Source organism: Eschrichtius robustus, chromosome 13 (genome assembly GCF_028021215.1).
Source record: "Eschrichtius robustus isolate mEscRob2 chromosome 13, mEscRob2.pri, whole genome shotgun sequence".
Taxonomy (NCBI): Eukaryota; Metazoa; Chordata; class Mammalia; order Artiodactyla; family Eschrichtiidae; genus Eschrichtius; species Eschrichtius robustus.
In genome coordinates, this window is record NC_090836.1 from 49,491,332 (window position 1) to 50,068,047 (window position 576,716).

The 576,716-nt window shown below is 36.2% G+C and overlaps 1 protein-coding gene, 1 long non-coding RNA gene and 2 pseudogenes across 8 annotated transcripts; 2 read left to right on the forward strand and 2 right to left on the reverse strand.

Annotated features, from left to right (window-relative positions):
- Positions 1-3,895: 3,895 nt before the first annotated feature.
- LOC137774677 (uncharacterized) lies at positions 3,896-157,108 on the reverse strand. Its single transcript, XR_011075924.1, has 5 exons — positions 156,919-157,108; positions 153,493-153,570; positions 16,335-16,405; positions 15,154-15,237; positions 3,896-4,120 (listed from the first exon to the last, which is right to left on the reverse strand). It is a non-coding gene; the product is annotated as an uncharacterized lncRNA (long non-coding RNA).
- Positions 156,638-331,538, forward strand: SLC16A7 (solute carrier family 16 member 7). Of its 7 annotated transcripts, none has more exons than XM_068559829.1 (7): positions 156,638-157,000; positions 213,245-213,342; positions 257,640-257,771; positions 264,964-265,210; positions 311,455-311,598; positions 315,187-316,005; positions 321,897-331,538. In XM_068559829.1, the coding sequence occupies exons 4-7, from the start codon at positions 264,994-264,996 to the stop codon at positions 322,181-322,183; spliced, it is 1,467 nt and encodes a 488-aa protein (XP_068415930.1). In that variant the 5' UTR covers positions 156,638-157,000; positions 213,245-213,342; positions 257,640-257,771; positions 264,964-264,993; the 3' UTR covers positions 322,184-331,538. The 7 variants fall into 7 exon arrangements, with proteins under 7 accessions (XP_068415930.1, XP_068415929.1, XP_068415933.1 ...); XM_068559828.1 differs by having other exon boundaries at positions 156,638-156,995; XM_068559830.1 differs by lacking the exon at positions 156,638-157,000 and adding an exon at positions 194,197-194,299.
- Positions 331,539-442,105: 110,567 nt separating this feature from the next.
- Positions 442,106-443,322, forward strand: LOC137775309 (small ribosomal subunit protein uS9m pseudogene; annotated as a pseudogene).
- Positions 443,323-501,460: 58,138 nt separating this feature from the next.
- On the reverse strand, positions 501,461-502,057 carry LOC137775273 (M-phase phosphoprotein 6 pseudogene; annotated as a pseudogene).
- Between the last annotated feature and the right edge of the window lie 74,659 nt (positions 502,058-576,716).

The following is a 576,716-nucleotide window of genomic DNA, read 5'->3' on the forward strand; positions in this document are numbered from 1 at the left end:
TCCCCATAGAACAGTATGATTTTTATTTTGACTTATATTTCTTCTTATTACCAGGCAATGAAAACCTTTCACATCCATCTCTTTCTGACCAAGAATGAAAGCCGTGTACTTTTCACAGTATATTTTAGTAAAATGTTACTAACACAACTTCTTGTTGACACACTCAATAAATTAATTGGTCTTTTAAAAAGCAGTGAGGCAAGCATTCAGATTTCTTGAAACATAAATCAACCTAAAGGCTTTCTTCAACACAATTCTTTATGTCACAGGATCTAAAGCCCCTCTTTTTGCTCACCTTTGCTGAACTGCAGCTTTTGGTAAAGAGATACTTTACAAGCTGAGCTCTTTTGGGAGTTCTGCATAGGGATAAGGGCAATGGTTCCTCATCCTAACATGCCATTCCATTCTTGGACTTCAACACAGAGTAAGCAAGTTAGGATATGTGTATTACACGTAGCCTCTACCTCTCTCGAGACAGGATTTTTCAGTCTCTTCTCCTCTGGTATAGAATTAATCTCTGTCCTTTCTAAATGCAGCCTCAAGTTATAACCTTACCACTTGGCATTCATGAAAACTGGCTTACTCTAGGAAACAAATCTGTAAAGCTTTTACAAATACTCACCTGACAGTGAGACAGCCTGTGAAAAGCCTTGTTTTAAAAGCAAACATATATGAAAGATCAGGATCATAGATTATAGAACTAAAGTTTTAATGAAATCATGAAAAATAAAGAATACAGACTTCTTATATACTAATTCTTTTTCTTTATTTATTCTGAAACATTGATCTTTTGCCACAGTCAGTCCTTAGGGTTCCTCCACATGGTATACCACCTGATGCAAAAAAGATAATTAAAATTTGTGTCCTGTTTTTATTCTCCAGGATAAAAATAATGGAGGTAGGACCACTAATTTTTAGAAATTTGCTTCACTGAATAAATTCCATAAATATGGAGCGTGGGCAGAAGTGAAAGGGAAAAACTGATTTGGGGGAGTCAACTTCTTAGGAAATCCTTATTTCTTCTGAAGGCAAGTTAAAGATTGACAAAATATATATAGATAAACAAATACAGTTATGAAAGAATACTGATAACAGAGGTAAAGATGTATAGGAAATATATGCACAGTGTTTTTGATAATTATTAACTAATCCATTAAGCAAATTGTTTTGAAAGCCAATACTACACTGTCTGATACTGTAGCTGCTAAGTGCATATGAGTAAATTTAAATTAATCAAAATGGAATACAATTGAAATTCAGCTCCTCAGTCCCACTAACCACATTTGAAGGGCTCAGTAGGCACATATGTCAGGTGGCTGTCCTACTAAACTGTGTAAATATAGAACATTTCATCATTGCAGAAATTGCTATTGGACAGTACTAGCCCAAAACATACTACATTCTGTCCTAGGCCCTTGTTTATAGAAATATACAGAATTTTTCTGCCTTCATGGGACTAAATATGTTGCTATATTCAGACAATAAACATGTAAACTAATTTGAGCTCATGTTAAGAATAAAATAAAAAAGATCATAGGAATCAAAGAGAAATTTCTAGGTCAGCGGGTAGTGGTGGTTATTTTATCCAGAATGTTTAGGGAAGACTTCTTTGAGGACATGGCATAGAAGTCTGCCATACCAAGACCCAAGATAAGAGCATTTGAATCAGAACAGAAAATACAAATGTCCTGAGTTTTGTAAAGTTATCCTGAGACAGAAAAAAAAAAAAAAGAAAAACCACAACATTTGATGAGGGCAGTCTTTACCAATGACTTATGAAAAGCAAAGAGATCTGAGAAACGGATTGATTTAAAGAGCTGTCTTCTCAGTGTGACCTCAAGGAGTCCCTGGAGTGGTGGTAATGGGGGTGTTAGAGGCAGGCTGTTAAAGGGGACACACATGTCTTAAAGGTCAACTGCTTTTCACCCAAGTTTGGATTCCTTTGGACACACACGTCCATCCATAGTGCTATACATTATGAAAACCAATCCTATGCCCATGGTCAGTTTCTTTCCCAAACTACATTTTTAAGGGCCTAAGCACATACGATGTGGGAGAGCACCTTTTTCTTTGTCCCAGTTCTTTCCTGACAGTTACGAGTCAGATGCACCTTAGAGTCCTCTAGAGGGCAGCATTGCTTAATTCCAAATGCCATACACACAGTCTTGGGTCTTTGAAAAACACTGAGGCAATACCTGTTAAGATGAAATTCTCCCAGAAGTTTCCTTGGAAATAGAAATAACTCACTCAACACAATTTTTGAAAGATGTGCTTGGGAAATTTTCTGTGAAAAGATATTCTTCTTTAAATGTTGACAAGGATAAATTAAACCCTTGAGGCTAGAGTTTTCTCTCTTGCCAGTTTGGTTACATCATCTCTCAGGTTCTCATCACAAAATCAAGCTCTCCCCCAAAGACTCCCATAAGTCTTCATTCACCTCCTCCTCTGTCCAGGAAACATTTATTCATCCTTCATGTTTCATTAGTCTTTGAGGAAACCTTCATGACCTCTTCTTCCCTGACCACCCCTCCCCCAACTAAAGATAAGGGACATGGAAGTGAAAGAAGTGTTCCTGGGAAAGAAACAAAGGGAAATAAGAAAGCATTTTATCACAATTTTGATGACAGTTTTGTACACTTAAGGAAATAAATTGAAAATGTCTGATACTAATGCTTGAGACTAAGGTTAAAAATAAATGATTTTTTTGTGTGTTCATCTGGGGCTGAAAGAGCAAACCAATCCATTAATTAATAAGTCTTTTATATGGTTTCTATGTGCTTTGAATGGTGCTCTTGAATAGAAGATATTCTGGAGTGAAAAAGGAAATATATTTTCATTCTTGCTAATTTTATTTTAAAATATTATATCTGTTAAAACAACAACAACACAGGCCCAAAATGGCAGCACTTATGCTAAAGCCCATGATACCAAACCTAGATTTAATACCTAACTGCAGTTTCAACCTTCACCAGGAATGTAATTTTTCTTAATTGAGATACAGTTGATGTACAATATTATATAAGTTACAGGTGTACAACATAGGAATTCACAATTTTTAAAGGTTATACTTCATTTATAGTTATTATAGAATATTGGCTATATTCCCCGTGTTGTATAATATATCCTTGTAGCTTATTTTATACCTAATAGTTTGTATGTCTTAATCCCCTATCCCTATATTGCCCCCCGCCACTTCCCTTTCCCCACTGGTAACCACTAGTTTGTTTTCTATATCTGTGAGTCTGTTTCCATTTTGTTATATTCACTAGTTTTCTTTTTAAAATTCCGCATATAAGTGATATCATACAGCATTTTTTTGTCTCATTTCACTTAGCATAATACTCTCCAAATCCATCCATGTTGTTGCAGATGGCAAAACTTCATTTTTTTATGGCTGAGTAGTATTCCATTGTATATATATACCACATCTTCTTTATTCACCCCTCTGTTAATGGTCACTTAGTCTGCTTCTATATCTTGGTAATTGTAAATAATGCTGCTATGAACATTGGAGTGTATGTATCTTTTCAAATTAGTGTTTTCATTTTTTTGTTTGTTTTGGGTATATACCCAGGAGTGGAATTGCTGGGTCATATGGTAGTTCCATTTTTAGTTTTTTGAGAATCCTCCATACTGTTTTTCACAGTGGCTGCACCAATTTACATTCCCACCAACAGTTTGTGTCATCTTCAGTTTCTTTCATCCGTGTCTTATAGTTTTCTGAGTACAGATCTTTCACCTCCTTAGGTAGGTTTAATCCTAGGCATTTTATTCTTTTTGATGCACTGGTAATGTTACCGAGTCCCAAGCTCGTACTGCTCGCCACATGACAGGCCAATCAAATCACGAGACAAGTTGTTGGGCAAGGAATAGCAACTTTATTCAGAAAGCCAGCAGAGAAGATGGTAGACTAGTGTTCCAAAAACCCATCTTGCCTGGGTTTGTATGCTAGTTTCTTTCATAGAGCAAAGAGGGGGAAGTGAGGAGAGAAAGTAAAAAAAAGGCAATAAGATGTTGCAAATATTTCCTAGTTCCAGCCAGACTCTGGAGGGGGTGGATGTTAATTTCTTCTTTCCTGCAGCCATGCATAGGTGGGCCTGGTCAGGATGTTTCCTGTGAGCTAAACAAAGGTATTTTAGTTTAAGCTCAGGCATAGGAGGCAGGGTTCCCGGAAATAGGCCATTAAAGCTACAGGCAGCGTCCCTTTAGTGACTAACTTGTAGCAAAAGCACTAAAATACGAAGGTTAAAGTAAAAGAAACATCCAATATGGAGTCAGATTTGTTCTTCCCTCTTACAGTAAATGGAATTGTTTCTTTAATTTCTCTTTCTGATAGTTCATTGTTTGTTAGTATACAGAAATGCAACAGATTTCTATATATTAATTTTGTATCCTGCAACTTTACTGAATTTATTGATAAGCTCTGTTTTCTGGTGGCATCTTTAAGATTTTCTGTGTATAGTATCATGTCATCTGCAAACAGTGACAGTTTTCATTCTTCCTTTGCAACTTGGATTCCTTTCTACCAGATGTAATCTTTTTTTAAGTAAATTTATTTATTAAATTTATTTATAAATAAATTTATTTATTTATTTTTGGCTGCATTGGGTCTTTGTTGCTGCGTGCGGGCTTTTCTCTAGTTGCGGTGAGCAGGGTCTACTCTGTGTTGCAGTGCGTGGGCTTCTCAATGCAGTGGCTTCTCTTGTTGCAGCGCACAGGCTCTAGGCACAAGGGCTTCAGTAGTTGTGGCATGTGGGCTCTAGAGCACAGGCTCAGTAGTTGTGGCACACGGGCTTAGTTGCTCCGCAGCATGTGGGATCTTCCCAGACCAGTGATCAAACTCGTGTCCCCTGCATTGGCAGGCGGATTCTTAACCACTGTGCCACCAGGGAAGTCCCTACTAGATGTAATCTTAATCAACCAGTTTATAATTTTCTGCTCAACACCAATGTGGTAATCTGTCACATGAACACTCTCCATCCCCCAGAAAAAGAAGAGGCAATCTGCGTAATAAAAAGATGTTCTGACCTAAAATTAATCATGTCTTTTCTTTTGCTAAGAGCTCCCTTGCCCCACCCTTCTTTCTATAAAAACCTTCCATTTTGTACAACACCTCAGAGCACCCTTCTAGTTGCTAGATGGGATGCTGCCTGATTCTTGAATCACCTAATAAAGCCAACTGGATCTTCAAATTTACTGGGGCTGAATTTTGTTTTCTAACACATCTATTATGGTGGTGCTATGTGAGACAATAAAATCATGTTCCAATTCTAGAACCTATCATAGCAAATTGTACTTTTTTTTTTGCACACGTCAGCCCCTTTAACACATATTTGCTCAATTGAGTTGTTGACCTAAGTTTGATTGCTTAGTAAATTTAGTTATTGCATAAAATTTGGATTTACTTCAAGGAAATGAGGCAATTACTTAGATCATTATTTGAGTGAAGCAAGTAGCAAGTTCAGAAGAACAGATGTCTATACAGTCCAAATATCACGATAAAATTCACTAGGTAATTATTCAAGTTGCCCATTTGCCTAAAAAAAATAGTTGAAAAACACTATCAATTGGCATGTGGTTAAAATGATTTTATATCAAGGAATCATTTTTCCCTTTTCTGGCAAAAAAAAAAAAAAAAGCTGTCTAAAATAATCTATACTTTGGGAGAATTGCAAACAAACACTGGATCCAGGTTTTTTGCCACTGTAATAAAGTGAGCTTAAAGATAACTCATGTTTAATAAAAAAAAAAAAAAGCTTCTTCTCTATATTTTCTTTATAAACTCCTCTTAGAAGTGCCAGTATTTTTTGAAGATTAAATAATGTTAGTTTTAATGGAACAAAACAAGATCTTTTTTTGTTTTATTTCTTTTTTATTCATAAACATTTTCAGCCTTACCCCTTATTTTCACCTAAATGAACCACATATGCTAAATATTAAAATTCTGTGTACAGGAAACATACAAAGATATATTTCATAATTGAAGAATAAATCGTTTTAATACAACTGGAAACAGAGACCCAGGTTTCAGGGGCTTCCCTGGTGGTGCAGTGGTTAAGAATCTGCCTACCAATGCAGGGGACACGGTCCGGGAAGATCCCACATGCTGCAGAGCAACTAAGCCCGTGTGCCACAACTACTGAGCCTGCGCTCTAGAGCCCACGAGCCACAACTAGTGAGCCTGCATGCCACAACTACTAAAGCCTGCGAGCCTAGAGCCCATGCTCTACAACAAGAGAAGCCACCGCAATGAGAAGCCCGTGCACTGCAATGAAGAGTAGCCCCTGCTTGCCACAACTAGAGAAAGCCCACACACAGCAACGAACACAATGCAGCCAAAAATTTTTTTTAATATATTAATTAAATAAATTTTAAAAAGAGAGACCCAGGTTTCATACACTCACTCACGTATCCATTGTCTTAACACATATTTATTAAATAAATCTTACATGAATCTCTGCTCTCAGCGCTAGGTACTGCTCTCAGTGCTCCTATGGTTAACGTGTGGATTTAATAGTTTTAACAATCAAGTATGTAATTAGGAAAATAACAGTGTGACAGAGAACTTTAAAGAAGATAATGATTCCTTTGCACTTTACTTTTACCTACAAGAGGTATTGAAGAGCTTCGGGTGGTAGAGAAATCACCTCCACCTCAGGACATTTTGAAAAGTTTCAAAAGAAAAGTTGAATTTGAGATACATCTTATAAGAGAGGTAAGATTTCTTTAGGTACCAAGGGAATAAGAGTGTGTTGGTTGGAGAGAATAGAAGAAACTAAAGTAGGAATGACACATAATGATAGCAGTCATTTATTTAGTGCTATTTGTCAGGTAATTTATCTCCTATAATTCTCACAATGACCTTAAATCCTCATTCAGTAAACGGGGAAACTCAAGATCAAAGATACTGAGTAATTTGCTGTAGGTCACACAGCTGTTAGGTAACAGAGGCTGAATTCACTCCTCAGAGCTCTCTGACTCTTGATTAAAAGAGTCACCTGCTTAGATCTCTTGTTCCTGGATCACAATTCATACTAAAGAGAACTCGACTTTAAGACTCAAAGAACTATTCTAGGGAAGTCTATAAGTGAAAAACCACATGTGCCAGTAGCTAAGCAATGTCTTGTTTCAATGCAGAAATGATATTTACAGTGAAACTGACCTTTCTTGTTATGTAAGAGATTCAATACAGGATTCCATTTACTATGGCAGGATATGAAATTAACTCATGAGATTTGAACTTCCTGGTACTTTCAAACCAAGACTTAAAAAAACCCTGAAATTTACAACAAGCATATTACAACTAGTGACTAAATGGGAGCACTGGGAGAAGTACAGTTGTAACAAAAGAGTTTAGATAACTTTTTATTACATTGGACTATCTCCCTGCCTTAGTTCAAGGTTCTGATATTAGATTTCACTGGGGAAAAAATGAATTGAGATAACATCAGATAAAGCAGCATATTGTGAAAATTATGCATGGGATATCCCTATGAAATGAAATATTCCCCATCACTTAAACTAGAGTTGTATTAGAAGTATAAAGGCTTCCCATAAAATACATACAATACGGTCTAGCTCATATAACTTTGATTATATTTTCATCAGTCAAAACTGATGAAATTTAATTCAAAATTAATTCAAAACTTAATTCAAAATTAATTTGGAAGGTGAAATGTAAGTGTGTGTGCAAAACTCTGGATTTAACACTGTAGTGATTATGGTAGCCTAAAAATACAGAGACCTGCAACTTAGAAAATGTTACTTGCGGTTGAGGATTAAAGAAGCAAAGGAAATCCATTGCTTTACTCTGACTCACATTTTCTACACAGGAAGCTTAAATTCATCTCATGCACGCACGCACACACACACACACTTTCAAGTAACCTTTGTATTCTACTAGGTAATTGCATGCTGGAATTAATTACTTTTGTCAGCCAAAGACAGCACCAATGAACATTCTCAAATGTTACCTTATCACACAAAAAAGACCTACAGTTTTTATTATGATCTTTTTGTCTCTGTTTGTAGACACTTATGATGAAATTTCATCTTTAGTGATGGCATTCATTGCAGTATTAGGAAAGGATATTTTCTCTTTTGGAGATAAATGGTGAGTTGACATTTTTGAGTCTCACTGGATTAACACAGAACCAGCTAGGGAAAAAAAAAGTTAAAAATGAAAAGTAGAATATAAGAAGTTCAGAAAAGCTATCCTTAAGTTGACAGTTTGCTATGAAAATCCATTTCCTTAGTTCTTTTAATTTAACTAGAAATCTTTCAGTAAAGCTCACTATTTAATAAAATGGTTTTATAATATACAAAAAATGAAAATGTGATGTCTAAGGGCTAAACTAATATGGGAAATCTTTTCTTGAATCCAATAAAATGTTATCATTAAATATAATTTAACAACTCCCTGATAATGAAAACTAAAACTAACATTGTACCAACTGTAGTTATAATGGCTTATAGAACAGGAAGATATTTCTCTTGGATATGCATATATTTTATATTGAATGAATCAAAAAGTATGTACGTACCTGCAATCCTACACTGTAATGCATGTATTCCTTTTAAAATAATGGCTTCCTGTATAATTCAGTTAATTGACATTTAAGCAGCACAAACTTTGTAAAACAAACCAGGTGCGTTGGAGTGATCAAAAAAAATAGGCATAGTTGTTTGTGTTTTCAGGGGATATTTAATCTCTTTTATTTCACAACCAAATTCAGTGCTTTTCAAATTTTAGTGAGCATCAGTCTCATGTGTGTGCCAGTCTAGGATTTGATTTTACTTTTCTTACAAGCTAATATATTAGTCTGTTACTTTTCCATGGATGCTGGTAGGAGACACGAGACTCCAAGTTCAGAGATAAAGGGCTTTGTTACTCACAATGTAGCAAACAGTATGCGAACATCAACAAGTGCTTCATTTCCTTGCCCCCATATTCTCCAGAAGTGATGTAGAGTGCCCTAGGGATGCTTGCACATGATCCATGTTGCTAGAATCTAGGTGACTGAAACAGAATTATGTTTCAATCTCCTAGCTTCCCTTTTGGCCAGGCTGCCACCCAGAGGGTGTACCAATCAGGCCGACGTGAGGTTACTGGTAGGAGAAAGACACACATCATGCCCAGGAATAGTCAGGGAAGAATCCTGAATTTTCAAAATAGTTTTATATATTTCACCTCCCCTTTCCTGTGATCATTACCCAGGAGGAAGGCAAGAGGAGATCAACCCATTCTGAGATGGCCACATTCAGTGATCACACTGTTTTACCAGGAAGAGACAAGGTCGATAGAGTCAGAAATAATTTTTAGATGATTTTTTTTTTAAATGCATTCTACCTCTCAATGATGCCAGCAGCCTGAAGATGATAAGGGCCATGAATGTACATCAAATACCATGATAATCAGCCTATTTTTCAGTGGCCTTTAGGACAAAAGGCAAACCATTGTCAAACTGTAGATGGTTTGGAAAGTGGAACATGGCACAATTCAGATTTTAGAGTCATAGTTCGGTGGCCAGATTTTACTGATTGGACTGGAACAGCAACCCTACAACCAGAAAAAGTGGTGACAGTCATGAAGTACCACAGGTATCCTTAAGATAGGAATCAAAGATTCCATGTAGTCAATTTGCCAGAAGGTAGAGGGAATGACTCCTGCAATGTGTCATTCCACTTGTGAGTCAGATCAGATGGGTCAACTTTTGGCAAGAGTCACAAGTTTGGCATAAAGTAATGACTTCTAGATCAGAAACATACAATTCTTTATGAACAGTCTATGAAAGTGGAGGTATTGCCATGTCCAGTCCAATGATAAATTTAGGTAGTGATGGTGGCCGTCTGAGTAGGCTTGATCAGCAGCTTGATTCCAGTTGGTCTCATTAGAGAATGGGCCCTTACCATAGACATCTACATGAGTAACTCTGTCTGATTGCCAGCTGAGATTTGTTTCCACAGTTCATGGCTCAAAAAAAAAGGGTGCATTTAATCCACCAGTCTGAGGTCTTCCAAGTGGTAGACCAGATACCTGGGATATTGGCAACAACCCAAGAATTAGTAAAAATGTGAAAAGATTCATCAAGGATAGTATTGGCCAGGGCTATTAAGACTACCTTGAGTTCTGCACACTGAGTACAGTAACCACATCCACCTTTGTTTACAAATATCTAGCACTAAGACTGAATACCAGTAGCGACCCAATGAACACCATTAAGGTTTTTTTTTTAATTTATTTTATTTAATTTATTTATTTTTGGCTGCATTGGGTCTTCATTGCTGGGCGCAGGCTTTCTCTAGTTGCTACGAGCGGGGGCAACTCTTCACTGCAGTGTGCACGCTTCGCAGTGCACATGCTTCTCGCTGCGGTGGCTTCTCTTGTTGCGGAGCATGGGCTCCAGGCGTGCAGGCTTCAGTAGTTGTGGCACACAGGCTAAGTAGTTGTGGTGCACGGGCTTAGTTGCTCTGCGGCATGTGGAATCTTCCCGGACCAGGGCTCAAACCCATGTCCCCTGCATTGGCAGGTGGATTCTTAACCACTGCGCCACCAGGGAAGTCCTAAGTTTTAATTTAGCTGAGCTATCAGTAAATCAGGCCTAGAAATTTAGAAGAACACCTGTAAGTCAAAGACCCCATTGGGCCAGCAGTGTTGCTTCATGAAGGCATTGGAGTTGAAGATAATATTTCCTCCAAAGGTGTAGCTGCCTGTTTCTGATGTAAGGACAAAATGCTTCTCCAGCCAATCCAGCTGTGCTCTTGAGTGTACCATTTCCATTCAACTAGTGAGGCTTGTTGGGTTCCTTCCTTGTCAGTAAGCCTGGACATCATTTTATGTGTTTATTGTCTATTTCTACATATTTTCTGTGGATTGTCTGTATTATTTCCCCACTTTTCTATTCAGTTGTTCACACCTGTATTGCTTTGTTGAAGTTTTTTTATATTGTTTTCCAATCTTTCATTGCTTGTCATTTATGGCATCTTTCACTATACAAAATTTATAATGTCTATATAGTCAAGTCTATCATGTTATATCTATATGCCTTCTGGGTTTGGTGCATCACCTCAAAGATATTCTTCTACTTCAAAATTATTAAAACATTTCTGTATGTTTTCTTCCAAATATTGTTTGTTTGAATTTTTAGTCCATCTAGATTTCATTTTTATATATGATGATTAGTATTCAAACTTAATTTTCTTCTAAATAGTCAAAATCCTAACAGCATGCATTTTATTATTCTTCCATTCCCCACTGATTTAAAATGCCTCCTTATTTTCATGCAAAAATTCCAAATATGCTGGAATATATATTCCAAATATATTTCGGACTGTTCATCTGAGTCTAAAATATTAACATGAGACTGTTGACAGGACAGGGAAATAATTATGTGATATTGCTTTGAAATGAATAGTAATTTTTAAAGCTATTGCCTTGTAGCTCATAATGTCATTGCATTTCTCAAATCATGCTTAAATGTGCGTTTTTTTCATTTTCTTTATAATGTTACAAGGAGTATTATTAATAGAGCTTACATTAAATTTAGGAAAAGACAGAATAAAATTTAGTTTTTATAAGCAACTATTCAATAGCAAAAATAGAGTCAATCTTAAGGCATCCTAATAACTAGGATCAGTAAGAAAAAACACTGCTTCATTCTGTGTTCACATTTACTCCAATGTCGGAAAATCAAAGATGTGAGTGAAGCTAAAGATGATTAAGGATATGTATTTTCTTATTGTTACTTTATTTTTGTGTCAAGACCAAAAGCTACTGAAGTCCATATAATTGGCTTTTCAGTCTTAAGTGAAGGAAATATTCAATACGTATTATATTTAATTATGGATTACAGAGGTTTCATCATCACCAAGGAGGTAACTTCTCTAACTTACATGAAATCCCCCAAATAAATCCTATATTGATTGACCATTGATATTAGATTATATTTCAAAGCTAATTCCTGCTACTTGGTTCTTGAGTTTAGCCTTCAATCATGTGTATAGAACGTAGTCATTCATAGTTTAACGTTGGCTATCCTAACCATTCTAACAAGATGGAGGCTTGATTGCCTTTCTTTTAGGATAGAGAGTGCATGCTCAGCACTCTTTGCCTAATTATGTCATTTAATTATCACTATATTCCAGTCAATTAGATTTTGTTATTGTTCACTTTACTGATGGGGAAAACCATACTCAAAGAGATGAAGTGATCTGCCCAATGCCAAGAGCTAACAAGGAGCAAATTTGAAATTTAAAACCTTATCTGTAGTCTTCTGAAGTCCATGATATCACTGCTGTATCATCATTCAAATTAAGCTTCAAGGGACTAGCTTACAGGTGTACACCAATAGCTCTGAGCAATAACCCTGTGGATTGAATGAATGGGAGTGGAAAGCTTGCAAAGCCAAGACACAGACATTTTCATTACTTCTGGGCACAGATCTATTAAGAAGAGTCAGAAATTTGTCATTATTTTGTTTTTAAATTCAAAGCATGTGTTCAAAACACATGTTCAAGAGTTACTTAGATCATTTCTCCCATGCCCCTTTTTCAAGAACACTTATGTTGTTTACTGGACTATAGCTTGGCTCCTTTGTTTCTGTTTGTTTTCATTTATGAACATGTAAAAATCTCACGGGGACATGTTACTTCCTTCCCTTTTTCTACCCTGTTTCCTTCCACTCAGTTGCCATAGGTAAGCAATTTCTTTAGCTCTGATTTATACTTTCACTTCTCTTTTTGAAAAAGAAAAAGAAGCTAAAGCAGATACATGTACATTTTCTTATTTCAAACATTATCTCTTTAAGATATAAGCTGAGTTACTTACCTGCTTAAAACCCTCCAGTGGCTTCACCTTACTCTTGTGATAAATCCAAACTCCTTCTATGATCTTCTAGAACCTAAATTATCTGCCATTGACTAACTCTCTGACTTCCTTTTCTAGCATTCTGCCCTTGGTCATTCCACTACATCTACTTGAATACACACATACTCATCCTTGCTCATGGCCTTTGAACTTGCTAAACTCTGCCTGCAATGCTCTTTACACTGTTCACCCTCTTACATTATTGCATTATCTGCTCTAATGTCACCTCACAGAGGACCTCTCTGGCAACCCCATTATCATGCTCTATACTCTTACCTTGCTTTGGTTGTTTTTCATAGCATTTGACACTACCCGACCTTGTATTATACATTTATTTGCTAGGTGATTGTTATCAGTACCACTCACTATAATTTAACCCCTGGGAAGCAAGAACATTGTCTCGCTCACCATTCTGTCACCTGTGCTTGCAACAGTGCCTTCAAATAGTGGGTGATCAAAAAACATTTGTTAACTGTATTGATAAATTAATGAATCGATAGTTCCTCCATGTCTCTCATTTTTTTCCTTATTAATCTCATGCTGCCACCCTTTTGTCTATGAGTTATGTTAAAAAAATAAAACTCTATGTTTTCTATTTCATTGTTCCACTTGTCTTTAGTATTCCCATTGAGTCTCGCTGCTTCTACTGCTTTTTAGAATTTTGCAATCATGTTTTCCCTTTCCATGCAATTTTCTTTCCTGATATCATAATTTCCCTCTTTGAGCCTGTCTTCCTCTGGCAATGTCTTCTGCCTTGCTGAAAATAAAAGATTTTCTAACATCCTACCTTCTACCTTGCAGAAACATCATTTCAAAGAAGGATAGTTGTTTCTCATTCCTCAGATTGATTCTCTTGAACTGCTGAAGCATTTCTCATCCTAGTGATATTTTTCTCTTTGTACATCTTTACAGGGGCAGATCTGTGCTCATGCGGTATTGTGAACGGGGATGGGTTCTCCAAAAAGACTTTGTGTATTTCTGGTAGAATCTCCCAGGCCAGGGGCAGTTAAAGAGAGAAGGAAAACGTTTGATTTATTGTGATTTAACTTCGCCAATTTGGACATCAAGGTGTCACATGGAATAGAATATGGAAGGAGGACGTGTTCCTTCTAGAAGCTTTCTTACTATAGCGCAGCATCTCTTTGCTGAAGGAGGGCCTGATAAGTGTGTTGTGAACAACTAGCTGGGCCACTTTCTCTCTAGGTTAAATGGTCACTCTTTCAGCAAGACTACTGCCCCATGAGTATGCCATGCATGGAGTAAACATACTTTTAAAAAAATCTTTGCTCTTTTATCTACAGCTTTCTCAAGGATATTGGTAAAGTGAAATTGTTCCCCAAATATACAATAACCTACTGTGTGGACCACTTTCACCACATATTCCTGCACTTCTAGCTAAGGATGTACTAGTAGCGTCCATTTCAGATACTGAAGGAGTTCCTTGCATGTACTTTTCAGTTTCCTGGTTTACAGACTACAATAGACTTCCCGATATTTTTATATACCTTTCCCAAGTTCAGGGAGAATCTGGAGGAGAGGTGCCAATTAAAGATTATGTTCAAGTCACCATTGTTACTGAAAGTTAGTTGCCTAATTGCTTTTATTTTAATGTTACATAAAAATAAAGAGAATGGTATAATCAGACCTAGATACCCACCTTCCAGCTGGTTTACGCATCAAATATAATTTACCTGGTGATGGTATTTGTGTTCACATAACATATTACAAGGCTGAGAATTTTAGATCTGTTACCAACCAGGGTTCTTGGCCTCCTTAATCAATAGAAATTGATAAGAGGCCAGACAAGAAATTCAGGCCAGGCTTTATTGGGCCTCCTGTTGCAGTAGGAGGGAGCAAGAACAAGTAACAGGTTCCCTTGCTTGCTGGCTGTCCAAGGCGGGAAGCAAGCTGGTTCCTTATATGGACTGAGGGTAGGGGCAGGTCCAGGGGTCAGGCCGGAGGGGTGGCTGTGGTGGTTTGCCCACCCCTTTGGTGGTGGTTTGTGTGCAGGGGGCATGCGTGGGACCCTGCTTTTGCTCCCAACACCCTTGTTTTGCTCCCGGCTCTTCAGAAGTGGCAGTTGGGTTTTTGCTCTCTTTGTGTCTTTTTGTCCATAATTTGCCCAACTGCGCATGTATGCAGTTATTTTTAGTCCCTTATAGTTTCTTTGTATTTTATTGCTTGAGGAGACATGTGTCCAGGTGCAAGCACTGGGTCACAAGTTCCAGTCCCAACCTGTCTCAGATCCATTTTCGTATACCTTGTTTGTGATAAGAATAATATGTTACCTGGATCTTGATTTGTTTTTCACTTTCGAACCTGAACATAACAGTATCTCAGAGCCAAGAGTTGCCTTTATCAAATGAATGCTCCTAGTAAAGAAAAAAAGGAAGCAATTATTAGTGAGAAGAGTGTATAAAGAATGAATAGTAATTTTCAAAATGTTAGAGGAAATGAGTTAAATTGGTACATTCCATCTGTTTTTTCTCGTCCTATACCCTTACTGTGCCCTAGAAGGCTGAGGAAAGGGAATGAGATAAATTCACAGGGGGAAATGTTTCTCAAGACCTGCTTTGTTACTTTAAATTAACCCATCCACCCATGAGCCAGTGGCTAGGAGTCTTGACACAGTATGTAGATATTGCAAATCCTTTCTTGGCCGTTCCACTGGGCTCCCATTACTTTACTGCTATTTCATTTTCCAGTCCTGACTGATTCCTGCCCTTCTCCTCTCCTTTTAGGTTCTGGTCACACACTCTTGGCTCTCACAGTAAAATCGATTTCTCAGGTTTTGATCCCTCAGGTTGTCTGAGCATTTGGGATGTCCTCATCCTCTGGCTCCTGGTGCTAGATTTAGCTGCTTCCGTTAAATTTTTATTTCTGATTCAGAGAGCAGGGTATGGTACATAAGGGCATAGACAAAGCCAGAATGTCTGGATTTGAAAGCTGTCTTCACGTTTAGTCAGCTGAGCATCCTGGGCCAATAACTTTACCTCTCTAGTTTCCTTAACTGCAAAATGGTGACTATAATAGTCTGAACCTTATAGGCTTGTTTCAGGATAGAAATAAGATAATATTGGTGAAGTGTCTAGAACAGTGGTAGATGCATGCCAATTGTTATAAATATCTTGTAAGTAAATGAAAAATAAAATAGTCCATTAACCCAGCCTGGCTCCTACAGGGTGAGAAGCAAACTAGATATTTCTTTGTTTCATTTTTTCAACAGAAAGCCCTAGTTATTAAGGCTAAATCATTTTCTGCTTTGGATTTATCATTTTCCAAACCAGAATCTTGGTCAGCTGCTTTTCTCTCTGACTCTTTATGTCATGCTTCCAGAAAGCCCCAAACTTGGCACTGAACAGCAATGAAATGAATGTTTGCAGAGTTTAGGGCTCTAATCAACATAAAATGGCTTAAAGACTACAAGAACTTTGCATTTAAAGGAATATAAAATTTACAGACAACATACAAACTGGATACTTCGTAGGGTGTTTTCCTCAAGTGCACCTGAAAGCCAGGGCAACAGGACTGTAAATCCCCCTGTAAATAAACAAGATACCTGATTTCAAGTTGAAAGATTAACTCTACTCTTTAATACATCAGACACATCTGCTTTATTCAAGAAAGTTACTTTCAGTGTTCATTTGATTCCCATGCCTCTTATGTTTCATCAAATAGGAACATCCAAAACACTTTTCACTTTCACACCTCATTCTCAATTAGCCTAATTCTTGACTGGATTTCAGTTTCTCTCAATTTGGAATATCTGATTGTTAATGAATTGCTGGAACCTTACAAGATCCAGATGAGCTCGTCTGTATTGCCAAGTTTCTGTTAAGGTCAAGTTGACATTTTGTTTTTTTCCCAAGTTCAGATATTACCCCAAAATTGAAAATAGCTCTCCCTATTTCAAATTAGCTTAATTAACATTTATTAACACCTTATTCTCATTGATTCCTTTTTAAAGTTCTATCAAATATTTTAATTCTAGAAATTTTTGCTCTCACTTGTCTTTTTTTTTTTTTAACATCTTTATTGGAGTATAATTGCTTTACAATGGTGTGTTAGTTTCTGCTGTATAACAAAGTTAATAAGCTATACATATACATATATCCGCATATCTCCTCCCTCTTTCGTCTCCCTCCCACCCTCCCTATCTCACTTGTCTTTGATGAGTTTCTTTTTCCACTTGAGATTATTTAAACCTTTTTAAGGTTATCTCTTGAAATACATGGATTTGAGGAATGAACATCTGTCTTTTATCATTAGTTTGTAAGGGATTATGCAAATGCTGGTTCTGTTTTCACAAAGAGGAAGAGAAAACATGTGAATCAAAAGATTCAGCAAGAGTTCTGTACAATGTAACTCTAGTCAGATGTGATGTCTTCTGAGCCAGTTACAGGAAAGAGAGGGTGGAAAGAATGAGGAACCCAATTCTGACCTTTTGGAAAGACCTTGTATCAGGATGAACTCTAAAATGTAGAGAAATACTAAAGTAAATGTTACAATAAATTCTCCCACAATATAACAAAGAGAATCATTGGTGCAATAAATGTTGGAACTTATCTGTTTACTTGATGTCCAAAAGAATCAACAATATTCTGTTTAGTGTGTGGTAAGCAGATTTGTTAAGTAACAATTCTTTCAAGTTTTAACATGAATTTCTTTGTATAAGAATTTATTTGAATCAAAGCCGCTACTATGTTCTCTTGCCTTATTAATCTCTCTCCCTCCAGTTCCCAATCCATTTACCAACATTTGCCAACATTTATGACTACTGGCATCTAGTGGGTAGAGAACAGGGTTGCTGCTAAATATCCTACAGTGCATGGGACACCCTCCACGACAAAGAATTATCTCAGCCCAAATGTCAATAGTGACAAAATGAAGAAGCCCTGAATTAGGTGTTTACAAATATAGTTAATCAAGAAAACAAGGTAACCATAACCAAGAACTCATGACATTTCGAGAAACTCTCCTCACCCTTTGGCAACAAAACAAGACTGACAGAAATTGCAAAATGCCATTGCAGAAATAGGACATATGTAGCCACAGTTATGTTTCCTTTTCACTCTTCTCCTTGGTTTTCCTGCTATAGGATTTTGGAGGATGGAGGTGAGGTGGTGGTTATAATGTGTTTGAAGTGTTTTGTAATCTTTAGAGAGCTATACAGATATAAGGAGCTATTGTAAAGATAAAAGCCCAGAGCATCTTCCAACAGGCTTCTTTGTTGTCTGATGCTGTTGCAGAGTGTGTACAGCCACTACTCCTGGCTATTTTATTTGACCTATAGGTCATTCCCTTTGAGCATAATCTGTATCCTAACTCCTTTTGCCTAGTACTGCCTCGTGGAGTTTTCAGCACAAAGCATACTGAGGCAGTTTTAGCATTAAGCTCTATTTTTCTGAAATGTGAGAGGTTGAATTTCAAATTATATACAGATGAGTAAAACCCAGTTATTCTCCAGTAACAATATTTCCTACAGATGTATCTCCTGGCAGCTGGTAGGGCAGACAGCCATTGTTGCTTCAATCTGATCAAGTCTTTTGAAGGGTTTTGGTACCACCCAACTGTCCCCAGGCCTCTGAATCATGATTTCGCAGGAAGACTTCCCATTGCTTACTCTAGGGCTTTCAGAAACAACTTCCTTAGTAGCTCCAGATGGAACTGGAAGATCAAATAAAGCAGCAAATATTAGAGGGAATATGAACCTCTGCTTCACTGATGGTGTGTGTGTGTGTGGGCGGGGCGGGTCAAAGAATATATTATCATCGCAGCCAGAAGCAAACATCCTCACTGATTAGAAACTGGACTAATTTTAAGATAGAAGGAATACCCCTGCAACCTGTATAAACAGGTAATTTATGTAATGTTGACCATAAACCCCTTAGACACAGAGATTTCGCTCCTGTCTACATCTGTTACTTCATATCCAGAAAATGACCCTTATCCTAGGTGAGGAGCTATGACTCAAATCTGAACTCTGTGTTGGTATTTCTGAGAAAGAAATTTTTCATACCTGGGCCAGATTTGGCCTATTCGAATAATTATACTTCCTGGTTCTAGATTTTGGTGAGGCATTGTGGATTAGAGATCAAAAACATCTAGGAGCAGTTAAGACTGATTTATCTTTAAATGCTTTATACTTTATATATAAAGTATATAAAATGCTTTATATATATTCTCTTTCCCCAGAGAGTTCCCCAGCATTCTCTGCGGAAACAGGGCTATTTGTCTTTTCTAAAAATCTAAGGCAGTATCGCTGGTGTTCCTCTCACAGAGATGGCCCCCGACCTTTCACGGAGCCAGTTCATGTGCATTTGAAACATGACAATCCGGCTGGTCTGCTCTCCCATCTCCTAAATCTGAGAAAAGCACTTCTTGTTTTGGAAATTCTTGGCTTCCTTAGTGTCCACCACTTGAAGGGGAAATAAATTGATGCTTTTTTTCCTTTTTTTTTTTGCAGTGGATGCAGTAAATGGCTATTTAATTTCAAATTAGATGAAGATTTCTTTATACTTTATAGATTCCAAACAAATGATTATAGAGCTCCTGTCATTTTAGTACATTCATATAAAGCACCTTATCTTGGTAATACTGAGAGAAATGCAGTAGAACAAATCACAGGATAAACATCAGATTCCAAAGTGACATGATGCCATTTTTTGAGATGTTATATGTGGGCATAATTTTCTTGGCTAGTCTTTTTTTTTTTTAATACGTCTTTATTGGAGTATAATTGCTTCACAATGCTCTGTTTCTGTTGTACAACAAAGTGAATCAGCCATATGCACACATATATCCCCATAGAGACATAAAGTTGAGAGTAGAAATGAAGTGAGGAACATTTTTCAGAAATAAATGAAAGGAAATGTAATGGAAATTTGAAGTACCTGATGGGAATGCTGTGGCATAATGTGACCTCTGTGCTTTGCTGGTAACTAGTACCAGTCTAGAGCAGGGGCTACTACCTCTATGCCACTAACGCCCTGTGGCCATCAATAGTTTGAATTCCTTATATTTCCACTCCTTTTTACTTAAAATAAAATTCTTCCCAAATTAATATTCATATTTATGCTTATCTCCTTCCCTCAAATTTCAGAGAAAGTGGTAGCATTCATTCCTCCTTTACAAAGAAAATCTTTCACCTGTGTTTTTAATCCCAACCCTTCAGCCATCTCCAGGGCCTTGTTCTAATTATTCCCCATCTCCTCTACTTTCTTTTCATTTGTCTTTTTATTGAGGTACAATAACATCAGTTTGATCATAAGTATACAACTTGATATTTTTACATATATATCCATGTACTCAACACATTACATATATAAAACATATATGCATATTCTATATACACAACACACACACACACACGTACAGATATCCATGTAATCAACAACATTTCCAACACTCCAGCAGGCTTTCTCTTGCCCAAACAGCATATACAATCCCTCAAAGGAAACTACTATTCTGATCTCTATCACCATAGGTTGTTTTTGCTTTCTTCCTAATTTCATGATTTAATTTCAACATAATATTATATACTCTTATGCCTGCCTTCTTTTGCTCAGCTTATGTCTGTATCAATCAATCATGTTCGGATGTGTAGGAATAGCCCATTCTTTTTCATTGCTCTACATAACTGCATTGAGTGGATACTTTGCGATTTATTTATCTATCCTACTATCCATGAACACTACTGTTGTTTTCAGTATGAGGTTTTAGAATGAGGCTTTCAAGTAATGTTGTCATGAACATTCTAATACAGGCTTTTGGTGAATACATTCACTCATTTCTTTTGTAGACCTACTCAGAATAGAATCAAAGGTTCAGAGATATATAGAGATATATATAGATATCGATATAGATATGTTTTGTGTGTGTGTCTTTGGTACATACTACTAAACAATTATTTAAAGTGTTTCTGACATTTTTACTCCTACCAGGACTGTATGAAAGTTCTAATTGTTCCATCGCTCCACATCCTTGTCATCTCTTGGTATTACCAATTCTTCATTTTATCCATTCAGGTGAAATATAATGGTATCTCATTGTGGTTTTAATTTGCATTTCCCTGATGACTTTGTATGCTGAGTTTCTTTTTATATACGTTTTGGCTATCAGGATCTTTTTTTATGGAGGGCCTGTTCAAGTTTTCTGCTCATTTAAAAAAATCTGAATTGTCAGTGTCATTCTTCTAATAGTTTTAAATATAATTTGAAATTAGGTTTGTGTCAGATACACATATTGTGAATATCTTCTCTCAGTATATAGACTGCATTATTATGTTCGTAATTTTGTCTTTTTAGAAACAGAAGGTTTTTATTTTAAATGAAGTCCAGCTTACAAAACTTTTATTTTATGGATAGTGCTTTTGTGTCCCACTTAATAAATCTTCATCTACTTCAGACCATAGAGATGTATCTAGAAGCTTTATTGTTTTACCCCTCTCTTCTAAGTCTGTACCTTTTGCAATGTGTATTACGTGTTATGAAGCAGAGGTCATGATTTAGTTTTGAATATACATACCTAATTGACCCAATAAATAATAGGTATCCAAAAACCATTTATTGGAAAAATAAGCTTTATGCTCCTGAATTACCTTGGGGTCCTAGTTGTGTATCAGGTGAACATGTAAACTTTGTCTGGTTCTGGAAACTCTATTCTTGTTCTATTAGTGTATTTGTTTATCTTTGAATCAATACCACCCTGCCTTTACTTCTGTAGCTTTATAATAATTTGTTATACCTAGTAATGGAAATCTTCCAACATTGTTGTTCTTCAAGATTTCCTTGGATATTATAGGTCCTTCGATTTCCATATAAATTTTAGAATCAGCATTTCAATTTCACACTATTGCAATGAATATATCAAGCTGGAGAGAGCTGGGATTTTAAAACCATTGAGTCTCTTAATATGTGAAGATAATACTTTCTCCATTTATTTAGATCTTCTTTGATTTCTCTGAGAAATAACATGTAGTTTTTTGGTTGAGGTCATGCACATCTTTTGTTAAAGTCATTTCTAGGTATTCGATGTTTTGATGTCTTGTAAATATTATTTGTTTTTAAATTGAATTTTCAAATTATTTATGTCTAGTATCTAAAATACATTTGATTTTTTATATTGACCTTGTATCTAGTAACATTGCAAATTACCTTATAATACTATGGTTTTGGATTTTTTTCTAAGAAAAGTACACTTTTTCTAAGTAGAATCAAGTCATCTTTAAAAAATAGTTTTAATTCTTCCTTTTCAATCTCTATAGATTTATTTATTTTCATTGTCTTACTGCACTGGATAGAACCTCCACTAAGACTTATAAAAGTTAGGCTTCTACCCTCCCACAGAGCCTGGGGGACAGGGGCCCTATCTTCAGGTGTTGATTGTAACAAAAAACACATTCATTTGGCAGCTTTGAGCTTTCCCGGGCAGGCATTTTGAAGGGGATAGGGTCATGCTAGGGATAAGACTTTAGCAGCTGGAAGCCATGTGAGAGTTTAGAGAGAGTCTTTGTCACTTCTTACAAGAATTATTCATGCTTGCATCTTCACTTTTTGATTTTTTTTTTCTCCTCAACCAACTATAATATGGTTTGGATTCCCATTATCCATTCAAATGATTTTTGTTATTTTGTGGTTTTCAAAACAAAATGGACATGTTTTTGTTTTACTCTTGTGACCGTTCTGCCGATCTTGTCTCCTTTAGCTACCACTTCCTTCTTGAAATTTTTTTCTCCCTTGCCTACAGAAACACATCAGTCTTATAATTCTTCTAGCCCTTCAAATGCTTCTTTTTTTTTTTGATTAGTCAGGATTATACCTCTTAAAAACTAGTGTTTACAAGGGTTTCATCCTCAGCATTTGCTGAACTCCTTATCACTCTACTATAGCTTGGGCTTTCCCAGAACCTAAGCTTTAATCCCTCCTGAAGTCCAGACATATTTCCAGTCACCTGGTAGAGAGCTCCTAGCTGGGTGGATCTCTGTAAGACTGTAATGGACAACATCAAGTTCTTCACTGGTACTATGTCTTTGTAATTACTTTACCTGCTTCTTAGTAGATTATTCTCTTTTCCTTCAACCAGTTCACGCCTGAACTCAATGTTCAGCAATCCAGATTTAACGCAAATATTATCTCTTGTGGGAAGCCTTCCCTAACCCTCTGAGGCTGATTTATAGTCTTTCCTTGTTTTGTCCTAGCATAACCCTTTGTTCATATTTCAATCATATGATTATTACAGTTATTGAAATTATTGACTTATTTTTCTCCAACAAAATATTTGTGGTTAACATCTCTCTTAAAACAGGCTTCAATCTTTGGATGTTGAGTTAGACTAAAACCTCCTTCCAATTCCTCGGGTGTTATGACTTTGTTAGTCCATATTTCTATCCCTAGCACCAAATTACCTGTCTTGCATTTGGAAAATGACCAGTACAATATTTTTTAATGAATGGCCACTAAGTGGCCTGTGAATAGAGGAAGGTATGCAAGGTTATCTTCTCTCACCACAATCTTGCCTGAAGTTTACGGTGCTGAAGCACAGAGAAACAAAAGAGGAAAGCACAGTATAGGCATCTTTAACATCATTGAATAGTAAGACTTATGAAGAAGTTTGCTAAGCACAGACTGGGACTACTGAGATCCCCTTGGAAGACTCTGGTTTTCATATGGGTGACTGCCACCTACTGGACAAGATAGGGATATTTTGTTTGTATTTGGAGAATCCGCACATTTTTAAGTCACCGATTTCAATTTCAATTTCAATACGTTTCTAAGTTCAGCTTATCTTTATTTAATGTGCCTCTTTTAGAACAGGACTCAAGCATTACATGTTGAATTAGATTAGTGTTTCCTTTCAATTCTAACATTTGCATTTCATTCATAAGGCCATGGTAAATAAAATAAGCGCATTCATCCGTACATGAATGAATCAATTAAAGAGTTATTCATTGATTTTACTAATTTGCAAGTCTTTACTGTTTTATCTTCAAGTTTCATCTTTACTTCTAATTTTAATAGCACCTAGACTTTTCTTTCTTTCAGGGACATTGTCAGAAACATGAAAATTTTAAAGAATTTTTGGTGTTGTTGTTGGGTTCTTTGGAGTATTGTCCCATATGCCTAATATTTTCAGCTCAAAACTTGATTCTTCAAAGTCAACCAATATTTTGTTTCCTGGACTTCTAACTACCATCTTGACCTCATCTCCATCCTGGAATTAGTAACTAAACATTTTCTTTGTTCTCTGTCATCCAACTTCCTCCTTCTCACATGGGCTTGGCTGCTCTTCTCTCTTTAAAATATTTTATGGCTGACATGGCCAAAACAGAATATGCGCTAATATAGCCCTTCTTTCAATTTGCATTAAATAATACTCATTTTCAATCCATTTTGTTCTTTCTTGTCATCATTGTGTCCTATTCACTTAGCAAACCTACTAGCATGTTTAACATCAATATTTATCTTTTACAACTGCACATACAGGAAACAATTTATGAAATAAGGCAATTTTCTTTACAACACGTAAATTTGAAAAATAAAAACATATATAGTTTAAATGTAAAATATTTCCCAAATATCTTACAATTTGGAGAATAAGTTATTCATAAAGAAAAGTACAGTATTATTACAGTAATAGTGTGTAATATCTATGAAGTGATTAAGATGTGACAAGATTTCTGTTAAATGCTCAAAAGGCATCATTTCATTTAGTCTTCAAAACAAGTTTATGAAGTTAGTACTTCTAATTATTCCCATTTTACAGATGAGGTTACTGAGGCTTAGAAAAATTAAGGAATGTGTCCAAGATCACACAGCATGTTGGAAGAAAAGCTATATGCCTTGCACCTTGCTCATGATACTAGACTTATCCATTTTTCCAGTTAAATAAGTGTGAACTCTAAACAGGCTGTAGAAGGTCATAGTGATACTGAATGAAGATGGAACTAATGCTAACAGCTTTCAATTTATCATTTTCCATTACTCGACTGTCATTTGAAATAAGAACGTCCTAGTATTTTTTAAACTAAATCCAGTCCCCAGTTTTCTAGTTTTCCTTTATTTGATGGACAGTCCATCAAATGAAGTGTTGACAAAATGGCCTTAAGATATACACTCGTCAAAAGAACAACCTGCCTCTTCAACAAGAAAATACTGGACCCTCTTTAAAAATCCAGCTGGTAGTAGAGTACTTGGGCATTTAGGAAACAACTTCAGGTGAAAGGAAAGAATTTTCATGCAATATAAAATGACATTTTCAGGAACCAAGATGGCAGAGTAGAAGGATGTGCTATCACTCCCTCTTGCAAGAACACCAGAATCACAACTAGCTGCTGGACAATCATCGACAGGGAGACACTGGAATGCACCAAAAAAGATACCCCACATCCAAAGACAAAGGAGAAGCCACAATGAGACGGTAGGAGGAGCGCAATCACAGTTAAATCAAATCCCATAACTGCTGGGTGGGTGACTCACAGACTGGAGAAGACTTATACCACAGAAGTCCACCCACTGGAGTGAAGGTTCTGAGCCCCACGTCAGGCTTCCCAACATGGGGGTCCGGCAACAGGAGGAGGAATTCCTAGAGAATCAGACTTTGAAGCCTAGTGGGAATTGATTGCAGGACTTCGACAGGACTGAGGGAAACAGAGACTCCACTCTTGGAGGGCACACACAAAGTAGTGTGCGCATCGGGACGCAGGGGAAGGAGCAGTGACCCCAAGGGAGACTGAACCAGACCTACCTGCTAGTGTTGGACGGTCTCCTGCAGAGGCGGGGGGTGGCTGTGGCTCACCATGGGGCCAAGGACACTGGCAGCAGCAGTTCTGGGAAGTACTACTTGGCGTGAGCCCTCCCAGAGTCTGTCATTACCAACAACAAAGAGCCCAGGTAGGCTCCAGTGTTGGGTTGCCTCAGGCCAAACAACCAACAGGGAGGGAACCCAGCCCCACCCATCAACAGTCACGTGGATTAAAGTTTTACTGAGCTCTGCCCACCAGAGCAACAGTCAGCTCTACCCACCACCAGTCCCTCCCATCAAGCCTCTTAGATAGACTCATCTACCAGAGGGCAGACAGCAGCAGCAAGAAGAAATACAATCCTGCAGCCTGTGGAACAAAAACCACATTCACAGAAAGAGAGACAAGATGAAAAGGCAGAGGGCTATATACCAGATGAAGGAACAAGATAAAACCCCAGAAAAACAACTAAATGAAGTAGAGATAGGCAACCTTCCAGAAAAAGAATTCAGAATAATGATAGTGGAGATGATCCAGGACCTCAGAAAAACAATGGAGGCAAAGATCAAGAAGATGTAAGAAATGCTAAACAAAGATCTAGAAGAATTGAAAAACAAACAGAGATGAACAATAAAATAACTGAAATGAAAAATACACTAGAAGGAATCAATAGCAGAATAACTGAGGCAGAAGAACGGATAAGTGACCTGGAAGACAGAATGGTGGAATTCACTGCTGCAGAACAGAATAAAGAAAAAAGAATGAAAAGAAATGAAGACAGCCTAAGAGACCTCTGGGACAACATTAAACGCAACAACATTCGCATTATAGGGGTCCCAGAAGGAGAAGAGAGAGAGAAAGGACCCGAGAAAATATTTGAAGAGATTACACTCGAAAACTTCCCTAACATGAGAAAGGAAATAGCCACCCAAGTCCAGGAAGTGTAGCGAGTCCCATACAGGATAAACCCAAGGAGAAACACGCCGAGACACATAGTAATCAAATTGGCAAATATTAAAGACAAAGAAAAATTATTGAAAGCAGCAAGGGAAAAATAATAATAACATACAAGGGAACTCCCATAAGGTTAACAGCTGATTTCTCTAGCAAACTCTACAAGCCAGAAGGGAGTGGCATGATATACTTAAAGTGATGAAAGGGAAGAACCTACAACCAAGATTACTCTACCTGGCAAGGGTCTCATTCAGATTCGATGGAGAAATCAAAAGCTTTACAGACAAGCAAAAGCTAAGAGAATTCAGCACCACCAAATCAGCTCTACAATAAATGCTAAAGAAACTTCTCTAAGTGGGAAACTCAAGAGAAGAAAAGGACCTACAAAAACAAACCCAAAACAATTAAGAAAATGGTCATAGGAACATACATATAGATAATTACCTTAAACGTGAATGGATTAAATGCTCCAACAAAAAGACACAGGCTTGCTGAATGGATACAAAAACAAGACCCATATATATGCTGTCTACAAGAGACCCACTTCAGACCTAGGGACACATACAGACTGAAGGTGAGGGGATGGAAAAAGATATACCATACAAATGGAAATCAAAAGAAAGCTGGAGTAGCTATACTCATATCAGATAAAATAGACTTTAAAATAAAAAATGTTACAAGAGACAAGGAAGGACACTACATAATGATCAAGGGATCAATCCAAGAAGAGGATATAACAATTATAAATATATATGCACCCAACATACGAGGACCTCAATACATAAGGCAACTGCTAACAGCTATAAAAGAGGAAACCGACAGTAACACAATAATAGTGGGGGACTTTAACACCTCACTTACACCAATGGACAGATCATCCAAAATGAAAATAAATAAAGAAACAGAAGCTTTAAATGACACAATAGACCAGATAGATTTAATTGATATTTATAGGACATTCCATCCAAAAACAGCAGATTACACTTTTTCTCAAGTGCGCACAGAACATTCTCCAGGATACATCACATTTTGGGTCACAAATCAAGCCTCGGTAAATTTAAGAATATTGAAATCATATCAAGCATCTTTTCTGACCACAACGCTATGAGATTAGAAATGAATTACAGGGAAAAAAACACAAACACATGGAGGTTAAACAATACGTTACTAAATAAACAAGAGATCACTGAAGAAATCAATGAGGAAATCAAAAAATACCTAGAGACAAATGACAATGAAAACATGATGATCCAAAACCTGTGGGATGCAGCAAAAGCAGTTCTAAGAGGGAAGTTTATAGCTATACAAGCCTACCTCAAGAAACAAGAAAAATCTCAAGTAAACAATCTAACCTTACACCTAAAGGAACTAGAGAAAGAAGAACAAACAAAACCCAAAGTTAGCAGAAGGAAAGAAATCATAAAGATCAGAGCAGAAATAAATAAAATAGAAACAAAGAAAACAATAGCAAAGATCAATAAAACTAAAAGCGGGTTCTTTGAGAAGATAAACAAAATTGATAAACCATTAGCCAGACTCAATAAGAAAAAGAGGGAGAGGACTCAAATCAATAAAATTAGAAATGACAGAGGAGAAGTTACAACAGACACCGCAGAAATACACAGCATCCTAAGAGAATATTACAAGCAACTCTGCCAATAAAATGGATAACCTGGAGGAAATGGACAAATTCTTAGAAAGGTATAAACTTCCAAGACTGAACCAGGAAGAAACAGAAAATATGAACAGACCAATCACAAGTAATGAAATTGAAACTGTGATTAAAAATTTTCCAACAAAAAAAGTCCAGGACAAGATGGCTTCACAGGTGAATTCTATCAAACATTTAGAGAAGAGCTAACACCCATCCTTCTCAAACTCTTCCAAAAAATTACAGAGAAAGGAACACTCCCAAACTCATTCTATGAGCCCACCATCACTCTGACACCAAAACCAGACAAAGATACTACAAAAAAAGAAAATTACAGACCAATATCACTGATGAATATAGATGCAAAAATCCTCAACAAAATACTAGCAAACAGAATCCAACAACACATTAAAAGGATCATATACCGTGATCAAGTGGGATTTATCCCAGGGATGCAAGGATTCTTCAATATATGCAAATCAATTAATGTGATACACCATATTAACAAATTGGAGAATAAAAAACCATATGATCATCTCAATAGATGCAGAAAAAGCTTTTGACAAAATTCAACACCCACTTATGATAAAAACTCTCCAGAAAGTGGGCATACAGGGAACCTACCTCAACATAAAAAAGGCCATACACAACAAACCCACAGCAAACATCATTCTCAATGGTGAAAAACTGAAAGCATTTTCTCTAAGATCAGGAACAAGGCAAGGATGTCCACTCTCACCACTATTATTCAACATAGTTTTGGAAGTCCTAGCCACGGCAATCAGAGAAGAAAAAGAAATGAAAGGAATACAAATTGCAAAAGAAGAAGTAAAACTGTCACTGTTTGCAGATGACATGACACTATACATAGAGAATCCTAAAAATGCCACCAGAAAACTACTAGAGCTAATCAATGAATTTGGTAAAGTTGCAGGATACAAAATTAATGCACAGAAATATCTTGCATTCCTATATACTAATGATGAAAAATCTGAAAGAGAAATTGTGGAAACACTCCCATCTACCATTGCAACAAAAAGAATAAAATACCTAGGAATAAACCTACCTAGGGAGACAAAAGACCTGTATGCAGAAAACTATTAGACACTGATGAAAGAAATTAAAGATGATACCAACAGATGGAGAGATATACCATGTTCTTGGATTAGAAGAATCAATATTGTGAAAATGACTATACTACCCAAAGCAATCTACAGATTCAATGCAATCCCTATCAAATTACCAATGGCATTTTTTACGTAACTAGAACAAATCATTTTAAAATTTGTATAGAGACACAAAAGACCCCAAATAGCCAAAGCAGCCTTGAGAGAAAAAAACGGAGCTGGAGGAATCAGACTCCGACTTCAGACTATACTACAAAGCTACAGTAAGCAAGACAATATGGTACTGGCACAAAAACAGAAGCATAGATCAATGGAACAAGATAGAAAGTCCAGAGATAAACCCACGCACCTATGGTCAACTAATCTATGACAAAGGAGGCAAAGATATAGAATGCAGAAAAAACTGTCTGTTCAATAAGTGGTGCTGGGAAAACTGGACAGCTACATGTAAAAGAATGAAATTAGAACACTCCCTAACACCATACACAAAAATAAACTCAGAATGAATTAGAGACCTAAATGTAAAACCGGACACTATAAAACTCTTAGAGGAAAACATAGGAAGAACACTCTTTGACATAAATCACAGCAAGATCTTTTTTGATCCACCTCCTAGAGTAATGGAAATAAAAACAAAAATAAACAAATGGGACCTAATGAAACTTCAAAGCTTTTGCACAGCAAAGGAAACCATAAACAAGACGAAAAGACAACCCTCAGAATGGGAAAAAATATTTGCAAACGAATCAACGGACAAAGGATTAATCTCCAAAATATATAAACAGCTCATTCAGCTCAATATTAAAGAAACAAACACCCCAATCCAAAAATGGGCAGAAGACCTAAATAGACATTTCTCCAAAGAAGACATACAGATGGCCAAGAAACACATGAAAAGCTGCTCAGCATCACTAATTATTAGAGAAATGCAAATCAAAACTACAATGAGGTATCTCCTCACACCTGTTAGAATGGGCATCATCAGAAAATCTACAAACAACAAATGCTGGAGAGGGTGTGGAGAAAAGGGAACCTTCTTACACTGTTGGTGGGAATGTAAATTGATACGGCCACTATGGAGAACAGTATGGAGGTTCCTTAAAAAACTAAAAATAGAATTACCATATGATCCAGGAATCCCACTACTGGGCATATAGCCAGAGGAAACCATAATTCAAAAAGACACATGCACCCCAATGTTCATTGCAGCACTATTTACAATAGCCAGGTCATGGAAGCAACCTAAATGCCCATCGACAGACGAATGGATAAAGAAGATGTGGCACATATATACAATGGAATATTACTCAGCCATAAAAAGGAACGAAACTGAGTCTTTTTTTGAGACGTGGACAGAGCTAGAGACTGTCATACAGAGTGAAGTAAGTCAGAAAGAGAAAAACAAATATCGTATATTAACACATGTATGTAGAATCTAGAAAAGTGGTATGGATGAGCCAGTTTGCAGGGCAGAAGTTGAGACACAGATGTAGAGAACAGACGTGTGGACACCAAGGGGGGAAAACTGCAGTGGGGAGGGGATGGTGGTGTGCTGAATTGGGCGATTGGGATTGACATGTATACACTGATGTGTATAAAATTGATGACTAATAAGAACCTGCAGTATAAAAAAACAAACAAACAAACAAAACAACTAATACTAAACTTTCTTTGGGTTATTTGTATGGAAATATGTTAATATAAATGTTTCAGACATTACATGAAATTTCTAAAAATCTTATATCTTCTGGTATAATGGTATAAGTCATAATTCTAGTTATTACTTTAAAATGTGTATCTCAGAAATGACTAAATTTCCTTGTCAACTGCATTATTATGAACTTTCATGAAATCTTTAACCGTGGTCATTTTTAAGTCTTTTGTCATTTACAGACAGTTCTGGGTGTACTCTGATGCTTTTGCAAATATGTTCCTATAAAAGAGTTCCGACAGCTCCAGATCCCGTCCGGGTGCAGCGTCTCTGCACACGGCCTGCCGTCGCTGCCTCCATCTTGAGTTGGGAAGTTGTGCAGCCGCTTTGCGCTAGAAACTCTGGTCTGAAGGTGCTGGGTTTGAGGCCTCTGCCCGCCGCACCCTATGAGCCAGTGAAACTAGACTAAGTGCAAAAGAGAAGAAAAGAAAAAAAGTGGCTTGGAACCGAACCAGCAGTATCTTTGAGGTCTGCCTGTATACAATTTGATGAATTTGGACATATGCCAACACTCATGAAACCATCACCCTGATCAAGCTGAAAGGGTCATTACTGTGATCTGTGGGATGATTCTGCACACGAGCCGGTATTTCTCTTTCCTCTCGTCAGACTTGGAGCCGTGTGGATGAAAGGCTCTTGGTGCTCCAGCCAGGCATCAGGGCTGTGCCTCTGAGGTGGGAGAGCCAACTTCAGGACACTGGTCCACAAGAGACCTCCCAGCTCCACGTAATACCAAACGGCGAAAACCTCTCAGAGATCTCCATCTCAACATCAAGACCCAGCTTCCCTCAACGACCAGCAAGCTACAGTGCTGGACACCCTATGCCAAACAACTAGCAAGACAGGAACACAGCCCCATCCATTAGCAGAGAGGCTGCCTAAAATCATAATAAGGCCACAGACACCCCAAAATACACCACCAGACGTGGACGTGCCCACCAGAAAGACAAGATCCAGCCTCATCCACCAGAACACAGGTACTAGTTCCCTCCACCAAGAAGCCTACACAACCCACTGAACCAACCTTAGCCACTGGGGACAGACACCAAAAACAACGGGAACTACAAACCTGCAGCCTGTGAAAAGGAGACCCCAAACACAGTAAGATAAGCAAAATGAGACGACAGAGAAACACACAGCAGATGAAGGAGCAGGGTCAAGACACACCAGACCTAACAAATGAAGAGGAAATAGGTAATCTACCTGAAAAAGAATTCAGAATAATGATAATAAGGATGATCCAAAATCCTGGAAATAGAATAGACAAAATGCAAGAAACATTTAACAAGGACGTAGAAGAACTAAAGAGGAACCAAGCAACGATGAAAAACACAATAAATGAAATTAAAAATACTCTAGATGGGATCAATAGCAGAATAACTGAGGCAGAAGAACGGATAAGTGACCTGGAAGATAAAATGGTGGAAATAACTACTGCAGAGCAGAATAAAGAAAAAAGAATGAAAAGAACTGAGGACAGTCTCAGAGACCTCTGGGACAACATTAAACGCACCAACATTCGAATTATAGGGGTCCCAGAAGAAGAAGAGAAAAAGAAAGGGACTGAGAAAATATTTGAAGAGATTATAGTTGAAAACTTCCCTAATATGGGAAAGGAAATAGTTAATCAAGTCCTGGAAGCACAGAGAGTCCCATACAGGTTAAACCCAAGGAGAAACACGCCAAGACACATATTAATCAAACTGTCAAAAATTAAATATAAGGAAAACATATTAAAGGCAGCAAGGGAAAAAAAACAAATAACACACAAGGGAATCCCCATAAGGTTAACAGCTGATCTTTCAGCAGAAACTCTGCAAGCCAGAGGGGAGTGGCAGGATATACTTAAAGTGATGAAGGAGAAAAACCTACAACCAAGATTACTCTACCCAGCAAGGATCTCATTCAGATTTGATGGAGAAATTAAAACCTTTACAGACAAGCAAAAGCTGAGAGAGTTCAGCACCACCAAACCAGCTTTACAACAAATGCTAAAGGAACTTCTCTAGGCAAGAAACACAAGAGAAGGAAAACACCTACAATAACAAACCCAAAACATTTAAGAAAATGGGAATAGGAACATACATATCGATAATTACCTTAAATGTAAATGGATTAAATGTTCCCACCAAAAGACACAGACTGGCTGAATGGATACAAAAACAAGACCCATATATATGCTGTCTACAAGAGACCCACTTCAGACCTAGAGACACATACAGACTGAAAGTGAGGGGATGGAAAAAGATATTCCATGCAAATGGAAATCAAAAGAAAGCTGGAGTAGCAATTCTCATATCAGACAAAATAGACTTTAAAATAAAGACTATTACAAGAGACAAAGAAGGACACTATATAATGATCAAGGGATCGATCCAAGAGGAAGGTATAACAATTGTAAATATCTATGCACCCAACATAGGAGCACCTCAATACATAAGGCAAATACTAACAGCCATAAAAGGGGAAATCGACAGCAACACAATCATAGTAGGGGACTTTAACACCCCACTTTCACCAATGGACAGATCATCCAAAATGAAAATAAATAAGGAAACACAAGCTTTAAATGATACATTAAACAAGATGGACTTAATTGATATTTATAGGACATTCCACCCCAAAACAACAGAATACACATTTTTCTCAAGTGCTCATGGAACATTCTCCAGGATAGATCATATCTTGGGTCACAAATCAAGCCTTGGTAAATTTAAGAAAATTGAAATCGTATCAAGTATCTTTTCTGACCACAGCGCTATGAGACTAGATATCAATTACAGGAAAAGATCTGTAAAAACTACAAACACATGGAGGCTACACAATACACTACTTAATAACGAAGTGATCACTGAAGAAATCAAAGGGGAAATCAAAAAATACCTAGAAACAAATGACAATGGAGACACGACGACCCAAAACTTATGGGACGCAGCAAAAGCAGTGCTAAGAGGGAAGTTTATAGCAATACAAGCCTACCTTAAGAAACAGGAAACATCTCGAATAAACAACCTAACCTTGCACCTGAAGCAATTAGAGAAAGAAGAACAAAAAAAACCCAAAGCTAGCAGAAGGAAAGAAATCATAAAGATCAGAGCAGAAATAAATGAAAAAGAAATGAAGGAGACAATAACGAAGATGAATAAAACTAAAAGCTGGTTCTTTGAGAAGATAAACAAAATTGATAAACCATTAGCCAGACTCATCAAGAGAAAAAGGGAGAAGACTCAAATCAATAGAATTAGAAATGAAAAAGGAGAAGTAACCACTGACACTGTAGAAATACAAAGGATCATGAGAGATTACTACAAGCAACTCTATGCCAATAAAATGGACAACCTGGAAGAAATGGACAAATTCTTAGAAAGGTATAACCTTCCAAGACTGAACCAGGAAGAAATAGAAAATATGAACAGACCAATCACAAGCACTGAAATTGAAACTGTGATTAAAAATCTTCCAACAAACAAAAGCCCAGGACCAGACGGCTTCACAGGCGAATTCTAACAAACATTTAGAGAAGAGCTAACACCTATCCTTCTCAAACTCTTCCAAAATATTGCAGAGGGAGGAACACTCCCAAACTCATTCTACGAGGCCACCTTCACCCTGATACCAAAACCAGACAAAGATGTCACAAAGAAAGAAAACTACAGGCCAATATCACTGATGAACATAGATGCAAAAATCCTCAACAAAATACTAGCACACAGAATCCAACAGCACATTAAAAGGATCATACACCATGATCAAGTGGGGTTTATCCCAGGAATGCAAGGATTCTTCAATATACGCAAATCAATCAACGTGATACACCATATTAACAAATTGAAGGAGAAAAACCATATGATCATCTCAATAGATGCAGAGAAAGCTTTCGACAAAATTCAACACCCATTTATGATAAAAGCCCTGCAGAAAGTAGGCATAGAGGGAACTTTCCTCAACATAATAAAGGCCATATATGACAAACCCACAGCCAACATTGTCCTCAATGGTGAAAAACTGAAACCATTTCCACTAAGATCAGGAACAAGACAAGGTTGCCCACTCTCACCACTATTATTCAACATAGTTTTGGAAGTGTTAGCCACAGCAATCAGAGAAGACAAAGAAATAAAAGGAATCCAAATCGGAAAAGAAGAAGTAAAGCTGTCACTGTTTGCAGATGACATGATACTATACATAGAGAATCCTAAAGATGCTACCAGAAAACTCCTAGAGCTAATCAATGAATTTGGTAAAGTAGCAGGATACAAAATTAATGCACAGAAATCTCTTTCATTTCTATACACGAATGACGGAAAATCTGAAAGTGAAATTAAGAAAACACTCCCGTTTACCGTTGCAACAAAAAGAATAAAATATCTAGGAATAAACCTACCTAAGGAGACAAAAGACCTGTATGCAGAAAATTATAAGACACTGATGAAAGAAATTAAAGATGATACAAATAGACGGAGAGGTATACCATGTTCTTGGATTGGAAGGATCAACATTGTGAAAATGACTCTATTACCCAAAGCAATCTACAGATTCAATGCAATCCCTATCAAACTACCACTGGCATTTTTCACAGAACTAGAACAAAAAATTTCACAATTTGTATGGAAACACAAAAGACCCCGAATAGCCAAAGCAATCTTGAGAACGAAAAGTGGAGCTGGGGGAATCAGGCTCCCTGACTTCAGACTATATTACAAAGCTTCAGTAATCAAGACAGTTTGGTACTGGCACAAAAACAGAAATATAGATCAATGGAACAGGATAGAAAGCCCAGAGATAAACCCACGCACATATGGTCACCTTATCTTTGATAAAGGAGGAAAGCGTATACAGTGGAGAAAAGACAGCCTCTTCAATAAGTGGTGCTGGGAAAATTGGACAGCTACATGTAAAAGTATGAAATTAGAACACTCTCTGACACCGTACACAAAAATAAACTCAAAATGGATTAAAGACCTAAGTGTAAGGCCAGACACTATCAAACTCTTAGAGGAAAACATAGGCAGAACACTCTATGACATAAATCACAGCAAGATCCTTTATGACCCAGCTCCTAGAGAAATGGAAATAAGAACACAAATAAACAAATGGGACCTAATGAAACTTCAAAGCTTTTGCACAGCAAAGGAAACCATAAACAAGACCAAAAGACAACCCTCAGAATGGGAGAAAATATTTGCAAATGAAGCAACTGACAAAGGATTAATCTCCAAAATTTACAAGCAGCTCGTGTAGCTCAATAACAAAAAAACGAACAACCCAATCCAAAAATGGGCAGAAGACCTAAATAGACATTTCTCCAAAGAAGATATACAGATTGCCAACAGACACATGAAAGAATGCTCAACATCATTAATCATTAGAGAAATGCAAATCAAAACTACAATGAGATATCATCTCACACCGGTCAGAATGGCCATCATCAAAAAATCTAGAAACAATAAATGCTGGAGAGGGTGTGGAGGAAAGGGAACACTCTTGCACTGTTGGTGGGAATGTCAATTGATACAGCCACTATGGAGAACAGTATGGAGGTTCCTTAAAAAACTACAAATAGAACTACCATATGACCCAGCAATCCCACTACTGGGTATATACCCTGAGAAAACCATAGTTCAAAAAGAGTCACATACCAAAATGTTCATTGCAGCTCTATTTACAATAGCCAGGACATGGAAGCAACCTAAGTGTCCATCATCGGATGAATGGATAAAGAAGATGTGGCACATTTATACAATGGAATATTACTCAGCCATAAAAAGAAATGAAATGGAGGTATTTGTAATGAGGTGGATGGAGTTAGAGTCTGTCATACAGAGTGAAGTAAGTCAGAAAGAGAAAAACAAATACAGTATGCTAACACATATATATGGAATCTAAGGGAAAAAAAAAAAAGGCCATGAAGAACCTAGTGGCAAGATGGGAATAAAGACACAGACCTACTAGAGAATGGACTTGAGGATATGGGGAGGGGGAGGGGTGAGATGTGACAGGGTGAGAGAGTGTCATGGACATACATACACTACCAAATGTAAAATAGATGGCTAGTGGGAAGCAGCCGCATAGCACAGGGAGATCAGCTCGGTGCTTTGTGACCACCTAGAGGGGTGGGATGGGGAGGGTGGGAGGGAGGGAGATGCAAGAGGGAAGAGATATGGGAACATATGTATATGTATAACTGGTTCACTTTGTTATAAAGCAGAAAATAACACACCATTGTAAAGCAATTATACTTCAATAAAGATGTTTAAAAAAAAAAAAAAAAGAGTTCCTTCTTCAAGGACTTCATGAAAAAGACTCTGACAATTACAGGTTTCTGGTAACTGACTATACTGCTGAACTGAATCAATAAGCATTTTCAGAACTCTAATGGAAAACTGATGAACTCATAAAAGTGCTAACAAAAGATCAAAATGAAAAAAAAAATTAATTACGTGGGACTGAGTGAACTGATGAGGATGATTATAATTTTTGTGACTTTCTGTTTGAATACAAAGAAAAATGACATTTTCACATTGTATAAATTTACCCTGTAGCATGTCTTCTTTTATAAATCTGTATGATTTTATTTACTCAGAAAATATTTCATCCTAATTTTTTTATTTATTCCAAAATTAACTTTATTTTTAGTCTTCCTGAAAGTTCCTTGGAAATTCATTTTTATATATCTCAACTGGGATTTCTTCCTCAATCTTTATTAACATCTTTATCACAAGGATAAAGATTAGTGCATTTTTTGCAATTTGGAAAATATTTTCCAACTATACAACATTTTCCAGTTAAACTGATTAAATACTGTCCTTCAGAGATGAAAGTAGGATCAGGCTGGTTTAACTCCATGGCAGTGAAATTAATGAGACTGTTTTGAATCAATGTTCCATCTATTAACGTGATCAAATCATGTTTCAACTAATTTGATAATTGATATGCTCTTTTAGGAAGACTCTAAAAAGGGTAGAAGGATAAGCAAACTATACTCTGATATTGTGGCAAAACTTGCAGCTTTTGTCTGTTATATATGGTCTGAGGAGGCAAGTCTGGATTGATTATCATGAAGCAATTCATGAGGATACGGGTACCTCATGGTGATAGAGAAAAGGTGAATATAAAGATCTCCCTGCTTTTATGTATACTGTTTTCCTCCTAATAAGATGTACTTCCCTCTTTCCATCTGCTAAACTCTTACGTGCCCTGAGATGCTAAACTGGTAATCGGTTCAGAAATATGCATGTGGTCTCCACTCTTCGATCTCTAATTCCTCTGAGGTTTCCGCGATCACTACTTTGAATTAGGGAGCTAAACCTAAGTCAACTCAGAGACCACTGGCAATGTCTAACTCCATAGTTCTCTTATTTTTACCCTTTTTCTTGCAGCCCAGAGGGTTTCCTGTTATTTTAAAAACTATTCTGGAGTTGGTAAAAACTAGACCAGGCAGTCTTCCAAAACACTGCATTTTATATCTCAGCATGAATTTAATGCCTGTTTTTCCCCTGGTTCTGATGTGACAACTACCTTTTGGATCAGTGGATGCTTTATAGCTAGCTGTCAATATGGGAAAGGGCCTCAGGAGAAAAGAAAGTACAGTGCCGTTTCCAAAATACTTCTCTTCTCATTCTATTTGGGGGTTAGTATATGTTGATCTGATAAGCATTTATTGACACATATTTCGAAGAGCTGAGTTAATTAGTAAGACACTTCTCAAAACTTAGGGCTAAATAGGACTTTGGATGATAATCTTTCACCTTCTCCTAAGACCACATTTAACCTCTACAAGGCAGAGAATTATTATATTTTCTACTTTTAATTTTATAGCCTCTGTTTATGATCCAGCATAGATATTTTTCATGCATTGAAACTACATGACCATCTCAAATTTGGTTGGGGTAAGAAAGGGTAGAAAAAAGAACTACTGATTCATCTTTTTTGGTAATCACCCACTAGTCCAACTTGATTCTTTTTTGTTACAAATCTTTTATGATCCCAATGTATCTTCTGCACTACTCACTTTGCCTTGTTTTTAGAGAAAAACAATATAATGTCAAGAGTAATAGTTAGTCATGAAACTCAAAATTTTCTGAACACTTATGGTCTAGCTACTGTGCTAGTTGCTGAGGATTCATTGGTGAGAAAGGTCCAGTCTGTATCTACGTAAAACTTAAAGTCTAAAAAATGTTTTTAGAACGTCAATTCTGATGCAAAAAAACAAACAGTATGCCAAATATAAAAAGCATTTTGGATTATCTACAGCTTGGGAATATCTTTTTTTTTTTTTAAGTTTTGGAATATCTTAATCAGTCCACTCATCTCTAAAGCATGGATAATGAAGGGTTCTTATTTACTGAAATGCAAACAAACACACAAGCCATGATATATTAGTCAGAGTTCTCCAGAGGAACAGAACCAATAGGATATATAGATATGTATAAGAGGAGATTTATTATGGGAATCGGCTTATGCAGTTTATGGAGGCCAAGAAGTCCCACAAAATGCAATCTGCAAGCTGGAGAAGCAGGAAAGCCTGTGGTATAATTCAGTCCTAGTCCAAAGGCCTAAGAACTGGGGGAGCTGAAGATGTGGTTCCCAGTCTGAGGCTGTGAAGTCCTGAGAACCACGGGGCTGCTGGTATAAGTCACTGAGTATGAAGCTTTGAGAACCAGGAGCTCCAAAGTCGGACAGCGGGAGAAGATGGCTGTCCCAAGTCAAGAAGAGAGAGAAAATTCCTTTGCCTGTCTATCTATGCAGGCCCTCAACAGTTTGGATAATGCCTGCCCACATTAGTGAGGGTGGATCTTCTTTATTCAGTCTACTGATTCAAATTCTAATCTCTTCCAGAAACACCCTTACAGACACACCCAGAAATAACGTTTTACCAGCTATCTGGGCATACTGTGGCACAGTCAAAATGACACGTAAAATTAACCATCACCCATGATGACTAAAACATATTAAATGGCAATGTAATTCTATATCAAATGTAATCGATAAAAGTCATAAAACAGTCTTGGTAATTAAGAGTCATCAGTTCTTTGATGCCAAAGACTTCTTAAGCAAAACAGGGCTGTGGGACAGTGCTTGAAGGCATTGACTCTGGAGTCAGGCTGCTTGGGATTGAATTCCGGCTTCACCACTACAATGATTGTGTAAAACATTGTATGACTTCATCTTTCTCAGTTGTTTCAGTTTCCTCATATCTAAAGTGAGGATAATGATAGGATCTATTTCATGACTTGCTGCAAGGATTAACTAAGGTAATAGAAGTAAAGTGCATAGCAAAGTAAGCATACACACTTTAGCCATGAACCATTATAAATGTTACTATTCATTTGACAGTTATTTACTCAGTAGAAATGTCTAGCCCAGTGGTGAGATGTTGAAGATACATGAGACAAGGCCCCAGTGTCAGTGAGCTTACTTCCAATGACTTACTTCCAGTGAGGATGGTGAGTATACAAAGAGCTATACTTCACAAGTAGATAACAAAGATGTGTGGATTGTGCTGTGGAGAGGAAGGAATAATATCCATGGGGCAGGACAGATAAAGATGAGAACACTAAAATTGTCTGTTTATTTGAAACAAGATAGTTTTTGGTCTTCTTGAAATAGAAGAATTAAATGTTTCATGGAACTCCAACTTGAGTTTTAAATCAGGGTAAATGAACTGGTGCTATAAAACCAAGTTTATTCATATAGAATAGATTAAGAATGGAAATAAGAAACTCAAAACTTGGCAACACTATCTCATCTAGGGTCAGGAGTTATGGAGAATATTATGAGACCACGTTTACTGAAAAATATGTTTTCCAAATAGGAAAAGAATTGCACACCTGAAAATCATAGGCAAAGAATGATTCCAAAAACAGCACTAATAGTAGTGGTTTCCCTTCAAATACCAGTTTTATCTCAAGTAGCTGACAGGTCTAAACACATGCATGCAATAGGAATGGAAAAATCACTGATTATTTTAGACTGAGGTCTTCAGCAGGCAATGAACTGTGTTTAATGCCATATGGAGGTAATCTAATGTGAATTTTGAAATACCTGAGCAAGCATCATCACCAAATATGCTAAATGGAGTTACTGATTTTGTTTCTTTCTAACGTGATGATTTAGTTTTGCAATGGTACTGTCACCAAATGAGATTAATCACAATAATGATGCATCTTTTTGCTAAGGACATTATCATAAATCATTCAAATACATCCCAAGAGAAAAGGTTTCTAGTTAAACTTTCTAAATGTTATAAAATGGTTATAAAGCATGAGCTGTTGGAAGTAGACATTATTTTTATTTCACTTTGGGAGCATATGGCAAAATGATTATTCATTGATGCTGAAGTGATTTAGCGAATACACACACACATGCACAGACACTTGAGTATCTTAAGAGATATTGAAACTAATGATATTTATCCTACAATACCAATTTCATGTGGTTCCAATTACACTTATATGATGTTAGGTAACTCACTTAAAAATTGGGTCTCAGTTTCCTTATCTATGAAACAAAAATAATAATATCCATTTCATAGGATTTTTATGTAGTAACATCTTAAAAATGCTCTGTAACCTAAAAGTAATTCTTCTCCTTATTTTCTCCTTTTCTTCCTCCTTCTTGCTCTTCTTCCTCTACTTGTCTTTCCCTTTCCTATTATTAATTCGTCATAATATTACCAGTTCAAATAGATATAATGTATACCCTCAGAAATACTTTGTAAGCTTGCTTCAACATTATAGACCTAAAGCTACACTCAAAGAAAATTTTGCTGTGCTAAAAGCTTGAGGTTCCAGTTTATTCTATTTTCATAGACAAGATTGTTTATCCTAAACATCTACATACCAATCACAACAATATAGTCTCAAGTTGACAATATACTCTCTTAGCTGAGACCTTAGCACATCAACTTTAATTTCTTTATCTTTTAATAATTACCAATTTGAAACTATTGTGCATAAAATGTGGTCTAAAATATTCAGCTGGTAGCTGATTGTAATCTCACAATGCATACCACCTATTTTCTTCACAACAGTATTGTGGAAATTTTTAAAAATTGTGAAACTCATTTCACATTCTAAATACTATTGAAATGTTACATAATGGGAAAGTGTTGGAAATATTCTTCTCAAAATTTATATTCCAAAATACTTTAGTTTTCAAGTTTGAAACTTTTTTTTTTGGCACTGTTTTTCAGTTGAATATTAATTACTAATGGTAGATATAATGCTGAATTTAGCCACACATAGTGACTACTGGAAGGATGAGGAGAAAATGAGTTTGGCCTAAAATAAGAAAAGGATTAAATTTTTAAATATTCCCTAGAAAAACAATATTTTAAAAATCTTTTAAGAAGATGGCAGAAAGAGATATGTGAACATATGTATATGTATAACTGATTCACTTTGTTATAAAGCAGAAACTAACCCACCATTGTAAAGCAATTATACTCCAATAAAGATAAAAAAAAAAAAAAAAAAAAAAAGAAGATGGCAGAGTAGAAGGATCTGAGCTCACCTCCTCTTATGGAAACACCAGAATCACAACTAACTGCTGAATAACCATCAACAAAAAACACTGGAACCTACCAAAAAAGATACCCTACAACCAAAGACAAAGAAGCCACAGTGAGATGGTAAGAGGGGCTCAGCTGTGATAAAATCAAATCCCATACACGCCAGGTGGGCGACCCACAAACTGGAAATAATTATACCACGGAAGTTCTCACTCAGGAGTGAAAGTTCTGAGCCCCATGTCAGGCTCCCCAGCCTGGGGGTCTGGCAATGGGAGGAGGAGACACCAGAGAATCTGGCTTTGAAGGTCAGCAGGGTTTAATCGAGGAATTCCCCAGGACTGTGGGAAACAGAACCTCCACTCTTAGAGGGCACACACAGGGTCTTGTGTGCACCAGGACCCAGGGAAAAAAGCAGTGACCTCATAAGAGACTGGGCAAGACCTACCTGCTAGTACTGGAGGGTCTCCTGCAGAGGTGGGGTGTGGCTGTGCCTCAATGCAGGGACAAAGACACTGGCAGCAGCAGTTCTGGTGAGTACTCATTGGTGTGAGCCCTTTTGGAGGCTGCATTTTCTCACTAAGACCGGCCCCACCCAACAGCCTGTAGGCTCCAGTGCTGGGACACCACAGGCCAAACAACCAACAGGGCAGGAACACAGCCCCACCCATCAGCAGACAGGCAGCTTAAAGTCTTCCTGGGCACACAGCTCCCTGATAAACACACCCCCTGACATGGCCCTTCCAACCAGAGGGACAAGACCCAGCTCCACCCACCAGTCGGCAGGAACCAGTCCCTCCCACCAGGAAGCCTGCACAAGCCTCTTACAGCCTCATCCACCAGGGGGCAGACAGCAGAAGCAAGAAGAACAATGACCCTGCAGCCTACAGAATGGAAACCACATTTACAGAAAGTTAGAAAAAATGAGATGGCCAGAGGAATATGTCCCAGATGAAGGAACAAGATAAAAGCCCAGAAGAACAACTAAGTGAAGTGGAGATAGGCAATCTACTTGAAAAAGAATTCAGAGTAATGATAGTAAAGATGATCTAAGATCTCAGAAAAAGAATAGAGGCACAGATCGAGAAGATATGAGAAATGTTTAACAAAGACCTAGAAGAACTAAAGAACAAACAGACATGAACAATACAGTAACTGAAATGAAAAATACACTAGAAGGAATCAATGGCAGAATAACTGAGGCAGAAGAATGGATAAGTGACCTGGAAGACAGAATGGTAGAAATCACTGCTGCAGAAAAGAATAAAGAATGAAAAGAAATGAGGACAGTCTAATAGATCTCTGAGATAACATTAAACTCACCAACATTCGCATTATAGGGGTCCCAAAAGGAGACGAGAGAGACAAAGGACCTGAGAAAATATTTGAAGAGAATATATGAAAAATTCCCTAACATGGGAAAGGAAAGAGTCACCCAAGTCCAGGAAGCACAGAGAGTCCCAGGCAGGATAAACCCAAGGAGGAACATGGCAAGAAACATAGTAATCAAACTGACAAAAATGAAAGACAAAAAAAAAATATTAAAGGCAACAAGGGAAAAGCAACAAATAACATACAAGGGAATTCCCATAGGTTATCAGCAGATTTCTCAACAGAAACTCTGAAGGCCAGAAGGGAGTAGCACAATATATCTAAAGTGATGAAAGGGAAAAACCTACAACCAAGAATACTCTACCCAGCAAGGATCTCATTCAGATTCGATGAAGAAATCAAAAGCTTTATAGACTAGCAAAAGCTAAGAGAATTCAGTACCACCAGACCAGCTTTGCAACAAATGCTAAAGGAACTTCTCTAGGCAGAAAAGAAAAGGCCACAACTAGAAATAAGAAAATTATGAATGGAAAAGCTCACCAGTAAAGGCAAAATTACAGTACAGGTAGGAAATCATCTGCACACAAATATGATATCAAAACCAACAATTGTGCAGACATAGAAAATGGACTTGAGAACACAGGGAGGGGAAAGGGTAAGCTGGGACAAAGTGAGAGAGTGGCATGAACATATATGCACTACCAAATGTAAAACAGAAAGCTAGTGGGAAGCAGCCACATAGCACAGGGAGATCAGCTCCATGCTTTGTGATCACCCAGAGGGGTGGGATAGGGAGGGTGGGAGGGAGACGCAAGAGGGAGGAGATATGGGGATATATGTATATGTATAGCTGATTCACTCTGTTATAAAGCAGAAACTAACACACCATTGTAAAACAATTATATTCCAATAAAGATGTTAAAAAACAAACAAAAAACCCCAGCAATTGTGAGAACAGTAGAGCACAAATGCAGGATATTGGAAATGCATTTGAAATGAAAAGACCAGCAACTTAAAATAATCTTGTGTATATACAGACTGCTATATCAAACCTCTTGGTAACCACAAACTGAAAATCTACAATAGATACACACAAGAAAGAAAAAGGAATCCAAACACAGCACTAAAGTTAGTCATCAAATCACAAGAGAAGAGAACAAAAGAGGAAGGGAAGAAAAAACATCTACAAAAACAAATCCAAAGCAATTAACAAAAATGGCAATAAGAACACACATGTCAGTAATTACCTTAAACATAAACAGATTAAATGCTCCAACCAAAAGACACAGACTGGATGAATGGATACAAAAATAAGACCTATATATACACGCTGTTTACAAGACACCCCCTTCAGATCTAGGGACACATACAGACTGAAAGTGAGGGGATGGAAAAATGTATTCTATGCAAATGGAAATCAAAAGAAAGCTGAAGTAGCAATACTCATATCAGACAAAATAAACATTAAAATAAATACTGTTACAAGAGACAAAGAAGGACACTACATAATGATCAAGGGAATCAATCCAAGTAGAAGATATAATAATTGTAAATATATATGCACCCAACATAAGAGCACCTCATTATATAAGGCAAACACTAAAAGCCATAAAAGGAGAAATTGACAGTAACACAATAATATTGGGGGACTTTAACGCCCCATTTTCATCAATGGACAGATCATCCAGACAGAAAATTAATAAGGAAACACAGGGTTTAAATGGCACATTAGACAATGAATTAATTGATATTTATAGAGCATTCTATCCAAAAGCAGCAGAATACACATTCTTCTCATGTGTACATGGAACATTCTCCAGGATAGATTCCATCTTGGGTCACAAATGAAGCCTTGGTAAATTTAAGAAAATTGAAGTCATATCAAGCATCTTTTCTGATTACAACACTATAACATTAGAAATCAATTACAGGAAAAAACTGTAAAAAACACAGACACATGGAGGCTAAACAATATGTTACTAAATAACCAATGGATCACTGAAGAAATCAAAGAGGAAATTTAAAAAAATACCTAGAGACAAATGACAATGAAAACACAATGATCCAAAACCTATGGGACACAGAAAAAGCAGTTCTAAGTGGGAAGTTTACAGCAATACAATCTTACCTCAGGAAACAAGAAAAATCTCAAATAAAAAACCTAACCTTATACCTAAAGCAACTAGAGAAAGAAGAACAAACAAAATCTAAAGTTAGTAAAAGGAAAGAAATCATAAGGATCAGAGCAGAAGTAAATGAAATAGAGATGAAGAAAACAACAGCAAAGATCAATGAAACTAAAAGCTGGTTCTTTGCAAAGATAAAATTAATAAACCATTTGCCAGACTCATCAAGAAAAAGAGGGAGAGGACTCAAATCAATAAAAGTAGAAATAAAAAAGGAGAAGTTACTACTGACACCACAGAAATACAAAGGATCATAAGAGACTAATACAAGCAACTCTATGCCAATAAAATGGACAACCTAGAAGAAATGGACAAATTTTTAGAAAGGTACAATCTCCCAAGACTGAACTAGGAAGAAATAGAAAATATGAACAGACCAATCACAAGTACTAAAATTGAAACTCTGATTAAAAAAACTCCCAACAAACAAAACTCCAGGACCAGATGGCTTCACAGGTGCATTCTATCAAACATTTAGAGAAGAGTTAACACCTATCTTTCCGAAACTATTCCAAAAACTTGCAGAGGAAGGAACACTCCCAAACTCATTCTATGAGGCCACCATCACCCTGATACCAAAACCAGACAAAGATACCACATAAAAAGAAAGAAACAGACCAACATCACTGATGAACATAGATGCAAAAATTCTCAACAAAATACTAGCAATCTGAATCCAACAATACTCTGAAAGGATCATACACCATGATCAACTGGGATTTATCCCAGGAATGCAAGGATCTTTCAATATCCACAAATCAATCAGTGTGATACACCAGGGGTCCCCAACATTTTTGGCACAAGGGACAGATTTTGTGGAAGACAATTTTTCTACAGACCAGTGGCGGGTGGGGGGGGGGGATGGTTCAGGTGGTAATGTGAGTCATGGGGAGCAGCAGATGAAGCTTTGCTCTCTCGCTGCTCACCTCCTGCTGTGCAGCCCGGTTCTTAACAGGCCGCAGACTGGTACTGGTCCGTGGCCTGGGAGTTGGGGACCCCTGTGATACACCACATTAATAACTGAGGAATAAAAACCATATGATCATCTCAATAGATGCAGAAAAAGCTTTTGACAAAATTCAACACCCATTTATGATAAAAACTCTCCAGAAAGTGGGCATGGAGGGAACATACCTCAACATAATAAAGGCCATATATGACAAACCTACAGCTAACATCATACTCAACAGTGAAAAGTTGAAAGCATTTCCTAAGATCAGGAACAAGACAAGGATATCCACTCTCGCCTCATTTATTCAACATAGTTTTGGAAGTCCTAGCCACAGCAATCAGAGAAGAAAAAGAAATAAAAGGAATCCAAACTGGAAAAGAAGTTAAACTGTCACTGTTTGCAAATGACACAATACTATACATAGAAATCCAGAAGATGCTACCAGAAAACTACTAGAGCTCATCAATGAGTTCAGTAAAGTTGCAGGATACAGAATAAATACACAGAAATTTGCTGCATTTCTATACACTAACAATGAAAAATCAGAAAGAGAAATTAAAGAAACAATCCCATTTACGATCACATCAGAAAGAATAAAATACCTAGGAATAAACCTATGTAATGGGGCAAAAGAACTGTACTCTGAAAACTACAAGATGCTGATGAAAGAAATTGAGGATGACACAAACAGATGGAAAGATATACCATGTTCTTGGATTGGAAGAATCCATATTGTCAAAATGACTATACTATCCAAGGCAATCTACAGATTCAATGAAATCCCTATCAACTTACCAATGCCATTTTTCACAGAACTGGAACAAAAAATCTTAAAATTTGTATGTGACACAGAGGACCCTGAATAGCCAAAGCAGTCTTGAGAAAGAAAAACAGAGCTGGAGGAATCAGGCTCCCTGACTTCAGCCTACACTAGAAAGCTACAGTCATCCAAACAGTATGGTACTCACAGAAAAACAGAAATATAGATCAATGGAACAGGATAGAAAGCCCAGAAATAAATCCACACACCTCTGATCAATTAATCTACGACAAAGAACGTAGGACTATACAATAGATGAGAAAAGACAGTCTCTTCAATAAATGATGCTGGGAAAACTGGACCGCTACATGTAAAAAAATGAAATTAAAACATTCTTTAACAATATACAAAAAAATAAACTCAAAATGAATTAAAGTGCTAAATGTAAGACCAGATATTACAAAACTCTTAGAGCAAAATATAGGCAGAACACTCTTTTACATAAATCGCAGCAATATCTTTTTTTAATCTGTCTCCTAGAGTAATGAAAATAAAAACAAAAATAAACAAATGGGACCTAATTAAACTCAAATGCTTTTGCACAGCAAAGGAAACCATAAACGAAACGGAAAGACAACCCACAGAATGGGAGAAAATATTTGCAAACAATGTGACCAACAGGGATTAATCTCCAAAATTTACAAACAGCTCACGTGGCTCAATATCAAAAAACAAACCACCCAACTGAAAAATGGGCAGAAGACCTAAATAGACATTTCTCCAAAGAAGATATACAGATGGCCAAGAGGCACATGAAAAGCTGCTCAACATCACTAATTATTAGAGAAATGCAAATCAAAACTACAATGAGGTATCACCTCACACCAGTTAGAATGGGCATCATCAGAAAATCTACAAACAACAAATGCTGGAGAGGCTGTGGAGAAAAGGGAACCCTCTTGCACTGTTGGTGGGAATGTAAATTGATACAGCCACTGTGGAGAACAGTATGGAGGTTCCTTAAGAAACTAAAAATGGAGCTACCATATGATCCAGCAATCCCACTCCTGGGCATATATCTGAAGAAAAACATAATTTGAAAATATACATGCACCCCAATGCTCAAAGCAGCACTATTTACAATAGCCAAGACATGGAAGCAACCTAAATGTCCACCGACAGATGAATGAATAAAGAAGGTGTAGTACATACATACTATAGTGGAATATTCCTCAGCCATTTAAAAGAATGAAATAATGCCATTTGGAGCAACATGGAGGCACCTGGAGATTATCATACTAAGTGAAGTAAGTCAGACAGAGAAAGACAAATATCATATGATATTGCATATATGCAGAATCTAAAAAAAATGATACAAATGAACTTATTTACAAAACAGACTCATAGACTTAGAGAACAAACTTATGGTTAGTGGGGTAAGGGTTAGGGGGAGGGATAGATTGGGTGTTTGGGTTTGACATGTACACACTGCTATATTTAAAATAGATAACCAACAAGGACCTACTTACTGTATAGCACAGGGAAATCTGCTAAATACTCTGTAATAACCTAAATAGGAAAAGAATTTGAAAAAGAATAGATACATGTATATGTATAACTGAATCACTTTGCTGTATGCCTGAATCTAATACAACATTGTTAATGAACTATAGTCCAATATAAAATAAAGATTTAAAAAATCTTTTAATCCGATACATGCTACATTTCATGTCTCTTTATTGAAATAAAAAGAATGAAGTTAATTTCAATCCTACTCTCAAAAACATTTTAAATATCCAATGGTTGCATTTTTATGAATGAAACCTATAAATTGATTAATCGAAAACAAGTAATTGATCACACTACAAAATACTGGAACAGAGGAATTTGGTTTTCTGTGGTGTCTTGACTATTTAGTTTAACGGTCAGGATGGGCTTAAATGAGAGAGCTTGGGGTCCTTCGATAGGATAAAAAACCCTTGAGGGTGATCAAAGGTGATTACTTATTACCTGTAAGGGAAAGAGAAACACCAGTGTGTGTTTCTTCTAGCTACTTATTATTTCCGTGCCTGTTTTCCCATGTATAAAATGGTAATCATAATAGTATCTACCTACCTCATACTGGTACTGTAAAGAATACATAAGTTAAAAGTACTTAAAAGTCTTCCAGACACAAAAGGTTAAGCAGTAGTCAGAAGAGAGATGCCAGGCAAAAAAAAAAGTGCTGTCTCTGTATGACTTCATATGGTTTTTAGAATAAGCTTCTTCTAAGCTCCTTCACTTTACCTGTCTTCCCTTCTCTTCTGTCTCTTCTTTCTTCTCCTCTTGTGCTCTGGCCCTCCTGTAGCTATGACCATTTTATTTTTCTCTCTCACTCTCTTGCTTTCTGACTCTGAATTTCATACTTTCTCTCTGAATTCCCATCCACCTGTTCTCTTCTCTCAATCTCTTTCAGTTCGTGTCTCTTCCTTTTTGATATTCAAAGATTTTTAAAAATAAAAATTCTTCTTGACCGTCAGTGAATCTGATGGTCACTGGAGGGGTAGACCTTGAAGTTTGAATGTTGACAGAAGAGGGTCCTCCAGAGAGATGCCCTCAGTGTTGTAAGGGGGGGCCTCTTCTGTTGTGGGTAAAGGGGTCACAGTGAAGCCACCAGGGCTGCCCCAAGAGGAAAAGCATTGATTTCATAGGTTCCTATGACACAGGGCACCTGTGCATTCAGTAAATACCTTTATCCTGACTATATGGGGTGCTGGTTATAGGTCCAATGCCAGCTATATTCATCACTGATCTACTCATCATGCTATGGCAAGGAACCAAAATACAAATGAGTTTGTGTCTTTCTCGATTGAGCACCACAAAGCTGAATTGAATGCTTTAGGCAGGTTGGGATCCAATTGTTTTATTGTGTCCCACTTTTTTCTCCTTAAAATACATCATGGTTTCTTTTTTTTAACCAAATAAGTTTGAATCTTACACTTCATTGGCTAAAATTTGTTAAAAATATACTCTGTGCATCAGGCTCTATAACAAGCACTTTAAAGATACCATCATATGTGATCTTTCCACAGTTCTAAGAGGTATTATTTTTATTTTACACATAAAGAAACTGACACTCAGAGGATTTATGTAATTTGCCCAAATTTATACAGGAAAAAAGTGTCACAGTACGGATTTAAACCCAAGCAGTCTGCTTCCAGAGCTTAGATTCTTAATCATTATAGATGGATAGAGGGAACAAAGTTTGTGTGGCTGCAGTTACTTGTTTCCCTGCAAGAGATACAGAGTTGGATCTTCAATAGGATTTCTATTTAGTTAGAAAATGTAGAGATATTGATGTAAAATACTGAGTAGATCTATGCCGTGAACTTTGAAAGGCACAAACGTTTGTTCATGTATCTTTCTTATTTGTACAAAACATTAATTCAACTAGATTCTTTCTTTTAATCTTTGTTTTCTTATCTAAATTGATCTCAGCATATGTACTTAGTTTTTGTCAGAATGTGTATACAAATAGCACTTAAACAGCAATCCATTGATGAGAGCTCCCATTATATTCTGAGCTGTATTGATTTTTAATGTACCAAATGCAGGCAAGTTCCTGGACAATGCTGAATCATCTCATATCCTGTGGTTCATCTTCAAGGATGTCATGATCTTACCAGACAGTAAACCAATTCTCTGGAGAATGACCACCTTGGAGGGCCAATGTAAGCCATGACTAATGAGGTCATTATAGAAAAGGCAAGCGTTATTTTAGGATAGGAAAGCCCTTTTCTCTTGTGTGTTTGTTTTGGGCTTTGATTTTAAGTGTTCTGTTTATTTTCAAGCACAGAGTAGCACAATTTTATTCACGTGTTATCTGAACATTGAATAGATTGTAAGATCAAAAAGACCTCTGGTCATGTAAGAAATATCCTTGGAGGGAAACAGCAAATGGGAATCACTCCTAACATTTCTAAATTATAGACAAGAGTCAAGTACCTATTTACTGTCATGTTTGTATGTTTCATTGCCTCGCTAACCCTCCTGAGGAAATCAGTGGCACGGACGATGGAAAATTCTGTTTTATCTGTTTTACATATGTGAAAGCAATCTATTTGAATAGAAGAGATATTGGGAAACGGGGCTCTATTTTAGAATAGACTTGGATTTACAGAAGTTTTATCGCCCTTCAGAGGCTGTGAGTCCTTTAATTCTTTGGTAAAACTGGAGTCACCATAGAAATACAACACAAAAAAATTGACTGAGAAAATTAACAGTAGCTCACATTTTGGAAAACTATACATTAAAATTCCTTTTTATATCTGACTTCGAATGTGTATTTCACCTCACTGTAAAACGTTATAAAATTTTGTAATACGTAGTCAATAATTAATAAGGCAGAAACCTGTAAAAATGTGCATTACAATGAAGTGTTATATAAAAATATAATGCTAAAAACTAGATACGAATTTGTAAACCAAAAGTGAGGTGGATTGGAGATCAAAAAAGTAGAAATTTTAACAATTCACTATACCACAAGAAAATTATATTATTTTGGGGTACATCATGACTACCAATTTGTCCCAATATTTTTCTCTCTCTCTCCCTCCTCCCTCCCTCCCTCCGCCACACTCCCTCTCTCTCTCTCTCTCATTCCATCTCTCTCAATGAGAACATTTATAGATCATGAATGTCTGAAAGTGCTCATTATGAGAAAAGGAAGAGAGAGCCACATTTTAAAGGGGTGGCTTTCTTTTTCCTAGGCTTAACTCTTCATTATTCAATTAGCTGTGCTTGCAAAATTGAATGAGAAAACAGTTTTACCTGAAACTAATTAATTGCACGTCCTTTAATTTGAATGTTCAAATCATCTAATTCAACAATTATCATATGCATGTAAAAAGGGAGCTTTAGAAAAGATGTCTTTGAAAACCTACTTCACAATCTTTTCTGTTCATTTCTGATCCTTGCACAAAGAGAAAATACTATTAATTGAGCCATTTTTGTGACACAAAATAGCTTCCTTTATGACAGAAAGACTAACATTGCGTTTGTAAAAGCTACAAGGCTTTTAGAAAATTAGTCATCATATAAAGAAGAGTCATTAGTTGTATTTTATTTACGACATAAGTAAAATATTCTGTGGTTGATATGAAATGTAATCTTACTGGATCCTTGTGAGTCTAGAATTAATATTTAAAATATTTGTATTTCTGTTTACTCCTTCTTGTTATATACCAAGTATTTTATCTGATTTGAAATAATACATAAAATTTCAGAGGCACATTGTAATATTTATAACCCTTCAAACATTCGACTGGATGTGTTTTTATCTTGAATGTGTGAAATGTCTTCCTCCTTACCTAATAGTAATTGGTATCTCTTAGCATTGAAACAACAAATTTAACAGCCAATAGATGGCACTGGAAGTATTCAGAGCATACTCTTTATCTTTTCCATTCCATTGAATATGATTATTTCTGAAAGTAAATGACAGTTTTTAAATTTAAATTAAAAACATAGGCATATTCAGAACATCCATGGTGAAGAAACTCAAATATTTAGTTGTTGTATTCCTGTTGAAAATTTTAGCACCCTAACAATATGAAACAATGCCTCTTTCTCTACCATGTTGTAACTTATCAGTGTGTCATTCAAAGATATTTTACCACCACCTGCTAGGATTTCTGGGGAAGTCTGTACGCTCACTCAGTATGTGTGATATCTGCAGAGATTTCATTTTTGGTACTATTTTACTGCTTATTTTGATCCTGGTAGGGTGAGGATTACTGAGAAATGTAATTAAGTCTTTTCATTACTGGTCCTCACCTGGATCTTTCTAAAGCCAACTTCACAAGTAAGCTTTTCATTCTCTGTAGTAAACAAGCCCACAAAATATTCAATGAATCACGCACTGTAAAAGAGAAAATGCGTGACAGCACTTCAGCACAGACTGCAGTGAACAGAGTAATCCATTTATAGGATAGGACTAATTTCCCTCTAAAACTGGCTAACAATGGGCTTGATTATGTAAACTTGGTACAAAAAGATCCCATGTGGAGTTCAACGAAAATGCCACATACATAGGAAGCCAAACTAGCACTATATCTGTTTTGTTAAGTGAGATCCAGTGTCTATGCCCTAATCTTTGCCTTTTTTTTTTTCAGTTACATCAAGTGTCTCACAAAGCCAGGTGATATTTTCAGGAAAGTGTTATCAGCATGATGCAGCACCAAACATTACAGCTATTCTATCTTCATATTACATCCCACCACTTTTTCAAAGCTCTGTCTTAGGGACTTCCTGGTGACCCAGTGGTTGAGAATCCGCCTGCCAATGCAGGGGAAACGGGTTCGATCCCTGGTCCGAGAAGATCCCACATGCCGTGGAACAACTAAGCCCATGTGCCACAACTACTGAGCCTGCGCTCTAGAGCCCGTGAGCCACAACTACTGAGCCCGTGCACCACAACTACCGAAGCCTGCGTGCCTAGAGCCCGTGCTCCGCAACAAGAAAAGCCACCGCAATGAGAAGCCCGTGCACCGCAACGAAGAGTAGCCCCCACTTGCCGCAACTAGAGAGAGCCCGCACGCAGCAACAAAGACCCAACACAGCCAAAAATAAATAAATAAATAGATAGATAGATTTATTAAAAAATAAAAAATAAATTTAAAATATATATATGGCATTAATTTCCAAAATGTTTAAAACAAAAAGCTGTCTTAAAACTATTGAAGAAGCTCTTGCTTTCATCTAAAACAAACATAAATCATTGCTTTATGAAAATTCAGCACCTAGTGAAACTTACACATAGCTAGAGAAAGACCACATTTCAATCTATTTGCTTATGCATAATAAAACATTTGTTGTTAACGTGCTGATATTCTGTTAATACTAATACTGTTTCTTTTACGTGAGACATCACCATGAAATAAATGGATACATGTATTTATATTGATATGCATATTTCATGATGATTATGTATTTCATGTATGTACATATGAAGTAAGGCAATGTGTCTGGAGGGCCTAATACAGTGCCTGGTTATTTTTAGAGTACCTACTAAGATAGGTTGCAGGACAGACAATCAGCTGAAATAATGTGTTGCCTATTCAAATACTAAATATATATTTCTAGCAATAATGTTTGTGCACCTGCCTTCACTTTACTAAAACCATTAATCTTTAATATCAGGCTTTAAGAAATTCTCTAGATATTATTTCTCATAGGAATATTTAGTGCCTTAGAAATCCTTGCATAAATGTGATCATATTCCCCTAACTTCTTATAACCACACTAGCTTTATGTATTATACAAGGAGTAGGAGAATTTTTTAATTCTTCCCAAGAAGATTAGATACATTTTCATGAGTTCTGTGACATGTACAGCTGAACTAAGGCAATTCTGTAACGTGCCTAAGGATGTTTGAAGTTCATACATAAAGCGGGGGACACATAAAGGAAGTGTCCACAAGTGACACTCAGAGACTTCTGGAATTCTATAAGGGGAAATTCCTATAGAATACTGCACTGTGGCCTGCAGATACTTTAATCTTTAATAATACAACAGTGTGACTTTGAGGCTTGGGCATCTAGAATGACAACATTCATCTTGATGTCTGCATTTTAGTCTCAATGATATTTCCTTCCTTCTAAAATCATTAGGTTCTCCTTTTAAACAGAGAAAACAGACAGATCACAACTACTCTTTTGTTTTGCAAATTAGGTAAAAATTTTAGAGCAAAGAGTGTGGAACTGTATTAAAGTTTAAGAGTGAATATTCAGCTGTTATGCTGCAAGGTTGTCAAGTAAGATGTTTGTTGCATATGAATGAATGAATGAATAGGTGCACTGTATTATCCACACAACTTTGTGCCAAATTTGGTAACAGGAAGTGACTTAAACTAAGAGGAAATAGGAAATTTGACTGGCAATGTTTAATTCAGTTTACAACAACAAAATAAATGTTAAAATAAAGCTACAAGTCGTCTTCATAGCCCAGGAGAAAACATATAAATCAGAGATTTTTCCTGTCTGTGTTTTCATGGACTCAACCTAATGTTTGATGAGCCCTAAGTTTAGTCAGGAAGCCAACAAATTATAGGGGGTGACTTTGGGCAAGTAAATTACCTAAGTTCTCGAGCCCTCAGCCATCTTATTAGCAGAATAATTTTACCTACCTCATAGGGATGTTTTGAGAATTATATTTTAAAATGCATGTACTGAAGTGAAATGGTGCCACTACTGTTAACAGTCTGGCAATATCTAGTAAATTAAACATAGTTAGACATATGACTCAACAATTCTACTATTAAGAATTTACCCAAAATAATTGAAAACAGGTGTTCAAATAAAAACTTGTATACAAGTGTTCATAGCAGCATTATTCACAATAGTCCAAAGAATGAGAACAAGCCAAATGTCCATCAACCAATGAATAAGTAAACAAAATGTGGCATATACATACAAAGGAATATTATTCAGGCATAAAAAGAACTGGAGTATTAATACCTACTATAACATAGATGAGCCTTGAAAACTTGCTAAGTGAAAGAAACCAGGTCACATATTACATGATCTCATATAGGGGAAATATCCATAATAGGTAAATCCATAGAGACAGAAAGCAGATTAGCAGTTTGCAGGGGCTGGGAGGAGAGAGGAATAAGGAGAAGCAGATTATGGGCATGGAGTTTCCATGTGAGGTAATGAAAAGGTTCAGGAACTAGATAATCATGGTTGTTTCACAACATTTTGAATGTATTTAGTGCCACTGAGTTGCACATTTTAAGTTATGTGCATTTTACTACAATTATAAAAAATAAAAATATAACAGGAAAAAATGTATATGTTAAACGTTCTGAGCTCTCAGCATTGACCAATGGACACAGTTTTGAGCTTGCCATGGTTCTTTGTGATGTGCTGCATGTGTGAAGACTAAGAATCATTCAAGGGAATATTGATAAAAGACTCTAGCCTGATGAAACCACAATGATGCTATAGCTTTGAATCTTAATTTTACATCAACTAATTAGCCAAAGCTGCATTGTGAAGAGTTCGATGTCTAGTCTGGTAGAGTTTTGTAGTTGTTGATAATATTTCTAATAATAATAAGTATACTGTGACAGAAAAGACATTTTTTCCATTATGGTTGCTCACATGAAAAGTGCTCTTTAAGGATCATGCACAGGATCCACTTATGTTAGAATTTAAGATAACAAAGAGATAATTTAACCCAACTACTTAAATTTTTAGATGAGAAAACCAAGACCCAGAATAGTCAAATAACTTACCTAAGATTAGTGAATGGGGATATGTGACATTTTGATGCTACCTAGCACTTTTTATTGTCAAAAATTTTGTCAAGTAACAGATACCTTCCTGCCTATTCCTGATCTCCACCTACGCTTTATTTAATCAGCCTTGCAGATACAGATGCTGGTTGGAGAGGTCTGTTACACACACATTACTTGGAAATATATTTCCAATATTTTTACGTTTTCATGCCAATACCCATGCCAAGATATCACATTTTGCATTGATAATTAGTGGCAGATTGGATAAGAAATGTGTTGCCTGATTTCCAAGTAACATTCCCTTATTCCGGAAACTGGTGTAAACATAGCCTTATAATCAAAATATGCTGTTTACCCTTCTGTCCCTTGGTAACCCCACCACTACGTCCCACGTTTAAGTGTCGTCTACTCAGTGCTCTTCTTCTCAGAGCTGGCTCATTTGAAGAATACTCTTGCTTTATATCATTCCTTAATGGAGAAATTTCTCAGATAGCATCTCAAGGACATCCAACTCTGTTTTTTACTACCGCGGGGCCATCGATAGAAGTGTCTAACAACTGATTATGATCTACTCACTGATTGGCAGGTATTAAACACTGGATGATTCAAAGAGAACTATGGATTCTGCCCTTGTCATTACCAAAGACAATGAATCCTCTCTGAATAAAACAGGTCATGGAGTAAGGGTGTTCCTAAACCCCCAACTTTGTTCTTCCTGCTGGCACTCTGCTTAGTGCCTGACAAATTGCCTTGCACGCAGCTGTCCCTCAGTAAAGGGTCAAATAATGAACATTTGAGCTCTGGATAGAGAAATCTCCTCTGTAAAAATATAGCTTCTAATCATATCTCTCATCTTAAAGTCATAACCCAATTTCCATGAGTATATAGTACTAAGAATTGCACACACTTCTGACTCTATCTTGAAAGATATTCTTTAGATACAGCTTTAATAATAATGTGCCACTAATAACCATTTCAACCACTGCCATATTCCTGGTGTCAGTACATCTGAATCTTGAAAAAAATCTTGCTCATCTTTACCTTCTGACTGAAACTGTTGACTTAATTTGACTTGATGTTTTCATTGTTACCTAATAGAGGCTAGGCTAAGCACACTTAAATATACACTAATTGACTGTTTGGGAATAATCACCCATTATTTCAGACGCCGTGATCACAAATGTCTTTTCTAAACCATTTGGCTTTAAAAGAAAATCTAAATATTTCCCAAGACTCGGTTAGAAAATTTTGATTATACCATATGATTAGTGGATAATTATTTTCTTACTTGAATTTAATATCACCATTTACTTTTAAAATCAGAAAAAAGGTAAACAGAGATAAGGAAAAATACATATGCACATGTCAATCAAATATTCCTGAACTCTTTGACATATTTTGGCATATACACTCTGGTTTTCATAAAAATAATCAACTGCAAAAACCATCTTTCATATAGCCATCCCTAAAATGCCTCCATAAAAGTAAATGCTGGGGCTTCCCTGGTGGCGCAGTGGTTGAGAGTCTGCCTGCCAATGCAGGAAACACGGGTTCGAGCCCTGGTCTGGGAAGATCCCACATGCCGCGGAGCAACTAGGCCCGTGAGCCACAATTACTGAGCCTGCGCGTCTGGAGCCTGTGCTCCGCAACAAGAGAGGCCGCGATAGTGAGAGGCCCGCGCACCGCGATGAAGAGTGGCCCCCACTCGCCACAACTAGAGAAAGTCCTCGCACAGAAACGAAAGACCCAACACAGCCAAAAATAAATAAATTAAAAAAAAAAAAAAAGTAAATGTTTACTGAATTCAAGCTTAAAGAAAATGTATGCCTGACTTACTGTCTTAGCCTGGCTCAGGCTGCTATAACAAAATCCCCCATACTGGGTAGTTTATAAACAACGGAAATTTACTGCCCACAGTTCTGGAGGCTTAGAAGTCTAAAATAAGACAGCAGCGTGGTCGCCTTCTGATGAGGGCCCTCTTCCTGGTTCACAGCTGGTATCCTCTCTCTGTGTCCTCACATGGTGGTAGGAGCTAGGGATCTCTCTGGAGCTACTTGTATAAGGCACAAACTCAATTCATGATGGCTCCATCCTCACGGCTTATGCACCTCCCAAAAGTCCCACCTATTAATACCATCACATAGGGCATTAGTACTCCAATATATGAACTTTAGGGGAAAACACACACTCAGACAACCACACTTAACCAAAATTACATAGTGGAACTAGAACTAGAATAAAAACCCAGAAATCAACCAACCAACACTCTTTATATATGTATTTTTGTATTAAGTTAATTTCAATAGATTAAGGTAAGAAATACCTATCCTGATTAGGAAAATCTCAAGTATATTGTGTTAGATTGTTTATGTGAGTATATGCATGCACAAGTATGCATGTGTTCAGTGCCTGTAATGCGGTGAGGGAGGAAAGGAGGCGTGGAAAGAGGTATGAATAAGACACAATTCCTGCCCTCAAAACACTTTTTTTGCCTTAGAAGCAGTTAAATAAAGAAAACTTATTTTGATTTCTGTATAAGCAGCTTTGATTAATATTTGCTTAAACACTGAAATGGAGAAAGTGTCATCGTATGAAAAATTCACTTGCCTTCTGCGCAACGTAGCAGTTCTTTTATCCATACCTAATTGACTTCCTACTAAATTTCCCACCAAACTAATTTCAAATTCCCTCTAATCTTCTCAAACGGTCTGATCAACCCCTGTTTTTCCTTCCTACAAGCAGACAACCCTGCATTGACTTTATTGAGATTAAGGTCATCAGATAAGAGCTCCCTGAACTATCTTTCCCTTGTGCCAAAATTGTCTCTGAATTATTACCCATGTGTTTCTATAGCTTTTTCCCTAAGAAGTGTCCTTTCTGAACTAAGTTTTCTCTGCAAATAACAGTCCTGTGCTGTTATTCTACATTTCCTCCTCCCAATCCGTACGTGGTTTCTCTGTCTTCCTCTGCCCTGCTCCAAGTTACTGAAGACTAGCCTCTTCAGACTACCTCACTCAGCCACTCATCACACGCTCTGATTTTCAGTTTGGTTTGGAAAATGGCAAGCAGTGAAAGGAAATTAGAGAGTGGGAGGAAGAAGATACCAGAAGATTTATTCCCCTACCCCTGTCTTTTGCTTAGCTCCTATGGGTAACCCTCTTCCTCTGCTTCAGCTCTCACTTGGACTTGGCTAAACCATTCATCCCCCGAACCCCGTGCCCCCTCAGGCCAAGAGCTTGTAAAGACTTCCTGCTTTACAAGTCCCTGGGTGCTACACCAATCCTTCTGTGCCTTTAATCCTGTTCACATCTCTGTAGATGCCCCATCCCTTTCAAGTACACCCTTTTGAACATGCCATTTGAATCTAGGTGGCACCCTGAATGTGAATGATCCAAGCTTCTTTCATCTTCTCTAGGTCCAAGCTGCAACCCTCTTTCTCTTTTTACCTTGCTCAGTTTTACATTTTTTGCCTTCATTGACTAGTGAATATGTTCAAATATTATCACTATTGGGACACTCTCCCTCATCCTTCTAACTCTTTCAACCCTATCTTCAAAGAGTTGTCTGGAAACATTATACTGTGGTATCTGCTTATCCAACTGTTTTAATATAATTACATCTTATTTTTTACTAATAAGTAAGAAAGATAAGAAAACATAAGAAATGCTCAGTTTAACAAACTGATGGAGGACAAACATCCTGTAACCCCCACTGAAATCTAGACATGGAACACAGCAGGTCCCTACAAGTTTCCTACAGAGACCTTCCTGATAATATCCCCCTTCCTACTTCCTGCATTAATAACTATCCTGAATTTTATAGTATTTACTTCCCTTCCTTACTTTAGAGTTTTACTACCTAAATGTATGTCAGAAAGAAAAGGTTAACTTTGTTGTTTTTGAATTTTATATAAATGAAATCATACAGTACTTTTCTTAACTGTACTAATTTCTTTCCCTTAACATTGTTTTTAAGATTCATAAATGTTTTTGTATGCATCTGCAGTTTATTTTCACTGCTGTTTAGCACTTAATCATATGAATATAATTTATTTTACAGTTGTTGGACATATTGGTTGTTTGTAGCTTTGAACTATGAACTATGAACCTTCTAGTACACGTACCCTAGTGAACATATGCAAGCATTTCTATGGGTGCCCATGAATTAGGCTGTGTCATATTATGTCTGTCTTCCAGATCTACTAAATATGGCCAATTGTTTTCCAGAGTGATCTTAACAGTGTACACTTCCACCAGCAAATTGTGAAAATCCCTGTTGATCTATATGCTTGCCAACACTTGCTATTATCACACTATTGAATTTTTGCCATTCTGCTCATCAGTGAGTTATACCTTACTGTGATTTTAGTTTGCATTTATTTCTATGATTACTAGTAAGATTGAGCATTTTTTTGAAGTGCTTTTTAAGAATTTTGCACATTTTTCCTCTTTTTGCCTTTTTCCTATTGCATTTTAAGAATTTTTAATATATTCTGAATATGAGATTTCACTAATTACATTGATTAAAGTTATCTAACTTTTTCCTATTTGTAGGTTGCACAGTGGAAAGCATTTAAAATTGGTAGTCCCCATCCAACTTCCTACTTCTATTTCTTCTGGGTAGATTATGGATACTATTTTTATATCCTTTACTCTTTAAGTAACATCCTTTGGTGAACATGAGTTCTTAATTTCAATGTAGTGCATTTATCAGTCTTTCTATTTTGCCTAATTCTTTTTGTATGTTGCTTAATAAATCACTCTCTATGCCCAAACTCCTAAAGATTATATTGAAAGACTACCAATATTTACCAATATATTGAGAGTCGTCCCTTGGTATTGGCAGGGGATTGGTTCCAGGACCCCACAAGGATACCAGTATCCACAGATGCTGAAGTCCCTTATATAAAATGGCTTAGTACCCTCAGCCGTCCATACCTGCAGGTACCACATCCACAGATTCAGTCAACTGCAGATCCTGTGGATACAGAGGGCCAGCTGTATTCTAGAAATTTTAGAAATTTAATTTGGTGCTTTTCACATTTAGGTCCGTAATTCACCTGGAATTGATTGCGTGTGTGTGTGTGTGTGTGTTTGCACATATGTGTATTAGATGATATAAGGGTTCATTCAATTTTGTGTTTTATTTATGGATAACTAGTTTTTGCAACAATATTTTTTGCAAAGACCTCTATGTACCTCAAAGTTTTACAAAACTAGCATTACTAAAAATCAAATGTTCATATTTGTGTGGTCTGTTTCTGAGCTTCTATTCTGGTTCATTCATATCTTTGTCCTTTCACTTGTTCTCAATTACTGTATATTTATAATTAGTATTGATATTTGTAGAGCAAGTCCTGTAACCTTGATCTTTTTCTTCAAGTTGTTTCAGACACTTTTGGCCCTTTGTATTTCCACACAAATTTTAGAATTTCCTTTCAAGTTCCTAAAAAAAAAAAAGTATTTGGTATGTTGATTATAATTGCAATAAATCCAATAAATCTATATATAAATTTGGAGACAGTTGATACAATTCTGATATTCAATTGTTCAACTCACGAACATGAAAATATGAAACACTTTGTGAATTTGTATATTAGCCTTGTACAGTGTCATGCTAGTCCCTCTATTGTAATATGGACTATTATGAAATGAAATTGGAGAGTCAGCATAGAGGGGTTAGAAGAATAAGAGGTTGTAGTCAAAAAATGGGACACTTGAATTTGAGCTTTCAGAGGTGATTTGTGATGATAAAAATCAGAGGTATAACCAGGGGAGTGGGTAGCTGAAGGAAGGTAGAAGAAATCATGATTGGAGATGAGAAGTCTGAGCAATTGAGGATCTGGATCTGGACTCCAGGTACCATTTTCAAGTTGAAGAATAAGGATAATGGAAGGACCTACCACTAAGTACCGTTGTATGGTTTAAATGAAATAATCCTTATAAAACACTAAAAATAATGTGTGGTATCTTATAAGTGCTCACTAAATATCTGCTACCTAAAAATCTTTTTTAGGAAATTCCTATTCTATAATTAAGGTGGATTTTTCTCTGACAGAACTTCCTAAGCCTATGTGTACTATTGACATTTAGGTTTTCTCCTTTGACACTAAGCTGGGCGGCTTTTGGAAAGAGGGCAAATGAGATACGTGTATGTGAACTGTATGTTTTAAAATATGTATTTAGGTAAAAATAAAAAGGATAAAATTAGATATAGCTTCTGCAGTTATGTGTGAAGTAAGCATGCAGTCTGTGTATAGCCTACTTTGGTCAACCATAAATAGCATTAGTTAAAAAAATATTAAACTAAAAGTATAAAAATTACATAGTGAATCATTTAATTTTTCAATGTATTGCAAAATACCTTTTTTGATGCAGTGTTCTAGAATAAGCATAACCTGTGTAAACAGAACAGTACTAGTGTTTATACTTCCAGTGATATGTTCTTTCTAAAAAATATAAAACAAAAAGACAAAAATCAAAACTCCAACTCCTCTGAACACACCAATAAAAAGACTAATAATAAACAGCTGATTTGATTTCACTTCACAGTAACTCTCCTCTAAACATTCTGATCCCAGGTAAGATTAACATATAATTCATGCAGTGCAGTTCTTAGAATGATGATCTAGAAGATAGACATGCTGATTAAATGTGTACCACAACAGCCTACAGCCTTCTCAGAAGCATCCCATTTATAGTGTAAATTTAGTACACCTTCAGAAAAGCCCTGAAGAGTTATAGAGAAAGATGGACATCCTAAGTTGCAGCAGTGCAAAAAGAAAAAAACCAGAGAAGGGAAGGATATAAAAATAGTATCCATAATCTACTCAGGAGAGATACAAGTAGGAAGTTGGATGAAGGCCACCAATTTAAAATTCTTTCCACTGCGCAAATAGAAAAATCTTAGAGCCACGTGTCTCAAAGCACATAACTTAAACCTCCCTAGCTATTCCCCAGCTCACCAGGGGTGGTGGAATAACCTCTGTGAAAATTGTCAAATCGGGAACCAATTTGTGGAAATTAATGCAAATATTTTGGGATTAAAATCTCCAGGAGGAATCAGGCATGACAAATTTGGTGGTAACAATTTACTGGTGTGCATGCTTAATAGCATGCATTTTTCTTCCTGACTGCATTCAGGAGACTACCTCTGAAGGATATAGTAGCCCTGCCCTTGGTATCTACTAGGACCTTTCCCTGCAACTGGAAGGAGGAAGTAACTGTAAATGTCCTTCTCACCCACAAGTGCATTAATATCAGACTGCCAGCTGCATTGCTCTCAATTCACTGGCAAGGGCATGTCTGAGCCTTATTTAAATATGTAATGGCTTTCTTTGTTACCTATTTCTTAGAGCTTTCAGATTGGTGAGTACCATGTGACTAAATGTTTGACCCTTGTCTGAGTTATCCAAACATTCCCAGTCCCTTCTGACATTGTTTCTTATTCATTCACTCATTCACCAAATCTCTACTAGGCACCGCCAATGTGCTAGGCACTAAGTTCCATGTAAGGTATGTTGATGAATAAAATAGACGTTCTCCATGATTTTACAGAATTAATAGTTTGGGGATAATTGTTCAGTTCCTGTAGCTTTTCTCTTCTCTCATCCTCCCTAGCACTATGTTCCATAGCACTTATTACTACTTAGCAAAAATACATTTTTCAGTAAATTGTGTTAAATCAAGGTAATCAAAATAACAGGTCATAAAGGGCATTTGGAGCTCAGAAATTAAAGTTGCTGGAAGAAAGTTTAAGTTACTTTTCTGGAGCTAGTGTTTAGCTCCTTCCTTCCTTTCCTCCCTCCCTCCCTCCATCCCTCCCTTCCTTCCATTATTCTCCAATGCTTGGAAACTGCTACTTCTGTGACTGCAAGAAAACTCCCAAGGGAATGGCCATCTGCTCTGTATTAGGGATGTTAACGCCATTAGTACAGAGGACCATGTGCTGACTGTGTGCTCAGAGAGGGAAAACCAAACAGAAGTCAGCACGATTAGGAGTTATTAAGTTACTGTTAGGAGAAGATATTCTCATTATTTTGCTACTTGCCGCATGCATCTGATAACAAGAGTCCAAGTACCTATAATTTATTCTTCCAATGACCCTTAATATGACTTTGGGTTTGTTAATCTTTTAATATTTACTGACTGTATTTTAAAACAAATTCATTTTAGTTAAGCAAGAAACTTTCATGAATACAAAAAAAATTGCAAGATAGTGATTTTATCTGTGGAATATGTGAGTTATTTTGTCTTTGGAATGAATTCATTGATATGGTCTTCTGACTATACTATTATACGTTAGACTCAGTTCTAATACTTTTTTTTAAATGAAAAATGATTTAATTGGCTATCCTTTGTAATTGTCTATCTGAATATATATAAATATAAAATGAGCTAATATCAATTTATATCTATTAAATTATCTGGTTTTGTTAAAAAAAATACAGCTTATGCTGCATTGAACCAGATGATACAATCTCCAAATGAAGATGAATTTTTAAAAATAAAGATGTAAAAGGGGCTTCCCTGGTGGCGCAGTGGTTGAGAATCTGCCTGCCAATGCAGGGGACACGGGTTCGAGCCCTGGTCTGGGAAGATCCCACATGCCGCGGAGCAACTGGGCCCGTGAGCCACAACTACTGAGCCTGCGCGTCTGGAGCCTGCGCTCCGCAACAAGAGAGGCCGCGCTAGTGAGAGGCCCGCGCACCGCGATGAAGAGTGGCCCCCGCTTGCCGCACCTAGAGAAAGCCCTCGCACAGAAACGAAGACCCAACACAGCCATAAATAAATAAATAAATAATTTTTAAAAATAATAATAAAATAAAGATGTAGGGACTTCCCTGGTGGCACAGTGCTTAAGAATCTGCCTGCCAATGTTGGGGACATAGTTTCGATCCCTGGTCCGGGAAGATCCCACATGCCGCGGAGCAACTAAGCCCGTGCAACACAACTACTGAGCCTGCGTGCCTAGAGCCCATGCTCCACAACAAGAGAAGCCACCACAATGAGAAGCCTATGCACCATGACCAAGACCCAACACAACCAAAAAATTTTTTTGACTTAAAAAAAAAAACGTGAAAAGGTAATAGAAGGCTAAGAAAAATGGTGATCCTACACCCACGGGACTGTCCCTGTGATGTGTGGCCTATCCCTGCATGAACATCTACACCCTGCGTGGTTACAGAGCAAGATTAGACCTGAAGGGGAACCAAGTTCAGGTAAGCTTGGAAAAGAAGAGAGTACTCTCTAGAGAGTTTGAGAATGTAAGGTAGTTTATTTACTATGTAAAAGCCCCAGACATGCAGAGGAAAGAGTAGGAATAAAGGGAAGCAGAGAAATAGAACAAATTAATTTGTAGATAAGAATTTGTGAATGACTGAGGAATAAAGCAGCTTATACTTTCACAGAACTGAAAATGAATGGGATGTGAGGCACAGTGGGAATATCTAAGTTTCAACTTTTCAAACAGAAGTCTGTCTCATATTAGGCCCTCTATAAATATTTATTGCATGAATGAATACTGTCAATTCAATTGTAATGTCAATCCAGACAGTGGAAGACCACAACTTTTGACTAGTGGCCCAAATAACATTGTAAGATGCTGTAAAATGCTAAGAATAGTGCTTGACACAGAAAGTTTTATATAACTGTTGGCTGTTAGTATCACAGCTATTTTTTTTATTATCATTACTGGTATTACTAGTATTCTTCTCTTGGTTTGGAAAAAATTCTCTGGTGGAAAATATGGTCTCTCTGAAAGGAGCATGGCTTGATCTTGAGGGGTGGCATATAGAAGGAAAACTTGACTACTTTGGCAGTATTAGCTAATTCTCAGAAAGCTTACCTACATAGTAAAAGCACATTACATTTCAACACTTAGGAAAACTAAACCTGATTTTTTCACCTCTGCAATAACCCCATGAGATATTGCAAGGAGGTATTTTCTATGGTGTGTTAACTTTTTCAATTGCCACTTTGAGAAAAATATATTATCAATTGAAGAAATACAGTACCATCTTCCATTTATGTATTCAAATTAACCGTTCATGACAAGCTCTCAAATATCTACGAATAACTAAAGGTCGTAATTGTTCCTATTTTATTCTATTATTATTTTTTAAAATAAATTTATTTATTTTTAATTTTTGACTGCGTTGGGTCTTCCTTGCTGCGCTCGGGCTTTCTCTAGTTGGGGCGAGTGGGGGCTTCTCTTCGTTGCAGTGCACAGGCTTCTCATTGCGGTGGCTTCTCTTGTTGCGGAGCATGGGCTCTAGGCGCGTGGGCTTCAGTAGTTGTGGCATGTGGGCTCAGTAGTTGTGGCTCACGGGCTTAGTTGCTCTGCAGCATGTGGGATCTTCCCGGACCAGGGCTTGAACCCATGTCCCCTGCATTGGCAGGCGGATTCTTAACTACTGTGCCACCAGGGAAGTCCTGTTCCTATTTTGGAGATGGGCAAACTGAAGCTCAGAGAGGTTACCTGGTTTGATTGACTAGAAAAATAAATTTGGGGGTGCTGGGACTAAAACCAAGATCCTTTGCTACCTAGTCTTTTATTCTTAGTGAACAACAGGTATTTAAGGAATCTTCTCTAGGGAATTTAATCTCATTTGATAAATAGGGGTTCCCCCCAACCCAGTTTTTTCTCTGCTGACTCAGCAAGGTGAAGAGGAAAAGGCACAAAAGAGGACAATGCATTTGATAGAAATGAATTCTTTGTAATAATGACTGTCTTAGCCCATAGACTGGGTGGTATATAAGCAACAAAAATTTATTCCTCACAGTTCTGGAGGCTGGGAAGTCCAAGATCAAGGTGCCAGCATATTAGGTATATGATGACACCACTTCCTGGATCATAGATGGCTATGTTCTCCCTGTGTCCTCACAAGGTGGAAGGAATAAGGGAGCTCTCTGGCATCTCCTTTATAAGAGCACCAATCCCATTCATGAGGGGCTGCCCTCACAATCTAATCACCTCCTCAAGGTACCACCTCCAAATACCATCCCTATGGGGATCAGGTTTCAACATATGAATTTGAGGGGGGACACAAACCTTCAGTCTATAGCAACGACAAAGTTTCATCTTGTATGAATGAATAATAATAATGATAATAACAAGAGTTAAACAGATAGTATTTATGTGCCAAGCACCATTCTAAACACTTTAATTTGTTCAATCTTTATAAGAAACCTTTAACATAAAAACTAGCTTTATCTCAACTTTACATGTGAAGAAACTGAGGCACAGAAAGGCTAACTGGCTTTCCACTGGGACACAGACAGAAAATGGTAGAGCTAGTATTCTAACCAAAGCTAGACAACTCCAGAGTGTATGCCCTTAGCCATGAATGCGAGAAACCAGTCTCTTAGACCTGGACCCTGGTAGATAGTCAGGAACTGCTCCTGGATCCAGAACACTATTTTACTTTAAGGAAGCCAAATTTTATCTTTTGATAATTTAATTTCTATCATTTTGTTTCCTTTAAATGTAAGTTAATTTTGCATTTAAACTGTCCTAAGTTGGCTGCAATGTTATATTGTACATATATGTCCAGAAATTATTTCATAACATAATATTTTTAAAACCAAAATTAATATTGAGAAAAGGTACATTTTTATTAGATGATCTTCAAATATGGGTGTCTATGGATTGAATAAATAATTACAAATTTATCATGTGGGAGTCCATACTGTTTTGTACTATAAAGATAAGACCCTGCTCAAAAACACTGAAAGGCCATTCATATACACCTCAACACTCAGATCTCTGATTTACTCTTTAATTAATAACTTAAAATATTTTGTAAATATGAATGGGGTATCCACTCCTCTACTTAAGAGTTGTGAGAAACTACAATTTGAACAAGTCCTTATTCAACTGCTTATAATCTATTAAATAGTAATCACATGGTTCAACCTAATAAAATCATATGTACTAAAATGTAAACTCCCTATGGGCAGGGTATTTTGTTGTTGTTTTTGCTTTGTTTTCTATTACATACTCAGCAACACCTAAAATAGTGCTTTGACATGGTAAATAATAATTTTATTTGTGGAATAAATGTAAATAATGAATTTTTTAGAGACTTTTTAAGAGCAGATTTGGGTTTCCAGTAAAATTAAGAGGAAGGTACTTTGCCCATATACCCCCAGCCCCAACATATGCATAGACTCCCCCACGATCAACATCTCCCACTAGAGTTTATATTTGTTTTAATTGATGACCCTACATCACAATCACCTAAAGTCCATAGTTTACATTAGGGTTCACTCTTGCCTTTGTATATTTATGAGTTTGCACAAATATATAATGACATGTATTCATCATGATAGTACCATACAGAATATTTTTACTGCCCTAAAAATCCTTGTGCTTGCCTATTCATCTCTCCCTTCCCCAAATCCTTAGGAACCACTGATCTTTTCTACTGTCACCATAGTTTTGCCTTTTCCAGATGTTATACAGTTGTAATCATACAATATGTAACCTTTCCAGATTGACCTCTTTCACTTAGTAATGTATACTTAAGGTTCTTTTATGCCTTCTTCTGGCTTGATAGTTCATTTCTTTTTTAGTCCTGAATAATATTCCAGTGTCTGGATGTGTCACAGTTTATTTATACATTCACCTGCTGAAGGACATCTTGATTGCTTCTAAGTGTTGGCAATTATCAGTAAAGCTGATGTAGACATTCATATGCAGATTTTAGTGTGAACATAAATTTTCAACTCCTTTGGGTAAATACCAAGGAGCATGATTGCTGGAACATATGGTATGAGTATGTTTCGTTTTGTAAGAAACCACCAAGAAGTCTTCCAAAGTGACTGTACCATTTCAAGTTCTTGTCAGCAATAAATGGAAGTTCCTGTTGCTCCATATCCTCACCAGTATTTGGCAGTGTCAGTGTTCCAGAGTTTGGCCATTCTACTAGGTATGTAGTGGTATTTCATTGTTGTTTTAATTTACATTTCCTTGATGACATATGATGTGGAACACCTTTTAACATGCTTATTTGTCATCTATTTTGGGGCTATTTTTGAATTAGGTTATCTTCTTATTTTTGAGTTTTAAGAGTTATCTGTATATTTTGGATAACAGTCATTTATCAGATATGTCTTTTGCAAATATTTTCTCCCAGTCTCTGCCTTGTCTTCTAATTCTCTTGGTATTGTCTTTCACACAGAAGAAGTGTTTAGTTTTAATGAAGTCCAGCTCATCAATTATTTCTTTCACGTCTTTCATGTCATGTCTTGTGTTGTATCTAAAAAAAAAAAACACTATATCCAAGGTCATCTAGATTTTATCCTATGTTATATTCTAGCAATTTTATAGTTTTATCTTTTACGTTTAGGTCTGTGATCCATTTTGAGTTTAATTTTGTGAATGATGTAATGTCTGTGTCTAGATTCATTTTTTGCAGGTGGATTTCCAGTTGTTCCAGCACCATTTGTTGAAGAGACTGCCTTTGCTCCATTGTTAAAGATCAGTTGACTATATTTATTGGTCTATTTCTTCAATATCTATTCTGTTCCATTAATCTAGTGATCTATTCTTTTGCCAATACCTCACTGTCTTGATTACTATAGATTTAAAGTTAGGGAGCATGAGTCCTCCACCTTTGTTCTTCAATATTGTGTTGGCTACTCTGGGTCTTTTACCTCTCCATGCAAACTTTACAATTAGTTTGTCAATATCTAAAAAAAAAAATGATTTTCTAGTTTTTTGATTGGGATTTTATTGAATCTATAGATCAAGTTGAGAAAAACTGATGTCTTTACAATATTGAGTCTTCCCAACCATGAACATGGACTATCTCTCCATTTATTTAGTTTTTCTTTGATTTCATTCATCAGTTTTATAGTTTTTCTCATATAGATCTTGTATATATTGTTAGATTTATACATAAGTATTTCATTTTGGGGGATGCTATTGTAAATGGTATTATGTTTTTAATTTCAAATTCTGCTTGTTTGTTGTTAGTATATGGGAAAACAATTGACTTCTGTATATTAACTTTGTATCCTGCAACCTTGCTATAATTGCTTATTAGTTCCAGGAGTTTTTTGGTCAATTCTTTCAAATTTTCTACAGATGATCATGTCACCTGCAAACAAAGACAGCTTTATGTCTTCCTTACCAATCTGTATGCCTTTTATTTTATTTTTTGCTCTATTGCATTAGCAAGGATTTCCAGTACAACATTGAAAAGGAGTGGTGAGAGAGAACATCCTTGTCTTGTACCTGATATTTGTGGGAAAGCTTGGAGTTTCACACCATTAAGTTTAATGTTAGCTGTAGGTTTCTTGTAGATAGTCTTTATTACGTTGCAAAAGTCTCCCTCTATCAGCTTAGATTTTTTTTGAGCACTTACTATATATCAGCCACTGAGTTCAGCACTTTATGTGTACTGTTTCACTTCAGTCCTATGAATTTTGTAATATTATCTACCTTTTACAGTTACTTAGAGATGTTCAATCACTTTTCAAAAGTGATAGAGCTAGTAAATTGATCTAATAAGCTGACAAACAATACCTTCTTCACATCACAGCAGTCACTGTGTCTGCTCTTACCTCATAGTTCTTTATTTTCTGCTTCTTTTTTCTGTGTCCTCCCACTAGAATATTAAAAAATATGATGGCAGGGACTTCGCTGGTTTTTTCACCATTTAATTCCCAGTGTCCAAAATAGTGTCTGGTCCATAAATAGTCGCTAAATGAATAAATAAATTAGCAAATTACATCTGAGTGCAGGTATTCAATTCTGGTGCATAAGCTCTTAATTACTGTATACTACTTGTGAAACTGAAACATGAAAGAGTCTTACTGAATACCCTCACCCTACGGACCAAAATTGATCAGGTGATAGTGTTTTTTCCTAAGTGTCTATGGCCAAAAGTATGGGGAAAGGTGGATGGGTCCATACTGTGGAGCCACAATCCTGGGTTTGACAATATAGAATTACACCCAATGACTGGTATCACTGATGAAACCAGACTGTAAGAATTGAAACACAGAAGAAAAACCTGAAATTAAAAAAAAAAGAAAACTCTTTATATATTTACAAACTAGTTTAAACCAAAGAACAAAGAGACTTTTGCTAGTAATCTAAACTTGTTGGCTGCTGTAAATCATTATTACTCTTGAGATTGTCCTATTATTTCAAAATTGTGAGCTATATGAAGTTAAAATTAGTAAGGGGATTTGAGTCTCTGTATTTCCCAGCTGGATTTCTTTTAACCTGAATAATTTGTATGTATACACTCAGGGTTTTGATTTTGTAATTTTAATGCCAGTTACAAAACAGTCAGGTTACAGCACTAAGTTAATTAGTAGAAACCACAGAAGTATTCCAACAGCAGGACCTTGGTGGCATTCCTAAGAAATCAAAGGCAAAGGTAATAATGTTTGGTTAGATTCAAGCTGTATGGCTGTTTAGAGTAAGTTCATTCTATACTACTTGCTTAAGGTCAGTCCAGGAATCTCCCCATTTGTGTTTCCAGGATGATACCTTACCATCATAATTAGCTATGTTCTACTCTGTGCAATTGCTGATACTGTACAGATAAGTTTGTTTAGAGCTGGTTCCATAGCAAAGAGATTCAAGAAACCATCTTTATTAGTTTTTCAAAGTAATACATGCCCTGAAAGATATATGTGGGAGAAAAAAAGAATAAAACTGGAAAATATAACTCATATTATTTATGTGTATCCCCAGTTATCCATGGAAAAAGTTTGAAAAACTTAAAGTTTATGATATTTAAAAAAAAAAAAAAAACAAAACTCAGTTTCTTCACTCAGCAAGCCAAAGAGGACATTTTCATTTCCCACCATAGTAAATGACAATTACTAAGGACTTATTTGCCAATAATTTAGTTATATTATTTCTAATCCTCATTACAAACATACAAATAGCAATAATTTTGCCCATTCTTAACAGGAAACTAATGTATTTGCCTAGAGTCATATTACTAGGTTTGGAAGCCTGCTTTGTGGGACTCCAAGGCATATACTCTAAAATATAGAGTGAATAGCTTGTGATTACTAAAGTATATGGGGTTTTTTTCCTAATAAGGTCTGCTTCTGGGTCACCTGAAAGATCTGCTAACGAGTGTCTTTTGATGATGATAAGCTTCATGTCTAGTCTATCATTTGGGATTTTTTTCTGAAAAGAAACAGGTATTCTCTTTTTATACTTGTTAAGCTATATTTTAGTCTACATCTTTCTTTCAATAGTCACATTAGGAGAGAATGAAGAAATCGAGATCATCTTTCATGAAGAAGTAAAATACAACTATATCCAATAGATTGGAGAGGGGAGTGTGGATTATTCTGTTACCAGCAGAGGCAGTTCTTCCATTCACTCAGGATATCCAGTGCGTACTATGAACCAGATGCTATGCCAGGAAAGAATGTTCATGATCTAACATAAGCTGTCTCATCAAGAGACCCCCATAACCTTATGAAGGTAAAGCTTCATATTTTCAGGTAAAATTGGAGAAATAGCATTCATTTCAACATTTAAATAAGTATCTATTATTTTGCAAAGTACAATAGCCTGGGGTAGTAAAGCTTTCATAGTCTTTGGAGCCAGACAGACCTAAGATCCAATCTATCTGTTACTCTTTCTTTTATAAGGTCAACTGAGATAAATTGTTTAACTGCCCTAGGTCTCCATAATCTCATCTATAAAACTGAGATCATGGAACTCATTAAATGAGATAGTGTGTGATAAAATCTGGCATGTAATTGATGCTATCATTATTGTAACTGGGACACAACCTTAGGCAAATTCTAGTTAAACTTTCTAAATTTTTGGCAAAGAACGTGAGAACCAAAGATTTTCTTGGTGGCATTTCAAAGTTACAAAATAAGGCCGAGACATCATGGTCTAGTGCCCATAACTCCTGATGTCTATTAGTTCAATGCTGAGTATTTTATACTTTAAAAAAACATCTGATGGAGATAGCATGCCTTTAACGAGGGTTAGGTTCTGGTTTCTCCCTCCCTCCTTCCTTCCCTATCCCCCTCTGCCTCCTTCCCCTAACCTTCCTCTCTCCCTCATAATGTTATTCAGTAAATTGAAAGTTGTATCAGAATATACCAAAGGAATGTGAGTACTAGAGTGATTTTTTTACTTGACAAACTAATGAATGGCTCAGAGTTAGAGAAGTAGCTGGAAATAGCTTGCCTCAAAAGTTGGTAACTCCTGCCTTTTTAATCTGCCTTCTCGATTTCATATTAACAAGAATACCATTAACAGAGCGGTAATTCACAGGCACACATTATCACTTAGATCTTTCTTCTGCTTCACAACCTGGGAATGGCAGTCAGCTGATGTTAAAGGACTCTGGATCATTTGGAAATATCTATATAACCTTGATCTCTCCTGTCTCAGGGAGATATTGTCACTCCATTGGCCCTGAATGAACACTCAGTTTCTGTGACAGCTTGACTTCTAGGGATGTGGGGAGGTCATTGCACTTGGGGAGTCATTCTTTCAGAACTAAATCATCTTATCCTCAGACTTCTTTCTTACTTTCATCATTTAGGAAGCAGAAACCCTGACACTTCCACAACAGAGTCTACAGAAAAGGTGCTGCCTTTTCTGTAGATGTCATTAAATACATCCTTTCCTTTTTGGATTTCCTTTTGACAATCCTGATCCATATCATATTTTCCCTTGTAATTATTCATATCAACAATTCAAACCAGGCTCATCATGCCATAATACATTTTGTTGCAACATGATATGATGAAAAGTGATGTTCCAAAATTCTGAATCAATACACTGCATCCAGACTTGATTGTTAAAATTGAATTGAATACTAAGGCTACTTTTTCATCTAAAATGCTAATATAAATGGAGGCGCCAATGAATAGTAATGTTGCCAGGTCAGAACATTTTTTTCTGTATATAATAATCCTTTTTGATATTTATTTAGTTATTTAGGACAAATATCAAGGTAAAATTAAAACCCATATTTCAGATGTGTGCAAGTCTCTTTATAATCTACTCATTTTAAAAAGACTATGATGAAGAGACATTAACATATGTTGCTTTATAGTGTTTATGATTATTGGGGAACAATTAAGTTAGTTTTTTAATATACTTCTTAGAAATTTTGGAAAAGTACATTCCAATGTTTAAAAGAAAAAAAAAATGGAGAGAAGAAAATAGTTTTAAGAAGCTTATATTTAGATGAATGGCACACCATGGTTACAAAGCAAAGATAATTCACTTTTACACCCATCCTAATACTCACATATCAAGTGATTTGGCACCCCATAGGCCACCCACCTGTAAAATACATTTCTCCATTATATCTGGAAGTTCTGTCCCATTTTATTTGCTACAGAACTATAGAATTATTTCTTATGGAAACTCTTCAGTCTGAGTTCAGTAATACACATTGTGTGCAAAAAAGTCATGAAAGAGTAATCACATTGTATTAAGTCAAAAGATAAAAAATAAGTTCTACCTATTGACATAATAGAATGCTATAATGCAAGTAGCATAGTGAATGGAAAATAGCCTGGATTTTAAAACTCAACTCTGCCACTAAGAGTTTGGTGACCTAGGAAAAATTACCTAACTCCTCTCAATATCATTTTTCTTATTTTTAAAAATGAGAACAAAAAACAATCGCTTTTATCTCCAACTATATTATACTATATGCTTTTAGACTGTACCATTAAGGAGAGAAAATTGTTTGTTTCTCAGGACTTGTAGCAGATAAACTGAGGAATTCAGCAACCATTCTTTGACTTTGGCATGCAGGGGTCCCACATCCTCATTCTCTAAATTCAGCCCAATGTATAAGCAGTGGTTGTAGGGGTCTGGGTAATGTGGCATCGATTTACATCCTTAGCATGTCACCTGGTTTCCTTATTGTCTTTTTTTCCATTTTCTTCTCTTATTAGTACCCTCTCTATTCAAAGATTTGTTTTTTAGAAAAGAGAAATATAAAAGTAGTTAAAGGTAGTTTATCTCACTGAGTAGAGACTTCAGTGGTATACATAACAAAGAATACAGATAGATATTATATTATATTACTATAATATTATATATTATAATATATAATGTATAATATATTTTGTATATTATATAATATAATATTATCTATTGTAATATTATATTATATATATTACATATTATATAATATTATATTATATAATTAGTCTAGGGAAGTCACTAAAGAAGTAAACTACAACAATGACAAAATGCATAGAAAATCGTGGGGTGATGTCTGATTATTATAATTACCACATTACTTTATTTAAAGTGTTCAATTTGCAAGAAAAATATGAGACACACAAAATATGGTCCATACATAATATAAAAAGCAGTCAAAGAAACTGTCCATAAAGAAACCCAGACATTGGATTTACTAGACAAATACTTCAAATCAGCCATTTTAGGTATGTTCAAAGAACTGAAGGAAAATATGTCTAAAGAATTACAGAAAAGTATGAAAATGATGTCTCCAAATGAAGAATATCAATAAATATATAGAGATTATTAAAAAAAGAGAGAACCAAATAGAAATTCTGAATAACAAATAAAGCATTTACTAGAGGCATTCAAAATCAGCTTTGAACTGGCAGAAGAAAGAATAAGGGAATTTGAAGATAGGTCAATTGCAATTGTCCAATCTGAGGAAACAAAAAGTGAAAGAATAAAGAAAATTAACAGGATCTCAGAGACCTATAGGACAACATCAATTGTACCAACATATACAAATTGGGATCCTTAGAAAAAGAGAAAAGGAATGGAAAAAACAATAATTAAATAAATAATGGCCAAAATCTTCCCAAATTTGATGAAAAGTATTAATCTGCACAACTAAGAAGCTCAACAGACTCCAGTAGGATAATTAGGAACATCACTGTCAAATTGTTGAGAACCAAATCCAAAGAGAATCTTAAAAGCAATGAGAGTAAAAGCTAATCATTGTGTACAAGGAAACCTCAATAAGAATAGCAACTGACTTCTCAACAGAAACCATGGAGAATAGAAGGCAGCAGGATGACATATTCTAAGTACTAAAAGAAAAAACAAAAAACTATGAATGAGCAATTCTATATCCAGCAAAACTGTCCTTCAAAAATGGAGATATTAAGACATTCCCAGATAGACAACGGACCTGCCCTAGAAGAAATACCAAAGGGAGTCCTTCAAAATCAAAGAACAGTAGAGAAAACCTCAAATCTACACAATAATGGCACAAAGGACTGGGAAGATATGAAAGTATAAAGGAACAAACTTTTTGTACACTGTTGAAATCAAGTCGGTATTCATCTGAACTAAATTGTTTTAAGATATTAATTGTAATTTCCAGGTAAACTATTGTGATAATAACTCATAAAAATTAGTAAAAGAAACAACATTTCTGCTTCTAGGAAGATGAAGTAAGCATGTTTTCCTTATTTCTTTCACTAAATTCAACCAAGAACTCTGGACATTATATATAAACAAACATAAGAAGACTCTGAAAAGTGAAGAGAAGAAGGAAGATCAGCTAGGGACCTTGGGGCCCAAGAACAATATGGTAGTGAGTTCTCTGTGTTTTCTTTTTGCCCCCTGTATCCCAGACTTGGAGTTGAACATGTCGACAACCTAGAAATACCAATGGGTGCAGATTATAAACAACAATAACAACAGCCTGCTCTCTCTAGCCACAAGAAAGGGAAGCCTAGCAAGATAGGAAACTTACAGACAATAACTGCTTTACTCCAGCCAAATAGAAAAAAACTACAGAAAAATCTATTGCTACATTCCCATCCATATCAGGAAAAGCTGAGTGTGGCACTTAGACTTCCACTCTTGCAAGCCTGTAAGGAGGTGCCCTATCACCCCTGGTGGGATGGTATCAAAGAAGGCCAAGTAAGAAGTAAGGACTTTCATTCCCACTGGATGGCAATGAAGCCCATCACCAGAGAGGCTAGTGGAGATTGAACTTTTACATCTACTCAGCATTAAAAAAGTGCCCTACCCACTCCCCAGTGGAGTGGTGTCAGGAGAGCCTAGTGGGGCTAATGTCTTTCACCATCACCCAGTGGTTATAAGGCCACCCCCACCATAGTATCAATGGCAATCACATGGAGAGATCTAACAATAATAATGACACTCCCCTTGAGGGTCAGTGGAGGCTGAGTAGAGAATCTGGACTCCTATCTCTACCTGGCAATAATGAAGCAGCCCCTCTCCTTCCACTGTAGGAGTGGTGTCACAGAAAGGCAGCTAACACAGAAGATTTAAATAAGATCCAGAGTCTCATACATATTATGAACATGTCCTGGTTTAAATAAAAAATTGCTCATGATCAAGGACCAAGAAAATCTCAAACTTAATGAAAAAAGATAATCAATTGATGCCAGCACCAAGAAAAAGGAGATGTTAGAATTATCTTACAAGGATTTTAAAGCAGCCATGGTATAAATACTTCAATAGGTAATTGCAAACATGCTTGAAACAAATTAAAAATTAAAATGCCTCAAGAAAAGATTAGAAAGTCCCAGTAAAGAAAGAAAAGATACAGAGAACCAAGTGGATATTTTATAAGACAAAAATATAATAACCATAATTTTAAAGACTTAATTGACGTGTTCAGTGGCAAAATGGAAGGCCAAGGAAAAAAATCAGGAACTGGAAAATGAACAACAAAAATTACCCAGACTGAAAAACAGAGAGAAACTAAACTAAACAAAAAAATAAAAAAACAGTTAACAGAGCCTCAGAGACATGTTGAGACTATAACAAAAGATTTAACATTTGTATCATTGGAGTTCTGAAAGTAGAGGAGAAAGAGGTCAGGGCTAAAAAAAGTACTCAAAAAAGTAATGGCTGAAACCATCCCAAATTTGGCGAAAAAAAAAAGCATAAACCTACAGATTCAAGAAGCTGAGCAACCCCAAAAGGATAAGCCCAAAGAACTACAGGCTAAGACACATCTTAATCAAACTTCTAAAAACTAAAGATAAATTAAAAACTTTGAAAGCAGCCATTGAAAAATGACACCTTACCTATAGGGAAAAAACAATTAGAATGACAACAGAACTGTTACTAGAAATCATGAAGGCCAGGAAAACGTGGCACTACATCTTCTAAGTCCTGAAAGAAAAGAACTATCAACCTAGAATCCTATGCTAGCAGAAATATCCTTCAGAAATGACGGGGGAATCAAGACATTCTCAGATGAAGGAAAACTAATGGAATTTGTCACCAGCTGACTTACCTTAAATAAATGGCCAAAGGATGTCCTTTTCAATAGAAAGAAAACAATAGAAGAAGAAACTCTAGAAGACTGGGAAGGAGGAGAGAACGTGGCAAGGAAAACTATGGGTAAGTAAATAGGCTTTCCTGTTGAGTTTTATAAATTATGTTTGGCATTCGAGGAAACATTATAGTACTCTTGTACTTCTAAATATATGTAGATAAAATATTTAAGATATTATATATATTATAAACATGGGAGGATAAAGAGACATAAAGGGGAGGTAAGGTTTCTAGAAATCACTTGAACTAATATATACCTAAAGATACCACTAAAAAGCTATATAAAGCCATATGCTCAAAAACACTATAGACAAATGAAAATGGAATTATCTTTTAGAGATATTCAAGTAGTATACAGGAAGGCAGGAAAAAGAAAACAGGGAGATGAAGAAATGGGAAGAACAAATTATAAACACAAACTACAATGGCAGACAAGTTTAACATATTAATACTTATAGTATTTGAAAGAAACACAGGAAATTTACTTTTATGTGAATATTAAGCAACACACTCTTAAATAACCAATTATATAAATTAGATGAAATTGAAAAATTTCTAGAAGAACATAAACTTCCAAAAGGGACTCATGAAGAAATAGAAAATCTGAGTAGATTGATAATAAGTAAAGAGATTGAATCATTAATTTAAAACTTCCCACAAAGAGAAGCCCAGGCCCTAATGGCTTCATGGTGAATTCTACCAAACATTTAAAGGAAACAACACCAATTCTTCACAAACTCTTCCAAAATAGAAGAGCACGAAACACATTTCAACTCATTCTGAGTCCAGTATTACTCTGATACCAGAGCGGACCAAAGCATTACAGAAAACTACAGACCAAATCTAACACCTATTTAAGATAAAAACACTCAACGCTATGGAATAGAATGGAACTTTCATAACTTGATATAAATTATCTACAAAAAAGCCACAACTAGCATCACACTTAGTGGTGAGAGACTGAATGTTTTCCCCATAAGATCAGGAACAAGACAAGGATTTCTACCCTTATCACTTCTATTTAACATTATACTGGGGCTTCTAACCAGGTCAATGAGTCAAAGAAAAGAAATTAAAGAATACAGATTTGAAATAAAGAAAGTAAACTCTATTTAAAGATTCCAGGGGCTTCCCTGGTGGCGCAGTGGTTAGGAATCCACCTGCCATTGCAGGGGGCAAGGGTTCGTGCCCCGGTCTGGGAAGATCCCACATGCCGCAGAGCGGCTAGGCCCGTGAGCCACAACTACTGAGCCTGCGCGTCTGGAGCCTGTGCTCCGCAACGGGAGAGGCCGCGACAGTGAGAGGCCCGCGCACCGCGATGAAGAGTGGCCCCCGCTCGCCGCAACTGGAGAGGGCCCTTGCACAGAAACGAAGACCCAACACAGCCAAAAATAAATAAATAAATAAATAAATTTATTAAAAAAAAAAAAAAAAAGATTCCATAATCTTGAATGTAGAAAATCATAAGTAATACAAAAAATCTATTAGAGTCAATGAGTTCAAGTTTATAGGACACAAGTTCAATATACAAAAATTCAATTATATTTGTAAACACTAGCATGAATAATCTGACAGTTTTATTCACAATAGTATCAAAAAGAGTAAAACACTTTTAATAATCCAACAAAATAAGTGTAAAACTTTCACACTTAAATTACAAAACAACCCATCGAAACCCCTGCTGTCTTTTTTGCAGACATTGACAAGCTGACCTTAAAATTTATATGGAAATTCAAGGGACCTAGAACAGCCAAGATACTCTTGCAAAGAAGAATAAAGTTGGAGAATTTATACTTTTAGATTTCAAAAATCTTCTACATTACTACAGTAATCAAGACAATATCATACTGACATAGGATAAACATACAGATCAATGGAACAGAATTGGAAATCAAGAAAAAACCTCACATTTATTGTCAATTATTTTTTGACAAGGATGCCAAGACAATATACAGGGGAAAGAATAGTCTTTTCAACAAATGTTGCTGAGGCAACTGGATTTTCACATGCAAAAAAAAAAAATCAAGTTGAGCCCCTACTTCACACCAGGTAGGGGAATTAACTCAAAATGTATCACAGAACTAAGTGTAAGAGCTAAAAGTGTAAATCTCTCATAAGAAATCATAAGTATACATCTTTATGACTTTTGATTAAGTAATGGTTTCTTAAACATGACACCAAAAGCACAAGCAACCATATTAAAAAAAATAGATAAATTGGATTTCATCATAATTAAAAATTTTCACGCTTCAAAGTATACCATAAAGAAAGTGAAAAGACAGTCCAGACAATGGAAGAACATATTTGCAAAACACCTGAAAATGGTCTTATATCTAGACTACATAAAGAACACTTATAGCCCAACAATAAAAAAACAGTTAAAAATGGGCAAATAATTTGAATAGACATTTCTCCAAAGAATATACACAAATGCCTGATAAACACATAAAAAGATGCTCAACATCATTTGCTATTATGGAACTGTAAATCACAACCAAAGTGAGACTTCACTTCACACCCACTAGGATGACTATAATAAAAAAAGACAGACAATAGCAAGTGTTGACAAGTATGTAGAGAAATCAGAACCCTCAGACATTAATCACAGGGATTTAAGATTGTGCAGCCACTGTGAGAAAAAATTTGACTCAAAATATTAAAAACAGAATTACCACATAACCTAGTATTTCCACTCCTAGGTATATACCCAAGAGAGTTGAAAACACATGTCCACACCAAAGCATGTACACAAATGTTCATAGCAGCATTATTCATAATAATCAGAAAGTGGAAACAACCCAAATTGCCCTTCAGCTGATGCCTAGACATACGAAATGTGGTATATCCATACAACATAATATGATCCAGCCATAAAAAGCAATAAGGTACGTGGATGAATCTTGAAAAAAGTATGCCAAGTGAAAGAGCTCAGACACAAATGGCTAATTCATACTACTAGAAAGTAGTTTACTGGGAGAAGTGACTGCTAATATGTATCTTTTAGGGTTTCTTTTTGAGATGATGAAAATGTTCCAAAATTAGATAGTAGTGATGATTGCACAACTTTGTGAGTATACTTTAAAACTTCGAACTGTACTTTTAAAAGGATGAATTTCATACTGCGTAAATGATATCTCAATAAAGCTGTTATTTTTAAAAATGCATAGGCACAAATAACATTCCCCCAGTCATGGATCTTTATAAAACCACTTTACATAGACTTTCTCAGTATAGATCACTCAGGAAATACAGTGGATTAGAAACATGAACACAAATAGAGAGAGCTTTTAATAAAATAAAACAACCATTTCTTTTAAGATGAGATATTAATAAACTACAAGTTCCATCTGTGCTTCCTACTTGTACAACAGTCTTAAATTTATTATTTGGCCAGCAATGCCAATAGAAGTTGACAGCAGCAATATTCTCAATAAACCTATTAGCTGATTCTGCTGAATTTTAGTTAAATATACTCCTGCATATAGCTAGTTTCATTTTCCTACTTTGTAAGTAATTATAACTAATACTTTTAACAAATGTAACTCATATTCCCATCGATCTCTTTCTTTATGATTCCGTTTATTGACACCTCACAATAATTCCATTGCTTTTTTTTTTTTTTTTTAATTTATTTTTGGCCGCGTTGGGTCTTTGTTGCTGTGCAGGCTTTCTCTAGTTGCAGCGAGCAGGGGCTACTCTTTGCTGTGGTGCACGGCCTTCTCATTGCGGTGGCTTCTCTTGTTGCGGAGCACGGGCTCTAAGCGTGTGGGCTTCAGTAGTTTTGGTGCATAGGCTCAGTAGTTGTGGCGTGGGCTCTAGAGTGCAGGCTCAGTAGTTGTGGTGCACAGGCTTAGTTGCTCCGCGGCATGTGGGATCTTCCTGGACCAGGGCTCGAACCTGTGTCCCCTGCATTGGCAGGCGGATTCTTAACCACTGTGCCACCCGGGAAGTCCCTCCATTACTTCTTAAGTCATGCTAATAACCTACATTCAAAATTAACTTTTGTTTATAATGTATTTTATCAGAAGGTTAGTTGTGGTTTATTTAGGAGAAAATGCAAGACACAAGGCCTAAACACTCTATTACTGTAATACTATTCTGTTTCTATTGCTTTTAATTCTACATTAAAATTTAAGTACTCTAACTCTTGGGAGAAAGAACAATTTACTTCATACTACATATCAGGTAAGACTGAGAAGTTCAGCTTAAGCCAAAAAAAATTATATTCTTCTCTTACATAAAAGAAGTCCATGACTGGTAGAGTGGCCTCACAATGTATACTTCTAGTTCTCTTCATTCCGTTCTTTCATTCAGTCACAATTTTATACACACTTATAATTCTAAGAATAAAAAGGGCAAACCATATTGAAATGATTATCATCCTCCATAAACAGTGAAATAATTGCCCTCATTACATATGCATGAGATGCATATTATTACTTCTTAAAAATTAATTTTTAAATGAAAATATATCTACCCAAGTTTAAAAATCAAACATTATTAATATGTTTATTATACTAATAGTAAGAAAAATCCTGATATTAAAAACCATCTTCTGGCCTGTCCCTCCCTATTTACCAGTTATTACCCGGGGGCAACCACTTTCAAGTCTTTAGCTGTTTCTTCTGATATTTACATCCATTTATCTAAATAGAAAATTTATACTATTTCTTCTTAATTTAATCATTTTCTCATTATCTATTGCCTTCCCCTTATGGTAGTTAAGAAGATATCTCTCTTCTCTACTTCCTCCAATCTCACCTTCCCCATTCCCTCAAAACAGTTGTATCAATTAGGGGTTTTTTTGGTTAAAGTAATAATCACAGTTAACATTATTAAGACACCTATATCACTCCTTGTATCTCCCTTCTTGTTCAGTTTTTTGTTTCTGCTATAGTTATTCATTTTCTCATTGGCTTAGTTTTCTATGTAAGCATTACAATTATTCCATGCTACTGTGAATTTGTCAAATAAGCTATCAATAATTTTCTCCTAATATTCAAACACATCAAATAATCTATCATTTGTATTTACTTCCTGGACCATCCTCCCTTCCTCATGCAGCTTTCTGCTCTGATTGTAGAGTTTTGTTCCCTAGACAGAGAACAGAGGCTTTCCAGGAACTTCCTTTGCTATTGTTCTCTCTAGGATTCTTTTCTGGACCCTTTGCCTTACTTTCTTTTTTACTGAATCCCTCATTTTCTGAACGAGGAACATCCTCTTGCTTGAGTTGTTGTTGTTGCCATTATTATTACTGGATGTCTAGAAATGACATTTTTATGACATTTTATTTTACCCTTATACTTGATTTATTTTTTTTGCCTGGGTATAGAATTCTAGGTTAAAAAAATAGTGTGTTTTTTTTTTTTTTCTTAGAAGTTTGAGGGCATTTACTTCTAGTATCTAGTTGAAAGTTGTTGGTTAAAAGTATGATGAAATTCTCAATCCCATTTTTTTGCTAATTGATGTATCCTTCACTTTGGAAGCTGTAGTGACTTCTCTTTATCCTGGTGTTTGTCTTGGTGGTGTGACTTGCTGATGGTCTTTTTCATTTGTTTTCCTGGGACCATCAAGGAGCCCTTTCAGTTTTAAGAATGATGTACTTTCCTTGATCTATTCTACTGATAATTTTGTCCCTTCTTTTTTTCTGTCCTTTTTTCTGGACTTGTACCTACTCTTAGTTAGATATTGGACCTCCTAGATCAGAATAGTCATTTTCTTATTTTATCTGACCTATTTTCCATCTTTTTGTTCTGTGTTTCCCTTTGAATGATTACCCTGACTTTATCTTCCTTGGTTTCAGTGCCTTACCCTCACACCATCCTGTTTCTGTGCTTGTTCTAAACTGTCCCTAGTCCTGCATAAAGGATATATAAGTCAGTGTTCTCCAGAGAACAGAACCAATAGTGTGTATATTATATGACAGAGAGGTTTATTTTAAAGAATTGGCTCACGCAATTGGTTGGGGTAGGGGTGGGGGGGGGGGCCTTTAAGCCTGAAATTCGCAGAGCAGGCTGGCTTGCAGGCTGGAAGTTGTAACAGGAGTTGATGTTGTATCTTGAATCTGAAAGCAGTTTGGAAGCAGAAAAAAATACCTAGGTCTTGTCTCTTAAGGCCTTCAACTGATTGGGTGGGGCCCACTCACATTATGGCAAGTAATCTGCTTCATTCAAAGGTTATTAAAACATAACCACAAATCTGATTTCTTTTTCTATGAGTTTGTTTCTAAAGTATAATTGACCTGCAATACTATGTTAGTTCCTGTTACAAAACATAGTAATTCAGCATTTCTATACATTTCAAAATGATCACCATGTTAAGTCTAGTTACCATCTGTCACCATGCAAAGATATTACATAATTATAGACTATATTCCCCACACTGTATGCTTCATACCCATGACTCATTTATTTTGCAGCTGGAAGTTTATACCTCTTAATTTCCTGCACCTATTTCTCTCCTTCCCTCACCAGCCCCCTTTCTGGCAACCACCTGTTTGTACTCTGAATCTATGGCTCTGTTTCTGTTTTTTTATGTTTGTTCATGTGTTTTGTTTTTTATATTCCATGTATAAGTGAAATGATACAGTATTTGTCTTTCTCTGTTTGACTTATTTCACTTAACATAATACCCTCTAGATCCATCCACATTGTCACAAATGGCAAGATTTCATTCTTTTTTAAGGCTGAGTAATATTCCATTATATAATATACCACATCTTTTTTATCCATTCATCTATTGATAGGCACTTAGGTTGCTTCCATATCTTCGTCACTGTGAATAATGTTGCAATGAACATAGACATGCATATATCTTTTCAAATTAGTGTTCACATTTTCTTCAGATAAATACCCAGGAGTGGAACTGCTGGATTGTATGCCAAAATATAGTTCTATTTTTAATTTTTTGAGGAATCTCCGTACTGTTTTCCATAGTGGCTGTACCAGCTTACATTCCCATCAACAGTGCAGTGGGTTCCCTTTTCTCCACATCCTCGCCAACATTTGTTTGCTGTCATTTTGATAACAGCCATTCTGACATGTGTGAGATATCTCATTGTGGTTTTGATTTGCATTTCCCTGATGATTAGTGATGTTGAGCATCTTTTCATGTGCCTGTTTGCCATCTGTATGTCTTCTTTGGAAAAATGTCTGTCCAGAACCTCTGCCCATTTTTTAAATCAGGTTTTCATGTTGAGTTGTATGAGCTCTTTGTATATTTTGGATATTATCCCCTTGTCAGACATATCATTTGCAAATATCTTCTCCCATTCAGTAGACAGACTTTTCATTTTGTTAATAGTTTCCTTTGCTGTGCAAAACCTGTTTAGTTTGATGTAGTCCCTTTGTTTATTTTTGCTTTTGTTTCCCATGACTGAGGAAACAGACCCCCCAAAAATATTAATAAGACTAATGTAAAACAGCATACTGCCTATGTTTTCTTCTAGAAATTTTATGGTTTCAAGTCTTACATTTAAGTCTTTAATCCATTTTGAATTTATTTTTGTTCATGCTGTCATACATATATATTTTTTAATGAGACCTCCAATTCCAATTCAATGTCACAGATTTTTCCCTCTTCCATATTTGTGTCTTTTGTTTTCCACAGTGAGAACCTGGTTCCTAACAACATCAATATCTGTATTCATTTGCTCATACTCCTATGATATTTCTAAAGTAGATTCTGAGTTTCTTCACCCATATGTAGACATTCCCTTCCTATGCTGTAAGTCAAACTTCAAAACTAGCATAACTTTTTTCAGGACACTAACAAATGATTTTATCAATTAGTGTGCTTTCAGCTACAAGAAGGAGAAAACCCTGATTCAAGCTGTCTTTAAAGTAACAAAGTTATGTATTTATTTATTTGCTTGACAAATACTGAGTACCTACCATGCACCAGCTACTGATCTAGGCTTTGGAGATATAACTGTGAACAAAACAATGTCCTTGCTTCATAGTGTTTACATTTTAGTGGGAATGTAGACATTAAGTAAACAAACAAATGAATACAATATTTTATTATGTAACTGGAAGTTCATTGTAGGGTATGTGCTCCAGAGTTGGTATGTGAATTGTCTATTATGCTCCCACTCACCTTGCTCTAATCTGTGATCCTTGGTACCAGCTACATATTCAGGTAGGTAGCAATATGGATGCAAAATTGCCTGATATCTATTCTTTCAGTGAGAAAAGGTAAGCTATTCCTTCTTGTTGCTCTCATTTGAGAGACAGAAAACTTTTCCCAGATCCCTCAGTTGGCTTTTCTTCACAAGATTAGGGTCACACATCCATTTCTGAACTAATTATTGGTCAGGAAGAAAAGGAATTATTGGCTTAGAGAAATAATCTGAGATGGAATGGATGTTGGTGAGTCAACTGCATTGTCTACTTCAATGGCTTTACACTAATGTATGCATAATAAATAGATTTTAAATGTAAAGGTATTTTTTAGTAAATGACTTTTTTAAAAAATATTTTCTCTATTATAGAAGTCCCTGGAGAGAGAGGGGAAAAATGGATTCAGAGGATTTCATCACCCCTCTTTTATTCATAATAAGCAAACATTAAATAGCTCTCTTTGAGAATCTTCTCTGTCTTATTTTATTACAATCTTCCTGGATAATTTTTCCTTCCAATTTCAATTAATTTGAAAACAATCTAGTCATAAATTTATTATAAGGAGAAGTCATAGCTTCAACTAACTTTTAAAATATATTCCAAGTATTAGAAATTATGTGGAAAGTACATTCATAGAAGGGAAGTCATTTAATTTCTGACACATAGACCAAAAGGCAGACTAATTAAATTCAGTCTGATAAACATAAAATGTAGCTGTTTTATAGTAGGAATGGGTACTTTTCCTGTATTTGTTGCTGAGAATACACGATTTATTTTATATTTATTTATTAGAATCCATGCCAGTTGAAACAGTTGAAAACTTCACTTGCTTTGGAGCCCACTTTTCATTAATATTATGGTTGGTTTCCAGGAAAGATATTTATTACTAACAACAGTGAGTATTTTTAACTAGCACTGCATTGGTTGCATCTAAGTAATGCTTCACGGCTGTGCCGAGAAAACACTGGCAACACTGTTTAAAAGCAAACTAATTTTTAAAAGAGTATCTAGTATAGATATTTAACATTTATTAATGTCATCTTTATTTCTGGATTTAACATTTATAAAGTGTGCTAGTAGGCTTAACTCTGAGTAACATACATACTTAAGAGTGTAAGAAAAGAAGTAAGGTAGAGAATATTTCTGATTTTCACCTAATTATTATATGTCTTTTGAGTACTACAAATGAGTGAGAGCTAGAAATAGAGAGGGTATGAGTGCTAAGGAATTGCATCACATATAGGTTTCCTTTTAAAATCAACACACAAATCAAAAATCAAGATGAGAATACTACTGAGTATGATGTTAGCTGTGGGCTTATCATATATGGCCTTTACTATATTGAGGTATATTCCCTCTGTGCCCACTTTCTGGAGAGTTTCTGTCATAAATGAATGTTGAATTTTATCACAGGCTTTTCTGTATCTATTGAGATGATCATATGGTTTTTATTCTTCAATTTGTTAATGTGGTGTATCACACTGATTGATTTGTGGATACTGAAAACAGAGAAAAGCTGAAAGCATTTCCTCTAAGATCAGGAACAAGACAAGGATGTCCATTCTCGCCACTTTTATTCAACATAGTTCTAGAAGTCCCAGCCACAGCAATCAGAGAAGAAAGATTTTTAAAAAGGAATCCAAATTGGAAAAGAGGAAGTAAAACTGTCACTGTTTCCAGATGACATGATACTATACACAGAAAATCCTAAAGACGCTACCAGAAAACTATTAGAGCTCATCAATGAATTTGGTAAAAGTTGCAGGACACAAAATTAATACACAGAAATATCTTGCATTTGTATACACTAACAACAAAAGAAAGAGAAATTAAAGAAACAATCCCATTTACCATCACATCAAAAAGAATAAAATACCTAGGAATAAACCTACTTAAGGAGGTAAAAGACCTGTACTCAGAAAACTATAAGATGCTGGTGAAAGAAATCAAAGATGACACAAACAGATGGAAAGGTATACTGTGTTTTTGTATTGGAAGAATCCATATTGTCAAAATGACTATACTACCGAAAGAAATCTACAGATTCAATGCAATCCTTATCAAATTATCAATGGCATTTTTCACAGAAATAGAACAAAAATTTTTACAATTTGTACAGAAACACAAAAGACCCTGAATAGCCAAAGCAATCTTGAGAAAGAAAAATGGAGCTGGAGGAATCAGACTCCCTGACTTCAGACTATACTACAAAGCTACAGTCATCAAAACAGTATGGTACTGGCACAAAAACAGAAATACAGATCAATGGAACAGGATAGAAAGCCCAGAAAAAACCCCATGCATCTACAGTCAATTAATCTATGACAAAGGAAGCAAGGATATACAATGGAGAAAAGACAGTCTCTTCAATAAGTGGTGCTGGGAAAACTGGACAGCTGCATGCTAAAGAATGAAATTAGAACATTCCCTAACACCATACACAAAAATAAACTCAAAATGGATCAAAGACCTAAATGTAAGACTGGACACTATAAAACTCTTAGAGGAAAACATAGGCAGAACACTCTTTGACATAAATCACAGCAACATCTTTTTTGATCCACCTCCTAGATTATGAAAATAAAAACAAAAATAAACAACATGGGACCTAATCAAACTTAAAAGCTTTTGCACAGCAAAAGAAACCATAAACAAAATGAAAAGACAACCCACTGAGAGAAAATATATGCAAACGAAGTGACCAACACGGGATTAATCTCCAAAATACACAAACAGCTCATGCAGCTCAATATCAAAAAAAACAAACAACTCAATCAAAAAACGGGCAGATGATCTAAATAGACATTTCACCAAATAATATATACAGATGGCCAACAGGCACATGAAAAGATGCTCAACATCACTAATTATTAGAGAAATGCAAATCAAAACTACAATGAGGTATCACCTCACCCTGGTCAGAACGGCCATCATCAAAAAGTCTACAAATAATAAATGCTAGAGAGGGTGTGGAGAAAAAGAAACCCTCCTACGCTGTCGGTGAGAATGTAATTTGGTGCAGACAGTATGGAGAACAGTATGGAGGTTCCTTAAAAAACTAAAAATAGAGATACCATATGATGCTGCCATCCCACTCCTGGGCATATATCCAGAGAAAAACATAATTTGAAAAGATACACGCACCCTAATGCTCATTGCAGCACTATTTACAATAGCCAAGACATGGAAACACCCTAAATGACCATCAACAGATGAATGGATAAAGAAGATGTGGTATATTTATACAATGGAATATTACTCATCCATAAAAAAAGAATGAAGTAATACCATTTGCAGCAACATGGATAGACCTAGAGATTATCATACTAAGTGAAGTAAGCCAGAGAAGGACAAATGTCATATGATATCACTTATATGTGGAATCTAAAAAAAAAATGAACTTATATACAAAACAGAAAAACAAAAAACAAAATTTTTCTTTGGCCAGAGAGAACAAATTTATGGTTACCAAAGGGGTTGCGGGGGAGGGATAAATTAGGAGTTTGGGATTAACATATACACACTGCTATATATAAAATAGATAACCAACAAGGACATACTGTATGGCACAGGGAACTATACTCAATATCTTGTAATAAGCTATAAGGGAAAAGAATCTGAAAAAAAGATATACATGTATGTATAACTGAACCACTTTGCTATATACCTGAAACTAACACAACACTGTAAATCAACTATACTTCAATAAAAGAAAAGAAAAAAAAAGATGAGAATTCTGTAAGTATAAAGCCTTCAATGCCACTAATAATCTTTGTTTTAGCTTTTCACATATTACTTATGAGCTAAGAAGAGTAAAATGATATTAATCTTATCAGAAACTTCTACCTAAGTTAGTGCTGTGTTCTACCAAATTGTCATCTTGAAAAGCAACGCTCCTCCTTCAATGATGCTGCTTTTCCATATTATTCCATTTGTAATGCCTCTTTTTAGAATCCTTATGGTATACATGAGAAACCAGGTTAATTGCATTAAAGTCATGTCTTTAATTTTTTCCCCACAAATGTTATTTTACAGTTTGATCACCACATGGTCACAAATCATTTGCTCATCTCTCCATCAGATTTGGATCCAAGTGACATTCAGTCATTCAAAAAATAAGTAGATAAAATCTATCCTCAATAGAGGAAAGTTCGCTTATCTTGGTAATTATTTTGAAGATAAAATACTCATTTGAATCTCACAATACTGAAAGTTGTGGGGAAAAGACTCATTTTCAAATATTTAAACACTGAACATATAAAAACTCAGTGCCTCTAGTAAATAATGGTATCGCCTGGAATATTAAATATACGTATATTATTCTTATGGGCATAAAGGATGCTGATAGGGAGGGTTAAGTGAGGTTTTAGTATTTGAAACAAATACTAAATACATATGACAGGAATTGCAGTTCTCCCAGTTGGTGCCTTATTGGACACTCTCCCACTCTCCCAGCCTTTCTGGGAGCTGAGATTACTTTTTGACACTTGCTTATACTTGTGGCGTGGAGAGTTGAGAGATGTTTTATCTCAGAACTTTTTATTCTGTAACACACTCTTTTGTTTCTCAAGAAGATGGTGTAACAAGATGTGAAGTGGAATTATCTTAGTCTTAGTTTGGTTAAGTCCTGAAGTCAGAATTTCTACTACTTCTCGCAATAAGACTGCCTATGCACGACTTAGAAAGGAGATGGCAGAACACTAGTTCTTGACCCTTGGTTCCTCACTCCTTCAAGGTTTATAGTATAGAGGCTAAAACACTGGAGACTAGAAGATTTGTCCACAGAAGATTATCTATGGGCTATGAGTTCCATCCTACCCTCAGTAGAGGATAGTGGGGGCATTTGAACCTCATTTTAAGCCTAGGAAAAGGTGCTTCAAGAGACCATGTGTCTTCTGAATGTTCAGTGATGTACTTATGGGTGCGGGACTCAAATCCGAAAAATCTAAAGCTTTATGGTTCTAGCTGCTCTGAATGCTGAGTAAGATATTGAAGATGGCCAGCATTCCCAGAGTTTGTTGAGGTAAAGGATGCATGACTACTTCCTGTGGAACAAAAGTGGGCCACTTGAGCAAGCAAGGCAAACTGGGGCCTCACTTAGATCTTGGCCAAGAGGGCCGCGTGGAGGTGTGAGATGACCCTGCAGAGCACACGAGGAGTGTACTACTGGTGCCTCAGGGCTGAGCAAAACATATAAATGACTATCTGAAACAGATAAAGAAATCCATTTTTGAAACAGATAAAGTAATTCATTTCAAAAGATCTTGAAGAGAAAGATTCCCAGTATTGCAAGGTCTCTGGAGAACCCAAAAATCATCCCACAAGAAAAGTGTCAGTTTTAAACCTCTACCAGACACAGAGGACACACCAGCTTAGGACAATCTCAGTCAGGTGAGAACTTAAGCTGCCATTCACCTCTCCTGTCTCACAGAGACAGTCAAATGGTGGGGGAGGGGCACTGTAGGCAAGAAAATAATGACAAGACCACCAGGCCCTGTTTTCCACTGCAGTTAGCCCACCTGACATAGGCATGTGTTCAAAGGGACCAGAAAAAGCCTTGAACTTCCTCTAGGTTTTATTCAATGAGGAGTGGCCCAAAAAAAGAATAGTTGCCTAGAACAGGTTTGAATATGCAGTGGGAAAAAGTTTAAAATACTTTTCTTATTATCTTTGTGAGTCCAACTTATTCTGTATAACTGTTTCAATAGTCTTTTTGTTGATATAATGCCAGAATTATACTTCTTTTACTCAAATCCAAAAGTTATTTTCAAAAGAAGGTGATAACCTCTGGGCTGAAATCAATGACAGTGCTAGGCCGCCAAAACTGGAAAAGGAAAAGACAACTTGCCACGTATGCCTACTATATGCCAGGACCTGTGCCCAACAGTTTACATACATTATCTGATCCTCGTGGTGATTTTAGGGGAAAAGTGTCATGATGCCCATTTTATCATCGAAGAGATCAAGGTTCAGGGAGGTCATATTTTTTTTGGTCAGGCAGCTAATTAGTGCCAGAGGCAGGATTCAATCCAAATCTGTCTAGCCTGCCTTTCTCTTTGCATTCTATCAGACAGCATGAAGCCATCCCCCAACCCCGAGTCCTTCCATCTACCCATCCTGCGGAATCCACCTTCTACTCCTCTCCCCTCCCCTTCCACTTGTTCATGATGCAGCCTATCATGCCAGCCCCTTCCTTGTAGAACTAGGGAGAAGGAAAAATGTAGAAAAGGACATAAATAGTGAAGAAGAAAGCCACAGCAAAACAGCCCTGCCAGCACCTCTTGGACCCAGTGTCCAGGTACCCTCTCCCCTGATTCTCTACACTCCACACATACTGACTGTTATGAGCAAATCAGGCATAGTCCCATTTTGGACCTTTTGCACTGAGAGCCTTCTCTTCCTCCAAATATATGCAGGGCTAGTTCTCTCATTTCCTACTCCTGAACAAGGCAATACCACCTCTTTTAGACCTGTACTAATCATCCTACTTAAAATTGTAATCAGTTCCACACTCTACAGCTCTGATTCCTCTTGCCTAGAGCTGTTGTTTTGTTTTGTTTTCCCCATAGCCTTTATCACTTTCCAACAGTTACTTATTCATTATGTTCATTACTTATGGTCTCTCCCCTTCAGTAGAATGTGAAATCCGTGGGGCTGTTAGGAAACCATTAACGGAAACTGCCCACCCTGGCCAGGCACGATAATAACTGCTTGCATGAGTTGTCTCGCAACAGGAGGTCCTGAGAAGGAACACAGTGCTGCTGCCAAAAACCAACCAGAAGAATTCCGGTGGGGCCAAAAGGAGGGAGGAGAAGCCAGCCCATAATATGTCCTGCCAAACTCCCAGAAACCCTCAGGCTAGAATCCATCTTGACTGAGAGATGCGCGTGCCACCAGGAAGGATTCTGAGTCAGACCAAATATGGGCAGAGGCAAGATGATTGGCCAGAGACAACCCAGAAACTAAATCCATTACCATAAAACCTGAGACTGCGAGCCACATGGCAGAGCAGTTCTCCTGGGTGCCCTTACCCCGCTGCTCTCCTCCGAGGTGCACCTTCCCAATAAAGTCTTTTTCTTTTTTTTTTTTTTTTTAAAGAAATATACTTTATTTTTTTATTTCCAATAAAGTCTTTTGTTTTGCCAGTACGTCTGTCTCTTCAGACAATTCATTTCTGAGTGTTAGATAAGAGCCCACTCTCAGGCCCTGGAAGGGGTCCCCCTTCTGTTAACAAGGCCACGGATTTTGTCATTACTCTACCCCAAGCCTCTAAAAGATTGCCTGGTACACCTGTAGGCATGTATCATATATTGAGTAAATAAATTACTGAATACTAACTTATATCCCCTACAGGAATTATCACAACTACTTTGACTTCCTGGCACCTTACTTTTAGTTTTTTGCTCTGTTTCACTTGTTGGGATTCCAGTAATATTCTTGAAAGAGTTCATTCTGAGGTTTCCACTTTATCCTATCAGACCTGTCTAGGTTTCAGCTGTAAAGTCCCTTGATTTTGTTCATCTCAATATTGATTGAGCTCCTGCCCTCATTCTGATAAGTATTTGTCAAAGTCAAGTGACATGAAAAAGATCTTAATTTTCATAACACTTAATACAGTCAACATATTTTAGGTTTTATAAATTATATCCACTGCTTTTGATAGATGTGTAAATGTCAACAAAAAAAATACTAGTTTTTATCACAATAAATTTTGATATATGAGTAAATTCTAGTATTTACTAGGTAAGCTCTTTCCAAAATTTTACACTGATTTCTGATTCCACTTTATAATTAAAATATAGGCATGAACAAACATTTACATGTAATATTTGGTAGCTGAATTTGCATAAAACTCAGAAATAAATATGTGTATCTGAGATTGGAATAAAATAAGTTTAACATTGTCTATGCTTGTAAAATTCATAATCTTTGATCCTACAATGAAAGATTTGCAGAGAAAATTATGTATTCAAGACCATTCCCATGTGGATACATTTAGTGCAACTTTACTTGCAAGAATCTGTAAAAATGCTAATAAACCACATTTCTCACCAGCTTAGGTCTAGCTCTTTATTCATTTCTGGCTTTGAGATAACTTGGAATAGGCAATATAGTGTCACCATGGGTAATGAATGATGCATGCATGAAATAGTTGACCTTAAAACAGCACATTTCTCTTAAAGGAATCAATTTACACACCATTGCTTCTTAAATTTTACGAGCAATTATGTATCATGTCTTTCCTATATAAATGATAGAAAATCTATTTTAATCAACATTAATTTCCATGAAATTGTAAATTTGCTAGTGTCTATTAACAAGGATAAAGCAGATATCAGAAATAGTTTTAAGAAAATAAAGAATTTAAGGAAAAATACAGCAAATATATAGGAAAAATGCACTTTGCTTCAAAAGTTAAATGTTTCGGAAAAAATACAGGAAATCTCAGCAATGTACCTGGGGAAGAACATTATTAGCAATCCTAAAAGATTCTCCAAATGCAGGTATGTTCAGCAGGTACTTTTGTAAATTAGAAGAATCTCCATTACTTGCCAAAACAGAGCATATTATTATATTTCAGGTAACTAGCCATGTAGGATTTTTGTTTCCTCCCTTTAAATACTTTCTTCCAGTTTCAGTCTTACAGAATCAGAGTTTGATGCACTGTTATTGTTTGCTTAACCATAGTAATCCAGTAATTCCTGTTGGCAATGCAGTGGAGGTGAATAAAATGTAGATAGATTTAGATTTACACTCTTGATTTGCTATTCCTTTGCAAATATCCTCAACTTTCTTTGCAAATATCCTCAACTTCCTTGCCAAAACAAAATAAAAACAAAACCATTCTAACTCTAATGAACCCAACTATCCACTTCCTTTATTCTGGACTCATTCAGCATATTATAGAAGGGGTTCAATCACAAAACCAAGCAGACTGGTATCACTATAAATTTGTTCTCACAAAACTCAAATGAGTACTTACCACCACCTGAAAATCTCACCACAGTCCTGTAAGTTTACTCTCCCATTGTCTCTAATCATTATTTCATACTTTTAATGATCTCCCTTTATGTCCTTTACCACCACCATCCCTGCATTCTTCAGTTGATAACTTTGCCTTATACATCACGTAGGAAGAAGTTATCAGACAAGAAAGGATTCACCTTCCTCCCAGCAGGTCTGCAGTTCTGAGCTTAGGCTCTGGGTCAAATCCCATTTCATCATTTACTTGCTGTGGAACCTGGGCAAAGTGCTTATACTTTTTGTGTCCCATGTATGAAGATGATAATACCAATCTTACAAAGTTATTAGAAAGATTAATACTTTATATTAATTTAATTAATATATATAAATATAACATAATGTATTTGTATAATATAATAACATACACACATGTACATATACATCAGAGAAGGGTACAGCACACAACAAAAAAAGTAGTGTTAGCTATCATCATCATCATTTATTATTCTCTCATTAAAAATGAAAAAAGTGTTAAAACAAATAATCATAAAATTTACATGGAACCATAAAAGACTCAGAATTGCCAAAGCAATCCTGAGGAAAAAGAACAAAGCAGGAGGAATAATCCTCCCAGATTTCAGACAATACTACAAACCTACAGTAATCAAAACAGTGTGGTACTGGCACAAAAATAGAAATATGGATCAATGGAACAGAAGAGAGAGCCCAGAAATAAACCCACACACCTATGGTCAATTATCTTTGACAAAGGAGGCAATATACAATGGGGAAAAGACAGTCTCTTCAGCAAGTAGTGTTGGGAAAGTTGGACAGCCGCATGCAAATCAATGAAGTTAGAACACACCCTCATACCATACACAAAAATACATTCAAAATGGCTTAAAGACTTAACTATGAGACAGGACACCATAAAACTCTTAGAAGAGAACATAGCAAAACATTCTCTGACATAAATCATACAAATGTTTTCTTAGGTCAGTCTCCCAAGGCAATAGAAATAAAAATGAAAATAAACAAACGGGACCTAATCAAGCTTAAAAGCTTTTGCACAGCAGAGGAAACCATAAACAAAATGAAAAGACAACCCACAGAATGGGAGAAAATATTTGCAAATGATGCTATTGACAAGGGCTTAACTTCTCAGATATACAAACAGCTCATACAACTCAACAACAAAAAAACAAATAACCCAACTGAAAAATGGGCAGAAGACCTAAATAGACATTTCTCCAAAGAAGACATACAGGTGGCCAATAGGCACATGAAAAGATGCTCATCATCACTAATTATTAGAGAAATGCAAATCAAAACTACAATGAGGTACCACCTCACACTGGTCAGAATGGCCATCACTAAAAAGTCTACAAATAACAAATGCTGAAGAGGGTGCAGAGAAAAGGGAACCCTCCTACACTGTTAGTGGGAATGAAATTGGTGCAGCCACTATGGAAGACAGTATGGAGGTTCCTCAAAAAACTAAAAATAGAGTTGCCATATTATCCAGCAATCACACTCCTGGGCGAATACCTGGACAAAGCTATAATTCAAAAAGATGCATGCACCCCTATGTTCATAGCAGCACTATTCACAAATAGCCAAGACATGGAAACCACCTAAATGTCCATCGACAGAGGAATGGATAAAGAAGATGTGGTACATATATACAATGGAATACTACCCAGCTATAAAAAGGAACAAAATAATGCCATTTGCAGCAACATGGATGCAACTAGAGATTATCATACTAAGTGAAGTAAGTCAGAAAGAGAAAGACAAATACCATATGATATCACTTATGTGTGGAATCCAAAATACGACACCAGTGAACATATCTATGAAACAGAAGCAGGCTCACAGATATAGAGAACAGACTTGTGGTTTTCAAGGGGGAGGGTGGGTGGGAAAGGGAAGGACTGGGAGTTTGGGATTAGCAGATGTAAACTGTTACACATAGGATGGATAAACAACGAGGTCCTATGGTAGAGCGCAGGTAACAAAGCATAATAGAAAAGAAAATGAAAAAGATTATATATATATATATATATATGTGTATAACTGAATCACTTTGCTGTACATCAGAAATTAACACAACATTGTAAGTTAACTATACTTCAATAAAATTATTTTTAAAAATGGCAAAAATGAAAAAGTATCCCCTCTTGTCAGAGGTCCTCCACATGTTCCTATCTTCTCAAAAACATTTATTTTTCCTTTACCTGTTATTTTTCCAGATCATCAATCTTCCCACTTTCTGTACCCTTCCCATTATTATATGAATAGACTCTACTATGTTCTGTCTAAAAGTGTCCTTCCCCAATTCCCAATCTCCAAATTTTACCCGATTCCCTATACACTTTTACTGTCAAGATTTTCAGAAGTAGAATAGGCCTGAAAACTGTCCATTGGGTTGGACCATATGGAGAGCACTTCACTCCTCATCTTGTCAGCCCTCTCTGAAACCCCCGACAAAACTGCCCATCCCATCCTGGAAATTCTCGCTGTTTTTTGTTTCCATGACACCATCACTGTTCTAATTTCTTTCCTACTTCTCTGGCTTCTCCAGCTCAGTCTCACTTCCTCACTTCTTTCCTGCTTAACTTTGTTTCTCATTCTACACTGTCTCCTTATGGGAGCGTCTTGATGGCCATGGATTAAAATACCATCTTTGTGCTCAAAAAGACCATATGTATATATTTTCATCCAAGTTCTCCCTTCTGTATTGCTACCTGCTCCTCTGTAGTGTTCCTTTTCTCATATGGCCCTCTATCCTCTCCTCATCCAGTTGCTGAAGAGACAGAATTAGGAATCATTTTCAACATAGCTTTGTCCTGATGTCCTCACTCATCCAGTATGAAGCTCAGATGATTCTAAATCCAAATTTATTTTTTAAAGTACTCTCCATTTCTACATCTCTGTTGCCACTCTCAGTTGGTCTTATCCAACCTTTCTCATTTGAACTACTCCATAACCAAGCTGGCCTATGTACACAACACTCAGAATAATCTTTTAAAATGTAAATTGTACTCTCTTTTTCCATCTCTGTTTTAACAGTGAAAAATTGCCCCAAATCTTTTATTTTACCATCAAAGGCCTCAGTGATCTGGTCACTGATTCCAACATCATATTGTACTACTCACACCTTGTCCTCTATGCTGGCCACACTGTCCTTCTTTCAGTTCCTAAAGGACCAATTCTTTTCTGCCTCATAGACTTTCTCATGGTATTCCCTCTATCTGGAATGCTTTTCCTCTCACTCTTGACTTTGCTAATCTTCCTCATACTTTATATCTTAGCTCAAATGTCACTTCTCTGGATAAGCCCTCTTCGAGTCCCAAATTTAAATTACATTTCTCCTGTTATTTTTTTCTCTTGTAGCATTTATCACAAATTATAGTATAAGTCAATTTATCTCTTTGTCTCTTAAACTAGTCTGTGAACTCCATGGGGGCAGACCCAAAGCATACTTTTTTCCACCTCATATCTAATCCCTTGTAGCCATTTAATACATAAATAAATAAATGTATGAATAAATGTGTTTATCAGCAAGTTACCTAACCTCTTTGTGTCTCACCTGTGAAGTTGATGTAAGAATTTCTTCCTTATCATTTTGTTTTATTAACCAATAGAGCAAATCTTACTATATAGCATGAGTTTGTTTCAAAAAAGTATTACTTTCTCTGTCCCATCTTCTGCCCCATCCAAGCCAGCAGCTGGACTTCCCACATAGTGGAAAGTTTGATGTAACTAGATTTAATTTGTTTATTTTCCAGTCATTACCTGTGTAACTCTGGTAAAGTTATTTAACATCTTTGAGCGTGTTCTCTCATCCATAAAGCTGATATGATAATACCTATCTCCAAAAGATTGTGGTTAAGGTTATATTCAATGATATGTACAAAGCATCCAGTACGTAGACATTCCATAGATGTAAGTTCCCAGTTCCTAAATACCCAAGATACCATATATAGTGTAATTTCCCAAGATTTTCATCCAAATCCCCATTGATTTTTCACATGTTTAAGCTCAAATGTTATTTTAGAAGGCAAATAAACCTGAGAAGTGTGTCAAATCTCTTTCTTCAGAAGGCACATGAAGCACCTGGGGAGCTTACTCAAAATGCAAATTCCAGGGCCCCCACTCACTGACATTTGATTCAAAAGACCAGGAGCGAACCCAGGAATCTGCATGTTGATAAAGCCAACAAGGTGAATCATGTTCCATTAACTTCATTCTGAAGACCAGTTTTATAATGCATCTAAGTCTGGGACATAGAAATATTTTCAACCCTCCAAGTGTTTGAGTTTGCTAAAAGTGACAAATGAGCTGACGCTTCCTCAACGTGCACATCTATTTCATTAAGAGTTGAGGGTTTATGCATGCTGCTTTATGAAATGAACTTAGCGTTAAACTTAGGAGAAATAGAGCAATTCCCTTCCCAAAGGCACCTCGCATCAGGCTATAAATAGGCCTTCTAAGTTGTACATGAATCTTAACCCCTATACCTGTACTTACTCTCTAGGAAGTCTACCTACCAATGAGAAGAGTGATATTATAGATTTATATGTTTCAGAAATAATACATTTCCTGAAAAAAAATCTACTAGTTCTCATAAGACCGACGTGTAAGCTTATATTTTATAAAGGATATACATTAGAATAAGCATTACTACATAGTAATCATGGGATATAAAAATACCAAGAACAAGAAATGAAAGAGTGATGTAGATAAACATTTTATGTAACTTAAAAAAAAATTCGGACTTCACTGGTGGCACAGTGGTTAAGAATCTGCCTGCCACTGCGGGGGACACAGGTTCGAGCCCTGGTCTGGGAAGATCTCACATGCTGCGGAGCAACTAAGCCCGTGCGCCACAATTACTGAGCCTGCGCTCTAGAGCCCGCGAGCCACAACTACTGAGCCCGCGAGCCGCAACTACTGAAGCCCACGCGCCTAGAGCCCCTGCTCCGCAACAAGAGAAGCCACTGCAATGAGAAGCCTGTGCACCTCAATGAAGAATATCCCCCGCTCGCCGCAACTACAGAAAAGCCCATGCACAGCAATGAAGACCTAACACAGCCAAAAAACTAATAATAAAAAAAAATTTTTTTAATTCAAGAAAGTCACAAACATCTCTTCATAAATCAGTGCCAAACCACCACCTTATTTTTTTTAATGATTGATATTAAACATTTTAAATATCAAATACTTCATAGGTAAAAGTCATTTAGTTGTCTCTTTTTAAAACCAAAAATGAAAAAGAAAATTGAATATCAAGTTACTATAGGCATAAAAACCTATTAAGACTATAAGAAATAACCCCCAGATGCCATATGCATGCAACAAACATCCCAGAGTTGCTTTGGCTTTTTTATAAATATATGATTGATTTTTGCTTACTCCATAAAATATTTTTTAAAAGATGATTAAAGTGCATAAATGTATAATACTTACATTGATAAGTATAAATTTAGTCTGTAAGACATGAAAGATGAAATTTATATGTTTCCATCTTGCTATATAGGGATGTTTTTCTCCAGATAGGTGGAATAGTGTTCTGATTTTTGCATTTATAACTAAAATGACTCAAAGACATGTTGTCTTTGATTCTTGAAGTGTCAGAAAAAATATTTTAACCTCTGGAAGCTGTCTTAGATTCTTGCTTCTTGCTGCTGAAACTAAGGCAAATTTTCTCTCATGTAATTTAGAGAAACTGAAAAGTACGGCTGAAAAGAATCCTGGTCCTTGAAGGGCCTGCTCCTTTCCATGTCTGACTTTAGAAGTCTACCTGTCCTTTAGGATCCAATAGAAAGGCTTCCTCCTATGAAATCAACCCAGTCAAAAGTATTTCTGAACACCTTTAACAATTTTTTTTTAACACAAATGCCAATGCATTACCCTAAATATTCTAAATCACCCTTGCTCTATCACAGACCATATCAAATTGGTCACCAAACCCCAAATCTCAAAAAGATCTCATCTATCTATTCTCCACTTGCCATTCTCACTGGTGTGACCTTTGCGCCAACGCTCTCTATTGACCTCCTGAAATAATGCACCCATCTCTTACACACCCCTAGGCTTTTGGCCTCTCGTATTGTGTATTCTGTCTTAACACTGCAGTCATCTTAAACTATACTAAAGTATAAAAATGGACACAACATCTAGTCTTCATGGTCCAGCCCATGCTGCATCCATCTTCTCATGTGCTTACATACACCAATCTACTTTCTCATCTCACAAAGCTCCTTGCCTCCCAGGACACCCACTCAAGGTATTCTGTTTATTTTTGCTTTTTTATGAATGACTTTGCATATTATATTTTCTCTCCCTCAAATGACAGTATTTATTTTATTTATCATCTATCCTGCAACTCCCTTGAGAAGTTCCAACGAATATTTCAAAAGAATATTCCGGCATAACGGATAGCAGGAACAAAGAACCTTAAAAAATGAACTTAGTATCTTCAGAGTTATTACAAAAAGGAGGCTGGTAAGGCTGAAGTAGAGTGAGCATGAAATGAGAGGAAGAGGGAGAGGGGCTGAAATAATAGCTGAGATTTGAAGATATATAGTTTTGGAGATCATTATTTTAGTTTTCTATTCTGTAAAAAAACAAGAAGGAGTTGGAGGGTTTAAAACAGGGAAGTGATGTTATCTAACATAGATTTTAAAAATCACTTAAATTCTGTGTGGAGAATAGATTGTAAGAAACATAGGGAGTTGTCAGTGAGGAAAAGGGAGAAATCAACAAATATTTATAATTTATACTCTTCATCAATATCACACGGCAGAAAGACATATGTAGACAGGAGTCAGTTATTCAGTGCAATGCTATTAAGTGCTTACAATCAATGAGAGTCTGTGCTTGGGGGAAAGAGTGTTTAACTTGGAGTTGGAGAGGTATGATTCAACTCCTGGCTCCACCGCTTGCAAGCTATGTGACCCTCGGAAAATTATATAACCTCTGAAAGCCTGAGTGTCATCACCTACAAAATAGATGAAGATTCGATGAGGATTAAATGGACAGATTTAGCACACTGCCAGGCACATGATAATTATTTTGCTAATTTAGTGTAGCAGTAACTACACTAAATCAGTGGCAGTTGGACATTTTATCAGTTTTTAGGAATGCTTCAAGATGCAACAAACTCAATGAAATTATTGCTCCTCTCAGCATACATTTAACATCCTTGGTTCTATAGAAAAGATCAAGAATCATGACTTGCTCTTCATTTTCATTTTCCTTGGGGATTTTTGTCGTTTTTTTTACTATGACACATTAAAACAAAGGAAAGAAGTTCTTCTGTTTCATGCTGGTTGAGGATAAATATCTGCAAATAGAATTGAATTTGATGTACCAAATTTCCACATAAATTAGACTTCAATTTTACCATGATATTCTTTCTAATATCATAGAATTGGAGCATGGAGAAAGAACTAATAATACACTAACTGCCACAAATGTCATTTTATTACAATTTAATACAACTCAATAGTGGGACTTGTCCAGAAAATTTTATAATTTTTCATATAAAACATAACTGGCAGTATTCCAGAAAATACATATTCCTCTTTTTGATAAAACTATACTTGAAATGAAAACATTTTAGAAGCACAAACTTTACTGTAGGATGTTCATTTTGCATATTAATAATTTACATGCAAAAAGAGTTGCTTATTCTAGAAGAAAAAAAGATAATTTTGTTAATTTTTGAAGAAAAATAATGTCTACAAATAAATGCCAAAATTTTAAGACCAAGAAACAATTTGGCCATTATGGAAGCTCTAGTTACAAGCTTTGTAAGAAATTAACTAAAAATGAAGGAAAGGGCGTTGTTCCCTTGGCCTATCTCTAACCCTACCCCATGCCATGTGCATGGAAATGGGCACCAGGCACACACATTTTGTGTTCTGAGAGGCATGTTTCCTTCCATCTGGGCTGTAGGCAGGAGCAGTGATGACCCAGGGTGGGGGACAAAGAAATTGTAAGGTGAAGCTAGAAGTGTTTGGATCCCTAAAGAAAATGAGTCTGTGAATATTTATGACCCTGAAAAGAAATGGGAAAGGAGAACATTCACTTCATTGATTATCCAAGAAAAATACAACTAGAAGAAGATATGACAGAAGTAATTTGTGGAATAGCTGAGAGAGATTTGAAGTGGCCAGATCCAGAAGAGGTGTAAGAGCACAGTGTATGGCCAGGAACAAAGGACTCAAAGATTGGAAGATTCATTGTCTCTCCCTGGTAACTCTGAGGTGAAACGCATTCTGGGACTTCAAGAAACTGTGTGACCCAGTAGTACTGTATGTCACTGTAAGACTGTAAGACAGATTATTCATTATTCCCTGGCAAATTTTGTGTGGAGAGCACTTACAAATGTAACACTCCCAATCAAGTTGTCCAATAGAATGTGCTTTTGTTGCACAAGCATTGTTTCTATCCTACCATATGCCAAAGCTCCTATAGGTAAGAGGCACCTCTGGTAGAAAAGAAACGCGACTATAATTTTTCTGTATTAGTTATCTATTTTATACATATTAGTGTATATATGTCAATCCCAATCTCCCAATTCATCCCACAAAACGTGACTATAATTGATGCACTTGAAGAAATATTTCTGGAAGAAATATTTCCCATCATGGACCAAATATTATCTGCTATCAGTTGTAAGGAACTTGAAGATTAAAATATATCTTCTCAGTATCTTCCATTCTTTTAATGAGTTTGAGAAATAATGCAAAAAACTCTTGGCTTTATGTTCAAAAGCCCCGATTTAGGTTTACAACAGAAAAGGTTCTGAAAGACACATGATCCAGTGGCTTGTGTGCTACCCCACACACTAAACTCAATATACCTGAATCTTTTTCAGATTATCTCTAGATTCTGTTCCATATTCTACAATTATTAGGACTTAATATATAGTCCAAGATCTGCAAATAGGTGCATCAATTTGGATTAGGCAGGTTTTGGGGGATGCAATCTTATTTTGGATAATAAAGGAAGACAACTATGGCTGACAAGAATTGAGGAATGATAGAAAATAGGTAATTATCCATGAGTGTGACATGTGTTTGGAGTGAAATAACTCAACATAATAGGGTTTCTTGATTAAAATGATGAATTCAAATATAAGTTTTGTTCTTAGTAGGTGTATGGCATTACTAAATTTACTTAAATAATTTACTTTAAATTTACTTATCATCTCAATCTTTTAAGTAACATCTGGAGAGGGAGGATTTACTGAGTTCTTTGATTGGTTTTAAATCCTCTGACATTAGGAAATATGTAAGTCTTATTCATCCCTATAGTTCCAATATCTACCAAAAACACCTGCCCAACGTTCAGCACAGTTACAGAGTCCTTAAAATGGCCTATAACGTCTTAGATGACTTTCTCACTTTATCGCCTATTCTCTTCCTCCTTTACCATATGGGACTCTTCCTTTATCTCAAATACATCAAACTTGCCACTACCTCAAAGTCTTTTATTTGCTATTTCCTTCTCCTGAACTCTCTTCACCCAAATATCTAATTGACTCACTTCCTTACTTCCGTTAGACACTGCTCAAATGACATAATTATCACAAGGTCTTCTCTGGAAACTGTAAAAAAGCACCTACCACATACTTTAACCTTCCTTACTCCCTATTCTTCTTACCCAGTTCTATTTTTTCATAGAGCTTTAAAATATATGGTATAGGGCTTCCATGGTGGCGCAGTGGTTGAGAATCTGCCTGCCAATGCAGGGGACACGGGTTCGAGCCCTGGTCTGGGAAGATCCCACATGCCGCGGAGCAACTGGGCCCGTGAGCCACAGTTACTGAGCCTGCGCGTCTGGAGCCTGTGCTCCGCAACAAGAGAGGCCGCGATAGTGAGAGGCCCGTGCACCGCGATGAAGACTGGCCCCCGCTTGCCACAACTAGAGAAAGCCCTCGCACAGAAACGAAGACCCAACACAGCCATAAATAAATAAATAAATTAATTAATTAATTAAAAAAATATATATATGGCATATTATATATTTCTAGTTCATTAATTCACTGTTTACCACTGGAATATAAGATGCCAAGGCAAAGTATTCTCTAATTGATTTGTATCTATTATCACTAGTAAATGGAAAAGCCAGGATGTAAATATAAGCTTGATTGAAAAGCATGTATCTATGTGTGTGTGTTCTGAGGTAATACAGTTTCCCGTAATTTCCTAGAGTGAAACATTTCCAATGCTTTTGTGCATTTATATCATATTGTAGCTATTTGAGCTAAAATATCACTTCTTATATATCTACACAATACTTAGAACAGTATCAAGTAATAGTTTGTATTTAGTAGTATATATTGACTGAAAGAAATTAATAAATGATTTTCTTCTGGGCCTTTTTTACAGAAATAAATTACTATTATATTAGAATATTTCTATTTTATGATACTTCTGTGCCTTAAAATCCATTCTCTTAAAATTTCTTAAGTACTCAAGAATGATTCTTGAGAGAGACAGAGACAGAGAGAGCTCCAAATATCTTCAAAGGGCCTTTTGAGGCTTTAGCTGAATATTTATCACTGCATATGTGTGAAGGAACTACTGAAGCTGGTAAAAGAATGACTAGAAAAGATCTGAGAGACCAATCTCTGGATATCTCACAGGGCTGAGAAGAGTTCCTGCTCCCACTAGCCATAGTGGAAAATCTCATGATTTGGGGGTATTGGGGAGAATACCCAGAAGGGTTTTGTTTCAATAGTGGGAAAAATTAGGCTTGTATGAAATGTTACTCTGGCCCTGCTTAACAAAGTTTAAAATCAACATCTGAAATTAATAATTAAACTCTTCCTGCTAGGTGAATCCCAGAAAAATGCTTAAGAGTTATTTATAAAAAATACCTTTATGCAATAAGGTAAAATTCACAATGTCTGGTCTCCAGTAAAAAATTACCAGGCATGCAAAGAAGCAAGAAAATGTGGCCCATATGAAGAGAAAAATCAATCCATCAAAATCAACCCAGAAATGTTGCAGATAATAGAATTAATGGAAAAGAACAATAAATCAGCTATTATACCTGGAATACATAAATGAACAGTTTATGTAGAGAGATGAAAATCAAACTTCATCTCCAGCAGACCTGTCGTACAAAAATATGTAGTAGAAATTCCCTCAGGCAGAAGGAAAATGACAACAGTTGAATATCTCTATCCACACAAATGATGAGCATCAGAAATGGTAACTACATGGGTAATATAAAAGATTTTTAAATTATTATTTACATCGATTTAAAAAATTTAATGTAGAACAAAAGTAATATAACATATGTAGAAGTGAAATGTACGACACGTATAACACAAAATCTAGAATGCGAAAAATGGAAGCATAATTTTGAAGGTTGTCATACTAAAGGGGAAGAATATAACTTGAGTGTAGGCTGTGATAAAGTAAAGATGTGAACAGTAACACTGAAGCAACCACTGAGAGAGTTAATAATCCAACCAAGGAGATTAAATTAACCTATAAACAATACTCAATCCAAAATAAGGCAAGAAAAAAAAAAGAAAATGAGAATTAAGAAAATTAAAAATAAATAGAAAACAAATAGGAAAGTGTTATAATTAAACTTAGTCTTATTAATAATCACATTAAATGTAAATGGTCTAAACACACCAATGCATAGAGCTTTTCAAAATGGATAAAAAAAAAATGAAGACCCCACTCCATACTGCCTACAAGAGATCTTGCTTTAAATATAAAGACACAACTAGCTTGAAAGTAAAAGAATGGGAAAACATGTTAACGGTAATCAAAAGAAATCTGGAGTGTATATATTAATGTTAGGCAAAATGTATTTGAAAATGATATGTGAATCAGTTCATACAGACAATACAACTTCTAAATAATTATGAACCTAATAAAACACATGAAACAAAAACTTATAAAACTATAAAGAGAAATAGACATATCTATAATTTTAGTATAAAATTTCATACTCCTCTTACAATAATTGATAGAAAAAGTAGTCACAGAAATTGGTAAAGTTATAGGATATTTGAACAACATTTCAACCATTTTAACCCACTTCATATTTACTGAATGCTCCACCCAGGAAAAGTAGAATAAACATCTGTTAGAAGTGCACCAAGTACCGTAAGCTAACACATATATATGGAATCTAAAAAAAAAAAAAAAAAAAAAAAAAAAATGGTTCTGAAGAACCCAGGGGCAGGACAGGAGTAAAGACGCAGACATAGAGAATGGACTTGAGGACACGGGGAGGGGGAAGGGTAAGCTGGGACGAAGTGAGAGAGTGGCATGGACATATATACACTACCAAATGTAAAATAGATAGCTAGTGGGAAGCAGCCGCATAGCACAGGGAGATCAGCTCGGTGCTTTGTGTCCACTTAGAGGGGTGGGATAGGGAGGGTGGGAGGGAGATGCAAGAGGGAGGAGATATGGGGATATATGTTTATGTATAGCCGATTCACTTTGTTATACAGCAGAAATTAACACACCATTGTAAAGCAATTATACTCCAATAAAGATGTTAAAAAAAAGAAGTGCACCGAGTAAGATCATATTCTGTGCCATAAAAAGACTAAGTAAATATAAAGGCCTTCATGAAAAGCTCAAACACATATCTACCGTATGACACAGCTATTACACTCAAGTATTTACTGAAGAGAAATGGAAATGTATTTCTATAGAAAGAATTGTACACAAATGCCCATAGCTATTCAGTTGTTAATAGCCCAAACTGGAAGCATCTTAAATGTCAACAACATGTAAATAGATAAATAAATTGCACTATATCAATATAATAAAATACTTTTCAGCAATAAAAAGCAATGAATTCTTGACACACACAAAAACATAGATAAATCTCAAAATAATTATGCTGAGGGAAAGAAACCAAAGAGAGTACATATTGTGTGATTCCTATTATATAAAATTCTAGAAAATACAAACTAACTAATAGCAACAGAAAACAGATCAGTGGTTGCTTAGGGAAAAGAAATAAGGGCAGGAGGAATAAATTGCAAAGAGGCCTGAGAAACCTTTTGGGTGTGATGAATATTTCATTTTCTTGATTGTGGAGTTAGTTTTATGGTTGTACATATACAACAAAATGTCAAACTATACACTCTAAATATGTGTAGTTTATTGCATGTCAGTTATAACTTCAATAGAGCTGTTTTAATAAAATAGCCATCTATATGACCTCCTGAAAAACATCATCGAGGTATTTGAAATTTATACACAAAAATCTAAAGAATACCATGGTCAAAAGAAATGACCAACAAAATACAGGATCACTTATTTTCTAAAGTTGCCCCTTCATTAACTTATCCAGAAGAAACAAAAATAATGGAAGGATTTTATCATGATACTTATGAAATATTCCCTGGGAATAATTCAGGCTTACAGGAACATGCTTTCATGATTTAAACCTCTAGTGACATTAAGTGCACAGCAGAAGTAATTCATTTAATGGTTCCTCAGTGACCTAAAAGAATGAACACACCTGTCAAGCCTTCTAACCAAGTCTTATGTCAGAAGAAGGAAACTAACTGACAAAAAAAAGCTTTTCCTTTTTAATTTTCATTAACCCTCACAAAATTACAAAGGCATATGAGTCTAATGTAGTTCCAGATTTACATGAATTACATGTAGATTAACAGTGCTTATTTATTTTTTGTGAATTCCTGCATCAAATTACTTTTGTTTGGGAGTTGGATATAAATTTTGCATTTCTTGTAAGTAATTAAACATAGGTTTTCTTTTCTTAGATTACTAATGTATTTTGGATCTTTTAATACTTTGGATTTTAATCTTTTAATACTTTGGATTACTTTGGATTTTAATAAGCTTGGTGACTTTTCCTTGTTTAGCTCTCATGTGCCAAATGCTGAATTCTCTAATGGAAAGATAATTAGAAGGAAAAAAAATCCTGATGGCACCAATAAGATTTCAAACAGGTTTAATAATGCCATTCTACCAATATTCAGCATATCTTTTGCTACTATATTTTAAGATCTGTATCCTATACGTAAAGATGCCATAATTCAATAGAAAAATATGAGTAAATAGTGATTTAATGAATGTTTGTGGAACAAACTAATAAAAACATTCGACTAAAGTATAAATTTCATATTTATGGTTTAGTAGGGCAGAACTGGACTAGGTATTAAAAGAACTAAATTTTGAACCATGATTTACCCTTTATAAGTTATGTGATTGAGCAGTGCAATATGCTATTGCCATTCTTCTCAATGTCACAATCATTGTTTTAAGATTATTTCATAATATTCTGTTTCATGAATGTACCATGATTAACTTCACAACTTCCCTAATTTGGGACATTTAAGTGATATCCAAGCATTACCTCCCCCACCCATAGAGTTACAAGTAGTAATATGGTAATTAGTTTTCATAGTGGTCTGTACACAGCAATATTCTCACTTCCATAACATTCATATATCAAGATAGGCCACAAATCCCATTGACGTGATAATGAGACTCATGGTCCGTCAGAAAACCAAAAGCTCCTCAAGATAGAAATTAAACAAAGCACATATGACCCAAAATGCTTCCACCTCTAATTTCCGATTCTTTCATCATCGGCCTCTCCAACACCATGCCTTTTGTTCCCTAATGGGCCATGATCTTTCATGCTTCTGTGCCTTTGCACACGTGGCATCCCCTCTCCTAGAAACCACTTCCCTACTCCTCCACTCCACGTGGCAAAATATGACTTATTTTTCAAAGTGCAGCTGAAATGTACCTTTTTGATTACTCCCCAGTTCTCCAAATTGATTTAGTTACTTCTTCCTTCGTTTTCCTCAGTTTTTACCACTCATATAATCCTATATGCTCAATAAGACTTAGACCAGGTTCTTTGAAACAACGTATGTCCAGTTCTGAAGACTCACTAGTCCTGCAGCTGAATAAAAGTCAATGATTTTAGGACTTCCCTGGTGATGCAGTGGTTAAGAATCCGCCTGCCAATGCAGGGGACATGGGTTCGATCCATGGTCTGGGAAGATTCCCCCATGCCACGGAGCAACTAAGCCCGTGCACCACAACTACTGAGCCTGCGCTCTAGAACCTGCGAGCCACAACTAGTGAGCCCGTGTGCCACAACTACTGAAGCCCGTGAGCCTAGAGCCAGTGCTCTGCAACAAGAGAAGCCACCGTGATGAGAAACCCACGCACCACAAGGAAGAGTAGCCCCCTCTTGTTGCAACTAGAGAAAGCCCGTGCAGCAACAAAGACACAATGCAGCCAAAAATAAGTAAATAAATAAAAATTTTTTTAAAAAGTCAATGACTTTAAATTTAATTTAATTGGTGTAATGGACTGAATGCTTATATCTCCCTCAAAATGTATCTGTTGAAATCCTAACCAAATGATGGTATTATGAGATGGGGGGCCTTTGGGAGGTGATTAAGTGGATCCTTCATGAATGAGATTAGTGCTCTTATAAAAGAATCCCGGAGAGCCCTCTCCCCCCTTCTCCCACGTGAGAACACATGAGAAGATAGCCACCTATGATCCAGGAAGTGGACTCTCACCAGACACCAAATCCACCAAATCTGCTGGCTCCTTGATCTTGGACTTCCCAGCCTCCAGAACATGAAAAATAAATGTCTGTTGCTTAAGCCACCCAGTCTATGAAATTTTATTATAGCAGCCCAAACAGACGTGTTGGTGATTGACACAAAAAAAGAGAGGAAGAGACGAGACAAGGAGGCAAAAAAAAGTTTATTATCCTACAGGGTGATTTGTCCTACAGGGTGGAGTCATTCACATTCCCTCCACACTAGTTCTTAGAATATTTTAATTTGTTTGTCAATGTAAAAATCTACTTTTTCAGAGCCTTAAAAAAAAACCAAGTCAGAACTTTTTCTTCAGTGTCCACCAAATGAGAAAAAAAAAAAAAAAAAAAACCAAAAAAACCCCCAGAAAACTATCCTCTAACATTGAAATCAACAGTGCAGAAACCTGGGGGTGAAAGTGAGGCTGAAGGTGGGAGACAGAGCAGGGGAGCAGAAACATGATTATAGACCACAGACAAGCTTGCCTTTTCCCATCTTCCAGGAGAATGTGAGTGTCAAGAACAAAGCCTATAATATTAGTAACTGGACTTCGGAGTATGGAGAGAGGAATAATGGGTATGATTATTAGGGCAAGCGATGACAGTTATTTCAATTAGCACAGGCACCAATAAAAACAAAATTGGAAATAAAAAGAAGACAAAATCAACATGAAATTAACAGAAGTAGCCCCTCCCACTCTTACATGTCAAGAGTGTAACCTTACTGGTTTCTGAGCTGATAAACTGTCCTCAGAGTTGTATACTTTGCTTTATAAATAGGTCTGCAGTTTAACCCAAATCTTTAGTAAAACAAGTTTTACATTTATTTTTATAATAAGCTTATTATTTGTTTCTGTCTAGAGTACCTATTTAAGAACCAAATAGATTTAAGGTTCTTAACACCTAAATGTATAAGACCCAATCTGATGACTGCAACCATACCTCAGAAAAAGCCAATTGCCCCTAATTTGGTTGATAGTTATGGAAGACCTGAAAATTGATTAGGTGCAGTTATGGAAGCCTGAAGGAGTTTCCCAGGGGAAGCGATATATCTAGATAATTTCCAAGAAACTTGAGTTTCATAAGAAATTATTACTGAAGAGTTTTGGGAACTAATGGTATTTATTATATTAACAGAAAACACATAAGCTCTATTTGTAGGTCAGAAATTAAGATGGGAAACAAGGAAGTCTGCTTCTTCTTAGAGAATCTTACAGTACAGATCTTACAAAGTACAGAAAATCTCAAGTCTGAGATTTAAATTTCTTATCTGTGTTCTAAAAAATACAGAGTCAAAGTCATATGCTTCTAGGAAAAAGTGGTCAAAATGTGAACCTTAGAAAAGGAGTATTGCATATTTATGGAGAATAAATTTTATACTGTAAATTATAAATAATGTACTATAAATTAATTTAATATGATAATGTTTTAAGTACATTTATCTTTATTATGTATTATATAATACATTTTAATATAGGAAGATAATTTTTTATTTAAAGTTTGGCCATCCATCAAGGATTAAAGGCTTTTTAAAAATCTGCCTTTTTGGTACATGGTTTTTTTTTTAAATCTCAAGATAATGTATCTGTAGGTCAAAAACTATCAAATATCTACAATTTTACATGGTTTAACCCCCAAATAATAATCTAATGAATATAACTTCAAACACAATAAAAATAATTTTAGAATATATAAAAAGAAATTGCCCTCCAAGGAGGACAAAATGAGAATGTTGAGGCAGCTAAACTGAATAATTACAGAAAGCCAAAGGCCAAAATATGTTGCATATTGTATTAATATTTATAATATATTCTAAAACTGAATTGTATAGCTGAGCCCATGGGTTGCATTTTAAAGAAAGACAGAACCTGCTAAAAATCAAATTTTCAGTATTTCCTCTGCTTAGGGATTTAGTCACAAAACTGTCAATATCATCATTAAATCAGCATCAACAATGTGAAACATTTGTATTTTACATATTATGTCATGAAGTGGTTCATAGTAAATCTCTCAGTGATAATGGATTCCAAAGTGTCAGATATGTTAAACATATTTTCCTCATATACTATAAAACTTATCTGCAAACATAAGAAAATTATAGCATGAATTGTGTTAAAAATTGGCTAACCCGTTGTTTTATAAATCAAGTCATTCATATTATGAGAAAATAGAAATTGAATTTTAAATAATAAAAAGTATATATTTGGGGGCTTTTGGTTACATACAGTTTAAGAAGATCTTTTAACCATAAATACACAGTTTGTCTTTCACCTTACATGTTTTAATTTGAGCTAGCCGCAAAGGACCTCACTTAAAATGTCCTAGGAGGGATATTCTGTTTTATTTTCACTATATTAAAGTTTTTCAAAGTTTTTCTTTTGCCATGTCTACAAGAAGGAATCCCATTACACAGCTACAGGAAGAAAGACAGGATATGAGAGAGAGGGCAAAGTAGGAAGGAAACCTTCTGAAGTCAGGTTGCTTTCATAGGCAAAATGTTCCTTCGTAGAAATAAAAATGGTGAAATTATGGTGATATGTCACATTTATCTAGCACTCAATTTTCAAAATACTTTCTGTACTCTACCTTATGTGCAGAGAGGGTTAGATGTATAGTACGTTATCAAGTATCAAATGTCAACATGGCAAACGACAGACAAGGCACTGGACCGAGATACAAAACAAACTAATAGGTAGATAAGTAGGTAAGTGATAGAGGAGATTTCTTCTAGAGCCTACACTAGGACATAAAAATTGGTTTGCCTAGAGCATGAATTAATACTATATGTTTTTATATACTATATGGCTATATGCAGTCATACACAGTTAATTTTCTATATTATGTTTTAACACTTTATACTCACATGTAACAGTTATTTTCTACCCCCAAAATTAGAGTACTCTTGGCATTAATAATTAACCAAAGCTATCTAACACAAACACATAGCATAACCTAGTCTTCATAATTAAACATTAAATCCAAAAAAATCTATTTATAATTGATTATAAAAGATTTTAAAGTTTTCCATTTATAAAATTTATCACAAATATCTTAGAATATTAAAAAATTGTACCTTAAGAGACTAACTTTAAAAATAAAATTACAATTTTTACTGTCATAGATAAGAACAAGTAAAATACTCTTTCACTCAGGAACACAGCATTTGTTTCCCAAGTTTAAAAAATAAGAATATTATTCCAATAATTTCCACATTTCATAGATTTAATTTTTTATTGTAACATTTCTGGGGAATTTGATCTGTCACAAATCTGAAAATATACACTAATTTGATAAATCAAGTTCTCGATATATTTTTCCATGATGCCCCACTGACCTTTAGAAAAGATACGTTATTTTCTTTCTAACATCTTATCTGATCTCGAGAAGAACATGAGTAAAACACAAAAAGGCTTTGCACTCTGAATCTCAAGGTGACATTTAAGACTGACATCCAGCTAGCAGAAGAAGATCTCAAAATGTTTTCCTTGTCCCATGGGGATAAGCAAATCATTAATATGAGAAGGTATCAGGCTATTAAGTGCTTTAAATGTCAACAATAAAACTTTAAAATCAGTGCAAACCCTGACAGGAAGCCAATATGAAAACTGGAGGACAAAAGTGATGTACTTTGAACAAGTAAGTAGCCTCACACTGTGTGAAAGAACTGAACCTTAGAGACTGATTTATCAAGAAATCGAAACATCAAGATGTTGAACCAGTCCAGGCTCAGTGATTATCACATTGCAGTAGTTTCAGCACCATTTACTAATCTTTGCTCTACTCAAATGATGTGCTATAGAAGATAACTAGTTCTTAATAGATTTTAATCATTTTACACTGAAACCAATGACTAGACTCAAATTAATAGTAACACTAACCTTCATCCCAGCTTACCCTTCCCCCTCCCTGTGTCCTCAAGTCCATTCTCTACGTCTGCATCTTTATTCCTGTCCTGCTGCTAGGTTCTTCAGAACCATTTTTTTTTTTTTTTTTTTTTTTTTAGATTCCATATATATGTCTTTGCATACGGTATTTATTTTTCTCTTTCTGACTTACCTCACTTTGTATGACAGACTCTAGGCCCATCCAACTCACTACAAATAACTCAATTTTGTTTCTTTTTATGGCTGACTAATATTCCATTGTATATATGTGCCACATCTTCTTTATCCATTCATCTGTCGATGGACACTTAGGTTGCTTCCATGTCCTGGCTATTGTAAATAGAGCTGCAGTGAACATTGTGGTACATGACTCTTTTTGAATTATGGTTTTCTCAGGGTATATGCCCAGTAGTGGGACTGCTGGGTCGAGAGAGTGGCATGGACTTATATATACTACCAAATGTAAAATAGATAGCTAGTGGGAAGCAGCCGTATAGCACAGGGAGATGGGCTCGGTGCTTTGTGACCAGCTAGAAGGGTGGGATAGGGAGGGTGGGAGGGAGACGCAAGAGGGAGGGGATATGGGGGTATATGCATATGTATAGCTGATTCACTTTGTTATAAAGCAGAAACTAACACACCATTGTAAAGCAATTATACTCCAATAAAGATGTTAAAAAAAAATAGTAACACTAACCTTTGCACAATATTTTATAGTTCACAGCATTCTTTATCAAATAGAATTCTACATGATCAAGGAACAAGGAGATTCACAATTGAAAGAATATATTTACACACTTACTTTTGTGCTATTATTATGATAATGAACTTGAAATTGTTGAATACAAATGTTAAAAAGTGAGAGTTATGTGGTTCTAAAAGTTACTCCTGGTGTGCAAAATTTATGGAGAATAGTTCCAATTCCTTTTCAATATATTATTTTCCATTTCATACCTTATGTAATCATAATAATAGAATCAATAATATTAGTAACAATAATAGCTAACAATAACTGACCATTTATTGTGTGACATGCATTGACTGATTTAATCACCATTGTTACTACCCACATTTTACAGATGAGGAAACTGAGGCAGAGACAACACGAAGTGACTAAGATTTCACAACCTGTAAATGTTAGAACTAGGATTCTGACCCCAGAAACTACTATATCACATTTGTCATATATACACACACTATTTGAAAATATATGCTAAGGTATTCATATGTGTGTGTTTGTGTGTTTAACTTGAAAATCATGATATAATTGTCATATTGCAAATAGTAAAAAAAAAGCAAAGTGAGAAGTAAACATAGTCTGCAAAAAATACCACCCTTTTCTGAGTGAAAAAAATCTTTTGATGCCAGTGTTCATACACAAGTGACTAAGGCAAACATCATTCTACTGGGCTTCGCTTTATTGCTTTTTGCAGATATTGGGTTTTTTTGCTTGTTTTTTATAAATTGAAGGTTTGTGGCAACCCTGCTTTGAGCAAGTCTGTAGGCAGCATTTTTTTCTGACTTTGTGTCTCTGTGCCACATTTTGGTAATTCTTGCAATATTCCAAACTTTTTCATTACTATTATATTTGCTATGATGATCTGTGATCAGTGATCTTTGATGTTACTACTGGAAAAAGATTAGGACTTGCTGAAGGCTCAGATGATGTAATAAAGTAGTTTTAAATTAAGGTATGTAGATTTTTTAGACATAATACTACTTAATAGACTACAATGTAATGTAAACATAAATTTATACATACTGGGAAACCAAAAAGTATGTGACCCGCTTTATTGCAATGGTCTGCAACCAAAGCTGCCATATCTCCAATGGACATCTGTACTTCAAATGTCAGTGACTGGAAAAGTAGTTCTGTGGGCTTTTTTTCTTTTCTTAAAAGAACCCTACAGAGTGTGCTTGCATTTATTACATAGGATCGGATAACTGCAAAACACACAAAACTCCTCCAGGTGTACTTACATAAGCCTTTGTTAAAAGTAAAGGATGTGGTACAACAGAAGAACGTGCAGGCAATTGTCCAGGGCTTCCAGCCCCAGGGTCCTTTCTCAGTCACATAGAATGTACTTTGTTTTCACAGTATAAACTGCCATGTTATGTACCAAGTACCTTGATTTCAAGGGAACTCAGGGAAAATTTACTCAGGGTAGAGCTCAGGGTCTTTCATAACCTGCTACTCAGGTAAAAAGAGCCAGGCTGTGTAACCAATTAAAACAGGTACAAAACATCAATATAAATGTTTCTATACAGTGTAGACAAGCGTGCACCCGGCGCCTCCAGGAAGTTTGAACTTTTAACATCACATTACCTATCACTAATTAATACATCTCATCCTTACCTTGGCCAAGGATCAGTTGCAGATTTCCAGGCATCCACAGACATAAGTGTAAAGCTTTCCTAGTCCAGTTGTAAGATAACAAGATCTAACACAGAGCTCACTGTTGAGTGAGGCAATTTATCGAGCAAGTGCTCAGAAAGCACCAGGGGCTCTCTGGACACTTAACTAAAACAATAACTTCTCTCTCTTTTGGTCCCATGTCCTGTTACAAATATACCACTCTCCTTTGGAAGGAGTGATGGCAAAATTAAGAAGTCGGTATTTACTACAGATCTAAGAGTGGAGGGGACGCCCACAGTCTAAAAAATGAATGACAAAGTGAAACCCATTAAAGAGAGGGGAAAAGTGAGAACGTGGGAGAGAGCGCCCTACGCTGGGGTTGGGAGATGCAACCTCAGTGCCCCTTTTCTTTGCTTCTTAGACAGATGCAGACACAAAACTAGATGATGGGATTATCAATAGGAAGAGACAAAGCATGAGACAACCCATGTGAGCAAGCTGGAAACCGAATATTCACTTATTGCTCAGAAACGGTAACATACAATTCATGCTCTTCCAATGTGATTGGTATCAATACAAATTACATGACAGCTCAGAAGCATAATTTTTCCTAGATGTAGAAGAGGAGTTACAAGTCAGAATGTTGTTATGGTCACTTTTTCTCTGCACTGTATGTAATAAACATGTTGCAATCACCGCAATCCCTACCTTAGGATGCTGACTATATGTTACAAATTGACTCTACGTTATTTATTTATTGCTGATGTGGCAACCTTATTATGCATCTGATAAATATTATAACATTCCTTTTTATTTTAAAATAAATATTATAAAGTGAAATTCAAAGACAGTGAGGCTTTTTCCCCTGTCGTTAGGGCTGGGTAGCTCTATAAGTGTTCAAGCCTATTGTTCAAGAAGGTGGAGGTTGATGGAGGTGGTAGACGCATGTAGGTGGTATGCATGAAGAAACTAAAATGGAAACACACGATCCTTTAGAAAGAGTGAAATGTGCAGTCAGACTATCATCTCTACTGTTACTTATAATATGAATTATATCTTTTATAGTATATCTTCCAATGAACTTGTTATATATCTTAAAGGAAGCTGAAAGTGTTAATATCAAGATTCATACTGACCAAAAGAGCTATGATAAAAGCAGCAAACTGTCTTTACTGCTATAAAATTTCCATATCCCCATTCATATCAAACCTGAATGTGAAACAGCAGGACATCAAATTACTTTTGCCTTCCTACAGCCACTCATGTGAAGTTTATGAAAAAGCTTGAATACTGATCATGCTACAGGGAGTGTGCAGAAATGAGTCTTCTAAAGTAGTGCTTATAATCAGTGAGCTACATCTTTTACTATCATCTGTTCAAGCTGATATCTTCTTGGTAAGTAATTTTCTATTTCTGACTTTACTCTTTATAGCTGGTGTTGAGAGCCCTACAAAAGTAGTCAGTGGAGGTCCAAACGGTAGGAAGTAGGAGAATGGGTAGAAAATCATCCAGGAAATGCACATGAGGGATATATATTAGTAAGTAGTGGGCATCCAGCCACAAAGACTGGAATATGAGGCAGAAGTTATGATCTCTCAAAAACATTAGATACTTTGGAGAAAATACCAACCTCCCTTCCCAGGTGAGCAGGAGTCAATTTGGTCTTGATCATCAGGAACAAAATCTGGGCAAGGGAGTAGATGAGGCAGGTTTGGTTGTTGTTGTTGTTTGTTTTTGGGTTTTTTTATAGTAGGCTGGAGGAAAGATGAAATGAATCATCCTGCCTGGGTCAGAGGGTCAACAACAGAGATGGACTGATATATTCAATGTGGTAGGATGGTGAGAGAACAAAACCTAGATCCCAACTGAAGGGTCTACAGCAGAACCAGACAAGTTAGTAAGGCTTTAGGAAGTACAGCGGGGGTTTAACAGAGGAAAATGTAAGTTGAAAGTTGGAGTAGGAAGACTTTATTAAGTACCTTGGATTGTAAAGTAGCTGTGAATAGAGCTGAGAGTAAGGCAAGACTGATGTCCCAGAGAAAGGGGAAAACTAATGTGGAGTTAATTACAGGAGAGGAGGCAGAGATCAAGTTACTGGAAGCACGAAATAAACTGAGACTAAAGTAAAAGAGCTATTTTTAAAATATTACTTACAGTAATATTAAGAATAGGTAAAACTAGTCACTTATACTCCACCCAATGACTCTCTGACAAATTGTTCCTGCCTTTAAGTAGCTATTTCAAAACAAGAGGAATTCCTTTAAAGATGGAGAAATTTTAGAGCACTCATTTCCAAAACAATACAGTCATTCATTGTTAAGTTGGAAAGAATTTCTTAAAGATGAATGTCTCAGATACATATGCTTGCGTCATTTCTAAATAACATAATCATATTTAGGAAATATGTTTGCCACAAGACTGAACATGAAAGTGTCTGTAATTATCTATAGATACAATAGTATGGAAAAAAATAAGGGACACACCCAGACTTGAAGATCCAGGAGAGTTTGTATCTGTTTTAATTGTCTTTTTACCCTGGAGTAATATTGACTTGGTACAGGTACAGTAATATTGACTTGAAAATGGTTTACCATTTTCAAAATGTTTCCCAATTTTAATGCCATTTTAAAGTTCTTCTTTTAAATATGTGGCAAGCTTGAAATTGCAAAGCCAAACTATCAATAAGAGAAGGATAAAAGCCATAAGAGCCAAACTAACAAAAAAGCTATCTTTGCCATCTTGTACTTTTGTTACTGAGAAAGAGAAGATAATGTGTAAAGATCATCTGAGATGAAGACATTAAGAAAGGGATAATTAAATGAAAGCATCTGAAATACATCTGGTAGTTCATTAAATACAGTATTCTGTTTTAAGTAAAGACATACATGATGCTCTAGAGTGGTGCTTGAGATGTGGCTACTGGAACTGAGGAAGTGAATTTTTATTTAATTTAATTTAATTTTAAATAGCTACCTATTGAACAGCATAGGTCTAGAGAAAGTAAAAGTTGATCTCTAAACAAAGAGAGGAAACATGTTGTTTTCTTCATGTAGCACTTCATTTAAAAGTTGAGAGAAAAAATTGAAAGCATCTTACAACATGCTCAAAACTCTCAAAATAAACTGAAATTAGTAGAAAGAGTGGTTTAAGTCAAACATACATGTCAAAAAGTGAGCATTTTGCTATATACTCACATATATGGGATTATAGGAACATTTTACAGAATTGCCAAACATCAAAAGAGAGTATGAAAATTTAGAAAATATGAGATATCAACATTAACACCATTGCATTTATTTTGTAAATAGTTATTGTGAAACACACCTGCTGATCCTAGCTCTGTTATGAAGGGCAATATCATTACACAGTGGTTTAAACGTTCCCAAAATTACAAACTGCCCATCTAAAACCTTCAATCTTACTTGAAATTGATATCTTTATTCAAGCAACAGGTCTTGATTTTTCACTATATGCACACCTTTGTACCAGGTAGTGATGGGAACGGCAAGAAAGAAAGAAAGAAAGGAAAGAAAGAAAGAGAGAAAGAAAGAGAGAGAGAGAGAGAGAGAGAGAGAGAGAGAAAGAAAGAAAGAAAGAAAGAAAGAAAGAAAGAAAGAAAGAAAGAAAGAAAGAAAGAAAGAAAGAAAGAAAGAAAGAAAGAAAGAAAGAAAGAAAGAAAGAAAGAAAGAAAGAAAAGAAAAGGAGGGAGGGAAGGAGAAAGAAAACTAGAAGATACGGAGCATTGGTTCCAAGAAGTATTTATCATCTAGGTAGGAAGCCAAAATTTACATGTCTCAAATGTTTGATGAACTCCTAAAAAATGGCATCAGTAATAAGGAAGTGATATGCAAAGTACCTGGGAGGGTTTGCAAGCTGTAGCAGTAGGAGACATAGCTGAGTGCTTAAAAAAAATGTGAAATGGAGGTGAACAAACAAACAAACAAAAAAAAACCTGGGTCTTTTAAAGCCTCAAATGCACATATATGTGTACTTCAGCATGAGTACAAACACCTATGAAACAGTCCATCCTCCATAATTTATCTTTCTATAATCTGCCTTTGACCTAAACACGAAATGGTGAAATCTGATTAGAGTTGACAGACACTGAAGTGAGAAATAGGGTGGGTTGTTATTGCTCCTTTAAGCCTTCGTTCCTTTGTTTTGTTTTTCCACTTGAAGCACAGGCAGCCAAGGTTATGTTGTGACTGAAATGCCTTTCAGTGAGCCCTCTGCCTGACAATCCCTATCACCGAAACTTTGTCTCAGATCTGAATATAAAAACCTAGGTTATTATTAGGTTGAACCATTCAAAGTTGCCAATACTCAATCATTTCTTTATCTACAAAAATGTCAGTTTCAAATATTGCAACTTATAGAATCAGTAGGTGCAATTCAAAGAATCTTGATTTTAACAATAATAATCAGAAAAACAAAATTATACATTATTGTTTCAGACCATTGAAATAAAAGCAGTTTTTATTTTTGTATAACACTGTAAATTGTTCCCATTTGCAGATTTTATTATTAAAAAATAGAAAATATTCAAACATGTTCTCAATTTCTTGTCTAAGTCCTGCTTTCGTTTGTTTGTCGTATAGTTTAATACTCCCTCCTTCATAAAAGAAAGACCTCGGTTTCCTAAAAAACAAAACTAACCAGTTTCTTTGGAACTTCAGCTTTCTTAACTGGATCATCTACTCCTTAACAATATTTTTTAAAATACTGTAATACATTGTGAAGTATTATCAAATATCAGTAATTTAATAACAGAGAAAACCTTTTAGCTAAAAAATAGAGTTAAAAATATTTAAGGAGGGCTTCCCTGGTGGCGCAGTGGTTGAGAATCTGCCTGCTAATTCAGGGGACACGGGTTCGCACCTTGGTCTGGAAGATCCCACATGCCGCGGAGCAACTAGGCCCGTGAGCCACAACTACTGAGCCTGCGCGTCTGGAGCCTGTGCTCTGCAACAAGAGAGGCCACGATAGTGAGAGGCCCGTGCACCGCAATAAAGAGTGGCCCCCGCTTGCCGCAACTAGAGAAAGCCCTAGCACAGAAACGAAGACCCAACATGGCAATCAATCAATCAATCAATCAATCAATCTTAAAAAAAAAAATATTTAAGGAGTGGTAATGCATACATCACAAATATGAAAAAATCTTCAGGAAATATTAAATGACAAAAGCAAGGCACAGAACAGTGTATGTTTTGCTATATTTTGTGAAAGAGAAAAGAGAAAATAAAACTATATCTATAAAAATACTAACAGCATGCACAATAAACTAATAACAGTGATAAAAAGGATGAAAGCAAGAGTGAGAGGAAAAATAATAACTGTATATCTTTTTATGTTGTTTTGATTTTTTGAACCATGTGAATGTACTACCTACTCAAAAAATTAAATTAAATGTTAAAAAGTATATAAAATAGGCACCAATTTGCCCTTGTATTGTTTTCAAAATAAGAGTACAGCAGTTACAAAGATGCCTGGGTTTAACTATAGCAGCAATTTAGGAAAGAAATTCTCAAAAATGTTAGGTAAAAGATAACTAGTATATGGTACAGCAGTTCTTAAATTTTACTGTGCATAAAATATCCCAGATGCTTTGCTAAAATATCCATAATCTAGGGGCCTAACTCTGATTATAAATGACTATGTTTGAACTGGAGTTTAAGAACGTGCATTTTAACAAACCCTAGGTAAGGGTCATGTAAAAATTGATTGACCCTACTGTGAGTAACCTTGTTTTAATGTTAGGGTATCTAATATCTTAAAATTTTATGCTATTACAACATTAAAAGATTCTCAAATATACTAAAATAGTATTTCTGAAAATAGTAATTTCCTAACAGGCATGATTTTCCTTTTAAAATTTGATATGATTTTATTGTGTTCATTAGTTAATTTAGAAAGTCATTTGTGGGCTTCCCCGGTGGCGCAGTGGTTAAGAATCCGCTTACCAATGCAGGGGACTACGGGTTCGATCCCTGGTCTGGAAAGATCCCACATGCCTCGGAGGAACTAAGCCCGCGCACCACAACTAACGAGCCTGCGCTCTAGCGCCAGCTAGCCACAGCTACTGAAGCCCGCGTGCCTACAGCCCGTGCTCTGCAACAAGAGAAGCCACTGCAATGAGAAGCCCATGCACCGCAAAGAAGATCCAGTACAGCCAAAAATAAATAAATAAAACAAATAAATTAAAAAAAATTTTTTTTAAATAGTTATTTGCAAGTCCAAAGTTTATCATATCAATTTTAGAGTGCATTTCAAGCTTTTTTAAAGTGGAGTAGTAGCTATTGTTAATCTTTGTGATCACTCATCTTCTGATCCTCATTTCTGTTTGGGAAATTCTCTACTTTGTGAGTTCTGTTGACAGGCAGAAACTACCTTTTCATACAGAAGCTGAATACTCTTTTTTTCAAAACAGTATTTAGAACTGCAACCAAACTTCACTCAGGCTCAGGGTCACAAAGACAAGAAACTGCATTGACTGCATGGCCTCCAAGTCTGGTTCTCTGGCCCTACCAGACAGTGAGCTCCCCAAAATCCTTTTAATATACTCTTTTTCTGCTTAAAAAACCAGAAATATGTTGGTTCTGATTTTTTTTTTTTTTTAATGTCTAAGAACCCCAGCTGATACCTGTGGGCTTAGGTTTGAAAAAGCAACTGAAATATCACATAGAAGAAATAAGACTTAACAGCAGTTCATGCAAAGGAAAACTAAACATTGTTGATTTCAACTTAATACAAGTCAACAATGCTAATGTGCTTGTCCCAAAATATTCATACAGACTTGGGGAGGGAGGCAGCACTGAAAGGATAGAGACCAGGACAAGAGAAAAAATGGTAAGACTGATGGTACAGCTCTGCCCGGGCCTGTGCACATTTGGTGCAGAGTCTTAGGCTCTGGGTCCCACTTCTTAGAGAAACCTTTATAGATGTGTGTTTCCAGTGAAAGGCTTGACAATTATATCATAACTGTCAAAGCAAACAGATATTTAGCAGTTTAAAGACAAGATTTGATGAAGGATATAAGAGCATCATCTTTCAATAATAATCCAGAGATTTTCCAAAGAAATTAGAAATTTAAACTGGTACCGATGTGGGTATTTTCACAGGATATGATCTCATTGTGAGACTTACTTGACAGTTAAATCTACATAAAGAAAGAAATAATAGAATTCAATTAAAGAAATTAATAGCAATAATAGAGGCCTAATGATAACTTCTCAGCATGTTCAAAGGACATATGTTACCATGTAATGAAATTTACTTAATAAACCCCAAACCTAATTGTCTATTTACTTTGTCTACTTTACATTGTCTATTTCACCAGAAGATATATTTTTACTCAAAGGCTCTTGCCACAACACTGGAAATGAAAAATAAGCTTATAAATCCTTCCCATCGTACTAGTGCTGAGGCCATGAGCAGCCATTGTCATCACAAAGTGACAAGTTCAGTCCACACAGACCATCTGTAAGTTTTTAGGATGAGGTGAAGGGCTTCTGAAATAGTCATGTAGAGTACAGTTCTGGAGGATCTATGAACGGTTTGGTACATGAGATTTCATTGGAGGAGGCAGTGTCACTATGTATAAGGTGATGGGCAGGACTCAAGAGTAGTAGGGCTTCAGCCAATGGAGAGGGCACTTGAAAGGTTATGGCTGAGTGACAAACAAAACTGAAAGTGGAAAGTGTGAAATACAAAGAGAGCTGTAATTCAGCAGCTAACTTTGGAAGCCAGCAGCACTCACTGAGATACAAAATGTTGGGATCTGCTTGTGAGTAAAGGGGTAATATGGGGCTCTGAAGATCAGTGTTGAGATCCATGACCTGGGACCTGGGTTCTGTTATCTGGACATGTGAAAAATCCAAATTCGTGGGAGGATCAGAGATTCAAAACCAGGTTTAATTCTTATGTGCTTAAGTCAAAGAGTGCTGATGAGATAAACTTCCAGAGTCACGGACACCACTGGATTCAGGAAGGAGCCCAGAATTCTTACCAGCACTTATGCACTCCTTTGATGATCTCATCTAGTTCCATGATTTAAAAACTATCTCTGTGTTTATAAATGTATCTTGAGGCCTTACGTGTCCTCTTAATTCCAGGCTCCCCTTGGATATTTAACATGTATCTCAAATGCAACATATCTAGAACTCCCAATTTCCATCTCTATAGTTCTATATATTAATTCAAATAAGAGCAACGGTTTTCCCTATAGAGAGTTCTGTATGGTTTTCCATCAGTGGCAGTACCAGAATTTCCATACAGGTGTCCCCTTGGAACAACAATCTGATTGGAAAGGGGAGGTTGGCTAGGGAATTTGGGAAAGATGTTTTAGAAGCATTGGCATTGCAAGCACACATTTTCACTCAAATTGTATATTTATTTTAGTGAAGAGAGATTGGGGTATGATGTTGAGATGTCCCCTACCTGCAGCCACCACTTTGCATACTTGAATGAATTACCATTGAACTTAAAATAAATGAAGTATTACATTTTATAGTTTCCTGGGCTCTACTTGTGCTGGCCTCTTGCCTCCTTCTCTGATGTCATCTTGATTCACCATCCATCCCCTGCTTCACCTTTGCCAACTACATTCCAGCTAAAATACATGTGTTGCTCACACTAGACCTTGAATTTTTTCAGCTTTTTTAGTATTCCAAGCACATTCCTGGTTCAGGACCTTTCCACAAGCTGTTCTATCTGCTTGGATTACTTTTCCTTCCACTTTTTGAATAGCTGTCTCTGCCTTGTTATTTAAGTCCATTTCATTTTCACCTCTTTCTCAGAAAATGTTTCCTAACCATCTAATCTGAACTCTCTTTTCTCCCTCATCTAATATTCAAACCTGCAATTTCTATCATATCGCTTTTTTTGTTCATCTTAGCAGTTATTTATTTTTGTGTTAACTAGTGAATTTTTGTATTTCTCTATCAGAATGTAAGCTTCAAGGACAAGGAGATGGTGTATATCAGGTTTAACACTAGACTCCCAAAATCTAAAACAGTCGATAGTAGGTGTTCAATAAACATGTGTAGAAAGACTAGAAAAAGCAAAAGTAGGTAAATATGCAAAAGGATTGGTAAATCAATTTTTAAACATTAAATACAAGTTATTACAATGTTAACATTTTACTTAAAAGGAAGGGCTAAGAATTGAAACATTGTAGTGTCAGAAACCCTTTGATCTGTGTTAAAGGTAATTGGTAACTCCTGAGAGTTATTCACTTGGTGACATGGTACCCATTACTTGAACATCTTTTCAGCATATCATTTCACACAGGGTAACAGTGAAGTATTTCCTGCAAATGGTTGCAGTTAAATGTCTATATATTTAGTTTCTCACTGTTATATACTATAAATCGACTTTTAACTTATGATTAATCTTCCTTTGACAATAATTTTTAGTTACTAACAGATAAGGGTTTTTTCTCCACACCTTGTCAAGAAGTTAATTACATGAAAATATTTTAAATATGTAATTGGGACTTCTATTTTAACATACTTTGCTTAAATATTTTTAAGTGAAATAAGCATAATTTATCTGTGACGAGAACTATGCTAGAATGTTTCACGAATGTTTTCATAAAATTGTGGTTTATATACTAAGTTTTCTCAAAAGAAGAGTAATCATTGCAATATACTGCATTTTAAAAAATGAATATATTCAGGTGACCCCAGAAAACATGGATTATAATATAATTACACATAATATTACTGACTTAAAATTGTCCCAGGCTCATAGAAAAAGGAATATTGTTTCAAAAGGAATCCAATTCAATAGATTTTCAATACAGGGCTTTCTTATTGTCTTCACATGAGCTATTGAAGAATTCTCACTGGGAAATAAGTAGACATTAACAGAGCCCCGGCAATGAAAAATCCATTTAGACCACTTTAAATATCATAGTAGATGTTATTAGACATTTATAAAGTGAATCATGTCAACCCTCAGGAGTCCAGATTTATTTATTTTACATAATAAAAATACAACTTTCCATGAAAATTTGATGCAATATAAGAAATCACTCTGAAAATTCAGTTTCCCTAATTTAAAAAATTCCAATTGACTTACACCTTCCAGTAGAAATATTCATAAAGTTGTCAGTTTGTGTAAGTTGCATGAGAAAGATGATATAAATTTTCAGAGAAGGCAAATTTAACATACCATTTATAACAACTTTTCTTAAAGCCATAGTCTAAATATTCTATTTCTCATATTCACATTTCTTAAAATCCAATCCTGATGAGATATGGATTAATAAGAGTTATAGCTAAATATGCTTAAAAACTATTATGTTAATTTAATTTTGATGAAAGCTAGTAAACTAGAGTTATTTTACAAAATTCAAATTCCTAAGGGATGTCCTTTTAGACTCTCTATCAAACAATAAAACACTGATCACTACATGCTAATAGACAATGTCTTAGTTCAGTGCTGGTTTGTTTAAGTATTGGGAAATAACAATCCTCCTCTTCTCTACTGTCATTTAGAGGAAAATGTCAAAATTATATAGTGAATAAATGATTTATAAAATGTTTTTCTACTGTGTACTCTCTTTAAAGGATGATAGCATTCCTGAACTAGAATTAGAAAATCTGAACTCTAGTCCCCAAATCATCTTTTAATAGATTACTCTGAATAAATAAATTTAGCTTTCTGTGCTTTCCTCTTTTTACCTATAAAATGGTGACAGCCACATTGTCCTTTTTAACTCATAAACTATTTTAATGGTAAAATTATTTTTAGGGTCAAATCGTGTCTATGATTTATTAATGGAGACATGGGCACAATCCATGAAGAATTTGCTGTTTCAATGATAAAAAAGGAGAAGACATTATTTTGGATACTGGTTCAATTTTTAACTACTTTTATTAAAATATACATACTGGCATATGTATTTTTTTTGAGTGTGTATATGTTTTATTGCATAAGAGTGGATAGGTTATAGTTCTATGTCATGCAAACTATGCATTTTGGACCACAACTTCCACATAAGACAATTTTAAAACTATACAAAATATTTGAAATACTTTCCTTAGAACATCAAAGAGCAAACAACAATAACTCTTATTGTTGACAAGTAGCAACAGATTGACAGCTATCTCCTCAATAGCAAAAAGAAAGTCAAAAGACTGGAATAATTTACCAAAATGCTGAAACCAAACATTTTCTATCTAAAAAAAAAAATCTCCTTTTAGAATGAGACCTGAAATAAAGGTATTCTAACAAAAACCAAAAAGCAAAGAATTCATTACTAGCAGACAGATGTTAGAAGAAATTCTACCAGATGACAAGTTAGTAATGCAGAAAAAACAAAGAGCACAGAAACTAATAAACATGTGAAAAAACTAAGTTAACATTGGTTTGTAAACCAATACATATGCCCATAATTTCCCATAAATAGATAATTTCTATTATCTATTTCATAATAGATATAATAAAAATAATGTTTAAATGCATCTAAAAGTATATAATGTGATATTGGCCCAGGGATACAGAAACAGATCAATACGATAGAGGATCTAGTAACAGATCCAGCGATCTATAGACACTTGGTATATGTCAAAGATGGATTTGCATAGCAGTGCAACAATAAATAGTCCCCAGATAATTGAGCATTCATGTGGAAAAATAATATTGGACCTACTTCACATGGCTAATATTTATAGAATTAAATGTGGAAGGGAAAATAATAGACAATAAACAGTAGAAAAGAAAACAATAGACATAATAAAGGAGAATATCTTCAGGATATTAGGGCAGGGAAATACTTCTAAAACAGGACACAAAAATAAATAATACTAAATAAATGACTTATAAACTGGGTTACATTAAAATTAAGACTGTTTATCAATGGCACCATTAGGGATGTAAAAAAATGCAAATCACTTAATAAGAGAATACAGTTAACAACATACATAATTGACAAAAGTCTTGTATCCAGAACATATAAAGAATATCTACAAATCAGTAAGAAAAAGACAACCCAATGGAAAAATGAGGAACTGAAATTTCACAAAAGAGAATGTGTAATTGGCCATTATACATATGAAAAGGTACAACCGCATTATAAATCAGGGTAACTCAAATCTATAATGAACTATCACCTTGCAAGCACCATAATGGATGCAATGTAAATGTCTGATGATATCAAAGTGCTGGAAAGAATGTGGAGCAACAGGAATTCATACAATGCTCCTAGGAATATAAACTGGTACAACTACTTTGGAAAAAAAAAAAAACAAACCTGAAATTATCTCCTAAAGTTGAAAATATGCAAAGCCTAAGGCAAGCAAACCTATCCCTGTGTATTTAGCCATGGAAATTATGGGCATATGGTACATTAGGGAATCAGCACCAAAAAAAAGTTAATAGCAGCATTATAGGCATAAACTAAAAGTCCATTAATAGCAAAATAAATAAATATATTTTGATTCATTCATGCAATGGAATCAAGTAAAGTGAAAAAAGTGAATGGACCCGTAACATTACCAGTGAAATTATAAAAAGAATGCTGAGCAAGAGATGTTAAACACAAGAAATACACATTGTATGATTTAATCTATGTAAAGTTTTAAAACAGCAAAAACTAAATTATAGTGCTTAGGAATGCATTTTTGGGGGTGTAGAAATTATACAGCAAAACAAGGAAGTGTTTACATAAAAGTCAAGAAAGGGAGGTGAAGAGTTGAAAGTGGCAAGTGGGAAACTTTTGGGGAGCTCACAATGTTCTCTTGACCTGGGTAGTTTAATTGCTGATCACTTTTTAATAATTTGAAGCTGTATACATTTATGTTTTATGTACTTTTCTGTGTAACTTTATCACATTTAAAAAAGATAAAAATTGTAATAGAAACAGCTAAACTCTGGAAATCAAGTGCTTAGACAAAAAGCTAAAATGAGTAAAGAATGAGAAAATAAGGGAAATCAAGAAATTATATGACATATATATATGACATATTTCAAAGGAGATTGATAGATCTAAAAAGGTAAATTAATGCCTTGTTTGAATAGAACATTTAAAACACCCTTAAGATGTCACAGGAAAATTGTAAGAAATGTTTTTCAAATCTCAACTTTCTGGTTTAATAAACAAATGGGAAGAAGACCCTGCAACCCCTGAGTGCATCCAAGAAAATTAATTTGTCTTCCACAATGAAAAGGGATTGTGAGAGGGGGTAATATAAAGAAGCTACAACTAGAGAAAAAGGGTTTATGGCATTAATATTATTTTTAATGGTAAATGCAAATTAGGATAATAAAGAATCATGATTTTGTGATTAAGTGGTGTCTGGAGGGAAAATCTTAGACCATAAATGCGCTATCTAAAACTGACCAGAGAAGGTAAAATACATTAAATAAAATGGGCAGAGATAATGCTGTAAGAGAACAAGGAAAATTTGCACATCGTATTTTTAAAAGATAGATATATGAAATTAATACAAACTGTGTGTGGCATTTCCATCCATTTCTTCAAGAAGGAGAAAATAATTGTAACTATATACAATATTAAATTTCCTTTTACAATAAAAATTGTGAACATTAAATGAGGATGAAAGAAGAAATGATATAGTAAAGTGAATAGTAAAGGGCTGTTAACAAGAAAATAGGCTCAAAATCGAGTTGCTTATGCTAAGCCCCAACTCACCAAACTGAGACTTAACTTAATTACAGTTTCTGTTCTCCCAGAAACAGACTGTTAAACTGTCTGTCAGGAATCACCAGATGAGCACAAGTTAGTTATCTGCCTGATGGACCCCTTGCTGTGCCCCAAAGGAAGGTAACCTTGCAATAAGCAACCAACTTTTTTTGCATAGTATATAGCTTCTTTGTTCCTGCTCCCTTCTGCCTATAGAAGTCTTTCATTTTGTACTGCTCCTCATAGCTCCTTTCTATCTGCTAGATTGGAATGCTGCCCAATTTATGAATCATTGAATAAAGCCAATAACATCTTTAAAATTTACTTAGTTGAATTTTTTTTTTTAACAGGGCCAAAGAAAAAATTTTCTTTATCTTCCAAGGAATCAACCTCTATCTTCTCCCACCTCCATGAGAATTCCTTATTTAAGGGGTTTCTGCTCCTCTGCTACTCCTTAAATGTACATCTTTTCCATGGTTCCATCCTCGAGCCTCTTCTGTTTTGTCTCTATCTGTTTTCCTCATCCTTTCTAGTGATTTAAATCACTTACATATCATTGATTCCCACAGTCCTTATTTCTTTCTGTTGTTCCACTTGCCTGCCGGACATTTCCACCCAAAGCCTCAATTTTCCATTTCCAAAAAGGAATGCATAACTTTTTTCTTAAGACAGAATTACATGCCTGATTTTGGCAAACAGCATGACTATCCATGTAGTAATCCAATCAGAAATTTTGAAAATTTTCTTAGCTCTTTTTTCCCCTTAGGAACATTTTCAACCTTCTTCTGTGCTTACACAGAGATCATCATCATCACCACCACCACCACCACCACCACCGTCATCATCACCATCAGTCTCCAAATAATTCTGTTCTCTATTATGCTGCCAAAGCTCCTTTATTAAAAGCAAGCCTGAATATATAATATAGTTGCCCACTTAACATTCTCTACGACTCCATCATTCTTCCAGTTGACAATTACAGAATTTTTGACACACCATATAACAATCTAGTTTTATACTTTGTTTACGTGTCTATCTCCACCAAATTGCAGATTCTTCGAGAACCAATCATAGGCTTCAATCCTTAGAACGATCAGTATTGAATACAATAAATATTTATGGAATGAATGCATTTTTTTGCATGGCTGCTCGCTATAAATTCAGCATGCTCTAATTATTAACCAAAGGTCCTTGGATCCCCATGGGATCCATGTATAGAATTTATGAGTCATCAAAGTTGGATCAAAAGATACATACTTAATTTTCACTAACCTCTGATGAAAGTGAGCATTGTCTTCAAACCATAAACTACAGTAGTACCTACAGCTTTGACACTAATAAAATTGGAGATTTACTCATATCAGATATGAGTTATTACAGATACATTAAAATATCTTTAAGACCATAACAACTTTGGAATATGGCAATTATTAGATCCATGCTATACCATTCTATGTAATATGTTAACAAACACATGCACATATATTAACGTATGATGATTTTAAATATTTTGGTAAACATATTCCAAAACAATACTTTTCCTCAATAACACTACGCATTTAATTTTATTTATTTAAACCTGAAAAAGAAGGGCTCCATAGGTTTCAATAGATGCCCAAATGGTTCATGACACCAAAAATGTTAAGAATCCCTATTTGAAAATGAAGTGAATAGAACACACCACTAAGAGATTTATTTTAATTCTTCTATTAGATAAGGAGTTCATCCTACTATGTTAGAAATCACTGAAAATGGACCAGCAAATCAGTTGGGGGGAAAAAAAAAAGAGAACGTGAGGGTCAACAGTGCAAGTGGAAAGGAATGGCAGTCCTATCAGTGACTGAACAAGGAGACAAACAGAGGTATGAATAGAAAGAAAGGTAAAATATAGAATTAAAGTTAAAATATAAGAATTTATAATAAGAACTGAAAACTCTTGTATAATGAAAATGATTGGACATTGAGTATTTGATTAGAATATCTAAGTCTCCTGGAAAATATAAAACAAAAGACAGAAGTATTACCACAGATAATGGTATGCTGAGATAAAAATATAAACAATTTTGAAGTACTTAAGAAGAATACAGGTGAAGACCAAGAAAAAAAATAAAAAACAAAATAAGACAAAACAAGTAAACACAGATATAATTTGTAAGTTGTGAACTTTTGCAAATTCCACATGGAAAAGAAACTGGTTGCCAAAAAACAAATTGTAATTATATATAGAGGAATATCACAGTTTATTGCGCTTTGCAAATACTGAGGTTTTGACAATTTGAAGTTTTGTGTCAACCCTGCATTAAGCAAGTCTATCAGCACCATTTTTCTAAGAGTGTTTGCTCACTTTGTGTCTCTGTGTCACATTTTGGTTATTCGTGCAATATTTAAACTTTTTCATTATTATTATATTTGTTATGATGATCAGTGATCTTTGTTGTTACTATGACAATCATTCTGGTGGGGGGGGCCACAAACTGTGCTCACATAAGATGGCAAACTTAATAAATGTATGTGCTCTGACTGACCCATGGACTAGTTGTTCCCTGGCCTCTCTCCCTCTCTTCAGGCCTGTCTGTTCCCTGAGACACAACAATATTGAAATTAGGCCAATTAATAACCTTACAATGGCTTCTAAGTGTTCAAGTGAAAGGAAGATTCTCACATCTCTCACTTTAAATCAAAAGCTAGAAATTACTAAGCTTAGTGAGGAAGGTATGTTGAAATCTGAGTAGGCTGAAAGCTGGACCTCTTGTGCCAAACAGTTAGCCAAGTTGTGAATGCAAAGGATTCATTGATCTTGGAGGAAATTAAAAGTGCTACTCCACTAAACATACAAATGATAGGAAAGCAAAACAGCCTTACTGCTATATGGAGAAAGTTTAAGTAGTCTGGGTAGAAGATCGACAACTTCAAACCATTCTCTTAAACCAAAGCCTCATCCAGAGCAAGGCCCTAACTCTCTTCCAATCTATGAAGTCTGAGAGAGGTGAGGAAGCTGCAGAGGAAAATTCTGAAGCTAGCAGAGCTCGGTTCATGAGGTTGAAGGAAAGAAGCTGCCTCCATAACATAAAAGTGCAAGATGAAGCAGCAAGTGCTTATGTAGAAGCTGCAGCAAGTTATCCAGTAGATCTAGCTAAGTTAATTAACGAAGGTAGCCACACTAACCAACATAGTTTCAATGTAGACAGAACAGCCTTATATTGGAAGAAAGATGCCATGTAGGACTTTCATAGCTAGAGAGGAAAAGTAAATGCCTGGCTTCAAAGTTTCAAAGGACAGACTGACTCTCATTAGGGGCTAATGCAGCTGGTGACTTGAAACTGAAGCCAGTGCTCATGTACCATTCTGGAAATCCTAGGGCCCTTAAGAATTATGCTAAATCTACTCTGTGCTCTGTAAATGGAACAACAAAGCCTTGGATAACAGCGCATCTGTTTACAACATGGTTTACTGAATATTTTAAGCCCACTGTTGAGACTTACTGCTCAGAAAAAAAGATTTCTTTCTAAATATTCCTGCTCATTGACAACACACCTGGTCATCCTAGAATTCTGATGGAGATGTACAACGAGATTAGTGTTGTTTTCATGCCTGTTAGCAAAACATCCATTTTGCAGCTCGTGGGGTCAAGGAGCCATTTCAACTTTCAAGTAATACTGTTTAAGAAATACATTTCGTAAGGCTATAGCAACCACAGACAGTGATTCCTTTGATGGATCTGGGCAAAGTCAACTGAAAACCTTCAGGAAAAGGTTCACCATTCTAGATGCCATTAAGCACATTTATGATTCATGGGAAAAGGTCAAAATAGCAACATTAGCAACAGGAGTTTGGAAGAAGTTGATTCCAACCCTCATATGACTTTGAGGGGTTCAAGACTTCAGCAGAGGAAATAACTGCAGATCTGGTGGAAATAGTAAGAGAACTAGAATTAGAAGTGAGGCCTGAGATGTGACTGAATTGCTACAATTTCATGATAAAACTTGAACAGATGAGGAGTTGCTTATTACAGAGGAGCAAAGAAAGTGGTTTCTTGAGATGGAATATACTCCTGGTGAAGATGCTGTGAAGATTACTGAAATGACAACAAAGGATTTAGAATATTACATAAACCTAGTTGATAAAGCAGTGGCAGGGTTTGAGAGGATTGACTCCAATTCTGAAAGAAATTCTACTCTGAGTAAAATGTTTTCAAATAGCATTGCAGGACTTCCCTGGTGGTGCAGTGGTTAAGAATCTGCCTGCCAATGCAGGGGACATGGGTTCGATCCCTGGTCCAGGAAGATCCCACATGCCACGGAGCAACTAAGCCCGTGCGCCACAACTACTGAGCCTGCGTGCCACAACTACTGAAGCCTGCGCGCCTAGAGCCCATGCTCCACAACAAGAGAAGTCACTGCAATGAGAAGCACGTGCACCACATCAAAGAGTAGGCCCTGCTCGCCACAACGAGAGAAAACCTGCACGCAGCAACGAAGACCCAACACGGCCAAAACTAAATAAATAAAATAAATAAATTTATATTTTAAAAAAACAGCATTGCATGGTACAGAGAGATCGTTCATGAAAGGAAGAGTCAGTCAATCAATGTGGCAAACTCCACTGCTGTCTTATTTTAAGAAACTGCCACGGCCACCCCACCCTTCAGCAACCACCACCCTGATCAGTCAGCAGCCATCAACTCTGAGGTAAGACCGCACCAGGAAAAATTACAACTCGCTGAAGGCTCAGATGGTGGTTAGCGTTTTTTTAGCAATAAAGTATTTTTTAATTAAGGTACATACACTGTTTTTTAGACACAATGCACACTTAATAGACATATAAGTATATGTTAACATAACTTTTATATGCACCGGGAAACCAAAAAAATCGTGTGACTTGCTTTATTGCGGTGGTCTGGAATCAAATTTGCAGTATCTCTGAGGTATGCCTGTAGCTTCCTTAAATAAAGCTGCTATTAGTTTTATGCATTTAACTAGACTTAGTAAATTAAACTTCAATTTTATTGTCAATGCTACAGAATTATTTTCAAATTTCCTGCTTTAATTTATTCACATTCAAATATAGGTCAACCACTCTAAGCATCTGGTATTTACTCTGTTTACCAGTATCCAATGATGAAGTATTCTTGAATCTTTTTATCTCTTGGTAATATCTCTTATTACCAAGGTGAACAGAGAATGGAGAAGAGCTGACAACATGGATTTACACAATGAAACAGGGGCTATTTCAAAAACACTGGGAAAATATGAGCGACTATACTAAATTATTATTTAGGGAATAGAAATATGCCACATACCATTCGTTAAAATCACAAGATATATTATGTATTATTCTGTGTCTGTCAAGCTCTGTGTTAGATACCAATGATTAAAAAAGAAAAAATGATGACACCATCAGTATCTTCATGAACCTACCATCTAGGGAGAAGGAAGAATTTAATCAAATTAACACATAGCATATAGTTTAATATGATCAGTGCTACAAGCACTATGAAGGAAAGATACATTCATGTAGGACAGGGAAAATAAACTAGTCTAGATCTGTAAGGAGACAATATTTGAGCTGAGATCTGAATGATGAGTTGGCTGGAGGATGAAGGAAGCAAACTATGCAATGAGGCAGTACAGACTCAAGACAGGAAAGAACTTGACATGGTCCAAGAAGTGAAAGATAATCAATGATGTGTACTGAGCATGAGGGAGGTGGCAAGAGGGCAAGAGGGAAGGCAGGGTATACCACATAGGACTTTATAGATAGGATAACCATATATCCCAGTTGCCTAGAATAGTCCAGGTTTAAGATAAGTAATAATTAATAATAATACTTAGTAATTAATGTTGTCCTTTTCCACTCTCCTAAGTGTCCCAGTTTGGTGACATATTATTATTCCACTTTAAATGAGTAGGGTAGGATCATGGTATCAATTAGCAACTGCACTTAGCTGATAGTATCCCTTGTCAAAAACAATAAGAGCTTAAAAAAAGATACAGGCTTAATTTTCTCTCATTTAAAAAAAAAAAAAAAAAAGGTACAAAGGTAGGAAGCCCTGCCCTGATCTGACAGTTATCTTCTATATTTGTGTCTCATCATTCCTAGGTAACAGCTTATCCTCATGTCATCTCATGATTCAACAAGACTTCTTAAGCCTCAGCCATCTGGTCCACATTCCAGGCAAGATAAAGGAAGAAGGAGGAAAGAACAAAAATGTCTACATCCTATTAAGGAGCCTTCACAAAAGACCCAGACTAAAAAACTTCCATTTACATTTTATTGGCAGGAATTTAATCACACAGTATCACTTAGTTGCAAGAAAGGTTAGAAATTGTAGTTTTTAGCTGAGCATATTGCTACCACACCAAATAAAATAGGGTTATGTTATTAAGGAAAATGGGGAGAATAGACATTGGGTAGGGAATTAGCCATCTGTGCAAAAGACATACTAATAGTTTAAAAAATATATATATTCTAAGTGAAATGGAAGCCATGAAGAGATTTATGCAGGGTAGTGCATAACCTGATCATAGTTTTAAAAAATCTTTTGGCTTTCATATGGAAAGTAGACCTGAGGAGGGCAAGTGTAGAAGTGTGGAGATCAGCCAGGGTACTTGAATTGACATGATGCAGGAAAAATATGAAATAGAGCAAATTCTACTGGAGATAGAGAAAGTGTGTAGATTAAAGAGTGATTATGGAGGTTGACCAAGAGAAGACAATTATTTGTGGCTTATAGAACTGAATGAATAGTGTTACCATTTGAAGAAATACGGAACCTTGGAAGAGACACAGATTAGAGGCTAAAGAGTACAGGTTTAGCTCTGGACATGTGAAGTTGGAAGTGCATTTGAGATATTTAAATGGAAATATCAAGTCAGTTGTTAACATATAGGCTTAAAATAAATTGGGAAATTATTGGCATATAGATGATAACTAAACTTGCAGATATTACCAAGTTTACAGAAGAAAGGCATATATAACATGAAAAGATGGCCTAGGGACAACCATAAGCAACTACAACATCTAATTGTAGAAGATGATCTTACAAGAAGACTGAAAATATCTGGCAACAAAGTTGGAGGAAAAACAGGAGAGGGCATTGTAATGGAAGCCATGGAAGAGAGAGTTTCAAGGAGAGAGTTTACAGGTGTCACATTCTAGTGAGATATCAAATAAAACAGCTGAACAATATCCACTGGAGTTAGAAAATGAAGGTTATCAAAACCTGCTTCAGGAAAGGGGACGTGAGAAGCGAGTACACATTATCGAGGAATAATTGGAGGTGAGGTGATAGAGGTAGTAGACACGGGTAGGACAAATAACTTCTGCAAAGATTTACATTGCAAAAATGTTTAAACATTGTGTAGAGAAAAGTAGGATCTAATGAGTATCTTCCTTTGGTTCTTTTTTTAAATGGTAGAGTTTAAAGCAAGTTTAGATGCTGCTGGGAAGGATTCTATAAACAAATGGTTTATTAAATGAGCAAAACGTGATGGTACAAACAATACATTGTTTCATATTTCTTATTTCTCTCTTCAAATACACCATGTCAGTTTTACTCTCCCTGTTAAGGACATCTCAGGAATATCCCACATTTAGCCACCACTTTCAAGCATTAAGAAGTCTGATTCTGTCTTATATTAAACATCCATCTCATTCAAGTTAAAGTTTCTTCTCGTCCTTCAATGTAGGCCTATCTTTTTTGCCTGGGGACCTGTTCTGGCAAAGAAGTAATTGATCTGGTTTTCCTTCACTTACTTTTCTGCTATTTGCAATGCCAGGAGCAGAGTAGGGATTGAAGGAAAGTAGGCAGAAGTTCTACTTAGTGCTATTTAATCCAGCCCTGTGTGAACTGTTTCCTGATGTGGGCAGATGCACAGCTGACTTCTTGCTACCTTTCTTCAGCTTCCGTCTCCTGGAGGTATTTACATCATAGAGTTTCTTAAGTGGGGTCCCTTTGAGACAACTCAAGCCCAGGTACATTTCCTGGCATCTGATTGACTTGTGGGGGATCTTATGTATCTTTGGTTTACCAAATGGTGGATGTATGGCTTCAGAAATTAGCACTCTTTCATTCTCTTCCCTGCTGTCTAAGTTTCCTTCACCAGCCTCAGCTTCAGACTCCTGCAGGCAGGAAGTAGGTACGGGTTTCACTGTTTCTAAATTCATATACATTTCCAAGTATTTGAGAACCTACGTCCAGCCCTCCCATAAGTACTCACCAAAACTCTCATAGTGTACAATTAAAAGGTCAGAAGAGGGAAAACAAAAGTGTTCTCTAGTTTTACAAAGTCTCCCTTTAACAACCCTCCTTTTAAGTTTCTAGTCTTTCATCTAAGCTGTGGAGGCTGTGATCACTGTGTCCATTTTGTCATTTTGTAGTAAGTTCTTCACAGGTGTATCCCGTCCTGTTTTCCAGAATTCTGAGACTACTAGAAAAGTGGATTATGTCATGTTATAAAAACAGTAAAGATAGCAGAGAGCGGGCACAACAGATATATTGGACTGCCAAGAAAGTGCAGAGTGAGTGGAATGATTCCCCCTCAGAAAGCCAGGATCATTCTGTGAGGGATTAGACACGGAGGTTCATTTGTTTTTTTAATGTGGATTTTGTTCTACTGGTATCATGAGACTGTTGAATATATGGCCTGTGAACTGAAAGATTCAAATATATTCTTTAAAATGAAAATGAAACAGGGGGGAGGGTAGTGTGTGTAGGGGAGAAGAGAGAGTGTTATGGGAATAATTTAAAGGGAGTGGTAATCCTTAATAAGACAGAGACAGTTGGAAATGAGAAGAGAAGGTAGATTCAGGAGAGATTATGGAGTTACAAATGGCAGGACCTAATGACCAGAGGAATATGAAGAAAGAAATAGGCTTAAAGGCAGTGGTAGGAAAAGGGAACTTCAGAGTTGATTCTGTTTATCACCCAAATGTTATGAATTTGAACTAGTTTTGTCATATGTGTGCTATGAATTTAGATGCAAATATTACTTTTCTGAGTCATAGAATTTTACTTTAAAATTTAAATCACTTCCATAGTGACTTGAAGGCTCTAAATTCACAAAAATTGCTAATTCCTACCTCATTTCATTTTTCTCCATGTTCAAAGGAAATTTTCTTCCTGTTTTTTAAGCTCCTGTTCAAAATTTTTTTTAAAACAAATAGACAAATAGTATGTGCCAGGCATGATTCTACTTGCTTTATAAATATTGGCTCTTCCAGTTTTCACAATTGACCCTATGAAGCAATTGTTATCACCTACATTTTGCAGATGAAGAAATCGAACCCCTACAAGACGCCCAGGATCATGCAGCTAATAAGTAGCAGAGCTTGGATTTGAATTCAGGTAGTTCATGCTTGTAATTATTGTACTGTACTCTGCTACTTTTCTCTCCCACAAGAAGCCATCCTAGATTCTTTCAACCACCAGAAATGGCTCCGCCATCCTCCCACCCCCAGCCTGAATTGCTATACTGCTTAATCTGGACTCTTATGTTGGTCGTTTCTTTCCACCTTGAGTCATAATTATTTATATAAATGTTCTAACTAGATTATATACTAAATTCTCTGAGGGAAGGACCACTTCTCATTCATCTTTGTACCTATGGCCTAAAAGAGCATAGTACTATAGCGTGCTGGGCTACAGTACAGCACAAACCCTAGAATCAGACAGACTTGAGTAGAGTGGATATTACTGAGTTGCTGTGTGACATGAGCACAGTCCTAAAATTCACATGATTCAGTCTCCTTGCCTGCAAAATGGAGAAAAAGTCTTTCTCTTGTGTTTGTTATGAAGATTAAATAGATAATATAAACATTGCAACCTAGTTGCTGATACATAGTGAGCCCTCATGAAATACCTATTGTTTCCATTTTTATTGCACATAAACCCTCAGCAGATATTTGTCGAATTAGTGATTCTGTTTTTGAGATTACATACAGATCTGGCTGGTAAAAAGCACAGAAGAGGCCTTACCTATGTTAAGTCACAGGAGAAGTGTTTTAAAATTTAATTGCAATCAAGTGTTTCTACGTTCAGGCATGTTGATTAGTCATCCATTCAAGTTTTAAATTGTAAGGAACAGCTGTCAACTATTACCCAGTAGTTTATCCTTGTAAATACAAAAATTATGTTCATGAGATCATATCAGATAGGAAAGACAAAGGGGCAGTTTTGTTTCAAAATTTACCCAGAATATTGCAACATTTCCATCTGTAAAAGGAATAATACATCAAAACTGAAGATTAAGGCTAAATATATTTGTAATTTAGAAAATGAAAATAAGAAATATTAAGCATAATTGTTCAAATTAAATCAGTTGGGACTAAGAATGAATGGGTTCATGAGCTGTTTGTTGTTCTTAATAGCAACAAGAAAACCAAATGTTTTCTATGAAATAGTAGCGGATAATTATTTTCATCCAGCCCTGAATTACAGACTTTGTAGACTGCCCTCCTTGGATTCTTATGTGGAAACACTTAATGAAGGATGTTATGACTCAATAAGGCAAATAGTATTGTATACTTGAACTTCTTTTCTCAGACTATGGAAAGGTACAAGAACATATGATTTCCCTAATCTCCAAGTAACACTCTCCTATTATATTTATTTCTGGCTGGCTGGGAAAATGTTATATGAACTACAAATTGTTGCTATAATGGAATTGTAAACATTGTATGTCTATATTTTTTCCTTGAAAGGGCTTCCCAAAAGAAAAGCTCTTGTATTACATTTGGTGGGGAACAGAGGCATTGCTTTAAGTGAATCTGCATACCATTTAAAATGTCGCACAGGTGGTTTCTCTCTAACCTTCTCTTTCTATCCTTCACTTTCATTGGAAGATTTTAACAGGAAGAAAGATAATACTGATGCCTTTGCAAAGGATAAAATGCTGAAGGTGGAATAACATTAGAGATAGGGCAATCATTTTGAAGAGTATTTTAATCATCCAGGTGTAGTTTGACGAAGTCTTGAATTAGGATTAGTTTCTATTATATAAAAATAAACTTTTTATCCTTTATAATTTTTCAGTTCAAGTTCTAGTAGTAAAGATGTTTCCTATTAAATGGACTTACTGTTTAATGAAGCAGTAAGCCATTTAAATCTAAAACTTATAGGAAGAAAGTAGGTGATGTACTCAGAGCCACTAGAGTTGAAACATAAACTCATTTGATTTCATGAGTCCTGGAGCCTCTATGTGATTACTCAGTTCAAGTGGTGAATCTTTGAGAACCTTAAAGCAATGAACTCTAAGAAAGGAGGAGCTAGCTTGACTGATTGGAAAAGGCAGAAGATAAAGCCCCGGAGCTAGGTAATATGGAAGCAGGATTAACACATCATGTCATGCAGCAGCAGAAATGCCCCTCAGGTGAGTATAAGATGTTCCAGAAAATGCAAGGGAGTCGTTTCCTGAGGGTTTGCCCTGTTGACACTGAATTGGAATCAGCCTAAAATTCCGGGCATGATGGTGAAAGAGGATAAAGTGTCAAAAGGAAGGAAAAATGTTGCAAATTTTATCAACAAGATAAAATGAGTAAAACTCACTTGAGCTCACCTGCTCTCATGAGCACACCCAAATCACAACCACCTGCTGAACAACCATCAGTAAAAAAGACTGGAACCTACCAAGAAAGATATTCTACATCCAAAGGCATAAAGAAGAAACCCAACGAGATAGTAGGAGGGGGGTGTATTTACGATATAATCAAATCCCATACCACGCAGGTGGTCGACCCACAAACTGGAGAACGATTATATCGCAGAAGCTCTCCTACAGGAGTGAGCGTTCTGAGCCCCATGTCAGGTTCCCCAGCCTGGGGGTCTGGCATGGGGAGGAGGAGCCCCCAGAGCATTTGGCTTTGAAGGCCAGTGGGGCTTGAGTGCAGGAGCTCCCCAGAGCTGGGGGAAACAGATACTCTACTCTTGGAGGGCACACACAAGGTCTCAGGGCAAAAGCAGTGACTTCACAGAAGCCTGGGCCAGACCTACCTGCTGGTCTTGGAGGGTGTCCGGGGGAGGCGGGGGGCGGCTGTGGCTCACTGTGGGGACAATGACACTGGTTGTGGAGGTACTGGGGGAATATTCATCAGCTTGAGGTCTTCTGGAAGTCGCTATTTTGGCAACAAGACCTATCCTCACCCAACAGCCTGTAGGCTCCAGTGCTGGGACGCCTCATGCCAAACAACCAACAGGCAGGAACACAGCCCAACCCATCAGCTGACTGGCTGCCTAAAGACTAAAGAGCCCACAGCTGCCTCTGGACACGCCCCTAGACACGGGCCTGCCCATCAGAGGGCCAAGACTCAGTTCCACCCACTGGCCCCTCCCTCCACGAAGCCTGCACAGCATCTTAGACCAGCCTCACCCACCAGAAGCAAGAATACTACCAACCGGTAGCCTGTGGAACAAGTCCGCAAACGCAGATCAGAGCCTACCCTGGGACCAGCTGGTCCCTGGCCCTTGGGAGACGAGAGGGGAGTGCGCTGCTGGGACACACAGGACATCACCTACAGAGGGCTGCTTCTCCAAGGTCAAGAAACATAACTAACCCTCCACATACATAAAAATAAAAATAGAAATCTAGACAAAATGAGACAGAAAAGGAATATGTTTCAGACGAAGGAAAAAGATAAAACCCCAGAAGAACAACTAAGTGACGTGGAGATAGGCAATCTACTGGAGAAAGAGTTCAGAATAATGATCTTACAGATGATCCTTCTCTTGGGAGAAGAATGGGTGCACAAAGCGAGAAGTTACAAGAAGTCTTTTAACAGAGTTAGAAAACATAAAGAATAACCAAAGAGAGTTGAAAAGTTTCAGAGTGAGTAAAAAATAAATAAATAAAAGAAAACAGTTAAAAAGAACAAAACCAAAACCCAAATCAGTAGTTGCCAGGGACTGGGAATGGAAGAAGTGGGTTGATGACTTGATTCTGGTGTGAGTTACAGGACTGTACACGTCTGTCAAAATTCGTAAGACTATTTACCTAAAAAGGGTAAATTTTCCTGGAGGTAAATTATACTTCATTAAACTTGAATTAAAAAAGTTAAAAACAAACATTATTCACTTAGAAAGACGAGCATGTTAGTAGAAGTAAAAAAAAAAAAAAAATTATGTGAGTGATTTAATTCACAACAATTTTAAATTATAGAATGTGGATTAAGAGATGACCAGAGTTTCGAAAGAGGAAAGGGATGGGAAATTGCATATTAACTTGACTTTTCAATTGCTGGCTTGGTGAGACTGTGTATTCTGTATGTGCAGGAATTTCACACAATTCTGTGTCTTGAATGTGGATGCTGAAGGCAGAAATAAAAGGAGATTGTGCCCGGTGTGCTTTTATAAACTGGTATGTCATAGGTTAGGTGCTCCAGAAGCAAATGCCACCACTGCATTTAGTGAGTAACGTGTTTACTAGAGAAGGGGAAAGGGGATGAGCAAGACTGGGTAGCAAGAAATTCAGTTGTGATGGACCCAACAAAAACTTGGCCAATTCAGCATGGAGCTCCAGAGAGAACTCAGGTGATCACCATGGACATCTATTGATCCTTCCTTAACCAAATGTGACAGTAAACAGGTAGGTCCACCAACCCCAGGCTGCCTAACATGTCCAGTGGTCCAAATGGCCAGGGCTTTCCACCCGTCCCTGCCTTGCTCAGTCTCCAGGCGCAGGTGAAGCAGTTTGCTGTAGCTGAGGCAACTCTGAAGAAACTGACACTGGGAGGCTGTCTGGTGATGGCATCCCCACAGCAAGTCGGTCTCTGAAGAGCATCTGGGTGGTATAATCTTCACATCTGTCACAGTTCACCCTTTGTATCACGGACATCTACTTCTCCATATTTGTTCAAGTAGCAGCTCCTAGTCGAGCAGGATTCTGCTGGGTCTCTCCCCTGAGGCATCTCTTAGAAGTGGGAGGTCAGTGAGACAAATGACAGCCCCTCTCACGGCAGTTGGGCATGGAGCCACAACTGATATTCAATTGGAGTCTTCTCTTCACCTCAAAGACCAAGGATCCAATGTGGGAGTTGCTCCAACTGTCCAGTGTTAAAATCCTGGATCAGAAATGACCACTGAATGAATCTATTAACTTAGTGAACTCGCTATAAGCTGGATCTTGGCAATACTCCATTTATTATCTGGAGCTCACATGTCCAAATTCTAGGAAGGGGCATGATGATGCTTTGGGTCTTTAGTTGTCAACGTCCACTCATTCACTCTGTCCTTCAGTCTGCATAATATCTAGGTTTCCCCATTCCCGCTTTCCTTTGGGGAAAGACCTGGGGAATCATTCAAATACAATTGTCATGTTGTTGCAAGGTTGTTTCTCCTAAGAGCCAGCCATCTCTGTAGTCAAAGTGTTCCAGTTCTAAAAACTGGCTCAGGTCTGGAAACAGGGCAAAGACTTATGATTTTTTTTTTTTTTTAATGGGATGACTTCCCTCTACCTCCCCACCCAGTGATCGAACTTTGATTTCTTCTGCTGGTTCGAGATGAGTAGTGCCTTTGTCAGCTGACCATCTATTATGCCCTTTTGTATGTCATGTTCTATGAATCATCTTAATAGCTTTCTGTGGATGAGCCCCCCTAAGATGCCAGACCAAGCTTATTAGTCATTGCAATAGTCTTTGTATCCTGATTTTGGGTAGTTAAGCACTGCTATCTGAATTACATTGTTTTGAGGCCTTATCAGCCCCATTGTTATCAGTGAGCCAAGTTCTGTAACTGCCTGTCTAAACTACAGAGGAGAGCCACCACTGAACATTCTAGTGATGCTGGTGCCCCTTGCACCAGCACATTCCTTATGGCCTTGTTAATTACTGTGCTCTATGGGTCTCCCTGTAGAATATAATAACTGGTGAGTCTTTTGGTAGTATATAACATCTACATTCCTGCAGAGTCACTTCCCTGAGCCTTTAATGATTTCCTTCACCATCTGCCATGGAAAATCTGGCATTTCAGCTTTGCTCATCGTGATGGTTAATTCTATGTGTCAACTTGACTGGGCTATGGGAGCCAGTTGTTTGATCAAATGTCAGTCTAGATGTTGCTGTGAAAGTGTTTTTAAAATGCCAAACATTTAAATCAGTAGATATCTTAAAATTAAAGCTATCTATATCTATATCATATCTACATCTATATATGGAGAGAGACACATACTGCTTCTCTGGAGAACCTGACACACTCATCTGTGGGCTATTGCTTTTTCTGTGTTTTTCTAGGAGCCTTTCTGGTAGAGAGTTCACATCATCTCCTGGGGGTACTTGCCAGTGTGTTAAATCCTGTATCAGGAGAAACACTGCCAAGTTAATCAACTCTTTCCTATCTAATTTTAAGTTTTGACCCCCTTGATTAAGCATTCTTAGTATCCAGTGACACAAGTACTCTACCTGCTCCACTGGCTAAGTCTTGTAGCTGCTTTGGGGGTACAGTCTTGTAATCCTTAAGATACCAGTTACTCCGTACATCTAAATAATCTGATACTTCACTTTCACTAGTGCAGAGCTTCCATTGGTATGCCTTCCAGCATTGCTGAAAAGTTTTAATAAATGAACCACCACATTGTTCCAGAAGCTGTCTGTGTTGGGGTCCTCCAGCCAGGTGATGAATAATGCAGCTCTAAAAGTCTGTAGTTAACATCTGCTTTCTCAGACCCTTCCTGGTACCAACTTTCAAAGGTTGGATTACGTAAAAGCAGATTCTGAGAAGTTTAAGGTGCAACATATTTATTAGCAGTCAACACGTAAGAAGGGAAAGGGGAATTAGCATGACTGGGAAGCAGAAGAAATCAAAATGACTGGGTTTTAATACATCTGCCACCCTTGGTCACCAGATGCAGGCTACCCAAAACAGGAGGTGACATCAGACAATGTGACTTCCTGCAGCTAAGGCAGAACTTGAAGTTGATGACATGTGGAGGCTTCCTGCTAACCCCACTCTCTGCATCTGGGCTGCATCTGGGGTCTAAGAAACACAGCTGTGTCTACCACATGGAATTAAATTTTCAAAGGCAGGAGATAAAACAAAAAAAAACAAAGAAACAAACAGCAAACCACCTACCTCTTTCTCTCTATATCAGACCTGACTTTTCTAAGGAAAACTATAAGCAGGTCCATTTGTTGTTTAGTAATTTTTTACTAGCATTCTTCCACTGGTTTCCAGTTGTAGAAAGTGATAGAGAAAAAGAGCTAAGGAGGAAAGTGTGGCAGACTATATCTTCCAAAAATGGCTGCAACAACATCTCCCACTCCACATGTTTTCCAAAAATGTATATTTGCTATTCCCCCTCTAAAGGTGGAGTCTAATTCCTCTTCTCTTTTGTGGTAGGTAGAATGACTTCCCAAAGATATTCCTACTCTACCCTAGAGCCTATGAATATATGTTGTTCACAGGGCAAAAGGGAGTTTGCAAATGTAAATAAGATGATGAGCCTTAAAATAGGGATATTATCCAGGTGGGCCCAATATAATCACACACATTCTTAAAAGCAGAAAACTGCTTTTAAGAGATGGAATGAGGAGGAAGTCAGAGAGATTCAAAGCATGAGAAAGACTCTAGGCACTGTTGCCTTTTGAAGATGAAGGAGCAATGTGATGAGTAATAGAGGTGACCTTCAGAAGCTGACAGCTGCCATGGAAATGGGGACCTCAGCCCTACAACCGCAAGGATCTGAATTTTGCAGGTAACCTGAATGAGCTTGGAAACAAAATTTCCCCTAGATTGTGAGACCCAGAGCAGAGGAATCAGTCAAACGGACTCAGACTTCTGACTTACAGAATGGTGAGTTCATAAATTTGTGTTGTTTTAGGCCACGAAATTTGTGATGATTTGTTACAGCAGCAATAGAAGACTAATATTGACTTGTGACTTGCTAGTGACCAGCAGAACAAAATAGAAGAGACACTGAGTAACTTTTGAGTTTAGGTGAACCTCTACCTGGGTCTTGGAAGGCTAGCTCTCAGTAGGCTGCCTTTAGGAACACAGCAATCACACTGTAAGAATCCCAAGCCATAGGCAGAAACCATGTCTCAGTGCTTCAATAAGGAGACCCAGGAGAACCCAGCCTTTGAGTCATTCCAACCCAGGAACCATATATGTGATTGAAGATGCACCTCAATATATTAGGACCCTGTGCTCCAGTCTTTCCACTTGAAGCTACAGACATTATGGAGCAGAGACAAGCCATCCCTGTTCTACAAACAGAGTACATGGGCATAATGAAATTGTCATTGGTTTATACCACAATTTTAAAATTTTTACACAAAAATAGTAACTGGAAAAGAAAGGAAGGGGAAAAAAATCTCTCAAATAAAAAGAGGAATAATTTTTAAAGATCCCATACCTGGAGTGAAAAAGATATACAATTCTCTCTAGAATAGTTATGAGGAGGAATTTTATTCTCAAGTTATATCTGGTTGAATGACAGAGGAAGAGAATATCTTTTTATGCTCTACTCTACAATGGGGTCTGTAGCTCCCACATGATAAATGGTACTTCTTGCAGTTAATCTTAACTGAACAGATATTTATTTAAAGTAAGATGCCAGTGAAGTGATTAATTTTTCTATATAAAACTATTTCTGGATTTTGCAATTGTCCAATTTGTTCTTTAAAAACTGATTAAGGAGATAAACTTAAATGTCAAATCTTTTTTAATTTAATTTTTTTATTGAATGAGATTCTTTAAATTCTATAGTGTTTATAATTTTCAAAAGTTTCACACACATGATTTCATACAATCCCATAACCCCTTTTCCCCCCTACCCCTATGTTGCTTCTCCCGGCTTCCCTCTCCCCACTGGCAACCACTAGTTTGTTCTCTATATCTGTGAGTCTGCTTCTTTTTGGTTTTATTCACCAGTTCATTGTATTCTTCAGATTCCACTATTGGGTTGGCCAAAAAGTTCTTTCAGGGTTTTCTATAAGATGTTACAGGAAAACCCGAACGAACTTTTTGGCCAACCCAGTATAAGTGCTATCATACAGTATTTGCCTTTTTCTGTCTGACTTATTTCACTTAGCATAATGCAAATATCAAATCTTAAGTAATATTACATTTTCTTTTCTCATTCAAATTATGTCAAATCAATTTGCTTTACTTATGTAACTTTATTTCTGAAATACTATTTCCTAAATATGTACATATTTTGCATATGATAATACCACCTTTCATTTTTGTTAAGTTTTACAATTTAGAAATCAATTCCATTTATTATATCATCTGGTTGACTCTTCTTAATAATCAAATCAAGTTTTTTATTTACAAAGAAAGTAAAATTTAAACATATTTGTGTCTTTGCCAAAGTAGTGCATTAGTAAAGTGCCCAACTAGGCCTATATCCAGTTATTCAGATGCCTAGTATCTGAAATACTAATTTCAGACATTGTATTGCTTTTTTAACACATTTTTTATTTTATGTATTAAAAATCAAACTTGATATGATAACATATGTCCACAGAAATATTTCTATTTAAATATTCATGGAAGTATTTAAATAATAAAAATAATCCAAATATCCTTCAACATGTGAATTGATAAAAAAAAATTGTGGCATTTCCACACAATACAATACTAACCAACAAGGAAAGGAAGAACTACTGATGTATACACACAACTACATGGATGAATTAAAGATAAGTATGCAGAATAAAAGAAGCCAAATAAAAAAGAATACATATGATGTCATTCTATTTATATACCATTTTAGAGTACAGAAAACCAACTGGTCTATGATGATAAAAACCAGATTAGCAATTGCCTGGGCTTCAGGGAGGACTGAATAAAAATGGCATGAGGGAACTTTCTGGGTTGATGGAAATGCTCTATATCTTGATTAGAGTGGTGATTAAATGGATATAATAATTTGTCAGAACTCACCAAACTGTACACTTAAAATGCATGCATTTTAATGTAACTTATATGTCAATAAAGTTTATTTAAAATAAAATAAAGCTGGTATATTGACAGAGAAATCCACAATTGTTGTTTGAAGTCTTTGGCATCATGAAAGAAAGCTCATTCTCCTTCATAAAGGCTTCCGAGGAAAAAACTCTACATGTCTTTTTTGAAACATGTCTCTGCATCTCTGGATAACCCTTCAACTCAATACTGTAACTAGGATAGTCTATTCCAGTTCAGATTGAAAAAAATTACGAGGAATATCATTCAAGAAAACTAATATCCCAATATTTATACTCTGATTTGTACATACGTGCAAACATAATTATGGGGTGGGTGTAATCATAGCATTAGTATCATAATAAGTATGAAAATTAAAGAAATAGTGTATAGTCTGCTTGAGAGAACCACTACTTACATCCAAAAAGCTTATCACAGTGCCTATCATGTAATAGTTGCTTAATAAATATGTCTAATGAATAAAACTCATGAAGATTGAATTCCATGACTCAGGACATGCATTGAGAAATGAAATTCTGGTGAATCAAGGAAAAAAAATACAAAATCAATAAACTTCAGGTGACCACCTACATTGCTAGGCTCCACCACAAACCACAGGGCTGGATCTGAAACCTACATCACATTTCATATAACAAATCTTATACAGATTATTTCTTGGGAAAAAATTTATAACAAGTGATAATTCAAGATCACAATCAACAAACTCCCAGAAAAATGAACCAACATTAAGAAATCAATTAGAATTATACAGCAAAACAGCACAAAACAAATAAGCAGTTTGAGTCAATGCCTGGCAGATGGAAATCAGCAGAAGAGCCTCTGAATGGAAGACAAAATGGCAAAATGGCTCTAACTTTAGGCAAGTAAAACAAAGTAAGGGCAGTTGAAAATCTAGCTTACTGAGAAGCAGGTAGCTGAGAGTATTTTAGCCTGAAACTATCTTGTGACCTATGAGGCATTATGTAAATGCAAACAATGACTAACCCTTCAAGGACAGTCCAGGCACAGGGCAAGTTACACCAGGTTACAAGTTAAGCAGGTAACTTTATGGTCTCATTCTTATGCATCTTGATCAAAACTACTCTCCAAAGTATTTACAGTAAACAGTTATTTTTGGTTAATTAGAAAAAAACCCCTCACCATACATAAATATTTTCTTCATTTGTTAACAGTATGCATAATATCTGTAAATCTTTGTGCCCTTGAAGAGCTTGAAAGTACCAGGGAGTTCTAAAAAGTGAAGCTAAAGTTAATAGACCCACCTAAGACCACATGTACAGGAAAAGGCACTGAAACCTAGGTTCCTTGGTACCATATTCATTCATCATTCATTCATTTGATAAAATTCATTAAATATTAAATGCTTATAAGCCATTATTTACAAGACCCTGCTAGGAAAGTTTATAGTTTATTGAAAAAATTTTTAATCCAAGTTTTTAATTTTATATGCTTTCAGAATAATTCACATATTCAGATGAAGGCATCTATAATTAGGTTTATAATTAGAATTCATTAAGCTTACTTTATGGATAACATTAAATAAATTGTAAAATTAGAAAAATACCAGTGGACAGGACTTTAAATGCAGAATCCACTGAGAGATTTTTGGAGCCTCAAGAGTCATTTCTTTTGACAAAAGACCTCTCTGGGCTCTTGTATAGTTATTGAAAGGCACCCCATACAACCATGTCCAACATGATTGTTTTCCCATTTTTTATTCTTTAAAAACTGAGACTAGGTTTGCATTCTCCACAATTCTATGGGAGGCTTCCATAGAAGAGATTTCCAAAGTAGCTGATACGGATGCACTCAAGATATAAATCGAGAAGCAGTGGAGTGATGTCTTTCATATTTTGTATATTGTATGAAACCAGGTCAGAGCAATCATATTCACAGCTGCTAGCCAGCTACAATCTCAGTCACAGAATGCTGCCACTAGATGCTGGATGGCAGGTGCACGTTCATTTTCACTCAGGCTGAGGGGAATACTGGGACATTTGGTCTTTTGTCCTTAGTTAAAACCAATCTGTTGTGTGTAGTTAACACACACACACATACCCCTGCTTTGGTCTCACAGAGTCTTGCCAAGAAAAGGTTGTTATATGTTAAGTTGGGGTTGTGAGGATATGTATTTTTAGCCTTGACTTAAGAACACATTAGAGCATTCTTGTAAGCTCAATGTTTCATTGGCTTGTTATGCCATTATGATTTATAATCTTATTAAATAACATCTTGTATTGGTCAGAATAGGCTAGGCTATGTTCTCATGACAAATTCTGAAATCTCAGTGGCTAAACACAATAATGGTTTCTTGCTCACACAGAGTCCAGTGCAAGACAAGCAGCCTTTCTTTATCTTTTAGTGACTCCATGTTATAGTGACTCCATATGAAACATGAGGCTATTAGAGCAGGGAAAGGTGGGGAGAAAGGAGAATTACTGGTTCTTAACGTCCTTCAGCCAGAAATAACGTAAGTTGCTTTCATTCATACTCTATTAGTTAGAACTTGTCACATGGCCCCAATATAACTGTAAGAGAAGCCAGGAAATGTAGTGACATGCAGATCATGGATACTATTAGTGCCAACAGCCTCTACTACATATCTGTTGCAAAAAACTCACACTGTCATCTCTTTCCTCCCTTGGGCAAACATTATTGATTACCTTATATCTACAGGAATTTGTGCTGGATGCTGGAAGATTACAGGGAGGAGTAAAAGGTCATCACTACCCTCCAACAGCCTAAAAGATAGGGGAGACAAAAGAATTACAATATTGCCATACTGTGAAGCAGAAGAAAATCCCCCAAATAGAGGCATCCACCATGTACTATAGGAACATGGGAATTAATTCTTATTGAAGGAATCCTTGAAATGCTACAGAGGTGACGACATTTATGCTGGGCCTTGAAGGACATGTTTAATACAGAAAAGAGGGTGGGGAATGAGAAAAGACATGGCATGGCTGAGGAATGAAGGGGCAGAGAAACTGGAAATGAGGCTGTGGGTGTGTAATATAAGTTTGGGCTTTATTAATTTGTATGTTACATATGTATTCACTAGTTCACTTATTTATGGAACAAGAGTTGCTGGAATATTTAGCATATTGCTATCTTTTGTTTCTCCCATTGTTATTTCACCTATGAGTAGAAATCAAGGCAGAAATTTTACCATAAAAATTTCAAGTTCTGATCATATGATTTGCTTTTCCCCTAAATTGTATTTTTTTCCTCAATTTCTGAAGAATATTAAGACTGCAAGTCATAGGAGAAACTGACTGGATTTATTCCCACCTAATTCTCTTTTCAGATTCCTTTCTAAGCCAAGCAAATATTTACATAGCATGCCTAGCCATAGCAACAAGGCAATTTAGAAATGAACACCCAAATACTAATACTGGGGCAGTAGATAAATTGGATCCAGAGTTTTAATCGTTGGAAAAACAAGACTTAAAAAGAAAACTTGCTACAGTTCTGATATAATACTATGGGTAGTGATGTTTAGGAGTTTGTAAATAGGTTAAATAGGCCAAGAATATGAGGTTGTGAAAAATACAGGACGAAAAAGAAATATAGGACAGAAAGAAAAATCAAAGAGAAGGAAAAGGGAGAGTAGGGTCAAAATTCAAGAAATATATGGTCTTTCTCCTTCCTTCTGTTCTTTGAAGTAAAATAAAAATGATGTATGAATGGGAAAAATGTCAGTAGGGAACACTCAAGAACATGACTTTGAAGCGTGTATCTTAATGCTGTTTCTTTTTAAAATTTAGCATTCTTTTTTGTAATGAAAATGAAGCATTTATAGTCACTGCTAGACGTTCCATCATTATCAAATGTCTTATTATATCTTATACAAGTGTCAATTTACAGATTTCTTCCTTAAAATAAGTCTAAAGTTCTTCCTGGAGTTTCTGTCTTAGTTCCTTAGTTTCCAAACTACCCCACTCTCTGTAATACTGTCTTCCAAACTTTCTGATGTTACTAATAATGGCCACCATTTATTCATCTCATATTATCTACCATCAACTTCACATATATCATTTCACCTAAATCTTCTGACAGCAATAAAAAGTTGATATTATTACTATTTTGTAACTGCAGAAACTAAAATTCAAGCCTACAGACTAGCTGTGGCAGAAGTAAGGCAATGTGAATTCAGCCGAATACTTAATTTGTTTCCAAATTTGTAAAATGTGAATAATCTGCCAGCTACAAATGGGCACTTGCCACCTACCTCTACCAGATTGAATCATGAGCTGCTTGCTGCAGCTGCTGACCTTCAACACCCCCTGAAAGGAGTTCAGGGTGGAGATCAGGAATGAGGTACTCTGTGCTCTGGGAAAAACTGGCAGAACAGGCCTTCAGATAGATATTTTCAGGAGAAGATTTTATGAGCCTGATTTTTGCATCTCCTCATATCTAGAAAAGCACTAAAATCTTTCATGGTGACGTCTGCTCCTCATGACTAGCAGTAACTTTCAGGAGACTAGCAGAAACCTTCTGCAAAAATGTGTGCTTGATTGCATGTACCCCACCTTCACCAAAATCACATATATACTGACCTTCCCCCCTGCCTCTTCGGAGCGCTTTCTCCGAGCTTTCTGAAACGCTGTTTCCTGGGCTATAGACTTCATTTTGTCCCAAATAAAACAACTCACAGCTCTCATGTTGTGCATTTTTTCCAGTCAACAAATCTAATACGGCTACTGTATTAATTGACATAATCCATATAAGTACTTAGAACAGTGCCTGACAATGATAAGCACTTAATAAATAGTAATTATAATGATTATTATTACCAGATTGCCATTTTGATTCTTTGTCCCTTGGACTTCAAACTTCCACTTATTTCAACTAAATTATCTTGGCTTTTTAGAAATGATTTAATTTCTAGAACAAACAAGAAAAGCTTCTAAGAAGTTATATTTTTATCTAAGGTTAATGCAACATTTTATCTTTCTCACTTTTTTGGAGCAGGAAAGGGGGGTGGGTCAGTTAAATGGACAGAAAAGCTGGAATATGAATTCTCAAATATAAGCCCCCCTTTTTTTCTCCTGGATTGTTTCTTTTCCTCTAAGTAGTACTTCAACTTTAAAAACATTAGAGGAACCAATGTAAATGTTCATTTCCAGCCCTTCTTCTTTCCAACTTCCCCCAAAACATGTTCTAGACACGGGGGAAATATAAAGGTAGAAGAAATCAAACCAAGACTGGTATTACCATTACCCCTAGCACTATGTATTGTCAAATAACTAAATTCTATTTTGAAGAATTAAGTAATTTGAGAAACTAAAACTGAATCATTTATAAGTGACCTTCTTTCACCTCTTTCCTATTTTCAAGTTCTTGCGCTACTCCTCCACCCCCGGGGGGTAAATTTTATTTTTCCCTTAGTGTGAGGGATTTGGTTGGCAAGCCTAATCTCCAACACTGCAATCGTCCCTCCTGCCTCCCTGCCCCGGGCCCCCCCCTCAAAAGACCTCCACTGAAAAAAGGCCCAGCACTTTGCCTGCAAGCTCACAATGAGACTCTTCTCTTCTCCCTGCCTTCGGCCAGGTTCCTCTCCTTTTGCATGGCTTTCGTCACCCCTAGGTTGCACCACTCCCTGCGGTATCTCAACAGAGCTACCACACACCTGGCTCCTAGGTTAGGTGCCAAAGTACTTCGGGTAAAGCGTGTCCCAACTGATCTGGAGCAACAGTTCTACCAGCCTTGCGGCTTTCTCTCAGGGTCAAAACTAAAATCTGAAGTGGAGCGCCCCGAGCCACAGAGAAAGCGTCTACAGCGTTGACAGTGGCCTGGAGCATGCTCAGTCCGCCTGGAGTCACTGGGCGGCGGCCGGCAACCACTCGCGGCCCCCGGACTCAGGCAAAGCCGCGGGCGCTCGCGGCCACCCTCCTCCTCCTCCTCCCCGCACCCCCCGCCCCTCCGCCTCCCCCCGCGGCGCGGCGCGCGCTCCCGGGCATCCACAAGGGAGCTCAGCCGCCTCGCCTGCCCTCCCCGCCGCCTCCACCTCCTCCTCTTCCACCTCCTCCGGCTGCGGCGGGCGAGGACTCGTCCGGGGACATAAATAAATAAATAATTCCATTCACCGGGTGACAGCGTGGCGAACCGGCGGCGGCCGGCGGGGGACGGATCGCTGCAGCGCCCACTCTGTGCCGGAGACCAGGTAAAGTAAGTTAACACCCCGGGAGGAAAGGAGCAGAGGACGGGGCGCCGGCGGAGAGGAAGGCGAGCGCGCATCCGTCACCCGAGCTGCCCGGGGAACCGCACGCGTGTGTGTAAATAATGGCCAACCTGTGACACGCACGCCAAAGCCGTGAGCCGGCGAGCCCTTATATAGACAAAATTCCCCCAGGCGGCTGCCGGAGGAGAGTTCGCGTCACACGAGCGCGGACCTCAGCCGGGTGCAGCCTCGGGGCGCGCGCGCGCGTCGGAGAGGGGGGCCAGAGGGGTCCGGGGCGGAGAGCGCTCCGCGCGCCCGCGTGCTTCCGGCCAGGCGACGCCAACGCTCCGAGCTTCTGCACAGAGGCTCCGCCGGCGCGGTGCTCCCCGCACTCCCGTCCTTGCCCCACGAGTCCCCCCGGCAGGTTCCCGCCTGGCGTGTCCCGCTTGCGCTTCTCAGCAGCACCCCGGGGTGGCCTCGGCCGCAGGAGCTGGGGATGGGGGGGTGGTGAGAGTGTGTGTAGGGAGCATCTTCTCTTTTAGCGGATGGTGGGGGATCGGAGAGGCTGGAAGGAGAGGACGAAATACCAGGGGGGGCGTCCAGTTTTGTTCTTTTTCGGTCTCCAGGTAGCGTGGCGGGGGCGAGGCCAGTCGGGGGCAGAAAAGGAGTGTGACTTGACGGGGGCGGAGGAGGGCCTGCGCCTCCCGGGCTCACGCTGGGTTTCCTGCGTGAGCTGCTGCGCCGCGCTGGGGGTGCCAGGCCCGGCCAGGTAGCGCGGGAGGCTGGCGAGGCTCCTGTTTCGGGCGGGTGCTGCTTGGCGGCTTCTCCCTCCCACCCCCATTTTCTCCCTTACTTCCGCGAAACGGATTGCAGACTGCCTTGGCAGGGGCGGTTGTGACCAAGGCCACTTTCCGGGCAGGGCTGGAGAGGGAATTTTGTGGTCGACGTCAGGGATGTTAAAATGACACACACACACACACACACACACACACACACACACACACACACACACACACACACGAGAGGAAATGTGCGGTTTCTCTCTGCCTCTCCCTCCTGAAGTAGTTCTGAGTGGGGTAGTAGTTCGAAAGCTAATATTTCGTGTCTTTCTCCTTTCTTGGGTCTGTTAAGGGACGCAGCAGAGGAATAAAACCACGCGCAGTGATGAGGGTGATGTGAAAAAGCCTGGAAACAGTGGGCACTAGGTGCCCTTTACTGGCACCCCATGCTTTATGACTAAATCCAAACTGGGAACTCGGGAGGGCTGCAAACTTTCAACAGACACGTTGGCTTGAATGTGCTGTGTCATTGAAACCTCAAGAACTACGTGTGCATTTGGGGGAGAGTGGCTGAAAAATTAGAGCTGGGTGGTGGCTGCAGAGAATGATGATTGAACAAGGTGACCCTTATTTGGCCCTGGTGAGGCAATCCTAGCTCTACTTTCTGCTTCTGACCACATTGCATTTGAAGCAGTCTAAGTCAGCTCGCCTGAATGATCTCAGTAAAAGGGGAGGATTGCCTTAAGCAACTCAGTGTGTTGCGTGACAATTCATAAAGTCAGAAATTCGTTTTTGCAAAATTCATAGCAGCAGTTTGCAATTAAGTATTGCTGGCCCCACCCCCGCCCGGACTGTTTTAATAATGGTCAGCGATCTGAAATTTTAACACCTTTTCCCCAATGTCCTAGTTAGTTCACCTTCCTTTAAATGCTCAGTTTATTTCTAGACATGCATTTACTCTTCTATAATATCTGGCTGATATCTTTGGCCTTGAGCCCTCCTGAAGGGAAAGAGGGCAAAGAGACTTAAAGAAACATACTTTATCCAGAGTTATATTCCTGGTTCATGGATCTAAAGTAAAAGAAGTCTCCTGCAATTGCTTTTCATTCTATATTCATTTATCAAACATGTTTTTGAGACATTCACATGGAAAGAGGTAATTAACTTTAGAGTTAGACCTAGATTTCAAGCTCAGTTCTGCACTTTTGTAAGATTGAGTAATTATTTAACAATCTCATCCTCAGTTTTTCTTATTCATAAAATGGGATTCGTGGTATCTACCCTGAAGTGCTATGGTGAGGAATAAAGTAAAACACCTAATAAACACCTAATAAAACACCTAATAAACACCTAATAAAACACCTAATAAATAAACTAGCTATTTCTGAACCCCTAAAATCACCCCAGACACTGTACTATGGTTCCCAAGATGAAGGAGGTTGGAATTCTGCTCTCCAAAAACTCAACGTCTAGTCATCTAGGATAATCTTCCTCCTGTCCTCTTTGCCATCAGTCAGTTTCCTCTCAGTGGAAGAAGCATATATCTCAAATAATTTGAAAGGGATGTAGCAATTTCAAGAAATTAAGATGTGCTAAAAGGCAAATTTGAGAAGGGTACCTTGCCTCAGAAACCTGTGTGTTCAGCCCCATCCATTTGCCCATTGAGAGTGACCCAGTATAAACAGGTAATGGAGGGTTTTCTCTTGTTATGAGGGCAGGACATCCCTTCCCTGAAGAAGGTCTTTGCTAATGAATTGATTTCCATTTTTTTGAGAGACTGAGCAGCAAGTTTTTTCTGCACTTTGGACAGACTAATCCACTCACTCTGAGAAGCCCGAGAGTATAGTAACTGTAACATCTCTGTAATGCTACCATGTTCTGGGCACTGTGCTACCACTGTCTATTAACTCCTTTTATCTCCTTAACAATCTTAAGAGGTAGGTCTGTCAATATCCACATTTATAGAAGAGCAATTGAGGTACAGAGAGTTAAGAAATTTGCTCAATTTGCACAGCTGGCAAGTGGCTGAGATGGGGCAAGCACCCAGGCAGGCTGTCTGATTTTAACCACTAAGTAGTATGGCTTATGCTGCACGAAGCTGAACGAGGGCAGGGACTTTGTCTGTCGTGTTCTCTCTTCTCAGTGCAGTGCCTGGCAGGTGATAGTCCTGAACAACTGATTATAGGAAAAATGAAGCAAAGAGGGACGGGAGGAGAAACAAACAAGGGAAGAGTGAGCCTCCTTTCCTGCTTACAACTCTAAATCTGGCAGGGAATCCCTCACGGACTCTGCCTGGGGGACAGGATAGTTGAGGATCTTCTGAAGAGTTGTTTGCCTTGTCCCGCATTATTTATTCTGTGTGAGCACACGCATAGAAATAATTCATGGTAGCTAGTGTCAGGTATTAAATGTTTGGCGTTAAGGCTACTAGGTTGTTTTAAGGTTCACTGGCTTGTTTTTCTTAATAGATTTTTGGGAACCTTTTGAAGAACCAAGTTTCTCAATAGATGGCATGATAGTGCTGGATTGCATAATAAGCCACTGAGTGGACTCTCATTGTCTGAGAGGTCATCCTTGTTTGTCCGAGGCTTTCTCAACTATTTGGATCAAAGTGTGCAGGAAATGTGTTGGGAAACGACTGCACACTAAGTCTCAGTGAGTAATAGAATTGTTTTTTAACTGATGGAGCAAGCTTCATTTTCTCAGTTGGTCCCTTAAATGGTGAATCCAGGGTCCTAATCTACCTACTTGGAAGATCCAGTAGTTTTTATTAACCTTTATTGAAATCGCAAATAAGTTCTTGAAAATTTTACAGGGCATTTGGGTGACAACTACAAAATGCTGGTGTAAAGATATTTTTGTTAAAAATTTTGTACACTTAGGATAGCCCCACAAAAAATGACATACTGTGTGGTTCAGATATCTGAACTGGTGATTACTGTTTGGTAATATTTGGCATTAAAACAGAAATTTTCAATGGAAAATATCTAGTATGGGTGGTAACACAGAGAAATATTTGTTTAAATAAATAAAGATCTGTACAAAATGTTGGTATATTTAAAAAGCAGTTAAATTAAACATGGGCTGTTTCCTCACCTAATAACACAATGAAATGTATTCTTATTAATCATGCACACCCCTAAACAGATTCTGATTAGAGCTAATACGTAGAAGAGTTATAAATTATAAGAAGCTGCCCTACTAAATAATTTACTTGAAGACCTATTTCTTTTGGAACTAGATTAGATATGAAAAAACAGTAAAACTAAAAGGCATGCATTTGCTTGAAGAGTTTCTAAGGGATGAACTGTATTAATGATATTTGCCTGTTTTTGAAATTGATTCTCCAAAATTTCAGAATCTGAAGTTCTATCAGATTTTCTCAAATATACAAAAGGTGCATTCAGTGATAAACAGCATTATGTGACAGTGTTTCTCAACAGGTGACACTATTGGCATTTTGGACAGGGCTCCTCTACATGGATTAGGAATGCCTCTTTTATTGCAGGACATTTAGTGTGTATGACTCCTGTCCTCCATATGCTGATAGATTCCCCTCAGTCATAATTAATGAAAATGTCCCCTGAAATACCTTTTGGAAGAATAGTACTAGATGTGATTGAAAACTATTGGCCAATAAGATCAAATTGAGAATGTTTAAGGAAATTATCCTTGAAATGAGTGTACCTTCCAATAAGAAATTCTTTTGTTTTTTTCTTCAAAGGCTAAAAAGAGTAATCTCCTGTGAAACTACTTTGATTTAAAGGAGTGAGTTCTTCCCTGTAAAGTATATTAAGTATTAATATTTCAGAATCAGGTTATAATTGGCCTCTGAGGGTCCAAATCTTCATTCGCTTCACACTGTCAACAGCCTTTAGTAAGGTTGGCCCTGCTGCTTCTTAAACTCTTCTCTTGACTTCTGCGTGCTCTTTGTGCTGTTCTTACTTCTCTGACTGCTCATTGGTGGCTTCTTCTTCGGCTTTCCTTTCATCTCCTACTCACTCAAGTATGTGTTCCTCAATTTCCGTTTGAGTTCTTCTCTTACCTGTATTTGATCCATTGGCAAAGCTTATCCTCTTTTGGCCTGTGTTTTGACCTCAGTAGGAGTAACGCCCAAGTCATTATCTTCAGCCCTGACTTTCACATAGCTCTGGGCAGCCCTTCCCAAGTACCTGCTGGACAGCTTACCTCTTCTGTGCTCTGACACGGCTAACACCCTGTGGTCTCTTCTGAACACTGTCTTCCTTCCTTCTGTTGCCCCTGCTGCTTTTATTGGTATTAACATTCTAATCTAGAAGCTTTTGAGACCCTCAACACCCCCAGCCTTACGTCTTACAGTCAGTTGCTAAGACCTGACATCCAAAATGCTTCTTTCACCAGTTTCCTCTTTTCTGGTGCTGCCACAGATTTCAGGCACGTTTGACATACTACCTAGAATCATGTCCTAGTCTCTTAGCGGGTCTCCTCATTTCTGGTCTCTCACTGTACCAGTTAATTCTGTACGTACCACGAGATACTCTTACTGAAATACACCTCCTTTTCCTATTTGTTAATAACACTTTGTGACTCCCATTACCTAGGTCTAAGGACCAATGTTTCAATCTCTGTAATTCCAAAAAGTTTTTCCAGGCTCATCTCCCACTGCCACCATCCTCGAGTCAAATTGAACTGTCCCCTGTGCCTCATTTATCTTCATTCTATTTCCTGACACCACACCTTTGGTCTTGCTGTTCTTTCATCTTAGAATGCTCTAACCTCCTGCTATTTTTCATGTCTAGCTTCAACCTTCAAAGCTGAGCTTAAACACCGCATTCAGATTTCCTCTGAAGCCTCTGGATAGGTAGAAGAAGCTTTTCTAAAATTTCAGTAACATTGCATTGTAATATGTCTTGTGTGTTTTAAACATTGTATTATAGTTGCATATAGATTTGTATATCTTTGGTTTCTCTATATACTACAAATTTCTGGATGTTGGGAATAATAACATATCCATATTTACATATCCTTGAGCACTTTGGTGGATTACGGAGTTACATGGGACTTAGAGGACATTGGTTTCTGCTTTTCTTTATTGTTTCTTCAGCATTTTCAATATACCACCATCTATTTTTATTTTAAGTATGTTCACTGAGGCAGCCTGTTCTTTTAAAGACAGTTCCAGTTGTGACTGCATTCTTCTTGCTTCTACCTAGGACCCTTACTCAGCTTTCCAGGGCCACACAAAATAAATCTTTTTCTGGGTTGATTGAGAGCCTGTACATATGTGGTGACAGCTCACATTCTTGCGTTTTCTCTATGAATTTAACATATTCCGTTTTTCTACCTGTTCTTTACAGGACCTGGTGAAGCTATTTTTTAAGGCCATTGTGTTTCTGGAAGCATTCAAGTTTAGGAAAGTCCATATATGTACAAAATAGTTCAAGGATGAAAATGGTTGCTTATGAATATAAATGTTTGAACCCTTGTTCATGAGCCCATTGGTCATCAATATTATCTCTTTTCAGATGAAGTCAGAAGGTGGGAAGTAAAGGCATATAGAGGGACCCACCTTTGGAAGAACCCACTGTTACCTCAGGGCTGAACATTTTCTTTCCGTGGCCCTCAGTGTAGTGAATGAATGAATAAACCACCGAAAGGAAGGAAAGAAGGAAAATTCACTTTAAAATTTGGTTACAATTAGATATTAGCCCCTCAGTTAAAGTATTTGCCTTTGTAGATTAATGCCATAAGAGGTAAAGCACCTAAGATGCTGTGTGTGTGTGTGTGAGTGTGTGTGTAATAAGTGAGTTTAGAGACCAAAGATGTGGCTATTAGGTAAAGCTATAGAGATCACTTTGAGGAAAAATAGCTTGCCTTTATCAAACACTCCTATGTGTCAGGCATCATTTTACATATTCATTTTACACATTTTAATTCATTTAATCCTCCAAACCTTATGAGGAAGCATTGTTTTGACCCTCATTTTACAGGTGAGGGAATTAGGGCAAGAGGTTAAGTATCTTGCTCAAGCTGTGTACATCTTGTCAGTGGAGGGATCTGGACTTGAATCTATTAACCACAATACACCTTCTCAATATTAGTATTTTAAAATATGCAGTTCTGCAGTAGATTTTAAGAGATTCTAAAGGAAGGAAGTTTGAGAAATGTTAAAAAAAAAAAGACTAGTCAAGGATAACGAGTCTTGATCTGTTAAAACACAGTCAGCAGAATGATAAGACTTCCTTACTGTTTAAAGGAAGTATCTGGAACCAAACTAAGAGGCTTAGAAAAAATAATGACCTCTTATCGCTTGTGGACTCAGGGAGGCTGGGGAACCATTAGGGACTGAAGAAACAGTAAGTCCAGGAGGTGATCCCTTTAGCACAGGTAGCAAGATGATAGGGGTGGAGTGTGCATGGGGTGGCGGGTCTCCTGTGGATACCCCAGGCTGCGGGCACCAGTGGGTACGTGAACAGAGTAGTGTCTGGAGAATTCCCATGGATGTATATATGTCAGATCTGCAGTGAAGTGGGCTTTTGAATAAAGCCTATGACGTATTTCAAGCCAGAGAATGTAATCCTTTAATAACAACTATTTATTCATCCACTGTGCTCCCAGACACCGTTCTAGATGTTAGAGATGGCAAACAGGTAAGCTCCTTTTAGTCTTGAGTCCCACAAATAAAGGAACATATTCTCAAAACAAGGTTAAGCAATTTATGTCCTTCAGTCAGCGTTTTGTAGACCTCCGATGTTGTCTTCACTCTGTAGTTTGTCTCAGTCTGTGGTTCTCTCTTTTCTCTCTTTTTTCTCCATCGCAGTGTCACGTGGTGGATCAGAGGCCTTGTGGTTAGTTAGATAGACCTTGATGGAACTTTGACTTAGCCACATCTCAGCTGTTTAGCTAAAATCAAGATATGTGAACCTTCAGAGCCCCAGTTTCCTCATTTTAAAAAATGGAAACAATAAAACCTATATCACAGGATTGTTGCTGGAGAGTAAATAAATAATGCAGGTAACTTATAAATGGTAATCATAATCATTTTGTTTTTTATCTCTACCAGTATTTTTGGTGCATCTTGAGGCAGGGCCTCTTTATTCTTGAGGAATTCTCTTCTGTGCACAGGTATTTATGAATTATAATATTACTGTTCACAGCCTGAGCCAAGTAGGAGATTCATAAAACAACAACAACTCATTGACTTTACAGTAATGTGGGTCTTTCCCATATAGACAAAGCTCTGGTTTTTGGTACATATAGGAAGACAACTCAACACTGATATTGATGCTGCAAAAATATTTCAGTGCTAAATTTTTCACTTAAACACAATGTTAGTAACATCAATTGGGACTGTATCCCAAGGGCATTTTAAGATGGAACTTTCTTACTTTCCACTTAGAAGTAGCAGTGCACATAAGCACATTTAAAAGCTATGACAAAGAGAAAAACAGTAGTCATTCTATTATCACAACTTAGAGACATTTATTCATATTAAGATGCAAACTTATAGCAACGTAATTATTGATACCATTTAAGTGCTTCTTATGTGTCTGCTCTTTTAAAAATAGAATTTCTATTCCTCATTATTACCAAGTAAGATATATTATATTCATTTACAGGTAGAATAAAGACTCAGCAAGATGAGGCTGCCCATTACAGAACCCCAAGAGTCAATGTCTCAGTAGATGTTTCAATGTAGGTAGGACGCTAATGGCAACTAGATCTTGCTCCCATATCTTAAAATCAGTTTAAATCAGTAAATAATTAAGCATTGCTCCATGAAGTAATATGCACAGAGACCTGAAAAGATCATGTATAAGACATCTTTCCTGACCCCCTGAGGAGACTCTAATTTCAGAGACATTCTCTATGTGTGTACAGTTAAAGGTACAATCCAGAGTAGGATTGAGTGTCAAAATAAAATGATAAAGCAGTGATTGTCTACAGCAGAGGTTGACAAAGTATAAATAACCCTTGGGCCACATCTAGCCTGCTACCTGTTTTCATAAATTAAGTTTCTCTGGAATATAGCCACACCCATTTGTTTCTGTATTTTCTGTGGCTGATTGCCTGCTGCAGACAGAGTTGAGTAGTTGTGACTAAGTCTGCAAATCCTAAAATATTTACTATCTTTCAGTTTAGAGAAAAATACTTGTTGACCCCTGCTCTAGGATTCCAGAAGAAGGAGACTTTACTATGTAACGGAGCAATCAAAGAAGGGTTTAATGAAAGAAGTGGAAATGTTTTTAGAGCTGAGAGATGAATAGTCTTTAAGTGAAACGAGGAGATGGTCATTATAAGTGCCACAAAACTCGAGAGTAAAAGCAAAAAACACATGGATAAATACAAAAGTCTGCTGGAGTATAAGGATTATATTTCTGTATATAATTCATATAATATTCATTTATCTATGAGTATACTTTTTGTAAGTATTCTTCTAGAACTGTGATTCTTAAACTTGATGGGACATTTGAATCAATTGGTAAAAAATAAGATTTTTTTTTTTTTTACTCATTGATCTGTGATACTGAACTGTGGAAAATCACTAATCTAGAATACTTATTCATTTGCTATTTTCTGTTGAGGACAGAGAATATTTTTTTCTCAAATGGTATCTCTGCCTCCTTAAACTACATGCATGCTGGACATACATTAATAATTTTGCTAATCACTAGTTATAATAAAAATAATACTAGCTATTGAGCACACATCTAAGTGCCAGCACTATGCCAAGAGCTTTTTATACCTTCTCACATTAAAAGTTTACAGTAGCCCAATGAGGTAGATGTTATTATTCCCATTTTGCAGAAGAGAATACTAAGAATAGATGGAACAAGTGATTAATTGCCTTTATACTACAGTACTAGTAAATAGACCCTCTTTATCTAATATCACCAAGAAATTGACTCTTAAAAAGAGAAACTTTTTTTTTAAAGTGTCTTTATTTTTTTTTAATTTATTTATTTTATTTTATTTACTTTTGTCTGCGTTGGGTCTTTGTTGCTGCACGCGGGCTTTCTCTAGTTGTGGTGAGCGGAGTCTACTCTTCGTTGTGGTGTGCAGGCTTCTCATTGTAGTGGCTTCTCTTGTTGAGGAGCATGGGCTCTAGGCGCGCGGGCTTCAGTAGTTGTGGCATGCAGGTTCAGTAGTTGTGGCTCGCGGGCTCTGGAGCGCAGGCTCAGTAGTTGTGGCTCACGGGCCTAGTTGCTTTGCAGCATGTGGGATCTTCCTGGACCCGGGCTCGAACCCGTGTCCCCTGAGTTGGCAGGCAGATTCTTAACCACTGCGCCACCAGGGAAGTCCCTAGAAAGAGACTTTTGGAGGTAGGGCATAGATAGGAATGGACTTTCATAAATTTAAAAAAAGAGTGAATTTGCCAATTTGTTCTATTATGTGACTTCTTTTCTTTTAAAAGCATTGTGCCATATTTTTATAAAAGTTGAGTCTGCTTTCATTACAAATTATTCTACAAATTTTTATTGAACATACTGATGTTTTTTTGGACTGGAACTTTCTGTACCCTTTTTGTTTATCTTGTTTCTGTCACTTTCTGTCCATAGCTCTTAACCTTGTCTCTTAAGGTTCAGTTATTTGTAATGTCCTTCCTTTCTTCCTTCTTTTTCTGTAGTATCCCTTCCTAATATCATATATATTCCAGTTACTTATTGCCTGGTGTCTTCAATGTAGCAATAAAATGCTTGAATGCATTTTCCTAAAGCCATGGCCTCTTTCAGAAGAAAAACAAAGAATCAATGCAACTAAATACCAGTTTCTTTTTCTGAACTTAAAAAGTGGCGGATACTGCAGGAATATTTGCATATCACTAATTGGTATGACAACATAATAAGTAGATAGGAAAAGGTGAATGATTCAGAAGAAACCTCAGGGAATACAAGAAAATGTAAGTCCATCCCCTGTGGACCACATTAGCATCTCTGTGGAGAGTCACCTGGCCGCTGTGTCCTGGGGAGAACATTAATTACACTCAGTAATGGCCTGCTACTGGAGGATTTACAGATGTCAGATCTCAAGCTCATCTAAAAATTATTTCCCTTTTTATCGTTAATTTTCTTAGTAATATGTGCTGTAATTTAAGGGAAAAAAAGCACTTCAATGAGGAAGCATGCAAATTTTTATTGCTTTATTTTTATAAATAACAGATTTATTACTCTATTGAGCTATCTGGGCCCATTATCTACATTTATTTTCAGATATTCCAAAAAAAGGGCCTATGTACTTCTATAGCTGTATCACCAAATTAAAAATCTTATTTTAAATGCTTAGAAACCTAATTATTACTGTTCATTGGGTTACTTCATTATTGATGAACAAAATTATTATGCATATTTGACCTATAACTTTCATTTAAGAGTGAACGTTCCATCCAACTTTTTTAGTCTATAATCTATTTTAAAATATTTCACATTTTATTAGAACTCTTAGTTTACTAGCTTTTGTCTTGAAGCAGTACTACTAATGTCTCCTCAGCTATACATTCAGATATTGAGTTGTGGTCTATAAAATCTAAATTTAAAACTGTAATTTTTTGGTATTCTCTTGGTGTCCAAAGGATTTACACACTCAGATTTTTTGGGATTGGGAAAGCGAAAAGAGAAGACGTATCATACTTGGCGCTGGCTGTGTGCCAGAGATAAAGCTGTGGGCGCTTTACATGTATCACCTCACATAATCCAGAAAGTCATTGTCTGACAACTTCAGCAGCCCTATAATATGGGCATCTGGCATTGTTATCACTAATTTAGAATGAAATGAAGTATCTGATATCTCAAGTAGGTTAGGTCACAAAGCTCTATTTTCAAAATCCACATTTTCCCCTGTGTTCCATGTAGCTGTCCCAGGTAGGAGTAGATTCCTCCCTCTTTGCACAAACATTTTATAGAAAAGGGAAATTGTAGGGAAGATAAAAGAGAAATACTTAGGATTCTGTCCTTCTGAAATGTGCTACTTTTTAAGAGCCATGTTTTTAAATATCAAAATCACACCTGGAAGTCTTTCACAAAAAAGCAAATGACAAAATTAAAAGGACAAGAAAAATGTTGGCAAAATTGTATTTTGTCCCTCTGCCACATTGTCTCAGTCTGTTTGGGCTGGTATGACAAAATACCACAGACTGGGTAGCTTATAAACAACAGAAATTTGTTTCTCAGCGTTCTGGAAGCTGGAAGTCAGAGGTCAGGGTGCCAGCGTGGTCGGGTGAGGGCCTGCTTCTGGGTTGCAGACTTTTAGTTGTGTCCTGGCATGGTGGAAGGGACCCTGGAGCTCTGTGGGGTCTGTATAAGAGTACTAATCCCATTCACGAGAGCTCCATCCTCATGACCTAAGCACCTTACGAAGGCCTCACCTCCTGAAACCATCACACTGGGCATTAAGATTTGATCATGAGATTATGGGGCCGCAAGCATTCAGACCATAGCACACATACATAATCCTTCTTTCAAAAATGTCAGCTCCATGAACTGTGTATACTGGGACTGATGTTAGTGCCAAGATCGAGTAGGCACGGATAACACTATTGAATTAAGGCTATGTTTAAATAAATTGGGATCCAAATATTGTTTTACTTTTTTTCTAGTACTTGATTATGCTCTTTTAAACAGGTACATTCAGCTCCAATTATACCTTAATAAGAAAAACAATTCATGACACATTTAAAAAAAAATCTTAGTAATAATTGGTTCATTAAAGTACTGTAACTTCATTATAACTTGAAAGTCAGTGTAAGAGTTCCTCTTACACAGAGTCCATTTCAAAAGTCTATTTCAAAAGGACTTTTCAGAAGGAAGTCCCCCACTATAAGCAATTTAGCTCTTTACCTTAGCCTTGTTATAGGAACGGGAGCATTCAGCTGTAGCACCTTGAAGATGGTGCTGTAATGAAATCCTAGCATCATTGTTTTAAAATGTATTCCTTTTGTAGTAGAACAACTTCAAAATATATGATTGAGGTACTACATGTTTTAAAATGTGAAGCAGTTGAATTGAAGGCTATGTCTTGTTTATCCAGTGTCTGATACACTTACAATGTGAATGGGACTTTTCTTTACAGTTAAAAAAAGAATATAATTTGTTCATTGCAATTAAAATGTCCCTTCCTTGACTCCAAAAAGATATCCAATCAAGGAGGTGTGGGAAAATTTATCAGGTATTATTACCATCTACTGAATGGTATTTTATAGAACAGAGTTGATGGGGAAAACAGGAAATGCTCCGTTGTTAATTGAACACTTGTATGGACAGTTTAAGAGCACAGACAACGTATTTCTTAGACAATCTATAGCATTTAAGTTGTAGTTTACCAAAATCAAGAGTCTAAGGCCAATAATTCAAACAAAGAGAAATTATGCAACTAAGGTATTCCTATATGCATAGGGCCTCTTCCACAAAGGTGGAACTAGAGATTCAAGTTGAAAACACACAGGATTATGATCAATAATCCTATAAAGAATTATTAATTAATCCTGAACACAAACATAATATCCCCAAATAGTCTATTGGGGTTAGAAAAGTTTCTACATGGACTGTTTTAGCTCCTAAAAAGGGCCATCTTTTGTAATCAAATCATTAATGATTTCAAAGGAAGTGGTTCTGATATGCTCTTTATGTTATTAAAAGGCATCAGAATAATATAAGGTAGTTGAAGTGCAATGATTTTTTTAAATTGAAATACAGTATAGTTGATTTACAATGTTGTGTTAGTTTCAGGTGTACAGCAAAGTGATTCAGTTATATACATATATATATATATATATTATATATATATATATATATAATATATATATATATATATTCTTCTGCAGATTCTTTCCATCATACCTTATTATAAGATATTGAGTATAGTTCCCTGTGCTATACTGTAGGTCCTTGTTGTTTTCCTATTTCATGTATAGCAGTGTGTATCTATTAATCCCAAACTCCTAATTTATCACCCCTCCCACTTTGATAACTATAAGTTTGTTTTCTGAGCCTGTTTCTATTTTGTAAATAAGTTCATTTGTATCATTTTTTTAGATTCCACATATAAGTGATATCATATATTTGTCTTTTTTTTAATAAATTTATTTATTTATTTGTTTATTTTTGGCTGCATTGGGTCTTCGTTGCTGCGTGTGGGCTTTCTCTAGTTGTGGCGAGCAGAGGCTACTCTTCTTTGTGGTACTCAGGCTTCTCATTGCGGTGGCTTCTCTTGTTGTGGAGCACGGGCTCTAGGCATGTGGGCTTCAGTAGTTGTGGCTCACAGGCTCTAGAGCACAGGCTCAGTAGTTGTGGCACACAGGCTTAGTTGCTCTGTGGCATGTGGGATCTTCCTGGACCAAGGCTTGAACCCATGTCCCCTGCATTGGCAGGCAGATTGTTAACCACTGCATCACCAGGGAAGCCCCCATATATTTGTCTTTCTCTGACTTACTTCACTTAGTATGATAATCTCTAGGCTCATTATTTAACTTTATTTCATTAGAGAATCAAACTTTGTTTTAAAAAATTGTGTATTGAGGAAACTTGCACAAGCCTCTTAGATAGCCTCATCCACCAGAGGGCAGACAGAAGAAGCAAGAAGAACTACAATCCTGCAGCCTGTGGAACAAAAACCACATTCACAGAAAGACAGACAAGATGAAAAGGGAGAGGGCTATGTACCAGATGAAGGAACAAGATAAAACCCCAGAAAAACAACTAAATGAAGTGGAGATAGGAAACCTTCCAGAAAAAGAATTCAGAATAATGATAGTGAAGATGATCCAGGACCTCAGAAAAAGAATGGAGGCAAAGATTGAGAAGATGCAAGAAATGTTTAACAAAGATCTAGAAGAATTAAAGAACAAACAAAGGTGAACAACACAATAACTGAAATGAAAAATACACTAGAAGGAATCAATAGAATAACTGAGGCAGGAGAACAGATAAGTGACCTGGAAGACGGAACGGTGGAATTCACTGCTGCAGAACAGAATAAAGAAAAAGAGAATGAAAAGAAATGAAGACAGCCTAAGAGACCTCTGGGACAACATTAAATGCAACAATGTGTGCGTTATAGGGGTCCCAGAAGGAGAAGAGAGAGAGAAAGGACCTGAGAAAATATTTGAAGACATTATAGTCGAAAACTTCCCTAACATGGGAAAGGAAATAACCACCCAAGTCCAGGAAGCACAGAGAGTCCCATACAGGATAAACCCAAGGAAAAACACACTGAGACACACAGTAATCAAATTGGCAAAAATTAAAGACAAGGAAAAATTTTTGAAAGCAGCAAGGGAAAAACGACAAATAACATACAAGGGAACTCCCATAAGGTTAACAGCTGATTTCTCAGCAGAACCTCTACAAGCCAGAAGGGAGTGGCATGATATACTTAAAGTGATGAAAGGCAAGATCCTACAACCAAGATTACTCTACCCGGCAAGGATCTCATTCAGATTCGATGGAGAAATCAAAAGCTTTACAGACAAGCAAAAGCTAAGAGAATTCAGCACCACCAAACCAGCTCTACAACAAATGTTAAAGGAACTTCTCTAAGTGGGAAGCACAAGAGAAGAAAAGGACCTACAAAAACAAACGCAAAACAATTAAGAAAATGGTAATAGGAACATACATATCGATAATTACCTTAAACGTGAATGGATTAAATGCTCCAACCAAAAGACACAGGCTTGCTGAATGGACACAAAAACAAGACCCATATATATGCTGTCTACAAGAGACCCACTTCAGACCTAGGGACACATACAGACTGAAAGTGAAGGGATGGAAAAAGATATTCCATGCAAATGGAAATCAAAAGAAAGCTGGAGTACCAATATTCATATCAGATAAAATAGACTTTAAAATAAAGAATGTTACAAGAGACAAAGAAGGACACTACATAATGATCAAGGGATCAATCCAAGAAGAAGATATAACAATTATAAATATATATGCACCCAACATAGGAGCAGCCCAATACATATGGCAACTGCTAACAGCTATAAAAGAGGAAATCAACAGTAAGACAATAATAGTGGGGGACTTTAACACCTCACTTACGCCAATGGACAGATCATCCAAAATGAAAATTAATAAGGAAACACAAGCTTTAAATGACACAATAGACCAGGTAGATTTAATTGATATTTATAGGACATTCCATCCAAAAACAGCAGATTACACTTTCTTCTCAAGTGCGCACAGAACATTCTCCAGGATAGATCACACCTTGGGTCAGAAATCAAGCCTCAGTAAATTTAACAAAATTGAAATCATATCAAGCATCTTTTCTGACCACAACGCTATGAGATTAGAAATCAATTACAGGGAAAAAACCATAAAAAACACAAACACATGGAGGCTAAACAGTACGTTACTAAATAACCAAGAGATCACTGAAGAAATCAAAGAGGAAATAAAAAAATACCTAGAGACAAATGATAATGAAAACACAATGATCCAAAACCTATGGGATGCAGCTAAAGCACTTCTAAGAGGGAAGTTTATAGCTATACAAGCCTACCTTAAGAAACAAGAAAAATCCAAATAAACATTCTAACCCTACACCTAAAGGAACTAGAGAAGGAAGAACAAACAAAACCCAAAGTTAGCAGAAGGAAAGAAATCATAAAGATCAGAGCAGAAATAAATGAGATAGAAACACAGAAAACAATAGCAAAGATCAATAAAACTAAAAGCTGGTTCATTGAGAAGACAAACAAAATTGTTAAACCATTAGCCAGACTCATCAAGAAAAAGAGGGAGAGGATGCAAATCAATAAAATTAGAAATGAAAAAGGAGAAGTTACAACAGACACCGCAGAAATACAAAGCATCCTAAGAGACTACTACAAGGAACTCTATGCCAATAAAATGTACAACCTGGAAGAAATGGACAAATTCTTAGAAAGGTATAACCTTCCAAGACTAAACCAGGAAGAAATAGAAAATATGAACAGATCAATCACAAGTAATGAAATTGAAACTGTGATTAAAAATCTTCCAATAAACAAAAGTCCAGGAAGACTAAACCAGGAAGAAATAGAAAATATGAACAGATCAATCACAAGTAATGAAATTGAAACTGTGATTAAAAATCTTCCAATAAACAAAAGTCCAGGACCAGACGGCTTCACAGATAAATTCTATCAAACATTTAGAGAAGAGCTAACACCCATCCTTCTCAAACTCTTCCAAAAAATTGCAGAGGAAGGAACTCTCCCAAACTCCTTCTATGAGGCCACCATCACCCTGATACCAAAACCAGACAAAGATACCAGAAAAAAAGAAAATTACAGACCAATATCACTGATGAATATAGATGCAAAAATCCTCAACAAAATACTGGCAAACAGAATCCAACAACACATTAAAAGGATCATACACCATGATCAAGGATCCTTCAATATATTCAAATCAATCAATGTGATACACCATATTAACAAATTGAAGACTAAAAACCATATGATCATCTCAATAGATGCAGAAAAAGCTTTTGACAAAATTCAACACCCATTTATGATAAAAACTCTCCAGAAAGTGGGCATAGAGAGAACCTACCTCAACATAATAAAGGCCATATACAACAAACCCACAGCAAACATCATTCTCAATGGTGAAAAACTGAAAGCATTTCCTCTGAGATCAGAAACAGGACAAGGATATCCACTCTCACCACTATTATTCAACATAGTTTTGGAAGTCCTACCCACGGTAATCAGAGAAGAAATAGAAATAAAAGATTCCAAATTGGAAGAGAAGTAAAAGTGTCACTGTTTGCAGATGACATGATACTATACATAGATAATCCTAAAGATGCCACCAGAAAACTACTAGAACTAATCAGTGAATTTGGTAAAGTTGCAGGATACAAAATTAATGCAAAGAAATGTCTTGCATTCCTATACACTAATGATGAAAAATCTGAAAGAGAAATTAAGGAAACACTCCCATTTACCATTGCAACAAGAAGAATAAAATACCTAGGAACAAACCTACCTAGGGAGACAAAAGACCTGTATGCAGAAAACTGTAAGACACTGTTGAAAGAAATCAAAGATGATACCAACAGGTGGAGAGATATACCATGTTCTTGGATTGGAAGAATCAATATTGTGAAAATGACAATACTACCCAAAGCAATATACAGATTCAGTACAATCCCTATCAAATCACCAATGGCATTTTTTACAGAACTAGAACAAAAAATCTTAAAATTTGCATAGAGACACAAAAGACCCCAAATAGCCAAAGCAGTCTTGAGGGAAAAAAAACAGAGCTTGAGGAATCAGACTCCCTGACTTCAGACTATAGTACAAAGCTACAGTAATCAAGACAATATGGTACTGGCACAAAAACAGAAATATAGATCAATGGAACAGGATAGAAAGTCCAGAGATAAACCCGTGCACGTATGGTCAACTAATCTATGACAGAGGAGGCAAGGATATACAATGGTGAAAAGACAGTCTCTTCAATAAGTGGTGCTGGGAAAACGGGACAGCTACATGTAAAAGAATGAAATTAGAACACTCCCTAACACCATACACAAAAATAAACTCAAAAAGGATTAGAGACCTAAATGTAAGGCCAGGCACTATAAAACTCTTAGAGGAAAACATAGGAAGAACACTCTTTGACATAAATCACAACAAGATCTTTTTTGATCCACCTCGTAGAGTAATGGAAATAAAAACAAAAATAAACAAATGGGACCTAATGAAACTTCAAAGCTTTTGCACAGCAAAGGAAACTAGAAACAAGACGAAAACACAACCCTCAGAATGGGAGAAAATATTTGCAAACGAATCAACGGACAAAGGATTAATCTCCAAAATATATAAACAGCTCATGCAGTTTAATATTAAAAAAACAACCCAATCCAAAAGTGGGCAGAAGACCTAAATAGGTATTTCTCCAAAGAAGACATACAGATGGCCAAGAAGCACATGAAAAGCTGCTCAACATCACTAATTATTAGAGAAATGCAAATCAAAACTACAATGAGGTATCACCTCACACCAGTTAGAATGGGCATCATCAGAAAATCTACAAACAACAAATGCTGGAGAGGGTGTGGAGAAAAGGGAACCCTCTTGCCCTGTTGGTGGGAATGTAAATTGATACAGCCACTATGGAGAACAGTATGGAGGTTCCTTAAAAACCTAAAAATAGAATTACCATATGACCCAGCAATCCCACTACTGGGCATATACCCAGAGAAAACAGTAATTCAAAAAGGCACATGCACCCCATTGTTCATTGCGGCACTATTTACAATAGGCAGGTCATGGAAGCAACCTAAATGCCCATCGACAGACGAATGGATAAAGAAGATGTGCTACATATATACAATGGAATATTACTCAGCCATAAAAAGGAACAAAATTGGGTCATTTGTAGAGACGTGGATGAATCTAGAGACTGTCATACAGAGTGAAGTAAGTCAGAAAGAGAAAAACAAATATCGCATTTTAACGCATATATGTGGAACCTAGAAAAATGGTACAGATGAACCGGTTTGCAGGCCAGAAATTGAGACACAGATGCAGAGAACAAACGTATGGACACCAAGGGGGGAAAGCTGCGGCAGGTGGGGGGGGGGGGGGTGGTGTGATGAATTGGGAGATTGCGATTGATATGTATACACTGATGTGTATAAAATGGATGACTAATAGGAACCTGCTGTATAAAAAAATAAATAAAATAAAATTCAAAAAAAAATTGTATATTATTTGCTTATTCAGACATCTCCTTTCTACATTCCTGGGAATTCTCTCAAATTCCTAGAAATCTGAAAATAAAAACATACACAACCTCATAATTTCTCAATTTGACAATGTGATTTTTGTTTCCAATATGTCAGTGATCACTAATAAAAACTTTCTTTTCCTTCGCTTGACATTGACTTTTACCTTTTTTTTTTCCCCCCCACAATCTCCTGTAGCAGTAGTTTCCTGATAGGATTCAAAAGAGGTATGTGGAGAGAAGTGTGTGCCAAGATTGGCAAGAATTCAGATGCTGCATTTGTTGCCTCTGTGAAACGGGTGCACCGTGTAGTCACATAATTGCGCCAATAATAATACCAGCGAAGTGACCAGGCATTCTTATCTTTAGTGACTGTTCCTGTTCTCGGAGTGTCACGGATGCTGTTGCCATTGCCCCAGAAATCTGCCTTTGGCATGTTGCTCGAACAGTGTCCTAAGCAACATAAAGACATTTGTGCCGCTGACATTTGTGTTTTCTGAACACCTAAGAGGTGGATTTTTCTGTGAGCTTTAAAGCTCTGGAGAGTCTAAAAAGGTTCGCCTCCTGGAGCCTGCTTGTTGCCTCATCCTGGACCCAGGCCTCGCTCCTGCTCCATGACTTGACTTTGTTGGATCTTGGCATTGACTCTGGCCAGCACCTAGTGACTGTCCCCTGAAATGCCCTTTGGTTTTACTGGAAGGAGGAACTACAAATAATAGTCGTGGGAACCTAACAGTTGCCAGAAGCCAGACTGACAAAGAAAACCATAAAGACCATGCAACACCATGATGCCTAAAGTAACTGGCTTTTAGCTTTACCACCCTGGGCCTGTAACCTTTAGCTATAAATACATAGAGTAGGGATTTCATTGTACAGCATTTTACTTGTCAGAGAACAGAGTCGGAAGCACTTATTATGTACTGAAGGTAGGAAGCACTCTGATAGTACCTAAGTAACATCTTTTTATGGGAATTCTCTTGTTTGCTTCTGACCAAACCATTTGATCATTTACTTTGAACAAAACTAAAAAAATTAGATGGCAGCAATAATCATTTGTCATGCAATTCAGATATTCTGGGTAGACCACTAAAAGTGTCAAATTTGTATTTATCCTCTATAAGTAAGCTCTTAGTTTTTCCTGAGTTTATTTTAAATTTTGATAGATATTTTAGTTTTTTAGTGAAAAAAATTCCAACAGCTATTTTTTCATAAATATAAAAAAGAAATATTGTGAGTTGATTTTAAAGTTATCTTATTTGCCTTTTATTGTGTAAAAATCACCGTTATCTTCTTAAGACTCTGCTTGATTCTGTCCTTTAGTTATTTAAGTTGTCTCAAGTCAACTGTTAATAAGGGTAAAAAATAATGTTCAATAGACTGAGGAAGGGGAACTGGGTCACTTTTATTCTGGAGAAAAGTATAGTCCATAGAAATTAAAGGAATTTCAGCATTTACAGAATAAGCCTATTACATGGGCAGAGCTAAGCTACATGTAATGTATTTCCATATTCCTGTAACGTTCATTATTTAAAAGGTAACTAGAACTCATTTCTATTATTATACTTAATAGCATATTTTCTAGCATCATTACCCAGTTAAAAGTTATATTCTGCCTGGGAATTTACCTAAAATCAGTGAGATTTTGTAGATTTTAATTGTTATATGTTTTGGCATAAATGTATTCTTTGGAGAGGTGGCTGGCTAACTTTATTAAATAATTAATTTGATTTTTTTTTCTACTGCACAGTATTTTGAGTTAATAAGTAGGGTGAATGAAATCACTTTTTTTTTTCCTAGGATTATTAGTAGGCCCTCTTCTCCGTAAAGAATGAAATAAAAAATTTAATCTGCACATGTTATTGCTCTATTCTACAAGTCTTTAGTCATGTGAATATATCACCTAAATTAGCGCACATTCATAAGATTTATAAAATGGTTTATTCTTATTCAATATATGTACACTTCTCATCCATCATTATTAATGTACTCATAAAATGCTACTTGGCTTTGGACAGGCACTAGCCTCCAAACTATAGTCTGTTCAGGGAATGCCTAAATTCAGAATTTTCCAAACTTATTTGATTACAGATGCCATTTTTGAACAGAATTTCACAGCGTTGGAATTTAATGGAACACCATTGAGAAAATATTTCCTTGAGGAAAAGACCTATGTGTTTAAATGAAATAGAATTTTGAAAGTATTATTCATAAAGTCATGCCTGTGCCTGAAGAGTAACTGAATTTGGATTTCATTTTCATAGTTCAAACGTGTGATATATTCTCAGGTATTTTACAGTGCATATCAAAGTAGGTAGCCACTGTCCCTGTTTTCATAATAACACTACCAACATCAAAATCACATGGGTTGGGCTTCCCTGGTGGTGCAGTGGTTAAGAATCCGCCTGCCAATGCAGGGGACACGGGTTCAAGCCCTGGTCCAGGAAGATCCCACATGCTGCGGAGCAACTAAGCCCGTGCGCCACAACTACTGAGCCTGCGCTCTAGAGCCTGCGAGCCACAACCACTGAAGCCCGTGTGCCTAGAGCCCGTGCTCTGCAACAAGAGAAGCCACTGCAATGCGAAGCCGGTGCACCGCAACGAAGAGAAGCCCCCGCTCACCGCAACTAGAGAAAGCCCACGTGCAGCAACGAAGAACCAACACAGCCAAAAATAAATAAATAAAATAAATAAATTTATTAAAAAAAAATCATATGGGTTACTAGATCATATGGGTTACTAAAATTTTTATATTAATATAACAATAATAAAAGCAAAATAATGTATGGAATTATTGAGGTGGGGAATTAATTGTTGAGACCCGGGCTCTGGCCTAATCTACTTTAAATAATTTAAATATAACTTCATTATTAGGGAGCTAAATGAACACTTCTCATGTGAGGTCACTATGGTTACTTTGTTTATTATTCATAGAATCACTCTGCCTTCCCAAACCTTGAGGTTTTAATCATTAGAAAAACATTTATTTTACTGACATCTGGTTCCCTTATTTCTATGGATTGCCACATCATACATAGAGGCATTCTAAAATTTTGAACGCCTTTGCTAAAAGCTCTTAAATGAAATATAGCTTTATTTTACTATTGTTAAGTAACTGACCAAATTTTGTGCAATCCTTGAGGGTTTTGTGGGGTTTTTTTCTTCTTTTTTTGCTTCACAGGAAACAAAGACATTTACTGTGTATTGCAGAAATATGAAGAAAAAAAATATTGGAACTATTCCCTGACATCTGTAACCCATTTTATCTTTCCTTTTACAGCTGTAGCATTATAGCTTGTGGCCATGTCACTGAGTTGCTTAATTATCAATACCATTTATATGCTTATCTGCTAAATAGACTTCATAGATTTCCTTAAACACACGACTCAGCATCCCTAGATCATTTTTCTCACCATATTCTAAAGCTTTATTCCATATATTACATACTCAAACATTTGTTAAACTACATGGCTAACCAACATAGATTGCTATGTTATTTTATACAATAGATTTAAAAATACAGATGCTTAGTATATTTTTGCTAATTGTGTTTCCATGTAAGCTCATTCCATCTTTTCTAGCATGACTGAGACCAATGAAATTAAAAATATTGTTGTACTCAATAATGGGGTTAAAAGATGAGTAAAAGTCACCTGCATTCAAGCCCACAACAAGGCTCGTAAATTTTGACTAATGTTTGCCGGTCTACGGAAACAGCACACTGGACTTTCCTTCCACATTTCCCGTACCCTTCAAGGAAGGGTGAAAATAAAGATTATGCAAAAACTAATTCTTTGAAAGTAGAACGTTCCCCTCCAAGTCTAAAATGCATGACAGTTAACAGTACTAATTTTTCAGTAATCACACCCTTATTGTGTGTGATCTTCCTTTCTTAGTAGTGCCTCTGGTAATAAAGTACACATAGATATTAAGGTCGAGAACTTCCAAAGAGAAATGGTTGACTCTTGACCACTGACACCATCATCCCCATCTTCCTACCCACAACTCACTTTTTTCTTGGTTTTGTGGGAGTCACCTATCTACAATGAAATTTTGATATAATAAGTGATATCTTTGATAGTAGAAATGCTGTTTTACTTGGAAGTTGGCTATGTTTTCTATGTAGAATTTTATGCTGATATAATTTTGTGACTTATATATATTTTTACCTGTTCCTATATATTCCCATTTACAACACCTGATTATAGAGAAAATTTTCATGGAAATTTTACTTTATAAATTTTTTTAAATTTTTCAACTACCCTAAAAACTCTACATGTTAGATGTATCTAAACTGAGCATTTAAAGTCATTGAGTGACTTCTTACTTAAACATGAAGATTTTACCAGATACTTTCTATTGAAGTGGGCATTTAACCTTTACCTAATCTGATTTGTGAGGTAAACCCTTTTCCTTTTCAGATTTGTAAGATTCAAACAAAGGCAAATTTAAATTGCAGACTTGTTTTGAAGACTTCCAATTTTACACACTCTGTCTGTGTAAACTGAATCATTTACTCAAAGAAACTTAGAGGTTATTTAAGCACATTATTTCACCCCATGTATTAATCCTACTGAATCCATTAAAAGTGATTATCTAGCTTCAGTTGATTGCTTTGCAGGCATATAGTTACTTACCATCTTACAAGCAGCTCATATTTTTCTTAGCCAGCTTTGTTTGTTAGTAAGTTTATTTTAATATTAACCTGAGAGGGAAAGTGCCTGTGAATTTTGTTAATCTATGAATTGGAAACATTCACACCAGAAAGGCAGATCTTTGGCTCCCTGCTGACAGATCCTGAGGGAATCTGTCCTTTTCCACAGCCCTAGTGAGGATAGCCATGTGTACATCACATGACGTGGGCTGAGTAAATCAGAAATGATGGGCGCTGGAGTTGTAAGAAATCAGTAACTCTGATCTAGTGGCTATGTTGGCACGTGTGCAAATAGAGGAAGCTGCCAGGCAGAGAGAACACAGAGCATATGCTCAAAAGAAGCAGTTACAATTACGTTATCATAATGACTTTCATTTATTGAGCGCCTACTGTCTCAGGCACTGTCCTAAGCCCTTTACATGCGTTATCTTGTTTAATCCTATAAGAAAAGTAGTTACTACTTTTTTACAAAAAAAGGAACCAAGGCACTGAGACATTAAGTGACTCACCACAGTTCACAAAGTTAGTAAATAATAGAGATAATGTTTGAGACTAGACACTCTAACCTTAGATTCCACATTTTATCACTTAGATTATACTCAGCATCTGAACCCGTTCAGGGCCCTAAAGAGACAGAGGAGGCAGCTGCCTAACAACTCTACAGTTGAGTTCTGTGTTGATATTGTTTTGTTTTTTTTTCTCCCCTTTTCCTTAAGCTACACTGAGTGAATTTTGATTCCTTGCAGCCATAGATCCCTGCCCATGAAATGGATTTGATTATTCATGTTATTCTAGGTTTTGCCCGCATAAAGAACTCTGAGTGTTATAGATTCACTGCTGGGATTCTAGATGCAAAGCAGAACACATCAACTTGGAAATTATTTACTGCTTCATATAAAAACCCTTTTTTCTGAAAAGGTCCAAGTAACTACTGAATTTATAATGAGGTGTGTTTATGAAAAATTTGCACATGAATGCAGCACAACGTGGTCTGCATTGGAATTAATGTTAAGGATGCAGACATCAACCAAGTGGTCTTACCTATGGATTGAGAACAGTTTTCGCGATGTGGTGCTCAAGAAGTTATAACATTTCTCTTGGCTTTTTCATTAGTCAGGAACGTTGATGACGAAGGCCCTTCTAATCACTTCCTGTTCTCTGTTTTGCAAAAATATCTGTAATTTTACCACTATAAAAACAATATTGAATTAGACATGTGTGTCTTCTTCGGAAGGCACAGAAAACAGGAAATTGGCAAGAGAAAATGAATCAGAGCATGTGTAGCAGAGGAGAAAGTAGGAGGCAAACATTTGTGAGGAAGAGAAATCAAGTGTGCGATAAGAATACATCTCAGAAGGGAATCACATTGGATTATTGATCAGAACACAAAATTATGTACAAAAGTCCACCCCCTCCAAACTGGGAGAAATATTTATAATATTTTGCTGTTAGTCATAATATTACTTTAAAAAAATTACCCTTCACACCAATGTCTGAGTTTATGGCCTTTCGTCGGCTTTCCTTAGCTATGCAGTTGGCCCACTGATTGTATTTACAAACCCAGCCCAAACATATTCTGGTTTTGCAGGCCAATCTGAATAGAGGCAGATGTAATTAGTCTCTGCCCAGGAGTCTAGGAAGTGGTGAGGCTAAGCTGGAATGGGGTGCCCCGTTACTGACAATTGTGTCCTCTAATATTTAATATGACTTGAATGTCCCATTCTCTGTGCAGATGTCTAACACTATTCACCGTGTACCAGAATTCCCAAGCTACTAATTGTTTTCCTCTCATTCTTAGATTACAAAGACCTTGAGAGGTGAAATCACGTCATAGTTTCTTGAGATCCACATACAGAGTGTTCCCCATTGTTTATTTCTTTCTGACAGACTGAGTCAACTTCTAGAATCATTGGCCCTTACACTGCCTTGTCTGAGTGTGAGCAAACTATCACATGTTACTGTTTGGTATTTTGTGGTACTAATTGATAGCTAGTTTAAACTTTTTTTGAAGTTGTTTAGTATTGTTATTGTTTTACCATATGTCAGAATAAAAGTTCAACATTCCTTTAATGCTTCTCTTACAATTTGGTTAAAACTAAGACAGTGCAAATTAGACCATTTGGGTATGTGGTGTGAGTGCAGTTTTGTTTCAGTGTTGAAGGCACATAAACATCAGTTTTACAAATTTGTTTTATTAAAATATGAAAACTTTTTTTCTACATAGAAGCTAGGAAAGTATGATTTTTTTTTTTTTTATCCTGTCCATTTGGGGGAGGGTAAGGAAGTGGATGGTGCACAGAGAAATACCTATTCATGTTAATTCAGGGATGAAAATTTATCTTTGCTTTGAGGAAATTGCATTTTAGTTGTATTTTCAGTATTTCCTCATATGTTTATAACTTTATTTCCTTTACCATTCCATCCTCCAATCACACACGTCTTTATGTTCTCTGACTCTTCTGATTGAAGTAAATGTGAAATTAATGGCTTAGTCACCACATTCTACACTCAGAGTGAGAAGGTGGTATAAAGGTACTATGTGCCTCCCACGTATGTGTGCTCAAATAAGGTAAAGATAAATTGTTAAGTAAGCTAGAGAACTATCTTTTAATTAAGGATAAGCTAACATTAGAAGTATCTATTGAATTACGTGTTCAAACATAATGATCAACCTACTTATATGTTGCTAGGATGCTGTCCAAACCAGTATAATCTTCCTTCCAGGCTGAAAAGTATGTTGTTGTTCCCCTCTTACTCTTGGTGATTTAAAATAGAACACAGAAATTTGTCAAACATTTCAATCTAACCTACTCCATATATTGATAAGATAAATCAGGCTATAATTATTTTTTTCGGTCATCAAAGAGAATGAAGTACCTAAGTCTTTTATCCATTTTTCTATGTGATTATCTTTTTGTTGCTTACAGTCTTTATATATCCCATGTATTCTATATATATATATAAATATTACAGATACCTTCCTTCAAATTAAGGCTTTCTTTTTCATTTTCTGTATAGTGTCTTTTGACAAATGGTTCTGAATTTTAATAGCTGAATTTATCAGTTATTTTCATCCTTTTTTGCTAGTTTGTTTAATCTACTACTCCTTGCTTAATACATCCCTTCCTGACCCCAAGGTCATAATGATACTATCGTAAATGTCCCTCAGTACTGTCCAATAGACCTTTCTGCACTGGTGGAAATATTTCATACCTGGCACTGCCCAATGTGGTAGCCACTAACCACATGTTACTTTTGAGTACTTGAAATGTGAACAATGTGACTGAGGAGCTAAATTTTAAAATTTAATTTCAATTAATTTACATATAAATTTAAATAGCCCCGTGTGGCTGTTGACTATTGTATTGGCTAGCTGAGCTATGGCTTTGTTTTATCATGAAGGGTGATTCACCTTATGTTCATTTTTCTGCAGGGTGTGAGGGGAAAACCTAGGGTCATATTTTCCCATATGGATGACCAGTTGGCCTAGAACAACAGTTTTTTCCTACTGATTGATAATACCAGTTTTGAAATAAAAATAAATTATGTGTGTGCGTGTGTGTGTGTTTCCTGGCTTTCTGTTGTGTTCCTTGATGAATTTATCTACCCTGGTACCTGTGCCTCTCACTGTCAGGCACCAGAGCTTTATAATAAGCCTTGATATTTAGTCATGCTCTTCCCACTCCTTTGGTTCTATTTCAGAAATGACTTTGCCATTCTAGGCCTTTGATCTTTCAATACATTTTAGACTCAGGTTTTCAAGTAAAAAAAAAAAATGGCATTTTTCATTGCATTTGAATCAATACATCTACTTGGCATTTTTATGATATTGAAACTTTCAATTCATGAGCGTGATTTATCTCTATTCATTCAGTTCTTCTTTCACGGGCTCCATTTGTTTTTAATCTATAAAGGATTTGGTATATTTTGTTGTATTTTAAAGGAAGAACTATATGTTGAAGATACTATGTCTGTTGTCTTTTTAAAACCACATATTCAAATCTCTCAAACGGGTAACATTAAGTATGATGTTACAGATTTTTGTTTAGTTTTTTGTTGTTTTTATAGATAGCAGATTGAGGAATTTTTCTTCAATTTTTAGTTTGGTAGAATTTTGAGATGATTTTAAAATTTTTCCTTTATTGTGGTGAATTACAGTAATTGGTTTTAAAATATTTACTTTATTATTTGTCTTTTGGCCCTCAGGTATTCAGAATTGAATTAAAAACTAATCATAATCTTTAGGTTGTGACATGCTCTCATCATTCATAGCTATGTTTAATTATTTGTTAACATAATGAAAACTAATGAACCCACCAACGAATTCAAGAATTAGAATATTAACAAAAATGTAAACTTACCTATGTGCATCTCCCTGGTCTCATTCTTTGATACTTATCCATCCATCCCCCAACCCCTTCCCAGAGCTAACCACTATTAGAAGTTTTGTATTTATTATTCATTTGCTTTCTTTTTCTTTTGTTCGGTTTTAGTAAGTTATATTTGGGCAAAAGTTTTTTTTTTTTTTTTTAAATATTTAGTTCTTGTACAATTCTTCGTGGTCTCTTACTGTTTAATTATATTTTAATCCTTTTCTGTTTAAAGCATACTCAATTTATATTTTCTGGTTGATAATTTTGCTATCTAATGTATTTATGGACCAGATTCTACTATCTGTAGTTTCTCCTGGTTCTTGCTTAATAATGCCTTGCAAATGAATATTACTTGGATCTTCATCATGCAAGAATTATTTGAAGCTTGGACTAAGCTGGATTTCTAGTTGAGAGAATTTGTATTTCCTTTTTCCAGGGCCTGGGACATTACCCAATACTATAAACTGTTTTTAGATGTTTGAACCACCTTGATAGTATGAAATTGGAGGGCAAAGTCATGTGAGGGATTACTGTTGGTTATGAATCCTCAGGTGATATTTTTTGTTCCCTGTCACCAGTGCCAAATTTAGAGGCAGACTGGTTCCTTTGCAGTTGCCAGCGGTGTGTAGTGTGTGCGTCTGTGTGTGTGTGTCTGTGTGTGTGTAGCATTGCAAACTTGCAAACTTATTTCTGGTACAATGACGGTACAGTTTTATTGGGTCACAGGAGGCAGTATCACCTTTTAGACTTTCCATCTCTGGCTGACCTTGGGCCTTGTGATCTATTGCAACTCTTTGGGCTGTGAAACCCCAAGTCCAAGTCTACTTAGTTGATCAAATGTCCCAAGAGGAAACCTGAATAAAGTACTCTTCTTAACCACTTGGTTTCCACTTTCAGTTAGTTTCATTTTCTGGATGTTTCTTACTTTCTTCTAGTTTTCCTGTTTTATGTACAATTTTTTAGTTGCTTTCAATGGAGGGATTTTTATACCATAAAGGACAGAGACTTGCACAAATTAACTCAAGTTGGAAACACAGGGGATTTTCTTGCAGCCTAATTTCAGGAAGTATAGTTAGATCTGACTGGAAGAGTAATGCAGCCCTGATCTTCCCCCATGGCCTACCGATTTTCCTTTCTGTGGCAGTGCTAAATGACCTCACACTTCTAGTGTCCAACACCATCCAACTGACTCAGTCTTTCCATGTATCACCTCAAATTCTTGAGATAGAAGATAAAATTGTCTTCGCCTCACCTATAGATGGTAGTATGGTGGTATACTATCTAAGGACAGCATGCCACAATGGTTAGAGCTTGGGTTCTGCAGCTAGGCTGGCTGGATTTGAAGCTCAGCTCCAAATCTTGCTAGCCTTGTAATCTTGGGAAACTTCCTGTGACTCAATTTCTTCATCTGTAAATGGGGATGATAATAATATTCCCTCCCTCACAGTTGTAATGAGGGTTAAATGAGTGACTGCATGTGAAGAGTAAAGAGCAAGAGCCTTGGATATAGTGGCTACTCAATAAGTATTAGTTATTTCTTTCTCCTTCTCACTCGATGTAAGCCCTGGTCTAATTGGCTATAGCCTGGGGTTAGGATCATGTGGTACCTAGGTATGTTCTACCTAGCAGGTCTACCTAGGTATGTTCCTTTATCATCATTGAGAAGCAGACTGAAAGAAAGGAAGGCAGTAGCAAATGTGCCTAATATAGATTGGTGAAATAGAAACAAAACAATTTGTCAGTTTGGGAAAAACATTTTTTAATATAGTTTGCTTTATATAAAAAATATACTTGAATGGTAGAATTGTTACCTAAAGAGACAGTTTTTTTTTTTAAATTGGTGTATAGTTGCTTTACAGTGTTGTGTTAGTTTCTGCTGTACAGCAAAGTGAATCAGCTCTATGTATACATATATCCCCTCTTTTTTGGATTTCCTTCCCATTTAGATCACCACAGAGCATTGAGTAGAGTTCCCTGTGCTCTACAGTAGGTTCTCATTAGTTATCTATTTTATACACAGTAGTATATATATGTCAATCCCAATCTCCCAATTCATCCCAACCCCCCCTTCTCCCCTTGGTGTCCATACGTTTGTTTTCTATGTCTGTGTCTTTATTTCTACTTTGCAAATAGGTTCATCTGTACCATATTCCTAGATTCCACATATATGCATTAATATACGATATTTTTCTCTTTCTGACTTACCTCACTCTGTATGACAGTCTCTAGTCATATATACAGTGGAATATTACTCAGCCATTAAAAGGAAAGAAATTGGGGCATTTGTAGAGGGACAGATGTATTTAAAAAATTACATTGACTGAGCTATATTATGTAACATGTTACACCTGGAAATTTTCCTGTTGCAATTAATCATATGCTTATTGACAATCTGCTGTGTATGAAACACTATATTATATGGGAGGAGCAAAAAGGAGGTAAAAGCAGAATATGTTAGTAGGTGTAATTACAGATTATAGGGGTAGAATCATGAGCATTTTACAGAAGAAAGTGTCATTCTTTTCCTAAATATTTCTAGGAAAACCTTAAACATTTCAAGGAATCATATTCACTGTCCTTTTAAGTTCCTCAGGTTTCTTTGTTTTTTGGCTTTTTTTTTTTTTTGATTGCTTTGTTTGTTTCTTAAGAGAAGAGCATGTAACATAAAAGTGAAGGTCTGGACTCAACCTAATTCCCCACAGATTAGTACATGCAGGTATGTTCTGGGTTATTTCCAGGCCCTTGGTAACTTAAAAATGAATAAATAAAACTAACCATGATTTCATTTGTACAGTCTTTTACGATCAACCCAGTGTTTTCATTGATTCATCTCGTTAATTCAGTGAGGTGGATCAATGCGATAATTCTCTCCATTTTACGGATGAATACAACTGAGGGACTGTAAGTGACTCACAGTCACATAACAGATACGCAGGAGAAAGAGCCTGACTCAAACATAGGAGTTCCTGCTGCTTGCCAGCAACCAGTCCTGTCACAGAAATGAATATACTGCTGGCAGTGTGTTAGAGGGTGCTCCTGAGCTCAGAATTTTGCCTCTGGATTCAGGCTCACAGCTGATGACAACTTGGCCAGATTAAAAACAGGGAAAGCAAGTCTGGTAAAAGCAAAAGGGATATAAATTGGAACAAGGACAGTTTTAACTCCTTTGACACTGAATAAAACATGTTTAAACTTTCCATCTGAATATATGTTATATGGGAGTTCAGTGTGTACCAACAAGAGACTTTGTTCTTATAACATTTATAAATGTTATTTAATATTGGTTTTTTTCTAGTCTCAAGAACATGGAGAGAAGTGCTTGAAAGTACTTGACCTTTAAATGCAGAGTGTATAAATTAATTCATGTTATTACTTCAGCTGAGTTATCTTGTAAATAAAACTTTTCCCTCATTAAAAAGGAAGCCAATCTTGCAATTCCCCCATAGGTCTCATATCACTTACACCATGCTGTGCTTCATACATTGACCTGGAACCCAAGAGAATTTATGCACAGTTCGTGATTTAAACCAGAAGTAATTTCCTGTGGCATTATGTCACAACATCAACTACGGAACCAAAATCCATTCTTTTTTTGTTTCATTAGAAAAATTTAAATAAATTCCTTCAGAAGTTCATAAAATTTGATAGGCCACTGTTTAGAGTTCTTGCACTGTATAAAGTGCAAATCCATTTCTTATGTAAACCGTGTTATCATGCAGTTATCTATATATGTGAGTGTACCAATCTTTTGATTTTTATTTATTTATCTTTACGTCTGATGTTTGTCATTACTTTTTCTAGAGAGAAACTTTAGCTTCCTGAGGAAAAACTTCTTACCTTGAAGTAATGAAATATTTTTGCTCACAAAGCTTCAGAGAAAGTAAGATTAAATATGGGGACTTTCTCTGGATAAATTTGTCATCTTTAATCAGTTCCTGCTCTTTTTTTACATTTTTGTACATTTAGACAATCTCCCTCCCTGCCTTGGTCTTTTTCCCAGACTTTGCTTTTTCTATCACCTAACACTGTTTATTTCCAAAACCTCTGCTGTTTTTCTTTCCTTGCTCATAATTTCAGTGACATGTCTGTCTTCAGAGTTTCAGCTCCGCCCTCTAAGCTGGTGGTTTCTGAGCCTACAGCCCTTACCCTGACTGATCCCTTGCTGCAGTCCTGCATGGCCATTGCCTGTATGATGTTCTTCCATTCATACTGTGCCAGTATTGGAAATCCATTAATATCCACCCAGTCTTCCACACTGGGAACACAAGGTCCTTCTTGACATTTCTTACCATCTAGTACAACCACATTTTCATCAAACCCTTAAGACTCAAGCTATATCCTTGAATCCAACATTTCTTCCCATTCTTGTTGCCACTGCTTTAGTCGGTAACTTTACCATCTTCTACCTGAACTACTCCGCAGTTCTTCCCTGCACTTTGTAATTCTCCCCATTGCCCTCAAAGCAATTTTACTGAAAAACACATCTGATCATATCTTTCTCATGCTTAAAAACCTATAGAGACCTCCCTTTACTGTTGTGATCCTTAGCTTTCCTTTTGCTGTCAAGCACCATCGTATGTTTCCAGCCTCGATTCCTGCTCCTTCTGAACAAGCATCCAATGATTCAGGGCCATCGTTTGCTACATCAGGAATCATACCTTTGAACATTCTGCTCTTTGTATCTGAAATGACTTATTCTTCTTCTCCAACTGAATGTCTTTCATGCCTCAGTTCAATTCTCATTTCCTCTATGAAATCATGCCAGAGTCCCATAGGAAGCATTTATTGCTTTCATAGGAACTTAATCTACCCCTGCTGTAGCTTTTATCACATTTGACTGTAATTATATGCTTATATGTCTATCTCCTCCACTATGTAGTGAGGAGAAAAACACATCATTTCTTCGTGTGTGTGTGTATATTTTAACCCAGCACCTAGCTTAGGGCCTACCATATGGGATGTCCTCAGTAAATAATAACTGAATAAATAAATGAATCAATTAATTAATGTCCCACCCAGCATTCAGATTAAATTTTCCCATACTTAGGTTAGAGATATAAATAACTTTTTAAGACTACATTGATTCTCAAAAGACTCTTCTCTATCTTCATTTATATAACAATTTGTTTGTTAGTTGGTCTACTTACCTATTTATCTGTCTTAGCTCAGGCTGTTATAATAAAATACCATAAACAGGTGGCTTAAACAACAGACAATTATTTCTCACAAATCTGGAAGCTGGGAAGTCCAAGATCAAGGTGCTGGCTAATTTGATTTCTGGCATGAGCCCTGTTCCTGGCTTGCAGATGGCCATTGTCTTGCTGTGTCCTCCCATGATGCATGCACACGTGTGACTGAGATTGGGAGCTGGAGCAGGAAAGGGAGAGGGAATAGATAGATATGGTTTTCTGGTCTCTTCTTATAGGGGCACTAATCCCATCCTGAGGACCACCCCACCCATGACCTCATCTAACCCTAATTGCCTCCTAGTGGTTCTACCTCCTAATAGCCTCACATTGGGAATTTGGGGGGAACAGAGACATTCAGTCCATAACATTTTTCATCTAACTGTATCTATCTGTCTCCATTTCAGCATTATACAGTGATAGAACAATACTTGGAGAACTCAGACTTCTCAAATGATAATCAAATTTTCTATCCAGAAGCTATATGCTTAACTATTAAAATGATATGCTCTTCTCGTACTTGTTTAAAATATTATATTATGACCAGTGTACCTATTACATGTTAAACTACAAAAATTATCTACTCATAAGTAATAAAATGAAAGAAAATAAATTCATTTTTATGAGCAACTTTAAAATGGAAGTAGTTGATGGTATTTATAAGTTGTTGCTATAAAAACCTTCTGCTACAAAGCATTTAAGAATGTGTGCCTATGTAGAATTTCTTCAACTTCAAATTTTATTGTCATTTCCCAAATATGCTGGTATGCCTTTCTGCATCCAAACTTTTGATCTCTGAATTTAGTATATTTTCTTTTGCAGTCTGTATCTATTAATATTTAGCCTGTCCTTCAAGGGCAGTTCAAATTCCACCCTTTTCAATACTGCCTATCCTGATGACCCCAGCTAGAATAATCTGTTTTCCCTTTTGAATTTTCATAGCATTCCCTGATTGAATAATGTTTTTGGAACTCATATATTATCTTACTTTTCAACTTTCTATGCATTGCATGTAAACTTTCTGAAGAAAAACATGTTTACACCTTTCTATGCTATGCAATAGTCACTAAAGTGTCATACACCGTAAGGCCCAAATCATCAATTGTTGAAACAAGGGACAAAGGAGTGAGAACCGGATTAACTTTGTGGGAATTGTGATACCTCATGGCTCTCCCAGACTTCTCTTTTTATACACCACTGATACTCCAGCAGAATGATGGCTCCCTGCTGTGGTCTCTTTCCTTGACGGGGTGCATTTCCTCTTTGGGAAGCTCATAGTCCTTGCTTTACCTTGAACGTTATTATGCTTAACATCAAGTGGCATATATTGGTTCTCTAGTGGAACACTCAAAATATGAGCAGATTTTCTGCCTTTCATAGGTTAAAATGTAATACAGAACATTCTTCAGATAGCAGTATTTTGACACAGTTGGAAGATAATACTTAAGAAGCACTGTTTACCAGTGTTATGAAAATTGGCACCTTGCTAAACCTCTTCGGAGCTGTTTCCTTATCTGCAAAAGGCAGGTGGTGAAACCTCTCTTAGCAGGATTGTTACAGCTGTTGAAAGAAACACACATAGAGGTTACTTGGCTTATACTGAGTGCTCCAAATAAGTCAGCTCCTTTCTCCCAACTAATGGCTATGGACTAAACAGTGAAAATGATTCTTACTTAGCATAGAATCAGCTAGCACTATGAGAAAACTTAACATAGTAGTTCTGTTACCTCGAGTTTTGAAAGTTATGTTTATGGAATATACATGCATTTAATCTTCAATGATTTTTTCATGATAACTGTTTCGTAATAAACTTGTAAGATCAGAATTGCATCTTTCCAGGTGCTAGTTAAACATTAAGCTAATTCTCTGATAAGAGGATTAAATGATTAAAATCAGTGGTTTCTTGGTATCCATGAGGGAAAGCCTTCAATTTCCTTTTTGTCAAATCACATATTTAGAAACTAAGTATATAAGACATTTGTTTCGAGGACAAATAGCTGGGAAATTTGATTGTATGTGTATTGTATCCTTTTTCAATAGAAGATATTTATAGCTATGTATTAATTACTTAGGTAGTCAGTTCATTTTTGGTTAAAATTCAAAATTAGAAATTTTGAATTCAGACTAGTTTTAAGGTTGAGGGTGAGGTAGAGAGTGATGGAAACGTGTTTTCATGCTGCATCAGTTTGGCTTCCTGAAGAGTTTGACATACTACAAGGCTATTTCTTCAGCTTTTATTAGGAATTGGATTTATTTTCTTCCTGAGTTTAGGCTCATAGCTCAGGCAAAGACATAAGCTCTTCTGCTGTTAGAACAGGTCTTTGGGAAGAAAATACATTCCATTCTGTGCTTTTGTTTATAGCAAAATGTCAAGTCAGTTACCTACTGAACACAAACCTCAAGAATTCTGGGATCTCAAACTTGAAATAGATGGACACATCTGCCAGGAGAAGAAAATTGGTACTGGATTCGACAAGGCCTAGTAACGCAGTGTTATATTTAGATTCAGATAGCCAACAGGAAACATTATGGTTCATGCTATTATGTATTATTGTATATAACTGCCTCGTTGATCCAGTTAAAACATATATTGAGTTCTCTACATGTTCAAAGCACTGTTCTACATAGAGGTTCTCGGGAAAGTAAATATAAAGAAAACCTGATTCATGACTGTAAGGAGGTTAAGTCAGTGTGTGTGTATTTGTGTGCATGTTTATATGTGTGGGTGGGGGAAGGTAGGTCAGGGATAGGGAGAATTAAAAAGGCAAATAAATGACTATAGTGTAATATAAGTTACAGAGAAAGATACACAGGAGAGAGAAACAGATCTGAGAAGGGAGGAGTCACATTTTGATGGGAAGGTACCCTTGCATCTGCGCCTTAGAGGTAAACAGGGTGAGTGAGAGATGCACCAGCAGAGGGAAGGCTGGGGCCTAAGTACAAAGGCCAGGAAGGAAAGGGTCGAATTCATTGAACTTCATTGTAGGCTATGTGGATGGGAGTAAAATGGATTAAAGCTACATGGTAGAATTTGGTATTATTTCACTATGAGAGACGTTAGATTTAACAGAGTGTGATTTTAAATTTGTAACCTAAAGTGGAAAAGGGAGGGAATCATGTTTCCAACCCTGATCTTCTTTAGATTCTTTAAACCAGTCTGGGTTTCTCAGCCTCAGTATTATGGGTATCTTGGATTGGATAATCCCTTTTATAAGGATGTTTAGAGGCAACCCTGGCCTCAACCCAGGACTGGGATTAGAGGGAGGCAAGGGAGGCAGGTAAGCCATGGTTTTAAGGAGGCACTCACTCCCAGGGCCCTGTGAGCTTTAATCTTGTGTCTGGGTGACCCTAAGGGTGAGTGAGTGCCTCCTTAAATTTTGAGCCCCAGGCACCTCCCATGCCTGCCACAGTCCTGGCACTGCCTCCATCCACTAGAAGCCAGTAACACCCTCCCAGTTGTGACAGCCAAATAAGTCTCCAAAAACCTCCCAGGTTAAGAAACACTGCAGTCTTAACTGGAATAACGCAGCAGATTTCTTTTTCATTTGTAAAATGCCAAGAGGAGCAGCCAGCAGTGTGATGGAATTCAACTGAAAGGTAGCAACTAAATACAGGTACAGTTTGGGCTGAGACACACTTGGGGAGTAAGATTTGAAGAGAGAGCTGTGGGAAGAAGCTGCTGTGATTAATGGGCTGATAGGCATTGGCATTAGGAAGAGACAAGGGTTTGTGTGAAAGTTACCTGAAGGTGAAGGATCCATTCTGCTGTTAATAATATACCTGACTTCTAGGCCTTGGCTGCACTGAAGAATAATAATTCTGCTGTCAATCTTGGGGTCGATATGACAAGACTTCCAAGTATGTTTTCCTGGTGCTCATACAAATGCTCAAAAAAAGTCTACAGCGTGCTTGTACTTTCTTTTCTTTTTACAAAATTAGGCTGTCTTCTTGGTTAATACGTCACTGTGCTTATATTTGCTGTTATCAATTCTACTCTATTCTGTTTTCTTGGGCTCTGGGGAAGCTGTGGCACTGGGTATTGTGCAGTTTGTGCAGCGTGGTTGCCAGGATTGCAGATACATCAGACCCTAGTGGACTACTAACCATATGAGTTACTATGAGATCACAAAGGCACGTAATATTGTGTGTATTTTCATGGTAGGGGTTAAATACAAGTGATATGGTTAATTAATGTTTAGCAATAGAGTTTAAAGCCTGAAATTCCAGGTGTCTCACATTCAATAATGTGTCAACAGCACATAGCTCCATATATGTTTGTGGCACTTAACCACAAAAGTTGGTATGTGATAATAATAACAACAGTAGAGTTTTATAGCTCACTAACATCTACCAGGTAGTGTCCTATGTGTTTTATTTGCATTTATTGTTCCAATAACCTTTGGTGGTGGCTAATATTATTATCTCCATTTTATGGATATGGAAACTAAACTTAACCAGTTTCATTAACTTGCCCACAGTCATACGGTTAGGATCACTTGATTCCAGATCTGCCAACTCCTGAGTACATGTTCTTAAATATTGCTTCAGGGCTGCCTGTAAATGACCTTGTAGGTTGTGCAGGGCACAACTCCAGGTGTCCGCATACACATCGTACACGTTGTGAGTGCTCCAAGACTGTCCTGGTAGGTGCACACACAAAGAAGTGAATTCTAATGCTTTTAAGTGTTATTTACTTTTACATTTTTATTGCATGGTATACAGTGAGAGATGGGAACCTGGGCAGGGATTTCTTTCCCTCCCTCCCTCCTTCCTTTCTCCCTTCCCCCCTTCCCCCCTTCCTTCCTTTCTCCCTTCCTTCCTCCCTTCCTTCCTTCCTTCCTTCCTTCCTTCCTTCCTTCCTTCCTTCCTTCCTTCCTTCCTTCCTTCCTCCTTTCTTTCCAGCAAGGACATGCCTGGATGTAAATTCCATTGAGGAAAGGAGGGAATTCAACTAAAAGGTTGTTTCTTGCCTATTGTTATTTCCCATATTCTAGTGCAGCTAATGCTCTTAGGAGAATGAAACTACCCCTTTAGAAGTCCTCCTTCAGGTAGTGTTAGTGAAAATCGTACAATGCCACCCATTCTTTTTCTGAGGCCTGAGGCTAGAATATTCTCTCACTATTATTTATTATTGTCATGGAGCCATTAGCTTTTGCCATTAGAAGCTATACTTATACGAAAGGTGTTACAGCTGGATATATGTGCTCCAAATTCTCATTACATGCTGCTGACCTCTCCCTATAAATCTCAGCTTGGAGTTATCAGCCTTCTACTTGTTGGCTCTAATTGGAAAGTTCTCTGCTATATCCAGGTACAGAATGTACTATCAGAGCTTGAATTTCTGCCCCTTATTAACATTGCCTTTGTGACTTATTTCCTCAATTCTCTTTCCATTGGCAATCCGGCTGAAACAAATTCCTCAGTTTTATATACAAAGTGAGCTTGTGGTAGAACACATTACAAATCATGCAGTGCAATAAATGAGAGCACAGTCTAATACTTTTACCATTAGAGAATATTAAAACGTCCTTTACTAATTAATTACTTGCACAGCATTTTTTCACTTAATAATTTAGAAATAAATTCATGCATTTTTCAGCAGTTTGAAACTCATTTTACAGTTGAAAATCCAAGTGTCAAGTATGCAATAGGAAGTTTCATGAAGAGTTTGTGAGGAGTTGTGTTATAATTTCCTGAAACCTACCTACACTTCAGATGGTTTCTAATTTTATGGATATGGAAACTAAAGACTTTTGTGTAATCCAGAGGTGGCAAAGGGAATGTTTGTGACTTGATTCATCTATCCATCAGGAAAAATATTTCCTGAGAGAATCCTTTAGATTTCCCATATATTTAAGCTGGTGAATTTTCCGATGGTGTATCATTATATCCTTTTTTTGAAGTAGGAAGCCTATATACCATACTTAGAAACTCTTAAACACTCAAACATTTCTGTTCTAGGTTCTTTACATATGTTAATAATGACATACTAGAAATCAGTGTTACTCAGAAAGATTCATCTTAAGTGCATACTTAGAAGTATTTTTGTCTTCAGTAGATATTTAAATATTTAAACAGTTACTTCTCAAATTTCAATCAAAAAGCACTTACTCTGAAATAATTGTGTAGGGTATGCTGAATGTGAGTTTTGTTCTCCTTAGGTTTTAATTTATTTTTTTCTATTAAAAATTGATTAAACAGTTTTCAAATAAATGAAGCTCAAGCTTCATGAGGCCACGCGGTAAAATGATCAAAACTGTATAATTTCTAAATTAAGATCTATGTAGAATTATGATACTTCCAAGAAATTAAACACGAATACTTCCTTTTTCCTCAAATGAACTTATTTTCCCTAGCATTAATATCAAGAAACAATCAAATAGGACAAATTTTAATTTAGAAAAATCTTCATTATTGAAGTTTGAGGTTAAATAATCATCCTCTTTTTGCTAATGTATGGAACAAAATTTTTCCAGGCCTTTTCTGATTAAGTTATTCTACAGAACATTTAGACTATGTGCTTCTCTTATATTTGGTGACAAAACATGTGTACAAAATAGGAATTTATTATTGGATGTTGTTACTCTCAGAATTATAGGGGTGCTGGGCAAATTCAGCTGAAGAGACAATGGGTATATTAAAAGATTAACTGAGGCATATTAAAATTCTTAAGAATTTGAGCAAAAAGCTATCGGAATTAGCACCAAACCAGAAGAGGTTAGGAGTGCTCCACCAACAGGAGCCTAGGAGACACTTTTATAGAGAAAAAGCAGAAGCAAAGTAAGGAAGTTGTTGGCTGGCTACGGCTTACAGCCTATTGGCTGCTTGTGATTGGTTGTCTTTAGTGTTTTGGTTTCATAACCGTGAGGCACTTACAAGCATAGATTTTGGTTTGCGTACATAGACCTCCACAGCATTACAGCCACCACAGTCTAACGGCCTCCCTGTTGAATTAATTTAACAAGAAGTACCCACTTCGGATATGTATTATATTATGAATTTGATTGCATGGATTTAAGAGAGATTTCAGTTTTCATGTAGCATCAAACACACTGTGTTAATCCAAATGTTACTCTCTGAGCGCATAGACCTGACATTATTTTTCAGATAATATGTAGATTGTGAGAAAATAATTCCTGATTTTGAAAACTTAGAAAATTTTGTTCCTATTTCCAAAATGGATCTGTGCTAGTCGAGTACCACTGACCTCTTTGCTCATTTCTTTATATAGAAAATGGAGACCATGGTTAAGAATAGTCAGCTTTGGGGCTTCCCCGGTGGCACAGTGGTTGAGAATCTGCCTGCCAATGCAGGGGACACGGGTTCGAGCCCTGGTCTGGGAAGATCCCACATGCCGCGGAGCAACTGGGCCCGTGAGCCACAACTACTGAGCCTGCGCGTCTGGAGCCTGTGCTCCGCAACAGGAGAGGCCACAATAGTGAGAGGCCCGCGCACCGCGATGAAGAGTGGCCCCCGCTTGCTGCAACTAGAGAAAGCCCTAGCACAGAAACGAAGACCCAACATAGCAATCAATCAATCAATAAATCTTTAAAAAAAAAAAAAAAAAAACCAGTAAACGTAACATTTAAAAATAAAAATAGTCAGCTTCTACCTTTTGAGTATTAAAGAAGAAACTATCACCAAGTCACACCGCACAATTGTAAATGTGGTCTTTTCTGGTTTAGTAGAAAGGTTATCTTTGTTTCAACCTCAGATTGCCCTTAGTAAAAGAAGCAGCTTCCATTCTGATCTTTTTGGGTGCACATTGGAAGACAAAGGAAGAAATGTGTCACAAATATTAAAAACTGTTAAAAGTGCATAAACTTAGGATACCACTAAATGTTAATCTGTAATCTGTAATACCCACATACATGTCTCGGGCTCAAAGGACACTAACAGAATGCATTTGGGGACAAGAGAATTTTTTCCCCAAATACTTTTAATACAATAATAATCTGATATTTTATAGTGACTAGTCATTTCCGCCTCTTTGCCTCCCTGCTCTTTTATCATTCTATTTCTCCGTTTCCTCCTTCTTCTTACTGTCTTGGCATTCCCCTAAAAATAGGAATGTATTCTATTATCGTGGTCATTGCCTTTTTGTTTTAAGTTGCCATTATTTTCCAATCTTGTGATTCTTATTTTATAGGAACTACAATTCTGGATGGAAGAAGAATTTTAAAAATAAAGTTTTTAATAGTACTTCCTTTTCTGTTGTATTTCAGTGGGTTAATACCTTTTTCTGAAAAAAATATAATTGATAGTGCTATGTGTTATCAAGTGCTAAGCTGTCTGCAAGTAGTATATCATTTTATTATTTCAATGACCTATGAAGTATTTCTATTTTGGAAAGGAAGAAACGTTGACTTTCAGAAGGTTAACTAAATTTTCCAAATTCACATAGCTTGTTAGTGGTTGGCCCAAGAAAAGACAGATCCTGACTCTTAATTCTTAAATGTTCTGCAAGTAATTCTTGGATCTCTTAGAATTAAGCATTACTTAAATAGTTTCTCCGTACATCAACTATAAATATTGAAACCTCTTCCATGATAATCTTTTAGAAAAAAAAGTTTATACGTTTCTAAAAAAGTGTACTAGAATCTCTGATAGCTGTGTTTGCTTATAATTAACATAGGAAACATAGTATTAAGTACTTGTATGAATATCAAATTATAAGAACAGCAAAAGTATGTTCATGTGTTCATATTTCTGTACCTTATCTATTAATACATGAGTTGCATTATACCTTGGTTGTTGACATGATCTGAATTAGCATAGTTCTGTTTTCAGCTTCAAATACTGATTTGGTAGTTTGCAATCCAATCCAGTTTTTATCTATCATTGGGAAGTATCAACTCAGTAATACACACCTGACCAAATTTTATAATCCTTTAGGCTCATGGGCTCTGACCTTGAAGCCTTTAAAAAATATGTTGGTTTTGTTTTCCAAAGATTCTTAGCAACTCCAAGACTTGGTCCAGGATTTGAAAGCTAATTTTTCATAATGCTCTTGCAATTCTTAGCGTCCTTCTTTGATTTTATCATTCCCTATCCTGGAAATTAGTCTTTAGTTTGCTCTGTTAGTTTTTGTTTGCTACAGTGTATTGTTGAGCTCCTGTCTTATTCCTCCTCTTATAATGTTCTTACAGATATTACTGTTTATATGCAATAAAACAAACACAAAAACAACCCAAAACTACAACACAAACTCTTTGTGATAGTGAGGGAGTTGAAACCATGCTGTATGACCAAAGTGATCTAGGAGAAGACAGTGTTGCCAGCAAAGAATGGCAGCCATTGTCACTGGCTCATTCTCATCATGGGCTTAAAATTCACATTTCTACTTACAGCACCATCAGCAGATGCTAACCCATATCTCAGCCTTGTGCCAAATTGAAATGCTTGTAAGGAAACTCAGAAATACTGCTAGAAATGAAGGAGGCATTAGACTTACGCAATTTGTAAGCAGACCGAAAGGAAATTTGTGATTTACTCTTTGTTTCTAATATTTGACTTTTGGGGGAGGGTGGATTTCATGATTGCAACTTATACGTTCTATTTAAATTTTGGTGACTGTCCCTTTTTTGTCATTGGAAATAACACGTTAACTTGAACTCTGCACTCTGACAGAAGAAAACACCTTAGAATTTCATTTTTCCAAACATGGAGATTGTTCTTTTCATCTGCTACAAGAAATTAAATGACTGAGATTCTGAAAATAATGTAGTGCTTTCTCTAAAATACTCTTGGATTCCATCTACCCAGATAACACAAGGATCCATGCCACCGTTGGCTACTAAAGCCATTTATCATGCCAAATGTTTGCAATTGTGTAGGATTTATTTCAATGATTTTTTTTTTCTTTTTTACCATTTGACTGACAGATGTAATGAAAGTCATTGGCAGCCCCTATCAAAAACAAGTGCTGCTGTGTATTAACAACTGAAAATACCCCTTTCATCTTGGCAACCTAATAGAGAGCCTGATATTCTAAATGTCTTCTCAAAATGAAAAAAAAAAAAAAAAAGAAAATTTTAAAAAGAATATTTTGGCGCTTAGGCAAAGTCTCCTCAGAAACCTTTAAACTTCTGTTGTACAGGTTTTTTGAGAGGAGCCGCGTGTATGAAAAATGACTTACATGGGCAAATTGAGAAGTCTAAAAAGGTTTCTTGTTGAAGAAAACACTGAGGGCAACATTTGTATAGAAAAATTTTTTGGTATATGTTCGTTTATTTATTTATTTTTACAGTTGACCCTTGAACAACAGGGGTTTGAACTGCGCTGGTCCACTTCTACAGGGATTTTTTTCAATAAATACATACTAGAGCACTACACAACCTGTGGTTGGTTGAATCTGTGGATACGGAACCTTGGATACAGAGGAACTGCGGGTACGGAGGGCCGACTATAAGTTATACTGGGATTTTCAACTGCATGGAGTCTCAGCGCACCTAACCCCTCTGTATTGTTTAAAGGTGGATTGTATACACACGTATTACTTGAAACAATCTTGTATAAACTCTTTTAAGCTTTTTCTCTGCCTTTAAATTGCAGCTGTGGTAGCTGCCAGGATACGTTGTAGTCAAATAGCACACACAAAGTATTTACTTAGGTAAATCTGTATCTAGCACCCACCTCGTCCATCTCAGAGGCCTTCCCCAATCACATTAGCTAAAAGAACCATTTCCCCCAACCCCTTATTCCTATGATACTTTTAACAAAATTCACCTCATACAAAGCAATCCTTTTAATTTGTCCGCTTGTATCTTCTACTAGGGCAGAGTACATTGTGTGTTGATTTTCTGCCAGATGCTCCTGAGTCTAGTCTTACACATAACATGCATTCATGCACTATTCATTCACTCAAAAATAATTCTTAGTACTTACTTGTCTTGAGATGGGGAAAATGTGACGAACAACAAAAAAAATGAAGTCCCTGCCCTTATGGGACGCAAAACTCTTTGTATTAAAAAGTAAATTTTTTTGATAGTTCCAGATTTATTCTATAACTGTGCAATAGTTTCTAGGGCTCTTATTACATATGTGTCAGAATAGAAATAAAGCTAGTCTCTTTTTTTTTAATGTTCCCTTTATAACTTTTCTTCCAGGGAGTCACTTTAGCATGGGTAAACATTATCGGTTATCATTGTTTCTTACTTTCTCCATTTGTGAAAAGAGGGAGCCAATTCCAATGCTTTTCTATAGCCCAGGGCTTAATAAACCATTATCGATTGTGCTTTCCAATGTGTGTCAGTGTCCCTTTATAGAGAGCCTTTCTGGCCTTCTCCTAGGTGTTAACTAATAAGGCCGTTTAGAGTTTTGTTTGGTGGGAAGATGTGCAGTAATACTAATAGTCCACCGTTTTGGAATATCAGTATTCTATCCAAGTGACCTGAAACACTGAATAAAAGTCTAACAAAACAGACGTTTCCTAATGTTGCTTTAAATGGTATTAAGAAAAAAATGTTTGAATTTACAGATTTTTTTAAAAATTAAATTTATTTATTTTATTTTTGGCTGCGTTGGGTCTTTGTTGCTGCATGCGGGCTTTCTCTAGTTGCAGCAAGCGAGGGGCTACTCTTCGTTGCAGTGTGTGGGCTTCTCATTGCAGTGGCTTCTCTTGTTGCAGAGCATGGACTCTAGGTGCACGGGCTTCAGCAGTTGTGGCGCGGGGGCTCAGTAGTTGTGGCTCGCGGGCTGTAGAGCGCAGGCTTAGTAGTTGTGGCTCACGGGCTTAGTTGCTCCACAGCATGTGGGATCTTCCCAGACCAGGGCTCAAACCCATGTCCCCTGCATTGCCAGGCAGATTCTTAACCACTGAGCCCCCAGGGAAGCCCTGAATTTACAGATTTTTAAGACTGTAACCTTAATTTATTTTAACTTAAACACAGTCTAATATAAAACCTTTCCTACCCATTTTTGTGCTGGAGTAATACTTTATGAACTGATGTTACAAGAGTTGCAAAAGTTGCTGCCTTAGCGTTTCCTGTATGAATACACTGTCATTTGTTTCTTTGCTTCATACTGACCCTTGGGCCTGGAATGTCCTTCCCCTTTTCCTTTTAGTTCACTGGTTCCTTTCTATCTTTTAAGAAACATTGCTTTTTCTAGGATTCTGTCCCTGTCCTTACTTACCTGAGGCTGGTTAGTTATCATAAAGCCATGCACATTGTTATTTCTCAGTGTTTTCATAAAGCCATGAGCGTAGTTATTTCCTGTATCACATTTTTCATAATTATTTATTTCTAGCTTTGCATCCCCTAATTAGTCTGTGAGCTCTTTGATACTAGAGACTTTATCACGCTCTGGTTTGTAACAATCTAACCCAACACAGTGTCTGGCACATAGATTGTCGCAGACTTTTCGGGCAGCTATAACAAAATACCACAGACTGGGCAGCTTATAAACAACAGAAATTTATCTTTTATAGTTCTGGAGGCTGGAAGTCTGAGATCAGGGTGCAACATGGTCAGATGAGGGCCCTCTTTCAGGTCGCTGATTTCTTGTATCCTCATATGGTGGGGGAAGTGAGCTAGCTTTCTGGAGACTCTTTTATAAGGGCCCTAATCCCATTCCTAAAACCCTTCCAAAGGCCCTATCTCCTAATACCATCATCTTAGGTGTTAGATCTTCAACACAGAATTTTGGGAGACACAGACATTCAGAACAGAGCATAGATCATGCGCAGTATATGTCCATAAATGGATGAATAAAAATTAAGGATTAAGACTGGATCCAATTCTTTGTGCAGAGGATAGAGCCTCGAAGAAGGTATAGTCCAGACGGGAGAATACAATTCAGCAATGATTACTTTTTCCATTGTGATAATGGTTGAAGTTATGAAATATAGGGGCAATAATGAAGTGAAAGTTGACTAGGGAAGAGCATGCAATTTAGGCCAGAAAACTGAACTGACAGTGAATTCAGATTATGGTTACGGGGACCAATTGAGAAGGATTCTTGAATGATTATGCAGAATTTGCAAGGAGTGTACAGAGTAAAGAATGATGAGACTTAACTGAAAATAACTTGTTGAAACTTTATAGTAATTGGGAAAATAGACACGAAGGTGTTGGAAACTTCATTTTAATGCTGTGAATTATTGATGAATTGTCACTGCTAGCATATGCCCAAAATAGATTTATGTTGTCCATTTTTAAAAGCCCTTAGATAATTTAGATTAATAGAATTCGCTTAAAATCTATATAAAATACTAATAAGTGGCATTACCCACCCCATTAAGACCTTACTCCATGTCATGGGCTGTGCTTCATACTTTTGTATGCATTATATTTAATACTTAATCCGGTGCAATTTGTCACATTTTACAGATGAGAAAACAGAGGGTTAGAGAGTTCATTCCACTTGTCTTTGATCACACAATTCATTAACTACCAGATCTGGCATTAAATCCACTTCCATTTGAACTGAAAGTTTGGGCCTTATTACACTACACTGTAATATACGCCAATGAGTCTCTGAAGTACATATACATTTTCAGCATGAGTTTAAAGTGCCAAGCATAAGTGTGTATAACTTAGTTATCTTTTATGTGGTCACTCATTCATTCATTTATTCATTCATCAAACATTCGTTGTCTCTCTAGGCACTGAGCAAGGTACTGCATGCAAAACACATTTGCATGCTCTTTTGGAATTTATAGTGGAAGACAAAGGCATTTAGAAATATAAATAACTATGTAATAACAATCTTGATAAATGCTATGAAGAAAAATACAGTGCCTTTTGTTAAGCAGATTACAGAGCAGGGTTCACATGTACTTACTTTCCCGTGGGCAAATGTAATTAGATTTACAATATAGCTTACTGTAACTCAAGAAGATGCTTAAAATAGCTCTATATAAGTGGTACCACACCAGTGTAATCAAGCCGAACAGTTTGAAAGCATTGCTCTTCCAGCAGTCTTTCGACAGTACAAAGGGAATTTTGGTGAATTGAAGACAATTGTGATGTTACACCTAACAGGTTTCGAAACTTTGCCAAATGTCATGTCTGTATTTCAGCTTTGGAAGGTGACTTTGGAACTATCTCTACAATGACCTACACCTGTTCACAGAAGATAATAAATATCCATGAAGATGATTATTGCACTGCCCTTTAGAGAGCAGTATCTATCCTGCTGCAACTCTGAGTATGTGGGAGATTTTGAACTAGAAATATTGAGAGAGTATTCTATAAGTTTGAATATTTGGCTTCATGTATTGCTAACATTGGGCATAAAATCTAAACAGCAGTAAAACAGGAGAATTTATATCATTTAAGACCTAATAAAGCGGAATGGCCAAACTGAAACAAACAACCAAAAACATTTTTAAAAGGCAAACAAAGCAAGGCGAAACAACGTGAAACGTAACCAGATGTTAATAGCAACTTAGGTTCTGCCTTTATTGTAGTTCAAAGGTTATGACAGCCTAAATTTCAGTTTCAGAAGTTACCTTAGGCCTGTGTTATAATGATGTCATAAGTAACTGGCACTTAAGGAATTTGTGAAAATTGCAGAAAAAGCAAAGTCAGTGATCTCTGTTGTTTTTTTTTTCCTCACCAACAAATGTGTGTTGTAGTTTGACTTTTCTTTCTGCCTTCTCCGTTCAAAATCTTTTCATAAACGGATGGAAAACTGGTAATTTCCTGACAGTTGGAGGTACTTTTGTAATTATCTGTAAATCTGAAAGGCTTGAGACTCTGTTTATTAGCTCTCAGGGAGCCATTGAAATGCTTTTCATTAAATAAGTGGAAATGTATGTTAAAGATAGAAGTTAAGCAAGAAATCCGATATCATAATTGAAACTCATTGTCCGTCTATCAACTCTAGGTATTGTAAGGCTTCCCTATTATCACCTTTCCTGAGAGTTCCTTATCCTGTCAGTACTTCCCAGTATCCTCTCCCTTGTCTTTCTTTCCTCCTCTCACAAAAGAGGAATTGTCAAGTTGGGTCTTGAGGAATAAATAGGAGCTTTGCTAACAGAAAAGTGAGAAAAGGATTCCTTGATAGGCACTGACTTCTACCAAGGCGGTAAAGACATGAAGGTATGAAACAGCACGGGTTAAGCTGAAAACTGAATTAATTCAGTGTTGTTAAAACATATAGTGCAAGGGAAGAAGTGACAGTAGAGGAGAACGACGGGGGGGAAGGGGTCAAAACAGATGACAAAACCATCCAAGATCAAGAAGAACATATCGTATATTAGGTGAGGGCCTATTTGGTGACCAGGAAGGGGTTTACCTCTACTACCAGGACAGGAGGGAATGAATGAAGGACTAACAGAGATACAGAAATGTGCACAGATAAGAACACATTGGTGAGATCTCATGGCTGGTTTAATGGTTTTCATTTTCTTTGCAAATAAGAAGCCTGGTCAACCACAGGAGATGACAGAGTGGTTAGGAAATTTGAGGAGAGGAAGCTGTTTAGAACTGTATTGGAAAGGAGAGGAAGGTACCAAGAGGTGTGAAAAAAGCTTACTGAAGAGGCACTGAGAGTCCTGCTAAAACTGAAATCTATGAATGTGTATTGGCATCCATCTGTGCAGTTAATTTATTTTTTTAAAGCTCTACTTAGTACTCTAATTGTAGGGCCCATTTTGAGTTTGGAATTTTCAGGTTCCTTGTTGCCAGAAGACAAAGTTGACCTGAGCACATTGATGATTATAGATGATATTAATATTTAGTGAGTGCTTAATGTGCTAGGAATTATGCTTAGTACGTTATGGACATTGCCACATTTATTCCCCTCTTTCCTATGAAGTATAAGTATTATTCCCATTTTAAAAAACAAACTGAGAATCCTGTTAAGGAATTTTCCCAAGATATTTTACCAATGAGAAGCAGAACTAGGATCTGAATGAAGATCAACATTGCAGCTGAGTAGAAAAAAAATTGAGGATAAAAAGCTCTAATAGTTTGGGAGAAGATATAAGTGTCAAAGCAGTGGAAAATTTCAAGGAAATTCCAGGACAGAATTGATGGAAATAAGGTTTTTAGTGTTGTATAAAAGATGGGAAGCTAATTGGGAATTGGAATGTCAATGTTTAAGACTCCAGTAGTGGGGGCTTCCCTGGTGGCGCAGTGGTTGAGAATCTGCCTGCCAATGCAGGAGACACGGGTTCAAGCCCTGGTCTGGGAAGATCCCACATGCTGCGGAGCCACTGGGCCCGTGAGCCACAACTACTGAGCCTGTGCGTCTGGAACCTGTACTCCGCAACAAGAGAGGCCCTGATAGTGAGAGGCCCGTGCACCGCGATGAAGAGTGGCCCCCGCTCGCCGCAACTAGAGAAAGCCCTCGCACAGAAACGAAGACAGACCCAACACAGCTAAAAATAAATAAACAAATTAAAAAAAAAAAACAAGACTCCAGTAGTAGAAGCATTCAGAGTGCCCATTAGCTTCAAGTTGGAAGTGAGTTACTGAAAGGAGAGTAGAAGTGGAGGCTGTGGATTCTCTGGCTAGGTTATTGATCACAGGGCATGATTATTGATCATCAATATTGATTATGGTGAGACTTTGGAGTGAAGAGAAGTGGATTTTGAAGAAATGATCTGAAGGATGATAAGTTTTCAGGATGATATAGCTTGATGAAATGAACTTAAATGAAGAAAGATTTCTTTGTATGAGTTGAAACAGTAATGACAATAAGATGTAGAGTGGAACTAGGATTATGGTGAGCCTCTGTTCTGGACCTAATGGTATGGAATTAGCAGGTATTCAAGAGGACTCAATTTAAGTCAGGTCTTCAAGGAGAAAAGATCGTGGAGAGAATGCAATGTCTAGGTTAGGGATAAGGAAATTTATTTGAAAAAATGGGAGCTCTAGAGGATACAGTGAAAAATATGGGGAAGGACATCAAGAGGGGTGGGGTAGGGTGGAGAGTATGAACCAATAGGAAAAAATACCCAGTGTAGTTGTGTGAGTATGAGACTGAGAAAGAGGATTAGTGATGAGAGGAAACAGTTAATTTAGGGCCTGAGAGTTATGAGAGACAGAGGCATCAGTGGAATTTGATGGCTTCAAATTTGTAAATGGAGCTTTGGTTTAAAGGTGTTTCACTATTTTGATTCCAAATAGTGCCATGATTTGACTTCAACCACATTAATATTTGAGCTGAGTGTGGCGCTGTCCAAAGTTCTGTAGGTGTTGAGCTGATGGAGGTACCTTGCTGGTCAGTCGTTCAATATAAGATTTGGATTAAAAATAACTGGATTTATGCTTCTGGTTCTGTCACCTGCTTAATAATATTTTACTTAAAAAATCTAATATTGATATTAGTACATATTACTTAGGCATATTTTTCTAATATTTCACTTATTCAAAGCATCACACTGTATTAATATTTAGTGTTTAGGATTGTATATCATCATCTTTTGATTATTAGGACAGGTTCCTACTTAATGATGTTAATTTCTATTGCTGTATTTAAAAACAACATAGTCTTAACTAAGCACTTGAATAACTGTAACACAAATTAAGAAATATAAATGGGGTCTGTAGATTTACTTTTTCCAAAATGTATGGAAAAGAAAGGTGGCTTATAGAAAATAAAGGAGATACAACATCATCAAGTGGATTTTCTCCAAAAGTTCATCAGATTTTAGCACTGGAAGTGTTTTTACACATCACATAGTCCATCCACTCATCAATGCAAGCATTCAAGGTCTTTTTTTTTTTTAACATCTTTATTGGAGTGTAATTGTTTTACAATGGAGTGCTAATTTCTCCTGTATAACAAAGTGAATCAGCTATACGTATACATATATCCCCATATCGCCTCCTCTTGCATCTCCCTCCCACTCTCCCTATCCCACCCCTCTAGGTGGCCACAAAGCACCGAGCTGATCTCCCTGTGCTATGCGGCTGCTTCCCACTAGCTATCTATTTTACATTTGGTAGTGTATATGTGTCCATGCCACTCTCTCACTTCGTCTCAGGGTCTTTTTATGAAAGATATATCTTCTAACTGTATGGTAGTTGTGGAAAGAGTGAGCAAAATTGAGGTTGGAATGTTGGCTCCTGCCCCTAAAATTGTGTAACCCTGAAAATTTGGCTTCTCCAAGCCTAGTGTTCCCTGTTCTATAAAATGGGAATGCTAGTATTATCCAAGAGTAATTGAAAGGACTGCAGCAGCCCATTTAACTTTTAGACACCTCTAGCTATCAGAGGTTATATTTACATGGAACAAAACCCTGTCTCTCTGTATTTTCTAACGTATTTGCTGTACTTCAACTTCCTGGAATTGCATTAGGAAGCTGAAAAATCATCTTAACACTACGTTTCACACAGAGTTTAATTTTTTATGTTTATGCAGCAACCTGGGCTTTGACAACTCAATAATAACAATGGTTTATTTTCGCCAAAGATAAATATTGAACACCTAACATATATCAGGCAATGCTATGTGGAAGCCCCCCAGGCAAAATCAGTCATCAGAGGAGTCACGTATATCCCAGGAACCATCTGCTTTCATGTCCCTGCTGTGCTCAGGTGCAGGCTGGGAGCAGCCTGTGGGAAGTGTGGATTCTGTGCAAATCCAGCAATGGGTTTCAGAGCTCAGCAGATTGTGCCCTTGGTCACTTACACTCCATCTAGCTGAGGTCTTGGAAGCACCTTGTTAAGGACACCACATCATATGTGTCCACCCTAATCATATGTAAAAATAATATTGCTAAAGGGTCTGGTGTACACTTTGTTTCACAGAATAAAAGATAAATGTAAATTTGGCTGTAGGGAAGACAGCAGCTAAAAGGAGCTCCTATACGTTTTGCTTTCTTCACATTTCCCCATGCCAGCCCCCTCATAGCCACCTCCACCTGCATCATAAAAGTATGGTGACACCAACAAGACAAACTGATTAAGATATGCTTTTGCAATGTGGTTTGGCTTCAACCTTCTTCATGGTTAATTTTCAATACAATACTTAAAGAAATTATATTTGTTTTCAATACTGATCAATTTTCTTTCATTTTTGACTTCTCAATTATCAGGCTGGTGATTTACATCTCCATAACAAAGATACGTGAGCAAGAATTGTGCATTTGATATTTTTGCTGAAGTTCTGCAATCACAAATTTCTGTTCTTCTGTCTTTCACTTTATGTTTATTCTAAGGTGGTTTAAGTCATTTCCTTGAATTATGTAATTTTGTTGTACTTGTTTACAGATTTTAGGTTATACTACTTATTAAGGAGTGCAATAGAATTTCTTGAAGTCGGCCATGTAAATGGCTACTTACAGTAGCTGTAGATAGTGTTTCTGTAGTTGTATGTTACAAGGTTTTGGAGAATGTCCCTCCTGTGACTTTCAAAGATCACCCTTTGAATAAGAAGGACTTATTCTTTAGCTTTGTCCTAATGCCTTCACATTCTACAAACTTGGGTCAGTCAGCCCCTTATCAGCTGATGTGATTTTACATTTTTGCCTTGATCATTAATCACTCACTTTAAGTTCTCCTTTTGTAATGTTTGCTATTTGCTTCCAAAACAAACATGCTTTCTGCGCTTGTGAGGAAAGGAAAGGAGAAAGAGATTTAAAAGAAAACAGTAGGTGGGTTCTCAGTTATTTTTTGCTTTATTGCTAATGCTAACTACTGTCATAAAGTTTGGAATTATGATTGAAGTATTCATGAATAATTCATTCAAGGAACTTTTTCTTAAGCCCTAATGAACACTGAATATTTCCAAATATGATTGGATGATGCTATTAAGTTAAAGGGGAAAACTCTCTCCTAGGAGAGTAGGTTTATCTGCTGTTTCTTCTGAAAATTTGAATGTGGATTTCCATAGTACTAAATATTCTTTTTAGCTCTACTATGTTTTCTAAAATAGCTTCTTATTTTTGGAGGGCTTTTTGTCCATTTTGTCAAATATATCAATAAATTTACCTATTTTAACTAATGTAATTTTTATCACTCAGTAGGTAGTAACCAACCATGTGTAAACATGAATGATATATTTTCCTCCTCTACATCACACTTCTTAGCCCCTTTAATAAGAACCTTTATAAAAGTAAGATCGTGAACCCTGGGTAATGTATTTTAGTTGCAACAAAAATTCCTAAGTTAATTAATTATGAGATGACTGTACACCAGACATAGAACTTCATGACACCATGAAGTATTAAAATACTGAAATAGCTGCTGGTTCTTTCTAAAAAGTATGGCCATTTAAATCACCTAAATAATGGCCTCTGAAATTACAGAATTAAAAAATTATATTTTTTCTACCTGATAATTGGATAAGAGATTGGAAATTAATATAACCTTCCAGGGGCTGAGAGATTCCTGGGTTTTTTTTTACTTCCTTTTCTTGTTTATGTTGATTTTCACTATACTGGATCAAGGAATTTCTTTTAGCTTCTGGACTTTTCTAGAAGTGCGCTAAGTTTTGGGTATTGGTTTTATAGTAAGGGACCTATAACACAAATTGTTTTTTTCAATAAGTAAAAGCCTTTGTCAAACTTCTCTGTGATTTAGCCATGCATGTTTCAAAAGGTCACATATACTAACTTTTGTACAAGGTGAAGTTTACTCAGGAGGTCAAAAGGCATGCCAAAACAAATAGAAAGCATTTTATTTCATTTTAACTACATCTCTTTAAAAAAAAAAAAAAAGTGTTTATTTAATGGATATGATCACATGACTGTCAAATTAGTCCTTTCTTTTTTTTTTTTTTTTTACACATATCAGCTCACAAGCATGTACCTTTTAAGGTCTGTGGCCTGTTTCTGTTTAAAAAAAAAAATAGTAAAAGTACACAATAAAGCAAATGAGAAAACTTTTGCTGCCCTATTTTTCACAACAAAATACTGTAAATTAAGATAATTCTGGTACTCTGACGTTCTAGAGTCAAATCAGGGAATTTCTAAACTCAAACTGTTAAAATAAGTTTACAGTTAAGATACAAAGGAAAGAAAGAAAACTTCCTTATCTCATTCTCAAATGTTAGTAACATTATTTTATCTCACATGAGAATCAAAATATGAGAGACATTGCTTTTGGGGCATGGGGTAAATAACGTAATTATGCAGACAAAAGTGAATTACTCAAATAATACCAGTATATCATCATATCTACACATGAAATGAATTCAAAGTTATGTATTTCAGTGGTAGTCACTGAAGCAAAAACTTAAGTGTAGTAAGACGTTATGTTCTTATAAATTTTACTTATTGTGGTATAATAATACCAATAATTTTGTAAAATATATTTTAATATTGATTCTAAATTCAAATAAATTTAATTGTCACTACAAGGAGGTTCTTCACATGTATTATAGAATTGACAAATTTTTATGGGATATTTACTAAATGAGACAGTTATATGTGCATAGTCTGCTTTTTATAGTCTTGGAACTTCCACAGTAAGCAGATTGACTGCCAGTGTGAAATTCCTTCCGTTTTAGACTACAATGACAAAGTTCTCCGGTCAAACCGGGTAACATTGCAAGTGCTATCTCAGTGACATTGTATTATCTCTGTTCTCTCCTCTTAATCTTTGCTCCTGTGAAATGTATTTCAATAATCTTTGCACTACACCATACTCTGTAAAACAATCTGATTTCTCTGGATCATATCTAAAAGTTGATTAATTATATTGGTTAATAATAAGACAAATAGGACTTATGTTCGTAAATAAATGTCATATTTTTCAAGTCAGGAATAAGCAGGGATCTAATATTTATTCATCTATATAAACTAATATTTTTCACTGTTTCAAGTACCAACTATTAATAATAATAATAGTTCTTATTATATTCTTCTTTTTCTTCTTCTTATTTTGTTGCCAAACACTATGCTAGTATTTTACAAAATATTAACTGACTTAATTTAGTAGTCCTGATTCTGAGTTAAATACTACTACATCTCCTTTTTTTTCCAGGTAAGGGGATTGGACAGAGAAGTCAAAAACTTGTCTTAAGGTCTATACAATCAAAGAACATACAAAGAACTGATGGTCAAATTTTGACGATCTTTTACAAATTTTTCTGATTTATTGTTAGAGCTTAATAATCTTACTGAAATTCTCTTCAGTTTTCAAATTAATACATTTAATGTAAATAGCCTTAATGTATTTATGTAAAAATTTCAAGTTATTGATTTATAAACATACACATACACACACATTTATTTATTATCCTACCAAAAGTGGAAAGAAAAGTCTCGCAAAAGTTAAAGACAAGTTATTGTTTGTTTTGAAGTCCTAGATACTTTGGGCTGAAGTGAATCTCTTTGATGTTTCCACAGGAATTCCTCTACACTTTGGGAAATATGACTTAGGACAGAAAATATAAAGGCAGGCACAAATAAAGGCACGCACCATAGTTATGGCGGGTTAGTGGTGATATGAAGTAATTTAACTAAACAGTCTGTCCATATCTAAAGAGGGCCTTGAAATAAAACCTTGGAGATTTAGAAAAGGCAAACAGCAATTTCAGCCAGTGCAAGAGAAAGCTACATGCTATCAAGTCTTTCAGAGATGGAGTTGGATACCTTTTTCATTTTTCTTTTTATCATGCATCTCGATATTTAGGTGATTATTCTTTCATTCTTTTAGGAGTCACTCTTAAGATGTGATGCTTTCCTATGAAACCTTAGACACAGGAATCTTGGAAACCAAAGGACTCTAGGACTCTGTGCCAATAGAGCTGCTTTGTGAGTACCCTCAGTGTATAATAACGTTTTCTTCTGTCTGAGTCGTTCTAAGTCATGACGCTTGTGGAATTGGTGGATCTTAATGTGAATGGGAATGTTACCTTGGCTGGTGTTTAAATCCATTTTCAAAAATAGAACGGATTTTGAAGCTGGCACTTTTAGCTTTTAGTCCTTCTATGAGTCTATATTCTGTGTGATCTTGGTCAAGAGATTAAGCTTCAGTTTCTCTGTATGTAAAATAGAGCTAAATATACAGACTTCCTTCACTGAAAAGGATATTATAAAAGTAGTAAATGATAAATTTCAATAATAATAATTATATTATGTTATTATTACTATTATGAATGCAGGTTTTAAAATAAAGGTGGAAGCTTTAGGTATATACTTTTATTATTATCTTTGTCATTTGCACCCGTTAAAAAATAACTATATTTTGAACAAAAATGCTTATGTGGGGAGTTCTCATATTCATATTTTATTTGTATTGATACATAGGCTTTATTACTCACAAAGATTTAATCTAACTTGACCTTCAAAACAATCCTGGTGTAAAGAAGGTCAGGGATTATTATCCCCACTGTGCAGATGAGAAAACTGACCCTCAGCACTGTCAGTGTCTTGTTCAAGACTGTATAACTAGTAACAGAGAGAATCTGAAGTCAGATGTTCTTATAACCAGTCCATGCTCTTTTCAAAAACTATATTTAATGGGCCAAATTTCCTTTTTGCATTTGGATTGCTACATACTTTATATTATAAGAGTATTGTGATAAATTTACAAAGTCGTATCACCTGTTTGTCAAGAACAGTTCCTAGACCAACTGTATGGTTACATTCTGCCTTCATTCTCACGTTCATGAACACATCTTCGTATGTCCAGGTGGTAGGCAGAATAGTGGCTCCCCACATCCTAATCCCTTCACCCTGTGAATGTTATGTTGCATGGCAAGGGAGAAGTAAGGCTGCTATTCAGATGACCTTGTGATTATCCTTGATTGTATGTACGGGCCCAATGTAATCACCAGGGGCCTGAGAAATGAGAGAAATAGCAGCGTGAAAAGGATTCAGCCCAGTGTTGGTGGCTTGAAGATGGAGGAATGCAGCCACAGTCAAGGAATGTTGGTGGCTTTTAGGAACTAGAAAAGGCAAGGAAACAGATTGTTCCCTTGGCCTCCCACTAACACCCTGATTTTAGCCCAGTGAGATTTCTGACCTCCAGAACTATGAGATAATAAATTTGCATTGTTTTAAGCCAGTACATCTGTGGTAGTTTATTACAGCACCGATAAGAAGCTAATACAACCTGACACTGTGAGATCAGGTGACGAAGCTTGAGAGTAGAGTGGTTTATGCCAGGGTGACTGAAGTCAGTCATGGGGGAATTTGCCTCTTTGATGTGTTCATTTTTTTGTCCCATGCTAAGCATATAACTGTTGAAGTAGGTTGTAATATGCCATATGGTTCCTTTTGGATACATGGTTTACTAAGGGAACTGACTTGTCCTTGCCTATTCCTTATGAGTTAAGAGCACAGACTATGGATCCTGAGTATATGAGTTCACATCCTGGCTCTGATTCTCACTACAGGCATACTTTGTTTTACTGCACTTTACTTTATGGAGATTCCCAGATATTGCATTTTTTTTCACATTGAAGATTTGTGGCAACCCTGCATCAAGCAAGCCTAGGCACCATTTTTCCAACAGCATTTGCTCACTTTGTAACTCTGTGTCACATATTGGTAGTTTTCGTAATATTTCAAACTCTTCACCAGCAAAATGATTACAACTCACTAAAGGCTCAGATGATGATCAGAATTTTTTAGCAATGAAGTAGTTTTTAATTAAGGTATGTACATTTTTTTAGACATAATGCTATTATTGCACACAATAGACTGCAGTATAGTGTAAACATAACTTTTATGTGTGCTAGGACACCAAAATATTTATGTAACTTGCTTTATTTTGATATTCGCTTTACTATGGTGGTCTGGAACGGAATCTGCAATATTGCTGAGGTATGCCTGTAATTATGATCTGCCAGAGCATTCGACTTTTCATCTGTGAAGCAAAGACAGTAAAAAGCATCTTTTTCATAGGGCTGCTGTGAGAATGAACTGTGTTAATTTATGTTATGTACTTAGAACAGTACTTGGCACATAGTAGGAGCTGTATAAATATTAGCTATTGTTATTATTATTACTTTTATTCCTTAAATACTATATTCTCTAGAGTCACAGTCTTTGTTTTCATGGATAGACAGGAGAGTGTCCAAAATCTTGGGGGGAATGCTTTTGGGGTAGAAGCATTTTAATGAAACTAAATTCTGTCAATTTCATAATTTATTATCTAACAGAATTTTAAAAAATTATATATATTTGATAACTAACATTTAATATATTTAAAAATAACATATATTTTACTTTTCTTTTTTCGTTTTTTAATTGAGGTATAGTTGATGTACAATATTATATAAGTTTAAATGTACAAAATAGTGATTCACAATTTTTTAAAGTTATATACTCCATTTATCATTATTATAAAATAGAGAGATTAAAATCTTTCACTTTTAAATAACTCCCTTCCTTGTCTGCTCTCATTATCATAAACATGTAGATGGGGCAAATTTTGCATATTCTATAATAATTCATGTCATTTGTCTTTCTATTTTAGGCTCTATTGTGAGTCTTTAGGTTTGTTTTGATGTCACTGTTTAAGCATGCAAATTTCTTGGTGCTAAGAAAAGTATGCAGCACCCTGTAAAAAAAGGTCTTAGATTTAAAAAAAATACTTTGCAAGTGAGAAAAACCTAGTCTGAATTTTCAGACATTCTAGGAAGAGAGGAGCCTCTGAACTGGATGAATAGAAATTGCTACTTCATTCACTGTGTCTGGCAGTGGTGTGGTGGATCTTCTAAAGGCCTGGTAGGAGCATATATTTGATTACCTTTTTAGACTGTGGCCACAGTAGCTATATTGCAAGGCACAATATATTAATTCAGCCAACATATGTTACACACCTCCCAATGTCAACAGATAAATGATGTCTGTTCAAGGCTTTCCCAGGACAGTGGGGAAGAACCGATGACCCCTGAAATAGCATCGATTCTAGTAGTAGAGTTAGGCAGGGATGCAGGATCTGTTTATTCCATCTACTGCCCTACACACGGAGGCCAGTAGCAGCATGCCATGATTTCTTACATAGTTTTTAATCATGCATTGTTCTTATGGAATAGCTTGTCTCTGCCTGTTTTCTGACTCCCTAGGTTTTCTCTGGTAATTGGATACTTAAAAACTATATCACAGACCTATTGAATATGTGGTTTAAAAACACACCAATAATCACATTGTGTGCTTTTAATTAAATGTTATTTCTATTTTCCCTCAAATTTATTTGGCATCTTTGTGGTGTCCTTTAGTCTGTTTCTTCAACTTCTAATTTACAGCCTCACTCCTTCTACGCTTCACTAATTGGCATCTCACTTGCCTGCATACAGTTAAAAATCACAGAAAATTGGGAGGGGCTTTCCCCAAGGCACTTGACTATGTGGAAATATATAGATCTTTGTGTGACCTCAGAAACTTTTGAACACTGAACATACAAAGGATATCACTCTTTCCTAACTCTGCTTTATTTTAAGCTGAGATTTGACAGAGGGTAGCAGAAAAAAAGAGAAATTATTTGAACAAAAAAAGTCACTGGAATGAGTTAGTGGAAGGTTTCAAGAAAATTACATACCAAATACCTTGTCATGTCTTCTTTACCTCTATATGCCTTTCTACCTTGAAATCACATCAAGAAATCAGTAGGGAGGTAAGCTGAGCACACTCCACAGTATTCTCCCATTAAAACTAATGCCACTTACTCACTCACTGTGTCCTCATTTCTTTTACATAGACTGTGGATTCTGGGGGTTGATGTTAATGCTGAGAGCAAATATTCAGGCTGAATTGGCATATATTTTTGGCCGTCTCTTTAACCCGATTTTTAAATTAAATGTTTAGTCTTCACCATTCATGTTATACTCCAGAAATAATGAATTGAGAATTCCTGTTAAGAGTAAATCACTCACCTTTGCTACTGTATCCATGAAAAATGTGGTTAATAATGAGTACATTGGTTTCAGATACAGGGGAATATTTCTAAGATATTAAATTCTGATAATCAAATCCTAACATTGCCTAACAGCTTTATGATGTTATGGCAGATGCCCTGAGCAGATAATTTTATGATTATGGTTCTTATCTATAATATGCGAATGTATGTAGAGATGAGTTAAATCACACAAGATTCTACAGTGTATGACAACTCTCATAATACTTTATATCTCTATTTTAGGTTTAATAATTAGGCCTTGTTAACTGTTTAATTTAATTTTCCACCATGGAAGAGGGACTATTTGAGAAAAGAGAACCTGTTTTATTTATCTTGGCATTCCTACTATTCATAACACAATACCTTTTGTATGCTAACTGCTTACTAAACGTTGGTTAAATTGATTAACACAAGGGAAGAATAGATTGGGCTATCCCTTTGACTCATTTAATTATTAAAATTGATGCTAACGTAGAGAATGTGGCTTGGCTATGTGGTCAAATGGAGTTTCTAATTGAACTTCTCTCCAAAATTTAGGCTTTCCCTTTGTAGGAGCACAGCCTGCCCTAGTATATACATGGTATAAACCAGACCAGAATGCAGCTCCTCTGTAGGAAGGCACATAGGGAAAAGAGAGCGCCCAGAAATGTCTGTCCTAAGCTTGCATAGTTTGTTTGTTTGTTTTTTTCTTTTTCCAAATTCAGCAATCAGATGTGGAACAGACTGAAGTGTTATTTTACCAGAAGTGTCTCCGTAAGGAAACATGAAGCCAGTAGGTAGGTGAGAAGCCTGAGACTCAGAGAGGTTAGGTACTTTGTTCAAGGTTAGAAGTCAAGTGTAGGTCTGAACCTAAGCTTTCTAACACTAAATCAAATACTTTTTTAAAAAAAGAATCCTTTAGAATAGGGTGAGGAAGGACAGCAAGGAGTTATGCTGCACCACAGTAGGAAATAGCTGGTTCCCCAGGGGGAGGAAGCCTAATGAGTAGGCTGGGGCTCATCACAGGGCCAAACAAAGGCAAAGAAGGTCCATGTGCTCTGTCTGTTGCTGAGGAGGACACCAAGAGAGTCAAGCCCACACAGGGAAGCCAGAGACAAATAAAATAATTGAAGCCATAGGATTTTCATCAAGCCCTAGGGTGTGGTGGTGACTCCTATAAACTTTACCTTTGTCATATGAGTTTACATTACTTTTCTTTTTTTCCAGCCCTACTGAGATGTACTAATTGACCTATATGTAACATTGTGTAAGTTTAAGGTATACAATGTAATGATTTGATACACGTATATATTGTGAAATTATTGTCATAATAAGATTAGTTAACACATCCACCACTTCACATAATTATCATTTTGTTGTTGATATGGTGAGAACATTAAAGCTCTACTCGCCCAGCAACTTTCAAGTATACAATATGGTATTCTTAACTATAGTCACCATGCTGTACTTATTCACCAGAACTTATTCATCTTATAACTGAAAGTTTGTACTCTTTGACCACCATCTCCTCATTTTCCCTAGCCCTCAGCCCCTGGCAACTGCCATCCTACTATCTGTTTCTATGAGTTTGATTCCACATATATGTGACATCGCACTGTATTTGTCTTTTTCTGTCTGACTTTATTTCACTTAGCATATTGCCTTCAAGGTCCATCTGTGTTGTCACAAAAGGCAGAATTTCAGTCTTTTTTACAGCTGAATAGTATCTAATGTACACGTATAATATATATACCACATTTTCTTTATCCATTCACTTCTGTATCTTGGCTGGTTTGAATAATGCTGCAGTGAACGTGGGTGTGTAGATATCTCTTCCAGATAGTAATTTCATATTCTCGGGATGTACACCTAGAAGTGGGACTGCTGTATCATACAGTAGTTCTATTTCTGATTTTTTGAGGAACCTCCATATTGTTCTCCATAGCGGCTACACGAATTTACATTTCCACCAACAGTGTGCAAGGACTCCCTTTTTCCAGCATTTGTTATCTCTGGTCTTTTTGATAATAGCCGTTCTACTTTTTAAATTTATATGTCATGGCATCAACAATTGAAGATTTTATACTTTCATTTAAAGTAACTTTAACATGTTTAAAAGTTTTTGTTAACTTTTACTACGGATATAAACTTATTTTGAGGTGTGGAAAAGTCTCATCCCTGGTGAGATGTGACTGGGCCAGTGGATGTAATGTTGCCTTAAGCTCTGTTTACTCATATCTTATATTAATGTCTAATGCCTTTGTAGCATTTTATTTAAAACCAGGAGAAATAATGGCTTCTAATTTACTTATGGCAGTGAAAAGCCAAAGCACATTAAAACTCCAGTGTTAGTATTACTGACTATAGTAATAGATGGAAACTACACACTTGATCATATTATCTTATAACATATCCCCCAGGTATACTTGCGTGTGTGTGTGTGTGTGGGCGTGCATGCGTGCACAAAGATGGCTGTGGGGTATGAGGGTTGGAAAGCGGCAGTGAGGAGTTATTGACCACTGTGCCATGGTCTGAACTTGTACTAACTGTCCAATTTAGGCAAAGATACTGAGGCTTTACTCAAGTAGAGAAATCGGATGCTGGTATAACAATTGGAAAGCTACCAAATTTATTGAAATAAAATGGTACCTGTGGGAAAAAAGGGAAGGAGATGGATTTGAGTCCTTGTGGAAGTAGACCCTACCAGGATTGGTAATTTGATTGGATGTTAGAGAAGGGGAGACAGGATTGGTGACTCTGACTTTGAGCTGAGTCACTGGCAGGTGCTGCTGCGTTTACTAGAAAGCTATGAGGCCATGTGCACGCTGAGGGCAATGGCAGGGAGCTAAGAGGAGTCAGAGGTTCTGAGCTAGAAGGGTATTTCCAAAGTACTCTCTCTCTGAATGTGTTTCCTGTATTGGCTGAATATAGTAAGATCTATTAATTGGGTAACAGTCAAAGATGGAAGGGTCTTAAATGTTCCCTATACTCAAATCATGCTTCCAATAATTCTGTTCTATTAGTGAGCCGCTGTCATCAGCAAAAAGAGGGAAATCTGTTGAAATGGTAGAATACCTCTATATTATATGTTTAGGACCTCTTTGATCCCATTGTATTTTCCTGTGGTATTTTGAAACCATAAAGGAATTATTTTATGCAAGCAAATTTAACTAAAGACTTATTTTCCTTTTATGCTTATCAAGGTTAAAAAAAAAGGATTTCTTTTTACATTATAACTCCAAAGGATAATTAACTCAGAATAAATTTGGGTTGTTTTCTTCTATTATATGCTGATTTCAAACTCCATTATAATTCTAGAATTCAGAAAATAACGGGATCACAGTCAATTATGCTAAATGAATGTTAAGATTACAGTACTCTTTCCAGGAAAAGAATAGGAAAAAAAAATTATCCAAATGAGAAAAGCCATCCTTTAAAAGATTCCCATTATGTTTGTGAGGTGTTTGATTAGTCTTTTGACTAGTTCACTGCTTTGCCTCACCCAAATATCTATATCTGAGCTTTCCGCCTTGCAGAATTTCTTGCAATTTTTATTCAGATGAAAAACTTGGGTTTTCCCCACGAACTCAGTTTTCACTCCTTAGTCATAATGCGAAAAACATCAAAATCTCACAAGGGAAATGTGCGAATGCTGCATAGAACTTGGGAATAATGTTATAAACAAATTCATTGCCAGGAACTCATTGTCATATTTCAAAGGCAGAATTAATAACCTGTTCCAAGAGCACACATGCTGTTTATCAAGGTTTTCCTCTGAGACCGTTTCCTCTCTCTCTCTCTCTCTCTCATCCCCGAATTATTGAAGAATTTTGGAAACTGGAATTTAAAAAAAAAACTCACATTACCACATTTTTGGAATTACTTTGAGAATTTGTAACCTTGGCAAAGGTTAGTCACCTTCAGCCATTTTCTCCCCCGGGCTCATGGTGTACAAGTCTGTTTTGTATTTGGCTTTTCTTTCTCAAAGGTTTATGTAATAAACATCACTGTCTTTGAATAGTAATTTCTTAAGAATTTAATATTGTTGTAACAATAAGCAAAATCATACAAAATAAGTACAAAATGTACTGTTCACACATGTGAACAGTAATGTAATGTAACGTTCCTGCCAATTCTAATTTTTTTAGATCTTACGTTATCAGGTTATTTTCTTGATAACGTAATTTTTACATATCAATCTTAGAATATGTCTTTGTATTTCTCTTTTTATTTAACTTTAGAACTTTTTGTAATAATACTAAGTAAAAATATTAATCACACATATGAGAGCTTTTTAAATTTAACATTCTTGGTATAATTAATGGCCTGTTTGCTTAATAAAGTTAATAATCATTTATTTGCATAGAATTAAGTCTTATTGTCATTTGGATTTATATAAAAGTAGTTGATGAAGCAAATGACTAATGAAATTTTATTCTACCACCTTTTTTGAAAAAAAAACTACTTGAGGTATATCTACAGAGTACAGAGTGAAGTTATTATTAATTGATTAGTCACCTATGTTGCATCAGGTAATTCTATCCTAAGTAAATGCATTGAACACTTCCTAGCTACTAAGCACTTTGCTGTGTTGGGACAAAGGTATTTGAAGAGTTCTCAGTAAAGACGTCATCTGCTTTTGATTGCTATATGTACTATATAATTGTGAAATCCACATTACAGTTTATTTAGTGTGTTAAAACTTCAGTGTATGTCTAATTTTGTACAAGGCAAAATTTCCTGAATGCTTTTATTTTGTTTCATTATATTTTTTGAACTTAAGGTTTTAATAGAAGACATAAAAATATCACGTCTTATTTTTAAAGGCATTTGCATTATTTAGCTAAATAAATTAGAGGAAATGTCCAGAGATTATTTGTTACTACCTGGTTATTGTAACCATTATATATGTACATTTAGAAACGCAGCCCTATTAAAATCTTTGGGAATCATATTTTACAAGTCATTGCTTATTGTCTAAGTCTAAATAATGGCATCTTTCATGTAGGAAATCAAATTCTCCTCATCCATTGACCATAGAAAGGCTGACCTGCTGTTCAGCGGAGAGGAACATGGACCTTGGACCCACATAACCAAAATTGGAATCCAAGACCCAATGTTTACTAACTATCTGACCTAAGTAACCAAACTCTGAGCCTCCGTGTCCTCATACCTTAAATATGTATCATAATGTCTATCTTATGTGGTTTAAAGAATGAGGTCATGGATGTAAATTGTTTGGTACAATAACCTATGTAGAATATGGGAAACACCCACTAAACGATAGCTCTTCATTTCTCCAAAACTTATTGTGAGTTCTTCAAATCCAAAAATGTCAACACTGACCCACCATCAGATTCCCCAGTTCCTGTTTTTTTTTTTTAATTTATTAATTAATTTATTTATTTTTGGCTATGATGGGTCTTCGTTGCTGCGTGCGGGCTTTCTCTAGTTGCAGTGAGTGGGGGCTACTCTTTGTTGCAGTGTACAGGCTTCTCTTTGTGGTGGCTTCTCTTTGTTGTGGAGCACGGGCTCAGTAGTTGTGGCTTGCGGGCTCTAGAGCACAGGCTCAGTAGTTGTGGTGCACGGGCTTAGTTGCTCTGCGGCATGTGGGATCTTCCTGGACCAGGGCTCGAACCCGTGTCCCCTGCATTGGCAGGCGGATTCTTAACCACTGCACCACCAGGGAAGTCCCCCCCAATCACAGTCTTAGGGGAGGACCCTTTGTGACAGAGGGCAGACATTTACAGAATGGCTGGCCAAGTAAGGCATGTAGTATATGATTAGGCAACAAAATGAAATTATCTGCCTCTCAAGGGATTTAACACATGACCTGGGCCTCTTTATTATTGTTCATAACTGATCAAGTTATCTAGTCAGACTAGGTGAAGATTCATTGACAGTTTAATTTATATATTATATTACTTTTGCAATGTGTTCTATTCATGATATTAAACCACATCATGGTACATACATTTGAAAATGTGGTTATACAAACATCAGAGAAAGAGATTCAGAAGGTTAAATTTAGCAGAAATTTAATCAGAAGATTAAATTTAACCAAATTACGAGACTTAGTTACCTTCTTTGACCCAGAATGTAATTTAAGCCAAGTTAACTTTACACTATAAAAAGTATGAATTAATGGTGCATGTCAAAGCAAGACCTTCAAGAAGAGATAGAGCTACCTTTCCCCTAATTTGAGAGAAGAAAGAGGGGAGGGCAGAGCAGAGAGTCTCCTGAGATAAGTGTGCAAGTTTGCTTCCAGCTAAAAGTTAATGATCAGTTGACTCTCTTCTCAGTTCTGAGCCCTGAGAAGTGGCAAACTCATGTTCTCTCTCTATTCAGGTAACTTTTAAATTATACAACTTGTACCCATGTTAAGCTACACTTTATTTCTTTTTTTGAATTTTATTTTATTTTATTTTTTTATACAGCAGGTTCTTATTAGTTTCTATTTTATACATATTAGTGTATATATGTCAATCCCAATTCATCCCACCACCGCCCCCGCCCCCCGTTCCCCCCTCGGTGTCCATACTTTTGTTCTCTACATCTGTGTCTCAATTTCTGCCCTGCAAACCGGTTCATCTGTACCATTTTTCTAGATTCCACATATATGCATTAATATATGATATTTGTTTTTCTCTTTCTGACTTAGTTCACTCTGTATGACAGTCTCTAGGTCCAACCATGTCTCTACAAATGACTCAGTTTCATTCCTTTTTATGGCTGAGTAATATTCCATTGTATATATGTACCACGTCTTCTTTATCCATTCATCTGTCGATGGGCATGACCTGGCTGTTGTAAATAGTGCTGCAATGAACATTGGGGTGCATATGTCTTTTGGAATTATGGTTTTCTCTGGGTATATGACCAGTGGCTGTATCAATTTACATTCCCACCAACAGTGCAAGAAACTAATAACCTGCTATATAAAAAATAAATTAAATTAAATTAAAAAATAAAGCACAGTGCAAGATGGTTCTCTTTTCTCCACACCCTCTCCAGCATTTGTTGTTTGTAGATTTTCTGACGACGCCCATTCTAACTAGTGTGAGGTGATACCTCATTGTAGTTTTGATTTGCATTTCTCTAATAATTAGTGATCTTGAGCAGCTTTTCATGTGCCCCTTGGCTACCTGTATGTCTAAATAGAAATGTCTATTTAGGTCTTCTGCCCATTTTTTGATTGGGTTGTTTGTTTTTTTAATATTGGCTGTGTGAGCTGTTTATATATTTTGGAGATTAATCCTTTGTCTGTTGATTCATTTGCAAATATTTTCTCCCATTATGAGGGTTGTCTCTTCATCTTGATTGTAGTTTCCTTTGCTGTGCAAAAGTTTTTAAGTTTCATTAGGTCCCATTTGTTTATTTTTGTTTTTATTTCCATTACTCTAGCAGGTGGATCAAAAAAAATCTTGCTGTGATTTATGTCAAAGTGTATTCTTCCTATGTTTTCCTCTAAGAGTTTTATATAGTGTCCGGTCTTACATTTAGGTCTGTAATCCATTTTATTTTTGTGTATGGTGTTAGGGAGTGTTCTAATTTCATTCTTTTACATCTAGCTGTCCAGTGTTCCCAGCACCACTTATTTAAGAGGCTGTCTTTTCTCCATTGTATATCCTTGCCTCCTTTGTCATAGATTAGTTGACCATAGGTGCGTGGGTTTACCTCTGGGCTTTCTATCCTGTTCCATTGATCTATATTTCTGTTTTTGTGCCAGTACCATTTTGTCCTGATTATTGTAGCTTTGTAGTATAGTCTGAAGTCAGGGAGTCTGATTCCTCCAGCTCCGCTTTTTTCCCTCAAGATTGCTTTGGCTATTCGGGGTCTTTCGTGTCTCCATACAAATTTTAAGATTTTTTTGTTCTAGTTCTGTAAAAAGTGCCATTGGTAATTTGATAAGGATTGCACTGAATCTGTAGATTGCTTTGGGTAGTATAGTCATGTTCACAGTATTGATTCTTCCAAGCAAAGAACATGATATACCTCTCCATCCGTTTGTGTCATCTTTGATTTCTTTCATCAATGTCTTATAGTTTTATGAGTACAGGTCTTTTACCTCCATAGGTAGGTTTATTCCTAGGTATTTTATTCTTTTTGTTGCAATGGTGAATGGGATTGTTTCCTTAATTTCTCTTTCCGATCTTTTGTTGTTAGTGTATAGGAATGCAAGAGATTTCTGTGCATTAACTTTGTATCTATATTCATCTGTGATATTGGCTTGTAATTTTCTTTTTTTTGTAGTGTCTTTGTCTGGTTTTGGTATCAGGGTGATGGTGGCTTCGTAGAATGAGTTTGGAAGTGTTCCTTCGTCTGCAATTTTTTGGAAGAGGTTGAGAAGGATGGGTATTAGCTCTTCTCTAAATGTTTGATAGAATTCACCTGTGAAGCCATCTGGTCCTGGGCTTTTGTTTGTTGGAAGATTTTTAATCACAGTTTCAATTTCATTACTTGGGATTGGTCTGTTCATATTTTCTATTTCTTCCCGGTTCAGCCTTGGAAGGTTAAACCTTTCTAAGAATTTGTCCATTCCTTCCAGGTTGTCCATTTTATTGGCATAGAGTTGCTTGTAGTAGTATCTTACGATGTTTTGTATTTCTGCAGTGTCCGTTGTAACTTCTCCTTTTTCAATTCTAATTTTATTGATTTGAGTCCTCTCCCTCTTTTTCATGATGAGTCTGGCTAAAGGTTTATCAAATTTGTTTATCTTCTCAAAGAACCAGCTTTTAGTTTTATTGATCTTTGCTATTGTTTCCTTTTTCATTTATTTCTGGTCTGATCTTTATGATTTCTTTCCTTCTGCTAACTTTGTGGTTTTTCTGTTCTTCTTTCTCTAATTGCTTTAGGTGTAAGGTTAGATTATTTATTTGAGATTTTCCTTGTTTCTTGAGGTAGGCTTGTATAGCTATAAACTTCCCTCTTAGAACTGCTTTTGCTGCATCCCATAGGTTTTTGGTCATCGTGTTTTCATTGTCATTTGTTTCTAGGTATTTTTTGATTTCCTCTTTGATTTCTTCAGTGATCTCTTGGTTATTTAGTAACGTATTGTTTAGCCTCCATGTGTTTGTGTTTTGTTTTTTTTTCCCCCTGTAACTTATTTCTAATCTCATAGTGTTGTGGTCAGAAAAGATGCTTGATACGATTTCAATTTTCTTAAATTTACCGAGGCTTGATTTGTGACCCAAGATGTGATCTATCCTGGAGAATGTTCCATGTGCACTTGAGAAGAAAGTGTAATCTGCTGTTTTTGGATGGAATGTCCTATAAATATCAATTAAATGTATCGGGTCTATTGTGTCATTAAAGCTTGTGTTTCCTTATTACTTTTCAGTTTGGATGATCTGTCCATTGGTGTAAGTGAGGTGTTAAAGTCCCCCACTATTACTGTGTTACTGTCAATTTCCTCTTTTATAGCTGTTAGCAGTTGCCTTATGTATTGAGGTGTTCCTATGTTGGGTGCATATATATTTATAATTGTTATATCTTCTTCTTGGATTGATCCCTTGATCATTATGTAGTGTCCTTCCTTGTCTTTTGCAACATTCTTTATTTTAAAGTCTATTTTCTCTGATATGAGTATTGCTACTCCAGCTTTCTTTTGATCTCCATTTGCATGGAATATCTTTTTCCATCCCTTCACTTTCAGTCTGTATGTGTCCCTAGGTCTGAAGTGGGTCTCTTGTAGACAGCATATATATGGGTCTTGTTTTTGTATCCATTCAGCAAGCCTGTGTCTTTTGGTTGGGGCATTTAATCCATTCACGTTTAAGGTAATTATTGATATGTGTGTTCCTATTACCATTTTCATAATTGTTATGGGTTTGTTTTTGTAGGTCCTGTTCTTCTCTTGTGCTTCCCACTTAGAGAAATTCCTTTAGAATTTGTTGTAGAGCTGGTTTGGTGGTGCTGAATTCTCTTACCTTTTGCTTGTCTGTAAAGCTTTCGATTTCTCCATCAAATCTGAATGAGACCGTTGCTGGCTAGAGTAATCTTGGTTGTAGGTTCTTCCCTTTCATCACTTTAAATATATCGTGCTGCTCCCTTCTGGCTTGTAGAGTTTCTGCTGAGAAATCAGCTGTTAACCTTACGGGAGTTCCCTTGTATGTTATTTGTCATTTTTCCCTTGTTGCTTTCAATAATTTTTCTCTGTCTTTAATTTTTGTGAATTTGATTACTATGTGTCTCGGCGTGTTTCTCCTTGCGTTTATCCTGCGTGGGACTCTCTGAGCTTCCTGGACTTGGGTGGCTATTTCCTTTCCCATGTTAGGGAAGTTTTCAACTATAATCTCTTCAAATATTTTCTTGGATCCTTTCTCTCTCTCTTCTCCTTCTGGGATCCCGATAATGTGAATGTTGTTGCGTTTAATGTTGTCCCAGAGGCCTCTTAGGCTGTCTTCATTTCTTTTCGTTCTTTTTTCTTTATTCTGTTCCACGGCAGTGAATTCCACCATTCTGTCTTCCAGGTCACTTATCCGTTCTTCTGCCTCAGTTATTCTGCTATTGATTCCTTCTAGTGTATTTTTCATTTCAGTTATTGTATTGTTCACCTGTTCTTTGTTCTTTAATTCTTTTAGGTGTTTGTTCTTTAATTCTTCTAGGTCTTTGTTAAACATTTCTTGCATCTTCTCGATCTTTGCCTCCATTCTTTTTCCGAGGTCCTGGATCATCTTCACTGTCATTATTCTGAATTTTTTTTCTGGATGTTGCCTATCTCCACTTCATTTAATTGTTTTTCTGGGGTTTTATCTTGTTCCTTCATCTGGTACATAGCCCTCTGCCTTTTCATCTTGTCTATCTTTCTGTGAATGTGGTTTTTGTTCCCCAGGCTGCAGGATTGTAGTTCTTCTTGCTTCTGCTCTCTGCCCTCTGGTGGATGAAGTTGTCTAAGTGGCTTGTGCAAGCTTCCTGTTGGGAGGGACTGGTGGTGGGTAGAGCTGGGTGTTGCTCTGGTGGGCAGAGGTCAGTAAAACTTTTATCTGCTTGTCTGCTGATGGGTGGGGCTGGGTTCCCTCCCTGTTGGTTGTTTGGCCTGAGATGACCCAGCACTGGAGGCTACAGGCTCTTTGGTGGGTCCAATTGCGGACTCTGGGAGGGCTCACGTCAAGGAGTACTTCCCAGAACTTCTGCTGCCAGTGTCCTTGTCCTCACCGTGAGACACAGCCACCCCCCCCCCCCCCCGCCTCTGCAGGAGACCCTCCAACACTAGCAGGTAGGTCTGGTTCAGTCTCCTATGGGGTCACTGCTCCTTCCCCCTGGGTCCTGATGTGCACACTAGTTTGTGTGTGCCCTCCAAGAGTGGAGTCTCTGTTTCTCCCTGTCCTGTCGAGGTCCTGCAATCAAATCCCACTAGCCTTCAAAGTCTGATTCTCTGGGAATTCCTTCTCCTGATGCTGGACCCCCAGGTTGGGAATCCTGACGTGGGGCTCAGAAGCTTCACTCCAGTGGGTGGGCTTCTGTGGTATAAGTGTTCTCCAGTTTGTGAGTCACCCACCCAGCAGTCATGGGATATGATTTTATTGTGATTGCGCCCCTCCTACCGTCTCATTGTGGCTTCTCCTTTGTCTTTGGATGTGGGATATCTTTTTTGGTGAGTTCCAGTGTCTTCCTGTTGATGATTGTTCAACAGTTAGTTGTGATTCCAGTGATCTTGCAAGAGGGAGTGAGCACATGTCCTTCTACTCTACCATCTTGAACCAATCTATCCTAAGCTATACTTTAGATTATAGACATTTTTTATTCCTTTAATATCAACTGATTTCATGTTCTGAGGTTAATGAAAGACAGTGAGAAAGTCTGTTAATGTTAGCTGATAGAAAAAGATTTTGCTTTTGAGTGGTACTGAGTTAAGGCTAATGAGGTATTCTATGCTTGTATGAGGAAAATAGAGTTTTTAATGTTTTTATAAAACTAACTGTTGTCATTCTTAAACCTCTTGGCTGAAAGATGTATTAATCACACTTACACTATATAGTACATTATATAGTCGGCCAAGTCTTCCTTAGTAAGAAAATCTAAAATTTTACTTAACACTGGAATTTTGAAAGTAACTCTGAATCTTTAATCCCTAAAATGTCATTCTAACTTGATATTAGATAACAATATCAAAAGTAATCTTATTTTTCTTATTCTAAATCATAATGATTTATAAATGTCTATGTGTACTTTGCTAAGAAACTGTAAAAATGAATTGGGTTTTATTATGAGGCTTAGGTAATTTGTTCCCAAAACGTTTGGGACTATATTATAGCAAGATTTGAAGTTATTGTGGGTGATGCTATCTGTATAATTTATATGTAATTAAAGACATTGCTTATTAATTTTACAGTTTTTCAAGCTGGTTTCTAAAAATAAAAGTATCTACTCTATACATTTACAGAGTAGTCATATTCTGTACTGAGTTCCCAACATAAAGAGATACATTACTTATGCCACCGGAGCCATAAATTAGATAAATGTATATATTTTCTGTTCTTTCTAAAATGTGTGGCCATTGTTATCTTTATTCAGCAAGTATCCAAGGCCAGGAAAACTTGTTTTGGTTGTATTTAGACTCACATGATAAAGACAAGTAAACCTCAAAAGCTAAATGTTATTGTGGTACTACTTATTGCAGATTTCCATTTATATTTCTCCTGAACTGAAATTAAATGTCAGACAGTGATCGATGATTTTGCAATTGAAATTTGGAACTCATAGAAACCTTGAAGAACCATCACATTTTATATATAAGGATCTGGATCCAGAGAAGGAAAGTAACAAGCGCTATTGAAAGTGCTGGCCCTGGTATCAAAAACTCTATTTACTGGGTGACAAATAGAGTTAATGGTTTCTTAGTGTTCACGCTGTTTTTGAAAAGGAAATCATTCTTTAGTCCTCAATACATTTCCATTTGGAGGAATAGCTAAATAAGTACTGGCATTTAAGGTGTAGTTGTGCAGTGATATTTTCCAGATTCACCCTAAGTGTGGCTGAAACTTTTGTTATCAATTTATTAAAACTTATATAATCCAGTCCTTTGTCTGTATATGGATTTGCTTAGGTATGTTTATGTTCTTAAGGTTAGAGAAGAGAGTTTTGCCACTTCTCCTTCTGCCATACACTAAAGCCATGCTGACAGGTTCATAATTTATGACTTAAATATTTAGGTGGCTGAAGTTTCACTAATTAAGGAAATTTTAAATATGAGTAAAATCAGCATATGCACATATATATGAAGCATCTTCATGTAAAGTTTGAAACAATCTGCGTTCAATCTAAAGATAAAACAATTATTTGACTATGATGGTCAAAAAAACTAAGTTTGAGACCCTGACAGTTCTTTTAAAGTTGGGTATGTATAAATGTCTTATCATGTTTTAGCATACTCTTCAATCCATCTTTGATTATTAGATATTTATATTCAGAACCTGGCTTGCATGTATTAATATGTAGGTGCTAGTCTAATTCACTGTGTCCATTGGATATTCACCTACTTCTCACTTCTCAGCAAATCAAATTACCATCAAAAAGTTTGTCTCTGTTCCTTTAGCTCATTATCAGATCTACTCCATGAATTGCTGAAGAGTTCACCAAGGTCCTTTGACAGTTACCCATAAATATTAACACACACACATATATATATATACACACATGCACACACACATGCACACACACATGCATGCATGCATACAGACACATAAGATCCATCTAAAATGGAAGGAAACAGAGTATCAGTGCTTTCAATTCTGTAAAGGGTCTACACCCAAGGTGTTGGAAAACTTTGCTTAAAGTCCCAGCATCGCAGTTAACTCGCTTTGCCAATCATGGGTAAATCACATAACCTGTAAGAGCCTCTGTGAAGTAAGCTATAAATGGGGGTTATAACAATAATAGGGCTTCCTTCACTTATTTTGTATGAGAATCATGTAAATTTATATAACACTTTAGCTGGTAGACTCTAAATCCTTACTGAGCACTTCCTAGGGCTGCCATAACAAAGTACCACAGACTAGGTGGCTTAAAACAACAGAAAGGTATTCTCTCTCAGTTCTGGAGACTAGAAGTCTGAAATCAAAGTATTGACTAGGCTGTGCTTTCTTGGAAGCTTCTGGGAGAGGATCCTTCCTTTCCTCTTCTACCTTCTGATAGACCCAGGTATGGCGGCATAACTCCAATTTATGCCTCCATCTTCACATGGCATTCTCCCTGGGTTTCTGTCTTCACGTGGCCATCTTCTTATAAGGAGATCTGTCATATTGGATTAGAAATCCATCATACTCCAGTATGACCTTATCTTAACTAATAACATCTACACTGGCCCTATTTCCAAATAAGGTCATATTCTGAGATTGGAGGTTAGGAAGGACTTAAACATATCTTTTTTTGAGGGACACAGTTCATCCCAAAACAGTTTGCCTTCTGATACTCCCAAAACTCATGTCCTTCCCATGCAAACAATATGTTCACCCAATCCCAGTATCCCCAAAGTCAACCATTCCAGCATCAACTCTAAGTCCAAATTTTATCTAAATCAGTTGTGGGTGAGGCTTGGGGTATGGTCCAGCCAGGGCAAAATTCCTCTCCATCTGTGGGCCTGTGAAGCCTAGAAAACAAGTATTCTGTTTCCAAGATACAACAGTTAGACAGATACGGAATAGACATTCTCCTTTATAAAGGGAGAAATTGGAAGGAACAAAAGGATCACTAGTCCAAAACTCTAAAGTAGCTTTTCAGCTTAGCTGGACAAATTCCATTAGGCTTAAAACCTGAGAACAATTCTCTGTGGCTTGTTGCTCTGTCCTCTGGACCTGCTGGGGTGACCCCACCCCTAAGCCCTGCCTCCTAGAATGGGGGAGGCAGCTTCACCCTCTGGAACTGAATTGGTCCTTAGCTGAGACATCTCCATCTGTGGTTCTCCCCTCAGAGTCATTCTTCCTTGATTTCATCCTACCTCTGTTCCTCTGAATCCATGCTGACAGTGTTTCTGCTGGTACAAAATGTTTAGAGCTTTTCCGGATTCCTGCATCTCAGTCCCTGGCTTCTGATGAGTTGGTTGATTGGATCCGTGAGTCACACACCTAATCCCTTTAGGAAATGGTTGTTCTTGACTGTTTCCAGAGTACACTATTTGGATAGGCTGCGGATTTTCCAAATCATCACGTCCTGGTTCCTTCTTGCTTAACAATTTCTTCAATTGCTTCAATTTTTGTCTTCTCCCATTGTACTATGCAAAGCAAGGAGTGACCAGGCCATGCCTTCCACACTTTGTTGGAAGTGACATCCTCAGCTCAATGTCCAGTTTTATCACTTACAAGTTCTACTTTCCACCCAAAAGAAGAACACAATTCAGCCACGTTCTCTGTCACAAGGATCATCTTTCCTTCAGTAACCAATAACATATTTCTTATTTCTATCCGAAACCTCAGCAAAGGCATCTTCAACATTCATATTTCTAGCAATATTCTGGTCAAGACAATCCATGCTTTTACAGTCAAGCTCCTCAGAACTCTTCCAGCCTCTACCCATTACCCAGTTCCAAAGCCACTTCCAAACGTTTAAGTATTCTTCACAGTAACTTTCCATTTCATGGTACCAAAATTTGTCAGGGTTCTCCAGAGACACAAAACCAAGAGATTAATTTTAAGGACTTGGCTCACATGATCATGGAGGCTGGCAAGCCTGAAATTTATAGGGCAGGCTGGCAGGCTGGCAATCCATGTAAGAGTTGATGTTGCAGTCTTGAGTCCAAAGTTCATAGGGCCAGCCAGCAAGCTGGAGACAGACAGGATTTTTATGTTACAGTCTTGAGGCAGAATTCTTTCTCCTTTGGGAAACCTCAGTTTTTGCTTGTATGGCCCTCAACTGATCAGATGAGGCCCACCCACGTTGTGGAGGGTAATTTTCTTTACTGGAAGTCGATTGATTGTAAATGTTAATTACATCTACAAAATACCTTCACAGCAATATCTTGACTGATATTTGACCAAACAGCTGGGTATCATAGCTTAGCTGAGTTGGTATATCAAATTAACTGTCACACGGGGGTAGTATAAGAGAAAGGATATGGAGAAGCATTTGACTTTTTTTTGCAAAATGCTTCTTTCTTCCTGTCATTTTTTTTTTAGATAAGAGAGTTGACTGGAAATTTTCTAGGGAAACTAATATTTTTGCCGGCTCAGCCTTCCTTCCTTCTTTTATGACTTATTCTCAGTGTGAATACTGGCTGCTTAGAAGGTATTGGAGACTTGAATCTGTATATTGGAGACCAAAATCCATGTATAATACATTTTTCTATCTCCTACCCGACCAGATAGTTCTGTTAAAATAACTTGAGCATTATCACTACTAAAGAATAGTTATATAACTTTTAACTTTTAATAGTAATATAACTTTTTGTTGTTTACCGTGTGCCTCTACATCTCTTTCATTTTGAACTTGTCACGCACACTGCAGCCTCAGGACCTTTGCATATGTTCTTCCCTCTACCAGAACTCTTCTTCCAGGCAACCTTATATTTTATACTGACACCTATTTTTGGTTATTTGTTTAAAAGTCACTTTCTCAGTGAGGCTGTCCCCGGGAGGCATTCTTTGACCAAAAGATTTAACATTGCACCATTCTACACCCAGCTTTCCATTACTCCCTTTTGGGTTTCATTTTACTCCACAGAGGTTATCATCATGGGAAATACTTTTCATTTAGTTGTTTCTTCTTTGCCTTCACCTATTTTTCTACTAGAAGGTAAGCTCTGTGAGAGTAGCAGTTTCAGCCTGGTTTTTTTTTTTTTTTTTTATCGCTATTCTCAGTGCCTAGAATAGTGCCAAGCACATAGAATGTACATAATATAGTTACTTATTGAATAATTAAATCTTATCTTAGTTCCGTAAGTGCTAATACTTCATAGATGCAGATGGAGACCCATGCTTTTCTCCTCTGCTATTGCTCCCCTTCTCTCCTTCCCTGTGCCCTGTAATAACAGCCTTGCTGAATTTGGAGTTTATCATTCTCATTCGTGGTTTTATATTATTACTATATATGAATGTTTCATATATAATATTTACTAAAGTTTTTATTAGTTATCAGACCTCATATATTGGTGTACTGAATTTGTCCTTTTACCACATGCTTCGTTTATTTGAGATGACTCAGACATATAACTTGAGCTCATCCAGTTTAACTCTGTATATTCCATTCTGTGAATATACATACTTTAATTATCATTCTCCTATTGACAGACATTTAAATTCTTTCTAATTTTTTAAACTCTTACTTCCACACCGCTATAAACACTTGTTTACATGTCTTCTTGTGCAAAAATGTGCACACCTAGAAGAGAAATTGATGATTGTAAGATATGCATAGCTTCAACAAGCAGTTTTTAAAGTATAGGAGAGTAACCACTGCTCCACATTCTGTGCTTGTTTGGAAACTATAGACATCTAGGATGTAAGCCATGGAGTAGTTTCGTCTGATTTTTGTTGCAAAGTTATGCCTGGGTCCCATTGACTCCAATGTAAAAACAAAAAACAAAAAACAATTGTCCCAGGTGGTGATGGGCAACAGTTTTATTTTTTCTTCCTCCATTCAGGAGGGATTAAAGAGGGTATGGAATACAGCCCAGACCAGCACCTGGCTTACATCAGTGAGCCAGACTCTCTTGTCTCCCATTTTGCCTGGAGTCCTTTAAGTCCCCTCTATCATGAAGAAGATGAACTTCTGCTTCATTGATGGTTCCAGATTCCAGCAGCCTCACTGTTTCACCACACTATGCTTCTGACATGGATACGTTTATTGTTGTTGTTACTATAATTATCATTTGGTTAGTTATTTAATTTGATTATCTCTTTTCAGATTTTATTTTTCATCACCATTATATCCAAATGAAAATTTACGGAAATATCTTGATCTGTTGGCTGACTTTGGACTAAATTTGAATAGCAGATAATTAAGACTAAAGAGGTTGGCAGTTCTGTATTGCCTATTGGAATAAGGTAGATCTGCTTTGTGTTCTAATTATGTGGGTTGCAAAAATGACATGATCATATAAAAATCAAAGAGCATTACTTGTATTCTTACCTAGATAGAAGGCTGTGCCATGTCTGTACTAATATGGTTTTGCAAGAGTAGTTTACAGTAGTACAAGAGCTTTAATTCAAATGCAGTTTTGTATCTAGTCAGCTATTTGAACCAAAGCTTTAATAAAGCTGTGGAATTCTGCACTATAAAGCATTCAGGAGTTGACTCTGACTTGGGATATTTTGTAAGCAGGAAGTTTCCATTTCTATTACCTCTATCATAAAATAACTTAAAAGGCTCTTATAAAATTTAGGAATTTTGAGCAGTGTAGTGAGCATGTCAGGATGATTTCGCTACATAATCTTCCCACGTATAATGAACCTAACCTGTTGGATAGAATTTTTAGCATTTTATATCTGAGTGTAGAAGAGCAACAACCAAAAATGATGAGTTAGTTTTGGCATAATTAATATTGAGCTGATCTTTCTGACAGTAATTGGTAAATAGATTCACTTGTTTCTCGAGACTAGTTCTGGAATATACTAGTAGGACCAAGTCATCAACATAGAATAAATACTGAAGATGGAACTCCCATGATGTTGAACAAAGTTAAGCCTAACTCAGGAAGGAGATGCACTGTGTTACTTATAAACTAGACTAGTTGCCAGTGAATATGGTGTTTTTGGTCCACTAGTGGTCCTTATTAGTGTATTTAATTTTTTTTAGCAGTAAAACATTTTACATTAACGTTTATTAATACTTTTTTTCTCTTCAGTGTAGGCTATAATGATAGAAATAGGCTAAAATGATAGAAATAGTGAATAACTGTCTCATATAACCTAGGAGGATATTGGCAACAATGAAGAAGATATCGCAATATCTATTTCTTACCCATAACACTGAACTTAATATTGGTAACACTTTATAAAGGTGAAACTACGTGTTTCATTCAGTGTATCACTTCTTCCAAGTGACTTCAGGCTCTTTTGGACTCTGCTGTAATATTTTCTGCAGCATCATTCGTTGTCTAACAGAAAGAGAGTCAACTTTATCTGTTAGCTCTCTAAGTATCTCTCTTACTAGGAACCTTTGCAAAATATTCTTGTCAGAATCATTTTTTCTTATTTCTTTTCACTTGACTAAATCATCTCATCATTCAAGACTCAACCAAAATACATTTATGATCTCCTCAGGCTGGTTTAATTGTACCTCCAAATACAATAGTTATTATCATAGACCAGTTTTCCTCAACTAGAGCTTGATGAAAAAAATTAAACCTTTGATGAGAAAATTAAACCTAATGACATAAGTCTTAGAATGGATTAAATTAACTTATCTCCCATGCATTAAGGTGCATAATATTTATGTAACATCATTAGGAGAACTAAGAAAATGGTCACTCAAATCATTTTCTGTGTTTGATGGTTCAGATAACTATAATTTTCCTCCTTACTTGTTGTTGTCTCCAAATAATTGTATACTCTGTGAAGGAATGGACTGCATCTTGTTCCATCATTGTACCCCTAATGCTAACACACTGAACTCCTTCCATGTAGGAGTTGTTTGATAAGTATTTGTGAAATGAGTGATAGAAAGAGAGAAGGTTCTTCTGGAAGAACTTTGATGGTAGAACTGTATAAGGTGATTTATATCACAGTGTCCAAGGAGGGATATGTGAGCCTAGGTCACATATGAAGTAGTGTTAAATTTGAAGGGTCCGGTCAGGTGGGGAGAGTGGCTGTAATCAGTGGTTACAGTCTGAGCTCTCAGGTCATGTTACTCATAAGTGAGCTAGTCTGGGTCAGCAAGAATGAAGATGGGACAAGACCACATGTCTCATTATCCAGCAGGCTAGCATTGGTTCCTTTCAGGGTAGTGATGACAAGGGTTCCAAGAACAGCAGGAGAAGAGGGGCTCAAATACACAAATGGTTTTCAAGTAACTACTTGTTTCATATTTGCAATTGTCTCTTTAGCCACAGCGTCATGGACTGAATATTTGTGTCTTCCCCAATTCGTATGTTGAAGTCTTAACCCCCAAAGTAATGGTATTTAGAAATGGGGGCCTTTGGGAGGTAATTAGTTTATGAGGTTGGATAAACAGAGGCACCAGAGAGCTTAATCTCTCTTGGTGTGTACCCATGTACCAAGAAAAGGCAGTGTAAGCACACAGTGAGGAGGCAGCTTTCTGCAAACCAAGAAAAAGGCTTTCAGCAGAACCTAACCATGCTGGCACCCTGATCTGGGACTTCTAGCCTCCAGAAGAGTGAGAAAATAAATTTCTGTTGTTTAAGCCACCCAATCTGCCACCCAATCTATGATATTTTGTTATGGCAGCCCGCACAGACAAATACACATAGCAAGTCACGTGGCCAGACCCAGAGTAAATGTGAAGAGGAATCATTTAAAGAGGTAGATACTATAGGGAGGGGAATAATTTGAGGCCAATTTTGCAATCTATCATAATTGCATCATAGTCTTTAAGTAAATATGATGCATGTAGGTATCATAAACTAACGAATTACGCTTCTTTGGATGTAAACTTTTTTTTTTTTTTTAAAGTGAATCCTTTAGAAAAAATGACCGGGAGTCAGATATTCTGATGTTCTTCAGTGCTTACACATTATGCACTTACTTATAAAGTGTGCTTCAGAACTATTACGTGTTTTACCAGTTTTGCAGGCTATCCCATATTTCCCGGTGGATACATACATGAGACCAATTGACAATGCAAGCTAAATTACTCATTAAATCCGCCTTCACATAATCTGTTCAGAACTTAAAGTTTCTATTATTTAATTGCCAATTGACCTTCAGGCAAATCGTTAAGAAATTTATGAGGGTAGCAGCATGAATATGTGTTCCAAAATGTCTCTTGGGTAAAATATGACTCATGGTTTTCTTGCTCCTGAAATGATTAAGCATGAAACCTGAAGTTGACAGCAGAGTCATTGTACAGATTGATGTTTTCAATGACTAATATTTGACAGAGTTTGCTTCTGATTTATTATGCTGCTAGGTAAAAACAATTTACCTCATTTTTTAGTATTTTTACTATGCTCTTTCACTAATTGGATGAAAAAATTCAATTTCTTTTATATTGAGTAACATGCATTTTCAATAAACTAATCATTTTAAATTAAACTTCAGTTTTTAAAAAGTATAATTTTAATGTGTTTTTTTAGTAGGTTCATGTGGTCCTGCTCTTTTCTTTTTTGATGCCATGTAGCTCCTGCTTTTCTTTTGCTTGTTCCTAACAGTAAGCCTAATACCTATATAAAATCTATTTAGTAATTATTGGATTTTTATTATCATTCATTTATTCAAGCACAGCAACTATACTTGAAAAACAATCATAGACAATTAGGTCAACCTTTACTAATAACTGAGCTTGTAATTCCTGGAAAATAGAAAACTAGGAAATCATTTTTCTCTTACTCCTTAAGAGTACTTTGAATAATTACAGTGTTTTAAATTTATGTTTTAAAGAATTAAAGTACATTACGTTAAGAAAGGAAACAATGCAATAAATGGAAATGGAGGGAGGGAAGATAATATACAATTACTTGCTACAGTATTTTCATCTACTAACCAGACAAAAAAAATTATTATTTATTATACAGCTTCTATACTGCATGTATTTTTGATAATTACAGATTTTAAGTAACATTTACATAAACTAGAACATTTCTTAAAGCTGAAGTGAGTCTCTTATAGGCAGCATATAGTTGGGTCTTTTTTTGTCCATTTAGCCATTCTATACCATTTGATTAAACTTTTAATCCATTTACATTTAAAGTAACTATTGATGGATGAGGACTTACTAACACCATCTTGTTAATTATTTTTTGACTAATTTGTAGCTCCCTTATTCCTTTTTTCTGTCTTGCTGTCTTCTTTTAGGAACTGATGATTTTCCTTAGTAGTATGTCTTAATTTAATTCTCTTGACCTTTTATGTGTCATCTGTAGGCTTTTGCTTTGTGGTTACCATGAGGCTAACATTAAACCTCTTATAGATATAATGGTCTATTTTTTGATGATAATTTAACTTCTGTTGCATACAAAAACCCTTTACTCCCCATTCCCCACTTTACGTTTTTGATGTCACAATTTACCTCTTTTTATATTGTGTATCCATTAACAGATTTTTGTAGCTATTGTTATTTTTAATAAGTCTGCCCTTCTTCTCTCTGCCCCCATGGCTACTGCTTTGTGATGGCTTTTCTAGATTACTGCAATAAAATTTAACTACTTTGTTGATACATCCTCTATCTCCCTTCAACCATCTTCTCTGACCTATCTCTAGGATTATTTTCTAAAATGCAAACTAACTAAATCATTCCTTTGCTCCAAAAGCAGAGTATAATTTCCAAAACTTTAAGATGAATAGACTATGTACCCTTCTACTCTCATTTCTCTCCAATCATATCATGGTGTCATGCTGTCTCTCATTTCTAGGACATACCAACTGGTATTTTTTTTTTTGTCATCTAACACTCGCAATCTCAACCCATCTCAGTCCATCCCAGGAGAGGCTCCTGTTCATCTTTCAAGACTCAGCTCACCCAAATCAGATTTACTTCAACTCCTCTTGAGACTGTTTCTTGACTATCACCGTGTAGTCTAGGTTTTCCTCCTCTTAGCCTCATAGAAATCTGAATTTACCCATCTAATGATGTTTACTGTAATCATCTACTTCATAATTTACCTACTAGATTGATTGAGTTATTTTATAGGTCTGGGACAATATCTTATGTCTTAGTCATCTTTATATTTCCAATGTCTGGCCCATTCTTTGGCGTGAAATGAGATGCCCAGTAAATGTTAAGCGAGTGAATGAATGAATGAACCCTGGAAACAAGATATGAAAAACAATGTTCTACTTTGATTTCATCATCAGGGCAGAATTAGAATAAAGGAAGAAGCTTGGTAAGGTTTATCGCTAGGAATAGGAGCTCAGAATAGAAAGAGCTCATTTCCACTTTAATTATCATCTCAGAGAGAGGCAGGATCTGTATTGAAGACCAGACCAGCACAGTTAATACAGCATAAGCAGTGAATCTTATACATTTTAATAATTTTTACTATTTCCATGTGTTTCCCCACAGTGATGATTAGTAATAACCTGAAAAAGAAAGGAGGAATCAAGGAAAAGCAGGTTTAGGGAGACTATCCCACTTTGAGTTCACGACTGCAAAAGTAGAACTTTTACAAAGGACAGAGAGGCAATGGGACATGAAGATTAGAAAACAGGCTGAGTCCCTGGGACCCATAGCCAAGAAAAAGTGAAGCAAGGGAGAAGTGAGTTTGTCCTGAGAGCTTTCAAGAACACTGGGGCTGAGCATCATAGAGCGTGGGGGGCATTTTCCAATATAGTGTTTCCATATAACAGTTAACCAGATTTGAAAAACAACCTTGAACTTTATAGAAATTATATCTAGTCTTATTTCTCTTAGACTGAGAATGAATTATCTTGATTGCTGTTGTGTTTTGGATTGAGAAGAAGGCAGGGAGGAAAGAAGGGGGTTCTTCAACTTCTACTCTCTAGAAGCAAGTAAAACAAGAATTCCTTCACATTTTACTTTTATCGGCTACAATATTTGCAAACCCTTTTTTGTTTACCCCTACCCCTGGACAAGTATTCTCTATCATAATACCCTGTTTATCTTTTTATACAAGGCATCAACCTGTAATTATCTTGTTTATATTTGTAACTTTCTTTTTGCATCTCTTCTTCACTAAAATATATGTCCATGGGTCAGAATTTGTTTTGTTCAGCACTGTAGCCACTGTACTTGGCACATAGCAGGCTTTCAGTTGATATTTGTTGAATGTTGACTGAATATGGAGTCAGATTGCTATTAATAATCTCAGTTTTTCTGACTCTTCACCCTTCACTTGACTTCACAAGGACCTTGAATTCTCCGAAAAGTCTCCTACCAAATATTTCTGGGAATCACGTGAGATCAGAGGGAGATCAAATGAGTTTTCCACTACTGTTTCTCACCATTTCTAATGCCCTCAGTGGAAACATTGCCGATAGAAAGGACCTTATTTCCTGATGCCTCCATAGTAAGTAGTTCCCCAGGACCCAAAGCTGGGGTACAGGCTATAATGGCCAAATTGCCCCCTGTCTAAATCTTCACCAAATTTTATCATCTGAATCTTAAACCATCACTGTGTAAAAGCCTCAAAATCTCTCAGGAAAATAGTTGCTTTAGCTTCTGTCTTGAAACTCTGTCCCCTGGAACCTTCAGGCTGGACAGTGTGGGCACCATGCCAATCATCTTGTTTATTGTTTACTCTCTCCTGGGTATCCATACATTCTTTCTCTGCCTATGGCCACATAGCACAACAAATAAAACAAAACAAAATTGTCAATTCATGCAAATAGATTCCTAGAATCATCTTCAGTTCACTAGCTCTGTAAGAATAGTTTGGAACCTCAGTTTTACCTGTTTCAGAACAAACTCTCTGCATAAATAAATATACTGTTCTCCTCTGAATCTAGAAACCTTCATGGCTCATTGCAAACATTTAAAAAAATAGAACTGCTTCAAAAATTGTAGAAAAATTGTTAACATTTTTTCCTAACCAAATTATCTACGATAATAATCTCCCTGTTCACCAGGAGGAGCATACAAACTAGAGCAAGATGCAAGCACGGTGGGGAATGAAGAGGGATGAAGAGTAGTTCTCATTTTGCAGCCCCTTTTAAGGTCAAGTGTGACTGAACATAATATTGCAAATAGTTATTCAACCTACAGCATTTCTTAATCTCTTATATTTGGATGGGGATCTCTCTGTTACTCCTTTGAGAGGGTCAGCTGTGGGAATAACTGGAACCAATGACATTCAGGTCATTTTTTTCTTAGGTCCCTGAGGAACATGGCTTAGTCAGTGCAAACTCCTCCCAGGATAGGGTTAGGTTGAGAGATCTAATTATTATCACTACTTAGAGGGGCCTGCTTAGAACCAGATAGAGTCGTGAGACTCCAGGAATCCCTGAACACAGCTTCATTCCTCAGTCCTTGGTGATAAATTTTGTATGTTTGAACCTAACTGAACTGGGTGAAATTAATCCTAGAAATTCCAAAACATTTGACAAGAACTCAGCTGGCCTTTAAAAAAGCTTTTTGTGAGACCAAAATTTCTTTATCTAGTTTTATTTAGTCCTTTGTGAATCCTGTACCCCATTTACTGAAATAAATTCAACCTTTTAAACTAAATCCATTGAATAGATCTAAGCTTCATCATTATCTCCAGCTAATGATTCTAGCACCAATGTCTGTTTTAGGACTGCATGAGTAACTAACTACATGTTAGAGTTATTATGTTATATTTAAGGGCTAGTTTATATAATTGAATGTACATGAATTTCTCCATCCTGAGGGCTAGAAGAAGTGAATTATTATTTTTAAAATAGTGTAAAGTTTTTCATATCCTAGAATACTCTGCTGAAGTTACTGGGATAGGCACTATAGAGAATATAACTATGACTTATTTGTGGTTCATGGTCTCAAGATACTTACAGTCCCCTATGCGAGAGAGACGTGAGTAATTTCAAAAACAGAATATAGTATGGTATAATCAAATAGCTTTCTTTGAGAATTTAGAGAAGGGAGATTTTCCTTTCTCAGAAATAATTTTATGATTTTATTTTAAAAGGCATTGTTATTTGTGTGGAAGGAAGTGTGTGATTTCATCACGTGACAATGTAGGAGGGTTGGGTAAGTGGAGAGAAGGTGGATTTCTCGGAAAGAAAGCTTTCTGCACTAAAACAAGTCTGGGAGTTCTTCATTCTACAACTAAAGCAAATTGAAATGCCTGTCAGCATAGTGAATATATTAATAACAAGACTTCGAGAAATTGTGAAATAAATACACCATTTAGTAAAGAATTTCTCAAGTCTACCTGATTATTTACATGTACTGCCTATAAACATCCCGTGGGATGGGTGTTTCCTGCTATAGTGTTATGCAGCTTAAAACATAGAGAATGGTAAAAATGAGCAAGACAAATTTAATGTAGTCAAATTTTGTAATGCGTTAGATTCAAGGCTATGGGGTTCCACTGAAATTTTTGAATGATGGAGTAACCCAATCTGAGGGGTACTTTTTTTTTTTTAATGTAACCACTATTTTATTAATTTTCCTTTAAAAAATTCTTATTGAAGTATAGTTGATTTACAGTATTGTGTATGAGAAGTACTTTTGGGAGATTAATTCTGAAGAGAAGCTTGGTGTATGGAGAGGTGTGGGAGGGAAGGATGGGAAACTGAAGTTGAGAGAGTCCCTTAGGGGACTGTGAGGGGAACAGGGGTGTGAACCATGGTGGTAAAGAAGAGGAATGGAAAGAAAGACGCATTCAAGAGCTATTAAAGAAGAAAGGCATATGCAAGAAAGGGGAGGAAGAAAGGACTCAGAGTCTTTCAGCCTAGGTACCAGCTCTTATTACAATTAACAGACTTAGGGGCATTCAACATTTCAGTGGGGGCATCCTTCTGAAAATGTCTAGGAAGCTATAAGAAATGAAGAATTGTAACTTAGGAAAAGGATTGACACAGGGGATGGAGAATTGGAACACACCAAGTATAAAACATTAGCTGAATTTATAAAGGTAGAAAATATCACGGAGAGCATGTAAAGAGAGAAGAGAGTCAACAATATAACCTTTACGAGAACTTACACATGTTGGACCTGAAGAGAAAAACTAGCCGTGGGAGAATGTGTAGGGGTATAGTGAGATAGAAGCCAAAGTCTCAAGTACAAGGTCCAGTGAAGTAATTGCTAAATACCCTATAAAATTTTAATGAGATGAGGCCTAGTGGCTTTGGAGATTAGGAAGTCATTGCTCATCTTTAAGAGAAAATTTATTCAGTGAAGCTTGCAAGAGAAGGTCTTACATTAGCAAGGAATTAGGAGTAGGTGGTAAGAAAGAAGAGGTTACAGAGAAGGACGGCCCTTGTGTGAAGTTTTGAAGTGAAGATGAAATATAGTGACAGCACAAGAAAAATAGAGGTTCTAGAGAAGGTTATGCTTTCCTACTATTTTTAGGCTTGAGGAGATTAACATTTTGTAAGCGAGAGAAAAAAGAAACAGAAAAGGCATTAATTAAACGTGTGAAAATTATTGGAGCCAAATCCCATATGACAGGCAAGAGAGACTTCATTAACAATGAAGAGAAATATGATATCGCTTATATGCTGAATCTAAAAAGAAATGTTACAGAAGAACTTACTTACAAAACGGGAACAGACTCACAGACTTAGAGAAGGAGCTTATGGTTACGGGGTGGGGGGGGAAGGGATAGATTGGGAGTTTGGGGTTGACATGTACACACTGCTATGGAGGCTATGTGTGGGAGGGAATAGGGGGATATATGTGTGCATATGGCTGATTCACTTTGTTGTACACCAGAAACTAACACAGTATTGTGAAGCAATTATACTCCAATAAAGATCTATTAAAAAATAAAAATAAAATGGATAACCAACAAGGACCTACTGTATAGCACAGGGAACTCTGCTCAATATTATGTAACAACCTAAGTGGGAAAATAATTTGAAAAAGAATAGATACATGTATATGTATCACTGAATCACTTTGCTGTACACCTGAAACTAACACAACATTGTTAATCAACTATACTCCAATATAAAATAAAAAGTTAAAAAAAAAATGATAAGTAAATGGATAGCATGAGAAAACAAGAGGGATGCCTTTTTCTCTAGGACCCAACTGGAAGGAAAGGTTTGTTTCCAATGGCGGTAAAAGATAAGAATCCCCTTCCTGTTTTTCCCAGGTTTGGAATGTTGGCATTCCTGTGAGCAGAGCAGAAAGGATGGCAGCCTGTGACTCCTCAGCTACTTCCCATGCTGTCTGTCAGACTGGGATGTGTGGGACTGGCAAACAAGAAGTCAGAGAAAGCATCGCGCTCTCTTGTGGAGCGTGAAGGAATGTAAAGGAAGTGTTAGGGCAAGGAAGTGAGAACTCTTCATCCAACCTGCAACAAAGTTAGAACAAACCTGAGTGAATGGCCTGGAACAGAATGGTCTGCAGTCAGGCAGGAGCATATCTGGCCTAGGAGAATGAGTTGATGCTAGGATATAAGGGGAAAGGGCAAGGCGGAAACAAAATTAAACTAATAAAATAATTAAAAGGTAGAGAAATTAAATTAGGATCAAGATGATGCTTGGGCTTATTGATATCTTCCCTGCCCAGTTGGCAGCCAAACCTGAAAGAAGGGAGCCTGCAGGCCCTTAGGAGAAAGCTAAGGGGGAGAAAGATGGATGCAGCGTGCAAAGGTGAAACATTTCCCGTAATTTCATTCCTTCTAATTTGGTGTAGTACAGGTGTGTCATCAATTCTCAGAGGACTGTGCTTGTTTGTGTATTTTTGTGGGATTCACAGTGTTGACTAGTACAGTAAGGAAGAGGGAAGGAGAAAGAGGAGTTTTTCTTTTCTCTGTGTTTGGGATGATGCTTCTTTCTGGTGACCTTCTAGAAGTGACAAGCAGGATTGAACCAACTGATTTCTTTTCAGCGGCTCCTGTAGCTCTTATCTAGGTTATATTTAACTTTGGGTTCATTTTTGTTCCAGTCAGCACCAACTTCATTATCGGTGTTCAGTGAATATCATAACAATAACATCCGATTCTGAATACGAGGGCTTGAAATAGCGAATTCTGTGGAGCTTCACAGGGAGGTTTCCTTAGAGAGAACCTTCATGGGGAGTCTTTACAATGTCATAAAACGTGACGAAAGTGATCACTTAAAGCTCTGCCTGTTTCAGCGAGGTTTTATCGATCTTTCATAAGAAATGACTGCAGTTAACATCCCCACGATGTCAGTGTCATAAAATTTATATATAAGTTTGACAAGAGGAATACCTTTTGGCATGTTTGTAAATAGACAACTCATACATTATTAATGATATCTTTAGTGACTATTTAAATTCTATTGAACGTGATATTTTTATCGACAAATATATGATTGACATGATTCCCATTTGGTAGTTGTACAATATAATTTTTTTTATTTAAGTGTATAAAATTTGGCAAATATGGGAACTAAAAACATAAAAAGTGTATGAATTGAAATATTACATCATTCTTTAAAACATTTAAAATATATAATATGTGAGGTGCTGTTTTCATTCTATCTTTGAAAAATATCTTCATGTGATTTATTGGCAACATTGAACCAAATTGTCCCACTTTTATGGGAACATATTCTGTTAAAGAACATGAAAATGTGCTTCAATATTTATCTTGATAAATAAATGAAAAACTATTCAAATATATACCAGTTCCTTTGAGGATCTTGTACAATAACTTTATGGGAACTAAATTGTGATTTGGGAATTGAATAAAATTCTAAGCACACTTAAGGAACTAATACATGGCCTCTAGAAGCCTCTGTATTTAATTAAACACATGACCCTGTCTGCGTATGTAATGGAATTCCTTCAGATGACTCTTTCAAAAGAACTTTTCTCATTCAGCCCATAGTTTGTAGAATCTTGGAAAACTTGCTCAATTAATGTCTATCTGTTCATTACTTGTTTTTGAACAGCAGTAGATTTTTCCCAGAGAAGGGAAGAAATTTGTATTTCACATGTTAAGAAAGTCTATAAAATAGAACTATGTGTTTCAGTATCATAGAATCAAAAATGAGCTGAAAGGGACCTCAGATAATACTTAATCCTGCTCTGGCTTTTCACAAATAAGGAAACTAAGAGCCAATGTGAATGTCACTTGCTTATAGGGTTACAACACTTTCGTGGCATTTATTATATGTATTTACATTTTCCATGGTATTATATCCTCTACGTGACATAAAGCAAGTTACAAGATATTGGAGTTATTTCAATCACTTGGTCATTTGACATTTCCAACAGTCACTATTCCTTTCTGTCCAAGCTGATAGCACATTTTATAGTGTAATGTTTTGAAGAGTATCTTTTTAATTAGTTGATTTCAGTTAGTGCAAATAGTAACACTCACTTCTTTGCGAGGCTCTAAATATACTGAATTATAGAAAATCTGAGTTTGTTAGAACTTCAGGGACTACACCATTGGTCTCTTTTCTACCCCCACTCCTAAATATTTTTCAAACTGAAAGAATTTACTGGGGTCTGACTTAAGCCTGTAAGAGATTCTAAGAAAAGGTACAAAAGCCACACCGTTGGGTTGGTCTTTTCCTTGCTTTAGTAACCTTTGGATTTAGTTTTTGCCCTGAGGGAGTGTCTTCACTTGAAAAAGTTTTACCAAGCTAAAGATGGGTGGGGGGCTGGGGGATGTGTCTTTCAATCCTGCAAGTCCTGTAATACGTGCATTGTGCCTTTTCTCTTCTCATCCCTGCTTGCAAACAGATCAAATCTATCATGACTTCATTGCCTCTCCTAGTACTTATTAAACAGGGCTAATAACCACTAACTAACGCTGCCAACATTTTTTCTTCTTATCTCTTGTCCCAGAACCCCACCTGCATTGTGTGTATTTTCTGCCTCTTTCAAGATATCATGGGCAAAAGTTTTACCAAATATTCCACCAGCTGTCCATTTCTAAAGCCAATGCCACATATTTTAGGATTTTGTTTTAAACACCCAACCTCAAATTTTGTTGGGGCTGACAACAACAGATATTTATTTCTTGTTTATGCTACTTGAAGGCTATGGATCAGCTATCACTCTGCTTGTCTCTGGTGGGCTTGGCCGACCTCCAAACATACTCTTATTTTTAGCGATCCAGACTAAAGGGACACGTTCTCAGATTGGAAGGTAAAGACTACAGATGTCAAGTCAAAACATGCAAGCATTTTAAGCTCACTCTTGGACATGGACTATACATCATTGGCTTATATTCCATTGACAAAACAAGTCCAAAGTCAGGGGGTATGGAGTATACTTTGCCTGCAGAGAAGCATGACAAGGATGGGTAGGGGGCAAATAATTACGATCAAAAAATAAAATTAAAACTTTAATTCACTTATAAGTGTATAGTAGAAGAAACAACTGATAACTTGACTAGTTTCCTAAGAGTTTCACAGCCCTTCTCTTTGAAGTTTAAATCCTGACTACTAATACCAATTTCTTGAATCCACTGAATGGTTACTCTTCTGTGGGCTCCAGCTTTTGTTTCCTCTTCCTATTTTGGCAAAATTACCAAATTAGCAACTAATTGAGTGTCCCCTGAAGTCTTTGGGAAGCACACAGCTGGAATGGTTGGGGGGCAGAAAACTCAGGCAAGTGAGCACAAGCAAAGCAAGTATCAGGCAAAACACAGGAGGGTGCAGAGGGGGTGGCGATATGAACACTTCAAGCAGTTCATGACTGAAAATTAACATGAAGACAATAGAAAGTGTATAGCTCTTAACTCTGCAAGAGCCTAGTTCAAAACAAATGCTGCAGGTGGACTTAAAAGATAGTTGACATGGTTGAATTTCATTTTCATTGTCTGAAAAATGGAGGTAATAGCTACTAAACAGAATTACAAGAGAATTTATGTTAAAGTATCAACTGTCTTACTCAGTGATGCTTACTTGTAACAAAATAGGTAACAGTAAATGTTATTTATATAGGTAATTGGTAATCAGCTAATGTAATTTATATCTAAATTTAAGTGTGGGGACCATCTCGGGGTATAGTCTTTACACTTATGCAAGAGCCTCGTAATCTCATTTAGGCATAACTAAAAACAAAATGACATAAAACAAACAAAAAGGGAACTTAAAAAATGGAGGTGAGATCTTTAAATAAAATACAGCTTCCAATTTCACTACATAACCTTACATTTTTGAAATGGTCGTAGACTAGTTAAAATTAAAATATTTTTCAAAGTAGTTATAAAACCCCAAACTAGGGCAAATCATTAAATGTATAATATTAACTTAAAGTATTTTACATATCAGGATATTACAGGGGACTTCCCTGGTGGTGCAGTGGTTAAGAATCCACCTGCCAATGCAGGGGACACGGGTTCGAGCCCTGGTACGGGAAGATCCCACATGCCATGGAGCAACTAAGCCCGTGCACCACAACTACTGAGCCTGCGCTCTAGAGCCCGCGAGCCACAACTACTGAGCCCATGTGCCACAACTACTGAAGTCCGCGCGCCTAGAGCCCATGCTCTGCAACAAACAAGAGAAGCCACCGCAATGAGAAGCCGGCGCACCGCAACAAAGAGTAGCCCCCACTCGCCACAAGTAGAGGAAGCCCACGCGCAGCAACAAAAACCCAACACAGCGAAAAATAAATAAATGAATAAAGTATGCAATGTGATAAATCAAAAAAAAAGAGATTATAATAGTATTATCCCAAATTTGAATAGAGACATACAATTTTTCTACAATCCTCACCCTTTTACTATGTCCTATTTTTTTTCTCTTTATGTATCATTTTTGTCACATATTTTGAATTTTGCAGACATATGAGCTTTTCATTAAATATTATATAATAAATATTTCCAATGTTATCATTATAATTTTCATAATTATCACTTAATGTACGTATAATGGTTTATCAAGTGGATGACCATAATATATTCACTCACTTTCCAAATTTGGGTCTTTAGGTTGTCTTTAGTTTTCCCATACCATAAACATGATTATTCAAGAGACATAAGGGGCAGCGGTCATAGAATCATGAGGCTACAGCTGACAAAGTGATATGTCATAGATGGAACTGAATATGTTCAGGATTCTGAAAAGAGCAATGGTTCCCAGGTAGCTACAGCCGTTCGGTAGGCAGAGGAGTCAATAGACCGTGATGGCTCAAGAACTACAGAGAGTTTATTACATTTATTGCAGCCAACACTTGTAGGTGTGTTGGAGGAAGAGCGTAGACCAGCAACTTTTAAACATTAGTGGGCATCAGAATCACCTGGAGGACTTACTAAACTACAGTTTGCTGGGTCTCACTTCCAGAGCTTCATTCAGTAAATCTGAGGTCGTACCCCAGAATCTACCTTTCTAAAAAGGTACCAGCTTATGATTATGCTGCTCAACGGGGGGGCCACACTGTGAGAGCTACTCCATAAGATCTGTAAGCAGGGGCCAATTCCTTTTTTACCTTATTTGATTAAAATTTAGCTAGCAGGAAAAAAAGCAGTAGAAAAAAATTATGAAAATCCTATGTAAAATACAAATAGAAGTACCTGCTACAACTCACAACCAAGTTAACAACTAAGGGGATATATTTATATTTGCATAATAAAGTTTTGTGTTTCAGCATTTTTGTAAAGTTTTGAAAAGAAAAATAAGATATACTTATTATGTAGCTAAACATTTCAAAAATATATAACTACTTTCCAAAGTCACCTATTAACAGCTTTTCAAGTATTGTTCTAGATAACTGGTATGCAAATAGAAATATATAGACCTAAGTAAGTCTTCATGTGTGTATTTAAAATAAATGGAATCATATTTTTTATAGTTTGCTGTTATTGCGTTTGTTATACTTTTAACGATATTATATATCAGTGCATATAGATCTACTTCATTCCTTTTACAGTGGTGTAGTACTTTATTATGGATGTGCAGCAATTTACCCATTTTCCTAGTGACTTTCAGTTTGCCACAGTTATAAATGATGTTCCCCTGCACATCCTGTACATGTTTCTTTGCAGAGTTGTGAGAAAGTGCTTGTAAGAGAGACATCTTTGGAATTGCTGGGTGCATGACTTTCATAAACGATGTCATCACTACTGCTGTGTTAGTTTCCTAGGGCAGCTGTAACAAATTACTACGAACTTGGTGGCTTAAAACAGTAGATACTTATTCTCACACTTCACAAGGTGTCAGCAGGACCACACTCGTTAAAGAGGCTCTAGGGGAGAATTTGCTCCACGCGTTTCCTAGCTGCTGGGCACCAGTCAACATTCTGTGGCTTGTGGCTGCATCACTTTCTGCTCTGCCTCATTTTCATATCACTGCCTACCTTCTGTGCCTTCCCTTCTGTGTGTCTGTCTCTAAACTCCCTTTGCCTCTCTCATAAGAATACATGGCATTTAGGGACCACCTGGATAACCCAGGATAAACTCCTCTCTTAAGATCCTTACTTTAATCACGTCTTTTGCCCTCTGCGCTGCTATAACAAAACACCATAGACTGAGTGGCTTTCCGGAGGCTTGCAAGTCCAAGATTAAGGTGCTAGCAAATTCGGTGTCTGGTGAGGACCGGCTTCCTGGTTCATAAGTGGCTACCTTCTCATGTCCTCACATGGCAGAAGGGAGCTTTCTTGGGCCTCTTTCATAAGGGCAATAATCCCATTCATGAGGGCTTCACCCTCATGACCTAATTGCCTTCCAAAGGCCCCACCTCCAAATATTATCACACTGGGGATTATGTATCAATTTATGAATTTGGTGGGGGGGGGGGGAGGGGACACAAACATTTTCAGTCTGTAGCATTCCCTATCTGGTCTTCTAAAATTCATGTCCTTTGCACACACAAAATATATTCATTCCATCCCAATAGTCCCAAAGATCTTAACTTGTTCCAGATTCAACTCAGATTCTGAAGTCCAAAGTCTCATTTGTGTCATCTAAATCAGATATGGGTGAGACTTAATGTATGGTTGATTCTGAGGCAAATTCCTCTCCATCTGTGAACCTGTGAAATTTTCCAAATATAATGGTGAGACAGGCATAGGAGAGACATTCCCATTCCAAAAGGGAGAAATGGGAGAGTAGAAAGGGGTAACAGGTCCCAAGTAAGTTCAAATTCCAACATTAAACCTTAAAGATCAAGAATGATCTTTGTCTGGATGCTCTACCTTCTGGACCCACTGGGGCTTCAGTCTCACCCACGCAGCACTCACGGGTCTTAGTTCCCTGGCTATGACTCTCCTGGGTATGGAACTGCATTCCAATGATCTTAAGAACAGCTCCGTCCCCAGGGTACACTGGGCATCACCCTAGTTGGGGCTTTCTGTAGTAGCCCCACCCCTGCAGTTCTCTGCCTGGGCTCTGCCCCTGCAGGATGGGCTCTTGTACCCATAGCTCTCCCTGAGTGAGAGCTCTGCCAGGCATCTTTTGGAATCTAGGTGGATTCAGCTACGCCCCCATGGCTCTTGCACTCTACACACTGGCAGAGATGATGGGGGGAGTGTGGACACTGCCAACGTTTGCCGCCTGTGTCCTCCATAGGGGTGGCCACCATGACACCAAACCACAGCCCATTGGATCTGCACCTGAGGCAGCCAAGGAGCACAGAGCTGGAGTGCGGAGAGCAGAGCCCATGTTGTGAGGCAGCACCTGGCAGCATACCCCAATGTCCCATAGGTTCAGGCAGCCCCTCCTTTGAATTCACTGTGCCCTTGGAGCCCTTTTACTCTGGGCCTGTGATGGGAGGGGCAGCCCTGATGATTTCTGAATTATCTTTGGGGTTATTCTTCCATTGTTTTCCACAATAGCTCCTGCTTCTGCTGAGATGGCCGACTAATCTTATCAAATGGTATTTTGTCCATACACTGAATTTCTTCCAATCATATATGCTCATTCTGTTCAATATGGATGGGCTGAGAGTTGTTCAAATCTTTAACCTCTGATTAACAATTCTGTCCTTTTGTCATTTCTCTCTTCTCTCATTTTACTGTAAGGCGTCAGGAGGAACCAAGGACACTCCTTCAATGCTTTGCTTAGAAATAGCTTCAGCTAAATATCCAATTTCATTACTCACAGTTCGACACTAGAACTCGAAGATGAACACAGTTCAGCCAAGTTTTTTGCCTCTTTATAATGAAGATCGCCTTTCCCCCATTATCCTGTAACATATTCCTCATTTCCGTCTGAGACCTCATCAGAATGACCTTTACCCTCTATAGTTCTACCAATATTCTGTTCAGGATTACTTAGGAAAGCTGAGGTTTTCTCTATAGCTCTCCTCTTTCCTTTCTTGGCTCTCACCAGAATTGCCCTTAATGATCGGTCCACTTATGGCCGTAGCCTTTTTCTAGCATGCACCTCAGAACTTCTCCAGCTTCTACCCGTTACCCAGTTCCAAAGCCATTTCCACATTCTTAGGTATTTGCTGTAACAGCACCCCATTCCCAGTACCAACTTTTATCTTAATCTGTTAGGGACGCTATAACAGAATACTATAGACTAGGTGACTTATAAATAACAGAAATGTAGTTCTCACAGTTATGGGGGTTGGGAAGTCCAAGATCAAGGTGCCAGCAGATTCAGTGTCTGGTTGGGTCCTCTTCCTTATTTTTAGACATCCGTCTTTCAATGTATCCTCAGTTGGTGGAAGGGGCAAGGGAGCTCTCTGGGGTCTCATTTACAAAGGCACTAATCCCATTCATGAGGGCTTCACTCTGATGACCTAATTGCCTCCCAAAGGCCCCACCTTCAAGTATCATTAGGTATCAACGTATGAATTTTTGGGGGGGTGGGGGTGGAATATAAGCATTCAGTCTATAGGATCACATAAGGTGTATTACAGGTCCTGGAAATTAGGACATGGACATACCTTTTTGAGGGCCACTATTCAGCTCACTACAACTGCTTTTACACAATTCTAAAAGTATAGTATAAATCAGAGGAATTGTCTGATACGGGATATTCATCCAAGTCTTCATAAATAATTAGGTGCTGGTTCATATTATTTTGTCTAATTCTCCCATTACAAAAACATCTTTAGTTAGTTTGACCCTTGTTATCAGTTAGCATTCTCAGAATCCTTTAACTACAGTACTAGTTTACACCTAAAAATAGGTTTTGTGTTACTGACATTTTGGGGGCTATGCACTATTGATATCTCTGCTGTCTAGTTGTCAAAGTAAATCAGTCGGTAGGATGTAAAAGGTGGCCCACTTTGAAGAATAAAATAACCTCCCAGGATTAGATTCCAATTTTAATTCAATTACATGTTGGAAAAGAAAAGATTTCGTTCAGTTTAATTCCCGTTATAAAACTGAGTGAGTTGTCACCATTTAAACATTGTACATTAATTTGATGTTACTGTATCCTTTGTATAAGAAAGAGGGAATGGAGAGCAAAAAGACCAGTTCATTATTCTCTAAGGAACGTACTAATTCCTATAGGTGAAAACATAGTTCACTTTATAGGTAGGATGTGAAGAACAACTCATGCTTTATCTATAGGCTAACTAAAAGAATTTATAGTGAAGGCAATAGTCTCCAAACATCTATTGATTTAATTTGGGACTTAGTTTGCTAAGTACATTATTTCTGGGCTATTTTGAAGCATAAACTTCTGGATTGCTTAGACTGTTGATAAGGGTTCATAAAATTGATACAGCCTGGGGCTTCCCTGGTGGCGCAGTGGTTGAGAATCTGCCTGCCAATGCAAGGGACACGGGTTCGAGCCCTGGTCTGGGAGGATCCCACATGCCGCAGTGCAACTGGGCCCGTGAGCCACAATTACTGAGCCTGCGCCTCTGGAGCCTGTGCTCCACAACAAGAGAGGCCGCGATAGTGAGAGGCCAGCGCACCGCGATGAAGAGTGGCCCCCACTTGCCACAACTAGAGAAAGCCCTTGCACAGAAATGAAGACCCAACACAGCCATAAATAAATTTAAAAAAAAAAATTGATACAGCCTGGTTAGATTTAGGAAGTTGAAGAATTATTATTCACGAAGTATATAAAGGCACATTCTGATATTCTGTACAACTGAATGAGAAAAGGGCCTTGAATATAGCACTAGGATCTAAGCATTGACCATCACTTCAATAGTTACTTTACTCCTTTGTCCTACACCTTCTTCTCCATAGATTAATCAACCCATATTGATTTCTAGAAGGGAAGGCGCAATTCTTGGGCTTCAGCACATCCTACCACATAAAGTTTTTGAAAAACACTTGAAGTAGACAGATGTTTTCAGGAGTCACCAAGCCACCTTTTTGTTAACAACAATGATATATTATAGTCTATATACTCAAAAACGTTATAGAAAGGATATGTAAATAAGCTGGAATAACGATCCATTTTCTAAAGACTTTGAAGGATAGTTGGCGTTTAGTATTCCAAAGAACAGGTATTTGAATTCTGATGGACAAGACAGACAAGGATATGTGCAAGAATAGAAATTTGGGAATTCACCATAAAAATAAAACAGAAGGAGTATATTTATAAGCAGAAAGAGCAGCCTCCAAGTTGGTGTGTTAAGGTGGAATCAGTAACAATGGGCCTAACAGAAAGATATTAGTCATGGTATCAGTGTGATCACTTACTGAATATTACACTTCAGAAAAGTCACTTCGTACCTCCGATTCCTTATGCTCTTATCTATAAATGTGATTAAAAATACCACTTCCTCTTAGTTCGTGGGATTATGATAACTAATGGAATCTTTTAAAAAAACTGAAAGCTCTAAAGCATGTTTTAAGCTCCCTGTTATAAGTAAAACCCATCATAAAACATGTGGCATATATGTGAATTGCTAAGAAACCAAACTATTGATAGCTGATACCACAGCCCAGCTTCTAGCTATAGTAATTAACACTGCTTTTGTAGGGGAGAATAAGCTTTAAGCTTTATGCCTACCTGGACTCAGTCTCCAAAATAGTTTTTTTCCTGAATTAAAGGAAAGCTTTCCTATATTAAGGATTGTTGTTTCTTCTATTGGTTTTTTCATCAGACACACAAATTTTAAAACACTGACTTTCATTTGTAAAACTAAGGACCAATATATGCACTGTCCGAGTTTATTTGCTTAAATGTGTATAAAAATATGATAGTTTAATAAGTATTGAGAAAGAGATGTCAAATAGATAAATATAGTTATAACTATCACAGAGGATTCCTGGATTATTGGCCAATTTGTTGAAAAAACCTCTGGATACGGGTTGGTCTTTCTGAAGGAAACTAGACCAGTCAGGTTAAAGCTCTGTGACAATTTTGTAGAAATGTTGGTGAGCATTTAAAATGTGGCCTTGTCATGTTCTCTTGTTCTGGCCCCTGTGCTGACCTCCATGAACCATGATGATAATTAAGCATAGATGGAGGGTCAGAGCCCAGTTGTCAGGAATGCCTGAGGCTTTCCTCTGAGGCTTTGCCCTAAACTCCAGGCAGCTCTCTCTGCCAGAGGAAACTGACAGAAAATATATTTCCTCCAAATATATGAAGGGTTTTCTGCATTTGGATGGGCCGGTTACTTGTGGTAGGGTGGAGCTGCCACCCTTGAATTACTCGGCTTAAAAAAGTCACAAAGGCTCCCAAGCCTCTTGGTAGGTCCAGAGCAGATGTAAGCCTCTTCTCCCTGCTGTTATCCCAGATGTAGGAGACCTACTGAGTGTGAACTCTCCATTCCTAGCGTAAGTTAAAACTTTAATTCTGGCCTTATCTATTTCTCAGATTTTATCCATGACTTTCTAATTCCACTACTAATCTTCATTCTAATACCCACCCTCAGTTTCTCACTGACTAAGCAACTAGATCACAGACTTTCCTCATCCTCTCATACAAACCTCATTTGGCCTGGTGGTTGCATCGCCTTCAACACTTTAGTATAGGTGGCCCTGGATGCAAGGCAGGCAACTGGGTATTTAACTGACAGAGTTAATTTTTCCTTAGCTTTGATCTAGGCAAAGAATGCTTGACCCAAGCAAAATAAACCCTAAGTACTAGCATCTATATACTCAGTACCAGATTTAAGTTGAAATAAAGGCATTTGATGTATTAGGGAGATTTATTAGCATATTCATCTATCACCCAGATCTGATTAGGACATTTGATTTCTAAATCATAAGATTTCTAAAATACTTTTTGTTTCATTTTCATAACTCAATGTGTCTCATTGTAAGACATGTATATTATTGATAGTATTTCTAATAATTCTCTTTTAAATTTTATATTTATTTTCATTGTCAATAGATATTTTATTTAGTTGAATTTTAGAGCAAATTATTTAAATGAGTATAGGGAATTATTTGAGTGACAGCTAATGAATGCCAATAAATTTCCTTCTCACAATGGTAGATATGTAATTTACCATTATTTATTTTAAAAAAAACTAATCTTCATTTCATACTTCTAATTTTTTTTCTCCTGTACACATTTCATCATTTTGTTCATACCTAATAATTCTATCAATAGATTGACAAATATATATGCACATATATATTTATATATATATTCAATTTTGTTAATTATTAAAACAGGGTCAAAATTTATTGGATGAATTAAAGGTAGTGACTCTAATGAGGCTTCTGGACCTCAGTTATACATGTATCCCCTGTTTTTCTATTTCTTTAGATAATCCAGAGTCTGCTCTACCTCTCTTCCTTTGTATTGCCTTCAAATATCACACTTCAAGCAATAGTGACAAAGCTTAACAATATCACACAGAATCCAAAGAAATCTGTTCAAGCGAGCATCTGTCAACAGGTAAAATTATACTTTTCACTATGTTTTTCTTGATTATGCCCACAAATAAAAGGAACAAGACACGACAGCCATAAGTTGTATAAAATATTACAGAATTGTGCACAGGAAAATAACATGAGGCCAATGAGTGTATATGAATTGGGTCTGAACTATTGGTTAACTCAAGAGTTGTTAATAATGAACAGGTGATAATCTTGGAAGTGGAATTTTTCAAGGGTTAATTGATTTTTGTCAACTTTGCAATGATTCAGCTAAGAGAGCATAAGATATCAATTTAAATGGAAGAAACAAGACAGCTGGAGATAAGGAAGTGAAGAGGTATCTGAGTGGTGACTTGCAACCAGGAGGATGCAATTATAATTAAAATCAAGTAAATATGCCGGAGAAAGAGTATAAAAGATCATATACTGAGATAAACTGGTGAACTATGAAAAAATAATACAAAAAACAAAGTATTGAGGACAAAATAACTCCATCATATAATGCTTTTTTAAAGGGCACTTCACTTTTCTATGAGCATAGATTTCTGTCTATAAAATGGAAATTCCAACATTAACCTGGCTTGTTAGTAAATTTCAATATTAATAGTAATAACATGATTTGAATATTAGTAAACTTCAATATTTATATTGATATAATGATTTTAAAATAATGGATTTAAGATTATTTAGAAATGTTATTTATGATTTGTGAAATGACTGAAAAATAAATCATCCAGTTGTATTTCTAAGTGTTTGCTCTAGAATATAGAGGTGATAAAAGCTACAATAGTTTAAAATCATAAATTAATAATGAAAGATGTTTTAGATTCCTTTATGCAAGTGGGAAAATTGCAGAATGAGGACTTTAAACCTCATGGTAGTTTTTACACTCTGATAATACAACAAAAAGTAGTTCACCCCTTACAAGTGCCATTTGGTATTTCTTTAGTATTATTCTAGATTTATTTGATTTCCACACAATAAGAAATTTGACTACTTTAAAAATATAGTAACAAAATTCAATAGTATATAAATTCAGATTATTTAGACAACTTTCAAAGACCGAGTGCTATTTTCAGCTGGTTTAACCAATACTTACAATCTGTCTCTTTCCTTCTCTGTCTTCCTTAAGTATTATACTTTTTAAAAGATGCTATTTCCAGTGCTCATATGCTGTAAATCCATCATGTTGGATTAACTGATGACCAAAGAGAAACCAAATTACATAGATAGATGATACGTAGATAGATAGATAGATATAGATAGACAAATTTTTGTTGTTTCCAATAAAGCAAAAATGATTACAAAAGCAGACCATAAACATTCTGAAGACATTCAAATCTTTTCAAAATCATTCTTTGACAGGGTACGGTGTTTTGGATCGATCTGAACAATTGGCATCTGTAGAATATTAATGAGCTTACAGAGTGTCCCTGCTCTGATGTGTCCATTTTTGAATAGGATCTACACTGTGCGCATTATTTGTCTGTGGTGAAAGCTTTTCATTTGACCATAATGCTATAGTTTTCCTGACATTTTGGGTAGGTTTCTAACATATAAATGTATCCATGGAGAGAATTTTTCAAGTTATTTTCTTACAGTCTTGAAAATCATCTTTGACTCTTTTGACCCATAAGAATATTTTAGATATGCAGAGAGGACATAATAAAAAATACCTAGGTTTTTTTTTTTTGCTTGTTTCCTCTTCTAAATACATTAACCAAGAGTATTATTTCTAATTCTATTTATGTAATTTTAAGAGTCAGCAGTGATTAGTGAAATCCAGTCCCTGACATTATTGTTTTACTTGGGTCTAGTTTCTAACATTTCCTGAGCTTTAGTATTATTTAAAAGATAGGGACAGCATCTTATAGGGCTTTTGTGGAAATTTAACTGAGCAAATAAATATTTAATAAGCACTTAGCATAAGTACTCAATATTTGAGTCAGAGATCCCTTTATTCATTTTTGTATACCTATAGATTAGGTTATAGGTTAATTAGATTATAATACATTTAAATCAGTAAGGTAAGAGACAAGCAATTTGAACTTTTGAAACTATTCCATCTAGTTAATGTCACTATATCTAGAGCCATATTGTCTGTGTGTATGTAGTCAGAGAGAAGTAACTTATCTTGCTTTTATTGTATCTTCTTGGAAAAATAAAATGGATTTGCCTTCCCTCTACCATTTAAAACTTTTAAAATTATACAACATTTCTATTCACAGTCCCTAATAAAATGGTAGATGCCTTTGTCATTTCTACCCCAAATTCTGAAACAATAATTTGAGGTGGCTTTCCAAACAGCACTTCTAAATGTATGGGTATAAAAACAGGTGTAAATAGATATAAAAAGAAAAAACGGGAGGGAGAGGATACTTTCTCTGTAAACCATGGTGGCAACTGAAGATTTTATTTGATAGTATTTTATTCTGGTTTATACTTTTGCATTTTCCATATTTTGTAAAAATTGGAATACGCCACCTATCTAACCAAAAAAAAAAAAAAAAAGAACTTAAAGACAATTAATAAAAAATAATATTGAAAAAGGAGTATACACAATTAGATCTATACAATCTATATGATCACAATATTATTTAAATTCATCACAAATATAGGAATATAGAAAAATAATGAAAAGAGATATGCAAAATTACTAATAATATTGTGTAAGGATAGTGTGATTATGTACAATTTCTTTCTTTTCTTGGTTTTCTAATGGTATTCTATTACAGGGATCAGCAAACTATAAGCCTTGGTCTAACTTGTAAATAAAAGTTTATTGGAACAGCCACACCCATTTTTTTTTTTTTAGTATTGTCTGTGGCTGCTTTTGCACTAAAATTATTAAGATGTGTAGTTATGAGAGAGACCATACAGCCTTCAGAGCCTAAAATATTTATTATCTCACCCATTACAGGAAATGTTTGCTGATTCTTGCTTTATAACTATATCAGTGTTATAAAGTGAATAAAATAAAATAAAATGTAATTGTTGATCTAATTCAAAAGTAGAATAGAAACTTTACCACAATTATCCAAAAGGAGAAATAAAAGAAGGCAATAGAAGAAGCCAATAGATATGCCAAAAACCTATGCCAGGATCATTCCATTCCTTGGTTCAGCATTAAACTGGAAGGAAAATCCAGAACTATAAGTATCAGTTAATGAGATCAGGACAAACAAATGGTGATTAAGTACTCGAAATCCTAGTCAGAGCAATTAGGCAAGAAAAAGAAATCAACATCCAAATTTAAATGGAAGAAGTAAAATTGTCTGTTTGCAGATGACTTGACCTTATATTATAGAAAACCCTAAGGACTCCACCAAAAAACAGCTAGAACTAATCAACAAATTCAGTAAAGTTGCAGGATACAAAACCAATATACAAAAATCAATTGTGTTTCTAAGCACTAACAATGAATTATTGGAGAGAGAAATTAAGAAAAAAATTTCATTTACAATAGCATCAGAAAAAATAAAATACTTAAGAATACATTTAACCAAATAGGTGAAAGATCTATACACTGAAAATTATAACACTGATGAGAGAAATTGAAGAAGACAGAAATAAATGGAAGGATATTCCGTGCTCACTGATTGGAAGAATTAATATTGTTAAAATGTTCATACTACCCAAAGCAATCTACAGATTCAATGCAATCCTTATCAAAATTCCAATGACATTTTTTGCAGAAATAGAACAATCAATCCTAAAGTTCGTATGGAACCACAAAAGGCCCCGAGTAGCCAAGCAATCTTGAGAAAGAACAGCAAAGCTGGAGGTATCACACTTCCTGATTTCCAACTCTATTACCAAACTAATAAAAACAGTGTGGTATCGTTATAAAAACAGACACATAGATCAGTGAAACAGAATAGAGAGCCAAAAAATAAATCCATGTATTTTGTCAATTAATTTTTGACAAAGGTGCCAAGAATATACAATGGGGAAAAGATAGTGTCTTAAATAAATGGTGCTGGGAAAATTGGATATCCACATGCAAAAGAATGAAACTGAACCCCCATCTTACACTATACACAAAAATCAACTCAAAATGGATTAAAGACTTGAACATGACCTGAAACCATAAAATTCCTAGAAGAAAATATAGCGGGTAAGCTTCTTGACATTGGCCTTGGTGATGATTTTTTTGGATTTAACATCAAAAAGCAAAGGCAACAAACGCAAAAATAAACAAGTGAGACTACTAAACGAAAACTAAACTAAAAACTTTCTGCACAGCAAATTGTCCACAAAATGAAAAGGCAGCCTATGAAATGGGAAAAAATACTGTAAACCACATATCCAATAAGAGGTTAATATCTAAAATATACAAGGAACTCATACAACTCAATAGCAAAAAACACAAATAACCCAATTTTAAAATGGGCAAAGGACCTGAATAGATATTTTTCTAAACGAGATATATAAAAGGCCAACAGGTACATGAAAAGGTGCTTAACGTCACTAATCATTAGGGAAATGAAAGTCAAAACCAAAATGAGATATTACCTCATACCTGTTAGAATGGCTATTATCAAAAAGACAAGCAATAGCAAATACTGGCAAGAATGTAGAGAAAACAGAAGCCTTTTATGCTGTTGGTGGGAGTGTAAATTGTTTCAGCCTCTATGGAAAAAAGTTTGGAGGTTCTTCAAAAAATTAAAGATAGAACTACCATATGATTGAGCAGTTCTACTTCTGGGTACATATACAAAGGAAAGGGAATCATTATCTCGAAGAGATATCTGTATTCCCATGTTCACTGAAGCATTACTCACAGTAGCCAAGATATGGAAACAACCTAAGTGTCCATTGACAGATGAATGGATAAAGAAATGTATACACACACACACACACACACACACACACACACAATGAAATATTATTCAGCTTTAAAAAATGATGAAATCCTTCCATTTGGGACAACATGGATGAAACTGGAGAGCATTATGCTAAGTGAAATAAGCTAGACAGAGAAAGACAAATTCTACATAATACCACTGTAGAGATGGAGAGAGGATGGTAAAAGTGTACAAACTTTCAGTTATAAGATGAATAAGTTCTCAAGATCTAATGTGTAATATGGTAACTATAGTTGATAATATTGTGCTGTATAATTGAGATTTGCTAAGAAAGTAGAATATAAAGTGTTCATACCAAAAAAAGTAAATATGTGGGGTGACAGATGTATTGATTAACTTGATTGTGGGAATCCTTTCATAATGTATATGTATATCAAATCATGTTACACATTAATATATTACACTTTTATTTGTCAATTATACCTCAATAGAGCTGAAAAAACTCAAGAAAAAAAATGTGATTAAAGCTGAATGTCTGAGAACTTCCTTGCAGATACGCCTGACTCACATAATGTAAAATAAGCATTTTAATCTTCAGCCCTGTTATCTGTTAATCGCAGATTACATCGATTTCCCTCCATCTATGAAATACTGTAAAATATTATGTTAAAAAGGCTTAAGTATATTTGCCAAAATTAACATTCAGAAAAAGAGTGAAGGTAATAATTGTCCATATTGTTACTTCCATTCTAATACTCATCATCATAGTATTTATTCTAGGGAAACAGTGCTCTACCTATTTTAAGTTTCATTTTTATCATTTTGCCTATATGAGTTTCTGAAGGCAAAGTCCTTGGGTAGAACTATGGACAAATTAGAAAACTTTAAAGAATGTTTTCACTCAAAATCTGGAAGGTGCATATAGAAGATCACCAAAAATATCTTAGATACAGTTTGACATCAAACAAAAATTAAACCTCTGTGTCTGTTCATAGATACCTGTTTAGTTTTTTGGTAGGTTTCCTGAATTAGTGGCAAATTTAGCTTTTATTTGCTTATTTTCTATATTGTCTTACCAACAGACAAGCGTTTCCTTTTTCCTCTACATTCCAATTGAAAAATATTCACAAATGGAATGAGAGTAGTAAAAGGAAGATGCTGAGAAATATTGGCGATTACAGCTAAAGGCCAAGCAAGCAGCATCGCTCTACAAAGAAACATTGATGTTAGGGAACCAAGATTTTTGTAATTTAATTTCAGTTGTATTAAGCTATATGTGATCATTTCTTCCACAAGAGAGTGGGTGCTCTATACCATAAAGCTAGCAGTTAAGTGTTCCTAGGCATATCCAAAAAGAAAGTCCCTTTCTTTGAATAAAAATAACATACCATCCATTTGATTGGGAGCATATCATTGCTACGAAGAATTCATAAAATGTGTCATTCATAAAATGATAGGTATCACCAGTTTTGGAAGTGCATTAAAATTAATTCATTAGAATCACACAATTTCTAACCCTATAATTTTAGAAAATCGATCTCTGCTAAAATGTCTTTAAGTATTGTCAATTATTAAAAGTGGAGGACTTCCCTGGTGGCTCAGTGGTTGAGAATCCGCCTGCCAATGCAGGGGACACGGGTTTGAGCCCTGGTCCGGGAAGATCCCACATGCCGCGGAGCAACTAAGCCCGTGCGCCACAACTACTGAGCCTGAGCTCTAGAGCCCACGAGCCACAACTACTGAGCCCACATGCCACAACTACTGAAGCCCGTGCCCCTAGAGCCCGCACTCCACAACAGGAGAAGCCACCGCAATGAGAAGCCTGCACGCTGCAACAAAGAGTAGCCCCCACCCACCACAGCTAGAGAAAGCCCGTGCACAGCAACGAAGACCCAATGCAGCCAAAAATATATATATAAATAATTTTTTTTTAAGTGGAAAAATTCTAAAATATGCTTACTATTTAATTCTGTAAAATTCATCAGATGTAATATAAGGTCCTTTTAACCTTTGTATAGAAAATCTTAAATGTTTTGGATTAAGAAATTATTCTAAGTGATGACAGCTCCATTTGTCTTAGAAATCAGATTGAGATAGCTCTTGTTCTTTGGTTGGTACTTTAGTATAATCTGAATTCTCAACTTCTCTTTGAGTAATTGTTTCCATAAACAAAATGCTTTCAATTTTTAACCCGTAACAAAGTTACATACCTCACTCCAACTTTTTGGTTAATTTTCTGATAACTTTCTGAGTACCAGAGTATTAAAAAATATTTATGAAAAAATTACATAGTTGTAGTTAATAGAATAAAAATATTATAATAATATTATTTTGATAACTACCAAGAGTGATTTATGAAAATGGAAATATGGCTTAAACTATTATTTCATTTTTTTAATGCAGGTTACTTGAATTTCAAGTAGAGGAGTGGAAATGCCACCCCCAGCAGTCTCCCCACCGCTACATCCACCTCCTGATGGAGGATGGGGCTGGGTAGTGGTTGGAGCAGCTTTTATCTCCATTGGATTTTCATATGCATTTCCCAAAGCTGTCACAGTTTTCTTCAAAGAAATTCAGCTAATATTCAATGCTACCTACAGTGAAATAGCATGGATATCATCCACTATGCTAGCTGTTATGTACGCAGGAGGTAAGGTTCTTTGGACTAAATACAATTCTGGTTTAAGAAAGCAATTGCTCCATGCCACAGTATTTTACATGTAGTGCCTTGGTACATTAAAGCCCTGTTTTCATATTATCCTCACTTAAAACCAACCAGAAGTATAATTAGGACTGAATTTTTAGTGATTTTAGTAATTCAACATCTTAAACTATTCACTTCATTCTGAGTCTTACTAGAGTATTTATTTGAACGAGGATGTCTTTGCACAAACTAAGATTTACTAAATTATGGAATTTTCAAGGGTGGCACCTTTCCATTTAATTTGCAATAGAGTCTATACTATAATGGTAGTATCATTTCCTAATATTGCTACAGTTGCTTTTTTCTGAATGAAAAAGAAACTCAAGTTGCTGACAATCTATAAGCCTAGAAAGTAATTCACTTTAAGTTGCAAAATAGAGTGTTATCATGTATATTCTGGATCCATTCAAGTTCATGTGGATAAAATAATTCCTTATCTCTGTAGTACTTATTAAATATGACATTTTTTAATTTAAATGGTTGCCTGACGATTATCTTGTTACATTCCATGTTCAGATGAGGGTATGATTCATAAGGGATAATGAATAATTAAGCACCATATTACTTCTGACTGTTAAAAATTATTGGAATTATTAGTTCATTGCTGTGTCACCTATCTGCTTTAAATCAATCCTAACAGCAGACAAGACAGTCTACAGATTTTTTTTAGTCATTACTTAAAATATTTAGATTTTAGGGTTTTCATTTTCAACTGGATATTTGACTTTAAGATACAGATATACACTCAGAATATAAGCACTTAAAGAAATTATACAAATCATCTTTCAATGTCTTACTCTACAGGTGAGGATAATATGGTTCATAGTGATGGGGATACACCGTTAGGAATAATATCCAACATGTGTTCATATTTACTTTCAGCTAAGGCCTCTCTAAATGCTTGCTATGCGTCATAGGACCTAATTCTTTTAACATTCTGTGAAATAAGAATTACTTCTTTCCATTCTATAGCTGGGGAGATAGATAAAGTACTTTTCCCAGGTCAAGCAGCTCATTAGTGGCAGATAGAAATTGAGACTCCACACATGTAATCACTATGCTCTTTTGCCCTTCTCTTACCTCCATAAAGTAAGTGACAGAGCCAGGTCTGTGCAAGGCCTTCCAGAAAGCTGATTCAGGTACTGCCCCACCAAGGTCATTTGTTTAGTGGCATAATAATTATTCTTTAGGGTATTGTCTTCTTATTGTACTACCAAGGTAAAAGTTTGATCCCCAAATAATCCTGTGTGTGTGTGTGTGTGTGTGTGTGTGTGTGTTGGTGGATATTTTCTACTTTCTGTATGTCAGTGATTTTACATTAATCCACTGTATGTCTCCATTACCTTTTTGGTTAGGTTAAATTGATGCATTTCTGTTCCAGTACCAAAAGGTAACTTTAAAGTGCTATTTGGATATGTCAATGAAAACCTTTGCTTTTAAAACACTTTCTGAGATTCTCCACTGGACAGTTGCTTTAAAGGTTGTACCTGTGTTATCTCTGATGACTGTAGAAACAGTAGATACTGTACGCTGGTCTTGTTCCTCTATCCCATGGGTCAGGTGTTCCTTAATAATGTTCTGCTAAAGCAATGCAGAAAGTCATCTTGTCCTGAATTCCAAAATGTGCTAATGTTAAAATTTGTCATTTTTCCCCCTTCTTAAATATAACTGAAACAGATTCCTCTAGTGAATTTGTGTAAGTCTATTGAATTTGGATTTTGGGTTCCATACATTAATAATTGTCAGTTGAGCTGATCATTGACTAACTTATAAACAACACAAAAATTTATGTAATTTTTTAATTAAGTCAAGTCTCAGTTGACTTTATTAGTTTTAAGCAAACAACCTCAAAGTCCCAGGGTCTTAAGGGAATTCAAGCTTTTTTCTTACTCAAGTAATGTTTTATCTAATGGCTGTGCCATCACCTAAGGCTTTGTAGTCTTTCCTAAATGTACTCCATCCAGCTGGACAGAGAATGAACACAGATAGCATGGAACATCATCTGGGATATTTTAGAGGCCAGGCCTGGAAGGGTTAAACGATATTTCTGTACACCTTCCATTGGTCAGAACTCTTATACTGCCCTACCGAGAGGCAGGGGCAGGGTTGCTGGGAAATTCAGGGTTTCTAGAGGAAGAAATAAAATAACATAGAGCAAGTCTCAGATAGAGCTCGATACCCCAATAATCATTCTCCATCCGATGAAAGCAAGTTGTATTTATAGACGTACCATGATCATATGACATTCTTCCACTCCCAGGCTGGCTCTAAAAGGAGGCTTAGAATGAAGAACAACGTAATTACTTTTCTCAAACCAATAAATCTCAATGCCAAATTGTAAATAAGTAAATAAATATTTATCATTAAATAACTGTTTTTATTTTATTTGTGCTCTTATTTTCCCATTTTTAATACATACAATATAAATGTTAAAAAGCACAAAAGAGAAGTCTTTTGAAGTTCATCAAGAAAACTGTAGTTTGGTAAAATAGCAATTTAGAAAAAACTGCCTTAAAATGTTTAGGGTAATAGATGAATAAAATAGGTATAAATTAAAGATCCACAGGGATTTTGTATCTAGTTGTTTTAAGAAAGCAATGCTAGACACATGACAATACTTAGTAGGTAGTGATTGAAGATGATAATATCTAGGTGAGTTCTGAGTAAGTAGTTGGAAAAAGTGCTTAGAGTCCTTACTCATTAGAGCTGAGACATTTTGTACATCATCTCTGCCATGGAGAAAAGTCATCAGAAATTCAGCTACCCTTTGGTCTTTCCCTTAAAAGTAGAAAAGTAATTCCAGGTCCATTGCCTGCTGGATAGAACTGTTACTACCTGCCATGTCCACTGTTGCATGGAGAACTCATACACTTACATAGTTTGTTGGAAATAACATCCATGTCTTACCTTGATAATTAGTTTTTAATTTTTCTAACAAGAAATATTGGTACATTTAAAACTGTAATCTCATTATGAAATCAATTCCCCTTATGTGGGTGCAGATAACTTTTTTCAGAAACATAGTAACTATTTAAAACAAAAAGTCTGATAGACTCAATTAATCTAAGACACAGACATTGGTCCTGTTACTAAAGTGGCAGTGCTTTTCCACGTATGGTCCACAGATTTTCTGCTTCTGAATCATGGGTCTGTTATTAAAAATGCATAGTTCTGGGTCTTATCCCAAACCCTTTTTTATCCGAATTTCTGTTGGTAGAGTCCAAAAACTTACATTTCAACAAGTATCTCTGAACTGTTGTAAGAGCAAATCAATATTTGATTTAAAAATATTGTATTTAAATTTTTCTCTAATATTTGAAAAATCTCTACTTATAGAGGCCTTTTAGGCTGATGATTATGAAATAAATTCAAAGATGTAAAGCAAAAAGGCATATAGTTTACTATGAAGTATAATGAGTCTCTCTACCAAGTAACTGAAATATTGTGTTCAACATAGTGCTAATTACATTAGCCTAGAGAACATCTAAGATCTGACACTCATTAGGGCTTAGCACTCAACCTATTAATCACCGTGGTGGGGTCACTGGGTAAGACGGAGTGTGTTCAGAGGCTTGGCCTGTGATGTCGGGGCTGGAGTCTCTTGTAATAATTAGTTGGCATTTGGGCCTTGGTAGCAAGGTATTATCTTCCCTTCTTATGTCTGAATTAAAAATGAAACTAATAAAAGGCATGCAGGATGGATGGAAAAGAATGCAAATTATGTTTACCCTTTACTTCATCCTTAGAATAATGGCATTAAATTACAGTACCCCATCTGGCCATCCATATGGTCTCCTGGAGCTCTAACGAATTTCAGCAAATAGGTCAAGGAGAGTGGTCACCCCATTAATAAAGCACTAATTAGAGGTAGAAAACATACTACGATTTAAACTTTCCACATTGTTTAGACAGATATAAGGATTTATTTTGTAAACAGTGATTATGTTGGACTATCTTTTAGTGCAATGTGTGTCTTTGTTACTATATCAAAAGATAATGTGAACATGGTTAGCTACTCAATGACAGAACACAGATTTGGCGCTGCCAGTCTCTGTGAGTACCTCATGTTATTTTTCTGGTAATATCTGTTATGACTTGGAAGAATCAGCCATTCTAAAGTGGAGAGTTGGCTTTGTCTCCATGGCAACTTACTCTGTTTTATGTGAGCAGTAACTGCCGATTGTGCTAAAGGAAGGATGATGGTTTTATGATGGACTACTTTACCCAAGGGACCAAGCATCAGACCACTGAGCTTATTTTACTGGAGGCCAACAAGCAAAAGGTTTTAGGCATAGGAGGTTGGTGGCCATAGTATATAATGTGTATTTTTCTATTCTTTTTAAAGTCTAAATAAGCTCACTATATTATTTTGCTCTGTGCTCTAAATATGTTTGCAGAATGAAGGAGACTATGAAAATAAGTCATATAGTGCTGTATCTTAGCAGCAATTAAGACAGAAAAGAAGTTCATTCTAACCTTGCAATTAAGATGCCTAGGACTTTCAGCTTAGCTTTACAAAACCCAGAAAGTACCAGGTACACTTGGACAGCCCTGTGCAAGCAGGTTGTGTCCTTCTTATACCTACACCATGGTGGGTTATTTTTTCATCCATGAATGTAGATATTGCTAAGGTTTTCCTAGGAAATATGGTCCAGTGTGGCAGAAACCATTTTGCTCACCAAATTTCCATGTGCTCTTGAATATTTCCCAGCTTCCCTTTTATTTATTTATTTATTTATTTATTTAATTTTATTTTTGGCTGCATTGGGTCTTAGTTGCGGCATGCAGGATCTTCATTGTGGCATGCGGGATCTTTTGTTGCGGCGGAAGCGCTCTTCATTACGGCACACAGTTTTCGCTCTAGTCGTGGCCTGCAGGTTTTCTCTCTAGTTGTGGAGCGTGGACTCTGTAGTTGTGGCGCACAGGTTCCAGAGCATGTGGGCTCTGTAATTTGTGGCACGCCGGCTCTCTAGTGGAGGCGCGTGGGCTTAGTTGCCCCATGGCAGGTAGGATCTTAGCTCCCTGACCAGGGATAGAACCCGTGTCCCCTGCATTGGAAGGCGGATTCCTTACCACTGGACCACCAGGGAAGTCCCCACGTGACTAGTTCTGACCAATGAAATGTGAGTGGAAGGATGTTTGTCATCCCTGGACACCTGGACAAGGCAGTTCCAGCTGGCGTGGATCTTCCTTTTCCCTTTTCCCCACAACCTTATTTCATATGATGTGGCTACAAGGGGAAGATCCTTGGTCCACTTTATACTTTGAATGAGTAAGAAAGAACTTTTTATTAAGCTTCTACAGTTTTGTTATGTGGAATAAAACCTAGATTATACTGATCAGTACAAACATGAAGGCTTAGATTGTTGTGTATCTACAGTATAAATTATGTAAATTTTAAGTAAGGGCTAGAACAGACTATGGGATGTCCTTAGTCATTGAGCTTATATTATGTCGTGAGAAGGTTTGTACATATGTTACTTTTTCAGATCTCTGTTAGAGAAGAGGAAGCCTTCAGTATCTCAAATGAAAAAGGAGTCATAAGTGGAAATCTCCTTGCCATTTTTCATGGGAATACAAGTGAGAGGCAGGCACTTCAAGGCACAGAAATAGGGATCAAATAATGCCCATGGAACTTTCTTTGTCCCTCTCAAGGCAGGGATGGAGGAGGCAGGAATCAAGGGCAGATCCCAAGTATGCTTAGGCCTTAGAGACTATTCAAGGAGATACTTTCGCTACAGAAGGCTGCTAATCCAGTCCACATACTATTGGATTATTACTAAAGGTTATTTTCAACAGAGAAAATTTAAGAAACTTTACTGAAATCCCTTTTGATATGTGTGCTTTAGACAGTGAACATTTTACTTACGGACTTAGGAAAAGAACCTACTTACTAATTTATGGCCTGGCAAGAAAAAGAATATCTTTCCTGATTTTTGGCTTAAAATTTCTCTAAACTACACTATTTTCTCATTACATATTTTATGCAGATGTGTTTTGGTTGCAAATGACAGAACCCTTATTCAAACCCCCTAAGGTCTAAAGAGAAAACATTCCTGCACACAGGTCAGAGGAGGGACTCGGGTACCAGCGTCTTCCAGGTCGACTAGCACAGGTGATTTCCATCTGTCCATCACATTGCTCTCTCCTTTCTTCTGGTGGGGTAGCCTTGTCTATTTACTTCGGTATCCTCCCCCCGACACAAGGAAGATGACATTACCGGCTTCTCCATCTCATATTTCAGTCTCAAATTGGACATGAGAGAGATTGCCTCTCTTCCCTAAATTATACTTAGACAAATTCTAGGGAAGACTGCTAGGGTCTGGCCTCCTTTCGTCTGCCCCTGCAGGCAGTGGATGAATGAGGAGCTAACATTGGCAGCCTGAGTGGAACTCTGTATTTGGTGTAGGAAAGGAGCAGTTCCCTAAAGGAAGGATGACACTCTTCCCAGAGGAAGGAAGGCTTTTGAAGAGACAAAACAATAACTGCTCACTGCCCTTTTAAAAATAGAGTAATATATGATTTCCCAAGAATAAAACCACGTGTTGCTTTTACTAATCACTCATGAGTAACTTTACAATTAGATAATTTCTCTATAGCTAAGTGGGTATCTAGGTATATGTCAAAATGCCTATACCAGATTGTCTAATGAAATATAATATTTAGTAGCCAACCGGAGGACTCAACTGTACCTGACAAGAGTTGGCCCCTTGAGTGGAGCTTCGAACTGCAAAGTCCTGGGATCTCCGGAGGGTTTATTAATGGCTTAATAGCCCCGTGAGAGGCAGAAGAACATTGCCATTAAAATAATGAGCTCCAAGATAACAGACATGAAATGTGGACTTGGCCACTTTGTTGTTTGGGCCGTGCATTTGACCCTGGATCCTCAGTTTCCCCGTCTGTAAAATTGCAAATGAAAAAAATGTTTGTATATGTACATATGGTATCCACTGGTCAGGGTTGTTGTCATGAATAAACGATTGTAATGTATAGAAAGTACTGAGTTCCATGCTTAGGAATTTTTAGTATTTGATTCGTGGTAGTTGTTCCTGTGTTCCTGTGTTGATCTTGATATTAACTATTATAGAATGAAATTGCAGATTAGGTTCATGCAAGATAGTAAATCTGACTAGAGCAACCTGTGCCAATAAGGTTTGGAAACAGAGGGTGAAGCAAGAAATAAATAGGTCAATAATCAGTTCTAAAAGAATACTATGGCTTTTACTCATATTTGCTGTGGCATCTCCCCTATGCCTCCTACTACCTCAGGTGGTGAAATGGACATAGATCATTCTTTGGGGCCATCATATAGCTCTGAAAATCCTTCCTGTAAATAGGGGATTCCCAACTTTGTGATTTCCTGCCTCCCCAGGTAAAAAGCCAGGAATTTACTTTCATAGAATTCCTTTCACCTAGAGTACCCAGGACCCATTAACCCAGTGTAGCAAGGCCAGGTTTGATTCAGAAACCACTGATGTGAAGAAACAGATGCCCCAGAGAACACATTCAGATGAGATGGCTGCAGATAGTCCATGATCCAAAAGCTACACAAAAATAGTGTCAATGTTGAGAGTCGGTGGGATTTGTGGTATAGGCTGTAGGGTCTGTGGTCATTGGTGGAAGCAGTTGGTATGCCTACTCTGGAGCAATCCGTTTTATAGTTTGACTTAAGCTGTGCTGAATTGTGCCTTCTCCGCAAATTCATAGTTGAAATCCTAACCCTCAACATCACTGTTTGAAGATAGGGCTTTTAGGAGGTAATTAAGGTTAAATGAGGTCATAAGTGTAAGGTCCTACTCCAGTAGGATTGGTGGTCTTATAAGAAGACGAAGAGACAGATCTCTTTCTCTCCATGCCCACACACCAAAGAAAGGCCATTTGAGGACACGGCAAGAAGGCAACTGGTCTGCAAGCCAGGAGGAGAGCTCTCATGAGGAATCAAGTTGGCTGGCACCTTGACTTTGGACTTCCAGTCTCCAGAACTGTGAGAAATAAATTCCTGTTGTTTAAGCCACCCAGTCTATTGTATTTAGTCATGGCAGCATCCAAGCTTGTTTTTTTGTTTCTTTTTTTTTGATCCTCCCTTACATTCTGTGAGTTACTTTTCATGTCCTTGTTGAATGCTTTCTTCTTTAACTAACTAGAAAAATTTATGATAGATATATGTGGGTTAAATTTCTAAAAGGTCCTAGTGAGGTCTAGCATGAAATACTTTCCTGAACTATATTGGTTAATTTGCAAACTATTTCTATGAATGTTTCTTTCAAAAGAAGGAGCCATTCTCTGCCCCCTCAAACAATATATATATTAGGATTGGGAATATGCAACAGTTTTTTTTCAATTAACTACTTTAAAAGGACATTATAAAAATTAAATTTCATATTTTCATGTGCTGTAAGTGACTTAAGTTTGACAAATTATGTTAGAAAATTGGAAATACCCTTGGGATACTTTTTTCTTTATTTCTTACAAAAATAGTGACTTTGGCAGAGTAATTGATCTATTCCAGAGAGATTTTTAAACAATTAATCTAGATGGCTGTACTTGAGCAAGAATTTGCTCAGCCAGTTAGAATTACATATGCAGATGTGTGATTCATGGATCTGACCCTAAGATGAGATCTCCAACTGTGGCAGAAATACCAATTATGCACAGTATTTGTTTCTGATCATCAGAGTTGGGGATGTGTAGGTAATCCAGTGTCATAATTGGGGACTAAACCTTATATAATTTCATTCATTCATTTATCCTACAGATGTACATTGAGCATCTACCATGTGCAAAGTAGTGGCTTGGCACTGGAAAGCCACACCAAGCCATCAGACACCAGATATGCTTACAGAATATGAAATAGATATTTTCACCTTTCTCTAATAACAGTTATGATACACATGAGTAAAGAAACATAGTAGCTGCCATGAAACTATATAAAAAGGAAACAAATCTCAAAGCTGTGATCAGGAAATGTTTCTTGAGCTGAACTTGAGGGTGAGGATACAGCATTAATCAAAGGAAGGGAAGTATTCAAAGCAGAAGAAATACTATAAATGAAATCCCTAAAGGGGAAGAGTTATAGAGAGTTCTAGTAGCAAAGGAGGTGAATGTGATTAATACATGAGGGCAAGATGGAGAGAGGTGTGGTTGATGGCCTAAAGTCCACTGAGATGATCCTGGGCAACATATTTTGTGTCCATACAGACAGAAGAGATCAGAAGATGGGCATCTAGGATACCAAGATCACAACTCTGAGTACTCTCCCTGCTTTTGTTCTATTTTAAGAACATATTCATAATCCGAATGTGCTAAGATACAGTTGATTCTCATTATGCCAGTTAGTTAGTTATGTTCTATGAAATTGACATGGACACTGAAGTATTGATTACTGAGCTCCCGCTCCTAAGAGAAATACAGGGTTAGGTTCCTACGAGCCGCTGGTCACAGTTTCATCAATCGATCAATACATAACTTTGTTTAATGTGTGTTTCTGTTTAAAGACACCTTATTTAATATGTATCGTTCATTCATTAACATGGAACTCATGACAAACAGCATTATAACTCATGCCTGAAAGAAAAATATATAACATATATATTTTCTCTGTAAGGCACATCACAGTCTTCTTGTGCTTAAGAACACTAGTCAGCACTTCAGCACTATGCTTGAAGGCCATTTCAAACAGCAAAATCACTAATAAAAGTACAAAAGTGTGGAACATGTGGCACTAAATAGGGAGACACTTGTTTATAGTGTGAGAGCTGGAAAAAGATGGCAGAGTGTCACCTTCTTTGACCTCAGCTGGGAACACGTGTAGCTGCTGGTTCCAGTTTGTCCCCAGTCTGTACGTCTCTGTGGATGACAGTGAAAGCACTGCGAGTATTGATTTGAGGGTTACGAATACATTTTAGTGAGTACGCAGGTTCAAAAATATGGAACCCAAGGATAATGAGGATTGACCATACCTATAGACTTTCTGTGATAGAATTACTGTTTCTTGTGCTGTATGAAAAGATTTGGAGTTACCCAAGATTTGTATTATAATTGTTTTATCTGTTGTTTTTAAGAATGCAATAAGCCTGCACAATCACAAAGCTAATTTACATTAATGTTTATGATTACAGTGATGCATATTGATTATCACCCTCAATTTTACTGAAGTTCTTACTAGAGGAATATAAGTTTCTCAAGCTATTAAAGTAATAAAATTACACTTAGAATCATTCTCGTCACTAGGGGGGCATTAAGTGGAAAGCTTTGGGCAGCTTCTGTGGGAGCTTTGATAGATTTTGGAAGCAGTGCTCTCTAGCCTTACACTGTTCTCCTTAGGATGTGCTCTGCACTCCCTAGGAATGTTTGATGGTTATAGCGTGTTTTTGATTCATGCCATTCTTCTTTGGCCTCACCTCCCATGCAATCAGTGATTGGATTAAAGATTCATCTGAAGGACTAAATGGAAGGAACCTATATATGTTCTCAGCACCCCAGTAATGAGTGTGCATTTCCAGAAAGCTGAATAGGAATAAACCCAGGAAATAGAACTTTGATCTACTTTGGATTCATCTGTTCTCTTCAGATGATGAGTGAAAAGGATCTGTGAATAAGAACATGAGTGAAATCCAGATAATGAAAGGAGAAACATTATGTGTGTGTTAGTGATTTGGAGTTTCTTTTAATTTTTCCAGATTTCTACCAGGTGACACAATGTTCAGGTCCATGACTTACGTTGATGAAGAAGAATCATCTAGAGACCAAAAACATTTAGAGCAACCTTTTAGTCCTATTAATTAGGAGGAAAAAAAATCAGAGTAAGGTAAAAGTATTTGAGATTTTATCTCATTGGTTGAAAGCTGTTATGATATTAGTGGAAAGATGCATGGTACGTGCTGTGGAAATGACAGTTGTGAAATCCATGTGGCAGAAATAACACACAGTTGCTTATCTGACTTCTGGGCTAAAGAAACTGTTTTTGAAACAGAGTTCTTTCTCAATGTTGCAGATTTCTGTCATCTTCCAGAGTGGACATAGATCTAGAGATTGAGAAACTTTTTAAAGTTTCTCAATTTCTTTGTCCCTTGTTGTCTGGAACAAACTTTTCTTTGTCCCTTGTTGACTGGGACAAACAGACAACAAGGGACATGTGGGATGCGTGAGGCGCCAAGTCCATCACAATTGCAGAGAAGTTGTTGTGTGCCATCATCTTTTGCTGTGAATGGCTGCTTATTGTCTGAACAGATTTTAACACGCTGGACACACAAAGTGAGCACCATACTTGGTAACATAATGCGGCCAGAGAAAATTCAAAACAGAGAAGCTAAAAGGATGAGAAACATATATTTGTGAGTCTGTATTTGTTTTTGAAACAGAGAATACCTCTTCTATCAAGACAGACAAATCAGATTTTGTCTTTATAGGGTGGAAATACCAAGTCTAAAAAGGGAGATAATAAAACAATATGAAGTCCTGAAGGGTATGGATTATGTGAATAGTTGTAACTAAATTCCACAATATTGGAATTGTGCTGCGAGATAAGGAAATGTAGGGCCCAAGACAGCCTGAAAAAGGGAAATTTTATAATATGACAATGATAAGCCAATAGAATTTATGATCCCAATAAAAAAATGAATTAGACCAAAATTTTAACAGAATCAAACTTTAGATAAATGCACGAATGGTAGATCTAGATATAAATGAAAACAAAGGTATTTAACATATATTCCTTATCAATTCACCCATATTGGGGTTGTTGAATTGTGAATTTACTGGGAATAAGATAGTATGTTAATCTTTCAAGAAAACGGGACTCATACCTTGGTCTCTCTGACTTTCATGCTCATATTTCTGTTCACTTTTCTGTTTTAGTGATATGAGAACCTTATCCTTTTCTTTCCTGCTCTCCAGGTTGGGGTAATGTGCATCAGCCATATATTCCATCAAATCCATTATGGCATCACTGTCAAAAGAATACAAAATTGGAAGGAGAGTAGATTTGTCCTAGTTTGGAATTTTCTTACTTTATTGTTATTTGTATATTTATAGTTGACTACAATTTCTTATTACATCACTTTTTTTTTTCTTGTAACATACGTTCATGAATTTGGCCTATGTTTTCTTGAAATAGAATATTGTCAGACTTGTGAAGGCATAATTAGTTCTCATGCCAATAGAAATATATCTTTCTATTATTGAAAAGGACCAGTCATGGTAGTATGAACTTCCTATGTCACTAAAAAACAGAGAGAGAAAAGTATAACTTTGAAGTCAGATAGGCCTAGGAATGTCCAGTTTCTAATTTCTCCTGAAGCGTGTTATCTATCCCCTCAAAGCTTTAGTACTTTCTCTAGAAAATGGGAGGATGTTATGGATTCCAACCTGGACACTTTGTTGTGATAGAAAATATAGTGCTGGAAGTAGTGGTTACCATCATCATCATGATCACCATCATCATTCAGCCCCCCTCCAGTGAGAACCTAACTCCGATGTTCACATCCTTAAACTTGCCATTACCAGTAACTTTTAAACCCTTCATAATCTCAATTTTCTTGTATTTTACTCCCCAACACTAGGTTCTATCTCTCAGCCCATTTCCTCTAGTACCCCACCTCTAGTAATCCTTCAGCCCACTGGTACTATCCATCTATGTACTGATACTGCCACACTTATCAGTGCTCCCCTCATGCCATCTTTACTCTCCTTACTTAGCTAAGTAGCAGATTCAATGATTGTCACTTCTTTGCATACATTCTCAACTTGTTTACCTACCTACCCATTTTCCTGCGTGCCTTGATGAAACCAGAATTGGTTAAAGCTGGCTCTTCACCTGCTCAGTGCCTGCATCTTCACAGCTCAATGTAACTGAGGAAAAACATGCTGCAGGATGTACTGGTCTCTTAATTGATGATCGGTAATCTCAAGAAGGCCCTTAAGCTGCCTGGTAACCATACTCTATTTTCTGTTGCTCTAACCCAGCCTCTCTCCCATTCCATGAGATGATTATTTCTCACTGACTTCTCATTCTTCAAGTCCGTTATCATCTCCTCCTTTATTCTTTTCTTTTAAACTTTTTTATTGAAGTATAGTTGATTTACAATGTCATGTTAGTTTCAGATGTACAGCAAAGCGATTCAGTTATACATACATATATGTCTATTTTTTCAAATTCTTTTCCCTTATAGGTTAGTACAAAATATTCAGTATAGTTCCTGGTGCTATACAGTAGCTCCTTGTTGGTTATCTATTTTATATATTGTAATGTGTATATGTTAATACCAAACTCCTAATTTATCCCTTCCCCCTCCTCCCTCATTCTTTATCCCAAGTGATAACTTTGATTCTTACTTCATTCAGAAAGTTGAAGTAATCAGAAGAACTGTCACATGCTTTACACCACATTTTCCCACCTGTGTACATCTGAGCCTGTATACTTCACCTTCTTATCTGTACTGTCTGCATCCCAACTAAGGCCAACCCCTTTACTCATGTGCTTCACCTTTTATCTCTCACCTGTTCATCACTACAGATGAAATTCTTTCTTCTCCCGCCTTCATTAACAATAGTGTCTTTACAAGAGGATCATTCCCATAGCACATAAACATGATATTTCATCTTCCAACTTGGGAAAAAAATGAAACAAGACAAATGAAAAACATTCTCTAGACCCATATTTTCTGTCAACCACACTCTATTTATTTCCTTCTCTTTAAGCAAAACTTCTTTAAAATGTTGCTGTGTTTAGTATCTCTAGTTTCTCTCTTCCCCATCTCTTTGCCCCCATTCTAATCAGATTCTTGTCCCCACCACTCATCTGAAATTGCTGTTTTCGAGATCAATTGTGACTTCCATGTTATCAGTTTAGTGGTCATTTCTCAGTCCTCATTATACTGGACCTTTCAGCAGCATTTGATATAGTAGTGATTGTTCTCTTTTATTAAAATTTCTTAATTTTACTTGTAAAAGACCACCCTTGTGTTTTTTCTTTTGATGCCATTAGCCACAAATGGCATCTCGGTATTTATTTCTTGTATGTATTTCCTTAAACTCTCAACATTGGAAAGGTCAGCTCCTGTATCTTTTCTTTTTCCACATGTACTTGATGTGTAGGTGACTCACACTTTCTCATGACTTGAGCTATTATTTATAAATTGATGCCCCCCAAATCTCCCAAATTTATGTCTCCAGTCCCAGTCTCTCCTGAACTTTAGACCTATGTATGAAGCATCTCTTCAACATTTCCACTCAAAAGCCTCATAGGCATTCTCACTTAAGCTATCTAAAATTGATCTCCTGAAATTCTTCCCCAAACCAGTAGATGAGGCCAAAAAGATTGGAGCCATCCTTGATTTCTCTGTTTATTTTTTTTTTTTTCTTAATCCCACTTAGCCCATCTTTTGGTTCTACCTTCTAAACAAATCCAACATTTGATCACCTCTCACTGCCTCTGCTGCCATTACCTGGTCCAAGGCATGATTATTTGTGGTCCAGATTATTATTGTAACCTATGATTTGGTGTCCCTGTTTCTGAATATAGCTGCCAGTGAAATTCTGTTGGAACCTAAGTCCGATCTTGTCCCTCCTCTCTGCAGACCTACCCTAAGCTTCCAAAGCTTCCCATCTCACTCTGAATATGACGTCTCCTTCGTTACTTGCCTGACCTCATCATTCTCCCTTTTGCTCACTCTGCTCAGCTACACTGATCCACCTGCTGTTCCTAAGATATGCCAGCCTTATGGGGACATGCTTTCACCTCCGGGATTTGTACCTATTCTTCCCTTTACCTGGAATTGCATTCCCTTGATGAATATCATTTATAGTATGGCTACCCCCATGCCTCCACTTCTTTCAGGTCTTTACTCAAAATTCACCTTCCCAGAGAGGCCGTCTAGAGCTATCCTATCTAAAATTTCAACATCACATCCACACAGTTCTGTCCTCTGTCCTTGCATTATTTTTCCCCTCTGTAGCACTTGTCACAATTAGTTTTTTTTATTAGAAAGCTTTCTGTGATGATACAAATGTCCTTTAAATCTGATTGTCCAATGTATGTTATCTATTAGCCACATGTGGCTACTGAACACTTGGTATGAAGTTAGTTTGAGAAAGGAACTGAATTTTTATTGTATTTTATTTTAATTAATTTAAATTTAGAAAGTCTCAGTTGGCTAATGGCTATCCTGTTGGACAGTGCATGTTTAAAAGATAAACTTTCACCCCCCCTCCACTGGAATATCCTCGTAAGAGCAGGGATTATTTTCCCTCTTTTGTTCACTGTTATATCCCCAGTGGGTAGATATGCCCTAGAACGTAGTAGTTTCAAGCAACTTGAAACTCCTTTGGGAAAGGTCTTTGGAATATAACTAACAGCTATTTTCAATTGGTCAAACTGTGTTTTTTAATCACTATTTTTAACTGTTTTGAAGACAGAATATTTAAAGTTTTTAGGTATATATTGATAGACATACTAAGTATATGGCTTTTTTTTTAACATCTTTATTGGAGTATAATTGCTTTACAATGGTGTATTAGTTTCTGCTTTATAACAAAGTGAATCAGCTATACAGATACATATATCCCCATATTTCATCCCTCTTGCATCTCCCTCCCACCATACTACCAAATGTAAGTATATGTCTTTTAAGTAGATGTTCCAGTTTAAAAGATAGAAAGGAAAGGAAAGGTAGAGAAAAAAAGGAAGAGAGGGAAAGATACTGATTTCAGAAATTATGTTTCTTCTCACTAATCTCACTGCCTTTTAAGTAGCTTGATATCAAATTACATGGTCTAAAATCTTATTGGCCAATTTCTGATCCACTAGATTTTAATGACTCTGTTAATAGTGAGCAAGTTAGTAAATAATATTGAAAATTAAAAGGATACTGAACTGGGCACCAGGAAACCTGACTTCTAGTCTTGGATCCTCCATCTTCAGGCTCTCAGCGTAGCTGGCTGTGATGGTACAGGTTGTGCTCTGCTCCATTTATCCTAAGACCTAGTACCCTCAATTCAACTCCTCCCCAAACTCACCACTCAGTAATCATTACTTACATTTCTGAAAAAAAAAAAAAAAAATTGGGAGCTTTGTATGATACAATATTTGGAAATAAGATTGTCCAGAGATTTATATTTTATGGCCAATGCATAAATGGATCAGAATAGAGATATGCAAAGTCACCTTAAATAATAAGAAAGAACCTCTAGGCTGTAGTAGTAATCATACTAAATCCTTTTATTCATCTAAATAAGAATGATACTCAAAAGGAGTGGTCATGAGGCAAAACTTGTCTAGTATCTATCCAAACACTGTCCAGTGGTGAAGGGACTTTAGCCAACTGATACTGAGTATTACACTTCTGTTAGCAAGATTATTGAAAATGTGAGGTGGATATAAATGTTGTATTGAGAAGGAATATGAGTGCATGTTTAGGTAGAGTCTGGTGTTTAGACATGGAAAGGTGAGTTAATCCCTGTGACGACTTCTCCGGTCTCCATAGGCTGACTGTGGAGAGGTGGGTGCTCGAAGAGGGAGGACGGGTGCTTTGAGGACAGAGGGAGTGGTGTGTGAAATCCCAGAGGGTGGCAAAGCTGGATTATTAGAAAAGTATGTAGCAGCACTGGGACACTGTTGAGATTTCCATTTGCAGTTTGAGATCATGAAATTTAAAGGCACCAGTCAGGACAGTTTTATGATTTTTCTACACCAATTTTCAGGTCTTTAGTGTAAGTGTGGGAAGGGGAACCTGCCGGGAACCTGCCTGAGTTCATGCTGAGTTAGGTATTTTCCAGATAAACATTATGGAGGAAGGAGTAAATGAGTCAAGGATGCTTTTGAAGGAGTTGTTATAAGCATTAGCCATCCAATTTAAAATCTACAAGGGAAAGAAGTGTAGGAGAACTTGATAAATGTTGGAGGTTGGAGGGGGAAGCAATAGCACCTACAGATTGGAAACCTTGATGAGACTGAGAAATTGTTAATAGCGAGAGTAAGAGCAAGTGAAATGAAAGGTTCAAGTTGGTGAGGGGGATGTTTACACTTGAATTGTGGGGGGAAGGTAGTGCCGTATCGGTTGATGACAAATTCCAACTTATGACCATTCAGTGCATCATTGAGGTAGAATTCGACAAAAAAAGAGAAAGAAAGTGAAAAGGTCAGGGGAAATAAAAAGGTCAAGAAACTACAAAGCTACACGTATATTGATGTTCCTAAGAAAGATGATCGGCAGTGAAGTAGAGATAGAATCTTTGCCAGGAGCCAGCCATGAAAGTGAGTGGGTGAGGCCCAGGTGACAACAGACAATAGCAAACAGGAGGTTGGAGAAGTTGCCATAACTGGATGGAAATAGCTTCAAAGAAGCACAGATTTATAAACGCTGGATAGGGAGTTTAGAGGTTGATTGAAAACAGGGAGAACATATGTGCAGCCTCCTGGCCCTGAGTACTTCCGTGTGAGATAAAACGTCTTGTAATTGAAAGGGCATCAAGGGAAGTAGTTTTATAATGGAACAGCCATGACACTCGAAAAAGCCAAAACAACAAAAAACAAACAAACAAAAAATGGGAGCCCCATAGTGCACAGGAGAAAGGTAGAAAATGGAGTATCAGGTGATAGATTTGATACAACGGCAGGGCTATGAAAGATCACTTCTAAAGTGATTAGAATGAACAAGGATTTGATGCAAATTGGACTAGGACCAGATAGAAGAGTGCAGGCACTCACTCAATTCTAGTTCTCTGTTCCTAAATATTTCGTTTTGTGACATGGAGGCATCCACTGCATATTCTCCTCTTTGCTACACACAGGGTATATCCCTGATGGCTGTGTTAATGGCTGGCAGCATTTAACAGTCTGTCAATAAATGATGATGGCTTGAACTAGCATGGCAAATAGTCAAAATGAGTTTGCCCAGAGGTGATGAATATGCTCTTAGATTACTGACAAAAATAGAATTTGAGTTTATAAGACCCAGAACCTATCCTCAAACAATGTTCTAGATTATGACAGCCACGCTGTGAGACCTATAGGATGATATTCAGCCATATTTTCCCCTGAAGGGACCCACACTTCTATATATTGTGGTGTACTTTTCTTTTTCTATTACACAAGAAAGTAGAAACCTAGAAATTTTGAAAATTTACCAACTTCTGAAATAAGGAAATATCAAATAGGTACATGCCCTACCTAGAAATTTGTCTGAGATTGTTTTTCCAGGTTGTCTAAACTTTTACCTTATAATTCATTTTTGTAGATTAAAAATTGTGAAGTACTTTTCCACTTCAGATTGTTAGTGGTGCCATTAAGTTGGGTGAAAGTCATGCCCCATATGTATCATCAGTGGATACTTAACACATTCTCATTAATCATGCCTGTGCGTGGTTTGGATAATTAAGTTCATAATTATCCAATTTTCCCCTTAAAGTCGCTTTTTCTTAATTTTGAGCTTAATATTAAAAGCTACACAATTTTAGAAAACCCATAGGAGGTGAGGGTATCTATTGGTATTATAACCAATAATAATAGTTGATTACCAGGCAGGTCAAGTGGGTATTTCCTTTCCTTTTCCCATCGTCTCTTTCTGACTCCTTTGTGTAAGTCTTCTGTGGCAAAAAAAGAAAAATTATTGTCTGGAAAAATGGTGTCTTCACTCTCTCTGTGTCTCTTTTGTCTCTTTTTATTAAATGTCATTTTCTAATTCCCATATCATTATTAATTCAATATTTTCATTCTTTTCATTTGATTATAATTTTATAGCCTTAATTCTTTAATTATCTGTGAAAACTGAAGTTTTTATGACTCACCTTTCTCTACAGGAAGCCCAACTTTTTTTTTTCATCCTAGTAAGTTGAAGAGTTTTATAGTTAGAAGGTTGTATTAATCAGATGCCTTTATGGTTTTTAAAGTGGTCATGTAACAAAGGGATGAATCCTCACCTTGTAAACAGATTTGTTTCATTAATTTTTCACTTAGACCAAGTTGTTAATCATCACTTAAACTCAGCTGGATCAAAGCAGGCATCTGAAAACAGAATGATAGTTCAGGAGAAACTAAACACAGCTTTCAAATAGCACGGTAAGGCTTGCTGACACCGTAGCTGACTTTGATACCTGGGTAGCGCTATCCAGTTGTCTGCTTCTGTGAGAGAAGTTAAAAGTAGGTCTGGAAAGAGATTCATTCTTTAAAATTATTGATAATTATTGAGAATCTACTTTTGTTGTAGTTGGTGGCCTGCAAGCTTTCACATTTGCAAAGAAACTCTGCAGTGTCTACACAGAGGTCAGTTGTGACCCAACTACTTGTGGGAATCTAGATTAATTTTCAGGAGAGAGGTTCTCAACCGTTGGCTCCACATCTACCAGGAATGATGGAAGGCTTACCCTGCAGGTGTCCACATCACTTATTGTTACCACATTTCCTTATTGTAGTCAGTGCTCTTTGGGATCCTAATACAAAAGGAAAAAATCCTGCGACACTTACTTAGGTACATCTCTGTGAGCACCATCTACCAAAAAGAACTCAATCTGTTAGTCCCATCCACATAAATATTCTTAAATCTGCTCTAAAACCCTGGGCTCTCTAAAATTAGAAATAACCAGGAAACACAGCTCCTAAAATGATAAACTGCTGGAGTTTCCAAAATTTTTCTCTATTTCCTATGCTAGTATATAAATACATTTTAAGTGTGAGAATTAGGTGAGTATACATTATACTCACTGTTATGTAGTTGCAACTGAGTAAAATATTGGTAAAGCAAAAAGCAGTATTATTAAATAAACCAAGGAAGTCACCAAAAAGCACAGAGAATGACTTAGCTAAGGAGCACTAGGTTGATGGCCATATTTCAGACAACATTTTGCCTGAGTATCTGGACCAAGTCCATATATTTTACTTTTTCTTTTCCTAATTTATTAAGAGATGTCTTCAGATTCCAGGTAGCATGTTTATGCTCAGCAACTCTCTCTTGAACTACATGCTTCTCAGAATGGAACGGTTTAGTACTTTTCTATTCCACTGAAATATGACTCTAAAAAGAGCTAAGGAACTTTCAAACTCTGAAGTCTCTTCACCACCTATGCTATCTACAGCAGTGTCTGTCCATCCAGCCTTCCTACATAGAGCCCAAGACCCATAGAGAGCTTTTTTATAGATCATAAACAAAAGGGGAGGAAAATCTATCACTCTACAAAATAAATCATCATGAAAGTGTAATCTAAAACAAGTAAGTTGATTAAATTTCTGCTGGACAGGTTCTAAATATCTTTAAGCCAAGTGTCTTTTCTTGTTTTGTTTTGTTTTGTTTGGTGTGATGGAGGGGCCGATCTAATTCCTTTTATAGAATAAATAATTAATAATGCATACTACAAGTTAAATGCAAAATATTCAAGCTCAAACATGTTTAGATATTTTATTCTTATATATGTTCAAAACTGAGTCAAAGAAGAAGCTACCCTTAAGACTTTTTCAGAAAACCTTAAATTAAGTGACAAAAAGCAGTGATATTTTATATTTGTGTAGCATTTTAAAATTTTTAACATTCTTTAATATGCATTACCTCATTTGAATTTTGAACAACTTTTGAGTTTGGGGAAGGATATGATCATCATTTTCTAGGTTACAGAACTGAAGTTTAAAAGGTTAAATGACTGGCCTAAGATCACAGGACTAGTTGTAGGAAAGCAAGCCTCGTAGCCCCAAGCTCGGTGCTTTGAAGTCTTTGGCAGCAGGATAGGAGCCCCAGATATGTCTCATCAACTTTTATCTCTACTTTTTCCAATCCTTGAGTTCATTGGCTATCTAAGCACTTTAGACTTAAAATAAAAAGACTACATTTCTAGCCTTTACTATTGGTTAGCCATGTGACCCTCATGGAAGGCACCTAAACTCTGAGCCTGACCTATTCATCTCTACTGTGGTTAGAATGCAGTTCATGGCTCTTTACACAGAGATCGTGTGACACACACCCAACCCAGACAGTGCTCTGAAAATGACTGGGTGCTGCTCTTCTAAAATATAAATAAATACTATTTCCTAGTACTGTACATTTCAGCTTAAGGTAAAAGTCATAGGGTCAAACCTCAACTCCACCTTTGGGACCTGTGATTCCAGACAAGTCCTTGCGCCAATGTGAGAATCTGTTTTTTTCCACTGTAAAATAATGATTTTTCAAGTGATATTTATTTATTTTTAATTTTCTTCCAGTTTTATTGAGATATAACTGACATACAGCACTGTATATGTTTAAGGTATACAGCATAATGATTTGACTGACACACCTCATGAAATGATACCACAGTAAGTTTGGTGAACATCCATTATCTCATATAGATACAAAATAAAAGAAAAAGAAAAACAAATTTTTTTTCCTTGTGATGAGAACTCTTAGGATTTATTCTCAACAACTTTCATCTATAACATACAGCAATGTTAATTATATTGATCATGTTGTACATTACATTCCTAGTATTTACTTATCTTATAACTAGAAGTTTGTATTTTTTGACTGCCTTCATCCAATTTTCAGTGATATTTATTCATTACAGATTGTTGTGAGAAGTCAAATGGAATAAACAAAAGAGTAAAGGTCTTCATACACTGAAAAGGTGCTGCCATGCAAATATACATATATTGGAGAAAGGCCTCATTAGCATGTAGTATGCTTTAAAATGTTACGTTTTTGAGTCCGTATGTCAGAAATGTAATGGTTCTTGAATCTTTATGGGTTCTAAAGGAAGTAAGCCAAAGCAGGTACATGAAAGGGTGGAGGAGGACCGTCTATGACTAAAGTATAATGTGTGACTTTTAACTGGCTTGTCTTCATACTTTTGCCCTTCTCAGGGAGTTTCAACCTCCTCCTTCCTTTATTTCTTAATTTTCTCAAATACCCAAGGTTCTTATTTTTCTGCTGCTTTATAAGGGGCTTCATGAAAGTTGAACTGACATTCCATACTGACCCCTCCCTTTATGATTCGTCACCGTTCACTCCATTAAAGTGACTGAGTGCTTAAGTGAGAGCAGTTGCCCTCCTAGACTGGTTAGCTCCAGGCCTTCTTACCCACTCTTGCCAGCATCTATCTTGCAAAATAGAGGGTGTTGGATGAAGAGCTAATTTCTGTAAGAGTTGACATAAGAGATCACTCTTTTTTAAATTTATTTATTTTATTTATTTATTTTTGGCTGTGTTGGGTCTTTGTTGCTGTGCGTGGGCTGTCTCTAGTTGTGGAGGTCGGGGGATACTCTTCGTTGCAGAGCCGGGCTCTAGGAGCTCGAACTTCAGTAGTTGTGGCACATGGCACGTGGGATCTTCCCAGACCAGGGATCGAACCCATGTCCCCTGCATTGGCAGGAGGATTCTTAACCACTGCGCCACCAGGGAAATCCCAGAGACCACTTTTTAAATGTCTTGGTTGAAGAAGTATGCAGTTTATTCTCACTAGTATGTGAGAGATATCCCTGAGGTTGGCCACACTAGGGAGACAAAAGAAGGGATCTAGGAGGTGAACAAACATATTTAAATGGTAATTTTACACCCTTAATGTGCAAATGCTGCCAGTTGTCTCAATTCAAAGCTGACTTTCTGGCTATAGAGGGAATTCACACAGTAATCTGAGAAATTCAGGTTAGAATCACAGATATTCCTAAAATTTCCTTAAGATTATAATTGGTGATGTGGACTTGAAGACTTTGACGGTTTAGATTATTGTAATTTTTTATTTACGTAATTAGATACTGTTCAAAAGTTATATTTGAAAGAAAAATTATGAAAAGATTAAGAAGAGTTGTTTCATGAGATTTACAACCATATATGTTTTTTAAATCCTCATATATTGCTATAAATTCATACATTCGTGCATTACTCTCTAGTTTCTTAAAATTCAGCTGGAAGTTTCCTTTTCTATGACACCAATAATAAAACCCAATACATTTCCTGTATAATTAAATCATCTTGAAAAGAGTTTAAAACATGATATAAAAGTGAAAGTAAAATTGTCTTTTATAGCTCATGAATATATTTTGAATGGTCTCTGTGTGCTTTGTGATCTAGGTGGCAAACAGCTAACGTGTTAGTAGTATACCGCTGCGAGGTTCCTGAAAAGTCATTTTGATTCGAGACATATTTAATTTCTACCTCAGAAACATAGTTTCTATAATGGAAGAAATGCTTTTGCCACTAGGAAACCTAAATAATATTCTCATCACAAGCATAACATGCTATATATCCTTCATGAAGTCGGTGTATTTCATTGGATCGTTTTAATGTGCTTTGGCTGAAGAATATCAATTTCATTCTTCAGATGAAAGGAGTTTCCAGTAATGCCTGATGTCTAAGCATCATTTGTAATACAAATGATGGGGAGCCTGTGGCTTAATGGCCACTAATTTATTTTGAATTTATGATGCATTGCGGCCATTAGAAGTAAGCTGCTTTACATCAGCTCATGGGGAATGAGAGTTCTCTTTATGGTGGGTTTTATTTCTTGATGCCACACAGGAAAATGTGCCATTTTAAAATGAAAAAAAAAAAAAAGGAACAAGTCTGCAATAAAGTGAGATAAAGTCAGAAGTCTACCAATTCCATGTAACCATTCTCATATATCATGCACCTCACTGTGCCTTATCATAGGTAACCATGAGGGTATTTTTGAATGAAATACTGTGTGGCCCTCTGGTTTTGCATTATATTCAAACATAAATTTAACATGCAATTTCCACTGGCTCTTTTAAATGCTGTTTCTTAATATATATTTATCATGGACTATTTCAGAGTAAGTAAAATATAAATTTTATATAATGGAGGTTACCATATATTTAAATACACACCAATATTAGACTAAAATTAAACTCTCAAGTAACACTTATCAAGTATAAACTCTCAAGTGACACGTATCAAGTATACTATTCTATGATTGGTACCACAGGAAAAGAGAGAAGCAGAATGCATTCATTTGCCCTTCAAGGAGATTACCATCTACTTGAGATAACAAGATTTGGGTAGGAAAGAATATTTTAAGGCATGGTTTTAATAAGAACTCAAGGCAAGAGGTGGTGAGATTTATTCCCACATTTGACAATAGGTGGCGTCAGTGGTTGGAAACAGGAGAGCAAGGCTCCAAGGACGGACCCTCATAGACATGGTGGAGTTTGAGTCTTAAAGGAAGAGCAAAACATGAGTGGAAACTTGAGTAGAGAGCAAAGGATAAGAGGAAGATAATAGATCATGAAAGAATGTAAAAAGCAAAGTGGAAAACTGTGAAGTTGAAGACAGGTAACATGATGAATGGGCCATATCTCATTTTTAGGTATTTAGTCTTTATTCTGAAGCTGATAGACAACAGTTTTAAGAAGAAAAACCATGATCAATAATAAGCTTTTTGAAAGATCACTCTGGTCATCTATTTGTGTCTTGTAATAGGCAGTGCAGACTTCAAGTAAGAAAACAGAACAAGGATGGAAGAAGAAAATGGTTTCAAAGTATATTTAGGAACTAGAATTGGCAGTACTTTGTAATTAATTTGATGTCAGATATGAAACACAAGGAGTAATTTAGGATGATGTCTAGCTTTTTGGCTTGATTGAATGGACAGTGATGTCACTAAATATAATCAGAAATACAGGAACCAAGAAAATTTTATTTTAGAGGCTTGAATGAAGCTATATTTGTGACTCAACCAATTTTGAGGTGTCAGTGATATACACAGCAGAAACGCTAGAAAGGGCTTGCTGTCCTGTTCTGTAATCATTAAAGAGTTCTAGTTTGGACTTTTGGATTTGGAACCTCTATAGTAAAGTCTAAAGAAAGCTTAGAGAGTAAAATTAAAAGATGGTTTTCACATTTAATGTTAAGCCGAGCAAAAGCAGACTGTAAGTTAATGTATCTTACTATTGTTATCTTCATCAACAGGCTCCTTAAGAGTATCCCAGTTTAGTTCTAGCTATACCGGTATTCCTCAGAGGCTCTACACCCCTGCATTTGAATCTAGCAGGAAATTATTTTAGTTTTCCTTCAAAGAATATTGACAAAGTAGATGCCAGAATAATTAGGGATTTCATGGATGAAGATGTCCTTGCAATGATCTTTTTCCCCAAAGTCAGGCAAGCAATATTTAGTGTTCTTTGTGTTTAAAATGAATGACAGTTCACTACTGAGAAATATACATACATACATATAGTTACATAGTAATATGAAAGAAAGGCTCTAAAAATTAAGTTACCATTTAAGCAGAAATTACTACAACTATTAAACTATCTTATAATAAAGTCATTGTTGTGCTACATATTTGAATAAATCAATTATTAATTACAGTTGACCCTTGAACACAGGTTTAGGGGCGCCGACCCCTTGCATGGTCTAAAATTCAGACTTCCCTAAAATTTAACTACTAATAGCCTGCTGTCGACTTACTGATGACATAAACAGTTGATAACCCATATTTTGTATGTTATATGTATTATATACTGTATTTTCATAATAAGTAAGCTAGAGAAAAGAAAGCATTAAGAAAGTCATAAGATATATACACTACCAAACGTAAAATAGATAGCTAGTGGGAAGCAGCCGCATAGCACAGGGAGATCAGCTCGGTGGTTTGTGACCACCTAGAGGGGTGGGATAGGGAGGGTGGGAGGGAGGGAGACGCAAGAGGGAAGAGATATGGGAACATATGTATATGTATAACTGATTCACTTTGTTATGAAGCAGAAACTAACACACCGTTGTAAAGCAATTATACTCCAATAAAGATGTTAAAAAAAAAAAAGTCATAAGAAAGAAAATACCTTTATAGTACTGACTGTATATATCGATACTGTTAAGTTTACGTCATTTGTTTATGAGATGAATCATCTGTCAGTACCTCCATCAACATTTGTCTTACACTATACAAAACACTGTAGATGTTATATGTATTACTAACAGTAGATATCAAAAATGAAAAGATATTGTGAAAAAGAAATTCATATTTATTTACAAGTATACTCATGCATTGATAATGAAGAAGCAGCAGTATGATTGCTTTATGGTAGCCTAGTGTAATTGATATGATTGCTTCACCATAGCCTAACCTATACACAACTGAATGTGTATTATAAAATTTTTATGGCTATGTTGTTGCGATCATATTTATAACACAGTATTGGAAACATTGTTACATTTTTTTAAAAAACCACTTACCTGTGATGATAGGCTGATATGCAGGCATACTGTACAATAATGTAATTCTTTGAAAGCCAAGTCATAAAACAGTAGGAAAATAACATATTATTAATTTTATATTAAATATTACTCACCTTATGCCTATATAAGAATAAACCAGTATCTACGTATAGTTTAGGCATTCATGACATACGTTTTTCTTAATTTTTTGATATTTCTAGGCTATATGGTTCATCTGCAAGTTTTTTCAAATCATCCCAAATCTCCAAAAATTTTTTCAATATATTTATTGAAAAAAATCCACATATAAGTGGACCTGCACAATTCAAACCTGTTTTGTTCAAGCCAGTTCTATCAGCTAGAGACATATAACAATGAAATTATCATTTAATACAAGGATTCAAAGTATATATATCTCTATGGAAAAATAATACAATATATTTATAATTTTTTTTCTAATTGTTTTCTAACTCAGTGTTCTAATGAGTTAAAACACTAGACTGTATCATCCTATTCCCTGATCCCCACCACATACCTAGATCTTGTAATCTTACCCCCTTCTGTCTGGCTGAATGGCACAAATCCAGTAAGAAAAGAGGAACATAGAAGTAAAACATCATGAGTAAGAGGATGCAAGGTGCCTAGTCCACATTTTTTAAAGCAGATGATATCACCAAATAGGTTCAATCCATTCTCAGACTCTAACCAATCAGGTTAGTAATTCCTTCTCTCTAGGTCTGGCGTAGGAAAAGTGTAGATGGAGCTGTATAACTGAAAAGGGTGTAAGCAGAGGTGATCTTTGTGTAGGAAGGGGAAATAGAACTTATTTCTTTAACAATTGCAAAACTCTTTCCTATTCATTACCTCATTTGATTCTCCAAAGATCCTGTGAAGTAGTCTATAGACCACAGACCGTAGAATGAACACTGAATTTCAGAGGGGCTGTAATTACCCTAAGTCACTAACTTACAAAGTTGATCTGAGATTTGATGATAAAGATTTCCTGATTTTTTTTCAAGCATTATATCAGAGTGATTGTGCTGTGTGCTATATTAATATACAGACTTCACTTTCCATCAGATACAGCATATCCATAAGTGTGTACCTTACAGTTAACTGATTTGGGGGCATCTATGTCTGAAAAATAAACACATCTTCATTTGTTAGACTGCTTTAAAATAACATTATTTTATGAGTATTTTTTTCATTTTGGGGTCTTGTTGCTATTTTTAAGGCTGTCAAATTTATTATGTAATTTGATATAAAAATATTCTTGGGTTAACGACCAGATTTTTCATGACTCTTTTGGATGGATTTTTTTCTATTTAAGGAATGACTTCTCTATTTTCTAAAAGTAGATATATTTTAATCCATTGTGTGATAATTACTGGCTATGAATATAATGACAAGCATGTAACTTGGAACTTTTATCCTTATTCAGAATGGTAAAACTAAGCAAACATCCTATCATAGTATTCATGATAAAGTGTAAAGAAGTATCTAGTACAGTACCTAAATTAAAATCTGTCTATCCATCTACCTACCTATCTGTAGAGTTCCACTTTTCATATGTGATTACATTCTTAGAAACATTAAAATAGTACCCTATTTTCTTATTCACCGAGTAAAATTCACTTCATATGTATGGGCTTTTTTCTTAATACCTTTTGGGCATAATTAGGGAATTATTAAGTTATAAATTTCACTTATGTTCCATTGTTCCTGCACAAGTTATTAGACGAAGGAAAAAAATATCCAGACTCCAAAAAAGGGATACAGTTTTTTTTAAATAAATAGAAATCAACATCTCTCTAGAGACTTATGGATTTAAGACTCAACAAGAAATATTTTATTGGATAACTTTGGAATAAATTCAGAGGAAAACATATTAATTCAGTATGCTTTGATGTTCTGCCTCTGAGTGATAGAACAATGGTCTGTTTAGGGGTGAATTATGCAAACATTGAAAGCTGTGTCTTTTCAGCAGAATTATTTTAGGTCAGTTCTTATAAACTTTTTGTTTCTTCAGTTGTAGTAGTTATTAGCATAACATTAAACCTAGCTATTATGTGTTTCTAATGAGATTGATTTGTGGATCAGAAATAGATGGCCTGTTGTTTTCAGTGGCCATAGAGAAACTAAATGTTTTTGTTAGTACCCTGGGATTTTTTCACCTCCGTGGACCACATTAGTTTAAAAAAATCATAGATTATAGTAGCTAAGAAGTACACAGACAATATAACTGCTATTCCAAGAACAAGACAGTCCAAACTTAGGTTTTGTGAAACTAAAACTGTCTAATCTTGAGATTTTTATTTATATTGCAGACAAAAAATACTGGCATTTCTAGGAGTAAATCTAGATTTCGTTGTTCCTGAAATATTATATCTTTTGGAGGAAACTCTTTGAAAAAAAATATAAAAGCATCTTACTTTTCATATTTTACTAAGCATACGACCTTGTGATTATATCTCTAAGCCCTTAGGCCTTGCAAGGAACCCATGCAAGTGCAGGGCTCTGGAGCTTAAGCTGCTTTAGCTTTACAGTAAACCTACATTTGGAAGTAGTAAAAAGATATGAATCAAGAAGTAGATTGGTTAATGGCTTCATTACCATTAGTTAAATATTTGATAACGTTGTACATGGATTCTCTTGTTAAATATTAAACCAAATGTATTTGTAACCAGCTAGTTCCCAATATTTCCAATATTTAACTCCATTTGTAAGAAATTCAGATGTCTCTTGACAATATGATCTTTAATTGCAGGGATTACTACAAAAGATGCTTGTATTTGCAGGTAGAATATTTGAAACTTTTCTTGATCTCTACAGCCTTCATTCAGTGCAGCTTAGTCAGAGTGAATCCCAGGAACATGGAACTCTTCATTGTTAAATAATCAGTAGATAAGATTTAGGGTTTTTTGTTTTGTGTTGTTTTTTCTTTTCCTGTGTTAGAAACATTTGTGTCCTCTCAATGTCTAACAATAGGTCTGTAACTCTTCAAATATTTGGTTGATATATTTAATACTTAAGTTCAACCTGGGGGATATACAGAGGCATTCTTTATTATTTGTAATGGAACATATAAAATCTCAATGCATTTGTGATTCTCCCACTAGTAGCCTGTTATAAAGATGTCAAGTTTGTTGCATCTGAGTCTATTTATTCAACCCTTCTACTTCCTTTACCTTTGTTTGGCTAACATAAATTATTTTATGTTTCTTTTTAACTAAGCAGCATAACAAATCTTAATATACAGTTTTATTTGAAGCATAGATTGCTCTCTAGAACACATACCATGAGTACCTGTGTGCATCAATGAACACCTGGTACTTGGCATTTCTAGTTAAGCAATAACTATTCAAGTGAACAATTCACATTCTTAGCAAGAAACAGAAGAAAATGCCGGATGCCGAGTCGTAATTCCTTGGAAATAACAATGCCAGAATGCCCAAGGAAACTCTGGGCAGCGCTATACATTTTCACATATTTCTCTATTTGTTCCCTTGGTGTCAGACCTCTAAACCAAATTCAGAGCATTTGCATGGTGTTGGGGCATAATTCCAATATTTACTCAAAGAGAAATTCTGAAGGTGGTCATTCTACAGAGAGAATAAGTAGGATGGGGCTTAGGCTTGTTGTGTTTGGTCTTACCAGTTTTGCTCACTATATTCTGCTGAGGGGCTTCTTTCTTTCATTCTTTGGGCCCTCACCATATCACCCCCATATAGGATGGGTGGTACACTTTAGCTCTGGCTGAATTGTTTTCTAATATAAACTGACTCCAGCTAACACGTGAAGAAAGTTTACCAATCTACTGCTTTTTATGAACTGTGTCTAACTTTGGAGTCAGAGTTGCTCTGGCCTTAATTTGGGGGAAATTCCATAAATTGTGTATCTTAAGCCAGAATGCCATGGATAAATAAGAAGCCTTTCTCTTTACACCCTCTCAGAATTCATCATGGAAAGCTTTCTTATTAAGTTGTTTCATTCTACCTTGAATATCTAAATGGAATGTCTCAAGATAAATTCATAATTACATTTTCTTTATTATAATAGTATGTATATAGTATGACATTGACTGTGAATTGGATGTTAGGTTTTATAAAATTTTGAAAATCTGCATCTGAGCTTGTGTATTATTTCTATGTATGCTTAAAATTAGCCAGTGACCTTGCAAAATGTCCGTTAGACACATTCACTATCAAGCAAAAATTCCCAGAGCTCAAACATGTCTAGAGGTTTTCTTAGAATTTTCTCCCTACTACAAATTATTGTACAAGGAAAGAATAGAAATAGTGACTTCTTTCTGAAGCAACAATGGGATCTAAATACCAAATGATTTGATGACCACTGTCATTCATTTAAATGAATGAATGAGCATAGGACCATGAAATGGTAAATTTTGCATTCTGTCTTTATTTGAACTTATATTTCTCTTGTACTTCTGAAAATTATTTTTGTGTTTTTAAGTATTTCTAATCCCTTTTTGCTTTGCAAAAACATTGCATATAAATCTAAATTTTTTTTTTAAATTTTCTGGGATCCTAAGGCACTACTTGTTAACAGGATTATTCTTGTTGGGCTTCATTATAATATTATTACAGCAAATGTGATCAAAATAAGATAATTACTAAACGAAAAGTAAACATTTAGTGGAAAGGTGTCTTTTAATGAAATAAATGGGCCTCCTATGTATCTCCAGATAAATATTCTTTGTTGCTAGCTAAGCAGATACAAGTTTTAGTCTCAGTTATATTCCTTTTTTGTTTTGTTTCATTTCTAAAAAAGTAAGCACTGAGTAAGTTGTTCACATAATAAAGTAAACAATAATGGAAATTATTTGATTTTAGCAATATCAGTCAGTTCTTTGAATTTGCCAAATGTCACATAATGGTTTACCATCAAAAATTGTTTGTAATGATCTATTAGCTAGCAATTCAATTAAGTCTTCCCTTAATTTTATGAAAAACAGAGAATTGGAAAGCATCTCATTTACAAAAGGATTATTTTTCAGTCAATAAGTTTCTCAACTTCTGAGAAGTTTACCAAAAACATTTACCAACATTTACCAAATAATAAATATCTACACTGCTCTTTATCATTTAGAGACAAATTTTTAATCCAATAAGCTTATGAAGGGTAGAGAAATTAAAATATACACCTTTTTCAATACAGTATTTGTAATTAAAAGTTTTGTCTGTCACATGTTTTAAGTCTATATTTGTGAAAATTTTGGAAATGCAGACTCAGCTCATTCAATGTGTGGGAAAATGATGTCCTCTAACTTAGTTAGCAAAGCCAGTCCCTACTCTCAAACTGATCAGCGAACTAAGATTTAATTTGTCCGAAAATGTCTGAATTGATTTTTAAATTCAAATAAATACTTTAATATGCTTTTGAGGATTATTGTAAAAGCACTGAAAATCAATATAGTGTGCATCTTGTAAAAGTTAAGTCAAAATTAAAATGATAACATGAGCTCTAACATATTCATGTGTTTTTGCAAAGAGCTTAATAACAAGAACAAATGTATAGGCTGTTTCTGATACGTATTTTGAAATTATTTGGTGCAATATGCAAATAAGATTATTATTTATTTGTGAAGTAAGAATATGACAAAAGACACAATATTACTTTAGTAAATATGTATCTGAAAGTGTTTTAAGAATCAGGTGTAAACATTCAAAAATACCTTACTTTATATATACGTAATTATGAACAGATTGCAGTTTTCTCTAATTATTTCCTTATGTGTCCGAACCACTCTCATTTACTAAACTCAGTTCCTTTAGAATATGACCACCACCACCCTTTTAGTGTGAGGTAGGGTCATTTTACCCCCAGCAACTAAGGAAACTCTTAAAATGTCTAGCATGTAACCAGCGCTATCTATATTTGTTGACAGAATAAAGGAATTCCAGAACAAGTTACAAGAGCATAGGATTGTCAAACTTTATAAAAAAAGCTTAAAAATCACTTAGCTTAGTGATTTTCAACAATCATTCAATCAAGTGAACGGAACCCTGACAGAAATAAAAACACTTGCTTTTTCTGGGATTCTTGTAGATGTGAGAACCCACCTCTGTTTGAAGATAACATCCCCATGATTGCTTGAGCGCAGATGGTTGATTGCATGATAACAGGGGATATTCAGAGATATGCCCAAGGTTGTAAAACCACAACCAATTTTTAGCTACCTTACTAACCCACATTGCCATTTATTCATTTCTCCATTTGAAACGAGAATCTAGTCATCCACTACGTAGTTTCTCACAGAGCATCCCCCTCACTACCTTCCCAACAGAGTGATAAACATCTAATTTTTGATGAGCAATTAATTACTGGAGTCAATTCCTATTAACTTAAACAGGAATGAACTGTGAATGTTCCAGAATCTAGGAATTCACTTGCATCTTTTCAAAGTTCTGTGCTTTTCTAGCATTCTTTCATAATCATGTTATTTTTTAATGCTACAAATGAAATTATGATAAATATGTAATGAATGATAACCGTTAATACTAAAATAGAAAGATCAACAGAAGGTAGAAAAGCTGATTTAACACTTTACCTAATAATGAAACTAAAGATTGCATATTTATTGTAGGAAACAATTTTTGATAAGTAATGTGCATTATTTTTTTAAGAAGTGTAAGCCGCTCTGGTAGGCACCATAGCAATTAAACTTAAAAACTATTTCAAAACTAGATCCAAATTAGTCATATAAGAAATTTATAGTTTAACATATTTTAAATTATAGCTTTCATTAGTAACATATTTTAAAATTCTACTTGAAAATCTTGATTGAAAAAACATAAATGTCTAACCAACCTTCAGTTCTTAAGTCCCTCTACAATATTCTTAACATGGTGGTCACATACTTCTGCTTGAACAGTTTAAGGCCAAGTAACTCCCTTTCAAATAACTGGAAATATCTTTCCTATACAAAAATCAACCTTCTCTAACTTTTGTCGTGTCTACTAACTCTCAATTGAAAGTTTTTCAGATAATGAAAGGAAGCTATTGTTTTTCCTAAATCATCCTTATCCAAGATATATACATTTTTTTCAACCATTCCTTATATAACATTATATCAAGTGTTCATGTGTGAAATAACTCTCCTCTTCAAGTAATCCACTTCTATTTATCTAGCCCAGAGTATTTCAGTGGGAGCTTAATGGAATTTGGGTTTGGACAAGTCTTTGTGTTATGGATCTTGCACATTGCAGGAAGATTAACGTCTCTGATCCCATCCATCAAACACAAAAAGTGCTCCAAATTCTAATGAAAACAGATGTGTTCTCTAACATTGCCAACTGTCCCCTACAAAGAATAGATTTTATCTCAGTTAAGAAGCTCTGATGGAAAAATATATATATCAAAACCACAATGATATTATCTCACAACCCTTAGAATGTTTATTATCAAAAAGACAAGAAATAATAAATGCTTGTGAGAATGTGGAGAAAAGGGAACCCTTGTACACTGCTGGTGGGAATGTAAATTGTTATAGGCATTATGGAAAACAATATGGAAGTTCCTCAAAAAATTTAAAATGGAACTACCATATGATCCAGTAATCCCACTTTTGGGTACATATCTGAAGGAAATAAAATCACTATCTCAAAGAGATATCTGCACTCTCATGTTCATTGTATTATTCACAGTAGCCAACCTAAGTGTCCATTAATGGATGAATAGATATAGAAAGTGTGGCATATATATAAAATGGAATATTATCCAGCCCAAAAAAGAGGGAAATCCTGTCATGTGCAACAGCATGGATGAACCTGCAGGACCTTATGCTTAGTGCAATAAGCCAGGCATAGAAAGACAAATACTGCATGATCTCACTTATATGTGGAATCTGAAAAAGTTGAACTCATAGAAGCAGAGTGGAACGGGGGTTGCCAGGGGCTTAGGAGAATGGAGGAAATGAGACGTTGGTCAAGGGTACCAACTTTCCATTACAAGTTGAATAATTCTGGAGATCTAATATATCACGTGGTGACTTAGTTAATAATAAGGTATTGTACACTTCAAATTTGCTAAGAGAGTAAATCTCAGGTGTTCTTACCACACACGCACACACACGCAAACGGTAACTATGTGAGGTGATGGGTATGTTAATTAGCTTGACTACGGTAATCATTTCACAATGCATACGCATCTCAAAACATGTTGTACACCTTAAATATGTACAATTTTTAAAAATCACCTCTGATAATGTAGGTGGGGTTTTTGTTTTTCTGTTTTGTTTTTGCTTTTGGTAGTCACAAGATCTCTGTTACTTCAGATCAGCACAAGGATGTTGACCTGGGTGGGACTTGCCGATATTAATTGGTGGACCACAGAACACTTCCTATAATCTAGGTTAATATTAATCATTACCGTTCTCCTAATATATCTATTAGTCCTAAATTCAACCTGTACTTTCCATGTCGTGTGTTAGAATTTCATTAGAGATATGGTAAGCTGTCTTGAAAAAGATTGATGTGCTATTGTCTGTATTTTTTGACATGAATATACAGCAAGAAATGATTTTAGCTTTAGTTGATAAACATGCTGGGTGATCATAGTTTCTTATTCTAGATTTTCATAAAAATTCCTTTAATAATCTATTCTAATCTGTTCTTAGAAACCCTCAGAATTTATGTCAAATTCATTAACCTATGAAAAACATACTTTTGTTTGTTTTGGAGAAGTGTATTTATATTTCCATTATTCTACTTTTCTCTAACATATTCTCTGTTCTTTATACTTTAACACATTGATTTAATTACCTTATCAGCATCTATCCATGCTTAGAGATACTTCTTTTTCATATTTTTCCATAAAAATCTTAATTTTCTGAGATTTGATTCTCATGCCTATCAAGTGTCTCAGGTGTTACACATTTGCCCGTCTTGTCCCTTCTCTGGGTCACTATTCACGACTCTAGTTTTAACTTCCTCAGCTGTATTATCACTCTTCTCTTGAGTTTCCATTTCTACTCCAAAAATCCACACTTGGCTTCTATTTTAGTGATCTTAAACTTATTTTGTATTTGTCTAACTTCTCCCTTTTCTGTATCAAATGATTAATATACTTCTCAATCTAAACTCATATTTCTAGATGTTTACAGTTACTCCTTTGTTTTTTATATTATTTCCTACATTCTGTATAGGATTTTTAAAAATCTTTTTAAAATCAAAATATACTACAAATGCCTTTCTCTTTTCCTGGAGTATTGTGATGTTTGCTTCTGAAAACCAGTGCTTGCGTCTCATATATCCAGTTAATTCTCTTTCTGCGTGTCTTCACTGCAGGTGTTGTTGCTACAAGTAGCATATGGTATTTTCTGGAGCTTGTTGAGTCCTCATTCAGAACATACACAGTTTATTTGTTTAAAATGGGGTTTTTTCATTCATTCATTTACACTTGCTTTGTGAACACTAATATAGCTGGATCCGCCCATAGAGGTTCTAGATGGTGCCAAAAGATATAAAATGTCTTAATGTAGCTTTTTTGGATAATATTGTCTTCTGGATTAACAGAAAAGTTACATAGATTAGAAAGTATATGTCCCACAATTAATTATAAATAATGAGACTTCAAAGACCATTCTTGACCTTCTAAAAAATTGTATTGTGAATTAAGTGTGTGTGAGAGTGTGTGTCTGTGTGTGTGTGTGAAGATAGTTTGTATAAAGAGGTTAAATATAAGCCAAACACAAAGACAATGTCATATTGTATTTAAATCTCCATGAAGTTCAGAACACCAATAAACCCTTGTCAACTTAAAACTCTCATTTAATTTATGGATGTGTGTAATGCAATAAATTTGCATGCCACTTATTTCAGGAAACCTGTAAAACAAGCTATCAAACAAAATACCCAATTCTTCAAAGTAAAATTGAATAACAGCTTCTCAGTTGGACATGTGATTGAACCAAACATTTTTGTTCTAACTATTCTTGGTATTTCCAAATCTATCCTTCATTATACCACAATATTTAAGGAAAAATCATCTATTTTACTACAGGTTTATCTGCTGGGATGCTTTCAAGGTAAATACTCAATAGCCTTCCACACTAACTAAACACATTACCTCATTTAATAAGAATTTTAAATATAGGGTAACCATAGAACAGCATCATTCGGGTTCCAAGTCCACTGTGATGCTCTTGGAACTGTTAGCTTCTGTGTTTCAGCTTTTTCTTCAGGCCAGCTCTCTTTCTGTTCACAGGACGGCTGTTGTGGTTCAAGGCAACTTATGCAAATGGGACAACATTTAGGGATTGCTTGGTAACTCTTTTTAAGCAAAGGAAAACTGTTCCCAGAAATTGCTAATAGATTTCCACTTATTGGCCAGAACTGTGTCCTAAACCCAGCCCTAACACAGTCAGTGGAGAAGGGAATGAGATTGCCATGATTGGCTGTCTTAGTAAATCAGGAATGACTCCCACCTCAATACAGAGTTTAATTCTCTGAGCACATGGCTGCACAGTAAAAAGCAGATTCCTGGAAGGAATCAATGTTCTCCCAAAAGGGGGAGTAGGAGAAAATGGAAGCACAATCAATAACAAGGAGTGTTAGCCAAGGGAGGACTCATTTAAATATCAGTTATGAATTCTCTGATGATGACTATTTATACTCTGGAATAAGTAGAGAATACTAACTGTTATTACTCCATGGAACTTTATAGCATGCTAGAACTTATATAAAATGTGCACAAAGAATACTTGGAGCACTTTCTTTTGGTACTATGTCCCTTGGATTGACAGCACACACACCCACACACAAATACACCTGTTTCTACACTGTATACACAAATACTGTAGTAGATAGTGGCAGGGCTGTTGGAGCAGATGGGTCTCATACCTTTAGTTAGGAATTTTGATTGCTTAAAACTGGTCATTACTCATAAACCAAGGCACTTTTGAAGAGAAGACTTAAGATGAATGGAGATCATACACACATCTCTAAAATGACCTTTATTTTAACCTGGCGTATGTGCTGTATTTTTGTTTCCTGTATGATTTAGGTAAAAAGAGAAAGGATATAGATTAAATATCCCCTTTTAAATCTTGTCTGCTATGATAAATCCTGATATCATACCAATGTGGTGATGGTGGCATCATATGAAAATCCTAGATGAACTTAGAAAACAGTTTAATCTAATTAAATTAAATTTAAAAATTACTATCTACTATGTGAAATATATTTATCCTATGACTAAATAAATTATAACTGAGTAATATTACACCCCTGCCCTCCAAGAGCTGAAATTCTAGTGATTAATACAAATATGCAAATAAATATACCACAAAGTAGAATATCAATACTATCTTTTAAAAGGGATAGGAACAAAGTAGTATAGCAATTAAAAGGTTAGGGATTACATTAGACAGATGGGCTCATAGAATGCATTATGGCAGTGTTATTTAAAACTAATTTTGAAGAATAGAGGGAGGGAAAAAATATAAAATGTCATAGGACTTTACACAATATCCTATGCACAATAAGAGTTATGAGGGAAAAATATCCATGAGCAGAAATGTATTTTAGCATCCTTTGGAAATGGCCATATTGCTTATTAGTTGCCTAAGACAGATATGAATCTTGAATTTACAAATTGTATTTTCCTGACTGGCTAATGAAAATATATACATATATATATATATATTTTGAAGATACATTCTGAATTACATATTCATATTTCAAAATCCTATTGAGATTAAACTATTCCAACATTTAATTAAGTATAAAAAATTGGAAACATGTCAGAATCACTTTAAATGTTCTACAGTTAGATCACACTGAGGTAATTCTTTGAAACTAAGTAAACTTTCAAGCTTTAGAGGAAAAGAAGGTATTTAGTAGATGTTAAATACTAAACGCTCATGTTCAAACCAGCATTTGGTAATGGGAATGGACCTATCATTACTGTCTTATAGTACTTGTGATTCACTTCCCAAATGTTAGACCTGGGGTCTCACAGAGGTATGAAGCCAAATCAGGATTCAGTTAGGAAGAAGAAAGAGGGCATGACCCTTGGGTAGGTAACCGGCAGTTACTGCAATACAGTCTTATTTTTTCTGTATTCCTAAATATTATTCCAAAGAGTAAGGAATGTGAAGAATAAAATTTGTGAAATGTGGTATTAAATGTAAATTTTTATTTTAAAGAATGAGCTTTATACATGTAAAAAAGATTTAATCATTCCTCCCAGGAAAATAAAAAATAAAAATGACACTTTACAGGAGTGTACATAGCTGGCATAGGCAATTACAGCACAGTGCTTGAGCAATCCTTAAAAACTGCTACTTTGCACCTCAGTTTCCTTATATAAAAAATGGGAATGAAGTAATGGTAGCAATTTTTAGAGGGGTTGTAAGGATTAAATGTGATTTTATATATAAAGACCTTAGACACATGCCTTGTCCTCAAGAAGTGTTATTTTTATTATTATGTAGCCATTGTGCCAGCCTTAAGTGAGAATGTCTTTCTGGTTGAGAATAATGTAACCTATAAACACAAAGGAAGTGCTTAGCATTTCTGTCCTTGGGCATGGAAAATTAAAATGATCACTTTCAAATCCTTTGATTTGTACTAAAAGATTTGGATAAGATGTCAGTTTGCCGCTTTCCCCAGCCCATCCCCATACAAGTAGCATCTTCCTTTCTAAACAGCTGTGATGATGTCAGGTTGCAGCAATCTGTGGTTGAATGAATGTAGAAATGGGAGGAGTCCATATAGAGAGAGGAAAGGATGAGGAAACACAAAAATAACTATCTTTTCGTTAAGGTCAAATTCAAGAACTTTTCTCAAAACCAGGCCAATGGCGGAACAAGCATTCAGATACATGAAAAAAGAAAGATATTTAATATAAAAGATATGAGAAATGAGCTTTAGATGTAAAAGTGTTTTTTTAAATTACCTGTAGTCTCTCATTAAAGTTCGGTAGTTTCATCTACTGGAATGGTGAGAAGTCTCTCTGAGGAGATGATATAACTGCAGAGATCTGGCTATGAGAAGAATAAAACATTTACGTATAAGGGGGGAGAACATTCCAAACAAAGGGAACAGCAAATACAAAGGTGAGTTTGAAGACCACCTCAGGCTCCAGGACCCTCTGTCCCTCTACTGCAGCTAGCATGTTAATCAACCCCTTTCTTGATTTCTACAACTCAAACCATTCATTCAAAACCTTTGTGTGCCATCTTATACACGTAAATGCTCGTTGAATGTTGAGTGAATATACGATAGTGTCTTCACCTGACATAAAGATTCATCTTGTGTAGAACTGGCTGAGCTCTAGTCAATCAAACTGGGACAATTATCACTGAGCAACGTGCTCCTTGAAGATGATTTGCCTGTGTAACATTTTTATCTTCATCCTTTATAGAAGCAGATGCAATAGCTGCTTCCTAATTATCAGGGACTCTCCCCTCATGTTTTTCACTGACCCCAAATGAAAGAAGAGCACATGGAGAGAGAAACCCAGTGGATTTTCAGTCCCAGCTTCAGTGCAGGGATAAACCTCAGGCATATGAACAAGTGGTGAATGAAGAGGATCCCACCCTCTGTCCAAATTAAAATAGGAACAGTTTTTTAATTCAAAAAATCTCTTTGAAAAATATTTCAAATTTAGAAAGCCTCTGTTAGTAAGAAAAACACTGTCATAGTAAACACAGATAAATTTCTGTAATTGCAAACAACTTTGTCCCAGTCCTGCACTAGTGCTTTTTGTCATTTGACTTGACAGGATACCACATATACAAATTTGAAATAAAGCAAATGAAAAACAAATTATAGCAGTTTATCATTTCTTCTGTTAGTGTTTATGCTATGCATAAAAATCTTATATAGCGCAAATTGATAGTCAATCCCAGTTCATGGTTTTAGATTGATCAAATATATTTTATGAAATGTTCATTACATAACATACTCTTCAAATTTTCTCACATTTATCAAGTACTCATGCAATATTCAAAAGAAATAAAAATAAGCACTATGAGTTCATCTTTACAGAACAGAATAACAATATACCAAAGAATAGACCAGTTCATATATTCATATATATATGTCGTATATTTAAAAATATGTAACAAAAGTCATCTGTTTAAAACAATATATACAAGGACTTCCCTGGTGGTGCAGTGGTTAAGAATCTGGCTGCCAATGCAGGGGACAAGGGTTTGAGCCCTGGTCCGGGAAGATCCTACATGCCGCGGAGCCACTAAGCCCATGCACCACAACTACTGAGCCCGCGCTCTAGAGCCTGCAAGCCACAACTACTGAAGCCCACGCACCTAGAGCCCATGCTCTGCAACAAAGAGAAGCCACCGCAATGAGAAGCCTGTGCACCGCAACGAAGAGTAGCCCCTGCTCGCCACAACTAGAGAAAAGCCCGAGCGCAGCAACGAAGACCCAACGCAGACAAAAATAAATAATTTAGTTAAAACAAACAAATATATATATATATATACAAAACTCAAAATTAGCAGTAGGAGAGATATAGTATAGTAGTTTTATTCAGAGTCCCCAAGACCACTCCGAGGTTTGATGATTGGCTAGAAAGAGTCACAGGACTCAACAATGTCTTTTTCATGGCTATTGTTTATTTATTTATTTTTTATTACTCAGCCATAAAAAGGAACAAAACTGGGTCCTTTGTAGAGATGTGGATAGACCTAGAGTCTGTCATACAGTGTGAAGTAAGCCAGAAAGAGAAAAACAAATTTCGTATATTTACACATATATGTGGAATCTAGAAAAATGGTACAGATGAAGCCATTTGCAGGGCAGGAATAGAGACGTAGACTTAGAGAAGGGGCATGTGGACACGGTGGGGGAAGGGGAGGGTGGGACGAATTGGGAGATTAGGTTTGACTTAAATACACTACCATGTGTAAAATAGATAGCTGGTGGGAACCTGCTGTATAGCACAGGGAGCTCAGCTCGGTGCTCTGTGGTGACCTAGATGGGTGGGGTAGGGGGTGGGTGGGAGGGAGGTCCAAGAGGGAGGGGATATAGGTATACATATAGCTGATTCACTTCATTGTACAGCAGAAACTAACACCACATTGTAAAGCAATTATACTCCAATAAAAAAAATAAAATAAATTGACAGGAAAAAAAATCATGGCTATTGTTTATTAAAATGAAAGGATACAAAGTGAAAGAATCAGCAAAGGGAAAAGCATGCTGTATGAAGTGTGGAAGAAACCAGGCACAAACTTTCAACAGTCCTCTCCTGATGGAATCACAAAGGATGGGCTTAATTCCTTCAGCAGCTAGTTGTGACAACACATGTGAAGTGATGTCTACCAGGAAGCTCATTAGAGACTCAGTGCTTAAGGTTTCTATTGGTTTGCTGATGACAAAGACATTCTCCGTCCAGCAGACACCAAAATTCTAGACTCCCAGAAGGAAAGCAGGTGTTCAGCATAAACCACATTGTTTGTAAGACAGTGTAGGCATAGTGAGCCACTCTTATCCATTAGGGAATGGTGGGAACATTTCTGAAATCCAAGTTCCCAGATGCCAGCCAAGAGCCAGCCTTGCAAGCAGGCCCGTCTAAGGATGGCAGTCCTAGCTCTGCTATGTTAACTGTTTTCTGCACAGTAGTTAAAAGCACAAGTTTTATAATCAGATGACTCTGGGCTCATATCCACACCCTAGCACGTATATTGATGTTGACCTTGAACAAGTTATCCAAACACTTTGCATGTCTCAGTTTTATCAATTGTTAATAGCTTTAATTAGGCAATTAGTTAATTAGGCCATGAAAATCATATGCAATAATGCATGTAGAATTCTCTGCACGATTCCTACAAAGAGTAATAACTCGATAAATGTTGATGTTGATGAATAATAATAGTATATGTGGCAATTACCTTCACAGAGCTTAGAACAGATTATATGAACAAGTCTCACACAAATGAAATAGACAGCAAGTGTTTCGTTTTGTTCATGTGTGTGTTACTAACTGTTAAGTGCAACAGGAGTTCTAAGAATGTAATTTATAAGAACCCACAAAAGCTTCCTTGCCAGAATGAGTATTCTTTTGCTAAGTGTTATGGTGCCTCAACCATAAAAGACAGAAGTAGCTGACAGAAATAGCTATCAGGAGACAAAGAAGTAGCTGAAAAATAGGGACAATATTTTGATCCTTACATTGCTTTCTGATGAACCCGTCCTTTACAACTTCATAGCTAGCATGAAAGTGGCCATTGTACATGACACTAAAGATTTTGAGATAGATTGGAAAGCTGCATCAGGAGAAATTAGTGGCTAGATCAGTCTTATTTAGACACAGTCTGATACTTTTGTGTATGTTTTGGGAAACAAGGCATTATTATTCTTGCACACTGTTTTTTTAACTGCTTGACAAGCAAATAGAACAAAGCATTTTGATGAGCAATACTTTTGCTCTACCAAGATACGGGCTCAGATGTAACTCTCAGCAGGTGGAAGATTTTCTTTTTCTTTTTAATAAATTTATTTATTTTATTTATTTATTTTTGGCTGCGTTGGGTCTTCCTTGCTGTGTGTGGGCTTTTCTCTAGTTGCGGTGAGCGGGGGCTACTCTTCATTGCGGTTTGCGGACTTCTCATTGCAGTGGCTTCTCTTGTTGCAGAGCAGGGGCTCTAGGTGCGTGGGCTTCAGTAGTTGTGGCACGCAGGCTCAGTAGTTGTGGCTCGTGGGCTCTAGAGTGCAGGCTCAGTAGTTGTGGCGCATGGACTTAGTTGCTCTGTGGCATGTGGGATCTTCCCGTACCAGGGCTCAAACCCATGTCCCCTGCATTGGCAGGCAGATTCTTAACCACTGAGCCACCAGGGAAGTCCCAGATTTTCTTTTTTGACATAACTAGTGATTAAGTACCATGATTACTGGAGAAACACATGCTGAGTAAAAACTTCCAGAATGACTGAATTAATAAATAAATAAATGAATGAATGAGTTCAGAATATAATTAGGCCTAAGATTCTTCAACAAGGGACACCTGTGAGGCTAGTGCATGTTTAATAAAAATCATGTGTGATGAGAATTTATTTACTTGAAACTTCATTTTTCTTGTTAATACAATAAACCAAGTTGCTTTTAAGGTTGGAGAGAGATGTCGGATGGTGTTGTGTTTTACATCTAATGTTAGATGTCTCCTCGGGCTAATATTAAGCATTTAGAGATTCTTTACAAAATAAGCTTATTTTATTCTGTATCATAATTTTAATTGTGCCTCCACAACTATTACAAAGTAGAAATAATTTATGACATTTTATAAGCGTTTAATATTAAGGGGTACGGAGTGTTGATTATTTCTAAATAAATCACTTATTAAGTATATCTTTTTTGTGCTAGAAAAAGATTATACATAATTATGTAAACATATCCCTTACAGGATATCATTTAACTAAGATATATAATTTAAAATAAAGTTACTTGTTAAAATTAGAACTCTCATTGCATCTTGACTGAAACCACTGTAGAATTTATCAAAGCTTGCTCAAAAAAAGTGCCAACACCTCTAAATGTTTTCTTATGTGGCTACTCTTAATCAGTCACAGTAATGGGACATAGCTTTGATGTGGTTATCCCAATCTATAGCTATAATTATTTCCCATACATTGCAAATGAGGTTATGATTCATAGACTATTTTCAAATTTAAATTTACACTATTTAGGCAAACACATTTATAAAATATAGTAATCAGTCAGCCCATTTGTTAGTTATCCAGGCATCACGTAGAAAATGGAATATGTAATATCACTGATACTGGGAAGAAATCGTTGTTATTAGTCCAAGTATCGATAAATGCGTTTGAATTCATTCTGATAATCTAGTATTTATCAAAGCATCCATCACAGTTCTTAAAATAACTTGTTGATTATTTTTTCCTCTAGAACATAATGCATTGAGGATTATAGTTGTGCTTTTATTATTTTATCCTTGGTGTCTGTCAACTGGCTTTATATCAGGAGCTCAAGAAATACTGCACTGAACTGATCTGAGTTGAATTGAATTGAACTGAATTGGTTGAGTAATTTTAAGAAAAGGAATCGACACCTAAATTCAGTAATTAATCAAGCTAATCAATTGATTCTGACTCTCCCCCTCTCAGAAAGGCTATTTGAATTTAACTTCATGCTTTTAATTAAAATGTTCATTTCCTAAACCAATGTATATGTTATAATAAATAACTATATTTTATATATAATAATATATATTATGTATATACATAATTTCTTCAGATGAGTTTTACCATATTAGGGACAGAATTCTATTCTTTTCACATCACCTTGTACAATTTTCATTGATTTTTTGCCTCTAACCCTGCTGTTCTTATAGAGCTGTCTTATATATGGCCCTTTTTAGGTTTATTTTGTTTGATGTTAAATGCAAAATGTGGTATTTTGTTTTTGAGTTCTTTTTCTAAAATTATGTGTTATTACCAATATCCTTTCAAAAGATATTGTGGAGTAATATTAAAGACTATTTGGCCATGAGTATTTATATTTATAGGTAAAGAATAAAAATATCAAGTATAGTTGTGTGAAAGAATAAGGTTGTATTGACAGTTGAATCTCAATGTGTTTTAAATACCATCCATGTAGAAGTTCTCAAATGTAATGCAAATTTTTAAGTTTTAGTATTAACTAAAAATTATTTAATTTTTTCTAGGCTAAAAATTGGACTGAGAATTCTGACCTAATGTAATTTTTTTCCTCAAAGCAGTGCCCCTAGTTTCAGATGAAATATAATTTTAAGTTAAGAAGGAAGTGTCAAAGCAAACAATTTACACTTGGACAGGTCTTATAAAGTGGTATGCACTTTCAATGAATCTAAGATAGCCTCAATTGTTAAGTTGCACCACTATTTTATGAAGTACCACTAAAGAAAAAAATGCTGCACGTTAAAATAAGACACACCAACTCTTTCTTAATAAATTACCAAAAGAGCTTTTTTAGACATAAACATAGATTATTTTAATCATTTTAATCACTCCTGAATATTTATATGCACACACACACATACACATACATCAGGAAATGTATGTTAAATACATTGTATAAGGCATTCCTAAAACTTCATCCTATTTAGTATCTGGCTCTTCTAAATTAGTTTTTGAGTCAGAGTGCTCGATGTTCATGTTTCCCACATTAAGATTTTTCCCTTTGCTGGTGAGGCAGCCTGTCTTAATAGAGAGAGCCACCATTTTCTCTGGCAGTTCTATCTAAACTGCTGCACCCATTCTGTAAATTTTGATGGTGGTACTTTCTTGACCTTACCAGAATGTATCAACAGAAGCTTTTTCAAACAACAATCAGGATTCATATTCATATTCCTTTTTCAAATGGTCCTTAAATGGTCTGATTGAAATGTGAGGAATTTCCATTGTCTAACCAAGCCACAGAAATAACAACCAAATTCAAGCATACCTAAGCCATGGTAGCAACATACTACCTATGACTGCCCCCTGATGGACAGGGATTGTTAAGAGACCATCAGTGTAAGACATCCCCATCTCTAATATAATGAGGTATGTAAACAGTTGGTGTCTTATAATAAAAAAAATATAGTACTAAAGAAAAGTCACAGTGGAGTATAATAAAAAAAAAATTTCAGCTGCAATTAAGGATATATATGTGTGTGCACAAACATACATTATTCCAGAAAATAAAATTCTAACAGACAAGTCATTTATATAATCCCTAGATTTTTGTTAGATAAATTTACCTGCATTTATTAGGATATTTAGGCAGTTTAGCTATGTCCTGTTGAAAAACTTTTCCATCAAAAGTTGAATAATTATGGTCCTAACAAACTCTATGTTAAACAATTCTAATTTATTATTTTATGTGCTTGTATATATATGGGTAAAGATAACCAGTCAAATTGATTGGAAAGTATTAAAAAGTTTTCATGATATTCCATGTGAACTAATATTTTTCTTTAATCATTAAAATGTGCTTTCTCAAATTTCAAAATTAACAAATGTTATAAATAATAAATAAATAAATAAATAATAACCCAGCAACTGAATATTTCTTAATGTCCTCTCTACCTCAGGTCCCATAAGTAGTGTTTTGGTGAATAAATACGGTAGCCGGCCAGTGGTGATGGTAGGAGGTTTGTTATGCTGTTTGGGAATGGTCACAGCCTCTTTTAGTACCAGCGTAGTAGAGCTTTACATCACCATGGGATTCATTTGTGGTAAGTCAAGTTTTGTTTTCAGCTTATTTTCTTCTTAACAGTTCCTGTTGTTTACAAAGCTCTGTCAGAAGCATGAGCAATAGAACATTCTTATTGTTTTCTTTGAATTTCTTTTTTATATCAGATGCTATCTTAAAGTATTGTCATTTGGTACATCAAAATACTGGCTATAGGCTGGCCAATCAAATTTCAAGCAATGGAAACAGCAAGTTATCAGACATGTTATGTGTTACGATATAAATGTCAAAAAGAAAACCTCTTTGGTTTGTTTTTACTGTTTCAACATTTAATATTCAGACAGTGAAGATGGTATTGTGGACACAGACTTTCTGGCATATAAATAGCTTCATTAAAAAAAAAAATTTTCATTACTTATTACTATTAGTGTCTGACTTATCACTCATACTAGGTTAAAAATGGTGCCAAAAAAGATATTTCCTGGATTCACTGATTAGCTTTAACAATAGAATTGTTGTTGCCTGTATTTTGATTAGTGGTAGAGCTCTGCATGGATATCCCTTCTTTTTCTTACTAAAGGATTCTGTTTAAAAGCTCTAAAAGGCACATTTGCCACTAAAGACAAATATTTTAAAATGACATCCTGTCACTTGATTATAGTTGTTTCTCATGCATGTCTGTAGACTAGCTGACCTGAATATGTACATTCGGAAAACACTATCTTTATTAGCCTCAGCAATAAATTGCATTAAACAAATCTACACTCAAAATTTTAAGAAAAATTAGACTTCAACATGTAAAGAAATTGAATCATTTCCTTTTGCCCACAGATAAAAAGGTAAATGTATTTCTCTTTTTATGACTTTAGATCAGTCTAACCTTGCATTAATGTATTATTTGATTAAAAAATTAGATGTATTAAAGCCTACAGTAAGAGTGATGTTAAAATCTTTCTCTTTACAACCTATGGACAACTCTCTTCTTTTCTGATATGGTAAAACACCTTTGACATTTTTTTAAATATTTATTTATTTATTTGGCTGCGTCGGATCTTAGTTGCGGTATGCAGGATCTTTCATTGTGGTGCACGGGCTCTTCATTACGGCGCGTGGGCTTCTCTCTAGTTGTGTCATGCGGGCTCTAGAGCACACGGGCTCAGTAGTTGCGGCACGTAGGCTCTCTAGTTGTGGCGCTCGGGCTCCAAAGCATGTGGGCTCAGTAGTTGTGGCCTGCGAGCTTAGTTGCCCTGTGGCATGTGGGATCTTAGTTCCCCGACCAGGGATCGAACCTGCGTCCCCTGCATTGGAAGGCGGATTCTTAACCACTGGATCACCAGGGAAGTCCCTCCTTTGACATTTTAAATGAGAATCTTCTTATATCTAAGAATTGTCATGGTGGAGTGAATGCCCTTTCCTTTGTGCAGAAATACTACATACAGGTGACCTTGAACAACATGGGTTTGAACTGCAGGGGTCCACTGCACTACACGATCCATGGATCCATGGTTGGTTGAATCCTGAGGAGAGCTGGCTATAAATGATACATAGATTTTTAGCTATGCAGAGAGTGGGCCCTCCTAAACCCCACATTGTTCAAGGGTCAGCCATATGTCATTTGGCCATAGAATTCAGGCTGGGCCCACAAGTAGATGTATTAGGGAAAAGATGGTTTTGATGTTACTGTGTCACAAATATCAATAGCATTTTATGTTATTCTAACTTCAGTTCCATTCCTTTGGGTCTTAAAGGCTTTGGTGCTTCTAGTCAACCATTAAATATACCTATAAGGGATTTATCTTAAGTCATTATCAGCCAAAACTTCTTGGTATCTGAAATCAGACAGGTGTAGCTTTTAAACCTGACTCAGCACACATGAGCCGTGTGATCATGGATAAATAAACCCCCTTATGCCTCAGTCTCTCTGTCTTTAACATGGGAAAATAATACCTCTTTCCTTTGGGAGTTGTTGTCATGATTAATGTAAAAAATGAATATATGGTACTTTACAGAGAGTACCCAGCATTTTGTCACTTTTAAATAAATATTAGCATATAATAATAATCACAACATCATTATATAACACCTTAAAGTTCTAGACCTTACTCGATTTTAGCAAAACCCTTTTTTGTTATTGACGGAATTGGAACTCAAGAAGACTAAGTATTTACCCAGTAGCACACATAGGTAAGTAGTCGAGGCAGATTTAGATCTTTTGATTTCAAATCTCATGTTCCTTTTACCATGCCAGACAGGAAATAGATGACCACAATCTCCTAAGGAGAACTTGCATTAACATCTGAAAGCAAAATTCCAGGTGACAGAATGGGGGCACAGGGAGGGAGGATGGCTTAAGGTAAAGAAATTTGAACTTGGAAACACAATTCCTGGGTTTTAATTTGGGTTCTTCCACTTACAAGCTGCTGACCATAGTTTTATTATTTAAATGTTGGATCTAATTACACTCATTCTGCATATCTCACAAGTATAGCTGAGGTAGAATCAGGGAGCATACTGCCCTGTCACTCTCCAAAGCATGTTCTTGGTTCCTTCTTGTCAGTTTTTAGAAACCCTATTACAAATATTTAATACAACTATTTGTATTAATTTGTATTAGAGGTTTGCAGTAAGTATTTGTACTCAGAACTCAGTGTTCCAGAATCTTAATACTTAACCAATTTGCAATACTGTCTCAATTTACATAAACTGGTAACTGCAGAAGAATTCTTACTTCTATAGATCCTAAAATAATACAGAATAATGCCCAGGCTAAAGGGGAAAGAGAGGTATCAACAGTTTGTGTAAATCAATTGTATTTACTTTCTAAACAAACTTATTTGTTTCTGTTGCCAAATAGTTCCTTGGCGAGCTATAAGAAGTAATTCATTTCTCAAAGGCGATACTCAACAGTCAAGGTGTCCCTAGAAACAGTAGAAACTTTTGACTTATATAAACAATCAGCTTTAATCCCTGAAATGAGAATATGTTTCAAGCAAAACAAAAGTTACTTATTTTTTAGTTAATACGCATGTACCTCTGTACTCATGAAATGTGAAATGTGAGGGATGAAGAGCATGAAATCGATGGCATGAATTGATTACTGTTTTTTATCATTTGCATAGCTTTGAAAGAACTATCTCTGGGAGACCTAAGATTATTTATAAATGACAACTTTTTTAGTCTGTTCACTCTATTCCACTCTGAAAGAAAGTATTCACATTTTAAACGCACTCTTGCCCACAAGGAAGATATTTATTCTCTATATGTGTATATAAATATAGAGAGAGGTTAATTTGTTTGTGGAATTAAGTGATTGTAACTAAGAACGAATGAATTCTGTCCCGGTTTCAACCTATTCTATGATTATTGCAACAGAAGTAGAAGTTTTTGGTTTTATTTTTGTGTTTTAAAAAGAAAGGAATATGAACCTGTCATGCATCTCAGGTGCCCAGTTATGAGAACCTTTTTGTTTACGTGCCATCCTATTGATAATACATAATTATTAAAAATTACTACGTGCTGTTGCATTTTTAGTTCTGCCATTTTCACTTGAATGTACATTTTGAGGAGTAATTTCTTTTGTGAGTGGCATAATGTGTTTGTGTTTTTCTTCCTTTTGTTTTGTTTTTTTTAGGTTTAGGTCTAGCCTTCAACCTGCAGCCCGCCTTAACAATCCTTGGCAAGTACTTCTATAAGAAACGGCCTATGGCGAGTGGCCTTGCAATGGCAGGAAGTCCTGTTTTCCTAAGTACACTGGCTCCTTTCAATCAGTACCTCTTTAATACTTATGGCTGGAAAGGAAGCTTCTTGATTTTGGGAGGTTTATTGTTGAACTCCTGTGTGGCTGGGTCCCTTATGAGACCTGTTGGACCCAAACTAACTACTAAGAAGTCTAAAAATAAGGTTGGTGTAAGAGCGACTGATCCAGGCATGAAGGAAAAACATAAGAAGAAATCAATATGGGCAAAAATTGATAAGTATTTAGATTTCTCCCTTTTTAAGCATAGGGGATTTCTGATATACTTATCTGGAAATGTCATTATGTTTCTGGGGTTCTTTGCCCCCATTATATTCTTGGCTCCATATGCTAAAGACAAAGGAATTGATGAATATTCTGCAGCTTTCTTGCTGTCTGTTATGGCTTTTGTTGATATGTTTGCCCGACCTACTGTAGGATTCATTGCAAACTCCAAATTAATCCGACCCCGAATCCAGTACTTCTTCAGTTTTGCGGTTTTGTTCAATGGATTGTGTCATCTCTTATGCCCGTTGGCTGAGGACTACCCAAGCCTGGTGGTGTATGCTGTATTTTTTGGCCTTGGATTTGGGAGTGTTAGCAGTATCCTCTTTGAAAGTCTCATGGACCTTGTTGGTGCTCAAAGATTTTCCAGTGCTGTGGGTCTCGTCACAGTTGTGGAGTGTTGCCCCGTCCTTCTTGGTCCTCCTCTTGCTGGTAAGAATATTTCTCATCAAGGAAAGCAAAAAGCATAAAATTCATATCCATTAGCCAAGACTTTCTTTGTAGTGTAAAATGTGGTTTGTAATAATAGATACTAATTGCCTAAAAGACTGTGGGTGTGTTAATTTTAGCCTTTACTATGGGTTTTTAAATTTCCTAATTAGTCTATTTTAGACAAAAATTTCATTCAGAGCCTGGAGTTATGAACTTAAGAATTTAAATTAGACTGATAATTAGCATAATTTTCAGGTTTTTACCTATATCAACTTGTTTTGTGTTTTTAAAAATAAAATTCCACTTTATTTTATCATTGATAAACAGATTTTTCTTCTTTTTTATTAAAATGAGTCAAAAATTTGAAGTAATGCTCTCAAAAGGTCAAGATCTGTTTTCTTATTGGTTATATTAATATGGAATTTGTTACATGCTTAAGGAAGGAATACTTTTATGATTTCACTAATTGGAATATATGAATAGGAATGCAAGAATGAAGGGAAGTTCATTCAAAGTCATTTTCTTGATCAGATACTTATATTCCATATTTATAACAATTACCTTTAGATTTTAAGATCTAAAATACTGTCAGTGATGCCTATAAAAAATCTCTATGCTAAATTATCTAGTAAGGATACTGAGTAAAGACATATGTATAAGTTCCTTTGTGAAGTTAAGACTTTGTTTAGTCTTAGACTTCAATGTTATAAATATTAAATACTTTTTGTTGGCCAGTCTTTTTCAGTAATCACTGTATAGCATTGCTTTAGTTAATGCTAGATGTAGGTATTTACCTAGACCTCTTGGCCTGCCCCCTAATGGTCACAATAATTGCTGGGCTAAACATAAATTTTTTGTGTGTATTTAAAATCAGTGTTTAAAGTCTTCCTACATGACATCAAGGAATCATTTTGAAAGTGGGAAAATTCATGCTTAAATTGTTAATCTTAAGGCACCATTGACATTTACCTTTAGCTTTTTCATTTGGTCAGGAATGAGTGGTATAGTTGTTGACTTTTTCTGTCTACCAGGACTGTCCTCTGGTATCTAGTACAGATGCTTTGGGTGGTATATCTCGCATTATAGGTATGCCAGGGCACCAAAACAATTTTCAAAGTGAATGAAGCCAGTAGGTCTTATTCATTTTGGCCAATATATGCCTATCTTTTCATACAGAATTAGTTTTACCAAATGGGTTTTAGAAGCCTATCCATTACCAATAAAATTCTTGCTATCAACAGAGAAAAATTTATTTCACCAGCCATGGTGGGATGAAAAATATCAAGTCAGGTCAATAGGCACAATGGATGGGTGCGATGGAAATGAATGAATCTGATTTGGCCATTTCTACCTGGGCTGAGACCTATTTTAATAATAATTACATCAATTTCAGTATCCTTGAGGGCTTATTGTGTTAATATTGCCAAACTATTGCACCAGTGGGATCAGTGGCAATAATTGATTTGGGGCTCATTGTTGAAGCTCTCAGACTATAGCCATAAAAGAGTAGCCATTTTTTTAATCCTGTTTCTGCCTCCTGTTATCCCTGATACTCCTTGACTTTTAGACTGGCTTTTCCTCTATAGCATTCAGTCACTACTAGCATGGCGTCTGGCATATAGTAGGCACTCAATAAATACTTTCGAATGAATGGGTGTTGTTGCAGTTACTTCTTATACGGTTGCTGCTACTGCTACTAGTCTTGTTAGTACAACACTGAAAGGCAGGGAGAGCATGATTTTTATTTTTATTTTTTTCAACTCAAACTTTCACTGCTACATTCAAAAAGAGCTGAAGCTTTAGTTCTGGAAATCATATCTGCTTTCTTGATGATGCTAAAAATTCCCAAAACATTTAGAAAGTATGTTGATTTGGCAATCCAAAGGGATGATATAATTCTGATGGGGCAAAAGACCTAATGTTTTTGTATTTAGATATGTAATAATCATTGTATGAATAGGAATATTTGACTAAAGTTAGAATGAAAATTAAATTACACAATTTTTGTTTTGTTTTTTATGTATATATCGTACTTACTCAAATTAACTCAAATAAGTCCATTCTAACATTTACCTAATTAAAGCAGAGAACTTTGTTAAAGTAAATAATTTCACAAGTAGCTAAATTTAATACCAAGCCACTAACTAGATTCTAGTCAGAATGATGGAAATTCTTTTTTTTTTTGAATTTTATTTTATTTATTTTTTTATACAGCAGGTTCTTATTCGTTTCTATTTTATACACATCAGTGTATACATGTCAATCCCAATCGCCCAATTCATCACACCACCATCCCCACCCCCCCGCGGCTTTCCCCACTTGGTGTCCATACGTTTGTTCTCTACGTCTGTGTCTCAACTTCTGCCCTGCAAACCGGTTCATCTGTACCATTTTTCTAGGTTCCACATACATGCATTAATATACGACATTTGTTTTTCTCTATCTGACTTACTTCACTCTGTATGACAGTCTCTAGATCCATCCACATCACATCTCAACAAATGACCCAGTTTCGTTCCTTTTTATGGCTGAGTAATATTCCTTTGTATATATGAACCACATCTTCTTTATCCATTCGTCTGTCGATGGGCATTTAGGTTGCTTCCATGACCTGGCTATTGTAAATAGTGCTGCAGTGAACATTGGGGTGCATGTGTCTTTTTGAATTATGGTTTTCTCTGGCTATATGCCCAGTAGTGGGATTCCTGGATCATATGGTAATTCTATTTTTAATGTTTTAAGGAACCTCCATACTGTTCTCCATAATGGCTGTATCAATTTACATTCCCACCAACAGTGCAAGAGGGTTCCCTTATCTCCACACCCTCTCCGGCATTTGTTGTTTGTAGATTTTCTGATGATGCCCATTCTAACTGGTGTGAGGTGATACCTCATTGTAGTTTTGATTTACATTTCTCTAATAATTAGTGATGCTGAGCAGCTTTTCATGTGCTTCTTGGCCATCTGTATGTCTTCTTTGGAGAAATGTCTATTTAGGTCTTCTGCCCATTTTTGGATTGGGTTGTTTGTGTTTTTAATATTGAGCTGCTTGAGCTGTTTATATATTTTGGAGATTAATCCTTTGTCCATTGATTCATTTGCAAATATTTTCTCCCATTCTGACGGTTGTCTTTTCATCTTGTTTATGGTTTCCTTTGCTGTGCAAAAGCTTTGAAGTTTCATTAGGTCCCATTTGTTTATTTTTGTTTTTACTTCCATTACTCTAGGAGGTGGATCAAAAAAGATCTTGCTGTGATTTATGTCAAAGGGTGTTCTTCCTATGTTTTCCTCTAAGAGTTTTATAGTGTCCGGTCTTACATTTAGGTCTCTAATCCCTTTTGAGTTTATTTTTGTGTATGGTGTTAGGGAGTGTTCCAATTTCATTCTTTTAAATGTAGCTGTCCAGTTTTCCTAGCACCATTTATTGAAGAGACTGTCTTTTCTCCATTGTATATCCTTGCCTCCTTTGTCATAGATTAGTTGACCATAGGTGCATGGGTTTATCTCTGGGCTTTCTATCTTGTTCCATTGATCTATGCTTCTGTTTTTGTGCCAGTACCATGTTGTCTTGATTACTGTAGCTTTGTACTATAGTCTGAAGTCAGGGAGTCTGATTCCTCCAGCTCCGTTTTTTTCTCTCAAGACTGCTTTGGCTATTCAGGGTCTTTTGTGTCTCCATACAAATTTTAAGATTTTTTGTTCTACTTCTCTAAAAAATGCCATTGGTAATTTGATAAGGATTGCATTGAATCTGTAGATTGCTTTGGGTAGTATAGTCATTTTCACAATATTGATTCTTCCAATCCAAGAACATGGTATATCTCTCCATCTGTTGGTATCATCTTTAATTTCTTTCATCAGTGTCTTATAGTTTTCTGCATACAGGTCTTTTGTCTCCCTAGGTAGGTTTATTCCTAGGTATTTTATTCTTTTTGTTGCAATGGTAGATGGGAGTGTTTCCATAATTTCTCTTTCAGATTTTTCATCATTAGTGTATAGGAATGCAAGAGATTTCTGTGCATTAATTTTGTATCCTGCAACTTTACCAGATTCATTGATTAGCTCTAGTAGTTTTCTGGTGGCATCTTTAGGATTATCTATGTATAGTATCATGTCATCTGCAAACAGTGACAGTTTTACTTCCTCTTTTCCAATTTGTATTCCTTTTATTTCTTTTGCTTCTCTGATTGCCGTGGCTAGGACTTCCAAAACTATGTTGAATAGTAGTGGTGAGAGTGGACATCCTTGTCTCGTTCCTGATCTTAGAGAAAATGCTTTCAGTTTTTCACCATTGAGAATGATGTGTGCTGTGGGTTTGTCGTATATGGCCTTTATTATGTTGAGGTAGGTTCCCTCTATGCCCACTTTCTGGAGAGTTTTTATCATAAATGGGTGTTGAATTTTGTCAAAAGCTTTTTCTGCATCTATTGAGATGATCATATGGTTTTTATTCTTCAATTTGTTAATATGGTGTATCACATTGATTGTTTTGCGTATATTGAAGAATCCTTGCATCCCTGGGATAAATCCCACTTGATCGTGGTGTATGATCCTTTTACTGTGTTGTTGGATTCTGTTTGCTAGTATTTTGTTGAGGATTTTTGCATCTATATTCATCAGTGATATTGGTCTGTAATTTTCTTTTTTTGTAGTATTTTTGTCTGGTTTTAGTATCAGGGTGATGGTGGCCTCATAGAATGAGTTTGGGAGTATTCCTTCCTCTGCAATTTTTTGGAAGAGTTTGAGAAGGATGGGTGTTAGCTCTTCTCTAAATGTTTGATAGAATTCACCTGGGAAGCCAGAATGATGGAAATTCTGACTAAACAAATAGGTCTATTTCAGAATCACCTGGAATATGCATATGATAAATAATATGGATTTGTGTATACTAAATTTTGCCAGTAATAATTATTGTTAAGAATTAGATGCCTGCATAAGCAAAAGGCAAAACTAAGTATAAACAGTATAAACTGAAGCAAGTTTAAAAGTCAGTAAGCTTTGCAATTATATGGCACCAGGCTAGTTTTTCAATGTTCTCAATAATCAAATGGAACAAAAACTTTCTTCCTGATTTGTTTGGCCTTAATAATTTAGATTCAGATAAAGTGAAAAACTGTGATTAGCCTAAAAAGTGACATGACACTTAACCAAGAGGTTTGGTGAAGCCATTTTACAGAGTAGTTAAGAATACAAGATGCAGACAGACTGGTTAGAGCCCAGATTCTGCCACTCACTCACTGGCTACGTAACCATGGTCAAATTACTACGAAGTGATCTTGTAAGGATTAAATGCAAAATTACAAATAAAGCGTTTAGCCTAGTGCTAGGCATAGAGAAAGCATTTAGTAAATATTACCCCCACTAGGAACCTTATAAAAGCCTCTGAATTTGTCCTAAAGAATGTAATTTTTCCTCTTTATCGAAAAGATAGTAAATGTGGAAAGGTTGAAGCAATCTCAATATGTGTGCTATAAATCTATTCATATATGTTTACATTTGTAAATACGTATATGTATTTCTACACATGTAGGTTTAAAAATGTATCTTACACATTTATGTATCTATGAATATATACACAAGCACATATATACCTAGCTTGTCTTGGTTGTACACTTTTATTAAGGGTAGTAATTTTCAATAAATTTAATATACTGGTAATATAATGCAGAATATGTCTGTAAATGCCTTTACTATGCATATGTGGAAGTAAATGTGTCTGTAAATGCCTTTGCTATGCATAATCTAGAATATTTTTTTCTTTACTAAACGCTCATTTATTATTAACTTAAATAAGAAATAGGTATGCAGTGTGGAGAAGAATTTATTTGCAAATGTTAGCATTTTATGGCTGATTTATTATGCTGTCTTAAAAGACATTCTTTGTCTCTTAGGTAAATTGGTGGATGAAACTGGACAATATAAATACATGTATGTGGCCTGTGGAGCTATTGTAGTCCTAGCCAGCGTGTGGCTGCTCATTGGCAATGCTATCAACTACAGGCTGCTCGCAAAGGAAAAGAAGTTGAAGGAGACAACGAAGAAAATACATACACCTGAGTCCCGAGAATCTGAACCCTTGAAGACACCTAAAAGTCATGATGTTATTGTCAAAAGTATCAAAAGTCAAAAGTCAAAAGGATCAGGGGTTAATCCCTCAGAAAGAGAAACCAATATTTAACAAGAATCACATCTCTGATTTCAGTGTGTATGACTTTCTTAGGAGTATTTTTTTTTTCAACATATTAGAAGGTTTTTAGTTGAAATGAGGAGTCATAATTAAGGATGGAAAAGAGATTTTCCTTAATGGCAACATTTTTAAAACTTTGTTTTTTAAAACTTATTTGGGCAGTTAAATTTTGAGATTATGCATATAAAGAATTCATGCAATGGGCTTATTTCCATACATGACTCTGGTTGCGGTGGTTAAAATGATTTTAAAGTCTTCCAGTGACTTCCAGTCTTGGTTATAGAGATCTGAATCCCAAACCACTGGTTTAAGTAGTTAGAAGGAGTATGTTTAATCCTGTAAGAATATCCTCTCCACATTTCATTTTTTATTTGATATTAAAGTGTGAAATGGAATTGAAGGAAATGAATTTTTCCCAAACATACACACACTGACTTTCACACACTTAAGAACAAGCACACAGGGCATCTGGAGAAAAAAGACAAGTTCAAAAAGAATATTATCACTGTATTTTTTTAAATCCATGGAGAAAAAAGAAATGTGTTATATCTGCATACTACTTTACAGTGTGGATTTTAAAGATAAGAACATGGGTGAAAATGAGGGTGGCCTTAATTTGAAAATACAACTAACTGCTGTAAAAAAAAAAAAAAAGCATATGCATATATGAAATAAATTTGAAAAGACTCCATTTTAAACCATTATTTCTGAGCACTGTCCGACTTGATTCATGCACGCACATGATTTCTTTGAGGAGGACCACCAGTATCTGGTGCTAGTGAATAGAACCCTCAAATAATTTTCAGAATTTACTAATATGTAAATCAAATTAAAAGCCTAAATGACTCCTAGCAATGAGCTGTCTATTGATTTTAAAAGGATTTTAGTTAGTAATCCGGAAAGTAATAACCAGGGACTTCTTTTAACCAAATTCAATCCAGACTCGCTGTTATACTGAGACATCAAAGAGGAATCAACCGGAATCCTGGGTGACAGGCTTACATATAGGCAGAATTTTAATTTTTCCCTACATATAGTGGTGATCAGAGGGTTATTGTTATGAGGAATCCATCTGAGTAAAGCTAAGAGTGGGAGGTGCTTATAGTGAGCCCTCCAAGTTCTCTCGTTTTCCTCTTCTCCATGACAAGCAAAAGCAAAAAACAGAAATCCAAACAGGCTTTGTGCTCAGCCACTGAAAATATCTCATATTATAGGAAAGGTAGCACTTGAAAATTCCACCCTCTACCGATAAGCTTTCCTGCTGCCTGCGAGCATAACTAAACCAGGAGACTTAAAAACGGCTTCTAGAACTGGAGGTTGTGTATGATTTGATATATACTTGGAAAGTGTAGATTTAGTTTATAACTTGATAGAAAGAAGCCTGCAACATGCCAACCCAGGTTAATTTAGCAGTTTCTCATTTTCATAACTATGTGAAAACATCTGGGACTGAATCACTCTTGAATACAGAGGCATATGATAGATCTGTGCATTCAGAACTATAAATACCATTTTGAGTAAGTACTTTTAAACAAGAAAGAGTTTATACATTAGGTATAAAGTTATAAATATTCACCTTTATAAATCTGAAGTTTAAATTAAGGTCATGATTAATAAAAAGAATTTAGTGCTTGATTATTGAAATAATGTCATTCTTAAGATGTCAAAAGGAATTTGCCATTCTTCTTACTATTATTATTGCAGTAGAGGCAGGTGCTATTCTTATTTCCTTAAGGATTGCACTTGGATTCCAAGCTTTTGTGATAGTTAACACTAGGGATTTGATTTGTAAACTTTAGGCACTGTTTGAGCATGTGGCTCATGTTTAGCAATCTATAAAAAATTCCATATTTCAATTAATATTCACTTTTTTGCATAAAGGTGTTTGTATTTTTAAAATATTAGCTAAAACAATATGTGCCAATACCATAGGTAAATAAATCAGGGAAAATGTGACAATATATAGTTGTTCTTAATTTAGTTTCACCCAATCTTGAGTCTTGAATGAGCTATTTTCATATTATTAGTGTTTGTATTCAACTCTGACTTGTCATAAGAAGTGTGACATCATAAATTGTTCAGTAGCTTTCCAATCTTAAATGTTTCCAAAAAAGTGCCTTGAATTCTCTGAAGATACATATTTAAATTAACATAGATAATAGACTTCTGGGACAAGTAATGATCATGGGGTTTTAGGGCTAAGGCATAGTCCTTTTTATCACCTGCTGGTGGGTGCATTCCAGTGGCTTTCTCCATGGAAGGAGGTTTATTTACTTGCTGCTGAGGTTCTTGTCAAGTCAAAACCAATTTGTATTTGTTCTATTGCTCTTTGATCATCTTCTTTAACTTTTCATTTCTAACACTGATTATATTAAATTGTTAAAAAAGAAAGGGAAGTGAAATTGCACATTCAAAGCACATGACATGATGTATACAGTCATGTCTGGCAGTAGCACTGCACAAAGTTACAAATATGGATGCATCTTAATTCCTATACATAAATGTTGAAAGTTAACTCACAACACACTTGAAACAGTGATATAAACTCACACACAGTTTTCAGAATTGTTTCAGGGTAAAATAAATGTTTCAAGTTGTTTACTCTCCCAAATCCCTTGAACTTGTTAGAATATTTGTTGCTTGAACAGAATCTTTCAGAGATTGAGAAGAAAATATCAACCTAGAACACTTATTATTATAAAGTTGCCTAAATGAAGGAGAAAATATAGTTGGCTTTCTGCAACAATTAGTGATTAGTCAGAAAGTATTTCTTCCTCAAGGGAATGACAGGTTTTAGATGGTCAAGATGAAGCATGAAGCAAAGTCAGAAACCATTAAAATACCTTTTAGTCCATTTTTCTGTTATGGAATTGTGCAGAAGGAAGGTTATCATAAACCTGGGTACCAAAATAATTCATGATCACTGGCTAGTTTAAGTATTTTTCCATTTGTGATAACAAGACTCCTCGTATTTTTCACCATTTAATCTTAAATGTTCCTTCACTAATTTATGAATGCAATATGGGATATAGACATGTCCTGACACATGCCCATCCTCTTTCTTGATCCTTTTTGGAGCCAACCAGCACACATTTAACAGGCAGTTGGGTCAGGTTCTGGTGTGCTTCACATTGGAAGACAGGATGTTTTCTCAGTGTAAATTGACATGGCTCATAAATTTCACTTCTTTAGTACCAAGTTCTAACCACCTTATCTCATGGGTCTCCCCTGGACACTAGGAAATAAGTAAAATAATTTGGTTTGATATATTTGAATGTACACTTTAAAAATCTAGGTATTTTTTACTCATCCGTCTCTGGCTGTACATGGCAGAAAAAAAGACCATAAGATGTATGCTGAAAATGTAAGTTTTTATATTGATGTTATAAAATGTAGAGGTATACTTAATCAGTTAGTTGAAACTTATTTTCCATCCAAAAATACCTTTAAAAAAAACCCCTCTTACATGTACAATGTTGCAGGCTTTTAATAAAACAAAATAAATAATCATGATTGTTAGGCTCAAATTAATAGGGAAAAAGGATGTGAAGTGGGAAGGGAATGGATATTTATGTTTCCTGCATTTTGCCTATTTGATATTCAAATCGAATCATAGGTAGAGGCTATTGGCCTGATATACTAGACGAGTGAAACAAAACAAAAAACAGATATACAAAGAAGTTCACAAATTACCCAAAGTTAAAAGGTAGCATGTGACAGAACCAGAACAAAAACTCAGGTTTACTTAAAAGCAGAAAGAGCTCCTAGGGTGTTCACTGCCATGCCACCTCCCCCTAGAAGCTGTAGATACAATGGTAGATAAAATATAGATACAAAAAAATTAAACACTATGTGGTAAACCAATTAGATTCAACTGCAATCTGTATTATGATTTATTTAGTGTTTATTATAGACTGCATTTGCTATAACCTGAATATATAATTTCAACTTGCCTGCTTTCCTAACCAATGCAAATTATCCCAAATAATGTTAATGATTATATAATAGCTGTAATTGCTTCACTGTGACTTTTTTCATAAAAAATAATGAAATATTTATATGACTCAGGCATAATATATTTTCCCTGAGGTTGGGTTTAGAGGAAAAATGCTATTTTCTTTATGGATAAGTAATTCCCATATTAGTTGCTATTTATTGTGACTCAAAAATAAAAAGTACTTACTATGAAACATTATGTTCAGAATTATAGTGATTCTCACTTATAGGATTATCCCAAGCTACCAAAAATTTGTAAAAGTCTTATGAGATACAAAAGATTTGGTTCATCTACACAGTGTATATTTATTTGCATCACTTAATGCAACTGCCACTACACTGTAACTAATTTTTCAAGTTCCTGAACATCTGTATTGTTATTCTCCTTTCCGTCCCTTTCTTCTACAGAGAGAACAAGTGCCATTGCTTTTGTCTTCTTCTTCTAGACTTTTGGCATCCTTAGAATATTGTTCTCTTTAGCTCTATTTCAGATGGTGCACTTCTAATGTCATACATCTTTCACAAAGTCACTCATGCTGCATCTGGTCCTATATATTTGGTTTGCAGCAATGACCATATTCCTGGAGTCATCAGTGTATACTTTTGGCTAAGACCACTCATCTTCACCAGTAAGGGAACTCATGTGACTGTAGGCTTGAGGTTTCCTGGATAAGGAAGGTGCTTATATTATAGACGATTTTTTGTTATTATGAATCTTCCTTATGCATGATAAATAGATAATTGAATATGACTTTTAAGAATCTAGAAAAATCGATCTTCCTGTCCTTGACATTTACTATTCTGGATGTTTGTAACTCTCTTAAAGTGCCTGAAATTTTGAGAAACAAAGCTTACCATCACAGCATAGCATCATTATATGTCATCCTGTAGGCTTTTTCAATGCAATTACATCACAGATACATCATAACAACTAGATTCTTGCCATGACAATTCACAATACCAAAGAGCATCAAAATCATTGAGATAAAAATTGAAATTACAATCTTTACTCATCCTACTTATTTTTTAGGTTTTGATTTCTACATATTTATGTGCACGATCTCACATTTGAGAAATGCACTTAAAACATGAAAAGCCCAATTATTAGTAATTAATTATAATGCTTGTATAATCAAAATCACAAACTATCTTTATTGATAGTTTTTAAAAAATGAATAATTTGCTGAGTTCACATTCCTTTCTGTAGTTCTGATTTTCTCTTCTTTGTTATCAAATTGTACACTTTAGGTTTTAATGCTTCACAAGGTCCTATGATCTGGTCTATCTTAGTCTTCTGCTTTGCCTTCACTTTATTTCACTTATGTTCAGTTCATGAAAGAATTATTATAGCAATGAGAATCATAACTTTAGGTCTCTACTTTAAGAGGAAAAGGAATATTATTGCAAAAAGGAATTTTTTACTTTAGTGGGACATATGAAAACTTTTAGACCAAATTATTTATCCCATCCCAACCCCATGCTGTGTACATTCCTCCCCTCCTTTTTTTCTATGATTATTTTTTTAAATAACTTTTAAAAATTATTTTTCTTTCTTCATTTTTCATAATGTCTAGGCCAACTTCTTTAGCATTTTTAATCTAATTATGGACATTTTTAGTGCAGCATGTTTGTTTCTTTGGTGGGTTTAGTTATATCTCCACTACTTGCATAATCTCCATGTTTTTCAGTCTTCATATGTACATGTTAATAAAGTGAGTAATATTCAGGAGTATTTCAGTAGGCTATGATTCTGTGACCACAAATTCATTACCATATCAGCAAATATTTTTCTTCACATGGTTAAAAAAAAAAATTTTTTTTTGTTTCAAATTCAAATATGGCAAAATAAGCTAGAGAGCTCTGTATGAAAACATTGGTATTCAACATTCTATTAAGACATAAGTCAGTAAAAAGTTCTATTCAGATGAACAAAAGAATGGGATTCTTACCGCGTATGAATTTCAGGGTGAAATTTTCAAACATATTCTAAGTGTTTTATTCTGAGTTTTTAGTTGTTGTTTTACATTTATATGCATCTTAAAAAAACGTTTTTAAGTTAGACTCAGTTTATATAACTTGTTCATTCGAGTACAAGTTTCTGATATATTATTTAATGGACTTTATTTTTCTGCCACATGCTTTCTATTTCTAACTAAAGCATGAATATTTCTGGATTTAGTGAGAAAGGACATGTAAACTAAAATGTTAATTTTCTAAGCATTAGATGTAATTGTGTTTTGATTTGTATTGCATTTTGGTTTTGATATATTAAAGTTAGGTTTGTTAGATATCTGCATTTTGACAGAATAAGACTAGAGCAGGTAAGGTCTTTGCCTAAACGTATATATGTCCTCTGAGTAAATGCAGACGTGGAAATAGCACCAGGTCTTTTAACTTCTAACCCACTTTTTTTCTCCATTAGCCATCCTATTTGTAATAGTGAACTTTATAGGCTAAATACATATTTTCTTGGAAACACATATTCTAACCTTACTTGATAAATACTTTATTTCCAAAATGAATACATTTCTCCTAATTGAATCATCCTTTGCAAAATGACGTTTATAAATGTAATTTGGAGAATATTTGCTGATTCCCACAGCAGATAATTCTAAGTGAATTGGACATAATAACTAATGGGATGAATGATTTTGCACAATATCTGTTGTTATAGCAATATGTAAGTCATTAAAATAATACTCACCAGTAACTTGTTTATAGAATCCATGTGTCCATATTCCATTAATTCCTTTTATTTTGCTTATGTTCATATTTGTTTTAGAAGCATCATTCACTCACTTCTTTTCTAAAAGTATAATGCCAGAGCACAGAGTGTGCAATACAAGTTTGCTAAATTATTAACTTGCAAGAAATTTTCACTACTGTGTAACCTTGAAGAGAAGGGAACACCATATTTGTTGATCTAAGAATCTGAGGATGAGTTAATAAAATTAATAGAATAAAATCTATCTCAAAAGTTCTTGCTTTTTAAATGGTCATTTCACCTACTTAAACAATACTGAAATCTACAACAGGTGTCTGGCAACAGTAAGACTACAGTTTCTTTTATTTTAGAGATACCATCTACTTGCAGCCCCATCTTATCTAGATCTTATTTCTAGATTTTTCCCTTTTGCTTTCATTCAAAAAAAAAAAAAGAAAAACACTCCTAAATAAAATCCCTGGTGAAGGGAAAGAGTGGTTGCTAATAGGAATTCACTCTGTAAAAGTGTAAAAACAGGAATCTGTACTCAGTATTTGTTTGCTTAGTTCATCAAGGATATTTACACTAAGAACATACTTAAATAAAAGTTTTGATAAACTGATGTGTCACAGTAAACTTTTTCATAAACAGGGCCTTAAACACATTTACAGTCAGTGACATGTCTGGACGTGTTTGCTTAGATTCAGCTAAACTGACATCCAGATGCTAAATGTGCATTGTCATTGTGATGGGGGGAGTCTGTAGCTGCAGTGAGTACATCAACTTAATAACATAAGATTCTTTGTTCGTAATGATGGTAAAAATGGCATTGCACATTACTTAGATATTCGGCATAGAAATCCCTCTTTTGAAGATGGAAGAGCAGGATCTTTTCAAATATTTGCTAAACTTTTACATTCGATTTGAAGCTTTTTATTTAAAAGCACGTTCCCCCAAATATTTTAAACCAGCATGTTGGTTAACATTTCCTAGAATGAATAATTCCCCATTTTTAAGGAATTTTTGAAAACATTTCATTTACTACTTGTATTTCTTCAACACATGTTTTTTCTTATCCCATTATTACATTTGGGCAAATATTAAAAGTAAGATTATTGGGATAAAAGTTATACATAATGACATGTTTCTAATAAGACAGACTAAGGCATTCCTTGGCAATAGCTGAACCTAGATAACTTTTGCAAGAAATCTTTAGGGATTGGATTTAGGGGTTAATCTATAGAATTATTTTTTTTAAATATAAATTATATTTTAGGCTGTATTTTTATGATTTTTAAGTGAAAAAAATTTAAACCTAAATCATCACTGTACATATTTCATTTTCTTAAAAAAATCAAAAAGCTATAAAATAATTAATATAAATGCCTGTCAAAGTTTAAAAATAGAACCCTCTTCTTTTTGCCTTCTTACAGATGAAGGTACTTAAAGTGACTGTGATTTGATCTTGGAATATATATTTATGTCTGTACTTTTTGTACATGTAGTAGTTCTGAACTGGGCAAATAAAATATGTGGGACAAAATTAACCAAAAATGAAAGAACTGGTATTTTCATACAAATATGTATTTTGTTTTTAATGTAAATATAGTGTAGATTTATTTAAATCAGGAATATGTTATATTGTTGATCATTTTAAAAGTTTATTTAGTTCAATATGTTCCGACTTCATTTTTAAGCAAGATTGTTTGACTACTGAACCATTTATTGCCTAACTTTCATTTATACTATGATGTTATATAGACAAAATGTTTTAGAAAAATCTCTATTGTGGTTTTTAAGTTTCACTATATAACTAACTTGAAACCAAATGTTGAATTACTCTGTGGGAGTACATATTTTGCCTGTGGTTTTGAATATATTTTCAAATTCATCTATTTCTTACTAGACTGTGAGCTCCTTGTGGACAAGGATATTATCTTAGTTATAATAACTTTAATGCCTAGCAAAGTGCTAGGCACAAAATAATTCCTTAATTGAAATGAATTGATGGACCTAGATTATTAAATGAATACTACAGTATTCTATGATGCAGACTGAATATATATTAGAAAAATTCTCTGGCTGATTTTCAAAGACTCAATGTATATAAAGGGAATTCTCTGGCTAATTTTTAAAAATTGGGAAAACAAACATGTAGCATTTGCTTTATCTTAAAATTGATACTCTGTTTTAAAGGTTTATTTTTATTTTATCAGTAAACATTCTATGCAAATGCTGAAATATGCAACAGCTAAACTTCATGGTACATATTAACTAGTTTTATTTTCTTTACAAAATCAGAAATGCTCAATTTAGGCTTCCTGGAAATAAATGTTGACAATCATTTTATTAACCAAAGGTGCTACTTATTTTCCAATATTTACCTTGATCATAAGTGCTCCTGTCTGCTGAGCTTTATTTCTTCCTTTCTGGAGGGAGTTGCAGGGAGAGGAGTGCAAAAAAAAATTACATCTTTTTTGTCTGAATTATGCAATTTAGCACTGTATGTGTTCCTTTGTACTCTATTATTATTGTATTTTAATTATTATTTCTTACTGCTCACTAATTTTTATTTCAGGCCTAGGCTGTTTCTTAGAAAGTATATGCATGTATATTTATATAATATGTAAGAAAAAAACCTGTATTGCTTATTAACTTAAAATTAAAATGACGAATAAATGTTTATGTTAAACTTTGAAATGAAATCTGCACTGCTGTTTTTTAAGGACCATTAAATGTTATGCTAAACTATGCTAATCAAAACATAATTTCCCACATCACCTCAGTTGTTAGGGCACTTCTTTTTTTTGAATGTACATAACCGACTAATGTCAATGGAAGTCAGACACAGCCAAAATGCAAGCCATTCCTAAGGGCTGAAATAAATGTCTATTGTTGTTTTCACGTATATACAGTTTACTAGATTTACACAGAGGGGACACATTCAGTTCAAGAAGAGGACATTACCTGCACCACAGAAGTTTCCCCTCAAATCCCTTCCCGGCCTACTCTCCCTCCTTTAACTTTTTCTTTAATAGACTTTAGTTTTTAGAGAAGTTTTAAGTTCACGGCAAAATGGAATAGAGATACAGAGATTTCTCATATACGCCCCGTCCCACACATGCATAGCCTTCCTCATTATCAGTGTCCCCTCTCAGAGCGGTACATTTGTTACAACTGATGAGCCTACATGGATGTGTCATTATCACCCAAAGCCCGTAGTTTACATCAGGGCTCAGTCTCGGTGTTGCACACTCTATGGGTTTGGGCAAATTTATAATGACATGTATCCACCTTTATAATATCATACAGAGTAGTTCCACTGTCCTAAAAATCCTCTTTGCTCTGCCTCCCTCCCTGGAAAATGTAGGTAAGGTAACATTTGCATAAAAACCAGAAGGCGGTGAAGGAATAAGACATGCAGATTTCTGAATGAAGAACATCCCAAGCGAAGGAAACTGTAAGTGTGAAAAGTCTGAGCCAGGAGCATGTCTGGCAAGTTCAAGAAAGGGCAAGATGTTCAGCCTCACTGGAACAGAGAAAATGAAGGGGAGACACAGCAGACGAGATCAGAGAAGGGATTAGGGATTGATTTTAGAGACATACTGGTCAAAGGATTTTGACTTGTACACCGAAGGATAGTAGCATTTTTTAATAATCATTTTTCATCAAGATAGAAGACAAAAATAAGAAAAGTAATGCAACTGTAGAAGAAACGTACAACCAAATCAATAATGTTCTACCATCTCCCTCTACTATACTGCCACACTCCACCTGTGGTCTCTGTTCTAGTTTACATCGGTCTTTACCAGTCTATTTTTAGTATATAATCCTCTAGTCCATTTTCTCTAGTATCTCTAATCCTCCAGTCCATTTCCCCTTATATTTATTCACATTCTAGCCAGATTTCTATCAAATCACTGTCACCCTCACAAATATTCAATGAACTCTCCGTTTTGTGAAGGAAAAAGATTAAAGTCCTGAGCATGGTATTAAAATTCTCGTTACCTACCACCACTTACCTTTCCAAACTTATTTCTTAATAAATCCTTTTATAATTACTAAAATATAGTCACATGGGTCTCTTATTTTCATAAATCTGCCAATTTTTTTTTTTGCCTCATGCTATTCCATAAACCTATGTTTTTTTCTCATTCCTTGACCTAATGAATTCCTACTTATAAAGGTCCAGTAAATGTTTTTCAGTTACTGACGTTTACTATAAGACTTAATTATTTACTAGACTTCAGTTAAGATGCAAGCTTGAATATACATCTATACATATACATCTAATTCCACCCATTCTAAACTCTAAATAAAACTGTCAATACACTAAGAAAAATAATCTACACTTGTATTTGAAATAGGGGAAAATTATGTAAACATGCCAGAAACTAAAATTTCTTCTAGATAAAGGGTAGAATGGCTATGTGCAAAATGCATAGGAACATTCCTGATGTTTGCTCCCTATCAAATATCCCTTACTCCTTTAAACAATCTCCTACCTTACTCATTCCTTAGTGTAGATATCAAGCTCACATTTTCCCATAGACGTTCATCTCTTGGCTAATCATCTTTCTGGTTTTAGCCCTTTGTTAAGTCACTATTTCCAGACTCTGACTTTTTTTTTAAATCAACCTTGAGATATACATGACCAAAAACAAAAAACAAAAGCCTATATTTAAGGTGTACAATGTGATGTTTTGATATACATCATGAAATGATTACTACAATCAAGCTAATTAATATATGCATTGGCTCACATAGTTATATTTTGTGGTGAGAATACTTAAGACTAACTCTTAGCAAATTTCAAGTATACTATACGGTATTTTTACCAACACTCACCATGCTGCACATTAGACCTCCAGAACTTATTCAGCCCTCAAAACTGAACCCATGCACCCTTTTACCAGTATCTCCCCATTTTTTCCATCCCCCAGGCCCTGGCAACCATCATTCTACTCTCTGTTTCTATGAGTTTGAGTTTTTTAGATTTCACACATAAGTTAGATCATGCAGTATTTGTCTTTCTCTTTCTTCCTTATTTCACTCAGGATAATGTCCTCCAGTTTCATTCATGTTGTCACAATGGCAGGATTTCCTTCTTTCTCATGGCTGAATAATGTAATAATGTTCCATTGTATGTATACCACATTTTCTTTATCCATTCATCTGTCCATGGACACTTAGGTTGCTTCCATGTGTTGGCTTTTGTGAATATGCTGCAATGAACACGGTTATACAGATATCTCTTTGAGATACTGATATCATTTCCTTTGGATATATATGTAAAAGTGGGATTGGTGGATCAAGTGGTAGTTCTATTTGTAATTTTTTGAGAAATCTGCATGCTGTTTTCCATAATGGCTATACCAATTTACATGCCCACCTACAAAATACAAAGCTTCTTTTTTTTCCACATCCTTAATCAGCACTTGTTAACTTTTATCTTTTTGACAATAGCCATCCTAACAGATATGAGGTGATATGTCATTGTGATTTTGATTTGCATTTCCATAATGATTAATGATGGCGAGCACCTTTTTACATACTTGTTAACCATTTGTTTGTCTTCTTTTGAAATATGTCTATTCAGGTTCTTAGCCCATTTTTTAATTGGGTTAATTTTTTTTGTTGTTGCTATTGGTTTGCTATTGGGTTAATCTGATATTAACACCTTATCAGACATATGGTTTGCAAATATTTTCTCCCATTCTGTAGTTAGCCTTTTTATACTGTTGAATGTTTCCTTTGCTGTGCAGAAGCTTCTTCATTTAATGCAATCCCGTTTATCTATTTTTGTTTTTGTTGCCTTTGCTTTTGGTGTCATACCCAAAAAAATCATTGCTCACACCAAGGGCAAGAAGATTTTTCCTTATGTTTTCTTCTAGGAATTTTATGCTTTGGCATCTTAAATACAAGTCTAATCTATTCTGAGTTGATTTTTATATATGGTATAAGATGTGTGTCCAGTGTCATTCTTTGGCATGTTAATATCCAGTTTTCCCAACACCATTTATTGAAGAAACTATTTTTTCCACATTGTGTGTTCTTTGCAACCTTGTCAAAGATCAGTTGACCATAAATACATGGATTTATTTCTGGGCTCTCTAGTCCAGTCAGTTTAAAACATAGAGCATCTCTTTCTAGTGGTTCCCTCATAAGCCCTGGGATTCTCTTTGATTGCATGAACCTGGGTCATATGCTCATCTTTCAACCATTCCCTGTATCTAAAGCAATTTGTTTGTCCAGGCTAAATCTCAGTGCAGTCTTGCCTCTTCTCAACCTTTTTGTCTGGGTGTGAGTGGAGTATATTTTTTCAGAGGAAATCTGAAATGCTGTACTGAAAAGGAGAAGATGCTGGGTAGGCAAAACCAATAATGGCTACTGTATATTGAAAAAAATTGGTGACTTCTAGTTGCTATGTTTGTACTGATTATATTTTTTCATTTCTAATTTGCTTTCATTGTGATAACTGATGCCTCATGAGGTACGAATTAAGAACATTATCATCATTATTGTATCAACCTTCTTGACTTATGTATGAAAGGCACACTACTAAAATGAAGTTTGCTCATTACCTGAAGTTGAAACTCATGTAATTATTTCCTATTTTAAGGAATAATTGATTATAAAGCATAACTATATTTGCTATCACAAAGTTAAACTTTCACACTGTATTTCACTCTTCAAGCTTAATTATCAACAAGAATATCTACTTCAAGAAATTCTCCATATTTTCTTCTTTATAAATATGGTTTATACAACTTTTCATTTTAAAATTAAGAAGTCAATTTAAAGCTTGAATTTGTTAAGTTTTATATAATATTGAGTTGACCAAAAAGTTCGTTTGGTTTTAAATAAAAATAAAAGACACATTTTTCATTTTCACCAAGAATTTTATTGAACAATGTATTCACTAACCAAATGAACTTTTTGGCCAACCCAATATTAAAACCTGGTGTTCTAGCAAGTGAAAATTAAATTGAAAACATAATGATCTGATACAAATCATTTGAACACTCTTTTCAAAAATATATATAACCAAATTGTATATGTACATAAGGAAAATAGTGGAATCATACATATTTCTCTAAAGTGCTAATTACTCTGTCACAGAATTTTTCATACAACACATTAGGTAACAGGTACTTTAACATAAATAGTATGTAGAGAAAGAAGTTGTTTAGTGATATCACTAACTAGAGCAAAGTGGGGTAGAAAGATGCAGCTATCTTCAGGCTTATATCTATTAAAAAATAGCCTGTGGAATATAAAAATAAAGTCAGACTTATAGAAATGGAGACTAGAAAAATGGTTGCCAGGAGCAAGTGTTGGGGGAAATAAGGAGAGATTGCTAAAAGGATACAAACTCTCAGCTGTAAGATGAATAAGGTCTGAGGATCTAATGTAAAACATGGTGACTGTAGTTGTTAACACTGTGTTGTGCAATCGAAATTTGCTAAGAGTAAAACTTACATGTTCTCACACACACACATAAAGATAAATATATGTAGTAATGGATGTGTTAACTAGATGGGGGCAGTCCTTTCACAACGTGTACCTGTATCAAATTGCCATGATGTACACGTTAAATATTTTATCATTTTATATGACAATTATACCCAATAAAGCTGAAATTTTAAAAAAAGAAACAGATGAAATATGATGTATGCTTTTGTCCCCAGGAAAACTTTCCCAGTCACATTTAGACTGAGTATTACAGAGACCAAGGTGTTTTTGCAGACAGTAGAGGAGTCACTTCTGGGACAAAGGGAAGTCCAAGAAGGTAGTTACAAGACCAGGATGCTCTTTACCTGCTTCCATCCATGCAACTATTTTTTGTTAGAGGAGGATCCATCTACTATTGTATTTGAAAAGGATTCCACTGTTTTAAATAAAAGTTTGAAGACCAAAAATAATAACAATTATCTGAAATTCCTAATAATTGTATTAACCATTTCAGTTGAAAGTGATTGAGGCCCAACTGGATCCAGTTTAATTAAAAAGAAAATTTATTGGGCTTCCCTGGTGGCGCAGTGGTTGAGAATCTGCCTGCCAATGCAGGGGACACGGGTTCGAGCCCTGGTCCGGGAAGATCCCACATGCCGCGGAGCAACTAGGCCCGTGACCCACAACTACTGAGCCTGCGCGTCTGGAGCCTGTGCTCCGCAACAAGAGAGGCCGCGATAGTGAGAGGCCCGCGCGCCGCGATGAAGAGTGGCCCCCACTTGCCACAACTAGAGAAAGCCCTCTCACAGAAACGAAGACCCAACACAGCCATAAATAAATAAATTAATTAATTAAAAAAAAAAACAACAACAAACTGGTGAATTTAAAAATAAAAATAAAAATAAAAAAAATAAAGTAAAATCAGAGTCCTAGTTTTAAAAAAAAAAAAAAAAGAAAAAAAGAAAATTTATTGACATGACAGCATACAAAGTTGAAGGAAGACCTGTAGGCATGAGGATATCTCTGACATATTGAAACTTGACACCCTCAGGATAACTTGTCTCTCATCTCTTCTTTTTTCTGTGTGTATCTTCATTCTGTCTGTGTTAGACAGGAGTGTGCTTAGGTGTTATATACACACAACTCTGACCACAGGTAAAAGAGATATCCCTCATCCCCTACACATGCATGTGTACACAATACCCCCAACTCCAACACACAGGCATGATAGTTCCAGTTAAAAATCCAGGGGAATGATTCCAATTGTCCTTTCTTGGGTTATTATGCCCATCCCTGGACCAATGTCTTGAATCTATTTTACGAATATTCCAACTTGGGTCACATGGCTGCCCCTGGGATTGGGGACCAGGTTCTATTATCAGAAGGAGGGAAAAGGACTCTTGGGCAGATAAAGACAATAGGCACTACAATAACCAAAGAAAAAAAGATTGATTAGAATAATTTGAATAATTGCTTTAATTCCTTATTTATTTTTGCTTCCCTCTGGGCCAGAAGTGTAACAAATTATTTAAGTACATAACAAGCTTTGGAGTTAATGAGGGCAAGACATGAGGGGAGTGAGCATGGAGGGAGGCATGTTGGAAACTCTGAGGGCAAATTTAATTTCAAAAACTATTTTCAAAATTGTTAGTAGCTTAATGTTTATTCAAATATTTAGTCGTTTTGCAATTTCAAATTTCATTAAATGAAAGAGTCATATTTTTATGTTTATCAAAAGAGTCCATGGGTTTGTAAAGATTTAGAAAATTCGTGTAACAGGACTTGTTCTGATGACAAAACATAAACTCTCAAATTGATCCCAGTGTAATGCTTGGAAACAAATTTGCTAAAAATCAGTAAATAAACAAGGATTAAATTTCTACTCATTTGCCATCCTATATCTAGGGAATATTTAGTAAATCCTTTGGCTATTGCTCAATGACTCTAATTTCTAATTGGACGTGAGATTACATTTCCAATCTCTTTTCTTTTGTCCTTATTGCATCATGACTAAGAAAAATAAAAAGCACAATAATAGCAGCATTCCCAATAGGATTCTCAAATACTTATTTCATTCCTTGCACTTCTTTTCAAAGTTTCAAACTATACCAATTTAACTTAATTTTTACTTATTGAAGATACATACTGAGAGAAGGATTTTAATGAGCCAATCCAGCTCCTGAAATATTTAACACAATTTTGCACACACATTTGCGTTTGTGCTTGTTTGTGAACACACATATGTAGAGAGGGGACTCAGCTTTTATCAAAATTACCGAGGCATTAGTGGAAACAAGAACAGCTTAAGGATCAGTAAGACTGTGGGAAACAGAGTTACTGTTTATTTGAATAGAAATATATCAAGAATTTTAAGATTTTGGTCCTAATTCATTCCACTGGGGCCTACTAAATACTTTGAATATTAGTTCTATTCAATCATATTCTATCATATTCACAAGAATATGTCAAGTGCTTGCTATGAGTTGGCCTCTGTTACATTCTGTACATTAACTAACTTAATACTCGGCACCAACTGTGAAATAGGTATGATCAACCTCATCTAGCAGTTGAGAATATTCCAACTCAGAAGAGTGAAGTACTTGCCAAGATCACGTAACAATGAGTGAAAGAGCCAGAATTGGTATCTATTTCTGATCCTCAACCCCGTCATCTTGCCAGGAATAAATACAGTAAACACTCAATAAACATGAATTGAATTAAATGAAAAATTTGACATGAGGAATGTGTAATAGGATAAGAATGGAACATATTCACCTCTCATTAAACTGTCCTTCAAGTAAATAAACTATACTGTTCCCTTACTCCATCCCCATTCCATAAATACTATTTTTTCCTGTTTTGCAATATATGATAATTTTATTTAAAGTTATCTCATCATTTTGATCATTTAGAAAAAAAAAATGAGTCTCCAGAGTGAGGCAGAAATCTCTAGAAGTGCAGAGAGCAGTTGAACTATTACATCCTTTCTTCTGTGCTCTCTACTTCTATTAATGTAGCTTAAAGTAACATTAGCTCTTAGTCATACATATCACATTGTTAATTATAGTCAAGGAAACCTAATTCATTTTCATGTAAGATTCTGTAAAACTACATCTTCTTCATCTATATACTTGCAGTAAGTTTTTGGATACAACTATAGTATTTTACATTTATTTCTATGACATATTCAAATATTAGATTCAATTCAATTCTAACCTAATTTGAACTTTGAGATGCTGGATGCTACATCCATATTAGTATTCCTTTTTTAGAGCAAAATGATTGGATTTATAGAGTAATCCAAATCAAATAGAGATGCAACTTTGGAAAGGGAGAAATTGTGATTATTATCTTTTTCATCTTATTACTACTAGTTACTAATACTAATTACATCTAATTACTACTAATAAAAAACCTTTTTGTTTCCCACATTTCTACTGGCCATTCTTAAACTCATTACTACTCATTACTACTAATGATGAAATCTGTAAGTAGTTATTTAGATAATACCTTCTCATTTGTTCGCAGAGGAGAGAGAATGATCGAATCTATCCACCTAGTAGAGTTAGCCATAAAACATGATTTCATTGCTCCTTGCTGAAGACGAAAGAAAGAAAGGAAGAAAGAAGGAAGGGAGGGAGGGAGGGAGGGAGTAAAGAAAGGAAGGAAGGAAGGAAGAGAGAAAGAAAGAAAGAAAGAGAGCAAGAAAGAAAGAAAGAAAGAGAGAGAGAAAGAGAGAAAGAAAGAAAGAAAGAGAGAGAGAAAAGAAAGAAAGCAAGAGAGAAAGAAAGAAAGGAGAGAAAGAAAGAAAGAGAGAGAGAGAAAGAAAGGAGAGAAAGAAAGAAAGAGAGCAAGAAAGAAAGAAAGAAAGAAAGAGAGAAAGAAAGAAAGAGCGAGAAAAAGAAAGAAGGAGAGAAAAAGAAAAGAAGGGAGGAAGAAAGGAAGAAGAAAGAAGGAGCAGGAGGAAGAGGGAACACGGTGTTGGAGAAACTCCAACAGGATTATGGGGTGGCTGAGGTAACAGAGAGGGTTGTAGATGAAGACATCACCTATGACTATTTTCTTTCAATCCCTGCTATACCCCTGAGGCAGCACAGACAACAGGGACTGATTAGACTTCGGCTTATTTTAAAGCCATGTGGGAAATTAATTAAACTGTTAGAGTCATTCCCAATTCGAATCACCAAAATCTCCTGCAGGCAATGATGGGAATGGAGATTAAATATGTATTTGTCATCTTCCCAGGGGCTGTCCCAGCCCAAGACACAAGAAACGCAAGTGGAAAAAAAAAAAAAAAAAAATCCATGGAACTAGTTTGAGAATTACATTTTACCTGATAAATAGTTGTCAGCTGTCAAGGGACAAGAGCCAGAGTTGAATAAAGTGTGGGTGGAGGGGAGGAGCAGGGTGCTGTCTCAACCTTCTCGGTGCCTGCTTTTTAGCTTGACTAGGGAACATATATATGTTTTAAATGCACCCTGCAAAGATAAGATGGAATTTGGAGAGACATAACCTTGGGGGCACAGATAGGGAAGTACTGTCAGTATTAAAATGAGAGATTTAAAATCCACGAAGTTAAGGATACATTTTATTAAACGTCTCCTTAATCTCCCTTAATATCCTGTCTTAATTCTTAACTGAAAAACTGTGTTTTGGAACTGGGAAATGAAGAGGCAGATGTTTGGGCCTTACTTTAACTTGAAGATAAAAATAGATCTCCTGGTTTAAAATTAAGTTGGAAAGAACACGAACCATAGAGGTATCCCTCTAATATGGTTTTTCTATTTAATAGTGATACTTTAAATACTCATTTATCTTTCACTATAACTGAATTTGGACAGGGACAATTCAGCACCTTATGGAATTGCACATATGTAAAATATGTAGCAAGTTCACACTGAGAAGCTATTTGGATCAGTTAGAAATGGTCAACGATCTATTTAATAGAATCATGGCCTTTAGCCCCGTGCCTTTGGTAGATGTTAAAAACATATAATCTCACATATGCCCTTCATCTTATTTTCAGATGAGATAAATAAAAACCATTCGCTCACAGATGAAATAAATAAAACAGAGAGAAGTTACATGGCAGGCTCAAATTTGCAAATCATGAAAGAGAAAGAATTTAAATATCCAGCTTCCTCCAAGTACACAAAACTGCCTCAATTTTTCCATTTAGTTGCAGATTGGAAAAGGATAACAGAGAGATAATATAACTACCGATTCTAATTAATAACTCATACTTGATAGAAATACAATATTTGCTTTGTTGACTGAATGAAAATGTTTATGTTCTTTAGCGATGAAAGAAAATAGTAGAAAGAAGCTAGGATAATCAAGAATATTGGGAAACCATGGGAAGGAATACATTAAAGGACAATTTCCATATCAATTAACTATTTTTTTTTTTGGTCTATGTGTATAGCTCCAGCAAGAGCTATTTGTAATAGCGAGGCCAGAAGAAATTTAGGTGTAAGTCTTACCTTTTAACCTCTTACTGTGGAGCCGAGCATTAATAAGTTAATACTAAATATTAATTTCCTGTGGGGCTCTCCAGGTAATAATCTTTAGAATTATCATCTATTTCATTAGTTAATAAAACATCCTTAAAACTGGCTTCCTCTTTCAATTTTTAAAGCTTCCCTCTGTAATGTAAAACTGGTGATTAAGAATTTATTTTTATCCTTCAGATTTCTCCCCCTGTACAGGCACAACTTGGAAATATTGAGGGTTTGCTTCCAGACAACTACAATGAAGCGAGTATTGCAATAGAGTGATTCACACGGATTTTTTGGTTTCCCAATGCATACAAAAGTTACATTTATATTATACTGTGGTCTATTATGTGTGCAATAGCACTATGTCTAAAAAAAAAAATGTACATAGCTTAATTAAAGAATACTTGACTGCTAAAACATGCTAACCATCATCTGAGCCTTCAGCGAATTGTGGTAGTAACACCAAATATCACTGACCACAGATTACCATAAAAGTATAATAATAATGAAAAAGCTTGAAGTATTGTGAGAATTATCAAAATGAGACACAGAGACACAAAGTGAGCAAATGCTATTGGAAAAAATGGTGCTGACAGACTTGCTCGATGCTATGTATCTTGGATCCTTCCTCAGTTCAACAAACCAGTTGGTCATGGTAAATACGATAATAATATGATGACATGTATTTTTAATTATTTATTCTATTATTCTCTCAAACACCACTGAGATAAACAGTATTTGCATAATTTATTCACTCAGTTATTTACTGAGTCCCTAAAGTGTGTCAGACACTGTTCTGAGGGTAACACTGATATCAATGTGCCATGGTTCCCGTCTTCAAGGAGTTCATGTTGTAGTAGGGGAGATACAGAACAGGTTGCCATGATAGGACAACAGTTAAGCAGTTGGTCTTTGTTCTTCCACAAAGTACATTCCCCTGAGTGGAGGCATCTGCTCTTCTTTGGGTGTTTAAAATACAAAATCAGGAGAAAAAAGGGAGGTATAAGAGGAACGCTTCTTTAAAAGCAACAAAGCTCAAAGACTGAAATGCGGGGCCAGAGTTTTAATGGGGCTACACAACTAACAGTAACAGGTGGTGGTATTGCAGACATATAGATAAGGAGTTATGGATTTTCAGAGAAGAAGATAAATATTGCAACTTTCAGGTGTAGGGAGGTCTGTGGGAGAATACAGAAGAATGATTTGGGACAGAGGGATTAGCAAAAGCTTGGTAGGTGAGATAGCATTTCGCCAGTCCTTGTAAGACATATTTTGTTTCACCACTTGGAGTTGAAAGCAAAGGCACCCCAAACAGAGGAAACAGCATGACCCTAGAATCTTTAACGAATGGGATGTATGTATACTTGCAACAAAGTGTAAAATGGTTCAGCTGGAAAAATTATCGGTGGATAAATCAGAGTAGTGGGAGTTCAGTTTGGAAAGGTAAGTTGTTATGTAATTTCAAAACAAATCATGAAATTTGTTCATGCAGGGTCCAGAGAGTTTGAGCACCTTACTGCTGAATTGTGCACATGAGCTGCTCAATTTCCCTTCAAGGAAGGGCTTGGCACCCAGCTTCTGGGAGCGCTATCAACAGCCGGCCCATTTTGTGGCAAAAGTTGTACAACAATGAATGTATGCCCATGGGGTTCACTAGTTCTACCATACAGCATATCACCCAGTGGTAGCCAGCCCGATGGAATGTTGAAGGGATCCTTACAAAGCTTATCGATGGTGCCAGCTTAGGGATGTAGAGTGGTGGTGCTGTTCTTTGTGACGTATGCTGAAACACTGACACATGACTGTTGTGCCCCAAATAGTTATAATACGTGGGTCTGGAATCAAGGGGTACGCATAGAATTAGTCCTCTTGCCATTACTCCCTGAGACCCACTTGGAAATGTGTCTTTCCCATCCCGCATAACTTTAGTCTCTACTGAATTAGAAGTCCTTATTTCCCAGGAGAGGAACAATTCCACCACTGGACACAATAATATTTTCACTGAAACTGAAGCTATTATAGCTACATGGTCATTTGGGGTATCATATGTCAGTAGACTAGCGGACAAAGAAAATAGTTACCATGCTGGTGAGGGAAAAATTAACTCTGATTATCAAGGAGAGCTAGACTCACTGCTACATAATCAGAATGGTGAGGAGATCTTGGGGAGCTATTGAAGCATCTCTTGGAGCATCCATGCCTGATAAGAGTGAAAGGAAAATTACATCTTCCACAGCTTGACAAAAGCAAAACAGCCGCATGCTCACAACTTTCAGGAATAAAGATCTGAATCAGGCCACCTAGAGTATGGAGACTTAATAGATCGTTTGTCAGCAACCAAACATTGATAGGAAAACGGCAACCAAAGTCTCAGACTCCTCAAGGAAGAAGCTCTCCATCATCTGACTGGACAAATACCTAGATCAGCTGCAGTGCTGGACAAAGGTAAGAACAACCTAGAAAGGGCAATATAGAGGATGCAGATAATAATCATTATTTACGGCCTCGGGGAAAGCTGCGGCAATGGCTACTGGAGCTTGTGTCATTAATCTAATTGCTTAGTCTTATTAAGAGAATGTAATTGGTTGCCACCTTGAAGAGTAATTGACAGAGTATAATTAATGTGGGTTACAAGTAGATCTTTGTGGTATAAGGGTGGGTTGGAGCAGATGCTTTTGCTGGCCTGAAATATATCCTCTTACCCCTGCCCCCACTTTCAGTTGCAGGGACGACAGACATTTCTGTGTGTGCTGACAGCACCCCGTCCTCCAACATGAGCCATTCGTCTGACTGCATTTCTGTCCTGTAATTTTCGCTGAAGATGCAGAAGCCGACTCAGCTCCCAGGCAGGCATTGCCTGGCAGTACAGTAGCGTTCATGTTGGAGAGTTTGGGATCTTAAGCATAATTACCCTAGCCATCCTCTCTGTGGACACTGTTTGGAGACATTTTGTATATTTATAGGAGGACCTGGCTGAGTTGAGCCCCTGTTGCCTACAGCTGTGACCTCGAGAATGTGCCTTTTATTGGCTTTTCCTACTTTATGTCACATTTCCCTTTAACAGCTTTCTGGAATGTACTCCCAAGTGAAATACCTGTACCAAAATTTGTGTCTCAGGTCCTGTCTATGGGAGAACTCAACCTAAGACAATTTTGATGTAACTTTGGAAAACAAGGATATGTATACACGGTAGATTGCATATAGAAACGAACTTAGGTGTCTGGGAAGCCAAATAGGACAAAGAATAGCAAAGTACGATTATTTCACAGGAATGAAGAGTTTTACGTAAGTTGGACAGTCAGGAAGGATTTTAGTGTTGGGAGAAAAAGTCCATCTGTCATTTGTGTTAAGATGTTTATTATTAGTTGTCCTACACTGCTGTGCTTTGTGTACAAAACTAAAATGGATTGAGCAGAACAACTGAGAGCCTCTTATCTCCTCAGTGTTTTTTTTTAAAAATACAGCATTTATTGCTTGTTTTCCTATTTATAAAGTGATATATATTCACCATAGAAAATTTGGATATTACAAAAATATATAGAAATATTACTTGTAACCCTACCATCCAAGAATTTCCATCAGGTAGTGTGAAAGAAGTTTCAAGTTGTATGCTACCTATATTTCAATTCTGTATATGTAAATCTAGGATGGTATTTATGCCATGTGGATATAAAGTGAAAAGTCCATATTTCAGACTCTGTGAATGTGAAGCTCAAATACTGGACCTTTATTCCTTGTCCAACATCAAAACCCCTGTCATAAACCTGAAAATAGTATTTCAGCCTACAAATATGCCATCGTTTATTGACCTACTCGTAGATGATCGGGATTTTTTTTAGTTTAATTAGTTAATTATTATTATGTGGGCAAATCTACAACGAGACTAATAGGTGAAAAGTTAGAAACATGTTGTTTTTAATAACATTGCCAAATTGCTTTTCTGAAAGACTAAATCAATCACCTTTCTATCAGCTAGCAGTGAGTGGACCCTCCCACCCTCACCAACACTATGGTTTGGTTTTATTTTTCTTAAACAGTGATAGGCCTGGATCATCAGGGGTGTCATATTAAGAGGATATTGCAGAGAAGTGATTTTAATAGTGTGGTCCTGGGCCTTACCAGGTTCTTCCTGGTAAGAATGAATCTGAACACTTTATGAGAACTTCACATGGTACTATTGTGACCTGAACTAATCAACGGGGTCTACATCTAATTCATAATCACTTACCTATTTTTATATGTATAAATTTGGTTTTACAACAGAGAAATCTATTAAAAAATATGAACTTAGGGGTGTGACATTTTAATAAGAATTAATTAAAACTTTAACTTAAAAAAAATAACCAGATCATCCTCAATGCTGTTTAGGCCTCTGAGTCAAACTCAAGCCCTCCCTCATGAGTAATGCTGTCCTCATTAATTTTCTTTACTGCCAGATGGCTTGCTAATTTAAAATCCCTGAAGTGATAGGTGTTTTATTATAGACAACCCACTTGGCTGGGAAAAGTAAGACTGCAGCCTTTCACAGCTTCACTGATGAAGTTAATGAGTTCATATCAAGTTTATGAAACTCATTTCACTTATTCAGGCTTGCAGAATTGGATTCAGGGAGGATGAACATGGATTTCAAGTTCCAGGAATAGTTTGATTAAGTCCATCCAGAAACAGATATGGAATCAAGAGAAAAAAATATATAATATACTTTTCCATTAACATTACCAATATTTTTAGTAAAGGCCTTTATTAACTCACAACCAGTCTATTATCAAAGGTTCTTATTTAGTTTTCTGCTGTTAATCTCTTGCTTCTCCAAACTAGTCTTCATATGGTCATCACAATAATATCCCCCCAAATGTCTCTAATATCATGCAACTGACAATTATTTAAGGTCAAAATCTTTGGCCTGTCATTCAAGTCATCCATCCCTAAATTACCTTTCTTGAATTTTTCTGTACAAACCTGTCACTTTTGCCAAGATGAGTCTACTCACAATCCAGTCATGTTAATTTTGACCAGTTCAACTCTTTTGCTTATACTTCTGGTCTTGGTTTTTCTACTCCTATTTTACTGACACTTACCATCTGAAGCCCAGCTCAAAGGCCACCTCTCTTATTAAGCCTCCTTTATTTCCTCTTCTAGGAGTTATCTCACCGCTTCTATCTCTTACAGAACTTGTTTTCTGCACCACCTATGGGTAACAATTGACATATTGTCTTTTATTGCAGTTAGTTAAATTTATATGTGGTCACTGCAGATTACAAGTTATAAGAGTGCAGGAAAGCAGGAAATATGGTTTATGGATTGTTTATATTCCTTATTGTACTTGCAGAGAACTTGCAAAAAGTAGGTGACAGATGAATATTTATTTATTGCAAGTCCAGATGTATTTTCTAGGTAATGCTGATAATTGTTTAATGACTCATAATAATACAGAACAGTGAGTTGCTTATCATGAAACATTCCAATAAAAATTAAATAATGTACTTTCTCAATGGCACTGCTAACTCAGGTGCACAAAGTAGTTTTCTAATAATGGATCTAATTCAGGCATGTGGATAATTTTTTTTTTTCATGTGGATAATTTTAAAGAATTTAAGTATACGCTTAAAATAGTTCAGACCAATATATGACATTTCAATGAATAAGATACCACAAAATTAGTTACAGCATCATTGTGTAACTCAGTTGCAAGTAGAGAAAACTATACTTAAAATTATATAATTTCAGTTTACTGAAAGAGTGTTTTCCTTCATTAGTTAACTATTACGGGGAGGTTCAGAATTTTTTCAGGAAGTTTTTAGAGGGCCTGTATCTCTTTCAACACATTTTAGGAGAGCTCTAGCCTAATTTATATACTATGATAAGTTTAAACACAAAGGTTCTGCCTCTTTTTTCTACATCATTTACATCTTTATCCAAAAATTGTGTTCCATATTAACTATGTATTATTGCTGAAATATTAGAGTATAAATACAGAAAACCATTTTTTTTAAAAATATTTATTTACTTATTTATTTGGCTGTATCAGGTCTTAGTGGCAGCACACAGAATCTTCATTGCCATGTGCGGGATCTTCGTTGCTGCATGCGGGATCTTTAGTTATGGCATGCGGGATCTAGTTCCCTGACCAGGGATCTAACCCAGGGCCTCTGCATTGGGAGCATGGAGTCCTAACCACTGAACCACCAGGGAAGTTCCTAGAAAGCCATTTATCTCATGAACTTTGAAATAAACTCCTTGCTTATCAAGAACTTAGAAAATTAAGGTGATCAAATATTCATTTAACAACAAATGTTTATTGGGCATCTATATGTACCAGGCAGTATTTCAAATGGCAAAATATTTCAATTGTAAACAAAAGGACAAAATTTCTAACCATGTGGAGTATATACTATAACTGGGTAAGATAGACAAAAACCCAAAACATAATAAATAAATTTATAATACAACAAGTACTTAAGATAAAAGAAATAGAAGTAAAATTATTAGGAGTCCGGGGGGAGTACAGCTTACAAAATTTCTAATTTTAAGTCTTAGTTCATGATTTCATGTATTCACCCAGTACAAAGTAAATTTTTAAAAAGTATAATTATGTTATGTAATATTGTGATATATAGCCCTGAAAACAGTAGTGAGTCAGCAAGGTAAAACAAATTACCAATATGTCTTATTCATTTATACATTATTCATGAAATATTTATTAAACACTTACTTTTTACTTGGTACTATTATAAGTGTTAAGGGTAGTGTGATGATAATAAGACAAGTTGTCTGCTCTTTTAAATCTTATGATCAGGTCAATAAATATGTAAGTAAGTAACTTAGCAATAAAACATCATATGAATAATAATATTGTACCACGAAAAATACTGTTATGGTTATAAAATAGAGAATAATTGGATGGTTACCTAATATTTGATGGTTTGGGTTGGCCCCCCCCCCCCAGTAAGTGAGGTGGGGCATAGCATGAGATCAGGTCAGAGTTAAACACAGTCAGATGCCAGAAGCTGGTAAGAGGGGTATACCATAATTATATTTTTGTTTTAAAATACTACTTTGACCACTATGCAAAGAATAGCCTGTTGAGAATACAGAAGGCCATTACAGTAATGAGGCAAGAGATGATGGTGGCTTGACTGAGGAAGAAGTTAAAGGGATGAGGAGAAGTAATCAGATATGTTTCAGAGACAGAACCCAATAGGACCTGCTCATAGTGATAAAAAATAAGTGACAAAAATTAAAAGATAAGAAATCAATTAAGACTCCTTGGTGACTGACTTAAGCGAAAGAACGATGCCATTTGCTACCCAATGGGAAAGATTGAGTGAAGTACAGGATTGAAGGAGGTTGGTATAGAAATTAAGAATTTCATTTTATAGAGTATAAAATGGTAGTTACCAGGGGATGGAGGGGTGAGAGGATAAGACTGATGCTGTTTAAGGAGACAAACTTGGAATGAGTAGTTATTAAGTCATATAGATTTAATGCCCAGTATAATGAATACAGACAATGACATTGTATTATAATTATGTAATGTGATAACTATCACTACAATGGCAAACATATTACAATATGTAAATATATCAAAGCAACATGTTGTACAACTTAAATATACACAATGTTATATGATAAATTTTTTCAATTTAAAAAAATTCTGTTTTATCTGTGTCCCCTTTTTAGGTCGTTAGACACCCATGTCAACAGGTCAAGTAGTGAGTGACCCATGAACCTGGGATTCTGGGAAGAAGTCAGGGCTGGAACTCCATACCAAAATCAGTTTTCTAAACTAACTAAATAAATTGACTTCAAATTTATATTAGAGGTTTCTTTTGGAAATTATAGGTATATCACTCTGAATACATGCTCCCATAACTGCACAATTTGTGGAAAATCTTGGGCAGGAGGCACTTCCGGGGAGATGATAATCAAAGGCTATTTTTTAAATTGAAATCATATGGTGGGACTGAAGAAAGTGATCTTACAACTGCAGTTGTCCTTACCACACTTATTGTTTCAGAATACAAATGAGTTGTCTATATAAATTCAAACATTTTTTATAGAGCCTTTAACAGTTAGGTGAAAATTTTTAATTTTAGCAACCCTTAAGGTTTTTTTTGCAGGAAAAAATAAAATCTTAACTGAGGAAATGTAATCAGTATTATCAAAACCAAAGGAGAAGAACTGAAATACTTTGTATTTCAATGAGCTAATGCCTCACTGAACCCAACTTTCAATGGTTAAATCTATTTGCTTTGCTTTGCTTTTTTTTCCCTTTGAAAGAAAATATTAAATTCTAAGCTCGTCAAGGGGAAATTGTGTTCATGGTGTCAGTTCATTATTCAGGATATAAGAATTATTAATACTGCCAGGATTGTTTTTCCTAATTAATCACATTAAGTTTCATATTCTTCAGAACTCTCACTTTTTTTTTTAAAACACACTCTCTAACCACAGATCAAATGGGTCTAGGATAATATCCTCATTATACTATTTCTTTCATTTTACTTCTGTTTGACTCTAACAAAGATCTCATTGCTGCCAATTTTAAAAGAATTAATAGCTTTATACTCTATCAATGTCATTAAAAAAAAAAAAAAACATGAGCTTTGGAATATATTTAGAATTAAGAGTCACACTAATTTTGCTAATTGAAATCTTTAGCTTGAAAAAGTGAAAAGTACATGTTTTAATGTGTTATCATTTACAAAACTTTTTTTTTAAGGCTAAAACATTCTGTAAACTGTAAAACTTGGGGGGATGTAAAACAGATTAGAAAGAAACCCTGTGTTTAATATATTTGATTCCTTTAATCTTACTGTCACCAAAGGCAAACTCATTAATTAATGACTATGAAAAATATCTGATTGATGGTAAAACACTAACACTTGCAGCACTCACCTCCAGAACAGAGATTATGGAGCATTTTAGGTTCCTTTTAATCCCTGCAACAAACACTTGCTGTCTATTGGTATATAGTTGGACCATTCGCTTCCATCCCTTTTTTCTGTTCTGTGACTTTTTAATTTTTATTGTATGTTGTATATTCCACTACTTTGAACCCATTGTGATGGCCTTAGAAGAATCAAAACAATGAAAAACTTAATATATATATGAACGAGTGCTGTTTTGAGTAGAGAATAGTCATTTTTCTGTGAAAAAAAATGTTTTTGTCTTTGTAACCTACTCTTTTTGTTTACTTCCCCCTTCTCCACAGAAGATACCAACTTTAATGCAAGTCAGTAGTATAGGTAGAGGAAATTTCAGGTTTTGTTCTTTGTTTTTAGATTTCCTATTTAATTTTTATTTAACCTTATCCAAGTAGGCCTAGAAGTCTTATCATAGATTTCTATGTATGAGATGCTAATGAGATATCTGGTATGTGCAAGAGAAGTTTATTTTCCCCCTATTTAAAACTAAAAATGACTTTTATAGTCTAATTTTCCTGAGGAAAAAATCAGGTATTTAGACCTGCTTGTTATTTATGAAATTATCTTCTTTTTGTCATAAATAAAACATAATACATTTCTATGAAACAACTGGCTTCAATCAAAATGAAATTTCATATTTTTAAAGGTATATTTAAATTAAAGGTAAAGATATATTTTAATTTATGTGACTTACAACAGGAAAATTAATGGGAAATAATTAATAGTAAGTCTACTAAAACCTTTTTTTCAAAGCAATATAAACAAAAATTTAATGTTAGACCAAACTTTTTATAAGACTCTGAAAAAAATTTTTTTTTCCATTGAGTGACATAGCAAGCTCAAATATAGGCCCAGCAGTTACACAATTAATGTGTTTTCAAATATCTTCTGTAGAAACACACACATACACAAATATATAAAGCATTATTTTTAAACCAAAAATAATTAATTTACCTTTTTGCTAAGAACCCCTTGCTTTATTTATTTATTTATTTATTTTTGTTGCAGAATCAAACTTGAGATAAGTACAACACAAAGATCTCATTTTCAACTGACAGGAGATTATTTCTATCTTAACTTTTGGTTCTTGTTAAGAATAAACTTGCAGAATTCAGGTCTTTTGAGCACGAGCCTCCCATTCTCCTTAAGTGGCCCTTGGAATAAACCTTTCTCTGCTCCAAAAACAAAAACAAAACAAAACAAAACAAAAAAGAATAAACTTGCTCACCCATGTAAGGGTTGAAAACTACAGCAAGTTGTTCAGCGCTTTCCTATGAGTAGCAAGTTATTCTCCTTTCACAGAAATTGAGATCTTGTCTTGGGACAGATTGATAAATTTTGCCTTAAATGTATGATCAGACAGCAGTTCACAATTTCTTCCTCTTTTCTCCAAGTAAAGTTCCCAGGCTGAGAAGATTCAAAGAAAGGGTTGTCACCATGTTAAGCACTTACAGGGATAGTGGGTTCTGGGGGGTGATGCTGTTCTTTTATACTGTGGCTCCTCCAGAGAGTTTTCAAAAAGACTTGAGAGCCACCAATATCTCTCCTCACTCTTGGGACCAAGAGGCAGTGGAAACATTTCAAGATTTCCTTTTGCAACACAATTTTTCAAAAGATTTCGTTTTCTTTCAAATCTGAGACTCTCATCACTTGAAGTCAAAACATTTTCTGAAGAGCCTTATAGGGGCTTGTTCAACTGACTTATATGATAAAAAATGTGTGCTGAGCAGACAGGTTTTTGTAGGCATTCTTCATCTTCAAAACACTCAGCAACATCTGCAATTTACCTTTCAACTCAAACATTCTGGTAAGAATTCTTCTGCTGCTAAACCAACAGATAGCTGTCGGCAGCGGGAGAGTTCTGAGCTCTTTTCCAGGTTTTTGCAGGGTTTTTACAGCATTCCCAAGGGAACAGCCATTGTTTAATAAAGTTAAACCATTTTTGTACCATCATCCACATGTTAAAAAATCTTCATTTCCAAGAATATCAGCACCTATCTGTGAAGAAAGCAGTGCGTTGTGACATTATTTTACAGGAGGTGAAATGTTTCATGAGGTCAGTCATTGGATGGACACTAACAATACAGATGCCAACCCAATTCCTCCAAGACGAATCTTTTGTTATGAAACTTTAAATATATCTTGCCTTTGCTTCTTTCATGCAGTTCTTTGCAACAGAAAAGGTTTTCTTGAATTTCAACATCATTTACAAATCTTATAAATGCTATAGCATGACATTTATTGGTGAAATCTGTTGACTCATCAACCTGGAGAGAGAAGCTGTTGTTTTTCAGTTTATTATAGCCAACCTTTCCGGCACGATGTGACGCACCATCAGTACATCAACTGATTTACTATTTCAAGGTGGAATCTTTCCATGTTATCATACTGTATCTTGTCATAGCATTTTACTCTTTCTCAGTTTACATGCTGGCATTATTAGTTTTCCTTTTCTGGGCAATAAGTTTTGCTGTTACTAAGTAAATTATTTCCCATGCCTTTCAAATCTAGGCTTTTATTCTATTTGTTTTGGGATTCCAATAGTTGTTTAAAATGATCAGCACCTTTATTTATCAAATGGCTGTGAATTTGGTGGAAATATTAGTGTATTTGAAAGTTGTTTTCCATAGACAATGTACAATGGAATAGGAAGACCTGAATTACCAACCCATGTAAAATGCGTTTTTAAGTAACTTTCATTGTAGAAACAGGTGATTTTGTGTCTCCTGTTTCATTACTGCATTAAAATGACACGTAAGATTTAAATTCCTCATCATTACCCTCATCAAAATTTCCCAGAGGCCTACACCTAGAATCCTCCTCTTCTGACACCTCATCTTCAAAAATTGTCACATTAGACCTCATATGTTTGTAATATTATATGTGTATGTCATATGTAGCTAATTAAATGTGAAACAATAGGGCATAATAAATAACTAAACAAACAATTGCCCCCCAAAATACAAAGTATTCAAACTATAATTTACTTCTAACTGACACCATCTGCATTTTGTAACATTTAATTTGAGTAAAGAGGTAGAGGAGAGTTGGGGAGGGTAAGCAGATGAATCGTGACCCTTAAGAATTTCTTCTAGAGAACACAAATCTCTGTCAGGTCTCTGACCTCACAAACCATCTCTTGGTTGCATGCAACTGGGTTAAAATCAAATATATTGGTGCCAAAAAGTCTTGCTACATTTAACATAAACATGAGGAGTGAAGGAAGACAGGAATCTCCTAAAGAAAACTCTGAGCATTCCATATATTAAGGAGAGCCTACTTTAGGACTGGAGGGAAATTCCTCTATTATGCTAGCAAATACTTTATAGTTTCCATTGCTTTTAATGAGCTGGAATTGGAATGTACAGAAAGCCCTATTGGAAATATTCAGGAAAGCTACACAAGAAACCGCAAAACTAGACTCCCCTACTGGCTCTCAACAATCTAGACTTCAGTTCTCTCATCCATAAACCTAGTAGGTTAACGGATGAGGGAACTTCAAATCCTGAGATCCTATAATTTTGCTTCTTTGTCTCAACAGGAGGCTTAAATATATGAAAGAGAGCCCATTTCTCCCTTTATCATAAACTCAGATTTTGTAAAACATCCCGCTTAATGCTACATTGAAGAATACCACTCCATCTGCTTTGCTCCTTGTAAAATAAGGAGGCTTCTAAACTGTGGTATGCAGTAACAGAGAAGGCAAGGGTTATAGGCAAAGTGTCGCAGAAATTAAACAGACTAGCTGTGGTCTTGATATCACTTCTTCCCACTACTCTTCTGCCTTAGGTTTCAGATTCTGCATTTTCACATCCTGGAAAAGACGTGGGGAAAATATCATTTGAAATGTGCTTGCACATAGGTACTCAGCCTGTTTGTCTAGGACAGTCATGTCATGGCTCAATCCTAAAACTGCACGACTATATATTCAGCATCCGTTGTACTCCCTCACACTTTATTGTTGATTGGAAGCCAAAAAAATCATGCCTTCCTCTCTTCACACAACAGAAGGTAAACTGCTGGCACTCAGATGTTAAATAATGTCATTATAAAGCATGTTGTGTTTGAAACATAATTAAAAAATAAACTCATAAACCATTTGAAGGTTTTTTTTTTTTTAAATGTTATGCTATAGTACAAACAAATAACTATTGATCACTGTCAAATCTCTCCTAGGTGTATTAACCAAAAAAGCAGGAGCTTCAAAGTTAAACTTCATGTTAGTAAACTTATTTTTTGAGCACCCATTCACTCAGATTTGCCCTTTAAAAACACTGGATTATTTATATTCACTGACATGAATAAAAGGTGGAACATCACCTTGTGTATTTCTCTCTAGCTCTAAGATTGTATCTAACTTTTAAAATTAAGATTTAATAGTTGAACTTGGAGGATATTCTGACAAGTTCATTAACAATGGTTATACAGAGGTCAAGTAATAATAAATGCAATATCCTATGTGCTTTTATACTAATTTGCTAGTTGGTGGGTGCGAACTCCATTCAAAGCAGTAGTCTAATAATAAAATTAGCACCAATAATTGTCATAATATAAACCCAAGTATTAGAAGGTTAATATAAGAAGAAGGCTCAAACTTATATAGGATAGTAATAAAGAAGAAAATCTGTTGTCGGATATGTTGGGTTTGAATCCCAGCTCCATCTCTTACACGCCGAACAAGTTATTTATAGTTCTCTCATCCTCAATTTCTTCTTTGCAAAAGCAGTGATTAAATACCTCTCTCATTGGGTGGTTTAAGGATTAAAGCACACGTGTATCTAAAGTAGTGTCACACTGCTTGGTACTTAGAGAGTGTGCAGTCTATGGAAGTCGATTTTATCTGCTGCTGCAGATCATGCAACTCTGTAGAGAAGGGTCAGAATCCCACTAACTTTTGTATTTTCATTGTGTAATCTTATGTCTGACATATAGTGGATTTGCTCCTGTTAATGTTTTTCAACTCACTTTTCTTTTTGTATTCTGTGGCCCCACCAACATTCTATATTCTAAAAATAAAAGCCCTAACTCTTACTACATTTTCTTCGATTCTTTCCTCCAATTGAGACCAGTTCCTAAGAATATGGAGAAACAAAGAAACACATATTTAGAAAGAGGCTAATAGTTGTTTTTCTAGTCAAGGACATTCCTGAGAGTATGGCCCAACAGTTGGTTTCTAGCAGCCCCTGGGTTCACTGTCCTGGAGAACTAAATATAAGAACCAGTATCCTTCCAACTTCGTGCTGAGTACACCCAAGAAGAAATCACATTTCTCTCACCTATGTATCTTTAATAATTGTTTCTTTGTAATGTCTCCTTGATTATGAACCATGTATATCAAGCATAACACTTGGCTATAGCCCTGCAAGGCTACACTTGTCAGCAGCCCTTGATACCACCTCTGACACCCAGGAGCTTGGATGCCAGTCTGAATGGTAACTAATTACAAAAGTTAAATGGTAGCCGGATTCCCCTTTCCTCTCTTTCCTGTGTATCCGAGCTAGCTTCCATTCTTTATGGATGAGTCTTTTCTTGAGTTCCTGGAGAGTTACTGTTTTAAACTTTCACGGCCAGTGCTCAGGATTGGCACTACTATGGTGGCTATTAGGACTTTCACCTAATCACTACTATTAGCAAAGATGGAGGAGCATTTCTCTCCCCACCTACTTTTGGGTTCTGTAACATTCACGTCTTGCACCCATGGGAGAGAGGACATGCGTGCTGAAACCCATCCCACACTCCACTGATGAAGCTCTGTGCCCTCCTCAAAGCTATGCCCAGCTGGAGGCGTCACCTTGTCACAATTTCACGGAGCCTCCTGGGCCACTGATGTACCTGGTTTCTTTCTCCCTGACATCAATCCCAGAGTAAGGACAGCTTTCAACTTAATTTTAATGGATTGTTGTTTAAGTCACAAACAACTATTTTTGTCTAATCATTAATTGTTACTAGTAATGAAAGCTTTTTCCTTCCTCATCTGCTAATTCGTATCAGTGCCCTAATCTTAGAGAGGCAGAATCTTTTGAATTTGGGGGAAGTTATCTGATTATATACTTTCTGACACAAATTCAGTGCAAACCTGTTTCAAAGAAACAAGTTTCATAATTTTTATTGGTATTGACATTAAAGGTACGAAGTATGTCTTCTCAATCTCCTCTCCAGCTTGCCTTCTTCTCTTCTCCACAGTGTTACATTACAAAATGGAAAAGGAAACAGTTTCTGACATAAAATTCTTAGGCCAATTCAGAATTCTTGATTCCACAAATGTTTTATAAAGTTCCCACCTATATACATTTTTTTCTCATTTCAAAAATTAGCAAAGGGGTGATCTGTCTATCTATCTATCCATTCATCTATCCATCCATCCATCTATACATGCCTACATGTATATTCTCTGACTTTCCCCAATCTAGTTCCTGAACCACTGTAATTCTGGACTCACTGAGAAAAGTATTTTCCATGATAAAAGAAGTGTTCAGAATAAGCTATTGTGAACTTAGAGCTTAGAATAAACTAAGATAGAGCTCTAGCAAGTCACTTGCATTACCTTGAACCAGCAAGTCACGGTCTTCTTTCAATCTATGCCTTTGTCTATATGGTACTGCCTACCAAGGAAGATCCTTTTTTACGCCTCTCATACTCCTCTACCTTTATCTTCACAGGATTCCAAATTTGGGTCAGGGTTCTCTTCCTTTGAGAAACGTCCCTGGGTTAAATACTGCTCTTCTGTGATCTGAGACTCCCCCATGCAGATTTCTACTAAAGCACTGGCTTTCAGCTTCCTAAAAGCACTAGGGCTATAGCTTTGTGCAGAGTTCTTTATCTCATCTTGCTATTATTCATGTCTTCATTTAGTAAGCATCTACTGAACGCCAGTCCGCTATGTGGCTTATAGGGGAGGATAATAATTCTCCCTCTACCCTTCTGAGTTCTTGGCTGAGACCCCTGTAATAAAAGACAGATTAACAAGAAAAAAATAAACAGATTTATTAACATCTATACCTCATGTATACTTGGGAGATACCCAGATGAAAATTAGTAACTCCCCTGGGGTGGTTTAGAATTCCAGCTTATATAGCACCTTAAACAAAGCATAATAAATTTGTGGAGAAATGACAGGACAAAGGAAAGCAGTCTCAGGCTTCCAGGGGCAGAGATACAGGCTAGATAGTAAAGTTTATTATGTAGATTCCTCTGGTGCCTTCTCCAGGCTGACAGGGTCTAAAGGTGTCTCTGAGGATTAACCTTTGTTCTTCATGGCACAGAGGGGAGAAGGGACACCTTTGTTAATTTATGCCCTGCTTTTTGGCAGATTGAGAGAGGACACAGAGATTTTCTCGTATCTACTTCTTCTCAATTGCCTTTAGCTCAAGACAATCCTTATGCCAACGTGGCATATTTTTGGGCATTGGGATACAATGTTAGGTGCTAAAGGGATAAATATGAACAAATAAACCATAGTCTTTGGTCTCAAGAATTGATTGTCTAGAACCAGAATTTGGCAATTAATAGAAGTGGTAATAATAATTCTAATACTAATGTAATACTAGTAACAATGAAAAAATATGTCTACTATCTTTTACTGAGAACATACGCCATGTGCTATGCTTATTCTTTTTCATGCATTATCTTTACTGAATGAATGACTTGTCTACTTGATTCAGCAGTTACCATAGCATCCTGCCACTTTCCTGTCCCTCATTCATGGTGGTGTTTAGTTGCACTTGTGAACTTTGTGTACCAACGACCAGGCCTATTTGAGGGAGAGCGTAAAGTCAGGAAGTCCATCCATGGAGAAAGGGCATCAGAATCGCCTCAGTGATGGACTCCTTTGAAGTTCTCCATACACACATACTCCCACTTCTCACTTTCTTCTGACTTTTTTTGCCAGTTCTTGATCTTCCACTTTTGGCCACATGCCTTATTTTTGGAACTTATTGTCTTTGCATGTTGCAGTCTCATATTCTCTTCTCTTTTCATCATCTGGCCTTGAAATCTCAGTAGCCATGAATTTCTCTCTGGCTCTGACATATTGTTCCTCTCTTTCTTTCCCTAGAGATAATGTCCACATGGTTTATTGTCCTCTCTTGGATCCTGTTGCTAAGCCCACAGAACAATGCAGGCTCTCTGAGATTGACAAATACCATACCTCACCTAGAAATCCTAAAATCAGAGAAGGCACTTTCCACTTACATAATAGACTCTAGTACTGGAATTATCTTTCTAATAAGAACTGCTTATGCTTTATTCGTGATTAACATGATACACAACTTTTTTTTTTCCTCAACATTCGATGATCCTTTACCCATTTTCAACTTCCAATTTAATAGACTCTCCATCCTCACTTTGGCAAATTATCCATTTTAAGAACTTGTCAGGCAAGTAACTGGAAATACATACACTGTTTTATCTCATGCTTGGGTTTGCAAGTAATAAGAATAGCATTTTAATACTTTATACTTAAATGCATACATTGTCTTGACATGTCTCTCTCTCCTGCTTTGGATAAAAAGCAGAGAATTGACATTCTTCCAATTTAAATTTACTCTTGTAGACAGTTTATCTCCCAAATATCCTTAGTCAAGAGTTGTGGAAGCTTTATTCTGTCTTGTAACTCTGTTCTATATATTTTCAAACTAGGAAACAATCTCCACCATGTTCAATTGGATTGCCCTCTATAACAAAGTGCTCTACTAGTTCAGCGAGATTTCTCTTTAAGCATTTCCCACTAAGCCCTAGATTTTGATATTAAAGATACTAATTTGGTTTTCCAGTTCACTGTCTTACTGACTAAATATATTTATGCAGCAAGCTGCTTTTACCATAGGCTCTTGCTTAAGTCTGAAGCCTTTTTCCTCCTCTCACAGCAGCCTAATTTGCTGACTTCATTCTCCATGATTTGCTTTCATAAACAGGCTACCACATAAAGGTCAATAGTAAAAGTGTAACATCCTGAAATTGAGCACATGATTATTATTTAATGTGCCTCTTTTTCTCTGATTCAGGTATGATATAAACCTAGTTTGGAGATAGGATACAAGAATATTTTGTTTTACCATATGGAACAAATATGTTTGCTAAGAGCTTAGGGCCTGAATGCTTTTACCCCCAGAATCCTTTATAGATGGCCAAAGCATCGCCATTCCACAATTCTCCCCAGATAGAAACATTACAGCACAAAAAGATACTTTCTATTATAACTGGCATTTTAAAATAAAAAATTAAGGGCTGGGAAGAGATGCCAAATGAACCATGATTTGGCCTGCCTGTCTGTAGAATAAGGCACATAGCATTGAAGTCAGGCTTCCCTGCACAACTGTCCCATTTTGCTTGAGTTCTGATCCAGAGGGATCATTGCTGAGAATTAAAGGGCCGGCCGTTTTCAAAGACCGTTGATTACTTTGTTGCTCTGTTGAGGACTTCCAGTTTCAATGTCATGTAGAAGAAGGCACACTCCAATTCACTGGGCCCTGCATTAATGCCAGTGTGTTTGCCTCAATAGACCATTAAACAGATAAGCTCTAATATGCCGTTAGGCCACTATCGCTCTCAGAATTAAGCTGAACACAAGGAACCTGGGACTGTAGGAGCTTGTGTCACTTGTCAAGGAAAATATATATTAGTCTTGATAAAAACAGATATTCTTATGGTCAATGGAAGTGCAAAGTCTCTTTAACGTATGAGAAGCTAGAGTTATATAAGTAAAGGTATCACGTTTCAAATTGGGTGTTTTCTGGGACTTCCCTGGTGGCGCAGTGGTTAAGACTCCGCACTCCCAATGCAGGCCGCCCAGGTTCAATCCCTGGTCAGGGAACTAGATCCCACGCACATGCCTCAACTAAGAGTTCATATGCCGCAACTAAGGAGCTGGCGAGCTGAAACTAAGACCTGGCGCAACCTAATAAATAAATAAATATATAATTTTTTAAATTGTGTGTTTTCTTTGGTTTGCTTCTCCCTCAGAAGATCAATAGATTGGAATGAGATTAAACTGATTAATGACTGGGCTGAATTCCTCTCAAGTAAACCTTTCCATCTGTTGTTTCTCACAATAATCTCTGCCCTTTGGCATCCGTGATTTTTTTCTCCCATGTTTTCATCTGCCCGAGTTATTCCTGTGTTCATGCCCCGTCTTCCTTCTCCCTGCTGATTTCCCTGAATGCTCCTCTTTTGTTTCTGCATTCCTTTAGCATTTATTAAAGGGCAGAAACGTCCAAGGTGGAGCTGATTTGGATCCTTTTCCAGACACTAAAATAAGGTACTAAATGTGGTAATGATGAAATTTAACTAATAGCAATAATAACTAACACTGCAAAAGTACTATTCTAATAAGCATTTTGCCTTATTCACTCATTTAATCCTCATGCTAATCCACTGAGTAGTTGCTAATTATTATTCCCATTTTACAGAGGAGAACAGTGAGGCACAGAAAAAGTAAGTGTCCCTAAGTCCATGCAAACTAGAAGGTGGCAGAGCTAGGATTTGAAGCCAGCTAGTCTAGGGCCAGAATTCTTATTTATAACATCACATCAAACTAGCAGTTGGGTAGTAATGGTGCCTATCCCACAGAAGGCTACTCAATAAATGTTATTTCTCTTCCCATTTTCTTTCCTCTTTCTGAACTTTTAAAAACAATGTTTTTGTTCAACTAATTCAAACAGTCAATACTGGGTGCCTCCTCTATACCAAGCACTTATCTTCATGCTATAGATAATGCAATGACAAAGGGAAACGTGAATATCACTCATTAGATCATGCTTGTAATATTTTTATTCTCATGAATGACATTTGTCGAACGATGTCTATTCCTCTCCTTGCATTTTACCCACAGCCCAGACACTGCAGGCAGAGAGCAAGCTGTGTGAAAAATGGGCAAGTTATTTAAGTTATCTGCATCTTAGTTTCCACGTAAGTAATTTGGGGATAATACTGCATACCTCTTAGGGCTGTGGAGAGTGTTAATGAGTTAATTCATGTAAAGCACTTACAGCCATCAGCAGCATCTATGCAGGGCTCCTTTGCTCTATTATTGTTCATCCTGTTTGTTCCCCCCACCGCCCCAAGTGCTTTTCACATAGACTTCCTCCAGTAATTGTGGAATAGATGGACACAAAAAAAGAGGAACTACTCCCAGAACTGCTACAGATAATGCGATTCTTTGAAAGTTCTTTCTGCTTCGCTAATTTGCTTTGATTTTTTATTTCCTTCAGCACATAATGCTGAACACAGTATACATGCAAAGCTCTGCGTTTGGCCTTTACACACTATTAGTAAAAAGTGAGCTTTCATCATTAATCAGCTGATGAATAAGTGTTCATCCATTGCTGGAGAGCTCTGAACTCAGAAAGGAAAAAGGTTATTCTTTTTTTCATTGTAATGAACCTATTTACATGAGAACAGATCATTATGTCTTTGGTATGAAGTCTGTGCTTTCTGAATAGTCTCTTGAATTTTATTCCCTTTATCAGTCTCTTATTCATTACGCATTCTGTTTGAGAAAGCATACTTTCTTCCTAATGTCCAAGACAACACAGATTCAGTCTCTTGTTTTTTTCGCTGTTAGCAAGATCACATTACACTTGCCAGAGAATTTGGTGGGGACATCTTTAAATTACTTAATTGTAAATTACTTAATTGTAAAATTACTTAATTACTTAATTGTAAAAATCCGCCAAAGTTAAAAGAACTCACTATAAAAATTTCATCCAAATCACCTCTAGGAATATTCATTGCAAGGCAAGCTCTCAAGGGGTCCCTCTGCATTTATGTATAACTCTGTTAAGTCTTCCGTGACAGTGATGGTTTCACATTGGATTTGAAGCAAAATATGAACCAGCTAATAAATGTGAGAAATTTCAGGAAGTATTTATAATCGACCAGAAAACATTATGACATGAGTATATTCATTTAATCAAACACATTATGGCACACATTATGACATGAGTATATTCATTTAATCAAACATATTTCGAACATCTCCTAGGCATCATGCCGAACATTGTGCTAGGTGCTGAGATCAACGATGATGAACTTACATCCTCTGCTCTAAATAAGCTCTCAGAATAGTATGGGGAAGCAGACTTGCTAACTGATTGTTTTTACTGAGAAAATGGTATTTACAAAGATATGCATAAGACACTATAGAAACACCTAACCACCCTGGTGGTGAGAAATATGTCAGGAAAACTTGGAGGAGATAATGCCAAAGCTAACTCTTATAGGATGACAAGCATTTGCTAGACCAAAGATCTAGCTGGGTAGGCTATAGCATGCACAAAGACACGGAAGTGAGAACTAGTTTAGCATGTCTACAGAATTGCAAGTTGTTCTTTGTCGCTTGAGTATAAAATATACGACATGTCATGAGGTGAGGTTGGATAGGCAGGAAGAGGTTAAATTGTGGTGGCTTGCTTTTTGTTTTTTGCCTGTTAAGGAGATTTAGCTTTAGGCTAAGGGCTAGGAGGAGCTAGCTGTATGTTTTAAACCTGGGAATGACATGGTCAGATTTGCATTTGGATAGATCATTCCATAAGTTGTGTGTAGACTGGATCTGAGAAACCCAAGATTGGATGTAGAGGAGCTCATAGAAAGCTGTAGTTTCAAGAGACAGTAAGAGCTTGAAATCAGACTGTGTAGTTAAACTAGAAGGGAACAAATTTGAAAAGTATTTAGTACATGGAAACAGCAGAGCTCAATGCTTATTTAGGTTTGGGGGATGGTAAGTCAAGGATGAATCCAAGATTTATCATTTAAGAGGTTAAATGGATAATAAGTAAGAAATCAAGTATTTTAAATTAATTTCTTTTAAGTTTATTATGCAGAACACATTTCTAAACCTTGTCTAAAGAAAACAGTAAAACATATATGTCATAATAAGCAGAGCACAATTGCAGAATGGTCTTTTTAATGGTCTTTTTTTTTTTTGGCTCTAATATAAGTAAAAATAGACAAATTGAATACCTAAGAAAAAACAAATTGCAGCAGAAAAATTAGGCATTTTGTACAAATGCATGTAAATGTATCCTCGGATAATTGAAACTAAGACATGAATTAGGTGGATTTATCCTGCCAACTGTTGTCTTAATGCCATTACTGGCAATGAAGCCAGACTGTCTGGTCTTGGTTTTACATTTTTGCTGCATTGACAAACCATAGAAAACCAAACAACATACAGAGTTTTGATCCAGGTTCATGATAGCTGCAGAGACCTAGCCTGAGGGTTTGTTTGCTATTGCTGGTGTTCACAGTTTCTTCTGATGCTCCAGGTCTGGCTGAATTAGATACTATTTTAGTTGGGTTGAGGTTCCAACTGTGCATTCTTTTCCTCTGATGAAAGGAAATTAATGGCCTTTATTTTTAATCTACTTACAGTTGATATTTATTTCCTTCGTTCCTTATAAAAACTCCAGTAGCAGCCCATTATACAGGTAAGTAAATGGAAGCCAGAGACATCTTAAGGCCAGAAGTGAAGGAGAAGTCCTTCTGGAGTGAGTGTAAAGGTCCTTATGACACTGCCTCTAACAAGCTTGGGTGGTTTTGTCACTGGGCAGAGAGGACAAAAGAGACCAATTGTCTCCATTTATTTTAATAGATCAAGCAGTTTTTTTCCTTTTTTTTTTTTTTCCAAATAAACACTACATTTGTTTAAGTTAAGGGGAAAACAGGATATGAACTAAAATATATTCAGTGCTAACCATGTGTCTCACACATGAATTAGGAACTGGAAGTTGCAAAGGTTTGTGGGCGTGGGTTTGACTCCAGGTGCTCCTGTGTGGCTCCAGGCATTCATTTAAACCTCTATGAGCTGCAGTCTTATTTTCATAAAACTGAGTGTTGTAAAGACTAAATGCAATGTTCTAAAAATATTACATAAAATAGGTAGCTTCTAAAATTTCTCTTTAACCGTTTGTCTGGGTTATTTCACACATACAAGTCTGTAGAACAATTCAATGAGGTACTTAAAAAATTTTTTTTTTAATGTTAAGATAACTGAGACTGGGACTTCCCTGGTGGCGCAGTAGTTAAGAATCCGCCTGCCAATGCAGGGGACACAGGTTCGAGCCCTGGTCCAGGAAGATCCCACATGCCGCGGAGCAACTAAGCCCGTGCACCACAACTACTGAGCCTGCGCTCTAGAGCCCGCGAGCCACAACTACTGAAGCTTGTGCGCCTAGAGCCTGTGTTCCGCAACAGGAGAATCCACCGCAATGAAGAGGAGACCCCGCTCACTGCAACTAGAGAAAGCCTGCACGCTGCAATGACAACTCAACGCAGCCAAAGATAAATAAATAAATTAATTTTAAAAAAAGATAACTGAGACTGAGAGATTAAACAAAAATGTCAATGTTATATTATTAGAATGAAGCAGAAGCAAAATTTAAATTTCAAAGTAATTCCCCAAAGTATACTTTTTCTACTATAATATGAATTAGAATATATTTATTAAAAATAGGAGATCATATTTATTGTTTACTTGAACCAAGCACTTTGCTTAATATTTGATGTATATATTTTTAATTTAATTCTAAAAACAATCTTTTGAGGTAAATAGAATTTTTGTCCTTTTTTTATAGATGAGAGAACTGATTTTTAGGGAAGTTAATAAACCTGCCCAATGTCACACATTAAGAAAATAGTGTGCAATTCAGCATCCTAAACACACTATTGTATAGATACATGCTTTAAAATAGATATCTTCTATGATCAATCTATTTTTGTCAATTCATGTTTAAGACCTGTAAATACTCTAAAGAATTACAAAATTAAGGCAGAAAATTATTGCACAAGTGTCTGTAACCATATATACTCTAACATGTTATTTGCAGGCATCATAAACTGGTTCCAATCCGTTAAAGCAGTGAAAAAAAAAATGTATGGAAAGAATATTGAGTAATTTACAGTCTCACCGGGAAGGCTAAGACATGGAAAATCGTCAATAATATGGCATACAGAGCAACATCCACAGTCAAACATCAGGAAACCAGTTCTGTGAGGCCCTCCTGCTATGAACACTGAGCCCTGCCCTCCACAGGTAGGGGCTTGGCCACCTCCTGAGCTGCCCACAGGCTGCCACTGCAGGACTCATCCCCTGAATTGCCAGGAATGTGTACACCTCCTCTGAAGTTGTACTGCTGGCCTCCAAATTGATTTTCCATGAGCTCTAGCCAGCTTTAGGGGAGACTGGCAAAGTAAGTATCAGGCAATTTAAAATTCTGTTGTTTGAAGTGGTCTCTGCCTCCCTCTATCCTCAGAGGATAAGGGTTGAGATTCTAAGAAGCAGCCCTTCCCTACAAAAAAGACAAATGTCTACTCCACTGCATAAGCAAAAATGATCAGGCAATTCAACTTTATTTTAAATTTGTATCCATCAGGTCTTTCTGTAATATATCTGCCTGTGTCTTGAGTTTTTATTTTTAAGGCTGAGTTGATAATGAATGTACAAAATCATTCTGTAGCATACATTTTTAATTGACCTCATGTGCTTTATTCTGTTTCTTTCTTTTTTTTTTTAACGTAACTTGAGAATTTTGGAAAACTTTGTGACTCAATAACAACTAATCCAAAATATTGATGAGTAATATTCATAAGGCTATATATTAGTCAGTCAAGTGACTCATGAGATTCTAAGCATTTAAGAACAAAAAAGTCATTAAAAGTTAGTTATCCTATCCCAACACCATAATTTTTCAAATAAGCAGAAAAAAGCCCAGAAAGGTAAAGCGAATTTTTCTAAATCCTATAGCTAGGTACGGACAAAATAAAAAGCTTATTTATCTTTGTACCCTTATGCCAATCACAGTAGTTGCTTCTTGAACTAAATTGGTGTGATCCAAGTTTTCATGCCTCTCCAACTTTTCCACTATGGATGGTATAATCCTTTAGGTTCTTTTCTCAACTTTTTATACTCATCACTTAGTAACAGAAACTGAAGTGGTATAATTAAACTAAAGTCTATATTGAGAGCACAAGATCAGCTAAACCTGTCATGTATATTATCAAGCTCTTGAAGGTACATATGTATAAAGAACACTTACTGTTTCCATAACATACTACAGTTTTGGACTAACTGAACACTGTTACCATAAAAAGAGAAACTTAAGATAAGAGGGAGCTTGCAATCTATACTATCTTACTAAATAAACAAATGTGTGTGTGTATGTGTGTGCGTGTATCTCTCCTTTGAATATCTTACTAATCACAACCATTTCTATAAGCTATAAACTTTCCAGATAGATCACAGAATGTTGAAAGATGCAACCTAATGCTTGAAGGTTAGCATTAAACCTTCTTGGGAGGAACCAAACATCTTTAAAAAAAAAAATTCTATCTGTGAAAAAAAAGTTGAGGCAAGCTGGCATATTATCCAAGGGATATTGATTATAGTTACTGAAGCACCCAAATTGCCTTCTTATGAAGCACTCCCACTATTGAGGTGGTATCTTCTCTGGAGAAAAAGATATAACAAAATTCCTTTGAATTCTAATTTTAAACCATGATCTTTGATATTGCTAATTCTACAAACTTAATCTATAAAGATCATTGAAACATGTCTTAATATTGCATTGCGTCTATTAAGGTTATAGTAATCATCCTTCATCCTCACGTAGCCACACCCACAATTCCAATAGTTTAGCTTTATGAAGACACTCAAGATCACTGTGATTATTCTAGAAATCTGTCTCTTCAATAGAGTCTCAAGAAGCTTTATCATTCCATTCAAAAGTCTTCAGTCTTAGTGAAAGCCACTGGCTAGCTATGATAATTCTTTCTTTTTATCTGTAGTCAGCACATTAGGAACAGATTCTTTGTGCTCTATCCTGAAGGTCTATAGCTACATAATCAAAATATATTGATTCAGTCTCCTCTAGATTCCAATACCAATCCCGTCCACAGACATGAAGAAGCTTAATGCTCTTAGGCCAACATTAAAGCAGTTTTGCTTTTAGTCCTATACAATTTTAGTTTCTCTTTCTTGCATTTTTCATTAACTCATTCAGCAAAAACTGAGTGCATTAGGTAAGGTAGACTAGAAAGACCAAATATATGGTATGCATGTTGCTATTCCTACAACCAGTGCCCAAGACAGACATCATTAATCAATCATGCCACTTTTGCTAGTGTAATCATCTCAACACACTGTCTCAGATAGCTAGTTACTGCCTGGGAGTTGGATTGCAAGTTGAAACATACTTACCATCCCTGCACTAGATATGGCAGGTGATAAATAAAAAACACTCTTGACCACACAGAATAGTGGGGAAGATAGAGCAATAAACCATTACATACAATACCGTACTTAATAGATTTGAACATAAAAATGGCAACACATAAGAAAATTCAGACTTGGGAAGGAAGATGAGAGAATAACAAAGTCTTTTCCCATACTAAGTGAAGCCTGAGTTTAATTTCAAGGAACAGGTTGGAATCGACTAGGTTAAGTGGAGGTGGGTGAAGGGCAATAAAATGTGCAAAGCTAATTAGACCTGAGAGACCAGGGCTCCTCTGGAAGCAGCAGCATGCTTAACTGTGGCTGAGGACAAGGAGTTGTGACGGATTCATCAGAGTCAAGGCATAGCCAACTCTGAAAGCCATGCGAGAGTTTGGCATTTCATTCTAAAGGCCATGGGAAGCCACTGGTAAATGTATGACAAGGAATTCCTAGTGGAGAAAGATCACTTTTATGCAGTGTGGAGAACAGGTTAGAAGAAGGTAGAGCAGGAGATAGGGAAACCTGTAGCGAGGCTTTTGTAGTGACTGAGAGGAATGATGTGGGCAGTGATGGACAGAAGAGTTTTTAAGTTCTAATTGATAGAACTTGGTGACCCATTAGCTATGGTTAACAAAAAAAAGGAAGATAAGAAATCAAAGGTGAGTTCCAAGTATGACCATGGCGCTTTATTTCTGTCCCTGAATTTTAGGGTTCCGTGCACTGGTCTCTGAGAATTTTGAACTCCCACTATCGTCATACCTGTTGCTCTAAGCCCTTAAAGTTTCCCCATTTATTAGAACCTTGTCATTTGAGATTCTCCTGCTGCTTTAGAGTCTCCCGTGATCTTAGACTTGGTTGGGACCTAGGACTAAGTGTACATGTGATCCATTTGCCCTTCTGGCAGGTAGCCTGGTCCTTCAATTAGTGTTGAATTTCCTGACAGGCACATTTTTTAAAATTGAAGAGATTTCAGACACTCAAATCTCTGGTCTTGTCCTGTGTTGCAACCCCTAGTTTCTGCCTTACGTGGTGTGTTTGTGGAGACTCCTCAAACTGGTCTCCCTTGAATTTTTAGCCCATTTGGTTATCACCTCATCGTGCAGTCTTTGAAAGGAACACTTCTATTAAAAAAATGAGAAGTAACTGGTCTTTACAATGATTTTTTAATTAAAGGATAAGAATGAGATAACAGAGGCCAGCAGCTACCTAGCGCATTTTCAGGAACTGTGTTTTACTTTTATAAGTATAGTCTGCAAAATCATAAAGCTATTATAGAGAATAATGGAGAACAGTTGCCATCATCCCCTGCAGGCAAGTACCTGGAGGAGAAAAACACAAAATCTGTGGTTTCCACAGAGGAGGATGTATCCTCTTATGTCAATTAGGCTTTCTCGGGATTATTGACTGCAGCTGCAGAAAATTTATTTAAAATACTGCAATGCAGTTACCAACTATCAGAAAGCAAATACAGATTGTTTCTATAACTCACTGCAGGCTTTTCCAGCTAGGTCATTCCTTATCCCTCTATTCTCATGTCACCAGCGCCCTTTGTGAGGAAGCCAGAATTTACTAGTTTTCTGACTGAACTAACTGGGTCAGTTTTCAGAAACAATGGAACAGTTTAAGAACACTCCTCAGTTGAGTTTCAAATTTCACAAATGGCTCAAGAGAAGCAAACATGTTGTTTCTGCTGTAGTCTGTCACATGTACGCAATGTGCCTTCTCATACCCATTCAATGCAAAGGAATTGGTTCATTCCTCTGTATGACTGTGAATGGCAGAACACATATCTGAATGCTGGATGAGACAGGGATGCCAAGGAGGTGAAGGTAGAGCTAAGGTGTTGGTTGGAAACCTCTGGAGCTTCCAAGGTGAAATTGGAAACTGCTCCCTGTGCACTGGAGAGCAAGGAGAAAGGGAATAAAGAGACAGACCATTTCAGATTGGTATGGGGAAGGTTTAACAAGCACAGGAGCTTACATACCAGGCTTGTCTTGGGCAGCCACGAGACAAGTAAATCTTCGAACCCGTCACCAGGATCTTTAAAGTTTATACAGAAGTCTTAACTTGTCAGTCATGTACGCTGTCCAGATGGTCTCCACACACCTTAATCTCTCAAGGCTGTGTCCTTGGAACAGCTCCTAGTGTGGGAATGGAGGACAGAACATAATTCCCGAGACAGGGGAGGGAGTGAGGAGCCTCTGATTGCCTGGTTCCAGCTCTGGGTCAATTAGCGGGCGCATCCTCTCGATGACCAACTCCAACACAAGGTTGGAAAGAAGGTGCTTGGGAAAGCAGGGAAGTATTAAGGTCCATCTCAGAAGAACTAAATCTGTACCATTTCTTAGCAGCGCATCTAAATGATCCTCAAAGTGATATTTTGAGAGGCGATGCTCTGTATCAAATAAGCACTAGGCTTAAGTCAACAAGGTAAAGTTGATTCTCTGTTCAGAGTTCAGGATCTTATAGCATCCTGACAATTGGATGACTAAGAAACTGCTTCTAATCAATGAATCAGTGCATAGCCTCAGGTTAAGTCTGGCTTTTGGGGGATACAGTTGACCCTTGAACAATGCAGGGCTCAGGGGCACCTCCGGGAAGTGAAAACCCGAGGATAATTTACAATCAATCTTCTGTATACACGGTTCCTCCCTATCTGAGGTTCCAAGTCCATGAATTCAACCACGGATCATGTTAATACTGTAGTATTTGCTATAGAAACAAACAAACAAAAAAATCCATGAGTAAGTGGACTCATGCAGTTCAAACCCATGTTGTCAACTGTATCTGAAACTCTGGTGTACGCTATGGTAGTAGCAAACTGCATTAAATAAAACTTTTTCTATGGAGAACTATCAGTAAACGGTACAAAAGTCAGAAAAGTGAGAAAGAAGAATTATACTGTATTTTATTCTGGGCATCTGGGAAAGTCTGACTAGGCAAAGGGGCCCAGATACTAAACCCTTTGGCAGGCAGGTCTATTTCCTTAATCAAAGATAAGTGCCAGGGGCTTACTTAGATTACCAAAATTCTTTTTTCTAATTTTGTATCTATCAAGCAGCCTTTTGATTACAATTTAACTTCCCATGTACTTCCCCAAAGGGCAGAGAATGTAACTGATCTGTGAGCACTTGAGGAAATATAACTGTTTTATTTGTTATGTCCCAATGCTTGAGTTTTTTTTTTTAAAGCAGCTTTATTGAGACATAATTCACATACCATGCAATTCAACCATAAAAAATATGAAAAATCACAGAGTTTTTCAATCATTACCAAAATTAAATTTAGATTTTCTATTACTTTTATCACCCCCAAAACTGTCATTAGCTGTTACTCCCTATTTTTTTTTTTAGGATTTTCTTTTCCAGATTTATAGAACTATAATTGACATATAACATTGTATAAGTTTAAGGTGTACAATTGAATGATTTGATACACACATATATTATGAAATTATTATCATAATAAGGTTGTTAACACATACTTCACCTCACATAATTACCATTTGTTGTTGTTGTCATGGTGAAAACACTTAAGATCCATTTTCATAGTGACTTACAAGTGTACCATTTGGTACTTTTAACTATAATCACCATACTCTACATTAGATCCTCAGAATGTATTCATTTTTTTTCACTGAGAGTTTGTACTCTTTGACCAACATCTCTTCATTTCACCACTTTTTACCCATTCATCACTTGATTCGTATTTGGGTTATTTCTACTTTTTGGCTATTATGAGGATTGTTTTTATGAATATTCATATACAAGTTTAGATGTGAGCATATGTTTTCAATTTTGGGGGTATTACCTAAAAGTGTAATTGCTAGGACCTATGGTAACTCTATGGTTAATATTTTGAGGAAGTGCCAAATTGTTTTCTAAAGTAACTGCACCATTTTATATTCCTACCAGCTATGTATGAGGATTCCAATTTCTCCACATCCTTGCCAACACTTGATAAAGTGTGGGGTTGTTTCGTTATTTTTTTTAATCCTAAGTATCTGTCTTTTCTATCATAACCATCCTAGTGGTTGTGAAGTTGTATCTTATTGTGGTTTATGATTATTGGCCATTTGTATATCTTTCTGGAGAAATGTCTATCCAGATCTTTTGCCCATTTTTAATTGGGTTATTTATTATTTTTTTTATTATTGAGTTGTAAAAGTTCTTCATATATTCCAGACACAAGTCTTTTATCAGTTATGTGATTTGAAAGTCTTTTCTCCAATTCTGTATTTTTCTACTTTCTTGATGGTATTGATTGATTCCTACCTTTTCTCTTTTTTTTTTTGGCCACTCCACGTGGCTTGTGGAATTTAGTTCCCCAACCAGAAATTGAACCCAGGCCCTGGCAGTGAAAGCACTAAGTCCTAACCACTGGACCACCAGGGAATTCCCTGATTCCTACCTTTTTAAGCTTAGTAGAAGTGTATCAGAAAGCTCATTTTCAGTAAACTGATTATTAATTGTTTCACATCTATTTCTGCAAAGACCTCTGATTGGGGAAGCAAAGACAAATAAGATTTATTCTTTTTTTTTTAAGATTTATTCTTTTTCAAGGCATTTAGAGTCTTGTAGGGAAGAGGCAAAACACAGGTATACACTTATAAATAATGTGGAAAGTGTAGTCACGGAGATTTGGTCCACTGTTATTGGAATACTAAAGATGAGATGTACAACTCAGTTTGCGGAGGTCAAGTAAGGCTTCCTGGAGCAACTGATGGCAAAACTGAGTCTAAGGTGAACCAGGTAATTTAGAGGAATATAGAGATTTTAGGTGTGAGCAAAAGCGAGAGAGAGAACCATGAATAGTTTGATGTTGTTGGATTATGACATGAAAGGCAGGAAATGACTGCAAAATGTGATTATAGAGGGATTGGTAGAAGCCAGATACCATCACATTGTATGGCCAGTTTTAGAGCTTGAATTATGTCCTGTTATTGATAGACTGGAACTTCCCAAATTAAAGAATCACATAATTTAAATCTAAATTCAAATGCATACACACACACAAATACAAATATATATCTGAAAAACTGCAATCGAGAACTGGCTTAAATTCAACAAAAACATTCAGCTCTTTCTAAATGCAATATCTTCATTTATAAAACTCAATTTGAAAATTACTTTAGCTAATCTACTCTGCTGTATATGACTACAATGAATTTATTCAACATTACTCTCAACAATTTTGATCTTTCTCATAAATTTTTCTTCACTTTTGCCTATGTACCTTGAACATTATGGCTAGACTTTCCCAATTTTGTACGTGGTTATTTTCCTGTTTGTTTTGGAGCCTTTAAGAGAGCATATAGTACTGCAGTAATTTTGGCATCTTGCAAAAACCTGGTACTAGGGCAGGTAAAATAAATCTTTGGAGCAAGATGATTACAGGACAAAGGAGAATCAAATAGATTTATTCTCATTCGAAATGTTATTTGCCTGAGAGACATCAGCAAGATGGCAGAGTAGGAAACTCTGGGTCTTCCTTCCCCCCACAAGCACATTGATTCAGCAACAATACATGGGCAAATTTCCTTTATGAAATTTCTTTTTTTAAAGATTACTTGACCATATATGTGTAGGTTTATTTCTGGGCTCTCTATTCTGTTCCATTGGACTTTGTGTCTGTTTTTATGCTAGTACCATACAGTTTTGATAATTATAGCTTTGTAATATAGTTTGAAATCAGGAAACGTGATGCTATCAGCTTTGTTCTTCTTTCTTAAGATTTCTTTCACCATTTAGAGTCTTTTGTGGTTTATATGAATTTTAGGACTAAGAGAAGTATTTCTTTTTTTAATTAATTAATTTATTTATTTATTTTTGGCTGTGTTGGGGCTTCGTTTCTGTGCGAGGGCTTTCTCTAGTTGTGGCAAGCGGGGGCCACTCTTCATCGCGGTGCGCGGGCCTCTCACTATCGCGGCCTCTCTTGTTGCGGAGCACAGGCTCCAGACGCGCAGGCTCAGTAGTTGTGGCTCACAGGCCTAGTTGCTCCGCGGCATGTGGGATCTCCCCAGACCAGGGCTCGAACCCGTGTCCCCTGCATCAGCAGGCAGATTCTCAACCACTTCGCCACCAGGGAAGCCCTAAAAGCAATTTGTATCATTTCTTTCAATACCTCTTTATCACGTTCAAGATAACATTCATCCTCCTTAACTTATCACCCAGTTCCATGTGACCTGATGTCTGCTTCTCTCTAATTTCAACTTTTGCTATTCCCAGGCATCAGTACTCCATTTCAGGAAAATCCACTACAATCAACTCCTCCTTCAATTACTGGCTTGGCTGTAAACCTCCATACTTTGGCACACACTATTACATACCTTCAAACCCTTTGGTTGCTTCTTCACTAGGCTTCTCATCATTCAGCAAAATATCACTTTACCTAAGAAGTCTAGGTCAAAAATTTAATTTAAATGCATTGGATACACACTTTGTATTCAGTGTTCATGATTATGCTCTGTTGAAGTATTTTATTGACCATCTCTTCCATCTCTTCCATTCCTTGAGAAGAGTTTCCAAATTGTCAATCTGAGGCTTCCTAAGTCCTAGTACAGTGCTTAACACATTGTCAGTGCTCAACCTTAAGAATAAAACAGCCAGTTATTTTACCAGAAAAATGGGTTTATTGAGGATTTGAAGAGAATTGCAGAGAATTGTAATTTAGGATATAGGCAAGCTATGGCGAATCACAGGCAAGTCTGAAGAACAAAGGAGAGGGAATTGCTTTTACTAGGTTTTAGGAGGAAATTGGGGAAGGTTGTTTTGAACAAAAGTTCATTGAAGAAGAACAGAAGTTCGAGATTGTGGTGGTTGCATTGACTGCAAGCTGTGGTTAGAGCATGGTTGCTGGGTTCGGGAAGGATCTTCCTTTGTTTTCTTAAAAGCAGAAGATCAAATTCTCATGTGATTAATGCCCTCCCTTGTCAAAATAATTCTTATCTTTTCTCTTCTTGCTGGTTATGCAGGTTGCAAGGAGTGGTACTAGTGTGAGAGTTGCCCTTTCAGGGCTTCTTCGCTCCATTTTAAATCTTGGTTTCCTTTATTTACTTTCACAGAATAAATATAAATAAATAAATGAATATAAATAAATAAATGAATGGATGGATGAATTGGTTATGGCCCAAAAGAGAGTGAAACAGGAAATTTATATCAATATTTAAAATACTTTATGCTTCACTCAAAGGCATCAATTAAGATACCTATTTCAACTTAATATTATGGACACATAACAGGCATTCCAAGTTTACTGAATTGAAACATTTTTTAAGTTGGCAAGAACCTTATGAAATATAAAATTTTATGTTTTGCATTTTTGTTTTGTTTTGTTTTTGTTTTTTGGTGGATGGTGGTACTGAAAAATTTATTGATCAAAAATGGGTTACTCAACCTTTGAATTGTAAGCCAAGGGATTACAATGGATTTCTTTCTCTAGAGTATCTTTTACAAATATGACAAATTATTTTTTATTGAGGGTAATTGAGATAAAAACTCAAGTCAATTGTAATCGGTAGAAAAATGCATACTTTTTTTTGACTTTTATATATGATAATGATTATGTGTATGGCATAACCATTCAAACAGTTGAATTTCTGTGTGTATGTTTGCCTGCTAAAATGGGTGAGAAAAAAGGGTAAAGGTTGCTTTCTGTATCTGTATCTGTATCTGTCTCCCTGCCTGGTGATTCTGATTTAATATTATGTTTAAAAACACTATATATCTATTTTTATTTAAGATTGTTTGGCTTCTTTTATAATGTTACTATTAGCATATGGCATGAGAATAATATATTTTCATATACAGAACATTTGTGAAAAACAAAGATAATGCAATTAATATATATTAAGTAGAAAGCTTCAAAAGTTTTCACATCTGAATTAAAATTAATCACAATTATGAGTTTTAGCCTCCTGTAATTTAAGTATTTATGACAAAAAATAAGGTTGTGATAAGATACCTGCCAAATCCTAACATTTGTAGTAAAATAAAACAAATAAAGGGTATAATGAGGCAGATTCTTCTTTTTTTGAGATTAACTATTTGCTAGATTTCCCTAATACTGAAGAAGATCCATTATAATTACTATGAATTGGCATTTAAAATATTTAACATTATTGTACTCTTTTAAAATCATTTAAGTGTTGTTTAGTGGCCTATTTTCAAAAATAAGAGGAGATTTGGAAATGCATTTTTTAATAGAAATGTGATGTTTTTCCCCACAACTCAATCCTGATGAACTCATCTGAGTGCAGTGCTATCTCTGCAGTCAATTAAAATGAAGAACTGGGGTCCATTTTATGGATCACAAAATTGAATGCGAAAGGCCTCCTAGAGCTATAAGACTCAACTATAATTGGTCACCTTATGTTTCAATGAAAAATAAATGTTTGGAGGATAAACTCATTCAACTCCAGCTACTTTAGAGAATAAAATCAGGTCTGACTTATAGCTGAATTTTTCCTGTAATATATGGCTTAAAAATTAGCTGCCAAAATTGAACTACGCTGTTAAAATATCCTTAATCACAGGCCTGATTTGTTACACTTTCATTATAAGAAATTTTAAAAGGCTGATAGAAACCAATACAAAGAGATAATTTGTATTTGTACTGAATTGGATAGGGAAACTGTTTTCCTACATGGGGAGCTATTGTTGATATAGAGTATCAGCTTTCCATTTGTTGTTGTTTGCAGGAAAGATACTTGGTTTGCAAATATTTAAATACTGTCTGATCTTCCTAAGTTTGAGTGATAATAATTTTGTTTTCCCTTTTGTCCCTCTGCTTTATCTCTTTAATTACTCCTCCTAATCATTTCTCCTTCCACCTTTATCCCTTTTTCTCTACCATGCCCCACTCCAGCTTCTCTTTCTATTTTCCTTGTAATCTTGCTCTGCACACACTACTTTTCCAGAGCCAATTTGTTTCCCAGAATGGAAGGGACTGCTTATCTCAGGGAGAGGAACTTTGCCCCACAGAGCTGTTCTGGTCAGATAAGCAGGCAGCTGCTGATTGGACAGGACTAGCTCGGCTGTGGTCTCTTCTGGATAGAACTGAGTAGCAGGAGTAGAGTCACCTGATGATGGAGCCCGGAGCCACAGACAAAGTTGAAAGTAGGGGATATCTGGGGGTGGGATAAACATTTCAGAGATTCTAAACCTAAATATGTTTTGCTTGAGTTGGTCATTTTGTCACAGGTTTCTCTCTTTGGCTGCTATTCAGCATATTCCTAATGGATTTCCTATGGTAGCTAAACAGGTGCTATCTCTTGTGCCTGCATTTTGAAAACATAAATCTTCTTCACCAGGCCCTTATGAAATACCCCCTCTATTAGCAACAAGCTTCCCATGGTGTCTTATTACTGTTCTTTGTTGAAAAATGGCTCAGGATTTGATTTGATGTATTTTCCACATTTCATAGTTGATAGGACTTTTCATAATGATAAGTTAAATACCAGTGGTTCATTTTGTTTAGGTACATAACAGGCATTTTAATTAAGAAATTATTTGTTTGGTTCCTTGCCAAGGAAGATGATGCTTCTGACCCTGCAGCTGTGTGCAGTGGTGGCCAAATCTGCTAGTCAGTGACCCTTGCTCATTACGTCACTGCTTGCATACATAAGTTAGCTTGACAACTGAGGCCGGTGCCTCTTTTCTGGCTGCCTTTCATTAATGTTCTTTCATTTTCTCCATAGGATTAGGCTATTGCCATATGCAGACAAGGCATATGAAATGGTACAGGAATTTTTTTTATGGGAGGATTTCCTGAAAAGAGACGATATTACCATGCAAATTGTTGTAATGATTCAGATAGATCAATCGTTCCCCGATTTGAGAGGGCATGAGAATCACCTGGAGGGTTAAAATACCAATCCCTGGGCTCCACCCGTACAGTTTCTCTTTCAATGAGTCTACAGCGGTGGGGAGGTGGCTGGGAGGGAGAATGTGCCCTTCTAACATGTTCCTAGGTGATGCTGACGCTGCTGGTCCTGGACCACACTTGGAGAATGTCTGGAATAGATGAATGGATTACCCTACAGATGCCTCAGCCCCCACAGCTGTGTCTCATCCCCTGGTCCACTTTATGTTTGACTGCAGCCGTCATCAACACTCAGGATCTTGCCGTTGCTCATCAGCCCTCCTAAGCATCATTTTATAACTAGAGGCCATGCTTCAAGCTAGTTCTATAAGTTTATAATCTGTCCTCATCTTCCCATTTCTGGGATGTGTCACAGTGATTCATTTTCTTCAGACAATACGCTGTGTATGAATTTTCTCTCAGAGGAAAACAATTATGCCCTTTGAAGATGGACGAGAGGCTATAAGAACTTGTTAGTGGTGATGTGTCTTTTGAACGCTGAGCTGGGCACGTAGACAAGACGAATCAAAGTGTTTGACTAAATGGGAGCTGCAGGTCTATTACCTCGGTTCTGCTCATTGAGAAGGTGAGTGAAGTTAGAGATTCTGGTAAGTTTGACTCAGAGATTGAAGCCTCTGTTGTCTGACTGTAGGCCAGTGTGTGAAAAGGAAGTATTGATTTTCTTAATTTTTTTTTTTTTTTTTAACCTCACCATCTAGTTTTGAAAAGGTCTAATAAAGTCACTTCCTTAGCTTTGAAGCTGTTGATGGGGATGTTTGCAGCAGATATGCTCTGTCTGGGAATGTTAATATTTGACAAGTTTGAGTTGTACCCTAGGCCCTTGCCATTTTGTTAAGATAATTAATTACTGGTTACATGTTATTCAGACAGTGATACTGCCAGAACACGGGATGGATGAAAAGTACCCCTGGAAGGATCTGGGGTGGGGGGCTAACTTTGAAGCGCCCAAAGTAACTAGATTTCAAGTTCCTAGAGGGCAAGAGCCATAGCTTCTTCCTTCTCAATGATCGTATTGGCAAGTCTTGACTATATTGTGCCTTCAACACCCACACTTAATTCATTTATTAGACAAATGATATTAACATAATCTTGAGAAAAGGAAATCCTGAGAGATGATGTATCTAAGTATTTCCCAAAGTTGAAAAAGTGTCTTGGAAATCAGTCTTAGAAATTGTGTTCACTATCAAAGAATTTTAGAAAATTTAGAACAAAATATAACTAACCAACTCCCCACTCAAAGTCATAATAATACACATAAGCAAAATAAAGTCCCCAGAAGTCCTGTAGGAAAAAATATAATAAATATCTTAAAATTACAATCGTTATCTTTAGGATTGTTTAACCTGAGAGTCTTTAAATTTATTTAAACACAAATCTTGCTTCTATCATGACATTAAAATATATCCCTTGAAACCAATGTCATAATAAATATTATTTTCACTTCCGTTTTCTCTCCAGTCCTGTCTTCAAACAAGAATAATATCACTGTTTTCTAAAGTAGTATTTTCCTCTCCACTGGCTCCATCCAATCTCTTCCCTAGAATAATGCAATGATCTTCTCCTTGGTCATTCTAATTCCACTCTTGCCCTTTAGCTCTCCCAGATCCTTTCTCTAAATATCACCATTCTTAGTCATTTAGCAACGTAAATAAGATCATGTGACCACTGTAGTCGAACCTCACAATTAACTTTTGTGATGGTTCAAATAAAGTTCAAATTCTTTATCATGGCCCCCACTGAAAGACCTATATAATGTGACCCTTACCCACTAATGATGCCTTATTTTATACGATTCTACCCCTCACTAAGAATACTAGAGACACACTGATCTTCTCTCAGGTTTTCAAAGAAAACAAACTCATTCCTTTTTTTTTTTTTTTAATTTTAGTATAGTTGATTTACAATAGTGTGTTAGTTTCAGGTGTACAGAAATGCAGATTATTTTGCATTATAGGTTATTACAAGACATTGAATATAGTTCCCTGTGCTATACGGTAAATCCTTGTGGCTTATCTATTTTATGTATAGTAGTTTGTATCTGTTAATCCCATACTACTAATTTATCCACCCCCTTCTCTTTCCCCTTTGGTAACCGTAAGTTTGTTTTCTATGTCTATGAGTCTGTTTCTGTTTTGTACATAGATTCATTTGTATTATTTTTAAAATTCCACATATAAGTGATATCATATAATATTTGTCTTTCTCTGTCTGACTTACTTCACTTTGTATGATATTCTGTAGGCCCATCCATGTTGCTGCAAATGTCACTATTTCACTCTTTTTTTATTGCTGAGTAATATTCTATTGTATATATGTACCACATCTTCTTAAGCCAGTTGTCTTTTCATGGGTACTTGGACTATTTCCATGTCTTGGCTAAACTCATTCTTTCTTTAGGCTCTTTGCAATGGTTCTTCTCTCTGTCTGAGATGCTCGTCTGATGCTCTTTGCATGACCAACTCCTTTTCAATTTAGGTTTCAACTCAATTGTGCCTCCTTCGGAGGGAGCTTCTGTGACTACCTTAGTTATCCCTAAATTAACTTTCATCATATCAACATATTTCATTTTCTTTGTAGATTATCACTAGTTGAAATTATTCAATAAGCTTGCTTTCATTTGAATTTTTGTGTCTTCCTCAACTGAACTGTGGGCTGCCTTCTGATTTGTTCATTTATCTGGTTGTATGCTTTGCCTTGTATGAAAGCAGAATTACAAAATAATAGCTAGATAATGAAAGGCAAAATATAAAGTGCTTTCAAAACACAAATTGTATTATAGATGCATAAGAATAATGTACAGTAAAGAATGTTGCTCTCTAATGGGAAGAGTCGATCGTGTAAGGTCATTAAAAAGTAACTCAAACTCGATTACATTAACAAAAGAATAAAAGTCCATTAGGCAAGAGCTGGGAGGTTGGCTATTAATTAAACACTGCAGTGTTTGCCTGCATACATAGTCCTTAGAAACCCACCTAAAAACTTCCTTGAAGTAAGTCAATGTAGACTGATCTTTGGCAGTTAATAAATAAGACTTTTACCTAATGAAATAATGGAGCTGGCTTATGATCATCAGTGGATGCTAAAACATTAGGAGAAAGATTGATACAGAACATTTTAATGGAAGATTTAGGCTAATAATTTAGCCCTCATTAGCCTAAATGCTCAAAACTATGTTAACATCACTAAAAGAGGAAAACTTGCACATTATGTGCCTCCTGATATGATTTGCGGGGGGGGGGGGGGGGGGGACGGGGACGGACGGACAACCCTCACAAAACAAAAACAGAATTAAATGAAGTCTCTAGATGTAACTACCAGCTAATAGAAATACGTGGGGATAGAGGAACATGTGAAATTATACCACAAGGATAAAATCAGGCATACCTAGAAAACTGTAGCACAAATGATGTACTGTATTATGATTGGAAGATATTCCATCCTTCTGATTCGGAGATTTTTTGGAAGAAAGGAACAGGGGCGTATTTAAGGAGATTAAACAGGTAAGATACCACATGTGTGCGTGTGTATGTGTGTGTGTGTGTGTGCGTGTGCGCGTGCACGCATTCGGGAGTGGGAGGAAGGCCTGGGTGGGGAGCATGCTCTTCCCAGTTGGACCCCGCCTACCTCTCACTACCTCTCAGGTTCCGGTTACTCCACCCACCCCAGTGCCATGTGCCTGTGTATTCTTTAAGGCAGCCGCTCCACTTCTCACCATTCTTCAGACACATTTCCCCTTTCTTTGTTAAACCTTGCTTTCTTCTCCCCAAATTAGATGCTACTCCATTCATTGCATCTCAGACACACCATTCTCATATCGCCAACAAATCACGTACCCCCCTCGTAAACTGCCTCTGCATCTGTATCAGCCACTAGTTTGTGAGGACAAATGGGCATAGACCACGTGATACTATCATCACTAGCACGGGGTCTGTCCACACTGCTGAGTCAGCTGTTAAAGCCCCAGATGTTGTTTAAATTAGCCAGTCTTTGGCATTCTGTTGCAGCAGCCTAAACCAAGACCCTATTTATGCATGACTCTATGTATAGTCGGCTTTCTCTTTCTACCTCAGAGGGCGTCTCAGAATACTTTGTAACTCCCTGGGCTGCAGGTAGTAAAGCATGTTAACATACACATGGACGCATAGTTAACATATACAGTCAACATATAGCTATGTCCTTTCCTTTCTTTAATGACAAAAATGGAAAAACCATGATGTTAGTGCTTTTCAAAGAAAAGTCAGCCCCTGAAAAATTCATCCGTCCTCAGGATTTATTCCCCAAAGATGGGGCAAGCATTCCTGAGCTATCAATGACAATGAGTTTAACCAATGACATGATTTTATTTTATAAAAATTATGCGAACTGGATCACAAAATTGCTAAGATATAAGGATTCAGTTCAACTACAGTAAATTATGCTAAAGTCAGTGAAAGAATACTATAAAGAGGGCAAATTTGGTCTACAGCCCCCCAGTGTGTCTCTGAATAATTGTTTTTTGTTTTTTTGTTTCTTTTTATAATTCACTTGCACATGGTGCTGAAACATTTCAGGAAGAGAAAGCCAAAATTGTTTTTAAGTGAAGATAATATTGTGAAACAAACTCTCTGCAGGGCTCCATGAGTTTAAAATCCTCAAATAATTATTCTTGTTACCTGAATGGAATTACTTAGGAAGAAATTTCACAGCTGGAATGTATAATTCATGATAAAGGGTTCTGCACATCAGCCTTTCACAATTACTAGGCTATAGGGATATATTTATTATTATATAAACTTGCAAAACACTGAGTTGCTAGCAAGTCTGTCAACACATATTTACTGAAGGCTTCTCATGCGGAAGGAAATGCTCTAGAAACTGGAAATAACCTGATGCACAAACAGGCATGGATTCACTCTAGTAGAGAAATAAGCAGACAGTAGTTAATTGTGGGATTAAGTTGAATGAGACTATAAGGGAGCAAGGGAGAAGGAAACAAGAACAAACCTTAACCTAAATCTCAGAAGATTTTCCTGAGAAAAGTACATTTAAGCAAAGCCCATAAGTATGAGTGGGTTTAAGTAGGATAAGTAAAAGGAGGGGAAGAACAATTCAAATAGAAATAACAGCCCAAAGGCCCTGAGGCAGGTAAGAGCATGCTGTGTTTAAGTTGTTGAGCAATGCTCAGCATGGCCAGGATAGTGAGAACCAGGAGGAAAGTGGTGTGAAACTAGGATCGTAAGTTATGTACTGATAGATAACAAAGTACACAGACCTCTACAGCCTCTGTTTCAGATTTGGGTCTTCAATGTGTAAAAATGATCTGAAAATAGTTTATTACCTAAAAGTTAACATCAGAAATTTTAACAGACATAGAGAACAGACTTGTGTTTGCCAAGGGGGAGGGGGCAGCGGGGGAAGGTTGGATTGGGAGTTTGGGGTTAGCAGATGCAAACTATTATATATAGAGCAGATAAACAACAAGGTCCTACTGTATAGCACAGGGAACTATATTAAATATCCTGTAATAAACCACAATGGAAAAGAATATATATATATATATATATATGTATATATATATACACATATATATATACATATATATGTGTATATATATATACATATATATATATATATATAACTGAATCACTTTGCTGTACAGCAGAAATTAACACAACATTGTAAATCAAGTACACTTCAATTAAAAAAAAAGAAATTCTAGTAGGCATAAAAATGTCCTTCTTTTGGACTTCCCTGGTTGCGCAGTGGTTAAGAATCTGCCTGCCAATGCAAGGGACACCGGTTTGAGCCCTGGTCCGGGAAGATCCCACATGCCGCGGAGCAAGCAAGCCTGTGCGCCACAACTACTGAGCCTGCGCTCTAGAGCCCGAGAGCCACAACTGCTGAGCCCACATGCCGCAACTGCTGAGCCCACATGCCGCAACTACTGAAGCCTACATGCCTAGAGCCCGTGCTCTGCAACAGGAGAAGCCACCGCAATAAGAAGCGTGCACGCCACAATGAAGAGTAGCCCCCGCTCGCCGCAACCAGAGGAAGCCCGCGTGCAGCAACGAAGACCCAACATAGCCAATAAATAAATAAATAAATAAATTTATATATTAAAAAAGTCCTTGTTTGAAATAAAAACACAAAACAAAACTTTGAAAAGTTCTTGGAGTAGAAGGCAAGTCTCCCCACTACCCCAGGGACCTCTGTGTTGGTTGGGGCCAAGACTTAAAAGAGGTGGGGTGCAGGCCAGAGCTTAACATTTGCAGGCTCCACATCAAGAGATCAAATGGACACTTACATACCATATGTCTAGATATTTAAAAATTATAAATCAAGCTAACAAACTGGTAAAAAATATGTTCTACCATGCTACCTTGAGAAATATATCTTCACAATAAGTTGGAGAAACAGGTTTGAAGTTAGAATTCTTGGACTTCTGGGAATTCTGTACTGGAATCTGATGGCACAGAGAGAGCCAATATTTCGGCCCTACTTTAAATTCTCAAACTATCCCCCATTTTTCCTACCCATACTAGGAGGAATCCTGTATGAAATCATGCAGACACTCCAAGTTTAGATATTCATGTTATTTATCCTGGGGAAAAAAAGCCTACCCAAGCCCTGAAATGAGCTTGGGAACTTTGGGCAGGGAATTCCTAAGCCCTGAATACCCAGAGCGCCATCTAAAGGAAGACTGCTGGCTCCAAGTGGGCAAGGTCCAGTGGCCCTGTAGATTCCTCACCACCTGGAGAGGGATGGCCACAAGAAAAGGATCCTCTAAAATGAGCGGGATTACTGATGGGATGTTTCTCTGCATAATAGAAGAATAATTGGGACTTTCTAGATTAGTATAGGAAGAAAACGAGATACTGGAGGGGGAGATAAAGAGAGGAACCAACGAGATGATAAGAGTCTGGAGTCTGGGATAAGGTGAAATTCTAGGAGCTCTGTAAGCTTGCTCTTCCATTAAAATTTATCTGCATTGCTCTGATGTAAACCCTTCCTCAGCCTTTCCAAAAAATCTCAAGTAACATCCAATATTGGAAGATGAAAACCAGGACCAGGGAAATAATATATATGAATAAGGCTGGCTGAGACAGAAATAAAATAATTAGATGCATTGGGGACTATGGCTACCTCAGGGCAAAATGTATCTATCTATATCTATATATCTATCCATCTATCTATATCTTTTTTTTTAAAGAGCACATACTAAGCAAAACATGTCTGTTTGTAAGCTATGGCAATAAACAAAATAGCTGACATTTATTGAATATTTACTATGTGTCAAAATCAATTCTAAATGCTTTGCATGTACTAATTAATTTATTCATCATAGCAAACTTAGGTGTATTGTTATCTTCATTTACATATAAGGAAGCTCTGGCACAGAAAGAGTAATAAATTTGTCCAAGGCCATACACATGGAAAGTAAAGAGGTAAATTTAAATTCAGAAAGTTTACTTCTAGAACTTCTGCTCTTAATTATTGTACTATATTGCTTCTCAGTGGTTCTTGTGAGGAATGTTTAGTTTTAAAATCTGAAGAAGAGGCTGAGTTTTATATTATGATTAATGTGGCACAGACCGAGGTCAAGAGAGGAAGAGACGAAATAAAAAGTCAAGAAAGATGATGAATTGTTGAGTATCTCATTTTTATCTAGATCTCAAGGGGCTGTGCTAGTGCAATCTCACAATGAGTTAACTTCCTAAAGGCAATGGGATGCCATAAAGGGTTTTAGGTAAGTGACATATAAAAATTTCTCTGTAAATTATTACTTGAGTTGCAGAATGGATTCAGGATAAAGGCAATGGATTAGTTGGGATGCTTTTGCAGTAGACACTCAAAAAATGTAGGTGGTTTGAATGGAGATGTAGAGGCATGGCTGTAGTTGACAGAGTCGGTGTTTTACTGGCGGTAAGGAAGATGCTGGTGTCAATGTAACATCCAGTTTTTTGGCCTGAGCACCTGGGTGGATTGTGATGCTGTTTACTGAAGTAAAGGATGATGAATAAGGAGCAGATTTTGGAAAGTAAATTATGACTTTAGGAACTAGGCTTGTTGAGCTTGGGGTACCTGGGAGGACAACTCTAAATTGAGTAAATAAAGACAGAAAGGTGACCATTGGCTCGATTCCAGCGAGAACGATGCTGGTAAAATGAAAGTTGTGGATTTCAGATTGTCAAATGAGTGGTTAGCCATTTCCAATAGAAATAGTCATCATCAGGAAGTGAACGTTTTAATATTTATACATAGTTAGGACTTTCTGATCAAATGTTGTTAGCGCCTAGGTTAAAGGACGAGGCTTGGACGTTAAAGGGTGGTTGAAAAGCTAGAAATCTCTGGAGGAAGTTAGAGTTCTCTCCCTATGTGTTTATGTTTCAAAGGGATATGAAACCTGGAGCTTGGCAGCCAGCTATTTACATTCCAATGGAAGGCAAATAACTAGAGAACGAGAAGATTTACTCCCTCTCTCACAAAGACAGAGGGCAACTTGTAACCTATATAAACACCTAGATTTCATTTTAGGAGTTCTGCCCTGCAGAACAGACCCTATCTGTGCAGGTGTGACTCTGGCTCTCAGAGTTTCACCTGTGGAGCACAGGATGTGGGAAACTGGCATAGTTATTGCTGTAAGTTATAATAACTTTGATCCCTGTCCCAGAAACCTTGCGTTGACTTTTAGCATAAAATCAAATTATTACAAATATTAAAAACTTCCACAGTGGTCCAACCACTATGGAAAACAGTATGGAGATTCCTTTAAAAATTAAAAATGGAACTATCATATGATCCAGCAATCCAACTTCTGGGTATTTATTCGAAGAAAAAGAAAACACTAATTTAAAAAGATATATGCACCACTATGTTCATTGCAGCATTATTTAGAACAGCCAAGACATGGAAACAACCTAAGTGTCCATCAATGGATGAATGGACAAAGAAATGTAATATATATATATATATACATATATACACAATGGAATATTACTTAGCCATAACACAGAATGAAACTTTGAATTTGTGACAGCATGGATGAACCGGGAGGGCATTATGCTAAGTACAATAAGTCAGACAGAGAAAGACAAATACCATATGCTCTTACTCATATGGGGAATCTTAAAAACAAACACAAACACAAACAAACAAACAAAAAGCACCATGCTCATCAATATGGAGAACAGATTTGTGGTTGCCACAGGCAAAGGGTGAAATGGGTGAAGGGGGTCAAAAGGTACAAACTTTCACTTGTAAAACAAATAACTCCTGGGGATGTAATGAACAGCATGGCGACTGTAGTTAATAATACTGTATTGTATATCTGAAGTTGCCAAGAGAGGAAATCTTAAAAGTTTTCATCACAAGAAAAAAAACTTTGTAACTGTGTATGGTGACAGATGTTAATTAAACTTACTGTGATGATCATTTCACAATATATTCAAATATTGAATCATTATGTTGTACACCTGAAACTAATGTAATGTTGTATATCGGTTATACTTCAATTAAAAAAAAATTGCCTGTATTCTCTTTAGTTTGCCTTCTACAACTCCCAGTGCACTAAATGATCTCTGAACAATAGTTCATTGTTTATTTTAAACATTCAATAATAGCTCAACCTCCTGATGTCCCTCTACAATTTCTGGACAAAATTGGCTCTCCCATCCAAGGTGCATATGTCTTTGTTATATGTAGCCTTTGGATATGTGATTAATTCATTTATATTTTCTTTCCCTTCAATTCAGAAAGATGAACCATTCCCCAAATGATGAGGACCATCCTTCCTCTGTTGCTGTTCACTGATAAACTCTAATCCCCTAGTGTATTGAACACACTGGGGTGGGGTGGGGGAGTAGTTGAATTCTACAACCATGATGGAAATTTCTCTAATGCTGATTGAGTATCTCTGATACTCAGTGGGGGAGGGAAAAAGAGGGACATCAAGCTGAGGAGGGATCAATGGTTCACAAATGGTTAATCCTTTACTTTTCTCTCTCTCTTCTCTTCCTCATCACCCAATTCCAGAGGTGAGGATTTGTGATAAATGGGCCAAGTAGAGATTTTCTGATGACTGCCTGGGGCTGCTCCTTTTTTGGCAGAGGTGTCCTAGGATGCATTAAAAGACTAAGCCTAGATGCACTCAATATTTAATCAGGAATAATGACCAATAAAACATACCAGCCAATAAGAGCTCTACTATTCCTCAGTTGTAGAGAGAGATGGGAAAATAAATGAGGAGAAGAATGCTTCCTTTGCCGAAATTTAACAATACATTTTGTTAAAATGTACATTTGTACATGTCATCTTTATTCACTTTGTAATATGGGGCTGTGATACATAGATAACACACACACATACAAAAAAAATAAACTTATTAGAAATACAAAGTTTGATCAGTGTTTCTCTAAGTAAGACACATGGGGCTCTGCATTAGAATTACCTAGAGTACTTATTAAAAATAGAGGTTTCTGAACCCCTCCAAAGACTGAATCAGAATGTCTATTTATAAGGGTCTCGAAAACTACAATTTTAAAAACAGATATTCCAATAATTTTTATGAATTATTTAACTCAAGAACTACTGCTTTTATATATGTAGTTACTCTGATATTAAGGGAGTTTTGTGTATGTACCTGTGTTTGTGTCTGCGTGTGAAATGAATTGTGGTTCCATAAATCATATTCTACACCAGCATTTTCCTCCAAGCTGTGAAGTCAGAAAACTACTTCTTTTATCTGTTAACAAATGTTCAATACACAAACATACTCACACGTACCCAAAGGTTTTGTGGTCAAATATATTTAGCAAACTCTGTATACTACATGCCTCTTTTGGAGATTCCCAATTCACATTAGTATTTTAAAGGCTGTGAGAGCCTATAAAAATCTGGTGTTTCTCAAATCCTTCAAGCAACTGTTTGATTAGTACTTTTTATTTTTTTCAAGTAAAAGTATGAGTACCCAAGGACAGTTTGGGAAACACCATTGTATGCAAATATTATGAAGTATCTTAGTTGTAAGATAAAAATCTGTGTCTTCTATTTTGACTTTCGGTACTTTTGCAAACAAACAATGCTAGTTTGGAAGGAAGTTTTTGCTTTTTTTCCTCTATCTAGCTGTAAATATAGAAACACTCTCTGTGTTGAACACATATAAATTTACACCAGCAGACACATGAGCATAACTTTTATGCTTTTGATGGTTATTAAAATCTGTTGTTTTAATCATGTAATCTAGCAATAAACTTAGTCCGTTAATATTCAGAGAGCAACTGACAGGAACACTTTTGTCTTGTACTCTAAAATTATTATCCTTGGTGTTTGAGAACAGACTCATTTAATAGCCATTAAAGAGTGAGAAAATATACAGCTTTAACCTACATTGAGAGGTTAAAAATAGAAATACTAGCAAATAGATTTAAATATATGTATCACCAGACATATATTTCAGTAAAACCCTTCCCTCCTTCCTCCCAAAAACATCATGGGAAAAACTGCTGTACACATTTTTATATTCTAGTTTCGATTATTAAAAACCATTCACTTCATTTTTTTCCACCTGTCAAAAATCAATTCAATATTTATGTGAATTGGGTAATAAATCTCTTCTTCCACATACATTTCTCTTTCCAATGACAATGTAGCTGTTTAACCTACATTCTGTAATTTGTTCTTAAAGTGCAGTGGTGCCCAGTAGTTCCTGACTAGGATGGGACAGTGTGGAGAGAAGTGGATTTCATCCACTATGTGGAACCTGATGAGTGTCATACGGAAGCTCAGTACACCGATGGATTCTACCCAGAGGGAGAAGTTCCTTGAGTTCTCATATTCTGAGGATGGTAGGGAAGTTATGTAACTACCCAGTGAGAAATGTTTTAGGTTATTTTATTCTTGTGGTGAATGGTGACAAGGACCACACTCTTTTAGGTTGAGCACACATGCATGCATATTGCTGTAGTCATACATTGCTCAGCCCAGAGCAGGGGGCAGGAAGGGCACTACTAAAACCTTCCCTATGGCAGGCTGGGCATGCTAATGGAGAGGAAAAGGGATAGGATTTGTCTTTGCAGTTGGTAATAATGTACTTGTCTAGTCTGAGTTGAGAAACCATTGTTTTTAGCAGTGGTTAGCATTTTTGGAGATCCTGTGTTGCTAAGATGGGCTATGCCTATAATGAACCTCAGCCCTTCTCTTTCTGTGAGGTCAGGAGGTCATGCTTCTGGATTTTATAAACCATCACAAATGGGATCAGCTAGCCCACTTCACCATCACTTCATCCAATTCAATCAATCATGCTACTCAAAATTCAAACTCACACCTGCATTATCATAACAAAATAGTTTATATTTTGTGGTCTAGATGCTTTTATTATTTCCTCAAGAAACTGATGACCCAGTAAGGGAAGTCTTAAAATCTAGGCAACCAGACCCAGAGGGAAACTCCAGGCATTTTCTTTAGCTCCAGCAACCTACTCTGTCCATCTTCTGGGTGCTATTTTTGCTTATTTCTTTGCAAACATTGCAATTCTCCCTTCTTTCTAAACATTGAACTGACCATCCTTCACACATTTCAGATCTTTCCTCTGTTTCCCAAAGGCTGTGGGGTGAGCAAGACAGGACAGGACTTTGAAAAGTTGGTCTTAATTAAATGTGCACAATACAATAACTGGAAAAACATGCAATTTTTTCTAATACCATTACTTAGATAAGACTTTTTAATATTAAGCACAGAATCAGATACAACTTCTTATCTATGTAATTAAATGTGACATTAACATTTGAGATAAACATAAGGTCATTTTTTTTTCCTACCATTTTTTTAAAACGAGGAGATGGCTGATATAAATGTGAGCCATATGAGTATCAACTAGATCATAAAAAATTCTGGGAGGGAGCAGAGGACTTAGAATTTTCTGTTATGGAAAACTGTCTTTCATAGTAGAATTCACAGTTTTTCCATTCCCAGTTTTGTTGTTGTTTCTTGGCATTATTAAGTACTTCAATGAAATAAATTCTGTTTTAATTACATAAACTGTATACAGTGGGATGCAGAAAAAGTAGGCAATGACTTGCTTAAAGTCATAGGAAAGTCAACTACTTTGTAAAATGGGGATTAGAAACCAGGTTTTTTGATACCATTGTACAGGATATTTACTATCCAACAGGCTACCTTTTTAATGTGCCTTTCAAAATGTGAGGCTTATCATTATAGAAAAAAAATAGAAGGAAAAAGATCAATATATGAGAGGAAAATTGTATCAATGTGATAGATGAGGACTTTAATGGAGACCATAGATTAAAAATGTAGTTGGTATTTTTTTATCTATTTCTGTGTAACAAAACCGCCCACCAGATTTTTGTTGCTTATAATTTATCTCTTACAGTGGGTTGATTGGGCTCAGATCTCTCATAGAGTTGCAAAAAGATTGCAACTGCAACAAGAAACATCTTGAAGGTCCAATGAGGTGAATATCCATGATGGCTCCTTCACTCACAAGGCTGGTCCTCAGCCAACATGGGAACTGACTGGATGTCTTTTGCTTTCCGTGTAGCCTTTCAACATGACAAGCTAGGGCCTCCTCAGAGCATTGCAACATCACTGTAGCTGAATTATTTACCTGGCTGCTGGCTTCCCCAGAGCAAGTGTTCTAGTGTATCCAGATCATAGTCTTTGTTTCTTATGACTTAGCATTGGCAGTCACACATTATCACCCCTTCCACATTCTACTGATTAAAAGAAGTTCACAGGAGAGTGTAGTTCACAAGAGTGGGTATCTTTGAAAACTAGCTGTCACAGTTAGTAAAGGTGATGCTGAGAAATAAGAACAATGAAGTTGCACAGAAAAATCTCATATCTTTCTTTCCTTGTAATGTAAATTAGTCATTGATTCTTAGAATAGGGAAAGATCTTAAGTATCCTCTATTTAAAATATCTCATGTACCCTTGAAGAAACTGAAGCTCAGGTAAGGGAAAAGTCTTTGTGTCTACAAAAATTAAAAAAAAAAACAACTGTGATTATATCTTAACATTTTTAGACCATCAGGGTGCTACAATATTTTAACAATTAATCTAAACAGAAATCTTTTCAAAATGTAGGAAAAATAATATGTCTCATCTAAAACAATGTGTAGGAATTAACCTGATACAATTGAGAGAAATCTTCCAAAATGTGCCTAAAGCAGGCAATGGTTTGTTTGTTTTCTTTTTTTAAAGATTTTTTTGATGTGGATCATTTTTTAAGTCTTTATTGAATTTGTTACAATACTGCTCTTGTTTTATGTTTTGGTTTTTTGGCCGCGAGGCATGTGGGATCTTAGCTCCCCAACCAGGGATGGAGCCCACACCCCCTGCATTGGAAGGTGAAGTCTTGACCACTGGACCGCCAGGGTAGTCCCTAGGCAATGGTTTTTACATTTCATATTTAAAAGGAAAAAAAAAAAAAATATATATATATATATATATATATATATATATGGAACTAGATTAAATTTTTGGTTTCTTATTTCTTTTTCTGTTATTTCATTTGAAAAAAATGTGACATGAGTTTGCAGTCATATATTTCACCATATCCTTAGTAAGGATGTTTTCATTTGAAATATTTTCATTTTGGCCCAGTACAGATGACGTGAGGAGTAATAAGTTTTATTAAGGAAACTGGTGATAATCATCTGGAATTTCCCATAGATTACCCTACCTTAGGAAATGTATTATGGAAAAACCTGAAAGAAATTTTTGGCCAACCCAATACATAATGACAAAAGATATTCAAAACTCTATGTTAGCTCTTAGTATGTGAATTCTTTAGCAGGAGCTTATTACTACTATGAGGGGACTGCGTGTGTCATTGTTGTTAAATGTGTAGCACATAAAAGGAGACAAGGGTCTATGAACACAGGAGCTATACTTGACCAATGGGTTTGCAATGTAAGAACTCCCATCTGAAAACTCAGTGCACATGAAGAGAAAGAGTCTTTTATTTTGCAGTATAACATTGAAATATGTCAAGCACATGCACTGAGACTCGCTGGGCTGATATGTGTTCTGAGAATAAAAGAAACATAAAATTGCTAAGGCTCAGGAACGTGCCCATTCTATGAATAGAGATTGACTTTGCTGCCAAGGGAAGCAAGTTGCTTGGGTTTTAGGTGACGCATCTCCACTCTTTACTTTACCAAGAAAAAGGTTTGGAAAGCAAACTACTTGAAATGTTTTCCCAGAGGATTCCAATGAATATCAAACCCATCAAACATCTCATTTATTTCAGACACAGACTCTCTATGCCTCAGGAAACTCTTTCAACTCTAATGTCATTGGAAGCACCTGTCATCTTCCTTCACCTTTTACTGTCAGGCTATCTGTGCCTTTAAGGTAGGTCACCTTTCTTTGGCATCCTGCTTCCTTATAGGATTGGAGGCTAAATTTCTTCTTCCGCGTGAGCTGTATTTGGAATTTGAGGCCTCTTTGCTTGCCCCAGTTTGCCCCACCTCACATATCACATTGCATGGTCAAACTGCCACTCTCACTCATGTATTTACTCAACAGAATATTTCTATATTATATTATATAAATATTACATTTTAAAATATTATAAATTCATATTTTATCAGGCTATTATTTATTGAACTCCTGCTATGAGGAAGAAATAGTGTTAGGGGTAGAAGAGTCAGGGAAGTAGGCTTGCCCTTGCCACCACTGAGTTAGATTGGGGAGAATGATGTCAGGAAGAAGGCAAAGGGCTTTCTGCATCAACAGAATAGAATCAAGGTCTGGTAATGCTCTTCTTAAAATGGGACTGGTGGGACTTCCCTGGTGGTGCAGTGGTTAAGAACGTACCTGCCAATGGTTCTTAACCCTGCCTACCTGACAAGGGTTCGAGCCCTTGTCCGGGAAGATCCCACATGCCGTGGAGCAAATAAGCCCGTGTGCCACAACTACTGAGCCTGCGCTCTAGAGCCTGCGCTCTAGAGCCCGCGAGCCGCAACTACTGAGCCCACGCGCCTAGAGCCCGTGCTCCACAACAAGAGAAGCCACCACAATGGGAAGCCTGTGCACCACAACAAAGAGTAGCTCCCGCTCGCCGCCAACTAGAGAAAGACCACGAGCAGCAACAAAGACCTAACACAGCCATAAATAAATAAATAAATAAATAAATAAATAAATAAATAAATAAATAGGACTGGTGGTGGGGGTTCCCCCGTGACATATGTAGAGACCCTGCTTCCCACTATCCCTTGCAAATTTCAGTCCAACACCTCTATGAGGAAAGTAATGAGTTGTTTTTGTAAAAAAATGGAAAACAGCTCTAATTTTTTCCCCCAGATGTTTCCTAACTGGTTTAGGAATGTGATCCTTGGATTCAGTATGCAAGGTTGAGCCTGGCCAATACGTTTTTGTTTTATTATTCTAGAAACATTTCCTAGAGCCTCTCAAGGTTAATCAAGTACACCAGAGGCTTCTATGTGGGTTGCAGAATCCAATTACTATTCCTTGTGGTCCCCATACCAGCTTCCTCAACGCTACTTTTAGAACTCCTTCTGAGACAGCGAACAATTCCACAGCCAGGTGCTTATGGATAGAGTCATTCTGCCTCTTATTGGATTCTGAAGGGCAAAATGAGGAGAGGAAGGAGCCCCTTTGGTTTCAATGACTGATCAGAAGTGAGTTCCTTTACTCTAAGTTGTGTCAATAATGCAAAAAGCCAGTGGTTTAATAAGAATATAATGAGTAATAGGATGCCTGGATGAAACAGGAATGACTTCATTTTGAGGGAGTGTGTGATAGGGAGAGAATTATTACCACCTGCTTTGCCTTGAGAGCAGGGAAACAAATTCACCTTGATTAAGATTATATTTCTTCAGAGAAGAATAAGTAGGGAGACATCTTTAAGTTTATATTTACGGACAAATGGATACAGGAGATAATCTTATAATGTCACCTTTTGCTTTCTGACTGGTTTAGCGAATGCAAGCCAATGAGGCTCTAACAATAAGATCATTCCAAAGAAATAGTAGAGACCAGACTAGTGACCTCATCTGAAAAAGAGGGTCAAAGATTTTATTGACAAGAATTCGTTACCTAACAGGGTGGGACTGATGCTTTCACCTCCATAGAATGGTGTTTACTTTCGGGGGAACAATAAGACGGGGGGTCACAGCTAAAAATCAACTCATAACCTTCGTGCCCCAAATGAAACTTGGGCAGGGACCTGGACCACTAAGTTCACCTTGTTATAGCTGCTTAAACAAAAAATAGAATCACATAAGAGTGTGAATGTACAGCAGCAACCGTAGGCTGTGGGGTTATGTTCTCAAGAAGATGTATTGAACTTTCAGTTAAGGTGCAGCAGATGTTATTGGTTGGTTATCCCAAAGCCATTTCTCACCCATTTATCCTTTGCAGGCTTCCCATCTTATATGCTGTAAAGACAGGTCTCTTTCACTGCAGAGGTGGCAATATAAGGTAGATCTGGAAGCTGATGTGTCAGGGGATATCTGATAGGGGGAGTTTCTGGAAAAGATAATTTCTAGATGAATAGGTCAGGAACAAGAGAGCTGGATCTCTTCCCCTAGCCAATGTTTCCCAGCCTTACACATGCACATGATGGTATCTGTACCTTAGCCAGGCACTTATTACTGGAAAAGAAGAGGTGATAACAGGCATGTGGATGAAAAAGCTTACACCTTAAGAATAATTCACAATGAAAAGAAAGCTGGTGACCTTTACTGAACCAACTGAACCTCCAGACTTCATTTTAACTGAACAGTAAATGCCCCTCTGATTTAAATTGCTTCTATTTGGATATTAATACTTACAGTCAAAAGCATTTCTCCCTGATAAACAAAGTATGTGGGTGCTCAAGGCATTGGTTGAAAGATAAAATACATGTGAATGTAGTTATTCCAAGTTTGGGAAGTGGGTTATTTTAGTTTCCTGTATCTCCTCAAAGACATTTCACACAAATATTTATTTGGTTAACATATTACTTCTCAGAAGCAGACAAGGTTAGTGTTGATTACAGCCTTATAAATGAGGAAACTGGAACACAGAGGTAAAGGGACTTTATCTAAAGCTACAAAACTTGATTATAGCAGAGCTAAAGCCTGAACTAAGATCTTTGATTCTTTGTCTTAAGATCCTCTGCTGGGTCACGTTGTGAGTTAAAAAATAAATAAATAAAATGACTTTGCATCAAAGAAACTGGATGATAAATGAGGGTGATTTTCTCTTTTGTTTCAAACTAGGGACCAGCAATACACTCAAGAAAATATTTTCACCTAGGTTTTCTCCATGTTCTTCGTAGAAGGGAATTTATGCAAATACCCCAGAGAACTACCTTCCTATAACAACAACCTAGATCCTGGCTGCAGTAAATGTGTTTACTGTGGTGAGAAATCTAAAACTGAACAGTTTATAAAAGAAGCTAGAGAATGTTGTAGCAGAACCATTATAGCTCTAGTTTTCCTGTTTCTTTCAATTCAGACCCTGCTACAGAGTCACACTCCCTTTTGGGAATTCATGGTTTGCAAAGAGAAACGACATCCAGTTTTATACATACTCTGCTGAAATGCAGCAAAATGAACAGTTTGCACCTCAATCCAATGATGTAAATCCTTAGATGGGCTAATCAGCCTTTATAGAAATCTGTTCATCTCTATACAGAAGAATGAAGTATAGTGTTTCTTCAAATGCCCTTTAAAAATAACTACAATTCAATTGCTTTTCTTTTATCGAGGTAATCCAATTTATTTGGGGATTGTCTTTTTATAATGGAGAAAAAAGTATTAAACACTTTTGAAATAAATGCAATAGTTCTATGAAAACAACCCACAACTGTAAATGTTCCATACTTTACCTCACAAATGCATTAATAAGTTGAGGGCAGAACCTGAAGCAGCAAAGATCCTGAAATGAATAGGCCCTACAGTGATTCACACTTGGCAATCCTGTAGTTATTAAGACATTTATGATTTCAGATCAGCGGTCCCCAACCTTTCTGGCACCAGGGACAGGTTTTGTGGAAGACAATTTTTCCACGGGTTGGGGGGATGGTTCAGCGATAATGCGAGCAACGGGGAGTGATGGGGAGCGGCATATGAAGCTTCCCTCGCCAGCCACTCACCTCCTGCTGTGCGGCCCAGTTCCTAACAGGCTGTGGCCACTACCGGCCCACGGCCCCAGGGGTTGTTGGGGACCTCTGTTTTAGATAATCTTCTGAAAAAAGAATTTTTAGATGCTACTTGGTTTTCCTATAGATGGAGACTTTTTGGAGGGTGGGTTGAAGGAGATATTTAGCATCTCCAAAAATGTTTGATAGAAATGAATTTTGCACCACAGTTTACCAAATGCAAACCGTGGGGCTCATGATATAATAGATATTGGAAACGTACAGGGGAGATTTCTTATGTTTTCTTTAGAGAACATCTTTTTCTTTTTAATGAGTAGGTATATTGAAGAGGAAAAAAATGATTTTTTTCCCTAACAGACATCAAGAGCATTCTGTGGTTTAAGGACATGGTACGACTTAATCAGTAGAGTTCACACACAGTAGTCTGGGTCATGACTAGGGGCAATTTCCCTTTTTTTTTTTGGCCCCCTCTCAGCTTTTGGAATCTTAGTTCCCCAACCAGGGATCTAACCCAGGCCCCCCTGTGGTGGAAGCACAGAGTCCTAACCACTGGACTGCCAGGGAATTCCCAAGGGGCAACTTCCATTATCCCATTAATTCTGAAACTGATGAGAGAATGAGGAAAAAATGCTGGAACATAGGAATGAGTAAGACAGATAGTTGGAATGAACTAAAGTGATGAATTAAGAGAGAAAAGGGAGAGACTTAGGGACATAGAGAAGGTCACAAAAATGAAGAAAAAGCAACAGTAACAAACAAAGATCACATTTTTACATTGTGTGCTAATTAGCCACATTATAATTAATTTATTTCTGGTGACAATTCATCATTGCACTTTTGTTTTATATCCCTGTTATTTAAATATATCTTTTTTTTTTTTTTGAAAAATGCTTACTTTTCAAATTCATTGCTTGATTGGCTGACTCATTCATTCCTTTATTCATTCATCCAGATATGTGTTAAACATTTACTGGATTATTTAATAAATAATGAATTAAGTCTTAGAAATACAAATAGGCATGTTACTTTCCTAATGGTCTGATATGGGTGACATAGACATTTATATAAATAATTAGAAATACTTTTAAAGGCATTTTGATGCAAATATATGCAAAATGCAAAAGGAGAATTTTATTTTTTAACTTTTATCTTCTATTATTGACATATAGTTGATTTACAATATTGTGTTAGTTTCAGGTGTAGAGCAAAGTGATTGTTTTATATATATATATATATATTTTTTTTCGGATTATTTCCCATTACAGGTTATTACAAGATACTGAATATTGTTCCCTGTGTTATACAGTAGGTCCTTGTTTCTAATCTATTTTATGTAGTTTGTATCTGTTAATCCCATACTTCTGATTTATCCCTCCCCCCTCCCTTTCCATTTTGGTAACCATAAGTTTGTTTTCTATGTCTGTGAGTCTGTTTCTGTTTTGTATATAGATTCATTTGTATTATTTTTAAAATTCCACATATAAGTGATATCATATAATATTTGTCTTTGTCTGACTTACTTCACTTAGTATGATGTTCCCTAGGTCCATCCATGTTGCTGCAAATGTCACTATTTCACTCTTTTTTATGGTTGAGTAATACTCCATTATATATATGTACCACATCTTCTTTATCCATTCATCTGTTGATGGACATTTAGGTTGCTTCCATGTCTTAGCTACTGTGAATAGTGCTGCTATGAACACTGGGGTGCATGTATCTTTTAGAATTAGAGTTTTCTTCTTTTCTGGATATGTGCCCAGGAGTGGGATTGCTGGATCATATGGTAACACTATTTTTAGTTTTTAAAGGAACTTCCAGACTGTTTTCCATAATGGCTGCTCTAATTTACATTCTTTCAACAGTGTAGGAGGGTTCAAAGGAAGAATTTTAAAATCCAGAAGATGGATGCTTCTCAACACCTCCACTGCTGGCCCCTTGGTCAGATCCACATTATCCCTTGACTGGATTACTGAAGGAGCCTCGTCACTAATATCATCACATCCACCTTTTGCCTTTGCCCTGTTGCAATCCTTTCTCAGGACAGTAGTCAAAAATAATCCCTCTAAAACATAAGCCAGGTCATATCAATCCTGTGCTCATTGATGGCTTCCACTTTCGTTCAAAGTAAAAGCCATAGCCCTTGTAATGGTTTATGAGGCCCCACAGGATCTGGTCCCAACTCCTATTCTCTCTACATTCATCTCTGCCGACTCCCCTCCTTACTAACTGTGTCCATTCACACTGGCCAGTCTTATCTTATGATGTTTGCTCTCATAGCTCTCTCTATAAAAAAGATATCTGCTTCACTTACCTGTGGAATCTAAAATATGACACAAGTGAACTTATCAATGAAACAGAAACAGACTCACAGACTTAGGGAACAGACCTGTCGTTGCCAAGGGGGAGGGCGGGTGGGGGGAGGGAAGGATTGGGAGCTTGGGATTAGCAGATGCAAACTATTATATATAGAATGGATAAACAAAAAGGTCCTACTGTATAGCACAGGAAACTATATTCAATATCCTGTGATAAATCATAATGGAAGATAATATGAAAAAGAATGTATATATATGTATAACTGAATCACTTTGCTGTACGGAAGAAACTAACACAACATTGTAAACCAACTATACTTCAATAAAATAAATTTAAACAAAAAGAAATACGGGGACTGCATTTTACAGAAAACCAAAAAAAAAGGATATCTGCTACGCTTTCTCTCTTTTTCAAATATTTTCTCAAGTCCCACTTTCTCAGTGAGGCTTACACTGAGAACTCAATTTAATACAGCAAACTGCCCCTTTTCTACACATATTCCCTATTTCCCCTATAATACTCTATTTCTTTATTTTCTCATAATAATGTTCACGATCTAACATGCAACATGATCTATTTACTTATTTTAATGAATGATAATATTTTATTGTTTGTAATCCTCCCCCAGAATGGAAGCTGCAAATAGCAGGTATCTCTATTTTGTTCACTGGAGTATCCGAAACGTGGAGAACATTGACAAAATGTTTCTGAAAGAAAGAATGAAAAATAAGGAGTTTATTCTACTAGAGGGTAGATAAGGAGAGGATGAAGAAAGGCAACCCCAAATTAAAAACCCATATATTTAGATTGGAGACATCAGTAGTTATTTGACAGTTACTCACAAGGGAAGAACTCTCAGGCAGAGAAAGTTGTGTGAACAAAGGAGAAGAGGCTGGAAATAAGTACGTGGAGATGTGCAAATCTGCCTCTTTTCCTAGGTCAGGGGTCAGAAAACTATGGCTTGTGAGTCAAATTCAGGCAATTCAGGCCATACTTTTTATATATAAAGAGTATATATATATGTATATATATATAAAGATTTATTGGAACATACCTATGCCTATTTGTTGAGGTATTATTATTTATGGCTACAAATGGTTCACAAAAGCATTTATTTTCTGAACCTTTTAAGAAAAAGTTTGTTGCCCCTGTCCTAGGATATAAGAAATAAGTGAAGGTTTTAAGCTGGAAAGTGCCATGTTCAGAATCACGATGTGGAAAAATCATTCTCTGTTCAGCTCAGTTTTCCTAGTTAATCTTTTCCTCAAGATATCTCATTAGGTTCAAGACAGTGGAGTAGAAGGACGTGCGCTCATGCCCTCTTGCAAGAGCACCAGAATCACAGCTAACTGCTGAACAATCATTGACAGGAAGACACCAAAAAAGATACCCCACATCCAAAGACAAAGGAGAAGCCGCGATGAGACAGTAAAAGGGACACAATCACAATAAAATCTAATCCTATAACCGCTGGATGGGTGAATCACAAACTGGAGAACGCTTATACCACAGAAGTCCACCCACTGGAGTGAAGGTAGTGAGCCCCACGTCAGGCTTCCCAACCTGGGGGTCTGGAAACGGGAGGAGGAATTCCTAGAGAATCAGACTTTGAAGGCTAGTAGGATATGATTGCAGGACTTTGACAGGATTGGGGGAAACAGAGACTCCACTATTGGAGAGCACACACAAAGTAATGTGTGCATCAGGATCCAGGGGAAAGAACAGTGACCCCATAGGAAACCGAACCAGACCTACCTGCTAGTGTTGGAGGGACTGCTGCAGAGGAGAGGGGTGGCTGTGGCTCACCACAGGGAAAAGGACACTGACAGCAGAAGTTCTGGGAAGTACTCCTTGGTGTAAGCCCTCCCAGAGACTGCCATTAGCCACACCAAAGAGCCCAGGTAGGCTCCAGTGCTGGGTTGTCTCAGGCCAAACAACCAAAAGGGAGGAAACCCAGTCCCACCCATCAGCAGACAGCTGGATTAAGTTTAACTGAGCTCTGCCCACCAGAGCAACACCCAGCTCTACCCACCACCCGTCACTCCCATCAGGAAGCTTGCACAAGCCTCTTAGATAGCCTCATTCACCAGAGGGCAGACAGCAGAAGCAAGAAGAACTACAATTCTGCAGTCTGTGGAATGAAAACCACATTCACAGAAAGATAGACAAAATGAAAAGGCAGAGAACTATGTATCAGATGAAGGAACAAGATAAAACCCCAGAAAAACAATTAAATGAAGTGGAGATAGGCAACTGTCCAGAAAAAGAAGGAGATAGGCAACTGTCCAGAAAAAGAATTCAGAATAATGATAGTGAAGATGATCCAGGACCTCGGAAAAAGAATGGAGGCAAGATCGAGAAGATGCAAGAAATGTTTAACAAAGACCTAAAAGAATTAAAGAACAAAACAAAACAAAAAGGACAAACAGAGATGAACAATACAATAACTGAAATGAAAAATACACTAGAAGGAATCAATAGCAGAATAACTGAGGCAGAAGAACAGATAAGTGACCTGGAAGACACAATGGTGGAATTCACCGCCGTGGAAGAGAATAAAAAAAAAAGAATGAAAAGAAATGAAGACAGCCTAAGAGACCTCTGGGACAACATTAAACACACCAACATACGCATTACAGGGGTCCCAGAAGGAGAAGAGAGAGAGAAAGGACCTGACAAAATATTGGAAGACATTAGAGTCAAAAACTTCCCTAACATGGGAAAACAAATAGCGACCTAAGTTCAGGAAGTGCAGAGAGTCCCAGGCAGGATAAACCTGAGGAGAAACATGCTGACACATAGTAATCAAATTGACAAAAATTAAAGCCAAAGAAAAATTAATAAAGCAACAAGGGAAAAAGGACAAATAACATACAAGGGAACTCCCATAAGGTTAACAGCTGATTTCTCAGCAGAAACTCTACAAGCCAGAAGGGAGCGGCATGATATATTTAAAGTGATGAAAGGGAAGAAACTACAACCAAGATTACTCTACCTGGCAATGGTCTCATTCAGATTTGATGGAGAAATCAAAAGCTTTACAGACAAGCAAAATCTAAGAGAATTCAGCACCACGAAACCAGCTCTACAACAAATGCTAAAGGAACTCCTCTAAATGGGAAACACAAGAGAAGGAAAGGACCTACAAAAACAATTAAGAAAATGGTAATAGGAATATACATATCGACAATTAACTTAAATGTGAGTGGATTACATGCTCCAACCAAAAGACACAGGCTCTCTGAATGGATACAAAGACCCATATATATGCTGTCTGCAAGAGACCCACTTCAGACCTAGGAAAACATGCAGACTGAAAGTGAAGGGATGGAAAAAGATACTCCATGCAAATGGAAATCAAAAGAAAGCTGGAGTAGCAATACTCATAGCATATAAAATAGACTTTAAAATAAAGAATGTTACAAGAGACAAGGAAGCACACTACACAATGATCAAGGGATCAATCCAAGAAGAAGATATAAAAATTATAAATATATATGCACCCAACATAGGAGCACCTCAATACATAAGGCAAATGCTAACAGCTATAAAAGAGGAAATCGACAGCAACACAATAAGAGTGGGGGACGTTAACACCTCACCTACACCAATGGACAGATCATCCAGACAGAAAATTAATAAGGAAACACAAGCTTTAAATGACACAATAGACCAGATAGAGTTAATTGATATTTATAGGACATTCCGTCCAAAAACAGCAGACTACACTTTCTTCTGAAGTGCGCATGGAACATACTCCAGGATAGATCACATCTTGGGTCACAAATCAAGCCTTGGTAAATTTAAGAAAATCGAAATCATATCAAGCATCTTTTCTGACCAAAACGCTATGAGATTAGAAATCAATTACAAGGAAAAAAACGTAAAAAACACAGACACATGGAGGCTAAACAATACGTTACTAAATAACCAAGAGATCACTGAAGAAATCAAAGAGGAAATCAAAAAATACCTAGAGACAAATAACAACAAAAACACAACATTCCAAAACCTATAGGATGCAGCAAAAGCAGTTCTAAGGGGAAGTTTACAATCCTACCTCAAGAAACAACAAAAATATCAAAAACAATCTAACCTTCCACCTAAAGGAACTAGAGAAAGAGGAACAAACAAAACTCAAAGTTAGTAGAAGGAAAGAAATCATAAAGAGCAGAGCAGAAATAAGTGAAATAGAAACAAAGGAAAAAATAGCAAAGATCAATAAAACTAAAAGCTGGTTTTTTGAGAAGATAAACAAAATTGATAAACCTTTAGCCAGACTCATCAAGAAAAAGAGGGAGAGGACTCAAAGCAATAAAATTAGAAATGAAAAAGGAGAAGTTACAACAGACACCGCAGAAATACAAAGCATCATAAAAGACTACTACAAGCAACTCTGCCAATAAAATGGACAACCTGGAAGAAACAGACAAATTCTTAGAAAGGTATAACCTTCTGAGACTGAACCAGGAAGAAATAGAAAATATGAACAGATCAATCACAAGTAATGAAATTGAAACTGTGATTAAAACTCTTCCAACAAACAAAAATCCAGGACCAGATGGCTTCAGAGGTGAATTCTATCAAACATTTAGAGAAGAGTTAACACCGATCTGTCTCAAACTCTTCCAAAAAATTGCAGAGGAAGGAACACTCCCAAACTCATTCTACAAGGCCACCATCACCTTGACACCAAAACCAGACAAAGATACTACAAAAAAGAAAATTACAGACCAATATCACTGATGAATATAGATGCAAAAATCCTCAACAAAATAGTAGCAAACAGAATCCAACAACACATTAAAAGGATCATACACCATGATCAAGTGGGATTTATCCCAGGGATGCAAGGATTCTTCAATATACACAAATCAATTAATGTGACACAGCATATTAACAAATTGAAGAATAAAAATCATATGATCATCTCAATAGATGCCAAAAGAGCTTCTGACAAAATTCAACACCCATTTATGATAAAAACTCTCCAGAAAGTGGGCATAGAGGAAAACTACCTCAACATCATAAAGGCCATATATGACAAACCCACAGCACACATCATTCTCAATGGTGAAAACCTGAAAGCATTTCCTCTGAAATCAGGAACAAGACAAGGATGCCCACTCTCACCACTATTATCCAACATAGTTCTGGAAGTCCTAGCCATGGCAATCAGAGAAGAAAAAGAAATAAAAAGAATACAAATTGGAAAAGAAGAAGTAAAACTGTCACTGGTTGCAGATGACATGATACTATACATAGATAATCCTAAAGATGCCACCAGAAAACTACTAGAGCTAATCAATGAATTTGGTAAAGTTGCAGGATACAAAATTAATGCACAGAAATCTCTTGCATTCCTATACATTAATGATGAAAAATCTGAAAGAGAAATTAAGGAAACACTCCCAATCACCATTGCAACAAAAAGAATAAAATACCTAGGAATAAACCTAACTAAGGATGTAAAAGACCTCTATGCTGAAAACTATAAGACACTGATGAAAGAAATTAACGATGATACCAACAGATGGAGAGATATGCCATGTTCTTGGATTGGAAGAATCAATATTGTGGAAACGACTATACTACCCAAAGCAATCTACAGATTCAATGCAATCCCTATCACATTACCACTGGCATTTTTTACAGAACTAGAACAAAAAATGTTAAAATTTGTATGGAGACAAAAAAGACCCCGAATAGCAAAAGCAGTCTTGAGGGGAGAAAATGGAGCTGGAGGAATCAGACTCCCTGACTTCAGACTATACTACAAAGCTACAGTAAGCAAGACAATATGGTACTGGCACAAAAACAGAAATATAGATCAATGGAACAGGATAGAAAGCCCAGAGATAAACCCACGCACCTAGGTCAACTAATCTATGACAAAGGAGGCAAGGATATACAATGGAGAAAAGACAGTCTCTTCAATAAGTGGTGCTGGGAAAACTGGACAGCTACATGTAAAAGAATGAAATTAGAACACTCCCTAACACCATACACAAAAATAAACTCAAAAGGGATTAGAGACCTAAATGTAAGACCAGACACTATAAAACTCTTAGAGGAAAACATAGGAAGAACACTCTTTGACATAAATCACAGCAAGATCTTTTTTGATCCACCTCCTAGAGGAATGGAAATAAAAACAAAAATAAGCAAATGGGACCTAACGAAACTTAAAAGCTTTTGCACAGCAAAGGAAACTACAAACAAGACGAAAAGACAGCCCTCAGAATGGGAGAAAATATTTGCAAACGAATCAACAGACAAAGGATTAATCTCCAAAATATATAAATAGCACATGCAGCTCAATATTAAAAAAACAAACAACCCAATCCAAAAATGGGCAGAAGACTTAAATAGACATTTCTCCAAAGAAGAGCTACAGATGGCCAAGAAGCACATGAAAAGCTGCTCAACATCACTAATTATTAGAGAAATGCAAATCAAAACTACAATGAAGTATCACCTCACACCAGTTAGAATGGGCATCATCAGAAAATCTACAAACAACAAATGCCGGAGAGGGTGTGGAGATAAGGGAACCCTCTTGCACTGTTGGTGGGAATGTAAATTGATACAGCCACTATGGAGAATAGTATGGAGGTTCCTTAAAAAACTAAGTGTAGAATTACCATATGAGTCAGCAATCTCACTACTGGGCATATACCCAGAGCAAACCATAATTCAAAAAGACACATGCACCCCAATGTTCATTGCAGCACTGTTTACAATAGCCAGGACATGGAAGCAACGTAAATGCCCATCGACAGACAAATGGATAAAGAAGAAGTGGTACATATATACAATGGAATATTACTCAGCCATAAAAAGGAACAAAATTGGGTCATTTGTAGAGACGTGGATGGATCTAGAGACTGTCATACAGAGTGAAGTAAGTCAGAAAGAGGAAAACAAATATCGTATATTAACACATATATGTAGAATCTAGAAAAATGGTACAGATGCAGGGCATCTGGTACAGTTTGCAGGGCAGAAATTGAGACACAGACGTAGAGAACAAACGTACATACACCAAGGGGGGAAAGCGGCAGTGGGGTGGTGGTGGGATGAATTGGGAGATTGGGATTGACATATATATATTAATATGTATAAAATGGTTAACTAATAAGAACCTGCTGTATAAAAAAAAAATTAAATTAAATTAAAAAAAAACCCCAAACCAACTGTATACACATTAAAAAAAAGAAACAAACAAAAAATGAAAAGAAAAGTTTCATATTATACAGTATATTTTTTTTTGTTTTATTTTCAATCATAGTCTCCTGCTCTTTGTGGATCTTCCTTACAAATACAGCAGTTGCTACCAATGACTAAATGGGTGATACCGTGGAATACATTTAAAATTCATCAAGCATTACAGTCTGACATGAGATGTTTCTGATTAAAACACGAAACACCAGATGGTTTCCGATGTACTTTAGTTAGTTATCTATGCCTTGATTTGGATTTGGTTGGCTTTCCAAACTTCTTTTTACCTTCTTTTGTAGAAACTGGATAAAAACACTCTATCTGGAGAATAAGTTAATTGCTAAGGTGGGGCAAACATGTCTTAATCATGACAAATGCCTGGTAGTAAGTGAGCTGGAATCATCATAATAATTTAATTTACAAAATTCAAACTGGCGAGAGACTCTACAACACTAATGATAGCCAGTTGACTAATTAGCTCTGCAACAGTCTTTCCAATTTTTTAAAGCAAAATGAGCCATAGTTGTGAACCTGGGACAGCAGATAGCTTCCTGTTAAAAATCTGTTTTAAAGCATGGGAGTGGGGGTGGGTTTAACAATAGAGGTAGTCTAGTGCACATAGGTTTCTTCTGCAAATGACAGCATGCACGTGGCATTTGGAAATTTAAACTATATTAAACTGATGAAAAATTTGTTTCTTTATGTAAAACAACAAGCTAATCCAAGAATGATCTGAACATATTTCTCAATAAACATTAACATATTGTTAAAAAGACTCTCTTTTTGTTGTTTTTTTAAAAGGGGGGTTATTTTATTATTTATTGTTTCTTTAATTTTTTACCCAAACTGTTACTTTGCTTATTGCTTTAAGAAATAAAAAAATATGGAATCTCCTTTAACCAAGTAATTTTTAAGATTTTTATGGTCATTTGTCAGATCTCCTGTCTCTGTAATATTCAGTTTTAGTTCAGAGGATAACCCAAACTATGAACAACATGATTATGTTGCCAGTTTTAAACTTTACAACCCAGACATTTATTTCCCTTAATACCCACAAGGATCTGCCTTACAGAAATATGTAGGGTGGGAGTCATTTCTTCTGTTTTTGGAGGTTTCCAAGCATCCTGTCATGCTTTAAAAATCTGAAACTATCTAGAAGGAAAAGGGAAACAAGACTGAACCAAGGAACCAACAGTGTGAATAGGGTGGGATATTCCAGACTTGCACTTCTTGGAATAGGTAGCACAATAATATGGCACATCAGGGATACACCTTTGGGAATTGCTCATAACTCCCAACCACAAAGCCACATCAGCCAGGCATATGGACATTAGCAGCACAGATGATATGATCAGAAAAAGTCTGAGGACCTCTTTGCAACATAGAGGGGCTGTAAATTTCAGGCATACGTGGTAGATGGTAGCTGGAACAAATGACAGTTAAACACCATGTAGATATTTGACAGTTCTTTGTGAATGAACTGAGAAACATATGCATCTTTCATTAAGTTGGTAATTCAGGAGGATGAAGCGAGGTACACTTACATACCTGCAAATTGACACTAGGATTGAACAAGGCTTGGAACTGGTAGGAGTGTGTTATCATTCTACCTAGTTATTCATTCATAGATTCAGGCTATATAATTTTACTTTACAGAGGAAAAAATTTTAAGTGGTTGAATGTATTTTATAACCAGCAGTGTCCCCGTGTATCTGATGATCAATAAAGGAACTCTAGCAAGGCAAAGAACTCTCAAGGAATCAGCAGGTTCTTCTCGGTTGCCTAGGAGAAAGACGTTCTTAACACAAGCCAGGTATCCAGCGGTTTTCCAATTGAATGTAACATGCTATCTTGATTTTCCTTCTGTTGGAGCAGGTTTGCTTGCTAGAGAAAAATAAATTACTGACATGTTCCTTACGAGGTTGACCCCATAGAGATCAATCTACTTCATTATTATTAAAAAGCTCACAGAAACCATTTGTTTTAACATATATTTTCAAACATCAGTGGAAGAGTAAGATTGTACCAGAATTTCAATACTCAGTTTGGAATTATTCTAATAATACTTCTGCTGCTTCAGAAATTCAGCTTTCCAGATGAAACTCTAAAATGAATGAAAACAATTCTCACTCTTAGATGAGGATGTGTGTTTTCTTCGGCACACTTTAAATTTCATTATGGCAATCATATGCAAATGACTTGACCTTCCTTCCTGTCAGGATAGGAATACATCTCTCACGCGACAGAAAGATGCTGCTCTTCTTCTCCTGCCCAATCACCCTAAAATTATATACAGACTGGGGACTTGCTCTCTACCAAGAAAGAGGGAAAGCATTAAGATTCATACAGTGTTTAAAATGAAAACAAACACACATTGCCATCAATTTACTCTATCATTTTTGATCACTAGAATGTTCTCCTTGGGAAACTTCATTACCAACTTTGCATTTTGGAATGTCATAAGGTGTTGCTGGTATTTCCAGCAGAGGCAAATATAAGGTTGTTTCAAATGAGCAAAATTTAGGTTTCTGTCTCTATACCTCATTAGCATTAGCAAGTTCCAGTCTCATAGCAACCCAGATCTGATGATGAACACCTGCCAGCCCAGATGGTTTAGGAAGAAAATTTTTAGCCGAATGGAACAAAGTTCTGCTGTTGAGCTGTCCGAGCCGTTATTTAACAGGGAGGCTACAAGAACCCTGAACTATTATTTTGGAATCGTAATAAACAAGTATCTCCAAAGTTGTCATGTTCAATTGCCATCACTTCTAATGTGTAATGCCCCTACTTTTTAAATTTGTGTAAATAATATATAGTTCTTATGTCACTACACATATTACAGATGATATTGGATGTCAATTGGTATGAACATTGCACTGCAGCAAATTCAATCGCATCCACACAATTATGAAAGAGATGTTGGTATTTTCATATTTGCTTTTAAATAAATCCAATCCTTGTTTCTTCTGATGAACTGGCTGATGTCCAAAATACTATCTTCTGAAATAGGATCTTGAATAGAAATTGAGTCAACTATTCCAGCCTACAGTACTTTCTCTCTCATCTGAACCACAACTTTACTGTTTGTGCCATTCCATTGGCAGAGAAAAGCATATGGCAACAGAGAAAGGGCTGGATGGGAAGTCAAAAGTTCTGGGCTGTTGGTTATCCTTGTTCTGTTGCTATTATTTTTGGGACCTGATTAAGCTAATTAATCTGAGTTTTCCTGTCTGTAAAATAATTTGGAACTAAATGACTAATTTAATTTTTTTCTAATGTGGAAACAAAAATTTCTTCATTATTTTTATATGTACATAGTTGCTTTACACAAAAGTGAATTCCTTAGAACAAAGACTGCACTTTAATGTCCCCAACCAGTGGCACAGAGTTGTACAAAACCAATGCTCAAGAAATATTAGTTCCCTCATTGATTTCCTATTCGGTTAGTGGAAATTACAAAGGTTATGGGCTTGGGTAGAGGATTTACTACTTTTTAGCTCTGTGATCTTGGGCCAATTACCTGAGTTCCTTGAGCCTCTCTTTCCTCATTGTACTTACCTCATGAGATTGGTAAGAGTATTAGCAAATTGACACACAACATTTAGTGTGTTGTCAGTAAACTTGAGTTCTCATGCTTCACTGTCTGTGGTTACTAGCACTGAACATTGCATAGAGTTGATATTTAGGGTGATACCATGCAGTAATTAAGAAAATCAGAAAGTTTCAAATCTAGCTTTGCCATCTCCTAGCCTTGTGACATTGTGCAAGTATTTAATCTTTGTTTTTCTCAGTTTCCTCACCTTTAATGGAAACAATGGTAGTATTTACTTCATAGGACTTTTATGAAGAGTAAATAAATTTAACACAAGTAAATTATTTAAAGAGAATAAAACACAGTATTATTTAAGTTTAGATCTTAGTTTCAGTTTTACAAATATCCATGATTTAGGGTTGTGAGAAAAATGCTATTATAATGTGGATTGTTCTTAAACTTCTATCTTATATATTTGATATTAATTATGTTCAAGATGAGCATGATAATTATTCTTGAATTTGGCAGATTGTGTAAAATGTACATACTATAAAATAACAGATGAATGTGTTTTTTAAACAAATTTTTATAGTTTACCTTTCTTAATTACATGCTAATCAATATTTTAAAAGAATGCAAATAGATTTCTTGCTTACTCTGTACACATTGTGTTAATTTCTGTCTTTCTAATCCATGTATATTCACGCATCTTCACGATATGCTAATGATAGTCTAATCTTTTTAAAACCACCAAATTCTGCTACGTTTGCTCACTTCAATGATACATGAAATTTGTAAATATAGTCTATGTGTGCTTTTTCATCAGTTTAACCCTCAACTTCTTTCAAACCAACATGACTGTAGTGTTGCGATGTTATTCAACACCATAGCCTCATAGTTAAGAGGACTGTATCTTTTAAAATTATTGAAGACCTTTCTTGTATTTGGTATGTGTCTTTTTTCCCATATGTAACAAACAAAATAAAACATAGTACATTCTAGGAGACTGTCTCCCAAGTACTTCTGGGTGTTAACTGATAAGATATGATGTTCCTTGGGTTAAGAAAGATGGACCACTGACAAGGGTGTTAATAGATGGTAAAAACTCAAAAAAGCTGCTGGAATGGAAAATTGTGGTCCTTTGCCCAGGCCAGTTCAAATTAAAATCACAAACCCAGAGTCCATTGATTGAAGGAGAATCCTGGAAGCCTTGAGGAAGGACCCTACAATGCTTCTGAATATATACAATAAAAATCCTTCCCCCTTAAGACTTGTGGTTATTTGCAGATCTGTGTGGTATAACATTGATACCTGGGAAACCAAAACATCAACTAAAATAAGAGATTATGGAGGTCAGGTGGAAATAAAGTGTTGGGTAAATCTATCTTATAACGTTTCTAAGAATTTCCACAGACACTATGTGATTATTACCCCAGTCCTGGAATGTGTACTTGGAACTGATGTATTTAGCAATTGGCAGAATAATCACATTCGTTACCTGACTAAAGAAATGAGACTTTATTGTATGAAATGCCAAGTGGAAGCCCCAGAAACTACTGGAAACTATCCTGCCCCTGCCAAGATAGTAAATCAGAAGCAATAATGCCTCTGGGAAGAAATGGCAGGGGTTTTCATGTCATTACTTAATTAGCCTTTATAATCCTTCCAAAAATGAGATGAATGAATGGTCAATGAGTATTGACAGTCATAAATTTAACCAGTTGGTAGCCCCAATTTCAGCTGCCATGTTGAATGTTTATACTTTTATTTGAGCAGATCGTTAAAGCCTCTGACACTTGGTATGTGGTCATTGATCTGGCAAATGTTTTCTTCTTGATCTCCTTCAGTAGGGAAAATCAGGAGCATTTTGCCTTTGCATAAAGCGATGGCAGCCCTCAGTTCCTGCCCTGCCCCAAGGATATGCTGACTCTCCTCCTCTCTGTCGTGATATAGTCCACTGGGGGGGATGTCGATTATTTTGATGCTCCACGCATATTGTACTAGCTCACTATACTGATGACAGCCTATGAACTGAATCTGATGAGAAAGAAGAGGCAAGTACTCTAGATGCGCCAATAAAATACTTACATGTCAGAAGATGGGACTTAAGCCCTTAAAGAGTCAAGGATCTGCCACATTAGTAAGTTTTAGGGTCCAGTACTCTAGCAGCTGAGTTAGCCGCTCTAAGTTAAAGTACAAGTTGTTCATACTTTGTCACTCTTTTCCTCTATGAAAAGGTTCAGCTCTTTGGGCCTCTTTAGATTTTTGAGGCATTACAAAGAGAATTTTAGAAAAGCACTTCAAATCATTGGTTAGGTAACATGAGAGGCTTACAGCTTTGATTCGTGTATAGAGAAAGACAGTGGGTCTAGGCTGCAGTGCATCTGCTCTGCCACTATAATTGGCAGATCCAATGGTGTGAGGATCCTTGGTGGATAATGATGCTGTTTGGTCTTTGGCAAGAGTCACAGCATAGATCATGCTTTCTGCAGCTCCTTGAGTGCTACTAAGCCCTGGTAGAGACTGAGTACCTGATCATGAGACACAAAGTGACTAAGTGGCTTGAGGTCCATCATGAGCTGGGTTATCAAATCCAGAAAGTGATAAAACAGGGCAGGCACAGCAGTAGTTCATTTTTTGATAGAAATGAGTTTGGCATGAGTAAAGTTATAGAACCCGAAAGTAGAATGGTGGTTGCCAGATGCTGGACTGTAGGGGAGATGGGGAGATGGTGGTCAAAGGGTACAGACTTTCAGTTATGAATACATTCTGGGGAATCTATATACAGCATGGTGACTATAGGTAAATAGTACTGTGTTGTATACTTGAAATTTGCTAAAAGAGTAAATCTTAAGTGTTCTCATCACTCCCAAAAAAGATAACAATGTGAGGTGATGGATGTGTTAATTAACTTTTATGGTACTCATTTAACAATGCATATATAGATCAAATCATCACATTGTACACCTTAAATATATATATATTATATATATAATATATAATTTTTGTCTGTTATACCTTAATAAAACTGGAAAAAATGATCTCACCCAATTAAAAAAAAAACAAATATGAAAAAACACTCAACCTTATCCATTTTAATGTAATGTAAAAACTAAAATAAGAAGACCTTCAGGGGACTTCCTTCGTGGCGCAGTGGTTAAGAATCTGCCTGCCAATTCAGGGGACACGGGTTAGAGCCCTGGCCAGGGAAGATCCCACATGCCGTGGAGCAACTAAGCCCGTGCGCCACAACTACTGAGCCCGTGTGCCACAACTACTGAAGCCAGCGCACCTAGAGCCCATGCTCTGCAACAAGAGAAGCCACCGCAATGAGAAGCCCACGCACCACAATGAAGAGTAACCCTCACGCAACTAGAGAAAGCCTGCGTGCAGCAACGAAGACCCAACACAGCCAAAAATAAATAAATAAATTTTTAAAAATTGGAAAAAAAAAAGACGACTTTCACATGGATGAGATTAAGCAGTTTGATAATACGTTGTATGACTAAGAGTAGGTAGGGAACCTCACATTCATACACTGTAAGTAGTTCTGCCTCACAATCTGCTTCATGCTCCTTGCTCACGTTTGGACTCATATACTTCTCTACTACTCAGTGTGTTCCTCTCTTGTTAAAGTTAGTAAGGAAGATTTTATTCCAGAGGGGCTTTATGTAATGGAAGTTTTGCATTAGGAGAGAGAGATTGGACTCAACTCCTAATACAACAAGGACAAGTGGAGATTTATGGACAAGGAATAGGGTGGGGTGGGGTCAGTGGATAAAAAAATTGCTAAGAGGGATTCTTGCTAGACCTACTCAATAGGAGGTTTTGCTGAAGGCAGGCCAGGGTGATAAGATATCGGGTGGGGCAAGAGGAATTTGATCAAATATCAGGATGGGGGATTTTTCATTAAACTGCCTGAGCAGGATTCTTGCTAAAACTAGACTAAGTGGACCAAGAACAGAGACCAAAGATGATGCCTAGTCAAAAAGGGGACTCAGGAGAGCCTAACTCAAGTTTGATCAAGGAGAGAATCTTTGACCATCCTCACTTAGCTTCTGACTCTTACTTATCATCTTCTGGTTCTTCTCTTTAACTTCCCCTCGGCTTATCTGCTTTGCTACAAATCAAATCCCGGAGACAGAGTTTTAGGTGAAGTAGAAAAGGATAGCTTTATTGCTTTGCCAGGCAAAGGGGAACACACCGGGCTTCGGCCTTAAAAAAACTATGTGTCTCCACCCCAGAGGACTTGATGAAGGGTTTTATAACAGTGGTTCAAAGGTGGGGTCTCTGACAAGATTAGGGTGTGAGCAGGGCTTCCACCCCCTTCATCTCTCAGGTGGTCTTAATCTTGGTGAGATTCTCTGGCCCCTTTAATCTTGCCTCAGGTGGTTCCTTGGCTGTTCCTCCCTTGATTAGCAACTGTTCAAATCCGCCCTTTGGAACTCAGGGAAGGTCATGGAGGCTGGAGTCTTGCCTATAAGCAATGGGGGACAAAAGGAGGTCTCTGTGTCCAGGCTCCACTCGGTTTCAGTGCCTGGGAGCCCCCCAGAGCCCCACTCGGTTTCACCCTGTCTTACCCAAATTTCTGTAGAGGCCCAAAACTCCTCTTTTTATTCTGCAGAAAAAAATCCCTTTCAGTTTCATGTTTTAGCCTCTGGTCCCAGCCCTGCAATTCAGAGGATTCAGCTCTGGCTCTCTTCTGGCTACACCTCTCCATAGAGATCAAGGGGCTAAGGGGCTAAGGAAAGGGTGGATCTACCTTGAGTCCATGCCTCTTCCCCTTCTAGACTAGCTCTGGGTCCTGGGAACCCTTGAATTCCCTATCTAAATTACCCTAAGCTGAGTTCAAGGGTCTGTGCCCCAGTGCTCTCTCCACACAACCAAGGAAATCCAAACAGTCTGGAAACTTCTAAGTTCAAATCTGGTCGTCCACATTGTTATAAGGATACATTAGTCAAGGTAGGAGGATAGGACGTAGTTTATGTAATGGTTTTTTAGCTTGCTTTATAACTTTTAAATATAAGGGCCTCTATTTGTATCTTGCTCTGGGCTCTGGAATCTTTTGGCAAGGGCTGGTCAGAACCACCAAACCTATGCTCCTTAGGCAGAGTGTGGGCTCCTCCCCGACATCAGAAGGCTGGTCTCTTGTTCCCTGGTATCATACTGAAGAAGAGTGACTCATTAAAATATATTCTAGAAAAAGCCCTGAAGACCCGTGGGGGAGCGGGGATGGGTAGGGCCTGATGAGTAATTGCTACAGAGTGTAAATGTACTTTCAAAGCCCTTGTTCTCTTGCTTATGTAAAGTACAATCCTTTTTGGGCTCCAGCTATAGTTAAGGCCATACAGTGAGTACTCAGGTAAGAAACAGATTCTAAAAGGAAGAGGATGCGTCTGAGATGAAGCTAGGAAAAGTTCTCTGAGGCAATGGGAACATACAATTGCATTTTACAGGGCAACTCTGATCCCCTCCAACGGCAGCTTGGTAGATAGCACACAACATTTCAACAAGGCATTCAACCTGTTTTCTTCACAACTAATACAAATAATCCAATTGGGTAACTGCTTATATCTTTGTGGCTCAGTGGAGAAAGAAGCTTGGATGTCTGAAGAGGTTTATGAAATCTGCATAGCCCTCACCTCATGAGATAATATAGTACTCACTTATATTCCCCTCACATTGGAGATTCAAGAATAATCTCAGGGGTGGAATTCTATCTTTAGTTTTCTACTTAAAAGACAAGCAGTGAAGAACATTTGCTCTAGGGGACGGAGTAACTCTGCCTTTTGGTTCCCATTGACCTGCAGAGCTAATCACTGGGGAGAAAGTAAAAAAACAAACCAACAAACAAAACAAACAAAAAACACCCAAACAACTACAAATGAGTGTTGAGACCATTTGTCTTTTGGAGCAAAGGAAGACAGAACATATTCATTTGTTTTTTTAAGACTTAGCTAATGTCTCTTTGAAGGAAAAGACAACAATGCCACCAAAAGGAAAACTGTGCCTGAGATGTCAGCCTCCCCAAACCTGGAAGGCCTGGAGCAAGCAGTGTCCTCAGGAATAAAGACTAAGCTGAATCTGTAAGGTCCTGAGCTATAAATCCTGGTAAACCTGCCAAGGGTAATTCAACTCTCAGCCAAGTATAACGCAGGAGAGAGTGTCACCCTCCTTCAGAGAACCTCAGCAGCTGGGAAGCTGGTCACTAAGCCGCAGATAATGGCAAGAACAGCACAGACACAAACACAAACGATTCTTGAATGCGAAGGATGATTTTTTCATTCGGAGGACTTGTCCCTGAAGTCCAGCTTCAGCCTGCCGGTATATGAGCAAGCAGGACCAGCTTGTCATCCACTGCAATGTACCTGAGTCTGTGGGGCAGGGAAATCCCCAGTGGGATTCTGAACTTCCTGCTCACCTGAGCATGTGGTGGCTTAAGCAATTAATTTGAGTATTAAAATAGATATAGTCCTATATATGCTATGAGCTTCTGAAGTGGATATAGGATAGAATCTGAGTATTATCCCAAATGTTCCCTCCCAAGGAATATCTCAGACCTCAAGCATTCATGTCATACTACCAGTAATTCTCATAGTCTTTATTTTTGTTAAGTCATTGAAAACTTTTGTTGAAATGCAAGTGCTATCTAGATCATCGATTGAACATATGTTGGCTAAATAAATGAATGCTACATAGAGAAGAGGATAGCGGAATTCCAATACAGTAGATTGGTTGCAAAAAGAAACGAGGCAAATTTAAGTAAGAAAGCAGTAACAGTTTTTCAAAGGCCATTACTGAACAGGTAACAAACCAGACATATAGAAACCAAGTCTGAAAAATTCAGAGAAGCAACTTATGATGTAATCGATAGGGTTCAGGGCAGGATGTCCCAAAATATGCCACTTCGGCATATTGATTATTTTGAATTAAAGTTACTAAGAAGCAGCCAGCACAAAAAGGACACTAACCCTCTTCTGTCCCCCTGAAAGCAGGAAATAAATCTCGCATGTGAAAGGTACCCTCCCTGTACCAGGAGGTAGAGAGACAACCTTATCACTAGAGATAGTGAATTCAGGGCTGAGTAGGCTGTGTAAACAAAGCTTGTTACTTCTTTACTAATTTATTATCCCAAGCCCAAACTTCTTTTTCTTGTCAATTTCTCACAAATTTATTGTTTCTTTGTCTAAAAGGTATAAAACTGTCTGCTTTGGTCACTTCTTTGAGTCTCGTATTTCTATAATCTCCCATGTGTACAAAATCTAAATATGTTTTTTACTCCTGTTACCTGTCTACCTTATGTCAACGTAATCTTTGGCCAGCCAAAGAATCAAGAAGGGAAGAAGGAAAAGTTTTCCTCCCCTACATAATTTTTCTTTTCCTATTCTAGGTCTACATCTTTTGTAATAATATAGTTGTAGCCAAAAAGGATTCTATAGTTTATGCTGAGAATAAAAACCAATAAAAAAGCCTTGAGTCCTATAAATGAGGTCATAGTTAAGAGTGCCTAGATGTCATGAGAAGTGATTGGAAATGTGGATCAATGGTGAAGTGGGAATGTTAGGTAGACTGGGGCACTAAAAGGAGGAAAACTTACAGAAAAAAATGAACAGCACAATCTTTCCTTTCTGACATCTTTGCCCTGTTGCTGAGTGCAAAACAACTTGGTTTTTTCCAAATACCAAGAGGAAGAATATTGCATATTCTGTGTCTACCTGGTGACCACAGAAAACTGTCTATCCAAGACCACTTAGATCTGGGAATTTCCTGGTGGTCCAGTGATCAGGACTCCATGTTTCACTGCCGAGGGCCCGGGTTCAATCCCTGGTTGGGGAACCAAGATCCTGCAAGCCATGCAGGTGTTGCCAAAAAAAACTTGGAAAAAAAACCCAAAAAACAAAAACCACTTAGATTTCAGTCAAAACAGTAGCCATAATTTAGGGAATATACTTGGCTGTAAGGAGAGTGACAGCTGATTTCATCAAAACCATCCTTATCTGATTGAATTGACTTTCTAAACAACATCTGAGTTTTCAAACCTGAGTTTGAAGACATTGTTAATAAATTATTATTAATAGAAGATATTATTAATATAAGCACATTCTGAGAAATGTATCTTAGTGGCTTTCAAAACCTGGCTACACTTTAAAATCATCTGGAGAGCTTTTAAAAAAATACTGGCGCCTGAGCCCCACCTTAGAATAATTAAATGCAAATTTTTGGGAATAAGCCTGTGACCTGGTATTAAAACAAACAAACAAACAAACATCCCTCCAGGTGATTCTAATGTGTAGCCAGGGTTTAGAAACACTGACTTGATGAGCATTGTTTCCTACATCCATTTTTACCCTGACATATTTGTATTTTCACTGAGACAAACAGAAGATATTCAAGTTTCTGTTTCCCTGAGAACTGACAGAGTTGTTTCAAGGAGTGATAGATTGTATTATTTTACCACAATTCTTGCATCCTTACCACCCTCTGCCATTGCTTCCCTGTTGTTGGAATATATTTTTCCAAATTATTGACTTCAGATTTGGCCATATGACTTACTTTAAGTAATGGAATGTGGAAATGACACTTGGTCAGTCATCTAAGGCCTTAAGAAGCATGGCAAGTGTCCACCAAGACTCAGAGACCTTATTCCTTCCCCCCCATTAGGAGAGCATGTAGCCTTTTGTATGGTCAGGCCACTCAAGATGGCTGTTCTCTTGCTCTCTGTACATTCCCTACTCAACAAGTGCCTGCTTCACCTACACCCTACTCACATGACTGACCTTCTTACGTACTTGCCCCAGGCCCTAGCTAGTGATTGTTCTAGCTTTAGATCAGAACTTTCCACTATGCTTATCAAAGGGGCAGTGAGGAGTGTGCCCTTCTGCTGGTTTCCCAGGTAACCGATGAGCCAACATGACATCATTTCCTCCTATAACTGGTCACACCTGCCCTCCCCCACAAGCAAAGACTGCTGCCACATTCTTCCCCTCACGGTTGGCCACACACAGTGGGGTGGTGTCATCATTCCACGACCTTGCTTCAGACAGGTAAGATCCCCCTATCCATTAAACCATTGATCCCACTGATGTCTCTGTTGCTGACTCTGGGCTCTTTCTTTGGTTTTGAAGCTGGGCAAGCACAACATTGCAGACAACCCATTGCAGGCAGCCCAACACCATTAATCTTTTGACCTGAATCCAGGAATAAAGCTCTATAGAGATAGTCCCTAACCCAAAGTCTGGAGTCCCACCTCATCCAGCTAAGCCAATCTGAGTCTATCCAAAACTGCAACCAACCTATATAAATACTATGAATACGAAATAAACTTTCTTGATGTAATCTCTGAGATCCTGGAGTTTTGTTTTTAATCCAGCATTATTGCAAGAAAAAAAATGAAACTAATATACAAGTCTTTGTTTGTACATAATCTATATATCAAGCAATATCTAGCAAATAATAGGTGCTAAATAAGTATTTGTTAGATTAATCTGCTTTTATGCAGTTCTCACTTAAATTTGATGATACTAAACAAAATTGGCAATCACCAAATTTTAAATGTTTTAAATTTAGTTTATTTATTTTAAAAATAATGTGATGATTATTAGAATTTAAATTAATTAAATAGACTGTATTTCTGTTGTCTGCTAGTTATTTTGTCCATTTATAAAACAGAATATAAGTAAGTATGCTTATCATTGCTCTTCCTAATAGCCAAATAAATCAACTTTTCATCTAGATGAGTTTGTGGAAATCATCTGCCTTCTTAGCAAATGTGTATAGATGAGGATCAAACTTTGCCCTGATTTGGCAAATGTGTATAGATGAGGATCTAACTTTGCCCTGATTTGGAAATACTACCCCTATCTCTAGGATACTGCCAAATTTTCAGTTAAGATTCAGAGAAATCAATTTATAATTTAGAAATCTATGTATTGAGTCACTGAGATAGGTTTTATCATTAATGCCTAGAAATTATTAATAGCAATAAACAGATACTTCTTGAGCAGTAACAGGGTCAAGATGAAGAGTTAATGGGTAAAAAACCCTGAAAATGTCTTTTGTGATATATTAGGAAGTTATAGAGAGTCGGGCAAGCAATCATAGAAATCTCTGAAAGAGAAGATCCTACTTTGAAAGCAAAATACATCTTAATCTCAAACTGTCTTTTTGAAACTCTCTTTGTCTTGGTAAAACACAGCAATTCATTTTAGAAAATGTTTTAGTTCTTTTTAATGTAAACCTTTTCATTTCTAAAATCATTTTCTTAAGTCTTTCCTTATGATAATTATAAATTATTTTATATCTGCTTTTTGATGATCTATCATTGATTATTAAGGGATTTAGATACATAAAGTAGAGGTACCAAATAAATTATCTTTACATTATGGGTAAAGCAAGATGTAATTATGTTGTCACTTCCTCATGTTTTGAGACTTATAAGAATGCATTAAATAGATGCAAAAAATACTCAAACTTCTTTAGACTATGAAACTGCCATTCATATGTGATGCTATTTATAGCAAAGGCAAAAATAGCACAGCAGAATAATACAAGAAATGTAGTGCTCACACAAATTGGCTTTGGTGTCCAGGTGTCTCTGTAAAAAAAGTATTAATTTTACAGTATCTTGGGGACTAAGTTGATGCTCCACACATAATCCAGTGTCACAAATGTCCTTAGTAAACCACACTCCCAATTGCAAAGCCTTCACACTTAATATAGAAGACTGTCACTCTATGCTCACTGAGTTGCCAAAAAGTGCCAGCAGGGTTACCACTATATCACCTACCTTCCCCCGAGAAGGGAGAAAGTAGACAATTCAAATTAAGTGTAAAAGAAGGCAGTAAGTAGGGTAGTGCATTTTGATCCCAGATATTTGTTTGAATCTATGCTACATGTTGGCTAAAGTCTTATTCCAGGCATGAATGTGGTCCTACTGTAAGCTTGCAGGAGACTTAAAATATTGGGTTGGCCGAAAAGTTCGTTCGGGTTTTTCTGTAAGTTGTTAAGATGTTACGGAAAAACCCGAACGAACTTTTCGGCCAACCCAATGCTTTAATTAGGATGCTAAGATTCTCCAGCAACCAATAAATAGTGTCCTATGACTAAATGTTATATTGTTATCCATTTTCTCATGTTTTCTCATTTTTTTCCCCACTCACAATCATGAGTTAAGTACAACTCTAAGGTGAATTTGTGCCAGATTTGGATTCATAAATATTATAATACCAGAAAAGTTATATTTCTATAAGGAATATATTTTATGAGAAAAAGTCATAGACCAAGTCAGCACTCCGCTGTAGGCAGCCCAGGGGCAATAAGACATAAGGAAATATTACTGATAATGTGTATCTTCTTTTAAGAAAGTGCAGCCAGACTGCTCTGTCCTTTTGTGAGATGGGACCTCCTAAAACTTTTCAATCATGGATTAGTTGAATAAAGAGACGATCTTAGAATTCCTGATACAGTGAAGATAAGATATGAGGTAGAAAAACTGTAGCACCAAAGTTTATGGAAACCAGTTGTACCACTAAGAAATGAAGGAACCTAAAGCAGTAACTCACATTTAATCAAAAACACCATCAGAATTTAAAACAAAAGTGGTGAGTAGAAGGAAGAGATGATTAAAGGAGAAAAATGGAGAAGTAAAACACTATTTATAGAACATATATTACTTGTAAGGCATTAATTGTAGGACACATATATATGTTGCAAGGTGGTTTTTTAAAGTTTGACTTCCCACCTTTTCAAGGATCTAGTGTTTCATGTGCATACCTCAAAAAAGTTAAAAAAAAAAAGATATGGCCTATTCCTTATAGACATGATTCTTAAACTAAAATATTATAGAAATGTGGTACAACCCTCAGTCCCCACATTTTTCATCTATAAAATGGACAGATAGAGCTAAAGTCTGAGTTCTGTTCAGTATTACATTATATGATTATTAAGTGAATAAGTAAGTTACTTAATTAATGGATAAAATATATTGAGACTATTCATAATGCTCAGTGAAGGGATTATTCAGTCTAAGTACTCAGGATCTCAAAGACTATTTGCATGACATTCCAATAGGAACTAATATTTTGCATGTTTTCCTTGGTCATATTACAAGAAGATACACTACACTGATTAGTTTGGCAAAAAGATTTGCAAGAGAGGGATATGCTGTAGATTTCTCCATATAAGTGTATGGCAACATTTTCTATCCCTTTTCACCATACATGGGACTCCATCCCTGCTCTATCAATGGAATTTTAGGTTGCATTCAGTCTTCTGCTATCACAATTAATGGCACAAAAATTAGCTTCACACAAAAGTCATTTTGTATTTTTGCCAACTGTATATTTTGAATACATTTCTAGTAGTTAGATTACTGGACAAAAAGTATACTTACCAGGCTTCCCGGGTGGCGCAGTGGTTGAGGATCTGCCTGCCAATGCAGGGGACACGGGTTCGAGCCCTGGTCTGGGAAGATCCCACATGCCGCAGAGCAACTAGGCCCGTGAGCCACAACTACTGAGCCTGCGCGTCTGGAGCTTGTGCTCTGCAACAAGAGAGGCTGCGATAGTGAGAGGCCCACGCAGCGCGATGAAGAGTGGCCCCCGCTTGCCGCAACTAGAGAAAGCCCTCGCACAGAAACGAAGACCCAACACAGCCATAAATAAATAAATAAATAAATAAACCCAAAAGTTTAAAAAAAAAAAAAAAAGTATACTTACCCATGTTTTATATTTTGGCATTTAGAAAGAATTTTAGCTGCATTCTAATCATTTTCTTTATATTAATACATGTGTGTTGTACATTTGTCATATTTGTTAACAAACATAAAAAAATACTAAAATAAGCTAGTTATGTCCTTCTTTCTTATCCAGTCTCTCATTTGAAACCTATGTAGCAATTAGCAAGTTTATTCTAAGTACTGTCTCCAGTCCCCCTACATGAGGCTAATCCTTGTACCATAGAAGGTAAAAAGAGATAAGAAACATTTCTGTACACTTATATGGAGTAATTTACAGCATATCTTATTAAGTGAAAATAGCAAAGTGCTGATATTGTTTGTAGTATTCTACCTTTTAAGTAACAAAGGATGGACTTTTAAGTAATAGGGGGGATGTTTATGTATTCTAAAAGGAATGATGGACTAGAAAACCAAAAATCAATAACCTTCTTCTAAACTTCAGGTGGGAGGAGAAACATTGTGAAAGATGCACATAGAAGCAAGGCTTCTGTGAATGTAAATTGTTTCAGAGTTTTCATTCTGAATTCACATAAATGCATTTCCTAACTTAAGAAGAATCAAAGTGAAACCAAAAAGGGAGAAAACGAAATCCATAAAAAATTGAAAACATATTGAAAAAAACAGACCTTTTTATATACAAAGTTGGTGGCATAATGAGAAAAGAAAAACATTATTTCAAGTGACTTTAATACATAGTATTTTTTCAACAGCTTTACTGAAGTATAATTTATAACAAAAATTTTACAATAAAATTCACTCATTTTAAAGTTAAATGTAGCTTGATGAGTTTTGGCTAATGTATATAGTCATGTAATCTTCACTATAGTCAACATGTAGACCATTTCCAGACTATTTCCTTGAGTTCTTTAAGAGTCAATATTGTCCCTCAACTCTTGACCACCAGTGATTACTGATCAATGGTCACTTTGCCTTTTATAGAATTTCATATAAATATAATTATCAGTACGTGCTGTTTTGTGTGTGTGTGTGACCAAGACTGCATTTTTAACTCTCCTCCTCAAAGCAGTATGTCTGCATTTTAAAGACACTTTCTCTAGCACTCCTCTTGACTCTGGAGAGTATTTTATTTTCCTTAGGTGCCTATTCAAGGGGCTGCTAGTAAGTTACCATCACTCCCTCCTTAGAGTAGAGGGTGTTTTAGTCTGAATGTGGGGACGCTTGGTTTAGGCCCCAATGTCTGTCCTATATACATTTCCCTTGAATTTTAGCAGCTCTTTTGAAAATGCTGATGCTGGCCCAACTCCTCATGAAACATGTATTGAATTAGATATGACTCTGGAATATCCTAAGAAAGTAAGTTGACTAGTCCTGAATTCTATAGTTAATGGACTTGTGTAACTAAAAGAAGAGACGTAGATAGGAACTGTCCCATATACAGGCATACCTCAGAGTTAAAAATGCAGTCTTGGTCACTTTCCTGGTGATTAGGTCCCCAGTGTAGTTCCTGAAAACTGGGATTCCAGTGCCTCAAAGAGAGGGAATTCTGCTGGTTGAAACAACTTTCTATTTGCAAAGAGTTGTGCATATAAAAATCATGTTTACATTGTACTGTAGTCTATTAAGTGTACAACAGCATTGTCTAAAAAAAGTACACGACTTAATTTAAAAATACTTTATTGCTAAAAATTACTAACCATCATCTGAACCTTTAGTGAGTTGTGATATTTCTGTTGGCGGAGGGTCTTACCTCAATGTTGATGGCTGCTGACTGATCAGGTCAACTGAATGTTGGGGCGGCTGTGGCAGCTTCCTATAATAAGATAAGAATGAAGTTTGCCACATCAATTGACTCTTCCTTTCACCAATGATTTCTCTGTAGCATGCCGTGTTGTTTGACAGCATCTTTACCCACAGTAGAACTTCCTTCGAAATTGGAGTCAATCCCCTCAAACCCTGCCACTGCTTTATCAACTAATTTTATGTAATACTCTACAATCTTCATAGCCTCTTCACCAGGAGTAGATTCCATCTCAAGAAACCACTTTCTTTGTTCATCTGTAACAAGCAACTTCTCATCCATTCAAGTTTTATCATGAGATTGCAGCAATTCAGTCAACATCCTCAGGCTCCACTTCTAATTCTGGTTCTCTTGCTATTTCCACCATATCTGCAGTTACTTCCTCCACTGAATTCTTGAACCCTTCCAAGTCATCCATGAAGGCTGAAATCAACTTCTTTCAAACTTCTGTTCATGTTGATATTTGACCTCTTCCCATGAGTCACAAATATCCTTAATGGCATCTAGAATGGTGACTCCTTTCCAGAAGGTTTTCAATTGACTTTGCCCAGATTCATTACAGGAATCACTATCTATGGTACTTATAGCCTTATGAAATGTATTTCTAAAATAATAAGACTTGAAAGTTGAAATGACTCCTTTATTCATGAACAGGTGTTGTGTTAGCAAGCATGAAAACAATATGAATCTCATTGTACATCTCTATCAAAGCTCTTGGGCAACCAGGTTCATTGTCAATGGGCAGTAGTCATTGAAAGAAGGAGTAGGACTCAACAGTGAGCTTAAAGTAGTCAATAAACCATGTTGTAAACAGATGTGTTGTCGTTCTTATATTGGAAGAAGATGCCATCCAGGACTTTGATAGCTAGAGAGAAGTCAACACCTAGCTTCAAAGCTTCAAAGAGCAGGCTGACTCTCTTGTTAGGGTCTAATGCAGCTGGTGATGTTAAGTTGAAGCCAATGCTATTTACCATTCTGCAAATCCTACAGCCTTTAAATAATACATGACACCCCAAAATAATTACAATAGTAACATCAAAATTCATTGATCACAGATCACCATACCAAATATAATAATAATGAAAAAATTTGAAATATTGCAAGAATTACCAAATGTGACACACAGACATGAAGTAAGCAAATGATGTTGGAAAAACGGCACAAATAGACTTCAATTTGTGAAGAATACAACACCCGCAAAGTGCAATAAAGTGAAGTGTAATAAAATGAGTTATGCCTATACTGACCTCTGCTAGGAGCAGAGAAAATTTCTCAAAGGCAGTGGACCCAGAGGCTAAGAGCAAATGCTAAGATAAGACAAGTCTTTGTTTTTAACTCAGCTTTGTCACTTGCTAACGTTGTGACTCTTGGCAATTTACTATAACCTTACTAAACTTTAGTTTCCTCATTTACACATAGGATAGTCACAACTGTCTCATGGGACTATTACAGGACCAAATGAAATATTATATTTAAAGTACTTTAATCGGGGTCTGACACATGGTAAATATTCAATAAATATATATATGCATATAAATATATTTAAAGTTAGATTTATGAATGAGAGTAAAAACTGCATTATTCACCCAAATAAATTGCTTAGGCATTAGGCATTAGTCTGGTTCTTACCTTGTGTTTCACAAGTGTAATGGTACAAGGGGAAAGTAAAGTGAAATCTGAAAAAGCTCAAATCCTAAACTGACATTTTACAATTGCATATGGTATGACTTATTAATCCTACTAATCCTTAAATAGCCTCACATGGCACAAAAAATATTATGTCTACATCATTTAGAATTAATCAACTGTCACTTGTTATTTTTGTATAAGGTTCCCTATGAGAATACAGAACTTGCCTAGTGATGGCTGTAGAGTCAGCCTCACAGTGGTCTATTTAGATGGCAACAATTTCATGACTACAATGTTATTTTGTGTGGTGAAAAACAATTTATTGAAAATGAAGAAAAATGTAAATGATTCCTGTAAAGAAATTAAATTAATGTTAATACTAGAACACAGATGTTTTGTGTGCCATACCTATGCAACCATGTCATTAAACTCAACTCTCTAATTAACTGACATCTGTTTCTTGTTCAATTTTGAAATGATTCATTGAGACCATTTGCAGAAACAAGTACACTTGTAAAGGAAAAAAAATGTTCCTGACCTTTTCTCCCCTACTATTTTTTTCCACTTTATTATTGTTTTTTTTTTTAATTGACTGGCTGACTGACTTAATGATTCAGAATTAAGACATAGCTGACACTCCAAAGCCCCTCTATTTTATGTCTTAGCTTCAGATCCTGTAAAACAAAAGATTCTATAATAAAATCAGAAATACTAAATAATATTAAGCCATGAAAAACAGGTTGCTGAAACTTGGGCAAGATAGTCTAATTAATTTTTGAAGAAAAGCAGGAGAGCTAATTTTATACTAGCCCCGAAGCTCAGCTTCTATCGAAAATATTAATATTTTAATTTAATTAAACAAATATTGTTGTACATATATGTATTAGAAAGATAGCTATATTGCAGTAAACCAGAAGAAAAATAAGGGCTTTGAATAAGAGAATTTATTCCAACTCTAATTCTGAAACTAACTTTGTAACTTTGGTAGTTAGCCTCTCTGAATTCCATTTTGCTTACACGTAAGTGGTCATAATACTAAGAACAACATCAAGGGGTACAGTGAAGAGTGACATACAGGCTGTTTATATCTGCCACTGTGGTGTATTATTCACAATAGATGCTTAATAAGTCATAATTTAAAACATTATTACTTTCATTAGTATCTACCTAGCACTTTAGAATATGCTTCCTACATGTTGGCAATTTCCCACATTAGTCATCCATTTTGCTATGATAAAACCCTGGAAATTTGAATTGTTAGCCTCTCTTGTATCTAAGTTCTGGATGCCAGGCAGGAGCTCAGCTGAGCTGCAGAGAGCTGTGCAGAAAGATGCAGAAAGATGTAGAAATAGTTGACTAAAGCAGCAAGCCAAAAATAAAAGTTAACAGTCAAGCCTTTGATCTCTTACTGCAATAATATAATCAAAGTCTAAACCAGAGAAAGCACCAACTTCCCTCCCTCCCCTCCTTCCATTTTCCTTCAAGAATGGCACACAGGTCAATGACCAGGTGGACAGCACAGATATAGGGGATGTCCCGCTGTTGAGAGCGCCCCAAACAAAAGGCTCCTGCAGTTGCATGAAGCTAGTGGGGGAGAAGGGAGGGCGAGGAGAAAGAGCTAGGAGTGGAGAAGTACTGAGTTCTGACTCAGAGTGAAGAAAACTGTCTTCAGGTTTCCCATCCCCCCTTTCCTCCAATAAGGAGATTTCAGAAGAGGTGCCTGAGGCAGGCCTCTGCTAAGTACTCAGATAAAGTGGGCTCTGAACGAAGGTGTCTGGACCAAGAATGCAGATATGAATATGAGCAAGGCCAGCCAGGGGTGCCTGAGTCCTTGACTGCAACTCCCTTCAGAGACTGCAGTTTGCTGCTTATCCACCAAGTCAGGTGTGGAAAGGGAAGCTTTCCCCTGTGAGGTCTGCCAGGTAAAGCCTTTGTAATTGCCCGTGGTTGGGCCTGAAAAATCACACACAGAATTCTGGCCTGGGGCTGGACTCCTCACTAGGATCCTTCAATCAGGTAAAGTCAAAGGATGCTTAGATATAGACTTGATCAAAGTGAAGAGGTGGTCTCATTTGGGTTGGGGTAGGGGGCAGTATTTTTCCTTTCAAGTACAGTTAAAAAAGCAGCTAGCTGAGTTGATGTAGTAGAGGTGAAGCTTCTTGCATTCGAACCCGACCATCCTCACTGCTGAGTGATGAAAGCAGTGCTGCCACTAGAGCCTCCTGTTGTGTGGTTGGTTATTCTCGGCTGCTTCACTTCAGAGCTTGATTCTCTGAACTACCTGACTATAGTACCATGTATTGTTTGGATGATCTCAGTACCAAAGAAAGGTATATGTTAAATCTAGAATAAGGTCTTATGTGCAGTCATCAGCAGAGGTATATATGTAGAATTTTATGATTCTGAACAGCTCTTTATAGTGTCATTTGGTGAGATTTATTTACTTTACTTTTTTTACATTAAAAATTCTGTTTATAAGTTTATGCATAAGGATACATTTTATATATATATGTGTGTGTGTGTGTGTATATATATATATATATATATATATATATATATATATATACACATATTGTGTTCAGGTTTTAGTATAGTACCAATAAATAAGCCCATAAATATTTTAAATTAGTGATGACACAGCAAAGATATGAATGTACCTCCATTTGCATGAAGCCATCATAAAGAAGCTGATCTCAGAGTTAAGGACAGAATAACTTTATATTGCAAATTCAGTAAACTCAGGAAATGGGTAATTTTTAAATTAGTAACTTTTTATCATGATTTAGGTTCTTGTATGAATATTAACATTATTTCATTTGGATATATTATATATTTAAAGATAAGTAAAAATAATTTTTAAAAAATTTTTGTCTTTTCCCAAAGAGCACAAGTTAAAATATATTGACATAATGTCAACAGGATATTCAATTTGCTGCACTCTTGCTGGAAAAACAAACAAACAAACACATGTGATGATGTAGACTGAATTTGGATTAAAGTATCCAGTGTAATGGAAGTTTTAGTCTTGTTTTTTAATGTGCATGTTTAGGAAACTTGGTAGAAACACTCTCTCTGATCCTGTAGTGAAATCTTTCGGTGAAAGGGACACAAATCCCTACCTGGTTTGCTATCTGAGCAGGATGGAACACTCCCCAAATTGAATGATTTTATTGAGATCACTTCGCCGTGACATCAAAGTATATTTTCCCAACATATGGGAATATACACTTAAATATTAATTTTTCTTTACTTTTTAAAAAGATTTTTATTTATTTCCTCCTCTTAAAATGGAAATTGGTCTGAAATCAAATGCTACTGTAATAAGACAAGTCCTCTCATGAGGGGCCAGCAGGAGGTGTTGAGGGAAGAGGAATCTTTCAGTATCATTCTTCTCAGAGCCTCACATTATGGTGTTTATGATGTTTTATGACATTACATGGAGCTATCACCTCTTCCTCTTTCCAACTTCCCAATCATGGCCCTTTGAACTATTTCAACACCAAAAGCTTCATTGTATAGCCATGATCATTACTTATACGAAAATTTGTAGCAAGAATGGGGAAAAAAAGCAAGAGGAAAGATAAAATACAGCTCCTTTCCTAAATCTGGATCAAACCCAGGATAAGGAGAATTCCTTAGAGGAACTTCGTCAGATTAAAATTTCCTGGAGAATCGGCTCTGCTAAAATATAGCATGGGTTCATGGATTTAACCCAAGTAATTGTAACTAGGTTAACTTATTTTACACATTATATCCTTTATCCCTGTTCTCCAAAAATACATAATCCAGTCACTCTCTGAGGAGTTACATAGCTTGCTAGCAGAGACTTCGAAGGAAAACATTGAGCTTCTTAATTAAAATCTGAAATTGAATTCTACAATATCTTAAGTGTTTAGGTGGTCTCAAGTTTAACACAGGTAAGAGATTTCTTTGGTATACATAGACAAGTTTGTCATAAATTTTACCTGCCGTACCTTGATTCCACAAGATATGCTGCTCAGTAAAACTGACATGTTCTGTTCTTTGTTGCTTTTGTATTCATTTGATTAGTTATGTTAAGCACATTTCTGATTCTATCCTTGCATCATTTTACAAAGTAGGGCAAGGAACATTTCCTTCAGTTTTCCTTCTGTCAAATAGTATCAGAATTTGAAAGCAAAGAATTAAAAGTTTAAAATGGAACTGGAAGCAAAGAAAAACAGTCCTCTGTAAACTTTAATTCCTACTAAGCTGTTTCTTTCCTTTGCTAGCTCATAAAGGTGTTTTAAAAAAAGGATTATGAACATATTTTGTAAATCATAAAACTCTACATACTTAAATAAAGCATTATTAACTACACGTCAAGGCCAACAATTAATAGTTTATCCTCTTGCCTTCTGCCACTCCTACTACTTCATTTACAATTTCTAAAAATCCAGAGTATGATATTTATTCAGTAATTTAGTAAAACACCTTAATGTCTGCAAATATCATTAAGAATAATTCCAGAATATTTTTGGACAGAAATTATGCTATATGTTTAATATAAATAAGGCTTTCTATTTTTGTTATTTCATGATGATTTTCCAAGTTCATTTAGCTTTTTCAATATAAGAAAATATGTTTTAACTCCACCACTAATTGGACTGATACTTGTATATTTCTGCCCTTTGCTATCTTGTACATATCTTTTAGACATATGTAGGTATTAATGTGCTAACATTTCCTAACTTTTTAGCCAATGCAAACTTTTATATTAGCTTCTCTTCTCTACCTTTCCACATGTTTCTTAAGGAGTTTTTGCTTCTTTCCCTCTACTCCAATTCACTAATCAAACACTTGAAACAGTTTCAATGCAAAAATTTGTTATGACTTTATAAAATAATTTTACATTTTATTTATGTTTAACTTTATGTTTCAGATGTTTTCTGTAACATCTTGATAAAAAATGTTTTACTCGTATGAGGCAGTTACATTTTATTCAAAAGTCTGCCTTGCAGAAGTCTTTGCATAATTTAAAACTTATGCAATTCAAAACAGATCATGACAAAAATGGTGAATATCTCTGTCTATTGGTATACAGAATAATGTCATGTAGCATCAACATAAACATAGCTTATAATCATTCCTTATTCCTCTGCTTTGGAATTATGCTAACTTTAAAGACTTTTACATTTTTGGATTCTCATTATTTCAGTCTTTGTTGATGAAGTGAGATATATTAACATATATGTTTTTCAAATTTATAAAATATAACATTCTCAAGATAATATCCAAATATGTAAAATGATAAACAAGTGAAATGAAATTATATTTGACTATAAGGACAAAGCATTCCTTTTAAAACTAAAATAATGTCTTTAATTTTCAAACCATGAGTTTAGTTTTATGTCACATAAAACTATCTCACAAATTTCTTTTCTTCCTTTACATGATGGTCATGATGGAATACCTAGTAACAGACCAGCTCTTCTGCTGCAAATAACTATAAAAGTCACAGAAATATTAGGAAACAAGTTGTGATAGGCAGAATAATGGTTCCATAAAGATATCCAGACCCTAAGCCCCAGAAGCTGTAAATATGTAACCTTACATGACAAGAAGGGGATTTGCAGATGTGAACAGATCAAGATGTGCACCTTGAGTAAGAATATTATCCTTTTGGATTATCTGGTGGGCCCAATCTAATTATATGAATCCTTAAATGTGGAGAACTTTCTAAGCTGGGTTAGAGAGATGAGACAGAAGGAGAAGGAAGAGAGATGTGATGCAAGAAAGACACAACCTATTGTTGATTCTTGGAGGGTGAAGGAGAGGAGCTATGAACCAAGAGATGCTGGCAACCTCTAGGAATGCTGGAAAAGGCAAGGTAATGGATTGTCCCCCTAGACCTCGACAAAGAAACGCAGGCCTGCTGATTTGTGGATGTTAGTCCAGAGAGACGCATGTCAGACTTCTGACCTGGAGAACTGTACAATAATACATTTGTACTGCTTAAGCCACTAAGAAAGTAATAATTTGTTACAGTAGCAGTAGAATGCTAATACAGAATTTGATACCTGGGAGAAGAGTGCTGCTGTAACAAACACCTAAAAATGCAAACTGGCTTTGGAATTAGGCAGTGGGCAGAGGCTGGGAAAATGTTGTGGAACATGATAGAAAAAGCTTAGATGGCCTTGAACAGACCGTTGGTAGAAATGTGGACATTAATGGCAGCTGGTGAGGATTCAAAAGAAAGTGAGAAGCATTACAGAGAAAACATAAATCGTTCTAGAGGAAGCTTAAATAATCATGAAATGACGGTCAGTTTCATGGACATTAAAGCATTTCTGGTGAAATCTCAGAAGGAAGTAAGGAATATGTTATTGGAACCTGGAGGAAAGAGGATACTTGTTAGATAGTGGCAGAAAACTTAGTGGAATTGTGTCCTGAAGGATTTTTAAGCAATGAATTAATGCTAGTTAGCTGAGATTTCCAAGCAAAGGGTTAAAGGCAGGTCATGTTTTCTTTCTTGCTGCTTATAGTAAAATTCATGATGACAGAAATAAAGTGAGGGTAAAACTATTAAAATGCAACCAGGACTTGGTGATTTGGGAATTTCTCAGCCCACCCAGATGCAGAAGATGCTAAAGTTAAAAGACGTCCTATCAGAAAAGAAAAAGAATACTCTTAAGAAAAAGCCAAGGCTTTGTTCAACTTTTCCTTAATGATTTTGAAAAATCAAAAAGTCAGAGTATTTATTCACACAAATGGCTCTTTGAAGAGATTAATGGTGTGACTCATAGGTCCTCTCAGTCATCTCAGAAGAAACCAAAAATAGAGAGGGAATTATCTAGGAAAGTTCAGTGGATGAGTCCCTTATCTAATCGAGTGAATCCCCATGATGTACATGGGAGATCCAGAAAGTTCTTGAGAATTGTATATCATCAGAAATACTACCACCTTGCACCAAAAGGAAAGAAACATTAGTAAGTGAAAAAAGTTGCCAGATTCTCCAAAATTCTACAGGCAGGTAACAGCCTAATAAAGCTACTCAGCTGCAAGTGGAAAAGGAAGGACATCTTAGAGAGCAGAGACATGAACCTAGAGAGCAGAGTTTCAAACCCAGAAAAGAGAATTTCAAGCCCATAGAGGGTTATTCCAAATTTTGAAACGTAATGGAATTTGCCTGGTAGATTTTTAAATCAATTGTGAACTTTTTCTGCTTTTTCTTTGTCTCCCTTTTTGAACCAGCATGTCTATAACTGTTATCACGGTCCTGTCCCATCATTGTATTTGGGACAGAAAACTTATTTCTTTAGTTTCACAGTCCAACGGATGGAGAGGAATTGTGCCCCAGAATGGATCGCACCCAAAGTCTCACCCATTCCTAATTTGGATATTACAGACAATGAGAATTAGGACTTTTGAGTTCCTTAGATTTAGTTGTGATTTGGAAATTTGAGTTGATGCTGTAGTGGGTGAGACATTTTGGGACCTTGGGAGGAAGTAAATGTATTTTACACATGAATGGACATATATATTTTTGAGGTCCAGAATAATGAGCCTAAAGATGTCCATGCCCTAATTACCAGGACCTGCGAATGTTACTGATATCTAAAACTTGGCAGTTGCAATTATAAAGATACAGATACAGGTGATTAAAGTTACCTTGAGACGGAAGATTATCCTGGATTATCAGAGTGGGCCTGATCTAATTACATGAGTTCGTAAATGTGGAGAAACTTTCTCCAATGGGTCAACATGATGAGGTAGAAGAAAAAAGAAGAGAGACATGAGGTGACAAGGAGCTGACCTGCACTTGCTGGATTTGAAGATGAAGAAAGGGAGCTGTGAGTCAAGGATTTTGTGCAGCCTCTAGACGCTGGAAAAGATAAGAAATACTACAGTTTCAAGAAGAAACACAGCCATGTCATCATCTTGATTTTAGCCCAGTGATTCCTGTACTGGACTTCCCATCTATAGAATTGTAAGATGATATTTGCATAGTTTGATCCATTACTACACAGTTCTTTTCAGCCATTGGACAATAGGCAATGTATGACTAATTTCTGAGAGAAGGGAAAGACACAAAGTATGGCCCGTAATCATCCAGGTTTTCTGTTTAAAGGCAGTTTATGGGGCTTCCCTGGTGGCGCAGTGGTTGAGAATCTGCCTGCCAATGCAGGGGACACGGGTTCAAGCCCTGGTCTGGGAAGATCCCACATGCCACGGAGCAACTAGGCCCGTGAGCCACAACTACTGAGCCTGCGCGTCTGGAGCCTGTGCTCGGCAACAAGAAAGGCCGCGATAATGAGAGGCCCGCGCACCGTGATGAAGAGTGGCCCCCACTTGCCGCAACTAGAGAAAGCCCTCGCACAGAAACGAAGACCCAACACAGCCATAAATAAATAAATAAATAATTTAAAAAAAAAAAAAAAAAAAAGGCAGTTTATGAAATACATACAGTCCATGGAAGTAGAATTCAAGCAAGCATCCAAACTAAAAGCACAGAAAGAAAGATGGTTAAAAAAATAAACAAAGCCTCAGTGACCTATGGACAATATTATGTGGTCAAACAATTAATTTAAGTTTTAGGAGAAGAGAAATTGAAAAAGAAATATATTTAAATAATTAATGGCTGAAATTTTTTCATATTTGTGGAAAATTTTCAATTCAAAGATCCGAAAGGCTCATTGTCCCCAAGTCTTAATTATATTAAAAAATGCATGGGATATTGTAGTTACATTGCTTGAAAATAAAAGAGATAAAAGCTTAAATACAGCCAGAGAATTAAAATAAACGTACAATATACAGAGAATCAACAATTAGCATGATCATTTTTTTTTTTTTAATGATCATTTATTTATTAGAAATAGAGCAAACTAGAACAAAGCAAAAGCCTTCTTTAAAGTACTGAAAGAAAGAGAAACTGTCAATCTAGAATTATCTGTACAGCACAGACATAATGAAAGGAAAAGAGAGATATTTTCAGATAAAAACAAAAGCTGAGAGAACTTTTCACCAATAGAACTCTATAAGACATATTAAAGAAATTTAAATCAAAGGAAAATGAAGTTAAATAGAGTTACACAAAACAATGAACTGTATCACAAATGGAAAATATATCAATACATATAAAACACATTTTTCTTCTGTCTTAATTTTTTTAACTTCATTTCTTAAGTCAAAAATATAAATTGTGGCTTTTTATAAGATATGTAGAAGTACAATGTGAGACAAAATTAGCTCAAAATATGGGACCAGGGTAAGTGAAAGAATACTATTGTTAGGTTCTTCCATTACAAATGAATGCATAACTCTTAGTACACTGTTGTAAGTTAAGAATTCATATTACAAGTCCTAGACTACCACTAAATAATATAACAAACATGCATAACTAAAAACCAAGAGGAAATAAAATAGAATATTTAAAAAAAAAAAACAAAACCTCAGTTAATGTGAAATAAAAAGGGAAAAAACATATCAAATCAACCAATCAAATAAATTCCAGATGGGCTAAATAGAAAACAAATAGCAATTTGTTTTCTTTAAACCTAATTATATCAATGAGGTACAATTCTTTGTGATAAAGACCAGGTGTATAAGGATGCCCTAAGGCACAAAGAAGTTTTTTCTAATCACCTAACAGTCAAGAAACAAAAATAAAAGGAAAAGCAAAACCATTTAGAGCAAAATGATGATAAAATTTGTTCATCATATCTCTCACATCAGCCTGGAGATTGCTGTCACTTTCATGAAAATGTCATACTTTATCCCTTGGCATTTAGTCTGTGTAAAGGTAAATGTGCCTTTCTATAAGGTGGATTCCTGAAGGTTAACTTCTAGGCACCAAATCCAGAATGCTGAATAAATAAACAAGAGGGACTTTGTAGAACTATGGTTTTAGCTCCTTCCTGTTATTCTGCAGCTTGTAAAATTTATTAATAGCAAGAGTTATAAATATCTGGGTATAAAAATAACTACTTGGGCTATATTATACAAATAGGCTAAACTCCACCACCAGGATGAGTTTTCAGACTCTGTAAGACCCACCTCACATAAGCTGCTAACACTGGATGTGACGGTGGTATATTAAAGTGGATAAACAAACTCAGGGCATTGTATGAGGGAAAAAGCAAATACCTGCCTACAACGTCTGGGATCATCTTTTGCATTTTCCTTTGGTAGTAGGTGACATTTCTTATTGCACTGATATGAACTTTAGCACAGATTTAATGCCTAATCACCATTTTTAAACACATTGAAACTAAGGAGGCCCCCGCCCATAAAACATGCAGTGACTGGAACATAAAAATTAATGTTGGACGTCGCACTTTGTCTTAGAAAGTTGGCTCAAGTTATGACCTGCTTATTCATGTCCACTCCTGTATCTTCTTTTCTCAGCTCTGGGACCCTGATTCCCTATCCTTCCTAGCTTGTCATATGCTCATTTGGCCTAGTTCATTTTGGAAACCTACCTGGACTATACTTTCTAGCTTTCCTCTGTGTTTTTATCTCTACATGATACCTCATTTTTGTTTTCTCTGGTGCTCCATTTTATGAGATAGCTGCAGTCATCTTTAGCCCCATGGAACTCTTCTGTCAGGGCTGATTGGTACTTCCCACCAAGAGATGAATAATGACAACAGAACAAGAAACCTAAGGGTGAAGTGAAGTGGGAAGATAATTCCAGGATTGAAAAAGAACACAGTCCAGTAGGGATGAAGCGAGTAGATAAATAGGTAAACAGAAAGAGCTGAGTAGGAGCTTGGACAAGGCTAGAGGACTGGATAGAACTTATCTCTGCGTAGTTGAGAGCAAAGGTATGTCTGGGTTAGAACTAGTCAAAGCTCCAAAGAGTTTCTGATTATATCAGCACCTTCCCAGAATAATTAGGACAAATAATTCGGGTAGGATAATACGTTGGGAGGAGGCAGGGTAGAAAATCAACTTTACTTTTAAGTTTCCCTATTTTATTATTTTGGTTTCAAACACCAGAGAAAAGTCGTAGACATGGAAAAACTATCCTGGCAGGAAACTGGGAGGATAGAAATCAGTCTCCAACAGATTAATTAGCAAGAGATTTTTTTCCCCCTGTCTATGAAGAAAGAGAGAGAAAAAAAGAGCAGAGACAGACTGAGACATTTGGGAGTCCTGAGAGTTACTGGTTCTTGTAGCCTGCTGCCCAGTGATGGTACAATGGAAGTGGAAAGACCCAAGTGATGAGTATAAGATATGGCAGGCCAGATGGGATTCCCATGTCCTATATTTGGCATGTAGGTAGTGATATAGTCATGTCCAAGTCCCATGGACTATATAGAAGCTTCACTAGAATCACTGGAATTGAAGGAGCATGGAGAAATAGAATAATGGATATTTAAATAGCAGCCTGTGTGAAAGGCAAACCAAGCACCAGATGCCTTCAGCTGCTGAACTCCCTCCCAAGCATCTGAATAGGATTAAACTTTGGGACTGGGCAACACAATGGAAACTAAACCATGGATATCAAGTGAAGTCAAATGCCCTGTCATCCTGGCAGATTGGTATTGGGGTGGGGTGGGGGTGTCAAGAAAGAAATGGAATTGTTTTAATGAAAATGGAAAAATTGACTATGTTCGGCACCTTAGCTTGTGAATGGACATTCCTATTATCAGCCCAAACAGTTAATGAGTGTTTTGTGTAAGGCATTGGTGCTAAGAACATTGCATGTAGTATCTCATTTAATCGTCACAACCATCTTTTCTATGAATTGTAGAAACAATCTTTTCTACAATTACTTTAAATTGTGTAGGGCACAAGGCAATCTCTAAAAACTGTATACATACACTTCAACCTTCAACTCATTTCAACTCAAGGCTTAGAAATGCAATTCTATCAGCCAGCCACGTTGGCTTTTCTCTTTGTCCACACTAATTGTTGCGCTATACCGCCTCCTAGGCAGTGTAGAGTGAGCAAAATCTAAGAGAGGTTTCTGAACCAGCTGATGGGATCTCTCAAAAAAGAGAATTGTGGACTTCCCTGGTGGTGCAGTGGTTAAGAATCCGCCTGCCAATGCAGGGGACACGGGTTCAAGCCCTGGTCCGGGAAGATCCTACATGCCACGGAGCAACTAAGCCCGTGTGCCACAACTACTGAGCCTGCGCTCTAGAGCCTGCGAGCCACAACTACTGAGCCCACGTGCCACAACTACTGAAGCCCACGTGCCCAGAGCCCATGCTCCACAACAAGAGAAGCCACTGCAATGAGAAGCCCGTGCACCACAACGAAGAGTAGCCCCCACTCGCCACAACTAGAGAAAGCCAGCGCACAGCAACGAAGACCCAATGCAGCCAAAAATAAATGAAATAAAATAATTTTTTAAAAAAAGGGAATTGCTTGCTGAGAAGGGCTAATACGGAAGAAAGAAGCAGAATGTATGGTGTTCATTGCATTTGTTCATTTTATCTCTTCATTTCTCCATCCCAAATTGTTCTATGCATGAAGGTGAACACTTAAGACATTATTTTCCCAAATATGTTTTTTTGGACACTATTTCTACAGAATGATTATGGATATAACAAAAAGCGTTCCCAGGTCAGCATAAGCTAAAGAAACAGTAAGTACAACAGATTAAAATATGTGTATACAGGCCTGGAGGAGGAGGGGAGGTTCTTTTTTTCTGAGTTCACAAAGGCTTTAAAACTGCAGGAATTCTCAGAGGTTTTCATTAATAATTCAGTGGCAATCTCCTAGAAGGGGTAGCATTCTTAAACTCATTTGAGTATGGGTTTATAAACATATTTAAAATATCTATTTATTTGTTTATGTATGTGTATGTGCATATGCATTTATATATTTACATATGTATGTATTATTTGATGGATTATTTGCCAGATACCTCAAGGCAACAGTTGAGATGGGACGTATTGTGGGAAACAATGGTCTGGTAAAAAGGATATTCCTAACCAGCTTAAAAATCAGTGTATAAGGGGCTTCCCTGGTGGCGCAGTGGTTGAGAATCTGCCTGCTAATGCAGGGGACACGGGTTTGAGCCCTGGTCTGGGAAGATCCCACATGCCACGGAGCAACTAGGCCGGTGAGCCACAATTACTGAGCCTGCGCGTCTGGAGCCTGTGCTCCGCAACAAGAGAGGCTGCGATATTGAGAGGCCCGCGCCCCGCAATGAAGAGTGGCCCCCAATTGCCACAACTAGAGAAAGCCCTTGCACAGAAACGAAGACCCAACACAGCCATAAATAAATTAATTAATTAAAAAAAAAAATCTGTGTATAAGTCTTCCTGTCCCCACACCCCGGGGCCATTTTTGGACATGTCTAATCCTTTTACTTTGCTCATTACCTTTGCTTCTGTGCATAAAGAGTAAGGTCTTAGGTAATGGGCATTTACCTTCCAACCAGATCCTATCTTTGAGTCTTAAAAAATGATTTGAACTTTTAACAATAATGCACAAACAATCCCTCTACCGACTGGTATCTGTGAATTTCTTTGAGTCGTATATTTGCATTTCTAACCTTAGGGAAGTCAATCACTCTGCAGCTCAACTTGCCCTTCTGAAAATGAGTATCTAGCTGCAATAACCTAAGAACTTCCTTTTACATATATAATTCTCATATTTTAGAATATGAGGAGTTTAGAACGATTTTAAATTATACTAGACCACCAGCTTCTTTAGTGGCTTCCAGATTTTACCAATTAATTAGCCCCCATGGTAAAGTGTTCCAAATATTTGGAGAAAGCTTGCTTGTAACTCTTTGCAACTAATTTAAAATATGAAAATATGATAATGAGAACAGCTGGCATGGGGCCCAAAGCCCCACATTCAATTAACCCCCAATCCTTTTTAAGAAATAATACAGGAAGGTTTAAAAATGCCATTATTTGTGAAACATATCCTCTTTAATTATGGGTTTAGAAATGCAGACTTACTGCATCTCTCCCTACCCTCTCCACATTCAATCTTCATTCTCCAGAGAATGGCAGACATCTTGCATAAGACCTATTACTGTTGCCCCATGATATTTTCCTGAGGTCATGTTTTTCTCTTTGTGCACACATTTACAAATCTATGAAAGCATATTTCTTGAGAAGAACATCTAAAAGGGAACATAGGGATGTGGATCAATAGGAACCATAGCTTTAAAAAGAGACCAGTGGGAAACTACAGAAAATGTCAATATGAAAACGCTTATCAGCTATACACGATGCTATTTAAGGAATAGGCTTTGCCTTGGGGTTCTCTAACCCAGTTATTCATTAACTGACAGGCAATGCCTGACCTGAGGGATATTATTATTATTTCAAAGTTGGCCTTTTTCTTCTTCTCCCAAAGTCTACAACATCTCTATTTCAACTGAACCCTTCTAATAAAATCCTTTTTGTGTGACTATACATTTTCTAGAAAATGATAAATTGTGGGAAAAGTGGAATTTATTTTAAATGTTGTTTGAAGGTTACAATCTTATTAGAAGTCCATGAATTTGAAAAACTATGCAACGTATGACAGCTCCTGTATCATACAGCCCACTGGCAACAAATGAGCTCGGGCCACTCTTTCTGTGAATATATTCAGAAAAACCACCTAAAGCAATTTTATTTACTGAACATGTCACTATTGTTCCTAAGAATGTTTGATATTCTTTTCAGTTCATACTTTATTAGTTTTTACAAAAGATCAATTGATGACTGCAAAGAACATGAACTAATGAAACGTAACATTCGATTTTATGCACATTTTTCTTTTTGTCGAAAAGTGGTGTCTTATTTCTCTTGAATACTATATATCATTTAGTGTTTAACGTTTGGTTTAACTGAATACAGATGGATGATGTTTGGTAGTATTTTGAAACTGATTCCTAACCTGGAGATGCTTTTTATGATCCAATGTTTTGTACTGAGAAAAGTTCAAAGCAATATCTACAGCTGATAATACTATCAGGTAGAATTCTGCTTTTCATTTAATTCCTCAGCTTTGTCCCCATTATTCCAACCTTAAGCAATGAACTTTGAGATGAATTATTAGTAAAAGAAAGTATACATGCAATCAAAGTTGTAGTGACATATGATTTAAGTTTTTTTTATTGTTATGTGGTGAAATGAAATTCTGGGGTAAATACGTTTAAATAGTATGTGCTATATTCCACAGCTGCTTAGGACATTGCTTTGTCAGGAAAGAGGTGGGTACTTTACATAACAATTAGTGCTTCCCTGTACAACACCTATTGTGTATGAATAATTGCTCCTTTGCTTGTCTCTTTGGGATATGATAAAGCACTCCTTGGTAAGGTTTGAATGACATCAAGGTGAATAATTTTTGGATTCTGACTGAAAGACAAACGAGAATACTTAATACACAAAAGAGAGAAGACAAGGGGTAATTTAAAAATACGTTATTATGAAAACATGTCAACTGGTTTCATAGGTCTCATCTATGGATTAGAAGAAGGAATGGTACAAGGCCATGGCTTTTCCAAGGATTACATTTCCAAATGTGAGTACTTTACAGTATACTTTGAAGGATGACTATTTTAGAGTTCATAATATAGGGAAGTAAATGACCCCTTATTGTGCACTTATTTGTTATTGTCATAATTTTAGCCTAGGTAGAATGGATTGTCCTCTGTGATTCATATATTAATATTAATTAAATAGTCATGTTACTATTTATTATTAACTATTAATCTCTCAAACTTTTATTACTGAAACAGAATTATAAGGAAAACATTTTAGTATTATTAATGAGGTCTAAGTTTGTTGAATATTTACCATCCCAATTTAGCTCCTCTGCAGTGGTGAGACAATACCTTGCCTACTTGGGCAGAAGAAATGAATGAAATATAGAGTCAAGGGAATTTGAAACAACATGAGAGCTGTCATTGTGGAGAAATGGGAGCACAGGGAAGCGTAAGTGTTGATAAATTGTGGCCATGTAATAATTAGATAAGATGGCTTTTCATCCTACTGCCCGCGCCTCCCGCAGCCAACATGGCGGCTGTCCGTGTGTCCTGCGGCGTAGCCGCTTCGTACCGGCTCTTTCTTGCGGGTAGGGTTAGCTTTGCCCGGGGACAGGGCCTCTGGAAAGCCGCGACTGCTAAGCTGCAGAGAAGTCCCGGATGCCAGATATTAAGGCTAAGACACACTACAGTTGTAACAACAAGGAAAAACGTTGCAGCCTTAAGACGTAAACTTACACAGTGGATTTTACTAAAAAGCAGATTGAAGAATTCAACATAGGAAAGAGACACTTAGCCAACATGATGGGAGAAGATCCAGAAACTTTTACCCAAGAGGATATTGATAGAGCGATTGCTTACCTTTTTCCCAGTGGTTTGATTGAGAAGCGAGCCCGGCCAATAACGAAGCATCCTGAAGAGATTTTTCCAAAACAAAGAGCAATCCAGTGGGGAGAAGATGGCCGCCCATTTCATTTTCTCTTTTATACTGGCAAACAGTCATGTTATTCATTAATGCGTGGAGCATACGGAAAGCTACTAGATGTAGAAAACCGTCAAGACCAGCTGCGAGCCAAAGGTCTGTTTTCAGAAAAAACTAAAGCCAAAGACCCGACTGGCAGCAGATGGCTGATTAAGGAGGAACTGGAAGAAACGTTAGTGGAAAAACTGTCAGATCAGGATTACGCACAGTTCCTTCGGCTGCTGGAAAGGTTATTGGTGTTGCCGTGTGACGCGGCTGAAGAAGAATTTGTGAGCAGGTTCCGCAGGAGTGTAACCATTCAATCGAAAAAACAGCTGATTGACCCTTTGCAGTATGACGAGAAGGGTATGGCCTTCAGCACAGTCCAAGGTAACAGAAAGACTGCAAAGGCGGAAGTGGCTGTTTATGACCGTGGAAGTGGGAGGATAGAAGTAAATGGGGTCGACTACCTGCTCTACTTTCCGGTGACTCAGGACAGAGAACAGCTGACGTTCCTTTTCCACTTCCTCTACCGGCTTGGAGAACACCACGTGACCTGCGCGGTGTCGGGGGGCGGGGCAGACGGGCGGCGCAGGCGCAGGTCATCCACTTGGCGACGGCGAGAGCCTTGTGCAGCTTTGTCACCGAGGACGAGGTCGAGTGGATGCGCCAAGCGGGACTGCTTACTGCTGATCCCCGTGTCAGAGAGCGGAAGAAGCCAGGCCAGGAGGGAGCCCTCAGGAAGTTCACCTGGAAGAAGCGCTGAGTGTTCTGGGCGGGAAAGGAGAGGGACGCTGTGCACCTGGCATGTGGCAGACGCGCAGGAGACAGTTGCTGGCCAGGGTGAAGCAGCACCATCAGACGTTTGAGTTGTGAGATGATTTATTCTAAAATGCAATGTCGTAAAGGTTACCTTCTAAAAATAATTACTTAAAACTGTTTAGCTTTGTTCTGCTGCTTTACTTTTAAAACTTTTTCAGAAGAGAGCTTTAGAAGCATAACTCAGAATCTTGGCATATTCGACCTGAAAGGAGCATTCAGCAGAATCCAATCAAGAGACCGCCTTTTGCGGACGGAAAGGCCCAGCCCCACAGATCTGACCCACCAGAGCCGCACTGCTAACTTAATGACAGGACGGACTTGGACTCACTCCCCCTAACTCTGTCGTTTTCCCAGATAGCAGTTGTTAACAACGTATTTTTCAAAACTGAGGGATGAGAGTGCTTGTTGAGAAGAATGAAGTCCGTGGAGCGTCTTTGTCAGGAGCTCAGTCGAGTCTCTGCGGAAGACAACAGGCCAATCCCCTCCCCCAGCCCCTGGCAGCCACCATTCCACTCTCTGTTTCTGAGTTTGACTCTTTTTTTTTTTTTTTAAAGATTCTACATATAAGTGAAAAAAATTAAAAAATAAAAAAATAATTAGATGAGATGGATCCATGCAAACCGGTATTCACTGTATATGGAGTGGAACAATCATTAGCAATCAAGGAGAGACTTCACATATAGCTAACGTTTGGAAATCCACAATTCATTTAAAGTTTCTCATTTGAAAAATGCCTATAAATCTATAGATTCAACAAAAAAAAAGATATTGCTATGTTTGTATATTTCTAGTCTATGACTTTTATAGGTTCCTGCCAAATCAGATTTCCAAGTGCTCCCTTAAATTGTAGTAAATACGATTTTTCTCTTTTTTTGTTTTTTAGCAAAATCTCTTTAACTTGAAAGAGTTCAGGAAAATTGGCAGAAATAAGAACTGTTAGTTTCGCAATCTTATTATGCAAATTGAAAAACCCATTCATTGTAGTGTACAGGCCTCTGCAGGCATAGTGGTCTCTGCAATTGGAGACCGAGATATTTACATTTTTAATTCGAACACGCTGGAATGCCAGAATGTCTGTGCTCATAACCTTAATGAGTAAAAGTAAATTTTGGTGTCAAATTGGTTTAAGAAATATATTTGAGGGGAGCTGAGGCTCGGGCTTCGGTTGGATCGCAGGGAGAGGACTGGGGTTGGCGGCGTGAACACCGCCTGAAGGGGTTAGTGCACCACAGCTAGCCGGGAGGGAGCCCGGGAAAAAGTCTGCAGCTGCCAAAGAGGCAAGAGACTTTTTCTTCCCTCTTTGTTTCCTGGTGCACGAGGAGAGGGGATTCAGAGCGCCGCCTGAACGAACTTCAGAGACGGGCGCGAGCCGCAGCTAACAGCGCGGATCCCACAGCAACGGGCGCAGAGGAAAAAGCGGAGAGACTCCCGCACAGAGGCTCGGCGCCGAGCAGCGCTCACCAGCCCGAGAGGCTTGTCTGCTCCCCCGCCGGGGCAGGCGGGGCTGGGAGCTGAGGCTCGGGCTTCGGTCGGATCGCAGGGAGAGGACTGGGGCTGGCGGCGTGAACACAGCCTGAAGGTGTTAGCGCACCACAGCTAGCCGGGAGGGAGTCCGGGAAAAAGTCTGCAGCTGCCGAAGAGGCAAGAGATTTTTTCTTGCCTCTTTGTTTCCTGGTGCGCGAGGAGAGGGGATTCAGAGCGCCGCCTAAACGAACTCCAGAGAAGGGCGCGAGCCGCGGCGATCAGCGCGGACCCCAGAGACGGGCGTGAGACGCTGGGGCTACTGCTGCCGCCTCCAAAAAGCCTGTGTGTGAGCACAGGTCACTCTCCACACTGCCCCTCCCGGGAGCCGGTGCAGCCCGCCACTGCCAGGGTCCCATGATCCAGGGACAAATTCCCCGGGAGAATGCACTGCGCGCCTCAGGCTGGTGCAACGTCACGCCGGCCTCTGACGCCGCAGGCTCGCCCCGCCTCCTCCGTACCCCTCCCTCCCCGCGGCCTGAGTGAGCCAGCGCCCCCGAAGCAGCGGCTCCTTTAACCCCGTTCTGTCTGGGCGGGGAATAGACGCCCTCAGGCGACCTACACACAGAGGCGGGTCCAAATCCAAAGCTGAACCCCAGGAGCTGTGCGAACAGGGAAGAGAAGGGGAAATCTCTCCCAGCAGCCTCAGAAGCAGTGGATTAAAACTCCACAAACAACTTGATGTGCCTGCATCTGTTGAATACCTGAATAGACAACGAATCATCCCAAATTCAGGAGGTGGACTTTGGGAGCAGGATATATTAATTTTTCCCCTTTTCCTTTTTTTTGTGAGTGTATATGTATATGCTTCTGGGTGAGATTTTGTCTGTATAGCTTTGCTTTACAATAGCTTTATTTTACTTCACTATATTATAGCCTCTTTCTTTCTTTCTTTCTATTTTTTCTCCCTTTTACTCTGAGCCGTGTGGACGAAAGGCTCTTGGTGCTCCAGCCAGGCATCAGGGCCGTGCCTCTGAGGTGGGAGAGCCAACTTCAGGACACTGGTCCACAAGAGACCTCCCAGCTCCACGTAATACCAAACGGCAAAAATCTCTCAGAGATCTCCATCTCAACATCAAGACCCAGCATCACTCAATGACCAGCAAGCTACAGTGCTGAACACCCTATGCCAAACAACTAGCAAGACAGGAACACAGCCCCATCCATTAGCAGAGAGGCTGCCTAAAATCATAATAAGGCCACAGACACCCCAAAATACACCACCAGACGTGGATGTGCCCACCAGAAAGACAAGATCCAGCCTCATCCACCAGAGCTCAGGCACTAGTTCCCTACACCAGGAAGCCTACACAACCCACTGAACCAACCTTAGCCACTGGGGACAGATACCAAAAACAACGGGAACTACAAACATGCAGTCTGTGAAAAGGAGACCCCAAACACAGGAAGATAAGCAAAATGAGACGACAGAAAAACACACAGCAGATGAAGGAGCAGGGTCAAAGCACACCAGACTTAACAAATGAAGAGGAAATAGGTAGTCTACCTGAAAAAGAATTCAGAATAATGATAGTAAGGATGATCCAAAATCTTGGAAATAGAATAGACAAAATGCAAGAAACATTTAACAAGGACGTAGAAGAACTAAAGAGGAACCAAGCAATGATGAAAAACACAATAAATGAAATTTAAAATACTCTAGATGGGATCAATAGCAGAATAACTGAGGCAGAAGAAAGGATAAGTGACCTGGAAGATAAAATGGTGGAAATAACTACTACAGAGCAGGATAAAGAAAAAAGAATGAAAAGAACTGAGGACAGTCTCAGAGACCTCTGGGACAACATTAAATGCACCAACATTCGAATTATAAGGGTCCCAGAAGAAGAAGAGAAAAAGAAAGGGACTGAGAAAATATTTGAAGAGATTATAGTTGAAAACTTCCCTAATATGGGAAAGGAAATAGTTAATCAAGTCCTGGAAGCACAGAGAGTCCCATACAGGTTAAACCCAAGGAGAAACACGCCAAGACACATATTAATCAAACTGTCAAAAATTAAATATAAGGAAAACATATTAAAGGCAGCAAGGGAAAAAAAACAAATAACACACAAGGGAATCCCCATAAGGTTAACATCTGATCTTTCAGCAGAAACTCTGCAAGGCAGAAGGGAGTGGCAGGATATACTTAAAGTGATGAAGGAGAAAAACCTACAACCAAGATTACTCTACCCAGCAAGGATCTCATTCAGATTCTATGGAGAAATTAAAACCTTTACAGACAAGCAAAAGCTGAGAGAGTTCAGCACCACCAAACCAGCTTTACAACAAATGCTAAAGGAACTTCTCTAGGCAAGAAACACAAGAGAAGGAAAACACCTACAATAACAAACCCAAAACATTTAAGAAAATGGGAATAGGAACATACATATCGATAATTACCTTGAATGTAAATGGATTAAATGCTCCCACCAAAAGACACAGGCTGGCTGAATGGATACAAAAACAAGACCCATATATATGCTGTCTACAAGAGACCCACTTCAGACCTAGAGACACATACAGACTGAAAGTGAGGGGATGGAAAAAGATATTCCATGCAAATGGAAGTCAAAAGAAAGCTGGAGTAGCAATTCTCATATCAGACAAAATAGACTTTAAAATAAAGACTATTACAAGAGACAAAGAAGGACACTATATAATGATCAAGGGATCGATCCAAGAGGAAGCTATAACAATTGTAAATATTTATGCACCCAACATAGGTGCACCTCAATACATAAGGCAAATACTAACAGCCATAAAAGGGGAAATCAACAGCAACACAATCATAGTAGGGGACTTTAACACCCCACTTTCACCAATGGACAGATCATCCAAAATGAAAATAAATAAGGAAACACAAGCTTTAAATGATACATTAAACAAGATGGACTTAATTGATATTTATAGGACATTCCACCCAAAAACAACAGAATACACATTTTTCTCAAGTGCTCATGGAACATTCTCCAGGATAGATCATATCTTGGGTCACAAATCAAGCCTTGGTAAATTTAAGAAAATTGAAATCGTATCAAGTATCTTTTCCGACCACAACGCTATGAGACTAGATATCAATTACAGGAAAAGATCTGTAAAAAATACAAACACATGGAGGCTACACAATACATTACTTAATAACGAAGTGATTACTGAAGAAATCAAAGGGGAAATCAAAAAATACCTAGAAACAAATGACAATGGAGATACGACGACCCAAAACCTATGGGACGCAGCAAAAGCAGTGCTAAGAGGGAAGTTTATAGCAATACAAGCCTACCTCAAGAAACAGGAAACATCTCGAATAAACAACCTAACCTTGCACCTGAAGCAATTAGAGAAAGAAGAACAAAAAAACCCCAAAGCCAGCAGAAGGAAAGAAATTATAAAGATCAGGTCAGAAATAAATGAAAAAGAAATGAAGGAAACAATAGCAAAAATCAATGAAACTAAAAGCTGGTTCTTTGAGAAGATAAACAAAATTGATAAACCATTAGCCAGACTCATCAAGAGAAAAAGGGAGAAGACTCAGATCAATAGAATTAGAAATGAAAAAGGAGAAGTAACCACTAACACTGCAGAAATACAAAAGATCATGAGAGATTACTACAAGCAACTCTATGCCAATAAAATGGACAACCTGGAAGAAATGGACAGATTCTTAGAAATGCACAAACTGCCGAGACTGAACCAGGAAGAAATAGAAAATATGAACAGACCAATCACAAGCACTGAAATTGAAACTGTGATTAAAAACCTTCCAACAAACAAAAGCCCAGGACCAGATGGCTTCACAGGTGAATTCTATCAAACATTTAGAGAAGAGCTAACACCTACCCTTCTCAAACTCTTCCAAAATATTGCAGAGGGAGGAACACTCCCAAACTCATTCTACGAGGCCACCATCACCCTGATACCAAAACCAGACAAAGATGTCACAAAGAAAGAAAACTACAGGCCAATATCACTGATGAACATAGATGCAAAAATCCTCAACAAAATACTAGCAAACAGAATCCAACAGTACATTAAAAGGATCATACACCATGATCAAGTGGGGTTTATCCCAGGAATGCAAGGATTCTTCAATATACGCAAATCAGTCAATGTGATACACCATATTAACAAATTGAAGGAGAAAAACCATATGATCATCTCAATAGATGCAGAGAAAGCTTTCGACAAAATTCAACACCCATTTATGATAAAAGCCCTGCAGAAAGTAGGCATAGAGGGAACTTTCCTCAACATAATAAAGGCCATATATGACAAACCCACAGCCAACATTGTCCTCAATGGTGAAAAACTGAAACCATTTCCACTAAGATCAGGAACAAGACAAGGTTGCCCACTCTCACCACTATTATTCAACATAGTTTTGGAAGTGTTAGCCACAGCAATCAGAGAAGACAAAGAAATAAAAGGAATCCAAATCAGAAAAGAAGAAGTAAAGCTGTCACTATTTGCAGATGACATGATACTATACATAGAGAATCCTAAAGATGCTACCAGAAAACTCCTAGAGCTAATCAATGAATTTGGTAAAGTAGCAGGATACAAAATAAATGCACAGAAATCTCTTGCATTTCTATACACTAATGACGAAAAATCTGAAAGTGAAATTAAGAAAACACTCCCATTTACCATTGCAACAAAAAGAATAAAATATCTAGGAATAAACCTGCCTAAGGAGACAAAAGACCTGTATGCAGAAAATTATAAGACACTGATGAAAGAAATTAAAGATGATACAAATAGATGGAGAGATATACCATGTTCCTGGATTGGAAGAATCAACATTGTGAAAATGACTCTACTACCCAAAGCAATCTACAGATTCAATGCAATCCCTATCAAACTACCACTGGCATTTTTCACAGAACTAGAACAAAAAATTTCACAATTTGTATGGAAACACAAAAGACCCCGAATAGCCAAAGCAATCTTGAGAACGAAAAATGGAGCTGGGGGAATCAGGCTCCCTGACTTCAGACTATATTACAAAGCTTCAGTAATCAAGACAGTTTGGTACTGGCACAAAAACAGAAATATAGATCAATGGAACAGGATAGAAAGCCCAGAGATAAACCCACACACATATGGTCACCTTATCTTTGATAAAGGAGGCAAGCATATACAGTGGAGAAAAGACAGCCTCTTCAATAAGTGGTGCTGGGAAAATTGGACAGCTACATGTAAAAGTATGAAATTAGAACACTCCCTGACACCATGCACAAAAATAAACTCAAAATGGATTAAAGACCTAAGTGTAAGGGCAGACACTATCAAACTCTTAGAGGAAAACATAGGCAGAACACTCTATGACATATATCACAGCAAGATTCTTTTTGACCCAGCTCCCAGAGAAATGGAAATAAGAACACAAATAAACAAATGGGACCTAATGAAACTTCAAAGCTTTTGCACAGCAAAGGAAACCATAAACAAGACCAAAAGACAACCATCAGAATGGGAGAAAATATTTGCAAATGAAGCAACTGACAAAGGATTAATCTCCAAGATTTACAAGCAGCTCATGCAGCTCAATAACAAAAAAACCAACAACCCAATCCAAAAATGGGCAGAAGACCTAAATAGACATTTCTCCAAAGAAGATATACAGATGGCCTACAGACACATGAAAGAATGCTCAACATCATTAATCATTAGAGAAATGCAAATCAAAACTACAATGAGATATCATCTCACACCGGTCAGAATGGCCATCATCAAAAAATCTAGAAACAATAAATGCTGGAGAGGGTGTGGAGGAAAGGGAACACTCTTGCACTGCTGGTGGGAATGTAAATTGATACAGCCACTATGGAGAACAGTATGGAGGTTCCTTAAAAAACTAAAAATAGAACTACCATACGACCCAGCAATCCCACTACTGGGCATATACCCTGAGAAAACCATAGGTCAAAAAGAGTCATGTACCAAAATGTTCATTGCAGCTCTATTTACAATAGCCAGGACATGGAAGCAACCTAAATGTCCATCGACAGATGAATGGATAAAGAAGATGTGGCACATATATACAATGGAATATTACTCAGCCATAAAAAGAAATGAAATGGAGGTATTTGTAATGAGGTGGATGGAGTTAGAGTCTGTCATACAGAGTGAAGTAAGTCAGAAAGAGAAAAACAAATACAGTATGCTACAGTATGCTAACACATATATACGGAATCTAAGGGAAAAAAAAAAAAAAAAAGGCCATGAAGAACCTAGTGGCAAGACGGGAATAAAGACACAGACCTACTAGAGAATGGACTTGAGGATATGGGGAGGGGGTGGGGTGAGATGTGACAGGGTAAGAGAGTGTCATGGACATATATACACTACCAAATGTAAAATAGATAACTAGTGGGAAGCAGCCGCATAGCACAGGGAGATCAGCTCGGTGCTTTGTGACCACCTGGAGGGGTGGGATGGGGAGGGTGGGAGGGAGGGAGATGCAAGAGGGAAGAGAAATGGGAACATATTGTATATGTATAACTGATTCACTTTGTTATAAAGCAGAAGCTAACACACCATTGTAAGGCAATTATACTTCAATAAAGATGTTTAAAAAAAAAAAAATTAAATGAATACTTAGCAATGCATTAACCTTGAGAAATGAAGACTGCCATACTTTAAATAACCTTATCTTAAAACTGTATTTTAAAGACTGCATTAGCTTGACAAATTTTCAATGTGTGTTTTTCAAATATTCTGCAAATATATTTTCATATTCATGGGTATCTATGAAAATATATAATTTCATTCTGTGTTTTTGTGTGTGCTTAAATTTACATTAATATGTAAAAAATTATATAAGTGTGTTATGAATCTCAAATAAATAAAGACTGTATCGGTAAAAAAAAAAAAAAAAAGAAATATATTTGAGAAATGAGAAAGCAGGATTTTTTTAAACTACCCTTTCATCAGTTTAATACTTTACATATTCCACAACTACTTGTTGAGAATTTTCAAAGCATTAAACACAGTCTTGGGCACTGAGGATACAGAGATCAATAAGACTCAGGGATGCTCAATGCAACTGAGAGGATGGTTGGTAAGCATTCAATTACAACTCACATGCAGTGTGCTATGACTTATCTTAGAGGATAAATCCTGTGGTTTATCCTGTGGTTTATTCTGTGGCTTATTCAGAAGGGAATGTCCAGTTGGCAAGGCACAGATCCAAGGAGAAAGACTGGGAAGTCGTCAGTGTCCTACGGGGCTCACTCCTACCCTGCCTCTCTCTCTACTGCTGTCTTCACAGACTTCTTCCCTTGGAATTTAACTCTGTCTTCTTTGTCCTCCCATGGTACTTTCCATCTGAAGTATTACTATTTGTTTCCCCAGATCACCTGCCTAGGGCCAAATTCAAGGTGCAACTTAATGGCACAACAGCTAATCTATACTTTCATCTTTTTTTTTTTTCTTTCCTTTGGCTGAAAAAGAAGGTAATTTCTGAATGTCTCAGGCCTGCCAACTTCCTTCTGTTACCAAGTGACTGAGGTGGCTCTCCCTGTCTAACTACCCCAGGACAGAATGCCAGAATGTCAGGAGAATCCAGACTGTTGAAAAATCCACTGTTGGAAAGTATCGCTGTTATTGTAACTTGTGCCTGAAATGATTCTCCTTCACATTTTGGTCTCCTTTGCCTTCCATGGATAATACGGTTCCAGGGACAGGCTACAGAACCTGGTGTGAGTCTATGTGAGATCAGAGGAAGTGTCTTCACCATGAAGCAGCCACACTGTGTGTGACAAGGACTAATGTATGTGCACCCTCGATTGCTCTGCTCACATTCTGCAAGCTCTGCCTCCAAACTGACATTTTATTTTGCCAGTCCCCATCCTCAGGGTAGATGTAGCTTCTATTCTCAGATTTCAAACCAGACCACCTCATTTCCATTAACAGTATTTTTTGGGTGTAGTTGGCAGAGAACATAAAAACGAGAAGCTCAAAGATACAATCAAAATGTAATTAATTTTTAAATTCTATTTACTGTTTCATCAGATTAAGAAAATTGTAAGTTCTTCCAGGGCAGGCACCATTTGTATATTTATATGTGCCAAGTAGTCATTATGGCTGGTTGTGTAGTGCTGTTATAGATACCTCATAAGCCTCAGCAGCACCAGGTTCTGAGTTTATAGTCTATGGACCTCTGAAAGCATTGTCAGGCAATATGGACCATATATAGATGTCCTGTTTTACAAGGCTAGGCATAGCAGAGACACCTATGACCATCAGTATCTGTTGCAAATCCTAATCTGCATTCAACAGTGACTAGAGCTGGAGAGCTTATTTACTCTCTTACATTGCATATATCTTGTGTCAACCCTTGGTTTGCTTCATCTTAATGCAATTCCCTGCTACTTTGATTTTCCTGAGTCTTTTTTATAATGCAGAATATTTCAAAGGCTGATAATCAGGCTTATATATTTTTTAACAAAGATACTAGAAGGATGACACCGGGATAGATTATCAGTATCAGTGCATGCAAACAACAACAGTGAAAAAAGCAAGTCTTTTTCACGTAGATAGTGTATGACATTGTTTAGGATAATACAGTTATACCTTGGACTTTATATTTTTTATTAGTCAAAAGATATAGTTTATATCAGTGGATCCAGAGCAGAGGGACATGTACTCATTGAAATCTTGCTCTTATTGCACGGAATACATGCAAAAATCCATATATACATCAATTTTTTCCCCCTAGACTGAAGGAATATTAGGTCTTGCATATATGTATATTATAGTTTTTAAAGTGTAAACAGATGCCTTTCAGATTAATAAATTACAAATATATTTAAAAGTATTGTCCAAATATAGATCACAGTCAAATAATGTCATGATTAATGTCTATAAAATTATTTTGGTATGGGAATCTGTACATGTTTTGATTTTAAAAAGGACTTCATTCTCAAAAATAAGCAATTCCCAACCTAAGAAAAATATGGACTCCTATCCTTATAGGTAATGGATGAGGCAGAAATAAAATCATTATTTCCTTTTCAGTTTCTAGAATGATCTTCTATTTGAAAATATCAACTTTTGATATACTTGTACTATTTCAAGTGATTAGTTACTGAACAGCAATTTTATGCCTAGAACTATAAAAATAACTTTACATCCATCATATTATTTATACTTCACAATAATCACACAAGGTAAGTTTTACTTCCCCCCTTTTACAGAGGAGGAAACTGAGGTTTAGAGAGATGTAACATGGCAAAGGTGACACAGTCCTATTATGAGACAGAGCACAAATTAAGCCATGCCAGAATTATTTAATATCTCTGCTGTACACAAGCCGCCAAAAACAAAAACAACCTTCCAAACAATGCTGGAGATACAAGTTTCAGTAATTCTTTTTTTTTTTTTAATTTATTTATTTATTTTTGGCTGTGTTGGGTCTTCGTTGCTGCGCACGGGCTTTCTCTAGTTGCGGCAAGCGGGGTCTACTCTTCGTTGTGGTGCACGGGCTTCTCATTGTGGTGGCTTCTCTTGTTACGGAGCATGGGATCTAGGCGCGTGGGCTTCAGTGGTTGTGGCGCATGGGCTCAGTAGTTGTGGCTCGCGGGCTCTAGAGCGCAGGCTCAGTAGTTGTGGCACACTGGCTTAGTTGCTCCACGGCATGTGGGATCATCCCAGACCAGGTCTCAAGCCCGTGTCTCCTGCATTGGCAGGCGGATTCTTAACCACTGCACCACCAGGGAAGCCCCAAGTTTCAGTAATTCTTAACAGGAAGTTATTTCTTAAGCCAGAAGTTCATTTATCAATACTGGGTCCATTTTTCCTAACGCTTGTAATATTTTTTGAAGTAGTATTTATTATTGCTCCTTCTATGGAAGAGCTAGGGGAAGTAAAATGAACAAATAAACAAACAAAATCTTTTCGGTTCTGGATAGGTAGATTTTAAACAGGTAATCGGACGTCAAATATAGTTGTTCTGTGATCAATTAAAGTTCTTTTTCAGGAAACCTTCCTACCAAAAGAAACCTGCACATTATCTTGGGTGACTTTTAGAATTCCCCTTCAACTATAATGACCAAGAATAATGCAGGGCCAAGAGGAGTCTGGATTTCTTTTCTTTTACTTCTCAGGTTATCTCTGGATGAGCAGCAGAAACATTGTGTAGACGTCTGCCTTCTCCAAAACTAATCTGTTTTTATGACTTTTGTTATCATTTGCACGACTGATATCCTTATTTGTAAAAATGTCATTTTATTGACTATCTTCTAGAGAGTTGCCTAAGTTTAAAGCCAGTAATATTTTAAAAGGAGAAATGCCACATATATTTTAATAAATGGTAGTCTTTGTCAGGTTTCTCCACCATAAATTTACTCTTTTTCCTGTGCTTTCCATACTTTTCCAATATATAGACCAATATCAAGTTTAAAATGTAAAGAAATACCATTTTTAGAGATTGCCTGTGGACTACACAATTTATACAGTTTTATTTACCAGAAACAAAAGTTTGATCTTTTAAATGGATCAAGAAACAATGTTGGCCTAAAAGTCAATACTTTGTCCATTATTTTGGTGAACTATCTAAGCACTTCAACAGGACATGCAGTGGTTATACAAAAATATTAATTTATTTCCCATATTTCTCCAAAAATATTTGCATGTAGCAAAAATATGGGTTTTTTTTTAACCAAATGAATTTACTTTAGAGAACAAGAGATTTTAAAGTAGAGAGACTTATGGTTCTCCATTATGTGTTATACCAGAAATACTACTCCTCACACTGAGAAATCTTGCATTTTGGTTTTCTACTTTAAAAACAAAACAGAGAGAAAATAGGAGAAAACATGTAACTAGGGCAGAGAATATTATTAAAAATATAAAAGAGGGTAAAGAAGACATGTAATATTTCCTAATAAATCCATTGTTATGAAAAGTGATATATTAGGAAAAACAAGTTTCCAGCCAGCACTGAAACAAAGTTCAAGCCCCACCCTTTCGGTTTTTAGCTCCTTAAGAAAAACCTAGACAGGCCTCCCAAAATGCTTGTCCCTTCATGCATGCCTATAATAAAGACTATGTTTCTCAGCTTTCCTTGCTGTTAGTAGCATCTTGCTGTTAAGTTCCAAACAAAAGTATGTCAGATCAAGTTATATGTGTCAGCTTCTGGGAAACTTAAGAGTTAGTTAGTCTGTACCTTTTATCTCTTCCTTTTTAGCCTCTCCTTTTCTCTGCTGACTTGAACGCAGATGGATGTGGCTGCATACAGTCAAGCCAAAGCAACAGACAACGTAGTTAGCAGAACAACAAGACAGAATAAGCTGGGTTCCTGACACAGAAGGTACATCAGCCCTGAAATGATTATCTCCAAACTTTTACATGAAACAGAAATAAACTTTTGTCTTTTTAAAGCCACAGTCATTTTGAGTTTTCTGCTACTCACTGCCAAACCTAAGTTTAATTAATATATTAACATTCTGAGCCCAAGCTCTTGCTTTTTGCTAATAGTAATAATAGCTAATATTAATTGAATTTTTTTTCCCATGCACTGGTCTATATGATTTGTATATATTAATTCATTTAAAATTTACAAGAATTGTATGAAGCATGATGATTGCACTTATTTTACAGATGAGCAAACTGAAGCTCCTAAACTTTAAATAAATTGACTCAAAGATCAAAAAGTGTTCAGTAGCAAAACTAGGATTTGAATTCAGTTAGTCTGGGATCTGATCACGTAATCTGAAGAACATGAAATCTCTGTACTCAAATCAAGAATTTTCAGAATATTAGAATAAAAATAATTTTATATTAAAGAAAAAAATCGAGGTTTGACTATTGTTAATAAATACTTGAAGAGGCAGCATAGCAAAAAGTTTAAGAACATGGGTCCTAGAGACAAACCACTGAGAATTTAACCTTGTCTGCTTATTAGCTACTTATTAGTGAGATAATCTTCGTCAAATCTCTTAGCTTCTCTGAGCTTTGGGTGCTTCATTAATTCAGTGAGGGATAACAACTGTACCACATAGCATTGTTATACTGAGGATTAAAAAAATAATTAATGTAAAGTGGTTAGCACTGTGCCTGGACCAGTGTTAATCTTCAAAAATAAATGTAAATTATTACGGTAATTCCTGACATCACAAAGAGAAAAAAAATCTACCACCAAACTTGTGAAAGTTTGACTAAGTTTTTAAAAATTCTTTAAACTCATATTATTTGACTTATTTTTTCTAGGATCCATTCCTAATTACATAGAGTGAATAGCCAGATTTGAATGCTCTCCTGGCACTCTAGCGAGATATATATTTTACTCTGCAAATGGCAAAGATTTACTTTGCAATAATCCTTTTGAGAAAAAATAATTGAATATTTTTCCTTCCTACTTGGCAGTCTATGATAATGGCCTAATAAGACATAATGCATAGAATGTGACAAGTGTCAGAGATGAAGTAATTTGTAACTTGAAATAGTGGAAATTGCAATTCAAAGATCTTATATAGTTTTATTCTCTAAACATATTATGGTAGCAGGTGTGCCCAAGAGACTATTGCTGCATCAATTATTAAGCAAAAGTTTACCAGAATATTTTCATCAATTTTATTTTTTGTGTGTGCTTGTTTTATATTTCTAAGTTGAATCTAGTGTTGTCTGTTACCATGTACTAGAATTGCTACAATCAAACCAGTAAAATGTAGATAAAGTGTTTAGAATAGTCCAAAACCATTTGCTCAAAGACCATAGTGACAATACACTTCATGCATGCTGAGCGTTAGCTGTGGATCTGGAATTCTTCTTGTGTTTATTTAATTCTTCTAATTTATTTAATTCTTCTAATTACCCCGAAATAGAAAATTACTACCTTTATTTTACAGATAAGGAAGCCAAATCACAGAGAGGTTGAAATACTTGTTGAAAGTCATAAAATAAGTGGCAGAGCTGGAATTTGAACCCAAACAATTGGTTTCTAGAATCTCCCTTCAACCGTCATGCTATCTTGTTTCTCAATGTCTAAAATATAAGGCCAAAAGAAATTTTGAAAAATAACTAAAAAGTTAATTTTGGAGTCAAAGATTCTCTATAATTTGTGCTTACATGTGATAATAACCAGCAGAGAAGTCATGTTAAGCCCTTGTTTCAAAAAAGAAATAAAATGCATAGGCAAACTGTATAGGGATGAAAGTCCACAGAAATGTGAAACTACCTCTAAAGATTATGTTCAACCATATTTTTATTATACATTTCATTAACTATCTATAGTATCTTCCACCCTGTGTATCTTGCTTAACTCAACATAGAGAAAATTCCACACTCTAGGAGCTTTCACCTTGAAATCAGAAGTATAATCAGAACTCAATCAATCAATATTATCATCCATCCAATGTCCTCAATCCTTTAGAGTAAAAGCAATGATTGAGTCTGTTTCTCTAAATACTTTGAACTGCTCATTTAAATATAGGGATTTTATACAAGGTATTTTCTCCTATCAGTCTCTAAATGTAAATGCTCTATATATCTGAGCTTCAGATGAACTTCAAGCAATGAAATTTTTATCAAGTTTTTCCTGGACTTATAAACTGACTCAGTACACAACCACAGAGCATTAGTATTTCAAAATTAATATTAGGTATACATTAAGTACATTTTGAAATGCAACATAATTATTAGTATTTTAAAATACTCTGATCTCTATCATTAGCCTTTAAAATGTATTACTATCTTAGAGAAGCAGAGAAGTAGCACAGTGTAGATAGGAGCCATGTATTTAGGATTAAAATCAAAAGTGTAGTCTTTTGTAAAGGTACATGGTCTACTGAGATTTTGAGCACTCTAATTAATTGCCTTCTTAGCAAATTTAGTCTTCCTAGTAGTCCTTACCTAGGGATAATTGATAGTTCAAAAAAAAAATCTAAATGGAATTGTGACAAAAAAACTTTAGGCTCTTATCGTATTAATGACATTATTCAGAAATATAGAGCTTGCGCCAATGTTTTCAATTATTCAGTAGTTCAATAATTATTTTTGAATTCTTTGGATGTACATAATAGTTACTGTGCTAAAGAGGTTGCAAAGATAAATGAGGCATGTTCTATACTTCAGGAGTTCAAATTTTTAACAATACGTGGTATTATAGTGAAAATACTTCCCTCATGTCAGCATTTTTCAGACTGGGTTATAATCATCTATTTATGTTTCTATCTCTTACGGAATCTCTGCAAGACTGTATTTTCTTCCATTTTGGATCCCTAGCAAAAATCTCTCAGCTTGGCACAAAGGAAATCAAGATTTGGTTTGGCAGAGTAAATAGACACCAAGACACACGAGTGGATGGCCTGTTCAGAGAACAGGTAACTGCCCTACCTGTCTGGAAGTAAAATAGCAGTCATCCAAAAGGTAAGTTAAACAGAAGCCACCTTGATAATATCCAAATAAAATATTTTGGTAAAATTCTAAGTATTTAAATAACATTATTTTGGGTATCACAGAATATTTTTCTCACAGAAGATGCTGATTATCCTATAAAAATAACTATGGGTTTGTGAGAAACAAACAAAAATCCATTTGATTAGTCCCAGTTCTATGAAAACATCCTTTCCTCCTACTATAATGAAGACTGCGGTCCTTCCTAGGTTAGCTATGACCTGAATCTAATTCTCTTTTTAAAATCTTGAGTATCAATCCAGAGCACTCCCTTTTTATCTGAAACTTTGTCTTTCTACAGGTACCTTTGTATGAAATTTACACATGCTTAAATCTCTCCCATCCTAAAAAAATGTGCCCCCTTGATTTCCTCTAGTAATCCAGGTGCTGCCTAGTTCGTGTTCCCTTTTATATTAACTTCTTAAGGGGTATATTCTAAAATGATTTTCCTCTGTTTTTTTCACTTCCCACTCACTTTCCAACCCATTCCATTTTAGACCCTTATTACTCCACTCAAAGTGCTTTTATTAAAATCACCTGTGTTCTCTTTGTCACCAAATAAAAGGACATTTTTAGATACTATCTTGTATGGTCTCTCAGCATAATTTTACCTAACTTCTCTCTCCTCGAAACACTATCCTTCTGTTAAATATCCTTCTGGTTTCTATATCCTTTTCTTTACATTCCTGTTTGATTCTCTCTTATATACTCTTCTATAGCAATCCCATTTATTCCAAAGGCATCAATTACCATCTCCATGTCAACAACTTTTATATTGTTATTTTCAGTCCAGATCTCTTTTCTGGGCTTCACATTTCCATATATGCCTGTCTACTTGACATTTCCACTTACTTATCAAAATCATCTCAAAAGTGGCCCCATCTAACTGTTTAAACTGGAATTCTATGAATCACACTTAACTACATAGCCTCTTACTCCCCACTTCTAATAAAAACTGAAAGCTGGCTTTAAAAAAATACTTGCAGGATTTTATTTTAAATATTTTATTCTTATAAAATATATATAACCTAAAATGTTACCATTTTAACAGTTTTTAAGTGTACAGTTCAGTGGCAATAAGTACATTCACATTGCTGCACAACCATCACAACTATCCATCTACAAAACTTTTTTTAGTGTCTCAAATAAAAGCTGTCATTTTAATCAAGAGCATTTCTTTAGGGTCCACTGTTTTTTTCCATATTCATTGCTACCACACTATGTTATTGCCATTGCTTCCTAAATTATATTTCCACATCTGTACTTCATATTTTAATCCAATCTTCATATTTTAGACTGACCTTTGAAAAGTCTCTAGTCTATATAGATCCCATTGTTTTAGGAAAAAGATTAATGCAAGAAGCACGTCTTCTCTAGCTTTATTTTCCACTATCTCTTTCTGATTCAACGTGCTTCATTGCTCCATTTACAAATTCTTTAACTTTTTCAAATGAGCTTTGCTTGCTTTCACCATATTTGGTGGTTTTTGCACTTGATATTCCATGTCTTAGAATTCTCTTGCTTGCCATCTTCCTTTATGCCTATCTACATCATACCTATAGTCAATCTAGGAGACCTTTTCCCAGATATCTCATGGTAGGCTATGCCCACTTGTTACTCCTTCCATACCCATTGTGTGAGCCTTGATTTTATCACTCAATCCTCTTACAAGATCAATGTTTATTTTTATCTACTAGATTTAAATCTTTCAGAAGATTGTGGCTACCACATTTCTGAGACTTAGTAAATATTTGTTGAATGTGTGGCTATTTCAAACATTCATTGAGTGTCTACTATGTTCCAGACACTGTTCTCTGCACTAGAGATACAGCAATGAGCCAAACCAAGGTCAGCACTCTCTTGGAGATGCCATGCTAATAACATAAGATTGATGATACAACAAAATAAATAAATTCATATCAGTTGATAATGTGCTAAGGAGAAATGAAAGCTTAGAAGGGGAGAGTAACTGGGATGCTATTTAAAAAATAGATTAAAGTCTTTTTGATAAGATTGCATTTGATCAGATACCTGATGAAATGTGGTGCCACGGTGGATACCTAAGATAAGAGCCATCCAGTAAGAGGGATTCTCAAATGGCATGAAACAGTGTGTGCTTGGCTTGGTCAAGGAGGACTTCCAGGGCACGTGGGGTGGGGCTATGAGAGAGTGAAAAGAGAAGAGCAGGTGACAGGTCTGTAGGACCTTTAAAACCATGGCTAACACTTTGAGTGATAGAGCAAGCTATTGCAGGGTTGTGAGCACAAAAGTGACATAATATGATTTACTTTCTCAAAAGAGCACTGTCTGCTCTGTAAAGAGTAGGCTATGGAGAGAGTTAGTATAGAATTAAAGAGGCCACTTGAGAGACTATTTAAAATGGTTCTGGTGAGTGATGATGATGGTTAGAGCAAAATGTTCTAAGTAGAATTGATGAGAATGGTTTGATCCAGGATAAATATGGTAGAACTAATAGTATTTGCTGATGAATTTGGTGTGGAATGTGGGAAGATAAAAGAAAATATTTATGATTCCAAGATTTTTGAGTTGAGCAACTGGGAGGATGGTGTTGCCATTTACCGAGAAGTGAGAAATGAAGAAGCACAGATTTGATAGTGACAATAAAGAATTCAACTTGGGACATGTAAAGTTTGAGATAATGCAAACATATCCAAGTGGAATCGTAAGTAGAGTGTTGGGTATATGAATGAATGAGTTTCACTTACTTCCCATATATTCAGGAAAAAAATTACTTAATATTTTTATGCCTCGTTTTCTTAACTGTAAGTTGACCCTGCTGGATTGTTTAAAGGATTAAAAGTAATATACTTGCAAATACCCCAAATATGCCAACACAACATAAGCATTCAGGAAGTTTTAGGACTTTTCCCCCTTCAAAATGCAGCCTATAAGATAAAGTTTTTGTGAGATACAAATGAGGCATGGGAAATTTTCCGCAAACTCAGAAGTATCAAAATGTAAAATATTAGTTCCATTATTTCCATTATCATTGGTAGTAATAAGGTAATAATGTCTTAGTCCATTACATTTGTTTTTCATACTAGCGATGCTTTTGAAAAATAAAACATGAGGAAGTATAAGGTCTATTTCTTAGGCTCTTTGTATAGTAGAAGTCTCAACAAAGAGAAGCTATTTTATTTTTCTGACCTTTATATAACCTTCAAGTCAATGGAAAATTATAGTTCTTAATCATTACTTGGACAAAATTCATATGAACACCCAAGTATTATTTATGGTGTTAATTTCCTAGAAGATACACTATAAGTGGGATAATTAACTCCACAAAGAAAAAGATGTAGCCAGCTAGGAATCATGACCACTTTTCAGGCTATAGAAAGGGATGGCGTCCAGTGCTACAAATACAATCTTTTCCTGGTATAATCTGGTTCCAGTTTGATTAGATGTCAGATAAAGGAAGCAAGGCAAGCAGAATGTCTTCTCTGATAAAACCACATTTTTATTATAGACCTATCATCGATGCTCTTCATTCCACAATCCTTGCCAATGTCAGCTACTCTAAGTCCTGAATACTCATGAGACACTGGATTCCATTTAAAGACAGTTTTACGTTTCTGCCCTCTTTATCAGAATAATGCAGAAAATGAAAGAAAGCATTTCATTCTGATATCTATCACATCAATGGTCTCGAAAAGATAGAAAAATGACATATTCATTTATTTAAGCTAATATGTTCAGTTCCAAAAGTCGGAAAGAAGAGATCAAGAGCAAGATAGTCATGTCTGAGTTAAAGAAACTGTGATTACGAACTTATAGGAACTCACTGGTAAGTGTTTAACAACTTCCTTGACGGAGATCAAAAAGAGCAATTCAAAAGATTTTCAACCAAAAGTAGAGAAAGCTATTTTTTTATACTTCTCTGAGAAGTAAGAGAGTGTTTGTTAAAACAAAAAATGGAAGAATAAAACTAACAAACAGTAAAATGTTGAAAGTGCCAACTTGAAAAATCTGAGTGAAGTTTTGTGTGGAAAGTAAGCTGAACACTAGAAAATTAAATTCTGAGTGAAAGTCAGAGCAAGAGAAGACATCACAGCAGGCAGCAGGTAGCTGCTGGATATAAAGGCACCAAAATATGCTCCTCCAACTAAAAACTGATCTTTTTGTTCTTATTTTGTTGCATTCAACCTAGAAGTCTTAAGTTGTGATATATTTCTTATCCTGATGTGTTTGGTTTAATGACTTTTTTTTTTTTTTTTTGGCTGTGTTGGGTCTTCGTTGCTGCGCGTGGGCTTTTTTTTTTTTAACATCTTTATTGGAGTATAATTGCTTTACCATGTTGTGTTAGTTGCTGCTGTATAACAAAGTGAATCAGCTATACATATACATATATCCCCATATCGACTCCCTCTTGCGCCACCCTCCACCCTCCCTACCCCACCCCTCTAGGTGGTCATAAAGCACTGAGCTGATCTCCCCATGTGATGCAGCTGCTTCCCACTAGCTACCTATTTTACGTTTGGTAGTGTATATATGTCAATGCTACTCTCTCACTTCATCCCAGCTTACCCTTCTCCCTCCCCGTGCCTCAAGTCCATTCTCTACGTCTGTGTCTTTTACTACCATACTGCCCCTAGGTTCATCAGAACCAATTCGTTTTACTCTCAGAGGAAAACATAGGAAGAACACTCTTTGACATAAATCACAGCAAGATCCTTTTTTGAGAAAGACACATAGGGTTTTAGTACCAGCTGTGTCACTTTCTGGCTGTGTGACTTCTGGCAAGTCAGGTATTCTCTCCATCATCATTGTTCTTATCTGTTACATTAGGATAATAATAGTCCACACAGAACAGGGTTATTCTTAGGATAACACGTGATCATACATCTAAAGCACCTAGTTGGGGGGGGGGCCCTAATAAAATCCTTTCTCAGTCTGAGAATTAGGGAATGTCCAGGTAGAAAGGTGAGAATAATTATTCACAGGCTTCTCTTTATATTTGCTTTATGATGGTAGTCTGGAACTGAACTTGCAATTTCTCTGAGGTATGTCTACATACTTTCATGTGCTGAACGCATGGTATTTGGACATACTTGTTTGTTTGTTTTTTCCTGAGTGAAATGCATAGATTTTAATTGTACTATTTGCTGAGTTTGACAAATACATATACCTATGTAACTGAAACCCCAAACAAGGCATTAAACTTTTCCATTCCCAGAAAATTTACTCATACCCCTTTCAGTTAATCCCCACTCTCTGTAACTAATCAACATTTTAATATCTATTAACTTAGGTCAATTTTGCTTGATTTTTGGATTTCATAAAAATAAAATTATGAGTAAACTTTAAAAAAAAAGAATCTATGAGAGACATCTAAATTTAACAAAACAAAGGAGGAAGAGAGAGTACATGTATATGTTGGGGGGTGTTGTGGGATCAGCAGATGGTGGGTAATATGAAATTTGCACCTTGCTAAAGTCAGTTCAATAAAATATATTTAACTAGGTGTACCAAAATCTCCAGGGGACTATGAAAGTGGAGTGGAATGTACAATTTAAATAATCCATTGAGGCTCATGAGTGGGGTAGGGATAATGACTGACCACGTAACCAAAACTCAGCGAGCTAAGAACTGAACTCAGATAACCTCAATCTCAATTCTGAGCCACTTCATCTGTATTTCATACACCTCTGGAATGAGGTTCCTTGACTTTTTATTTGTTTGCATGTTTTGTTTTGTTTTACGTTAATGCAATGATTTGATGACATGGACTTCAGATGCCATGTAATAGCACATTTAAATTCTTCTATACTTTAGATTCTGGACGAGCTTAGTCCAAACTTGCATTTGTTTCTGATCAAAACAACTGTAACATCCCCAAGATAAGCAACTTGGGTTCCTGAGATGTGTTTCTCTTAAAGAATGACAAATTTTAAAGTAAATTATTTTGCCCATTTCTGTAACAATCTTGTCCTATTTTCTTGTTCACTTACCGAAGTATAGGAGATGACAGGCTTCCTTTGACAAGGTTTTAATTAGTTTCCATATGTGATATTTCTATACCATGTGGTCCTGAAATTTTCTTTTTGTGTGAAAAAAAAAAAAGGCCACTCAAACTGTTTTAATTATTTATCTGCATCAGTTCTGATATTCCCCAAGCAGATGGCTTTGACACTTTTTTGCTTGTTTTTGCTTCTGATTTTTTCTTTTTTTTAAAGCTTTGCTCTCATTCCAGCAATTCTGATGGACTGGTTCACTTTCTGAGCAATTGAATTAAAGACAAAGTAAAAGATCAGCTGTAGGTCAACTGAAGAATTTTCTGCAGTTAAACTTAATTTCAGGCAACTACTGAAATGAATTCAAAATTGCCTTTCCTGAAGGGTGAATGGATGCTGTCCCCTGATTTCTGACAGGACAATGCTTGTAGGGCTTTTTCAAAATGAACAACGACACTTCTTATCGTTTGTTTGTTTGTTTGGCTGTGGGAGCTGGGTCCAGAGAAGGAAGTTGTTGTTTGTTTGGAGCTTCATTCAGTTTCCACAGTTGCACTAAACCAGCAGCCAGCTTTGACAAGGATGATTTATTCTGTATAGGCAGATGAGGCATTTCTATCTGACAGGAGTGATTTAGTTCTAACACAGATGCACTTTTCCATTCTTGCAGGTGAGGGCGCTAACTGGGCTGCCCCTTGGGACTCAAGCAGAGATACTTACCTTCTCTTTCTCTTCCTCTTCCTCTTTGACCCCAGCTAGTCTTACGCTTGGCAGAGAGCTGCATACGGGGACCCTCAGGAAAGCTTGAAACCAAGGCTCACTCAAGAGCTCTGACAATTCCTTCCTATCTCAGTTTCCTCTATACCTCTGCCAGCCGGGAATCTTTGTTTTGCCCACCCCTCTCCTCTTTTCCAAAACTCGGCTTGAACTTCATCTTCTTCGAGAAACTTCTTCTATTCAAGCTCATTCACCTTAATTATTCCCCAAAACATTTTGTTTGAGATTTACAACATGATCATTTATTCTTAATCACATATTTTTACTTAACTTGCCTGTTAACAACATATGTAAGTCTTGTGTCCTTAACTAGATTTTAAAATTTTACCTTGTCTTTCTCTGACAAAGACCTGACATGTTGTTTCTATTTCTTTCATGCTGGGTTATACATGTGTCTAATGCTCTATCAGCCAGTGTTCCAGAAACTTTGACATTTCCTCTCTTACCACTGATACTGAATTGGTGTTGCCAGGTTCTTTCCTTTCCATTTTCCTGGTTCATCACTGTTCTTTCGTTTTAGCAGGTGTGGCCACTTAGCTTCATTTGACTACCTCATTACTTATTACTCCTTTTATTTATCTCTAATTAATATTCTCTCTTACTTACTGGAACATTTGTCCCGAATCTTCACCAGGCTTCTCAGTCTCAGCCTTCTAACCTACCCCTGGCTTTAGCAAATGGCTTTGCCTCCTACTTTACTACAAAGTTTGAGGTACTTTACCTCCTTTCTCCCTACCCCTGATTTTCTCTGTGTTTTCGCATCTGTCTCCCCTACATCTCCTGCCTATGAAGAGGCCTTTTAGCCTCTCAGCGCCCGCTGCTCTTTCAGAAACACTGACCACCACTTCAATCTCTCTTCCCTTTGCTTTAGAATATGCTCAAATCTGTCTCTGATACATGAGTAATTTCCCAAGATGAAATGCACAAATGATTGATCTTTTCTAGTGTAAAGTCAATGGATAGAATGTGTCTTTAATTACATGAACACTATGTGAAGGGGAATACTTATTTATCTCATTAATAATAAATGGCTTGGGTGTGAGGGCATTATGCACTGGGCTAGGAAGTAAAGGCAAAGTAAAGTAAACCTGCTATCATCCCTAGCCATTCAGCCACTTCTCAGTGACACCGCTGTAGCATGGGAAAGGGCAGCACAATGAAAGTTACTTCTGTAGTGAAGCCAGCTGGGTCTAGAGTTTGCTCTACAGGTTTTTTTTTCTTTTAGCAATAGAATAAATTTCTTTAACAAATATAAAAGTCTTTCACCACCTGCGTGTGCAGCTTAGGAATCAGAAATTAGAAATAGCACATAGAATGCTGGATACACTTTTATGCAGTCTACATTGTCTGAGATATTGACCTATTATTCTTGACTTCCTTGCTAGCTCTGAAATCCAGTTTTTGTGTCTGCAGACCAATGAGGCTGCCACAGCTTTTGGATGTTGCTTTCTGATTGGCTTTTATGCCTCATGAATAGAAATAGCAAATGATCTCAAGTGAAAAAAAAGTTATGGCAAGCATAGGACTCGCCACAAAACATTTACTTTTTCTTGGGAATATTTTATATTTGTTTTCAGTAGAAAGGTTAGTCTAAGGTCAACTACTTTTTTTATAGCTGCAAGCAAAAGTCCCAATAAAGGATTTGGAGCAGAGGAGTAGAATTATATGACTTAAGTTACATTTTAGAATACCACTCTGAATACTAGGTAAGAATAGATTATAAGGGAAAAGGGAAAAATTGAGAAGAATTAGGAGACTATTGAAATAGACCAGGTAAGAGATGAGCATTATGAAAACAGTGGTAGCTCTATTTAGTCCCTGTATGTGAGGTCATTCTCAGAGGTGGGACTGAATGGTCATGTCTGATTGCCCTTTAAACCTCACCTTGGCCTTGGTTTAACTTCTTTCGGGACAACACATGTAAGTCCATATAATGAACATTAAGTTGTCCTACGGCAGCACTCTAAATATGTATAATATTTATTTAGAGCATTTAGTTAACCTTCTCCCTACTGTACATTTTCATTCCCATAAAAGATTGTATGAATATTTCCTTTCAAGTGTTAGTGATATAAAGGAGCAAGATAAAATGTCAACAATGATTTGCTTCACATTCAAAAATATTTTTTCTCTTGCTCAAGAAAATATATGATTGATTTATTTACATAGTGTAAAACAAATCAATTCTTCTTTTAAGTATCAACCCATTTATTATTGAGATAAACAAGTATGCTTCTTCACATAGTGTTCATATATTTAAAGATAAAGCAAAGTAGTATTTATTAATTTATAGTACATCAGTTGTTTAGATCATCCAGAATTCTTAAATGAGGGGTACAGATCATATTTTCCTTAAATACTTTAATTCTTCAAAAGACAGTATTTCCTCCTGCACTATTGGTGGGAATGTAAATTGGTACAGCCACTATGGAGAACAGTAATGGAGGTTCCTTAAAAAACTAAAGATAGTTACCATATGATCCAGCAATCCCACTCCTGGACAAATATCCAGAGAAAAGCATAATTCAAAAATATACATGCACCCCATAGCAGCACTGTCTACAAAAGCCAAGACATGAAAGCAACCTAAGTGTCCATCGAGAGATGAATGGATAAAGAAGGTATATATATACAATGGAATATTACTCAACCATAAAAATGAATGAAATAATGTCATTTGCAGCAACATGGATGGACCTAGAGATTATCATATTAAGTGAAGTAAGCCAGACAAAGATAAATATATGATATTGCTTCTATGTGGAATCTAAAAAGAAGGATATAAATGAACTTATTTATAAAACAGAAATATATTCACAGACACAGAAAACAAAAGTATGGTTACCAAAGGGGAGGGGGAGAGAAGGATAAATTAGGAGTTTGGGATTAAAATATACACACTGCTATATATAAAATAGATAACCAACAAGGACCTACTGTATAATTCATTATCTTGTAATAACATATAATGTAAGAGAATGTAAAAAAGGAACACATATTTATATATATGTATAACTGAGTCACTTTACTGTACACCAGAAACTAACACAACATTGCAAATCAACTATATAAAATTTTTTAAAAAGATGGTATTGCATAAAGGTTGAGTATGTGTGCCCTGGAATAAATTTGCTGAGTATAAAGTTTAGCTGTGCTCCATGCTGGTGGATAGTATTAACCTGGGCATATATACCTATCCTATTTTACAAGGTAACTGTGAAGCTTAAGTATGATAAACATGGAAAATTTTTAGGACCATGCTTGGCTCACAATAAATTATTCCCATTTATAAATTTAATGTAAAGAATGTCTTTATATTTGAAGGCAAACTTATCTGATATTATCCTTTTAAAATTTAAACACTCTATCTCCCTCTCAGCTACCCCATCATGGATAAATAATCTAAGTTGATGCCAGAAGAATGCTAAGAGATTCCTTAAGCAGGTAATACTAGTACTAATACTAATACTAATATTTTCAACTGACAAATAAGCCAAAAATGCTGAAGCTCACCTTTTTTCTCCTTGTTTCTGCAGTTTTACAGGAACAGCAACTGAGAAAAAATTGAAATATATAATTTGTTAGATGTAAATCTCCTTGAATTTTTGAAGGTATAACATACTCTGTCAGCAACTGGATGTTTCATAATCTAGCTCAATTGCAGTTGGATTGTTGATACACCAACGTAAACTCCAAACACATAAATTATTCTGATTGATTTGTTTTACCATCAGCAAAATGACACCTCAAACCTGCATCTGTGTTTATGGTATAAGACATGGGCAGTAGAAATTGCTAGGACTATATTCTTGTAGATGATTGCTGCAGTGTATTGAAGCAATCATGTTACTAATGGCTTATAACTAGTACATAAGGTTTAGTCAGCAAGTAAAAAGCAGTTTTTGTTAATAAGAATAAACAATAAGTGCTGACTCAGTGAAACAGTTCTAAATTTGTCAAGGGTGTTTCAGTGATAGAAAAAAAATTGTGTGTCAAGTTTGCTATGGTGTCTTTCAACTTCTCATTTTCTATGATTTATTTAAAACTATTTTCAAGCACTTTTTATAAGAAGGCACAGTGACAGATGCAGAGATAAATAAGCATTATCTGTGTTGTCTTTATTTCTGGCTGCTCTGTGAGGCTTGTGGGATCTTAATTCCCCCACCAGGGCTTGAACCTGGGTCACGGCAGTGAAAGCACAGAGTCCAAACCACTGGACTGTCAGGGAATTTCCTTATCTCTATTGTCTTGATATAAGGTAGAACGTGATAGCTGATGAAAGAGGTACAAATATAAAATGTGGCACTTGAAATAAGCAAAAGTTTACTCTGGCCAGGGAGTTATAGTAAGACTACAAAAACCAGTGTCATTTGACCTGCATTCTAACAGATAGGTTACCCCTTTGGGGATAGGGAAAAGAAATTGTAGAAAAACAAAAAGTATGAAATTAGAAGTGAAGAAAAGGAAGATCATTAGCAAGAAACAAAAAAAAAACAGACTAAAATGTATATGAGGTTAGAAAAGTTAGGTTGGGGCCAGATTTGTTGAATAATATAGAGTTTATTTTTCACTCCTGGGGCAATTTGGGACCACTGCAAGGTTTTTTTTTTTTTTTTTTTTTTGTTATTTCTGAGATATACATTTAAAAATAATAACTAGAATCACTGCAAGTTTTTGAGCTGACAAGTTTTGTGGTGTGTATTAAATGACTGTTACTATCTTAGCACTGCATTAGATTGATTGGAGAGAAAAAAATAATTGGGGCAGAAAGACCAATTAAGAGCTCATTAAAATAGACTAGCTAAACTGATTTTAGGGCATCAACTTGACTAGGGATAGAACTAAGATAAACCCATTTTTGTTTCTACTTAATGATCCTCCTAAATTATTGGTTCTATATAGTTTAAATTCAAATTTGATTTATTAGAAAATGAAAGTACAAGTAAAGCTATAAATATGGATACATATATATATTTTAATATGAAAAAATATTTAAGCTATGATTTCCAAGTTCCAGTAAGTGAATCCCAAAACTGGAGGAGAGAGAATTGCATCAGTACAGCTGACGAGGTGTCCATTGCAGGCAAGTTGGTGATCTTGATCCCTGAGTAGCAGAGTCTGAGAGAGAGATTTGCAGTCAGGAAATGTGATTTGGGAAATGCTCTTGGATGACATCTGTGGGGAGCTGAGTAGGCAGAGAGGGAATCTGGACTGCAAAGAAGGCTTCAATGAATCCTAGAGGGAATTCTGGCACTAAGATAACCCTTCAGAGTTGTTTTGGATTGAGGCAAGAGAGCCAGCTTTGGCACCACCATACCTAACATTTGGTAAACAGTCCTCGGGGTGGGACTTGTCAGAGAGCAATTAGCAACCAGTATTCCCAGCAGCCGAAGGAATGAATGCTTCAGTCCTAAAAGGAATGGTATGACCATCTAGGCAGTATACCACAATAAAGCATGGCAAGGAGTAGAGGTGAAGTGTCATGTGTTACCTGGGTTCTCTGAGAGTGTCACCATTGTGGGGTTAGCAAGAAGCAATTTCCATCCAAAGAGTTAAATAGTCACTGAGTCATACCGTGATTTAATCAATCAATCCCCTGTTGTTGAATTTTTTCTACTATTTTACCATAATATTGTAATAAACATCCCACTAGCCATAGTTATCTATTGGAATACTCCTTTGGAATATATGCTTTTGATGTGTTTCAATCTCCATACTTAGGGAAAAATATAAATACTAATTCTCTAAAGAATAGAATCTGTTCATTTCTGAAAATCTTTAACCAGACCAGTGCATGGCTCCATTTATTGAACTCCTTAATCTAACAAGAATTAATTTGCTATCTAGAAACCTGAAACTAAACAATTCTGCAACTAAAGAGTTCCGCAATATACTCTTCCTCTGAATTGAAAAGGCATGGTATGATCTGGTTCATGCTATTTCTTCATTGGCTAGTGAAATCTTGGTGGCTGAATGAGCCAGAGCGGAATCAGAGGTGAGGAATCATGTAATTATTACGGCAGGATGATTCCACAACTTGTGGTAAGAAATAATTATGGAACTGTGCTCAATAAATGTGATTATTTTTTACCTTCTATCACTATCAGACCACTGCCTATTCTTTTTTTTCTTTAAGATTTTTTTGATGTGGACCATTTTTAAAGTCCTTATTGAATTTGTTACAATAATGCTTCTGCTGTTTTTTTTTTTTTTTGAATTTTATTTTATTTATTTTTTTATACAACAGGTTCTTATTAGTTATCCATTTTATACATATTAGTGTATACATGTCAATCCCAATATCACAGTTCATTACACCACCACCACCACCACCCCCACCACTTTCCCATCTTGGTGACCATACATTTATTCTCTGCATCTGTCTCTCAATTTCTGCCCTGAAAACCAGTTCATCTGTACCATTTTAATAGGTTCCACATATATGCATTAATATATGATATTTGTTTTTCTCTTTCTGACTTACTTCACTCTGTATGACAGTCTCTAGATTTGTCCACGTCTCTACAAATGACCCAATTTTGTTCTTTTTTATGGCTGAGTAATATTCCATTGTATATATGTACCACCACTTCTTTATTCATTAATCTGTCGATGGGCATTTAGGTTGCTTCCATGACCTGGCTATTGTAAATAATGCTGCAATGAACATTGGGGTGCATGTGTCTTTTTGAGTAACAGTTTTCTCTGGGTATATGCCCAGTAGTGGGATTGCTGGATCATATGGTAATTCTATTTTTAGTGTTTTAAGGAACCTCCATACTGTTCTCCATAGTGGCTGTATCAATTTACATTCCCACCAGCAGTGCAAGAGGGTTCCCTTTCCTCCACACCCTCTCCAGCATTTGTTGTTTGTAGATTTTCTGATGAAGCCATTCTAACTGGTGTGAGGTGATACCTCATTGTAGTTTTGATTTGCATTTCTCTAATAATTACTGATGTTGAGTAGCTTTTCATGTGCTTCTTGCCCATCTGATATCTTCTTTGGAGAAATGCCTATTTAGGTCTTCTGCCCATTTTTGGATTGGGTTGTTTGTTTTTTTAATATTGAGCTGCATGAGCTGTTTAAATATTTTGGAGATGAATCCTTTGTCTGTTGATTCGTTTGCAAATATTTTCTCCAATTCTGAGGGTTGTCTTTTCATCTTGTTTGTAGTTTCCTTTGCTGTGCAAAAGCTTTTAAGTTTCATTAGGTCCCATTTGTTTATTTTTCTTTTTATTTCCATTACTCTAGGAGGTGGATCAAAAAAGATCTTGCTGTGATTTATGTAGAAGAGTGTTTTTCCTGTTTTCCTATAAGAGTTTTATAGTGTCTGGTCTTACATTTAGGTCTCTAATCCCTTTTGAGTTTATTTTTGTGTATGGTGTTAGGGAGTGTTTTAATTTCATTCTTTTACATGTAGCTGTCCAGTTTCCCCAGCACCACTTATTGAAGAGACTGTCTTTTCTCCATTGTATAACCTTGCCTCCTTTGTCATAGATTAGTTGACCATAGGTGTGTGGGTTTATCTCTGGGCTTTCTATCCTGTTCCATTGATCTATATTTCTGTTTTTGTGCCAGTACCATATTGTCTTGATAACTGTAGCTTTGTAGTATAGACTGAAGTCAGGGAGTCTGATTCCTCCAGCTCCATTTTTTTCCCTCAAGACTGCTTTTGCTATTTGGGGTCTTCTGTGTTTCCATACAAATTTTAAGATTTTTTGTTCTAGTTCTGTAAAAAATGCCAGTGGTAATTTGATAGGGATTGCATTGAATCTGTAGATTGCTTTGGGTAGTATAGTCATTTCCACAATATTGATTCTTCCAATCCAAGAACATGGTATATCTCTCCATCTGTTTGTGTCACCTTTAATTTTTTTCATCAGTGTCTTATAGTTTTCTGCATACAGGTCTTTTACATCCTTAGCTAGGTTTATTCCTAGGTATTTTATTCTTTTTGTTGCAATGGTGAATGGGAGTGTTTCCTTAATTTCTCTTTCAGATTTTTCATCATTAATGTATAGGAATGCAAGCGATTTCTGTGCATTAATTTTGTATCGTGCAACTTTACCAAATTCACTGATTAGCTCTAGTAGTTTTCTGGTGGCATCTTTAGGATTCTCTATGTATAGTATCATGTCATCTGGAAACAGTGACATTGGAATACTTCTTTTCCAATTTGTATTCCTTTCATTTCTTTTTCTTCTCTGATTGCCGTGGCTAGGACTTCCAAAACTATGTTGAATAATAGTGGTGAGAGTGGACATCCTTGTCTTTTTCCTGATCTTAGAGGAAATGCTTTCAGTTTTTCACTACTGAGAATGATGTTTGCTATGGGTTTGTCATATATGGCGTTTATTATGTTGAGGTAGGTTCCCTCTATGCCCTCTTTCTGGAGAGTTTTTATCATAAACGGGTGTTGAATTTTGTCAAAAGTTTTTCTGCATCTATTGAGATGATCATCTGGTTTTTATTCTTCAGTTTGTTAATATGGTGTATCACATTGATTGTTTTGTGTATATTGAAGAATCCTTGCATCCCTGGGATAAATCCTACTTGATCATGGTGTATGATCCTTTTAATGTGTTGTTGGATTCTGTTTGCTAGTATTTTGTTGAAGATGTTTGCATCTATATTCATCAGTGATATTGGTCTGTAATTTTTTTTGTAGTATCTTTTTCTGGTTTTGGTATCAGGGTGATGGTGGGCTCATAGAATGAGTTTGGGAGTGTTCCTTCCTCTGCAATTTTTTGGAAGAGTTTGAGAAGGATGGGTGTTAGCTATTCTCTAAATGTTTGATAGAATCCACCTGTGAAGCCATCTGGTCCTGGGCTTTTGTTTGTTGGAAGAGTTTTAATCACAGTTTCAATTTCATTACTTGTGATTGGTCTGTTCATATTTTCTATTTCTTCCTGGTTCAGCCTTGGAAGGTTATACCTTTCTAAGAATTTGTCCATTTCTTCCAGGTTGTCCATTTAATTGGCATAGAGTTGCTTGTAGTAGTCTCTTAGGATGCTTTGTATTTCTGCGGTGTCTGTTGTAACTTCTCCTTTTTCACTTTTAATTTAATTGATTTGAGTCCTCTCCCTCTTTTTCTTGATGAGTCCGGCTTATGGTTTATCAATTCTGTTTATCTTCTCAAAGAACCAGCTTTTAGTTTTATTGATCTTTGCTATTGTTTTCGTTGTTTCTATTTCATTTATTTCTGCTCTGATCTTTATGATTTCTTTCCTTCTGCTAACTTTGGGTTTTGTTTGTTCTTCTTTCTCTAGTTCCTTTAGGTGTAAGGTAAGGCTGTTTATCTGAGATGTTTCTTGTTTCTTGAGGTAGACTTGTATTGCTACAAACTTCCCTCTTAGAACTGCTTTTGCTGCATCCCATAGGTTTTGGATTGTCGTGTTTTCATTGTCATTTGTCTCTAGGTGTTTTTTGATTTCCTCAGTGATCTCTTGGTTATTTAGTAACGTATTGTTTAGCCTCCACGTGTTTGTGTTCTTTACGTTATTTTCCCTGTAATTGATTTCTAATCTCATAGCGTAGTGGTCAGAAAAGATGCTTGATACAATTTCAATTTTCTTAAATTTACTGAGGCTTGATTTGTGACCCAAGATGTGATCTATCCTGGAGAATGTTCCGTGCGCACTTCAGAAGAAAATGTAATCTGCTGTTTTTGGATGGAATGTACTATAAATATCAATTAAATCTATCTGGTTTATTGTGTCATTTAAAGCTTCTGTTTCCTTATTAATTTTCTCTCTGGATGATCTGTCCATTGGTGTAAGTGAGGTGTTAAAGTCCCCCACTATTATTGTGTTACTGTCGATTTCCTCTTTTATAGCTGTTAGCAGTTGCCTTATGTATTGAGGTGCTCCTATGCTGGGAGCATATGTATTTATAATTGTTATATCTTCTTCTTGGCTTGATCCCTGGATCATTATGTAGTGTCCTTGCTTGTCTTTTGCCACATTCTTTATTTTAAAGTCTATTTTCTCTGATATGAGTATTACTACTCCAGCTTTCTTTTGATCTACATCTGCATGGAATATCTTTTTCCATCCCCTCACTTTCAGTCTGTATGTGTCCCTAGGTCTGAAGTGGGTCTCTTGTAGACAGCATATATATGGGTCTTGTTTTTCTCTCCATTCAGGGAGCCCGTGTCTTTTGGTTGGAGCATTTAATCCATTCACGTTTAAGGTAATTATCGATATGTATGTTCCTGTGACCATTTTCTTAATTGTTTTGGGTTTGTTTTTGTAGGTCCTTTTCTTCTCTTGTGTTTCCCACTTAGAGAAGTTCCTTTAGCATTTGTTGTAGAGCTTGTTTGGTGGTGCTGAAATCTCTTAGCTTTTGCTCGTCTGTAAAGCTTTTAATTTCTCCATCGAATCTGAATGAGATCCTTGGCAGGTAGAGTAATCTTGGTTGTAGGTTCTTCCCTTTCATCACTTTAAATATGTCATGCCACTCCCTTCTGCCTTGTAGAGTTTTTGTTGAGAAATCAGCTGTTAACCTTATGGGAGTTCCCTTATATGTTATTTGTCATTTTTCCCTTGCTGCTTTCAATAAGTTTTCTTTGTCTTTAATTTTTGCCAATTTGATTACTGTGTGTCTCAGTGTGTTTTTCCTTGGGTTTATCCTGTATGGGACTCTCTGCGTTTCCTGGACTTGGGTGGCTATTTCCTTTCCCATGTTAGGGAAGTTTTTGACTATAATCTCTTCAAATATTTTCTCGGGTCCTTTCTCTCTCTCTTCTCCTTCTGGGACCCCTATAATGCAAATGTTGTTGTGTTTAATGTTGTCCCAGAGGTCTCTTAGGCTGTCTTCATTTCTTTTCATTGTTTTTTCTTTATTCTGTTCCTCAGCTGTGAATTCCACCATTCTGTCTTCCAGGTCACTTATCTGTTCTTCTGCCTCAATTATTCTGCTATCGATTCCTTCTAGTGTATTTTTCATTTCAGTTATTGTATTGTTCATCTCTGTTTGTTTGTTCTTTAATTCTTCTAGTTCTTTGTTAAACATTTCTTGCATCTTCTCGATCTTTGCCTCTGTTCTTTTTCCGAGGTCCTGGATCATCTTCACTATCATTATTCTGAATTCTTTTTCTGGAAGGTTTCCTATCTCCACTACATTTAGTTGTTTTTTTTTTGAGTTTTATGTTGCTCCTTCATCTGGTACATAGCCCTCTGCCTTTTCATCTTGTCCATCTTTCTATGAATGTGGTTTTTGTTCCACAGACTGCAGAATTGTAGTTCTTCTTGCTTCTGCTGTCTGCCCTCTGGTGGAAGAGGCTATCTAAGAGGCTTGTGCAAGTTTCCTGATGGGAGGAACTGGTGGTGGGTAGAGCTGGCTGTTGTTCTGGTGGGCAGAGCTCAGTAAAACTTTAATCTGCTTGTTTGCTGATGGGTGGGGCTGGGTTTCCTCCCTGTTGGTTGTTTGGCCTGAGGCAACCCAATACTGGAGCCTTCCTGGGCTCTTTGGTGGGGCTAATGGCGGGCTCTGGGAGGACTCATGCCAAGGAGTACTTCCCAGAACTTCTCCTGCCAGTGTCCTTGTCCTCTCAGTGAGACACAGCCACCCCTGCCTCTGCAGGAGACCCTCCAATACTAGCAGGTAGGTCTGGTTCAGTCTCCTATGGGGTCACTGCTCCTTCCCCTGAGTTCTGATGTGCACACTACTTTGTGTGTGCCCTCCAAGAGTGGAGTCTCTGTTTCCCACAGTCCTGTCGAAGTCCTGCAATCAAATCCTGCTAGCCTTCAAAGTCTGATTCTGTAGGAATTCCTCCTCCCTTTGCTGTACCCCCAGGTTGGGAAGCCTGATGTGGGGCTCAGAACCTTCACTCCAGTGGGTGGACTTGTGTGGTATAATTGTTCTCCAGTTTGTGAGTCATCCACCCAGCAGTTATGGGGTTTGATTTTATTGTGATTGCACTCTTCCTACCGTCTCATTGTGGCTTCTCCTTTGTCTTTGGACATGGGGTATCTTTTTTGGTCAGTTCCAGTGTCTTCCTGTCAGTGATTGTTCAGCAGTTAGTTGTGATTCTGGTGCTCTCACAAGAGGGAGTGAGAGCATGTCCTTCTACTCTGCCATCTTGAACCAATCTGCTTCTGTTTTATGTTTTGGTTTTTTGGCCATGAGGCATGTGGGATCTTAGCTTCCCTACCAGGGATTGAACCCACACCCCCTGCATTGGAAGATGAAGTCTCAACCACTGCCTATTCTTTACTGGGAGCGTATACACATAAAAGTATTGCAGAGTTCTATTTGGTGACAGACTAAAAAGAGTAAAGGGTCTATCTTGTCAGACATGCCAACTGATTTCCTTAGGGCCCAGAACCAAGAAGTACTTCCACCACTGTTAATCAAGAGAGAATGATATCTTTATCTGTATCATATGATCCAGGTACACTTATGTCCAATTATTATAGCAACTCTTTGAATCAGGAGTTAATGCTATTAATTTTCAAATGTACTACGCTACATAGAAATGATAGACCTAGGACTGAATCACAGAATGTTCTGTTTCAACACCTTCATTCAGAAGTTCCCATTCCTGGCTACACATAAGAAACACATTTGGAGCATAAAAGAAATTAAGATGCTGGACTACATAGCTGGGAATACTCATTCAGTATGTTTGCAGTAGGAGCTCCAAATGCATGTTTTAAAAGCTGCCCAGATGGTTTTAACAAAAGCTAAGATCAAGAACTATTGCCTGTGCTCTTTTCACTCTATTTCTCTGCATTTTAATGTCAAAAAAAGAAAGCAGTCAGGTTTCCCAGATAGCTTATTGTTGAATCCTGTCAGGAGTATATGTTGAAGGTTATGTATTGAAGATATCTGATCAAAAAAGTTCCTGTTCCTGTTTAAGTTCACAATCATCTGCTATACTGATAAACTTCTAAAAAGGTTTCATAAGTTATTATATATACACATACTAATATTACACATAAATAGGACATATTGGTAACATAGTAAAATTGTTGCACCAATGACACAACTAATTAAAATACTTAAGTGGAAATCTTGTTTATTTACTTTCCCTACAGGACTTTTTCCTGTTGTAAATATGTTTGCCATTCTTGACTTATTTCCATTAGCAAAATTTTACTTGCCTTTACACTAATTATCACTTAAATTATAATTTCTTAATGGTATGCAAATAGAATTAGGGTGCTAAGTGCTACTGTGAATGGAGATTTTCAGTTTGGGCACATATTAAAATAACTAACACATTTATACCTGCTAAGTAATAGGTGCTGGACTAGGTGCGTTAAATTGTCTTAAATTGCATACCTGCTATGTGCCAGGAATTTTGCCAGGAATTTTATATTTATAAAAAACAACTTAGGATTTGGAGAAGCAGCCTTATGCTCCATTGTGCACATGATGTAGTGGAGGCTCAGAGAGGTTGCCCAAGAATGCATAGCACATAACTGGAGCCAAAATGAATGTAGGCTAATTCTACTCTAAAGCACTTGCCTTTTGCCCTACATCTAAATGACTATAATGTTTATGCTTAGTGTCCTAGGCAAACATCACTTTCTTATTATTTCTGTAAACAACATTTATTTAGCAGTTGATAGAGTAGGAAGAGCCATGTATTATGAAACAAAAAATCTGGGCTTATGTTATCTCTTAACCAAATGGATTCATGGGGAGAACACATGATCATGAACTTTGGAATCAGGGAGCCTAGGATCAAAGTGCTTCTACTAAGACCTCTCCCCTATTAGCTTTTTTTTTTTTTTTCATTGAAGTATAGTTGATTTACAGCACTGTGCCAATGTCTGCTATACAGCAAAGTGACTCAGTTATACACATATATACATTCTTTTTTTTATACTCTTTTCCATTATGGTTTATCACAGGGTACTGAATCTAGTTCCCTGTGCTATACATTTAGGACCTTGTTTACCCATTCTAAATGTAGTAGTTTGCACCTACCAAACCCATACTGCTTTATTCAACTTCATCAGAAAAATGGGGAAAAATATGGAATTTATGTCCTAGTGTTGTTGAGAAAGTTTAATGCAAAACTAACTACAAAATATCTACTAAAAAGCAGTTAGTGTAGTAGGTATTGATATTTCATAAATACAGATATTGTTATTAACAAAAATTCGTATTAGATAATCAGCCATATTACTTCTGTTTACCTCTCTTAGCTTCAGGAAAATAGGATAAGTTTATCATGCTTTAAGAACTGAAGGCCTACCTAAGTAGTTGTCACTGACATTATTCTAACCTTTATATAGTAAAGGTCTATGAGCATTTTTTTTTATACCACAACCCCAAATCTAGGAAATTTAACTGTGCCATCCAAATAAAATGATATAGGTATGAGAATAACTATGATTAAGAGATTACTGGGGCATTAAGGGTAAATAGTCTGGGTAAATTTATATGGAAAGGGAATTGGTGACTTCGAGCTTAATGGTTTATATCTGGCTAAATCAAACAATCTTGGAAACAGGAGTATCCAAGTTCCTTTTACAAAATGTAGAGAAATAAGAGGGTTATGTTCTGGGAATACTACATGTTCAGGCCATTATTTCTGCATTTATCAAAAGGATGACAACTATCATACCAGCTCCTTCTAGAAGACAGCTAAAGTAATCACAAGAAATCTGAAAAATAGCAAAAAATATTTGATTACTATTGGAAATATAGTCACAATAGATATCTAGCAAACTGAAGCAATTTAACAAGGTTCACCATCAACAGCCATTCCTGAGAAAATGATGTAGACTATGAAAAATCAGAAGAAATCATAGATATCTAGAAAACTGAAGCAATTTAACAAGGTTCAATATCAACAGCTATTCCTGAGAAAATGATGTAGACTATGAAAAATGAGAAGAAATCGTGACAGAATCTCATTTATACACTGACCTTTGGAAAGGTTAGTTCTAGAAATAAAGAGTTGCAGGAGAGATGCTTTTAACCATTTGGAAATTAGCTGAGGTGGACCCTCCAAGAGCAAACATTGCTGATTCCAAAAAAGAAAACTTGTATGGCATTTCATGGATTTATATTTTACCTAATGTGGCAGATTTCTTCCCTACTGCAATAAACAGTGCAAACAGGAAGGAGGCCCATATAGATATAATGTACACCATATATCTAAAGTCAAGGCGAGGTGGTATAGAAAACTGCATGTGAAAATCTGACTCCAAAAAAGAGTAAATAAATGAATGAAAAGAATGTCAGAGAAGAAATTAAAATATTGATCCGAGCAAAAAGAATATTATATTCCTGATATTAATGACAAATTGAGGAGGCATCATAATTCAGAGAAGTATCTTAAAAAGGGAAATCAACAGAGTGGAATGATAATGAACACAGGATATGGAGCTAGACTACGGGTGTACATGATTCCACAATTTAATGGCTGTATGAATCAGGCAGATACTTAATCCCTCTTTACCTCAGTTTTTTCATCTGTTAAATGGAGATAATAATAATTCTTAATTAGAAGATTATGTAGAATCTTAAATGGATCAATAAATGTAACGTGCTATTGTATTAAAAACTCTTTTATGTAGCCATTAGAAGAATTGAGAGAAGTGAAAAAAAATCAAAGGAAAAAATGGGCAGTGTAGCAGAAGAGAAAATTAAGGATATAGGAAAGAATCACAAAATTAGACCTAAAATATTGGCATAAAAGTAAGCATTTCAGTCATATATGTTACATTGAATCATATAAAAGTGATGTTTTATGGGTCATAAAATGTCAAATATCAGCAATATCATGTGAGTTAATTAACCTAAAGACATAAATGAGTTTAAAAACTTACCTTTAAGAGAGAGAAATTAATTTTTAGAAATGTATCCAAAATATCACCTACACTCCTCATATATTGAGATTTTAAAATCTTCAGTAAACCTTGAAAATATTTCATGTTTTAAATCATGAAAATAGAATAATCATAGTTACTATTCCTGCAACTTCTTTATTAGTGAAATAAATAATTTTATTATGAATTATAACGAGGTAATGAATTAATTGCTATTTCATTTTAATTTCAATAAGACAAACTTATTTTTCATTTCCTCCTTTTAAAACTAATTTGAAGCTAAGATGGAAGTGCTTGATATCTATTTGATGTACTTAGAATGCAGAAAATATTTTCTAGCGGTTATAGCAATTAGACATGTATAATTATACAGAAGAGCAATTCATTTAATAAGATTTCACTAAAGGTATTTAATTTGTGATTAGATTAAATGAGATTGTAAAATATTAGTCAGTAGAATGACTCAAAACTTCTTTTCTTATTTTAGTTTATGTAATTGTGGGTGCTTGTGAAATGACTCTGAGACATGTTTAATCACATATCTGCTGTTTTATTTTATTTTATTTTATTTATTTTTTAACATCTCTTCTATTTTTAATGGATGATCCTTTTGATGGCTGTCACTCAGTAAGAATAGAAAGAAGCTGTATATATTTGTATGTTACTATAATGGAGAATATATTAAGAAAAATGAAATTAAAGATGTTCAAAATAATTTTTAAATAATGATAAGCCACCTAGGTATGTTAACATATTGGGTATTTCACCCAGAATACTATTAGTGAGTGCATATTTTCAAGGGAATAAGCAATACCTATTTCACTGCATAATTTGGTTAAGAATTTAAAATTCTGAAATCTCATTTAGAGAAAAGCTTCTCAGTGGACTAAAAATAAAATCTGGTGGAATCTTAAATGTTTATTAATCATTTTCACTTTAAGCAAATTAAAGTAGTTAAGTCAATAACTAACTTTCTGAGTCTTTAGAGAAAAATAAGTAATGGGAAATAAGCCAACAATTTCTGCTGTAATACCTTTAGGAAAAACAGTGAAGCAAGAAGCTTCCCGCCTCTAATGCAGACAAATAGAACATTGAAGAGACGTGAACCTCTCCCTGAGGTAAGGATGCTGCTGTTGGAACATCCTCACTGTTCAGGTCTTCACTGAGATCCAGCTCTCATTTGATTCTCCCACATCATGTGCATTGTCATGTGTGCCTCTAACACAACCCACATGGTCAGCTGCAGTAATCCCAACACAGGAATGTCTGCAACTACAGAGAATTCTGACCAGAAATGAGGCCTGGGCACAATGGGGACATGGGCAGTGGTTATATGCCCACATTCTAGGGCAGATGGTCTATGACCAAATTCTAAATCTACTTGCTAGCTGTGGAAATGTGGGCCAACTATTAAACTACTCTGTCCATCAGTTTCCTTATCTGTAACATGGAGTTAATGGTACCTACTCATAAGATAGCTGGAGTTCAAAGAGTGATTTCATTGAAAGCATTTTGAACAGTGCTGAGCATATAGTAAGCACTCAATAAATTTTAGTAATTCCTGCTACCACCACTACCACTACACCCAAGACATAGGCTTCTTTTCCATTTTTTTTTTTTTTTTTTTTTTTTGCTCTTTTCCATTTTTAATGTCTGGTACTGGGTGCTAAACTTATGCTATACTCCTGGTGGGGAGGTAGAGAAAGATGAACATAGATTGTTTCTGATTCCTTTATCTGACCTAGAATCTATTTTCTAACTCTTAGGCACTAATATCCTATTACAAATGGAACCTGCATTTCATAGACGATTTTATTTAATCCTGCACATCTACCAGGATGTTCTTATAGTTACTCCATGCGGTTGCTCTCCTCCCTTCCACATGAGTGCTTGACACTGCTACCATCCCTCTACCATTTTTTCCATTTTTGTTGAATGCTTCTGATTGTGCATCTTTGGGACAGGACAATGGCAGGTGTGTGTGTGCTGTCCATTTCACTATTATTTCTTTTACTAATGTACCCATTATTTTATTTGAATGCTCAAAGTTGGAGGAGGGATTAGAGAGATGCAAGCTTTTTCAATCTACCTTATGTTGTCTGTTCCCTCAGGGAATCATACAAATTTTCAGGGCTACCAGTTACATTATTTTCAGTTTCAAGTCCCATTTTGAGAATTAAGTTCACTAAATCCTGGACACATATGCCTTTTGGTGGCTTGTCCCAACATCCTAGTGTTTACAAGTTGAGTGTTCATAACACCGTCACTCATGTTGATCTAATAAGTTCAAATTAGGTCAAATAGAACTTCAATGCCCTCATAACTAAAACATAAGAAAGCAACAGAGAGTAAAAATTAAAAGAAGAGGTTATTAGGGTTGTGGCAGATGAGGGAAAGACTAGAATCAAACACATATGAACACTGGAAAAGAGAATGAAAAAGTAAAAAAAAGAGAGATTAAATAAACCTGAGAGGAAGAAGCAGGAAGTCCAAGGAACTCATACTGAATGGCTTAGGCTTCCCAGTAAAGAATGACACAAAGTCATGTAGCAACAGTGAGAGACAAAGGAACTTTGAAACTTGAGAGCAGGTAGGTTTTTCATCATAGGTCTGGTAAATGCCACTTAGAGATTAGTGAATTGAATCTTATGCCTTATGAAGTACCTTTTTGACCTTATAAATGTCAATTAAAAATTAAAGTATTGGGAAAAGGTAAATATATTCACATTTGGATGGTTCTTTTTGGCCACCTACTCTCACTTCACTCTGATCTCCTAAAGTGAGTTGATCTGTCACAAATGAAGAACACATTGTACATGACTATATACCAGGCTTTTGAGGAAAAGAGAGAAGGTATACAGGTCCCTCCGTCTCAGTTTAATTCTTCTCTCTTTCTCTCTCTCTCGTTCTCTTGCCTAGTTCTCTCTCACTTTCTTCCCCTTTCTAGAGTGGCAATTTTAGTAATGAGGTTTAGGAATGAGGATGAACTCTGATTAGAAGCTCACTCAGATTAGAAAGAATCCACTTTCTTTGGCTTTAGTAAACTTAAGAGAGGCAAGGAATGAAATCAGGGGAAAGAAAACAAATTGCTAGCCTTTAATGAAGAAGGGAGTTCTTAGGTATCCAATCTACTTCACCATGAGGAAGAATGATCAGGAATTCAGGAAAGAAGCATTGCTGAAGATACAGTGTATTCATACTTGAATAGTGGCAACTGAATATTCTTTCATTTTTCATTTCTTTAGACCTTAGTATGTTAGTAGGTGGATCTTACTACAGATCTGTCATTCTCAATTCAGAAAGAATGGGGAGATTTTTAAGACTACAAATACTATGTAATGATCCCTCATGATTCTGTTTCAGTTGGTCAGGGGCAGAGCATAGGCATCAGCCTAGTAAAGATGCTCTGCGTGTAATTCTTCTATGTCGCCAGAATTCAGAACCACTGATCTAGATACAGAACATCTCTTCTGATTCGCAATTTCTATATTACATCAATAAGTCCTGAACCTAAATTTCCATAGTTCAGGTTTGAATCTAGAAACTGTATTCTTGGTGTTCATTTCTGGGTCAGTTCTCTGAGATTTATTTTACAGTGTTCGATTAGTAGTATTTTCTGCAATGTCACCCTTTGGGTGTTACAGATTTCAAATTCAGGGGTCTGAGGTTTGGACTGGCACTCCAAAGCAAAGCGATGATTCGATAGCTCTGAGACAAGAAATTACATAGCAATTCAATATTTTAGGAGCACCCCTGGATAGCACTTGGCTGTGGGTGAATCAGAATGTCAGCTGGCATATCAGCTTCACAGAGAGAGATGGCAGTTCATGGTAGATGGACAAAGACCAGAACATCTCAAGAAACTGAAAGAGTGAATGAAGGGAACAGAGGATTTTGAGGGACCATGAAGCGTAGGATCTGAATACTTACTAAATCAAAGTTTTAGTTCAGTAAGATTTTCCTATAATTTTTTGCTAGCCAGGAGTCATGCTCACAGGTAGGCAGTCCATATCTTCCATAATCTTCCGGTTAGAAGATTCTGAAGAAGTGGAAGCTAAGTGGAATATATGATATCAGAAATAAAAAGTCAGAAAAAATAAAACATCACTTCCTTTTACATTGTTCCATTTAATGCTCACTGGAACTCTCTGAGTTACTCTGAAAATATGGTAATTAATCAATATCAGGAACAGGCATATTTTCAAGTCATTTATTCTGGGATTAAGGCAATGCCTGGCAAGAGATATATTGCCTTTTCCACACAATGCTGTAGAATCTTGTTAGAAAATTCTGCTTTGTAAATAGGAAACTATACTACATTATTATTTACATTCCTTATATTAGCAAAATTGGGGCTTAATCACCAGTGTGGTAGACCAGACCCTGAGACCAGAAAGCTCTGTAGAAGAAGCAGTAATGGTCAAAGACTAGACACTGACTCTGCAGAGAGTAAAAACACATGTGGGACTCCAAAACAACCAAGGGACAGCAAACTTAAAGGTAGTTGACTTGTATATGATCCAGTAATTCCATTTTGGGTATATATCTGAAGGAAATAAAATGAGTATCTCAAGCAGATATTTGTACCCTCATGTTCACTGCAGCATTATTCACAATAGCCAAGATATGGAAACAACTTAAGTATCCATCAACACATGAATGGATAAAGAAAATGTGGGGATATATCTATACCTATATATAGAGAGATAGATAGATAGATATCCATGTTTCTTTCTATCTGTCAATCATCTATCTATCATCTATAATTTATTCATAGAAAAGAAGTAAGTTCTGCCATTTGCAACAATATGGATGAATCTTGAGAGCATTATGCTATATGACATGTCAGACAAAGAAAGACAAACACTGTATGATCTCATTTACATGTGGAATCTAAAAAAGTTGAACTCAGGGAGACAGAGAGTAGAACGGTGGTTGCCAGGGGCTGAGAGTGGGAGGAAATGGGAGATGTTGGCCAAAGGATATAAATCTTCAGTTATAAGGTGCATAAATTTTCAGGATCTAATATAATGTATGGTGAGTATAGTTAACGACACTGTATTTTATATTTGAAATTTACTAAGAGAGTAGATCTTAAATGCTCTCACCAAACACATACAAAAAAGGTAACTATGTGAGGTGATGGATGTGTTGACTAACTTTACCATGGTAATCATTTCACAATTATACATCAAATCTTCATTTGTACATATTGAATTTATACAATTTTATTTTTCAATTATATTTCAATAAAGTTGGGGGGGAAGGTAGCTGGTTAGTATGTGGTGGTTCAGAGAAAGGAAGCTATCCTCTTAAAAGTGTCAGATGGTCTGGTCTTCTGCAAGATGTGGCTTTTGTAATAAAAGAAGGCAGTACTTTATTACAGAACACAAAAATAAGGCACTAGTTACTGGGACTGAGATAAAAATGAGGGTTTATTCAGAGCATAAAAATGAGCAAAAATGGGGTACAAAGTACGAGCCTGTGGAGAAGCCTAAATTAAGAAGAAACACTCAACTTACTCCCTAATAGTCTATTAAATCCCCCCAGATGGGACATGGTAGTATTGAAATCCTTACTCAGTAGCACCAGTTTAAATAATTTGAATGGTGTATCTCAACACAATAAAAATAAGTTCAAATATTAAAATGAATATTACATATAGCATGCAGCTCTATGGTTTGTACTTAGGAGTGTATTTAAAACCTTGAATGTATCATGCAACATATATGCTAAAAATAAATGCAAAAATTGGAATTCTGCCCTAAATTTTTCCCCCAAAGGGGTGAACCCTATATATACCCTTAACTATTGATTACATGAATATATTTGGAACTTATTTTGTAACATTGTATTCTTCCACAGAGTTTTTAAAAACAGATTTATTGAGATATAACTGACATACAATAAACAGCATGTATCAATATTTACAGTGTACTTTGATAACTTTTGACATCTATATACATCCATGAAACCATCACCAAAATTAAGATAATACATATATTCATTACTCTCGAAAGTTTTCTCCTGCCTCTTTGTAATTTCTCCCGCTTGCTCTAGCCCTCCACACCCAAGCTTTCACTGATCTGAATTCTGTAAATTTAGAATAGTTTACATTTTGTGGTTTTATATAAGTGGTATCAAATAGTATGTACTTTTTTTTTTTTTTTTTTTTGCCTAGGTTTTTGTCATTCAGCATAATTATTTTGAGTTGTGTGTATCATAGTTCATTTCCTTTTTTTTTTTTTCTTCTTGAGTGGTATGCCATTGTGGAGATATATCACAATTTGTTTATCTATTCATTTCTTAATGGACATTCACACTCTTTCTAGTTTTTCATGAAATAAAGCTGCTCAGAATATTCATCTACAACTCTACCACCTCTAGAATCCTTGCGTTTTTAGCGTATAGCTGTTCAGCTGAGGAAGTCAGAGCAAAATACTGACAAACTGTCCAAGAGAAGCTATAGACACGTGTGTCCTCAATGGGAATTACGCTGATATCTCGTCTCCTCCATGCCAGCTTGTTGTGTTCCATCAAGGCAAGTACCCACCCTTTTTTATTGACTCAGGATGAATATGTGGCTAAATAAGATTCAATGGTGTAGAAAGTGTATTGAAGCTAAATTCTCTGTTAGTTTAAGTCCTACTAGCTGTCATTATATTTCTTTATTTTCAGATATTTTTCTAAGGAATTGTAGTGAAGATATCCAAGCTTCATAACTGTGAATATTAGAATATAATCATCTCCAAATTGTTTCTAATCAAATTCTAAAGTTTTCATGTAAAAGGAAGTCATACCCATATCCTTTGATTTCTAAAATTCTCTGAAAGACAGGCTTGAAATCATCAAGTTGGAAAGCATTTATTAAGATTCATTACAAACTTTTCTTCAGAATAATGATAATGCAAATCAAATAAGAATATTAAAACTATGTTTTCTCAGTGACCCAATAAATACTTTCCATGAGTTAAAATCATAGAATGTGAGCATTGGTTGAAAGCTTAGGGGTCATCTAATCAACGTTACTTATTTCACATTCCTGGAGGTGAAGTAATTGGCTTTGAGTCACATAAGAACAGTTACTAGTGACTGAGTATGTATTTAAGCCAGTTACCAGTCAGATTTTAGATGTAGTTTTATTTCCACAATTCCTTACTATTCCTGTTGCCTCCTCAATTTTTTAAATGGTTTCAAATTTGGGGAGACACACATTTTTATGCTAAATTTTTCATGAAAATAGATGTGCATTGTCTTAGCCAAAAGGTATCATTTTACCAAGACAAGCTGTCATCACTGTAAGAGCTACAAACTTCTGTCCACGGAGAAATCCAAAATCTACACTTTTTGTTCTTACTCTAAGTCAAATGTTGTCTTTATTTACTTTAACTCAAAGCTGCTCTTGCTGGTAGAAATAGCAAAAGTTTGCTTTAGATTAAGTGTTCTTTTAAAATGTCGTAGTTCCTTTTCCTCCTACCCAAAAATCCATTCTCATCCAAGGAATGCGAGCTAGTTTTAATTTCTAAAACTTTTTCTTCATTTTTTTAATAAAGAAGAAATAAAGAAGTTTATTTAAGTCACATAGTGGCATATGTACCCTGAAGTAAGAATACTATGCCACTTGGTAAATGTACAAACTTGTACATGTGAATTTAGCTCTCAAAGCTTTAATTTCACTAGAAATTGCATGTAGTATTCTCCTCTGTGCCCATTTCAAAAGACTGTCATGAGAAGAAATTAAGATGCTTTATGGGAGAGCACTTTATTGACTACAACAGGCCACAGACAACATAGCTGCGATTTTATCAGTTCTTCAAACTTGGATAAGGAAGATGTGAAAATCTTGTCAGAATGCTAGGTCTAGTCTACTTGGGTTCCTACCTGTGGCAAAATATGGAGTAAAGAACAATGAGTTTTAGAAGTGCAAGATCCACTTCTTCAAGACCACTGTAATGGTTTTAGAAAAATATGTCTAGTTCTTTGTCCCAGGGTGTGCTGAACACATGATGAGGGGTATTCTCATGCTGGTGAAAGCACTACTGAGGAGGAAAGAGGATGAAGAAGTCTCCTATAAACCCCCAAAGATTTCTGTGTTTAAAGTACAGATTCCCTCTGCTTGGTTCACATATTGGATTTGAGTTGTATAAATGACCCATGGTTAACTGAGGCAATCACATTTTCAATTTAGATACATTCATTCAACATGTGTGTATATAAATAACTTTCTCTGAATCAGGCATTGCTAACCCCTGGATATACAGTGATGGACAAGATCAATATACGTCCTGACTTCAGTAATTTATAATTGGGTACCTATATTTCTCCACTGTTAACTTGAGCTTGTACATGGATGAAGCTATATGGTGTTTTGTGAATCTGACAAAGATTTTAAAAGTAGAGGCTCTTCCTAGCAAGCTGTGAAAAGACATGGAGGAATCTTAAATGCATTTTACTAAGTCAAAGAAATCAATCTGAAAAGGCTATACTCTGTATTACAGTTTCCGATTATATGTTGTTCTGGAAAAGACAAAACTATGGAGACAGTAAAAAGATCAGGGTGGATGAGGGGTGCAGGAGTGGATAAAGATGAATAAGCAAAGCACAGAGGATTTTTAGGTAAGTGAAAATATTCTGTATGATATTATAATGATGGATATATGTCATTATACATTTGCCGAAACTTATAAAATGTACAACACAAAGAGTGAATGCGAAGGTAAACTATGGACTTTGGGTGATTATGTTGTGTCAATGTAGGTTCATCCTTGGTATAAAAATGTAACATTCTATTGTTGATGGTGGAGGAGGCTATGCATGTGTGGAGCCGGGGGTATATGAGAAATCTCTGTATTTCCCTCTCAAGTTTGTTCCTCTAAAAAAATAAAGTCTTAAAAAAATCAAATAGGAAAAAAAGTAGAGGCTTTTAATTCAATAAAGGGAACACTTCTCTGCATCTTCATTTGGTATCCATGCATCTAATTCCAATATGTATTTTCACTATCTATTGATGATAGTAATTTTCCATTTCTATAATATCATTTTACTTCATATTTTCAAGAGAGAGTGATGAAAAAATATATAGATAACAACTTTGACAAATTTCCAATGTATGTGATAAAATATTTTGAATTTTGGTACATAACAAATCATCCCTCCAGCAGATGATATTGGTTGATAATAAACATTTTAAAAAACCTTTTGCTTAAAATACTATAGAATATCTGATATGTGTAAATACAGCCTTGATGTGTGATGAAACTTTCAGACTGCTTCCTGAAGAATAATCCTGATTTTAGTCTGTAACTGAATTTTTAAAATACAGATGAACTTAAATCTTTTCTTGAGTAGAACTCTGGTTTTCACTGCAATTCTGGCTAAGGTAAAAAGAGTAATTTTAATTTAAAATATTTAGAAAGTAGATGAAAATATACCTGCTTTCAGAAATTATCTTTTCAACTGAAAGGTCAAATAAATCTTGAGTAAATCCCATTTCATTGCCTTTTATTTACAATGGCCTTTTTATTCATATATATTTCAATTTCTAAAACTAAAAGGTAACATTTGGAAGGAATATTATGACTTTCAAAGTTTCATTCTTTCTGTGATTGTTTTAAGTGTTAAGAAAAGTTTAAATGTTGCATTTTATGGAGCAGCTATGGAAGCATAAATGGAAGTTATGCACAAACATCACAGCATGGGTTCCCTCTCACTAAGGCTGATCTAGCTGTTCCTGAATTCTTGAACCATAAAAAGACAGGCAAATGCTGAGCTTCAGATATGGTAACGTCTCTCAATGATCTAGCCAGGTAATTGGAACCCCACTGATTATTTCTGAACCCTTTCACTGTCGAGGTGACAAAGTTTTGATCTTGCTGCGATATTCATCCACTCAATACAGGAAGGCAAACCTTCCTGCCTACATTACGTTGGCTAGAATAACTGTGTGATTCTTTACAGAAAATTTGACTTACTGACAAAGGATCCTGCAAAAAAACACTTTGGATCAAACAACAAGCTTGGGGATGACAACACGTAGGTCTGGGTTGCCGTTTTCCATGAAGGAGTATAGACATTGGATGAAAACATATAAATGGCACACTTGCCCAACAGTCAGAATAAATGAACCCCAAACCAGGTTGTGGAAGTAGGATTGGCTCCTATCATCATCACTCTCAGTGACTTTGCAGATTTGAACTTTGTGCCCATGCAACCCTAGGCTCTCCTGGATTGCAGGTCCTGGTCACCAGATGGGGTGCCTCCATCAGGGTACATTGTAAGAGTTCCATTGGGCATCTCTTGGAACTTTCATGACTTTTGACAATAGTGCATGGTCAGTTGCTGAAACCTAACCTGACAAGGCAAAGGGCACCAAGGACTCTGATGCCCAAAGTATGGTGACCCAACCAGATAAGCAACTTACTCCAGCTGACGTGCTGGCCAAGAGTGAAGGAAATCTAGAGTGGGTAGATGAAAAAGATGATGAATATCAACTATAACCTCTGTACTAGCAGCAAATAGGAACCATAGCTTGTTTTCTTAACTCTATTGTAAACAAATCTTATTTTTAGAGGTTGAAAGCAGTACCACTTAGAAGAGTCAGCAATAGAGTGAACTTAACATAAGATGCAAGCAGATTCAAATGATAAAACTGATGATCTATGCTTGGATGCACCATGCTAAATTTCATTGTCCCACCTGAATTCAGCACAGCTATGGTATACTGTTCATTCACCTGGTCTGAGTGCCATGTTAAATATACATAGTGCAGCCTCTGTGCCTTGCTGCCTTGTGGACTTCTCCTTAGCTGCAGAAGGCTGCTTGGCATGTCACTGCTGCAACCTGAGATTCAAGGTAGTTAAAGCCCCCTGGGTCATTCCTGAACAAATATGGAACAAGAGTTGGTATATAGTTCAGCCAGCCTTTTTATCCCCAAGGAAGAAGAGTCAATTCTGAGTTGTGTTCTATGTAGTTTCCTCATAGTTTCCCCAGTGAGACCGAGCCTTAGTTTTCTACAGAGGTAACTAATTAATTAACACACACTTTATTGGTTTTTCTGTCTTCCACACCTTACATTCTTTCTTCTATATACATTTTAAGAGTTGTCACAATATAAAGTATGCAAGAACTAAAGGGAGATTCTTTAGGTTATTTTTATAGCCTCATTATTCTATATGTGTCCACATGCAAATGTGGAGTTGAATGGTGTTCCACAAGAATATTTACTTAACACATTTCATTTAATCTGACTTTGGTCCAAGTGGTCCATTGACTATCAGTTCTACATAGAATCCCAATTTCTCTACTCTAGGACGTGTCTGCATTTCAGTATTGTCTTCATATCCAGATCACAAATTTTTCATTGTCCTATAAATTGCCTTTAGATTTGGTTACTTTATGTAACTTAAATTTCATCCCTTTCATCTCCAGATCATGGTGATGCTGAAAATGTAATAGATGCTCTGGCAAAATGAACTGATACCAGGGAGTATGGAAAAGAATGTACATCTGTCTATGGTTAGTTTTCAGTCTCAATTTGAAATGTTAAATAATGTTTGGACTACCAAATAAGGCTGAATCAAGGGATATCAAATGGGTAACTATTTTATTTAAACCTGGCAATTTTATTCCTTCTATAATAGCATACCAAATTTTCAAATTAATTATTCTTGAGCATAGTTTATGGTCAGTGGACTTTACACTCATTTATTTGAAAACTGTTCTTTAGAATGAGAATAAAAGGAATTTATGAGGTGTTTCACAGTTCTACTTGTAGTATTAGGTGACTCTGAGGACAATAAAATTGAGTATGTTTATGAATATTCTTTTCTAGATACCATCCCAGGAAGACTTCTTCAATAGTACAATAATTTCTATTTTTTCTTGTCAGTCTTAAAGCTAAATAATATTTTACCAATTCTAAGAAATAAATTACTTATATAAATATTTAAAATTTTATTAGTCCATGGGTTTCATTTTTCTTATTTAATAGCAAAAATATTTATTTAAATAATGACATTATAAGCAAATATATAATATTGTGCTATCCAGGAAATTAATCAAAGGACAGAAAATATCTTTGATAGAAAATCTATGCAACAAAGGTTTGTTGAATGCTCACTAAGTGCCAGATACTGAGGAGAGTTTATTATAATGAGTGAGCAAATGCAGTTTGAGTCTCAGCTTTGATATTTGCTGACAACATGATTTGAACTACTTATTATTAACTTCTCTGCTAATTTATCATTAACAAAGGAGAATATGGGTATTTGTCTAATAAGCTTGATGTCAGAATTAAATGAAATAATATGTGTAAAACGTCAAGCAGTGCCTGGGCAAAGGGCTCAATGAATGTTAGTTATTCTTAAACTCTAGGGATTTAGGCATAAACAGTGAGACATTTAGCATGGAGACAGCCAATGTAACATGTAATTAAATACAGTAGGATAAGTGTTCTTATAAGTGAAATAGAGGAGGCGGTCATAAGATAGAAGAGAACAGGCTTCTGGAAAAAGGTAATATTAAAGTTAGAATCTGAAGAAAAAGAGAAAACAGGCAAAAATAAAAGAATGATAGTACTACAGAACAAAAGAAAAGGCCAGATAATGAAAGAGCATGACAATTTCAAGGAACTAATATAACTTAATTGTAGCTGAATAGGTAGTACGATGGAAGTTTGCAACAAGAGATAAACATGGAAAGAGTAAGTGAGCTTAGATCAGTGGCTCTCGAACATTTTGGTGGCAGGACCTCTAGCTGCTCTTAAAAATTACCAAGAACCTCAAAGGGATTTAGCTTGTGTAGGTTATGTCATTCAATATTTACCACATTAGAAATTAAAACAAAAAATTTAAAACATTTATCTATTAATTCATTTAAAAATACCAAAAATAAGCCCATTATGTGTTATGTAAATAACATTTTTGTGATAAATATATTTTCCAAAACAAACGAAAAAAATTGTGGAAGAGTGGCATTTTTTTTCCTTTTGCAAATCTTGTCCTTAAAGTCTGTCTGAACAGAAGATAGCTGGATTTTTATGTCTTCTTCTGAATTTAAGCTTTTGTGATATGTTACTTTTGTTAACATTTGTAAAGTAAATACAGTCTCACATAGATATGAAGTAGGAAAATGGAAGGAGTATTTGCAGGTAATTGTGGATAGTCTCCCTTTTGATACTCTACCAAAAATCAACAAGGAGTAGTTTCTTAAAAGTTAGGTACAGGGCTTCCTTGGTGGCGCAGTGGTTGAGAATCTGCCTGCCAATGCAGGGGACACAGGTTCGAGCCCTGGTCTGGGAAGATCCCACATGCCGCGGAGCAACTAGGCCCATGAGCCACAATTACTGAGCCTGCGCGTCTGGAGCCTGTGCTCCGCAACGGGAGAGGCCGCAATAGTGAGAGGCCCGTGCACCGCGATGAAGAGTGGCCCCCACTTGCCACAACTAGAGAAAGCCCTCGCACAGAAACAAAGACCCAACACAGCCATATAAATAAATAAATAAATAAATAAAAAAGACTTTCTATTAAAAAAAAAAAAGTTAGGTACAGTGTGAGATCTGATCCCATATCAATGAAATTGTCATACACAGTTACATTATGATTCATTTGTCTATTTTGCACTTTGGTGAATCTTTTTCTCAGGTATAATTTTGCATCATCAGCCACTGGTCATTTGGAAAATATTGGTTCACTGTGTTACCCCATACTGGCCTTTCCAGAAACATCATTAAGTATTGGGAGGATAACAAGTTCATGGTAGCAGATAAAAGTTTTTAATTTTCACTTGAAGGCTAAAGTTTTATTATTGGCAACAAATATCACATATTTTTGAACAGCTTCACTTCATCAGTTTTGAGAAAATTGGGCAAATACCCAATTCCAAATAATCATCTTTTGTCTGTCAGTTGTTCATTCAAGTAAAAATGGTGTTGAATCAAGAAAGCGGCTAGTTCCACCCGCAAATCAAGCAATTGCCAAGTGCTTCCAAAGCGTTTTATGCATGCTTCCCATTTTATCACACAGATTATGAAAAAAGACACATTCACAAGAGTTGAGGTATGGCAACACTATGAATCTTACTTCTTCATTAAGATTATTTTTAAGTGAAGTGGATTATTTTTAACTTTTTATTTTATATTGGAGTATAATTGATTAACAATGCTGTGTTACTTTCAGGTGTACAACAAAGTGATTCAGTTATACATATACATGTATCTATTCTTTTTCAAATTCTTTTCCCATTTAGGTTTTTTTTTTTTAACAGAGAATGTATGACGATGAATAAATCAATGACTACTGCTAAGTTTGGTGCCACTGTCTCGATTCACCTAAGCTAACACTGCTTATGTGTTAGCAGTATTATCCACCATTGTTTCTGCACCATCGGTACAAAAGGAGAAAAGATATTTTAGTATTGTTATAAAAATAGCTTTGATCTCACAGGCTCCTCTCTGGAACCCAGCGGTTTTGGATCACACTTGTTCTAAGAATGATTAGATTATTAAAACCCAAAAATATCCAAGAAAAGGAAGCATACATTTTAAATGGTATATAATTTATCTCTTGTAGTTGTTACTTGGTCATCATATAAAGGTCTCTAAGTGTTTAGACAGCTGTTAAATAAAATAGGAATTAGATGTGTTCTATGTTTGGTTTCTGTGGGTAGAATTAAACCAGTAAGCATAAATGACAATCAGATGTATTAAGGGGCAGCTAAACATGACTTTTTTAAGCATCACTGGCTGTCTCAGACGGTGAGACTGTATGTGGTAAGTGATACATTTTTAGGAATTGAGCCAAGGCAGGAAAATCATCAATGCTACAGAGTAGGCTTAAGTGCAGAGAAGTTGTTGGACAAAATTACTCTTAAATTTTCTTCAAGTGTTGAGACTACGATTTTTTTATTCATTAGATTGCACCAAATGTAAAACAGTATGGGACACACAAAAAAATTATAAGAAAAGATTTGTCAAATTAATTCTTCAGAGCTGTTTTGTTGTTTTAAACCCCAATTCCGCAGATTCCCACAGACCAATTACTTATGGAAAGAAATTCTATTGGTAGCTTATTTGGCTAAAGCATTTATCCAAACACAATCTGATTAGTCCTAAATAATGATAAAAGCTGCACATGGTAGTGTGCTAAAACAGAAGCAAGTTATTCATAATTTTGCTTAGTGCCAGAGCTAGTTAATTTTTATGAATTCTGCTTCATTTGTCTAGTTACCATGATCACTTTCTGCTTTGATTTTTTTTTTCAGTTTTCAAGTGGACAATGGAACTAGTGCATCAATTCAAAAAGAGTTGGAACAACTAGACATGAATTAAAGAGTAACATAATGAATAGGTGACAAGTTTCTTAATTGTTTTAATGAACCTTTATCTCAGGTGAAATTTATGTGATACCTAAACAACCATTTAATTCAGTTAATTGGGAGAGAAAAAAAGTACGACGCTATCAGATGATCATTGGCTTCCTATATATCTCAGTAATTATACTGCTAACTTTTGATGTTGTGTAGGCATAGCAAAATATACTTTGATCTAGAATAATAAATATGTTTTGTTAACTAACTAATGTGTAAAAAAGCAAAAAGATCTCTCTCTCTCTCTCTCTGTCTCTCTCTTTTAAAGTAAAAGAAAAGTTGTAGAGACCTGAGAAGCTAAGAGATAAAAAGATGCCTGCTAGTTCTATGAAATACATGGAGGTGAAACCATGTGAGATTTTTAAAACAAATTTAAAAAGAAATCCACAGTGTCCTTTTATTCTTCATCCTCGTTTGTCTCCTCTATAATATATAAGAACACTCCAATCACATCACTCCTCATCTGAAGTGCTATTGTCTGTTTCCTTGTTCTTTCAATCTTTTCTCTCTTGCATGGTAGCTTCTTTCATCTTTAGCTGTTAAAAGGTAATTCTAACCATTGTTTAAAGAACAAGTAATCTGAGGTGAAAAAAGCACTAAAGAGCATTACATTTATTGAATTGTACTTAAGATCATGTATTATGATTTTTCTATTAATGTTCCTTCGCTGTTTTATGGACACATTCTCCTATTCTTTGTTATATATATAATGCACCAAGCCTGCATGTAAGCAACATTCAGCTTCACCTTCAGTCTTGTCTCACTTTTCTCGTATGGGCTTTTAGTAATTCTCTCTAAATCAATATTTGTCTTTTCTATTAAAATACAAGCTCTTACAAGCAAGAAACCATTTACTGTGCATCCTAAATCAACAGAATATAAGCTCAGAATTGTGTTAATTCTAATGCCTGAGATGTCGATATAAAGAAAAATAATTTAACTGCAATGTGAAATTTGTCTCCAACAGATGTTAATTCAAAATTATTTAAAATATTTGTTTTAAGGTAAGCCTACCTGAACAACTTTATAGGGACATGATTGAAATAGGTTACAATGCATCCTCAATATTATGATTATTATTTTTTGGAGTTTTTTTATAAGTACCCAAATTGAACAAATTTGATACATTTTTCCTTTACTCACCATGGTTTTCACGCATCAAAGCAAAAATTGCACCAAAGTTAAACAGGCAAGAGAGACTGAACTCGACTTCCTGAAACAAAAGTCTGGAGAGATTTTAAGAGCTGGAGTGGAGGGATGATCCTCGGCCATCTGTGTTTGCTAATTCGCTTTACTCAAAGGAAAAGTAAACTTTCTTGTATCCTCATGACAGGAAGTAGTTTTACAAATTGGAGTAAGGTACTCACAGAAGTTAGGCTCCAACCTTCCACAGAAACTGAGAGATAGGGGTGCTGTCTTCCTCCATGTTTCCATTTCAAAGGATTGCTCTCAGAACACTGGGGTGCACGTATCCTTTCAAATTAGTGTTTTCCTTTTCTTTGGTTATATATCCAGGAGTGGAATTGCTGGATCATATGGTAGTTCTATTTTCAGTTTTTTGAGGAACCTCCATACTGTTTTCCATAGTGGCTGCACAAATTTACATTCCCACCAACAGTGCAAGAGGGTTCCCTTTTCTCCACATCCTCACCCACACTTGTTATTTGTAGACTTTTTTATGATAGCCATTCTGGTAGGTGTGAGGTGATATCTCATTATTTACAATAGGCAAGATATGGAAGCAACCTAAGTGTCCATCAACAGATGAGTGGATAAAGAGGATGTTTTATATATATACACACACACAATGAAATATTACTCATCCATGAAACAAAAGAAATTCTGCCATTTGCGACAATGTGGATGGACTTAGAGGGTATTATGCTTCGTGAAATAAGTCAGACCGAGAAAGACAAATACTCTGTGTTGTCACATATGTGAAATCTAAAAAATAAAACAAATGAATAAATACAACAAAACACAAACAGACTCACAGATATAGAAAACAAACTAGTGGTTACTAGTGGGGAGAGGGAAGAAAGGAGGGGCATAATAAGGGTAGGGGATTAAGAGGTACAAACTACTATGTATGAAATAAATAAGCAACAAGGATATATTGTACAGTGCAGGGGAATATAGCCATTATTTGTAATAAATTTAAACAGAGGATAATCTACAAAAATATTGAATCACTATGTTGTTCACCTGAAACATATTATAAATCAACTGTACTTTAAGAAAAATAATAATAATAATAAAAAAGGATGACTCTCTGAACCTTAAGAAAAACATTCCTGGGTTGTAAACTGGCAAGAAGCTTGGAGAAGATTTACATACATTTCAAAGAAGCAGAGAAAGAGTTTGCACTGACAAGTTTTTTAAAGTAAAACTCTAAGGAAAATGAGGTCAGGGGCCTAGAGACAGGAAGAAGCCTGCCTAAAATTTGGTCAAGCTGTGGGAGAGGGTATGACTGCCCTGATCACATGCATAGTTTTTTTCTATTGAGACCTGTCTTCTAGTCTTAGATTGCATTGGCTCATCCCAGTTACTGATAGGAAAGACAAAGTAGTCCCTATATTACAAAATTTGGAGGCAATGGCTATTGATTTTCAGATTTTTATTATAAAAATATCTATGAAAATGTTTCTTGGCTTAGCTATTAAGGGCCCACAATTTATAAATTACCATTAAGTAACATGAAGAAACAGGGTATACAGGATATTCTCTAACCTTGAATAGCCATAATCACATATTTTTATACTAATTGGTGATCGTGATATTTTTAATATTTACAAGATGATAATTGTTGGGCAAATAATTGGAATTTGTCTAAAATCTTGCCAAAGGTTCTGAGTTATCACATATACAACATACACAACCACTTGGTTTTAACAAATATTCCTTGGATTGACATATTGTCTAGTCTGTGGAAGTCTGAAAGGATATAAAGAGGAAAGGAAATTAGAAACATATATTGTTAGAGTTAAGTGCAATCTTAGATAATGTCAAGTTCTCCCTATTATTTTACAGATGAGGAAGAAAACAAAAGAAAATTGAGATGGTCCAGAGTCACAGGATTATCTGTAGGACTTCAGCCCTTCCTCTAAATTCTTGAATATTGCTTCAAATGGCAGGAAGTACATATGGTTTAAATCTGTCTGGAGAGTTGCTAAGCACTTGATTTAAAAGCATTTCTTAGGTAATTATGGACAAGAAAAGTACAAAAGTAAAGATGGAAGAAGCACTGGCACATACCACAAAATAAATATTCAACACATGGCTGAGACGGTTGTTAATAACAAGCACCTCTTAATTGTTAAAATTTTACTTTGACCATATAGTAATGAATATTATATTTTATCAGATACTTTGAGGTGTGATTTTCCCATGTGTCCTATAATTATATATTGACTCTGACCAATGTGTGTATGAAGAAAATTCTAATCTTATATGTTAAGGAAGAGTAGTTTTTACTACCATTCTAGAGAAACAAGTCACTTTGAGTGACCCCTTTTTATATAGGTCTTGACTGCTCTTAATTTGAATTGAATGGGTAATTAGCAGGCAGAATTACCTAGAGAAAACAAGCTATTTTCAGTTCTCCAGTGGGAATTAGCTAGTAGGGATTCAGCCTATTGTGCAGAACATCTCATTCAAATTATTCTATCTTAGAAACGTCTTATGCATGGTCACAAAATGGTTTAAAGACTTTTCTGAGACTATGGATTAAATAGGGCATTTAATAATAAAACAGAAGAACAAAGTGGCATGATATGGATGCAAACCTAATCAACCTCCTTGCCATAAGCATCCTTTTTTTTTTTTTTTATGAAAACAGGTATTTATTGCAGAACACTTTTTTTTCTTAATTAAAGGCTTTAAACAAAAAAACATAATTCCACACACTGACATTGACTTGGTAGCATGGAAATACTTCAGCCTGGAGAGGCATGTTTGTTCTTGATGAATTTACATATAATAAATTCTCATGATGTTTGATTCCGAAATATATGTATGAACTGACTTGACATGATTATAAACATAAGGGCAATTTAAACACTGGTATTAGTTTACATGAGTCAATTCAAGGTCAGTGACTGGAGAACTATATTTTAAAAAATCTGAGATTAAAAAATTCTTTAGGAAGCAACCACGTACCTATGTATAGTTGAAGATCAAGGGTTAAAAATCCACTCTTGATGAATACCATTAAGCAAAGGATGTATAACATCCATCACACATCTGTTCCAAAAACAGCATGTTTCCAAAGTTATACATTTCTTTACAAATAAACATTACAGCATTAATAACTATAGAGGAACCAACAGAATGAGTTCCAAAATGTGCTAATTCTCACAAGGCAACCCTGAGCCATATCTTAAGGCATCCGTTTTAATCTTGGGGCTTTAAGAACATCTTCTTTGTTTTAATTGGTTTTATGTCTCCATTTTCATCTTCTTCATAATTGGCACGGTCTCTTTTTTTTGGCAAACTTTTTCCCAATTGTCCCCACCAAGGTCTCATATCTTCTAGCCATTTCTTCATCTGACACATCGAGCTCCACTGTTTCCTCTTCAACTTCTTCTGCTTTGTTCTTAGCATTCATCTGAAGCATTAATTTCTCAACCTCAGGATTAAATCCTCTGAATGACATTCTTCCATAGAGAAGATCTTCACATAACAAGAAACTCTGCTCTTCTATTATGAAACTCTCTTTCTCTTTAAGCTCGGGCAAATCCAAGTACCAGTGCTCTTCACTAATGATTTTCTTTTCTTCCTCTTCTAGTTGTTTCTTGGTTTCTGAGTCCAGTCCCCTTTGCATGAACTTCATGTGCAGCAGGTTCTTGGACAACTTAGTTTTGTGCTCGGCCGCCATACTGAGCACCCCGGCCACCGCGCTCTGCCACTAGGTCCGCTGAACATGTGCGATGCTGTGTGCACCCGTAAGCATCCTTTTGTTGCTTCTTATTGGTAAATTTGCCTTTCCATTTCTTTTTAAGTATTGTATATAGATATCAGTAATAAAATGGGAGCTGAACAGAATATTGTTCTAATGGAGCCAAAGGCAGAGTGCATCTTCCAGTACAATTCAAATGCAACCTAGGAAATTAATTTCAAGATGCCTCACGTGACACGATCGATTTTGGTTTTAAAACCAATTAATGTGGATGGGACAAGAATATTATTTTTCCATCTTTACTGTGTATGTAATGACAGGGCTCAAGCTACATAATTAGATCATAATGGGAAGAAAATATTCCCGGATTTTAGATACTGAAATGAAGTGGTCAGGAGTGTAATGCCTCAGTCAGGAGGTGACAACTACATTTTTCACACTGTGCCTGTTCAACGTGGTTTGTAGGTAAAAGAAAAATAACCAGTTTTGGATAATTCCTTTAGTATGAATGTTTTCATAAATGATCTGTATTAAATAAATTTAAAAAAATTATCTGACTGCTGGTGAATATATTATTAAAGGGAATAGTGAAGGTAATTATAAAATCTTTGAGGCTGTGTATGAGGATTCTAACTCTTAAAAGTGATGTATATATATTGGCTGTTCTTAATTTGAGTTAAATGGATAAGTAGCAGGCAGAAAGGTAGAAATAACTAGAGAAAATAAATTATTTTTAATTATCCAGTGGGAAAGGAATTAGCTAGTAGAGATTCAGCCTTCTGTTAAATGGTAGCTTCTTATTGCTTATGTCAATACTATAAAAACAAGGGAAACTCCAAATATTATTCATATTTGGCTTAAACTATAGTCCTTGCTTATTATACAACTAATAAATAAATATATTCTTTCTATAAAAGATTTAAAGTGCACAAATATAAAGAGTAAATTGTGCAAGTCTTTTCTTCCTCTCCCCAGGCCTGCTTTCATCCTTCGTGTTACCACTCAAGAGCTTGGTATACATTCTTTTGCTGTGCATTTATATACATTTACATGTAAGCAGACAACGTACATAGCTTTTTTTTTTTACCTACATGAGATCACGGTATATGCACTTTTTGGCAACTCATATTTCAATCACTAAGTTTTGGTGATATTTCCATGTCTGTGCGTATAGGTCTACTTCATTTTTCTTAATGGCTCCACAGCTTCCCACAGTATGGATATACCATATATTATGTAACTATACATCTCTTAATCAACAGTTGGGTCATTTGCAATATTTAGTGTTTAAAAACAAATCGGCAATGAACATTCTTTAGAACATTTGTGAACTTGTACTTCTGGGGTTTAGATTTCTAGATGTCAAATTTCCCCCTCAAATGTACGAAGTTTTAAAATCTGTTAGGCACTGCAAAAGTACCTTTCAAAAAACTTTATGGATGTAAATTCTAACCACCAGTATGCGTGTGCTCACTTTTCCCACATCCTTGCTTCTTGTGTGGCTATTACGCATTTTTGTCATGCTGTGTACATAATAGAGAAGGGCCGGTGTGATTCTTGACTTGGTGGAATACACAGTATTTCATCATATTTTGACAGCTTCTACAGTGAGCTATTCCACAGTCTTCTGGACAGGCCAGGGCATTATGAAATGACCAGTGGTATTAATTCTCTTTGAACAAATATTTTGCTGAAAACACTGCCTCAGAACCTCTAAAAGCTTTATGAACTTTTGAAATCTTCCTATGAAAGCTGCCCTTGAAGAAATAAACCCCATACGTTTATGATCTAGTGTTTGTTTTCAGATTTATTATATACATTTCCTTTACAGTTTTGTTTTTATTATTTTATCTTTATTTTTATATATCGATAGAATAAGAGCTTTATGCCTATGTTAAAACTACAAAATATTTAGGAGAATGTTGATGGAACATGTCGCTAATAACTGCTTTCATGTAATCTCTGGTGAAACTTCTGATTAAAGTTATTAGTGTTATGAGAATGGTCTGTTATCTATATAAAATAATCAGATAAAACAAATTAAAAATTTTAGATTTTCTTCATATTGTTTTCTCTGGAAAGTTTTTATAGCTTTACGTTATTGACTACCATTTCCCACACTTTCTTTTTGAGATCAATATATTGCTGGATGAATTGCAACACATAGTTAGGAAGCAATTTGCTTTTTGTGATGTTATTTTCATTCAGGCAATATTTCTCTATATCCTTTTAAGATATAGAAATATTAATTTTAAAATGGAAACAGTTCATATTTTCTTATCAGATACTTCATTTGGAGTATGACTGGATAAAACGTTGAGCAATAAAAATAAAAGAGCATTTACTGAGCATCTACTATTTGCCTGATATAATGATCTAAAAATCTGTATGTCAGGGTATTAGCTGACAATTTATTTAATGTATTGTTATATAAAGACAGACGGTTGCATATTCTTATATGGTAAAATATTCTAAAACGTAATAGAGAAATCAAGAATGTCTAGCTCTTTGGCAGATAAATGTTTACTAATTGAAAATAAAATCTTCTATATTGACTTTTTTAAATGATGAATTATGCCAGAGCTCAGGGAAGTCATACATATTTCAACTGGATTTTTAAAAAATGTCTCAGTGAGCCAAGAAAGACAGATTTCTTCTCATTTTTATACATGCTCGGCTCATTTTAAATTACAGCAATGTTTCATTACCACCAAAATTCTCAAGATAAAATTCGTAGCACAACTGCTTGCTAAGCAAAAGGAAAAACATAAATTGTATCCATGTTGAGAAAATGGATATGGAAACTGACTTTTATTTGGCTTGCAACTCCCTTTGCAGAACAAAGTTTCTGCTGATTCTGTTGAGGATGTGGCTAAGGTCAAGCAGATAATTTGACAATCAACTGATCTACAAGAAGGGTAGACCAAAATACGTTCTCTGTTTTATAAATAGCAGTGATTCCTTTAACCTCACCAGTTTTGATGTGGAAAAACTAACTGCTCACATTCATTTTTTTTTCGCTAAAAGCAACATTTTTGGGTTTTTTTTGTTTAGAAACCTAACATTCCAGCTGTAATTATATTATTCCAGTAAAATTACCAAAAAAAGTCTTTTTACTAATACATAGAAACGATCACTTAGAACAAAATACATGCCCATTTCAATCTGTCCAATGAAGCTCATTTAAATCACTGACGTGTTCCTTGCAGTCTCCTCAGAAACACATTTTCTGTTTCTTAATGTGTAGGTTGTCTAAAATTTGCAAAAGCCAAGTAACCTACATTTACCTTCATGTACTTCCACTCCCGAGCATTTATTTTCTCATATAGTAATTGCTAGTCCATGCAAATAGATTTTTAACATGATTCTACTGCTTTCTTCAATAATATTTTTGTTTATTCAATATGCAAATTCCTAAGCTCTGCTATAAGTTACTTTGTTTCTAGTGTTGCTAGAAAGAGTGAATCAGAACAGATATTACATGGCTTCTTTTACATACATTGGATTCCCCATTTTTTTGAACCATTATTGTTTAGATCCCCCATTTAAGTTTATTCTTGTGCATACCTGTATTTTGTATTTTTATTTGACAGAGAAGGAGCTGAAAACAAATGGTCAATGCAAAAATTGGCAGTCATGTAATATTCACTTTCTAGTGATAAGTACAGTTATTATCTTTATGTAAATAATTTATCCAAATGTAATACAAACTGGTTTCAGCCTGTAGGATTGAACACATATGTTTACTTCCACTCTCCTGAAACTACACTAAAATGTAAATAGAGACTTTAAATAGGCATAAAATGTTAAGGACAAATAGAAGTGACAAAGACGGCAATGACATTTTGAGACTGGAAAGCAGAAATAGTAAATCACACACACACACACACACACACATCAATCTTCCCTTCTTGCTCAATTTTTTCCCCTTAGCACTTATTACTTGGTTCTGGCCTAGTGCCTGAATCTCTGCCAGAGCAGGATCTACACTAACTATTAGGACATAATTTCCTAGTAGAAAGTAGAGCACATGTTACTGTGTGCTAGAGTCTGAATCTTCTTTCCCAATAATGGTCCAGTTGGTAGAAGGTCAATTTGAATATTAGCTTATGACATTTTTTTCCACATAGTTTATAGAGTTCTTAAATGATGACCCTATAATTCTGTTTCTTCATAGATATTCACAATGGAAAGTTTGGAGGCTCCTGTAGTTCACTGTCATTTAACCAGGAAGATGGGAATTCTTTTTTTTTTCTTACACATTTTTGATTTGGGGCTCTAACTTTTACGTGAGATTGTTTAGTAGGAAATGCTTCTTCTAACTTTTAAATAAAACAGTCTTGGCCAATGGAACATAAGCAAAACTAATATATGAAATTCTGGGTAAAACTCTTAAAGGGAAGTAATCTTCTGGTCCCTTCCCCTTCTCTTCATGCTGGGTGAAATATAGTGTCTCTCAGTATCACCAACCTAGTCAATATATCCTATAGCTATTGGAGGAATAAGAAGAAAAAACCTGGATCAATTATTATTTTGCAAACATGCATTATGCTTGGGAAATTGAATGATCTTACTTTAGCCATGCTATTTTGGCTCTCCTGTATAATTTGTTATTAATTGAGTTGTGTCCTCCCAAATTTCATGTGTTGAAGCCCAAATCTTCATTGTGATTGTACTTGGAGATAAGACCTAAAAGGAGGTAATAAAGGTTAAGTGAGGTCATAAGGGTGGGACCTTAACCTGAAAGGACTGGTGTCATCATAAGAAGAGGAAGAGACATCAGAGATCTTTCTCTCTTGTCTCTGTCTCTGTCTCTCTCTTTCTTCCTCTCTCTCTCTCTATCTCCATGCAGAGGAAAGCCATGTGAGAACACAGTGAGAAGACAGCCCTCTGTAAGCCGGGAAGAGAGGCCTCTCTAGAAACAAATGCTGGCACCTTGATCTTGGATGCAAATTCAATAATTTCAGTGAGGAGGGTAAATTGAAGTTTGTGCACATGAAGGACTCCCTGACGTAATTAATCACGATTAGAAAAATCAAATGTATTCAGTATCAGAAAAATGACAAATGCATGGTCCGTTATTCAGAGTGCATTTTGTGGCGGTATCTAGGGAGTGTGCACTGGGCTGGTTCCTGGGCGAAAGAAGTCAGACAGGGGAGAGAAGAGCGCTCAGCTCGCTTACCTAGCAAAGCTAGCACATGGGTTTAGAAACACAACAATCTAAGTATTTTTCTCAGAAATTAATCTAGTGATATCATTCTAGAAAAAGGCTTCCTTAATTAAATATCGTGGGCTATGCTATGTAAAATATTATTTCAGTAATTATTTAAAATTAGTATTAATTTTATACTGATTTTAGGGAGATTTACAAGGACTCATTTAGTTTTATTAAGTGAATATCCTAACATTTAAACATCAAACAACTTTTCTCATTTATTCATAGAGTAACTATATATTTCTTGAGGAATTGGGGCTGAGTAGAACATATATTGGGAGATACTAGTCAAGAAATCAGAATGTGTACTTCTAACGTTTAGCTAAAGCTGCTAAGCAAGTCCCAATTAGGTCTTTCCCCTGAATTCTTGTTAGAAAAGAGCAGTTTTGTTCACTGTGTTTGTACACAGTTGTTACCAAATCAGGATACATTTTTAAAAATCAATTGTTCTCAATATCTTCTAACTTCCATTTGAGAATCCATTTAGTTTTTGGTAAACTGCCTTCATAGTTCCAGGGTTGGGACCCAAAACCTAATCTAAATATGTGTTCCATTCTATCTTCTTGACCATAATGATTGGTTCAGAGAATGGGCATTTGCCTCTAAACAGATCTAATTAAAGAAAATCTACATACACTTGTTTGGAACACTGGGCCAAGAGTTTTTCTTTTCCTCTGGGTAGTATGCTATATGGACTTTATCCTGGAATTCTGAGAGTCATTTGTTTAACCATAACCTTGGCAAGGAAGCAGGCAAACAGGAGATGAAGCAAATTAAAGAGGAGGGTAGTCAAGATATTTTCAGACAGGTGGACCAGGGACCTTGGTGCTACTGTGAACCCAGGATTCAAATTATGTGTGAAAACTGACATTCTATTGAGATCTTTAGTTATGTGAGATTATAAACTACTTTTATTACTGGAACTAGTTTGAATCAAACTGTTACTCGTAACACGAATAGTGCTGATATACCCATTCCAATAGGAAATGAGAGTATTCATTCTGAAGAGCTTTCTTCTAACTCTACTCACAGTACAGAGAAGAGTTGGAGTGGAGCAAATATCTAAGATACTGATCAGAGAAGGGCAGAGAGACCATTCAAGATATTATCACTGAGGAAGGATCAATTGAGAGGAATAATCAATAACACTGCATTGAGTAATTAAAATTTGCCAAGGGGAATTCCCTGGTGGTCCAGTGGTTAAAACTCCATGCTCTCACTGCCGAGGGCCTGGGTTAAATCATTGATGGGGGAACTAAGATTCCACAAGATGTGAGGCGTGCCTAAATAAATAAATAAATAAATAAAATTTGCCAAGAGAGTAGAACTTAAATGTTCTCATGCCCACTCCCCCCCAAAAAAAGGTAAATATATGAAGTGATGGATATGTTAATTAATGGAGTAATCCTTTCACAATGTGTATGTATATGAAATCATCACTTCATATACTTTAAATATCTTACAATTTTGTTTGCCATTTATACCTTAATAAATTTGAAAAAAAAAGATAATAAAATGGTTTTTAAAAAAGAAAAATGTTTAGGGTTGAAGGATAGTCTCAAACTGAGGCAACAGTGGAGAGATCAGAAATTATATGTTACATTGGAGTAGGAGTAGAATTTTGCTGGGACTTTTATTAGAAAGCTAACTGGGCCTTCATGGTAAAAAAAAAAAAAAAACAAAACAATTGATGTGATTAGAAAGGAAGAGAGAAAACTATATTATTTGGAGGAACTTCTGAAACAATGGAGAAGCTGGGGCTATTTTTAAAATATACAACAGAGCCTCTTTTACCCTGTAGTTTATAAGCAATTTTTGAATGATATATTTATTATACTTTGACTATTGCTTAATTCTGGATTTACTTGGCAAAACCAAGTGGCTCAGATAGTTTTGAGTACTCCCAAAAATACATAAATAAAAGTAGAAGTAGAATAAATGAGTTTGTAGGATCTACTGCTCTCCTGCCATTATGTAGAGATCTATCCCATGCAAATATTTAGTTTATCTATAAATCTATTTACTTTGGCCTCATAAACTAAATTCAATAAATTGTATGTGAACTAAGGATAATGTTGGAATGAAAAGTGTGAAGACAAGCTTGTAAAAGAACAATGGGAGATTAGATTATTATTCCAAATTCTTTATTCTCTTCCTGTTAGAAAATGATTTATCCTGACAAAGGAGACAGCACTTATTTCTCTACCCTATTGGTCTTTTGCTTGGCCATGTAACTTTTTCAGCCAATGGAATATTAGGATATTTGATACAAGTAACTTTATTTTAGTTTGAGGATTTGTTTTGCTTTCTGACACTCTTGTAACCTGCCTTTAGAAGAACATACCCTAGGTAAACACCACCCCTTCAGCCTGGACTGTGGAATGAAGAAATGTGAAACAGATTTGAATTTAGTTGGACTCCTGGAGAACAAACTCGCCCAGTCAATCCGGCTCAGGTTAGTTGAACCACCGTCAACCTGGAGACCCTCGAGCATGAAAGTAAATATTTGTTTTGTTAGTTGTTGAGATTTTGAGAGTTTTTTCATTGTTGATACATAGGATACTGTGGCAACAGCTGATTGATAAAAGACACCGGTAATAAACTATTGGGAAACTGATTGATGTATTAAAGCGTCACTGTAGAACCTTTGTGTCAAAGATGAATTTTGATTATTTTGTCAAAAAGATTTGAAGAGCCAATGTGCTGTGGTAAAAACATTCTTGGATTAGTAGTCATATAATACAGATGAATTTTGTTTTCTTTATAAATGACATTTTCTATGTGTAGTAGGTGAATCTAATTAATTTATGGATAGATTTTAAGTAATGTATTGTTTTCCATTCCTTCTGCTTTTGTTAGATTTTTCCTCTTCTTTTATAATCCATTGATTTTATTTTAAATTTCATCTTCCTTTTATATTAGTTTAGAATTTATACAATCTATTTCTTTTCTTTTTTTAATAAGCTTAATATTAAAAAATGCACACTTAATAAAAAAAAGTTAATCAACATATGTAGGTTGCTTTCACTTAGTAAATTTTAAACATTTTAATTTGCCTTCCCTCATTTACATGCTATTTGGTCTAGCATTTTAGTTCTACAAAAGCAAACATTATATTTATTAAGAATCTTTTCTTTAGCTTTCCACTCACTTAACAACTTATCTGCTCATAATTTGTTCTTCCTCTTATGCTTTCGGCTTTGAGTTCAGTTTTCTATTCCTGAAATATAGACTCTAGAATTTTTTTAGTGGGGAATGTTGGGGATTACCTCTTGTGTATAGGGGTGTGTGTGTGTGTGAGTGTGTGAAAATAGTGGCATCTCCCCTTCTTATTCCTGTATTTTTAATTAATCTGACATAAAATTCTAAGATGGTTATAGCTTTCTCTCTTCCATTTGAAATAAATTTCCATTTTCCTTGCTTTAATTACCATTATTGAGAAGTCTACTGTCAATTTTGGTTATGTATCTTTTTCCTCTGGGTGCTTTTAAAGTTTTTTTTGTTTTTGTTTTTGTTTTGTTTTGTTTTGTTTTTTTAACTCTGTGTTTTCTCAAGGATATGGTTAAGTTGTGGCCACCATTTTAGTCTTCTGCTTTTCTGCTTCAGACTTGTTGAGACATAAATTTGAAAATTCACTTTTCATCAGTTATGTAAATTCTCAGCCATTATTTATTTGGAGATTAACTCTTCTTCTTTTTTAATATTTTTTCTTCTAGAATTCAATTACCTTATTTTAGATCTTTACTCTTTCCCCATCTTAACTTTTGCCTCAGTTTTTCAATTTTTTTGTTGCTCTGTGCAATTTCTTTGCATCTCTCTCCTTAATCATTCATTCTATCTTTAGCTACATGTGATCTACTGTTTAACTTGTTTAATGAAGTTTATATTTTAAAGGTTGTAATTTATTAAATCTATAATTTCTTTTAATTATTGGTTCTTTAAGAATTCTAAATATCTCTATTTTTTATTCTGTGTCTGACAATTCCATTCAGGTGCTATTATTCAGGGGTTTTGTTTGTTTTTGCTGCATTTTGTTCAGGGTGGCTTTCCCTTCTATTTCTCTGATGTTAGGAAGGGTTTTATCTTTGAGATTTCTATGGGGATTGGGGCTGCATCTCTCCAGGGACCATCAAACACTGAAGAAGCTGAGTGTACCAGAGTGCTACCTACCTTGGGAAACTTTAATTTCTCATCTTGAGGATTTTTGAAGCATGTAAAATTATAATTTGAAACTCTAACACAAATAAGGGGAGAGATGTAATTACAAACTATCAAGGGAATTTTTTTCTTACACAATGCCCAAGTCTAGATAGGTAAGGTATTTTGATACCTGGCATTGATGGAAGGTATATATTTTTAATTGTCCAAATAGTCAAGGAGTTTTTGAAGTTCTCTGTTCTAACCCTCTTCCACATATAAGTTCAGGTTCTTATGTTTGATCCTCCATGAGGTTCTTATAACCCAAGTTTCTTGGATACTAATATTGACAAACACTTCCAGGGATTTCAACATCAGCTTGTTTCTAGGTTCCTAATCTTTTTTTTTTTTCTTTTATGGCTTTGGACGATTTTGTTATATTTTCTCAATTTTTTTAGTATTTTACATCTTCATATTCTTTTTTCATCCTGTCTAGTGCACTGCATTGCCAAAATGAGTTTTGTGATTTCCTCTATAACTATATATGGTACTTAAGGGATTTGGGGATGATCAAGGAAAAAGATATGACCACAGGAGGCAGTAACACACAATTAACTTTACTGGGTGGTGCTTGGACAGGGTTGCATGCAAGGGAAGTCTATCACAGCATGAGACTGTCCAGAGGCTTATAGCAAGGAGGCCACCATCTAGAAGGCGAGGAGGGCAAAGGAACCCCTGGGGAGTGAGGACAATCAGACAAGGGGATTACATATTTAGGTGATGACACTCAGAAGTATGGTAGGGAGACTGTGGGTCAGCCTTATAACCACAAGCCTCTGTCTTCAAAAAGATAGCATATATGGGATGGTATTTCACAGGGTATGCAAAGCAAGCAGGCTCTAAATCGCTTAAAATCTGCTAGCTTGGGCTTTTTAAAGAATGATTGGATGCGTAAAAATTTGATTTTGGCACTGGTGAGCTTTTGAGCTAAGATTTATTAGCCTACAGTAAAGAAATAACCTAGGGGCCAATACACAGAGGCCATCTTTGGCTCATCTGTGTAATAATTACCTGAATCCCAGTTACTTTGCTTTTATAAATACAGAAAATATAACTTTGACCAAATGTGTTTATTTGATTGTTGTTTAAGCCCTCATAATGTATGCAAGATAAATAATAGACAAACCAATGCATTGATCATTATTTCATTTTCTCACTTTCCAATTTGCCTCTCTAAATTCTAAGGAATTTGAGAAAAATAAAGAAATGTACAGACAAAAGCCATATTTATTTTCTCCTCTAATTAAAGTAGATAAAACCAGGCTTCTATTTGTGTTGACACATCAGTATTCTTGTGAACTAGTTGTTCAGGGGAAGTTAGTTATGAGTGGTTGCTATATATTTCATATAATATCTAACTGTTTGATTGGTTGGTCATTAACCTTAATGCCAGCTGTGCTCGTTCATTCTTTGGATATATGGATAAATTCAGCTCAAAACTCCAGTCCCATGACCTAAAAAATCTAAATTTCTTCCAAGGATGTCTGTGAAACTCATTTGCTCATCAGCTTCCCTGCCTCTGGTTTTTACATTCACATATTCAGTTTCTCCTTATTTGATGTCAATATGGATGTGAAATCAGCGGCTGACAGGTTTCTATATACCCTTAAGCCATTTACACCAAGGATTTAGAAATCTGGGCTTATGGGTTAACATCTTTGAACGTATTACTCTATGACATTTATATTACTCTGACTTTTATCTCTTTAATATTTGCCTTTTCTCTTTTCTTCTCCTATTGTTTTGAGAACAAAAGGAAAATTTCTTCCCTTATATGTAGCAGTATAGTGACCCCCTTTGGAAATCTGAGAACATTCATCTCAAGTAGCTTCTCAGTTATTCTCTATATCATTTAGTTTTCTTACAAAAAGTTTACTATTCTTTCAAAAAGTTTTTCTGGAAAACAAAGTTTTCTTCATTATTTGCAAGAAGAGCATAGGTGCATATTTATTCATATATGTATGTGAGAATAAATGCATTTATCTGGAATCCCTCAGAGTTAGTTTCATTTTTTCTTTGTTTAGGACACTAATTGCAAATATATATAAATATTCTCAAGCTACTTATATTTGTCATAGAAATAAGATGATAGTATAATGTCTATCATGATTGTTCCCATGTTGTTACTTTAAAACTGACAAGTTGCCAGAAACTCTTAATCAATTGTAGAGGTTGTCACTAACTACAGATAAAACAAAACAAAAAAAAAACTAGCTCTGTTCAGAGGAGACAAACATGAACAATATTCCTATTGAACTATACCTTGAAACACTTCAAAGAGAGGTAAGAATTCCTGAGCACTGTCCCCAGTGAGTTGTTGATCATTGTGAGGAAGCACAACGGCAATGCAGAGCATGGGTTCACAGTCGCTGCCTCTTATGGCTGTCAACACAAAACTCTTTGCAAATCTCGGTTTAATTTTTCTTTATATACTGATGTTTGATAATATGGGATGATGTCACAATCAGTATATGGTAATTAAAACAATAATGTTTGACTATATTTTTGAATCACCAGCCAGTGCTTGCTGCTTTCTACCTGTGCTATTTTCCCCACTTCTATTGTGTTAATTTAGTTTGCAATAAATTATTCTAATATTCTCACTCTCTCTTGGAATCCACAACAAAATTTTCACTAAGAATGATTATTCAAAAAAGGATAAAAAATGTGATAGAAGTGATAAGCATCAATTCAGCCCTATATTTATATATAATTTTTAATATTTCCAAGTTCTATCTTAATCATCTACTCTGATATTTTGGCTATCACATCCTTCCTAATTAACTAGACAGAAAATCTGTGCTCCAAGATTTTTTCAGAGTTTACAATTTTGAGTTCTCTGCCACCAAGTTTTTTTTTTTAAACAAAAGTGGTATGTCCATACCATAGAATATTATTTGGCAATAAAAAGATGAAGCACTGATACATGCTACAACATGGACAAATCTTGAAAACATGATGATTGAAAGAAGTCAGTCACAAAAGACCACATATTGTATGATTCCATTATATAAAATTTCCAGAATGGGTAAATCCATAGAGACAGAAAGTAGATTTAGGGTTTGCAGAGTCTGGAAGAGAGGGAAATGAGAAACTACTGGGGTGTTGAAAATGTTCTAAAATTAGACGGTGGCCATAGTTGCACAATTCTGTTGATATACTAAAATCTACTTAACCGTACACTTTTTTAAGGTGTACCTCATGATGTTTTAATATACATATACATTGTGCCACCAAGTATTTATTACAGTTTAGTTTGTTTATTCAGTCAACAAACATTTAAGTTTCTACTATATTTCAGTTGCTTTTCCAGATGCTAAGGGGCCATAGAACTTGTGTTTCTTAATATTGATGGACATACAGTGAAGAAAAACATATAAACATAAAAAAATAAAATTTCCATATCTGTTTTGATGGAGGTCACAAAGGAGGTCAAAACATGGAATAGTCAATGGTAGAGTATAAGGAGATTTGTTAGTAAAAACTATTTGAGTAACTTTTGCTTTAAAAATAGTATTTTGGTGTCATTCTGGGGCATAGCTTGAAAGAAGCCTACTGCTAACTGTAAAACATCAAGTTCGTGACTTTTTTTGAACCCACTGAAGTGCTAAAGTTACAGGGAAACTGATGCTATAATCTAAAAAGAGATAGGTTCCTTAAAATAGAGACAAAGTGTGAAGATGTGCTTACTTGGGCAAGGCACATCTGGACATGGATAAGGAATGTTAAACTAGGGTGTGATAGGTGAACCTGTGAAGGCCAGCTTAGTGTGCACTGCTGAGAGATGGCAAACCCCAGGGACCATAAAAATAATGAAAGCCTACAACCTTCTACGGGCTTTTTTTAAAAAAATATGCTCCACCAGTTGCTCACTAAAAATATCAGGAGAGTTCAAAAAATGTCTCCTCATTATGCAGAACTGGAAAAAGGAAATGGCAGCATCGTGGAAGAAGCAGAAAACTCTACCTGGACCCCGTGTCCTACTTTCTCTATAGAACTAAAGCCTTAATTTGTGGATAGATGGCAAAAATATAGTCACATTTAGGCACTGATGAAAATGCATTGCAGTTACAGGAAGGAAAAAGGTGAAGAAAATGCTACACCACCTGGAAGAAGGGTAGGAATAAGTTCCAGGCTCAGATGAGTACTGGGGAGGTGATAAGAATACAGATATGGAATAAATTAAGGTAAACATAATTTAAAAAAATTTTTTTATTGCTCTAAAAGATTATTCCCTTTCTAAAGCAAAATTATTGCAATATATTTTGCGTTTGTAGCATGTGTAAAAGTAAAATATATGCCAATAATAGCCCATAGAATGAGAGGAAGGAATTGGAAACACTGTCATAATTGGGTTAAGCAAGTAAAGCAGTATATTATTGATTTAAGGTAGATTCATATTAATTAAACTGTATATTAAAAAATATAAATGACCACAGAAGAATTTTGAAATATATAAATACTAGGTCAATGGAGAAGCTAAAATAAAATTATAAAAAGTCTTAATCATCCAAGAGAAGGTAGACTATAAAGAAAAAATATATGGAAAATAGCTAGCAATATGGTAGATACCACCATACCCATAATGACATTAGTGTCCACAGTCTATACACAACAGTTAAAAGACAGAAAATTTCAAACTGGATTAAAAATTAAGACCCAACTATATGCCATCTACAAAAAATAAAATAAAATAAAATAAAAAACACTTTCAATATAAAGACATACATAGGTTAAAAGAAAAAGGATAGAAGAAGATAAACCATGCAAACTCTATCCCAAACAAGCTGGAGTGGTTATAGTTAAGTCTAGGCACAGTTAATTTAAGAATTAACAACAAGGAATATTATCAGGGATAATGATAAGCATTACATAATGTCAAAGGGAAAATTCTCAAAGAAAGTATACCGTTCTTAAATGTGTATGTATATAACAACAGAGCTTCAAAATAATGAGGCAAAAACTTAAATACAGCTGAAAGGATAAACAGACAAACACACACAGATGGAGATGTTAATGTTCCTTTCTTACACAGGAATAGAAAATAAATAAAATTGTACCATGTAAATTAATTTTCTACCTCTGTCTCCCCTTCTAAACAGCATCTATAACAAGACTCTGCCCACAGGGGAAAAATCTATAAATGTATTTGATCATGTCTGGAATACCATTCTGAGTTTTTGTTTAAAGGTAAATAAACAGGGTGGTAACATCAGTGAAATGACAAAATAGGTAGACCCAAGGGCTTGTCCCTTCACTGACACAGAAAAAATAAACAAAAACTATTGGAATCAACTTTGGCAGAATTCTGGAAAAATCAAAGGCTTACAGAAACCCAGTGAACATAGAATCAAGAAAAAGGCAACCTAAAAATGGTAGGAAATCTTTGAGGCATATTAACTTGGGCATTTTACTTCCTCTTACACCGAAGTTTTCACCTCTGGTTGATCTTTAGGCTCAGCACAAGCCAGAAGTGAAGCTAAGGCAAAGTTTAAACAGCCTGGGTAAGTGTTTACTACCTCAACATAGAGTCAATCTCCAAAAACTAGGAAAGTTTTTTTCCTTCCCTTCCCTCCCCTTCCCTCCCCTCCCCTCCCCCCTCCCCTCTCCTCTCCTCTCCTTTCCTTTCCTTCTTCCTTCATTCCTTCTTTCCTTCCTTCCTTCCTTCCTTCTTTCCTTCCCCCATATTATTTAAGGAAATCTCTGTCAAAACATTAGCTGACCACAAACTAAAGGAATAGAGACTTTAGAGACTACACACAACAAGGAATACAGATTTTATAATATTTAGAAAAGTCAATTAAATAACAAACAACTACAACCCACAGCAAACAATAAAACAAAACCTGAGAAGGAGGGAGGAATCTAATTTTCAGAGTTTCCACATATAATATTCAAAGTTTCCATGACAAAAATCTATGAAGCATGTAAAGAAAAAGAAAGTATGGGCCATTCATAGGAGACATTAACATGAATTTTCACTTAAGAAGCACAGACATACTTAACAGACAAAGACTGCCCTGGTAGCGCAGTGGTTATGAGTCCACCTGCCTATGCAGGGGACACGGGTTCGAGCCCTGGTCTGGGAAGATCCCACATGCAGCTGAGCAACTAATCCCATGTGCCACAACTACTAAGCCCGCGCTATAGAGCCCACGTGCCACAACTACTGAAGCTGCGTACCTAGAGCCCATGCTCCACAACAAGAGAAGCCACCAGGATGAGAAGCCTGCGCACCGCAACAATGAAGAGTAGCCCCCGCTTGCTGCAACTAGAGAAAGCCCACACACAGCAACAAAGACCCAATGTAGCCAAAATTAATTAATTAATTAATTAATTAATTAATTAATTAATTAAAAAACAAAATTTTACAAGGGATAGATAAGGACATTATCTACTCATAATATGATCAATTCATCAAGAAGATTAAAAAAATGCACCAAAAATAGAATTCCAAAGTACATAATGTAAACATTAACAAACCAAAGGGAAAATAGGCACCCCTACAATATTTGCAGACTTAAATGTCCCACTTTCAGTAATGGATAGAACATCCAGACAGAATGTCAGTAAGGAAATAGAGTACTTGGATAACACTATATCAACTAGGTTAACAGACTTACATGAAACTTTCTACTCTAGAAAAGCAGCATAAAAATTTTTCTCAAGTGCACATGAAACATTCTCCAGTATAGACCATATGTTAGGTCATAAAACAAGTCTCAACAAATTTAAACAGACTGAAATTATCCAAAGCTCTTCTCTAGCCATAATGCAATAAAACTGGCTATCAAAAACAGAAGGAAAAGTGGGAAAATCACAAATATGTGGAAATTAAACAACATCCCCTTAAACATCCAATGGGGCAAATAATAAATCATAAGAGAAATTAGAAAATACTTTGAGATGAATGTAAGCAACACTACAACATACCAAATGTATGGAATGTAGTAAAAGCAGTGCTTAGAGGGAAATTTTTAGCAGAATGAAGGAAATAATAAAGTTTAGAGTAGTGATAAAAAAAAAAACCAGAGAAAAGGAAAATAGTAGATAAAAATCAATGAAACCAAAAATTGATACTTTGAAGAGATCAACAAAATTGACAAACCTTTAGATATATTGACTAAGGAATAGAGACAAGACTCAGATTACCAGAATCAGAAATGAAAGTGGGAATATTATTACCAACTTTCAGAAATAAAAAGAATTATAAGAAAGTACTATGAATAATGGCATACCAACAAATTAGATGATCTTAATGAAAAGGAAATATCTTAGAAATGGACAAAGTACCAAAATAGATTAAAGATGAAATAGGAAATATAAAAAGACTTTTAGCAGGTAATTAGATTGAACTAGCAATTATAAAATCTTCCAACAAAGAAAAGCACAGGAACAGATGGCTTCATTGTTGAATTCTACCAATCATTTAAAGAGTTAACAATAAATCTTCTCAGACTCTTCCAAAAAACATGAAAGGAGGGAATACATCTCAACTCATTGCTCTGATACCAAAGCCAGACAAAGATATAACAGGAAAATAAGCAGACAACAACAACAACAAAACTACAGACCAATACCTCTTATGCATATAAGCAAAAATCCTTAACAAAATACTAGCAAACCAAATACAGTGCATATTAAAATAATTATACCCCTTAACCTAGTGGGATTTATCCCAGGAATGCAAGGTGGTACAAAATATGAAAATCAATCAATTAATACACAACATTAATATAAATGAAGGTTATTAAACAACAACAAAAAACCCATGATCATCTTAACTGATACAGAGAAGCATTTGATAAAATCCAACATTTTCCTGATAAAAACACTTAAAAGACTAGAAATAGAGGGGAACTTCCTCAAACTAAAAAAGAGCATTTATGAGCATACCACAGCCAGCATCATATTCAGTGGCGAAAGACTGGAAGGATTCTCCCTAAAAACAGGAATAAGATAAGAATACCCACTTTTGCATGTTCTACTCAACATTGTACTAGAAATGATAGATAGAGAAATTAGGGAAGACAAAGAAATTTTTAAAAACTTCCAAATTGGAAAGGAAGAAGTAAACCTATCTCTATTTGCAGATGACATGATCTTATATATGAGAAATTCTAAAGAATCCATCCATAGAAAAACTGTTAGAAGTAATAAACAAATTTGGTAAGGATACAAAATCTAAACATAAAAATCATTTGTATTTTTGTATGCTAGCAATGAGCAATCTGAAAGGAAATTAAGAAAAATGTCCATTTCTGATAACATCAAAAAGAATAAAATAGGATAAATTTAAAGGGGGTGCAAAGAGTTGTACACTGAAGTATACGTTGTTTAGTCTCTTTTTTATACTATTGCAGTAAGGGAGTAAAGACTTGACTTACTTTGTTTTGGCTTATTGTCTTAAGTGACTACTCTGACACCTAGCATAGCAGCTCAGCTTAACTCTTAATATGCAGCTAAGAGACAGCAAGACACAGATACTACCTGAGGAGGGGCTCTTAGGGAAGCCCAAAAACAACAGAGAGTATATTGACAAGGACAATGGAAGAAATTGAAACTATGGCACTAAGAGTTACAGCAAACATTAAACACAGCCCAACTCTTAGCCAGATAAAACCTCACGCTAATGGCCTATTTACCTCAGTTTCTACTACCTTGATACATTATATCTGGTTTTCAACAAAAAATTACAAGTTATTCTAGGAGGCAAGAAAAAACACAGTTTGAAGAGACAAAATAAAATCAAACAGATTCAGATATTGCACAGATGCTGGAATTATCAGATAGAGAATTTAAAATAACATTGATTATGTTAAGGGCTCTAATGGAAAAATAGACAACATGCAAAAATAGATGGGTAATGTAAGCAAAAATGTGGAAACTCAGAATGAATCAAAAGCAAGTTCTAGAAGTCAAAAACAATGTAACATAAATTACAGAGTGCCTTTTATGGGCTCATCAACACATTTGGCATGGTGGAGTTAATTATCTTTGAGCTTGAAGAAACATTAATAGAAATTTCTCTAACTGAAATGCAAAGAGAAAAAATAATTAAAAACAAAAATCGAGAAGAGAACATCAGAGGATTATAGGACAAGAAAGGTTTCCTAAAAGAGGCAAAACATGAACTGAGCTTTTTTTTTTTTTTTTTACTGTTTACATTTCCTTTTACAGAAGTAACACATGCTCAGTGCAGAAAACTTAGAAATTATTGGAATATGTGAAGGAAGGAAATACACCAATAATCCTACTGCCTAGAGACAGCTAATTTATTACATCCTCTTGTGTGTCGTCTGTGTGTGTGTGTGTACAAGGTTGTGATGTTAAATTTACTTTTTACTCAAGTTCCAGGCTGGTTTGAATGTATGTGCATTTGAGGCAAGAGCTGGGGCAGAGTTGGATTATTCTGCATAATAGAGGGGTAATTTATGGTCCCCAGAACATGAGAAAGCAAAGAATTTGAAAGCTACTGGGAGAGGGGGAAGCAGGAGAAAGGAAAAAAGTACCAGAGTAGAAATACAGCCTAGAAAAGACTTTGGAGAGAACTCAGACAAATAAAAAAAAAATTTTTTTTAAATAAAGAATTATGAGACAACTTCAAAAGGGTTAGCATAAACATGATTGGAATACCAGAAGGAGAAAAGAGAATAGAGCAGAAGAAATATCTGAACAAAGAATGGCCAAAAATTTTTGAAAATTAATGACACACCAAAACACAAAATATAGGAAACTCAGGACCATAATATTGTTTTTGATGCATCTTAATTTCCCTGATTTATACTTATGTAGTCATTATTTGTTTCCCATTTTCTCTTTAACCTTGTAGTTTACCTGCTGTTGTCTTAAATATGCAGATGTTTTAATCCTCTTCTATTAACCTCTTAAATCTTAATTCTTTCCTCAATATCTAATCCTACTGTCATGTTTATAATCTTTACCTTTCACATTGTATCCTTTTATCATATTTCCCCTTATTTTAATATTTTAAATGTTAGTTTATTGATTTCATGCATTTGCTCTGCTACACTTAAATTGGTATAAAAATCTTTAAATTGTGCTTGAATTCCTGATTTATATTATTTTAATACAATCACTTTTCATTGTTTACCCTTAATCTGTTCTAAAATTCTTAGTATTGGCCTCTTCATCTTTTATTATTTGAAAGTTCTTTTTCTTATAAGGGAATTCTCAGTAAAATATTATCTTCTCTCTAATCACCATAAACTGGACATAATAAAACCTTTAGCATTTATTCATTGTCTTACATTCATTTAACAAATATTTATTGATAATGCACTACCTGCTCAGGGATTTGTCTTATCCATATATTGGGGAGACATTAGTGAAAAATACAGAGTCCTTGATTCTTATGAAATTTATGTTCTAGTATATATTTGTGAGAGTAGGATGGAGGAGAGCATGATCTCAGAAATAAAACAAGCAAGTAAATAAAATAACCATGATGTAGTCAGATAGTGAATATTCCCAAGAGAGAAATAAAATAATTTGATTTGATCAATTGCCAGGGTTAGGGAGTGCTTTACATTGGGTGGGCAGGGGTGACATTTCTTACAGAATGATAAGACTTGGATGATAAGAGACAAAGACCTGACATATTCATACATATTCTAGGTAGAGAGAACTGTGAGAAGACCCTAAGGTTGTAAACATCTTCCTGTCTTCAAGGAACAAAAGGCAGCCAAGGTAACTAAAAAAGGCTGAATGAGAGAGAGAGAGAGCCAGGAGATTAGACAAGAAATGTGGTCACATGCCTGATCTTCAGGGCTTTGTCAGATATGATATAAATTTTAAGTTTTATTGTAAATGTAACGAGAAGGCTTTCAAAGTTCTGATGAACCCTTAAAAGATGATCTTTCTGGCCTCCATGTAGAAAATGAATTAGACTCAAGAGTGGACAAAGGAAACCTATTTCAGTAGTGCAAGTTTAAGGTTGCAGTGACTTCCTGGTGCAGTACTAGAAAGAAAGCAATGGAAAAATGAAAAGTAGACAGATTCAGGATATATATTTTTGGAAAAACAAGATTTACTGATAGGTTAGATGTGAGGGGAAAGATGAAATCAAGAATAATTAGTGGATTTTTGGTTTGTGCAATGGGTAGAATGATTCTGCCATTTATTGAGATAGAGACTGAGAAGAACATGTTTGAAGGCAGAAATTGAAATTTTATTTTGAATATTTTAAGTGTGAGATGCTTATACATATCCAAGTTCAAATCTAATGTAGGCTGTTAGAAATACGTGTCTGTTAACCTTATGGGAGTTCCCTTGTATGTTATTTGTCATTTTTCCCTTGTTGCTTTCAATAAGTTTTCTTTGTCTTTAATTTTTGCCAATTTGATTACTATGTGTCTTGGTGTGTTTCTCCTTGGGTTTATCCTGTATGGGACTCTCTGCGCTTCCTGGCTATTTCCTTTCCCATGTTAGGGAAGTTTTCAACTATAATCTCTTCAAATATTTCCTCTGGTCCTTTCTCTCTCTCTTCTCCTTCTGGGACCCCTATAATGCGAAAGTTGGTGTGTTTAATGTTGTCCCAGAGGTCTCTTAGGCTGTCTTCATTTCTTTTCATTCTTTTTTCTTTATTCTGTTCCACTGTAGTGAATTCCACCATTCTGTCTTCCAGGTCACTTATCCGTTCTTCTGCCTCAGTTATTCTGCTATTGATTCCTTCTAGTGTATTTTTCATTTCAGTTATTGTATTGTTCATCTCCGTTTGTTTGTTCTTTAATTCTTCCAGGTGTTTGTTCTTTAATTCTTCTAGGTCTTTATTAAACATTCCTTGCATCTTCTTGATCTTTGCCTCCATTCTTTCTCCAAGGTCCTGGATCATCTTCACTATCATTATTCTGAATTCTTTTTCTGGAAGGTTGCCTATCTCCACTTCATTTAATTGTTTTTCTAGTGTTTTATCTTGTTCCTTCATCTGATACATAGTCCTCTGCCTTTTCATTTTGTCTATCTTTCTGTGAATGTGGTTTTCATTCCACAGACTGCAGAATTGTAGTTCTTCTTGCTTCTGCTGTCTGCCCTCTGGTGGATGAGGCTATCTAAGAGGCTTGTGCAAGCTTCCTGATGGGCAGGACTGGTGGTGGGTAGAGCTGGTTGTTGCTCTGGTGGGCAGAGCTCAGTAAAACTTTAATCTGCTTGTCTGCTGATGGCTGGGGCTCGATTCCCTCCCTGTTGGTTGTTTGGCCTGAGATGACCCAGCACTGGAGGCTACAGGCTCTTTGGTGGGCCTAATGGTGGACTCTGGGAGGGCTCATGCCAAGGAGTACTTCCCAGAACTTCTGCTGCCAGTGTCCTTGTCCTCATGGTGAGACGCAGACACCCCTCGCCTCTGCAGGAGACCCTCCAACACTAGCAGGTAGGTCTGGTTCAGTCTCCTATGGGGTCACTGTTCCTTCCCCTGGATCCTGATGTGCACACTACTTTGTGTGTGCCCTCCAAGAGTGGAGTCTCTGTTTCCCCTAGTCCTGTTGAAGTCTTGTAATCAAATCCCACTAGCTTTCAAAGTCTGATTCTCTGGGAATTCCTACTCCTTTTGCTGTACCCCCAGGTTGGGAAACCTGACGTGGGGCTCAGAACCTTCACTCCAGTGGGTAGACTTGTGTGGTATAATTTTTCTCCAGTTTGTGAGTCACCCACCCAGTGGTTATGGGATATGATTTTATTGTGACTGCACCCCTCCTACCATCTCATTGTGGCTTCTCCTTTGTCTTTAGATGTGGGGTATCTTTTCTGGTGAGTTTCAGCATCTTCCTGTTGATGACTGTTCAGCAGTTAGTTGTGATTCTGGTGCTCTCGCAAGAGGGAGGGAGTGTACATCCTTCTACTCTGCCATCTTGAACCAATCTCCCAACGAATCTTCTAAATGGCATACTTCCTTCTGACTTCAACCCTTCAAGTCCAGACTATAGATGGCTGTCAAGTCTTCTCAGAAATACTTCATCATTGTCTTACCCTTCCTCATAAACTTGGAAAATTCTGAAATAAAGTCTCTTTATAATCTGACTTGAACCTATAACTTCCAGGTTTATCTTCAACTACTTCTGCAGAATCTTCTACCCAAGTTTTGTTTTGTATATTTTCTAAATTTGCATTTTTGTTTTTCCTCTAACCTTTGGCTAGAAGGACTTGACCTACTTACACCCTAACAGTTCTTTAAACTTCAACCTGAAACTTATTCCATCATATCACCTTCCTGGGACTCCAGTGATGTCTCCGTACCATGAAATTTTATTGGGCTAATCGTCTTCATATTCTCCTCATAATTTTTATCTCCTGCATTGAAATGTTCTGTATTTATATATTTTGTAACTTTTCACAATACTTAGCCCCAGTTTCACCAAATAAATGTATTAAGTGACTATTATATACAGTTTTTTTCACATATTTAAAGTTCCTTCTCAATTAGATTATTATGTCCCACAGTGCTCAAAATTTTGCCTTGCACATACTAAGTTTTCAACTATGTGCAGGTGGGCTGGCCCCATATCAATATAAATTTAAGTATACTTAAATTTATGATTATTAAGCTCATCCTTAAACGTTCTCATTCTTAAAATTGTCCCTCCCACAAGTGTTGAAATAAGTGAAAATAACATTTTACAGTAAAGTGCTAAATGTTATATTGTATAGTTTCCATTGTGCATAGTAGTTTTGTAAGTTTAAGTGAATTTTTGTTTTATTTTGTTTTGCATTGAGAGTAGGTAGTTGGAGAAACACATTGTGCAACAGTAGAAAAAGCATGGTGTTCTGAATCAAAAGATCTAGGTCTTAATTTTGCTGTTTCCTAGGTGTTTAGCTATGAGCAAATAATTTAATATCTCCCTGAATCTCTTTCCCCTCATATAGAATGTGGGTGATAATTCTAACAAAATTTAAGGCCCCTGTGGGATATTTGTCTGTTTTGATCACTGTTGTATCCCAAGTATCCAGAACAGGGCCTGGTACAGAATAAATACTCAATATATTTGTTGAATGAACACCTCTGCCAAAAAAAGTGTTTGTCAGATTGAAAAAAATTAATGTTTGTGAATGTGTTCTGATGAGGGATTCTTTAGTTTTGTGCAAAATTTTATGTGACGTCCTGAAGAAAAGGACATATCATTTACCAACTTACCCCTCGTGCCTGGCACATGGAGATGAACTATTCACTTATAACTTGTCTGAAGGCAGAAGTAGAGGCTGGCAACAGTAATTCCTATACTTGTATTTGCCATTGTACTCATATGTCATTATTTGCCTGTAACTTTTCTCTCATCATTTAAAATATGCTATGGTTGATATAGTTCAGGAAACCAATTTGTATCTGGGTATCAAAATCAGGTGCTACTAAATTACAATGTAGACTGGTAAAGCTATGTGTGAGTGTGTGATTTTTAGAGATAGATTAAAATATTTAAAGACATGCAGGGGAAATAGGAAAATTAACACCTCTTTGCCCTGTTATAGGATCTAGATGTTTTTCCTTTCATTTCCATTTGATAAATGTATCATATTCCCACTATGTGAACAGAGATGAATATAAAACATTCACATTCTATTTGTTTTCTTAGGAAAACCAAGTTAGCTCTATTTAATAAATGTATTCTTAGCCCCTCTACAAATATAATAAATAAGATTTAGAGTGGGTGAGATCACATAGTTAAAAAGAAATCAAGGTGCAAAGACAAGAATCTAGGCCATTAGTTTTCAGAGAGTGTCAAGCCATGATTATAGTAATATCAGGACCATTTGTTTGAAGGCTGTTATGCATTCTTAAGAAACCAAAACTCCTCTGTTTTCTTCATCATTGTATCCTCATTGCCTATATTTTTGAATAAGTAAATAAGTAAATGAATGCTATATTAGAAGTTCAAATAAGTTGTCAGGGAAAACCAAAATGAAAAGATTCCTTGGGAGAATCTGAAGAAGTTTTTAGAAGATAAAGAATTCTACTGGATTCAGATTAAGAGTAGGAATCTTGTTACATGAGGAGGGGGTTATGGGAAAAATTATTTTGTGCAGAGAATGGAACACACTCATGGATATTGAAGTAAAGAAAGGGAGCAAGTTCAGGAACGAGAGGTTTGATGATGATAGAAGGAAAAGATATAGAATATAAGAATATAAAAGATATAGAATATAAAATGTAAGCACTCTGAGGATATAAATCATGGACTTAATCTGCTGTCTATTTTTTTTAACATCACATATAGCCACTGAGATAGAACTATTACTCATTGATTGTTTGTTGAAGGAAACAAATGTTTATTTTACTCTGATATTAACAGTTCAGTGCATTTCTTGGTATTCCAGAGGGATGTCCTGGAAGTGGAGGAGATCCCTTGTTGATTTCCTGATTTCCCTAACATAGCTCCGACATTCTACAGCAGCTCAGCTCAGCAGTTATCAATACTTGAAAATTTGTCCTGCCATGTATGTTTAACGTGTTCTTTCTAATACTGGTCCAAGCAGAGCTAGAGAAACTAGATAATCTTGTGTCAGAATTCAGTATCAGTGTACTCCTCAAATTTATGTCATCCCCATAGCAATAGCCCCACCTCCCTCTACAAAGACATTGTGTGCAAAGGTGTTATATATGTGATATGGAATCATAAGTCCTTTGTTAGTAAGTCAGTAGGTTAAAATCTTGTGCTTATGAGAACAGTGCTATTGGGAAATAACTTCTCTAGGGACCAATTAACTTTATTTTGCCTGATGAATACTGAGTATATTCTTTACCCTAATAAATCATCTCATAAACCTGTGTTTCTGGTCACAGGGGCAACTAAATAAGAAAATATATGTCTGAATTTAAAAAATGAAAACATACAGCAAAGTAATACAACACATATATTTATATTGATTTCCTATTCTTTGCCAGGCGATTGGACACTGGGGCTCTTCCCTATGCAAAAAGAGGATGGTAGATGGAGAGAATGTTAACTCACAGTAAGGAATGCTTATTTTGATGATAGTGGGTGGTTAGTATCATTTGCTCCTAAAAGTTAGAAGATGAGGACATGAGAATTAAGTCAGTCACTTTAAAAAATCTCAACAGAATATGAGGTTTTGTTTTTTTTAAAAACACGCTCCGAGATATTTTATATATAACTGGTTAGTAACCTTACAACAGTTGCTCTAACTCTCACTGCATGTTAATATCACCTAAGGAACTTGGAAAAAAAATATATTGATGTCTGTTGCCCCCCTCCTAAAAGTTTTGATTTAATGGTTCTGTATTTGGCCAACATTTACTATGAAGTCACAGAAAGACTGAATAGTATTTTCCTCATTCTGGGAGAATGAAGGATGACCACAAAAGAATATTAGCAACATCCGGAGATTACAACAATCCCTTACTTCTAAACAGTCAGATATTCTTGTATTGGGCAAGACACAATCTGCTTTTCAAAAACAGAAGGGGAAATAAAATGAAAGAAACAAAATGTGTTCATATTTCCAAATGAAATACGAGAATGGACTTTACATAAAAATGAGCAAATATTTGCTTTATTTCCAATGTTGCTGCCATTGACAATGCCAATTCCATCGTCTAATTTTATGGAGGTTTTCTGTTTGTTTATATTTTTACATTTTAGAAACTAAAAGACAAATTTGTGTGCTGGCTTTTATTTACAGATGCAAGTCTGTTTACTGAAAACAAGAAAATAAGTGAAGAATTTAGACCATCCCCCAACTAGAGAAAAAGTAATTACAAATTTAGTTGTGAGCAACAAATAATTTGTATGGCAGGAGTTCAAATGGGCCACATTTCAGAGTTTTTAATGTGCAGCTGGGTTTGAGAATGCAGTCATGTTTGAAAACACTATCCATTAAGATCTAAATTTAAAAGTCATAAGGATTTTATTCACAATAGAAATAACTATGCGCTAGAAGTAAACTGAACAAAAATGTTTTTAAAAGAGCTGCAAGAAACACCTAAGGGACCTTGGGGAAGAATGAATAAAGGAAGAGAGATACCATGTTCCTGAATATCAAAACATTTCCAATACTTTAAAGATGTCTGTTTTTCCCCAAAGTAATTTTCAAGCTTAATATAATTAAAATAAAGCATCCAATGAGTCATCATTATTATTTTTTAGGAGTGAGAGGGATGTCACAAAAGCAATTCTAAATGTTGTTGTATACTTTTCTATTGACTCATCATGTTTAGGTTTTTGCTGAGCATAAAAAAGAGAATCTTAATAAATATCTGCTAATTGATATCTTGGTAGTTCAGTAAGTAATCAAGTCCTCTTGGTTTTAAATACACTATATATTTGATACTGAAATTTAGTATCAAATAGTATAACAAATATGCTATGTAGTATATCTTTAACTGTTTCTATTAGGAAAAGTTCCTCTGAGTTTTAATAATTGAAGATTCAACAGATCTTCAACCTTCCTATGGTCATAAATAGACCCAACATTTATTTATTTATTTACTTATTTATTATTGACTTACAATATTATGTTAGTTTCAGGTGTACCACACAGTGAATTCAATATTTTTATAGCTCACAAACCATACAAAGTTATTATAAAGTATTGGCTATATTCCTGTGCTGTGCATTGAATCCCTGTGACTTGCCTATTTTATAACTAGAGGCTTGTACTTCTTAATCCCCTCTTTTGCCCCTCCTCCTACCCCTCTCCCCTCTGGCAACCACTAGTTTGTTTTCTCTATCTGCAAGTCTGTTTCTGTTTTGTCATATTTGTTCATGTGTTTTTTAGATTCCACATATAAGTGAAAATGTACAGTATTTGTTTTTTCTCTATCTGACTTATTTCACTGAACATAATACCCTTCAGGTCCATCCATGTTGTTGCAAATGGCAAGATTTCATTCTTTTAATATTTCTGTCTGTGTCTCTATCTCTACCTCTCTCTATATCACATTTTCTTTATCCATTCATCTGCCCATGGGCACTTTGATTCCTTTCATATCTTGTCTGTTATAAATAATGCTGCAATGAACATTGGTGTGTACATATCTTTTGAAATTAGTGTTTCTGTTTACTTCAGATAAACACGCAGGAGTGGAACTGCTGTATCGTATGGTAGTTCTATTTTTAATTTTTTGACGAAACTCCATACTGTTCTCCATAGTGGCTGCACCAATTTATATCCTCACCAACAGTGCACAAGGGTTCCCTTTTCTACCCATCCTCTCTGACACATTTCTTGTCTTTTTGATGATAGCCATTCTGACAGGTGTGAGCTGATATCAAAAGAGGAGTCCTAAGGGAATATGACATATGAGAACCATGCCACTCAATCTCTTGGGACACAGCTTATCTTCACTCTAGATCCACTGGCAGCCAGTCCTCAGTGCAGCCAATCTTACCTGTTAATCGATTCTAGCCCTGGGCCAAAAACCCCATGTGAGTGAAGCCAGCTGTCAAAAACTATTTAAAAAATCAAATGAGCAAAACACAGCACCTGTTTCTTTTCCTTATTTTTACTTTACTTCTTCCAGATTCCCACTTTGTTTTTTTCTTGACCTTGTGTCTTTCTATCCCATCTTCCATTGACTTATAAAATATGGTTACATAAAGATATTAAGTATACTATTCATAGATTTACACAGGATGAATCAGTTGCTGTCTTCTAATAATCAAGAGTTACAAATAATCCCCTGCAGTAAAATTATAGATTGATTTCTCTGTGTTAATAGCATGTTTGAAAGGTTTATCATCTGTTAATGGGTTCTGATATGTTTTCCTAGAAGCATATGAAGAAAACTTTAAGAACACAAGAATACTGAAGATGGAGACATTATAATATCCAAAAATTATGTGGAATTATAAACATTCATAACTAGGTGCCATGTAGAATGGGAACCCATTTGCCACATCCATGAATGAAAATTGGGACTAGGTAATTCCTAAGTTCCATTCAAATTCTTACTAAGATGGCTTTATTATTAATTTCATTTCCAAGTACAGGTATAACTTTTTTAAGTACTGAGAATTGATTAAGAAAGGGAAATATGTAAAACAGAGATTTAAAAAAAATTCTAAATATATATTTACATGAGCCAAAACAAAATAAAATTTCCCAGGTGATGTATAGCCAAGTAACTAATTAAATGTCTGTCTAGACAAGAATCCCAAGTCCTCAAATCAGTTTTTCTAAACTGTACTCTGAAAACACTAGATCTCTAAGAACCTACCCCTCCTCTTCTCTAAAAAGAAAGAAAGGAAAGAAAGAGGGAGGGAGGCAAGGAAGAAAGAAATAAAGAGACAGAGAAAGAAAACAAAGAAAGAGAGAAGAGTTGCTTGTTTCATTTTAAACAAGCTTGGGCTTCTTTAGGCAAAGTTTCTTTACTTCACAGAATTTCTTAATGCCATTAATATGATCTTGAGCACTGTGAATCTATAAGCAGGAATACATATTTTTTCCCCCAAACTGATTTGGCCACAACAACTATTTTTATTACTCAATACTTGCTAATGTATTATGGGATTCATTTAGGAAATACTCCCCCAGATGATTAGACATTCTTCATAGAAGAGTTAACGTTACTCTTTCAATCATTCCAATTCTATGATGCCATATTTCTTTTCAAATATTAAACGAGATCATTCCTAAATTGCTTCTGGTAATGAGAAATGGGAAATAAACTTTTTTATTATTAGACTAATATGTAGCACATAATATTATTTCATTGAGAACTAAAACTTCAGTCCTTGGTCTAAGAGTTATGGTTTTCAAGACCAAGCAGTTATCTAATTTACCCCACAAGTGTATAATAACTGATTATTAGTGTTCAATTATCCATCATTTTTATTAATATGTCTCTTCATTACATTTCCAATGGGAGCTTAAAATGACTTTTTTTTGGAGGAATTAACTATTAAGTTCATAGCTGGATGCATGCTCCTTTCATTTCTTAGTGCTGTTCTATAAAATGGAACAGAGCTGTCACTGGTTAATTTATTTCCATGCCAAACCATTTACACTCTCCAGAGAAACTTCTGTTTAAATAAGGCATGCTTGACCAAGAAAGGTTGTCATGTATTAAGCGTCTCCGTGGGGAGTTGATGTTAAAAGCATAATTGGTTCAGTGGAGGGAACAGAAAATAAGCTCTTCTATTCACAGTCAGAAAAGCAGCTCCCAGTCATTTATGTATGTAAGTGTGCTGTCACTTCTAACTAAGAAAGTGCCATCATACATAATTAGCAGTAGGAAGACTTCTGCTTTTCAAACCTTCAGGATTTTTTTTTTTTCTACCCCGAGGACAAAAGTTCTCCTAATATGCATTCTCTTATTGCCATTTATCTGTTTGAGTGTGAGGATGCACTTTTCAACTTTTTCTATTTCCTATCAAAGAGAGAATCAGATTTCCTCTTGTTTCCTTCTTATTTCTCTTCTCAGTTTTTCATGATATTGTATTCCTCCTGGTATTTCATACTTTCTTCTAGTATGGAGAAAGCATTTATGCCATGGGATTTCAAGGTTATTCCTATGCTGTATAAGCAGAAGTATTTTCCAATGCTAAAAAAACAAAACCATTTTTAATGGCGGAGAAAAGATTAAAGACAACATCAATTGCGAAGAGAATCAGAATCCTCCTAGGATTTTTAATCCACAGTTCAAACAAGGTTCTAATTTCTTAATCATGGTATCGAAAGACTAATGCAACCAATAGAGAAAACCATTTATTCCCTCCCTCTTTAAACAGCTCTACTCAGCAATAGTTTCAACCTGGGGATAAAATACTTTATACAATTCTTCACTATGATTAGCCAGTGTTGATACAGCAAACCACAAAGGCATTTGCAACCTAAATTTTAGTTTCTTTTAGAAAATGTTTGATTTTCCCTTGGCAGCACAATTTATTGTTTCTATTGCCTTTCCAGCAGCGTGAATTCAGACTAACTTTTTCAGCTTTCAGAAATGATGGCTTAATACTCTCTCTACTCTTTCTTACATACAAAAAAAATACAAAATGTTGTGGCTGATTTGATTTTTAACTTTTTTGTGTTGTTAAACAACACGGACTGTATGATATCAGTTCTTTGAAATGTGTTGAGTCTCAGGAGTGACTTAGCATATAATCAATTTTTATAATAGTTCAATGTGTACTTGATAATAATGTACTATCTCTACTTGATTACAGTACCCAGAAAGATTATGTTTTGTTTTCAAAATCTTCTATATCCTGGCTAAATTTCTGATCTACTTGGTCACAAGTTTCTCATAGAGTATTATAAAGATTTCCCACTATGATTAGTGAGTTTGTTAGTATCTCCATATAAATCTAACAGGTTTTGCTTCATATATTTCTTCAAGACGCCAATAATATTTTAATATATTCTTACCCATTTGTTTCTTTTATTACACAATGCTAATATTCATCTCTATTAATGCCTTCTACCTAGATTCCATTTTATCTAACGTTAATATTGTTAACAATTTTCTTTTGTTTAATGTTTAGTAGTACATATTTTTCATATCTTTATTATTTAACTGTTCATTTTGCTTTTGTTTTTGATGTGCTTACTTTGTATTTTGTGTTATCTGTTCCTAGCCCCTCTTCTTTGCTTCTTCCTCTTATCTCCCTTTTTTGCCTTCTGTTAATTGATATATATGTTGATAATTACCATTTATGTTTCTCTGTTAGTTTGAAATCTATGGATTGTATTTTAGTATTTAGTTGTTATGTTTACATTTCAATCTATATTTCAACATAAATTTTTCTGACAAAAATTAGTAAATATCTTCATCTTCCTCCAGAAGATAACTTTATTATTCTCCCCTCTTACCACTCTCCCAATCTTATTATTGGCATCTTGAGATGTATTTTTATTTTTATGTTGTTAGGTAATTTGTTCTGTTTTACAAATAGTAAAATTATGGAAAATAATTCTCTGAGTAAAAGAAAAGCTTAGATTAACTTACTTCACTCAACACAAATGTTTTTAAAAGATAACTTTTAACTTCTGCCTTTACAGTCTATTTTTGAAGATATTTATAAGCATTCAGTTGAAGAAAACCTTTCTCACTGCCAACTCTTATGAATCCAATTTTTCTGCTTTACATCTATCTTACAAATAGTCTTTGTATCTGAGGTTCTGTGGCATGATGGAGAGTGGTATTTAACATTATGACTTCCCTATTCAACATGGAAAGCAGAGTAACAAAGCGTCTTGACATTTAGATGCTTTCCTAGTTTTACTTATTTTGTGTGTATCATGGAAAAGCCTGAAAGCTTTATTACTCACTGAAGCAAAGTATCATGTTATTCCACAAAATAACACCAAGATTAAGCCCATCTTCTTATTTTATAATTTACAGTTGTGTGTTTGTAGGTGACCTTTGTATAATATCCATTCTGTGTGTTCTTTTCCTAGTAAAACTTGTACTCAATGTCTAGGCAAATGGAACCATCTTCAGTTATTCATATTTTTGCTTAGTTCGTTTGAAAGTGCACCTGCAATATATCTACTGAACACAGAGAAGAATGGTTTCTCTCATCCAATTTTTGTTCCTTATTTGAGACAAGGAAGAACAGCTTATACATTAAGGGTTATATATTACAATCACCAGGAGAGAACTCTTGGTATTTGGCTCCAAGATGATTTACAGACATCTGCTAAGAAGTTTATTGATCACTGCTGAGTAAGAATGAATTACTAATTTACACATATGTAGCATCTCTAATCTGGGTTCTTCCTAATTTAGAGATTCAAATGAAGAGAATATTATAAGTAAACTCATGCTTATTAACAAACAAGAGACACATTTCATTATTGGCTTATGGGAAACTCCTTTTCCATTTTTCTGGTAAAGAATAAAGTTATGAGTTGAGAATGGGGTTTTCAAGTAATTAATATATAAGAATCTTACCATCTGGTTAACTTTCCTGGGTTTATACCTTTATGATATCTGTGTATATGACTGACTCTCCCTCTTTCTCTCTCTCTGTCCTTCTCTCTGTCTCTGTCTCTGTCTCTCTCTCTGTATATATACATATATATCAAAATAAGTTAAAAAACAAGTAAAACATTTGTAATCTTACACTTGAAATGAAAATATAAGTAGGATCTCATAATTCTTTTCCAACAGAATAACATTTTTTGCTCTGTGCAACTTTAAGTCCAAGAAGCAATAACAACTCAGTTGCAGTGAGCTCACCTACTACCCAGGTGATACTCTCTAAATACCACTTTCTACAAAAAGATGAGAGTTCTTTGGGGGAAACATGGTTGATTCCAGGTCTGGGGAAGAAAATATGCAAAGTTAACTTGTGCTTATATTGCTGTACCAGAAAGAAAGGATGATATATAAAACAAATGAGTCATGTCAGAGGAAACAAGACAGTCTGCAGGTTGACAAAGATGGGAAAATTTTGAATTCATCAAACCAAAACACATCAAATACATAGAAATCTAGAATTCATAATGATACTCAAATGAATTTTAGGCAGCAACTAGAACACTAACTCATTATTCTGAAAAGTGGTAAATAAAGTAAAGGGAGGAGCATTGGTTTTGTACCCTTATATTGTTGGATAACCAATAGTTAATAAGAGAAAGTCTTCTTCATAAAAAAATTAAAGGTAATAAATGTGGGAGGAATGATAAAAATGTTATACTACTATTTTGCAGTCTCTAATGAAATAATGGATCTAGGCAATGATCAATAGTGAATGCTAAAAGCATTTGGTGAAAGGCTGATGGGGAAATGGTGAAAGGCTGATAGGGAAATTATAAAAGGAATAAATCTGATGTATTAAATTTCTATTGTTGTCATAATAAATTACGACAAATTTAGTGGCTTAAGAGAACACATATTTATTATTTCACAATTCTGTATATTAGATGTCCAAGTACAGTGTGACTCAGTTCTCTTACCTAGATTTCACAAGTCAGAAACCCAGTTGCCAGCAGGGCTTCATTCTTCCTGGAGGGTCTGGGGATGAATCTGCTTCTAAGCTCATCTAGGTTTTTGGCAGAGTTCAGTTCCATGCAGTTGTAGGACTGAGGTCCCATTTACTTGCTGGTTTTTGCCTGGGGGTCATTCCCAGCTTTAGAGGCCACTTCTACATAGTCAGCAACAACAGTTTTACTCCTTTTCATGTTATGAAATCACTGACTTCCCCTTCTGCCTCATCTCTCCTGCTACCTCTTCTCTGACCCCAGACTGAGAAACCTTTCTGCTTTTAAGGGCTCAGGTGATTAGACTGGATCCACCCACTTAATCTAAGATAATCTCTTTATCATAATTAGATCTTTGAAGTCCCTTCAAGCAGTACCTAGGTTAGTATTTGATTGACTAACCAAGGCCAGGAACTTGGGTGGGCATCTTTAAAAGTCTGCCTACCACAGCTGAAAATACTTGAAACTACTAATCAATCCCAATCAAATCCAACTGTAGCGTTGGTAAAAAAAAAACAAGTAGAGGTTGAGTTTCCAGTTCTGCATATAAGGACCTTGGAAGTCACCATATCAACTTAACAACAAACAGAAAGCTGAAAAGACTGAAAAATCAACAACTCTTCTTGAATTCATGAGAGAGGAGAGGACATAGGGCAAACCACTGCCCCCCAGGATAGGACAGACAGGTGAATACAGGGAGTCAAGGTTTACAAGGGCAGATTCACAAGCAGAAGCTGCCTCAGGAACCAGTGCCGGGGTAGGAAAACCTGAACTGTAATTGATAATTGCTGAAGGCTCAGTGTGGACAAGTCTGAGAGTTAAAAATTCCAGGAGAACCCATTGATGGTCAGGGGTGTGGGGGCAGTGGGTGCCCACAAAATTGTGAGGTTTACCTACAGGAGCTCTACTAAATTCCCGGAGTAAATATCAAAGAATATCCCTTCCTGCTTTCAGCAGGGGTAGGCAAAAGGAACCATTTTGAAATACGCCAGAGCATTCTTCTTAACATGGCCTGACCTCAGGGGAAACTAGTTAGCCTGAGCCTAAAACTATTATCAGAGCTAAACTGACCTGGGGACGGAAAAAACCCAACTCTAGCCATTTTTCGCCTACCACAAAGAAGAGAAATACTAAATACAACCCACTCTAGGCATCCTCCCCCACCTAAGGGGGAGAAAAAAACTGAGAAACACTTTTAAAGTTTGCAGTGTAGAGGCTTAGGCTCATTAGAAGACTGAGACCTAAACACAGTACTGTAGAATGCCTCCTCTCCTCCTAAACCTTAAAGATCTATTTACAGTAGTTTCTTTTACCCAGTACATCATGTTTGGCTATCAAGAAAAAATTACAAGGCATTCCAAAGGGTAAAAAAAACACAATTTGAAGAGACAGAGAAGGCACCAGAACCAGACATAGTAGGAATGTAGGAATTACCAGAGGGTAATTTAGAACAACTATGATTAACATGCTAAGGGCTGTTATGGTAAAGAGAACATGTAAAAACAGATGGGCAATGTAAGCAGAGAGATGGCAATCCTAAGAAAGAACCAAAAAGAAATGCTAGAGATGAAAAACGCTGTAAGAGGAATGAAGAATGCCTTTGGTGGGCTCATTAGTAAAAGAGAACAGTGAAGAAAGAATCTCTAAGCTAGAGGATATGTCAATAGAAACTTCAAAAACCAAAAAGAGTAGAGAACAAAGACTGAGGATAAAAGAGTGGAATGTCTATGGAATGTGGGTCAACTACAAAAGATGTAACATACACATAATGGGAATACCAGAAAGAAAAGAAAGGAACAGAAGGAATATTTGAAACAATAATGACTAAGAATTTCCCCAAATTAATGTCAGACACCAAACCACAGATCCAGGAAAACCACAGATCCAGGAAGCTTAGAGAACACCAAGCAGGATAAAAGCAAAACAAGAACAAAAACCTAAAACAAAAAACTCCTACATTATCATTTTCAAACTACGGAACATCAAAGTAAAAACATCACTGGTTGCTAGGGATTGGGGCTGCAGGAGGATGAATAGGCAGAGCACAGAAGGTTTGGGGGTTAGTGTAAATACTCTGTATGATACCATAATAATGGATTCATGTCATTATACATTTGTCCAAACCCATAGGGTGTACAACACCATGAGTGAACTGTAATGTAAACTATGGACTTTGGGGAATTATGATGTGTATGGCAGTGCATCAGTGGTAACAAATGTATCATTCTGGTGGAGGATGTTGATAATGGCAGAGGCAATGCATGTGTGGGAGCAGCCGAGAATATATGAGAAATCTCTGTACCATCCCCTCAATTTTGCTGTGAACCTACAACTGCTCTAAAAAAGTAGTCACAAATAAAAAAAAAATTAACAAAGCTAGGTAGTTTAAACCTTTCACACACACAAAAAAGAAAAATTTTAAAGTGTTAACTGTTGATGCTGGCTGATGGGTACATGGGATTTTATGATATTATTACAAAATTCTTTCTTCTTTTATGTGTATGCTTCCATAATAAAAAGAATAAATAAACTTCACCTTAGATTTCCCCAGCGTGGTGCCTCAATTGCACTTAAGAATGATCCATAGATCCTTGTTATCCAGCCTTCTCGCTTATTCTGTGTCCCCCACATTGATAACATTACCACCTTGCTTGGAGCAGAGTCTTGGTTGGTGAATGCAGTTGGTGAAACCAATCCAACCTTGAGGGAATGGGGAAGGGAACCCATCTCCAAATATCTAGATGGCCATTGCTGATTATATTCCCTTTTTGTAAGTGAATCTATAAGTTGAAATGGTCTGTTGTTATCATTTGACATCCATTACCAGTGTCCTGGTTACAGCTGCTAAAGAACCTGGCCACCTCGCTATGATTAAATTTGCTGCAGTTGGGAATAAGCATATGTACTGAGTTGGGCTCCTTCGTGACCTATTTCCATTTTGCCAGAAGGATCTTATTTCTATTCTTACAATAATTTTAACCCTTCCAAGCCTGAAAGTCTGGTCCTTAAATGAGTTTTAAAGAAATGACATTTTCACTATAAATAGAACACTAAATTAAGTTACCATAAATAGAAGGTAACTATAAAAATAATCAATATAAAAACTTAGTAATGTTATTAAAATTTATTTAAATTCCCTCATTCTTTGAGTGTAGAGATTGTCAGTTGCTGCTGCAAGATAAAACTCTTCTGAGGCAAATGATGGCAAAATCAATTTCCACTGTATCTGCTACTTTGTGTTCTTTCCTGTAGCTCCAATCACAATTATAATTATAAAAATATCATATTTGCTTCTTCTTTAAGATGGGATTATTCAGTATTGTCTATGGTCACATTGCTTCCTGAGGATACACATTGATCACACTTGAACATCACCAAGACATAAGGAAACTCTGGCAACAATCCTTTGAATCTTTCTAGGGGTCTGTATATTGCTCACATAATTTTCTGCTTCTTTCTGAGTGTCTTTTTCATTCTTTAATCATAAAATGGACCCACTGTCTTCATATGTTGTAGAGATAATCAGTCACGAGAATTCTGCAAATTAGCCTAATTCCTGTTGATAAATTCATAGACAGCCTGGCTCTTTGCTTCTAGCAACCTTATGCGTTGGTAGAGGTTAGTAATAATCTTCAGTTGGGTTAGTTTCCTGATCACAATCCAATCATCTACCAAGCGTGATAAAACACAGTTGAGAACTCTGGCTTAACAAAGACTGTGTATGGGTAATTATATCTATTATAATTTGGACCTGGCAGGTGCCCTGAATGACATGCCCAATATATCCTGAAGCAAATGATTTAAGCCATATAGTAAATATAGCAGTCAGAATGAAAGACAAGAGAAAGACAATGAACTAGAAATCTTTGGAGGCTACCATCAGCAGACAAACATTTTGAAATAAATCCATTGTTTGAAAGAATGGAGGAAAAAAAATTTAAAAAGAGTTAATAGGGTTCCAGTGACGGCTGTTTTATTTATTTACTTTTGTTTGTTTTTACCATCAGAACCAAGGCAGATCTGCATATATTTGAAGCTATGACTTGAAGGATACAGGGAGAAGATTGGCACTTTTGGAAAAGGAGGGAATGTGTGATCCGTTCAGAGTCAGGAACAGAGTAGAATGTCAGCCTATTTCAGGTGTAAGTGATAACAGACTACAGAGCTGGGAGAAAATGCACAACTCTGAAATCTCCAGAAATTTTGTATTATAGCAAATTTTTGAAGAAATATGACATATGAACAGTGCTTATCTGGAAGGACAGAATTGACATTGATGTAGTAGTATCTGCATTCAGCAGGTAGGGAAAAAGAAGATTGTTTTCAGTTCAAATAGTACCTTGGTTTGGTTCTTATTTTCTTAGCTTGATGGTAAAGAAGATGTGGTGTGTATATCTATCTATGTATCTATCTATGTATCTATGTATCTATCTATCTACATACCTACCTATCTATCTATGAAAGGGAAAGAGAGATACTGTATGATATCACTTTTATATGTAGAATTTAAAAACAGCCAAACTCATAGAAACAGAGTAGAATAATGGTAACCAAGTGCTGGGGGGTGGGAGTATGGGGGAGATTTTGGTCAAAGAGTATATAAACTTCCAGTAGCTACTAATCATGGAAGTTAAAGATATTTTAAAGTTTAAAAAATTATGTATCATACCATGATCTTATGTCATAAAACTGATTTGATAATATAATATCTATACAATTAAAAATATAACCTAAATATAACTAGTTTCCTCTCTGAACTAATCCTGAAAGTCTGGTTTTGAAGAGGTCAAGGAAGTACAAGTCATCAGATTAGCACTGTGCAGATGGGGGCACAGAAGGGACCAGACAGGTGAGAGGATGCATGTGACAGTCTTTTATAAGACTCATCACTTTGACTTGTAAAGAAGAAAATGACACCATCTGTGCTGTCATTTTTGTTAACCTTCTGCTTTGAATAAGAAAGCTAAACTGAATACTGAGAATAGGTGGATGAACACAAAACAATATTTGCATCAGGGTTATTGAAAATCAAAGGATGAATAACCTTGCCTCTCTCATGCTTATTGTACATGTTTTTGTAGATAGTTATCTTCATGATTGAGAAACTATTTGTTTTGTGGGAAAATACTATGCATTAATTCTAGTTTGAAATTCATCTATTTTTATGCATTAAAATCATACTTTTGATGTTAGTGAGCTATTTATTAGGTAATATTTCACTACGGCTCTTATTTTTAACATCTCATTTTTAATAACCAATCAGAGAGAGAGGAAGTAATTTTGATTTTTACATGTAATTTAGCAAAAAAGAAAGGAGAAAAATTTTAATGTTAATGACACCATACATATTTTCTTGGTTTGACTAAAATTGTGAGAGAATAATATTGTCTTTTATAACTACTAGTCTTCCAGTTTTATACTATTTTGAGTGATTTAATTTCTCAGATCCTTAAGACATTCATTTCTTTTCTTCTATCACATCCTGCTCAAGGGAAGAGAACTAATCTATTCAGATCCTCAAAGGTCTGTGTAATATGCACTACCAGTCACACTAGTTCCTTATGTCCCTGAGTGCCTTAGTATCTAGCCATGTGATCGACCAAGCTGTATTTCTCCGTGATTCCTGTATCTTATGTTGGACTAGGTACCTGTCATTTGTACTGTTTAACTTATATAGCTACCCAATTACCTACTTAGATTTCCTTGCCTCATCTCTAGTACATAATATATTCTTATTAAATGTGTGCTTTTATTTGCTGACCGATTTCAGTACCCATAGGATAAAACTGAAACTCCTTAGTACAGCATGTAAGGTCCTTCACTATTTGACTGAAATTGCTGTCCAGAGCCTCATCTCCTTTGATTTCATCTCATACCCTTTGTGTCAGCTGAAGCTATAATCTTGCAGTTCCTTACACACTAGTCTCTTGGCCTAGAATGTACACATCTCACCCCTCCATTGTTCCAAGGCTAATCTTGCATACCTAACCCCGCTTGGCTCACATGCCTCTCTAATGTGAATCCTCCCATAATTTCCATGGTAATGACTTGTCCAACACACTTATTTTGATAGAGTTTACCTTCAAGTGATTTCTTCAGCAAAGAAGAATGGAAGGTAAACTTGACTCTGTGAATATTGAAGATATCTATGTTGTGTTCATATTTGATTGAGATCAAAAGTAGATTTAGATAATTGTGAAGAAACCTTTTTGCAGAAGAGGTGATTTTTTTTTCAAATTTACTTATATATTTAGTGCAATTCCAATTAAATTATAAAATTTAAAGAGAAGAATAAGGGAAACATGCATATCCTTTTGTAATATATGTATATCCCAAAGCTGATACTACTATATTTTTAATTGTAATATATTATAAAATCACTTATTATAAAGAAAGGAACACAATTCTTTATAAAGTTATTTACTTTTATGTCTGCCTCTCCATTCTAGACTGGAAGACACTTGTTGACAAAAACTGTGTCCTATGGTTTTTTCTAAACATAGAGCATTGCTATAAATAAATGATTCAAATAATAAACTATAAGTCATAAGAATTGATATTATTTTTGACATACTAACTCAATATCTTCTCATGGTCATATTATCTTAGTTCAGATAAATAACTTAATAGAATGGAGAAACATCTAAGAGCGAAACTCCTAAGTTATGAGTCATGTCTGAAAATTTAGAAAATTCAAAAGTAGCTTCATCATAGATTCTAAGCATGATCTTTTTACTCTTTGGAGACCAAAGCAATATCATTTCTAAATAACTACTGAATATTCATTTTCTTATACCCTGAGGCAAAAGGTGTCTCTTTCATAGGTGTTTTAAAGAAAGTGATTTAAAATATATTACCTAGCTTTGAAGAAAATATAATCCCACATCTTGAGATTTCTGATGATAAGCAAATAGTGAGAGGGAGTGGGTTCTGACATTAGACCACATTCAAGAATTAAAGAACAAAACAAAACAGGGAGATATGCCCAAAGAGGAACCAAGGTTCAGATGGGGAGAGACAAGACGCAGTGTCAAGATTTAGCAATTTCAAGTTTTCAATTAGGAAAATATATAGGTAGGTGACATCCAGAATTGTGGCAACAATGATCTCATTACTTAGTTTATATAAATATCTCTTATGCTTGTTGTTAATCAAGCAGCAAAAGTAACATACAGGAAACTCAGTGTTCAAAGTCAGAATGGTCAGAAGTTGAGTAGTTTTCCCCTGGGCAACAGAGAACCAGCTGTTGAGAAAGGGTTCAAGGGCAGTGCTCAGGGAGTTCAATCTTCAAATGCAGTCAAGGGAACATATAAACACAAGTTCATAAACTGTAACTTATTGATATTATTTCTGATTTTTAATGTTATTTTATGAAGAGTTAAGAACTGACTTGGAAAGTAATTTGACATTTTTCTTCTCATGATCATGTACATGACCACAGGGAAAATTTAGTGGATTTGATCATTTGTATATTTTATATACTTACCCTATTGTCATAGTCTTGGCTGTAATTGTCACTTTTCTCCAAATCCTGTTTTTAGTCCTCTCAATGTAATTAACTCTAAGAGTCTATTAAAAATTACTCACGTGTCAAAATTTCTATTTTTTTCAGCCTCAAATTTCATTTGGAGGTGTCATGGAGATTAAACCAAATTTAGAACCCCAAATGATTGCCATAATAGAAAGGCAGGAGTAGAAAACAAAATATATACTTCAATTCTCAGTAAAATAAAATATAAATATGAGATTTTCCCAGACATTTATAGGGTATTTAATGTGCACACAGAGGCATTACTCGACATAATTCATTTAAACAAGGATTCTAATAGTATAAAGCAAATCCATTATACACACATGAATATTAAGACACATTAAAATTTAATTAATCTGAATAAGCTATTGTATCCTATTTTCTATCTATATTGTTAGAATGTTCAATATAAAAAAACTAACAAAATTATTGAATATGTTCACACATATTAAATTGGGATTAAGAAAACTTCAGCTTCCATTATTGTCAATGAAATATTTTTTTCCTATATTATGTTACCATTCAATAAATTATAGACTACAATCTCATTTTTATAACTGAAATGCAAAGCCCCAGAAAGAAGAATATGCTGAGAAAAACATTCAGAAGTTTCTGTTTTATTTTATCTTTTCTGGCTTGGAATTCAGATATCTAATAAAAATAAAAATTTTTGACATTGTTAACTATTGAGCATATCCTATTTAATTAGTTATTTGTGTTTTATTCACCGACTGCTAAAAGAGAATCAAAAGAAATATAAGGCACCATATAAAGCGTTTAAAGATTTATCTTCCTCTTCTTGATGAGGCAAGGTGAACTCCTCAGTATCCCCTCATTGCCTTTAATATAAAGTCTGAGTCTTAACATTTATGATATGATGCTTCAATCTCTTTGCTCTAGATCTTAGAGTTGAAAATGCAAGTGACTAGTCCAAGTAGAGTCAAGCTGTAAGCCTAGCTGGAGTGCAAAATTCATTGTTGAGTCAAGAGGGAATGAAGAATAAGAAATAATGTGAGACAGTTAAAGACCAGATAATGCAGAGCCTTGAATTTCAATATGTCCTCCAGTGTCCCATAGGCAACAGAGAACTATTAGAAAGAATATAAAGTTTCATTTATGCTAGATGAATAAGTTCTAGAGATCTGCTTGTGTAACATAGTGCCTATAATTAACAATATGGTATTGTGCATTTCAAAATTTGCTGAGGATAGATCTCATATTAAGTGTTCTTACCACCTACCCTCTCCAAGGAAACTTTCAGAGGTGTTGGATATATCTATTACCTTGATTATGGTGATGGTATCTTGTTTACATATGACCAAACTCATCAAATTGTACGTGTTAAATATGTACAGTTCTTTTTATATCAATTATACTTCAATAAAGCTGTTAAATTTAAATGCATTTTGAAATATAAAATCATGCTTTCATTAATCTTCTTTGCCTTTTCTAACTTTTTAAAAACAATTTATTTATTTATTTTTGGCTGTGTTGGGTCTTCGTTGTTGCACACGGGCTTTCTCTAGTTGCAGCGAGCAGGGGCTACTCTTCGTTGTGGTGCGTGGGCTTCTCATTGCAGTGGCTTCTCTTGTTGTGGAGCACGGGCTCTAGGCATGCGGGCTTCAGTAATTGTGGCATGCGGGCTCAGTAGTTGTGGCTCGCGGGCTCTAGAGCGCAGGCTCAGTAGTTGTGGTGCGTGGGCTTAGTTGCTCCGCTGCATGTGGGATCTTCCTGGACCAGGGCTCGAACCCATGTCCCCTGCACTGGCAGGCAGATTCTTAACCACTGCGCCACCAGGGAAGTCTGCCTTTTCTAACTTTTAAGTTTTAAGTGTAGCCGTATATATATAGATGTTACATGTTCAAAATGAATGAACTGTGATGACTGACATTTACCACATAACTGGGCTGCATGCATGTAATGAGGTTGCAGGTGTTTTTGAAGGAACTTCAAGTTCAGGTGACTACTTGCCTTTCCTTTTTTTTTTTTTTTTTTTTTTACTTAGAGCACATATCTGTGGAATATCTAGTTTATTTGGTATCATTTTTCTTCTTCCATAATGTCTGTATCTCTAGATTTTGTCATTGGTTTTAAAGTCCTAGTCCGATGTACAAATGTTGAATGTATTCTAGTCTAGCTTTGTTCTTTGCCAACCATGTGGCATTGGGAAAATTACTTTATCTCTCTGAACATGAGCTCTCCCAACTGCAAAAATAGGGTTCTTTACTCCTTTCATAGGAATTTTGTGTGGATGATACAACACATTTAGAGCATCTAGCAATATGCCTTATCGATTTTAATTTAATCAATAGATAATTCACTTTCCCATCCCCTTTCTTTCTTGTTATTTACATTTTCCATCAAATATTCCATGTCTTTAATTTTTAATTGAGAAAGACTTGCATTTTATGAATATTTCAAACCAGTCAGAGAACTTTTTTCCTTCCATGTACCTATTAACAATATACAGCATGTCATATATGCTCTTTGGCCTCCAAAAGCTATGTTGTCATGGCTGCCTCTTTGCTGTCAAAGACAATTTGCGCTGGGCTATTTCCATAAATATAGTTCCCTGGAAAGTCAGCATGATTTAAAGACTGGTTTTTAAACATTTGAGTTTTTATAATAAAATATACTAATGCAATATAATTACAGATTTGTGACTATCCAAAATATACATATGTTTTCTCTGCTTTGTCATCTTTTTCTTCTTTCTCTTAAAACCTAAGAAGCTAATTCAAAAAAACTAATTTACAAGAATAGCTGAAATTTCCAAATAAGAAGTCAGAAAAAAAAAAAAAGGAAAAAAAAAGTCAGAAAAATTGCAAATGTTATTTCTCATATTACTCTTCTAAAATTACACATACTGCACAATCCACAATTCATTTAACTGTCTAGCTAATAATTTATAATAATCACTATGTGCTGTGTTTGAATAAAATTATTACATTCGTACTTCTCATATTTCTGCAACTTCAAATTTTAAACGATCTAACTTATCATTAGCTTTTCCCCTTTTACCAGATAACACAACTTATTTTTTTCCAGTGAAAGTGAAGAAAAATGGAAACAGATTTACAGTACTTACTTCTCTTTCATTTCATTTCATTTCATTTTCTTTTTTAAAAAATGCAATCAGCAGAAGTTTTCCTATTTAGGAATTTTAAAAGTGTTGACTACCATCACCCTTTCTCCATTACCTCCTAAAGCTATTCATTCCAAATTCCATTGTTGGACTGCAAAAAGAACTGTCATATGTGCCCCTAATGGCAGCGAGTTTCCTTCCTTTCTATTTTCTGTGTATTTGTGTTGAACGGAATTTAGTATGTTAGGTCCAACTGACTATATCCAAAATGATGTGACTGTCAGTTCAGTGAGAATACTGATTCTTCCTACATGGAAAAATGTGCTTGAATGCTGGTCACCACTGCTATTCAACACTGAATCCCTATCCTGATGCCACCACCATCATTGTCCCAGAAAAGAATTGCTGTTTCCACAGCCACCGCCATCAGGGATTTTACACAGTCCATGTTTCTTTAGTCCCCAATTCAGTGTCTGGGAGAGAGGCATCTGCTTAGTGGAGTCTAGGACTAGTACCTTTGCTTCAGACACAGGGATATTTGCAAAGCAAATATCTGGGGTTTTTTTCAGGTTTTGTGGTAGGAGAAGACTCTTCTCATCAACATGCATATTGAGGAATTGCTCAAATAACAAAGGGCAATCTCTTCACACACATCAGAACCTCCAAGAAAGCAAATATCTTAATTAAGGCAGACTGAGTTCCCTCTCCCTCTTCTCTCTGTCTCCCTGAGCCTTTTCTCTTTCTCTCTAACTCTTTTAATTACAATGAGTTTTAATAACACTATGATCCTCCATGAATATGAGTGGATTATATAACTGGGGAAGTAGGAGGAAGTCCAACATTCAGCCCCTGATGAAAGTTGCATTATTCAGTCCAGATTTACCATTAACGAAGCTGATACCAATATCTTACTTTGAAACCTATATCTATTTCTCACTTTATGCAGAATCTATATGAAGGGAAGAGTAATGATAATTAGCACACCTCAAAACCCAATACACGGGGCTTCCCTGGTGGCGCAGTGGTTGAGAATCTGCCTGCCAATGCAAGGGACACGGGTCTGGGAAGATCCCACATGCCGCGGAGCAACTAAGCCCGTGTGCCACAACTACTGAGCCTGCGCGTCTGGAGCCTGTGCTCCACAACAATAGAGGCCATGACAGTGAGAGGCCCACGCACCGCGATGAAGAGTGGCCCCCGCTCGCGGCAACTAGAGAAAGCCCTAGCACAGAAACGAAGACCCAACACAGCCAAAAATGAATAAATAAATTAATTAATTAAAAAAGTGAAATTCTTAAAAAAAAATAGTTAACATGGTAAATTAAAAACAAAAACAAAAACAAAAACAAAAACCCAATACACTTATTTCTTGAACAAGAAGTCAAAGCGTTTTGGCTTTTAACTCAGGAAAAGATATATAGAAGCAGCGCCTCATTAGAGCTGCTATCCTATATGGTAGCGTATGGTCTTGTAGTGCAGAAATTGAATTTTCCCTGTTTTCCATATATGTTTACTTTTATCAAAGTTTCACGTAAATAAAATTTACACTATGTATATACATGTATAAAATACATTATATATATATATATATATATATAAAATCCCAATGTATTAACTGAAAGATATTCCTTTCTAAGAATCGGTGTATTCTCTCTAGTCCCAGTTCCCACAGTTCCTTACAGAAAAACTGGTGATCAAAAGTTGTTTGATGTGGCTGATCCCACTGGTTGGGTAGTACAACTTCCATTTGCAAACCGGTTCTCTCTTGCTAATTCCAACTATAGTGGCATCCTTACCTTCTCTTGAGTTAAAAATGGCCATTTGTCCCAGATATAACAAATAAGTTATCATTGAGTATGGGGTTCATGGGATCCTGAGAAAGCTTTTGCTTTATTGATAAAACACTTCACGATCTGGCTGGCATTTCTCCTTTTTTTTTTTTTTAAACATCTTTATTGGAGTATAATTGCTTTACAATGTTGTGTTAGTTTCTGCTGTATAACAAAGTGAATCAGCTATATGTATACTTATACCCCCATATCCCCTCCCTCTTGCGTCTCCCTCCCACCCTCCCTATCCCACCCCTCTAGGTGGTCACAAAGCACCGAGCTGATCTCCCTGTGAGATGCAGCTGCTTCCCACTAGCTATCTATTTTACATTTGGTAATGTATATATGTCAATGCTACTCTCTCACTTCGTCCCAGCTTACCCTTCCCCCTTCCCGTGTCCTCAAGTCCATTTTCTATGTCTGTGTCTTTATTCCTGTCCTGCCCCTAGGTTCATTAGAACCATTTATTTATTTATTTTTTTACATTCCATATACATGTGCTAGCATACGGTATTTGTTTTTCTCTTTCTGACTTATTTCACTCTGTATGACAGACTCTAGGTCCATCTACATCACTACAAATAACTCAACTTCATTTCTTTTTATGGCTGAGTAATATTCCATTGTATATGTGTGGCACATCTTCTTTATACATTGATCTGTCGATGGACACTTAGGTTGTTTCCATGTCCTGGCTCTTATAAATAGTGCTGCAATGAACTTTGTGGTACATGACTCTTTTTGAATTATGGTTTTCTCAGGGTATATGGCTAGTCTGGTCCTGGGCTTTTGTTTGTTGGAAGATTTTTATTCACAGTCTCAATTTCAGTGCTTGTGATTGGTCTGTTTATATTTTCTATTTCTTCTTGGTGCAGTCTCGGAAGGTTGTGCTTTTCTAAGAATTTGTCCATTTCTTCCAGGTTGTCCATTTTATTGGCATATAGTTGCTTGCAGTAATCTCTCATGATCCTTTGTATTTCTGCTGTGTCAGTTGTTACTTCTCCTTTTTCATTTCTAATTCTGTTGATTTGAGTCTTTTCTCTTTTTTTCTTGATGAGTCTGGCTAATGGTTTATCAATTTTGTTTATCTTCTCAAAGCACCAGCTTTTAGTTTTATTGATCTTTGCTATTGTTTCCTTCATTTCTTTTTCATTTATTTCTGATCTGATCTTTATGATTTCTTTCCTTCTGCTAACTTTGGTTTATTTTTGTTCTTCTTTCTCTAATTGCTTTAGGTGTAAGGTTCGATTGTTTATTTGAGATGTTTCTTGTTTCTTGAGGTAGGCTTGTATTGCTATAAACTTCCCTCCTAGAACTGCTTTTGCTGCATCCCATAGGTTTTGGGCCATCATGTTTTCATTGTCATTTGTTTCTAGGTATTTTTTGATTTCCTCTTTGATTTCTTCAGTGATCCCTTGGTTATTTAGTAGCATATTGTTTAGCCTACATGTGTTTGTATTTTTTACAGTTTTTTTCCTGTAACTGATATCTAGTCTCATAATGTTGTGGTTGGAAAAGATACTTGATACGAGTTCAATTTTCTTAAATTTACCAAGGCTTGATTTGTGACCCAAGATATGATCTATCCTGGAGAATATTCCATGAGCACTTGAGAAGAAAGTGTATTCTGTAGTTTTTGGATGGAATGTCCTATAAATATCAATTACAACCATCTTGTTTAATGTATCATTTAAGGCTTGTGTTTCCTTATTTATTTTCATTTTGGATGATCTGTCCATTGGTGAACGTGGGGTGTTAAAGTCCCCTACTATGATTGTGTTACTGTTGATTTCCCTGTTTATGGCTGTTAGCATTTGCCTTATGTATTGAGGTGCTCCTGTGTTGGGTGCATAAATATTTACAATTGTTATATCTTCTTCTTGGATTGCTCCCTTGATCATTATGTAGTGTCCTTCTTTGTCTCCTGTAATAGTCTTTGTTTTAAAGTCTATTTTGTCTGATATGAGAATTGCTACTCCAGCTTTCTTTTCCATTTGCATGGAATTTTTTTTCCATTCCCTCACTTTCAGTCTGTATGTGTCCCTAGGTCTGAAGTGGGTCTCTCATAGACAGCATATATATGGGTTTTGTTTTTGTATCCATTCAGCCAGTCTATGTCTTTTGGTTGGAATATTTAATCCATTTACATTTAAGGTAATTATCAATATGTATGTTCCTATTACCACCTTCTTAATTGTTTTGGGTTTGTTTTTGTAGATCTTTTCCTTCTCTTGTGATTCCTGCCTAGGGAAGTTCCTTTAGCATTTGTTGTAAAGCTGGTTTGGTGGTGCTGAATTCTCTTAACTTTCGCTTGTCTGTAAAGGTTTTAATTTCTCCGTCGAATCTGAATGAGACCCTTGCTTGGTATAGTAATCTTGGTTGTAGGTTTTTCCCTTTCATCACTTTAAATATGTCCTGCCACTCCCTTCTGGCTTGCAGAGTTTCGATGAAACATCAGCTGTTAACCTTATGAGTATTCCTTTGTATGTTATTTGTTGGTTTTCCCTTGCTGCTTTTAAAATTTTTGCTTTGTATTTAAGTTTTGATAGTTTAATTAATATGTATCTTGGCATGTTTCTCCTTGGATTTATCCTGTATGGGACTCTGTGCTCTTCCTGGACTTGGTTGACTATTTCATTTCCCATGTTAGGGAAGTTTTCATCTATAATCTCTTCAAATATTTTCTCAGACCCTTTCTTTTTCTGTTCTTCTTCTGGGACCCCTGTTTAATGTTGTCCCAAAGGTCTCTGAGACTGTCCTCAATTCTTTTCATTCTTTTTTCTTTATTCTCCTCTGTAGTAGTTATTTCCACTATTTTATCTTCCAGGTCACTTATCCGTTCTTCTGCCACAGTTATTCTGTGATTGATTCCCTCTAGAGAATTTTCAATTTCATTTACTGTGTTGTTCATCATTTGTTTGCTCTTTAGTTCTTCTAGGTCCTTGTTAAATGTTTCTTGTATTTTCTCTATTCTGTTTCCAGGATTTTGGATTATCTTCACTATCATTACTCTGAATTCTTTTTCAGGTAGACTGCCCATTTCCTATTCATTTATTTGGTCTGGTGGGTTTTTACCTTACTCCTTCATCTACTGCATATTTCTCTGTCTTCCCATTTTTTTTAACTTACTGTGTTCGGGGTCTCCTTTTCACAGGCTGCAGGTTCGTAGTTCCTGTTGTTTTTGGTGTCTGTCCCCAGTGGGTGAGGTTGGTTTAGTGGCTTGCGTAGGCTTCCTGGTGGAGAGGACTGGTGCCTGTGTTCTGGTGGGTGGGTCAGGATCTTGCCTTTCTGGTGGGCAGGGCCATGTCTGGTGGTGTGTTTTGGGGTGTCTGTGAACTTAGCATGATTTTTGGCAGCCTCTCTGCTAATGGGTGGGGTTGTGTTCCTGTCTTGCTAGTTGTTTGGCATGGGGCATCCAGCACTGGAGCTTGCTGGCCGTTTGGTGGAGCTGGGTCTTAGAGTTGAGATGGAGATGTCTGGGAGAGCTGTTGCCAATTGATATTATGTGGAGCTGGGAGGTTTCTGGTGGTCCAATGTCCTGAACTCAACTCTCCCACCTCAGAGGCTCAGGCCTGACAACAGGCTGGATCATCAAGACCCTGTCAGCCACATGGCTCAGAAGAAAAGGGAGAAAAGAAGAAAAAAAATTTTCAAAAATAGTAAATAAAAAAAAAAAGTAAATAAAACAAATTATTAAAATAAAAAAATAAAAAATAATAGTAATAAAAAAAATGAAGAAAGCAACCAAACCAATAAACAAATACACCAATGATAACAAGCACTAAAAACTATACTAAGATAAACATAAAAATCAGAAACTAATCAGTAGCAGACAGCAAACCCCAAGCCTACAGTTGCTACCAAAGACCACCACCTCAATTTTGGGATGATTCATCATCTATTCAGGTATTCCACAGATGCAGAGTACACCAAGTTGATTGTGAGGATTTAATTTGTTGCTCCTGAGGCTGCACGGAGAAATTTCCTTTCTCTTCTTTGTCCGCACAGCTCCTGGGGTTCAGCTTTGGTTTTGGCCCCACCTCTGTGTGTAGGTCACCCTCAGGCATCTGTTCCTGCCCAGACAGGACAGGGTTAAAGCAGCAGTTGATTAGGGGGCTCTTGCTCATTCAAGCCAGGGGGAGGGAGGGGTATGGTAGTTATAATTGGAATGCGGGGTGAGTCTGCGGCGGCAGAGGCCAGCATGACGTTGAAACAGCCTTAGGCGCACCATTTGTGCTCCTGGGGAACTTGTCCCTGGATCACGGGACCCTGGCAGTGGCATGCTGTGCAGGCTCCCAGGGGGGTGTGGATAGTGATGTGTGCTTGCGCACAGGATTCTTGGTGGCTGCAGCAGCAGCGTTAGCGTTTCATGCCCATCTCTGTGGTCTGAGCTGATCGCCGTGGCTCACACCGATCTCTGGAGCTCATCTAGGTTGTGCTCTGCCTTCTGTGGGCAGACAGGGAAGGAAACCCATCTCCTTGCGGACCCTGAAACAATGGTCTCTTGCCTCTTAGTCAGGTCCAGACTTTTTCCCAGACTCCCGATCCCAGCTGGCTGTGGCACACTAGCCCCCTTCAGGCTGTGTGCATGCAGCCAACCCCAGTCCTCTCCTTGGGATCTGACCTCTGAAGCCCGAACCTCAGCTCCCAGCCCCCACCTGCCCCAGCGGGTGAGCAGACAAGCCTCTAGGGCTGGTGAGTGCTGGTTGGCACTGATCCCCTGTGCAGGAATCTCTCTGCTTTGCCCTCTGCACCCCTGTTGCTGCGCTCTCCTCCACGGCTCCAAAGCTCCCCGCCCCCGGCTGCCCCTCCCATCGCCACCAGTGAAGGGGCTTCCTAGTGTGTGGAAACTTTTCCTCCTTCACAGCTCCCTCCCCAAGGTGCAGGTCCCATCCCTATTCTTTTGTCTCTGTTTTTTCTTTTCTCTTTTGCCCTACCCAGGTATGTGGGGATTTTCTTGCCTTTTGGGAAGTCTGAGGTCTTCTGCCAGCATTCAGTAGGTGTTCTGTAGGAGTTGTTCCACATGTAGATATATTTTTGATGTATTTGTGGGGAGGAAGGTGATTTCCACATCTTACTCCTCCGCCACCTTGAAGGTCCCCCTTCCTTTCCTTTTATTATTGCTGGTAATGCACATGTGGAGCTGTGGCTACCATTTTATAAAACTGAAGGATAGCATAAAGAAGAAAAACCAACATGTTTAAGATAGTAAGGCACTAACATAGAAAGATCCCAGTTCCTTGAATACATTGTTTAACAGCTGGGTAAATAACATCTAGTTTTATGATGTGTTAATTTAACAATAAATGTCTTTATATTTCATGCGACCATTAGTCATATATTTTGTTAATTGAAACCAAAGCATTCCCCTGACACATAGTAAACATGATATCATACAAAAGATAATAAAATGTTTATTTATTATTTTATTAGAAGGGATTATTTAGTATAAACTTTAGAAAATCCAGTGAAATAATCCTATCACACAAAATTGAGGATATTTCTTTAGAGATAAAATTGCTCCTACAGTTTTATTTCCATTGTGTTTCTTGTGCAGACAGTATTTAATGTACTGTGGCTTTTGTCCATGTAAGCTTATTTTCCATTATTTTATACTGGTCACCGACTGCATGGAAAAATTCACACTTCTAATTAAATTGTTTACTTTTATTAGTAGACATTGTGTCTTTTATATTCAAGAGTTGATGTTCATTAGTCTCTTGATTACAATGGCATCTTACAGTTACTTCTTTGAGGGTTGAAGTCTGATTTTGCAATTAATTAGCTGTTAATCGTAAGTAAGTTATTTAACTAGAGCTTTATAAATCCATGTCTTAAATTACACCTTGAATATTTAATTTTTTAGGCATATACTGAAGCTTCTCTAGCACTGCAATATCCTAGGTTTCCCTCAAAATAAAAGAACCCTATTTCAATAAATAGTTTACAATTTTTTTGTTTCTCAAAGATTTTTAAACTCTTGACTCCATAATTTTCTCCTTAGAGACAAGAAAAACATTTAAAAGAGTATCTACTAAAATTTTAAAAATTGCAATACAGTCAAAATAATATAGTTGTAATTAATAAAAAGGGAAAATAATTAATTTATAATTATTTAAAATTATATATGGAAGTCAGTGTGACTGACAGGAAAGACACACAGAATTTATGCGAAATATGAGTCTTTCCTTCTACTGCCCTCAAAGACTCAGGCATACAGATATTTAGTTAACCTTAATACTTACTTTCCTATTTAAAAAGAGGGAAATCTGTAATGCATTTTTTCAGAGAATATTATCTGCAATAAATGTCATTTAAAACGTAAGTTTGATGCTAATATGTATGATCATATTATTTAAGGTATTTAGTGCAAAACATGACTCATGTATATCTAAGATGTTTAGAGGGGCTTAACAGGCTGTTTGTAAACTGTTATCTAAATCTTAGTGAGTTTAAAAAATACATTTCTATTTCTATCTTGAATATTGTCATTTTGGTCATTGTAGTATTTGCTGGGTATTTAGAATTTCAGCTGGCTTTAATTTTTTGGTGCTGAAATAAATAGCTACTCTTTCCTCTCTTACTGTTTATACATATTCAATACTAAATTATTTAAATTCAATTTTAATGTGTGATAATTTAAGCAGATAAATTAGGCTATTCAGGATGAAATCTGATTACATGATCATTGAAAGGTAATGTCATATGCAGCTTGGTACAACCTATAAAATAATTCTTTATAAAGGAACTGAAACTTTAATTACATGTGTATATCATTTCATATTATTTTCTAAATTGTTATACTCTCCTTGACATACAATTCTAATTTAGCTTTGGTCTCATTTAATGTGTCCCACATTCATTTCTTAATGTTCTTCAATTTTAAATTTGGGCCTTTGTCATATATTAGTATTGATGTTATATAGGCATGCATTTATTTTTACCTACCTTATTCCCAAAAGATATTTAATATTACCATAATGTTCTTTCACAAAGAAATTGAATAATAATCAGAGACCAGAGGGATCATTTGGAACTATAATAAAGACTGACTTCATTTTTGATGTTTGATTCCTGACAGCTTTCAAGCCCCACCATTTCTCCTCCACATTTGGTGAAGCTGGTAAAGTAAGCCTGGGTGCTCTCTCTCTTTGTGCTTATAGGATGTTCAAAGTATGTAATCTCTGGCCCATGTATAACAACCCTCACTCAGTTCCACTCCCTGACCATAAAGCAGAGCCTGTCTTCATTTAGACCATCTTGGGACGTTATCTTGCTCTCACCCCAGAAAGCTTCATTGTAAAAGTAAGAAACTTTTTTATACCCTCTTGGGGTGTGTGTGTTTAGCATCACCAGTCTCAAGACCTGAACCAAATGCTGAGTGGAGTGTCCATCCCATCTTCGTGTGTTGGTTACAACAGTTGGCACTGTAAACAGTTTGTCTATGTAATGATCACTAGTCATCATTATTTTTTGCTTTGGTTTGCTGCCTTCTGGCAAGCATTTTCTTTGAGCTGTGCTTCTCTGTGCTGGATTTGCTGAGTCCCACTGAGCCTCTTATAGATTAAAAAACTATGTTCGAAGTTTCAATAATTGACATTTAAGGGCAGGAGTATGGGACTTGGCCCTCCTTAAAGTGACCCTGACTTGAGTGTCTTGGCCCAGACTATCTTTGTGTCTTAGATTGAATCATGTGTCTCAATTCCAGTATAAGCCATGACTGATGCTAGGCTCAGGAGAACAACTCTTACCCTGTGACCACTGTTATGTGTCTAAACCCCCATTCTATAGAGTACGTAGAGGGAAAACTGATATTCTTTGCAACACATTGCTCCATTGGGCGTTCGCTTGTGTGGAGGAAGAATAGTCACCATGTGGTATGTTGAGGTCACATTCCTAAAAGCAGATGGCTACAAAATGCTTCTGCTGTTGCTGTTGCCTATGCCTCTGTGGTCAAAGAAAAGATGCTGTTCCTTGGGGTGTTAGGGAAAAATACCCATGGCACCCCTATGGCACAATCACAGGGTTAATTCAAACTGGGGGTCCTTAAACCATATAAAGCAAACACTGCCACAAGGGAACCCCCTAACCCTCATGATATTGATTTAAGGTCCTCTGATGAAGAAACTTATAAATGTACCCAGGGTAGAAAGAATCCCCCCCTGGGGTAGAGCTAGTAACGAAGAAGAAGGAGAAGGAGGGGGAGGGGAAGAAAGGAGATGAAGTAGTAGTCATTGCCTAGACACAGAGGAAGGAAACAAAGAAAATAAAAGAGGCCCCAAATTTGACCCATTTGAAAATCCAAAATTTACTAAAATAATTTATACCAAAAAAAGAATAAAACAGCACTGATTTGGCCTTTATGCCACTACAACATAGGTTCTGAATTAACTTTAACAAATGCTGAAATGCACCAAATGGCAAACCTTAATAGCCTTAACTGATACTGAAGCTCAGGTTACATTCATGCCTGTGATAACACTGAATTTAAATAAGGTACCCCTATTCTCTTGGGGGAGAGTTACCAAATTTAAAAGTCTCACCTTAACTATTGTAGCTATTGCCTTGCCTAAAATACCCCATGGTCATAGCACCTGTTACCCTAAAATATCCCATAGTGAGCATGACATTCTGATCCAATGAGTAATATATTTAAATTTTTAAGTCTTGGCACTTAACAATCAGCTTGACAAAAAATGGGATCTGCCATAGACCTCCCCCTGTCCCCACCCAATTAAAATAGTCAATATGATTCAATATAAGTTAAAACAGGCCTTCAAGGATTGAAACCCATTATACAAAACTTATTTTGATAAGGAGTGATTTTCCCCACCATTTCTCCATTTAACAGCAGACTTTGGCCTGGTTTTAAACTTGGAAAGAATGAATGGAGTCTCCTTGTGGATTTCAGCAATCTTTATACTGTGGTTTCCCCCATTAAGTCACTAATATTAAATATTATGGAAATTCTTGACTCCATCCAAGCAGAAACTAATAAATACTCTGCAGTCATAGATTTGGCTAATATATTCTGTTCAGTGTCTATTTCAACAGACTCTCAGCTGCAGTTTGCTTTAAGTTCAAAGAAATATAATGCACTTTTGGCAATATAATGCACCTTGGAGTACCTCAACATCTCTGCCATCTCACATAATCTTTATAGAAAAGAATTTAACCCCATTCAACTTTCTCCAGGAGTATAGTTATAATACCACATCAATGACATCATTCTCCAAGGAGATTCATTTGACAAACTCATTCAGGACATACAAAAACTCACAAAGGAGCTTTACCAAAAGGGGATGGGTCATTGACCCACCCATAGAACAAGCCCCCACCATCTTGGTTAAATTTCTTAAAAATATTTGGTCAGTCAAGTGTTGCTCTGTCACTGACATTATCAAGAAACAAATATTGACCTGCTCAGTACCAGTGATGTTAACATGAGCTGGACATCTTTTAGGCCTTTTTGTGTTCTGAAGGTAATACCTTCTCAATTTATAAATTTTACATAAATCCATTTATGAAGCTACTTGCAAATCAGCCCACTTTGAATGGAGTACTTTACTAGAAAAGGCTCTAGAATCCATCCAAATTGTAATACAATAGGCACTCCCTTTAATGCCTCCCAGACACTCCTTTACTGTAGAAGCTTTAGTAACCTCCTCTCATATCTCCTGGAGTAACTGGATCAACCATGACGTCAGTGAATTTCCCTTGGACTTCCGAAGCATAAGGTGTCTATGGACTTCTGCACTGCACACCATTGGAACATCAGTTCTGGCTGTGTACTGAGCTCACATAGGCTCTAAGCCTATGAAGCTCCATATCCAGCTGCTCATTATGCCTTTGGTCATGAAAACAGCACCCACCAAGGTCTCCTTGATAAGATAAAAAAGAGACCCACAAGATAGTGCTAAATCTGGGTTCTCTGACATATCCTGGCTGCAGGGGGAATGGCCTCCTTTGTCAGGTACATGGTGTTGTAGGTGGTTACTCTCTCTCCCACCCCTCTATTTGGAGAGACTTACGGAATGAATTGAGTGAATAGCAAAGGGAGTTTTATATTTTAAGTATGGCAGCAATATCCTCACATGTGATAGAGCTTGCTGGAGAGCTGCTGCTTCTTATCCCTTAACCAGAGTATCTCTGATCAACCATGAAACCCAAGGGCTAGTACAATTGGCTGAACTTCAGTCAGTGATCCTGGCACTGGATTGGCCCACGCCCCATCTGTATGTTTTTATAGACTCTTTGGCCATTGTCAATGGGCTGGCTATCTTGTCCAGTCAATGCCAGCAACAATTCTTTAGCCAATATTGCTGCCTTTGGGATAGAGTTTTTGGAAACTCTTGCCTCACAGATACTCAAAATATAATTCCAGAGCACATATATCTCTACCAATACAAAAACCACTATGCAAGCCCTCATCAATATACTCCTCAGTCCTTTCTGAGTTTAGATATTATTGAGTGACCAGGGCACTCATTTTACTTCTTAAAATATATATTGTTGGGCTCTTAAGTAAGAGATGCTAAGGACTTTTCACCCCCCTTGTCAGCACTGGGCTACAGGTCTCACAGAGCAACAAAATGTCTCAGGTTCAAATTCAATTAAATTAAACCTGGCACATTTTAGTCATCAAATATCAAGATGTATTGAAATAGAGTCTAATTCCATTTTTGATGTTTGACGGCTGACAGATTTCAAGCTTTACCACTCCCCCTTCACCTTTTGCTCCCCATCTGAGCAATCTTATAAGATATCCTGGCTGCTCTCTCCTTTGGCACCAGCAGCAAGTTCAAGCCACACAAGCCATGCAAGATTTGTGGGAAACCTCACACTGGGCCCACCCTAATCATCATAAAAGATGAACCAGTCTCCTTTCCCTACTATCTGAAGTCATTTTCAGGCCAACTATGAATGCCACTTTGTTCTTCCCAGAAAGACTTAATTCATTAATAATGCTTAAAAAAAATTTATTGAAGTATAGTTGATTTACAGTGTTGTGATTAATCATGCTTTTTATGCCTTATAGGTGAATATGTGGTGTCTGTTGTCATCTTGACATCTGAACCAAATTTTGATTAGGTTGATCTATCCTACTTTTATGGAGTGGCTACAATAGAAACATTGTGCATCAAATGTCTTTCTATTAGAGAGTGCAGAGAAAAAAAAAATCAGCGTCCTCAAAAATATTTAAGGCAGAAACCACAGTGGTTACTTGATCATCATAACAATTACAAAGATTCCCACATTACTAAAGCACTGATTGTTATTATAGATAAGTATTTTTACCCAAAGGGATAAAATAGGATGTTTAACAACAACAATGACAGAGTGTTATTGCCCTTGTGGTATTGCCTAGAACCACAAAAAATATGCTTGGAAGAGAAAAAACAGTTTGCTGGTGTCCTGTTCTACATTATTAAAGTCGTTGGTTTTTATTTTATTTCTTACTTTGGTTCTAAGTGCATTGTAAAAAAATTTGGAAGCATTGAGTTTTTTCTTTCCAATTATTGTAATAAGTGCAAATATGATACTTGCACAACAATCACTTCTATTAATAAATTTCTGACCCTTAGAAGTAAGCATATCATTTGCATGTCTATCTTTAGAACCATTTCCATCCACCAATTAATCACTAATCAACTGGTACCCATGGGAACTTGATAGCAAAAAAGAAGAGGAAAAAAAAGTCAAATGGAATTTACTTTTAACAATGGAGAAAATACAATGAAACCATGAAGGCTGTAAGGTAAAAACCATGTTTTATCAGCTACTAGAACGTTTTGATTCACAGATCAGGATAAGAATAATGCGCCACCTCCGCCCAAGGAGTCTCAAAGTGGAGCGATCAGTACTATTTTCCAGTTATGTATCTCTTCTCCTAGTATGTCCAGGAATGTGTGGATGCTTACGAGTGTCCCAAAAGATAGTCTTGCTGTTTTTTGCCTCACCATGCTGAGAAGGGAACTCACATGAACTAAGAGGATGCCTCAGTTTTTTCCCAGAAGCAGCTTGTCCTAGAATGAGCCCCTTCTTTGAAGAGTCATTGAATCTCTTGTACTACAGCCAAGTTTAGATAGCTGAAACCCATACAGATTTAAGGCATTCGTTTGCTGCAGGACCATTGGCCATGCTCTTACATCGCAGCATCTGTTGGAACTACAACCATGTTGCAAGATGAAGTCCTCGGGCAGGCAGTCTTCCAGTACAGGCCATTTCCTCCCTCTCTAGTGTGAAATGATGCTAAGATGACAGGAGTGTTTCAAGATGTGAAATAAAATGATTTCCCCCACTTCAGGATGATGCTCAGCCAAGTGGCACCCCATACCCAAACTGACTTAAATTCCTAATATTAAAAACAAACTCTGGAGTTACTCAGACTGCCACATTTTCAGAGTAAACTTTGTCCACTAACTGGATTAGGTGAGGTCTCTGACCCAGAATAACCATCTTTTTTCTACTAGTGCAGTACTAGTTCTGTTGCTCATGTCTCTTTCTCCTCCCAGAGTTATTTCTTTTATTAATTTTATAGGCCTATTATCCTTCCCACCACAGTAGACTGTAATAATTTAGAATCTCAGGGAGAAGTGGTGAGAATATATCATCTTTGTCTCCAAGGAGATTTCTTTTCTTTTCAAAATTCTCCATATTTACCCAAGACATTTTGATCTCTTTCAATAAAAATTTTTAAAATATTATCAGTAGTTATTTCAATGAATAGGCATTTAAACACCATGAATTTAACTGGATTCCATTTTCCAACCATACTATAAGATGCCTCAAAAATAGACAATCAAGGATATTGTTTATACATTGAAATTTTTTAAAATTTATTTATTTAATTTATTTATTTTTGGCTGCTTTGGGTCTTCATTGCTGCTCGTAGGCTTTCTATTGTTGCAGTGCACAGGCCTCTCATTGTGGTGGCTTCCCTTGTTGCAGAGCACGGGCTCTAGGCACTTGGGCTTCAGTAGTTGTGGCATGCGGGCTCAGTAGTTGTGGCTCATGGGCTGTAGAGCACAGGCTCAGTAGTTGTGGCACACTGGCTTAGTTGTTCTGCGGCACGTGGGATCTTCCCAGACCAGGGCTCAAACCCGTGTCCCCTGCATTGGCAGGCAGATTCCCAACCACTGCGCCAAAAGGGAAGCCCCAATATACGTTGAAATTTTTAACATGGATTTTTTCCAGTTTTATTGAGAAATGATTGATACGTATCCCTTAAAGTTTAAGGCATTCAGTACGATGGTCTGATATATTGTGAAATGATTATCACAAGTTCAGCTAACATTTATCATCTCAAATAGATACAATAAAAAGAAAAGAAAGAAGAAAAGAAAAGGGAAAAAATTTTGTGATGAGAACTTTTAGGATTTACTCTATTAACAACTTTCCTGTATGCCGTGCAGCAGTGTTAATTATAGTCATCATGTTGCACATTACATCCCTAGTACTCATTTATCTTATAACTGGGAATTTGTGCCTTTTGACCACCTTCCTCAAATTCACCCTCTCCCCACCCTCTGCCTCTGGTAACCACATGTCTGATCTCTTTTCCTATGAGTTTGTTTTAGATTCCACATATAGGTGAGAACATACAGTGTTGGTCTTTGTCTGACTTATTTCACTTAGCATAATGCCTTCAAGGTCCAACCATGTTTTTGCAAATGGTATGATTTCCTCATTTTATATGGCTGGATATATTTATCCATTCACCTTAGTTATCCGTTCATCCACTGATGGACACTTAGGTTGTTTCCATGTTTTGGCTATTGTAAATATGTTGCTATGAATATGAGGGTGCAGATATCTTTTAGAATTAGTGTTCTGTTTCCTTTGGATATATTCCCAGAAGTGGAATTGCTGGATCTCGTATGTTAATTCTTTTTTAAATTTTTTGAGAATTCTCTCTACTGATATGAATTTTTAACTTTTGAAAATATTTTTTGTTGTTCAATCTTTATCATTTATTGTGTAAATTTTAAAAATATAAATATTTGGGGCTTCCCTGGTGGCATGGTGGTTGGGAGTCCGCCTGCCAATGCAGGGGACACAGGTTCAATTCCTGGTCTGGGAAGATCTCACATGCCGCGGAGCAACTAAGCCCGTGCGCCACAACTACTGAGCCTGTGCTCTAGAGCCTGTGAGCCACAACTACTGAGCCTGTGTGCTGCAACTACTGAAGCCCGTGCGCCTAGAGCCCGTGCTCCTCAATGAGAGAGGCCACCACAATGAGAAGCCCGTGCACCGCAACGAAGAGTAGCCCCCGCTCACCACAACTAGAGAAAGCCCGCATGCAGCAACGAAGACCCAACGCAGCCAAAAATAAATAAATAAATAAATATATATATATATATATGTATATAAATATTTGATTTTTAAATTATTTTTCTGTGAACATAATCTCTAGGAAACTAAACAATTTGTTTGAAAAATTTTTAAACATCCTTAATTACCTCCAGATTGTTTAGATTCCAGGCTAGGAAGTATCAATAAAATTAATTTTTGTAAAACTAATGTTGTAGACCATGAATCTTGAGGAAAAAATAATTTGCATTTTTATATTAAAAAAATCCTATGTCACCTACACACTTAAGACAAGTCAATAAAGTTGTATTCAATGAAAAATACCCAGTTAGAATTTTTTTTCTACTTTACATGACATCAGTTGGATTTAATCAACTGTTTAACTTACATACATGGTATGTAGTAGACTGCTTCAGAGGATGTTATGAGTGAACTATTTTTAGTAATCATATTTTGCCATCATTGTGTGTGGGTGATTAAAAAGAAAAATCTGACTTTTTAGGCAAATGTAGAACTGTAAATTAGGGTTAGAAGGAGTGCCATGCAGTTTGTAACACCCTTGTTCTCCAAATATAATTATGGATACATTAGAAACTAGTGTATTTTTAGAACCCTGAAAGTTGAAGATTATTATTAAGAACCACACGCAAAGAAAGCATTGTTATTAGACAGTCTTGCATACTGCATACTTGATCGGAAACAAATACTCAATGAAATATTTTCAAATATGGTGTGTTTCTTTATTAAGTTACCCATGTCTAATATCTACTTTATATTTAATTTATTTCTGCTTTCTTAGAGTTTTCCTGTTATGATGGTATGTAATAAGGTGTTATACATTTTGAATTATCTTTTTGGAAACATTCTTAATAAGTATTATTGTGTATGTGTGTGTGTGTGTGTGTGTGTGTGTGTGTTTAGAACTTTTTGTTTTACTTATAAAATTATATCTAGTGAAAATGTATATTCTGAGTAAAATAAAATAACATTATTAATTTCTTCTATTTATAGTCTTTCTATGAAGACGATCATAGTATTTTTGTCTTCATCCATACCATGTGCATAGCCTGTCTCCACTTGTGGGAATTCAAGGTCTGCTTCTCCATGAAAATTTCCCCAAGATCCTCATTTGGAATAAACTATCCCCTATCTTTAAACATATCATGGAACATCTTTAGCTTTATTATGGAATATCATATTCTTTCTAGTTATCTTGTTATGTACATGCCTATAAGTCATACTGTGCACCATGGACTATGGTTTATTCAGCTTCAAGTTCCTCACATCAATCAGTACACTAGTTCACTACCCATAGTAAATACTTCCTAATAGTTGAGTAGAAATCAGAGCCATTGGTGGTGGTGGGATGAATTGGGAGATTGGGATTGACATATATGCACTAATATGTATAAAACAGATAACTAATAAGAACGTGCTGTATAAAAAAAGAAAAAAGAAAAGTGATATATAATAAAATCTTTCTTAAATAATTTTTTTTAACATTTGAACTGTTTTATGGCAAAGTAACCTTTGTATTATAATTTAAGAAATCAAGAGTGAGTATGGAACACACACACACACGCTCACGAGGTGTTCTGAGTATTTGAATATTATTTTGATTCTACATAACTAAAATTCCTGTCCATTCATATTTTCTTTTCAGACTAATTCTCAAGTGTTTTCTTTTGTATTCTCAGTTAACAGATAAAGTATGTGATTTGAATTTAAAAAGCATAGGAGGAAATAGGTATTAAAGTGATGTATTAACCATCAATAGCAATGAGGGTTGTCTCCAGGGGCTGGGGATTATGGGTGATTCATTTTACTTTATGCTTTTATGTATTTCTAGTTACCTGCAATGAACACGTATTACTTGTAAAATTAGGAAGAAAATAAATATCATAAAAATAAAATTTAAATAATGAAAAAATAAATAAAAGTGCTCAATAGAAAAATAAAAAATCAGAGCCATTGGCACAAATGTTTTAAGACTGTCTTAAGCTTGAATAAAGGTAACCAGCATTTCTGTCCAAGGGGGTCATTGTAAGGGCATCGGCTTCCAACTGGGGACTCTCATAAACATAGCATATTTTGCCTCATTGGTTCATCTTCACAGGCTAGGACAAAAACAGTAGATGGTGGAAAGTGAAAGCAGTTACTGATATCATCTGCACATATTTTAGTTCCTTATTCTAAATTGAAGTAAAGTTATGATAAGGCTCAATATAATTGTCACCTCATCTGAAAAGCCCAGCATTGTTATATGATGTCAGTAAATGTCAGCTATTATCAAGTCTTTTGGAAAAATTAATTGTGTCTGTTTATGTCCTTTACATCACATGCTAATACTGCTATTAAAGTCCTTATCATACTCCAGTTTTTTGTCTCTGAGATCCTCAGTGATAAAGAATGCCTTCTTCATCTCTTAGCTTCCAGTTCTTAACACAACTCGCAGTCTGTTCTGTATACTCAGTGCATATTTGTAGAACGAATGTGTAGTTTTATTTAAATTGCAAGACTGCCACTTGCAACTGTAGGACTCATGCTACCCCTTGATAAATTTTGCCATTACATGTGACTTTAAAAAGCTTTAAATTTATTATAAATGAAAAATAAAATTGTTGATAAATTTAATTTTAGCTTTTGAAGACATGATTAAGAGTATAAGTAAAAGTTAGGTTATAAGCATTTGCTAGGTTATTACAGTAATGATTTGGGTTGACAGATGTTGAGTTAAAACTCACCTTTATTCTTTTTTTTTTTTTTTAATTCAAACAGAAAGTCACAAAAATCACCTTTATTCTAATAAATATTTCTCAGGCAAATTTAAGAGGAATTGGTGGCTAGTGTTTCATGAACCTTTAAAAGGAAAATTAACATCAGTTACACAGACAAAAATGAACAGAAAAAATAAAACCTGTTATTTCACTAAATTTTCATCTACTCAAAGACAGAATATTATTAACAATAATTCATGTCATTATTAATCATAAAGTTGATGGTAATAACTAACATTTAGTTTGCTCATATTAATTTCCTAGTTTCCCAGTGGGTTAATTGTAGTCTGCTCTCCATTTTTAGGAGAAAAAAGTAGTGGTAAATTCTTTGTCAGTGTTACATAGTAATTAGCTAAGCTGGGATTTGAACCCAGGTCTCTATGTTTCTACAATGCTTGTGGTATAAGATCTGCATTGAAAATGCTTAACTCAGACTTACAGTGAATACCTTACATCCAATCACCAGGTGGAGAACTGGATTGACTTCTAAGGAATGTCCCCTGAAATTCTACAGCTCAATCTTCCTGACAACTTTGTGAAGAGAGCAGAACCTTTTAAAAGACTTATTTTTCTACCAGATTATTAATTACCTAGACACCAAAATATGAGTACCTGTGAAACGCTTAAAGGTCTGATTACGATATTTATGTAGATTGTCCACTGATTGTTTTAGCCAATCATCTAGAATAGTGGTTTTCGAATTATGACTATGGAGTCAAATGACCTGGGGTGATGCACAAGGGGCAGGGGCACTGCAGGAGAAAGCTCCAGCCCCGCTCCCTCCACTAATTAATAGAAGTATTACTTTATTTATGAAATATATTGGATTTGTTGGCAATATATTTCATTTAAAAAAGTTTCCTCAATGGAAAAATAAAGAAGAAAGGAAGGAAGAGGGAGAGAGAAGTGGGGGAGGGAGAAGGAAAGAACAAGGGGAAGGAGAAAGAGAAGAAGAAGAAAGACAAAGGAAAGAAAGGACGAAGAGAGGGAAGAAGGAAGGTAGGGAAAAAAGAAATTTATATGCACTAGTCTAAGCAATTCAAGGCATAAGGAAGAACAGAAATTCTCATAAGTTTGCCTGAAAAATGATGACTGAGAAATTAAAACTACTTCATACATATAGTTCAAGTAAACATGTAAATAGGGAGACAAAAATAAATGTTCTGCATAGGAAATATGTATATACTTATACTTATCTTTTTGTAAGTATGCGAATTGATAGCCCAGAACACATTTTTATCTAGCAATTGTTTGCAAGCAAAATGTGTTAAGGAAAGAGACTAAATTGGGGGAGATAAGGGTTAATTTTTTTTTAATTGCTTATTCATTGTTAGAAAAAAAAGGAATATGTACTACTCCCTTTCTCCTACCTATTACAAATACAAGCTGTGAGAATTTATCAGAAATCCAATTCCTTGGATTAGAGAAAATAAATAAAAATACTCTGACCTTTAGTGTATTCTCTCATTTTCCAGTGACAAGACATTTCCTTTGGTTACTTTATCATAGCTTTATATTCCTTAGGTTTATTATACGAAATTTAACCTTAGTCATTTTTAGTGGGACTGTTTCTGACACAGTTATAGGTAAGGGAACAGGCACATGCCACTTGTACTTGAGGTTTGAAGTCAGGGAGATGACACAAAAAGAAGGGTGAACTATAATGTTACCAGATAGAGTCACATAGACTGAAGCAAATCTTGCTTGTATGACCCCCCCCTGCCACAAGGAGAAAGTAGTCTAGAAGCTTTGAAATGTCTACTAGGAAGCAACATAGGACTGTGGTTAGGAACTTGTATTCTGGAGTAGGACTGTCTGTTTTGTCTAATTCTAATTCTCTATCTTACTAACGTACTTAACCATTCAATGCTTCAGTTTCCCCATTTGCCAGATGAAGATTATGAACTATTTCCTTCATAGATTTGTTGATTGAATGAGAAAGCCCATGCAAGAAACTTAGAATAATACCTGAAGACATATCAAATGCTCAGAAAAGGTTAATTAATATTATTACCATGGGCTGTGTCAGTACAAATACATGAACATTTAAAATGATGGCAACCACTGTTCTCCACGGGAAGACTTTTGTCGCTTCGCATTATAAGCACTTGTGGGAAACTTCAACACGAATATGAGACAAAAGAAAACTGCATCATATATAAATGAGTGAGAATTCCTGATGTCACTTTGAACAATTTTAAAATCAGTTTCTTTTTATGTAAAATAGAAAAAAATAGGGTTTTAGGGATACTCAAATGACAAAATGGATGTGATTTTATCATAGGACCTGAGAAATGTTAATCACTCATAAAAATGTACTCTTATTATTAGTGCAATAGTCTGACTCCATGTTTGATGTTTGACTCCTGGCAGCTTTTAAGCCCCATCCCTCCCTCTTTCCTTTCAGCCCCACATCTGAGCAAGCAGATAAGAAAGCCCAGTGCTACTCCCTTTAGCCCTGGCAGGAAGTTCAAAGATGCACCTGCACAGGAACCCTCATCCACTCCGTACTCATTATAAAAACAGCAAGCCAATTTCCTTTCCCTGCTTTCTTAAACAATTTTTAGAACAACTTATTAAGTCTGACTTTCTCTTCCCAGAAAGCTTCCTTACGTGGGTAAGAAAATCTTTTCATGCTCTCTTGGTATATGTGGGCATCCGTGGTCTGGACATCCTAACCGAATTTTAGATTTTAGGCGGGGACTACCCTGCTTCTATAGAGTGGCCACAATAAAAAGCAACTCATGGGTCACGCGATCACTTTGCTCATGTGAAGTAAGATTCTTCTATGAAGTATAAGGTTCAGATAAACTGCATCTGAAATACTCAAGCCATATTGAAAGGGAAAAAATTAATGGAATGCCTCAGGTCACTTTGTTAGCAGCTACAGGTAGGGAATTAAACAAAGTATCATTGGAGGTTCTTCGTAAATCAAAAGGAGGAAACATAATTTTAATGATTGTTCTTTACCTTTTCTTTGTTTTGTATTTTTGGAAATGTAATGCATATATTTGAGGGTATTCTTATATATTATTTTGTCTTTTTGCTTCTTTTCTTATGTATGTATACTGCCTTTTCATGTCATTTATATTTCATATTAGTGAAATTGTCACTTCAAATTAAATTTTTGTAAAGTTGTCTTCATTAATCAATATATCCTTATAGTTTCCCTATCATCAGGTTGTTTTTTTTTATTATAGAGTTACATTCTATTTTATTTATGCTTCTTTTCATTCACCTTTTGATGTATTTCTCTTCTGTAATAGATATCATATTTGCTTATCATTTGAAAAGTGTTGTTATAATAGCATTTATAATAAACATGATAAGATTTTGTTCTCACATTTTCAAGCTCTTTGTCCTGGCCTCTAATCATCAATTTATAAGTTTTTTCATCCACAAACAAACCTCAAAAATCCTGTTATGACATGCTTGTTCATTTGTATATCTGGATTCCAGTCATATGCACTCTTTATTTTCTTCAGAGACAAATTATTTTTCATGAAAATGATTTTCATTCTTTAAGAATAAATAAAAGTTTAATAAGTCTACAGTCTTAATTTCAAAGGACATTATTATTGATTGCCATTATTTATGAAGTCACTAGACTTAGGTAGTCAGCTGATTACAAGGAAAGAAGTCTTAATAAAATTAATTAGAGCTGAGTGTTTTTTTCTGTGTTGTCACCTACCCTATTTTGTTGTAGTTTGGACATTTATAAATGAAAATAGCGTTTTTCTTCCAATAGTAATTAAACAAAGAGGATTTAAAACTGAGTTCTTGGATTAAAATTGTCATCAATTCAATAACTTTGTAGTTATTGGGTTTTTATATTATCTTGCATTTTATGTGACTTTTAAATAAATATACTAAGTTCCTATTTAACACTTAATAAGTGACAAAGTGAAGATTTCTAGAAGTCAAAGATCAAAGATTAAAATGAAAAGTTGATGTTTAAACAGTTAAACTGGATATAATTTGATCATAATTTGTGTTTCTCTTTGTATTGAGTACATTTTTCTACAGTGACTCAGTTCATGCTGGACGTTGCCTTGTTGGATTTCCTCTATTGAGCTCCTTTCAGGTTGAATTCTATGATATACCTGGCTTGAAATTTTTTGAAGAGAGGCTAATTTATTTATTTTTTATTTTATTGTTTTTATAAATTTATTTATTTTATTTATTTTTGGCTGCGTTGGGTCTTCGTTGCTGCACGCGGGCTTTCTCTAGTTGTGGAGAGCGGGGGGCTACTCTTTGTTGTGGTGCACAGGCTCTAGGCGCACGGGCTCAGTAGTTGTGGCTCGCGGGCTCTAGAGCGCAGGCTCAGCAGTGTGGCACACGGGCTTAGTTGCCCCACGGCATGCGGGATCTTCCTGGACCAGGCCTCGAACCCGTGTCCTCTGCATTGGCAGGCGGATTCTTAACCACTGCGCCACCAGGGAAGCCCAAGAGGCTAATTTATATGCACATTATTTATCCCCAACCTCAAAAACAGTAGAAGTGGTCAACAATTCCTGCGCACTGTCGACCTTATCCACTTTCCCAGGCACTGTTCATTCTTAGCCTGAGCCTCTTTATTGCTGAATTATCTGTCTATTTTTCCTGCTTCTCATGAAGTTCCTAAACAAGTATAAGTTTAATTAGAGAATGCTTGAAAATCTGTTTCATCATCGACTGTCTTAATGTTGCTTTGTTGCTGGTCTTACTAAAAACATGTAAGTTGAAATGATGTGTTGTGGTGACTTGGACAAAACATGCAGAATGGATAAGGGCAGAGGGTTTCTAGAACTTCTGTGTACCAAAGAACCTCTTCAGGGTAAGGTCACAGGAATAGAAGATGCCAGGACAACTGGCTGGAGTTCAGAGGCAGGGTAAGGATGAGGCAAGAAGTAGGGCATTATGTCACAGGTGTTTATATAATCTATTGATTGATTGATTGATTGATTTGTTTCATTAAGGTTTAACAGATACAGTGAAATGGACAGATTTTAAGTGTAAGTCCAATAAGTTCAAATGTGTATAAGATGAAACTAAAAACTTTCTCAAAATCTACATTTCCATCATGTGTAAAATATATTTGTGATAAAAGGAAACTCTGTTATTTGGGCACAGAATAACCAGTATTTAACAGAGAGAAAACTCAAATTCTAGTTACTCCTTTTTTATTTGCATATTATAAATTTAAAAATTTGCAGTAAAGGAGTCACAAGCCTTTTTGTTTCCTTGTGAATAAACCTATCATATTTAGCCAATTTTGTTAAATTTTAAGTACATTTTGTTGCTTCTATCTAAATTGTTATTTGCACTTATTATAGCTCAGGTGCACAAAGTACATTTTGTTCATACACTCTACACTTATTACATATCTTCAAGTATATTTCATTATTTTCTTTCATATTTTGGTACAACCAGACCTTTCTTTCTTTTAAACAAAATATTTTACTTTTATCTCTTTTATCTTCCTAGATAAACAACTCATTCATCCACTGATGGATACTTAGGCTGTTTTTATGTCTTGGCTATTGCAAATAATGTTGCAGTGAAAATGGGAGGGCAGATACCACTTTGAGATACTGATTTAACTACCTTCAAATATATACCCAGAAGTGAGATTGCTGGATCATGTGGTAGTTCTATTTTTAGCTTTTTGAGGAACCTCTATAGTGTTGTCCGTAGTGGCTGTACCAATTTGTACTCTCACCAACAGTGTGCAAGTGTTCCCTGTTCTTCACATCCTCACCAGCACTTGTTGTCTCTTGTCTTTTTGATAACAGCCATTTTTATAGGTGTGAAGTGATATCTCATTGTAGTTTTGATTTGCATTTCCTTCATGATTAGTAATGTTGAACACCTTTTGATGTATCTGTGGGCCATTAGAATATCTTAAGAAAAATGTCTATTCCAGTCATTTGCCTATTTTTAAATTGAGTTATTTGATTTTTTGATATTGAATGTAATGGCATTTTTTTATAGAAATAGAAAAAAATGATTCTAAAATTTGTATTGTAACAAAAAAGACCCCAAATAACTCAGAAATCCTGAGAAAGAATGAAGCTGGAAGCATCGCACTTCTGGATTTCAAACTATATTACAAAGCTATAGTAATCAAAAAAGTATGGTACTCACATAAGAAGAGACACATAGACCAATGGAATAGAATTGAGAGCCCAGAAATTAACTCATGTATATATGGTCAACTGATCTTTGACTAATACTCAATGGAGAAAATATAGTCTTCAATAAATGGTGTTGGGAAAACTGAATATTCACATGCAAAGAATGAAAATGAACCCATATCTCACACCACTCACAAAAATTACCTTGAAATGGGTTAAAGACTTAAATGTAAGACCTGAAACCATAAAACTTCTAGAAGAAAGCAAAAGTAACAAGCTCCTTGACATTGGTCTTTGCAATAATTTTATGGATATGAAAACAAAAGCACAGGCAACAAAAGCAATGCTAAATAAGCAGGACTACATCAAACTAAAAAGCTGTTGCATAGGAAAAAAATGATCCACAAAATAAAAAGGCAACTTATAGAATGGGAGAAAATATTTGTACACCACCTATCTGATAAGGGGTTAATATCCAAAATATATAAGGAACTCATACGATTCTTAGTCCTATACAAAGTAGAATATTGTTTGTACTGTGATAGAATTAGAAAGAAGACAGAAAGAGTTGTTTTAAAACCAATATTAGTAACTCCAATTTAAAAAAAAATCCTTCTATTTATCAGAAATATACTAAATTAACTTTAAAAAATAAAATTATAAACTCTGTATTCATAAATCATATTTTAAAAGACTCTAAGTTATGTTAAAAAGTTCTGAATATCACACTTTTCTTTTTATCTCTAACCACAACTAAGGATGTTACCTTAATTCACAGAATTTTAGAATATTTTTTTACAGAAAAAAATTTACTGTCCAACCTGTAACAGAGCTATTTTGGGGAGAAAAAAAGTTTTCTTTAAAAGAGTCAAAACTTTTAATGTATTAAAAGGTAAACATTTTTTTAAATTTGTTGAATTTTTTCATTTTCAATTTATGTAAATCCTAAATATGTATCAATTAGAACTTGAGCTCCAGTAGCTTGTAAGAGACTTTAAAATCTGATTCACTGAATCCTTGTTTTATGGAGCCTTTCAAATGAACACCCTTGTTCATATCAAAAGTTCCTGTTACTGTCACAGCAATTCCAAATTGCCCTTGGTGAAACTATGTCGATTAAAGAAATATGCATATGAGTTAAATTGTAACAAGAGTTATGAAGGAAGCAGATATTTAGTCTGGAGGGAACACACACTTAAGAAACTTCATGAGAACTGCAATAGTCAGTAAAGATTACAGTTTTGAAACCACGTGTCTCCAGAACCGGGCCAAAAATTAGTTGTCACCAAAGACTAGTGGCCCAGAGAAGCTCCCTGGCCTGGCAGAGGGAATTAAATAAAATATTCTCAGAAACATGAAGACAATACTGAGGAATGTCCTTATAAGGTTTTCAAAGTGCAACATGACATTTTGAAAGCATCAGCTGCAATCCAGTTGAGAGGACAATTTTTCCAACCTCTATCTGTCTCTTGCCCTTTGAACTTCATCTTATAAACTGGGGGTCAGCAAACTACAGCCAGAAGGTTAAACTCAGACCAATATCTGTATAAATAAAGTTTTATTGGAACACAGCCTTGTGCATTCATTACATATTGTCTGCAGTTTTCGGGCTACAATACCGATTCGAGTAGTTGCAGCAAAGACTGTCTGGCCCAGAGAACCTAAATATTTACTACCTGGCCTTTTACAGAAAAACATTTATTGAACCTTATTAGAGACATAAATCCTTACAGACAATAGACAGGTAGAGTTGGCAGTTAGTGGTAAATTAATGCTATGGAAGATCCACGCAAAGGAAAAATGTGTGCACATTTGACCAATGACCAACAAGTCTGGGGAATTCTTTTCTCAGAATGGAGAAGAAAACATAATGCTGAGGACTCTATGAAATAATTGGAACTCTGATTAAGCATAAAACTTACATCATATTCACCAGCAGGTGGGCTCAGCTGGGGAAGACTCCAGGTATCTCAGATGTGCACACTGTTACAGAGGTGAGCTCCTTGTCAAGGTGAACGAGGGATGTGGCCAAGTCTCGCTGGGGCTCCACTTGCTAAGACCATCCAAGTCACTCTGGTGGTAGGTTTATTAGCTTGCTACAGCAAAGGAAAATGCAAACTGTGAGGAACCATGAGGAGTCTCAAAATGGGGAATCTGGGAAAGTTATTTATGGCATTTTGGATACTGGAATTACTCATAGGATGGTATTCACAGGGACTGAACTGATTTTATAAAATAAGGAGCTGCTGGAAGATCAGTGCCATACCTTTAAAATATATGAGCCTCTACAGGGTTACTATTTGGTCAATTGGTCTGTGTTTTAGCTTGAAACATATGGGTCTGAATAAACTGGTGTTAAAGGGATTTGAGCTTAGATTATCTTGCATGCCATGCTTTTGTACAGTTTGTCTGTTTTGTGAGTCCTTTGACTGTTTTGAAAGTATGGTTTCTATTTCAAGGATCAGTATAATAACATGAATTGGAATAATAAATACCACATTTAGGTTTGTGGGAAGAAGATGCAATTGAGGACGTGTGCAGCTTCTATTTGTACTTTTCTTAAATTGGCATAGCTTAGGTTATATTTTTTATAAGATGACCCCTCTTCCCTTGGCCTATGGACAGCCATTGATAGGGGTTAAGAGTAGAGTCACCAAACGCTAAATGCTCCTGCCAAGATCTCTCCCTCCTTCTTCCTCTCAGACATAATTCAGCTCTAGTCCATTATTTTCTGCTTTAAACTCTAGGGGGAAATCTCAATGTTCCTTTTACCCTGTCACCTCCAGAAGCCCAGGTCTCCCTGGGCAAGTCTTATGTTTCCGACCATAGACTATAAGCTTACAATACTTTTCCACGTGAGCATTTCTTATATCCTACTTGCTTTATTTTTTCTATGACACTTATCGTCCTCTAACATAACATGTATTTCACTTATTTTCTTAAATATCAGCACTGCCTGTTGTGGCAGGCAGAATTCTAAAGATGCCCTCGCCCCAAGACTTCCGTCTGGTGGCTATTCAATCAAACATTAATATAGGTACTGCTGTGAAGGGATTTTGCAAATGTAGTAAAATCCCAAAACTGTTGACCTTAAGATGACAGAGACTATCCATCCATCCAGGTGGAACTGACTCAGTCAGACGAGCCATTTTAAAGCAGTTTCCTCTGGCTGGTAGCAGAAAGGAAAGACAGAGATACTTGAATTAAGAGAACTTGATATGCCATTGCTGGTTTTGGAGATGGAATGGGTCATGTACAAGAAGCAGCCACAGGAGCTAAGAGTGATTCTTGGCAGAGAGCCAGTAAGCAAAGGAGGACCTCAGTTCTACAACTGCAAGGAAATGAACTCTGCCAACAATGTGAATGATCTTGGTAGCAGATTCTTTCTCAGAGACTCCAAATAATAGCCTATCCCTGCTGACTGGTTTTTTCATCCTTGTGAGAACCTAAACAGAGGACCCAGCCAACACGAGTCAGACTCTTGATGTACAGAACTGAGATAATAAATAGGTGCTGTTTTAAGCTGTAATAAGAATAGAGATGGTTTTCCCCATTTTGTTCACTGTTATATCCTTAGCACCTAGAATTGTGCCTGACACATGAGAAACATTTTAGAAATAATTCCAAATTAATCTGCTAAACTAAACACTATGAATAATATGAGACTGTTTTTTAATCCTGTAGACTCACTCTAGATATTTAACTGTAAATTCAGTTAAGTAAAAGATTAAGGGTTAAAAGTTTGAGGGTCCATCTAATAATATTACATAATTTTATTAAATCTTATTAAAATTATAAAAGGCATCAATGTTACACTTACAAATGTTTAAATCTTTTTTTAAGATGAATTGATTACCAGACACTGAATACTTAATTTAATGCATGTTTTAGTGCACTTTATGTGACACAAATTAATTTGCAATAGAGGCAGGAAACCTATCTCTAAGCTAATTAGTCATGGTCAAGTCTTAATTATCTTCTTAAATAGGAAAACAGCAGGTTTATAAAGATAACTACTATGGTATTCTTGAGAGATACTCTCTCTTATTTGTTAATAACTCTTTCCATTAAAATACTGAAAACATTCAATGATATAGATTTCAACACAAGGACTTTGAAATAATGATACCTATTTTTGAACACCTACAACTTTTCAGCCTCTGTACATTCCTTCCAACCACACCACAAGGTGCTTTTATTTCTATTTTAGGCATGAGGAAAGTGAGCCTCAGAGATATGAAGTAACTAATGCAACATAGGAAAAATTGAATTGGCAGGTCTTACGATTCCAGCACAGGTGGCTGCATAACTCAAGTTTCATGTTTGTTCTATTCTGTTACATTGTCAATCAGTGATATTTTTGTTTATTAAATGTAGCCATAATTACTATGAATATATACAAATTTACATACATGTCTGAATATTTGCAGTGTTTGTACCTGAGATTTATTATATATGAACCAGATATGATCATCATTTTCCTAGACAACAATTTTATCTTGGAAACTTGGTTAGAAAGAGTTGAAATTTTGTCATGAGAGCAATAATCAAATTTGCAAAACAAGTGCAAATGTGAGTTGATTTTGATCTACAAAATGACTGAACGACCTTAAAATGATCAGTTATTAATTGACATTTCTTATTCTTTCTTTCAGTACATGTTGATTGAGAGTACATCATGTGCCTGGCATTGCACTCTAGGCTAAATTCAACATGAGATTTGTCCATGGTATTCTGGGAGCTTTGAGAGAGGGATCTGAAGTGATATATTGACAGCTGAGGCCGAGAGATGAGTGGGTGTTAGCCTTAAGAAGGGCAGTTTAGAGGGAAAAAGAGAGTAGGAGTGTGGGAATAATCCAGACTGAGAGAAAGTGAATGAAAAGGACTTAAAATGAAGATCTTTTTTTTTCTGAGGAACTGAAAGAAGTGCATTGCTTTTGGATCATAGAGTCCATTGTGGGGAAAAGGAGCACATGGAGAAAGATTAAAAAGGATGAGATTTGTGTGTGCAATGCATTCTAGGTCACATTAATAAAGTTGAAATTTATGTGGTGCCACTGAAGGGAATGCCATGAGTAGGTTTTGTATTTGTTCACTCACTCATTCAACAATATTCATTAAAGGCTTGCTCTGTGTACTGTGCACCAGGCACAGGCTCCTGGGTTAGGAGCTACAGACTGCAGTGAATTCGTCACTGTCAGGGTCCTTTCCCTCATAGAGCTTATTATCTGGATTGATGGTTTTGAAAGGACAATCTATTGCAATATAAATAATAAATTGTCACAAAGAAAGACCAAATAGAGGGAGTTGGAGTAGGAAGCAAACAGGGATAATTGCCTGACCTAAGAACACAGGATCTAGCAACAAGGAAGTCTTGGTGACAGAGATGGGGATATATTAAATGGAGGAGGCATTTAGACCCCAACTTCTTTTGTAAAGTTGGGACTAGATGGAGAGCAGGTACTATATATCCTCATCACTGTATTTCCAGCCCTTGTTTCCTAATTTAACCTTGACTCTGAATCATAATCTTTGCCAGGTCATTGCATCCAAGCATCCTTGATTTTAAAGTGTGCCCAACATCTGCCTAACCTATTAACTGGGACTGAATTTGGTGGTTTCAGGTCCTTTGCCATTAAATTCACAATTACTATATTCTGGCTAATGAAAACCTTGACTCTTT

What these genes read in the sequence shown, in the direction of transcription:
- SLC16A7 (XM_068559829.1), top strand. Translation starts at nt 264,994, where the DNA reads ATGCCACCCCCAGCAGTCTCCCCACCGCTACATCCACCTCCTGATGGA. An exon ending in CACCATGGGATTCATTTGTG is followed by an intron (nt 311,599 to 315,186) that starts GTAAGTCAAGTT and finishes TGTTTTTTTTAG; the next exon opens with GTTTAGGTCTAGCCTTCAAC. An exon ending in TCTTGGTCCTCCTCTTGCTG is followed by an intron (nt 316,006 to 321,896) that starts GTAAGAATATTT and finishes TTTGTCTCTTAG; the next exon opens with GTAAATTGGTGGATGAAACT.